Source organism: Lepus europaeus, chromosome X (assembly GCF_033115175.1).
Source record: "Lepus europaeus isolate LE1 chromosome X, mLepTim1.pri, whole genome shotgun sequence".
Lineage (NCBI taxonomy): Eukaryota > Metazoa > Chordata > Mammalia > Lagomorpha > Leporidae > Lepus > Lepus europaeus.
Window position 1 is genome coordinate 68748261 of NC_084850.1, and position 483921 is coordinate 69232181.

The 483921-nt window shown below is 36.8% G+C and overlaps 2 protein-coding genes and 2 pseudogenes across 3 annotated transcripts; 2 read left to right on the forward strand and 2 right to left on the reverse strand.

The window, feature by feature from the left end:
* The first annotated feature begins 66032 nt into the window (after positions 1 to 66032).
* LOC133752666 (uncharacterized) lies at positions 66033 to 448013 on the forward strand. The gene is made up of 25 exons (XM_062183055.1): positions 66033 to 66066; positions 72425 to 72588; positions 81389 to 81427; positions 101631 to 101830; positions 107126 to 107213; positions 168270 to 168311; positions 199473 to 199592; positions 248625 to 248708; positions 289360 to 289481; positions 289909 to 291410; positions 301142 to 301228; positions 313745 to 316230; positions 319694 to 319776; positions 322006 to 322021; positions 358961 to 359676; positions 367456 to 367504; positions 394709 to 394757; positions 397772 to 397995; positions 401193 to 401266; positions 410987 to 411058; positions 439759 to 439823; positions 441169 to 441269; positions 444587 to 445544; positions 447464 to 447682; positions 447767 to 448013. Exons 1-25 carry the CDS (start codon positions 66033 to 66035, stop codon positions 447928 to 447930), a joined length of 7758 nt encoding a protein of 2585 aa, XP_062039039.1. The 3' UTR covers positions 447931 to 448013.
* On the reverse strand, positions 216500 to 218895 carry LOC133753631 (60 kDa heat shock protein, mitochondrial-like; annotated as a pseudogene).
* LOC133752973 (zinc finger CCHC-type and RNA-binding motif-containing protein 1-like) lies at positions 226115 to 226723 on the reverse strand (annotated as a pseudogene).
* On the forward strand, positions 428246 to 431644 carry LOC133753182 (ubiquitin-conjugating enzyme E2 D2-like). 2 transcript variants are annotated; one of them, XM_062183598.1, is made up of 2 exons: positions 428246 to 428264; positions 431194 to 431644. In XM_062183598.1, exons 1-2 carry the CDS (start codon positions 428246 to 428248, stop codon positions 431622 to 431624), a joined length of 450 nt encoding a protein of 149 aa, XP_062039582.1. In that variant the 3' UTR covers positions 431625 to 431644. The 2 variants fall into 2 exon arrangements, with proteins under 2 accessions (XP_062039582.1, XP_062039581.1); XM_062183597.1 differs by lacking the exon at positions 428246 to 428264 and adding an exon at positions 430906 to 430983 and having other exon boundaries at positions 431149 to 431644.
* Positions 448014 to 483921: the final 35908 nt, after the last annotated feature.

Sequence of the window (483921 nt, forward strand, 5' to 3'; positions counted from 1 at the left end):
TCCTACCAACAGTGTATAACTGTTACTCTTTCTGCACAGCCTTTTCAGAATTTGTTACTCTCTGTGTTTTGGGTTTTAGCCATTCTGACAGGAGTGAGGTAATATCTCATTGTAATTTTGATTTGCATTTCCCTGATGGCTAGTGATATTGAGCATTTTTTCATGTACTTGTTGTTCATTTGTATTTCAACTTTTGAGAACTGTCTACTGAGGTCCTTTGCCCATTTCTCAACTGAATTGGTTGGTTTTTTGTTGTTGTTGAGTTTTGTTTTTTTTTAGTTGCTGATGTATTCTGTATATTAATCCTTTGTTGGAGGGGCAGCTTGCAAATATTTTTCCCATTCTGTTCGATGTCTCTTCACTCTATTGATCATTTGCTTTGCAAAAGCTTCTGAGTTTGATACAGCCCCATTTGTTTAGTTTTGCTTTTGTTGCCTGTATTTTGGGTAGTCTTGTCCAAGAAGTTGTCCCCTACACCAATGCCTTGGAGTGTTTTTTACATTTTATTCCAGCAACAACATAGTCTCAGGTCTTAAATTTAGGTCTTTGATTCATTTTGAATTTATTTTTGTATATAGTGAGAGGTATGTATCTAATTTCATATATATATGGATCCAATTTTACTAGCACTATTTGTTGAAGAGATTATGCTTACTCCACTGTATGGTGCAAGCACTTTTTTCAAAAATCAATTAGGTGTATGCAAGTGGATTTATTTCTTGGCTCTCTATTCTGTTCTATTGATGCATATATTGGTTTTTATGCCAGTACCAAGCTGTTTTAATTACTTTAGCTTTGTAGTATGCTTTGAAGTTAGATATTGTGGTGCTTCCAGCTTGATTTTTCTTGTACAGGATCGTTTTGGCTATTTAGGGTCTTTTGTTTGTGATTCCATATGAATCTTAGGATTGATTTCTTTCTCTGTAAAGAATGTCATTGGTATTTTGATAGGGATTGCACTGAATCTGTAGATGGTTTTAGGTTGGGTAGACATTTTAATAATATAGATTCTTCTGATCCATGAGCAAGGAATATCTTTCTGTTTTTTGTGCCCTTGATGATTTCTTTCACCAATGTTTGATCATTTTGTTGTAGAGATCTTTAAATTGTTTGGTTCAATTTATTACTAAATATTTTATTTTTCATGGATATTGTGACTGGAATTTCTTTCTTGATTTCTTTTTCAGTGAGCTCATCATTAGCATACAAAAAAGGAACCGTGTTTTGTATGTTTATTTTGTAATCTGCAAATCTATTGAATTGGTTCATCAATTTTAGCAGCTTTTTGGTGGAGTGTTTAGGTTTTTCCATATACAACATCATGTCATCTGCAAGTATGGATAATTTGACTTCTTCTTTTCCAAGTTCGATGCTGTTTATTTTTTTCTCCTCCCTAATTGCCCTTGCTAAAACTTTTAGTACTATATTGAATAAGAGTGGTAAAAGTGGACAGCATTGTCTTGTTTCAGATCTGAGAGGAAATTCTTTTAGCGTTTCCCTATTCAGTATGATATTGGGTATTGTTTTGTCATATATAATCTTTCTAATTTTGAGGAATATTCCTTCTATACCTGATTTATGCATAGTTTTATCATAAAGCGTGTTGAAATTTATAAAATGCCTTCTCTGCATCTATTGAGATTTCCATATATATAGTTTTTGTTCTACATTCTATTGATGTGATTTATGATGTTATTGATTTGCAAATGTAAACACCTTTGCATTACTGGCATAAATCCCACTGGATTGTGATGTATGATCTTTTTGATGTAGTTTTGGATTTGATTTGCTAGTATTTTATCATGAATCTTTGCATCTATGTTTATTAAGGATATAGGACTATAGTTTTCTTTTTATTTAGTGTCTTTGGTTTTGATATCAAAATGATGCTAGTCTCATAAAAAGAGTTTGGCACATTTCCATCCTGTTGAATATTTTTGGAATAGTATCAGAAGCATTGGAGTTACCTACTCTTTGGTCCTGGACATTGCCTTGATGGAACACTTTTATTACTTCAATCTCATTGCTTGTTATGGGTCTGTTTAGATTTCCCATATTTCCTTGACTTAATAATGGTCGATTATATATATATATATATATATATATATATATATCCAGGAATTTATCCATTTCCTCATGGTTTTACAGCTTATTATGGGAGTTTCTTACTAGTCTTTTTATTTCATTGCTGTCGGTTTTAATATCTCTTTTATCATCTCTAATTTTATTTACTTGAGTTTTTTTCTCTTTTTTTTCTTTGTTAGTCTGGCTAGAGGTTTATCTATTTTGTTTATCCTCTCAAAAAACCAACTTTTTGTTTTATTCATCTTGTATTTTTTTTAGTTTGAATTTCATTTATTTCTGCTATGATCCTTACTATTTCGCGTCTCCTGCTGGTTTTCAGTTTGCTTTGTTCTTGTTTTTCTAAGTTTTCAAGTTGCATCATTAAATCTTTTTTTTTTTTTGGACAGTCAGAGTGGACAGTGAGAGAGAGATACAGAGAGAAAGGTCCTCCTTTTTGCCGTTGGTTCACTCTCCAATGGCCGCCGTGGCCGGCGCATCGCGCTGATCCGAAGCCAGGAGCCAGGTGCTTCTCCTGGTTTCCCATGCGGGTGCAGGGCCCAAGCACTTGGGCCATCTTCCACTGCCTTCCCGGGCCACAGCAGAGAGCTGGACTGAAAGAGGGGAAACTGGGACAGAATCCTGTGCCCCGACTGGGACTACAACCCGGTGTGCCGGCGCCACAAGGTGGAGGATTAGCCTATTGAGCCACAGCGCCGGCCTAAATCTTTAATCTGAGACATTTCTCTTTTTTAATGTAAGCACTTAATGCTATAAACTTCCCTTTTAATACTGCTCATGCCATATCCCGCAGATTTTGATATGTTGTTTTCATTTTCATTATTTCAAGAAAGTTTTTATTTCCTTTTTAATTTCTTCATGACCCATTGATCACTCAGTAGTGTGTTGTTTAATTTCCAGGTATTTATGAGTGATCTATTGTTCTTCTTGTTGATTTGTAGTTTTATTTGTTTATGGCCTGAGAAGATACATGTTATGATTTCAGTCAAGCCACTTGGTTTGTGGCTTAACATGTGGTCTATATTAAAAAGTGTTCCAAGTGCTGGTGAGAAAAATGTATATTCTGTATCTGTTGGGTGAAATGTCCTGTAAATGTTAGGTCAATTTGCTTGATAGTATGTTTCAACTCCAATGTATCATTATTGATGTTTTGTCTTGATGATCTGTCGATGAAATTGAGGTGTTGAAGTCACCCACTGTTACTGTATCAGAGTCAATCTCTCTCTTTAGGTCTAATAGTATCTGCAGTATATATCTGGGTGCTCTTGTGTTGGGTGTAAATATATTTATTATTGTTATATCTTTATGCTGAATTTAAGCTTTTATCAAAGTGTAATGTTCTTTGTCTCTACAGTTTTTTTATTTAAAGTATCTTTTATCTGAGATCGGGACAGTTAGTCCTGCTTGATTTTGGTTTCGATTTTCCTGGTGTAACTTTTTTCAATTCCTCACTATCAGTCTGTCTGTATTTTTCTTTGTGAGATGAATTTCTTGTATCTAGTATATAGCCCACTCTAGTGGGATCTTCGTTTTTGATCCATTCTGCCAACCTATATCTTTTGGTTGAAGAATTCAGTCTAGTTACATTCAAGATTAGTTCTGATATATAAGAGCTATGACTTGTCATTTTGTTGATTGGATAATGATTATACCTCTTCTGTTAGTGAATTTTATAGTATCATGTGTTTTCCTGGTTACTTCTAATGCAGGATGCCCTTCGGAATTTCTTGTAAGCTTGGTCTGGTGGTAGTGAATTCTCGTAGTTTTTGTTTATCTGTATAATATCTTATTTTTCCTTCACTTTGAAAGGATAGCTTCACTAGATATAACATTCTTGGCTGAAGGGTTTTTTTTTAAGATCTTGAATTAATCATACCACTCTCTTTTGGGCTCACAGACAGCAGGTGGCTGTGTCAAGTGGCTGGCTGCAGCAGTGTCTCTGTTTTCTCTCTTCTTGTCTCATGGAGTCTTCTTTGTTTTTTCACTTCCTGACTTTTATGAAAACCTTAATGAAGTAGCTTTATTTCTTATACTACATAATTCACCCAAATACCCTCAAGAAAATGGCCGCAGTTTATGCTGTGCCACTAAGGCCCTCCTACACTCATGATCTCAGTTAATCCTAATTACCTCCCAAAGCCACCTCCAAATATTAGTAACATATGAATTTGGGAATTAGGTTTCTTTCTTTTTTTTTTTTTTAGTGTCTTGGCTTTCCATGCCTGAAATACTCTCATGGGCTTTTCAGCCAGATCCGCATGCCTTAAGGGCTGATTCTGAGGCCAGAGTGCTGTTTAGAACATCTGCCATTCTATGAGTCTGCTGTGTATCCCGCTTGCCATGTTGGATAGTTCTCTCCCTTTTTTATTCTATCCGTTAGTATTTGCAGCCACTGGTCTTGTTTATGTGATCCCTTTGGCTCTTAGTCCTATCATTATGATCAACTGTGAACAGAAATTGATCACTTGGACTAGTGAGATGGCATTGGTACATGCCACCTTGATGGGATTGAATTGGAATCCCCTGGTATGTTTCTAACTCTACTGTTTGGGGCAAGTCAGCTTGAGCATGTCCCAAACTGCACATCTCTTCCCTCTCTTATTCCCACTCTGATATTTAACAGGGATCACTTTTCAGTTAAGTTTCAACACTTAATAATAACTGTGTATTGATTACAGTATTCAACCAAAAGTATTAAGTAGAACAAACAAAAAAAAATACTAAGAGGGATAACGTATTAAGTTGTTCATCAACAGTCAGGGCAAGGGATGATGAAGTCACCGTTTCTCATAGTGTTCATTTCACTTTAACAGGTTTCCTTTTTGGTACTCGGCTAGTTGTAACCGATCAGGGAGAACATATGATATTTGTCCCTTTGGGACTGGCTTATTTCACTCAGCACAATGTTTTCCAAATTCATAACACAGATCACTTTTCAGTTAAAACTTAAACACCTAAGAATAATTGTGTGTTAATTACAGAGTTCAACCAATAGTACTAGGACAAAAAAATAATAAATGGATAAAGCATTACATTGTACATCAACAGTCAGGACAAGAGCTGATTAAGTCACTGTTTCTCATAGTGTCCATTCACTTCAACAGGTTTCCCCTTTGGTGCTCATTTAGTTGTCGCCGATCAGGGAAAACATATGATATTTGTCCCTTTGGGACTGGCTTAATTCACTCAGCATGATGTTTTCCAGATTCCTCCATCTTGTTGCAAATGACCGGGTTTCATTTTTTTTGACTGCTGTATAGTATTCTATGGAGTACATGTCCCGTACTTTCTTTATCCAGTCTACTGTTGATGGGCATTTGGGTAGGTTCCAGGTCTTAGCTATTGTGAATTGAGCTGCAATAAACATTAATGTGCAGACAGCTCTTTTGTTTGCCAATTTAATTTCCTTTGGGTAGATTCCAAGGAGTGTTATGGCTGGGTTGAGTGGTAGGGTTATATTCAGGTTTCTGAGGAATCTCCAGACTGACTTCCATAGTGGCTTTACCAGTTTACATTCCCACCAACAGTGGGTTAGTGTGCCTTTTTCCCCACATCCTCGCCAGCATCTGTTGTTGGTAGATTTCTGAATGTGAGCCATTCTCAGCGGGGTGAGGTGAAACTTCATTGTGGTTTTGATTTGCATTTCCCTGATGGCTAGTGATCCTGAACATTTTTTCATGTGTCTGTTGGCCATTTGGATTTCCTCTTTTGAAAAATGTCTATTGAGGTCCTTAACCCATCTCTCTTTTTTTTTATTAAACTTTTATTTAATGAATATAAATTTCCAAAGTACAGCTTATGGGTTACAATGGCTTCCCCCTCCCAAAACTTCCCTCCCACCCACAACCCTCCCCTTTCCCGCTCCCTCTCCCCTTCCAATCACATCATGATTCATTTTCAATTCTCTTTATATACAAAAGATCAGTTTAGTATATATTAGGTAACGATTTCAACAGTTTGCCCCCATATAGCAACACAAAGTGAAAAAAAAAATACTGTTGGACTACTAGTTATAGCATTAAATAAGAGTGTACAGCACATTAAAGGCAGAGATCCTACATAATATTTTTTAAAAATTAATTAATTTTCTATGCCGTTTCCAATTTAACACCAGGTTTTTTTTTTCATTTCCAATTATCTTTATATACAGAAGATCGATTCAGTATATAATTAGTATATAACCCATCTCTTAAGTGGGTTGTTTGTTTTGATGTTGTGGAGTTACTTGATTTCTTTGTAGATTCTGGTTATCAACCCTTTATCTGTTGCATAGTTTACAAATATTTTTTCCCATTCTTTCAGTTGCCTCTTCACTTTCTTGACTGTTTCTTTTGCAGTATAGAAACCTCTCAATTTGATGCAATCTCATGTGTTAATTTTTGCTTTGACTGCCTGTGCTTCTGGGGACTTTTCCGAGAAGTCTTTGCCTGTACCTATATCTTGCAGGGTTTCTCCAATGCTCTCTAATAATTTGATGGTGTTGGGTCGTAGATTTAAGTCTTTAATCCATGTTGAGTGAATTTTTGTGTAAGGTGAAAGGTAGGGGTCTTGCTTCATGCTCCTGCACGTGGAAATCCAATTTTCCCAGCACCATTTATTGAATAGACTGTCCTTATTCCAGGGATTGGTTTTGGATCTTTAATCAAATATAAGTTGGCTGTAGATGTTTGGATTGATTTCTGGTGTTTCCATTCTGTTCCATTGGTCTATCCATCTGTTTCTGTACCAGTACCATGCTGTTTTGATAACAACTGCCCTGTAGTATGTCCTGAAATCTAGTATTGTGATGCCTCTGGTTTTGTTTTTGTTGTACAAGATTGCTTTAGCTATTCAAGGTCTCCTGTGCCTCCATATGAACTTCAGCATTATTTTTTCCAGATCTGAGAAGAATGTCTTTGGTATTTTGATTGGTATCACATTGAATGTATAAATTGTTTTTGGGAGAATGGACATTTTGATGATATTGATTCTTCCAATCCATGAGCATAGAAGATTTTGCCATTTTTTGGTATCCTCTTCTATTTCTTTCTTTAAGGTTTTGTAATTCTCATCGTAGAGATCTTTAACGTCCTTGGTTAAGTTTATTCCAAGGTATTTGATTGTTTTTGTAGCTATTGTGAATGAGGAGAATTAGGTTTCTAACACATAAATGCTTGGGGAACACATTTAAAACCTTGCATAATTTATTGTACTTCACCTATACAAACTGAATTACTGCATTAAACATCCTTCTATTTGTACGCTCTGTGAGCACCAATGTGGATTATCATCTTCAGAGGATGAAATGGTCAATGTTGTTATAGGTTTTTCTGAGATGGTACTAAGTAAACATACTGCTTTATAAGGCAGTTAATCATATGGAGATTTCAAGAAAAATAGACATTTTATCCTCTTTGGAAATACTCAAATTGTAAGTGGCAAGATTATTTGTCAAACAATATATATGCACACTGATGCATTTACTGTCACTTCACAACAGTTTATGGTCAGTCAGGGATCTGAGATTGTTTTGGAAGTAGATTGATGAAAGTTGGTAATCAAAAAAACAAAACATGGTTTATTTGTTTCCATCGTTTTACATAACTAAATGAACCCCAGTGAATCAGTTGCATATAAGACAAAATTGCCAACAATCACATTGATATTTAATAAGAAACTTATCAAACTTAACTTAAATACTAGATTTTATTAATTTAAAAAGATTTATTTTATTTACTTGAAAGGCAGAATGACAGAGAGAGGAAGAAGCAGAGAATGAATCAATTCTTCCATACACTTGTTCACTCCCCAAATGGCCACAACAGCTGGGGTTTGGCCAGGCTGAAACCAGGAGCTCGGAACTGCATCCAAGTTTCACACATGAATGGCAGTGATCCAAAGTGATTGAGTCATCTTCTGCTGCTCTCCAAGGTTTATAAGCAAGGAACTGGATCTGAAACAGAGCACTTGGGACTCTAACTGGTGCTCCAGTTATGGGCTGCCAGCATTGCAAACTGTGCTTTAACAGTACACTACAATACTGGACCCAAATACTAGATCTAAAAAAGTAATTATTTTTAGAACAATAAAAGGATACAGAAAATACTATGCAAATTACAGATTCCACATACTCCTTCTCTGTTCCACTCAGTTCCCTTTATTATTTACATCTTGTTTTAGTGTGATATATTTGTTAAAATGGATGAGTGAATATTGATATGGTAACATTCAAAGTCCATAGTTTACATTACAATTTACTGTGTTTTACATTGTACCTATTTGTACAAATATATAGCATGTATCTGTGCATCATTATTGTATCATACAAAGTAGTTTCACTGCTCTAAAAGCTTTCCAGTTTCACCTATTCATTCCTCCTTGCCTCCCTCTGAATCTCTAGCCACCACTGATTTTTTTTCTGCCACGCCTAGTTTTGCCATTTCCATATGGTTGGTATCATATAAAATTTCTGATTGCCTACTTTCACTTAGAGGTATGCTTTTATGGTTCCCCATTTTTTCCTTTTTATAAGTCACTGAATAATATACCATTATATGGATGTACCACATTTTGTTTATCCATTCATGTATTGAAGGGCATGTTAGCTTTTTCTAACTTTGGGAAATTGTGAATAAAGATGTCATAAATATCCACATGCAGGCTTTTGTGTTGACATAAGTTTAACTCGTTTGGATGAATACTAACATGTGTGATTGTTGGATCATATGGTAAGAGTATGTTTTACTTTACAACAAATTGCCAGAATATCTTCCAAATTACTGTACTCTTATTTCCATCAACAGTGAATGAGAGGTCCTGTTGTTCCAGATCTCTCTAAGCATTGAAAATTGTCAATGTTTCAGATTTTACCCATTTTAATAGGTGTAAGGTACACCAATTAATTAATTGGCAATTCTCTAATGACATTATGTTGAACATCTTTTCATGTGTTTCTTTGCCATCTGAATATCTTCTACGATGAGATGTCTGTTTCGATCTTCTGTGCATTTTTAAATTAAATTGTTTGTTTTCTTCTTTTTGAGTTTCAAGATTTATTTATCATACTCAATCAGATATGTATTTTGCAAAGATTTTCCTCCAAGCCTATAGCTTCTATTTTTATTTTCATAGTAGTGTCTTTCACAGAGTAGAAGTTTTTATTTTTAATGAAGTCAAAATTGTTTTTCCTTTCTAGATTTTGATTTTGATGTTGTTGTCTAAGAAGTAATAGGCAAACCTAAGGTCACTTGGATTTTCTCTATTTTATTTTCTACTAGTTTTGATATTTGAACTTTACATTTAGGTCTACAATTCCTTTGAGTTTATTTTTATAAGCTCTGTGTCTAGATACATATTTATTTTGGCTTTTAGATACCTAGTTGTTCCAGCATCATCTTTTGAGAAGACTCTTCTTTCCTAAGATCATCTTAATTTTTTGTTTCTGGAGAAGTTTAATATTTGTTACTCTATAACATTCATTACAAATTAATCTAGATTCTACAGAGTGATGCTATTGTGAGTTTTTAAAGATATTTTTCAAAGAATTGATTAACTAGTGCAATAAATGTTTATTGAGAACTTACCATGGCCAGACATAGTGTTAAGTGCTTTGATATAATGGTGAACAAACACATGTTATTTCTACTTATTTCCAGGAAGTACACAGATTAGTGGGGGGTCATAACAAGATTCAAAGAATTTGAGTGAAGGTATACTTCTGAGATATTAAAGAGCAATAGTTTTATTTCCTCATTTGATAGAAAAGGACTGTAGTGTTATTACTTTCTGAAAATAGAGGCAGAAAAGATAAAGTAAATTTTTTGTGCTAGGTACCAGAGTTATTGGAGGAGATGAGACTAGAGTCCTGGTTGCCTGGCTCCCAGTTAAGTATTATTCGCGCTCTTCTGTCTTTTCTTTGTTTTGTTTTATATGCTTATTGGAGAATTTTTAGCACCCATTGTGGATGAAAATCTACTCTTTGAGTGGAGATATATAGTCAAATATTTATCCTGCAAAGTCTATTTACTAAAGAAAAACAGCAAGCTAATAACATGTAGTATTAACTTGTCATGAGACAAATCAGGAGACAGGCAAATGGATGACTAAAGAAGAGAGACTTTCAAATTCAGAAACTCTTTTCTCTCCCTGTAAGAGATTATGTAATCTTTTGTAATACTATTGATGCTGGAAAGGAATAGGGCCAGCATTGTGGAAGAGTGGGTTAAGCCACAGGTTATGATGCCAGCATCCCATGTCAGAGTGCCAGTTCAAGTCCTGGATGCTCTGCTTCCAATCCAGTTCTCTGCTAATGCACTTGGGAAAGCAACAGAGGATGGTTCAGGTACTTGGGCCCCATTTCCAGGCTCCTGGCTTCAGCCTGGTCCAGCTCAGACCATTGTGACCCTTTGGGGAGTGAACCAGCAGATGGATGATTTCTATTTCTCTGTTTCTCTCTCTCTCTCAAAAGTAAATAAATAAATAGATAAATAAATAAACAAATGGAAAAGGAAGAATAGAAACTGGATAGGATGAAAGCCAATTTAACCAATTTAGCCATTTCATCTTGCTTCATCATTGGTTCCTGAGGAGGAAAGGATTCAATGAAATTATAATATTTACCTGAATGATCCTTTGACTTTAAAAACTCATAGTGGAGTTTGGAGAATTAAGTATAACCATAGTCAACATTTCTACATTATCCTAAATCTGATTTGTAGCTGGTGTACTTATTTTGAAAATAATTCATTATGAGATTTTTAAAGGTATTTTATTTTGAGGTAATTATAGATTCATGTTTAATTGTAGGAAATTATATAGAGATCTTATATACCTTTTATACAACTCCAGCCAACACCCATGTCTTTCAACACTCATCTTTCAACATTACATGATATCACAACTACAATGTTGAAATTGATACCGTCAAAATGCATATTTCCATCACTACAAGGATCACTCAGGCTGACATTTTAAAGCCATTCCCATTTCTCCCACCTCATACTACTACCTTCTGAAACATTGACAACTTTTAGTGTGTTCTATATTTCTATAATTTTGTCATTTCAAGGATGTTATGACGTAGTTTCATATAATCTGTTATTTTGTTTTCTGCTTTTTGTCCATCTGGAGTTCATTCAATAGTTCATTCTTTTTAATGTTGGAAGTAGTCAATGGTGTATAGTTATATCACCCAATAAAAGAAATCTAGCATGTAAGTTTTTGATTAAGAGTAAATATGCTATGAACACTCATGTACAAGTTTTCTGAGGAAGCTCCATATTATTTTCCACAATAAATATACCAATTTACATTTTTTACCAAGAATGTGCAAAAGTTCTCTTTACTTCACATGCAGATCAGCACTTGTCACCTTTTGTCTTTTCAGTAATAACCAAGATAACTGGAGAAAGATGACATGTCATTGTGCTTTAGATTGGTATTTTCCTGATGTTTAGCCCGTTTTAAAAATGAATTAGTTTCTTTCTTTCTTTCTTTCTTTCTTTCTTTCTTTCTTTCTTTCTTTCTTTCTTTCTTTCTTTCTCTCTTTCTTTCTTTCTGTCTTTCTTTCTCTCTCTCTCTTCCTTCCTTCCCTCTCTCCCTCCCTCCCCTTTCCTTCCTTCCTTCCTTCCTTCCTTTTTTCTTTCTCTCATTTGCTGTTTTTTCTTTTTCTTTCTTCTTTTGCTATTGAGTTATTTGAGTCCTTATGTAGTCTATTCGTTGCTCAATTATCAGATGTATAAAAATGTAAACATGAGGACTAAACAATGTTGTACTAAAGTCTGGATATTTACTAAAAGAAACTTTAGGTGCTCTTAACACATACCTACACATAAACACACACGTACACACATACACAGGGGTTTGAAATGATATCTCATTGTTGTTTTGATTTGTATTTCCCTGGTGACCAGTGATATTAAGGGTATTCTTTCTTGGCATAAATAAAGAGAACAGATTTCTTTCAATCCAAGTTAATTGATGCACCATTTCCAAGAGCCTCATTAAAATTGCACTACTAAAACAAAAGAATCACAGTTCAATCCTGAGGCTGGGTTATGGAGGTTAATATTTCTATAATATCTTAGTACTTAAAAGCATGGGCTATGGACCCAGAATGATGTAGTTGAAATTCACCTTCACCACAGACTAGATATTTATTTATTTATTTTTTAAAGATTTATTTTTTTATTTGAAAGTCCCAGTTACACAGAGAGATGAGAGGCAGAGAGAGAGAGGTCTTCCATCCACTGGTTCACTCCCTAATTGGCCTCAATGGCCGGAGTTGTGTTGATACAAAGCCAGGAGCCAGGAGCTTCTCCTGGATCTCCCATGTAGGGGCAGGGGCCCAATGGCCTGGGCCATCTTCTACAACTTTCCCAGGCAATAACAGAGAGCTGGATCAGATGTGGAGCAGCCAAAACTCAAACCAGTGCCCATATGGGATGCCAGCACTGCAGGCGGTGGCTTTAGCCACTGTGCCACAGTGCCAGTCCATAAATATTTATTTCAACATTTTTGGGGGGGAATAGACCATTCAAAACTAGCCTTCTAGGAGTGCTGTCTTTATAAACAAGTTTCAAGACAGAATTTACTATTGGCTTCTTAAGTAAAAATTGCAATTTAACATTATGTTAATTATCATGTAGTGATATTATGTTTATTCAACTTTCCTATCATCTCATCAAAGGATATGTCTGTTTCATTATTTTAAGTGCAATCAGTTTTGAAAATAATGCATATATGTTACAAAGTACAATGGTAACAAGCTAAATAACTAATAGTGCTTTCTCCAAAAGAAGGAGGAAACTACATGCCTCTTATACAGAAAACAAACAGAAGTTTATGTGCTTCATTAAATTGCCTCATATCTTTATCCTGTAACATCTTTGACACTCATAAATAAGACGTCAGTGTCAGTAATCACCTGAGGTTCTTGTAATGAGCTGCCAAGGCTAAGGAATCCTCTTGAGTTCGCAAATTCTGACCTTATTTAGACAAAGCCATAGTCAAAGTGCAAGTTCTCTCCTCCCTTCAGAGAAAGGTACCACTTTCTTTAATGGCCCCTTCTTTCCACTGGGATATCACTCACTGAGATATTTCATTTAAGTCATGTTTTTTTTTTTTGACTTTCTGTGCCTGAGAAACTCTAATTGCCTTTTTAGCTGCATCCAAATGCCTTAAGGGCTGGTTCTGAGGCCAGAGTGCTGTTTAGGGTATATGCCATTCTATACTCATGGACATTTTTTAAAACTTTTATTTAATAAACATAAATTTCCAAAGTACAGCTTTTGAATTACAGTGCCTTTTCCTCCCCATAACTTCCCTCCCACATGCAACCCTCCCATCTCCCATTCCCTCTCCCATTCTATTCATATTCATTTTCAATATCTTTATATACAGAAGATCAATTTAGTATACATTAAGTAAAGATTTCAGCAGTTTGCACCCACACAGAAACACAAAGTGTAAAGTACTGTTTGAGTACTAGTTACAGCATTAATTCACATTGTACATCACATTAAGGACAGAGATCCTACATGGGGAGTAAGTGCACAGTGATTCCTGTTGTTGCTTTAACAATTGACAATCTTGTTTATGGTGTCAGTAATCACCCTAGGCTCTTGTCATGAGTTGCCAAGGCTATGGAAGCATTTTGAGTTCGCCGAATCTGATCTTATTTAGACAAGGTCACAGTCAAAGTGGAAGTTCTCTCCTCCCTTCAGAGAAAGGTATCTCCTTCTTTGATGGCCTGTTACTTGAACTGGGATCTCACTCGCAGAGATCTTTCATTTAGGTCTTTTTTTTTTCAAGAGTGTCTTGGCTTTCCATGCCTAAAATACTCTCATTGGCTCTTCAGCCAGATCCAAATGCCTTAAGGGCTGATTCTGAGGTCAGAGTGTTGTTTAGGACGTCTGCCATTCTATGAGTCTGCTGTGTATCCTACTTCCCATGTTGGATCCTTCTCTCCTTTTTAATTCTATCAGTTAGTATTAGCAGACACTAGTCTTGTTTATGTGATCGCTTTGATCTTAATCCTATCATTATGGTCAATTGTGATCTGAAACTGATCACTTTGACTAGTGAGATGACTTTGGAACATGCCACCTTGATGGGATTGAATTGGAATCCCCTGGCACATTAATAACTACCGATTGGGAGAAGTACAATTGAGTATGTGCCAACCTGTACATCTCCTCCCTTGCTTATTCCCACTCTTATATTTAACAGGGATCACTTTTCAGTTATTTAAAAAAAACAAAGAGTAATTGTGTGTTAATTAAAGAGTTCAACGAATAGTATTAAGTAGAATAAAAAAATACTAAAAGGGATAAAGTATTAAGTTGTTCATCTACAGGACAAGGGCTGATCAAGTCACTGTTTCTCATAGTGTCCATTTCATTTGAACAGGTTTCCTTTTTGGTGCTCTGTTAGTTGTCACCGATCAGGGAGAACATATGATATTTGTCCCTTTGGGACTGGCTTATTTCACTCAACATGATGTTTTCCAGATTCCTCCATTTTGTTACAAATGGCTGGATTTCATTTTTTTTTACTGCTGTATAGTATTCTATTCTAGAGTACATATCCCATAATTTCTTTTTTTATTAACTTTTTTTATTAAACTTTTATTTAATGAATATAAATTTCCAAAGTACAGCTTATGGGTTACAATGGCTTCCCCCTCCCAAAACTTCCCTCCCACCCACAACCCTCCCCTTTCCCGCTCCCTCTCCCCTTCCAATCACATCATGATTCATTTTCAATTCTCTTTATATACAGAAGATCAGTTTAGTATATATTAGGTAACGATTTCAACAGTTTGCCCCCATATAGCAACACAAAGTGAAAAAAAAAATACTGTTGGACTACTAGTTATAGCATTAAATAAGAGTGTACAGCACATTAAAGGCAGAGATCCTACATAATATTTTTTAAAAATTAATTAATTTTCTATGCCGTTTCCAATTTAACACCAGGTTTTTTTTTTTTCATTTCCAATTATCTTTATATACAGAAGATCGATTCAGTATATAATTAGTAAAGATCTCATCAGTTTGTACCCACGCAGAAACACAAAGTGTAAAAATACTGTTTCAGTACTAGTTATAGCATCACTGCACATTAGACAACACATTAAGGACAGATCCCACATGGGATGTAAGTACACAGTGACTCCTGTTGCTGACTTAACAATTTGACACTCCTGTTCATGGCGTCAGTAATCTCCCTAGGCTCTAGTCATGAGTTGCCAGGGCTATGGAAGCCTTTAGGGTTCGCTGACGTTGATCTTATTCCGATAGGGTCACAGTCAAAGTGGAAGTTCTCTCCTCCCTTCGGAGAAAGGTACCTCCTTCTTTGATGGCCCCGTTCTTTCCACTGGGATCTCACTCACAGAGATCTTTCATTTAGGTCTTCTTCTTTTTTTCTTTTCCATGGTATCTTGGCTTTCCATGCCTACCATACTCTCATGGGCTCTTCAGCCAGGTCTGAATGCCTTGAGGGCTGATTCTGAGGCCAGAGTGTTGTTTAGGACGCCTGCCATTCTATGAGTCTGCTGTGTATCCCACTTCCCATGTTGGATCTTTCTCTCCCTTTTTGATTCTATCAGTTAGTATTAGCAGACACTTGTCTTGTTTGTGTGATCCCTTTGTTTCTTAGACCTATCCAGGCCATCGAATGTGAACTGAAATTGATCACTTGGACTAGTGAGATGGCATTGGTACATGCCACCTTGATGGGATTGTATTGGAATCCCCTGGCACATTTCTAAATCCATCATTTGGGGCAAGACTGATTGTGCATGTCCCAAATTGTGCATCTCCTCCCTCTCTTTTTCCACTCTGAAATTTAACAGGGGTCACTTTTCAGTTAAAATTTAAACACCTAAGAATAATTGTGTGTTAATTACAGAGTTCAACTGCTAGTACTAGAACAACAACAACAACAACAGATACTATAAAGGATAAAGTATTACATTGTACATCTAGAGTCAGGACAAAAGCTGATCAGGTCATTATTTCTTATAGTGTCCATTTCACTTCAACAGGTTTCCCCTTTGGTGTTCAGTTGTCGCCGATCAGGGAAAACAAATGATATTTGTCTCTTTGGGACTGGCTTAATTCACTCAGCATGATGCTTTCCAGATCCTTCCATCTTGTTGCAAATGACTGGGTTTCATTGTTCCTTACTGCTGTATAGTATTCTATGGAGTACATGTCCCATAATTTTTTTTATCCAGTCTACTGTTGATGGGCATTTGGGTTGGTTCCAGGTCTTAGCTATTGTGAATTGAGCTGCAATAAACATTAATGTGCAGATGGCTTTTTTATTAGCCAAATTAATTTCCTTTGGGTAAATTCCAAGGAGTGGGATGGCTGGGTTGAGTGGTAGGGTTATATTCAGGCTTCTGAGGAATCTCCAGACAGACTTCCATAGTGGCTTAACCAGTTTGCATTCCCACCAACAGTGGGTTAGTGTCCCTTTTTCCCCACATCCTCTCCAGCATCTATTGTTGGTAGATTTCTGGATGTGAGCCATTCTCACAGGGGTGAGGTGAAACCTCACTGTGGTTTTGATTTGCATTTCTCTGATTGCTAGTGATCTTGAACATTTTTTCATGTGTCTGTTGGCCATTTGGATTTCCTCTTTTGAAAAATGTCTATTGAGTTTCTTGGCCCATCTCTTCAGTGGGTTGTTTGTTCTGTTGTTGTGGATTTTCTTGATTTCTTTTTAGAGTCTGGTTATCAACCCTTTATCTGTAGTATAGTTTGCAAATATTTTTTCCCATTCTGTCGGTTGCCTCTTCACTTTCCTGACTGTTTCTTTTGAAGTACAGAAACTTCTCAATTTGATGCAATCCCAAATGTTAATTTTGGTTTTGACTGCCTGTGCTCCTGGGGTCTTTTCCAAGAAGTCTTTGCCTGTACCTATATCTTGCAGGGTTTCCTCCAAGGCTCTCTAATAATTTGATGGTTTCGGGTCGTAGATTTAAGTCTTTAATCCACGTTGAGTGAATTTTTGTGTAAGGTGAAAGGTATGGGTCTTGCTTCAAGCTTCTGCACATGGAAATCCAATTTTCCCAGCATCATTTATTGAATAGGCTGTCCTTATTCCCGGGATTAGTTTTGGGTCTTTGATCAAATATAAGTTGGCTGTAGATGTTTGGATTGATTTCTGGTGTTTCTATTCTGTTCCATTGGTCTATCCATCTGTTTCTGTACCAGTACCATGCTGTTTTGATAACAACTGCCCTGCGGTATGCCCTGAAATCTGGTATTGTGATGCCTGGGGCTTTGTTTTTGTTGTACAAGATTGCTTCGGCTATTCGAGGTCTTCTGTGTCTCCATATGAATTTCAGCATTATATTTTCCAGATCTGGGAAGAATGTCTTCGGTATCTTGATTGTTATTGCATTGAATGTATAAATTGCTTTTGGGAGAATAGACATTTTGATGATATTGATTCTTCCAATCCATGAGCGTGGAAGATTTCTCCATTTTTTGGTATCCTCTTCTATTTCTTTCTTTAAGATTTAGTAATTCTCATTGTAGAGATCTTTAACGTCCTTGGTTAAGTTTATTCCAAGGTGTTTGATTGTTTTTGTAGCTATTGTGAATGGGATTGATCTTAGAAGTTCTTCTTCAGCCGTGGCATTGCCTGTGTATACAAAGGCTGTTGATTTTTGTGGATTGATTTTGTACCCTGCTACTTTGCCAAACTCTTTGATGAGTTCCAGTAGTCTCTTAGTAGAGTTCTTTGGATAACCTAAATAAAGAATCATATCATCTGCAAAGAGGGATAGTTTGAGTTCTTCCTTCCCAATTTGTATTCCTTTAATTTCTTTTTCTTGCCTAATAGCTCTGGCTAAAACTTCCAGAACTATATTGAATAGCAGTGGTGAGAGTGGGCATCCCTGTCTGATACCAGATCTCAGCGGAAATGCTTCCAACTTTTCCCCATTCAATAGAATGTTGGCCGTAGGTTTTTCATATATTGCTTTGATTGTATTGAGGAATGTTCCTTCCATACCCAGTTTGCTTAGAGTTTTCATCATGAAAGGGTGTTGTATTTTATCAAATGCTTTCTCTGCGTCTATTGAGAGAATCATATGGTTTTTCTTCTGCAGTCTGTTAATGTGGTGTATTACGTTGATTGTTTTGCGGACGTTGAACCATCCCTGCATACCAGGGATAAATCCCACTTGGTCTGGGTGGATGATCTTTCTGATGTGTTGTTGCATTCTATTGGCCAGAATTTTATTGAGTATTTTTGCATCTATGTTCATCAGGGATATTGGTCTGTAATTCTCTTTCAATGCTGCATCTTTTTCCGGCTTAGGAATTAAGGTGATGCTGGCTTCATAGAAAGAATTTGGGAGGATTCCCTCTTTTTCGATTGTTCTGAATAGTTTGAGAAGAATTGGAGTTAGTTCTTCTCTAAATGTCTGGTAGAACTCAGCAGTGAATCCATCTGGTCCTGGGCTTTTCTTTGTTGGGAGGGCCTTTATTACTGTTTCAATTTCTGTGTCAGTTATGGGTCTGTTTAGGTTTTCTATGTCTTCCTGGCTCAATTTAGGTAGGTTGTATGTGTCCAAGAATCTGTCCATTTCTGATAGATTTCCCTGTTTGCTGGTGTACAAGTCCTTGTAGTAATCTCTGATGATTCTTTTTATTTCTGTGGTGTCTGTTGTTATGTTTCCTTTTTCATCTCTGATTGTATGGATTTGGGTCTTTTCTCTTCTTTTTTTAGTTAGTTGGGCCAATGGGGTGTCAATTTTGTTTATTTTTTCAAAAAACAGCTCCTCGTTTGGCTGATTTTTTGTGATGTTTTATTGGATTCAATCCTGTTGATTTCTTCTTTGATTTTAATTATTTCCCTTCTTCTACTGGGTTTGGGTTTGGTTTGCTGCAGATTTTCTAGATTGTTGAGATGAGTTGAAAGCTCATCTATTTGGTGCCTTTCCAATTTCTTGATGTAGGCACCTATTGATATAAACTTTCCTCTTAACACTGCTTTTGTTGTATCCCATAGGTTTTGGTATGTTGTGCTGTTATCCTCATTTACTTCCAGAAAATTTTTGATTTCTCTTTTAATTTCTTCTATGACCCATTGTTCATTCAGGAGCATGTTGTTCAATCTCCATGTGTTTGCACGTGCTCTGGGGATTCCCGAGTTGCTAATTTCCAATTTCATTGCTTTGTGGTCTGAGAAGCTGCATGGTATGATTCTAATTCTTTTGAATTTGCTGAGACTTGCTTTATGGCCTAGTATGTGGTCAATCCTAGAGAAGGTTCCATATACTGCTGAGAAGAATGTAAAGTCCTTAGATGTAGGATGAAATGTTCTGTAGATATCTGTTAGATCCATTTGGGCTATAGTGTCATTTAAATCTGCTGTCTCCTTGTTGATCTTCTGTCCTGTTGATCTGTCTATCTCTGAGAGTGGAGTATTGAAGTCCCCCAGTACTATTGTATTGGGGTCTAAGTCTCCCTTTAAGTCCCTTAACAAGTCTTTTAAATAAGCTGGTGCCCTGTGATTAGGTGCATATACATTGATAATTGTTACATCTTCCTGTTGAATGGATCCCTTAATCATTATATAGTGCCCCTCTTTGTCTCTCCTAACAGTTTTTGTGGTAAAGTTTATGTTGTCCGATATTAAGATGGCTACGCCTGCTCTTTTTTCATTTCTGTTGGCATGGTATATCTTTTTCCAGCCTTTCACTTTCAGTCTGTATGGATCATTGTTGGAAAGATGAGTTTCTTGTAAGCAGCAAAAGGATGGGTTTTGTTCCTTAACCCAATCAGCCAATCGGTGTCTTTTAACTGGACAGTTCAAGCCATTAACATTCAATGTGACTATTGTGAAGGAGTAACTTTGCCCTGCCATTTGCCAAAGATATTTTCTAATATCTGGTTTGAGATTCTTGTGGTCTTTTGCTGTGATGTTTCCTTCCTTTACCTTCTTTCATATTGGTTACCGTGTTTCTGTGTTTCTGTATGTAAGACATCTTTAAGCATCTTTTGCAGGGCTGGACGAGTGGCGACAAATTCTTTCAATTTCTGTTTGCTGTGAAAGGTCTTTATTTCACCTTCATTCACAAATGAGAGCTTTGCAGGATATAATATTCTGGGCTGGCAGTTTTTCTCTCTTAGTACCTGGGCTATATCTCGCCATTCTCTCCTGGCTTGTAAGGTTTCTGATGAGAAGTCAGCTGTAAGTCTAATTGGAGATCCTCTGAGAGTAATCTGGCGTTTCTCTCTTGCACATTTTAGGATCTTTTCTTTGTGTTTCACTGTGGGGAGTTTGATTATGACGTGTCGTGGTGAGGATCTCTTTTGATCATGTTTCTTAGGGGTTCTATAAGCTTCCTGTACTAAGATGCCTCTGTCCTTCTCCAAACCTGGGAAATTTTCTGCTAGTATCTCACTAAAAAGGCCTTCTAATCCTCTCTCCCTTTCCATGCCTTCAGGAACTCCTAGAACCCGAATGTTGGGTTTTTTAATAGTATCCTGTAGATTCCTGACAGTATTTTTTAGATTTCTGATTTCTTCTTCTTTTCTTTGATTTGACTGTTTCCTTTCCTGTTCTCTGTCTTCTAATTCTGATATTCTCTCTTCTGCTTCACCCATTCTGTTTTTAAGGCTCTCTAATGTGTTTGCCATTTGATCTATTGAGTTCTTCATTTCATTGTGGTTTTTGGTCACTATCTCAGTTTCCTGTTCTACTAGTTGCTTCATTTCATTTTGATTCCTCCTTAATATTTCATTTTCACGGGAGAGATTTTCTATCTTGTCCATGAAGGATTTCTGTAGTTCAAGAATTTGTTTTTGAGAACTTGTTAATGTTCTTATCATTTTTTTGAAATCTGTTTCTTGCATTTCCTCTATCTCTTCATCTTCATAATCTTGCATTGGCGTGTCTTGTTCACTTGGGGGCGTCATAGTGTCTTCCTTGCTCTTGTTACCTCGGCTTCTATGTTTGTTGTTTGGCATGTTGGAGATAATTTATGGTGTTTTTTTTTTTTTTTTGCTGTGGTGTTTTTTTTCTCGTTATACTATGCCTCTAAGTGAGCTGTCTACTTTGTTGAATCCTTAGGGCCTGTGATGGGTGTGGCCAGAGAGCTATGCTTGATTTTTCAGGTTTAAGGCTGTGTAAAGAGTGACTCTCCCAGATTGCTCACTCACTTGCTCCTTGCTGGCTCGATCTCTCTCTCTCTCTCTCTTTTTTTTTTTTTGACTCAGTTGGGAGTGGAGTTGAGGGTAGTTGAAATCTGGCCTCTGTGAGTATTTGTTTGATCTACCCCTGGGACCACACAAAGAGTTTATGCAGCCCTCAATGTGTTCTGGAGTTTTGCTAAAGTTACTGAGTTTGGCTGCGCTTTATATATGTAAAATTGCGGTGCTCTTTGTTTTGCTTGGTGAGTGAAGGGAGAGGCCTCTCTTCCCCCCCCCCCCAATGTCTTCGGTTTCTGAGGTCTTTGTCTTACCCTCCTCGGGTTCCCGCGCTGGCGAGATTCTGTGGCTCTGGCTCGTCTCCCGCCGCTCGGCTCGTCTCGGTTGGTTTTCCACGCGGTGGGCTCCCTGTAAGTCCTCTGTTTCACATCTACTAGATCCGGAAGCGTTTCCTCTGCAGTTTTTTCCTTGAGTCTTTTCCTGAGGCTACAGTAATTCCACTTTTATGAAATTTTATTTTCCCAAGCTAAGGCGCACGTCCTCACTATCCGCCATCTTGGCTCCGCCCCTCCATATCCCATAATTTCTTTATCCAGTCTTCTGTTGATGGGCATTTATGTTGATTCCAGGTCTTAGCTACTGTGAATTGAGCTGCAATAAATATTAAGGTGCAGACAGCTCTTTTATTTGCCAATTTAATTTCCTTTGGGTAAATTCCAGGGAGTGGGATGGCTGGGTTGTATGGTAGGGTTATATTCAGGTTTCTGAGGAATCTCTGAACTGACTTCCATAGTGGCTTTACCAGTTTGCATTCCCACCAACAGTGGGTTCGTGTCCCTTTTTCCCCACATCCTCTCCAGCATCTGTTGTTGGTAGATTTCTGTAGGTGAGTCATTCTCACCGGGGTGAGGTGAAACCTCATTGTGGTTTTGATTTGCATTTCCCTGATTGCTAGTGATCTTGAACATTTTTTCATGTGTCTGTTGGCCATTTGGATTTCCCTTTTGAAAAATATCTGTTGAGATCCTTAGCCCCCCTCTTAAGTGGACTGTTTGTTTTGTTGTTGTGGAGTTTCTTGATCTCTTTGTAGATTCTGGTTTTTAATCCTTTATCTGTTGCATAGTTTGCAAATATTTTTCCCATTCTGTCAGTTGCCCCTTCACTTTCATGAGTGTTTCTTTTGCAGTACAGAAGCTTCTCAATTTGATGTAATCCCAATTGTTAATTTTGACTTTGACTGCCTGTGCCTCTGGGGACTTTTCCAAGAAGTTGTTGCCTGTGCCTATATCTTGCAGGGTTGCTCCAATGTTCTCTAATAATTTGATGGTGTTGCGTCATAGATTTAGATCGTTAATCCATGTTCAGTGGATTTTTGTTTAAGGTGTAAGGTAGGGGTCTTGCTTCATGCTTCTGCATGTGGAAATCCAGTTTTCCCAGCACCATTAATGAATAGACTGTTCTTGCTCCAGGAATTGGTTTTAGATCCTTGATCAAATATAAGTTGGCTGTAGATGATGTTTGGATTGATTTTTGGTGTTTCTATTCTGTTCCATTGGTCTATCCATCTGTTTCTGTACCAGTACCATGCTGTTTTGATTACAACTGCCCTGTAGTATGTCCAGAAATCTGGTATTGTGATGCCTCTGGCTTTGTTTTTGTTGTACAAGATTGCTTTATCTATTCAAGGTCTCCTGTGCCTCCATATGAACTTCAGCATCATTTTTTCCAGATCTGAGAAGAACTTCTTTGGTATTTTGATTGGTATCGCATTGAATCTATAAATTCCTTTTGGGAGAATGGACTTTCTGGTGATATTGATTCTTCCAATCCATGAGCATAGAAGATTTTGCCATTTTTTGGTATCCTCTTCTATTTCTTTCTTTAAGGTTTTGTAATTCTCATCGTAGAGATCTTTAACATCCTTGGTTAAGTTTATTCCAAAGTATTTGATTGCTTTTGTAGCTATTGTGAATGGGATTGATCTTAGAAGTTCTTCTTCAGCCGTGGCATTGCCTGTGTATACAAAGGCTGTTAATTTTTGTACATTGATTTTGTACCCTGCTACTTTTCCAAACTCTTCTATGAGTTCCAATAGTCTCTTAGTAGAGTTCTTTGGATCCCCTAAATAAAGAATCATATCATCTGCAATGAGGGATAGCTTGACTTCTTCCTTCCCAATTTGTATCCCTTTCATTTCTTTTTCTTGCCTATTGGCTCTGGCTAAAACTTCCAGAACTATATTGAACAGCAGTGGTGAGAGTGGGCATCCCTGTCTGATACCAGATCTCAGTGGAAATGCTTCCAACTTTTCCCCATTCAATAGGATGCTGGCCATGGGGTTTTTCATAGATTGCTTTGATTGTATTGAAGAATATTCCTTCTATACCCAATTTGCTTAGAGTTTTCACCATGAATGGGTGTTGTATTTTATCAAATGCTTCCTCTGCATCTATTGAGATAATCATATGGTTTTTCTTCTGCAGTCTGTTAATGTGGTGTATCACATTGATTGGTTTGTGAACATTGTACCCTCCCTGCATACCAGGGGTAAATCTCACTTGATCTGGGTGGATGATCTTTCTGATGTGTTGTTGCGTTCTATTAGCCAGAATTCTGTTTTTATTTTTGCATCTATGTTCATCAGGGATATTGGTCTGTAATTTTTTTTCAATGCTGCTTCTTTTTCAGTCTTAGGGATTAAGGTGATGCTGGCTTCATAGAAAGAATTTGGGAGGATTCCCTCTTTTTCGATTTTTCTGAATAATTTGAGAAGAATTGGAGTTAGTTCTTCTTTAAATGTCTGATAGAATTCAGTAATGAATGCATCTGGTCCTGGGCTTTTCTTTTTTGGGATGGACTTTATTACTGATTCAATTTCTTTCTCAGTTTTGGGTCTGTTTAAGTTTTCTATGTCATTATGGTTCAATTTAGGTAGGTTGTATGTGTCTAGGAATCTATCCATTTCTGATAGATTTCCCTGTTAGCTGGCATACAACTCATAGACTTTTAAAAGCTTAATCTTAAAGTTCAAAATTTTAAGAGTTGTGGGATTTCAAAGGTAGAATTCTTGCCATTCATTGAATATTGTATACAGAACATTAGGGAAATAACAAATTATATATTAAGTATCTGGTCCCATTAAATTCTGAGGACTTTAGCAATGAAAAGTAATCATCAATAAAATCTAACGTTATTAGAAAAGATGTGTTGCTTAGTGTATTTGATATTGCTTTGGAAATAAAAAATCTATCAAATTCAATTGTGGAAAAACTTCTCTTAAATTTAAAAAATTACTTAGGTTATACAATTTTCATGTATTTCATATAGACAGATTGAGGATCATAATGATACTTTCCACCATACCATCCCTCTTGCCCATACTTTAACCTTTCTTTCTCCTCCCTCTCCCATTCCCTCTTAATTTTTATTTATTTGAGAGCCAGAGTGACAGAGAGGGTGGGAGCGACAAAGAGAGATTCTCTTTCCACTGATTCAATCATCAAATTACTGCAGCAGCCAGGTCTGGACCAAACTGAAGCCAGGAGCCACAAACTTCATTGAAGACTCTCATCGGGTGCTCGCTTCGGCAGCACATATACTAAAATTGAAGACTCTCATCTAGGTGGTGGGGGGCAAAGTAATTGGACCATCTTCTGCTTCCTTCTTGGGAGTGTTAGCAGGAAGGTAGATTGATTTCAGAGAACTGGGACTTGAACCAGTACTCCAGTATGGGATACTGGCATTGAAAGTGATGGCTTACCCTGCTGTACCACAATGTCAGCCCCAATCTACTTTTATTTCAATTAGTAATGAGGAAAGTATTGAGCACCTACTCTTATCAATGTAAGCTAGTTAGTATGTTGAAAGTTAAGTGCTATGAGACATTCATAAGAAATATGAATTTATATTTAAATTTTTGTTCTGTAAAATTTAGTTACAATTATATGTGAGAATGAAAGGATGTTGTTCTAGTTGATTGCTGAAGTAAGGCATGGGGATGGGAAATATGAACATAATGTATAGAAGAGAGAGAATAGTCTGATCATATTGGAGGAATGGTTTCAGGCTGAGTAACAAAAAAATGATGTTACTGAGTTCCATTTTCTTGAACATTTATTATATTCTGAACTCTTCTCAGTACATTTCTTGTATTGTTTCATTTAATGTTTCAGTTGCTTGTGAAAACTGAAGCACATAGTGTTGAATAATTTGCCCAATGTTGCATAGGCAGTAAGTAACATTCCCACAATTCAAACATAAGCAGTTTAAGTGTAGAGTTAGAAATGTTCACCACTATTCTATGTTGTCTTGTAACATTTACTGAGCATTTACTATGAGCAAAACATTATCCTAAAGGGTTAAAAATTGATTGGTGGGATATTAAGATTGCTGTTTCTCTATCTTCCTGATCTCCTTCACTCACATATAAAAAATCATGCCATATGTCAAATCATAACCTTTTTTGTCTTCATGAGTATCTTTCACTTGAAATAGAGGTAATAAGGTTGGATGCTAGATATAATCAAAACAGGATGAAATTCAAGTGGCTAACAGACACACACAAAAGTGTTCAGGATCACTAGCCATCAGGGAAATGCAAATAAAAACCACAATGAGTTATCACCTCACTCTAGTTAGAATTGCTATTATCCAAAAGTGAAAAAAATATAGCAAGTGCTGGTGAGGTTGTGAAGGAAAAGTTCTCCTAATGCACTTTTGGTGAGAACACAAATTAGAAAAACATCATGGAAAACTGTATGCAGATTCCTCAGAAACCCAAAAATCTACCTATGTCCCAGCTCTCCCCCTTCTGGGAATATATCCAAAGGAAACTCAATCAGCATATGAAAGAGATACCTGCACTCCCAATTTGTAGAAGCACAATTCACAATAGGAAGGATATGGAATTACTTAGATGTCCATAAGCTAATGATTGCATAAAGCAAATGTGGTAGAAATAGATTTTTAAATATTACTCAGACATAAAAAAGAATGAAATCCTTACATTTGCAACAAAATGGATGGAATTTTAGATCATTATGCTAAGTGAAATAAGCCATAACCAGAAAGACAGATATCACATTTTCTCTTATTTGCTAATAACCATTTGTTAATATTTAGAGAGAATATAAAACTTGTGTGGATATCATATCATTTGTTATACAGTTATAAATACTACTGCTTCACTGAATCATATCATGTACATCATAATATATCCTTTTTTCTTCATGTTATGTTCATTGTCATTAATCCCACATTTTGCACTACTAATAACTGTTTTTTAAAAAAAGTATATATTGGCCGGCGCCGTGGCTCAATAGGCTAATCCTCTGCCTTGTGGTGCCGGCACACCAGGTTCTAGTCCCAGTCGGGGCGCCGGATTCTGTACCGGTTGCCCCTCTTCCAGGCCAGCTCTCTGCTGTGGCCAGGGAGTGCAGTGGAGGATGGCCCAAGTGCTTGGGCCCTGCACCCCATGGGAGACCAGGAGAAGCACCTGGCTCCTGCCTTCAGATCAGCATGGTGCACCGGCCACAGCGCGCCAGCCGCGGCAGCCATTAGAGGGTGAACCAATGGCAAAGGAAGACCTTTCTCTCTGTCTCTCTGTCTCTCTCTCACTGTCCACTCTGCCTGTCAAAAAAGAAAAAGTATATATATATATATATATATATATATATATATATATATATATATAATGTCTGCATTTGAGGTGTGACAAAATGTTAAAAATATTAAATTTAAAAACTAAAATAGTAAACTTATAATTTTTAAAATACCATTGGTGAAAGTACCCTCAGATCTCTGAGCTTTTTGAGTCCCAAGGGTTTTAAACCTCCTCCTAATAACTCTTTTTTGTATCTAAACAAACAAATATCTCCTTGACATAAAAAGGATATTTGATTTTAATTGAGAGATTAAAATTGAAAGTCCAGGAGTGGGGTGGAAGGACAATGATCTATCTTTAGAGCTACTTCCTGCTGACATGAGGGGATGAGTTATTCTCTGCTGGCACAGGGTGCTGTATTAAGCTGTGATATCCTGGGTAGGGATTTGATTATATCCATGTAGCACCATTTGGTTGACCACCTGGCTGGTGAAGGTTTTGGTTCATTCTATTATCACCTCCTTTAAACAATTAAACAGACAAGATATAATAAAAGCCAGGGTGATAATAGCAGCCAATAGTCCTAGAAGTGGCATTATCCAAGTAATGAGAAGATTTCATTGAAAGGAAATGAGGGTGATCTCTGGCCCCTAGTGAAGACTGATGGATGTGATTTGAACATGATTCCAAACAAGACTGGAAGAAAGGCCACTTGTCTCTTGCAGATAGAGGGGTTTGTCTGTAGAAAAATTCTGAACAATCATACAACATTAAGTGGGGGAGAGGACTAGCAATACACACAAGTTGGTAGAGTCATTAACGTAAGAGTAGAGGTTATGATTACAAAGGAATTAGGACCCAAATGGGCTAGACAGGTTCTAGATCAAGGGTCAGAGTCATTATTGGATGACCAAAGAAAGATGCTGTCTAAACCACAAATAAGTTTTAAGATTGAGAGGCAAATAGAAACTGACAGAAGGGGCTTGATAATAATCAGGTGGGGTTTAAGGCCTTCCAACTATAAGACCCATTCATATTTATCTCTTCACATGGGATACATCATAAGGGAGATGTGAACCTCCTTAGGAAGGCACCCTGTTGACTTCCATTACCTAGCTGGCCTGGGAGGAGAGCTGGCTAGATAAAGGCAGGTGGCATCTCTTAACATGAAATTTACATTTCTGCCTGCAATGTTGCAGATCCTACTTGGCCATCCCCTCAGCGGCGGTGGTTACTTTGGAAGCTGGGCCAAGTGAAGGGCTTTTTCAGCTTAGAGCCAACAAGATCTGTGGCTCTGACCTGAAGTCCTTCGACTCCAGGGCAGTTACATTTCCAGTGATCCAACTCTTGGCTGGCAGAGCTGCCAGGGTTCTTCATAAACTGCTGAAGCCCTGGCTTTCCACATCGAAAGCTACTGCAGTGGACTGGCCTGTTGGGTCTCCTTGATGGCTGATAACTGTGCAAAGCAACCATTAAGTGGCCTATCACCTATCTTTACATTGCTTCTGCCCAGCTATCTTTTCCTCCTGGTTTTTGTTAAAGCAGACCAGAGGAAACCTTTAAGAGGATGCAAGTCAAGGGGGTGCTCAAGTCTCATCTCTAATCTTTCATGGCCTAAACTAGAAGTCTATAGTCACAGGCATGTTCTGATAGTGGTTTTTTTTGTGAGATGGACAATGCCCATGAGGAAAGCCATGTCCTCACTTTAAAATTTTCTCTCCCTTTGGTCCAAAAGGGAGGTTTTGCCTGTTTACTGTGCCCATGGCAAAGTAAATCTAGCCTGTAATCATAATTTAAGCTCTCATTTTGGTTATGGTATTATTACAGAAAATGTTAGCTATTCCTTTTATAAGATCTAAAGATCAAACTGTACATCCTGGAGAGTCCTTCTGTATAGTTAGTTTCCCATCTTGAAGAGAATAAAGAAATGAGTGAAAAATCCAGGCTTCCCAGATTTCTTACTGATAATAACAATATGAAATGAAAACTTATCAAGCAATTTCAGCCATTAAATAACAACTTATGAGAACATTTACCAGAAGGTCCAATGCCTTCTATAAATTTTAAGACAAGAATACAGGTATTTGGAGAGATCTCTTAAATATTTAACATTGTATAGCTTGTTTGACCAGTAAACTCAAGCACAAACGTGTAAAAATATTTTTAGTTTCTTTCTACCAACAAATTTAAAACATCAGTTACAGAGATTCATCTAGATCACATGAATCAAAAGATATCTTTAAATTTATGAGCAATCTTTCATCTATAAGCCAATTAAAAGAGTTCTTAAATTTTCCTATGTAGACATACAATATGTGTACACGTATAACATAAAAGATAGAACAATAAAGCAGTTTCAGAATAGCTTCTTAAAATCCTTAACTCTCTTTTAAATTACCATTTTATTCGAGTTACTTTCTGCTCTTAGTAACCTTGATTAAGCATACTTTCTCTCAGTTGGAACCTGTAGTGCCTTACTGGCTTTATTTTCTTACAGAGCCATCCCAAAGTACTGAATACAATAGAAGTCACTGGAAAAAGTCCATCATAACCTATAGGAGGGAACAACTAAACACTGAATCAACAATGTTTTATTTTTATGAGCAGCAAATCTGATTTTTAGTGTTTGGAGAACACAAACTGTGAATGACAAAAGACTTTAAATAGCCATGTTTGTAGCCAATAAGATGAGACATTTCTTTATTCCATGCAATATATTTGAAAGCACCTGTAGAATTTTATAAAACATTTAACCTTTTGAAGGCTCTGGGCCTTTCTCATTAAGATAACCTTCACATCTTATGACAAAAGATCATCAGACTTTATAACTTTTGGACATTTGTATCAGTAGCATTTTACATTATCATAACTTAAAATTTAGCACAACCTCACATCTTTACAATACCTGTAACATAATCCCAATAGTCTAATTTATTTTTATTTTTTTTTTTTAATTTCGCAGGTAGAGTTATAGACAGTGAGAGAGAGACAGAGAGAAAGGTCTTCCTTCCGTTGGTTCACTCCCCAGATGGCCGGCCAGCGCTTCGCTGTTCCAAAGCCAGAAACCAGGCGCTTCCTCCTGGTCTCTCATGCGAGTGCAGGGGCCCAAGCACTTGGGCCATCCTCCACTGCAACCGGGACTAGAATCCGGCGCCCATATGGGATGCTGGCGCCGCAGGTGGAGGATTAACCAAGTGAACCACAGCGCCAGCCCAAATAGTCTGATTAGTTGGTGTCTCTACAAGATGAGAGACATATATCCTTTGATATTTCCAGGTACCAACTGGAAATATCAAAGTTTAGAGAATTTGGGACATAGATTTTTTTTTATTGAATGCTTGTCAAGGATTCCAAGGAGGTTTAAAATAGCTGGTAGAAATAGGATCCCTTAACATCATGGCATAATTTATACCAGATTTGATCATATTTAAACAAACTATAACTCTTAATAAAAAAAAAAAAACTCAACTGGTTTTAAACAATTAGGACCTAACAGAGACATTAAGAGAACATAGTAGATTACTGTAACAGAACACAAAATCTGTGTCTCTTTGATCACTCCAAAAATCAGAAATAAAATATTTTTTAAAGATTTTTAAATTTATTCAACAGAGATACAGACAGTGAGAGAAATAGAGAGAAAGGTCTTACATCTGATGGTTCACTCCCCAAATGGCCGCAACGGCCAGAGCTTCGCCAATCCGAAGCCAGGAGCCAGGTGCCTCTTCCCCATCTCCCATGCGGGCGCAGGGGCCCAAACACTTGGGCCATCCACCACTGCCTTCCCAGGCCATAGCAGAGAGCTGGACTGGAAGAGGAGCAGCCGGGACTAGAACCCAGTGCCCATATACACCATGGTGCCAGCCCCCAGAAATAAAATCTTAAGAGCTAGTGCGTGGAATCATATCCCATAATTTGAAACAGTTTTAACAGAGTCAGAACTAGGGAAGAGAGAATAGCTTACTGGAGCTTACTAAAACGCTGGCACAGTCACCAATTAAACAAAAACTATTAAAAGGAGATGCTGCAGGTTTTAAACAGATTTTTAAGACTATTTAAAATATTGACTAACATATATGCATTGCAAAAACCTCATTGCTTTGAGAGGATCCCTTTCTAATTCTATGTCAAATATACTAATAGCTTTTGCTTTCCATCTGCTGATTTCCTTGATTTACATTTGAAATAACTCTTTAGAAATCTCCAAAATAAGACAAAATTTTCTAAATAAGAGAACACATCAAATTTCAACCTTAGTTGTTTTCTTTTTTTTTTTTTAAAGATTTATTTATTTGAAAGACAGAGTTACAGTAGAGAAGCAGAGGCAAAGAAAGTCTTCCATCCTCTTGTTTACTCCCCAGATGGCCACAGTGGCTGGAGCTGTGCTGATCCAAAGCCAGTCAGCTACTTAGGACTGCCTGTAAAACAAAATGTTCAGGCAGCTGCCAGACAGGTCCCAAAATCTCGAATGGCATTGTGTGATTCCCAAACTGGAAACCAGGGAGCTTATTCCTGACTTTTCATTCCCAAATACATCTAATTTGATAACAAACTCTGTTGCTATTACTTCTCCAGTTTGTCTCATCATCACTTCTTCTACTTCCATAGGCTTTGATTTATTGTGAAAGATGTTTTATTTCTTCCCTCTACCTCCAGGGAGTATGAAGCCTTCATAAAATGCCATAATGTATTTTTGAATCTTGAGAACCTAACATATGGTCTATAATAAACACTCAGTGAAGAAATGGAATTTAAAAAAGATGTTTAGCAATAATATCTTGAAACAAGATGCATAAGTATATGGGCAGCTATTTCTTATCTATTTCTGAAATAAAATGTCTTCCTCAAGATGAATTGCTTTCAAAGTGAATTATTCGTACGGCAGTACAAACATTTAAAGTGAAGTATTTCACAATGCTTAATGTTTTGTTTTACAAACCTAGATCATTGTTCCTTCTTGGTTTCTTGGGTCACCCAGCAACAAGTGCTATTAATTGACTTTAAAATGATTTAATAACAGCATCCAATTCAAGATTTTAAAAAGGGAAGTGGAAATACTCAAAATATGTATGTTATATACCACATTTTTCCTTCCCAAGTATATGATGATGCATCACTTTTTCTCATCTTGAAGGCAATTGGTCATTTCATATCTCTTTCTTTCCTCCTTGTGATGTTTCTAATATGTTCAAATTTATTGTGGTCTCTTATGTTTTGTTTTGTTCTACTTTATGTATTATTATAAAGGGTACAATTTGGGTTACACTTTTCCTGTGCACTAAAATTTTTTTAAATCATCAGCAGTTATATTTGTGTACACATATCTATAAAAATATAACAAAAAACAGTGTTCTTTCCATTATGTTCACAAAGCAAAAATAACTTTAAGAACATTGCATTCAGAATGACACAAATTCAGCATTAAACGAAGTTTATATTTTTCTGAAGGTATAGAAACTTTATAATTTTAAAGTACCTTAAAAATTATAACTTGTTAAAATTGTCATAGAAAATTTAACACCATAAGGAGTTATTTGTGTGTTAAAGCAAAAATAACATTTAGAAAATGATTGAACACAGAGATGACATTTGTGATGTCTGGTAAGATATTTTTAAAAGTTTAAGCACAAGACAAATTGGTGAGCAAGTATACTCTAAATGGTATTTTCAGAGAGATGTCAGGCTATCTGGATGAATTATTATTAGATTCCCATGCTGGCAACGGTTTAGGTCAACCATTTTTCATTTGTTGACAACAGACTTATGTTTTGCTGATCAGTTTAAAATAATGCTGATGAATCAATTCTGCATTTTGGCAACTGAGTCTGTTGAGAAAGAAGTATAAGGTATGGTGATCTTGGAGGAAAACAGCAGCACTGAGTATTATTGTGATAGACTGCTAAATTCAATGAGATTATTTCAAGTGATAGTTCAATAACCTCCAAAAGACTTTTTCTTAAAGTTCTGTTGTACATGTTTTCATTTACTCTGTTTGAATTACCCTGTGTTCTGGAGGTGAAAACTAATATAACAAACATATGAGGATATTTTTAATAATTTTGTAGAAAAAGCGAAGGTAAGTTTATTTTGTTACCAAACATACTTGAAATCAATACATATGAGAAATATTCAAAAAATTCATGGAAATGTGTATCACAAAAAAATTCCATGGGTTACAAAATCTTTTTTTGCCAAAATGAGCTTATATTTTATATGGATTTTCTCACGAATTTTTTGAAGTACACTAGTGTAATAGAATGTGAGTACATAAGTACATCAAAGGCTCTTCTTTCCAGGAAAAATCCTAAGTACATGAAGGGGTGATAGATAGCCAACTGGCTTTTTAAAAATATAATTTTGTTATATTGCCCTCAAAGGTTTTTATAACCTAAATTATTTATGTATATTTTATTGAAGTGTAAATTAGATATGTTAAAATGCATTGATATTTTTAAAGATACTAGTTTGTTGATTATGTTTGAATTTTCCTATTTAACTTATTTGATTGGCAGTTTCAGAGAGAGACATATGCACATGGCAGGAGGGGAGAGAGAGAGAGAGAGAGAGAGAAAATGCTCCTATTTGCTGGCTTACTCCCCAGATTACTGTAGTGGCCCGAGGTTGAAGCTAGGAGCTGGGAACTCAATCCAGATCTCTCATGTGGATAGTAGGAACCCAAAACAATGAGCTCTGATTGCTGCCTCTCAGGGTTCACATTAGCAGGAAACAGGGGCTGAAGCCAGAGATTGTACCCAGTTCCTCCAGTGTGGGACAGGAAAAAACACCTTTGCTACTAGGCCAAATGAACACCCTTAAAATGCACTCATTTGAAGTGTACAGTTTGGGGTGATGTTGTGATGCATTGTGCTAAGTTGCCAATTGGGATGCCCACATTCCATACCAGAGTACTAGTTGGAGTCCTAGTTATTCTGCTTCTTATCCAACTTTCTGCTAATATGTTCTGGGGGGCAGCAGAAGATAGCCATAATGTTTGGGCCCCTTCCACCTTTGTGAGATGCCCAGATTGAGTTCTGGGCTCCTGGATTCAGCCAGCTCTCGATTTTACAGGCATTTGGGGAGGGAATTAGCATATAGAAGATTCTGTCTCTCTCTGTCTCTTTCTGTCTTTCTCTCCCTCTCCCCTTTCAAATAGATGAAAATAAATTTAATGTACAGTTTTATGAGTTTTGATGTATGTATACCTATGTATCATGCCCACAGTCAAGGTGCAAAATCATCCCAAAAAGTTTTTTGCACTTTTCAAAAAATTTTATTTAAGTTATACAAGTTTCATGTCTTTCATGAATACAGATTTAGGAACCGAATGATAATCCCCACCTCTCCCTCTCTCCAGCCTGCCCACCAACCCTTCTTCCTCCTCCCTCTCCCATTCCCATTGTATGTTTTTACAAAGACCTACTTTCAGTTTACTTAATTATTGTTAAGTTAATCCTACACTAAGTAAAAGAGTTCAACAAATATTATGAAGAATAAAAACACTGTTCCTCAACAAAATAACAAGAGCTGTAAACAATCATGGAATCTCAAAAAGTCTATTTCACTCCAATACATTACATTTTAGGTACCCTGTTACCTGAGATCAGGGAAAACATACTATCTGTTTTTGGGACTGGCTTGAGTCAGTAAGTATAATGGTTTCTAGTTGCATCTATTTTGTTGAAAAAGACAGGATTTCACCTTTTTTTATAGCTGAGTCATACTCCATAGTGTATATATACCATAATTTCTTTACCCAGTCATCAGTTGATGGACATCTCAGTTGATTCCATATCTTAACTATTGTGAATTAGCTGCAATGAACATGGGGGTACAGATAATCCTTTCATATGCTGATTTCTTTTGGTTTGAGTAAATTCCCAGGAATGAGACTGCTGGATCATATGGTAGATCTATATTCAGATTTCTGAGGTATCTCTATACTGTCTTCTAAAGTGGCTGTACCAGTTCACATTCCTACCAACAGTGGATTAGGGTACATTTTATCCCACATCGTCACCAGCATTTGTTGTTTGTTGATTTCTGTATGAGAGCCATTTAACAGGTGAGATGAAACCTCACTGTGGTTTTGATTTGCATTTCCCTGATGGCTAGTGATCCTGAGCATTTTTTCAAGTGTCTGTTGGCCATTTTAATTTCCTCTCTTGAAAAATGCCTGTTCAAGTCCTTTGCCCATTTCTTAACTGGATTGTTTGTTTTGCTGTTGTTGAATTTCTTATACTCTATAGACCCTGGATGTTAACCTTTATCAGCTGTGTAGTTTGCAAATATTTTTCTCCCATTCTGTCAGTTCCTTCTTCACTTTGCTGAGTGTTTCTTTTGATGTGCAGAATTTCTCAGCTTGAAGTAATTTCATTTGTCAATTTTGGTTTTGATTGCCTGTGTTTCTGGGTGTTTTCCCAGAATTCTTTGCCTATGTCATTGTATTGCAAAGCTCTTATACTTTCTTTGTGCCTTCATAGTCCCATGTCTGGACCCAGGCAACCACTGATCTATTTTTTCCCATATTAGATTAGTTTTTTATCTTTTCCATAAAATCATAAATATGTACTATTTTGATTCCTATTTATTTATTTATTTTTTGACAGGCAGAGTGGACAGTGAGAGAGAGAGAGATAGAGAGAAAGTTCTTCCTTTGCCGTTGGTTCACCCTCCAATGGCCGCCGCGGCTGGTGCGCTGCTGCCGGTGCACCATGCTGATCCGAAGGCAGGAGCCAGATGCTTCTCCTGGTCTCCCATGCGGGTGCAAGGCCCAAGGACTTGGGCCATCCTTCACTGCACTCCCAGGCCACAGCAGAGAGCTGGACTGGAAGAGGGGCAACCAGGACAGAATCCGGCGCCCCGACCGGGACTAGAACCTGGTGTGCCGGTTCCGTGGGTGGAGGATTAGCCTATTGAGCCGCAGCACCGGCCTGATTCCTATTTCTTTTGCTCAACCTTGTATTTGCGATTTACTCTCCATTCCTTAAGATTATTCTTTTGTATACTTACACTATTTTTTATTCTTTAATCTATTGATAGAATTTTAAGTTTTCTAACTAGTAGATATCTACAGTAGCCTGTATTCTTTGGCCAATTTATTCCCACTACTTAGACTTGAAAATTTTGTTGTCTTTAGTAACTCTGTAACACTGGCTTATGGGATCTCAAGATATTCTAAACACCGTGTGAACTCAGAGATATATTTGAATTAGAACTCCTAGTAATTGTTTTTTCTAGATAGCTGTTCTTTTCTAGGACTCATAGCATTTCACCCTATACTTGTGCTGAATGGCATTCTGCCAAAAGATTCAAGGTATCATCTATATTGATTTATGGATATATTTCTGTGTATACTGTTCTATCTTATACTCTGTTCAGAAATTCTATTCCCCTCACATTCCCTGATGTACATCTCAAAAGTATTAGGCTATTTTTTGGAGGGAGCTCTCCAGTCCCATACTGCAGTCTAGAAATTGCCTTTGGCAAAAAATTGACTTGATTGGAGGGTTTCACCTCTTTCTGTTTTTTTTTTTTGAATCATAGTTCTGTATTGCTTATTTCTTTAAGATTTTATTTATTCGTTTGAGATATAGAATTACATACATAGAGAAGAAAAGACAGAGAAAAGTCTTCCATCTGCTGGTTCACTCCCCAAATGACCACAGCTGCCAGAGAGGGACCTCTCTGAAGCCAAGAGCCAGGAGCTTCTTCTGGGTATCCCACGGGGGTCCAGGGCCCCAAGCACTTGGGCCATCCTCTGCTGCTTTCACAGGCCATTAGCAGAGAGAAGCATCAGAAGAGGAGCAACTGGGACATGAAGCAGCATCCATGTGGGATGCTGGCACCACAGGCAGAGGCTTAGCCTACTATGCCGCAGTGCTGGCCCCCTGTATTTCTTATTATCCAATGAGTCAAAACTGTTGTTCAAATAGCACAAGGGGAAATCTGATAGCTATTATTCTTTTACAGGCTGTAATAGAGTCAATCTAATTTTAAGATGGTAGAAATATTTACTGAAAATCTATAATATCCCCATAATTCTGACTATGAATTTCCTTTGTTCATTTTAACAAATTGAAAACCAACAATGTCCAATACTTAGCAGCAACTATACATATATTTCAACTATTTTAAGTCTTAAAATTTAGAATTCAAAAGTATCCCTGCCCTGGTATTCAATCCTAATTGCATTGATCAGAAAACTGTGGTGCATGCACATATAGTGACATGACTTAGAAGAAATGGAAATATAATTCAGGTATTCTGATTCCCAGTGAAGTTATAATTCCTCTGTACCATTCTCTTAGTAACTAAAATTGTAGATGACTGATTTGCTTGCTCAGGGTTAGTTACCTGGAAGCTCATACTCATACTAGTATTATTCTTTAGATAAATGATACTTTAGGAATTATTATTACAATTTGAAGTCACTTGCCACTGAAAGCAATATGTATGGCTTTAAAACATAGAGTCATTTTCACTACCTAACAAACATACAAATGTCATGATAGGCCTATCCCAGACAGTAATGTTCAGGAATGTTTATCTTCCCACCATAAAAACATACCATTTATGTGTGTATATATGAATCCAAAATTGTTCTATCGCATATTTTCTTTACTTGAATTATTTTATTTTTAAAAATGTTTGATTATTGTATGATACATGTACTTTTTTGGGGGTACATTGTGATATATTAACAGACATACATAGCATAAATTTATCATACTTTGCAACCAGCATTTCAGTTTCCTAATCCTTTTTGTTCGTTCATTTGTTTGTTTGGAGTCTACCATCTTCTTTATTCAGTTTTTATATATTACATAATACATTATTGTGAGCTACAGTCACTTCACTTATGTTAAGTGACCCAAGAACTTTTACTTCAATATGGCTGTGTTTTGGTACCCATTATCCTACCTCTGGCTATCTCACCAACCTCCACTCTTTCCAACCTCTAGGAATCTTATAAATTCAAATTGGTTATTTTTAACTTCTGTATATGAGAGGGAATATAATATTTGTTTTTTGTGTGGCTTGTTTCACAAAATAAGAATTTTCTATTCTGTCCAATGTACATGTTGAAAATGTCAGGATTACATTATTTTAATGACTGTATTATATCTTGTTGTATATACATATATGTCTATATATGTATGCATATATGATGTATATATAATATATCACATTTTCTTTTACTTAACATAGGGAAAGAAGTATATATTTTCAGGTACATGGTTTAATTCACTGAAGCATTATTTATAACTATAAAACAAATTATATCTCATAATTTTTATACTCTTTATATATTAACTACCACAAATAAGAGAAAACATGTGATATTTGTCTTTCTGGGCCCACCTCATTTTACTTAGCATAACAATCTCCAGGTCTATCATTTTGTTTCAAAATGGCTGAGTAGTATTCCATTGTGTATTTATACTAATTTCTTTATTCAATTGTCATTTGGTAGAAATCTAAGTTGATTCCATATCCTTGCTATTATGAATTGGGCTGCTATAAACATGGGAGTTCAGGTATCTCTTTCACATGCTAATTTCATTTCTCTCGGATAAATTCTCAGGAATGGGATAACTGAGTTAAATGGTAGGTCCATTTTAGTTTTCTGTGGAATCTACATACTGTTTTCCTTAATGAATGTGCAATTTTTATTTTCACCAACCGTGTATTAGTGTACCCTTTCTCTACATCCCTGTTAGCATTTGTTAAATTTTTGATTTTTAGAAAATAACCATTCTAACTGGAGTGAGGTGATATCTCAATGTTGTTTTTAATTTGCATTTCTGTGAAGGAAAGTATGCATCACATTTTTAAATTTCTCATCCATCATTGAACAATAAGGATGATTCCATATCTTAGCTATTGTAAATAGTGCTACAATGAACAGGGGAGTGCAGGTAACTCTCATATGGTGATTTCATTTCCTTCAGATAAATACATAGGAGTTGGATAGCTACAGCATATGGTACATCTATTTTTTTTTTAGTTTTTTTAAGAACCTCTGTATTATGCTCCATAATTATTGCACTTATTTGCATTCCCATAAACATTGTATATGGGTTCCATTTTGTTGACATTCTTGCTGGCATTTGTTAATTTCTCTTTTTATAAACTTTTGAGAATAGCTTTAAATTTACAAAACAAGCAGTGTGAAGTGGTAAAGAGTTCCCAAATAGGGGCCAGCACTGTGGTGTAGTAAGTAGATTAAGCCTCCAGATGTGGTGCTGGCATCCCATATGGGTGCCGGTTCAAGTCCCAGCTACTCCACTTCCTATCCAGTTTTCTGCTAATGGCCTGGAAAAGCAATGGAAGGTGGTCCAAGTGTTTGGTCCCTTGCAGCCACATGGGAGACCCAGAAGATGCTCCTGACTCCTGGCTTTGGATCAGCTTAGCTGCAGCTATTGCAGCCATTTGGAGAGTGAGCCAGAAGATGTAAAAAATGTAATACCTCTCTCTCTCTGCCTTCCTTCTCTCTGTGTAACTCTGCCTCACAAATAAATTTTTTTAATAGAAGTGTTCCCATATATACTACATCTAGCTTCTTCTATCACTATTATAGGTGATGTATTTGTCACTATCTACAAACCACATCCAGCTTCCCATTATTAACATCTCATATTAGTATATTTGTCAAATTAATGAACCACACCCAGCTTTCCATACTATTGATTCAAACTCCCCTATACCTTCTGTCCGTCTCATTTTCTAGTAATCCTCACTCTATGTCTGTATTCAGAGTGAGGGTTTTTTTTTTTTAACTTTCATATATGTGGAAGAACATGTGATATTTGTCCTTTTGTGTATGCTTTATTTCACTTAACATGGTGTTCACCAGTTGTATCCATTTGCTGCAAAAAACCAAGATTTCATCCTTTTTATGGCTGAATAGTATTCTATATATATATATATATATATATATATATATATATTTATCCATTCATGTGAGGACATAACTGATTAACTGATGTTGGGGATTATATTGCCAAAAGCCCTAGTTCTAGTACTGAAGTGAGTGAAAAGTATCTTGTTCAAATCCCATGTGGTGAATACATGTTGTGCTAGTGATTGCATACTGGAAGGTGTGAGTTGGGAGCAATGTGGATTGGTTCTTTTATAGTTCCCATTGGATGGGTTCTGGTCACTTCAAGAAATATAGTCACAGACCTGGAGCTGCAGATGCATTGGCTTACATACCAAGGTCTTGAGTGCTAGTTATGCTGGAAATTGTGGGTTGTCAGGCTGAAGAAAAGGAATGCATTTAGGGTCCTCCAAATCCCACAGGTGAGTGGGAGTTACACCAAGGTTTCTTTCACTAATAGTAACAATCCCAAAGCTGAAGGTAACAGAGGGAACTTCCCACATTTCACACCATGTGTGAAAGACGGATGCTGGGACTTGTGCCCTGGCCATCCAGCATTGTGTACTAGGAGATGCAGAGGGGAATTTCATCAGATTTGAACTTCTAGGCTTGTTAATGGGTTGCTACAGTTGCAGAGTCCCAAGAAGCCAAGGGGTACATTTTTAGATCATGAAGAATTAGCAAATGCAGCTCCTGGGCTTATGCTCAGAAATCCTACTGCTTCAGGATTCATGTGGTCTGCTCTCTGCCATAGAACACACCCTGACTGGCTCTGGGGGTTCTGCTATTGACAGGGTTGCTTTTTGTGCCCTAACACAGAATGGAATTTCACAACTGCTGTACCAGCACAACTCAGGTCTGGTGATTTGGGAGTGGAGGGAGGCAATGGGACTTCCTTTCTTGGGACAAAGTAGTTGCTTAGACCTCAATCAGCTTTCTTTTTTTTTTTTTTTTGACAGGCAGAGTGGACAGTGAGAGAGAGACAGAGAGAAAGGTCTTCCTTTTTGCCGTTGGTTCACCCTCCAATGGCCGCCGTGGTAGGCGCGCTGTGGCCGGCGCACCGCGCTGATCCGATGGCAGGAGCCAGGTGCTTCTCCTGGTCTCCCATGGGGTGCAGGGCCCAAGCACTTGGGCCATCCTCCACTGCACTCCCTGGCCACAGCAGAGAGCTAGCCTGGAAGAGGGGCAACCGGGACAGAATCGGTGCCCCGACCGGGACTAGAACCCGGTGTGCCAACGCTGCAAGGCGGAGGATTAGCCTAGTAAGCCGCGGCGCCGGCCAGCTTTCTACACTATATTTGAAGTTAGTGAGGTCTGTGGGGTTCTTTCATAATTAGAGAAGCAGATCTATGGTGGTGGCAGGAGTCTTGTCACTTTCTACTTATTTTTCCCTGCAAGATGGCATTCCCTTCAACTGGGGAGTCAGGGTAAATCTGAGGTTTGCTTTGTTCTTCTTTTTTTTACTTTTGTAGTCTCTGTTGTTTACAATTTTTTTCACTTTTAAAATTTATATAAGGGAATAAATTTCATATATACAGTTTTAAGAGCATAATGATATATCCCACCCTAGCTTCATTTGTTCCCTAGCTCTCACTGTCCCTCCTTATTTTCTTAAAATTTTTGCAATAACATACTTTCAGTTTTCTTTATAATTTCTAGGTTAACCCACAACTAAATAAAGAATTGAAGTAGTAAGTAGAAAAACCACTGCTCAAGAGTATACACAAGTGCCATGAATAATATTCAAATATTAAAATATCTATTTTGCTCATATGCGTTACTTTTTTTGGAATTTGTATGTAAGTTACCACAAATCAGGGGAAAATATAAAATTTTCCTTTTTGAGACTGGCTTATTTCTCTAATGTTCTCCAGTTTCCATTTTGTTGTGAAAGAGAGGATTTCATTCTTTTTATGGTTAAGTAGTATTGCATCATGTATATATACAATAATTTTTTATTTATTTTTTTAAACTTTTATTTAATGAATATAAATTTCCAAAGTACAGCTTATGGATTACAATGACTTCCCCCCCCCATACTTCCCTCCCACCCGCAACCCTCCCCTTTCCCGCTCCCTCTCCCCTTCCATTCACATCAAGATTCATTTTCAATTCTCTTCATATACACAAGATCAGTTTAGTATATATTAAGTAAAGATTTCAACAGTTTGCCCCCACATAGTAACACAAAGTGAAAAATACTGTTGGAGTACTAGTTGTAGCATTAAATCACAATGTACAGCACATTAAGGACAGAGATCCTACATGATATTTTTTTAAAAATTGATTAATTTACTATGCAATTTCCAATTTTAAAAAAACCAAGGTTTTTTTTTATTTTCAATTGTCTTTATATACAGAAGATCTATTCAGTATATACTAAGTAATGATTTCATCAGTTTGCACCCAAACAGAAACACAAAGTGTAAAAATACTGTTTCAGTACTAGTTATAGCATTACTTCACATTAGACAACACATTAAGGACAGATCCCACATGAGACGAAAGTACACAGTGACTCCTGTTGTTGATTTAACAATTTGACACACTTGTTTATGGTGTCAGTAATCTCCCTAGGCTCTAGTCATGAGTTGCCAATAATTTTTTATCCAGTCATCAGCTGATGGACATTTCTATTGATTCCAAATCTTTGCTGTTGTGATTTCAGCTGCTATAAACATGGGGGTACAGATAATTCTTTCATGTGCTGATTTCATTTCATTTGGGTAAATTCCCAGTAGTGGGATGACTGAGTCAAATGGTAGATCTATTTTCAGATCTTTGAGGAATCTCCATACTTTTTTCCATAATGCTTGTACTAGTTTACATTCCTACCAGGAATAAATTAGAGTACCTTTTTCCCCCACATCCTCACCAACATTTGTTATTTTTTTATTTTTCAATCATAACCATTCTAACTGGGGTTAGGTAAAACTTCATTGTGGTTTTTATTTGCATTTCCCTGATGGCTAGTGATCCTAAGCATTTTTTTCACGTGTCTGACCATTTGTATTTCATGCTTAAAAAATACCTGTTCATGTCCTTAGCCCAATTTTTACTAGAATGTTTATTTGTTGTTGAATTTCTTGAGTTCTCTATACATTCTGGGTATTAATTTTTTATAATTGAATAATTTAGAAAGATTTTCTTCCATTCTGTTTGTTGCCTCTTTATGTTGCTGAGTCTTTAATTTGCAGTGCAGAAGCTTCTTAACTTGATATAATCTTGTTTGTCTATATGTGCCATTATTGCCTGTGTTTCTAGGGTCTTATCCAAGAAATCTTTGCCTATGCCATTGTCTTGAAGTGTTTCCCCCTATATTTTCCCTTAGTAATTATATCCTTATCCATTGTGAGTTGATTTTTATATAGGTGTAAGAAAGGGGTCTTGTTTCACACTTCTGCACAAGAGATACAATTTTCCCAACACATTTATTGAAGAGACTCTCGTTTTCCAAAGATTAGTTAGTTGTAGCTGCTTGGATTAATTTCTGGGGTCTCTGCTGTGTTCCATTATTCAGCATTTCTATTCTTGTGCAAGTACCAAGCTGTTTTGATTATAACTATCATGTAATACATGTCTTGGAATCTCTTATTGTGATGCCTCCAGCATTATCTTTGTTGCATAGACTTGCTTAGCTGTTTGGTATCTTTTGTGATTCCAGAAGAATTTTAGGGTCATTTTTTTCCAGATCTGAAATTGTCTTTGGTATTTTGATTGTGATAACATTGAATCTGTAAATTGCCTTGGATGGTATGAACATTTTGATGATATTAATTCTCCTAATACATGGACATTGAAGATTTTTCCATTTTGAGGGATATTCTTCTATTTTTTCCTTATTTTTTTCTTTAATTTTCACTATAGAGATTTTTACATCCTTGGTTAAATTTCTCCCAAGTTATTTACATTTTTAGTAGCTATTGTGAGTGGTACTGATCTTATGAGTTCTTTCCCAGCTGTGGTATTGTTTGTGTATACACAGGCCATTGAATTTTGTGTCACTTCTTTACTCAAGTTTTTCTGCAGTCAATGACCTGGAAATGTGGTACTTCTTTTCTTGTTCTAATATATTTCTGTGCCTGAAGTGAATGAATGTCCTCTTATTCAGCCATCTTGATCTCCATTATTTTTCTTTTTGATAGTGGCCTTTCTAACTCTAATGAGATGATGTCTCACTGTGGTTTTGATTTGTAGTCCCCTGATAATTAATGGTACTGCACATTCTGTCATGTATTTGATGGCAATTTGTATTTCTTCTAAGTAATATCCATTCTGATCCACTAACAATTCCCTGAATTAATTTTTGTTTTCTCATTTTTGAGTTTTTCTAGTTCTTTGTATATTTTGGATATTAATCCTCTCTAATATGCATAACTTATACATACTTATACATATTTTTACCATTCTGTCAGTTGGCTCTTAATGCTTTTTATTGTTCCTTTTGCTGTAAAGAAGCTTTTTAGTATGATATAATCCCATGTGTCCATTTTTGCTTTGTTGCCTATGCTTTTGAGGACTTTAATAAAAAATTGATACCTATTTCAATGATTTCAAGTATTTTCTCTGTTTTATTCTGACATTTTCATTGTGTCAGACTGCACATTTGGGTTTTTAATCCATTTGTAGTTAAATTTTGTACAGGGATAGAGGTAGAGGGTAGTCAAATTTAATCTTTAACACATTGACATCCAGTTTTCCCAACACCACTGATTCTGCAGTGTATGTTTTTACCAAATATGTGTCAATTACTCTCAAATTTACTATCATCAGTTCTCATTCTCATTTCCAGTTTCCACACTTGAATTATTTATCATTTCAGATGTTTTTTGTATTAATTTTCCATTTTTTTGGTGTGTGTGTGTTTTACTATGGTAATGCCAAATTTCAACAATATTTAATATATAATATAATATATAATATTATATATATAATATATAATATTGTCTTTTGACTCTCTTGCAATATCTCTGTGACAATACTAGGATGGTCACTAAAAGGTGGCAATATGCTATATGTTGTAGGTCTTCAGAGAAGAGAAAATTTTGTAAAATCTTATAAAAATATTCAGATCCTAGGAATGTCCATTTTGTAAGATATCCCTTTGTTTAGAACATGGAACAAAGTGATCACTTATGTATCTTTGTGAGTCATGGAACCTATTTCTTAGTAACAATGAAAGAAGAAAAGGATTACATATAATTTATCAGTATTTTGCTTCAATGTATGAAAAAATCCTTCATGAATAAGCCAATTTCAAATTGTCAGAAAAAAAGCTTTATAAACAGGTAATTAAAATTGCACTTAGTTACACTGAATCTAATAGAATTGGTTTGGTTATATTCAGAGAAATTAGAACTGAGGACTCATAATGGACAAAAATATATCTAATGCACACTTGAATGTTGTGACTAAAGGACATACATTTTAGGAACATTTAGTATTTTAACTTAACCAGCTAGAATTCCAGTTGTTTGTTTTGTTTTTTTTTTGACAGGCAGAGTGGACAGTGAGAGAGAGACAGAGAGAAAGGTCTTCCTTCTGCCGTTGGTTCACCCTCCAGTGGCCGCCGCGGTAGCGCGCTGCGGCCGGCGCACCGCGCTGATCCGATGGCAGGAGCCAGGTGCTTCTCCTGGTCTCCCATGGGGTGCAGGGCCCAAGCACTTGGGCCAACCTCCACTGCCTTCCCGGGCCATAGCAGAGAGCTGGCCTGGAAGAGGGGCAACCGGGATAGAATCCGGCGCCCCAACCGGGACTAGAACCAGGTGTGCCGGCGCCGCAAGGCAGAGGATTAGCCTGTTAAGCCACGGTGCCGGCCTAGAATTCCAGTTTTAAAACTGCATCCTTGACTGGCACTGTGGCTCACTTGGTTAATCCTCCACCTGCGGTGCCGGCACCCTGGGTTCAAGTCCCGGTTGGGGCACTGGATTCTGTCCCAGTTGCTCCTCTTCCAGTCCAGCTCTCTACTGTGGCCTGGGAAGGCAGTGGAGGATGGCCCAAAGTGCTTGAGCCCTGCACCCGCATGGGAGACCAGGAGGAAGCACCTGGATCCTGGCTTTAGATAGGCATAGTGTACCAGAATAGCGGCCATTTGGGGGGTGAACCAATGGAAGAAGACATTTCTCTTTTCTCTCTCTCTCTCTCTCTCTTACTGTATAACTCTGCCTGTCAAAAATAAACAAATAAATAAATTTTTAAAAATGCACCCTATTCAATATTTTGAAATTGAGCATTTTATTTTTAATGGGTAATAAGCAGTTAACTGCAAAGGAGTAAATGTATTTGGCTTCATTTTCTCAGAAACAGATTATTTTCCATCAAATACTTGACATGTAAAAAAGAAGATTCATATAGTTGACTACAGGTATATACAGACCTATGAATACTGACTGTTCCTAAAATATATGAAAGAAAGAGAAAATAAAAAAATACAGTATCCATTTTCATGTTAACTTAGTCAGGGCTATGATGTTCATTTCATCTGTGTAACATCTTGACAACTTTCACAAAGTGAAAAAGGTATTTTGATCAGGTATCTGACTAGAAAATTGTCTGGTTGCTGTAATGGTGGAACAAAATTTTAAAGAAAATATCAATATAATGAGGAAGCACCAAAGGAAGAGTAGAAATATGGATTTGGTGTGGTCAATAGGGGAACAGTCTTGGAGACACGGAAGACAATAATACAATCAGTGGAAGAGTTATTTACTTTATTGCTTTGTTTTAAAGACAGTTATCTTCAGTACCCTATACTTTTCTATCCTCTGTGCCAGGTTTGCTTCAAGGGGCGATATTGACCTTGTTTAGATGTAGGTTGTTCATGAATATAAAGTTAATAGTGAATGACACTGAAAACTCTGGCAATGAATATTACCACTTAGACATGAGTTATCTGGAAGAGGAGTATTACTTTTGTGGGAATTAATTTATAATTCTGTTTTGCCTTTAATTTTATTTAAAATAATTGTTTTTAGCTAAGAATTGTCAATTTGATGAGGAGAAAATGGGTTAATGTAAGTTGGAAAATAAGAATATGAATATGAATTGAGTTGATTAAACTTTGCTCTTTGTATGAAAAATGAAGATACACTTACCACTTTTTAGATGGTATAGTGATAGGGGAAAATCTTCTGATTAATATTGAGGTATAAAGACTAGTTGCTAAATGTATTCTCAGGAAGTCCTTGGGAAAATATATTAGCATGTGGGAATATGTCAATAAAGTTTAATTCATCTGATTTCTCTACATTTTGTGAAATATACTAATATTTTACTAAATATTAACTACATTTAACTAAATCAGATATAGTTAAAGTTTTTTATTTACGTGTTTTAACTATCAACTTTTTAAAATACAGTTATCTGTGAAGTGGTATCTGTTTATGAACTTGAATTGTATTTCCCTAGGCACTATTTGGGCCTCTTGACATGTGCTTATCAAACATTAATATATCTTCTGTGGATCACTGCCTATTCAGGTTCTTTGTACATTCTTTAAATTGGATTACTTGTCTTTTCATTGTTGAGTATGTTACCTTCTCTGGAGACGAGTGTCTCATCAGATAATAACTTCCAAATATTTTTTCCCATTCTGTGGCTTATCTTTTCACTTTCTTGATGATATTCTCTGAATTGAAACATTTTTAAATTTTAGCCCATGCAATTTATTTATTTTCCCTTTTATTGTTTGTGCTTTTGGTGTCATGTATAAATAAACTATTGCCTAATTGGAAGTCACAAAGATTACTGCTCTTCTCGTCTGAGAGTTTTATAGTCTTAGACCTTATATTTAGGTACCTGATCCACTGTGAATTAATTATTATATTTGGTGTGACCTAGAGATATATCTACCTTTTAAATTTGCATATGAAGATCCAGTTGGCCCAAACCATCTGTTAAGGAGAGTATTATTTTCTCCTTGAATTTTATTGTCATCCTCCTAAAAAACAACTGACCACAAATGTAAGAGCTTCTACACTTGTTGTTTAAAGGAGTTCTTTGAAAATTTGAAATTTGTAAAGTCCAACAACTGTAGTTACTCTGATAAGATATGGTATTTGATTCCCTGACTGGAATCCTCAATTGAATGATATTTATTAAAATAAAAGTTTTCTTATTTAAAAAAAACAATGAAATCCTCTGGAAAGTCAGCAGAAGCAATGGGAAGAGAATAAAAATGAGACCCACAAAAATGAACTATCACACTAGATATATTTTCACAAGGGCCTGAAATTATAAAAATAAAATATGAAAAAGGAGATTAATATCACTGAGTATACTTATATGCCAATAACAAAGTCATTTGTGTCTGCTTTATTTTCCATGTGTAGTTTATTTTCATGGAAAAAATAAACTTAATCTCAGATGCTTCATAATCCAATATAGTGTATATAAGGCTGCTAGATCATTAATTATTTTAAACCATATGATGACCCTGGTTTATTTATTTTATTTTTCAGTATTTAATACCTGTCAACTATTTTTTTGTCATTTTGTTAATTGTTTTTCTACAGTGTAAGTCTTCTACCCAAGAAGACGTATTTCTAGAAATTAGAATTCTGGGCCAGTGCCGTGGCTCACTAGGCTAATCCTCTGCCTGTGGCGCCGGCACCCTGGGTTCTAGTCCCAGTTGGGGCACTGGATTCTGTCCCGGTTGCTCCTCTTCCGGTCCAGTTCTCTGCTGTGGCCCGGGAAGGCAGTGGAGGATGGCCCAAGTGCTTGGGTCCCTGCACCCGCATGGGAGACCAGGAAGAAGTACCCGGCTCCTGGCTTCCGATCGGTGCAGCGCGCCGGCCGTGGTGGCCATTTGAGGGGTGAACCAATGGAAGGAAGACCTTTCTCTCTGTCTCTCTCTCTCACTGTCTAAACTCTGCCTGTCAAATAATAAAAAAAAAATGAAAAAAGAAAATAAAAAAAGAAATTGGAATTCTGGACACGTTTTTTACATTAAAAAAAGAATGATGCTTTCCTTCTCTTCTGCTTTGTGTATTTTTGACTTTAAATACATCTTACTCCTATCTAAGTAAGACACATCCATAGATCTATTGCTCTAGTACCATGATTTAAAATCCCAACCCAATTTGTGCAAGGTATATGTCATGGTTTGTTTTGAAGCTTCATTTTTAGAGCAGTTTCAGATTCATAGCAAAACTGAAAGATACAGAGATTTTCCATGTGCCCATATTCCTTATATGTAAGTAATCTCTTCTATTATCAGCATCTTCCACCATAGGTGACATATTACAATTGATAAACACTGACATATCTGAATCTCTCAGCAATCATAGCCTACTTTAGTATCCACTCTTTGTGTTATAATTTCTATGTGTTTTGACAAATGTATAATGACATGTATCCATCATTATAGTATCAAATGAACATATTCACTATCCTAAAATTCCTCTATGCTTTACACATTTGTACCTTATCCCCATCCACAATTTCTGGAAGCCACTGATCTTATTACTTTCTCCAGATTTTTGCCCTTTCCAGAATGCTAGATAGTTGGAATAATACAATATGTAGCTATTTCAGATTGTCTTCCTTCACTTAGTAATATTTATTTACATTTCTTTCATGCTTTTTCATGGCTTGATAATTCATTTATTTATGGTGTTGAATAATATGCTTTTGTCTGGATGTACCGCAGTTTATTTACCCATTCACCTATGGAAGGACATCATGTTACTTCAAATTTTTTGCAGTTAGGAATAAAGCTGCTATAAATATCTATGCAGGTATTTCAAAGTTATTTATTTGCGTATTTATTTATTTATTTAAAAGGAAGAACAACAGAAAGTGAAAGAGAACAGAGGGAGATAGAGAGACTTTCTGTCTACTGGTTAACTCCCCAAATATCTTCAACCTGGGTTCTGGTCCAGGCTGAAGCCAGGAGCCAGGAATTCCACCCTGGTATCCCATATGGGCGACAGGGGCCCAGGTACTTGGGCCGTTTTGTGTTGTCTTCCCAAGTACTTTAGTAGGAAGCTGGATTGGAAGCAGAGTAGCCAGGACTCGAACTGGCACTCTGATATGAGATACTGGTGCAGAGTCTTAACCTGCTGCACCACAATGCTGGCCCCTGTGCAAGTTTTTGAATGAGAATAATGGACATAAATATTCAATTCATTTGAGTAAACAAGGAACATGTTGCTGGAATATATGGTAAGAGTATGTTTGGTTTTAAAAGAAATAACCAAATTGTCTTTCAAAGTGAATGTATCATTTTGCATCTTCACCAGCAGCGAATTAGTCTTCCTGCTTCTCTACATCCTCACCAGCATTTTGATGTCAATGCTCAAAATTCAGTCATTCTAGAAGATATATAGTGGTATCTCATTAAATGTTCATTACTCTATGACATGATATGAAACATGTCTTCTTTGCTTATTTGATATCTGTACCTCTTTTTTGGTAGGGTGCTATCAAAGTACTTGAACATTTTAATTGCATTGTTTGTTATGCTATTATTGAGTTTTCAGCAAGTTCATACATATTATTTTTAAAATTTTTATTTATTTTTAACATATATAAAATTTACATTCATATGGGGTATAACGTGATGTTTCAAAACAAATACATTGTGTATTGTACAATAAGTGTAAAAATATCTCTTCAAATATTTGATACTTCTGTATTATGAAACCATACACAATCTTACATTATAGATTTTTATAGATAAATACATAGTACATTAACAGGTAATCAAAAACAGAGAATTTATCAGCACCAGACCAGGCTTATGATAAATTCTGAAGAGTCCTATATTAGAAGTAGACATCATGAAAGCACATGACACTACCAAATTTACTAATAGAGCAGATACCTATCAACAAAATGACAGGTGTTAGTTCTTATCTTTCAATACAATCATCAAAGGTAAATGGATTAAATTCCCCAGCTAAAGTAGGCGGAATGGGTTAAAAATCCAACACTCTACTATATGCTGCTTACAATCAACTCACTCTATGAATAGAGATACACATAGACTGAAAATAACGGGATAGAAGGGGTGGAAAGATACATATCCTGTAAACGGGAATCAAAAATGAAGTATAGTTATCCTCATTCCAAATAAAACAAATTTTAAATAAAAAACTGGGGAAAAAAACTAGGACATTGTATATTGGTAAAAGGATAGATTCAGCAGAAAGATATAACATTCATAATCTATATGCACCCAACGCAATACCACCTAGATATATACAACAAACACTATTAGAACTAAAGGGAGAAATAGATTCCTAAATAATAGTGGGGACTCCAACATCTCACTGTCATCAACGTACAGATCATCCAGATAAAAAAATCAAAAAAGATACATCACAGTGAGCCACACTATTGAGCAAATGGTCTAACATACATATACAGAATATTTCACCTAACAGTTACAGAATGTACATTCTGGGCCGGCGCCACAGCTCAATAAGCTAATCCTCTGCCTGCAGCGCCGGCACACTGGGTTCTAGTCCCAGTCAGGCCGGATTCTGTCCTGGTTGCTCCTCTTCCAGTCCAGCTCCCTGCTGTGGCCTGGGAGTGCAGTGGAGGATGGCCCAAGTCCTTGGGCCCTGCACCCCATGGGGGACCAGGAGAAGCACCTGGCTCCTGCCCTCGGATCAGCGCAGTGCGCCAGCCACAACGTGCTGGCTGTAGCGGCCACTTGGGGAGTGAACCAACGGCAAAAGGAAGACCTTTCTGTCTCTCTCTCACTGTCCACTCTGCCTGTCAAAAAAAAAAAAAAAAAAGAATGCACATTCTTCTCATCAGCATCTGGAAATTTTTTTTGAAAGCTCATATATTAGGCCACAAACCAAGTCTCAGAAAATATAGAGACTGAAATCATACCATTTTTCTTTTGAAACCACAAAAGAATAAAACAGAAATCAACAATAATAGGACGTTTACAAATATATAAAAATTAAACAACATGCAACTGAATATCAGATCAATGGATCATAGAAAAAATTGAAAAGGAAATAAAACATTTTCTTGAACTATGAAAATGAAAACACAACACATCACATCAGTAAAAGCAGTGTTAAGAGGGAAATTTATTGAGTTGTAGAATTGAAAAGGCTTCCTTAGCCTTGGCAACTCATGACAAGAGCCTAGGGTGATTACTGATCCACAAATAAGAGTGTCACTTGTTAAATCTACAACAGGAGTCACTGTGCACTTACTCCCCATGTAGGATCTCTGTCCTTAATGTGTTGTACTATGCGAATTAACAGTATAACTAGTACTCAAACAGTACTTTACACTCTGTGTTTCTGTGTGGGTACAAACCATTGAAATTTTTACTTGGTATATACTAAACTGATCTTCTGTATATAAAGAGAATTGAAAATGAATCTTGATGTGAATGGGATGGGAGAGGGAGTGGGAGATGGGATGGTTGCGGGTGAGAGGAAGGTTATGGGGGGAAAAAGCGACTATAATCCAAAAGCTGTACTTTGGAAATTTATATTTATTAAATAAAAGTTTAAAAAGAGGGAAATTTATTGTATTGTGTGCTGGCATTATATTTATTTGCATTTTCCATGAATATTTTGAAGTAATCCTCTCTCTCTCTCTCTTTCTCTCTCTCTCCACACATATGTGTGTATATATATATATATATATAAATTAACTCATAAATATTGTACCTATGAATATGTGTATGTGTGAATATAAATATTTCACCTTTGAATCTTTATGGGGTACCATATATTTTGATACATATATACATTGTGTAATTTTCATATTAATTAATATTAATATCCTAAAACTGTCATTTCTTTGAGGTGAAAACATTCAAAAACTTTTCTATGACGTTTTTGAAACATAGTACATTATCATTATCTATAGAAGCCTTATTGTGCCACAGCTTATTTCTTCTAAGTGTAATTTAGTTTTTGTTGACCATTCTAACTTTAGAATTAATTTGTTGAAAACCACAAAAAACTTTATAGAATTTCAGTTAGGATAGCATTGACTATATTATGGATTTTCTGCTAAATTTCAGAGTTAGAGACCCATGCAGTGTATTTAGTTGCATTGTTTCCAAAATTGCTTTTATTTGTATCTGAGCTAAAAGTCAAAATATCTGTTGGAGAAATAGATAAAATATGTCCAAGGGCAAAACTCTTGAGTAGGCTTAACTGGTTGACTGAAATAAAAATTTGCATTACAGGTTATTTACATAAGAGAATATTTGTATTCACAAATAATTGTATTTATAAGAATATAAGTGAATATTCACACATCCATAAAATCATGGCTAAAATTATTTCCTGTTACTATATAAAATATTATGCGAATTCCATTTCTGGAAGCGAGCGTGTGGAACTTCACAGACATAGAGAACAGCTGTAGCTAGTGAAAATTGTAGAAATGTCTTTTAAAACACTTCTCTATATATTATTCCAATTTTGTAGAGCAAATAGAGAAATATTTATTCAGAAAATCTGCTGAATTTGGGTCAGAACACTGAAAGTCTGGGAGTCTTGATATATGACTCACTCTTTTCCCCCAAATCAGCTCAGGTGATTGAGGCTATATTCAAGCTGGCTTGGCCATTCTAGTCAAAGGCTAAGGTATTAAAAGGGGCAGAATTTCAACTAGCCTCCACCCTTGAGTTTCAGAGGCAAAATTCCAGGAATTTTTAAAAAAAATCCTCCTTCTGGCTGCCACTCATAGGGCAGAGGCTGGCTTTTCCTCAGGTTCTAAGGGGCAAGAATACTTGGACCCCACATGTATTCATGTATTTGTATATATAGCTATGAGAGCATGAGTTAACCTTAAATTTTGTATTTCCTAAGTGCCTGATAACTACATATAAAGTAGAAATTGAATCATAAAATAAGAAATTTTTAAGGAAATGAAAACAGAAATTGAATATTTTATGTTAACTGAAATATAGCACTTCCTGTCTCTCTCTCTCTCTCTCTAAGAAAAAAAAATATATATATATCTCATATATATGGTATATGTCATGGTTTGTTTTGAAGCTTCATTTTTAGAGTAGTTTCAGATTCATAGCAAAACTGAAATATATATATATATATATATATGACACTAAGTACAGGTTAAGTATTTTATTGTGAAATTCTGTGTGGGGGCTGGCTCCGTGGCATGGCAGGTGAAGCCACCACCTGCAGTGCCCGCATCCCATATGGGTGCCAGTTCAGTTCCTGGCTGCTCTGCTTCTGATCCAGCTCTCTGCTATGGCCTGGGAGGACAGTGGAAGATGGCCCAGGTCCTTGGGCCCCTGAATCCTGGTGGGAGACCTGGAGAAGACTCCTGGCTCCTGGCTTCAGATTGGCGATTGGCACAGCTCTGGCTGTTGCAGCCAGCTGGAGAGTGAACCAACAGATGGAAGACCTTTCTTTCTCTCTGTCTTTCCTTCTCTCTCTCTGTAGCTCTGACTTTCGAATAAATGAATAAATCTTTAAAAAAAATACTGTGCAGTGATAGACTGATAAATGTTTTTTAAACTTAGGGGAAACACTGTAAGGTGCATCTGGAAGTTTGGACAAGACAAAACTTATAAAGACTCGGATTTTCTATAGATTGACCATCAAAAGTGATTATATACAATCTGTACAAAATTTTTATTTGTAAAATAATTTTTTAAATATTTACTCTTAAATCTCGTAAGTGCTTAAATTTCTTCGGATAAGCACAACATTTTTGTGTTCCATAACAAATGATTTATTATTTTAGGAAACATAAGCTCATCATAATGTATAACTTTACAGTATCTGTTTTTATTATTTATTACCTAGAAGAACCCTAGAGAAGAAGAAATTATGGTAATGGTGGTATAAAGGACATAAATTATTTTTCTGAATAATTTTGAATTCTGTTATTCTGTTGTCAAGTGTGATGTGTATAATTTCAGTAATTTGTTTCATTCGCTCATACTTTTATCAAAGATCACAGGTTTTGAATTATAAATTATCAATTTACTAGGAATAAGTATTAGTGACTAAGAAAAATCAGTTTAGTTTGAAATTAGTTGTAAAATTAATTGTTCTGCCGGTGCTGTGGCTCAACAGGCTAATCCTCCGCCTTGCGGCGCCGGCACACCAGGTTCTAGTCCTGGTTGGTGTGCCGGATTCTATCCCGGTTGCCCTTCTTCCAGGCCAGCTCTCTGCTATGGCCCGGGAAGGCAGTGGAGGATGGCTCAAGTCCTTGGGCCCTGCACCCGCATTGGAGCCCAGGAGAAGCACCTGGCTTCTGGCCTTGGATCAGCGTGATGCGCCAGCCGCAGCGGCCATTGGAGGGTGAACCAACAGCAAAAAGGAAGATGTTTCTGTCTCTCTCTCTCTCACTATCCACTCTGCCTGTCCAAAAAAAAAAAAAATTAATTGTTCCGGTTTTTTAAAATTATTTTTAACTTGAATATTAGGTAGAAATTCCATAGGAAGGAAGGTAGCATGTGATGGAAATATTACTACAAGATCTACCAAGGATTTGCTCTGCCAATATAATAGCCCAGGAATGGGACAAGTCTTAGATTACTGGGAGGAAAAAGCCTGCTGATTTTGTTGCTGGTAGGGGTACTTCCCAGATACTAAAGGGTAGACATGATGGAACTAATTCCTTATTTAGTTAGTAAATATATTCTCCTTTGGTTCTATATCTTTTGAAAGGGATTTTTTACCAGATGTTCATTTTTAATTTATCAAATGTCTGGAAGCTTGTGAAAGCTTATTGAAGTTTTTGTGCCTATCTTAATAACACTAGTTATAGTGGGATACTATGTAATGGAAAATGCCCTGATCAGAGATGGAACACTCTGGTCTAGTCATTCATACACTGTGCATTCAGGTTTGATAAGCTTCTGTCCAACTACAAAAATTATTTCATTTCTATTCATTCTCAAAGAGCTGAACTTCAAATATAAACTGTATGCTCAAGGAAAATTGCTGCTTATTCCTTGAATTGCACCTAAACAATTAGTTTGGATGCTTTTGTGTCTTTTAACTTTATTCTTACATTTAAACACAAGTTGATAAAATAATTCACATGAATGCATTTGTGTAATACTTTCCTTTTTACTATCATATTAATACTATGTACAGAACATTATAATCACTTAAAAGGAAGCATAATAAATAGTTCAGGGATGAGTAATCTCAGGTTATTTATCATAGTTAAGTGGTATTTACTCTTATTAGTTTCAGAAATTAGTTATTTACACACTATAAAAGGGAAGTTTTGTTGCATGGCCCATTACATACTGTGCTCTTCATTCCTTCACTGGGATATGTTTACTGCTGTGATTACTATAAAGATGTGATTACTATAAAGAGGTGACTATTATAAAGATGGTTTGAAAATACTTCTATTTTAAAATTTGAATAATGTGCATTCTCACTTATATAATCAAAACATTACATTTTCTCACATTTTGGCTTTTTTTTCATTTATTAAACTTTTATTTAATGAGTATAAATTTCCAAAACAGCTTATGGGTTACAATGGCTTCCCCCCTCCCGTAACTTCCCTCCCGCCCGCAACCCTCCCCTTTCCCGCTCACTCTCCCCTTCCATTCACATCAAGATTCATTTTCAATTCTCTTTATATACAGAAGATCAGTTTAGTATATATTAGGTAAAGTTTTCAACAGTTTGCCCCATATAGCAACACAAAGTGAAAAAACTACCTTTGGAGTACTAGTTATAGCATTAAATAACAGTGTACAGCACATTAAAGACAGAGATCCTATATAATATTTTTTAAAAATTAATTAATTTTCTATGCCATTTCCAATTTAACACCAGGTTTTTATTTTTCCTTTCCAATTATCTTTATATACAGAAGATCAATTCAGTATATAACTAGTAAAGACCTCATCAGTTTGTACCCACACAGAAACACAAAGTATAAAAATACTGTTTCAGTACTAGTTATAGCATCACTTCACAAGAGAACACATTAAGGACAGATCCCACATGGGGTGTAGGTACACAGTGACTCCTGTTGCTGACTTAACAATTTAACACTCCTGTTCATGGCGTCAGTAATCTCCCTAGGCTCTAGTCATGAGTTGTCAGGGCTATGGAAGCCTTTAGAGTTCGGTGACTTTGATCTTATTCCGATAGGGTCATAGTCAAAGTGGAAGTGCTCTCCTCCCTTCGGAGAAAGGTACTTCCTTCTTTGATGGCCCCGTTCTTTCCACTGGGATCTCACTCACCGAGATCTTTCATTTAGGTCTTTTTTTTTCCCATGATATCTTGGCTTTCCATGCCTACAATACTCTCATGGGCTCTTCCGCCAGATCCGAATGCCTTAAGGGCTGATTCTGAGGCCAGAGTGTTGTTTAGGACATCTGCCATTCTATGAGTCTGCTGTGTATCCCGCTTCCCATGTTGGATTCTTCTCTCCCTTTTTGATTCTATCAGTTAGTATTAGCAGACACTTGTCTTGTTTGTGTGATCCCTTTGACTCTTAGACCTATCAGAGCCATCAATTGTGAGCTGAAACTGATCACTTGGACTAGTGAGATGGCATTTTTCGAAAGAGGAAATCCAAATGGCCAACAGACACATGAAAAAATGTGCAAGATCACTAGCCATCAGAGAAATGCAAATCAAAACCACAATGAGGTTCCATCTCACCCCGGTGAGAATGGCTCACATCCAGAAATCTACCAACAGCAGATGCTGGAGAGGATGTGGGGAAAAAGGGACACTAACCCACTGTTGGTGGGAATGCAAACTGGTTAAGCCACTATGGAAGTCTGTCTGGAGATTCCTCAGAAACCTGAACATAACCCTACCATACAACCCAGCCATCCCACTCCTTGGAATTTACCCAAAGGAAATTAATGTGGCTAATAAAAAAGCCATCTGCACATTAATGTTTATTGCAGCTGAATTCACAATAGCTAAGACCTGGAACCAACCCAAATGCCCATCAACAGTAAACTGGATAAAAAATTATGGGACATGTACTCCATAGAATACTATACAGCAGTAAGAAACAACGAAACCCAGTCATTTGCAACAAGATGGAGAAATCTGGAAAACATCATGCTGAGTGAATTAAGCCAGTCCCAAAGAGACAAATATCATTTGTTTTCCCTGATCGGTGACAACTGAGCATCAAAGGGGAAACCTGTTAAGTGAAATGGACACTATAAGAAACAATGACCTGATCAGCTCTTGTCCTGACTCTAGATTTACAATGTAATACTTTATCCTTTTTAGTATTTGTTGTTGTTGTTGTTGTTCTAGTACTAGTGGTTGAACTCCGTAATTAACACACAATTATTCTTAGGTGTTTAAATTTTAACTGAAAAGTGATCCCTGTTAAATTTAAGAGTGGAAAAAGAGAGGGAGGAGATGTACAATTTGGGACATGCTCAATCGGACTTGCCGCAAATGGTGGAGTTAGAAATGTGCCAGGGGATTCCAACACAATCCCATCAAGGTGGCATGTACCAATGCCATCTCACTAGTCCAAGTGATCAATTTCAGCTCACAATTTATGGCTCTGGTAGGTCTAAGAGTCAAAGGGATCACACAAACAAGACAAGTGTCTGCTAATCAAAAAGGGAGAGAAGGATCCAACATGAGAAGCAGGATACACAGCAGACTCATAGAATGGCAGATGTCCTAAACAACACTCTGGCCTCAGAATCAGCCCTTAAGGCATTCGGATCTGGCGGAAGAGCCCATGAGAGTATTGTAGGCATGGAAAGCCAAGATACCATGGAAAAAAGAAAGACCTGAATGAGATAATTTGATTCTCTTTCTGTGCTTGATTTACTTCATTTAACATAATTAATCTCAATTTAAGAATACCCAAGAAGACACAATGTTAAGTGTTTTCACCATAAAGAAACTTGGAGATATGGAACATTTTTACAGTATTTGGTTCCAATTAGTCATGTGCCAAATAGAGAAGACTTGAAGTTCGTTTAGTTTAGAAAGAACTCTTGCATTACCTTATACAAGATTTAAAATACTTTTTAAAAAAAAATTCAGTAAACTGAAAGTAAATCTAAATATTTTAAAATATTTATTTATTTATTTTAAAGGCTTGAAAGGCAAAGTGACAGAGAGAAAAAGGAGAGAGAAAGGAGAGAGAGAGAGAGAGAGAGAGAGAGAGAGAGAGAGAGAGAGAGATATCTTCCATCTGCTGGTTCACTTCCCAGTGGTCACATTGGCTGGGGCCTGGGCCATGCTGAAGCTCGGAACTTGGAACTCCATCCTGGTCTCCCAGGGCACCCACTGCACCACAATGTTGGCCTCTAAAAGTGAATCTTTTGATGAATTTGCAGTTACTCAACGTGTGATAATTGACTTTCCAAATCCACATTCCTATTCTGGTCTGTGGCATAAGTTTAACCATAGTGTATTCATTAAACAGATATTTATTAAATAATTATGTACATGCTGTGTTCTGTCAGGAATAATGTGAAGTGTATAAATTACAAACTAGTCATAGTGTATATGAGCTGGGTAGATAAAGCATGCACAGATGAAAATAAAATTAACAGTTAACAGGTAAAAGATACATATGATGAGTTTTAATTGCAGCATCAGCTGCTCAGTTTTGGAGAAAGGCTTCTTTTTTCAGAGTCCTGTTAGTTGAGGGGCATTTCTGTATGAATTACAATATGCTTCATCTAGGCAGAAAATTAGAAATAATGTGCATCTTCTGTGCACACATAGTCCCCTTGGGAGCACTGCTTGGACAATTGACTGCAGTTTTATGTGGAGAAAAAGGGACCACTTCCTCCAGAGAGAGTGCAGTCTCACATCAGGCTCTATCTCTTAGCAGGCAGAGTACTATTTTATTTTGGTGTTTTTCATTTTTTAAAATTAATTTATTTATTTGAAAGTCAGAGTTACACAGAGAGAGAAAGAGAGGGAGAGAGAGAGGTCTTCCATCCACCAGATCACTCCCTAGTTGGCCACAACGGCTGGAGCTGTGCCAATCCAAAGCCAGGAGCCAGGAGCTTCTTCTGCGTCTCCCACACGGGTGCAGGGGCCAAGGACTTGGGCCATCTTCTACTGCCTTCACAGGCCACAGCAGAGAGCTGGATCAGAAGTGGGGCAGCCAGGTCTCGAACTGGTGGCCATATGGGATGCCAGCACTGCAAGCAGCAGCTTTACCCACTGCGCCACAGTGCCGCTCCTTCAGTGTTATTTGTTCCTCATTTAAGTCACTTTGGTGCAGTATACAAATTCACATCTCATGTTGTAACTTTGTACTTCTTGTAGGATTTTGGAATGGCAAAATTGCATAGAATTATCTATCAAGATTGGTTAGATACTATTTATGAATATTCAAGAATGTAGTCAATGTTTCTCAGGAGCAACGTTATTGATAATCTAGGGGGACTGTGTGATCAGAGATGTGGGGCAAAATTGTTTCTGATGGATGATCCCAAACAATGCAGAATGTTCAGTATATTGACTCCTTAGCATCAGATGCAAGAAAGGCTCTATAGTTTTTGTAATAATCAAGGAAAATATCCATACGTATTTTTACATTACACAAGGAAAAGTGGAGACTGCCTCTGGTTGAGATGCAGTTAATCAATGACTCAGTTTTAGTTTGCATTTGACTTCCATTTCTGTGAGTGCTTACTGTGCTCCGGAATCAGTAATAGGAGCCAAGGGGATTGCAGAGATGAATTTATGCATACACTCCAATCTCCACTACCTTTTAAACTAGTAGAGAAACAAGATATGTCAGGAAATAAGTACAACATAAAGCAGACATGAGCAAAAAGAGAGTCACGGAAGCAACTCTGAAATTAATAGTTGAAGAAAAGGTAGTAGTTTAATGGGGAGATTATGAAGAAGATTTTGGGAGTGAGGAAAGCATTAACAAAGGCACAGACATGAGAAAATTGAGGATGTTTACAGAAATATGAATAGTTTAGTTTATTTGGAAAGAGGATTTCTATGTGGGAGTCATTGTATTTGGAGCCAGATTATGAAAGACATTAAGATCCAATTGAAGTTTTAGGTTTTATTTTGCAAAGGATGGAAAGCTATTGAATGGTTTTGAGCAAGGGATTAAGATGAATCAGGACAGTGAGGCAATTCATGAGAAAATATTAATATTATAGGCTAGCTGTAAAATAATGACAATAAATTTAGCTGGTACAACCATTAATAGGGAATGTAAAAAACTGTTTTGCTACATAGACAACTGAAAAGTCTACCAATGGCCAACAAGATTGGATTGCAAAACTAAGGAACATAATTTTACTTTAAATAAAATATAGCAAATAGTTATTAATTATTACTGTCCATTGATTGGTTAGTGGCTGCTGGTTGTTTAAAGCAGTATGTCAGAAGGATTCCGAATGAATTCTAGCTTAAAAAGAAATAATTCTGTGATCATTTAATTATACCTACATAAGAATGAGGTTGAGAAAGACAAATGTCATAAATTTGCTATTCCTACTACAAAGCAAAAGTTGTTTTAGATCATATAAACGTCTAGAAGGATTTCAGAGCTTGAAAAAACAAAGATATGAATTTGTAAGCACAAGTGACTATGTTGCTGGCTTATTTGCCTTCCTGATAACAGTAAAGCTTGGGTCAAGTTAGTTTACTCTGTTTGAAGATTCAATTCTAGGGGCCATCGCTATGGCATAACAAGTTAAAGCTGCAGCCTGCAGCTCTGGCATCCCGTGTAGGTGCCAGTTCAGGTCCTGGTTGTTCCAGTTCTGATCCAGCTCTCTGCTAATATGGCTGGGAAAGCAGTGAAGGATGGCCTCTGTACGCATGTGGGAGATAAATCTAATATTTGAAAGAGTTTCAGAGATAGAGGGAGAGGGAGAGAGAAGGAGAAAGAGGGACGGGGGGAGAGAGAGAGAGAGAGAGAGAGAGAGAGAGAGAGAGAGAGAGAGAGAGAGAATCTTTTCCATGCACTCGTTCACTCCCCAAATAACCTCAATGGCTGAAGCTGGGCTAATCCGAAGCCTGGAGCCAGGAGATTTCTCTGGGTCTCCCATGCCAGTGCTGGGGCCCAAGGACTTGGGCCATCTTCCACTGCTTCTCAGGCCAAAGCAGAAAGCTGGATCAGAAGTGGACCACCCCGGACTCGAATTGGCCCCCATGTGCCAGCCCCAATAAATCTTCTTTCTTAAAGATTTGATTCTGTCATTGATTGAGACTCATTTATTTATATTCCATTTATTTTCTGGTTTGCTGTGTGATTTTATAATGTAAATAGATTCTGAAGTGCTGTTTAATAATGTAAAATCTGTACAGTCCTCATGAAAAGATAAAAAAATTTTGAAGTTCAGTCAATCATTTGTAACACTTGAAGTTAATATCATTTTAAAGGTGCATAAAGTTGTATATGGGTGGATGATGGGATGGATATTTTTCATTTTTTTTTAAAGTTGGGCATGGTGGGACATAAAATATCTTTACTCTGACACTGTTATATTGCATATTATTTTTAAGGCATATCTTAACTATTCAATCAACACAGCTTACTTATATATTAGTTTAAACACTAAATCATCATAATGGAAGAAAATATCAAGAAAATTAAGGGTTATTTTTTCCTATAATAAACATAGCCATAAATATCATACATAATATAGGAAATACTTCAAGTAAAATAGTATACAAATAAAAGTTTTATGAAAATTAACTCTAAAACTATGTAGTATGTGAAAACTTCACGTTAGACAAATTAAAGTTATTTTTTAATTTTTTTTTTATTTTTGACAGGCAGAGTGGACAGTGAGAGAGAGACAGACAGAAAGGTCTTCCTTTTGCCCTTGGTTCACCCTCCAATGGCCGCCGTGGCCGGTGCGCTGCGGCCAGCGCACCGCGCTGATCCGAAGCCAGGAGCCAGGTGCTTCTCCTGGTCTCCCATGCGGGTGCAGAACCCAAGGACTTGGGCCATCCTCCACTGCCTTCCCGGGCCATAGCAGAGAGCTGGCCTGGAAGAGGGGCAATCAGGACAGAATCCGGCGCCCCGACCGGGACTAGAACCCGGTGTGCTGGCGCCGCAAGGTGGAGGATTAGCCCATTGAGCCACGGCACCGGCCAAATTCAAGTTATTTGTAAAGTGTATATGACTCAAGCTTCTCTTAAGCTTACAGAACTCAGTTGCAGATAACTACATGGTAATAAAATAACAGAACACAACAAGGAATTTTTTTAACTTTTATTTAATGAATATAAATTTCCAGTATACAGCTTATGGATTACAATGGCTTCCCCTTCCCATAATTTCCCTCCCACCCACAACCCTCCCCTCTCCCGCTCCCTCTCCCTTTCCATTCACATCAAGATTCATTTTCAATTCTATTTATATACAGAAGATCAATTTAGTATAAATACTTCAACAGTTTGCACCCACATAGAAACACAAAGTGAAACATACTGTTTGAGTACTAGTTATAGCATTAAATCAAAATGTACAGTACATTAAAGACAGAGATCCCACATCAGGAGCAAGCGCACAGTGGCTCCTGTTGTTGACCCAACAAATTGACACTCTAGTTTATGGCGCCAGTAACCACCCTAGGCTGTCGTCATGAGTTGCCAAGGCTATGGAAGCCTTCCAAGTTCCCCGACTCTGATCATATTTAGACAAGGTCATAAAAGACAGGTTGAGGATAGTAACCAATGATCCTAAGAGTGGCCTTAACCAGGTCTGAACAATTATACAGCATTAAGTGGGGAAGAGGACCATCAGTACACACAGGTTGGGAGTAGAGCCATTGGTGGTAGAGTAGAGGTTATGATTACAAAGGAATGAGGCCCAAGTGCACTAGACAGGGCCTAGAACAAAGGACAGAGTCATTATTAGAGGAGCTAAGAAAGGTGCTGTCTAAGCTACAATTAAGTTTTCTGATTAAGAGGCAAATAGAACCTGATAGAAGGGGCTTGATAATAATCTGGTGGGCTTTAGGCCTTGTAAATTCAGAGGCCCAGACCTATCTATCTCTTCACATGGGGTATATCCTAAGGGAGGTGTGAACCTCCTAGGGGAAGGCACTCTGTTGACTTTCATTACTTGGCTGGCCTGGGAGGAGAGCTGGCCAGGTAAAGGCAGGGGGCATCTCTAACAAGAAATTTACAGTTCTGCCTGCAATGTTGCTGACCCTACTTGGCTGTCCCCTCAACTGCAGTGGTCACTTTGGAAGTTGGGCTGAGTGAAGGGCTTTTCAGCTTAGAGCCAATAAGATCTGTGGCTCTGACCTGGGCATCCTTCGATTCCAGGGCAGGTCCATTTCCAGTGATCCAACTCTTGGCAGAGCTGCCAGGGCTCTTCACAAGCTGACTTCTGCTGAAGCCCAGGCTTACCACATTGAAAGCCACTGCAGTGGACTGGCCTGTTGTGTCTCCTACAACAAGGAATTTTGAGGATGAATTTTAAGTCCATGGATTTTATCAATCTTATTTCTCAAACCTCTAGCATCGTTGACTAATCTCTTGATCAATCTTTACTGAAAGAAGAACTAGTCTTTAAGTTGGAAACTAATAAAGAATATTTAATTCCATTCTTTCTATTTATTAAGGAGTCATTTGAGCTATTTTTGAAGTAATATAGGTCAAATATTTCTTCTTGCCACCCATGCTGTGTATATCAATAATACTGATAATATTAGTTCACATTATTTGCATATTTATTATGTGTTATAATGCTGATAGCCACTTTGCTTCCATTATATTTAATACTAACAAGTATGGGGATGATGCTTTTATTTCTTTAATTTTAAAACATCAGAAAGTTGGAGTTTAAAAAGTCGAAGTGACTTTCCTAAAATGCTGCAACTAGTGAATGTCAGGGCCTGGTTTGAACTCTGACAGTGTGATTTTAGAGTTCTTCCTCTTAACCATGTGTATATTTTTTGCGTGTATTACATTATGAACTGAGCTATAGTTTGTGCCTTTTCATAAATTCCAGTGTCATGTCGAATTTTTTTAAAATGTGCATCTTATTTGATATGCTTTAAAAATAAAACCCAGGTGTATTCAATTGAACATTTTAATGATGAAGTAAAAGATAGATCTGCTTGCCGTCCTACTATAACAATATTTCCAAATGTGTACAGGAAGCATGATTTTCTTTGACATGAATTAAATCGAAAGACTTGGTTTTTAGATGATATAACTTTTTAAAATTTATTTGTTTTTGGTGTTTTGCAAGTCAGGGGTCGGGGCGGGGGTGGGGAGAGAGAGAGAGAGAGAGAGAGAGAGAGAGAGAGAGAGCGCTTCCATTTTCTAGCCCACTTCCCAAGTGCCCAGGACAACCAGAGCTAGTTCAGGCTGGAGGCAGGAGTCAAAAACTCCATTTGGGGTCTCTCACATGGGTAATTGAATCATCATTCAAGTAATTGAATCATCATCTGCTACCCAAAGGGTGTGCATTAGCAGGAAGCTCCTTTGGAAGCAGAGGCGAGATTCAATCCCAGGCACTCCAGTATGGTATATGGAATTCCCAATCAGAGACTTAATTTGCTGACACAATTTTGTTTTTTCCTATGGGGTATCTTTATAAAATTGTTTGCTCTTTTTTATTTTGTTTTTGCAATGCTTTAAAAGTTGACACTGGTTGTAGAGCTTTTAATTTATGTACAGTTATTTAGAATAACTACAAGGAACTTTTAACTCAGTACAATTAAAATAAATTCATTTCAAATATCATAATTAAGGGCCACAAATAAACCTCACTTTGAACATCTCTAAACAAATGGAATTGGTTTTCTTCTGATATTCATCCATTTTGTATAATAGCCATTTTAGATAGTGCATCCTCATATATAATTTTTACCATTATCAATCTAAGAATATATTTTATTACTGCTGACTCTTCTTTAGAACTTTGACACTTATATTTTCAGAATATATACATATATTCTGAATATATATATATATATATATATATATACATTTCTTTGTGCATTTAAATGCTATTGGCCCATATGGAAAATTTTGTTTTATTTAGTGAAGATAATTCAATTGGCAAACTTCCATTTAAGCTTATTTTTTTACTGGGCTAGCTTATTATTCTGTCTGGGTTTGTTTTTCCTTTTATAGATAGAAAACAATTGAGGTTTATTTTTCTTTATGAAAATATTATCTTATTATAGTGCCCTGTGTTTATATGAAATTATAACAAAAATTACATTATATAATGCCTTGAAACATGTTAAACCTTGAAACAGTTTGTGTATGGACAAGTGTGGGCTGCAATATTGGATGGCAGTGCGTAATACCACAGCTGACAGCCATTAATGATAAAAGCAAAGTACAAAGGCATTAAGGACCAGCTTTGCTGAATAAATGAGTGAATGAAATTAAGGAATAGTGAGTTGTACAAATTGAGTATGCTCTTTCCAAAAGTTCAGATGTGGATAGTTGGTTGTATTTATGTTACTTGGAGATTGCGGTCAGTGTCTCTTACATATTCAAGCACACCTTTCCAGAATTTCTTTCATGCACATTATGGAAGCCATTCCCAGCCTTGGGCCTTCTCAGTTACTATAAGTAGAAGAGCATTGTGGTTAAGAATATGAGATCTGGAGGCCGACACTGTAGCTCACTTGGCTAATCCTTCGCCTGCAGCGCTGGCATCCCATATGGGCCCCAGGTTCTAGTCCTGGTTGCTCCTCTTCCAGTCCAGCTCTCTGCTGTGGCCCGGGAAGGCAGTGAAGGATGGCCCAAGTGCTTGGGCCCCTGCACCCACATGGGAGACCAGGAGAAAGCATCTGGCTCCTGGCTTCGGATCAGCATATTTCCAGCCGTGGTGGCCATTTGGGGGGTGAACCAACGGAAGGAAGACCTTTCTCTCTGTCTCTCTCACTGTCTAACTCTGTCAAAAAAAATAAAAAAGAATATGAGATCTGTAGTTAGATTGCTTGGATTTAAATCCTAGCTCAAGTAGTTACTAGCTAGTGTAGTCCTTAAATAAGTAATTTACTACTCTGTGAGTCAGTTCCTACATCACACAACTGTGAAAACAAATGAGATGATATTTGAAAAGTACTTAGAATAGTGACAAATGGTGGTGGGAGGGATGGTGCTGCAGCATATAGCTTCAGCCTCTGCGTGTGGCTGTTAGAGTCCCAGCTACTCCCCTTCGAATCCAGCTCCCTACTATGGTCTGGGAAAGCAGTAAAAGATGGCCCAAGTGCTTTGGCCCCTTCACCCACGTGGGAGACAAGGAAGAAGCCCCAAGCTCCTGGTTCCTGGCTTTGGATTAGCCCAGCTCCAGCCATTGCAGCCATTTGGGGAGTGAACTAGTAGATGGACGACCCTCTCTGTCTCTCCCTCTTTCTGTCAGTAACTCTGCCTCTCAAATAAATAAGTAAACCTTTCAAAAAAATGACAAATGTTAGTATTATGGCAGGGAGTTTTGCTGCTTCTTAATATAGAAAAACCCCAATTGTTTTGATTTATAAAGAAAGCACACAACCTAATCATGCTGGATTATTTTAAATACTCACAAATGCAAAATAGTCATGATTATATAAATTACTCATACATTTGCAAAAATAAAGCTAAAATTTACACAAATACATGCATGCACATATTCATAGATACACAAACAATTTTAAAATAATACTGTGCTCCAAAATTCTAAATCAGTATTATTAATAGCAAATACTTGGACCAAAGTAACAAGGCCTGAAATGCAAACTCTGAATAGTTAGGGTCATGTAAGCTATATAAATCAGCTTGAAAGTCACAAATATTCACATTAATAGCTTGATATCTGGTCATAGTGTTCATCCTTGAGAGTAATTTGAGCATTACGATTATGTCTATGAGATAGTATAGCTAAATGCAGATAGTTTTAAAACCTAGAATCTTGTATGCCAGGTATTAAGAATGAGCTTTCTTTCTTTAATCAGTTCTCTCACTTTGAAGTTGTACACTTGTTTAATGTGGAATTTTAATCAATTTCTAGTTTTGCTAAATTCCTAGATGGATATTAGCAATGGATTTTATTCACCACTGTGTTTAGTTTCTTCAGCTATTATACTTCCTTAAGGCAATGGCCATGTCTTTCATTAGCAAAGTTTTCATGCATACAACCAGAAATTATTAAGAAGACTGAATTGAAAATTGCAACATTAATGGTTTAAAATGTTAATATATGAACGAAGACAAAAGCAATATGTATTGACTTTAATAAAAATCCAGTAATCAAAATGTACAGGCTATGTATTGGTTGCTGAAGACATGGAGCCTGTTTCAAGTCTATGTGCTTTATCTGGTCTATATCATTTCTAAGGAATTTTTAATGAAATGAATTGTAAAAGCAACAGAAAAGCAATCCAACATGGTGAGATAATTTGTGTTCACTATATCTACGTTCAGATACTCATTAATCTATAGAGAACAAGTAGTTTCATTAAATTTATAGGTATCACAATTTTTTTATTTAATCCTAAAATCTTAACTGTATATTACATTCTAATATAAACATCTTCTGCAATTGGTAAAACAAAATGCAGAATCCGAGGAGTTTGAAATATTCAAACTCAATAAATTATTGACGATATCTCCTTTCCATTTTTATAATTTGCTCTTTATACATATATGAAGAGTAATAGAAAGTAAAGTCTCTGACTGATAAATCATTAACTTTTAAGTGTAGTTACTGAGTGAAGTTTCAGTATATGTGAACATCAGCCACAAGGATCTATATTTCATTATCTTGGATATAACTATATGTATATACAATTTTCCCTAACCAATGGTTAGAATCAAAACTGACAATTTTCTGTTCTCTTTTTTGTCATATTTAATGTCTATGAAGAAGTCGGTAGAGCATGGGACTCTTAATCCCAGGGTCGTGGGTTCGAGCCCCACGTTGGGCGCCAGATGTTGCAGTTGATATCTCAACAATGTTGCAGTGGATTCGTTTCTGAGAGGAGGAACGTGGTGGGGGCAAGAGGCGCGGAGTCGCCACACAGACCCCGGGAGTTGGGTGAAAGTGGGCTTAAGGCAAGCAGCCCGCAGACTCGTTTATTTCAGTTGGTACAACATCTTATATAGCCAAGACCAGCCAATCTGGTCAAGGGGCGGTGTATGCCCCAACCAATCACAGCCTGTTGCCAGGCAGTTTCCTTTTGCCATGTGGGTTTCAAATCCATCCAGTCACAGCCTGTTGCCAGGCAGTTTCCAGAGCCATCCAATCACAGCCTGTTGCCAGGCAGGCTCCATTTGCCATGTGGGATTCAAAGCCATCCAATCACAGCCTGTTGCCAGGCAGGCTCCGTTGCCAGGTGGGATTCAAAGCCATTCCTGAGGAACTGACGCTCGCTTGCCAGCGGCCACCTTGGCATGGCCTTCTCATTCCACCATACCAAAGAAATCAACAAATTGTTATAAAGACTACTTTAAGATATTCAGCAGTCAAGTTTCTTTTAACATAATTTTACAACTTCATCATTATTCCTATTTTAGCCATCCCTGTAACATGTAGTCTTCCAAGTCAAATGCCTAAATCTCTTCCCCTAATGAAAAGAGTTAATAAAATTGAAAAATAGGCACAGAGAACTATTATGTTTAAGCAGGTTCCTTTCAACTATCTGAATATTATTGCTGGTCATTTTTTAGCATGCAGCAGAGAAATTTTCTGTACCATGGATCTTTAGTGGGAAAAAGGGGAAATTTATATAAATACACTTGTACAAGATGTATTGCTCTAGTTAGCTTCACTCTATATTGAAATGCAGTGAAAATCTTTATTAGTTTAGGACTAACAGAGAAGGCGGCCAGTCTGAATATGCAGCAATTGAGAATTATGAAAAATTTTAAGAAAAAATAGTTTTATGCCTCTTCTAAGGTTTTATTTATTTATTTATTTATTTATTGGTTATTGATAAGGCAGAACAACAGATAGAGAGAGAGTGGGAGAGAGGTCTTCCATTAGATGATTCACTTCCCAAATGCCTGCAATAGCCAATGATGATCCAGGCAGAAGGCAGAAGCCTAGGTCTCCAACCAGGTCTCCCACATGGGTTGTAATAACTCAGGTACTGGAGCCATCATCTGCTGCCTCTAAGAATGCATTAGCAGGAAGCGGGAACTGAGGCAGAAATGGGATGCCATGCCAGGCATTTTGATATGGAATGCAGAGTCTCATGTGGGCCTTAACCCAGTGCTCTACTACAAGCAACCAGTTTTAAAAGCTTAAAGTAAACAAACAGAAAAATACTTTAAAGTTCACAATTTAATGCAAGAAAAAAAAAACTTACTAAAGAAACTGACAGAGGTCAAAAAGTGATCTTTTAAAAAACAATTAAAAATACGATGCCAGCGCTGTGGCGTAGTAGGCTAAGCCTCCACCTGTGGCACTGACATCCCATATGGGCACCAGTTCGTGTCCTGCTGCTCCTCCTCCAGCTCTCTGCTTGTGGCCTGGGAAAGCAGTGGACGATGGCCAAGTGCTTGGGTCCCTGCACTTGTGTGGAAGACCCAGAGGAAGCCCCTGGCTCCTGGCTTTAGATCCAATAGGCGCTGGCTGTTGCGGCCATTTGGGGAGTGAGCCAGCAGATAAAGTCCATTATCTCTGTCTCTCCCTCTGTCTGTTACTCTGCCTTTGGAATAAATAAATACAAAATATTTTTTAAAAAATATAAGAATAGAAACGCAATTTTTATTAGCAGTATCAGTTCAATGAAATATATTTGTAATCGACAAATTTTTGAAAAGGAGTTTAAATCTTCACCTATGAAATCTTACTTATATTATTCAATTGCTGAAAAAGTATTTTAAAGATACTGTAAAAATATACATTAGCTTGGCTTATTTTTTAAAGGCAAATGAATTTTTTAGACTTTTACATATGAAAGATATGTGGTATTTGTTTTCTGTGTCTGGTTTGTTTCATTTGACATAATAGTCTCCAGTTTTATCAATTTTTGTTGCATATGTCAGGATTTAATTCGGTTTTTCTGCTGAATAGTATACTGTTGTATATATACCACATTTTCTTTAACTAGTCTTTCCTTGATCAACACTTAGGTTGATTCCATAACTTGGCTATTGCGAATAGTGCTGCAATGAACACAGTAGTGCAGGTGTCTCTTTCATATGCTGATTTCATTTCCTTCAGATATATACCCACATGTGGGATACTTGAATCATACGGTAGATCTATTAATTTTTTGAGGAACCACCATACTTTTCTCTGTAATGACTGTACTAATTCACATCCCCACCACCACTCTTTTCTCCACATCCTTGTCAATGTTGAAATATTGCACTATACCCCATAAAAATGTAAACATATTATATGTTAATCAAAAATTCTTTTAAAATTCTTAAAGGAGAATTAAGGAGCCAGCATTGTGTAGTGTGCTATGCTGGCACCTGTAACACTGGCATCCCATATGGGCACCAGTTCTTTTCCTGGCTGCTCCACTTCTGATCCAGCTCCCTGCTAATGACCTGGGAAAAGTAGCGGAACATGGTCCCAGTCTTTGGGCCCCTGTCACCCACGTGGGAGACATGGATGAAGCTCCTGGTTCCTGGCTTTGGCCTGGACCAGCCCTTGAGGCCATCTGGGCAGTGAACCAGAGGATGAAAGGTCTCTCTGTCTCTCTCTATCTCCCCCTCCCTTCCTCCCTTTTTTTGTAACTCTTTCAAAATAAATACATGAATCTTTTTTTCAAAAATTCAAATAAATACAATCTGCATTAATCATTTTATGTTATTGGTTCCCAGAATGTTAGCCATATATTTTATCTTCATAAAGTTCATGAAAAATTTGTACCATGAAAAAATTTTACATGGCTTCTTAAAGTGTTTTTGAAGCAAAATAAACTTATCTTTTAACTATATTTTCCATGAGCTTTTTGATGTATCGTCATACTCCTTTTCACAGAGCAGTTCTACAAAAAACTTCAAATGCATTTAAGGCTGATTTTGGACTATTTCTACTGTACTCCTATTAATGTATATAACTAAGGATTTATAGTCTTCTGATATATTTAGTCTTCTGATCCTTTTTACTTACTCAAAGCTTAGCAATTGTTCAGTCCCATTGTTATTAATAGTTTTATACATCATGTAATAAAACACATTGTGTTATTCATGGATCATCTAATTACTTCTCTCTAAATAAATCTAAGATATGGCATCAGCATTTAACTAATATATATACCTGAGAAATTTGACTTTTTCACAATTGTGAAGCAGTTTGCTTAAGAGATAGTACCTTCCCCAAATAATTTGAAAATATCAACTACATAGATCTTTTTTAAGATTTGAAGTCATTAAAATTTATTTTTAATTGACATAAAATTGTATTTATTTATCATGCACAGCGTGATGTTTTGAGTTATATATACATTTTAGAACTATGTGAAGTAATGTGTATGTTAATTTACAATAGATTCCTAGTTGATAAAATTCCAAATGTTAAAGTAATAACAAATCTGAAGACATGTTTTTGCAGTTCAATTAAGTCTATCTTAGATATTGTTATAACAGCTTATAAATCTGCTTTCATTTATAATCTCTGCATCTGCATGTTTAACAGTTTCTTTTATTATTTACATTTTATATCTAAGTACTTCTGTAAGGATGTTCAAAATTTGCTCCTTCTTAGCCTTCCTAACTACAGACGCTGAATTCAAGGTGTAGTGTTGGAATAAAGTGTTCAAATGGCAATTCTATGCCGGTAGAATTGTGTAGTTATTTTTACAAGAAACTATAGTCGTTTTTTTCCTTGACACCTCTATGTCTTTTATTTCTTACACAGAACTGGGTTATAGTTTTCTGGTATACGGAGAAAAGTTTGAAAGAGCAAAAATCAACGGGGAGAGACTTCTTAACATTACACAAGAAAAACTTAATGAACTTGGCATAATCCGGCCTGACCACAAGGATATAATATTAAAAGCAGTTGCTTCTATTTGTAAAGAGGTGAGTAGAGAGGTGTGTTCTTATAGTCCCTGTCTTTCTAACTAGTAAAAATTACTTAAAGCCAAAAAGTGTGCCTTGCTTGCAACATAGTTTAAAGTAAACTGCAGTTTTTCACCTTTCCAATTCACAGGTAATTACAACTGATATGGTCTCCATTTACTATGCTTATGAGTTTAGGTGGACCCTTCCATAACAATATTTGAATCTTGGTTCTGTGTGCAATGGTTGCTGTTTCTTGTTCTGCCTTGGGGATGATTTATCCCATAATTTTTGGAAAACTTATGGATATTCTACCTGAATCATTTTTTCCAAGAAATAAATCTGAATCATTTTTTCCAAGAAATAAAAGCCAGAGGTGGAGACTCTAGGGAATTCGCTTAGAAAGTCATATATAATCAAGGGGGAGAAAAGATTGCTTTATCTGCTGAGACTAAAAAGAAACAAAAAATAACAAGAGAAATATCAAGATTAGACATGACATTCTAGACAAGTATTTTTTGCACCTAGAAATAGAGATGCCATTTTAAATAATAATCAAGTCAACCTAGAACTCAATAGTAAATGTTGTATAAAGAGACACTTAGGGGTCCACACTGTAGCATAGAAAGTTAAATCTCCGCTTGCAGTACTGGCATCCCTTATGAGCACCTGTCCCAGTCCTGCCTGCTCCACTTCTGATCCAGATTCCTACTAATGCTCCTGAGAAAGCAACGGAAGATGGCCCAATACTTCGTCCTCTGCACCCATGTGGGAGACCTAGAAGAAGCTCCTGTCTCCTGGCTTGGGTTTGGTCCAGCCCAGGGCCATTGTGGCCATTTGGGGAGTGAAACAGTGGATAGAAGTTATTTCTCTCTCTCTGCCTGTCAAATAAATAAATAAATCTTTAAAAACAGGAGAGAGAGACATCTAGAACTATAAAACGAATCATGTTTCAGGGCTGTGAATATGCTAAAATCCACCAGCCATTCAACAAATATTTAGATGAGGACCTTCAATTACCTGAGTAATTCCTATAATACCATATGTCTAACTGTGTTTAGTAAGCTTCACTCCCCACATATTCATTTGACAGGCTTAAGAATAATTTATTTGTAATAGATTTTGCAGTATTCCAATATGCCTTATCTCTTTTGAATAAATTTTGTTCTCATGTTTTTTTCTTTCTTTTTTTTTACTGTTAGGTATTTTTATTTATTTTAAAAATTTTATTAATAGAGAACAGATTTTAAGCATTCCATATATACAATTCCAAGAAGACAACAACATCTCCCTCACTCCTCTTTTCCCCCCAACCTCTCTCCCTCCTACCTCTCTCTTCATCAGTTTTAGCAAAGATATAATTTTAATCTACTCTATATTCACAGGTTTAATTAACCACTAATCTTAATATCCAACAAGTAAAAAGTAGGAAGACCACAGTTCCACTGGAGTATAGACAAGGATTAAAAATGACAATCATGGCCGGCGCCGTGGCTTAACAGGCTAATCCTCCGCCTTGCGGCGCCGGCACACCAGGTTCTAGTCCCGGTTGGGGCGCCAGATTCTATCCCGGTTGCCCCTCTTCCAGGCCAGCTCTCTGCTATGGCCTGGGAAGGCAGTGGAGGATGGCCCAGGTCCTTGGGCCCTGCACCCGCATGGGAGACCAGGAGAAGAACCTGGCTCCTGGCTTCGGATCAGCGCGATGCGCCGGCTGCAGCGGCCATTGGAGGGTGAACCAACAGCAAAAAGGAAGACCTTTCTCTCTGTCTCTCTCTCTCACTATCCACTCTGCCTGTCAAAAAAAAAATGACAATCATATCCTCAAATGACCTTTTCATTACTACACATGTTTTGGTATTCTCTATTAACTACCACATACCAGAGAAAATGTATATTTGTGTTTTTGAGACTAGCTTATTTCAGTAAGCGTAATGGTTTCCAGTTGCCCTCACTTTGTTGCAAAGGACAGTATTTCATTCTTTTTTATGGCTGAATAATATTCCATAGTATATACATACTAAATTTTTTTAGCCCCTCAACCAAGTACATCTGGGTTGATTCCCTATCTTAGCTCTTGTGAATTGAGCTTCAACAAACATGAGGATACAAATAACTCATCAATGTACTATTTCATTTTGTTTAGGTAAATTCCAGTGAGTGTGATGGCTGGGTCATATGGTAGATCTATTTTCAGATCTCTGAGGAATCTCCATACTGTCTTGCATAATGGTTGTACTAGTTTACATTTCTAGCAACAACCTTCCACTTTTTCTATAAGGATACTATACTCTTTACAAATAAAGTTTATATGTATCTTTTCATTTCCCTTTATATTCTTGTTAGACTTTAGAAGACTGTGAGAATATGTATATTTGATAACACTGAGTATCCTCTTCAGTTAGGTATTCAACTGAGACTATGGCAAGCACCATGAGAATCCTTGCACATTCCTTGAACAAAATGTGCTGGTCATGGAGGCTTCAGTCATAACAATAGTCACCTAGATTATTTAAGCACTGGTTTCTTTCTATATAGAAAAATTGCTGTTGGTTATATCAAGAGTTCAAGTAGTTGTTCCCCCAGAGTAGGATACCATTGTAAAATATATGATGGTGGAAAAACTCTAACAATATCAATTTCTCTCAACTAACTAGCCATTCTCTAAAATATTTGCTATTAAAATTCAGTAGTTCCGTAGTAATCTCATACATTAATTTTATTACTATGCTACCTTGTTATTCATTCTGCAACAATGTGTTTGAGTTTCAAGGGATTTGTTTTTGATGAAAAGAAAAAATGAGTTATAATGCATAAATTGGTTCTTCTGTCAAATTTATTCAGGCATACAGGAGCTTGAAAATTTTAATAACTTAGATCCTTTAAATGTTTCATTACTATCCTTGTATCTTATTTGGGATGTGTCTGACTAAAGATACTTCAAACTATTAGCCAATTCTATAACTTATTGTGTTGAATTTAAAATGCTATCATTGGTAAGATGTACCACTATTTAATTTACCACTAAGAAAGAAAATAATCCTACCCAGCCTACCAATAACATTTTCTCAATGCTGTTTTACCACAAGGATAAGAAATCACACTACTCTAATTTTAGAGACTTTAAAATACCCTCTCAAGTAAATAAAGTATGGTTTTATGAAAGTTTATCCAATCCTAAGGTGTAGTCTATAATGTTTTTGAAGAATCAAACTGAAAAGGCATACATATCCCTAGAGGTCATATTGAGATGAGTTTTTATATAGCAAGTTGATCAATGACCTATGGTAAGACTATTATGAATCAAATCCTAAAAATTAACCAAATATCATAAAACATCTTTGCTGGACATTTGGGGTTCCAAGAATGGAATAGTAATAGTTCCATTAGAAGAAAATTTCCAAAGATAATGTTAGCTAGAAATAATCAGATACAAAAATGGTCAGGGGACTGGCTGTGAAAAACAAATGAGAGTAGATATAAATATAGATATAAATTTAAGTGCTTCCATGAAGGGGAGAAACTTGAAAAATGAGAGGAGACCTACCAACAATTAGGGAACATAACCATATTACAGGGCAAATATTTGAAGGCAGAAATCCTTTAGAGTTTATTTATAAAATATTTATTAATTTTCATCTGCTTGAAAAGCATAGAGAAGAGAGAGAGAGAGAGAGAGAGAGAGAGAATCTTCCATCTGCTGATTCACTCCTCTAATACCCATGACATCCAGGGCTGAGCTAGGCCAAAGTCAGGAACAAGGAATTCTGTCTAGGTCTCTCACAAGGGTGACAGGGGCCCAAGCACTTGAGCCATCTTCTTCTGTCTCCAGTATGCATTAGCAGGAGCTAGATCAGAAGCAGAGCAGTGAGACTCAAATTGGTACTCTGTTGTAGAATGCCAGTATCACAAGCAGTGACTTACTCCACTGTTATATCACTATAACACAGTGACTTACTCCACTGTGCCACAATGCCTGCCCCCAGAATTTCTTTACTTCCGAATAGAAAGTTAATATACAGAACACATACATGTAGATATTAAATATATCATAAAAGAAAATGAAAAAACAAGCATAAACAGTAAGGAATTATTTTAGCGGACTCTGTATTTTATAGGATTTAAATATAACTTGTCAGAGGATGGAAGACTCAGCCTTTGAGATTAAATTTTAATATGTATCACCATACAAAGTGATAATGAAAATCTTGTAATAATAGCTAAGCTTTCTCATGAGGGGAGTTTTGATGGCAAAGATCAGAAAAGTTAATTTGGAGATTTTGAGGTAATATTAATAATAATACTTTGTACTGTGTAGCAATGAATTTTTTTTTGACAGGCAGAGTTAGACAGTGAGAGAGGGAGAGACAGAGAGAAAGGTCTTCCCTCCGTTGGTTCACCCCCTAAATGGCCGCTACAGCCAACGTGCTGCGCCGATCCGAAGCCAGGAGCCAGGCACTTGCTCCTGGTCTCCCATGTGGGTGCAAGGCCCAAGCACTTGGACCATCATCCACTGCCTTCCCGGGCCACCTCAAAGAGCTGGACTGGAAGAGGAGCAACTGGGACAGAATCCGGCACCCCAACAAGGACTAGAACTGCGGTGCCGGCACCGCAGTTGGAGGATTAGCCAAGTGAGCCGTGGCGCTGGCCATGCAATGAATCTTAATAAACTACTATCTCTTGTTTTAGTCTGATATTCACAGCAACTTGGAGAGATAAGAAAGGAAGATCAGGGACAAAAGTTATGCCCATTTTATAAATGAGGAAACTGAAAGTCATAAAGTTTAATTGCCTTGCTCTTTGTTTGCTATGGATCTAAATCTAGAATCTGGTCTTCTTATGTCCTAATAAAATCAGAAAGCAAAGAGTGAAAAGATGTGAAAGAGAGGATGAATGAGAAGGTTCTAGATGGTATCAGAAGGACCAGGAGATCAGTAGAAGTTGAGAGACATGTCTTAAAAAAAAAAAAGACTTTGTCACCAGGGTCAAATATAACAGAGGGAAAAGTTTATATCACACAGTAGGATCAATGAATTTTGAGACAAAATATTTCCTACTTTAAAAGTGAAGTATGAAATTTATGAAACTTGTACAACTTAAATAAAATAAAATAAAATAAAATAAAAAGTGAAGTATGTATGACAGGTTAAGTTATGTTAATCAACCATAACAAATTTATCTATAAAACTTCTGCTATGGCCCTTCTTGAATCTATGATTTACTTTATGGATTATCATTATTATGTTTGTGTGTTTAAAATGAGCTAAAGAAAGGGTAAGAATTGTTGAACATTCTCACCATGTTCATCTTTGTTAAAAAAGTAACATCATATATTAATAAAAATCTTAGTAGGGAGGTTGGTGTTCTGGCACAGTGAGTTTTGCCAAGCTTATGATTCTGACTTCTTATATTTGGGGCATTGGTTCGAGGCTTGGCTGCCTGCTTCTAATCCAACTTCATGCTAATGCACCTGGCAAAGCAGCCAATGAAGGCCCAAGTGCTTATGCCCCTGACACCCATTTAGGTGAACCAGATGAAGTTCATGGCTCCCACATGTGCCTGACCCTGTCCTGGGTTTTGTGGTCATCTGGGAAGTGAATCAGCAGATGGAAGATTTCTCTCTCTCTCTCTCTCTCTCAACCCACCCTCCCCAGATGATCTGCCTTTCAAACACAAAAATAAATAAGGAAGCAAGCAATCCAATCTTAAAAAGAGAAAAACCCTAGTTGGGCAATTATTTCTTTTGCAGCAAGTTTCTTCTTTCTTGAGAGATAAAGAAGCATTTACTGACAGATATGGGTGTACAATCACTCGTTAAAAATTGCATAGCTCCAAGCAGCCAAGAAATACTCAGTGGATTTGTTACCAAAGCATGAACTTGAAAATAGATTTTTGTGAATTTACTGTTTTTACTATTAGTTTTTCTGTTCTTTTTGAGCTAATCACCAGAAATAGTACTAAGAATGATATCAAAGGAAACAGCAGATTATTGATACGCATTTAACCATGTGAAAACAGTACATTAATTTGGATATGTATCAAAATGGGTATTCATTGAGATTTTGTACTAGTCAATATGTTTCATATAACTGAAGCTTAAGTTCTGTGAAAATAATTACTGACAAGTATAAGGTAGTATCATTGTAAGTAGAAATTCAGTTCTATCACAGCAAGGACTTATCTCCCACAGAGGAGTCGGGAAATTTCCTTTTCTGGAATGAAATAATAAGCATTAATTGAACTTCAACTCTTCAATATTTCCTGTTGGTATCAAAGATCACCACAATTACTGTTAGTGCCATTTGGGGATTATGGGGAGCCTTTTCAAGGATATACAATTGATCATCTAGTAAAAATAGCAATTGGAAATAATCAGTAGGATTTTTTCAAATATAGAAATTTAAAAAGCATAAGATAAATTTTATTTCAAAGAGTCCATGTTATAATGCAAACTAATCAGATTTAACTTTTATTATGAGGAATATTAAATTATTTCTATGTTCTTTTCTGAATGTGTCTTTGAACCTAGTTCGTGCTTAAATGTGAGGCAGAATCCTTCACTATAACAATAAATTTAAGTCATGACCTCTTTTATAGAACATGTCATAAAGTATGAGCTAATAGCTTATTTTATGGATTATTTTCTTGCCTCTGAGAAATTCAGAAAAAGATGAAATAAAATTATATTTTTATGTCACAATTCCATAGTTTTTTGTAATATCTTCTAAATCTTTAGGCTTGCAATAGAATATGGACATTGTAAAAATTCATTTTCTCATATTGTTGCTCTTGAAATATTGAGTAAATTGATGTAAAAAAAGTCTACCTTGACTTTCATAGTAGAATTATTTCATAAAGCACGCTTAAAAATTCCAATGAAGTGAGACAGTCAAGGAATATTTTCAGTTACACAGTCTATTGTTTCCTTCCTCAACCCAATGAAATGTAGAGATTACCATACAGCTTCTTTTAAAAATATATCCAGTTGCTTCTTAGTCCCACATTGCCATAACAAATGGTTTTAAGTTGTAACTATCCTAGAAAAATGGAATGTCATTTAAATGACAGCAAAGCAGATGTTTTACTGTACAACATTTGAAAGAAATGATCAGTAACTGACTCTGGTTTCAAGATTCTACTCACTGAAGTTAATTTACCTGCACTGAACTCTTTGGAGATTATCTAACAAAAAATTTTAAAAATCTTAATTTCCCACCTCAGGCACATAAATCATTCTGGCACATGCAGATTTTTCATTAAAATTTCTTTCATTACTTCTTTCTCGGTAAAATGGAGTTAGATTTTAATAGCTCTAAACAGATTTACTACAAAATAAGCCCTCAGTTTATTTGTTATTTACTTAGTTCCCCAGAGCAATGTATTAATGAATGGTACAGGGAACCATAATTATAATGAATGAAACAGATCTTTAAGTGTAGGTAAGAAAGTACCTAGATATTAAAATAAATGTGTTGGAGCATGATAATGGGAAAGATAGGCTTTATAATTTGATATGGCTTATGAATGCAAATTGGACATAGTTTTACTATGTCTTCTGTTATATCATGGTTATGAATAGCTAATTGCATATTCTAAAATATTACCTGTTTCACTTTGTCTATGTTCTTTTCTTCATTCTATGTCATTATGTTAAAATTGATCTAACCTCATTTCTGGTATAGTTATGCCTTCTTACACACAGAAACACATTTTCATATTGTTAACTTTTATAATTTTTGTTATTCCTTCTCATCTGAATATGTTTGCAGATTAAGTTCATCTTCCAGTATTTCTGTTCTTCAACATTTTAGTAGAAAAATCCTTAAAAATTTATAAAGCCCTGAAATCCAGCTAACCTTATCCTTTCAGTCTGTCTTCTACAATCTCATTTTCTAGTTTTATTAATAGAATTTGAAGTTAAATATAAGGTTATAAGATGTGTAATACCAAAAACAATGCCTGACCAACTGTTTGACTAGATATCTGGTTCCATAGTGGAAGATTGTATAGTAAGCGCAAAGTTAGAGAAATTATGTTACTATCTCACTAGGTGATTTATTACTCTCATAACCTACAGAGCAGGAAGTTCATCAAGTTCATTCATAATTATTTAAATTTCCCAAATTTTAGCTGGTTGATTTTTATATTGACTCTGAGGTAAGTTACAGTTGTGATGGGGGACTTGAACTATTTGGACAGCTGCTGGAAATGTCATTCTATTAATAGCAAGACATGTGTCTGCCTATGCCTACCATTCCCTTCATTACTACTTACTAACTATAAGATGACATGGTATCTCTCTGCCAAGGCTTCTATCACTTCTAAATAGTTATTTATTGTCAAAATTTGGACCAGAGAAACTGTTCTTAAAATGGTTTCCTTTTCTGAGAAATGAAATTGCCAAAGGTTCAAGTCTCCAGACTCAGGTGAATTTTATCTCTGGATATGGGGGTGGGAACTGAAAAACATAGTATTTCAGAAGCAGCATCCGTAGTCTTGAATAAGAGACATGCCAGAAATTTGGAGGTAGGACCTTTTGTATCATAAAGATCTGTTTTACATACATAGTTTTTCAGAGTGTAAATAGTGTATAAGAGACAGACATACTGATTGTATATAAATATAGTCACATGGATTATAGATGATTGAATAACTGCACTAAAATGTTGATTAATACATGAAACTTAATTGAAGTAAAACACACTGTATAAAACTTACACACATAGATCATCTTTGGTTTTTAGCTCTTCTTTTTTAAAATCCATTTATTTTCTTCCTTGGCTGTATTTTCTTCATAAGTCATATTGTTTTTTTTTCTCTTTAGAACAAAGTTGCAGAACAAGTTATGCAAGGAAAAGATCAGGTAAGAAAAAAAGGAAGTAACAAAAAATCTATTGTGGAGAATTAAAAATATAATACTAAGTACCTAAGTATGATGAGATGAGTGTGCTCAAATTTAGTATATTTTTATGGTTCAACAAATAGTTAATATGTTCATTGGAGATTACTATTAACAGCTGCCTGTTATGTGGAGAAAAGTGAGTCAAATAGAATCTTTTCAGTATACCAAATATCCAGATGGAGACATCTGGATGACTAATTGGTTCACTTTGCATGGGGACTATTTAATGCTCCTTCTGTAAACTTTCTAGCATCTGATCTCTTTTGGCCACAAGCCTTTGAATGTCATGGTGGTTGGATACATCGTCACCTCCCTTCTCTTCCATACTGCTTAAACTGTGTGTGTGCATGTATGTGTATGTGTGTGTCTGTGTATTTGATAAGGTGTATAAAGTTATTCAATTTATTCCTGGACAAGAATAAGTTATTTTATGTTTTTGCTCCAGTATCAAATTGTTTCTAAGTAATAGAAATTATTTATATTTTTCCAGCTTTTGTTTACCAGAGAATTCTTACCATTAATTTACCATTGTAGTAAAAATGCATTTTGCAAGTGGAGACACTGAGGATTTATTAAAACATGGATATATTTCATCAAAGGAATATTGATTTATCCATTTTTAGTGACAGTACAGAAGAGAATCTAAATATTTTTAAGCAAGGCAAATATGAAAAGCAGACCTATTTGTAAATTGCCTTGTAGGCAATACACTTGGTATAGACTGTATGTGTGAGTTCACAATGTAAGAAGTTTTAAAAACTATTTCAATATCATACTTGGGAGGATGAAATGAGATATATAAATGCTTAATTAGAAAACCTGAAGATCCATTATTAACAGTGAATAAGATAAATATTGTCAACTTGGCCTAGATTATGAACAATTTCTCTGTTTAGTCATTTATAATGATTAGCACTCTCCTAAGGTCTGAGATTCTTGGAGAGTTACATATTTTCTGGTTTTAATCACCTTCAACCTATTGTTACAGTATCCATTTTAGTATCTATATTAGTTCTCAATAGGAAAATACAAATATATAGCAACTGTAAGTGTTATCAAATTCAAAATTCTCAAGTGAAATTTTACTGACGTGCTGTTTTGAGCTAATTTTATTTCAAGCTGTCATGTTTATTTATCCACAGACAAGTCTGGTTGTTGTAAAATATTTCTTTGTTTTTTAATTCAAGTATGCTATAGGAAATACCTTCAATTAGTTTGCATATGACGAATTCAAATAAATCACATTTTAAAATTGTTAGGTTGAGTGGTTCAGAATGCTGGCTTTGAAGTTAAGCTGCCTGGGTTTACATTCGAGGTAACACTAGCTGCATGATCTGGTTCACAAAGGTAGATCAGAGTTATGCTGCTTTAACTGAAATATGAAGATAATAACAATGATAAAAATTGTTGTAAATATTGCTTGAGAAAATTAACATTATTTTTATTGTACACAGAGCTGAGAAAATGTTACCTACAACTTTTATTTCTCCCCCTCTTCCCTTTGTTCTTCTTCGTTTTCCTTCTTCTTCCTTCTTTCTTCCTCCTCCTCCTCCTCCTCCTTATTATTGTTGTTGTTGTTATTATTATTATTCAAGAGTTGTTTCCACTGTCTCCTGGCTCTTAGCTCTAATCTACACTAATTCTGTCAGAATGATTTTTCTTTGGAATTATCTTTATCAGAACACTCCCTTGGGCTAACTCCCTTGTGACTTGACAGAACCAAATCAGACTGTTAAATCTACCATTAAAGGCCCTTCATGAATTTAATACCTATCTGTAATGCTAGCTAGCTCTACAATTCATTTTTCAGCATTCTTGTCTTTCCTACTTTGTTTCAGGCAATCAAATCCTCTTGCTGTTGCTCGTCAAAAACAACAGGTGGTAGGAATGGAAAGGAAAGAAGACAAACTATTTTGAAAATTTATGACAGTAATAATAAAAGCAATAATATTAACAGATCACATTTACATAGAACATTATTTTTCCCAAACATTCATTATATAAAAATATACAAAAGTATATTTCAAGATAATTTATCACACACTAATACATAAAATTTCAGACTTACAAAATATTTTTTGAATCCTTCCCTGCCTGGTGTTTTTCCTCACCCAGACAAGGCTCAAGGGTTTTGCTGTCTAAGTCAACATGTATATATGATTTGTACATTTTTGAGATAATAAAACAGGCCACAGTGGATCTGTTTTCAAAGAGAATTCCATAAAATTTCCTATAGGAGACAGATTAGTGGATTCAGAACTAATGGTCAACTCCATATAAGTGTATTGTGGATAAGACTCTTGAAACAGGAATTTATGAGGATGAGTCACAAATAAGAGTCTGAGCAAAGGAACAGAGGTTGGAAAGCACAATACGTGTTTTAGAGATAGTACAAAGCAGTAAACTTTCCTATATGGCTGGAAAAGAAGATTAGTTGGAGAATCAATGTGGATGTCTCTAAATCTTTGGAACTCCATAAATAGAAGTTGTGGAGAAGTCAAATTCTGATACAGGGTCGTAACCCCTTGACTCATGAGGCCAAAGAGACTACTATTGGCTTTGTGCCCATGATTTTTGGTAAGTTTCTGTCTCCACATAGTTTGGTTTTTAACCATATCCTAAAAGAAAGGAAAACACTATCATCTTGGCTTTTGTCACGTGTCAAAACTCTTAGGTTTATTATTACTCTTGGAAGATATGACCTTTTTAAATGGCAAGAGCTTTGTATTTCCTAATTTTTTTAGGTATGATAAATGAAAATGGGTAAAAAGAAAAGATACTATTCCAGAAAATGTTTAACAATTGTTATCTGTAAAAACACACATGATATATAGATATAAATATTTATGAGCAAGTATATATATAAATTTGCACTGATATTAAAGATGTAAAGCACATATATTATAGATAATAAAATGTATAATATTCTGCATTATAAATATCATATAGGCAATTGATTCTCAGGGATCTTTCACTGATTTTTGACTAACATAGTCAACTGTGCTTGTAATAAACAAGTAAGCATAATTTCATCATGAATGGGATATGATATTTTTGTTTACATTAATAACTAAAACAAAAGTGAAACAAGGAATATGTGAGATTAAGGTACACTCATTGATCAATAATGTGGGTTACTTTCTTGCTAAATCAGATCATAGTTTTTGAAATTCAGACAAATATTTCTTCAGCTTTTTGTGTTATTCACAATATAATAGCTACAGACAGAATAGAATTACACTTCTAAGTTTAATCCATGTTATGACATATCTTCATCACTATACTAAACCTAGATCAATGAAACAATAAATCAATCACTTATTTGTGTTGCTTATCAATATCCATGGTTTAAATATTTGCTTTATGGCTGATTTCAAGCTACCAAGTTGATGAATGTGAGAAGAGATATAGAGTAGCAATTAGCCAAACAGATAAAATAGATATGAATGGATCAAGGGTTTAGATAATAGTTAAATGTGGTAAAATAATAAGAACATTGTAGGTTTTGAACACTTATTAACATTTTAAAATTGTATCTTAGACAGAGATCTTCTATCCACGAGTTCAAACACCCACTTCCACCCCACCTGCATCTACTCAACATCAAATGCCCACAACAGCCAGGGCTGAGCCAGACAGAAGCCAGGAGCCAAAAAGTTAATCTTGGTCTCCTATGTGGGTGACAGGGACTCAACTACTTGAGCCATCATCTGCTGCCTGCCATGGTGTGCATTAGCAGGAAGCTGAAATCAGTAGCAGAGCTGGGACTCAAACCCTGGCACTCTGATATGGGATGAGGCCATCCCAACTGGTGGTCTTCCTTCCGTTGGTTCACCCCAAAAATGGCCACTACAGCTGGCGCACTACACCGATCTGAGGCCAGGAGCCAGGCGCTTCCTCCTGGTCTCCCATGCGGGTGCAGGGCCCAAGCACTTGGGCCATCATCCACTGCCTTCCTGGGCCACAGCAGAGAGCTGGACTGGAAGAGGAGCAACTGGGACAGAGTCTGGCACCCCAACTAGGACTAGAACCCAGAGTGCCAGCGCCTCAGGTGGAGGATTAGCCAAGTGAGCCGTGGGGCCGGCCAATTTTATTTATTTATTAAAGATTTATTTATTTGAAAGAGTTACAGAGAGGCAAAGGCAGAGAGAGAAAGAGAGAGAGAGAGAGAGAGAGAGAGAGAGAGAGAGAGAGAGATCCCCATCCACTGGTTCACTCTCTTACATGGTCACAACAGCTGGAGCTGCACCAATCCAGTCAGGAACCAGAAGCTGCTTCCAGGTTGCCCACGCAGGTGCACGGGTCCGAGGACTTGGGTCATCTTCTACTGCTTTCCCAGGCCATAGAAGAGAGCTGGATCAAAAGAGGAGCAGCCCGGCCTTGAACCGGCACCCATATGGGATGCCAGCACTGCAGGCTGAGGCCCCACCTGCTACACCACAGCACCTGCCCAATTTTATTTATTTTTAATAACTGCTGTTTAACAAATGAATTTCAAAATTTCTGACATTTTAACATCTTCCTCTAGAAAGCCAGTAATAACCAGCTTTAGTACACTGCTGGAAAGTAACTCATTTCATTGATTCATTAAGAATTTGTAAGTGTTCATGAATGTCATTAAGAATATTGAGGTATTGAACATCATTAAGCATTCACAGGAATTCAATTTAGGAAAGCAGCAGTTAAAAAGATTACTATTTATACTTCTGCCAGAAGTAAAGGTCTGTATATTGAATGATATCTTTAGTATTGATTATTTGTGGCATTGCATCTTTGTGAAGCTTTTAATAAAATTTTAAACAATAAATACAATATAAAATATTAAAGAGGTAGGAGAGGTTAGTATGAGAAATAAATAGAGAAGAAATACAGTCTGGGGTCAAGGGGATTGAGACCTGGAGAAGGTAACAAAAGACATCTATCTCAGTAGTAACTCTGAAATAAGTATCACCAGATATATTAGTTCTCTATTTCTTCCTTTAAAATTTTCTACAAATTTAGTGACTTACAACACTAATTTACTATTTTATAATTTTATAGATGAGAAGTCTTTGTCTCAGTGAGTTAAATTCAAGGCATTTGCAGGACTTCTTCCTTTTCTTCATCTTCTAGGGGAAAATCTATTTCCTTGTTCATTAAAATTACTAGAAGTCAGTTTTCTTAAGTTTTTAGGCTGAGGTCACCGTTTACTTGTTAGCTACACTGAAGGACATTACCAGCTTTTAAAAGCTGTCCACATCCTTTACCTCAGAGCTCATTTCCTTCATCTTCAAAGCCAGCAATGGCTGCTGAAATCTCTTTCAGGCTTATGTTGTGAGGTGGCCTTGGCTGAGTCCAGGCTCTTGTCTCCAACACAAGAAGAACTTAAAGGATGAGACACAGGTAAAGGTGAACAGTGAAACAAGATTTATTCACATGCAAAGCAAAAGTTCACAGTCAGGAAGGAGTGTAGGCAAGCTCAGGAGAGAAAGAGAACTGCACTTAATGGGGTTCTGGGTCACCTTTTATATGATCTGGAGGCATTGGGAGTGATGTCTGGTGTGGAACTTAACTGAATATTAAAGGAGATGGAATCAGGGGCCGGGCTTTTGTATCAACTGTTTCCTTGCCCTTTTTGAGAAATCCCAGAAGTGTCATAGTATCAGGTGTGTGATGGGAAGCGGGAGGGTCAGCCATGGTAATTTTATTATAATGACATTATGATGAACTAAAAGTCATCGCAGAGTTTCAGCTGATAGCCATTTTGGATAGTTTTAGGTGGTGTTAGTTCTTAAGTGGTGAAACTGCAGCAACTGCAGTTCTCTGCTGCACAAAAAGTGAGGTGGTTTGGAGAGTACATGGTATTGGGCTGCAGTTGCACATATGCTGCAGCACAGCTCATGGTAATCCTCAACTCCCTTTTGCTAGAGCTACCTCCCTGCCTACATCATTTTTAATCTCCTTTGCCTCTACTTTCATTGTGACATCTCTGAACCCTCCTTGTCTGACTCCCTCTCTGCCTTTAAAAGCTTATGTTATTGTTCTGGATGCATGATGATTAGTCTAGGATCATCTTCACATTTTAAAAGTCAGATGATTAGCAGCCTAATGTCCTTTGGCATGTTAACATAACACATTCACAAGTTTAAGGGATTATTATATGGACATCTTTGAGAAGACATTTTTCTGCTTACCACAGCAGACCTTTTTACAGGCAATATGTGAGAATACTTTTATTTCTGCTTTCCCTCTTTTGCTGCTAATGGAAGGTGCCCTGTCATTCTTTTCTTTCCATTTATCCAACTGGAATGCCTGTTCTTAGACATTTTATTATTAACTTTTATGTGTACAAGTCAAAATCAAAGTGTTAGCTAAGAAGCTATATATATATAAAATTTATATATATATATATATAAAATGTATATTTAATGTTTAGATTAAACCCTCTCTACCTTTTTAATTCAAGTATCTGAGTTGGTTATTAATCCTAACTTTACTACTTTGTGACCCTGGAAAATTGTTTAATCTCTCTGATCTTCTATATAGGTGTAAAACAGATTTTTTTCAGCACTGCTGTGATGATTAGAAATATTACAGGTAAATCCTGAATTAAGTGCATATTATATAATAGGGATTCAGTAAATGATAACACTTATTATAAAGCTATATTTCATTGACTATGTTACATTTGAAGTAAAGTTATTTAATCCCAGACAATCAGTTACATGTTGCATCCAGAACACATATTTACAACCAGAGGATTACATTTCATAGTGAAAAAACTCATAAAGCACTGGGTTCTGGCATTAATGTATCTAAATTCTATCACTGACATGTCTAATCTAGTGTAATAATGTTATTACTTTAATTGTGCATATTTATGGGAGACAGTGTGAGTCTAAGGATTGTAAGGATAAATTAATACATCCTTGCAGCCTCTATAAAGTATATTGGTTAGCAGCAAATAATAAGACTTTCTTTGAACAGAGACACATTTGCATTATGGTATGTTTGGCTATTTAGCAATGCAGAATTATAAGCTACTTTTGAGTTTTCAAATGTCTGCGAGTTGGATGCTCCCTACACAAATGATTTCCAAGCCTTCCTGTTTTTTCCTTAATGGTTTTCTCAAAGCTATTTCTTCTGTTCCATTTTTATTGATGAAGTCCAAGTTGTGGCTGTACAAGCTAATGGTTAAAGAAGAACAGATGAAAGACATGAATGTCAGATAGGTTGAGAAATTGTAAGATCCTCTGAATCAGATGAAAAATCCAAAAACTGAGATGTATATCCAAGGGGGTGGTAGTGTTAAACAATAGTGATTTTTGAAAACATGGTGTTAGATAGATCATGTTTCCAGTAGCAAGAAATGTATTTAAATGTCTGAATTTTGTTTGGCAGGACCTAGAAAGAAGGAAAAGTTATACCACATCCCTTTCTTTCTGTTCTTTTAGACTCATTTCAAGCCTTAGGAAACAATAATATTTATACAGAAGGGAAATATATAGTATGAAAGACTATATTCCTCTGTATATCTTCTTAGTTCTTCTAAAAAATTATAATTCTCTTTTTTACTAAAAGCAATCTAGCATTTGACCTTTAACAGTACTAACATTTCAAGGCCTAGGGGCAGATAGCAACATTTGTGAGTAAAATATTTAGCCACAGCTACAAAGTTCCTCCTCATATTTTGGGCCATTCTGCCTCTCACGTGCTAGCCTGTGTTAATTCCTTAATGACATAACTATACTTTTGGAGTATAACTTTTCACTTCAAATAATGTATTTTTAAATAATGACTTTTTCTGATGTACAGAATAGTGGTTAAGTGCATAGCCTCCGGAATTAGACTGAGTGGGATTGAGTATTTATTTTGATTTTAAGAAATAACAATTATTTTAGTCTACCTTTTTAAGTGATTCTTATGCGTCAGGCTCGCTGAAAAATAATTTGTATCGTTTTTAATTTTGTTTGCTTTTTACCTCAGTTTCTTCATTTGTAAGTTAGTAATAGGTTATCATAAAGTTATAATGAGGATTAAATGAGTTAATGTAAAGCAGAGTACCTAACTCAAAAATAGCACAATGTGAACTTTATGATGATGGTGATTATCATTAGTCCCATCCAGTCTTTATCCCTTTTTTCAAATTTGGTAGCACTTAAAAAATCCTTTTGAATGTTCTGGGACCTTCAAAATTCAGCAGGTGCTGATCACATGTTGTTAACTGATCCTAAAGAACAGAGTAAAGCATGCTGGCTTTTTATAAATAAGATTTCACCTTCCCTCTTGTACCATGGTCTGAGTTTTAGGAACTAAGTTTTATAGTACTACACTTTCAAGTTGTTCTAAAATCCAAATAAAAAATTTTTGGTAGATAAATTATAATGAGAAGGTATGATCTATGCATGTTGGCTCATTTTAAAAATTAGATAACATTATGTTCATTTGTTATTCAGCCTTCTTGTTCCTGGACCTATGGAGTATGTGATTATCCTCATTACCTAATTAAATCTGCAAGATGTTCCCTGCTGTGTAGTTATAGCTGACATTTTATGAATTATATTTAATACTGGTCTTCTATAGCAAGCTTTTTCTATGTCTTAGATTTTTAAACTTCTCATTAAGCATTTTCAAAACTTGTATTTTTATGCAATGGTAGTTCTGTTTTCAGTATTCAAAAAATCTAATTTTACATCAAAAGCTCTTCAGGGCACTTTTTTTCTGTATCCTTGGACTTTTCCCTACTAAGTCCAAATCCATTCAACTAGCGATGATTTTTTTATGTTCTCTTTTCCTATTTCCATATCTATTCACCTACACTACCCCTGCCAATACTTCTAGCTTATATGGAGAATGGCAGCAGATATTAGAAAGAATACAGATAGCCTACTGTTGATGGGCATTTGGGTTGGTTCCAGGTCTTTGCTATTGTGAATTGAGCTGCAATAAACATTAATGTGCAGATGGCTTTTTTATTAGCCAAATTAATTTCCTTTGGGTAAATTCCAAGGAGTGGGGTGGCTGGGTTGTATGGTAGGGTTATGTTCAGGTTTCTGAGGAATCTCCAGACTGAATTCCATAGTGGCTTAACCAGTTTGCATTCCCACCAACAGTGGGTTAGTGTCCCTTTTTCCCCACATCCTCTCCAGTATCTGTTGTTGGTAGATTTCTGAATGTGAGCCATTCTCACCGGGGTGAGGTGAAACCTCATTGTGGATTTGATTTGCATTTCTCTGATGGCTAGTGATCTTGAACATTTTTTCATGTGTCTGTTGGCCATTTGGATTTCCTCTTTCGAAAAATGTCTATTGAGGTCCTTGGCCCATCTCTTAAGTGGGTTGTTTGTTCTGTTGTTGTGGATTTTCTTGATTTCTTTGTAGATTCTGGTTATCAACCCTTTATCTGTGGTATAGTTTGCAAATATTTTTTCCCATTCTGTTGGTTGCCTCTTCACTTTCCTGACTGTTTCTTTTGAAGTACAGAAACTTCTCAATTTGATGCAATCCCAAATGTTAATTTTGGTTTTTACAAAGACCTGGAACCAACCCAAATGCCCATCAACAGTAGACTGGACAAAGAAATTATGGGACATGTACTCCATAGAATACTATACAGCAGTAAGAAACAATGAAACCCAGTCATTTGCAACAAGATGGAGGAATCTGGAAAACATCATGCTGAGTGAATTAAGCCAGTCCCAAAGAGACAAGTTTCATTTGTTTTCCCTGATCGGCGACAACTGAGCACCAAAGGGGAAACCTGTGGAAGTGAAATGGACACTATAAGAAACTATGACCTGATCAGCTCTTGTCCTGGCTCTAGATGTACAATGTAATACTTTATCCTTTTTTTTTTTTGTATTTGTTGTTGTTGTTGTTGTTCTAGTACTAGTGGTTGAACTCTGTAATTAACACACAATTATTCTTAGGTGTTTAAATTTTAACTGAAAAGTGATCCCTGTTAAATATAAGAGTGGGAATAAGAGAGGGAGGAGATATACAATTTGGGACATGCACAATCTGACTTGCCGCAAATGATGGAGTTAGAAATGTACCAGGGGATTCCAATACAATCCCATCAAGGTGGCATGTACCAATGCCATCTCACTAGTCCAAGTGATTAATTTCAGTTCACAACCAATGGCTCTGATAGGTCTAAGAATCAAAGGGATCACACAAACAAGACAAGTGTCTGCTAATACTAACTGATAGAATCAAAAAGAGAGAGAAAGATCCAACATGGGAAATGGGATGCACAGCAGACTCATAGAATGGCAGGCGTCCTAAACAACACTCTGGCCTCAGAATCAGCCCTTAAGGCATTCGGATCTGGCGGAAGAGCCCATGAGAGTATTCTGGGCTTGGAAAGCCAAGATACCATGGAAAAGAAAAAAGAAGAAGAAGACCTAAATGAAAGATCTCTGTGAGTGAGATCCCAGTGGAAAGAACGGGGCCATCAAAGAAGGAAGTACCTTTCTCCGAAGGGAGGAGAGAACTTCCACTTTGACTATGACCCTATCGCAATAAGATCAAAGTCAGCGAACTCTAAAGGCTTCCATAGCCCTGGCAACTCATGACTAGAGCCTAGGGAGATTACTGACGCCATGAACAGGAGTGTCAAATTGTTAAGTCAGCAACAGGAGTCACTGTGTACTTACATCCCATGTGGGTTCTGTCCTTAATGTGTTATCTAATGTGCAGTGATGCTATAACTAGTACTGAAACAGTATATTTACACTTTGTGTTTCTGCGTGGGTACAAACTGATGTGATCTTTACTAATTATATACTGAATCGATCTTCTGTATATAAAGATAATTGGAAATGAAAAAAAAAACCTGGTGTTAAATTGGAAATGGCATAGAAAATTAATTTTTTTAAAAAAATATTATGTAGGATCTCTGTCTTTAATGTGCTGTACACTCTTATTTAATGCTATAACTAGTACTCCAACAGTATTTTTTTTTCACTATGTGTTGCTATATGGCGGCAAACTGTTGAAATCGTTACCTAATATATACTAAACTGATCTTCTGTATATAAAGAGAATTGAAAATGAATCATGATGTGATTGGAAGGGGAGAGGGAGCAGGAAAGGGGAGGGTTGCAGGTGTGAGGGAAGTTTTGGGAGGGGGAAGCCATTGTAACCCATAAGCTGTACACTGGAAATTTATATTCATTAAATAAAAGTTTAATTTAAAAAAAAAACAAATGCAAAAAAAAGAAAGAATACAGATAGCCACCAATTTATTATGATTTGACATTAATTTTTTTCAACTTTATGATGTTGTGAAATCTATCTATCTATTGATCTATCTATCTATCTATCTATATTCAGTAAAAACTGTACTTCAAACTTCCAATTTAAATTTTTCCCTAGGTAACACAATATGATCCTGGGCAGTTGCAGCATACTGCTTCTCCCATTCAGCTGAACAATCATGGTGACAAACAAGTGATATTCGACTCTACAGTATACTGCATTAAGTTACATGAGATGTTTAATACTTTATTATAAAACAGGATTTTTGAATTAAATTATTTTGCCCAACCATAGGCTAATTTAAGTGTTCTGAGCACACTTAAGCTACGCTAGGCTAAAATATGGTGTTCAATATGCATTTTTTCATTTATGTTTTTCAATTTATTCTATGTTTATTGTGACATAAACCCGTTGTTAAGTTAAATAGCATCTGCATAGCTTTGAGTTAAGGCACTTATGCCTTTTCCATTAATTTCCTGCCAGTTAACAGGCATTAAAATAGACAAATTGATTTACCAGTCTTCTAAAATCACTTTTCTATCTGTTAGACCATGAGATGGAGACAATAGGCACTTAGCAATCACATCCAATTGCACATGCCACTGACCTAGCATTTGATAACTTATTACTCAGTAATACAGGCCATTTTTAATTTGAAAAACACCTTGAAATAAAATGTTCAATGCTATAATATCATAACTGTGCCATTGAGCTTTTACTGGAAGCCAAATTGTGATCATATGCAAACGTTCATCTAAAAACAACTGCCAAAAACACTCCTTCATAAGTAGACTTGAAAAATAGCAAGGCTGTACTCTTAATTTTAACATCTGAAGTTGGTTCTCTCCTTTAGGTCAGCTTGTTTCGGTGCAATCTCTTCAGCTCAATTGTCGCCTCACTTGTTGCCCTTTTCATGCATGTTGTGACAGGGATTGTTGAAATTCGTGAAGTCTTACCATTAGAGTTCTTTGCTTGCTGTAATTTATCACCTATGTGAATGGAAAACAACTTTATTTTTCTTTCTCTATGCCCATAATGAAATGAAAGAGCTTTTAATATCTCTTATTGAAGCACTATTTTACTGTTAAATAGGTAGTTTTCTTATGCTCTATTTTATTTGGAGATAGAATTGTGTCATTGCATTTAAAATCACTTAGTAGCTAGCAGCTCAAGATTGCCATGATAAGTTTAGTCTTCTGACACTTGTGAAGGCTGTGTTGCCAATAGACAAACATTTTGAGTGTAATCTGTCTTCTTTTTTTTATGTTCATAAACTATCTTTGGAGGAAAAATTACTATAGAAGTTTTATAATCAGTTGTATCATTTTTTGTAAACAATAGAGATTCTTAATGTATTAGAGAAATATATTAATATATTATAGAAAAATATAATATAGATGATAAATTCTTGAAAAGTATACTTAAAAATATAGTGGAGTGCACTATTCAGATGCTGTATTTATTCATGTGAACCATCATCTTTTCAAACACATCAACTATTCATGCATATATTTCCACCTGTGCTATGTTTGTAGGAATAACATCCCACATCACTATTTTAGTATTAGGGAACTAAATTGATAAATGTAGTGTGGGGCCAGCACTGTGACACACTGGGTTAACGCCCTGGCCTGAAGCACCGGCATCCCATTTGGGCGCCAGTTTGAGTCCCGGCTGCTCCTCTTCCAATCCAGCTCTCTGCTATGGCCTGGGAAAGCAGTAGAAGATGGCCCAAGTTCTTGGGCCCCTGCACCCAGAGGAGAGACCTGGAAGAAGCTCCTGGCTCTTGGCTTCGGATCAGCACATCTCTGGCCGTTGCGGCCAATTGGGGAGTGAATCATCGGATGGAAGACCTGTCTCTCTCTCTCTCTCTCTCTCTCTCTCTCTCTCTCTCTGCCTCTCCTCTCTCTGTGTAACTCTGACTTTCAAATATATAAATAAATCTTTACAATAAATAAATAAATAAATGTAGTTATAAAATTAGTCATTCTGAAAGGCTGACCTATATTGAACATTATCTATTGTTAATAAAGTTATTGTTCAGAGGGATGCAGCTATTTCTCACTGTTAGTCTTTGTGCTACACCATTGTAATGGTTTTCAACAACCTTCATTAACATTAATACTTTTAGTATTCCTTTACAAAGTAAAAATACATTTATTCTTTAAAAGAGGATTTTAAAAGTGAACAAAAACATTACTAGGGTATTTGGTGTCATTGTTAGTATAAAAATATGATCTGCATGATTCACTCTATATTCTGAGAAAGGCTTCTTTCTTTATTAGGATGAATTATCTTATGAAAATATATTGTCATTTAGTAGACTTGTTTTCTTTTGCAAGTTTGCCCTTTCACACTTCGGAGTCAGGGTTCAGGTACACAATTTAATATATTCAAGACTTTGAGTTGAGTTAGAATTACTTGCTTAAATAGTGATACTTTGAAGGAGAAGGCTAAATAGGCATAAAATAAGCATATTCTCAGGACATTTTCAGAAATTCAGTTATTAGCATCTCTTCTCTTTCTCCTCTCTCTCTCTCTCTGTCTCTCTCTCTCTCTCTCTCTCCCTCAATACCCCAGACTGTTTTGTCCGCTATAACAAAATGTCATAAACTTGTTGATTCTAAACAACAGATTTTTACCTCTCACTGTTCTGGAGACAGCAGATCAGTTGCTTGTGAAGTCCTGCTTTTTCACAGTTAATCGTTTGTTCACTGTTTCTTCACCATGTGGAAAGAAAAAGGAGATCTCTTTGGGATCTGTTTTTTAAGAGCACTGATCCCATTAATGAGGATTCCACTCTCATAACCTAATCTGCCTTACAATGGCCTTATCTCCTAATACAATTACGTTGGGCATTAGGATTCCAATATATAAAATTTGAAGGGACACAAACATTCATATTTCAGCAGATGAAAACAGTTTTTATAAAAATGTAGCCACTGGCAAAATGTAATTCTTTCATCTCTAAGAGTGGTATCAATTATCTCCATAAGAAAATTTCCTTGACCTCAGTTCTTTTCTCTAATGGCAAGGTAGTGTTATTTTGAGCTGTGTGAAAAGGCTGCTTTACTGGGAATAGTGATTCAAAAAAAGAAAACATTCAAAATGGGAGTGTTTTTATTAAATTAGTATTTCTTTGAGTATATAGAATTGGACAGTGTTTTAATGTAGAATTTTGCTTTGTGGTAAACACTTTAGGAAACTTGCTGAAAGAAGAATATATGTGAATATAGTTTTTTTTTTAAATATCATGAAATCACTATTTGGTTTCTGCTATATTGTGTATTTCCTCTACTTGAATATAACCCATACAATGTCAGAAGCCATTCTGTCAAAATTATTACAGTATTACACAATAACTGGTAAATATTTGACGCTCAAAATTGGTTGAGTAACTAAAATTGCATTTATAATAAACACCTATTACTATCTTTTCTGACCAGAATTAATTTTACCCCCTTTAAAAGGACAATAACTTGGATTCAGAATAATATCCTATAGAATACCATGGACATTTTTCATCTCTAAATGAAATAAGCTAGACATTTCTTTTTTTAAGAAAACTTTTATTTAGTAAATATAAATTTCAAAAGTACAAATTTTGGATTATAGCTGTCTTCCCCCAATATCCACCCTCCAACCTGCAAACCATCCCATCTCCTACTCCCTCTCCCATCCCATTATTCGTTAAGATTCATTTTTAATTACCTTTATATACAGAACATCAACTTAGTATATATTAAGTAAAGATTTCAACAGTTTGCCCCCACACAGAAACACAAAGTATAAGGTGCTGTTTGAGTACTAGTTATACTGTTAATTCACATAATACAACACATTAAGGGCAGAGATCCTACATGGGGAGTAAGTGCACAGTGACTCCTGTTGTTGATTTAACAAGTGACACTCTTATTTATGATGTCAGTAATCACCCGAGGCTCTTGTCATGAGCTGCCAAAGCTATGCAAGCCTCTTGAGTTCACAAACTCTGGCCTTATTTAGACAAGGCCATAGTCAAAGTGGAAGTCCTCTCCTCCCTTCAGAGAAAGGTATCTCCTTCTTTGATGGTCCGTTCTTTCCACTAGGATCTATATGTGCATATAGTTGCTTTTGTGAATGCAACTAATGCAATTTAGTCTACTAATTTACAGTCTTGGAATTTATGGAAAACTTGAGTGTGCATGAGATGTTACAATGCATGTACTATAAACCTTAATTTTATTTTTATGTCTAAGATGAGATCTAACCAATAATTGTGTAGACATTATGAAGCAATGGAAAATGAACTGTTTCTCTTACTTATTTTTGAATACTAAATTAGAGCCTTGTCTTTCCCATAATATTTCTATAACCTGTTGTTCTCTATCCAGTGCAATTCAGTTCTCAGATCTTGCAGCACAGCAGGTTAAGCCACTGGTTGTGTTAGCCAGCATCACATGTCAGATTGTATGGGATCAAATCATGCTTCTGCTTCTCATCCAGCTTCCTGTTTATGTGCCTGGGAGGCATCAGATGATAGTCCAAGTGTTTGGATTTCATCAACTCGCGTAAAAGACCAATTGGAGCTCCTGGCTTCTGACTTTGTCCTGGTCCAGCCCTGCTGTTGAACCATTAGGGTCTCTTCCCACCTCTACCCCCAATTTCAGATAAAGAAATAAAGCTTTTAAAATAATTTATTAGAAATTTTAAATAATTTATTTGAAAATCAGACACACACAAACACACAGACTGAGAGAGAGAGAGAGAGAGAGAGAGAGAGAGAGAATCTTCCATCCACTAATTCACTCCCCAAATGCCCACAATAATAGAGGCTGGGCTAGAACATAGCCAGTATCCAGGAATTCAACCAGGTCTCCCAGGTGCTTAGCAGAGGACCAAGTACTTGAGCCATCACCTGCTGCCTCCCAGGGAGCTCATTAGCAGGAAGTTGAAATTGGAAGTGCAGCTGGGACTCAAACCCAGGCACTCCAATATGAGATGCCAGTGTCTGAAGCGGCATCTTACCATTATGCTATATGTCCTACCAAAACTAATTCTAATTTCCTGTACTATCTGTGCAAAATCAAAATGCAATCTTTGTAATCCACCATTGATCAATTTTCTCCTTAACTTTCAGTACAGAACAGAGAAGCCAGTTTAAAAATATCTCTTAAATTACACCTTTATAATAACTTTAGCCTCTCAAAACCAGCCAGCTTTTTAAAATAAAAAGCTATTTGCTATAGAAATTCTAGACTCCCATAATCTGATCTTTCATTATGATCGGAAAAGTTCTCTATTGTACTTAGGCCTCTACCCCTTTCTTCTCCACATTTAGTTTAAATGCGCAACTCTCAATACTAATATTTATTAAGTGATATTATTATTCTGATAGTTTACTCCTAAAATAATGCATCTCTGTCTAATTACAGAGATTTTTATATACAGCATATGAACATTTCCTGAATAACATTTTTAAGACTATGATTAGCAGATATTCTTTATCAGCCACTTGACTTCTCTTATCCTATGTCTTCTCTATAGGCTCTTTTTATATGTCTCCTCATTTACATTAATTCTCATAACTATATCAGTTTCCTTTTGTAGTGCATATTTGGCCTCATATCATTTGCTCCACAGTATCACTCCCACTTGTACTTTGAGACCTGCATAGACTCTATGATTAGCTCTACGAACACTTTCATTTGAGAAACACTTCTCTTGGACATCTTCATCAACTAAATATAACTAATAAACAGTAACTTCATATTAGTATGTTAATAGATATGACTTTTTAAAATATCAGGAAGACCTTCTCTTTTACAACTTAAATGGCATTATGTACATTTTGTTAACCACACTAAATTAATTACCATTGTTATTCATGGGCTTTCATTTCCAAATTCTAAACATTGCTCAATTGTAACTTACTTGACCTAGATGATTTGGATTTACTGAAAAAATGTTTTGCTGTCTGAAAAATTATTTAAAAATTAATATGATTTCGCACTCTTTAAAGGAGGTCTTGTAATATATCAACCAAAAACAGTATTTAATTGTTTATTTTTATTTTTTAAATTTAATTTAAGGTATACAAATTTCATGTATTTCATATATACAGCTTTAGAAAAACAGTGATACTTCCCACACTACCTTCCCTCAAACCCATGCTCCCACCCTTCCTTCTCCTTCCCCTTATTCCCTATCTTAATTTTTATAATGATCTACTTTCAGTCTATTTTATATTCACAAAATTAACCTTACACTAAATAAAGAGTTCAACAAATAGTAGGAAGAAGAAAATAAAAAACACTGTTCCTTAACAGTGGAGACCAGCGCTGTAAACAATCATTGAATCTCAAAATGTCAATTTCATTCTTATACATTACATTTTTTGTACTCAGTTATTACAGATCAGGAAAAACATATGGTATTTGTCTTTTTGGGACTGACTTATTTCACCAAGTATGTTGGGTTCCAGTTGCATCCATTTTGTTGCAAAAGATAGGATTTCATTAGAAAAGTCAATCCAAATTTACTTAGCATCTCAGAGGGACTCGATGTTTAATTTCTTTGAAGTTTCCTTAATAATATAGAGACATTGTCCACCATTTAGAATCTGATGTGTAAGAATACCTAAAATATTGTGTTTTAATAACATACATGAATTACAAATATATTAATAATAATTCATCTTATTTTTAAAACATTTGACATTTTTAAGAATCCTATGCATGATAAAACATGAATTAATATCTAAATGTTCAAGATAAAAATTTCTAAGACTCTGAAATGTTTGATTTGAGCAATCTTAGATCTCACACCAAATTTAGAATCTTTCCATTTCACCACATATTCAATAGTATGGAAAGAAAAGTCCCATTCTTCCTTATCACTCTAGGGACAAATAAATTTAATAATGTGAGAGAAAGAGCACTGAACATGAGGATGCTTTTTCCAGGAAAAGATATACTAATGCCTTATCACATTACCTAGGGAAACCATTCATGAGAGTTGCAAGTGCAAAACGTTTTAAAGATTACAAAGGTCAGAAAATATGTTTTCCTTTAGAATTACTGGAGATATATTTCAGCTGACCAAGAGATGGGTAAAAATAAGTAACTCATCAACAGGATAGTTGTATGATGAAAGAACTGGCAATAACCAATGAAACTATAGAACAAAATTTATCAAGAATAATCTGTTAATATGATTATGAAGTTAACACAAGATTTTGAAAAACACTTGAAAAGACAAAGTTTATACATAAGTAATATTAATTGATTTTAATGTTAATGATGATAATTTCTAAAATCCTAGATTATATCAATGAAAGCTGGAGAATGTTGAGAAACAAAAGGTGGCAAGAAATACGTGATAATGCTTATATCTTGAATATCAACATTAATAAATAATTTCATTCTGACATCTATAAAACAGAAAAAGTAGAATTCTTCATTCTCTGTAACTTTCTTTTTAATAATGTAAATCTCATTTAAAGATGTACAATTATCCAAATATGCATTTTACTTTACCAGTCAACAAACCATGAAAGCCTATTTGTGTGAGGTGGATACTACCAAAACATTAGAAATCTGGACGACAATGTTTATTTTAATTGATTTGTGATATTGAAAATGACTTACTAAGAGTGCCTGTTTGAACATATCACACAATTCATTTTATGTTATGAAGAAGTGATCATTGATAAGACGTGCATGTGGTTACCTGGCTTAAAAACAATCATACTGGTATGATTTTTCACACAGTTTTCTATTGGACTCAGGGAAAAACCCATTTTGAAAAATCATTGTATTTTAGACTTTCAAAGACTAATAGGGTAGGTTCTTTTTAATAGAGTTCCTCACTACTTAGTGAACTACAGATTATTCTTTGATTACTACATAGGGAAATTGGAATTAATTTTTCTAAAGAGGCCATATGGAGTTATTACAATTCTGTGGTTATTTCTGCCAGCCATTTTTTGAGGCCCTGAACAAAATATATGAGGAATTACAGTGTTTGTACACATGCTCATGCCAAGAGAAAACATCTAAATGAGAATTTCCAATCACATTTAAAATGTATTTTTAAATAGCAGTATCCAATTAAGAATCTGCCAGCTCATGCATTTTTTAATTTTCAGCTCTCAGAAAGGGCTATACCTAGCTTCCAGGACTCTGAGAAAAATGAAAAAAAAAAAAAGATCTCATTCTGTAGCCCTTAGTTCTTTTTTTTATTTGACAGATAGTATTAGACAGTGAGAGAGAGAGACAGAGAGAAAGGTCTTCCTTCCGTTGGTTCACCCCCAAAATGGCCGCCACAGCTGGAAATACGCTGATCCGAAGCCAGGAGCCAGGTGCTTCCTCCTGGTCTCCCATGCGGGTGCAGGTGCCCAAGCACTTGGGCCATCCTCCACTGCCTTCCCGGGTCACAGCAAAGAGCTGACTGGAAGAGGAGCAGCTGGTACTAGAACCCGATGCCCATATGGGATCCCAGCACCTCAGGCAGAGGATTAGCCAAGTGAGCCACAGCGCCGGCCCAGCTTTTAGTTTTATAGACATTCTTGCTCAAAATACAAAATAATATGGATTTCCCCCAAAAATAATCTATAACAGAAATGAGATAAATATACTAACAATACACAATTAGTATGTCCTAATTATAGGGGAAAAGTTATCGGCACAATCTAAAATTACAGAAACTAGTATTCCCATGGCTGAAACTTATTAGTTTCATGCCTTTTATCAATGATTACCATGAGTAATATAAGTATTACCAGAAATATTTTCTAAATAATAAGTAAGTTATCGATGGTAATTTCACATCCCTCTATCATTACTTTGGTTACCTGTTAGTGGTGTTGAACCTATTCCATATTTATAGTGTGCTAGAAAAGTGCTACCTCATTTCTTTCCCCCAAATTCCCACTTTAATTTCAGAAAGACAAAAAGATGCCTACCAGATTCAGAAAACAATGCGAAGATCTTGAGCACGCTATTGATCGTGTTATAGTCATGCTATCGGAAAGAAGAAGGGCGCGTAGTCTACATGGCATTAATGAACAACCACCTGGTAACATTCTTACAGCTACTCTTGAACTGATTAATATGGTCAAGATGATACTAAACATTCTGGAAAGGTAACTCCCAATATCTGATCTTTAAAGTCCTTAGAATTGTATCTATGGAGTACATAAAATGTATTCTCTTTATATTAATAAAATTTTTTAAATAAAAAATTAGAGACCTTATTGATACTCTGAATATTTCCCTAGGATATACAACATAGTTATACAACTCTCTTTAAATGAACCAGTATTTGATCATCTGCATTTTATGGAAAAATATAGATTTTATAAAACTAGTGTTTGTTTTACAAAGTTTTGCTTTGGCTTTACTTTAAGATCAAAATCCACTGGTACATTTGAAACAACACTTATTTTTCTATAGTCCTTCAGGAATGTACAGCAGTTTCACCAAAGTTCTAAAATACCAAATTTGGACTCTTTACAAAAATTTCCCCTTTTTTCCTTTGTATATTAATTAACTTAGGGATTAAGTTTTAAATTTTTAAAAATTATTTTATTTTTTAAACAGTAATTTTTTGAAATTTTTATTTGAAAAACAGTGTGACAGAGAGAAAGGGAGAGGCAAAGAGAAAGATTTTCATCCACTGGTTCATTCTCCAAATGTCCATAACAGCCAGGACTGAGCCAAGCTAAAGCCACGAGCCAGGAACTTCCTACAAGTGGGTGGCAGGGGCCCAAGCACCTTGGTCATCTTCAGCTGCTTTCCGAGGTCATTAGCAGGGAGCTGGATTAGAAGCAGAGCAGCCAGGACTCGGTGGTGAACCAGAATGGGATGCCAGCATCACAGATGACAGCTTAATTAACTGGCTGTGCCACAATGCCAGCCACCAAGTTATTAAATTTTTTAACACATATTTTAAAATCTTGTGTTACTGAAGAACGGCTATGGAATCAAAGGCTAATGATTTCTAATCTTACTGTCATAATAACTCTTAGATAATACTAGTATTTCAATATCCCAATCATTGTTTAATCAAAGACTATAGAACCTCTTAATTTTACATAAAAGTGCAAAATTATATGGATACATATTCCCAGATTTTTTGCTTCTGATAGGTGTTAAATTCCAAAGAGAAGAGAAGTTTGACAGTAAGGGAAGTATGCTTTCAAGGGCAATAAGAGAAGTATAAGACAAGGATATCATGTTAGTTCTCTCTACAGCTATTTCTACTTTGTATTGATCCATTTTTACCTTTTGCAATTAATACTTGATTGACAAATCCATTTGTTCACATGAAAAAGAAATTGAAGTGACTTAATCACTTGTTCAAAGACATTTCAAGTATTAGAGGAAATGTAACAAATTCAGTAGTTCCTCTAATCCTTTTCCTTCTGAACATCTTAGAAACATCAATTTGATAGCAATCAGAAAGAGAGAGAGAGGAAAGAAAGAAAGAAAGAAAGAAAGAAAGAAAGAAAGAAAGAAAGAAAGAAAGAAAGAAAGAAAGGAAGGAAGGAGAGAGGGAAGGGAGGGAGGGAGGAAGGAAGGAAGGAAAGAAGGAAGAGAGAGGAAGGAAGGAAGGAAGGAAGGAAGGAAGGAAGGAAGGAAGGAAGGAAGGAAGGAAGGGAAAGAAAAAGAAAAAGAAAGAGAAAAGAAAGAAAAGGAAAGGAAAGGAAAGAAAAGAAGGAATTCAGAGACCACAGAGAGCAAATAATTGAGATCTGTGGAATACATTGAATTTAAGGATACAAGTAAGGAAAGGGATATTGGACATATAGAAAAGACAGCCACAGGACTGAGGATTGACAACAAAGAGAACCACCCCAAAAAGAATATAGTTCATATAATACCTTAAGTGGATATACTTCAGTGACAGTTGATAATTCACACTATGAGAAGTCTTCAAGAGATTCAAGGAGGATGCATTTTATGAAAAAAGCATGAATTTCAATTTTTTCCACTAAAATAAACTTATTTTAATTCCATTTCCATGAACTTTTTGAAGCTTTGTGTTAGATTTTCTATTTTATCAAATAGCTTCATTGTAAAATTCACTTCATGAAGTCAGTGTTAAGTATTTTTGGTACAATTTCACTAAATTCCACAATTTGAGAACATCTTTGCTCTCATCAAAGGAATTAAGTTAAATTAAAGGGGAATTATATTGCTTCTGCAGTATTTTATAGTAAGTTGTCCTTAAGACAATCAATTAAATCCCTCTTTCAGAAATGAAATAAGGTATACAAAATTAATGCATATAGCATCTTCCAAATATAGCAATTTTTTCCATAATAGAATCTTTTCTCTTTGAAGGTGTTAAATTTTTATTTAAAGTATTACATGATCTCATAGTCCTTCGTGAAGAACTAGCATCTTTTAACTAAAATAGTTACTAATCTTAAATAACATTTTTTGCTAAGCTGAAGACTCATCGAGCATTCTAAATATGATCTTTGCCCACCAAAAACTTTATTAATGAAACTCATCAAAAAGCACAAGGTCACGTCTTACACTGAGTGTGCTTGTTATTAAGCACATCAATACATTTGGATCCCTCAGCTTTAATCACTTCTGATTTTAAGATAACTTTCTAGGAACATGCATGGTTTGAAAGTTGTCTCTGAATTATATGTTATTTCTGAGAAAGTAGTAATACAAATTTTAAGAATGGTTAGGACTGAATAAAACTGAATTTCTTATATAATAATTAAATTTCCCCTTACCAAATATCTGGTAAGACTGTCAATTAGAAGAATTCCCCATTCTTTTCTCTCTGAAATTGAATTATTATGCTACTGAGGCAAATGATTTTGTGGTTTATCCTAAAATTGGCCTCAATTCTGTGTTTCTAATACAAAATATTGGAAAGATGCTATTAAAATGTAAAATTTCCCATTATTAGCCTTATTATTAAATTTTTCTCAAGTTGTGATTCAAGCTATTATTTGATCCAGTTCAGCCTTGTTTGATCAAATCTTATTTCAGGCCCAAAAATTATTTCAACTTTATCAAAAAGGAGGTTATAAATCTAGACATCTTGATAATAGAGGAATAAATTTTATACACAGATAGTGTTATTAATAACCAAAAAGCAGAAACAATCCAAATATCCATCAGCTAGTAAATAAATAAAATGTAGCATAGCCACACAAATGAAAACTATTCAGCAATTTAAAATCACAGACAATTGATACATGCTGAAATGTGGGTAATTACTATTTTTGAGAATTGAACTTTATTTAGTAATTCAATTCAAGATATCATCACGAATAAAGGAAAAAATCTGGTTTCTGAACTTTTCCTATGACAAGTTTCATCCTCTTTTTTTATATTCCTAAAATGTTTAGTATTTATAATGAATTACTTGAGTTTTTAACTGAACTATAGTGTATAAAAGATTTACTTTACATGTATTATACATTCATATATGCATGATAGAACTTCATTTCAGTATTGCTTTATTAGTAACTTATCGTACATTTCAAAATTTACTGTGGAAGATATAGACTTGTAAAAGATTTTAAACATGGCTGGCGCCACGGCTCACTAGGCTAATCCTCCGCCTTGCGGCGCCGGCACACCAGGTTCTAGTCCCGGTCGGGGCACTGATTCTGTCCCAGTTGCCCCTCTTCCAGGCCAGCTCTCTGCTGTGGCCAGGGAGTGCAGTGGAGGATGGCCCAAGTCCTTGGTCCCTGCACCCCATGGGAGACCAGGAGAAGCACCTGGCTCCTGCCATCGGATCAGCGCAGTGCGCCGGCCACAGCGCGCCTACTGTGGCGGCCATTGGAGGGTGAACCAACGGCAAAGGAAGACCTTTCTCTCTGTCTCTCTCTCACTGTCCACTCTGCTTGTCAAAAAAAAAAAAAAAGATTTTAAACATGGTACCAAATGGAAATTTTAGTCTGTTGAGATGAATTTTCTCATTATTCTAAATCTCCACTAGTCATTAGAATTCTAAGAGGCTTACTAATTTGTGGTAGAGAGAATTTCTGACAAAATTTTTGGGAAGTAATACAATAATTCATGCCTTTATCTAAACATAATTAACCCAGATTCTACTGTAAGGAAGCATAAATTGAGCATGCATTATGTTGAAAATTAGGAGACTAGGAAGATGCAGGTAAGACCCCACCTTTAAAAAGGAATGTGAGGGACAAGCATTTGACACAGGCAGTTAAGATATTCACATCCCATATCAGGGTGCCTGGGTTTGAGTCCTGACTGCACTCCTGATTCCAGCTTCTTGCTAATCCACACCCTGGCAGACAGGTTATGGTTCAAGTATTTGCGTTCCTGCTACTACATGGGAGACCTAGATTGAGTTTCCACATCCCAGGCATTTAGAGAGTGAATGAGCAGATAGGAGCTTTCTCTATTTGTCTCTCTAGTACTCTTCCTCTCAAATAAATAAAAGTATATTTTTAAAAAGGCAAGTGAAACCTTTATTGCCTATGTGCTCATAATTCCCAGAGTTACAGAAGAGTATACTTTTAGCACATAAGTTTTTTAGCTTAACTATAAGAAGTAATTTGAATCATTGCCCATGCTATGTGTTTTAAAAATAAACATCCAGAAAATGGTAATTTCATGCAAATAACAGAGGTTACAATCATTTCAGGGTTTTAGAGGAGGAACTTTGAAATTAGTTTTCTTGCTAAATCTTAAAAATAAAGCTTCATTTCCCTTTTGAGAGTAAATATGGATTCATCACAGTAAGGCTTGAAAATTTACAAAAGATTCTGAATTTTTTTCCATTTTGGAATATCATTAACACAGATAAAATTATGATAGTTTTTCAGCAAAGTTGTGTAGATTTTATTACCTCGTTCAAATTTCTGCTTGTAATTATAGGTTTCACAGAAGCCTAAGATCTATACAAAAAAAGAGCCCCAAATTTTCAATTAGTTATAGTATCATAAATAAAGCACTTTTTTCCATTATGACAAATAAAATGGATTACCAGATACAGCCGATCTGTATTTTTCAAAAGATAGATAATCCTATTGTGGATTATATAGTCAGTATCTGCTCCTTTTACTTTCTTCTTCTTTTCTTAGAATCATTTGCACAGTATGGGATTTAAAAGAAAGGAAGCAATATAAAAAATATGTATTCTGCCTTTCACCTCTTATGGTAATTTGAAAATAAGAATAATTACTGTTCATTATACTCTTACTACCCTGCCAATTTTGGGGGCCTAAAGAAATATCATTATATTTATCAGTTTCAACATAAGATTTCTGCTAATTTTGATATTATGACAGTAGAATTTGGCTAACCCTTGGCATTCTTAAATCTAAAGCTCTATAAATCATGGATTATAATTTTAAGTTTCCTGAGGTATAAAGATATAGTGTTCAATTAAACTCAGATTGATGGAATATCTTGTCATCCTTCCCTGGCAGGCCTCCCTTTGATTGTATGTCAGAATTTTCAAGTATGAAAAACCATCTCATTAAACATATCACATTGTTGAAACATTTCTCTGAGCAGGTAAGACATCATTTTGTTGTGCTGTTCTCCATCCTTATATGCATTTATTCATCAAGTCCTGTAAACTGATCTTCAATAGGATCTGTATAACCTGTCTCTTCCTTACCATTTCCAGGGCCAACACTGAAATTTAGATCCATACTCTTTTATATATAGTTAGAATATTTATGTAGCCACAAAATGGATTTTTTTTTACCTCAAATCTCTTTCCTATTTTATCAGAATTGACCACCATTGCTGAATTGTTCTAAAATTGCCATTATGCTATAAGTAATCTTCAAATGGTCACTGTTTTCTAGTGAATCTTGTCTATATTTGATAAAATAATAGTCAAGGTCCTGCTTAGCCCATAATAATCTATTACGTTATCCTTCCACTTTATATGACCCCTATAGTACCAGTAAGGTGTCTTACCTGGGGAGGAGGGTATTGTGGCACAATAGGTTTAGCCTCCACTGAGGATACCACATGCCATATTGGTGTGCCAGTTCAAGTCCTAGTACCTCTGCCTCTGAACCATCTTCTTGCTAAGTATAATCTTAGGAGGCAGAAAATGATGGCTCAAGTGCGTGGGCTACTGACCCTATGTGAGAGGCCTATATGGAATCCAGGCTCCTACCTTCAGCCTGCCCTAGCCCTGGCTGTTATGGGCATTTGGTGAGTGAACCAGTAGATGTAAGATGCATCTCTCTCTGTCACTCTATATTTCAGTTCATCCATCCATCCAGCCAGCCAGCAATAAAAAAGTGACTACTTTCTTTTGTAATTTATTGATTGATTTATTTCACCTAGCAATCTTTTATTTAAGGTATGCAAACTTCATGAATTTCATATATACAGATTTAGGAATGTAGTGATTCTTCCTGCCCTACCCTCCCTCCTGCCAGCAATCCCACCCTCTTCCTTCTTCCCTCTCCTATTCCCATTCTTATTTTTCACAAAGATCTATTTTCAATTAACTTTATACATATAAGATTAACTCTACACTAAGTAAAGAGTTCAACAAATAGTACAAAGAAAAAAACTGTTCCTCAACAGTCGAGACAAGGGCTGTTCAAAATCATAGCATCTCAAAGTGTCAATTTCACTTCTATAGATTACCTTTTAGGCACTCTGTTAGCACAGATCAGGGAGAACATACGGTATTCATCTTTTAGGGACTAGCTTATTTCACTAAGTATAATGATTTCCAGTTGCATCCATTTTCTTGCAAATGATAGGATTTCATTTTTTTTACTGCTATGTAGCTCATATTTTATAGAATTTGATATATGATCCTTTGTAAATTTTAATTTTTTTTTAATTCTTTTTTCTTTTTTTTATTAAACTTTTATTTAATGAATATAAATTTCCAAAGTATAGCTTATGGGTTACAATGGCTTCCCCCCTCCCATAACTTCCCTCCCGCCCGCAACCCTCCCCTTTCCCGCTCCCTTTCCCCTTCCATTCATGTAAAGATTCATTTTCAATTCTCTTTGTATACAGAAGATCAGTTTAGTATATATTAGGTAAAGATAACCCAGTCATTTGCAACAAGATGGAGCAATCTGGAAAACATCATGCTGAGTGAATTAAGCCAGTCCCAAAGAGAAAAATATCATTTGTTTTCCCTGATCGGTGACAACTGAGCGCCAAAGGGGAAACCTGTTAAGTGAAATGGACACTTTAAGCAACAATGAACTGATCAGCTCCTGTCCTGACTTTAGATGTACAATGTAATACTTTATCCTTTTTAGTATTTGTTGTTGTTGTTGTTGTTCTAGTACTATTGGTTGAACTCAGTAATTAACACACAATTATTCTTAGGTGTTTAAATTTTAACTGAAAAGTGATCCCTGTTAAATCTAAGAGTGGAAAAAGAGAGGGAGGAGATGAACAATTTGGAACATGCTCAATCGGACTGGCCGCAAATGGTGGAGTTAGAAATGTGCCAGGGGATTCCAACACAATCCCATCAAGATGGCATGTACCAATGCCATCGCACTAGTCCAAGTGATCAATTTCAGCTCACAATTGATAGCTCTGATAGGTCTAAGAGTCAAAGGGATCACACAAACAAGACAAGTATCTGCTAATACTAACTGATAGAATCAAAAAGGGAGAGAAAGATCCAACATGGGAAGTGGGATACACAGCAGACTCATAGGATGGCAGATGTCCTAAACAACACTCTGGCCTCAGAATCAGCCCTCAAGGCATTCAGATCTGGCTGAAGAGCCCATGAGAGTATAGCAGGCATGGAAAGCCAAGATATCATGGAAAAAAAGAAAAGACCTAAATGAATGATCTCTGTGAGTGAGATCCCAGTGGAAAGAACGGGGCCATCAAAGAAGGAGGTACCCTTCTCCGAAGGGAGGAGAGAACTTCCACTTTGACTATGACCCTATCGGAATAAGATCAAAGTCAGCGAACTCTAAAGGCTTCCACAGCCCTGGCAACTCATGACTAGAGCCTAGGGAGATTACTGACGCCATGAACAGGAGTGTCAAATTGTTAAGTCAGCAACAGGAGTCACTGTGTACTTACACCCCATGTGGGATCTGTCCCTAATGTGTCGTCTAAAGCCAAGTGATGCTATGACTATACTGAAACAGTATTTTTATACTTTGCGTTTCTGTGTGGGCGCAGACTGATGAGGTCTTTGCTAATTATATACTGAAGTGATCTCCTGTATATAAAGAGAATTGGAAATGAAAAAAAAAACAACCTGGTGTAAATTTTAATTTAATAATCATTTGAGTATCTACCTTCTGAAGATACATAGAGGAGATAAAAATGAATGGAATTCTTTCCCTCAGACTTTAGAAGAATCATAAGATATTTAATTGAATAATGTTTAGATTTTAATTTCGTCTTTACGTTGAATATACCTCAATATCTACTAAGATTGTTCAACATAGTGTCTGTACATAATAAGTAGTCCAATAAATATTTAGTTGCAATTAAACATACCAGGAAGCCTTGAGCCAGTATTCATTGTCACTGACATTGTGTCCATGTGAATTATATTTGTTTATTGGAAATTAGTTCAAAGCTTGGTTGCATGTAGAAATATTCTATAATATTAAGTAAGTTAATATTTACTTAGTATTTACTAGTTGCTAAGCACTGTTCTAAAGCTTGGATATAATAATTCCCAATCTTGAGTTCTTCAGTTACTCATTCAGCCTGTTTGCTGGCTGAAATTTCTTTGTCCAGTAAGGATGAATATAATGAGAAAACCAGGAAGAATAAGCATAACTAAAGTCTATTTTCTTTATTAATATGCAGATGTGGTTCATTGTTCTAAAGGGCCACTTCTCAACTTGGTCACTACCACTCCTATTTTACTATGGCAAAAAGGCCATAGGAAATTCTACATATTATGAAAATCCTCAAAATTAGTCTGCTACTTCTAGCAGGATTACTCTACATTTTTACTACACCAATCATTCCACCACAAAAATCAAAATCTAGATGAAGCAAAATAAAATAAGCTTTTCTGTTTTAGGAAATCAAAGATATAGGCAAGATGGAGTTTAGAGTCTCACTTTCCATAGAGAAGGGAATCTAAGAGTAATGAACCTCATATTTGGCACTGCTTTTATCCTGTTAGATATTTATCTTCTTGGGTGACCAAGAAGCTGAATGGCTAAGTAAAATTGGATAATGAAAAGCTGACTAGAGGTTTTATTAGTTTTATATAGCTAAGTGAAAATAAAAAGATTCTTTGCCAACCACATATTCAGTTGACACCAATGATGGGCTACATGCTAGGTTTACAGATAAGCCAGAAGGAAAGTTCTCTCCCAAACTGAAGCTCACTGCTTTTATTTTTTTAAAAAAAGATTTATTTAATTATTTGAAAGGCAGAGTTACAGAGAGGCAGAGAGAGAGAGAGAGAGAGAGAGAGAGAGAGAGAGAGATCTTTCATCCACTGGTTTCACTCCCCAATTGCCTGCAATGGCCGGAGCTGGGCCAATTCGAAGCCAGGAGCCAGGAGTTTCTTCCAGGTCTCACAAACGGGTGCCAGGGCCCAAGCACTTGGGTCAACTTACACTGCTTTCCCAGGCGTATTTCCAGGGAGCTGGATCGGAAGTGGAGCAGCTGGGACATGAACCAGCGCCCATATGTGATGCCAGCACCGCAGGCAGTGGCTTTACCAGCTACACAGCAGCACCAGCCCTGAAGCTCAGCTTTTAATCAGTGTAATCCCCATTGCATCTTCAACAAAAATAAAACTAAGAGATTTCATCAGCAGACAAGAAAAAAAGAAATACTAATTGAGTTCTTTTTGCAGAAAGTTGTTGATTCCTGATGGAAGCACAGAGATTTAAGAAAGAATGAACAGATAGAAGAGATGAAGATGTGCATAAAATATAAATGAATAATGATTCTACTAAACAATAATATTGTGGGACCCCCAAAATAAATGAAATTATAATATATTGCAAATACCATGAAAGGGAAAAAGAGGCTAAATAGAGTTAAAATGTTTTCACATTCTTGGTTATTATTATTTTTGAATCAAGGTCCCATGTTGTAGGATGTAATATTAAAGGGGTTTATAATTTAAAATATAATGGAGAAAGAAAATAAAACAATTAAAAATGATGAACCCAAAAGAGGACAACAAAAAGAGGATGAGAAACAATATGTGTGTTATAAATAGAAAGCAAATAGTAATATAGTACATAAAATCCCCAATATATTGGTAATTCATGAAATATAAATACACTAAAAACTTTAATTAGAAGTCCAAAACAGACTACACTTCTATTTTAAAAGTAACTTTTAAAAGTTTACAAGACAGGGCCAGCGCTGTGGCTCAGCAGGTTAAAGCCCTGGCCTGAAGCACCAGCATCCCATATGGGCGCCGGTTCGAGTCCAGGCTGCTCCCCTTCCAATTCAGCTCTCTGCTGTGGCCTGGGAAGGCACTGGAAGATGGCCCGAGTCCTTGGGCCCCTGCACCACGTGGGAGACCCGGAAGAATCTCCTGGTTCCTGGCTTCGGATTGGTGCAGCTCCGGCCGTTGCAGACAACTGGGGAGTGACCCAGCAGATGGAAGACCTCTCTGTGTGTCTCTACCTCTCTCTGTAACTCTGTCTTTCAAATAAATAAAGTAAATCTTTAAAAAAAAGTTTACAAGACAGTTTAAATACAAAATGACAGTAAGACTGAAGTAAAAAGATAGAAAAATAAATGCATATAAAGAAATTTTTAAGAACCTTGGTATTGTTATACTATGCAAAATAGATTTTAAAGCAAGAAATATTTTAAGACAGAGAGAAGAAACCACAACAAGAGTCTGAAAGTATTTAAACTAAATGGTGAAAATATGTAGTAAATATGTGATAGGCAGTTTTACTTCCACTTAGAAAGGATTCATAGCTGTCAAAATGTATTCAATAGATAAGAAGGGCTGAAAATCAATGATTTAAGCATTCATCTCAATAAATTAGGGAAGGATTAGGATTTAAATACAAAATAAACATAGAAGGAAAAACAACATTAAGGTAAATGCATAAATTAATGAAATAGAAAAAAAGGAGATCAAAACCCCAAATTCTGTTATTTGAAAGTAATAATGATGATAAACACTGATCAATTTTTTTTCAAAAGAAAGAATATTCAGCACACAAACACAATATCAGAAATGAAAAGGGGAGCACTGCTAGAGAATCTGCATCAAGTTGTTCATAATAATATTTTATTCCTTAAATGCCAAAAGTTGAGAATACACATGAAATGAAACAAATACTAAGAAACCATGACTTATCAAAATTGACTCTAAATGATATGGAAAATTGGAAATGCCATTTAAATTGAAATCTTGCTACTTAAATGTAATACCTACATCAGCAATGTTGACATAACCAGAGATCTCTTTAGAGAGTTGGAGTCTCAAATCTCAAACCAACCTACTGAATTTTAGTACCTGAATTTTAACAAGATCTCTTTTTTTTTAAAGAGTATCTCATGAGGATCCTTTTATTAAAAAAAATATTTGTTTTATTTTTTGAGATGGTTTACTCCCAAAGTGGCTGCAAGGGCTAGGTCCGGGCCAGGCTGGAGTCAGGAGCCAGGAACTTTGTCTAGGATTCCCACATGAGTACAGGGGCCAAGCACTTTTCCAAGCACATTGGCAGGAATGCTAATCGGAAGTGGAGCAGTCAGGGCTCAAGGAGCGCGCATATGGGATGCTAGTGTTGCAGACAGTAGCTTAACCCACTGTGCCATATTGCCACCTTCCCCCTCCCCCTGGCATATTCTTATACACATTAATATTTTGGAAGCATTGCATTTAATTTATCCTATTAATTATAAAAATTCCTACAAAAATACTCTTTCCAAAATAATTCTACAAGATAACATAAAAAGGTAAAATACTTGCCAACTAGTGTTACTATTAATAATAATAATAACAATGTTATTATTATAGTATAAGGCCTTTAACTTTGATACAGGCTTCATAAGAATATGACAATAAAGAAAATTTACAGACATCTCTCATAAACATAGAAGCAACAATCTTTAAAAATAGCAAGTTGAATTCAGTTATAAACAAAAAGATAATATCTCACAAACTCAAGAGCTTTATTTTGAGAATGCTAAGTCAGTTTAACATTTGAAAACCAATAAATATAATTAATCACTGTATAAGAGTGAAGACTAAGCTTTACACAGCCATCGGAAAAGATGCAGATAAAGCATTCTGTGAAATTTATTACCTATACAGGATAAAAACTCTTAGGAAACTTAAAATAATGGAGATTTTTTTATTTGATAAAGATTGTCTACAAATAAAGTATGGGAAATATTCTTAATGGTAAGATACTTTAAATTTTCTTTCATGAAATCATCAATGAGATAAATTTGCCCACCATGGCTTCCATTTCACTTTGTTTTTTTTTTTTTAAGATTTATTTTATTTATTTGAAAGACAGAGTTACAGAGAGAGGTAGAGACACAGAGAGAGGTCTTCCATCCGCTGGGTCACTCCCCAGATGGCCACAATGGCCAGAGCTGCTCCTATCCGAAGCCAGGAGCCAGGAGCTTCTTCTGGGTCTCCCACACTGGTGCAGGGGCCCAAGGATTTGGGCCATCTTCCAGTGCCTTCCCAGGCCACAGCAGAGAGCTGGATTGGAAGAGGAGCAGCCTGGACTCGAACAGACGCCCATATGGGATGCTGGTGCTTCAGGCCTGGGCTTTCACCCGCTGCAGCACAGCGCCAGCCATTTCCATTTCACCTTGCACTAGAGACCTAAGCATGTGTAGTGAGATTAGAAAAATAAAGGAAATGCATGCATATGGTCAGTCATTGCGTTGCAATAGGAGGCTCACATCCCACATCCCTTATCTGGGTGCTGGTTTTTGTCCAGGGGTTTCATTTAATGCACCTGGGAAGCAGCAGATTATGGCTGGAGTACTTGAGACCCTGCCTCCAATGTGTGAGATCCAGATGGAGTTCCTGCCCCCTGGATTTGGCCTGGCTCATCTCTGGCTGTTGGGCCACTTGGGGGAATAAACCAGTACATGGGATATATCTTTCTCCTCCTCCTATTTTGGATGCTCTGACTTTTAAATAAATTACTAAATCATTTTAGAAAGAAAGGAAATGCATAAGGTGGGAAAATAATAAGGGAAACCACCATTGTCCTCATGTGACAGAATTGTGTACATTGAACATTTAAGTCATTCTACAGATTAACTATTAAACTTAATAAGTGAACCCAGCAAAATTTCTGAACATAGGAGAAGAATACTAAAATCAATACCACTCTTTTAAATTAATTTCAAATATTCAGAATAAAGACCGCAATATCGAAGAACCTTGGAAGACACTACTCCTTCCTAGCAAAAACATAAAAAGCTGAACAACCTGAAAAATTACCAACTCTTCTTATATTTGCAAGAGAAATGACGTCATAGGGAACACTGTTGCCTCCTGAATTGGAGAGACTAACAAGGAAATACAGAGAATCACAACTTATCAGACTAAAAACTCCTGAGTATCAGCCTCCATGAGAATCAGTGCTAGGGTTAAGAAACTTGAACCATAATGGAAAAAATGCTGAAGGCTCAGTGTGGACAAGTCTGAGAGAAAAACTCCATGGAGACGCTCTCACTTGGTAAGGAAGTGCCTCCACAATTTTGTCAGTTTTACCTCATGGAAGTCTACAAGATTCTCACAGTGAACACTTACAGAAGGGAGGAGAAAATTAACTGTTTTGACATATCAGAATTTTTTGTTCTTAACAAGGTCTGCCCTCAGCAAAAATTATTTTGCCAGAGCCTAAATGACTGGAATTTTATCAGTGCTTCAATGATGGGAGGTCGGGGGAAAGGAAATACTAATTCTTTCTGGCTCTAGTCTTGCACATGGAATAAAGGAAATCCCCAACTGAAGTTCACTTTAACTGCCTGGTGAGGGGATCAAAAGCAAACAAAATGAACAAGAAAACCGAAAAGTCCATTGTCAATTCACAGTCCAGAGGTACTGTCTTATTAACAGATTGAAATCTAATCATGGGATTATAGATCAGTTCCCCTCACCTGAAACGTTCGAATCACATCACTAAAGGCCTAGTTACCAGAGTTTGAAAACATAAGGTCATCATCAGAACCAGGGCTTAGATATGGTAGGGATAATGTTATTATCAGACTGGGAACTTAAAACAACTATTATTAATCTGCTAAGGGCTATAGTGGATAAAGTAGACAGCATGCAAGAAAAGATAGGCAGGGCCAGAGTTGTGACATATCAGGTAAAGTTCCCGCCTACAATGCCAGCATCCCATATGGGTGCCAGTTCAAGTCCCGGCTGCTCCACTTCCAATCCAGCTCCCTGGTAATGTGCCTGGGAAAGCAGTGTAAGATAGCCCAAGTATTTACACCCCTGCCACCCACATGAGAGACCTGGATGGAGATCCATGTTCCTAACTTTGACCTGGCCCAGTCCCAGCTATTACGGCCATGAGGAGTGAACCAGTGGATGGAAAATCTCTCTCTATGCCCATGCTTCTCTCTGTAGCTCTGCCTTTCAAATAAATAAATAATTCTTTAGCAAAAAAATTAAAAGATGAGAGATTGGATTAAAAAACAAGGCAATTATAAGTTGTTTACAAGAAAATCACTTTAAATATAAAGACTTATATAGACAAAGTAAATTCATTCATCTTGTTTATATAAGCAGCATTTAAAAGCATATTTGAAAATTAACACATTAACAGTTTTGGAAATCTAAAGAAAGTCCATTGTGAATCTTTTAATGAAACAAAGTAAACTGTGTTGCTTAGGAAGTGCACCTTATGGCACTTTTCTTGCTCTCTTTAGGGAATTTCAAGCCCCAGTAGAACTTAAGCTTTCCTTTTTCCTGTATTTAGATAGTTTATTTCTGGCTTGTGCAGTTAAGCTATTCCTCTTACTGTGGAAGCAGTGATTGGGAATTTGTTCTAAATGGTCGGATCATGTGATCGTCTCATGGGTGAAGCATAAAAATAAACTCTCTGGGGGCCGGCTGTGTTGTAGTAGGTTAAGCCTCCACTGAATGTGTCGGATCCCTGGGACATCGGCTCATGTCCTAGCTGCTCCTCTTCCAATCCAGCTCTCTGCTATGTCCTGGGAAAGCAATAGAAGATGGCCTAAGTGCTTGGGCCCCTGAACCCAAATAGGAGACCCAGAAGAAACTCCTGGCTCCTGGGTTTGGAATGTCCCAGCTCCAGCCATTGCGGCCATTTGGGGGGTGAACCAGAGGATGGAAGACCTTTCTCTCTCTCTGTCTGTCTCTCTCTCTCTGTAACTCTACCTCAAAAATAAATAAATAAATCTCTAAAAAAGAGAAAGAAATTTGTTCTCTGTTGGGCAGGGATGGCAAGAGATTTAATGCTGTAGTCTTTTTCCTGTCTAAATAGGAGCTTAAGTCTAGTGAAGTTTTTTTTTTTTTTTCTCACTGAGAAGGGGAGTAGCTCCTTTTGAACTGTAGAAGTTGTCTTTCTGTATTTTTCTTTTCACTGTTGATTTAAGTTGTTGAACTAATGTTATACACTATGTCTGTGTATCTGAAGAGTTGGCCCTCCATATCCCTGGGTTCCATATCTGCACAACCAAGCAACTACAGAGCAAAAATATCTTTAAAAGCTGGCATCTGTAGTGAACATACACAGACTTTTATATATTATTCACAAGACAATATAGTATAACAACTATTTACATAGTTTATTAGAAATTGTAAGTTATCTAGAGTTGATTTAAAATATATGGGAGGACTTGTGTAGATTATATCTAAATAATATGATATTTTATTTAAAGGACTTTAGTGTGAATTTTTATATCTATGGGGAATCTTGGAATAAATTCTCAGATACTGAGGAAAAACTTCTCTCATATGTATGTGAAGAGTTTTCCTAACTCTAGAGGATATGAATAAATTATATGGAACATCTCTTGAAAAATAACCAAAGCAATGTGACACTTTCAAAAGCATACAAATCAAATGCCTTTCCCCAAAATATATGAAATAAATGCAAGATCTTTAAATAGAAAACTCCAAAATATTTTTGTAGAAATTAGGAAAATCTTTAATGAATGGAAAATTGTGTCACACTCATAGCGTGGCAGATCCAATTTTTAAAAGATGTTAGTTTTCCTCAGATTGCTCTATTGATTGAATGCAATTCAAATAAAAATTCCAGCAGGGCTGTTTTTGTAGAAATTGACAAGCTGACTTTAAAAATTGTATGGGAATTCAAGAAACTAAGGGAAGTCAAGTTAATTTTGAAGGAGAAAATGTTAGTTAACTTATACTACTGAGTATCAAGACAACATAAATCTACATTATCTAAGACAGTGGTTTTTGACAAAGAGAGGCATATAGACAAATAAAGGTTAATAGAAAGTAGAGAAACACCTGATACATATAGGACACGAAAAAGTAGTGAGGCAACAAGCCAGACACAAATGAACATATACTGTTATTGTATCTTGATCTTTACCTTACACCACTGACAAAAATCAATAGTAGATTGATTGCAAATCTAAATGTGAAAGGTGGCATATTATGGTAGTTAAAGACCTCTTAAACAATATGTTAAAAGTCTTAACTATTAAGTACAACATTAATAAATCAGACTTCTGTAGATAAAAAAAGTTCATAAAAAAGTCATTGAAAGAGTAAAATTACTGATTGCTAAGTATGATATCATTTTGTAGTAGATACACCCAGAAAAAGTTTGAAACTATAATTTACAAAGAACTCTTATAAAGCAATAGGAAAAAGACAATTTAATGAAAAAAATGGGAGAAGACTTGAACAGGCATTGCAGAAAAGAATGTACTCAAATAGTCATAAATAACGAGCCAGCACTGTGGCACAGTGGGTTAGGCTGCCTCTTGTGATGCCAGCTTCCCATATCTGAGAGCCGGTTAGAGTCCCATTTCTGATCCAGCTTCCTGCTACTGATTCTGACAAAAACAACAGAACATGGCTCAAGTGTTTGGGCCCCTGACACCCATGTGAGAGACCAGGATTGAGTTCCTGGCTTTTGATTTCTGCCTGCCCAGACCTGACTGTTCTGACTGTTGCGGCTATTTGGAGAGTGAACCAGCAAATGGGAGTTTCTCCCTCTTCATCTCCCTGCCCCTTCTCCCTCTCCCTCTGCTTTCCAAATAAATAGCTAAATAAACAGTAACATCAACCTCAGTCAATATCAGGTAAATGAAAATCAAAACCACATAAATATCACTAGGGACTCACCAGAAAGGGTGAAATTTAAGACTGACAACATCAAGTGATACTGAGGATGTGCCAGCAGCTCGAATTCTCACACATTGTTTGAAGGAGAATAATTTGTTATAACCACTTAAGGAGATAACTTCATAGTGCCCAGTAGAAATAAATAATACTGTACTAGGAATATGCTTAATGTGAACATAAATATTTGTAAACTAAAATTTATGCATTGTATTTCCAAATTGGAAACAATACAAAGGTATCTCAATGGTAAAAATGTATACATTATTTGTGGCATATTCACAAAATACAATACTATGTAGCTATGAAAATGAACAAATTACAAATCTTACAAATTACTGAATGGAAAAAGCCAGACACAAAGGGAAATATCATGTATTGTTTCAATTATAAAAAGTTCAAAACAACAAATCCAATCTGTGCAATTAGAAGTAAGAACAGAGGCTGGCGCCGCGGCTCACTAGGCTAATCCTCCGCCTGGCAGCGCCGACATACCAGGTTCTAGTCCCGGTCGGGGCGCCGGATTCTGTCCTGGTTGCCCCTCTTCCAGGCCAGCTCTCTGCTGTGGCCCAGGAGGGCAGTGGAGGATGGCCCAGGTGCTTGGGCCCTGCACCGCATGGGAGACCAGGAGAAGCACCTGGCTCCTGCCATCGGATCAGCGCAGTGCGCTGGCCACAGCGGCCATTAGAGGGTGAACCAACGGCAAAGGAAGACCTTTCTCTCTGTCTCTCTCTCTCACTGTCCACTCTGCCTGTCGAAAAAAATTAAAAAAAAAGAAGTAAGAACAGTGGTAATTTTGTGGGAAGGGAAAGTGGTAAGGGACACAATGGGCACAAAGTGTTTTGCAGTGTTTTTTGATCTGGTGTAGTAGTAATATATGTTGTGCTTACTTTGTGTTTATTCATGTTGTACAATTTAGATTTGTGCATTTTTCTTCATGTAGACTGTATTTTGATACAGTCTTTTTGTATGTGTATGTGTGTGTTCCTTGAAATGTTCCATGAATCCTTTGAGATATAATCAATCTGTATCTCATCCCTAAGGAGAAGCCAGTAAGAGGTTCATTCCACGGTAGCTTACCAGAGAACATGAAATCCCAATATGAGTGTTTGTTATTGAAGTTAGGGCATTATCTGTTGGATATCTCTTGAATGAGTGTATGTTATTTAGAACTCTTACTCCTGATCTCACCTGAAGTTCATGGAATTCAATTTAGAAAATGTATGTAAATATTATTTTGGGGCCTTGCTTATTTATAGAAAGTTTTTCTTTTCTATTCATGAAAATATTTGCCTGTGCTGCCCATACTTTCCTCATTATTGTTGTTTTTTGAATATAAATTCCAGCCACCTTTAATTTAGGAAATACTAGAAAGCATATCTTTCTGTACATAAAAGGCTAGTTTTTTCAGATCCACAAAAGTAAACATATATACTGATTTTTTTATCCAAGACTTTTGTATTTATTTTTTTAAACTTTTATTTAATGAATATAAATTTCCAAAGTAAAGCTTATGGATTACAATGGCTTCCCCCCCCATAACTTCCCTCCCACCTGCAACCCTCCCCTTTACCACTCCCTCTTCCCTTCCATTCACATCAAGATTCATTTTCAATTCTCTTTATATACAGAAGATCAGTTTAGTATATATTGAGTAAAGATTTCAACAGTTTGCCCTCACATAGCAACACCAAGTGAAAAATACTGTTTCAGTACTAGTTATAGCATTAAATCACAATGTACAGAACTTTAAGGACAGAGATCCTACATGATTTTTTTTAAAAAATTGATTAATTTTCTATGCAATTTCCAATTTAACACCAAGTTTGTTTTTTTTTTTCATTTTCAATTATCTTTATATACAGAAGATCGATTCAGTATATACTAAGTAAAGATTTCATCAGTTTGCACCCACACAGAAACACAAGGTGTAAAAATACTGTTTCAGTACTAGCTATAGCATTACTTCACATTGGACAACACATTAAGGACAAAACCCACATGAGACGTAAGTACACAGTGACTCCTGTTGTTGATTTAACAATTTGACACTCCCTGTCTGGTACCAGATCTCAGTGGAAATGCTTCCAACTTTTCCCCATTCAATAGGATACTGGCTGTGGGTTTTTCATAAACTGCTTTGATTGTATTGAGGAATGTTCCTTCTATACCCAGTTTGCTTAGGGTTTTCATCATGAAAGGGTGTTGTATTTTATCAAATGCTTTCTCTGCGTCTATTGAGAGAATCATATGGTTTTTCTTCTGCAGTCTGTTAATGTGGTGTATTACGTTGATTGTTTTGCGGACGTTGAACCATCCCTGCATACCAGGGATAAATCCCACTTGGTCTGGGTGGATGATCTTTCTGATGTGTTGTTGCATTCTATTGGCCAGAATTTTATTGAGTATTTTTGCATCTATGTTCATCAGGGATATTGGTCTGTAATTCTCTTTCAATGCTGCATCTTTTTCTGCCTTAGGAACTAAGGTGATGCTGGCTTCCTAGAAAGAATTTGGGAGGATTCCCTCTTTTTTGATTGTTCTGAATAGTTTGAGAAGAATTGGAATTAGTTCTTCTTTAAATGTCTGGTAGAATTCAGCAGTGAATCCATCTGGTCCTGGGCTTTGCTTTGTTGGGCGGGCCTTTATTACTGTTTCAATTTCTGTCTCGGTTATGGGTCTGTTTAGGTTTTCTATGTCTTCCTGGCTCAATTTAGGTAGGTTGTATGTGTCCAGGAATCTGTCCATTTCTGATAGATTTCCCTGTTTGCTGGCATACATGTCCTTGTAGTAATTTCTAATGATTCTTTTTATTTCTGTGGTGTCTGTTGTTACGTTTCCATTTTCATCTCTGATTGTATGGATTTGGGTCTTTTCTCTTCTTTTTTTAGTTAGTTGGGCCAATGGGGTGTCAATTTTGTTTATTTTTTCAAAAAACAGCTCCTCGTTTGGCTGATTTTTTGTAATTTTTTTTGATACAATCCTGTTGATTTCTTCTCTGATTTTAATTATTTCTCTTCTCCTACTAGCTTTGGGTCTGGTTTGCTGCCGATTTTCTAGATCCTTGAGATGAACTGAAAGCTCATCTATTTGGTGCCTTTCCAATTTCTTGATGTAGGCACCTATTGATATAAACTTTCCTCTTAACACTGCTTTTGCTGTATCCCATAGGTTTTGGTATGATGTGTTGTTATCCTCATTTACTTCCAGAAAATTTTTGATTTCTCTTTTAATTTCTTCTATGACCCATTGTTCATTCAGAAGCATGTTGTTCAGTCTCCAGGTGTTTGCATATGCTCTAGGGATTCCTGAATTGCTAATTTCCAGCTTCATTCCTTTATGGTCTGACAAGCTGCATCGTATGATTCTAATTCTTTTGAATTTGCTGAGACTTGCTTTATGGCCTAGTATGTGGTCAATCCTAGAGAAGGTTCCATGTACTGCTGAGAAGAATGTAAATGCTTTCTGTGTAGGATGAAAAGTTATGTAGATATCTGTTAGATCCATTTGGGCTACAGTGTCATTTAAATCTTCTGTCTCCTTGTTGATCTTCTGTCCTGTTGATCTGTCTATCTCTGAGAGTGGAGTACTGAAGTCCCCCAGTACTATTGTATTGGGGTCTAAGTCTCCCTTTAAGTCCCTTAACAAGTCTTTCAAATAACCTGGTGCCCTGTAATTAGGTGCATATGCATTGATAATCATAATATCTTCCTGTTGAATGGATCCCTTAATCATTATATAGTGCCCCTCTTTGTCTCTCCTAATAGTTTTTGTGGTAAAATTTATGTTATCCGATATTAAGATGGCTATGCCTGCTTTTTTTCATTTCTGTTGACATGGTATATCTTTTTCCAGCCTTTCACTTTCAGTCTGTATGCATCTTTGTTAGAAAGATGTGTTTCTTGTAAGCAGCAAATAGATAGGTTTTGTTCCTTAACCCAGTCAGCCAATCGGTGTCTTTTAACTGGACAGTTCAGGCCAGTAACGTTCAATGTGACTATTGATAAGTAGTAACTTTGCCCTACCGTTTGCCAAAGATATTTTCTATTATATGGTTTGAGACTCCGGTGATCTTTTGCTGTAAGGTCTCCTTCCTTTACCTTCTTTCATGTTGATGACCATGTTTCTGTGTTTCTGTGTGTAATGCATCTTTAAGCATCTTTTGCAGGGCAGGACGAGTGTGACAAATTCTTTCAATTTCTGTTTGCTGTGAAAGGTCTTTATTTCACCTTCATTCACAAATGAGAGCTTTGCAGGATATAATATTCTGGGCTGGCAGTTTTTCTCTCTTAGTACCTGGGCTATATCTCGCCATTCCCTCCTAGCTTGTAGGGTTTCTGATGAGAAGTCTGCTGTGAATCTAATTGGAGATCCTCTGAGAGTAAGCTGACGTTTCTCTCTTGCACACTTTAGGAGCTTTTCTTTCTGTTTCACTGTGGTAAGTTTGATTACAACATGTCGTTGTGAGGATCTCTTTTGGTCATGTTTACTAGGGGTTCTATGAGCTTCCTGTACTAGGATGTCTCTGTCCTTCTCCAAACCTGGGAAATTTTCTGCTGTTATCTCGCTAAAAAGGCATTCTAATCCTTTCTCCCTCTCCATGCCTTCAGGAACTCCTAGAACCTGAATGTTGGGTTTTTTAATAGTATCCTGTAGATTCCCAGTAATATATTGTAGATTTCTAATTTCCTCTTCTTTTCTTTGGTTTGACTGTATACTTTCCTGTGCTCTGTCTTCTAACTCCGATATTCTCTCTTCTATCTCACTGATTCTGCTTTTAAGGCTCTCAAATGTGTTTGTCATTTGATCTATTGAATTCTTCATTTCATTTTGATTTCTCTTCAATATCACAATTTCATGTTCTACTAAATTTCTCATTTCATTTTGATTCTGCCTTAAGATTTCATTTTTTTGAGAGAGATTTTCTGTCCTGTACAGTATGGATTTCTGTAGTTCAAGAATTTGTTTTTGAGTACTTCTTAATGTTCTTATCAATTTTTTTGAAATCTGTATCTTGCATTTCTTCTCTCTCATCATCTTCATAATCTTGAATTGGGGTGTCTTTTTCATTTGGGGGCGTCATAGTTTCTTCTTTGTTCTTGTTACCTCGGTTTTTGCGTTTGTTGTTTGGCATATTGGAGATATTCTTTGGTCTCTTCACTGTGGTGTTTTTTCTTGTTATACTATGACTCTAGATTAAGTGGACTGTCTGCTTTCAGTGGAGCCTTAGAGGCTTAAGATGGGTGTGGCCTGAGAGCTCTGTTTGGTTCCTTAGGGTTGAGGGTGTGCCAAAGGTGACACTCCCAGGTTAGGCGTGGTAAATCTCTCTTTTTTTCTTTCTTTCTTTCTTTCTTTTTTTTTTTTTTGATTCAAAAGGGAAGTAATTCCGCACAGCTGATGGAATTGGAGGTAGTTAGCAGGCGAATGATATACCCACAGGAGCCAGAGATCGGAAGCTCTTTCCCAAGGACCACAAAGGGAATCTGTGCTGCCCTCAGTGTGGGCTCGAATTCTCCTGCAGTTTCCCACTTGGTTGTCAAGGCTACCGAACTGTAGTGTCTCTGGAGAGCACTCATGTCAATTCCGTGAGTTCTCTCCCCCACCGTCTCTTTTTTCACAGTCTCAGTTCTTTAGCAACACATATTCACTATGTCCCAATCTCCTGTTATTTCACCCCCGCCCCCCCAGAATCAAGTTTTTCTGCTAGGCTCAGGGCCGGTGCAGTCCTGAGGTCACCCTGCTTATGACGTATGTCAAAAATGGTTCCTGCTGTTTGTCTTACTCGCCTTTGAGAGGTGAGCGGAGAGAGAGAAACTCGTGTCTGAATCAGTTACTTTTTTTTTTTCTCTTTCTCTCTTCTAGTTAGCCAGGTGAACTTTTCCCCACGGGGTTTCAAGGCTCCTTCCCTCTAGTCTCCTCTTTCCGCTTCCCTGCCCTCAGTGTGGCTCCAATTCTCCTGCAGTCTCCCACTGGGTTGCCAAGGTTCCCGGATGCAGCTCCTGGCTCCTGTCTTCGGATAGGCGCAGATCCAGCCGTTGTGGCCAATTGAGGGGTGAACCAACAGATGGAAGACCTCTGTCTCTTTCTGCCTCTCCTTCTCTCTGTCTTTAACTCTGATTTTCAAATAAATAAATAAATCATTTTAAAAAAAGTATTACTGAAATACAATTTACATACCATACAATTCACTAATTTTAATGGAATATTACAGTGCCGTTAGTATATTTAGAGTTCAACATCAATCACTATAATCAACTTCAGAACATTTTTAACACCCCTCAAAATACCAAAAGCCCATTAGCACTGACTCTTCATTTCCCCAACTACCTCCACCATACCCACCCCAACCCTAGGCAATCCCTAAACTACTTTGTGTCTTTGCTGATTTTCCCGTTCTAGACATTTCATGTAAATGAAATTGTGTCATATGTGATATTTTTTCACTGGTTGCGTTTTCTTAGGATAATGTTTTCCAGGTTCATCATTGTTGTACCATGCATTACCACTTAATTCCTTTATATTGGCATTTTATATTCATTGTATGGAAAACTACATTTCATTTATCCACTTATCAGTTTATAGACATATGGGTTGTTTCTACCTTTTAGCAAATACGAATAATGCTTCCATGTATTTACATTTACAAGTTTGTGGGCATAGATTTTTATTTAATTTTGGTATGTCTAGGAGTGGAACTGTTAGGTCAAATAGTAAGTATGTGTTTAACTTTTCAAGAAAGTGTTAGATTGTTTTTCAATGTATCTCCAGTGAAATTGTGATGACTGTGGAGTGCTATATCTGATGATATTTCAAAAAGATTGTGGAAAAATGGAATTAAACGATGAGTTTATTTTGTTTCATACTATGTGTAAAATGTGGATTATGAGAAAACTAAACATAGATTTCAAATTTTTTTTAGTAAAATAAACATATGCTTTTATTTTCCATGAGCTTTTGGAAATATTCTTGTAATTATTTTGATTTATAGTTCCATGTTTACTACTAGTAATAACAAATACGGTTTTAACCTGTTGTATATTTTTTGCAGAAATGACTGATTATGTAGTTTTCTTATTTTATAATTGACATGGGTGGCCGGGACCCAAGTACTTGGACCATCTTCTACTGTCTTCCCAGACACATTAGCAGGGAGTGGGATTGGAAGTAGAGGAAGTGAAACTTGAACAGGTGTTCCCATATGGGATACTGCTGTCACATTTTGCAGGTTAAACTGCTATGCCACAATACTGGCCCAGTGTGAAATGTAATTCTTTTTAGAGGAATAGTATTTCACTTAATTGGTGTTCAAAGTTGGTGATTTTTATTATCAAGATCTATGGGAAATGTCTGTGTGTTGCTGCTGACATATAATGATATTTTACATATTTCATCTTTTTTTTAAATATTTTATATTATTTATTTGAAAGACAGAGTTACACAGAGAGCGAAGGAGAGGCAGAGATAGAGAGAGGTAGAGAGGTCTTCCATCCACTGGTTCACTCCCCAGATGGCTGCAATGGCCAGAGCTGCACCGATCCGAAGCCAGGAGCCAGGAGCTTCATTCCAAGTCTCCCATGTGGGTGCAGGGGCCCAAGAATTTGGGCCATCTTCTATTGCTTTCCCAGGCCAGAGCAGAGAGCTAGATTGGAAGTGGAACAGCTGGGACTAGAACCGGCGCCCATATGGGATGCCAGCGCTTCAGGCCAGGGTTTTAACCTGCTGCACCACAGTGCCAGCCCCTATATATTTCATCTTTTAAAATTTGTTTTCACACAGACAAGTGCTACCAAATATTGATATTAATCCAAAGGTCAGTGATTTAATGCTCATATTAATCACTGGAAAGGAATTTCTATAATTCCATTTGATTTTCCTCTTGATATGCGTTTTAGTATAAAATTACATTGCAAATTAACTACTTCCAATTAAAGTTTAAACAGAAGCTCATTAATTGTGTAGTTAAATAGATTTTGAAATACTGAAATTTCTTTTGCACTTACATAAAAGACCTGAAAAACATTGGGGACTGTAATTTGGGTAGAGGAAATATATCCGCGGCATATAAATTTATGTTGTAAAGGAGATTTCACTTCTTATTTTAAATTTTGGAAGTACTGAGAATAAATAGAGCAGCTGGACATTACCTGTAATTCAAGCAGTATTACATTGAAATGATTTTAACACAATGTGTTTCTCATAATTATGTTTTTTTTGCCTTATAATTTTGGATTTAATTCATTAAGATATACTTTGAAGTCTGCAGGAAAAGCAAATTTCCAAAGTTATTCAATCTTTGACAGCAGTAGATGGAGGCAATTATCTTCATTAAGAAAAAATTTCAATCTTGTTCCAGCTTTTCAAAAAGTTAAGCTTTGCCACTACTAACCCATAAATCTTCTATGTAGTAGAAAAAATTTGGATATCAGGAATTTTCCACTAACAAAAATTCACAAAACTAGTGAGGGTACAACTCATCAGCATGAATAAAAAGTCACTTGACACTACTGTTTCAATAACATAATGGATTCAACTGTTTTCTGTAGAACATCTTGTCTTTTATATCTTATTTAAAATAATTGTACATATATATGGCTACATTGTGACATTTTAATATATCTATATGTAGTGATCAAATCAGTGCCTTCTAATTAATAATACCATAAAGATACCAAAAGGCTTTAAAAATTTACATGCTTGCAAGCTTTTGAAATTTAAGCCATTTTCTGCCAATATTTTCACCAACACCGTTTCTAACCAATGTGATTCCATTTTCAGGGTTATTGAATTAATATTTTATGAATTTCTTGAAACCATTCTTGCTTGTAGTCGTTCCATGCAGTCTATGCATATAGAATAATTTTTCATTCACTTCATTTTCAGTTTTGACTCCTTGAATAAGCAACAATTGTGAATTATTGGTTATATCTGTTAACAGCTCATCAGGAGCCAAAGTACTTGAAATCATTACTCTTATTTTTTAATTGAATTTTGACTTTACTTCCAATGTCCTCAACTCATTGCTCAACTATTCTTTGTCAAAGGCTAACAGTCTTAAGTGTTTTTTTTTCTCCAGATGCATGTCTTTCAATGATACAATCAAACGAAACATTAAGATAATTAACTCCACATTAGTAAATAGTTTTCTTTGATTGGCTAACAAATGAGCTACTTGGAGACGTATTTTGGTCACACTTTAACAATCTTTTTTGGTGAAGAATTTGATGAAATTCTGTTTTAAAATTTTTAAGTTTTGGTGGTTGCATTTCTGTGAATTCATAATATTATGATGGGTACTAAGTCTGGTAGGGCAAGGCTTCTTAACCTTGCCCTATTGACATTTTGGATCCAACAATTCCTTGTTGCAAATTGACCATCTTTGCATTGTGTGGTGCTCAGAATGTCTTCAAACATCGCTCAGTTTCCACTGTGGAACAAAATTGCATGTGATTGAGAATCAAGTCACTGGAATCTGACCTTTTAGCCATTACTGCCTTTAGATTGATGGCAAGCTACTCTAAAAATAATATTGTTAAAGTAGTGAATATGTGCAAATATTTAATAAGATGCCATTCAGATCAGTTGTTAAATGCTTTCAATTATCTTATGTGGCCCTTCTAAAAATTTAATAACTTGATTTAGAAAAAAATCTTTGCATAGGCATTATTAAATCTGTTGAACTTCATTTCCTTAAGAGTAAAATAATCCCTTTGAATAGATAGAAGTAGTTTTAACTCAGTACCCTTTCCAGTTTTTGAGATTACTTGGCTTTAGCTTCAAATTTGTTTATCATGCATAGTAGAATTTTCTGATATGACTTGTTAATTATGCTCTCACTGCCTCCAGTTCAGACGTTGTAAAGCAATATCAAAACTTAGATTGCTTTGCATTCTGTATTCTTTTCTGTTTCAAGGTTGAAATTTTTGGGGAAAGATAGGGAGAAGTAGGGCAGACATTATCCTAGAAGTTAATCTGCCAGTTCAGATGCTCTCATTCCATATCAGAGTTTCTGGGTTCAAGTCCTGCCTTCACTTCCACTCCCAGCTAATGTGTATCCTGAGAAGCAGCGAGCGATGGCTGAAGTAGTTGGGTCACTGCCACCCTCCTGGGAGAGTTGTGTTGAGTTCCTGGCTCACAGCTTGTGCACAGCCCAGTCCTGGATGCTGTGGGCACTTGCAGAATGGAACACATGGATGGCAGTTCTGTTCTATCTGTCTCTTTCTCTGCCACTCAAATGAAAGTGAAATTGACATTTTGAGATTTGATTATTGCTTATAGCCCTTGTCTATACTCTTGGGGAACAGTGGTTTTTGCTACTTACTAATTGTTGAATTCTTTTTTCAGCAGAGGGTTAAGCTTGTAATTATAAATTAAACTAAAACTCTGTCATTGTAAAAAGTAAAAGAAAAAACAAGAAAGGAAGGAGGAGGGAGAGTGGCAACATGGGTGGGATGGAGGATAGGTTGGGAAGTATCATTATCCTCTTCAATCTGTATATTTGAAATACATATACTTTGTTCATCTTTTATAAATAAAAAATAAAATTAAAAAAGAAAAAAAGACAAAGTTACAAAGACTTTATCTCCTCTGACTCTTGATTATTTTTTAAGATTTATTTTATTTATTTGAAAGACAGAGTTACAGAGAGAGGTAGAAAGGCAGAAAGAGATCTTCCATCCAATGGCTCACTCCCCAGATGGCAACAATGGCCAGAGCTGCGCTGATCTGAAGCCAGGAGCCAGGAGCTTCTTCTGGGTCTTCCACGGAGGTGCAGGGGCCCAAGGACTTGGACCATCTTCCACTGCTTTCCCAGGCCATAGTAGAGAGATGTATCGGAAGTGGAGCAACCAGGGCTCAAACCGGCGCCCATATGGGATAAGTATTAACCGGCTACACCACAGCACTGGCCACACCACAGCACTGGCCTTGAGTCTTAATTATTTTTAAAAAGTGAAAAAGTAAAAGCTATTCTTATTGTGTCAACTTACCTCACTTCACTTTTTTTCTCTTTCTCAAATCTTGTTTCCTCTCTTTCACTTCTTATTTATAGAAACATTTTCCATTATTAGGACAATAGTTCTGAAAAAAGTATGGAAGTTAACTTTATGCTTTTATCACCATTCAGCCATCACAAATAAAATAAGAATAAGAACATCTAGTAAATTATTTTTTCACATAGCATCACTTAACAGTATTATTATGGTACTTTCAAAGAGCTCTGATTTAGGATTCCAAATATGGAAACTTTAAAATAAGAGTACAATGGGACCTGCATTGTGGCATAACTGGTTAAGCTGCTGCCTGCAATGGCAGCATCCCAAATGGGCACCAGTTGGAGTCCTGGCTGCTCCACTTTTGATTCAGCTGTCTGTTAGTGTGCCTGGGAAAGCAGCAGAAGATGGCCCAAGTCCTTGGGCCCCTGCACTCACGTAGGAGACCACGATGAAGCTCCTGGCTCCTGGCTTTGGCTGTGTGGCCATTTGGTGAGTGAACCAGCAAATCAAAGATATCGCCCTCTCTTTTTCTGTAACTCTGCCTTTCAAATAAATAAAAATAAAAGCTTCAAAAAAGTTTTAAAGAATAGGAGTACATTATAAAATCTCATTATTTCAACTTTTTTTAACTTCTACAAATAATACAAAATAACTTGCTGAGACTCGCTCCTGTTAAGGACTTTGTGCTCAGTGCTGGATAGTGTTGACACTGTATTCCCATTTCTACTTCTAATTTCCTCTTTCAGTAGTCATTCATATTTTCACTTCTACCCATTTTAAACATTTTATGCTAGCCAGGAAAATAGCCACAGACAACTTTTTTTCTGGTGTCAATCAATTATTGCAAATTGTTCCAAGCTTAAAGTGAAAACTTACTTTTACAAAGCTATCACACAGAAACAACAAGTATGTCTTAAGCAATCCTGGAATCTGCCAGATGGAAAAGAATAGTAGAAAAAATTCAATTATCAACGCAAAAGGAAGAGCTAGGTTTATGGAATTTGGTGACAGCCATTTCAAAAAAATCAATAAAACAAGATATACAAATAAGCATGATCCTCGTAGAGCCTAGAGAGGAAATTCTAAGCCTCTGGAATGAGAGTGTAAGGAGTGAATAAGGATAATCAGAAATCATAACTCTTGAACAATCATCATCTTGATTTTGAGGGAGAACTAAAAGACCTTGACTGAAAACATTGTCTTGTGGGATTTCCAGAAAGATTGATCTGCAGCTAAAAGACCTCATCCTTCCTCAGCATCCCTATTGAGAATGAAAGATTAAAATCAGGAAAATAGTTGTATCAATCAGTCTTCAGTTAAGGGGGCAAAGCTTTCCTCAAAGAAGTTAGCAGTGGGCATCATATCATCTAGGAGCTAATAAAGCTTGCTTCTTTTTTTCTAAGAGACAGAGCTGAGAACTGACTTCAGCTCTCCTGACATTTTATTTTTTTTAATTTATTTTATTTATTTGAAAGGCAGAATTACATAGAGAGAGACAGGAGAGAAATGGAAAGAGAGGTCTTCCACCTACTGATTTATTCCCCAAATGGCTGCAACGGCCAGGACTGGGCCAGGCCGAAGTCAGATGCCAGGAACTTCTTCCAGGTCCCCCACATGGGTGCCTGGGTCCAAGGACTTGAGCAATCCTCTACTGATTTACCAAGCCCGTTAGTAGGGAGCTGGATTGGAAGTGGAGCAGCCAGGACTCGAACTGATGCCAAAATATGATGCTGGTGCTGTATGAAGTGGCTTAATCCGCTGTACCACGATGCTGGCCTCTATAACTTGCTTCTGATCCCAGAGGTTCTGTTTCATTAATGTTGGTTTCCAGTCCTAACTACATTTACCTGATGAGCTTTAAAATATTAATATCCATCTTCACCCACAGATATTTAAGATTTAATAGAGATGAAATGGAACATGGCTATTGCTATATTACAAAAACTCCTAGAGGGCAGTGTTGTGGCACACTTACAGGGTTTAAGAGTTCCCCTTTCTTCACATGCTCGCCAGCATTTCATACTCTGTCTTTCATATAATAGCAGTTCTGAGAGTGAGGAAATGCTATCTCATTGTGCTTTTGATTTGAAGTTCCCTGATGGGTCAAAGCCCTGGCCTGCAGCACCAGCATCCCATATGGGCTCCGGTTTGAGTCCTGGCTGCTCCACTTCTGATCCAGCTCCTTGGTAATGTGCCTGTGAAAACAATGGAAGATGGCACAAGTGCTTGGGCTCCTGCTCCCACATGGGAGACCTGGAATAAGCTCCTGGCTCCTGACTCCTGGCTTCAGATCAGCCCAGCTCCAGTGTTGTGGTCATTTGGGGAGTGGCCCAGCAGGTGGAAAACTTCTCATTATCTCTATATCTCCACCTCTCTCTGTAACTCTGTCTTTGAAATAAATGAAATAAATCTTTTAAGAAAACTCCAAGTAGTTATAATATGCATTCAGAAACGAGAACCAGACTCTTAGGTAATACCTAAAAACCTACCATTTTTGCACCTAAATATACTTACCTTTTATTTTTAAATAATTTTACTAATATATTAGATTATCAGGGTCATAGCAAATGCATGATAATTACTACAATACAATCTCATCAATTCTTTTGTTAATATGATATTAATACAGAGATTAAACATAGTTAGCAGATAAATTCCAAGAATATAATGATACTTCCCTTCCTTTCCTCCCTCTTTCCCTTTTCCTTCCTTCCTTCCTTTTTTCTTTCCTTCTCTTTCTTCTTTATTAACATAGCATATTTTTAATTTACACTATAGTCAAAAGGCATTTTTAATTTACATTTTATTCAAAGGTTTAATGCTCTACTCAACAGAGAGTTCAACAAGTGAAAAGACTCTAGTTCAACAGGAATGTAGGCAAGGGCTATAAACAATAAGCAAATGAAAAGGTGACCATTTCACTCATATACAGCAAATTTTAAAATAATCACAGTTCATTAAAACTATAGTAGTATATAATTGTGAGCGATTGGTTTAGCAAAGCTATAAAGTTTGACAAAGCTAATTTTGCAGAAATACTGGTACACACAGCAGTTTCTTTCTTTTTTTTTTTAGATTTTTCTTTTTAAATTTAGCCCCTACATATAAGACAGGACCTGTGGCATTTGTCTTTCTGTATCTGGTTTATTTCACTAAACATCTTGTCCTCCAGTTGCATTCATTTTCATACAAATGGTAGAGTTTCGTGCTTTTTTATGGCTGAATAATATTCCAGTGTGTGTGTGTGTGTGTGTATCTCACATTTTCTTTAGCCATCCACCTGATGATAGACACCTTGGTTGATTCTGTTTTTTGGCTGTGTGTTCATGTCTTTTGGGTATATACCTAGAGTGGGATAGCTGAACCACATGGCAAGTCTATTTCCAGTCTTTTAAAGAAATCTCCATACTGTTTATCACAGTGGCTGCACTAATTTACATTTCCACTTACAGTGTTTAAGAGTTCCCCTTTCTTCACATGCTCGCCAGCATTTCATACTCTGTCTTTCATATAATAGCAGTTCTGAGAGTGAGGAAATGCTATCTCATTGTGCTTTTGATTTGAAGTTCCCTGATGGTTAGTGATGTTAAACATTCTTTCCTTTGTATCTTTTTTTAAAAAAATTATTTAAGTAATACAAACTTCATGCTTTTCATATATACAAATTTAAGAACATGGTGATTCTTCCCACCCTACCTCCCTCCTCTCCATACTCCTATCATTCTTTTTTTTTCATTTTTAATTATCTTTATATAGAGAAGATCGATTTAGTATATATTAAGTAAAGATTTCATCAGTTTGCACCCACACAGAAACAAAGTGTAAAATACTGTTTCAGTACTAGTTATAGCATTACTTCACATTGGACAACATATTAAGGACAGATCCCACATGAGGAGTAAGTACACAGTGACTCCTGTTGTTGATTTAACAATTTGACAGTCTTGTTTATGGCGTCAGTAATCTCCCTGGGCTCTAGTCATGAGCCTTTAGGGTTCGCCAACTTTGATCTTATTTAGACAAGGTCATAGTCAAAGTGGAAGTTCTCTCCTCCCTTCAGAGAAAGGTACTTCCTTCTTTGATGGCCCGTTCTTTCTACTGGGATCTCACTCGCAGAGATCTTTCATTTAGGTCTTCTTTTTTTTTCCAGAATGTCTTGGCTTTCCATGCCTAAAATACTCTCATGGGCTCTTCAGCCATATCCAAATGCCTTAAGGGCTGATTGTGAGGCCAGAGTGCTATTTAGGACATCTGCCATTCTATGAGTCTGCTGTGTCTCCCGCTTCCCATGATGGATTGTTCTCTCCCTTTTTGATTCTATTGGTTGGTATTAGCAGACACTAGTCTTGTTTGTGTCATCCCTTTGACTCTTAGAGCTATCAGAGTGATCAATTGTGAACTGAAATTGATCACTTGGAGTGAGATGGCATTAAATTTTAACTGAAAAGTGATCCCTGTTAAATATAAGAGTGGGAATAAGAGTGGGAGGAGATGTACAATTTGGGACATGCTCAATCTGACTTACCCCAAATGGTGGAGTTAGAAACGTGCCAGGGGATTCCAATACAATCCCATCAAGGTGGCATGTACCAATGCCATCTCACTAGTCCATACTCCCACCATTCTTTCTCCTCCCTGTCCTATTCCCATTCTTATTTTTACAAAGATCTGTTTTCTGTTAACCTTATACTCACAATATTAACCCTACACTGATTAGAGAGTTCAACAAATAGTATGAAGAAAAACAAAACCAACCAAACAATCAAACAACATTGTTCCTCTAGAGTCAAGACAAGGGCTATTCAAAATCATTGTATCACAAAGTGTCAATTTCACATCAATAGATTACCTTTAAGGCATTCTATTTTTACTACAGATCAGAGAGAAAGTACGATATTTCTCTTTGGGACTGGCTTATTTCACCAAGTACAATGGTATCCAGTTGCATCCATTTTGTAGCAAATGACAGGATTTCATTTTTTACTGCTGTAAATACTGTGTAGTATTCCATAGTATATATATACCATAATTTTTTATCTTTTCTTCAGTTGATGGACATCTGGGTTGAATCTATATCTTAGCTATTGCAAATTGAGCTGCAATGAACATGGGGGTACAGAAAACTCTTGCATATGCTGATTTCACTTCCTTGGGGTAAATTCCCAGGAGTGGGATGGCTAAGTCATATGGTAGGCCTGTATTCAGATGTTGAACATTTTTTTATATATTTGTTGGCCATTTGTGTTTCTTCCTTTGAAAACTGTCTATTGAGGTTCTTTTCCGATTTCTTAAATGAATTTGGTTGTTTTTATGTTGTTGAATTTTGTTGAGTTGCTGATACATTTTGGATATTAGTCCTTTGTAAGATAGGTAGCTTGCAAGTGCTTCTTTACCATTATATTGTATGTCTCTTCACTCTATTGTTTCTTCTGCTGTGCAGAAGCTTCTGGGTTTGATATAATTCCATTTATCTTTAGCTTTGTTTTTGTTGCCTGTGCTTTGGGGCCTTATCCAAGAAGTCATCACCTACACTAATATCTTGACATGCTTCCCCTACATTTTCTTCTAGCAGTTTCATAGTCTCAAGTCTTAAATTTAAGTCTTTAAACCATCTTGAGTTGCTTTTTTATATGGTGAATTGTATGAATCATCAACGACACACACACACACACACACAAAGAAAGATATTCTTTGCTCATGGATTGGAAGAATCAACATCTGAAATATGTCTATATTACCTAAGACAATTTACAAACCCAATGCAAAATCCCTATCAAAATACCAATGGCATTCTTTACAGAATTAGAAAAAGCAATCCTAATATTCATATGGTACCACAAAATATCCAGAATAGTCAAAATTATACAGAGCAAAATAAATAAATAAATAAGCAAGCTGGAGGCATCACAATACCTCAATTCAAGGCATACTACAAAACTATTGTAATGAAAACATCTTGGTACTGGCATAAAAACTGACACATAGATCAAAGGAGCACAACAGTGATCTAGAAATCAATCCACATAAATACAGCTAACTGATTTTTTAATAGAGCCCAGACCATACTTTGGAGAAAGGATAATCTTTTCAATAAATGGTGCTGACAAAACTAAATGTATAATATGTAGAAGAATGAAATTAGACTCATGCAAACCTACTTTTTAAAAAGGCATTTTTGAGGTAAGCTTGTGGGATGGTGTTTAAGTTGTGCTTGGGATGCCCACATACCATATTGGAGTGCCTGGTTTGAGTCCCAGCTCCTCTGCTTTTTATTCAGCTTCCTGCTCATTCACACCTTGAGCAGCAGCATGTGATGTCTCATGTACTTGGGTCCCTGCCACTCATGTAGAAGACCCAGGCAAGTTCTGAGTTCCTGGCTTCGACCCAGCCTAACCATCCATCACTGTCATGGACATTTGGGGAATGAACCAGCGGATGGAAAATTTCTCTCCTTCTTCTGCCTCTTTGTTTCTCTACCTTTCAAACAAAATGAAAAGTAATAAACAAAATTTTAAAATATATAAGGGACAGGTTTTATGGCTCAGAGAGTTAAACTGCCTCTTGGGATGACTGCATCCCATATTTGAGTGCCAGTGCTAGTCCTAGCTACTCCAATTCTGATCCAGCTTCCTGCTTATGTCTCTGTGAAGTCATCAGATGATGGCCGAAGTACTTGCGTCCCTGCCACCCTAATGGCAGATCCAGTAGGAGTTCCAGGCTCCTGCTCACTCTCTCTCTCTCTCTCTTTCTCTCTCTCTCTCTCTCTCTCTCTCTCTCTCTCTCTCTCTCTCTTGTTTTTCTATCTCCCCCTCCCTCCTGTGAAACAAATAAATCTTTAGAAAAAAATAAAGTAAGCATCCTCCATGTGAATATGATGCATTGTCTACATTTGGTAGTATAAAGTTAGGTAAATTATGTACTCAACATATCACAAATCTGATATTCTAATCAATTCATTCCCAAATGTTCTGTAATTTGAAGTTTCCAAACAAGCCTTTATCATTCATCATAACTCCTAGTTGTCATAACAATGAAAAGAAGCACAAATCACCCAAATTATTCATCAAGCTAGAAATATTTTATTTTGTGAAGTCATACTTGCCTTTATATATAACCTAATTATACAGATACAATTTAATGTGGCATGCTTTGAAATACAAATATCTATACAAGCTAAAGACTTATTTTAATATTAACTGTGGAATTTAATTGTACAATACCAGCAATGGAAACGTGACTAGTGCCCAACATTTGCTTTACAGATGGAGATAGTTCATTCATGGACAAAGAAACCATTCTTGAAACTTTCAAGACTTGTTTTACAATTATCTAATTTGCAGGCGGGTACCTTGGCTTACTAGGCTAATCCTCTGCCTGTGGTGCCGGCACCCCGGGTTCTAGTCCCTTTCGGGGCGCTGGATTCTGCCCCAGTTGCTCCTCTTCCAGTGCAGCTCTCTGTTGTGGCCCGGGAAGGCAGTGGAGGATGGCCCAAGTCCTTGGGCCCTGCACCCGCATGGGAGACCAGGAGGAAGCACCTGGCTTCTGGCTTCGGATCGGCGCAGCGCACCAGCTGTAGCGGCCATTAGGGGAGTGAACCAATGGAAGGAAGACCTTTCTCTCTCTTTCTCTCTCACTGTCTAACTCTGCCTGTCCCCCCCCCCCCAAAAAAAAAGAATTATCTTTCAATTGCAATAGTTACTTTTGCAAACTTCCATGGCAGTAGAAATGTTCCAGAAAAAAGATTTTGTCTTATTATTAGCTTGTATGATATGATAGTCTCCTTTTTTCCAGAGTCTTCCTTGCTTCTCTGAATATATACATTGTTGCTTCAGAGATTATTTTCTGTTCTCATAGAAGGCTAGAATTTTCTCTAAAACTACAACCTCATGAAAGAGAAGTCTAATAAAATTACAGACTTTAATTATTTAATTTTCATTGAATGCTGGAATTTATCTTGAAAAAAAATATAGAATGGTACTAATTTGGGGGTGATTCCATATGATATTGTGATATAGTTTTATTTTTGACTATATTCTTGCATTTGGATCCATAATTAATATTCTATTTTAGTGCAAGTAAAATTTAGGATTGTAAGATCTCTGGCAAGAGTGTTTTGTATTATTTACATTTTTTTTTCATAAAATGAAATGCTTATCTCTACTCTTTCACGTTAGCACTTCTAAAGTGTTGGCAATCATCCTTCAAATTGACAAAAAATTATTAGAATATCATATCAGTCTCAATAACTTCTAGGTTAGCTTCCTGATAGTCCCTTCTTTGAGATTTAGAAGATAAATAGCTAAAGACTCTTTATATGATTATTTTTATTTCCAAACTATTCTGTGCCTTGGAGAAATCACTTATATTTGTGTTTATTTAGGTCATAATTTTTTTCTTTTTAGTTAAGATGTGTGTTTCAATGCAGCAATGTTGACGTCTAGAATCCAGTTCTTGTTTTGGGGGAATCAATAATGTGAACTTAACATTGCCAACCCTACCTATTTTCTCTTGTCCAATTTTCATATCTTATGCATTTCTTTATTTGTGAAAATCTTAGCTTCTTTGTTTCAATATATAAACTGTATCATATTGCGATATCATCTAGTATCATAAAAGGGTTAATGCACAGAACAGCTGCCATGGAGATATAACTCAAATATATATGCCAGTCAGTTCTGCTGTAGGAAAAAGTTGCACTGGAAATTCTTTTAATGCATATTCTTTTTATAAGAGTAGGGATGTAAGTCTGGTGCTGTGGCATAGCAGGTAAGGCGGCTGCCTGTGACACTGGTGTCCCATATGGACGCTGGTTCGAGACTCGGCTGCTCCAATTCCAATCCAGCTCCCTGCTAATGCACCTGGGGAAAAGCAGCAGAAGATGTCCCAGTACTTGGGCCCCTGCACCCACGTGGGAGACTCAGAAGCTCTTGACTCTGGGCTTCAGCCTGGCCCAGTCCATTTGGGGAGTGAACCAGCAGATGAAAGATTCTCTCCCTCTCTCTCTCTCTCTTTCTCTCCCTCTCTCTCTCTCTTTCTTCCTCTCTCTTTGTAAGTCTTTCAAATAAATAATGTATGTAATCTTGTTTTTAGAAATGTGGAATAAGAAACAATTAAAAATAGCTTTCTCCAGAAATATAGAAATTTAACACGTTTACAACAATAGAGAATTAGTAAATATCATTTAAAGCATGGGGTGATTTCATTCCCTGAGAATGAAAATTCTTTGGTTGCAGCAGACATGCGGTATATAGAAGAAATACTGATATTCATTCCAAGAATACAGTATTTTACATTTTAAATCATTACCAAAAAGTTACCAAATGGAAAAATAATGCTCAATGTGACTGACATAACATGGTAAATTATTTAGAATAATTCTTTTGGAGAAAAACACAGTTTTGAGTAATAGCATCAGTGAATTTGATTTTTTTCAGTTTCAAAGTAGTTAAAAGAACAACTCCTACAAATATTTAAGTGAAATTAGTGAATAAAATCTTCCTGTTAACAGTGTGTGGAAACACATACAGAGCATACTTTTACCATAAATGATATGCCTGTTTTCATTATTATTATTTTTTGTGAAATTTTTAACAATTATTCCCTAAGGCAACCAGTATTTCTAATCAGCTTCACCTGAGAACTTGTTAGAACTGCAAGTTGTCTGGCCTTGCCCGAGAACAAATGAATCAAACACACTGGGGATGAGGCCCACCAGACTCCCTAAATAATTGATATAGACTAAAATTGGAGAACAACTACCCTAAGGTCTTTTTAAATAGAATTTAATGTTGGTTTATTTTTTAAAAAGTTTATTTAAGGTGAACAAACTTCATATCTTTCATATATACAGACTTAGGAACATAGTGATACTTCCCATTCTGTCCTCCTTCCCACCCATGCTGCCACCATTCCTCCTCCTTCCTCTCTTATTCCCTCTCAATTTTTATAATTATCTACTTGCAGTTTGTTTTATACTAATAGGATTAACCTTGCACTAAGTAAAGAATTCAACAAATAATAATAAGAAAAAACTACTGTTCAAGTTTACAATGGTAACAATTGGTGAAGAATCCCTTCATCCACTGTCTAAAGCTAATTTGATATAATATTTATATTTTAAATTACTAATTCATGTGTTGGTACATGAATTTTATACTGACATATGAATACACTAAAACAATTTATGAAATAGCAGATGAGTATACATATGTTGTTTTATGAATTCTATTTTGAAAAACAAATATCTTTTTCACATTTACAGAATATATAATCAGTATCAAAATTTGGAACTTATTTATGTATTGATAATTAGAAATCATTAAATTATATATTACCTTATCTGTATATATCAGAAAGTTGGCTTAGTGAAATAATGATATGCCATACATGGTGCTAGTTAGTTTCCTTGCTTAATTCCAATCTTCAAAATAACCTTGCAAGATGGAATCATTATCCCCTTTTTTATAGATTACAAATTAAATCTCAGCCCAGATCTGGGAAAAAAAATACCAATTCACCTAATTTTTTGAGCCAATGCTTTTGCTCAATAATAGGTTATCTTCCAGATTCTAGGAGGTCACATTTTGAAATTTAGCACTTTTGTATTGATCTAGACATACTACTTATCATGTAGTTTATGGAAACTAGCTTTTGAACAGATTATTTGAAGCTTCCTCATCTACAAAGTCCTTTATATACTTTTTTAAATTTAATGGCTTGTTTGTAAGTTAACTATCTTAAAGTGTGTAGTTCAGTGTAATGTAGTATATTAAAAATATGCAATCACTTATATCTAATTCCAAAACATTTTCATCACCCCAAAAGGAAACCCCCTACATATTAAACAGTCATTAGTCCCCTTTCCATTTCCCCAGCCCATGGCAACCACTAATCTGTTTTTATTTCTGTGAATTTTTCTTTTGTTGATATTTCATATAAATAGATTCATACAGTATGTGCCCTTTTTCACTTAACATGGTTTTGAAGTTCATCCATGCTGTAGCATAAATCAATACTGTATTTTATTCCTTTTTTATGGCTGAATGATATTCCACCATATGGATAGGCTTATCCATTAATGCATTAATGGACATTGGATTGCTTCCATATTTTGGCTATTGTTAACACTACCATATGGACACTTGTTTTGACTTCTTAGGAGTAGAATTGTTGGATCATATGAAAATATAATTTCCTTTGTGAGTAACCACCAGACTGCTTTCCATGGTGGCAGCATCATTTTTTTTTCTTTTTATTAATAGATTTGATTTCTTAGAGAAGTTTTAGGTTTACAGAAAAATTGAAAACAGCATAAAAATAATTCCTATAAACTGCCCCCCACACAGTTCCCATTATTAATAACTTGCATTTTGTCATACTTTTGTTATGATTCATGAGCCAAAATGGACACATTATTATTAAGTAATAATCACAATTTATATTAATGTTCACTCTTTTAGTTTTACAGTTCTATCAGTTTTGTCAAATGTATAATGCAATGTATAATCCATTAGATATTCGTGCAGAATAATTTTATTACTTTAAAAATATTCACCTATTCATCATCTCCTCCTACTCTTGGGCATTTAGCTCCTAGTAATGGCTAAATGTTTTATTGCCTGAATACTTTTGCCTTCCCCAGAATGTCATATAATTGGATATATATAGTATGTAGCCTTTAAGGACTGGATTATTTTACTTAGCAACTTGCAATTAAGGTTCCTCTATGTAAATTCATAGGTTGATAGATCATTTTTTTTTTTACCACTGAGAGATATTCCATTGTGTGGATGTACCTGGAATATCTCCATTTAATTTTTATTTTGTTTCTTTCATCACAATTATGTGTTTTTTCATATAGATTTTGCATATATTTTGTTAAATTTAAATTTAAGTATTTATTTTTAAGAGGTGCTTATATAAATGGTATTGTGCTTCTCATTTGTAATTCCACATTCCACTAGTTCATTCTTGGTACATAAGTAAGTAATCTACATTAGTATAGAGACAATGTTTCCTGCAAAATTACAACCATTTATTAGCTCAGGAGTTTTTGTTGTTGATTCTTTTGGATTTTCTACATAGCTCATCATGTCATGGGCAAAAAGGAGAACAGTTTTGTTTTCCTTCCAAACATGTATGATAAAAACAATGTATTTAGGAAGCCACCCATTGTAAATTTTAGATCAAGTTAATTAGGCCAAGCCTCTAGCACTTTGTCAATTACAGTTTATAATATTATTAAAGATATTGATTCTAGCCAGGGCTTCTGCTCCTGGGATTCTGCTTTCAGTAAAGCATGATAATACCCTGTGATTATCTATATTCACCTGTGTGTCTCTCCAATTTTTATGGAAATATTTTGTCATGGGATCTAAATTCTTTGATTTTCAGTTTGTTCAGCTTTTTTCTGTTGTGATGACTTCAAAGCTCTTTAGATGCTTGACCAAAAGCTGTAAATATTGCAGTTATTTGGGCTATTTACATTGCCACTGATTTTCAGTTTCTCTAAAATTTTACCAATACTTGTTCTTTTCCATGTTTTTGATTATAACTGTCATAGTGAGTATGAAATATAATATCTCATTACGGTTTTAATTTTTTCCCTAGTGACTAATGTTTGGCATGATTTCGCATGTTTATTGGCCCTTCATATATATATATATTTTTGGAGAGATGTCTATTCATTCTTTTACCTCTTTTTTAATTGTTTTGTCTTTTTGTTGTGGAGTATTTAACTTTTATATTGAACCATCTAAAATGGTATCAGCAGACAGTGCCAATGATACCACTATTCCCTGGATCGAGCAGAACCTCTCCTTGGGATGTGATGAGAATATTTTGTGTTTTTTCCACCTTTCAATTTCTTCGTATGGGAAATATGAATATTAGTGATACACTTATTGTGTTATACTCGGTCAGTTGTTCATCTTGGGTGCTCTGACATGAGAGTGAAACTTGAGTGACGTTTTAATTATCCTGAACTCTAAAATCACTTTTAATATAGTTATCATGGAAAACAATTTTAGCACAGTATTGGGCTTATTTTGCTTTAACTTCCATTAATCTGCTACTTAGTCTCCACTCACCCACACTTAATATCAAATATACTTCTGGATAACTGTTATAGCCCTCTATTAGCAGTCCAAAAGTGCTTATACAGTATCAGTTATAATCCATTGTAGCATTTTCTTCCCTACCAACACCCATACATACTTTTCATTTGTTACTTTTATCTTCTAACCACTTTTGTGTGCGCATTATAAATTTATTCCCAACTTCAACATTCATTTCTCAAAAATCTAGATGCCTTTTAAGCATGTAACTATTTCTTTCTGAGTTCCTTTCCACTATGTATTCTAATATTCATCAGAGATTTGTCAGTGGGTCATCTCATGCAAAGGAATAATCTCTATAGGCCTGACAATATAATACCTTCCTTTATCATTTATCTGAGCATTAACAACATAAGTTATTGAGCTATACTACAGAGGTGATGACACAATCTTTGTACATTAAATGGCCCAAAGTTGCTCTTATTTATCTATTCTTTCAGTGGTCAATTTCACTTATGACTGATTATTGTAGCTTCTATTCTGATGTCATGTTTTATAACCATTAGTATGGCTCAGTGAGTAAGTGTATGGCTCTGATTACCTTATCAAGTAAACTGAGTAGGTCTAAGATTACTTTCAAATGACAAGAACATTTTATAGGAATTACTACTATCTCTAGCTTTAATTTTGTTAGCTAACAACATCATCCATCTTATTTATTTATTTATTTATTTATTATTTTTGACAGGCAGAGTGGACAGTGAGAGAGAGAGACAGAGAGAGAGAGAGAGAGAGAGAGAGAGAGAGAGAGAGAAAGGTCTTCCTTTGCCGTTGGTTCACCTCCCAATGGCCACTGTGGCAGGCGCACTGCGCTGATCCGAAGCCAGGAGCCAGGTGCTTCTCCTGGTCTCCCATGCGGGTGCAGGGCCCAAGGACCTGGGCCATCCTCCACTGCACCCCCGGGCCAGAGCAGAGAGCTGGACAGGAAGAGGAGCAACCAGGACAGAATCCAGCGCCCCGACCGGGACTAGAACCCTGTGTCCTGGGCCGGCGCCGCGGCTCAATAGGCTAATCCTCCGCCTAGCGGCGCCGGCACACCGGGTTCTAGTCCCGGTCGGGGCACCGATCCTGTCCCGGTTGCCCCTCTTCCAGGCCAGCTCTCTGCTGTGGCCAGGGAGTGCAGTGGAGGATGGCCCAAGCCCTTGGGCCCTGCACCCCATGGGAGACCAGGATAAACACCTGGCTCCTGCCATCGGATCAGCGCGGTGCGCCGGCCGCAGCGCGCTACCGCGGCGGCCATTGGAGGGTGAACCAACGGCAAAAGGAAGACCTTTCTCTCTGTCTCTGTCTCTCACTGTCCACTCTGCCTGTCAAAAAAAAAAAAAAAAGAACCCTGTGTCCCGGCGCCACAAGTGGAGGATTAGCCTATTGAGCCGTGGCGCCGGCCAACATCATCCATCTTAAGACTTCTAATTTTCTAGCAAATTCAGATGGTTGGGAACCATCTGATAGTTACTGAGGCCAGAAAATGGAATGAATAGAATTCCTAGAAAGCTTGCTAGCTTTATTCCTAATGTATATCTAAAAGGAAATACAAACATCCTATTTTAGAAACCACAAATGAAAGTACATAATTATCACTTCCCATATGTAACACAGAATGAAGAAACTTAAAGCTCAGTTCAGTAGATTAGTGATTCCAAACTTTTGTTTTTCTATAATTTTATATGGGAGTAATTGAAAACTGCACAAAATGAAAAGTTATTATGCATTTGATAGTTCTGTTAAATTCATCTCAGTACAAGAACACTGCAAGACATTTGCAAAGGGTAATATGGAGGTAGCATAATGGTTATAAACAGACTTGAAGTCAAATTAGTATTATTATTAGATTTCCATTAACTAAATCTTCAAGCAACACTTGGTATATGGATAGCTTTGTAGACATTTTACAATAATTCCATTCTCAAATGTTCTCAAGATGGGAACTGTAGTGACAGAACATTCAGTTTGATCATATTTCTAATAGATGATGTACTGCTTCTCTTATTTATATCCTTATAAGCTGGCAATTGGTAATACAGGAGAAACATCATTATGACTCTTCATATAAACAAAAATAGATTGTTTCTATAACTCACTTTAAGTCATTATGTACACTTGTTCTTTTCTGAATACCTATAATATAATTTCATATTTCAATATAGAAAACTTTGCATTACAGGAAAATTTTTCAGTTGTGAGTAACCGAATCTTTAAGATAAAGTGTGTTGAGTTTCCAGAAGGAATAGCAAAAGATGCCTGAAATGTTAACATGTTACTAGGTTCTACTTCTGAATATACTTAAACTAAACTATAATGAAAATCTAATTGAGATCAGATATAAGCAACCAGGATTTAACCAGAAGCTCACGTTCATTAACAATTATATATAATTGTTAAAAGGCTTAGAGACCATTTAAATTGTGAAACATTATATCTTTTAATTTAAATAGTATTAATGAATTGTTATCTAGAAAATAAATTAGAAGTCATGCCTTCTCAATATTTATAGTAGGTAGATAGAAGAGAACCTACTTACAACTCACCAACAGCTCAGAATACATTTTGAGAAATCCATATTAAACAATCATAACTACTTTTTGACTACTTTAGTACACAAAGTATTCAGATATATAGGAAGCAGAAATGAGTCCTTGTCTTGATGACTCACAACAGGTCAGACTGTGACAAATATGCTCCCAGATACATATAATAGAAAAGCATAGTACAGCCATATTGAGGTATATATTCAGTGCACAAGAGGACAAATCTGAAGATTAAAAAGCTCATTTGCAAATACAACAAAGTGTGCTTTAAGTAGATATTTAATGATAGGAAGGGATGTGAAAGTTGAAAAAAAGTACACAAGGTCATTCCATTTAGGAGGAAATGGCATGCACAATGTCTCAGAGATGGATACAACTATATTTTGTATTAGAATAGGGTTTATAGTAATTGGATGATATATTCGAACTATGTTAGAGTGGGGGATAAGTGAGTAATAGAGAAATGGAACTTTAGCTCAATATTAAATTTCATACCCAAAAAAGGCTATAGAAACATTTGGATAATTAAGATGAAGAATACTTTCCTTTCGATTTGCCAAGTGCTTACTTGAAATCTGCTCAGTGAGTAGTTCATAAGTGTTCTCACTCTCCATCCCATCCCCCTCCACACATATGCACACAGTAGCAATTGTGTGAAGGGTGTTAGTTAATTTCATTGTGGTGATCATAACACAGTGTATGTATATAACAAGCCATTATGTTGTGTGCCTCCAATACATATAATGTTTATTTATTATGCCTCAATAATACTAAGGAAACAAAGAGTGATGATATTGTTTACTTATCACATGTTATGACATATATATGAAGATATACTTGCAAATTCTTTTAGGCTACTGAAGATTTAAGATTCTTACCTAGATTTAAGATTTTTGGTGTGACATAGCGACACTAGTATCTAATTTCAACCACATAGCCTGAAATTTCACAAATAGGAGCTACAAAATTTGAGGTGTATACTTATAATAACACAGTGTTATGTGAATATGCTCAATATTCATGCTACAAAAACTGAGCCTAGTGCTACAAAAATCAATATGGATATATGGTTTGGAGTTAAAATATTTAAGAGCACCATTCTGTGATGTGTATTGTCTGCTTCTTTATTTATATTTATAAAATAGGCATAATAACAATCTGTTATTATCACCTTTTAGACATTTATGATAATCACTAACTAAAGGAAGAAGACACCTGATAAATATGATGAATTAGGTTAGTGTCTGAAGATGTCATTCCCTATCAAATCATCTAGAAATGCTAAATATGATGTAACGAATGTATGCTAAATATATAGCCAAGCTTGAAGATAACAAAGGCAAATTCCCGAGTATCAAGAACTAAAAGAAATCCAAATCCAGAGACATGACTTAAAAATAAAAGTAAATGGCTTCTAGGATTAACAGAAATTGATAAAGGCCTTAGTAAGAGGTATATGGACTTTTAATGCATGTGGTAGAAGAGAAGTTGAGGGTTTGAGCCTGTGTAAGGTAGAGTGATGAAAATTTAGCTCCCTCTATAAAGCAAAATGCCAGAAAGAATAGTCCTATCCTTGCCATCAGAGCCAAAAAAACACCTTTTCTGTGAGTGGAGAAGGCTATTTTCTGCCTGAGACTATAGCTGGAAATTTAGTGAATGTTAAGAAATCAAAAACCCAAGTTCACTCCATGTTCTAGAATAAGATGAGTTTTAATTACCATGTAAATGTGACATAAGAATCTTGATTCTAAAAATTAAAAATTGATTCTGAATCAGCTAGCCAATAAAAGGACCATTAGGTGAAATGGCTAAATGAAAACATAGTAAACTCACCACCATTTCTGTGGTGTAATAAATTTTTACCTTTTTTCCAATTCATTTGTTACATATTTTTCAGAGTACCCAAATAGTTGGTCCAGTTATTCCCTCTAGGTTTAATTGTTTCATTCAATGCACCAGACAGAGAACAGTATCCTTACTCCATCTTATCTGGATCTAGAACCTGGTAGTTTTTTTTTTTTTTAATTCATTGTATTGTAGACCACTACTACATTATTCTTTTAAGATGTTCAAATTATCCAAAATTTATTCAGTATAGGTCACTAAAAGCCACTTTCTTTGTCTTTTTGGCATAATTATATTTGCCTCTGAGAACTTTCTTGGTATTTGCCACAAAAGTATTTTCCAGGCTTATTTTCTGCCCAAACATGGAATTATCTATTTGCTTGAAAATTTAAGTTTTATTTTAGTTGGGATTGACATTAGAGACAAAAATCTGAGCATTCGGTTTGTTTCTTGGTAGTGGAGTGTCATTGGTTCTAGGTATTTTCAGTGGACATATCTAAGGAGGGAGAAAATGATATGAAGGAGACTATAGACATGTTTTAAATGAAATCTTCAGACTCACCGAACTACAGCACAGCTATGTACGTTTCTTATGTTCCTTCATTCAACCCATTGTGACAAACCTGGTACCCATTAGCATTAATAATTTTTTATTCTGTTTTTATTTTAAAAGAATTATTTATTCACCTATCTGTTTATTTATTTGAAAGAATCGCAGAGAGAGGGAGAGACAGAAAGACAGAGAGATCTTCCATCATCTAGTTCACTCCCCCGATAGCTGCAAAGGCTGTGGTTTTTTGTTCTGTGTTGCAATCCACTAAAATAGCTTAAGGGGCTGGCGCTGTGGTATAGAAGGCTAAGCATCTCCCTTTAGTGCCTACATCCCATATGGGCACCAGTTCGAGTGCTGGCTGCTCCACTTCCTGTCCAGCTCCCTGCTAATGTGCCTGGGAAAGCAGCAAAAGACGACCCTGCATCCGCATGGGAAAGTCAGAAGTTCCTGGCTCCTGGCTTTGGATCAGCCCGGCTCTGGGCATTGCAGCCATTTGGGGGAATGAACCAGTGAATGGAAGATACTCTCTCTGTCTCTCTCTCTTTGTTCCCCAATCTCCATATCCCTCTCCCAATCACTATCTATATCTCTGCCTTTCAAGTAAATAAGTCTTTTATAAAACAAAATATTATAGAATTAAGAGTATCCATGTCACCATCGATAACAAATCTAAATTGAAGATTTCTTTTTAGTTCTTTGTGAACTTGGAATATAATTCTGCTAATTGTATTCATTCAGAATATTCAGAGTGTATTCTACTAGACATGAGTCAATATGTAGTCAGCTTTTTTTTGATTCCTTCCTTCCCTCCTCCCTTCTGTCCATCCATTCTTTCCTTCCTTTCCCTTTCTCTCTCTTATTTGACAGGCACAGAGACTGACTGACATAAAGATAGATTTGCCATCCTTTGGCTCATTCACCAATGCCCACAATAGACAGAGCTGGGCCAGAACAAAGTCAGAAGACAAGAAGTCAATTCAGATTTCCACATGGGTGTTAGGGAAGCCATAGCATGCTCCCTCCCAGGATAAACATTGGCAGGAAGCTGAAATGGAGAGAGGAGCTAGAACTGGAGCCAGAGGCACTCTGATATGAGATTCAGACATTCCCGTAGTATACCTGCTGTGCAAAACACCCACCCTGACAATCAACCCTTTTAAGTTCAGACCATGATTGCTTTCTTGTATCTTCTGAGCAGTGATTTAAATAAAATTCCAGCTGACTTGGGTATATCTTATACAAGCATAACTCAGGAATAAGCCTGAAATTTTGAGGGTTCATACAGAGACATAGAAGGAACCTATTTTTTGAATGCACATTTTTAAAACATTTATTTAATAAATATAAATTTCCAAAGTACAGCTTTTGGAATACAATGGCTTCCCCCCCCCATAACCTCCCTCCCACCCACAAGCAACCCATCTCCCACTCCCTCTCCCATTCCATTCACATCAAAATTCCTTTTCAATTATCTTTATATACAGAAGATCAATTTAGTATATACTAAGTAAAGATTTCAACAGTTTGCACCCACACAGAAACACAAAGTGTAAAGTACTGTTGGAAGACAAGTTTTACCATTGATTCAACACATTAAAGTCAGAGATCCTACATGGGGAGTAAGTGCACAGTGACTCCTGTTGTTGATTTAACAATTGACTCTCTTGTTTATGGCGTCAGTAATCACCCGAGGCTCTTGTCATGAGTTGCCAAGGCTATGGAAGCCTTTTGAGTTCGCCAACTCCAATCTTATTTAGACAAGGTCATAGTCAAAGTGGAAGTTCTCTCCTCCCTTCAGAGAAAAATACCTCCTTCTTTGATGGCCCTTTCTTTCTGCTGGGATCTCACTCATGAAGATCTTTCATTTAGGCTTTTTTTTTTTTTTTCCGCAGTGTCTTGGCTTTCCATGCCTGAAATACTCTCATGGGCTTTGTAGCCAGATCCGAATGACTTAAGGGCTGATTCTGAGTCCAGATTGCTGTTTAGGACATCTGCTATTCTATGAGTCTGCTGAGTATCCCACTTCCCATGTTGGATCATTCTCTCCTTTTTAATTATATCAGTTAGTATTAGCAGACACTAGTCTTGTTTATGTGATCCCTTTGACTCTTAATCCTGTCATTATGATCGATAGTGAACTGGAACTGATCACTTGGACTAGTGAGATGGCCTTGGTACATGCTACCTTGATGGGATTGAATTGGAATCCCCTGGCACGTTTCTAATTCTACTGTTTGGGGCAAGTCGGATTGAGCATGTGCCGAACTGTACATCCCTCCCTCTCTTATACCCACTCTTATATTTAACAGGGATCACTTCTCAGTTAAATTTATTTATTTATTTTTTTCTTTTTTAAACTTTTATTTAATGAATATAAATTTCCAAAGTACAGCTTATGGATTACAATGGCTCCCCCCCCCATAACTTCCCTCCCACCCACAACCCTCCCCTTTCCTACTCCCTCTCCCCTTCCATTCACATCAAGATTCATTTTCAATTCTCTTTATATACAGAAGATCAGTTTAGTATATATTGAGTAAAGATTTCAACAGTTTGCCCTCACATAGCAACACCAAGTGAAAAATACTGTTTCAGTACTAGTTATAGCATTAAATCACAATGTACAGAACTTTAAGGACAGAGATCCTACATGATTTTTTTTAAAAAATTGATTAATTTTCTATGCAATTTCCAATTTAACACCAAGTTTGTTTTTTTTTTCATTTTCAATTATCTTTATATACAGAAGATCGATTCAGTATATACTAAGTAAAGATTTCCTCAGTTTGCACCCACAGAGAAACACAAAGTGTAAAAATACTATTTCAGTACTAGTTATAGCATTACTTCACATTGGACAACACATTAAGGACAGAGATCCTACATGGGGAGCAAGTGCACAGTGACTCCTGTTGCTGATTTCACAATTTGACACTCTTGTTTATGGCGTCAGTAATCTCCCTAGGCTCTAGTCATGAGTTGCCAAGGCTATGGAATCCTTTTGGGTTCGCTGACTAGTTTGTGTGATCCCTTTGACTCTTAGACCTATCAGTGTGATCAATTGTGAACTGAAATTGATCACTTGGACTCGTGAGATGGCTTTGGTACATGCCACCTTGATGGGATTGTATTGGAATCCCCTGGCACGTTTCTAACTCCACCATTTGGGGCAAGTCCGATTGAGCATGTCCCAAATTGTACATCTCCTCCCTCTCTTTTTCCCACTCTTATATTTAACAGGGATCACTTTTCAGTTAAAATTTAAACACCTAAGAATAATTGTGTGTTAATTACAGAGTTCAAACAATAGTACTAGAACAAAAAAAAATACTATAATGGATAAAGTATAAAGTTTAGCTGGTATACAGGGTATCACTTGGCTTGTATCTTTGGCTTTGATTCTAGGTGAGCTTAGGAGTGCAGTCTCAGAGTGATCTTTTGTGTTAAACAATGTCAACTTTGTCTGCTGAAGTTTGTAGCAATAGAAGTGTGGCTTTGAGATGAATAATGTTTCCTTGGGTGTGTATATTTGGTCCATAGAGAGTAGTATCAGCCTTCCTGGCAAATGTGATAGCCAGGGTCTTTTTTCTTGGTACTGAAGGAGACAGGAGTGGTTGCCTCCTAGTCCTACTACCAAGCCTGAGTGATGCCGGGAGTTGTGGTACAATTGCTTGGCTCTAGGACTGTGTGATATGGATGGCCCCTTCTTCAGGTCCTGCTAGGAGAGTCCAACTGGTGCTGTGGCTTATAATACCAACAGCACTAGACCTAGGACTAGGAGATATAACCTGGAATCTGTTTCCAGTCCTGCAGATTGACTACAAGGTATACAAGAGACTTGAGACTTACTGTGGAGGTATGAGTCCAGAGAGATGGAATGCAGGTGGGTTCTTAACCATATCTATGGGGTAGATTCCAGTGGCACTGAGAAATTTAGAATGCATTGTTACAGTCCTGGTGTTGCAGCATATAGTGGGGTCATTAACCAGATCTTCCAGTGTGAGGGTAGATTTTTTATGGGCTGCCTTTGGTGTTAGTCCCCAGAATAAGGTGAATCCCCTTTGGATACATAGAATGCCTAAGTGTAGCTCTGGGGCTAATGCCCCCAAACTCCCACAGTTGCAGAATGCAGGAGATCTGTCCTTTCCCTTTCATGTTGCCCTGACTCTATGATGTTGATAGAACAGAGGCACACTGCAAGACTTTTTTGCTGCCAAAGTATGGTGCTCTGTGGGAGTTGGGGAGGGTAAGGAATCAAGGCAACTTCCCTGCTCTGAGCCCGACAGTTGCTCAGACCCAGTCAGTTCTCCAGGCTGACTGGTAAAAGTCAGTGGGTAACTATGGAATTCACTCTCAGCTAAAACTGCCAAGTGGTAGGATGCACAGCAATTCCTTCCTATCTTGACATGGTAAGATGGTGGCTAACAGCCAGCAGCTGACTGCACCAGTGGCTGGCTGCCATGGTATCTCTGTATTTTCTCCTCTTGTCCCTTGAATCTTCATTGTTGTTTTGTTTTGTTTCACTTCTTTGTTGAAAATTTCTATCAGTCAGAACCTTGGAAATTTAGTCCTTCCTTTGTTCTTTTCATTTCCCAAAGCAGCTTGAGTTAGTGTGGCTACACCCTGTTCAGTCATCTTGGATCTCCTCTTCCATAAACTTTTTGAAGTGTCCTTGTATTTGCTAGGTAATTTCATGAAATTAGTTTTATTTCCTGGTTTCCATGTTATTAACCTTATAATGAAAGATTCCCAATTAATGATTATTACTTTATGTTATATGATTTTGGTTATGTTTTGAATTCCTTTCAAGAATTTATGTGTTAAAATGTGATCTCCATTGTGAGGTACTAATCTGACTATGGTGTTTAGAGGTAGGTGCTTTAGAAGTTGGTTAGGATTAGATAAAATCTTTAGGGTAGGGGCCGGCGCTGTGGTATAGCAGGTAAAGGCACCAAGTGCAGTGCTGGCATCCCATATAGATGCCAGTTCAAGTCCTGGCTGCTCCACTTCTAATCCAGCTCTCTGCAATGTCCTGGGAAAGCAGTGGAAGATGACCCAAGGCCTTGGGCCCCTGCACCCCTGTGGAAGACCTGGAAGAAGCTCCTGGAGCCTGGCTTCAGATCGGCAGAGCTCTGGCCGTTGCGGCCAGTTAGGGAGTGAACCATCAGATGGAAGACCTCTCTCTTTCTCTCTCTCTGCCTCTCTGTGTAACTCTGAATTTCAACTAGATAAATAAATATTAAAAAAAAAAAACTTTAGGGTAGATCCTCCATGATTGCAATCTAGTGGCTTTATAAGAAGAAATTAAACAAACATATATATATATATGTGTGTGTGTGTGTGTGTATACATATATATAGATAGATAGATAGATAGATAGATAGATACTTCCTACCTCTTGCACATCTTTTTGGTTAAGTAAACTACTCCTACTCCAGGACTATCACAAAGCTAATCAGCTGAACTTCAGAAAAAAATAATAATTTCCATGTTTTGTATATGTCTGACAAAACTGGCAACATCATACAGACAACTGACTTGAAGACAACATCTTTTATATTTCTCTATTTCTGGGCTGAAGAATTTGTTTTCATCTATCTTTTCCCTTTTCAGAATTTTCCTTGGAAAAAAAATACTAGCCTAGCTGGCCATTTCTTTGTAAGGTAGTTAGCAATTTTATTTATTTATTTATTTATTTATTGCCCTTCTTTTTTATTTTTATTTTTTAACTTTTATTTAATGAATATAAATTTCCAGTGTACAGCTTATGGATTACAATGGCTTCCCCCTCCCATAACTTCCCTCCCACCCGCAACCCTCCCCTCTCCCGCTCCCTCTCCCCTTCCATTTGCATCAAGATTCATTTTCAATTCTCTTTATATACAGAAGATCAATTTAGTATAAAGGTTTCAACAGTTTGCACCCACATAGACACACAAAGTGAAACATACTGTTTGAGTACTAGTTATAGCATTAAATCAAAATGTACAGCACATTAAGGACAGAGATCCCACATGAGGAGCAAGTGCACAGTGGCTCCTGTTGTTGACCCAACAAATTGACACTCTAGTTTATGGCGCCAGTAACCACCCTAGGCTGTCGTCATGAGTTGCCAAGGCTATGGAAGCCTTCCAAGTTCCCCGACTCTGATCATATTTAGACAAGGTCATAAAAGACAGGGTGAGGATAGTAACCAATGATCCTAAGAGTGGCATTTACCAGGTTTGAACAATTATACAGCATTAAGTGGGGAAGAGGACCATCAGTACACACAGGTTGGGAGTAGAGCCATTGGTGGTAGAGTAGAGGTTATGATTACAAAGGAATGAGGCCCAAGTACGCTAGACAGGGTCTAGAACAAAGGACAGAGTCATTATTAGAGGAGCTAATTTTAAGTCTTTCTTTGGTCAACTTTTTTTAATGTGAAAAGTTAGGTAAGAATCTTTTTTACTACTTTTATGTTTTTCAGTAATTTATTCTTTGGATGCTATTATAAGTTGAATTGCTTGCTTGATGACCTTAAGATATTTTCCGTTGCTGATACATAAATACAACTGATTTTTGAATGTTGTCATTGTACCTTATAACTTTCCTGAACGTATTTATTAACTGACATAGCTTCTTATGGATTCTTTTGGATTTGCTCCTTATAGGATAATATCAGAATAGTGGTAAATTTTCTTCTTTCTAATGTGACCTTTTATTTTTTTATTCAGTTCTAACTTCTCTGGCTAGAACTTCCAATGAATGTTCAGCAGACAATTCAACATAGCTTAAATAGGTAGAAAAAGTAGAATAGGTGAAAATAGGTGTCATTACCTAACTTCATCTCTGGCTAAGAGCTTTCAGTCTTTCACCATAATTATGCTAGTTGTCAGTCTCTCATGAATGCCATTTGTGTTTTTTTTATAGTTTCTTTTTTTATACTTTTATTTAATAAATATAAATTTCCAAAGTACAACTTGTGATTATAGTGGCTTTTTCCCTCCATACCCTCCCTCCCACCTGCAACCATCCCATCTCCCACTCCCTCTCCCATCCCATTCACATCAAAATTCCTTTTCAATTATCTTTATATACAGAAGATCAATTTAGAGAATATTAAGTAAAGATTTCAGCAGTTTGCACCCACACAGAAACACAAAGTATAAAGTACTGTTTGAGTATTAGTTATACCGTTAATTCACATAGTACAACACATTAAGGTCAGAGATCCTACATGGGGAGTAAGTGCACAGTGACTCCTGTTGTTGATTTAACAAGTGACACTCTTATTTATGACGTCAGTAATCACCTGAGGCTCTTGTCATGAGCTACCAAGGCTATGGAAGCCTCTTGAGTTCGCCAACTCCAAGCTTATTTAGACAAGGCCATAGTCAGTGGAAGTTCTCTCCTCTCTTCAGAGAAAGGTACTTCCTTCTTTGATGGCCTGTTCTTTCCACTGAGATCTCACTCACAGAGATCTTTAATTTAGATCATTTTTTTTTGCCACAGTGTCTTGGCTTTCCATGCCTGAAATACTCTCATGAGTGCCATTTGTTATACTGGAGGTATTTCCATCTCTACTTATTTTTCTAAACTTTTTTTTTAATCACAAAATAGTGTTTGGTTATTCCAATATTTTTTTTCTGCATCAATTAATGCAATCATGTGTTTTTATATCCCTTTACAGTGTTAGTGTAGTATATTAAGTTGATGTACTGGGATAAAACCTAAATAGCTGTGATATATAATTCTTTTAGTATGCTATTACATTCTGTTTGCTACTATTTATTGAGGAGTTTTGTATCTATATTCATGAATAATATTAGTCTATAGTTTCCTTGTTTTAGATGTGTTTATCTGTTTTTGATATTGGGATAATGCTGGAAATATTACATCTTGTTTAATTTTGGGGAAGCATTTAATAAGCAATGATGCCAATTCTTTTAAGTTTGATATAATTTACAATAGAAGTTCTCTGGACCTGGACTTTTCTTTGTTGTAAAGCTTTTGATTACTAATTCAATCTCTTTCCTAATTATATGACTGTTGAGACATTTTCTTTCTTGAGTTTAGATAATTTATGTTTCTAGAAACTACTCCCTTTTATTTAACTTACCTAATTTTTGGTGTACAGTTTTTCATAGTATTCTCTTATTATTCTTTCATTTTTCTTCCTATAAGTTTGATAGTAATGTTCTCACTTTTATTTCTGACTTTAGTTATTAGTGTCTTCTTTCTGCTTTTCTTTTTGAATCTAGTTAAATGCTTGTCAGTTTTGTTGATCTTTTAAAATAATTAACTTTTAGTTTTATTGACTTCCTTTACTGCTTTTCTATTCTCTAATTTATTTACATCCACTCCAATCTTAATTATTTTCTTCGTTCTGATATCACTTGAATTAGTTTACCCTTTCTCTAATTTCTTAGTAGCTAACATTGATTTAAAATTTTCTTCTTTTTTTAATGTCATTTGATGCTATAAATATTTATCTCAGCACTGTTTTACTATATCCCACAAGTCTAGGCATCTGGTGTTTTCATTTTTGTCTTTACGCTATTTTATAAATTTCGTTATTATTCTTCCTTTGACCCATTCATTAAGTGTGTGTTAGTTTGTACATATTGGTGAATTTTCCAGTTTTATTTCCTTTTTTCATTGATAGTTTAATTCTGGTTGTGGCTATACTTTGTATGACTTTAGATTTTTTTTTAATTTGTTAAGATGTGTTTTGTGGTATAGTGTATGATCTTTCTGAAAAAAATGTTCTGTGTACACTTGAGAAGAATTTGTGTTCAACTGTGGCTGAGTGGAGTGTTCTCTGTATATTTGTTAGACATACTTGGTTTATAGTATTTTCTGTGTACTCTGTTTTTATTGATATTCTATCTGCATGTTGCATCCATTATTAAAAGAAGGATATTGAGGCCGGCACCACGGCTCACTAGGCTAATCCTCTGCCTGTGGCGCCGGCACCCCAGATTCTGTCCCAGTTGCTCCTCTTCCAGTCCAGCTTCTGCTGTGGCCCGGGAAGGCAGTGGAGGATGGCCCAGGTGCTTGGACCCTGCACCCACATGGGAGTCCAGGAGGAAGCACCTGGCTCCTGGCTTCAGATTGGCACAGCGTGCCAGCCATGGCAGCCATTTGGGGGGGTAAACCAATGGAAAAGGAAGACCTTTTTCTCTGTCTCTCCCTCTCTCACTGTCTAACTCTGCCTGTCAAAAAAAATTTAAAAAATGTAGGATATTGAACTCTCAGTTATTATAGTACTGTCTATTTCTCCCTTTAATTATATCAATTTTTGCTTTGTATATTTGGGGGTTGTACTGATTGGCACATATATGTTATAATGATTATAATTTCATCTATCTCTTTCTATCACTATCTATATCATCTTCCTTTATCTCTTGAAACAGCTTTGATTTACAGTTTATTTTGACTCATAGCCATACCATATCTCTTTTGATTGCTATGTGCAAGGAATATATTTTTATATCTTCATTTTAAACCTGTTTGTGTCTTTAAATATAAAGAAGTCTTTATTCTTTCTGTAATATTGTCATTTGCAGCTGTAAATATCTCTCTGGGCACTATCTTTACTAGATCTCATAAATTTTAACACTTTATGTTTTCATTTTTATTTGTCTCTGTATTTTATAATTTTTCAAGTGATTCTTCCTTTGACCTATTGTAGAGAGTATACAGTTGAATAATACTTCTTCTCTCCATTCTGCTAATCTCTGCAGCTTGGTTGTAGTATGTAATTCAATTACACTTAAAAGAATTAATAAACTTGAAGGACTTTTGCCAGTTTACATTTGTTTACTGTATATCTTACAATTTTTTCTCTCATTTTATCCACTTCAAATTTCTTTTATGTTTAGTTCATTTTTATGATTTATTGACTTATTTATTTGAATGGCAATTTGAATGGCAGAATTACAGAGAGAAAGAGAGAGAGGGGGACAGAGAGAGATATCTTCCATCTGCTGGTTGACTCCCCAGATGGCCGCAGAGACAGGCTGAGCCAGGCTGAAGCCAGGATCCAGGAGCTTCTTCCGGGTCTTTTGTGACAGTGCAAATGCCCATGTACCTGGGCCATCTTCCGCTGTTTTCCCAGGTGCATTAGCAGGGAGATGAATCAGAAGTGGAGCATCCAGGACTCGAATTCTCCCCCATATGGAATGCTGGCACCATTATCCACTACACCACAGTGCTAGCCCTGTTTAATTCATTTTTTTATAGTGGCATGTTTTGATTTCCTTCTCATTTCCCATAGTGTATATTATTTTTTTAAAAAAATGATCTATTTATTTACTTGAAATTCAGAGTTATGAAGAAAGATCTTTCATCCACTGGTTCACTTCCCAAGTGGCCACAGTTGCCAAGACTGAGTCAAACTCAAACCAGGAGCCAGGAACTTCATCTGGGTCTCCCACATAGGAGGCAGGGGCCCAATCACTTGGGCCATCTTCCTCTGCTTATTCCAGGCCATTAGCAGGTTCATAAATGGAGCAGCCTGGACATGAACTGGCACCTATTTGAGATGCTGGCATCACAGGTGGCAGCTTTATCTGCTACACCACAATGCCAACCTCATTTAGTGTATATTCTACAAACATTTGATTTGTGGTTATCACAAGGATTATATACTACATCATGGAATTACAACAATCTATTTTGAATTGATACCAATATAATTTCAATTACATATACTTTATTTTACATACTCAAACTCCTTTTAAGTTTTGATGTCACAAGTGACATATTTATACTTTATACATCTAGTAACTTACATTTTAAATAGATTTTAATCACTATTATACATTTGTCTTTTAAGTATTGTAGAAAATATAAAATGGAGTTATAAATTAAAATAATATCACCTCTTACTTTTGTCTGTATATTTATCTTTACTGAAGAGCATTATTTCTTTATATGGTTTTTAGTTCATCATTTAATTTCTACCTGAGGGAACACCTTCAGTATTTCTTACAGGACAGTTCTAGTGTCTAAGGAACTTCTTTAGCTTGTTTTTATCTAGGCATGCTTACCTACTCCCTCATTTTAGAAGGACAGCATTACCAGCTACAGAATATTTAGTTGACAGTTCTTTTTTTTCCCAACAATTTAAATATGCCATTCCATTGCCTTCAAGTCTCCATTAATTGTCATGATAATGTAATTATCATACTGTACTCATATATACATACAAATATTATGTTCAATTTAAAATTAAATAATAGTCCACACCCATCTCAAGCCTCTAAGGCTCCACTAAAAGCAGACAGTCCACTTAATCTAGAGTCATAGTATAACAAGAAAAAAAAAAAACACCACAGTGAAGAAACCAAATATCTCCAACATGCCATACAACAAACGCAAAAACCGAGGTAACAAGAACAAGGAAGACACTATGACGCCCCCAAATGAAAAAGACACCCCAACTCAAGATTATGAAGATGAGGTGATCGAAGAAATGCAAGAAGCGGATCTCAAAATATTGATAAGAACATTAAGAAGTTCTCAGAAACAAATTCTTGAACTACAGAAATCCTTAAAGGACAAGATAGAAAATCTCTCTCGTGAAAGTGAAATATTAAGGAGGAATCAAAATGAAATGAAACAACTAGTGGAACAAGAAATGGTGATTGTGACGAGAAATCATAATGAAATGAAGAATTCAATAGATCAAATGACAAACACATTAGAGAGCCTTAAAAACAGAATGGGCGAAGCAGAAGAGAGAATATCAGACGTAGAAGACAGAGAACAGGAAAGGAAACAGGCAAACCAAAGAAAAGAAGAAGAAATTAGAAATCTAAAAAATATTGTCGGGAATCTACAGGATACTATTAAAAAATCTAACATTCGGGTTCTAGGAGTTCCTGAAGGCATGGAGAGGGAGAAAGGATTAGAAGGCATTTTCAGTGAGATACTAGCAGAAAATTTCCCAGGTTTGGAGAAGGACAGAGGCATCTTAGTACAGGAAGCTTATAGAACCCCTAATAAACATGACCAAAAGAGATCCTCACCACGACACGTCATAATCAAACTCACCACAGTGAAACATAAAGAAAAGATTCTAAAAGGTGCAAGAGAGAAACGTCAGATTACTCTCAGAGGATCTCCAATTAGACTCACAGCAGACTTCTCATCAGACACCCTACAAGCTAGAAGGGAATGGCGAGACATAGCCCAGGTACTAAGAGAGAAAAACTGCCAGCCCAGAATATTATATCCTGCAAAGCTCTCATTTGTGAATGAAGGTGAAATTAAGACTTTTCATAGCAAACAGAAACTGAAAGAATATGTTGCCACTCATCCTGCCCTGGAAAAGATGCTTAAAGATGTGTTACACACAGAAACACAGACACATGGTCACCAATATGAAAGAAGGTAAAGGAAGGAAACCTCACAGCAAAAGATCACAGGAAGCTCAATTTCTCTTTGACATAGAATTAAACTCTGATGCACTGTTAGAGCAATGTGTTAAAGTAATCTATTATGTTCTCTTGATGTCTGTTAAATTCTAATTGTTCAAAAACAGCTGAATTTTTATTAAGAGCTATGGGTTATTTAACTATGTGCTTATTTTCAAAGACTTGAATAATCACCTTGTAACAATGATCAAATTTGGACTATGTTATGTCATGATTTTAAGGAATCTTAGTTCAACCAGATGTTTTGGATTTTGATATTGGTCTATTATGCTATGTTATATGTGCGTACATATTGTATGTCCACTGGGAAATTTTATTAAGTTTTATTTTAAATGGCTTTTAGATAAGATTGTCCATAAATTTAAGCTGCTAAAATCAATCAAAGATACATTTTAATTTGTGGGACCTGAATCTGTGTATCATGTTTTAAACTTGTTGGTAGAAAGAAACTAAAAACATTTTAATGGTTGTGCTTAAATTTACTGGTTAAACAAACTACACCATCTTAGATATTTAAGAGGTGTTTTCAAATACATGATTCTTAAAATTTATAGAAGGCATTGGACCTTCTGGTAAATGTTTTATTAAGTGCTTATCTAAGGGTTGAAACGGTTTGCTAAGTATTCATGTAATATTGCTATTTTCAGCAAGTGATCTAGGACTTGCTCCCTCATTTCTCTATTCTAAGCCCAACTTGTTCTTTCATTTCTCTATTCTCTTCAAGATAGGGAATTAATTCTATTATGAAGGAATCTGTAGGACGCACAATTTAATCTTTAGACCTTATAAGAGATGGCTAACATTTTTCTGTAATAGCATAGCCAAAATAAGAGCTTAAATAATAATCTCATAGCTAGATTCACATCGCCATCAGCGAAGTATACAGTAAGTAGAAAAAAAAAAAAACCTCCCTTTTAGACCAAAGGGAAAGAAAGTTTTAAAGTGAGAATATAATTTTCCTCATGGGCATTGTCTACCTTAGAAAAACTACTACAGAACATGCCTGTGACTATAGACTTGTAGTTCAGGCCACCGAAGATTAGAGATGGGACATGGGCACTCCCTTGACTTGCATCCTCTGGTCTGCTTTAACACAAACCAGGAGGAAAAGAAAGCTAGGCATCAGAAGCAATGGGTGGCAGGCCTATTAATGGCTGATCTGTACGGTGATCTGCCCTCAAGGAGACCCAACAGGCCAGTCCACTGCAGTGGCTTTCAATGTGGTAAGTCTGGGCTTCAGCAGAAGTCAGCTTGTGAAGAGCCCTGGCAGCTCTGCCAAGAGTTGGGTCACTGGAAATGGACCTGCCCTGGACTCGAAGGATGCCCAGGTCAGAGCCACAGATCTTATTGGCTCTAAGCTGAAAAGCCCTTCACTCAGCCCAACTTCCAAAGTGACCACTGCAGCTGAGGGGATGGTCAAGTAGGGTCAGCAACATTGCAGGCAGAACTGTAAATTTCTTGTTAGAGATGCCCCCTGCCTTTACCTGGCCAGCTCTCCTCCCAGGCCAGCCAAGTAATGAAAGTCAACAGAGTGCCTTCCCCTAGGAGGTTCACACCTCCCTTAGGATATACCCCATGTGAAGAGATAGATAGGTCTGGGCCTCTTAACTTACAAGGCCTAAAGCCCACCAGATTATTATCAAGCCCCTTCTATCAGGTTCTATTTGCCTCTCAATCAGAAAACTTAATTGTAGCTTAGACAACACCTTTCTTAGCTCCTCTAATAATGACTCTGTCCTTTGTTCTAGACCCTGTCTAGTACACTTGGGCCTCATTCCTTTGTAATCATAACCTCTACTCTACCACCAATGGCTCTACTCCCAACCTATGTGTACTGATGGTCCTCTTCCCCACTTAATGCTGTATAATTGTTCAGACCTGGTAAATGCCACTCTTAGGATCATTGGTTACTATCCTCACCCTGTCTTTTATGACCTTGTCTAAATATGATCAGAGTCGGGGAACTTGGAAGGCTTCCATAGCCTTGGCAACTCATGACGACAGCCTAGGGTGGTTACTGGTGCCATAAACTAGAGTGTCAATTTGTTGGGTCAACAACAGGAGCCACTGTGCGCTTGCTCCTGATGTGGGATCTCTGTCCTTAATGTACTGTACATTTTGATTTAATGCTATAACTAGTACTCAAACAGTATGTTTCACTTTGTGTTTCTATGTGGGTGCAAACTGTTGACATCTTTACTTAATATATACTAAATTGATCTTCTTTATATAAAGAGAATTGAAAATTAATTTTAATGTGAATGGAAGGGGAGAGGGAGCGGGAGAGGGGAGGGTTGCGGGTGGGAGGGAAATTATGGGAAGGGGAAGCCATTGTAATCCATAAGCTGTATACTGGAAATTTATATTCATTAAATAAAAGTTAAAAAAAATAAAATAAAAAAAATAAAATTAAATTAAATAATAAAAATAGACCTAGTATAAAGGAATGAAAGTTCCTAGAAAAGATAAATATAATATGTAAATTATAAATGAATACTGAATATTTAAAACAGAGCTATAAGGGCTGGCGTCGTGGCATAGCAGATTAAGCCACCACCTGTAGTGCTAGCATCCCATATGGGTGCTGGTTCAAGTCCCAGCTGCTCCACTCCTGACCCAGTTCCCTGCTAATGGCCCAAGTCCTTTGGCCCCTGCACCCACGTGGGAGACCTGGAAGAAGCTCCTAGCTCCTGGCTTCAGACCGACCAAGCCCTGGCTGTTGCAGCCATTTAGGGAATGAACCAGTGGATGGAAGACTTTCTCTGTGCCTCGGCCTCTCCCTATCTATAACACTGCCTTTCAAATAAATAAATATTTTAAAAGCTATATTAATCTCTTAGAAACTGTATAGCATTCATAAAATCAAAAATATGACAACAATGATTCAGTTTTTTTGTAAAATTCAAAGGATTGTTTAGAAGTGGTAAAGTTACCAATGTAACATGAACTGTAATAAATCAGACACATTATAATTTTTAGTATGATAGTTAACTCTTTAATCTCAAGAGCTATTTAATCTCTTTTTAAAAAAGATTTATTTATTTTTTTGAAAGGTAGAGTTACAGAGAGGCAGAAGCAGAGAAAGAGAGAGAGGTCTTCTATCTGCTGGTTCTACCCCCCAGATGGCCACAAAGGTTGGAGCTGTTCCGATCTGAAGCCAGGAGCCAGGAGCCAGAAGCCAGGAGCCTTCTCCAGGTCTCCCATGCAGGTGCAGGGACCAAGGACTTGGACCATCCTGTACTGCCCTCCCAATCCATAGCAGAGAGCTGGATCAAAAGTGGAGCAGCCAGGACACAAAGCTGCATTCATATGGAATGCCAGTACTGCAGGCTATGGTTTTACCTACCTCAGCACAGCTCTGGCCTCCTGTTTAATCTCTTAAAAATTATATTTCACCCCAAAGAGCCTTTGTTTATGTGGGTTAAATCTATTGATAGCTTCCATATTACACAATAAACCTAATAAAATTTATTTATTTTATTTATTTGAAGGACAGAGTTACAGAGGGGTGAACAGAGAGAGGACTTCCATCCACTGGTTCACTCCCCAAATGGTCACAATGGCTTGAGCTGGGCCAATCCGAAGCCAGGCGCTTGGAGCTTCTTCCAGGTTTCCTTTGCGGGTACAGAGTTCCAAGGACTTCAGCCATCCTCTACTACTTTTTCAGGCCATATTAGAGAGCTGGATCAGAAGTGAAGCAACCGAGACTCAACTGGTGCCCATACGGCATGCCAGCACTGTAGATGGCAGCTTTATGCTCTACACTGCTGTGCCAGACCCAAAAGCTTAACACTCTTAAAAGATGAATATTTTAATGCAGCATTAAAATGGATCTAAATGATTTTTATTAGTTTTATCCTTGAATTATAAGGACTCAGAATAGGGGCCAGTTTTGTGCAAATGGGTTAAGCTACAACCTACATTGCTGGCATCCCTTTTGAGCACAAGTTGAAGTCCCAGCTGCTCCACTTCCAATCCAGCTCTCTGCTAATGAGCCTGGGAATCAGCAAAAGATGTCTCAAGTACTTAGACTCCTCCCACCCACATTGGAGACCTGGTTGGAGTTCCAGGTTCCTGGATTTAGCCTGGCCCAGTCCTGGATGTTGTAGCCATTTGGGGAGTGAACCAACAGATGGTAGATTTCTCAAACTTCTCCTCACTCCCTCTGCCTCTCCCTCTCCCTCGCAATCTCTCTCTGCTTCTCTCTCTCTCCCTCCCTCTTTCCTTCTTCCCCTCCCTCATTCCCTCTCTCACTATCTATAATTCTGATTTTCAAATAAGTAAATAAAAATCTTTTTTATAAAAGAACACAGAAGTATTGAACCTAGAAGGGTAGAAGATATATTGTATAAAACTGAAATTATGTGATATTCATCAAAACTGGGTGATTCTTACAGATAATATGGTAAGTTAAAGAAGCTAGAGATGAAATAATACATACTGTATATTTTCAATGATGTGAAGTTCAAAACAGAAAAAAATAATTAGGAGATAATTTAGAATGATGGTGATCAGAGCCAGCATTGTTTTGCAGTGGGTTAACCTTGAGCCTGTGATGTCAGCATCCCATAGGAGCACTAGTGAGTCCCAGGAACTCTCCTTCACCCAGCTCCTGTAATGTTCCTGGGAAGGCAGCAAATGATTTGCCAAATACTTGGACCCCTGCCACCCATGTGGGAAAAATGTAGGATGGAGTTCCTCTCTCCTGGCTTTGGTTTGGTCCAGCTGTAAACCACACAGCCATTTAAGGGGCGAACCAATGAATGGAAGGTATCTTTTTCTCTGTCTCTACCTCTCTGTCACTGCCTTTAAAATAAATCAGATAAATATTAATTGAAAAAAGAATATTGGTTATCACTTGGAGTATAGACTGGGAAGGAGGAAGAGGGAACTTAATGTGGTGCTGGAAAGATTTTATATTTTTACATCTAATGTGATCATAGGAGGTATCTCTTTATGTAAATACATTACCAAGTTGGATACTTATGATTAGTGCATTTGTAACTTTTTTTGAGAGAGAGAGGAAGACATTGCTCCCGTCTACCGGTTCACTCCTCAAATGCATGCAGTGACGGGGACTGGGCTGGGCCAAAGCCAGGAACTGGAAACTCCATCTAAATTCCCTACCTGAACACTTGAGCAAACACCTGCCACTTTTCACTGTCTGCCTTAGCAGAGAGCTGTTGTCAGGAACCAGATTTAGAAAACAAATTCAGAAATGGCATCACACAAACCCCATACCTAGTTATCTTACACATGCCATACTAGCATTCCCTACTTTCCTTCCCTTCCTAAAACTCTGCACCTTTCTAGTAATATCCATTGCAGCGTATTCATTCAACATGATTATTTTGTGCCTTTATTTTTAAACATGCATGGGGACTAATGGAACCAGGAAAGAGGTTAGAGGGTGAGCATTATTATGCTCTGACAGTTTGAATGTCTTGTGGTTGCCCCTGTTTATCTTATACTTCCTATTTTCAATGGAAGTAAGATAGTCTTTAATTAGAAAATGAAAACTAATCTGAACAGTAAGTTCAAGCTATTGTTTCAGGTCTATTGCTTCATTATTAATAAATGCATATATAAAACTACTAGTAACCACGTAGTATTGGACATTTTCACTCATGCATTAGAATATTAATACTCTTAAAATCGGAGTTGAAAGTGCTATTATTCGCTTGCACTTTCAACCAAACCCAGTTTTAATAAACATGCAAAGAAACCCCATGAGAGGAATTATGAGAAATAACAAGGATACATGCAAAGTACCAACGGACATTTTGAATTGAAATAATTGCTTAGGAATTCAAGCAGGTGTTCCACATCTACCACAATGCTACTTCAGAACAGAGGTACAAGTCACACACCAAAAAAGGTTAAAATTAGGACCACTGTTGAGATAAAAGGCTCATATGCAAATCATGGCCATTCTGGGCAAATACTAATGTAAAAACTGGGAAATGAAAAAACTAAGAGATGTACAGTCTTAGGAAAGAGTATGTTTTCTTGGCCTTTCATTGACAGCTAAGTTACAGGTGGTCTGGTGGGGTGGTGAAGGTGCCTTGGGCAGAATGGTTTCTTGTCTGATTTGAGGAAGGGCTGATGAAGAGCAGAGCCAATACAATGTAAACGCAAATATCAGTGCCCTGAAATTTAGCATAGCCCTCTGCTTTTTAAAATGTTGGTCAGGGGATCCTTCCAAATGTGGTAGAATAGCCAAGCAATGTTCTAAATGAACTAGAAGCAATTTGCTTGCACCAGCAGCACCATGAGAATGTAAACTCCTGAAGGCCAGGGGTCTCTTCATATTTTGCATATCATAGGTACATAAAAAGTAAACATGAGACCACAACTCTCAAAAAAGTAATTACAAAGGCATATTAAAATAATTATCAGAAAACCAAATATCACAGATTTTTCCAGGGATCCATACTCCTAAACCTTTGAAGTCAGCATGGGTACTTTAAGGTTAGTAACTATTTACAGGTTTTGTCTCCCTTGGTGACGGAATGGAATGCCATTGATTAAAATATATTCTCCCACAGGTTAAAAAAAAAGCTATTCTGGCAATACGTTGTAATCAGTAGTTTGGGAACACACCTTAAAGCCACACATCTCTTGAATATTAGCATGTCCTTCATAATATAGTTTATTTACTGTCCAATTACAGGGGTTGTTCACTATGCTTGCTTCTTCTGCACATTCTTCATTGCACCACTAGTAAATGCTAAAAGAATTTCATTAAGTATGTTTGAAGTATTACAAAGGCAGCTTGCTTTATAATCTATGCATCTTTGGGATTTCTGAAGAAATTTTATTCGTTGATGTAAAAAATAATTGTCAGAGTTGGAAACTCTGCACCTGTGTGTGTGTATATACTTCTTAGCAATAAAGCAGCATGAGCTGAGAATGCACTGAAACTTCAAAAAAAAAAAAAAGAAAACAAATTCAGGTACTTTGATAAGGGATGTAGGCATCTTAATCACTAGGCTAAGTGAAAAGAAGCTATAGTGAGTAGGAAAATCATTGAAATGTTATTTATCATTATTAGCTTTAACAGTTAAAGAGAATAATTTGACAGTTTGAAGGAAAGATGGAACTAAAATTTTGGACAGTAATAATACAAAAGTTGGAAGAGAGGAGATTGGGGAGAGTAAAAAGGGTTTTAAGGTAACTATATTAATAAGAGGATATAGGTATTGATTAGCCATATTCAGTTTTTTATGCATGTAGAAAATTTTGGATTAAAGGAAATAAATCAAATGTGCAATAGTTTGACGAACAGGGGAGAAAAGAAGAAAATTAAGAGAAGGTGATTTAATAGATGTGTAAAAGGGGGCTTTGGAGATAAAGAAATAAACATGATACATATAAGAACTAAAATAAGAGGATATAATAAGTTCACATATACCAGAATCACACAAAATGCAAATAGATAAAAGCTATTTGTTAAAAGACAAGGATTTGAGATGTTGAAATCTTTACCTAATATATACTAAACTGATCTTCTGTATACAAAGAGAATTGAAAATGAATCTTTACATGAATGGAAGGGGAAAGGGAGCGGGAAAGGGGAGGGTTTCGGGCGGGAGGGAAGCTATGGGCGGGGGGAAGCCATTGTAACCCATAAGCTATACTTTGGAAATTTATATTCATTAAATAAAAGTTTAATAAAAAAAAAAAGACAAGGATTTGGTTTGGCTGTTCCCTCAGATTCTGAAAAATGCTTTTTTGTAACTTGGAAATGTACATATTATTGTAACACATTTGCATTAATATTTAAAGTTTATGTTTGTGACCTTGAATAAGAAATGCAGAAGTTATGTCAATAATTAGCCACTAATTGTCTTTTCATTTTTTTATAGTCTGATCTCAGCCATGAAATGGAATCTGATATAATAGATGTGGTGAGTGACATTCTAAGATTTTGTTTCATAAAATAAAATGTCTTATGTACTACATTCTTTTTGACACTAGAATAACATCTCCTTTATCACTCTGCATAAAAATAAAGAGAAATACATATATATGAAATGTATAAAACATATTTTGGTTTACTTGTCTGTAGCACAAAAATGAAATTGGATGAAGGAAGGAAAATTTAATATTTCTTATAGAAGAAAATATTCTAGAATATACGAAATAAACCATGAATCCAGTGAAGATAGTATAACATTAGTAGACAAATGCTATAAACATGTGTCAGTATATTTTGAAACAAAAACGATTATTTTATTCACATTTATAAGCTTTCTTTTAGTACAGATGGTAACTATCTTTCATGTTTTTTTATTAACCAAGATAATAGGCCTTAATATACTTTATAAGTCAAAATTCTTTGAAATTATTTATATCAAATGTTGGCACAGAAAAATTCATCTTCATAAAAATGCCACTATTGGGGAAATAGTTTTCCTCCACTAGTGCCACAAAAAAAAAAAAAAAAAACTCGGAGCCTACACCTATTGCCTTGCATATCTATGTTTGTTCTTTTTTTAGAAAAACAGTCCTGATCTTATTCTCTAGAACTAAAGATTACCTGAAATAGTTTAGATATAACCAAAGCAGTCAGAAAAATATTTTATTATATTCCTTCCTTTCTAGATGATGATAGTATTCATTTGAAGGAAGTTTAATAGGCTCAAACACTCATGATTGTAATTGGTCTAAATAAATTTTACTTTCTATTTTGTTATGTTCATTGCTTAGTAATTGTTTCAAGCCAAAAGAAAGCACTTAATACCAATTTCATTTTTAACATAATTGTGTACAGAAGAAAAGAATTATGTGATGTAAAAACTATGTTCTTTCCCAATTTACTGATGTTTAAAAGTGATTTATTTGACTTTAAGACTTTTTCCCCTGTCAAAATCAAAATTTCCCTATGAGATACACAAATATTAATTTCTTCATGTGCCATAAACAATGTCTGGTTCTTAACCTTCATTTAATTTCATTTTATTCCAACAATCTCTGTTATTTTGAAGTACATTTTGGAGATTAATAAAAAAACTGAGGCATATAGAGTTTCAGTCATTTGTGCAAAGTCAAACAACTAATAAGTTGCACATAGGAAATCTGAACTCAGGTTATTGTGGCATCAGGCCCATTTTTTTTTTTCATTTACATCATACTTTTGTATAGCTCATGTTTATATGCCTTCAATTCAGGGAGTCATGTCTAACTTGGAAACTGATCATATGCTTAGATAGCTGTTTATTCAGAAAAATTTCCTTAGATTGATATAAAGTCTTTTATTCTACAGTGTCCACACACTGTTCTTACTTTTGCTCCCAGGAGTTGACAGAACTGTAATTCTCCCACCTTGACTATTTGAATATTTCTCTACAGCAATATTCTCCTCAGATAAAAACTCCAAGTTCCTCTCTTAACATTATAATAGCACTAGTGAAAATACGGTATAAGGAACCCATGCTCTTTTTAATGAGGTGCTCAGAACTTAATGATGCTCAGAACTGTTTTTGCCAAATTAGAGTGAGTCAGTCTCTTCTCATATTCTAAGTGCAGTAGCCTTTTAAATGCAGTATAAAATGGAATTCCGTTTTTGTTTTGTGTTTTCTTTGACATATGCCATCACTCTGCTACTGCAAGAATGTACTTCCTGTCCAAATAATAGAAAGTATTACAAAAACCTACATACCATTTCCTATGGGAAGACACTTTTATAGATGTTTTACATATTTTAATTAATTTGATTTAACTAAAGTTCCTTAGTCATTTTCCCACAGACACTCTCATTTCCACCCTTCCTGTACTTTGGCATTCATTTTTTTTTATATGCTGACCCTATCAAGTTTCATAATTATCACTTATTCAGCTCTTTTAGAAGTCTAATTCTTTCACTCAACAAATATTAGCTGAACATTTATTATGTACCAGGAACTGTTCAACATACTGGGGAAAAATAGGCACAAGGACCTACCCTCGTTGAATTTGAATCAATTAATAAATAAATGAGGCATCCAGTATCATAGATGGTAATCAATGCTATAGAGAAAAATACAGTGAAAAAAATAGTATGGGGTGCTGATATGCATATTGAACAGCAGGGAAGGTCTCAGTGAAAAGATGATTTGAGCAAAGACCCAAAGACGGTGAGTAATCAGCGCTTGAACCATATGGTTATTTGGGAGAAGTGCTTTCTAAGTAGAGACGTAACAGGCAAATAGTATAAGAAAGGTGCGTAAATAATTTGTGTCAAGAGTAACAAGAAGGCCAATGTGGCTGAAACTAGTAGGAGGATTTGGAGGGGGCAAGGAATTGAATCTTGGAAGCCAAGGTCTCAGAGTATAGTGGGGGACATATTGTAGAAATAGTTGCTTTCCTTTAATATTTCTTGACATAAATGATTAAACATACAGAAAAGTTGAAAGAATTCTAAATACTCCTTAATTACCAACTAGATTATATAAATGACATTTTATTATATTTGTTTTATCACACATCCAACCATCACTCTATTTAACTACTTTTTTTAAATTTTTACTTCAAAGTTGCACAAATCATACTTCACCCCAAGCACTTCAGTATACATGTTATTAATGGAACTTCAATACCAGTATCAGTTCATTTTGTAGATAAAATTTACAAAAATGAAATGCACAAACATTAAGTATATCATTCTATGAGTTTTTAAGAAATATACAAACACATTTAACTCTTAGGAAGATATACCTTTATGAAGACAAAGAACATTATTCTCACCCCAGGAAGTTTTCTCATGCTCATTCTGATGCTTCACCTTCACCTTTCCTTTCCTCAACAGGAGGCAAACACAGTTCTGACTTTTCCACCTCACATTGCTTGTGCCAAATCTGGAACTGTATTTATACATTACATGCTGTTTACTGTAAAGTGTTTTTATTCAGGATAATGTTTTATATCAATTTTTGATCAGTTTTTTGTAGAACTGGATTTTTTTCTTTTATATGATTATGTAGTATCCCACTGTATGGATACACCAGTTTCTCCATGTTTCCATTGATGAACATTCCTGTTGTTTTCAATTTAAAGTCATTATAAATAGAGTTGCTATGAATATTTCTTACAGTGTCTTTTTTGTGGATATATGTCTTCATTTCTCTTTTGAAATACATAGAAATGGCATTGCTGAAGAAGATGCATATTTATTTTTCTTTTTTATTATTTTTCATTAAACTTTTATTTAATGAATATAAATTTCCAAAGTATAGCTCATGGGTTACAATGGCTTCCCCCCTCCCATAACTTCCCTCCTGCCCGCAACCCTCCCCTCTCCTACTCCCTTTCCCCTTCCATTCATGTAAAGATTCATTTTCAATTCTCTTTGTATACAGAAGATCAGTTTAGCATACATTAGGTAAAGATTTCAACATTTTGCCCATATAGCAACATAAAGTGAAAAAACTACATTGGATTACTAATTATAGCATTAAATAGCAATGTACAGCACATTAAAGACAGAGATCCTACATAATATTTTTTCAAATTAATTAATTTTCTATGCCATTTCCATTTTAACACCAGGTTGTTTTTTTTCATTTCCAATTCTCTTTATATACAGAAGATCACTTCAGTATGTAATTAGTAAAGACCTCATCAGTTTGTGCCCACACAGAAACGCAAAGTATAAAAATACTGTTTCAGTACTAGTTATAGCATCACTTCGCTTTAGACGACACATTAGGGACAGATCCCACATGGGGTGTAAGTACACAGTGACTCCTGTTGTTGATTTAACAATTTGACACTCCTGTTCATGGCATCAGCAATCTCCCTAGGCTCTAGTCATGAGTTGCCAGGGCTATGGAAGCCTTTAGAGTTCGCTGACTTTGATCTTATTCCGATAGGGTTATAGTCAAAGTGGAAGTTCTCTCCTCCCTTCGGAGAAGGGTACCTCCTTCTTTGATGGCCCCATTCTTTCCACTGGGATCTCACTCAGAGATCATTCATTTAGGTCTTTTTTTTTTCCCATGATATCTTGGCTTTCCATGCCAGCTATACTCTCATGGGCTCTTCCGCCAGATCCGAATGCCTTGAGGGCTGATTCTGAGGCCAGGGTGTTGTTTAGGACATCTGCCATCCTATGAGTCTGCTGTGTATCCCACTTCCCATGTTGGATCTTTCTCTCCCTTTTTGATTCTATCAGTTAGTATTAGCAGACACTTGTCCCGTTTGTGTGATCTCTTTGACTCTTAGACCTATCAGAGCTATCAATTGTGAGCTGAAATTGATCACTTGGACCAGTGCGATGGCATTGGTACATGCCATCTTGATGGGATTGTGTTGGAATCCCCTGGCACATTTCTAACTCCACCATTTGCGGCCAGTCCGATTGAGCATGTTCCAAATTGTTCATCTCCTCCCTCTCTTTTTCCACTCTTAGATTTAACAGGGATCACTTTTCAGTTAAAATTTAAACACCTAAGAATAATTGTGTGTTAATTACTGAGTTCAACCAATAGTACTAGAACAACAACAACAACAACAACAAATACTAAAAAGGATAAAGTATTACATTGTACATCTAAAGTCAGGACAGGAGCTGATCAGGTCATTGTTGCTTATAGTGTCCATTTCACTTCAACAGGTTTCCCCTTTGGCGCTCAGTTGTCACCGATCAGGGAAAACAAATGATATTTTTCTCTTTGGGACTGTCTTAATTCATTCAGCATGATGTTTTCCAGATTGCTCCATCTTGTTGCAAATGACTGGGTTTCGTTGTTTCTTACTGCTGTATAGTATTCTATGGAGTACATGTCCCATAATTTCTTTATCCAGTCTACTGTTGATGGGCATTTGGGTTGGTTCCAGGTCTTAGCTATTGTGAATTGAGCTGCAATAAACATTAATGTGCAGATGGCTTTTTTATTTGCCAAATTAATTTCCTTTGGGTAAATCCCAAGGAGTGGGATGGCTGGGTTGAATGGTAGGGTTATATTCAGGTTTCTGAGGAATCTCCAGACAGACTTCCATAGTGGCTTAACCAGTTTGTATTCCCACCAACAGTGGGTTATTGTCCCTTTTTCCCCACATCCTCTCCAGCATCTGTTGTTGGTAGATTTCTGAATGTGAGCCATTCTCACCGGGGTGAGATGGAACCTCATTGTGGTTTTGATTTGCATTTCTCTGATTGCTAGTGATCTTGAACATTTTTTCATGTGTCTGTTGGTCATTTGGATTTCCTCTTTCGAAAAATGTCTATTGAGGTCCTTGGCCCATCTCTTAAGTGGGTTGTTTGTTTTGTTGTTGTGGATTTTCTTGATTTCTTTGTAGATTCTGGTTATCAATCCTTTATCTGTAGTATAGTTTGCGAACATTTTTTCCCATTCTGTTGGTTGCCTCTTCACTTTCCTGACTGTTTCTTTTGAAGTACAGAAACTTCTCAATTTGATGCAATACCAAATGTTAATTTTGGTTTTGACTGCCTGTGCTGTTGGAGTATTTTCCAGGAAGTCTTTGCCTGTGCCTATATCTTGCAGGGTTTCTCCAATGCTCTCTAATAATCTGATGGTGTTGGGTCGTAGATTTAAGTCTTTAATCCATGTTGAGTGAATTTTTGTGTAAGGTGATAGGTATGGGTCTTGCTTCAAGCTTCTGCACGTGGAAATCCAATTTTCCCAGCACCATTTATTGAATAGACTGTCCTTATTCCAGGGATTAGATTTGGATCTTTGGTCAAATATAAGTTGGCTGTAGATGTTTGGATTGATTTCTGGTGTTTCTATTCCATTGGTCTATCCATCTGTTTCTGTACCAGTACCATGCTGTTTTGATAACAACTGCCCTGTAGTATGTCCTGAAATCAGGTATTGTGATGCCTCCGGCTTTGTTTTTGTTGTACAGGATTGCTTTGGCTATTCGAGGTCTTCTGTGTCTCCATATGAATTTCAGCATCATTTTTTCCAGATCTGAGAAGAAGGTCTTCGGGATCTTGATGGGTATTGCATTGAATGTATAAATTGCTTTTGGGAGAATAGACATTTTGATGATATTGATTCTTCCAATCCATGAGCATGGAAGATTTCTCCATTTTTTAGTATCCTCTTCTATTTCTTTCTTTAAGGTATTGTAATTTTCATCGTAGAGATCTTTAACGTCTTTGGTTAAGTTTATTCCAAGGTATTTGATTGTTTTTGTAGCTATTGTGAATGGGATTGATTTTAGAAGTTCTTCTTCAGCCGTGGCATTGCCTTTGTATACAAAGGCTGTTGATTTTTGTGCATTGATTTTATATCCTGCTACTTTGCCAAACTCTTCGATGAGTTCCAGCAGTCTCTCAGTAGAGTTCTTTGGGTCCCCTAAATAAAGAATCATATCATCTGCAAAGAGAGATAGTTTGAGTTCGTCCTTCCCGATTTGTATCCCTTTAATGTCTTTTTCTTGCCTAATAGCTCTGTCCAAAACTTCCAGAACTATATTGAATAGCAGTGGTGAGAGAGGGCATCCCTGTCTGGTACCAGATCTCAGCGGAAATGCTTCCAACTTTTCCCCATTCAATAGGATGTTGGCCGTGGGTTTTTCATATATTGCTTTGATTGTATTATAATGCAATATAATGCATATTTATTTTTCTAAGAATTAGTCAAAATTGTTGTTTCATACTGTATTCCAATTTTCAAAATTGTATGAAAATTTCAGTTACTAGACATTCTCACTAAAATTTAAGTTATCAGACTTCAATCTTAGTGATTCTTGTGGGTAAGTAGTGGTAGTGCATCATAACTTTCATTTGTAGTTCGCGTTCACTGATTAGGTTAGACATTTTTACATGTGCTTTTTGTCCTGTCATATACCTTTTTGGTTGTGTACACTGTTCAAAAATTTTGGCCATTTAAAAACCTGTGTTGCATGTATCTTCATTATTGATTTATATGTTCTGATACCAGAATATATAAATACTCTATCAAATATATATTTATGAATATTTTATTCCATTGTAGAGATTAACTATTCATCTTAATGGATTTTTATGAGTAGTTTTTATTTTGATGAAGTCTAATATGTCAAGTATTTTTTATGATTATTAATTCCAATCTATTTTGCCTATCCTTGGTTGTGAAGAATTTATATTTTCTTCTAGATGCCAGTACTGTAAAATTTTAGCTTTTGCATTTAGATTCATGATACATCTCAATGTATTTTTTTCTGGATGACTTGATATGGAGGTCACAGTTCATTTTATTTTCCATATGAATATTGAGTTGTTTCAGCACCACATGTGGAGAAGTGTTTCATTTCTTGAATGCATTATCTGATACTGTTGTCAAAAATCAAAGGACTTGGCCGGTGCCGTGGCTTAACAGGCTAATCCTCCGCCTTGCGGCGCTGGCACACCGGGTTTTAGTCCTGGTTGGGGCGCCAGATTCTATCCCGGTTGCCCCTCTTCCAGGCCAGCTCTCTGCTATGGCCCAGGAGTGCAGTGGAGGGTGGCCCAAGTGCTTGGGCCCTGCACCTGCATGGGAGACCAGGAGAAGCACCTGGCTCCTGGCTTCGGATCAGCACGATGCGCTGGCTGCAGCGGCCATTGGAGGGTGAACCAACGGCAAAAAGGAAGACCTTTCTCTCTGTCTCTCTCTCACTATCCACTCTGCCTGTCAAAAAAAAAATCAAAGGACTGCATAAGTGTAAATATGTTTCTTTCCAACAAATTATGATTCATTCATATTAGCCAATCTTTATGCCACTACTGTACTTTTTTTGATTACTGGAGATTTATGTTAAATCTTGAAGTCAGAGAATAAAATTTCAACTTTAGAATTCCTCATCTGAAATAATTCTTTAGAAAGATACTGTTGTGTTAACTCATTGCACAGTGGTAAGTGATGCATTAAGTCCTTATTTTCCATTAACATATTTGCATCATTTAGGCAAAGATCTTTCTAACTTTTGAATGAGTTGCAGTTGAAGGGAGTAGAGGGAAATGCGTGAGGCTGGTGTTGCCTGAAAGACACTTTTTGGATCTAGTTAAATGTATAGTTTCCAGTTTGATCCCAAGATGGAAGAAACTATTAAATGAGGTTTCTACCACAATCAGAAAGTCCTTTTCTCTCTTTGTTCTGTTTTTCTCAGGTGATTTGTTGTCAGGTAAAAATTGTGACTTTGTAGATATGGGATGAATCCATTGATCTTTACTCATCATCAAAGAATACCACCTGTGCTACTTCTGGAGTAACATGTTATTACTTCTAAAGAAGTTGCTTGCATGCATCATAATTTATAAAAGCTAATAAATGAGTATATATATGATAGTGCATTTTGCCAGTAGTACTTGGTATTTAAAATACTTATATAACACTTTATCCAATCTATCATCATATGTGACCTAATTTAATTTTGATGAACTCCAAAATGTTAAGTGTAATGTCATTTGTAATTGCTAATTTCTATGTAATGGCTGATAAGATTTTGCCTGCAATGAGATGTGACAGTTTTATGTTTTCATTGATTTTATAATTTTGGTGTTCATATTCATGATCCATCTCAAAATATTTTATGCTTTCATAATTTATTGTATTTTTCATATAAATATTGGGCTGTTTCAGTACCATTTGTGGAAAACAGTTTTTTTTTTCTTGACTGCTTTGATTGTTTTTAATTTGTATTTATTTCCTTTTCCAAATTCTTGCTCTTAGGAGATAATAAATACTCTTTCTGATTGAAAATACTATCTCCTGTACTGTGATCTAGATTAAAAAATCAATTGGATTATAATCTCCCTAAGACTTTTTGCAATTTGGGACAAGAAGTGGTCAAGAACAAAATGTAATAATACATGTGTATCCTTTATTTGAGATTAAGTAACTCCAAGTAAAGGTCTTATTCCAGTGAAGACCAGAGCAATAGAAAATGTCATGTTAGTTCTCAAAAGTGTATTGATGGTGCTTTACTTAAAGATAATAACAGCTAAAATTTATATAGCACTTGCCACCTGCCAGACATTTGTCTAATTACTGCCTTTACTTATCTCATTCGACACTTCCAAAAATTCTAGGAGATAGCTGCTTATAATTATTACCTTTTTATAGATGGTGTTCATGAGGCACAGAAAGATTACTTTAAGTTCATATTGCTTCTTATTGACAGAACAGAAACAGATATCAGAGTCTTTGCCTTTAACCATTATGGTATACTTTCTATACAGTCATGCTCTTTAGATTCAGTTATTCTTTTAAAGATTAGTCTGATTGTTACTTTGGCATTTGTCTTACCTCTTACCCAAGTTAGTATGATATTTTTCAATCTAAATTGAAGGACCCTAGGATTGAGGGAATTTATATATAAAGACAGAAGAAAATGAGAGAAAGAAAACAAATGGAAAAGAGTAAAAATGGTACAGAGGACAGAGATTTAAGAAATAATCAGAAGGTGAAAATAACATGGATGATTTCTAGAGAGTTACAGATATTTATACTTCTGTAGATACTTATGATGGTAGTTGAATTCATGACAATTTTATGAGAATAGAAGACTGGAACACAGATTTTTATATTATATGTGGTGAAGAAGGTGCAACTTCATGGAAATTTGCAACAAATATTATTTTTCCATTTTTATCTTGATTAATTATTGTTTTTTATTAACAATAACTACATATTTATGGGATACAATGTGATATTTCAACAAATATATATATATAATATATACTGATCAAAACAGGGTAATCAACATATCCACTTCTTTGACATTACTTTATGATTGGCTGTATTTGTTCATACAATATACATTATTGTGACCTATCGTCTCCCCATTATGCTGTGCATCACTAGGAATTTACTCTTTTGATCTGACTCTGATGTGATATCTATTCTTCAAATTTCCTCTATTCCCCCATCTCTCAGATTTTAATAATCGTTCTGTGTTCATATTGAATTTTTTTTTCTTTTTTCCTTTTTTTATTCTTTTTTTTAACTTTTATTTAATGAATATAAATTTCCAGTGTAGAGCTTATGGATTACAATGGCTTCCCCCTCCCATAACTTCCCTCCCACCCACAACCCTCCCCTCTCCCGCTCCCTCGCCCCTTCCATTCACATCAAGATTCTTTTCAATTCTCTTTATATACAGAAGATCAATTTAGTATAAACATTTCAACAGTTTGCACCCACATAGAAACACAAAGTGAAACATACTGTTTGAGTACTAGTTATAGCATTAAATCAAAATGTACAGCACATTAAGGACAGAGATCCCACATAAGGAGCAAGTATACAGTAGCTCCTGTTGTTGACCAAACAAATTGACACTCTAGTTTATGGCGCCAGTAACCACCCTAGGCTGTCGTCATGAGTTGCCAAGGCTATGGAAGCCTTCCAAGTTTGCCGACTCTGATCATATTTAGACAAGGTCATAAAAGATAGAGTGAGGATAGTAACCAATGATCCTAAGAGTGGCATTTACCAGGTTTGAATAATTATACAGCATTAAGTGGGGAAGAGGACCATCAGTACACACAGGTTGGGAGTAGAGCCATTGGTGGTAGAGTAGAGGTTATGATTACAAAGAAATGAGGCCGACGTGCACTAGACAGGGTCTAGAACAAAGGACAGAGTCATTATTAGAGGAGCTAAGAAAGGTGCTAAGCTACAATTAAGTTTTCTGATTGAGAGGCAAATAGAACCTGATAGAAGGGGCTTGATAATAATCTGTTGGGCTTTAGGCCTTGTAAGTTAAGAGGCCCAGACCTATCTATCTCTTCACATGGGGTATATCCTAAGGGAGGTGTGAACCTCCTAGGGGAAGGCACTCTGTTGACTTTCATTACTTGGCTGGCCTGGGAGGAGAGCTGGCCAGGTAAAGGCAGGGGGCATCTCTAACAAGAAATTTACAGTTCTGCCTGCAATGCTGCTGACCCTACTTGACCATCCCCTCAGCTGCAGTGGTCACTTTGGAAGTTGGGCTGAGTGAAGGGCTTTTCAGCTTAGAGCCAATAAGATCTGTGGCTCTGACCTGGGCATCCTTCGACTCCAGGGCAGGTCCATTTCCAGTGATCCAACTCTTGGCAGAGCTGCCAGGGCTCTTCACAAGCTGACTTCTGCTGAAGCCCAGGCTTACCACATTGAAAGCCACTGCAGTGGACTGGCCTGTTGGGTCTCCTTGAGGGCAGATCACTGTACAGATCAGCCATTAATAGGCCTGCCACCCATTGCTTCTGATGCCTAGCTTTCTTTTCCTCCTGGTTTGTGTTAAAGCAGACCAGAGGATGCAAGTCAAGGGAGTGCCCAAGTCCCATCTCTAATCTTCGGTGGCCTGAACTACAAGTCTATAGTCACAGGCTTGTTCTGTAGTAGTTTTTCTAAGGTAGACAATGCCCATGAGGAAAATTATATTCTCACTTTAAAACTTTCTTTCCCTTTTGTCTGAAAGGGAGGTTTTTTTCTACTTACTGTATACTTCGCTGATGGCGAAGTGAATCTAGCTATGAGATTATTATTTAAGTTCTTATTTTGGCTATGCTATTACAGAAAAATGTTAGCCATCTCTTTTATAAGGTCTAAAGATTAAATTGTGCATCCTACAGATTCCTTCATAATAGAATTAGTTTCCTACCTTGAAGAGAATAGAGAAATGAAAGAACAAGTTGGGCTTAGAATAGAGAAATGAGGGAGCAAGTCCTAGATCGCTTGCTGACAATAGCAATATCACATGAATACTTAGCAAACCGTTTAAACCATTAGATAACAACTTAAGAAAACATTTACCAGAAGGTCCAATGCCTTCTATAAATTTTAAGAATCATGTATTTGAAAACACCTCTTAAATATCTAACATGGTGTAGTTTGTTTAACCAGTAAACTTAAGCACAACCATATAAAATGTTTTTAGTTTCTTTCTACCCACAAGTTTAAAACATATGATACACAGATTCAGGTCCCACAAATTAAAATGTATGTTTGATTGATTTTAGCAGCTTAAATTTATGGACAATCTTATCTATAAGCCATTTAAAATAAAACTCTTAATAAAATTTCCCCATGTGGACATACAATATGTACACACATATAACATAGCATAATAGACCAATATAGCAATTTTAATAATAGCTTTTAAAATCTTTAACTCTTTTTGTAGATTGACAATTGATTTGAATTGCTTTTTGTTTTTAGATTACTTTAACACATTGCTTTAACAGAGCATCAGAGTTTAATTCTATGTCAAAGAGAAATTGAGCTTCCTGTGATCTTTTGCTGTGAGGTTTCCTTCCTTTACCTTCTTTCATATTGGTGACCATGTTTCTGTGTTTCAGTAACACTTCTTTAAGCATATTTTGCAGGGCAGGATGAGTGGCAACAAATTCTTTCAGTTTCTGTTTGCTATGAAAAGTCTTAATTTCACCTTCATTCACAAATGAGAGCTTTGCAGGATATAATATTCTGGGCTGGCAGTTTTTCTCTCTTAGTACCTGGGCTATGTCTCGCCATTCCCTTCTAGCTTGTAGGGTTTCTGATGAGAAGTCTGCTGTGAGTCTAATTGAAGATCCTCTAAGAGTAATCTGACGTTTCTCTCTTGCACCTTTTAGAATCTTTTCTTTATGTTTCACTGTGGTGAGTTTGATTACAATGTGTCGTGGTGAGGATCTCTTTTGGTCATGTTTCTTAGGGGTTCTATAAGCTTCCTGTACTAAGATGCCTCTGTCCTTCTCCAAACCTGGGAAATTTTCTGCTAGTATCTCACTGAAAATGCCTTCTAATCCTTTCTTCCTCTCCATGCCTTCAGGAACTCCTAGAACCCGAATGTTGGGTTTTTTAATAGTATCCTGTAGATTCCCGACAATATTTTTTAGATTTCTAATTTCTTCTTCTTTTCTTTGGTTTGCCTGTTTCCTTTCCTGTTCTCTGTCTTCTAAGTCTGATATTCTCTCTTCTGCTTCGCCCATTCTGTTTTTAAGGCTCTCTAATATGTTTGTCATTTGATCTATTGAGTTCTTCATTTCATTGTGTTTTTTTGTCACTATCACAGTTTCATGTTCTACTAGTTGTTTCATTTCATTTTGATTCCTCCTTAATATTTCATTTTCACGAGAGAGATTTTCTATCTTGTCCATTAAGGATTTCTGTAGTTCAAGAATTTGTTTTTGAGAACTTCTTAATGTTCTTATCAATTTTTGAGATCCGCTTCTTGCATTTCTTCTATCTCATCATCTTCATAATCTTGAATTGGGGTGTCTTTTTCATTTGGGGGCGTCATAGTGTCTTCCTTGTTCTTGTTACCTCGGTTTTTGCGTTTGTTGTATGGCATGTTGGAGATATTTGGTTTCTTCACTGTGGTGTTTTTTCTTGTTACACTATGGCTCTATATTAAGTGGACTGTCTGCTTTCGGTGGAGCCTTAGAGGCTTGAGATGAGTGTGGACTGAGAGCTGTGTTTGGTTCCTCAGGGTTGAGGGTGTGTCAAAGATGACACTCCCAGGTTAGGCGTGGTAAATCTCTCTTTCTTTTTTTTTTTTTTTGATTCAAAAGGGAAGTAATTCCGCACAGCTGAATGTAATTGGAGGTAGTTAGCAGGCGTATGATATACCCACAGGAGCCAGAGATCGGAAGCTCTTTCCCAAGGACCACACAGGGAATCTGTGCTGCCCTCGGTGTGGGCTCCAATTCTCCTGCAGTCTCCCACTGGATTGCCAAGTTAGATGCTAATCTGTTATTTCAGCCCACCCCCCAGAGTCAGGTGTTTCTGCTAGGCTCAGGGCTGGTGCAGACCTGAGGTCGCCCTGCTTATGACGTATGTCCAAAATGGCGCCTGCTCTTTGTCTTGCTCGCCTTTGAGGGCTGAGCGGAGAGAGAGAAACTCGTGTCCGTATCGGTCACTTTTTTTTTTTTCCTCTCTCCTAGTTAGCCTGGTGAACTTTTCCCCACGGAGTTTCAAGCCTCGTTCCCTCTAGTCTCCTCTTTCCGCTTGCCCGCTGGTGTCTCAGGCTATTGAGGTTCGGCTCACCTTGCGTTCCAGCGCTGGTGTGTTGAGTCTGCCGCTGGTGTCCCGAACTTGGGCTTCCACACTCTCCACGCAGGTCCATTGTGAATCACTAGTTCCGGAAGAGTTTCTGCTGCTGTTTCTTCCCCTACTCTTCCTTGACCCTGCTGTATCTCCACTTTTATTAACCTGTGTGTCTTGCTGAACTATCAATGTGCTCCCTTCCTATTCGGCCATCTTGCCGCTCCTCCCATATTGAATTTTTTAACCTATGAGATATCAGAAAGAACTTGATAGTTTAAAGTGAATTTTTTAATTTTGTTTTTAGATTGTGTATTGCTAATGTATAGAATTATTTTATGTATTGATCTGTGTCCTGCAGCATAGCTGAGTTTATTTCTTTTGTGAAGTACTTAGGATTTTCAATATACATGAACGTATCATTTTCTTTTTTAAAATTTTTAAATTATTTATTTGAAAGTCAGCATTATAGAGACAGGGACACACACACACACGGGGGGGGCGGCGAGGGAGGGAGGGAGAGAGAGAGAGAGATTGAGATTCCATCCTCTGGTTCACTTCCCAGATGGCCACAACAGGTAGGGCTGGGCCAAGCCAAAGCCAGGATCCAGGAACTTCTTCCAGGTCTCCCATGTAGGTAGCAGGGGCTAAAACACTTAGACCATATTCTGCTTTTCCTAGGCCATTAGCAGGGAGCTGGATAAAAAGTGGACCAGCCAAGATGCAAACTAGTGCCCATATGGGATGCCAGTGTCACAGGCGGCAGCTTACCCACTATGCCACAGCACTGGCCCTGAACATACCATTTTCCAGAGATAGTTTCAGTTCTTCCTTTCTTTTCTGAATGCATCTTATTTATTATTCTTACCTCCAATACACATGTTGCTCTGGCTAGAACCTCCAATACACAATATTGAATGGAAGTGACAAAAGCATCCTTACCCTTTTTTCCATCATTAGTGGGAAAGCATTCAGTCTATTTTAAAATTTTTTAAGATTATTTTATTTATTTGAAAGGCAGAGTTACAAAGAGAGGGAGAAACAGAGAGAGGTCTTTAACTGGCTGGTTCACTCCTCAATTGGCAGCAACACCTGGGGCTGGGCTGGGCCAAAACAAGGAGCCAGCAGTTCCATTGGGGTTTTACATATGGATGCAGGGGCTGAAGCTCTTAGGCTTATCCTCCACTGATTTCCAATGTGCATTTGCAGGGAGCTGGGTTGCAAGTAGAGCAACCAGGGCTCCAGCCAGCACCTATATAAGATGCTGGCATTGCAGGTAACAGTTTAAGACACTACAACACAATACTGGTCCCAGTATTTCACTATTTACTGTCATGTTAGCTGTAGATTTTCCATAGATGCTCTATAAAATGCTTAGGGAGTTACTTGTAGTTCTAGTTTGTTGAGTGTTTTTTTTTTTAAAGTGTCAGTGCACTAGATTTTTTCAAATACTTTTTCTTTATTTATTGAGGTGATAATGTGGTCTTTGCTCTTTATTCATTTGGCATTTTACATTGATTTTTCACTGTTAAGTCATACTGGTCGTGGTTTTAAGCTTTGTTATTGAATGTATTTTGTTAGCAGCTTGTGAAAGGGTTTTTTTTTCTGAAGTAAATCACATTTGATCATGTTTATAATATCTTTCTTTGTTGCTAAATTTTTGTTAGTATTTTGTGGAGGAGTTTTACATTTTATATATTAAAACAGCGATTTTTAAATTGTCATGATAATGTCTCTGAGCTTGTAATGGACTGTGAATGCATTTCGTTTAGTAGGGTGTATTTTTAGTTCCAGTGCCCTTACTTGTGAAAAGAATTTTGTATATAGTTTGTCTTTTTCTTTTATATGACCTAATATTTCTTTACTTTTCCATGTTGGCAGAAATAGAAGAAATGCTCAGTGTAGATGGAAGTTGAAGATGAGGATGGTCTAATACTTGCAGACTTCATAGCTTGTATAAGGAACCTTCATATGTTAGTTTGATAGTATCTTCACTACATTAAGAGGATAGGTGGAACTTCTACTATGCTCTTTCTTTTTACCCACCTTAGCAGAGCTTATGCCAATAAACTCAGGGATACTGTAATAAAACTGTTGCTTATTGGCTGGCGCCGTGGCTCAACAGGCTAATCCTCCGCCTTGCGGCACCAGCACACCGGGTTCTAGTCCCGGTCGGGGCACTGATCCTGTCCCAGTTGCCCCTCTTCCAGGCCAGCTCTCTGCTGTGGCCAGGGAGTGCAGTGGAGGATGGCCCAAGTTCTTGGGCCCTGCACCCCATGGGAGACCAGGAGAAGCACCTGGCTCCTGCCATTGGAATAGTGCGGTGCACTGGCCACAGCACACCTACCGCGGCGGCCATTGGAGGGTGAACCTACGGCAAAAAGGAAGACCTTTCTCTCTGTCTCCCTCTACTGTCCACTCTGCCTGTCCAAAAAAAAAAAAAAAAAAAAAAAACTGTTGCTTATTTGAAATTTAGGTAAAGAGTGGACATAGAATGCTATCTTTGTAGGCGTCATCTCTTGGACATTCTTTTAGCCATTTGTTAATTTTTTTTCAAGTACATAATAGTTTTTATTGTCAGTAATCAACCAGCACCATTTAAACAGTACAGGAAAAAAAACATGGATTTCTTGGTACTTGTCTCAATATGCTGCCTACCCAAATAGGTATCACATTTAATCAATTTATGTTGGAACTGTTTCAGAAATGTATTAATAATATGAACATATTACACACTCTCACAATTAGGTCACCTATGGTTCAACTTTTCTTCACTAATTTATGTGTTAACTTAATTAATCATCTATTAATTTATACATGGTAATGAACCTTACTTAATAACCTATGAAGAAAATCCTGAATATTCGTAACTTCTGTATTTACTATATAATAAGCATTAACTTGGTAGTCATTTGTTTTAAGTGACTGAGTAAAATTCATTGTCCATTGGTTTGGAAACTGAACCATGAGTTCAATAGGAAAAAGTTAAAGAAAACAATAATGCATAATTTAAAATGGTCAAAGATGTCAATTTCAACATCATTTTTATTTCCTAATTAATATACAACTAAACAGTCATTTGGCTTTTCAATGAAAAATCTATTTGAGAAAGCTATAAAATTCACTTTTTCTGAAGAAATAAAAGGAAAATACAACCTGGAAAGATAAAAAAGATAGTGTAGTTCAATGAGGGAAATATTCTAATAATCCTAGAAGATTTCTCCTTTTTCTTGGGTCAAGTCTGTTTGCATATTTGATGGGAGTAAAATTAGGGGAAAAATAATGGTATTATGTGTATTTTCTTCAGCTTTAATTTGAGGTTTTCGTTTATATGATCATTCATGTGATTAAACAAAGTAAATGAATGATGTGAACAATTACTGTGACATAGACCTATCTTCCTCTTTGTCTCAATTTTATTACATATTTAAAAAGTGTATTTTTGTCAAAATCCATTCTTTTCAAAAAGATTTACCCCGACTATTTAAAAAATTTATGTACTTCCATTCTTTGTAACCCCTGCCTTTCCTACTAATTATTAATTCTAGAAGGAAAAAGGCATCTTGGTGTTTGTAATGATATGTCTAAGAAAAACAACTTTCTTTAGGTTATTCTGATCTTCTAATATTGTATGCTGTAAACTACATATTCCTTTTATAAAATGCATTTCAAAATAGCTTTCCAAGAATAAAAGTAAACATTTATAGCAAACCATGTTTTTTTAGGCAAATTTTTGTAAAAACTTGGACCTTAAACAAATGCATGCAATGTATGAATAGGGATCACATTTTACCAAAAAAATTACATTTAATGATATTTAGTAATTGTGTACTGAAATATGCTAACAATCCTAAATCACAGATGCTTATTTGAAACATATGACAAATATTTGAGATAGTAAAATTGTTAAAGAGCAAGAAAAAAGATTAGGATGACTGTTTTGTAAAGGATTTACTATGTAAACTACCTTATTTTCAGTTAAAAGGGCACGACCTTTTTTTTCAACTGTGGTTTGATTTTGTTTAGAATTACATTGTGCATTTTGCAAAGCAGTTAAGCTTTCAAAGTACTTTTCTTAAGTATCTGTTTGCTGGTTGTGTTTGTAAAATAAAGAATTTTGGTTCTTCATGTTCACATATAAAATATATGTAAGGAAAAAGGGAGCAGAACAGAGAGGAGACAGGACATAGACTCACAGCCAAAATGAATTTATTCAAGAAGAAAAATATATTCACAGAGGTGCCAAACTGCCAGCATGCACACAGACAGAACACTTGGCAGAGAGCACAGCCTTCCATCAGGCTGGGTCTTATATGCCTTAGAATGCGCTAAGGGTTTGGAGGGAAGGACAATGGGGAGAGCTGAGGTAGTTCATACAGGCTTTTCGAAGGTTTTAAAACTGGAAAAGAATACAAAGGTTGGGCTGGGAAAGAATACAGGGCTTAGGACTGAACTGGTCTATTGAAAGAAGGGAGAGAGAGGGGGTAAAGAGAATTTTATGTGTTTTTAGGTAAAGAGCTAAAATGGCTGAGGCTAACGTCCTTGTTACATCAACATGTACTATAAAAACTTGATAGTTTAGTCGAGAAAATGTGTGAACTATTTTTAAGGAGCTAGAATGCATTTCCTGTATCTTCTATGAAGCAAGTGTTTTGAGTTATGCTTCTTATGTGAGGATTTTTGATAAGTTCATTGTGAGTTATAGAATATTAAATGTAAAGTCATGGCTATGCTAATATATTACATTGGATAAGAATGGATTTTTAACAGCCATGCAGAAGTTATTATGGAAATTGGCCTTTGATTTTCATTGATCATTTGGTACTCCCATAACATGAATCACTTACATGCCAAACTGCTTTAGATTGCATTTTGTATTTCTATGAATTTATGTTTGATGTGTGAGAGGGATGTGTATGTTCAGATAAGAGCATGCTTAACCTAAATAATGACTTTTAAATGAGATTTCTAAGTGATAATATAATTTAGTAGCAAGAAAGGAATTACCTACATACTTCACATTTTCATCTTTCCTTCAAAAAGTTTTTATAACTTTTACTTCAGTTTGATTAATAAAAGTAATACATGTCTTTTGTAGACAAAAATTCAAACAACATAGCTGTATGAAAAATGAAAGCCTTCCCTCTCCCTGCTCCCCTGGCAAAATCCTACACCTAGAAGTTACTATTATCAATTGACTGATATTTATTTAACTTTTGGGCATTTTCACTAGATATAATTTAAAAATAGAAAAATATAAACATAGGATGTTATTTATGTGTTTTTTAAAGTGAATATAAAATCATGTATAGCATTACTTTGAAAATTGTTTCTTAAAGGTTTTAACATATGGACTCTACCTTCATTAATTTTTACTTTATTTTTTTAAACTTTTATTTAATGAATATAAATTTCCAAAGTACAGCTTATGGATTACAATGGCTTCCCCCCACCCCAAACTTCCCTCCCACCTGCAACCCTCCCCTTTACTTTAAATTTTAAAAGCAAGTTTTTAAATAATAAATTTTTTTAAGATTTATTTATTTATTTGAAAGTCAGAGTTACACAGAGAGGAGAGGCAGAGAGAGAGAGAGAGAGAGAGAGAGAGGTCTTCCATCCAATGGTTCACTCCCCAGATGGCCGCAACTGCCTGAGCTGCGTCAATGCGAAGCAAGGAGCCAGGAGCTTCCTCCAGGTCTCCCACGCAGGTGCAGGGGCCCAAGGACTTGGGACATCTTGTACTGCTTTCCCAGGCCACAGCAGAGAGTCGGATCGGAAGAGGAGCAGCTGAGACCAGAACCGGCACGCATATGGAATGCCGGCACCTCAGGCCAGGGTGTCAACCTCTGCGCCACAGCACCGGCCCCTAAATAATAAATTTTATTGTATATATTTATGGTATACAAATTGATGGTTTAAGATACCTGTGTAGCAAAATGGTTACTATAGTGAACAAATTAACATGTGTATCATCTTGAAGTGAGGAAAGTGGGGTCTAATTTTTATTCTAGGTCTCAGCCATGCATAAACAGAGGAATTCTTAATGTTGGCATATATAAGACAAATTTTATTCAGAAGTTGAGAAACTGAAAGCACAGTAGTTAGGAAAGGGCCAGAGGAGAAAAGGGGTGAGAGAAGGAAGTAGAGAGAAGGTAGTACCTCTTTCAATCCCCATCAGCAGAGAGAATAAGAGACCCCTCCCAATTGTAAGCCTGGATCCCAGGTGAAGGAGATATATCCTGGGAAGGGATAGTTTGATTGACAAGTAGGAGTATAGTATTACATGGGTCAAGGGCTGGAGGCTTGTGCTTGTGACTTTCAGCTCCATGGTCCTAAACTAGTTGTCCCATATCAATCTCACTTTATTGCCCATTTTGCCTCCCTTGTGGCAAGAGCAACTATAGTCTACTTGTTTATCAAAAATCTTAAATATAATGCAGTATTAACTGTGATTGTCATGTTGTACATTAGCTCTATCGACTTGTTCATCCTATATATTTGCTATTTTTTTATCCTTTGACCTACATTTCCTCATTTCCCACCCTGACCCCAACCCTGGGAATTAGCCTTTTATTTTTTGTCTCTGTATACTTTACTCTTTTTTTTTATTCCACATGTAAGTGATATTATGCAATACTTTTTCTTTTTCTGGTTTCTTTTATTTAGCATTATGTCTCCTCAGTCAATTCATGTTGGAGCAGATGGCAGAATCTCCTCCTTTTATTTATTTATTTATTTTAGATTTATTTAGTTATTTGAAAGGCAGAGTTACAGAGTTACAGAGAGATGGGGAGACACACACACATAGAGAAAGGAAGAGGGAGAGAGAGAGAGAGAGAGATTGTCCATCCACTGTTTCATTCCCTAAATTGTCGCAATGGTCAGGGCTGGGCCAGGCCCAAGCCAGGAGCCAGGAGTTTCTTCTCTCAAAAGGGTGCAAACTTGGGCCATCTTCTGCTGCCTTCCCAAGTACATTAGCAGAAAGCTGAATCAAAAGTGGAGCAGCTGGGACCTGCACAGGGACCCATATGGGGATGCCTACATTGCATCCTCTATGCCTTAACCCTCCACATCACAATGCCTGCACCTCTCCTTTTTAAAGGCAGAATAATATTCCATTTTGTGAGCTGACACTTCAGAAAGTTCATGGAAAATAGAATTAAAATATTTTTGTTTTGGTGGAAATATTTTTGAAATCCATGTATAGTTTTTTTCACAATGAGCATTTTTCACTTTTTGTTAAGTTTTATAATTTTCTGTATTCATTTTTATAATTTATTTTTATAATTTTTATAATTACCTGTATTCATTTGTCCATTGGTGAACACCTGTTTTTTTAAAAGATTTATTTATTTATTTCAAAGGCTGAGTTACAGAGAGGCAGAGGCAAAGAGAGAGAGGTCTTCCACCTGCTGGTTCATTCCCCAGGTGGCCACAATGGCTGGAGCTGCGCTGCTCTGAAGCCAGGAACCAGGAGCCACCTTGGGGTCTCCCATGTGGGTGCAGGGGCCCAAGGACTTGGACTATCTTCTCATTGCTTTCTCAGGCCACAGCACAAAGCTGTATAGGAAGTGGAGCAGCTGGGACTCAAACTGGCATCCATATGGGATGCCGGCACTGCAGGTGGTGGCTTTATCTGCTAAGCCACAGCACCGGCCGCAAACACCTTTTTTTTCCTTCTCATAAATTGACTTCTATGAACACTGCTGTGATGAACGTGGAAATGCACATATTGTTATATGGTGGTGATTTCATTCCCTTTGGGTATATATCCAGAAGTGGGATTTCTTTGTCATAGGATAGTTCTATTCTTAATTTCTTTTAGAACCTCCATACTATTTTCCATATGGGCTACACCAATTTGTGTTCCAACCATGGTACACAAGGGTTCTCTTTGCTCCAAATCCTTGTCAACATTTGTTATCTCTTGTCATTTTGATAACAGATCTCTTAACAGGTATGAGGTGGTATTTCTTATTAGTTTTGATTTGTATTTTTCTGATGCTTAATGATGCTGTGCACTTTTCCATGTGCCTCTTGGCAATTTTTAAATCATTTTTGGAGTAATAGGTATTCAAGTGTTTTGCCCATTGTTTAATCAGGGTACAAGTTTTTTTTTTCTATGCAGTTGTATATATTCATTTTATATCCTGGATATTAATCCTCATTAGATATACGATTTGCAGATATTTTTGTGTCTCTGTAAGCTGTCTTTTCATTATATGGATTATTTACTTTTCAGTGCATAAATATTTTAGTTTGATGTAATCCCACTTATCTATTTTTGATTTTATAACCATAACTTTTGATGTAATGTCTAAGAAATCATTGTCACAGCTAATGTTAAGGAACTTTTCCCCTATGCTTTCTTCTAGGAGTTTATGGTTTCATGTCTTTCATTTAGGTCTTTATTCCATTTTGAATTGATGTGTGTGGTGTAAAATAAGAATCCAATATCATTTTTTGCATGTAGAAATCCAGTATCGAAGCACCATTTAGAATAAACTATCCATTCCTCATTGTGTCTTTTTGGTATTTTTGCCAAAAACCAATTGACCATGTATGTTTGGATTTACTTCTGTACTCTATTTTGTTATACCAGTCTCTGTTATACAGTATCTGTTTATATGATACTACCACAGTGTTTTGATTACTATAGAATTATAATATAACCTTAAATCAGGAAAGGTGATACCTCCAACTTTTTTTTTCTCAGAATTGCTTTGACAACTAGGGATAAAGAAAGAGAAGGAGAGACAAAGAGAGAGAAAGAGAGAGAGATCTACCAACCACTGGTTCACTCCCCAAATGACTACAATAGCCCAGGCTGGACCAGGCCAAATCCAGGAGCTTGGAGCTTTATCCAGGTCTCCCATATAGGTGCAGGGGCTCAGGCATTTGGGTCATCCTCCACTGCTTTCCCAGGTGTATCAACAGGGAGCTAGATCTGAGGTGGAGTAGCAGGGACTCAAATTGGCGTCCATATGAGATGCCAGCAGGCATCTCAGGTGGTGGCTAATTCACTATGCCACAATCCCAGCCTCTCTAGTATTTTCTTCTAAAAATTAAAAAGAATTGAATTTTCTATTTATACTATTAATCTAGCTTAAAAATTGCATGATATAGAAAAGATAACTATTTTTATTTTTCTCTAAAAAAAAAAACAGTTCCTGAAGGACCATTTATTGAATAGTTTCTATTTGCCAATCCTTTTACTAAACCAAATCTAAGTTCCATATCTATCTATCTGTCTATCTATCCATCCATCTACCTATATCTAGATTAGAGAGAGAGAGAGAGAGAGAGAGAGAGAGAGAGAGATAAAAGCAGGATTCTCTTGTATTTCCTTGGTTAACTTATCTATCCATGTGCCAATACTATACTGTCTTAAGTACTATAATTTTCTACTATTAAGTTTTCTTATCTCCACTTATGTGACCTTATGTGGAGTTTTTCACTTTTGCTTGCCCTTATCTATTTCTTGAAGCACTTATTAAACATACGTATAGATTCTTGGGCCCTATCCTAGGCCTACTGAATAATAATTATTCCAATAAACAGTTCTCTTATACTTTTTTATATAACACACTTTTAAATTTATTACATATGCAATTTACATACACATTTTTAAAGTTTATTTATTTATTTAGTTGCTTAGTTATTTGAAAAGCTGTATGAGAGAGAGAGAGAGAGGAGAGAAGGAGAGATATCTTCCATTCACTTGTTCACTCTCCAAATGCACACAATAGTAGGGACTGGACCTGGCCAAAGCCAGGAGCCAGGAGCCAGGAGTTCCATCCTAATCTCTCGCATGGGTGGCAGGAACCCAAGTATTTGGGCCATCATTTGCTGCCTCCTAGCCTCATTATCAGGAACCTAAACTGGCAGAAACAGTGGGACTTGATCAAGTCACTTTGATATGGGATACAAGTATCCCAAGTGGCAGTTTAACCTACTATACCAGAATGTCCACCCATACATATACACTTTTATGTGTAAATATATATATATGAATTTACATATATGCACCAGGCCCTTCTCTACATATACCAACTACTTTGTTTCATTCAACAATCCTGTGAGGTATATTATTCATGAAATAACTCAAGACACACAAAGGTTAATTAAATTATAGTTACTGAGTGGTTGAGCTGTTATGAGCTCAGTAGCCAGTATATATAGTAAGTTGTAAACCCAGTAGGAAAATATACTGTTACAGTGTTTCTTTGGAATCTTCAGGTGAAGTGATCTATAAGCTACATTTTTAAAAATTAACGTCCTTAGAATCGTGAAAGTTGGAGATAAATTGGTAGGAAAAATACACAAATTTCAAAAAATCTCTTATTTTATTAATATGGTAGATTACTGTAGCTTATAATTCTGTGTTTTTAAAGAAGAGGTAGTACATTATTCACTACCAAACTGAACTTTATGGTTCATCATTAGTGACCCTAATACAGTTCCCAGACAGCATTTAGTTCAAGACTTAAGAAATCAGGCACTTTACAGTGCTGGAACCTAATAGGCCAATTTAACAGTATTAAGTATTGTCAGATTAATTTCTTCAAAATTCATTAACTGTGAATAAAATTATTCTCCAACATAGGGATTTGATTCCTGACCTAATGCTGTCGACCTACTCTACATGTTTCATTAGCCATTTAGGTACCATAGGAAAGATATTTATTTCTTTAATAGTATTGAAGACACATTTAAGGTAGATTTTGCAAAATGCTTAGAAAGGAGACCCATTAGGGCAGTGGTGATGTGCAAAAAATGTTAACACAGTAAGACTGAGACTGCTATTCTTAGAAAAGTCTGCTTTTAAGACTGTCTTGGATGTATCCTGGGGACTTGGATTTACCCTGTTCATTCAATAGTAGTGGCTTATTATATAACTATAGTTTTGTGCAATGTGGTTTATGCTTAACACTAGATTTACTTCTGGGAATCTGAAATTTTGTTATGTGCTAGGCAAAAAGTATCTAGGTGACCAGAAACATTCCTCTACCACTTGGCTCCTAAATATTTGGGTGCTGAGTTTCTCATTGGCTTCCTGGGCAGAAAAACCCCATGTGTGTTGCTATTTTTTCCATGCTGAAGGAAGAGTGTGCTCTGTGTGACCCCTCAAAAAGAGGGAGAGGGCACAAAGAATCCTGCTCACAGATTTCTCCAGATTACCAAGATCATTTTCTCTTATCATCCTGTTATGTGTTTTCATTACATCACTGTAATCAGTCTTAACTGTGAGTACAACTATCTACCATACATCGTGAGTCCTAGAAAAACTCCAAATCAGAATCTTGGGGATCCCTACCCTTGACATAGGTGATGATATTACTGCTGCTTCTGCTGATGATGTTTCTGTTTCTCTGATCAACATATTTTTCTTCTTTCCTGAGGGCCATCTTACAGCATGAGTTGCCAAGTTCCCTGGTTATACCAAATAAGCTGTATAAAAAAATTGATTTTATCACATTCAAACAAAATTTTTTGAAAAATATTAATGAATTTAATTTTGGAAAATAAATTTCCACATACAATAGGAAATTAAATTCAATAATTTCTCAATTATTTGCTAAGATTCTGAAATTCTACATTTATAAATATAGTGAGCCAATTTTGATTCCTCTGGGGTTTGATCCCGGTAGCATTACAAAGGAGCAGATGGTGTGTGTCATAGGGGAGATAAGACAAGTAAAGGATATAGACCTTGCCCTTATTCTTTGATCAAAAATCAAGGGGTTAGATGGACTAAGGAAATCATTTTTTCTGCATTGAAATAACCAAGTCACCTAAATAAACAGATCATTGTGTACATCCAGCTAAATATTTCTAGAGCTTGATAAAATAATGAGAAATGCTCTAGTCCAGTGCCCATGCCCTATTCTCTTTACTGGCTACCAGACTGCATTTTTATTTATATGATGAAATTTTTAAAAGTTCATAGAAAATTGAATTGAAAGATAAGTTTATTTTGGTGCAAAAATTTTTAAAGTATATGCAAAGTTTTTTTATTGATATGCTTTGTCCATGAACTTTTCTCTCTAAAAATTTATTACTAATATAAAGAAAACAAATTTTATGTTTTCTATAGGTACAGTTCCAAGAAGACAACCACACTTCCATCACTACCCCTCCAGTTTCCCTGATTCCATCCCTCCCTTCACTTCATCAGTTTTGCAAAGCCATAATTCTAATCCACTGTATATTCACAGGCTTATTTCACCACTAATCATAATATCAATAAGTAAAAAGTAGGAAGACCACACTTCCACAGGAGTATAAACAAGGGCTAAAATGACACTCATATCCCAAAATAACCATCTCATCCCTATACATTTTTTGGTATTATAAGTTAACTACCACATTTCAGAAAATATATGATATTTCTGTTTTTGAAACTGGCTTATTTCACTAAGCATAATTGTTTCCATTTGCATCTATTTTGTTGCAAGATAGGACTTCATTATTTTTTATAGTTGAGAGGTATTCCATAGTGTTTATGCACCACATTTTCTTTATCCAGTCATCAATTCATGGACATCTGGGTTGATCCCATATCTTAGCTATTGTGAATTGAGCTGCAATAAACATGGGAGTGCAAATAACTCTTCTATGTGCTGACTTAATTTAATTTTGGCAAATTCCCATGAATGTTATTAGCTGTATCATGTGATAGATTTATTTTCAGATCTCTGAAAAATCTCCATACTGTCTTGTATAATGGTTGTACTAGTTTACATTCCCTTCAACAATGTGTTAGGGTACCTTCTCCTCCATATCCTCACCACTATCTATTTTTTTTATTTTTGGGTGATAGCCATTCTAACTGGAGTAAAGTGAAACCTCATTGTGTTTTTGATTTGCATTTCCCTTATTGCTAGTGATCCTGAGCATTTTTTCATGTGTCTGTTGGTCACTTGTATTTCATCCTTTAAAAATTTCCTGTACATATCCTTTGCCCATTTCTTAACCATATTATTTATTTTGTTGTTGCTGAGTTTCTTTAGCTCTTTATAAATCATGGATATTAATCCATTATCAGTTGCATAGTTTGCAAATATTTTCTTCAATTCTGTCAGTTGCCTCTTCTCTTCGTCTAGTATTTTCTTGGCAGGGCAGAAGCTTCTTAGCTTGATGTAATCCCATTTGTCTATATCTGTCATTATTTCCTATGTTTCTGGGGTCTTATCAAAGAATTCTTTGCCTATGCCAATGTCTTACAGAGTCTCCCCTATGCTTTCCTCTAGTATTTTGATGGTATCTTGTTATAGATTTACATCCTTGATCTGTTTTGAGTTGATTTTTGTGTAAGATAGAGGTTTATCTGTGATAGGGTAGGGGGATCAGAGTGCCTGATAGTCTTAAGTGGGTACCCAGCCTCCTGCCAGCCTTCCAAGCCAGACTCAAGGTCAGTGGGGAATGTGGATTTATCCCTCTGATAAATTCTCCTTATTGGCGTTAAGATGTCACTTTCTTCCTGCTGTTCACCAGGCATAAGTTTCTTGCTAATTGCAATTACAACATGCATGAGCACACAAAAACAAATGTATACATGCATACACACTGCCTGGAATAAAATAGATGCTCAGAGAATAATCTGTGAAGAGACAACAGCTATTGTTCTTCCTATTTAAAAAGATAAAGCTAAGTCCCAGAACCATTAAGTTTAATATTATATATGGATTGAATTTATTATGCTGCTATTGGATAGCAAAATTTCAATCTTTTCATAAAATGTTCTTATCCAATCAATAAGCTGATGTTTGAATTACTGTGTTTGGTATTTTGTTCTTTTTTTAAGATTTATTTATTTTATTTGAAAGGCAGAGTTAGAGGAAGGCAGAGAGAGAGAGAGAGAGAGAGAGAGAGAGAGAGAGGTTTTGCATCTGCTGGTTCACTCCCCAAATGGCAACAACGGCTGGAGCTGGGCCAATCCAAAACCAGGAGCCAGAAGCTTCTTCCAGGTCCCCTAGGCGGCTGCAGGGGCCCAAGGACTTGGGCCATCTTCCACTGCTTTCCCTGGCTATAGCAGAGAGCTTGAACCAACTCACATATGGGATGCTAGCACTGTAGGCGGCGGCTTTACCAACTATGCCACAGAGCTGGCTCCAGTATTTTGTTCCTATGATTCTTATTTTTTTAAGAGTCATTAGTCTCTAAATAGCAGAGATCTGGATCTGAAGTGGAGCAGCTGGGACTCAAACCTGCACCCTTATGGGATGCTGGCACTGCAGGCGGCGGCTTTATCTGCTAAGCCACATCCCTGGTCCCTTGGTTTTTAAACTGAAGCAGATCTCTCATGTCCCTTGGTGAGCACTTGGGAGATCTGATCTACTCTCCATAAAATATTCATGTTCATAGGCCCAAGGGAGTGGGTGTTCCAATTTTGAGAACTCTGACATGGAAAGGGTAATTCCAGAAAAGAATAACATGATATATGAAAAATTGGTTAAGGTGATAGTTTACTTTTTCAATATTTATATCATTAGCTTCTATCTGAAAGAGGCAAAATATCTCATTAAGTGGTGTTTCATTAACCAGGATGAGGCCCACTCAGCCTAGAGTCTATGCTTATTGTGCTCTTATTTATTGGAGCCCTTATAACATTCTGTTACAATAAATCCAATCCTCTGCTCATGCTGACTAGGGAGGGTCTGATTACTTTGTAACTTTGGCTGGTTTTCCCAAGGCCAATTTCTGGAATTCACATGCAAGCATTATTTATCTATTGATTAAACAGACACTAATTAGTTACAAGCTCAAAATTTAGCTTTTGTCCAGCAGAAAGTGAAAAGAAACAGCAAGATGTCTTCAGTACATTTGCACTACTATATGACTAACGAATGGATAACATATATAGTATGGTTACACTGGATAAAGGTATGATTCACCTCCTGGCCATATGGAACAGAATGACATGAAATTTCATCTTGCTACTCACAACAGCATGAACTTCAATCTTATGAATTACTTATTTCTAGAATTTTCCACTTAATACCGTTGGACTACAGTTTCTAATGGGTGATTGAAATCACAGAAAGCAAAACTGTGAATAAGGGAAGGAGGCTATTGTACTACTTCTTTACTACTCCAGTACCATCATGAAAGCTCTAATTTATTCCCTTCTATTCACATACCTCCAGCATTTTCCCCTTGTTTCTATAGTCCAAGTTAAGTATTTAAATTGTAGAATATATTTCAGTAGGAAGATACTCAAGTGTGCAGAGAAATTCAAATCATCTATGAGATTTTACAAATAAAGTTGGAATTCAATTGGACCTTAAAGCTAGAAGAAACTTAGCTTGACAGAGGTGAAGATAAGGACATTTAAATCCAAAAAAACAATATGGAAATAAGAATGAGCTCTGTGAACTGATTAACTGTTTATAAACTATTTAGAGCACAAGCTTCCTGTTGGTATTGAATTTCATTCACTCAGTAAACATAGAATTAGTGTTACAGGCACTGGATATAAACAATGGAGATACAAAAGACCATAAAGATGCAGTCCTTGCCTTAAATCTTACATTGTAACAGTCTCTGTTTCCCCATCTCAAAATGAAAGGATTGGACTAGATGTTATTTAAGATGATATCTAAGCTAAATATCTTTAATTCTGTTTTTAAGTAATCAATGTATGCATGTATGTACAGACTTTGCCATATTTGCACTTCAAATGTACATATCAAATTGAAATATTTTCCAGGGATAAGATATACATTTGGTACCATCATAAATATGGATTATTAGCTACAGTTTTTGTTGAAGTAACTAACAGTGCAAATTTCTTGGCTCTTCAAACATTTAAATCACTGTGTTTTTCATGACCCCTAGATTTAATCTTTCTACATATTCCTCAAAAAACCTTGAGAATCATGTTTCCATCATCATACTCAACAATTATAAATATTGATGTAGCTTTACTATATGCGGGGAATTTGGCTAAGTGATGAGGATTCTAAGAATTAGGTATAAGCTACAGTTTCTACTCTAATATTTACTGATAGATTGGCAGGTGGCTTTCTGGGCAATATTCATTAACTCACTCTTTTTACTGAAAGTTTTGAGTTCCTTTCCTATCCATTACTGATATTTTAAAGTTAAATTCTATGTAGTGTATTATATCAAAATATTCAAATTTGCACAGTTCAAATCCTTTAGGAAGTTTGCTGCATTTAAAGGATACATTATGGTCCCTGAAGGCATATATAACTGGAATGTACAAAACCCCTACCAAAAGTACATTTTATTAATAAAGCTACAATCGATAGGTATCTTTAGATGTCATGACAAGTACATTTAATATCCACCATGTTTCTCTGTATGTGGGATTCTGGGTGATGAATATTTTCTTCGTAGGTTCTTCTGGTTTTTAAAAAATTTCCACAAAAAACAAATATTACAAAATAAGGGAGCATTTGCCGGGGCCGCGGCTCACTAGGCTAATCCTCCGCCTTGCGGTGCTGGCACACCGGGTTCTAGTCCCGGTCGGGGCAGCGATCCTGTCCCGGTTGCCCCTCTTCCAGGCCAGCTCTCTGCTGTGGCCAGGGAGTGCAGTGGAGGATGGCCCAAGTCCTCGGGCCCTGCACCCCATGGGAGACCAGGAGAAGCACCTGGCTCCTGCCACTGGATCACCGCTGTGCGCCGGCCACAGCGCGCTACTGCGGCGGCCATTGGAGGGTGAACCAACGGCAAAAAGGAAGACCTTTCTCTCTGTCTCTCTCTCTCTCACTGTCCACTCTGCCTGTCAAAAATTTAAAAAAATAAAAATAAAAATAAAAATAAAATACATAAAAATAAAAAATAAAATAAAATAAAAAACAAAATAAGTGAGCATTTAAAATTATTTATTTTTACTTCTTCTTACTCATCTGAATGTTACCTATATCACAATAAAGAGGATTTATCAAATTAAGCCATTTTATTCTTTGATACTATACACTTGACTCATTCTGGAAATCTTTCTTTGTTGGTGAAATATTTGTTTATTTTCATCCTGTTTTTGCATTTTGTATCTTTCCATATATATTCATTTTGTGAAAAATGAAAATGATGACAGTTATATATTAGCACAGAATTAATGACATTAATATGAATTTCATGCATCTTTTTCTTTGCTTTCCTCTTTTCCAGTGCAAGAGTATGACCAAAATCTGTCACTACATAATTGCTTTGCCACCTGATGTTACAGGATCAGAAACAGAAGTTCAAGAATTTGTTACCACTGAAGAGAAGCTACCTAGGGTGCAAGTGGTAAGCAATTTTAACAAAAAGTTTATCAATAATGTACAGCATTTATAAAAATTTATAAATATCTCTCAAATCCTGATACAGTGACAATTTATGGTATTTTTATCTCTTATTCCAATGTTTTTCAATGTGCCTAGTGGGTAAGGTGGTATAATCACATCTTTCTCATGTAGTCATATTAATTTTTAATGAATGTATCATATACCATTGAATTTATGGACCATAATTTATTTAATCATACAATTATTATTATTATATTTTCAGAATGCTACAAATTTTCAGGTGATAAAATTAAAACTGATATAATTAGCTCTTATGTATAATGCATTTTTAAGTATTTGAATAATTTCCTTGAATATATTCATAAAAGTCAGATTATGGTGAAAAGGGTATACAATTGTTTTAAGATTATTTGTATTTTAAAATTACATAACAGAACAATTCTCTAAACTCTATATTCTTTCCCATATTAGATTTTATCTCTTTTCCCTGCTTCTGCTAGCATCATTTTATAATGAAACTTCAATTTATTTTAATTAGGAGTTTTTTGTATGCTAATATGTTTCCAGAAATTCTTTCTTTGTTATTAAAATTAATTTATATAATATGAAAATATTAACTGTGCATTATATAAAATGCAAAAAATGTGGATGAGCATTTTAATTGCTTAACTATAACAATATGTATTTTTTGCAGTCTTTCTGCTTTTCATGTTTTATTATATGTGTGACATATATAGTTTAATTGTGTTGTCACAGTGTAATTTACTTGATATTTTCTTTGTGGTTGGCATTCCAGTTATTTTAAATTTCTGTTGTGTTAATACTATCAATACTTCTTTGATGTGCATATTTGTGCATCTTCATACATAAAGCATTATTTTTCAGGATCAGTTGCTTAGGCATGGAATTATTGAACCAAGGATTATAAATATTTGAAAGTCTCCTAAAATATAATGAAAAATTATTTTCCTAAAGGATTGTATCAATAAATAGTTCTGTCAGCATCATTCATGTAAAATCAATTAATGATACTTTTGCTACTTAAAGAAATAGAATTAACTAAGTGAAAAATAATCTTAATCATATATGCTTTTCTTACACTTAATGATGTCATGTTTTTTCTTATATTTATTAGCTATTTTTATTTCCTTCTGGCTGGATTACTTGTTCATAACCCTTGTTCATTTAACCAATGTGGTCTTTGTGGCAATTTATATGTATTATTATATTACTTATATTTATAAATATCAAGTTGATTGTGAAGATTTTCATAATACATTGAATTAAGGTATTTTAAAGACAGAGATTAAGAAGTAAAAAAGATTAATTCCCAGTGAAAAGAGCTGAAATTTTTTAAGGGCAGTATTGTTAATTAGGCGGTAGCCCATTCATAATATGATTACATCTGTCTTTTTTATTTATGTTAGTTTCTACTAGTTTTTTGGAGTAATGTCATTATGACTTAGAACTGCCTAAATGGAGGGCAAATAAGCTTCATATTTTCTACAAGAGAATGTTTTGATGTGAATGTTTTTCAAACTATAGTTTGAAGTAACCTTTCAAATGTCATGCTAGTATTTTCAGAATAATATTCATCTAATACTAAATCTTACCTTATTGTTTTCTGTATTTGCATAACAAAATTATTACAGTTGCATGGAAACCTAATTTTGATGTAACGATTTAGTGAAAGAGAAGGGGTAAAATTTCTTACTATAGAATTGTTTGGGTTGAAATAATCAGTTAATGATCTGAAAATTAATAGACTTTTTAAATCATAACTGCTCTTTTATTGCTCAATCAGATCCTGCTATTATTAAATTGTAAATTGTGAGCAAAAATGACATTATTTGCTGACAGTGAAGTTCACAAAATAATAATTTAAAATATTGAATAATAATGTGTGTTTTAATCAGAGTCTGAATTTTAACCATATCAACAAAATTTACAAATCCAAAACATGTTAGGAAATGAATGTCATAAATGCAAACAAATTGAAAAAAAAGATAAGAGTTAGTGTATGAACTAGTTTTCTTGGAATCCCTGCTTTTTCACTAATTACTTAAATGTGGACTTGGACAACATTTCCTCCTTATCTTCAATTTTCTCATATATAAAATGTGCAAGTTCAGTGAATAACAACTGAGGTCACTTACAACTCTATGGATCTGAAATATTTTAACAGGTCTGCCGTCTTATTTCCATAGTGGCCTCTTAGAGAAGCCATTAATTAATGCACATATTCTGCCCTGTGGTTAATTAATTCCTAATATGAAAATGGGTTGAGTTTATTGGTTTTTATCAAAATGTTTGTTCTGTAGCTATAGGTTTTGCTGTACTGGGGGCAAGGAGGGAGGATGGTAGGAGTTCCAAGGACAGCAAATCAGTTTTTTCTGACTATAGGTGAATCATACATTATCAGAGGAAGATCCAGGTTTTCAAGAGCTTGATCTTTATGTAGTTTGGGGTCCTTCTTTTTAAAAAATGCAAAATTGCGAATACAAAATAGCATACAAATTGAACACCTAGAATTAGAAAAATTACAATGGATTATAAATTTTATAAAGTTGCTAAATACTGTAAACATCAACTACTCTCAGGGCATTGGAAGGAGCTGATACAAGAGAGGGGCCCTCTGCTGCCATTGCTGGAAGCCAGGTGACCCCCCATGGCCCAATCACCGGTGTCAGCACCACCCCCATCCTAATGAGATTCACTGCTCCTACTTCCTTGCCAACTCCCGGCAAAGTTTAAAGAGGACCTGTTCCTGAATACATGTCTCTCTCTCTCTCTCTCTCTCTCTCTCTCTCTCTCTCTCTCTCTTATACTCTCCTTCTCCCTCTTTTCCTTCCTCACCCTCCCCTCTGGTCTGTTGGGTTTCCCCACCAATAAACCCGTACCCTTAAAAAAAAAAAGAGAGGGACCCTAAAACTTCAGCTTTATTAGCTTCATGGTAAATTTAGGCATGCTTGTTCTTGTGTGTACTTCTTTCTGGCTCCACTCCTTATTTTTAACAGTTCTTCTAACACCATGGACACAAGGTACGCGAAAGAAGAAAACAACATTGGAGTTCAAACTGTAAATACTGTATAAATATGGCTTTTGTGTCAGCAAGGAATGTACCATGCCAGTATGCTTCCCTTTATATTAACTACCTGAGTTACTCTTGCTCTATCTTATTCAACACTGACCACAAAGTTGCAGCCTCTTTGGTTGGGGTGACAAGCTTAGGAAATGCTTTAATTTAGATGGCTAAAGACACTTAGCCGCAAATGTGGCCTAATCTCAACCACATTTACAACAACTAATAAGTTTCTTACCTGGGACTATTATTTCATGTCCAGGGAAATGTACTGGCACGTTGTCATCATCAACATCCTGTCACACTCATCTTTCATCTCAGATGCCGATGCCTGACTCTGTGTGCTTTTTGTGCACTTCATGTATGGATAATTCTGTTGATTTGATCAAAGCTTGTGAACACTTCATCTGTTTTCATTTTCATAATCTATTTTGTTGTACAATTGAGGTTTGTATTGTATGCTATAGTTTTCTTTAGCAGAGTTTCTTCTAGTTTTTGACAATTATTTAAAATGCAGTGTTCATAGTATTGCAATGCTCTGAGTGGGCAATGATACTATAATTATAGGATCGATCATGTTCCAGGAAAATGTGACATCTATGCCAATTCTTGGTTATCAGCATCAGTATTCCAAACAAAATTCAAAGACACAAAATTTAATTGTACTTTGGAGTTTAGTATGTAGATTGCCAATCAATAGATGTGGGTAGAAATCAATATGCCTTGTTAAGAAAATGGACTAAAAGTAGAGGGAAGTTACCCAGAAATGATTAAATGGTAGGAAAAATCAACTGTAGTACATGAAAAATGGAGAAATTAAGAAGTGATTGTATCTATCTAAGTCAATACAAATTTATCTAGTATTTTAAATTTATTTATTCATTAAGCAGAGTGCTATACAGACAGAAACAGCTCCTATCCATTGGTTTACTCCCCAAATGCTCACATTGCCCAGGGATGGGCTGGGGCTAGATCCAGGAGCTAGGAACTCAATCATGTGGATTGTAGGAACCTAAACTTCTTAAGCCACTTCCAGTAGTTTTGAAGATTTAAAAATCAGATAGCCTTAAATATGAACTTCTCTGTTTTCAAATAAATCAGTAGTAGAAATAAAAGAAATACTAGAAAAGAACTACAGAATGTGTGTTTGTTGACATTGTGCATGGCTATAAGTTATTTTCATTGTAAAGATGCATCATGTGAAAGGAGTGTTGTCTATCCCTCAAAATGCAGTACATTGTAGAAATCTATCATTTAGCTCCAAAAATTGGTTCTGTCCTTCTACCTTTAGAAGCCAGATTTCAGTTCTGTCCCCAGGAGACAATGGAAATTATGAACTATATTACAAAATTGTCAAACTTCAGTGATTCATCTCTGCACAAAAGGAGAAGCTGACATTGTGTTTCTATTCAAGTGACAAGACCCAGGAAATGAACCAGAAGCCTACAATTAGACATGCTAGGCTCCCAGCATTCTAGATGAACATTTCTAAAGTAACCCTTTAGTCAATGACTGCTACACACCTCCCTCTGGATCGGATAGCTGTGTTAAATGATCCTCATTAGGAAGATGCTTCACAATAGCTCAGATTTAAAGAAGTATTGATTTGGAACTCAGAGTACCTGACCTTTTCTTTTGCTTTCATTCTTTTTGCCACTCCATCTCTCTTCTTTCCCTCCATGCTCTCCCCCGTTGGTTCCAAGTGCAATATAATCAGTTACTTGAATACCCACAGTCTTTCTTTCATGAATATTTTATGCAATGCTATGGGAATGCGACAGTGAAATCAGATTCCATGAATGAAAATTTAAAGAATGTCCATAATCCTTTATTGTATACCCTGGAAAACACAACTCCATACATTTTGCCCTTATTATGAGAAGATCAGTTCATGTCTTAATTCAGATTTTAAAAATCTGGCATGAGTGTAAGAAGCCAGTGCATGCACCATCTCATAATTTACTTTCACATCCATCATTTCTTTTGAAATACATACCTTCATTTAATTTTGTCCTTAAAATAACTCTGTGATAGCACAAAATTTTTATCATATCTATTTTAAAAGTTAAGAAACTGAGGCCCAGATACATTTTACCCCTCCCTATCCATTTGTCAGGGCATTTTATCAAGTTGAGTTAGGTTGTCAGTATTACTTATTTTTCCATTTAATCACCTATGATCAACTGTCTTTTCTCAGAAGCTAAGGCAAAATTTCACCTCTATGAAAAATATCCCCCTATAAAGCTCCAGACCCCTCTTAATCTGAATATATGACCTTACCACATTCATCAGCAAAGCTATTGGGCCAATGATTTTTAACTTCTTGAGAGTACCTCCAATAATGTTGGATTCGGTGTTCTGTGTTAATTTCCAACTGAAAACTACCAGAAAAGATTGACTACTTCTAGAAAAATATTTAAAGGCATTGGAGAACTAACACTGAGTGAAAAATATGAGGCCAAGAGCCGGGAAAAGGAAACCCAGACTGTAAGGCAGTGCAAGCCAGAAGACAATGAAATGCTATTTTCAAAAAGTGATCTGAAAGAAGAAAAATAATGGCCAACTTGGAATTCTTTTTCCTATAAAAATGTCCTTCAAAAGTGAAAGTGAAATAAAGACTTTTTGGACAAAACAAAGGTGAAAATCTGTGACCAGCACACCCAACTAAAGGCTGTTGTTCAGCAGAAGAAAAATGATTCCAGACTGAAGCTTGAGGATGCAGAAAGAAGAGCAACAACAATGGTAAATACGTATGTAAATCTAAATGGTTATTGACTATGTAAAATAATAATAGAAGTACTAATGATATGGGATTAAAATTATATAGAACTTAAATTCATTACCATGATGGCAAATAAGGAGAGAAGAAGGTAAATGAAGTTAAAATGTTCTAAGGCCCTTGCATCATCCAAGACGTGAAGAAAGTATTTTGATAAGCCATAAATGCTTGTGATAACCACTAAAAGAATAATAAAGTACTGTAAAATGATCATTCAATAGTGGAGAAACAAGAAAAAGGAAAACACAAAGCAGGAAAAGTGGAAATCAAGTAGTAAAATGATAGATTTAAACCCAAGTATATTAACAATAGCACTAAACAGACCAAATTTTCCAATCTAAAAAAAAAGTCACATTGCATATTGCAAAAGCAACTACAAGCTACTTACAAGAGACTCACCTAAAATATAAAAATATACAGTGTTTGTGTAAAATGATACCATGCAAATAATTACTAAAAGAAAGCTGGCAAAACAAATGAATTAGATTTTAAGACAGAAAGCTTTATTAGAGATTAATATATGTTTTGTAAAATAAAATATTAATTTGACCTGAAAGGTAAAATAATTTTAAACGTGTATGTATTTAATTATAACCTCAAATAAAGGGAAAATTGGGAATCTATACAGCTACAAAATTAAAAAATAATTCTTACCTTACAGGTAATCTTAATTCCTCCTCTCCAGGTACAGAGGAGGCCATTTATCCTCCTTTAAAAGTGTGATCTTTTTACCCCCTCATGTCTTCCAGTGTGTATTTCTTTTCATGTTTGCTTTCCTCTTGACATTATCTTTCAGTGGATAATTCCACTTAACTATAGATAGGGCGAATTGTCTCCCATCCCCAAAATAAAAGTCTTTGCTTCTGCATCTTCCTTTAACTATTTTATAATCTTTCTTTTTTAGTTTTTTTTTTTATTTTTGACAGGCAGAGTGGACAGTGAGAGAGAGACAGAGAGAAAGGTCTTCCTTTTTGCCGTTGGTTCACCCTCCAATGGCCGCCGCAGTAGCGCGCTGTGGCCGGCGCACAGCGGTGATCCAGTGGCAGGAGCCAGGTGCTTCTCCTGGTCACCCATGGGGTGCAGGGCCCAAGCACTTGGGCCATCCTCCACTGCACTCCCTGGCCACAGCAGAGAGCTGGCCTGGAAGAGGGGCAACCGGGACAGGATCGCTGCCCCGACCGGGACTAGAACCCGGTGTGCCGGCGCTGCAAGACGGAGGATTAGCCTAGTGAGCCGCGGCGCCGGCCATCTTTTTTACTTCTAAGTTAAGATTTCTACAAGCACAGTCAATGTTATGAATCCCTCACCTCACATCCAATGTTCAGTCTATAGAAATCAAACTCCTGCAGTAACTGTTCTACTGAAAGCCTTCTTCTTGTTTGACATATCTGTAATGCAGTTGATTACTGCTTCTTTGAAACTTTTTCTTACAGTGGCTTTTGTGATGCTATGGACTCTGGATTCTTTTCCCAATTTTCTGGCCTCAAAATCAAATTTGTTTATGCCATAAATGTTGGGATTCTATAGTTTCTCTGAGGATTTTTTCCCTATGCTCCCTTTCATCAGTGTTTTTCAAGATGTGGACTTTTAACAATATAAATCAAAATCATATCAGGCAACTTTTTAAAAATGTAGATTCTTGAACTATGCCAGATACCTTCTGAATCAGAACGTGTTGTGAATGTGGCTTACAATTGTGCAATTTTTAATAAACTCTCAGTTATTCCAATGAACAGCATTGTTATAAAATACTGCCTTTTCATAGGTAATTTCACCTTAAGTAAACTCCCTAGGATTTTTTTATTCATGTTCTGATAACTTCTTTTTTTTCTTTAACTTTTATTTAATAAATATAAATTTTCAAAGTACAGCTTTTGGATTACCGTGGCTTCCCCCCCCCATAACTTCCCTCCCACCCACAACCTTCCCATCTCCCACTCCCTCTCCCATTCCTTCACATCAAGATACATTTTCAATTATCTTTATATAAAGAAGATCTACTTAGTATATATTAAGTAAAGATTTCAACAGTTTGCACCCACACAGAAACACAAAGTGTAAAGTACTGTTTGAGTACTAGTTATAGCATTAATTCACATTGTACAACATATTAAGGACAGAGATCCTACATGGGGAGTAAATGCACAGTGACTCCTGTTGTTGACTTAACAATTGATACTCTTGTTTACGGCATCAGTAATCACCCTAGGCTCTTGTCATGAGTTGCCAAGGCTATGGAAGCCTTCCAAGTTCGCCGACTCTGATCATATTTGGACAAGGTCATAGTCAAAGTGGAAGTTCTCTCCTCCCTTCATAGAAAGGTACCTCCTTCTTTGATGGCCCGTTCATTCCACTTGCATCTTACTCGCAGAGATCTTTCATTTAGTTGTTTTTTTTCCATGCCTAAACAATATTTTTTAGATTTCTAATTTCCTATTCTTTTCTTTGGTTTGACTGTATACTTTCCTGTGCTCTAAGTCTAATATTCTCTCTTCTGCTTCACTGATTCTGTTTTTAAGCGTCTCAAATGTGTTTGTCATTGATCTATTGAATTCTTCATTTCATTTTGATCTCTCTTCAATATCACAATTTCGTGTTCTACTAGATTCTTCATTTAATTTTGATTCCTCCTTAAGATTTCATTTTCATGAGAGAGATTTTCTATCCTGTCCAGTAAGTATTTCTGTAGTTCAAGAATTTGTTTTCGAGAACTTCTAAATATTCTTATCATATTGAGATCCATATCTTGCATTTCTTCTATCTCGTCATCTTCATAATCTTGGAGTGTCATATTCATGTGGGGGCATCATAATGTTTCCTTGTCCTTGTTTCCTCGGTTTCTGTGTTTGTTGCTTGGCATTGTGAGGAAATTCTTTTGTTGCTCCTTCTTTTTTTTTTTTTCCCTCTCTGTGGTGGCTTTTCTCGTTATATTATAACTCTAGATTAAGTGGACTGTCTGCTTTTGGTGGATCTTTAGAGGCTTGTGATGGGTGTATCCAGAGGGCTCTGTTCATTTCTTCAGGGTTAAGGGCGTGCCAAAGATGACACACTCAGGTTTGGCGTGGTAAGTCTCTCTCTCTCTCTCTCTCTCTCTCTCTCTCTCTCTCTCTCTCTCTCTCTTTTCTTCAGATGGGAAGTAATTCCGCACAGCTGAGCTATTCTCCTTGAAGGCAGTCAGTGTCTGAGTGCTGGCCCTTGTGCATATAATATTCGTCTGCTCTCTCCCAAGGACCACACAAATGATCTGTGCAATCCTCAGCATAAGCTCAAATTCCCCTGTAATCGCCCACTGGGTTGCCAAGGTTACCAAGTTTGTTGCGTCTCCCACTGATTACTCACGTCTCAGGCACTCTGTGAGTTCTCTCACACACCCTCAGGTTTTTTTCACAGTCACAGCTCATAAGTTCCACACATTCACTAGGTCTTAACCTCCTGCTATTTCTCCCCACCAAATCAGGTGGTAGGGTTATATTCAGGTTTCTGAGGAGTCTCCAGGCTGACTTCCATAGTGGCTTTATCAGTTTGCATTCCAACCAACAGTGGGTTAGTTTCCTTTTCCAGTGCTGGTGCATAGACTCGGCAGCTACAGTCCCGAGCCATGAGCACCCATGCCCTCCATGTAGGTTCACCTAACTCTTCCCTGAAAATACAGTATCTCCACTAAGATTCATGAAACTTCATTTGTAATCTTAATTCTATTAACTACTAACTGTTTGACCCTTGTCAACTCACTGCCCTTCACAGAGCTTCAAATCCTCATTTGTAAAAATGAAGGAGTTGGCGTAAACTTTAAGTCATGTAACAGTAGATAAGTTATTTAACTGCTCTTAACTTTCTTAGATAGATAATGAAGTTAATGAAACTTACCCAAATGGTACTTACTTCAGGAAGTATCCAATAAAAATGAGAGATTGCACTATTAGTTGCTATTTTAAAGAGGATCCCAGTGAACATTATAAAGCTTCATCTCATAATACATTCTTGTTTATACAGAATTCCAACAAATTGTTAATCTTCTTATCTTCATAGCAAAAAATAGAAATATAATAAATGAAATTAGATAAGTGATCATTTCCAAAATTGAATTTAAAATGTGTAAATATTCAAGGTAAATAATCATTGTGCCTGCAGAAAAATGTGAAGAATTAAATGTAACTACATTTGAAATGCACATTTTTATAAATATACAAATAATTTTTGATAAATCAGCATGATAAGCTTTTGTGGAAGTAAAGAGGATTGCCAAGAAAAATATTTAACCACAAAATAGTATATGCCAGAGAAAGAACAAGTTTTTCATTCATTCATTGATTCAATAACAATGTTTTGAGTACTTATGATGTACCAGGTACTCTGGTAATCAGAATGTGTTCCATTTCTCATGCTCACAGTCTAACAAAAAAAATCTGTAAATTAGAAGTTATTTTAAGGTGGAAAAATAGCCTTTAATTTTTTAATCAAAGAATCATTTTAAATGAATCACTCATTGTTCTCTTATGGATGATAAAAATAATAGCAGGCTATGAAAGAGTTATGTACAGGTAGATGAAACAAATCAATACCAAATAATTCATCTGCAAAAGCAGTCAATTGTTTCCTTTGTAATGTAGAAGCTTCTTATTTTGATATAGCCCCATTTATATAGTATGCTTTTGTTGCCTATATTTTGGGGGTATTATTCAAAAAAATCATTAACTATGCAAAATGTCTTGAAATATTTCTTCTACATTTTCTTCTGGTATTTGTGTAGTTTCAGTTCTTTTTTTAATATTTATTTTATTTATTTGAAATGCAGAGTTACAAAGAGAGATGGGGGAGAGATTAAGAAAGGGGTGGGGAAAGGTCTTTCAACCACTAGTTCACTCCCAAATGGCTGCAATGGCCCAGGGCTGGGACAAGTTGAAGCTGGGAGTTTCTTCCAAATCTCCCATGTGGGTGCAGGGGTCCAAGGACTTGGGCTATCCTCCGCTACTTTCCCAGGTGCATTAGCAGGGAGCTGGAAAGGAAGTAGAGGAGCCAGGACTTGAAAGGGCACCAATATGGGATGCTGGGTCTTTGGCAGCAGCTTTATCCGCTATACCAAAGGGGCTAGGCTGGCCCTTCAGTTCTTACATGTATGTCTTTGATACATTTTGAATTAATTTTTCTGTCAAGTTTGAATCTTCTGCTCATGGATATCCAGTGTTCCCAACTGCATTAATTAAAGAAATTTTCCTTTCTGCAATGTAGGTTTTTGGCGACTTTCTTGAGAGTAAGTTGGCTGTTGATGCATGGATTCATTTCTAGTATTTCTATTCTGTTCCACTGCTCTTATGTGTCTATTCTGATGTCAATATTGGGCTGGTTTAGTTGCTATAGCTTTGTAGTGTTTCTTCAAGTCAATCAGGGTGTACATTCATGGATGAATGGATAAAGAAAATGTGATACACACACAGACACACACACACACACTGGAATGTTAGTCAGTATTCAGCCACAAAAAGAATTAAATTCTATCATTAGCAGCAAAAGAGGTAAAAGTAGGTTATTATATTATGTGAAGTAAACCAGACACAGAAATACAAATACTGCAAATTCTCTTTCATATGTGGAACCTAAAATTGATTTGAACATAGAATAGTGGTTACTAGAGGATAAGTGAAGGTAGGGATGATAGACGGAGGTTAGATAATTGGTACCAGAACATATTAAGATAGATGTAATAAGTGGCTGGCATTGTGGCACAGCCGTTTAAGCTGCTGCTTGCAACACCAGCATCCTCTATTGGACCACTGATTCAAGTCTCTGATACTCCACTTCCAATCCAGCTTCCTGAACTAGGTGAATTCATCTTGTTGTCTCAGAGCTGATAATGATTACTTTTATAAATTTTAAGTGATTGAGTTTCCAACCACCTCTAAAGTTTACTGAATGAGACAGAATAGACACATAGATAAATGTAATTCTCCTTCTTTCTTTATGAGTCTAAACAGATTTTTTTATTATTTATTTTATTCTTTTTTTCTACTTAAGCATATTAATGTCCTTCAAAGTATTTAAGTCTAAATCCTTTTCACATTTTACTCTTTCTTCTGCATACATGAAAATTCAAGGTAATAATTTTAGAGATGTTGTCCATTACTAATTTCTTCCTAATAAAATAAAAACATGCTTTTCACAAAATATATAATGACCATTTAAAAGCAAATGAACTTTCAATTGTAATCATATATTATCATTTATAACCCTAATTGTAGCTTCCTAGCACCTTAATTCTTAAGCCCATCAATCTAAGAAAGACTAATTTTCTTAAAAATATTTTGTTAGTATTTATGAATTTTAAGTATCCTCTTAATTTTGAGGTAAACTGCATGCATAATTTATCATCTATCAAATATTTTAAATAAATAAAAGTATTTAATGTAATTCTATAGAGTATGCATGGACTGGGCCAGGAGTTTCATAACCAGGCTGTTGTGGCCATTTTTTGGAGTGAACTAGTAAATAAAAGATCGGTGCCTCTACATCTCTCTCTCTGTCACTCTGCTTTTTAAATAAATAAAATAAATCATTTTAAAAATCACAATACACAATTGTTGGCAGCATAGTCTATATTTAAAGTTTTTTAGGGGCTTCAGTTTTGCTACATATACTTGAAATTTTAGGAAGAATCTGTCAGTGCAAATGTTTTAAGTTCTTTTAAGTGTTTATTGAAAATGCAAGTGATTCCAAAGTTAATAGTAATATCAGAGGTTTCTTGACATACCATGCAAAATATCAAATTTTCTTTTTTATAAGATTTATTTTATTTACTTGAAAGACAGGGTTAGCGAGGTAGAGATAGAAAGGTCTTCCATCTGCTGGTTCACTCCCCAATCGGCCACAACGGCTGGAGCTGCGCCGATCTGAAGCCAGGAGCCAGGAGCTTCCTCCAGATTTCCCATTCGGGTGCAGGGGCCCAAGGACTTGGGCCATCTTCTACTGCTTTCCCAGGCCACAGCAGAGAGCTGGATCGGAAGAGGAGCAGCTGGGACTAGAACCGGCGCCCATATGGGATGCCGGCACTTCAGGCCAGGGCATTAACCCGCTGTGCCACAGTGCCAGCCCCTCAAATTTTCAAATATAGTCTGTACCTGCACTTGTTCAAGAAAATAGTTACATTGTCAAAGAAAAAGCCAGACATTTATTAAAGGTGTAAAGACAGATTTTATTCTGCAATAGCTATTGAAATAAAGGTAAGATTTCAGGATAACTAGGGTTTAACTCTATCAAAACAAAAGACAGGAAAATTTTAAATACTAGGAGTGCGCCAAAGAAAGGCACTAAAAGGCGTTAAGAAGCGATTGGTTCCATGTGAATAAGCCATTTGGGTTTGTTAATTGGCACTTATTCCAAGAAGATACAAACATATCCTATATTTATGACAGCAAGTTATAATGGATTTTGGAGCAAGGCACCCAAGAAAGTTAAACCTTTACTTACCCCCAGGGACTGGGAGTAAGAATTATCACCTCCAATTTTTGTATTTAAACGAGATAGTTTTAGAAGATGGCTTTCAGTTGTAGGTCATTTATGTCTCCACAGGCAGAGTGTGTATTTATAATCGCAAGCTTTTAAATGTAACTGTTCTACCAAGGGGTTCAGGGCCTATTGGCCTATTTTCAGGTTTTGGCTGGAACAAACAATAAATTCTCCTGGCATTTTGAACTTTTGTTTGTTTATTCTTAGGCAGATGTTTTAAGTGAATCTGAGGTCATCCTAGCAATCTATTGGAAGCTGTTATAAGCCATGCAAGAGTTTCTTCAAGTCTCTTAGTGAAAGAGTTTGTTTGGAATCATTATGTGCCGAGGTTTTTGCAGTTTTTAATGGCACATTTTCTATTTGTCATTCAGGGTGTTGCGATTTAGTGCTCTAATGACACGCTTTTTCTAGCGATTGTTATTAGATAGCACTTATTTATACTACATATGGGAAATCTATTAGTAAATAAAAACTTCTTAGAAATTTTATTTAATAACTTAGAAATATCAAATCTTCTTATAATAGAGATTTCAAATCAATAGAATTTTAAGACACATTGCCGATCATTGATTGATAATGCCTAATTGGAGAGTAGTGACAAAAAAATTGAGTTGTGTGTATGTGCCACAGAATAACCATTTTGGCAGAATATAGGCGGAATTTGATAGAGTGTTTTGGCATTATTTAGGATCAATAGCTCAGTCAGATTCTTTCAGTAGGTATATCATGACATTCAAACATTTAAATGGCCCTGACCTAAAAAAAATATTATATAATGGTACAGCAAGAGAATGGATCCAGCATCCTCAATCTGCTGTGCAGAAAATTGCACTTCAGATCTTTCCAAATAAAAACTCACCATATCTAAGTCCTATTCACAAGAAATATAAGTGCTAAAACTTTGGCTAAAGATTGTATTTTATTAAGGGTTTTAAAGACATTGTGTTGTTCTAAAGAAACTGATATGTGTTTCTTTTTTTTTAAACTTTTATTTAATGAATATAAATTTCCAAAGTACAGCTTATGGATTACAATGGCTTTCCCCCAAAAAACCTTCCCTCCCACCTTCAATCCTCCCCTGTCCCGCTCCCTCTCCCCTTCCATTCACATCAAGATTCATTTTCAATTCTCTTTATATACAGAAGATCTGTTTAGTATAAATTAAGTAAAGATTTCAACAGTTTGCCCCCATATAGCAACACAAAGTGAAAAAATGCTGTTGGAGTACTAGTTATAGCATTAAATAAGAGTGTACAGCACATTAAAGACAGAGATCCTACATGATATTTTTAAAAAATTCATTACTTTTGTATGCAATTTCCAATTTAACTCCAGGGTTTTTTTTCCATTTTCAATTATCTTTATATACAGAAGATCAATTCAGTGTATGCTAAAAAGATTTCATCAGTTTGCACCCACACAGAAACACAAAGTGTAAAAATACTGTTTTAGTACTAGTTATAACATCACTTCACATTGGACAACACATTAAGGACAGATCCCACATGAGACATAAGTACACAGTGACTCCTGTTGTTGATTTAACAATTTGACACTCTTGTTTATGGCGTCAGTAATCTCCCTGGGCTCTAGTCATGAGCCTTTAGGGTTCGCCAACTTTGATCTTATTTAGACAAGGTCATAGTCAAAGTGGAAGTTCTCTCCTCCCTTCAGAGAAAGGTACCTCCTTCTTTGATGGCCCCGTTCTTTCCACTGGGATCTCACTCGCAGAGATCTTTCATTTAGGTCTTCTTCTTTTTTTTCCCAGAGTGTCTTGGCTTTCCATGCCTACAATACTCTCATGGGCTCTTCAGCCATATCCAAATGCCTTAAGGGCTGATTCTGAGGCCAGAGTGCTATTTAGGACATCTGCCATTCTATGAGTCTGCTGTGTATCCTGCTTCCCATGTTGGATCTTTCTCTCCCTTTTTGATTCTATCAGTTAGTATTAGCAGACACTAGTCTTGTTTGTGTGATCCCTTTGACTCTTAGACCTATCAGAGTGATCAATTGTGAACTGAAATTGATCACTTGGACTAGTGAGATGGCATTGGTACATGCCACCTTGATGGGATTGTATTGGAATCCCCTGGCACATTTCTAACTCCACCACTTGGGGCAAGTCAGCTTGAGCATGTCCCAAATTGTACATCCCCTTCCTCTCTTTCTCCCACTCTTATATTTAACAGGGATCACTTTTCAGTTAAAATGTAAACACCTAAGAATAATTTTGTGTTAATTACAGAGTTCAACCACTAGTACTAGAACAACAAAAAAAAATACTAAAAAGGATAAAGTATTACATTGTACATCAACAGTCAGGACAAGAGCTGATCAGGTCATTGTTTCTTATAGTGTCCATTTCACTTCAACAGGTTTTCCCTTTGGTGCTCAGTTAGTTGTCGCCGATCAGGGAAAACAAATGATATTTGTCTCTTTGGGACTGGCTTAATTCACTCAGCATGATGTTTTCCAGATTCCTCCATCTAGTTGCAAATGACTGGGTTTCATTGTTTTTGACTACTGTATATGTGTTTCTTTAGAATTTTTCCTTTGACTAGTACAAAATTTGATTTTCTGTACTAGTCAAAGGAAAAAATTGGAAAGGATGATCTATAAAAGAACTTTACATCACAGCATTAAAGCCATAGCTTTCCCTGCTAACATTTAAAGCTAAAAATAAGGAGTAGTATAAACACATTAAAAACTTTCAGTCATGCCCATACAGCCAATGGAAGATTAGATAGAGTTTGAAAATCTGGTCATTTTTCTAAAACATTATTGTAATTTTCCAAGGTTGATCAATGTCTTCTGTGGAAACCATGTTTAAATATGAAATTCAATAATCTTCATCATGTATATTGTTCAGAAATTTGGGACTATTTCACCAGTCTTATGATAGAATTATTGAGAGTATACTGTGATTGAATTATTTTATTGCCATTCATTTTGACAATGGTTTTCCATAAAGAAACAAAATTTGTATTTTTATTTGAGATCATGCAACAGGAAAGTCATAATAAAGTAGTATTTTGTACTTAAATACAAATTCCCATTAGAGATGATCTTTATATGACTTTTTAAACTTGCAATAAAGTTTTACTATAAAAAGGTTGTCACATAATTGGATATTTCTCTATACACAATTTTTTTAAAAATTCTCCACAGAAAGGCTTATAAATTTTTCATATGGTGACAGAAAACACTAAAATGCTGATTTTAACAAAATATAAGAGAAATGCCTCAATGTTTAAATGAAAGCAATAAAGAGATATATGACTGTGGACTCAGCATTGGGAACATACATATGTATTTTTATTCAAAAATATAAAGTAAATTATCCTTCACCATAAACAATGACAACAGTAAGCCAATTCATCTTGTCAGGTAAAATCAATAGCCAATGATTATAATAATTTCTTAAACATCAACTTGACTTCATTTTAGTCATTTTCTTCAACTGACTTATCTAAAGATATTATTAGAGAACACTACCTTGGGCTTCCTGTCCAAGTTCATTAATAAAGAAAAAACACTTGTCTATGAATTAGAACTTGTCAACTACTATATCACCTCCCATCCCATCTATTGTGCTCATTCCAGGATCCTTCTTGCTCTTTAGAATTTCTGTGACTACTTCCATTATAGCTAACAAAGATACCATACCAGAATCATCCAGCAATATAGTTCTTATAACTTTTGTTGTATTAGTGATTCCTTTTTCCACTATATTCACAAAACCTCCAAGCATACTATAACTAACCACTGAGGAACTTTGCTGAATTTTCTCCAGCTATCGAAGATTCTTCAACACTTGTATTCTTACCAATTATTACTATGGAAATTTTGACTGTTCTTTTAATAATTTCTTATAACAATTTCTTGATCTTCATTAGCTGGATTTAATGAGTTGAAGGCTAGAATTCATCCAAGCAAAGCATAGCCCCCTCCCAGAACATTGCCTTCTTCAGTGGCAGTTCTTCTAGCAAATTGAGGACATCTCTAACTTTTCTTTTTATTTACTTCTGCCTCATTTGTCCCACCAAACTTCAACATAGCTACTCCCTTTGAAAGTTTGGCCAGATGTTCATTCAGTTTCTTTTCATATTCATTAGCTGTTAAACTGCTTGATGAATCCTTCAATATGTTTATCAGTTTGAGCATTGTATTCTTTTCCCTTCAAAGCATGGCATCTTCTTTGATCACAGTGACTTCTCCAATTGTTTTCTAAGTCCTTAGGCTGAGCATCTTCAAGATTTAAGGACAACCATTCTTCTCCAAACACTGTACCACTAGTAGCAAAAGCCATATCTTTTAGTTGGTTCTTTCTTTTTTAATGTTTTTATTAATTTTAAGATGACATTTTTAATTTACATTGTACTCAAAGGCATTATGTTCCACTAATAAAGACTTCAGCTGATAAAAAATAAAAAGACCATAGTTCAGCAGGAATATATGCAAGGGCTATAAACAATAATCAAATGAAAAGATGCCTATTTTACTCATGTATAGTAAATTTTAAAAGGATTTTGGTCATTAAAACTATAGTGGTATATCATTCTTTACAATTTGTGTCACAAATATTTCAAAGTTTGACAAAACACTATATTTGCAGGAAAACTTATACATACAGGCATTTCTTTTTTGTTTTTGATTTTTTAGAACTTTATCTCCCACATATATGAAGAACATGAAATATTTGTCTTTCTGAGTCCAGCTTATTTCACTCAAAATGATGTCCTTCAGTTGCAACCATTTTGATGCGAATGATTAAATATTATTTTTATAGTTGAATGATATCCCATTGTGTTTATATATATATATATATATATATATATATATATATAAAATCACATTTTCTTTATCTATTCACCTGATGATATACACTTTGGTTGATTCTGTATATTGGCTAATATGAACAGTGCTTCTAAAAATATGGTGGTGCAGATATCTATTTGATACAATGTGTTTATTTCTTTTGGGTGCATAACCAGTAGTGGGATTTCTGGATCATAAGGCTAATTTCTAGTCTTTCAGGATCTCCCCAAATCTGGAGCTTTAACTACTACAATCCAAAGATTGTAGCCTATTCAAAATGACTGTACACAGAGCTTCTCCTAAAGACTTATGATCAAGGTTGCTCAGTGAGCATTGGCAATTTCAAGGGTAGGTACAATGGGATGGACATGAGAAATGCTCTTTTCTCTCAACAGACCATAGATATCCCGGAATTCAGATTTTTGGCCTTTTGTTATATTAATAACATATAGAGAAATGCATCCTCCATCAAATTTTATTCCTTCAATAAATTCTAATTCACCATTCAGTGTTATGCCATCCTTTACTGTGAATACGCTCTTTCTTCCAATATTTTTCATTGCAACAGAAATGATGACAATTCCTGCCTCTGCTTGCAGAAATCATAGCAACCTGAGCAGTTTCTTCAGTTATTGCAACAGGTTTAAGCTGCTTCTTTTTTTAGATTTATTTATTTATTTGAAAGTCAAAGTTACACAGAGAAGGAGAGACAGAGAGGGAGAGAGGTCTTCTATCCGCTGGTTCACTCCCCAATTGGACAAAACAACCGGAACTGCACCGATCCGAAGCCAGGAGCTGGGAGCTTCCTCTGGGTCTCCAACGTGGGTGCAGGGGCCCAAGGACTTGAGACATCTTGTACTGCTTTCTCAGGCCACAGCAGAGAGCTGGATTGGAAATGGAGCAGCCTGTACTTGAACTGGTGCACATATGGGTTGCTGGCACTGGAGGTGGAGGTTCTACCCACTAAACCACAGCGCCGACTCCCAGGCTGCTTCTTAAGCTCAATAATTGCATCTTCAATAGCTGGCATAATAACTTTTCCGATTTCCCTGTATTAGCACCTTGGCTAATCTTCTTGAAGCTTTCTTTGGCAATAGAGCATGCCAATACCTTAGTATCAATCATGCCACCCACCAAGCCTCTTTAATTGTGTTATTGAAAACATATTGAGCAAATTTTGTTCCAATAGTTTTATATTTAGCCTTTATGCCAATTGACTTTGCAGCATTTACATCACCCTTTGTTGCTGGGGGACTTCCCCAATTCTTTTTTTTTAAGATGTATTTATTTGAATGAAAGAGTTACAGAAAGAGGGAAAGACAAAGACAGAGAGAGAGAGCCATCTTCCATCAACCCACATGGCTGCAATGGCCAACACTGGGACAGGGCAAAGCCAGGAGTTAGGAGCTTCTTCTCAGTCTCCCACAAGGGTAACAGGACCCAAGCACTTGGACCATCTTACACTGTTTTTCTCAGGCTATTAGCAGGGAGTTGGATGGGAAGTGGAGCAGCTGAAACATAAACTGGCAACCTTAGAGGATGCCGGCGCTGCAGGTGGCAGCTTTACCTGCTAAGCCACAATGCCAGCCCTTGGGACCTTCCTCATTTCTGTTCAATAGCCCCTTTTCTTCCTTGTAGCCTCCTTGTAATGGCTATGGCATCAGCTAAAATGTCTACAATTTGAAGCATTATGGGTCAAGCATCTGCACCAAATTTTATATTTTGGCAACCACTGTCCTGGGCACTGGTCTCATCTGGCAAAGTACTGTGAATAATTAAAGTGTTTCTTCAGGTTTACACTAAGTAGTTTATGTGGGAAGGCAGAACTTGGTAAGGGAAATACAGAGTACAGGGCACACATGGCAGTAAGCCCAAGTTCCTTTTGTTTGCTGTTCCCCTACTCTGGGATACCATCAGTGTCTTTAGATCACTTTTGGCCCTCTGGTGGTAGTAGTTGGGATTATAAAATATCCCACGAATAAAGCAAGTAAATAACATCCTATTTCTGTTTATATGGGTTAGCTGTTTTGAAACACAAAGGTTGATTCTACTTGCTAAAAGCACAGATCTGGCAGTAATTCATTTAGTTTGAAAAAAAAAAGTTGATTTCAACACAGTGAATTTGGAGGTAGTAGAAGGCTCTTAATATATTAATATAGAAAATACAATTAGATACTCAAGGGCCATATAATTGGAGAATATAATGAAGAGTCTGTAGTATTTTACTCTTTTGAATACTAATTCCCTTATCATATACAATGATAAAATTATTCCTACTACACGTAACAATCATTTGTTCAATGCTCTCCTTCTTCAATCCTTCTTCAAATCTCCTCTTCTCCTACACAATGAATTTGATTTGTTTCAATTATTTATCAGCATAACTCAGGCTTTCTAAAATAAATATTCTGATTTTGTATGTTATACATAAAGATGTGACTGTATTTTCCTTGGCTAAAGACCAATAATAAGAAAATCTTCACCCAAAATTATTACTATAATGTCTTTAATGTTTCATGGTTGATTGAAATGCCTTGGAACCTGAATAACTGCACAAAATTAGCAAGTTAATAATGTTTTATATTATTAGCCTCTCAAACTTGTAGGATATTAACCATTCATCAAATAATTATTGTATGTACTTATCTTGTGTATTATCAAAACTGGAAGATTGCTTTTCAAATGTGGATATTTATCACATTTTAACTTCCAGTTAACATTCTAATAGGTTTTACATATAAAGTAAATATTTAATATGAAAGAATATATTTATTTTAAATTTTTGTATATACAATTATACACATATAATGATGCTTATTTCCTTTCCTCACTTCTCCTTCCTTTTAATTTTTTCAGCAACAAATTACAACTTAATTTATAATCACAAACTTAATCCTGCACTAAATAAAGAATACAAATAGTAAGAATAAAGACCACTGTTCTGCAAGAATATAGAAAACATCTATAAATGATAATTGAATCTCAAGAGGTCAATTTCACTCATATACATTACTTTTTTGTACTCTATATATTTTAGTTACCACAATTCAGAAAAAAAACATGTTTGTCTTTCTGTGTCTGGCCTATTTCACTAAGCATAATAGTCTCTAGTGGCATCCATTTTGTTGAAAAAGACATAATTTCACTCTTCTTTATGGTCGAGTTGTATTTCATCGTATATTTCTTTATTCAGTCATCAGTTGATGGACATATGGATTCCATACCTTAGCTATTGTGAGTTGAACATGAAGGGGCAGATAATTCTTCATATGCTAACTGACTTATTTTCCTTTGGGTAAATTCCAAGGAGTAGGATGTCTGGGTCACATGGCAGATCTATTTTCAGATTCTGAGGAATCTCCACACTATCTTCCATAAGGATTGTACTAATTTACATTCCCACCAACAGTACCTTTTTCTTCAAATCCTTACCAGCATTTGTTATTTTTTTATATTTAGATAATAGCCATTCTAACTGGGGCTAGGTGAAACCTCATTGTGGTTTTGATTTGCATCTTCCTGATAGCTAAGTGATCCTGAGGATCTTTCTTTGTATATGTTGGCCATTTGTATTGCATTCTTTGAAAAATACTTATTTATGTCATTTGCCCATTTACTAACTGGATTATTTTATTTTGTTCTTATTGAGCTTCTTGAGGTCCTTCAGTATTTTGGATATTAATCATTTATCAGATATACAATTGCAAATATTTTGTCCTATCCTGTCAGTTACTCTTCACTTTGTTAAGTCTTTCCTTTTTTTGCAGAAGCTTCTTAACTTGATGTAATCCCATTTATTTTTGCTTTTATTGCCTGTGATTCTGGGGTCTTATCCATGAAATCTTTTCCTATTCCAATGTATTGCTGTATTTCTCCTATGTTTTCCTCTAATAATTTGATGGTTTCAGGTCTTAGGTCCATTGATCCTTGATCCATTATGAGTTGATTTTTCTGTAGGATGTAAGGTAGGAGTGTTATTTTATACTTCTGCATGCAGATATCCAATTTTCCAAGTATCATTTGTTGAAGATATTGTCTTTTCTCCAAGAAGTGATTTTAGCTTGTTTTTCAAATATTAATAGGTTGTAGATAGTTGGATTAATTTCTAAGGTTTCTAATCTGTTCTGTTGGTCCACATGTCTATTCTGATGCCAGCTTTGATTTTAGTGCTTTTTCTATTCAGGAACTTTTGTGTTTCCATATGAAGTTTAGGATCATTATTTTCTAGATCCAAGAAGTATCTATAAACTGCTTTGGGCAATATGGATATTTTGTTTATATTAATTCTTCTAATCCATGAACATGGAAGATTTGTCCATTTTTGTGTCTTCTTCTGTTTCTTTCCTTAATGTTTTATAATTTTCATTAGATAGTTTTCATGTTCTTGGTTAAATTTATCTTCAGGTATTTAAATTTTTTGTGGCTGTTCTGAATGGGACTGATCATGCAAGTTCTTTCTCAGCCATAATATTTTTTCTGTATGCAAATGCTATTCATTTTTGTGTGTTGATTTTATATTCTGCAGTTTTGCCAAACCCTCTGATGAGTTCTAATAATCACTTAATGGAGTCTTTGATTCCCCTATATTTAGTATCATGTCATCTGCAAACAGGGATAGTTTGACATTCTCTTTTTCTATTAGTTTCCCATTGATTTCTTTTTCTTGCCTAGTGGCTCTGGCTAAAACTGAAACTAACTGAATAGTAATGGTGAGAGTGGTAATTATTGTCTGGTTCTGGATCTTAGTGGAAGTCCTTCCAGCTTTCCACCTTTCTATATGGTTCTGGCTGTGGGTTTGTCATAGAGTGCCACAATCGTGATGAGGTATGTTCCTTCTATATCAAATTTACTTAAGGTTTTTTAACATGTAAGGATATTTTATTTTACCAAATGCTTTCACTGCAGTGAATTAATGTGATGTCTTGAGTTTGTTGATTTGCATATGGTGAACCATCCCTGAATCGTTGGTATGAATCCCAGTTGGTCCAGGTGGAACCAATTAATCTCCAATATTATTTTGGATCCTGAACTCTACAAAATATTACATTGAAATGAATATTGCTTTTTACCCCAAATAGCATTCTAAGTCCGTCCATTGTGTTATATTTAATTTCATACTTACCCCTAGGAGAGGTTAGCCAAAAGGGTTGTTAATTCATGTAATATATTACACTCAATTTCCCTTTTAACAATTTAGTTATTTGAAATGAAGAGCAACACAGAAAGAGGAAATAGAAAGGGAGAGAGAGAGGGAAGGTGAGGAGAGTGAGAGAGGGAGAGAGAGAGAGATCTCTTCTATCCTGTGGTTCACTCTCTAAATGCCTGCAATAGCAGGGCCAAGCCAAAGCCAGGGGCCAGGAACTCCATCCAAGTCTCCCACATAGGTAGTCCTGGGTTGTCTTCCACTGCCTTCCCTGCTGCATCAGTAGATAATTGGATCAGAAGTGGAGCAGCTGGGATTGGAAGTGGCACGCCAATATACAATGCTGGTAGAGCAAGTGACAGCTTAACCTGCTGCATTACAACATCAGCCCCTTTACATTAATTTTAGACCACCTTTAAATTGCAATTGCTATATAATGAACACCCATAATATTTTAATTTTTATCTGACTCTGGGATTTAAATATTTAAATAGCCCCTGTGTGGTAATTTAATCAAATTCCCCAGTTGGAAGAAATATTTGAAAATGGTTTTGCATATGCTTTGATTCAGTAAAAGCCAATGCTTGCTTTGCTTTTAATAATAGAATTATCCTTTTTAAGTAAAGTTTATTAACTTGGTAGAGCCTTGTTCTCATCAACTATTCATAGATTTTGATTACTCAAGCCTTTTAGCTAGATAATAGATTTACTGAAAGTAAAACTTAATGCATTATTGAATGAAATTATGCAACTCATAGTAGGTGCCCAATCAATCCAACAATATCTAATATCTGATAGAACTTATATATACCACTTTTAAAAATCTATAATATAGAAGAGAATCCTCTGATTCAGAAAGGTGAAGTTCCTTAGGACATATAACTAGTCCTGAAATAAGTACAGATGTTTGTACCTTAATAATGTTGAGAATAATTTTAAAGGTGACAAAATCACTTTCTGAATCTTTTCTGGAAACTCAAGAGTTCATCAGATATGAAGATATAATCACAGGAAAGACTATCCAATGTGTACATACCTAAGTGAGATCTTTGTCCATCACCCAGAATATTTACCTTTATTTGTAAAGGAATATTTCCTTAACTACAGCCATTTTTATCCTCAAATTTTATATATATATATATATATATATATATATATACTTATATATATATATATATGCATACACACATACACACACTACACACACAGTTTTGTGCCTGTGCATACATATATCCATATGTACAATTTGAGAATATTCCTCATTAAATTTTCTCTGTTCATTTTAAATGATGAGTAAAAGAGTAATAGAATAACTTTGAGGTTCAGTGTTTTCCAATTGAAACTATTTTTGAAATACTTTTCTGTTAACGTATTTACTAGTCAATAGCCTTGATTTCTCTATCCTTGCAGCTGCCAGAAAGAAGTCATATTCTAGATTTTCATACGGAACTATTTCCAGTAATTATATTACATTGGGTTAGTGATGTCTTCTGGTGATTTTGATGCTCCTTTTCCAACATGAAAATAGAAGGACTGTACTGTTTCTTTGTATCAAGTATGTATTCATCATTAACTGAATATACACATTATGTTAAGAACTGTTCTACATGAAGCAGTCAACAAAAACTGACGGCCTGAGGCCAGTGCTGAGGAACAGTGGGTTATGCAGCTGCCTTTGACAACATTATCCCATATGGACACTTTTTTCCAGTCCTGGCTGCTTCACTTCAGATCTAACTCCCTGATAATGCACCTGGAAATGCAGCAGAAGATGGCTCAAGTCTTTGGGCCCCTATTCCTATGATGGAGACCTGGATGAGGGCCATGGCTTCTGTCTTTGGCCTAGTCTAGCTCCAGCTGTTGCAGCCACTTAGGGAAAGAACCAGTAGATGGAAGACTCTCTCTCTCTCTCTCTCTCTCTCTCTCTTTCTCTCAACTCCACCTTTCAAATAAATGAATGCATTAAAAAAACTGACCATCTCACATTCTCCAAAAAAAATTTGCAGGGCCCACATTTTAGTAATGTGTAGTGCTTATCCATAGGAAGATCCATTGCTACCTTTGTCTCCTATCCTGCTAGTTATTGCCCACCATAAATTGTATTACTTTAAGGAAACCCCAAAAAGGACTATTGAGTGTACCCCTGCCTAAAATAAATAGTATTTTTCAATATTCCTTCTAAACACATTCTATAGGTGTTTATGAATAGCATAATTATTGGGTGTAAGATTTTTCAAAACAAGCAACATTCATAATAGTACTTAATGTTAAGTAGACTGAGTTTTCACATTTTTGTATTCAGAGAATCACAAGATACATTATTAGTACATGACTAGTTAATAGAACAGCAAATTACATAGATAATTTAAATATATATCAGGACCTTGTGGTTGCTGAGAATAATAACCCATCACTGGGAAGATGATGGGATAGAGAAAGCTTCATTTTACCTTTCTTCTTTTCTTTTTTAAGACAAAATTCCTTTTAAACAGTTTATTAACATTTTATGATGTTTGTGCTTTGAAAATTAAATTTCAAAAGTCATGTAAGCCAAGCAGACACGATAAAGTTTTACACTGAACATCACAAATAAATTACTTTAATATCTTTTTCTCATGAGTAGACAACAGTATTAGTATAATAGTATTGTTTCCTTATTTTTTATTAAAATTAGCTATTTTCAAGATTAATACCAGCAAATTCTGATTTTTAGTATAGGTTATGTATCTTATCTGAAATACTCAAGACCAGAAGTACTCTGAGTTCCAAGGTTTTTTGGATTGTGGAGTAGTAGTATATACATAATGAGAAATATTAGGGGTGGGACTTGAGTCTAAATATTAATTTAACTTGTGTTTTACATAAACTTTATATGTGTAGTCACAAAGTAGCTTTACACATTATATGTAATAATGTTTTTATGAAAGAGTTCCACTGTGTAGAACATCCTACTGAGACATCATGTTGACATTTAAAATGTTTCAGATTTTGTACTATTTTGGATTTCAGATCAGAGATGTAACTGTACAGTGCTAAGGCAAAATAGAATCATGATACTATATATGTATTTTTAAATTTTCTATGAACTATTTTCTAGTAAAATACTATTTGTTATTAAGTACATTTATGCTCAAATTCTAAAAGTAACTCAGTTGAATTTTGTTTTCCAAGACTTGGGATATTTACATAGCAAATGCAATTTTAATCACTAAGTTCTTCTCCATCACTGATATGTATGTTTTTCTTTATACTTAGCCATCTTGAGTCAGCTGATGTTGAGTGACCTCCTGAACTGAGTTTCATTTTTTTTGTTCCTCATTTTGGGCTAGTTACTGAAAGGCTATAGCCTGGCTGAGGCTGTCCAGAGCAGGGTCTTCTCCTTCATCTTCACTTCTTCTACTTCTTCAGTTCCTTTTTCTGGCTCAGGAACTTATTTTTTCTTTCCTCTTTGGAAAATATGCCTGTTCTTAACTTAAGTGTCCATTTTCCCCAGATTTCTAACACTTGGATTTATCACAGCAGTATTGTCTTTGAGTGGACTCAGCCTCTCTTCCATTGTAGGTCGAAATGCTTCCTTTTATCACTCTACCAAATAATGGTTGTTTATTGTCCTGGTGTAGTTTTTTGCAGTCTTTTTCCAAAAACAATATGAATGCAACCCCTTCACGCTTCCTGTTATCTTTATTTTTCATTATAGTAACCTTTACAACTCTGTCATATTTATATCCAGTATAAGTCATTATTTGTCAGGAAAAAAGGCAAGTTGGAGATATGCACTGTGCTCTTACTTGGTACCAGTCCCTGATTCATTTCTTCAGATGGGGCAGCAGCCAGCAAAACCTCCACCCAGCTGACTCAACCCTGACTTGTCCTGCCCCCTCACAGCAGCCTGGGCATCATGGGTCTTAGCAGAAAGAAGCACCGAGAACCAAGATAGCAGCCCATTTTAACTTTTTTCATTCAATTTTTAAAGTATGTTAATTCTTACAAGAAATTGAAATAATATTAGCTATCATAGTGGTAGCTCTAGGGCTCACATAATCCTTACTATGCTCCTGGTACCATGCTAAGTGCTATACATGCAGTAACACTTTTAAATAGCCACAGAAACCTTATGATATAGATCACTATTACCCTAATACTACTGATAAGGAAACTGGAGTATTTAGATAATACCCCAAGCAGTAGTTTGGCATCAAATTTTAAAAAAAAAAACACACATTTAGGATAAAACCATGGTACTAGGTTGTACTGTTTAGCACGAACTTTCCCATCTAAACTATGACATGATATTTGGCCTCCAAATTTTACAGCATAAAGAAAAGATAATTGCAAAAAAATTCTAATTGAGAGGCTCAGAAGCTGTATTCTGTATGAATTGACTATAGCAAGTTAATATTTAATATGGGCCTCTAGGTTTTTGGAAACAGCTCCCCTGCTTCCAAATGCAGCTTTCCATACTATATTTCAGTGATTTGCAAAACTTACAGCAAATGCAAACTTAATTGTGTGTTTCTAATGAAAAATTGCATAAAACCCTTTCATTATCTCTTTCATTCTTAGAAAACCTCTAGGATAGAATTTATGCTTTCATGTTAGTATTCACTGAGACACATTAAAAGTGAGCATGTGTTTTTATTGGCTCTAATCAGAGCCAATATTAAGTTTACTTAATTTTATTTCATTTTACTTGGCACATTATACTTAATCATGAATACTTACAATCTGCTGAAATATCAAAGGGCTTAATCCAAAATAAGTGTTCCAGTGCCATGGCAGAGATATAGTAAAAGGAACTTGTTTGTAAAAAATTGACCACCCATCTATATTAATTTTGCTTTTTCTTAAGGGGTATATATCAAACAAACATGTAATAGAATTCATACAATAGTTTAGAGCTTAGGAAATTTTATATGGTATGTTTCCATGTGCATCTTAATGTCCCATTGAATTGCATATGCAATCATTAGGAATTCAACATAGGCATTCTACTATTTCCCACTTTAACTGTAGTATACTTGTTTAAGGTATCTAAGAATAAGACAGGCAAGAGAATGAATATATCTTTTAAACATTTATCAACAATTAGATTTCAAATATTACTTCTCAAAAACCATATACTCTAATCTGAACATACAACCTATATGTATAATTAATTTAAAGTTAAAACAATCTTAAAATTAACTTCTATTTAATTGCTTTTATGATTCAGCCAAAGCATTGAATAGAATTCTGATCTTCTCTGGCACAGTTCCCAGAAGAGGGCCTTAGAAATATATTTGATGTTTATAAACCAGACCAGTACTTTCACTACCACCATCATCGTCCCTTATATGTTTTTGTCTTTCATATTCACAAAGTGTTTTGAAATTTATTAGCTAATGTTATTAATTTTATATCAACTCAGTAAAGAAGGAAAAAGAGGTATTTTTGTTCCAATTTTTCAGAAGAAGAAGCTGAGACAGCTATGTTCAATGCCAGTAAAAGAGATTTTATTTATAAATATATTCCTCCCCTATCTTCTGATAAAATAAGTTATTAAATATATTTTCTGATGTTAGTTTTTCAAACTCAGCAAAACTGGCATCTGTGGTTCAATACAGCTTGTTTTGGGGAGGGGCCTGCGAATATAGGATGTTTATCAGGATTCTTGGCCTCTACTTACTAGAGGCTAGTAGTACCTCCTTTACTGTGACAAAAGATCTTGAAAAATGCTAGATGTCACCAGGATCAAAAATCATTACTGGTTGAAAACACTGCTCCTGAAGTAGAAGGTTTAAGATAAAAAAATAAAGAAAATGTTGCAGAATTACAAAAAGACTTGTAGAGATGGTCTAAGACGTGAGTCTTAATGTATCAAAGTTCAGTTTTTCTTTTTGTTTCTTTCTACCAACACGTTTAAAACATATGATACACAGATTCAGGTCACTCAAATTAAAATGTATCTTTGATTGATTTTAGCAGCTTAAATTTATGGACAATCTTATCTATAAGCCATTTAAAATAAAACTCTTAATAAAATTTCCCCATGTGGACATACAATATGTACACACATAAAATATAGCATAATAGACCAATATAGCAATTTTAATAATAGCTTTTAAAATCTTTAACTCTTTTTGTAGATTGCCAATTGATTTGAATGGCTTTTTGTTTTTAGTAACCTCAGTTAACCATACTTTCTCTCAGTTGGTACTGTTAATACATTATTGGCTTCATCTGTTCACAGAGCCATCCCAAAGTACTGAATACAATAAAAGTGGCTGGAAAAAGTCAAACAAATTGTACATTTGGAAAATAAAGGCTTTTATTTCAGATGGAATTTTTTTTTCTTTTTTTAAATTTTATTTATTTGAGAGAGAGAGATAGTAAGAGAAATCTCTTATCTGCTGCACACTCCCCAAATGTCTGCCACAAACAGGGCTGGGACATGTTGAAGCCAGGAACAATGAACCAAGTCCAGGTCTTCCATGTGGGAAGCAGGGACCCAACTACTTGGCTGTCGCCTGCTTCTTTCCAGGGTGTGCATTTACAGAAGCTGAAATCAGAAGTGGAGATGGAACTTGGACCCAGAGCCCTTCAATATGAGATGCAGGCACCCCAAGAAGCATATTAGCAGCTGTACCAAACACCTGCCCCCAAATAGGTGATTTTAATATAACACAAATTTTCTTACCTTAAAAACTGCACATAAAAACAGAGTTTATTCATGAGATATAGTGCTCACTAAGTTACCAGGGCTCTTGGATCTTAAGGAAACTAATTCAACATTAAAGTGTCTGATGTTAATCTATCTACATCAAATTGTAGACTTGGGAAGAAACCAAAATCAGGGTTTTAAGTCACAGTATTTCTTTTGCTTACTGATCATTTTTTAAAGGAGTTGAGTTGGAATCTAGACCTGGAATAACTGGTAAAATTTGAGCTGACAAGGTGAAAGGAAAATCACTTGAACAAAAAACTCTGGGCATTTGCAATAGCATTATGTTTTGATTTGTGTATCAGCCTAGAGAAAAGAATTTATGTTTAAAAATAATTAGAAATATAACTGGAAATGTATATTATGATGAAGCTAAGGAATTTGCTAGTATAAGATATATCTATATCTTTAGACAATTAGATCATTTAATATTTTTGCACAGGAAAATGACATGATCAATCTGATAAGGTAGATGTAACCAGATAGATCACAGGATAAAAAAGATTGAGGGCAGGAAAACTAAAGAAGTCTTTTTTTAGAAACAAAGATGATTTATTTGAAAGTCACAGTGACAGAAACAGGAAGAGAGGGAGAAAGAAAGATCTTCCATTGGCTGGATAACTTTCTAAATGTCCACAGAAGCCAGGGCTGGGCCAGGCCAAAGCCCAGAGCCAGGAACTCCAAAGGGATCTTGCACATGAGTGGCAGGAACTCATATGCTTGAGCCATCATCTGCTACCTCCAATGTGCATCTGAATCAGTGGAGCAGCTGGCCTCCAACCAGGCACTTTAATATGGGATGCAGGTGTTCCAGAGTGTGGCTTTACCCATTGTGCCACAACATTTGCCTCAAGAGGCTTTTTCTTGAATTGAGGTATAAAGGAGAGAGAGAAAAGCTAGCATTTAAGATTAACTATGGAGTCGGCGCCATGGCTCAATAGGTTAATCCTCCGCCTGTGGCGCCGGCACTCTGGGTTCTAATCCCGGTCGGGGTGCCAGATTCTGTCCTGGTCGCTCCTCTTCCAGTCCAGCCCTCTGCTGTGGCCCGGGAAGGCAGTGGAGGATGGCCCAAGTTCTTGGGCCCTGCACCTGCATGGGAGACCAGGAGAAGTACCTGGCTCCTGGCTTCAGATTGGCGTGGTGCACCGGCTGCAGCGCGCCTGCCGCAGTGGCCATTGGGGGGTGAACCAACGGAAGGAAGACCTTTCTGTCTGTCTCTCTCTCACTGTCCACTCTGCCTGTCAAAAAAATAAAAATAAAAAAAGATTAACTATGGATCAGACACTGCACTGATTTATTTTTAAAGATTTATTTGAAAGACAAAGTTGCAAAGCGAGAGGTAGGGGGGCAGGGAGAGAGAGAGAGAGAGAAACCTTCTATCCACTGGTTCAGTCCCCTGTTGGCCACTATGGCCTGGGCTGGGCCAGGCAGAAGCTAGGAGCCTGGAACTCCATCCAGTCTCCTGCGTAGGTGGTAGGGGCGCTAGCACTCAGGCCATCTCCCACTGCTTTTCTGGTCTCAATAACAGGGAGCTGAATTAAAAGTGGAGCAGCCAGTACTCAAACTGGCTTTTGTATGGGATGCTGGCATAGCAAGCAGCAGCTTAATCCTCTGAGCCATAATGAAGATCCTTGTACTGATTTATTATTTCACTGAATCCCTATGAATTTCCATAACAATATCATTTCCTAAATGAGAATGCAATTTAGCAGAGTTAAGGGTTTGTTTGTTTGTTTGTTTTGCCAAAATTCATGCTCCTAGCCAGGTTGCTGATCTGTGATTAATTTCCAGGTCTGTCACACTTACAAATAGCAATGAAAGAGGGATGAATGCAAGAGGCATTATTTTCGGACTCAGAATAGGATACCCCAAGTATAGCATCTTGGCATACTGGTATTTAAAGCTGAAGGAAATTGAGGAAACCGCAGAAGCAAGAAGGTTACTGTCTTGCTTTCATCCACCTTCTTCCTTAAGCATGGTTAAAAGAATTCTCTGACCTACCTCCTCTGAAAATAAGTCATAAGATCTTTGTTTCAGAGGGACCCTGACCTATACCCACAGGCTAGGAAGAATATCAACAAACAGGCCTTGCTAAATTCCCCTAGTTTATTATAATACCATTAGAACATATCCGTTTGTCCTCTTATCATACATGTGCGTTACTATCCATAGTAACTCTCAGTTTTCATTGATTCTTAGTGTTTCAATTTCAGAAAGCTCCCTGTCACATTTATCTTGGATTAAATAGATATATTACGATTTTCCCTTGTTAATATGTGTTTTGTTGTGGGGTAGTAATGGTTGAAGAACAGGTATTACTCTGTTCTCCTACAATTACAAAGGCTAAATCAGTAAGACTTGATAAAATTTAAGACTGCATGTGGGTTTATGGAAGGTGGGAAATAAAAATTAGACCTTTCTTCTATGAACAGCTGTCAAGTGAAAATTGTACTTGACAGTCTCAAGTAAAGGTGGAGAAAATGATTTTCTTACTTGCAAAACTGCTTTGTTTCTCAGTCATACTAAAATACTAGTTGTGGAAAGGCACTGTACTTTAAAATCCACTCTACAAGCTTGCCAAGTCCCAAGTCCTCTACAACATGGAGGAGCATTAGCAAAAAATGTTACTTTGGTAATTACATTGTTTTCGAGACTGTTGGGCAAACACATAGCTGAAAGTCCTGAACCAGAGTTTCTTAGGCGATTAGAAGTAAATTTAATAGAGGAACAATGGCATTATCTCCTTATGCCCTTTGCAGTGTTTGGAAGCATTTTGATAATTTTATTCAGGCTTCTAGAAATTATGCTAAGCTGGAGACACAAAGACATATTTATATGTAGAAATAATCACTCTTGTTTGTGTTCATTATTTATAATTTTCAAGGAGAAAAAAATTGTCCCAGAGTCTATACCTATATGTAGTTTAAACATAAATATAGTCATTGTCAAAGGATAGAAGAATCATTAATTCATCCAGGAAATTACCTTTGATGATAAGATGCTTGATATGAAAGCCCAAATGTAAGTATAAATGACATATTGAAGCACTAATGGGAATAATTCTTCAGCTAGACAGAATGGACTTTTATTATTTGAGGCTAATATGCATTCACTTTGTGCTGTCCCTTTGCATGAAAGATAAATGAAAACATATTATAATACAAAGAATAAGAAAAATTCTGGCTTTGGGACCATTTCATAGAACTTCCTGGAAGCCACGTGAAAAAATGAATTTTAAGCAGCTATTAGATGAGTACTAAACTTTTTCAGCCTCTTCATCTACATTTAGAGAAAACCCTGTACTAAGTCAAATATAAAACTCTTACTACAGTCTCAAGTAAAGGTGGAAAAAATGATTAATATAATGTATTCACTAAATATCTAATTTGGTCTTTTGAAATTTAAGCATAAAACTATCATGTTACTGCACATTAGTTAAATGAGGAAAAGTTTGCAAAACTCCAAAGGGATCATTTTAAAGCGTATGCTGCATGTGCATACTTTATCCTAGCACTATTATTCATATTTTCTTAGATGTAGCACTTTCCTTTTTTAAAATTTGTTTTGCTGTGAGAAGATAAAGGATAAGAAATCAACTGAGTACAGTCTCACAAAGTGTTATAGGGCCTAATCCTGCTTTGTGAGGCCAATCTTTTGAGGAGAAAAAGCTTTTATTGTTGCTATTATTACTCATAAGTAAGGAAGCAGGAGAATTATGTCCCAAATCTACCCACTGACTGGGGGTGTGGATGGAGGAAAGGTTTTTAGATTAGATGGGAGAAAGATGATATACAGAAATGTCCAGCAAAGCAAATCCTGATTCGAGAGGCTTGTAATCAGGCCAGCATGATAACATGGACTTTTAATTCCAGATTTCCATGTTTGAGGGACCCCTCCCTTCTGAAAGAAATCCAGTGTACCCATGTTCTGGTGTTTCTGTGGCTTTTGTTCCTCTAATCAGATCCTTCCTCTTGTGTGCATGCCCATATCAATGGACACTCAGCTCCCTGCTCTGGGTTTCTTTTCATATGCAGGGTCATATCCTAAAACGCAAGAACTTAAAAAATAGGATCAGACGATGGTAGTCACCGTGGCTACCATGGTGACTACAGGTGACGGGGAATCAGGGTTCGATTCCGGAGAGGGAGCCTGAGAAATGGCTACCACATCCAAGGAAGGCAGCAGGTGCGCAAATTACCCACTCCCAAACTAGGGAGGTAGTGACAAAAAATAACAATACAGGACACTTTCAAGGCCCTGTAACTGGAATGAGTCCACTTTAAATCCTTTAACGAGGATAAAGAAAAAAAATAGTATCAGGTGGACAATTAAAGCACAAAAAGGGAAACTTTCAGGAAAAGAATGGGGAACCATAACAAGAGGTTTTTATATTTGGAGCATCTAAGGGATACCTGGTAAGGGCAGTCTGACAGATTATCAATAGAAACCTAGATAACTTACTCACTTTTTTTTTTTAAGATTTCATTCATTTATTTGAGAGGTAAAGTTACAGTGAGAGGGAGAGAGAGAGAGAAAGGTCTTCCATCTGCTGGTTCACTCCCCAGTTGGCTGCAATGGACAGAGCTGTGCCAATCCAAAGTCAGGAGCCAGGAGCTTCCTCTGGGTCTCCCACATGGGTGCAGGGGCCCAAGGACTTGGGCCATCTTCTACTGCTTTTTCAGGCCATAGCAGAGAGCTGGATCGGAAGTGAAGCAACCGGGACTCGAACCAGCACCCATATAGGATGCTGGTCCAGCAGGCCAAGGATTAACCTACTGCGCCACAGCACCAGCCCCACTTATTCACTGTTAATGTCCTGTTCAAACAGCTTTCTCAGTTTGATCACATTGCATAGAGGAGTTTTCCATAGCGAAAACTAGAAAATTTTTGTTTGATTTGGCTCCCAGTAAAACAGAAGAAATAGCTTCATAATATAATAATATTGGAAATTTAGGGCATTTTTTTCTGAATATATTTAAGGAATATTTGTCATTGAATTTATACTCAAGATTCACTCATGACAAAGCAATACAATAATCCATTTCTAGTTAGAAAAACAGAGAGCTCATATTGAATGAAAAAGTGGTGGTCTGAATAAACAGCTTTATTGAAGTCAGATATCAACTGCATTTCAAAGAGTGTTATATTTAACATCATACAGAGAATTATAAAAGCAATTTGGTAAAACAGATGCATCACAAAAATATAAGGATCTTTTCAAATTTTGTACAGTCAATAATTTTCCAAAAATAATTGCTCTATTTAAATAATTGATTAAATTTAGTTATAATGTTTTGATATAGAAATTAATGTGCTTTTTAAAAAAGCCATTTCCCTAGATGTCTTTTCTTTTTGTAATCTTAACTGACTTTCAATAGAATTACAATTTAAAGATGAAATTTACTAAGTAATTGGGGGCTGTTGTGCACTGGATTAAGCTGCTGCCTTGCATCACCAGCATTGCATATGAGAGTGCTGGTTTGAGTCTCTACTGCTGTACTTCAGATCCAGCTCCTTGTTAATGTGCCTGGAAAGGCAGAGGATGATTGCCCAAGCACTTGGGCACTTATCACCCATGTGGCAAACCAGGATGGTGTTCCTAGCTCTTGGTTTCAGCCTAGCCCAGTCCCAGCTCCAGCTGTTGTGGCTATTTGGGGAGTGAACTAGTAGATGGAACCTCCCTCTCCCTCTCTTCTCCCTCTCCCTCTCTTCTTCCTCTCCCTCTTCCTCTCCTTCTCCCTCCCCCTCCCCCTCTCTCTCTTATTTCTCTATCTATTATTGGCATGTCAATAAAATTGATTTATTTACTTGGTGATTTATATTAGAAGAGTTTGGAAGAAAACAGAACCTCAAGTCCCACTTCTTTCTTGGGCAGCTAATTTATTTTGTGAGTATTTGAAATTTAGTTTGTTTACTTCATGTTTTTTTTTTCCTGATTGTGGAGTTAGGGGAAGATAAAGCTGTTTGATATCTACATGCTCTTTGATAAATATAGAACATTTTTCTAAATATTTCATAGCAAAATAACAAAAATAATTCTATTTGGTATTGATAGAATTGACTTCCAATTTCCTTCTAGAATTGAAATCTAATTATATATCCAGTGTAGATATAGAAAATTATATAAAATTAGAACTCTCTTAGAGGGCATTACCACCCCAAGTATACTTTCCCATCTAGTCTCTTATTTGATACTCACTGCATTGGGTGAAATAATCTGAATCAGAAATGCTAATCCATTTACAAATATGCCAACCAGCAATGATTAGAACTAATATTTATGGCCACTGCATACACTTCATAAGCATTATGTCATTTAATCTTCATAATTTAAGTAACATTTAAGTAGCAAGCCTAATAGATGTTGTTAGTTTCATAGGACTACTGTCACAAATTGTGTGGCTAAAAAACAATAGAAATCATTATCTCACAGTTCTGCAGACTAAAAGTCTGAAATCAAAGTGTCTTCAAGGTCTCTTATATATCCTGGTAGTTACCAGCAATCGTTGATGTTCCTGACTGTAACTACCTACTCCAGTCTCTGTTTCTGTTATCATGTGACCTTATTTCCTTAGCATGTGTGTCACCAAATGTGATATATTCTATTACTAAATAAGGTCGTATTTATGGTACCAGACTTTTCGTAGACACAGCTCAACCTACAACAGAATTAAAGGAAACTACACAAGGTCTGTAGAGCTAGTAAGTTGCAGAGTCAAGAATTAGATTCAGTCCTGTTTTGAATACTATGTCCCACTCTTCCTAAACATCAAACTTATTGGAAATCTTGTCCTAAATCCTATATGTAGTTACATGATAAGGCTAAAACCAAAGTCAAAGTTTTATTGAATTCTAACTCAGATTATCTGATTCCTAGTATAGAATCCATTCGCTACATGATGATACCTTAAATACCCCATAAAATGTTTATCATTATGACATTTCAAAAAGTAAATTTTCATACTGAAAAATCAGACAGTAAATTTAGTATAGTTATTTTACTTATCTTAAAAGACTAAGATAAAATGGTCATGACTCAGTGCTTCTGATTGCTTGCCCCCAAATAATATTGGACAGATGGGAGTAAATGTATCTCCTCCACCTCTAGTCACAGGATAAACTGATAATTTTCCAGGAACCAAATGAAAATAACCTTTACTAGGTGTTATTTTTAATTCTAGCCAATTACATATCCAAGTATAGTTTCAAATAAAATAATATGTCACTTACTTGCATGAAATAAATAATTAATGAGTCTCTAAGAGGAAGGAACTTGTTTTCACACTACTGTCTGTAATAGTTACCATGAAGGAGTCTTGGAGTTTTCTACTTTAGAGAGAAAAATAGTAAGTTTAAATTCTAAGCCTGGAGGTCACCAAAAATACATAATAGTTGTTGGGTGTATATGGCATTTGGCTCCTTTTGTATCTGAATAAGATTTTCTTTTTTGAAACTTTTATCTAACAAATATAAATTTCAAAAGTACAACTTTTGAATTATAGCAGCTTTTCCCCGCATAACCTCCCTTCCACCCGCAAACCATCCCATCTCCCACACCCTCTCCCATTCCATTCTTCACCAAGATACATTTTCAATTATCTTTATATACAGAAGATCAACTTGGTATATACTAAGTAATGATTTCAATAGTTTGCATCCACACAGAAACTCAAAGTATAAATTACTGTTTGAGTACTAGTTTTACCGTTAATTCACATAGCACAACACATTGAGGACAGAGAGCCTACGTGAAGAGTAAGTGCAAAGTGACTGCTGTTGTTGATTTAACAAATGACACTCTTATTTATGTCTTCAGTAATCACATGAGGCTCTTTTCATGAGTTGTCAAGGCTATGTAAGCCTCTTGAGTTTGCCAACTCCGATCTCATTTAGACAAGGCCATAGTCAAAGTGGCAGTTCTCTCCTCCCTTCAGAGAAAGGTACCTGCTTCTTTGATGGCCAGTTCTTTCCACTGTGATCTTACTCACAGAGATCTTTCATCTAGGTCATTTTTTTTGCCACAGTGTCTTGGATTTCCATGCCTGAGAAACTCTAATGGGCTCTTTAGCCAGATCCGAATGCCGTAAGGGCTGATTCTAAGCCCAGAGTGCTGTTTAAGGCATATGCCATTCTATGAGTCTGCTGTGTATCCCGTGTTCCATGTTGGAATGTTCTCTCCTTTTTAATTCTATCAGTGTTAGCAGAGACTAGTCTTGTTTAAGTGGTCCCTTTGACACTTAATCCTATCATTATGATCAATTATGAACTGAAACTAATCACTTTGACTAGTAAGATGGCATCAGTACATGCCACCTTGATGGGATTGATTTGGAATCCCCTGGCATGTTTCTAGCTCTACCATTAGGGGTAAGTCCAAGTGAGCGTGTGCTGAACTGTACATCTCCTCCCTCTCTTATTCCCACTATTATCTAACAGGGGTCATTTTTCAGTTGAATTTAAACACCTAAGAATAATTGTTTTAGATCCTTGATCAAATATAAGTTGGCTGTATATGATGTTTGGATTAATTTCTGTTCCGTTGGTCTATCCATCTGTTTCTGTACCAGTACCATGCTGTTTTGATTACAACTGCCCGGTAGTAAGTCTTGAAATCTGGTATTGTGATGCCTCTGGCTTTGTTTTTGTTGTACAAGATTGCTTTAACTATTCGAGGTCTCCTGTACCTCCATATGAATTTCAGCATCATTTTTTCCAGATCTGAGAAGAATGTGTTTGGTATTTTGATTGGTATCACATTGAATCTATAAATTGCTTTTGGGAGAATGGACATTTTGGTGATATTGATCCTTCCAATCCATGAGCATGGAAGATTTTGCCATTTTTTTGGTATCCTCTTCTATTTCTTTCCTTAAGGTTTTGTAATTCTCATTGTAGAGATCTATGATATCCTTGGTTAAGTTTATTCCAAGGTATTTGATTGTTTTTGTAGTTATTGTGAATGGGATTGATCTTAGAAGTTCTTTCTCAGCGGTGGCTTTGCCTGTGTATACAAAGGCTGTTGATTTTTGTGCATTGATTTTATATCCTGCTACTTTGCCAAACTCTTCTATGAGTTCCAATAGTCTCTTAGTAGAGTTCTTTGGATCCCCTAAATAAGGAATCATATAATCTGCAAAGAGAGATAGTTTGACTTCTTCCTTCCCAATTGGTATCCCTTTCATTTCTTTTTCTTGCCTAATGGCTCTGGCTAAAACTTTCAGTACTATATTGAATAGCAGTGGTGATAGTGGGTATTCCTGTCTAGTACCAGATCTCAGTGGAAATGCTTCCAACTTTTCCCCTACTGGCAGTGTGTTTTTCATAAATTGCTTTGGTTGTATTGAGGAATGTTCCTTCTATACCCAGTTTGCTTAGATTTTCCATCATGAAAGGGTGTTGTATTTTATCAAATGCTTTCTCTGCATCTATTGAGATAATAGTATGGTTTTTCTTCTGCAGGTTGTTAATGTGGTGTATCACATTGATTGGTTTGTGAAAATTGAACCATCCCTGCATACCAGGGATAAATCCCACTTGATCTGAGTGGATGATCTTTCTGATGTGTTGTTGAATTCTATTGGCCAGAATTTTATTGAGTATTTTTGCATCTATGTTCATCAGGGATATTGGTCTGTAAATCTCTTTCAATGCTGGATCTTTTTCTGCCTTAGGAATTAAGGTGATGCTGGCTTCATAGAAACAATTTGGGAGGACTCCCTCTCTTTCAGTTGTTTTGAATAGTTTGAGAAGAATTGGAGTTAGTTCTTCTTTAAATGTCTGGTAGAATTCAGCAGTGAATCCATCCGGTCCTGGGCTTTTCTTTGTTGGGAGGGACTTTATTACTGATTCAATTTCTGTCTCAGTTATGGGTCCGTTTAGGTTTTCTATGTGTTCATGGTTCAATTTAGGTAGGTTGCATGTGTCCAGGAATCTATCCATTTCTGATAGATTTCCCTGTTTGCTGCCATACAAGTCCTTGTAGTAATTTCTGATGACTCTTTTTATTTCTGTGGTGTCTGTAGTTACAGTCCCTTTTTCATCTCTGATTTTATTGACTTAGGTCTTCTCTCTCCTTTTTTTTAGTTAGTTGGGCCAATAGTGTGTCAATTTTGTTTATTTTTTCAAAAAAACAGCTCTTCGTTTGGCTGATCTTTTGTAATTTTTTTGGATACAATCCTGTTGATTTCTTCTCTGGTTTTAATTATTTCTCTTCTCCTACTAGATTTGGGTCTGGTTTGCTGCAGTTTTTCTCGATCCTTGAGATGCATTGAAAGCTCATTTATTTGGTGCCTTCTATGACCCACTGTTCATTCAAGAGCATTTTGTTTAGTCTCCGTGTGTTTGCATATGCTCTAGGGATTCCTGAGTTGCTAATTTTCAGCTTCATTCAATTGTGGTCTGAGAAGATGCATGGTAGATTCCAATTCTTTTGAATTTGCTGAGACTTGCTTTATGGCCTAGTATGTGGTGATTCCTAGAGCAAGTTCCATGCACTGCTGAGAAGAATGTGTATTCTTTAAGTATAGGATGAAAAGTTCTATAGCTATCTGTTAGATCCATTTGGTTTATTTGTATAGTGTTGATTAAATCTGCTGTTTCCTTATTGATTTTCTGTCTGGTTGATCTGTCCATTGCTGACAGTGGAGTATTGAAGTCCCCCAATACTATTGTACTGGATTCTAAGTCTCCCTTTAAGTTCCTTAACATATCTTTTAAATAGCCCAGTGCCCTATAATTAGGTGCATATACATTTATAATAGTTACATCTTCCTGTTGAATTGATCCCTTAATCATTATATAGTGCCCCTCTTTGTCTCTCTTAACAGTTTTTGTGTTAAAGTTTGATTTGTCTGATATTAAGATGGCTATGCCAGTTCTTTTTTGGTTTCTGTTGTCATGGAATAACTTATTCCAACATTTCACTTTCAGTCTGCATGCACATTTGTTGGAAAGATGTGTTTCTTGCAAGCAGCAAATAGATGTTTTTTTTTTTTAATCTATTCAGCTAGTCTGTGTCTTTTAACTGGAGAGTTGAGGCCATTAACGTTCAGTGTTACTATTGATAAGTAGTGACTTTGCCCTGCCATTTTTCCAAAGATATTTCTGATATATACTTTGAAATTCCTATGATCTTTTACTGAGAGATTTTCTTCCTTTACCTTCTTTCATATTGATGACTGTGTTTCTGTGTGTAACACATCTTTAAGCATCTTTTGCAGGGCTGGATGAGTGGTGACATATTCTTTCAATTTCTGTTTGCTATGAAAGGTCTTTATTTCACCTTCATTCACAAATGAGAGAATTCACTTTTATTAATCTGTCTTCTCCTGTCCTCTCAGTAAGCTCCCTACCTATTCCGCCATCTTGGCTCAACAGCCTGTATAAGATTTTCTTCCAAATCTTATTTGAGGCAAAATACAGAGAAAATATCTAATCAGAGAGCTAGAAGAGATTTCCAAGAATGGATTTACTTTTCCTGAGTTGCTTGGTAAATCTGACACTGTGAAACCTTGGGCTTCCACACATAGGACCTATTTTGAAATTATGAACTCTCTGAATGCAATCTCTTAATACAAAAGTACATCAACAAGTCCGTTCAAAAATGGAATTCAAAAATAATGTACATTTTTCTGTGAATTTTTTGAAAATCCCTTCATATAATATCATCTCAATGCCTTGAATATTCTTTTCTTATTTTCTGCTACTGAATTATATTTTAATCCTTTCTGGTGTGTATTCCCTGTCAACATCCATGACAAAATTTTTATGCCTACAAATACTATATATCATATATAATAGCTATGTGTAATATTATATTCACGATTACCATGGCTATTTCCAAATGACCCTGACATGTTAAAAATTGGCTCCATGAGGGCAAGAATTTTGGCACAGCAGGTTAAGCCAATGCTTGGGATGTGTACATCCCATATCAGAGTGCTAGTTGAAGGCCTGGCTACTCTTCTTTGGATCTGACTTCCTGTTAATGCACCTGAGAAGGCAGGGGATGATAGCCCAAGTACTTGGGTCCCAACCACCCAGGTGGGTGACCCAGATGGAATTCCAGGCTTCTGACTTTGGTGTGGTCCAGTCCTGGATGCTGTGATTATTTATTGAGCAAACCAGCAAATGAAAGATCTCTCTCTCTCTCTTTCTCTCTCTGTCTCTTTCTCTGTCTTTCTCTCTCTCTCTCATCTCTCTCTCTCTCTCATCTCTATCTCTCCCTCCACCTCCCCACTTCCTATCCCTCTCCCCCCCACCACCTTGTGTGTGTGTCATTCTGTCATTCTACCTTTTAAATAAATAAATAAATTTTTAAAAATAATATCTACATAAAGTAATATGAATGAGCTGATGATCCCTTATAATATATTATAAAAAGAATATTTTTATCCTTTTACAGTTATTTTTTATTTATTTGAAGAGCAGAGTGATAAAGAAAGTTAGAGAGACAGAGAAATAAAGATTTTCCTGGTTGACACCCCAAATGGCCACAATGACCTACACTGGGCCAGGCCAAAGCCAGGAGTCAGGAACTCCAACCAAATCTCTCAAATGGGTGGCAGGGACACAAGGACTTGAGCTATCATCCACTGTTTCTCCAAGCACAATAGTAGGGAGCTGAATCAGAATTATAACAGCCGAACCCTGAATCAGTGCTCCTACATGGGGTTCTGGTGTCACGGGCGGAAGTTTAACATGTTGTGTCATGACACTGGCCCCTTTAACAAGAATTTCTTTGTTTTTTCTTTTAATTCAGTCAATTGAAGACCGCACATCAACATCATTGGAATTTTTGAAATAGTTCTGATTTAATACAATCCATATATTTCATCAATGTGAGAAAGAGAGAGAGCGAGAGAGAATCTTCCATGCACTGGTTCACTCCCCAATTGGCAACAACAGTCAGAGCTGGGCGGATCTGAAGCTAGGAGCCAGAGCTTCTTCTGGGTTTCCCACATACTTGCAGGGGCCCAAAGACTTGGGCCACTTTCTACTGCTTTCCCAGGCCATAGCAGAGAGCTGGACCAGAAATGGAACAGCTGGGACTTGAACCCATATGAGATGCCAGCACTGCAGGCAGCAGATTTACTCACTGTGCCATGGCGCCGGCCCCAGAGAAATACCTTTTTTAAAAGTTAATTCATTTAAAAAGCGGAGATGCAGAGAGAGATATGTCTTCCATCCACTGGTTCACTCCCTGAAGGTCCACAACAGCCAAGGCCGAGCCAGGCTGAAGCCAGGAGCCAGGAACTCCATCTGAGTCTCCCACATGGGTGGCAACCCAAGTACTTGAGCAATCATTTGCTGCCCACCCAGGTGTGCTTTAGCTAGATAGGTGTGCTAAGCTAGATAGGAAGCAGAGATGAAACTGAATTCCTGGAACTCCATGGATTTTAGGTGTTCCAATCAGTGACTTGACCAAGTGTGCCACAAGGCCAATTACAATACTTTGCTGCATTTAAATTCCTTCTTTTTGACTGAAATGTATCATTTTGATTGAAAGCTAATCTCAAACTTAAGGATTCATCAGAATTACCTCATGAACTTCTTTTTTTTTTTTTTTCATGCAGAGTGGACAGTAAGAGAGAAAGAGAGAAAGAAAGGTCTTCCCTTTTTGCCGTTGGTTCAGCCTCCAATGGCCGCCACGGCCAGCGTGCTGCAGCCAGCGCACCACGCTGATCCAAAGGCAGGAGCCAGGTGCTTATCCTGGTCTCCCATGGGGTGCAGGGCCCAAGCACTTGGGCCATCCTCCACTGCACTCCCAGGCCACAGCAGAGAGCTGGCCTGGAAGAGGGGCAACCGGGACAGAATCCGGTGCCCCGACCGGGACTAGAACCCTGTGTGCCGGCGCCGCAAGGTGGAGGATTAGCCTATTGAGGCGCTGGCCGAACTTCTTTAAATATAGGTTATTAGGCTCTACCCTCATGATTCCTCATTTTAGTTAGGTGTGAGGTACAATCATGAATTTAGTTTTGTCTCTTTTTTAGAAAGATTTATTTATGTATTTATTTGAAAGGCAAGGTGATAAAAAGGGGCAGGGAGATACAGAGAGAGAGGGAGAAAGAGATCTTCCATCTGCTGGTTCATTCGCAAAATACTTTTAACAGCTGAGAGTAGGCCAAGCCAAAGCTAGGAGCCATGAACTCCAACCAGGTCTCCCACATGGGTGGCAGGGATCCAAGTACATGATGGACATCATCTGCTGTCTCCCAGGCATATTAGCACAAAGCTGGATCTGAAGGGAGGAATAGCTGGGACTCAAACTAGGCACTCCAATAGGGATGCAGTGGTCCCAAGCAGTGGCTTACCCCACTCCACCACAAACTCTGCCTCAAGAATTCAGTTTTCTAACAACTCCTGAAGTGATGCTGATGCTTCCAATCTGAGGATCATAGTTTGAGAATCACTAGTATAGTCAAATGAAAGAATATAGGCTTTAGAACTACTCATACCTGAATTTTAATCTTGTTCCTGTCCAAATCATTTAATTCCTCTGAGATTATCTGAAACTTTGCTATGTTTTGAGGAATACTCTCAAATACAGTGCCTGACAGAAAATAATCCTCTAAAAGATAGTAATTATTATCAGTATTTTACTTTTGGTATAGCCTTAGGTTATTGCAATAAGATAACTTTCAATTTTATTTCTCAATTTTATTTATTCATGTCATAATTAATAATTAATAAAAAAGGTAGAAATCTCTCCCAATATCCTCTTAAACACACAGGAAAGATGAATCTTCAAATTATTTTCATTGACATAAGGATGGGTCTTATCAAATTGTGTCTGCACTCCCCCCATTTCTAGTCAAAGCAATCTGTAACAAGGGATAACATAGGCAAAAAATAAAATATTATGACAGACGTAAGGGCTTCACTTTTCCACATCTGAATCTCCTATATTATATTATTTTGATCTTAATAGTACACTACCAGGGAATCATCAAGCATCTTTATATGGAGAACTACTGTATAGAAGAACTACTAACTACCATAGACCCATTATGTAGTTTATTGTAAAAACTGTTTTGGGGGGCCACAAATGTGGCATAGTGTGTGAACTCACTGCTTGTGATGCTGTCACCCCATATGGATGCTAGTTACTGTGCTGGCTGCTTCACTTCTGATCCAGCTCCCCACTAATGGCCTGGGAAAAGCAGCAGAACATGGTCCACATGTTTGGGCCTCTACTGGCCATGTGGGAGACCAGATGAAGCTCCTGCATTGTGAACACCTGGGCAGTAAACCAGTGGATGGAAGACATCTCACTCTGTCTCTCACTCTCTCTCTCTGCAATTCTAACTTACAAAATAAATAAATATTTAAAAAATGTATTTGCTTTCAAGCTACACCAAAAAACAACAGTAACAGTGGGACATGACGGTAGGGGGTAGGTTAGAAATTTAATCTCTCTTTAAGTTGGCAAAGGATAGAATGGAACCTTCAAAGAAAAGTTTTGATTTGATTATAAAATTATTCCTATATAAATTATAGTATGATCAATGTAATGGATCATTTATTCTGACAGTCATTTTATACAGAAGAATAAAACTACTTCATTTATGTCATAGGGGAGGTATTTTTTTAAGATTTATTTATTTATTTGAAAGGAAGTTACAGAGAGAAAGATATTCCATATGCTGGTTCACTACCCAAATGGCCACAACAGCCACAGCTAGACCAGGCCAAGGTCAGGAGCCAGGGGCCCAAGTAGTTGGGTTTTCATTCGCTGCCCTCCAAGGCGCATTACCAGGAAGCTGGATTGGAAACAGAATATCCATGACTGGAACTGTCACTCTGATATGGGATGCTAGCATAACAAATGACAGCTTAAACCATTGTACCACAATGTGTGCCCCAAACAAGCTATCTTTACCATAAATCAGAAACTGTTCTAAATCCTGTGCATATATTTACTAATTTAATTCACTTAGTATGTGCTTTTATTAGCTCCATTTTATAGATGAGAAACTTGATACAGGGTTACGTAGAAAATAAGTAGCTAAATGGAATTGGGGCCTTCATAGTATAGTTCCAGGGTAAGTGTACTTAATTACGTCATATTACTTCTCTGAAAAGGACTGATCTTGATTTTGGTTTTAATTCCCATAACATGTTATTAGCATCTCTTATACTACTTATCATATCCTGTCTGTTTTGTAATATCCATTTGACCTTTGCAAAATCATGGGTTACATTTGGTTCTGAAATGTGATAATCAAAGTTTTGATCTCTAATATCTTTAACATTGTTACCTTGAGTGGTTCGCTTAGTGTTTCTCTGTCTTAATGTTCTTATTTGCAAAGAGAAGGATTGGTTTGTCATCTCCATTGTCTTTCAGCTCTTAAATTCAGGATCACATGCTCATATAAATATATATTATCCCTTGGCACTTTCTGTGGGCCATATGATTTGTGGGTCCAAATGGCATTAGTGTCGTGTTCCAACTTCCGTGGTAAGATTAGTTCTTTCATGTTTCCATTATTTAAATTTCTTATAGAATTTCTAAATTTATGATACATTCTTTTACATCAGTGCTTCTCCAATTCTTTGATTTTATTATTCAATTTAGTTTAACAAACATTAATGGAACCCCTATTAAATGCAATGAATAAGGAGTAGGGATAAACATTATGGTTTCTGACCTTGATGTGCTGACAAACTATTTAGTAGTTGATTTGAGAAAACCTAATGCTTAGTCTCAAGAAAAGCCTTGTTCTTTTCAAAATATTTACAAGTCTCTTCATTTATGATAAATATTAAATATAAATGTGTTTCCAAAATGTCTCTTTTAACTGTGTTTTGATAGCTGATTACATGTCTGTAAAGATTTAGAAACTAACCTATTAACAAACTAATAAGAAAAAAAGCTGAATTCTGTTGGCTGTTCTGATAGTATAGTATATGTCTTACTTAATATAAAGGGAAAATTCTATTTTAAAAATATTTTAGATTTTAAGAAGAAGATCCATAAATATGTTAAGCACTAACTTATAGTCTTCAAATTATATCTCAATTTCAAGTAATAAAATAAAAATAAAATTTGAAGATATAAATGAGAAAAGATCTACCTATATTTCTGGGTATAAATATATTGTACATATTATACAGTTCATAGAATAAATATATAATAGACAACATATACTATAATATTGAACTTTACTATCATTAACTTATTATGATTGAATAATATATAATATGCATAATATAGTACATAATACTGCATATTTATATATGGTACAATAAAAAGGTTTTAAAATGCTTTGTTTCTAGCCTGAATGCAAAAGTTTTTCTTCATCAAATAAAGTTGACTTCAGTGTTTATTTTTAAATGGTTTATTGACTGATTTGGTTTACTTCGACAGTTTTGAAATTGTATGAAGTAAAAATAATGATTAAAAAAACTTCCCCTCCTCCAGAGGTAGTACCTCTGTTTTACAAATAAGGCAACAGACTTACAGAGTTTTATCTACCCAAAGGTACACAGCTTGTAAATATCAGAGCCAAGATTCAAAATTCGAATGGCTCCAAATGCTGTGCTGTGAACCATTATGCTTAACTGTTGCTCAGATGGTAAAAGAGTGTATCACATGATGTAACATAGCATAGTTGTTACTGTCTAGAAGTAACATAACTTGTAAGAACAGTAAAAACTTCAACTAAAGTATCTTCCCTGCTATTAAACATATTTTTGTTACATAACCAGTACCCAATTCCTTATGGAAAATCCTTCTTTTAAAATGTTTTGGAGATCTATTGTACATCACAGCAATTACAACTTATAATGATGTATTATATATTTGAAAATTGCTAAGAGATTTTAAATGTTTCACTGCAAAAATGAGTATGCTAATAAATTTGATCTAATAATTCTACAATGTATAGGAATATCAAATTATCACACTGTGCCCCACAAATATGCACAACATTTGTGTGTAAATTAAAAAGAAAATAAACAAGTAAATGTGAAAAAATGGTCCTAGAGAAGTAACATTATTATAAATGTATCAGAACACATTTTGTCACATTAAAGCAGTCACAACTGTAATGAAAACCAACATCAAGGAAGGCTAAAGGAAATAGGAAGTTAGTATCAGAGGAAATGAATAGAAAAATCTTTTTTAAATTGGAAAGTATCTGATGCAAACATTATCTGCATCATAATGTTATCATTGACTCGTCCTAACGCAATTCTGATATGAAGTGACCTACTCAGACTGTGTAAAGGTTAATGTTTTCCATGTAATCCTAGATGCTCATATCTTAAACCTAGCTTTAAATCGGTAATAGAAATAGCTATGCATGCAAGTACATCCACACTGATACCCAGTTCCCCCATTTTTGACAAGTCTTCTTACCACTTCTTGAATGTACTAATTTTGAGGAAATTTAATATAATCCAATATCTTTTGGTGCAATGTATTTCTTCAAATGTTCATGTAAAATTAACAAATATTAATGTAACATTAAGCCATATTAAGTATGTTAATATTTGTAAAGCACTGAAAATAGAGCCTAAAAGTATTATTCCTAAATATTAATTATTAAATAAAAGCAAATCTAAGTAATACAGTTAAATTTAGATTTATTTATTATTAGATTAGGTTAGCAATTAAATGTGTGGCCTACAGCACCATATTCCTTGACTTCAGATCCTAATGCCATTACTTTTTGTGTGATCTGGGCCAATTAATTCCTTTCTATAGGTCTGGGTTTTCTCATGTGCATAGTAATAGTACCTATCTCATAAGACTGTTTTAGGGATCAAGCAGGTTAATATATTTAAAACTCTTATAATAATGGCAGACATATAGGAAGAACTCAATAAATGCTTTTTATGATAGAAATCACCATTATATGCATGTACAGTTTATGATCTGACATTTTGTTCATGAAAATGTTGATAGGATAATTGGAATGCCTAAACCTTTTATGAATAGCCATGGTTTCCTTTGTATGTTACATCAGGCTCAATATTTAATGGAGTTTTTTTCACTTTTACTTTTAGCCAGTTACAATTGAAACCGAAGTAATGAGTTTTCCAGCAGAACATGGACCTGAGCTAATGCCTACAACTCAATATTCATCAATGGTGAGTGAATTACATTACTACATTGTGATCATTGAGAAGTTTACTATTGGGAGGAAGAACACATACATTTCACCACTTAAGAAATGTTCCAGAGGGGCTAGTATCATGGCATAATGGGTTAAGTCACCACTTGCCATCCAGAATCCCATAGCAGACTGTCAGTTCAAAGCCAGCTGTTCCACTTATGATCCAGCTTCTTACCAATGCACCTGGAAAAGCAGCAGAAGATGTCCCAAGTAATTTGAGCCCCTACCACCAATGTGTAATGTCTAGATTTAGTTCCTGGATCCTTGCCTCAACATGGCCCAGACCTGGCTGTTGTAGTCTTCGGGGAGTGAAACAGTAGATAGAAGATCTTTCTTCTCTGTGTGTCTGCCTCTCTCTCTCTCTATCCCTCTGCCTTTCAAGTAAATAAATAAATCTTTTAAAAAATGCATTTTCCAAAAAAAAGATATTTTCCACATGTAGCTTAGATTTAAAGACCTAGGTAGAATTTGTTTCCTTACAATAGAATCATGCTAGCATGGAGTATAGTTAAGATGATCTCTGAGGAGTCTTAGAAGAATCATTCAAGATTAATTAATTAATTAATTCAATAATTTGTTAAATAGTTTAAATACTATCCATAGCTATTTGGTCTCTTTATTTATTTCCCAAATAAATATTTACTGATTTTCAACATTTGACCCTTGTTGGATCTTCTTTCTTTGAAACATTCTGTAACACATTTTATGTAACTTATTGTTTTCCAGTTTCTCAGTTCTTGTTCCTTGGCATAATATAAGCAGCCTACATTTCCAACCTCATTTCCAACTCTCTCTCCTAGACTCTACTAACTGTGGCTACACCTAGGTCTGTTAATATTACATATGCTCTCAATCTCTCTGCCTTTCATATTTTTTCTGTGCTTAGATTCCTCTTTTTTGCCTGAACAATTCTTACTTGTTCTTCAACATTCAGCCCAAATGCTTCTTCTCGTGTGAAGTCTTGCCTGACACCCTAAGGTAGAAAGAATCCATTTCTTCTGTATTGTAATGTGGCACTCTGTATATTGTCAAACAACTCATCACAGTGTATTCTCGTCAATCTGTGCTGTTTTTTCTAATCAATATTCACAATTGTGGCAAATGGTATTGCACCTTGAACATAGTAGGGACTTAATGCTTGTTCAATGGATGGATGGATGGGTGGATGGATGGGTGAATGGATGGATGGATGGATGGCCAATGTTGTAAAATAAGTCCAGGCCAGAAAACCATGAGCCAGTATGAATAAGCCAAGGCATTATTTGTTCTAATAGGTTTAAATGCATAGGACAACAAAATTCCAACGCAATACTGATAAAGTGGATTCAGATGCTTTTATTCAGCAACCTCTGTCCTTTCTGTACAAAGAAGGAAACCTCATAGTACAGTCCCAACGAGATAGACTTATACACTCTTCTAGGATACAAATGCACAGGATTCCTACTTCTAACATATTAGAATGTTGCAAAGTAATTAAATTTCTTCAGTCTCCCCTCCCACATTCACAAAGTGAATACCTTGTATTTGCATACTTACTCACTTGCCAAGATCCTTTTGTTGAATGATTTCAAAAAATGTTTATCAAAGAATATATAAGTACAGAAAAGTAAAATTATTTAACTACTCTAATGGGAACAACTTCATGGTTAATATCTAGAAAATCTCACTTCCATTTCCACATAAACTAACATGAACCATAATATTACATATTGAAGAATAATAAATCATTCTGTCAAAACAGTTCAATTTTTAACTAATATTCACATATATTAGCAATCTTCTTATATAATTTATAAAATTAATTGATTAGATAACAAAATGCAGTTGATTATGGTTCCTAGAAATCATACATTGTCAGTGTTGTCAGAAAATATTTGGGGGGGCCGGCGCTGTGATGTAGTGGGTAAAGCTTCCACCTGCAGTGCCGGCATCCCATATGGGCGACGGTTCGAGTCCCGGCTGCTCCACTTCTGATCCAGTTCTCTGCTATGGCCTGGGAAAGCAGTAGAAGATGGCGCAAGACCTTGGGTCCCTGTACCCATGTGGGAGATCCAGAGGAGGCTCCTGGCTCCTGGCTTCAGATCAGCGCAGTTCTGGCCTTTGCAGCCAATTGGGGAGTGAACCAGTAGATGGAAGACCTCTCTCTACCTCTACCTCTACCTCTACCTCTACCTCTACCTCTACCTCTCCTTCTCTCTCTATGTATCCCTCATTTTCAAGTAAATAAATAAATCTTTAAAGAAAATATTTGAAAGGTAGGAAATCCCAAATTCTTCCAGATAATTGGAAGCTATGCATTGGCAAATAGCCACATTGAAAGGAAAAATGTGGCTAAAAAAATTTTAATTTGATTTATTCATATTTAATAGTTGAGTGATTAGGGTCAAAAGGAATGTTAATTAAATTAATGTCTGACTCAAAAAGTGTTACCATCAAAGAGAACCAAGTTGGCCACCTCCCTGCACACACCAAGTTCAAGAGCTGTGGAAGCCAAGTGAGAGACCAGAAGAAACGTACATTGCAATAAACAAGAAAGTGTTGCATGTCACCCCTCTGCCAAGAAACATGACTTGGAAAGATGTCTCCTACTTGGAAGAGGGAGAATCCCATTGCCATGCCCACTGTGATAAATTCTGTGAGACTGAGCACTCATTCCCCAGCCCCAAGGCCTATTCCCAAGGAATAACTAGAGCCTCAAGAGCCAGGTGGACTCTCACACCTATCCTCCAAATACCAACAAAAAGTAAAACTCTAACTCCATAGAAAGAACAGTAGAGAGAACTAAGGTCTATTTCTTGGAGGTCGGAGGTGAGCCCATGGAACTAAGACTCAGCACCAGCAAAAGCCCAGAAGCCTCTAGCCCCAGGATAGTTCTCACAGACTGAGCCTCTAGACTTGCCCTGCACCAAGCAGAGAGCTTTGCTCTGGAGTTGGACTCATTTTGGCATATATCACTGCCAGTCTCTGGTGGGCTCTGCAGACACCCCTGGAGACTGTAAGAGCCTGTGACTGGGATCCAGGTGTGACTACCCTGGGACAACTCTGAGTGGTCAGCGAGATGCCTTGGACAGAAAGCAAGGGGCAATGAGATTATGTATTGGGACTCAGTGCTGAGCTTTACAGCCCAACACTAGACAGATATTAACAGTATCTGTCCCAAGGCAGTGCATCTAAACAGAGTCTCTGGACTTGCCACAATATCTGTGCCTTGGTAAGACAGACTTATTTTGATGTTTATCACTATGTGACTCTTGCAGGCCTGGTGTGCAGTTAGGATTCTCCATGGAATTCCTTACTTCCTGCATCACAGCAGATTACTTTTCTTAGAGTCCCCTGAGTTTTATATCTAGATTTTCAACTAGTTTAATATTTCATTGAGTAATTTTCTTTTTTTTAACTTTTATTTAGTAGATATAAATTTCCAAAGTACAGTTTATGGATTACAATGGCTTTCCCCCCCCCATAACGTCCCTCCCACCCACAACCCTCCCATCTCCCGCTACCTCTCCCATTCTATTCACATCAAGATTCATTTTCGATTATCTTTATATACAGAAGATCAATTTAGTATATATTAAGTAAAGATTTCATCAGTTTGCCCCCACACAGAACACAAAGTGCCAAATACTGTTGGAGCACTAGTCATATCATTAATTCACATTGAACTACACATTAAGGACAGAGATCCTACATGGGGAGTAAGTGCACAGTGACTCCTGTTGTTGACTTAACAAATTGACAGTCTTGTTTAAGGCGTCAGCAATCTCCCCAGGCTCTAGTCATGAGTTGCCAAGGCCATGGAAGCCCCCTGAGCTCACTGACTGATTTTATTTCGACAAGGCCATAATCAAAGTGGAAGTTCTCTCCTCCCTTCAGAGAAAGGTACTTCATTCTTCATTCTTTGGTGGCCTGTTCTTTTCAATGGGATCTCACTCACAGAGTTCTTTCATTTAGGGTTTTTTTGTTTGTTTGTTTGTTTGTTTGTTTTTTTTTGTTAGAGTGTCTTGGCTTTCCATGCCTAAAATACTCTCATGGGCTCTTCAGCCAGATCTGAATGTCTTAAGGGCTGATTCTGAGGCCAGAGTGCTGTTTAAGACAACTGCCATTCTATGAATCTGCTGTGTATCCCACTTCCCATGTTGGATTGTTCGCTTCCTTTTTTATTCTATCAGTTAGTATTAGCAGACACTAGTCTTGTTTGTGTGATCCCTTTGACTCTTAGACCTATCAGAGTGATCAATTGTGACCTGAAATTGATCACTTGGACTAGTGAGATGGCATTGGTACATGCCACCTTGATGGGATTGTATTGGAATCCCCTGGCACATTTCTAACTCCACCACTTGGGGCAAGTCAGCTTGAGCATGTCCCAAATTTTACATCCCCTCCCTCTCTTATTCCCGCTCTTATATTTAACAGAGATCACTTTTCAGTTAACTTTAAACACCTAAGAATAATTGTGTGTTAATTACATAGCTCAACCAATGGTATTAAGTAGAACAAACAAAAATACTAAAAGGGATATAGTATTAAATTGTACATCAACAGTGATGATAAGGGCTGATCAACTCATTGTTTCTCATAGTGTCCATTTCACTTCACCAGGTTTCCTTTTTGATGCTCAGTTAGTTGTCACCAATCAGGGAGAACATATGATATTTGTCCTTTTTGGACTGGCTTATTGCACTCAGCATGATGTTTTCCAGGTTCCTCCATTTTGTTGCAAATGACCAGATTTAACTGTTTTTTACTGCTGCATACTATTCTATAGAGTACATGTCCCATAATTTCTTTATCCAGTTGACTGTTCACGGGCATTTGGGTTGATTCCAGGTCTTAGCTATTGTGAATTGAGCTGCAATAAACATTAAGGTGCAGACAGCTTTTGTGTTTGCCAATTTAATTTCCTTTGGGTAAATTCCAAGGAGTGGGATGGCTGGGTTTTATGGTAGGGTTATATTCAGATTTCTGAGGAATCTCCAGAGTGACTTCCATAGTGGCTTCACCAGTTTGCATTCCCACCAACAGTGGGTTAGTGTCCCTTTTTCCCCACATCCCTTTTTCCGCCAGCATCTGTTGTTGGTAGATTTCTGAATGTGGGCCATTCTCACCGGGGTGAGGTGAAACCTCATTGTGGTTTTGATTTGCATTTCCCTGATTGCTAGTGATCCTGAACATTTTTTCATGTGTCTGTTGGCCATTTGGATTTCCTCTTTCGAAAAATGTCTATTGAGGTCCTTGGCCCATCTCTTAAGTGGGTTGTTTGTTTTGATGTCATGGAGTTTCTTGATCTCTTTGTAGATTCTGGTTATTAATCCTTTATCAGTTGCATAGTTTGCAAATATTTTTTCCCATTCTGTTGGTTGCCTCTTCACTTTCCTGACTGTTTCTTTTGCAGTACAGAAACTTCTCAATTTGATGCAATCCCAATTGTTAATTCTGGCTTTGACTGCCTGGGCCTCCGGGGCCTTTTAAAAGAAGTCTTTGCCTGTGCCTATATCTTGCAGGGTTTCTCCAATGCTCTCTAATAATTTGATGGTGTCAGGTTGTAGGCTTAGATCCTTAATCCATGTTGAGTGGATTTTTGTGTAAGGTGAAAGGTAGGACTCTTGTTTCATGCTTCTGCATGTGCAAATCCAATTTTCCCAGCACCATTTATTGAATAGACTGTCCTTACTCCAGGGATTGGTTTTGGATCCTTGATCAAATATAAGTTGGCTGTAGATGTTTGGATTGATTTCTGGTGTTTCTATTCTGTTCCATTGGTCTATCCATCTGTTTCTGTACCAGTACCATGCTGTTTTGATTATAACTGCCATGTAGTATGTCCTGAAATCTGGTATTGTGATGCTTCTGGCTTTGTTTTTGTTGTGCAAGATTGCTTTAACTATTCGAGGTCTCCTGTACCTCCATATGAATTTCAGCATCATTTTTTCTAGATCTGAGAAGAATGTCTTTGGTATTTTGATTGGTATCGCATTGAATCTATAAATTGCTTTTGGGAGAATGGACATTTTGATGATATTGATTCTTCGAATCCATGAGCATGGAAGATTTTGCCATTTTTTGGTATCCTCTTCTATTTCTTTCTTTAAGGTTTTGTAATTCTCATCGTAGAGATCTATGATATCCTTGGTTAAGTTTATTCCAAGGTATTTGATTGTTTTTGTAGTTATTGTGAATGGGATTGATCTTAGAAGTTCTTTCTCAGCGGTGGCTTTGCCTGTGTATACAAAGGCTGTTTGGCAAAGTAGCATGCTATAAAATCAATGCACAAAAGTCACTGAGTAATTTTCAAAGGTACAAAAGTGACATTCACCTCTATGGCAACAAATAATACAGTTTACAATCTCTCTTATTTTTAATGATATGTTCAAAAAACAAATGATAGTTTATTTTTACCTACTTTTCGTAAACTCTTTTCTAACATTATAACTGGAAGTTTAACTTTTTTTTATTTTTTTGACAGGCAGAGTTAGACAGTGAGAGAGAGACAGACAGAGAGAAAGGTCTTCCTTCCATTGGTTCACTCCCCAAATGGCTGCTATGGCTGGCGCACTGCACTGATCCGTAGCCAGGAGCCAGGTGTCTCCTCCTGGTCTCCCATGTGGGTGCAGGGCCCAAGCAATTGGGCCATCCTCTACTGCCTTCCTGGGCCAAAGTAGAGAGCTGGACTGGAAGAGGAGCAACCAGGACAGAGCTGGCGCCCAATCGGGTCTAGAACCCGGGATGCCGGTGCCTCAGGTGGAGGATTAGTCAAGTGAGCTGCGACGCCAGCCTGGAAGTTTAATTATAACCAGCAAGAAAAGATCAAAATAAATATTTAGTGTATAAGGGGCTGGCGCTGTGGCACAGCAGATTAAAGCCGCAGCCTGCAGTGCTGGCATCCCATATGGGCACTGCTTCAAGTTCCAATTGCTCCATTTCCAATCCAGCTCTCTGCTATGTATAAGCTAGGATTTTGCTGCATTCATAAGCTACATATATTGCCTGATTTCTGCCTTCCAAGTTTGTGAATTGGCATAAATCAATATGATACTTTTAATTACTGGCATTTCCATTAGCAAAGAAAAATCATTACTAGTTGCATCTCAGTGGTTGCTTATGTAATCAATGGTTACTGAGGCTGTAGGAAAAAAATCATACTGTAAACTTTGCAAACTAATATGAAAGTTGATATACATTATTTAATTGATCTGCATAAAATCTTTTTGTTTTCTCATTTAGAGATTTTACATATATGACCTGGGAAAGAAATCCCCAAATACATAAATACAAATACAAATAATGTTCTTGCTACTTATTTTATCTTTGTTTTAATTTATTTGATCACCCATCACTCAATAGCTATATATGGAATTTTTTTCTTTGTGTTGTGTATTGTTTGAAACCATTGATTTTAAAAGGTCAAGGGTAAAAAAAGTCAAGGGTAAACATTTTGGATTTTTTTTGTTACTAGTAACTTACATTTTACATAGAATTATAAAACTTATAACTATGGATTTATACTCAGATAACTTCAGAGCCATGTGGGTGCAGGGGCCCAAGGATTTGGGCCATCTTCTAGTGCTTTCCCAGGCCATCGCAGAGAGTTGGATCAGAAGTGGAGCAGCCGGGATTCGAACCGGTGCCCATATGGGATGCTGGCACTGTAGGCAGTGGCTTTACCCTCTACACCACAGCGCTGGCCCCTAGTTCTAAATTTAAAGACTCACATTCAAACACTTTATGATCAGACTCATGAAAGCATCTATTTATGGTATATTTTGTAAGTATGTAAGTATTCATATTCATTGTTTAAAGACATCATAAGGAAATATAATTCCGATTCAATCATTGAGTAATATTAGATAAATATTTATACTGCTTTTGTCCTTCATACTCATCTCTAAGTTGAATTCAACATTTTAGGAAAAACAGTTTGAATGAAATTATTTTATTTAAAATTAAGTCTCAATGATATTTTTAAAATGAAGGATAAGTATGGTTGAATAATTTTTCAGATTAACACCCTAATAATTTACCATCATGTGCCTGAATGAGATAAACCTCTGATTTAATCTATCAAACATATTATAGAGTTTGAAGATATTGAATGTGTTTTACATAAATGGCAATGGTAGAGTTTAAAAGAATAATACATTGTTTAACATCACTTCCATTTTTATTTATTTCATATTTTATCAGGAAAACAATATAAAATTCCCTTTAAAAGAAGTTTGCATTTGGAATATAGGCAAATATAAGCAAGAAAAAATGCAAATGGATGATGAATTATTGCAAGCTTAGTTTGATCACTTGATCTTTTCCCCTAAATAAACTAGGTATACACATAGTCAGTATCAACCTAAATAAATGGTTAAAAGTAAAAGAAAGGAAACTGAAATTTACTGCATGTTTAATATGAGTCAGATAGTATTCTCATTACAGTCTTCTGAGAGAGAAGTATTATTACAGTAAGAAAATAAGGCTCAAGAGAGTTAATTACTTGGATAACACCATATAGCTCATGATTGGCTGAGGTTGAATTCTAACTCAGGGCTATTTCCAGAATCCAGGCATAAAAGTTATTTGCATAATACCATTTGAAAGCCCCACCCCTACTCATTTTCCTTCACTGGATGCCTTAATGCTTATAATTCTCAAATATCATTATTGAGTCTTGTAAGGAACTGATCAATTTAAAATGTAAAAGAGACTATATTAAATGTGAGGGGAGGTAAATAAATCTACCATTCTCACAAAGTTAACTCCAGAACTTCAAGAAAACAGTACAAAAATTATTTATTATTAATGAAATAAGACATTGGACTATAAAGACATAGGGGGAAAAGGTCATCAGAACAAGACTTTGTTAGAATCAGAAAAGTGTGGGTCAGAATAGCTATGAGAGGAATACCAGGGGGAAAGTGACAATAATCTTTATATTTATTCGCATTTTTTACATTAATGCCTGACTCACCCATTGTACCACCATCTCAAGGGCAGAGGTTGAAACTATTTTTGTGTATCATTGTAAATCCAATGCTTAAAATAGTGTAAAGTATATACTCAATGATCAATAAATAGTTGCTGAATTAGTCTGTTAACAAATATTATCAATGTTACTACCACATAAGTGTATATATCTCAACCCAATGTGCAGCAATATACTTACCAGTCAAGTTTGAGCTTATCAATAACTACTCAATTAAGCACAGTGTCCTAAGCTGTCAACCCTCAACTCTTGTTGAAAATGCTACGTCAGTACAAAAATTTATTATATTTGCTTAAAGACAGTTGAATATCACAGTACGTATAGTTTACTGAAGTTTTATATATATTATTCAGCTAGAAATGTGATGACCATTTAAAAACAGCACTTGATCTATGCTAACAGATACCTAATTCTCATTGGCCATACATGAACTGTCAATGTGGTGCACTGTAACAGACCACAGGTGAAGGAAACACTAGGATGCAAGATGAGTGCTGATTGGGAATAGTTATGAGCGTTAGCCATGTACTTTTCCATAAATGAAATTGTCCTCTAGTAGATAACACTGAAATCTATGTGGATTTATTTGTGATCATTTGGTGTTTTAAAAACACTTTATTGAGACATAATTGACATGTAAAAATCTACATGTGTGTAATGCATACAACTCAGTGCATTTGGGGATAAATATACATCCAGGAAATCGTCACCCCCATAGGAACCACGTACAATCTATTACCTCCCAAAGTTTCCTGCTGCTCCCCTTATTTTTTCAGGTGGGTGATAAGAATACTTAATACCAATCCTCTTAACAAATTTTAAGTACATAATACAATATTGGTAGCTACAGATACTGTGCTGTATATTAAACTGCCAAAACTTACTTATATTGCATTTCTGAAATTTTATACCCTTTGACTATCATTTCCCCATTCCCCCTCCTCCATCCCCTTACAACTACCATTCTACTCTCTGTTGCTTTGAGTTTGACTATTTTAGTTCCCACATACAAGAGAGATCATATAGTATTTGTCTTCTTGTGCCTGGATCATTTCACTTAGCATAATGTTCTTTAAGCTCAGGCTCATCCATGTCATTGCCAAGGACAGGATTTCTTTCTTTTGAAAAATATTTATTTATTTATTTATTTATTTAATTATTTACTTGAGAAAGAGTGCACTCTCACCTACTGGTTCACTCCCCCAAATGCCCACAAGAGCTGGGCTACTCCATCTAAACACAGGATCTGGGCACTCAATTTGGGTCTCCCACATAGGTGGCAGGGACCCAACTACTTGAGCCATCACTTGCCGCCTTCCAGAGTGCACATTAACAAGAAGCTGGAATTGGGAGCAGAGGCAGGCTTTAAACAGAGGCACTCTGATATGGGATGCAGTCATCCAAAGTGTCATTGTAACAGCTGCACCAAACACCTGCCCCCCGGATTTCCTTCTTTCTAAAGACTGAATAACATTCTATTGTATGTTACCACCACATTTTTATTTAGCCATTTGTCTGTCAATAGAAATAAGGGTTGTTCTGAATCATGTTGCAGTTAACATGGGGGGTGCAGGTATCTGTTGAGAGACTTTGATTTTGTTCTGTTGGGTAAATACCCAAAAATAGAATTGCTGGGACATACAGTAGCTCACTTTTAATTTTTTGAGGATCCTCAATGCTGTTGTCTAAATGCCAGTGTACCAAAGTCCCTTTTCTTCACCTCCCCACCAACACTTCATTTGGTATTCTTCATTGAAAAAACAGCTACAAGAAAACATTGAAAATACAGCATTTCGTTTGAAAAATCCAATCCTCATTCATTCTAATGTTCTGAACCATTTCCCTGCTTTTTCCTAGTGGCCACATAGTTTCAAGTCTTACATTTAGGTCTTTAATCCATTTTGATTTCTGTAAATGGTGAGGGATGGGGGTCTAGCTTCATTTTTTCTGCATGTGGATATCCAATGTTCCAGAAACATTTATTGAAAGTACTGTCTTGTCTTGAATATATGTTCATATAACTTTTGTCAAAGACCAGTTGGCTGTAGATGCACGAATTTACTTCTAGGATTTTGTTCCACTTGTCTATTTTGTTCCACTTGTCTATAAGTTTTTAGTTATTCCAGTACAATGCTGATTTTCTTTAAAAATTTATTTCAAATATTTTAACAAACACTAAAATTCTATTTATTTATTTGCTATGATGAAAAGTTTTGAGATATATGTATATATATATGTGTGTAAGTTGTAAAATATTTGATGATAAGTGTGAATACATCTGTCTTTTCAAACCTATAACATTTAAGGTGAAAATATCCAAAGTTCTATTTTCTTATGTATTTTACAAAGAAACATACAATAGATACACTAATAGTATCTATAGTCAGTCTAGTGTGCAACAGAACTTCAGAATTCTTACTCCTATCTAGCTATAATTTACTAGTTGCCAGTCAACATTCCAATATCTCCCTCCCCCTTCCCTCCCCAGCTTCTGGCAACCACTATTATACTTTTATATTCTGAGTAGCACAAGAAATTAAGGCAAATTAGTACAGTCATTCCTGATAACAGAATAGGAGAAGTTCTCAAAGACAAATCAAAAATCAATCTACCATACAACCTAGCAACACCACTTTCTGCATGTATACACACACATACTATATATGTTCATATATATACAAAAGCAGTGTAAAAAGAGACATCTGCACTCCTATGTACAACAGTCGTCACAATAGATATAAAATTGAAACAAACTGTCTATCAACTGATGAAGAGATAAAGAAAATGTGGTTCTTAAACACAATGGAATACTATTCAACCATAAAAAGGATAAATTCTGTCATTTTCAACAACATGGAAGAAACTGAAGGTCATCATGTTAAGTGAAATATGCCAGATATAGAAACAAATTCTAAAGGATCTTATTCACATGTGGAATATAAAAAAATCATGTGGAACATTCAAAATCCTCTCTTTGAGCTTTTAAAATTTAGAGAGTACACAATAACTTCTAAATTTCCAGTGATCTTTGAATTCTGTATCCCTCATTAACTGGGATTGTATCATTGCCCTCAGGGTACAGGATTTGATCAATTTTCCCCTTTAAGTTAAATGTTTTACTCTGTAATGGAGATAGGGAAGATGTATCTAGGTGTATTTGATAAATATTTATTTGAAAGTCAGAGTCACAGAGAGAGAGGCATAGTCAAAAGAGAGAGACATCTTCCTTTCCCCGGTTCACACTCTAAATGGCCATAACAGCCAGAGCTGGACTAGGTGGAAACCAGGAGTGAGAAGTGCCATCCAGGTCTCCCATGTGGGTGTCAGGGACCAAACACTTGGGCCATCTTGTGCTACTTTTCCCGTTCATTAGCAGGGAGCTGAATGGGAAGTGGAGTAGCCAGGACATGAGCTAGCCCTCATATGTAATGCTGGTATCCCAGGTGGTGGCTTTAGCCACTCTGCCACAATGCTGGCCCCATGGTGGACTTTAAAGTAGTCAATGTTCCCTTCCTCCAGGCTATAAGAGGGAGAGAGTTTTCTCTGGTTACCTGATAATCCTCCTAGCAAAAATTTGGTAAATTTCCTTGAGGAAAAGCATACCAAGTTTGTAGGAACATCCTGTGCCTATAGCTCCCAGCAATTTCAGATTATCAGGCTTGTCCATACTGGGTTCTTAGCAATTTAATAATGTTCTCAAGTTTAATCTTCCTGCCGCTTTGTATGATATCTGGTGATATGCACCTCAAGTGAACAGATACTGAGATATGATCTCTCCCTGCAGTCTTCTGTCTCTAAGTTTTGAGTTTACTTTTTGTTCTGAACTATGTTTTCTGATAAATTTAAGAAAATTTGTTAATTTGAAATATGTCCAGAGTTTTCTTGTTGTAATGATGGGAACAATGTTCTTTCCAGCTTTCTACATCTATGTTCTAAAAGTAGAAGTGAATGAACAAATAATAGTTTTACATTTAAAAAAAAAAGAAAATACAGCATTTCACAGTACTCTGAAATACATTTAACAGAAAGGGAAAAATGTCTGCATTTAATAAAAAAAACTCTAAATGAGTCTTACAGCTGTTCAATATAATGAAACATTTCTATTTTATCAGTATCAAGGTTGAAACTGTGTGATTTTTAATAATATGAGACTGCCTATTACTTGGTTTACACTTTAATTCTCGAATTTCAATATGCCTCCAAAATGAGTTGTACTGGTTTGTGAATTCATATTTTTCCCTAAGAACTTGTACATTTTTTCTAATCTTTGATAATGTTCCACCATTTCTAGAAAGTGTATTTTGGCTTTTGTAGAATCTTGTTATAGTTTCCCTATAGCTTTCTAACTGGCCCATTTCTTTGTCTGTAAAAAGTTAATTTATTTAACAAATAATTACATTGTGTTTACTGTATTCCAGACACTGTTATAATCCCTTTACAAATATTTATTCAATAATCTTTCTGATAACTCTGAGAGTAACTGCTTTTAGTATTTATGTTTTATTGCAAGGAAACAAAGGCACAAAGATGCTGTCTAAATTTACATGGATAATTGGAAGCACATCACCTACTTGAATTTAGGCATTCAGATTCCAGATATGTGTTCTTAGTCACTCATTACATTAATTTTTTTTGACAGGCAGAGTGGATAGTGAGAGAGAGAGACAGAGAGAAAGGTCTTCCTTAGCCTTTGGTTCACCCTCCAATGGCCGCCGCGGCTGGCGCGCTGCGGCCGGCGCACCACCTTGATCCGATGGCAGGAGCCAGGTGCTTATCCTGGTCTCCCATGGGGTGCAGGGCCCAAGCACTTGGGCCATCCTCCACTGCACTCCCAGGCCACAGCAGAGAGCTGGCCTGGAAGAGGGGCAACCAGGACAGAATCCGGCGCCCCGACCAGAACTAGAATCTGGTGTGCCGGCGCCGCAAGGAGGAGGATTAGCCTAGTGAGCCGCGGCGCCGGCACTCATTACATTAATGCTGGAAAATATCAAGCTTTGCCTCATAGGGTAGGATGTATAAAATATTGGCAGCTATTGCTATGACTACACATTTTATTTTCCTATTTTTATATTTTCACTAATGTGGCTTTTAATTTAAAAGTCTTAATAACAATTCAGCCTTTTGCAATTGCTGGCTATAAAGAAAGACATTGACAATGGAATGTGAAGTTTCCCAAATAAAGGTGACAGCCAGAGCCCTATATTGAAATATAAGAAGTAATAAGCCAGACAGCATGTTCCAAAAGAGAGATAGAGGGAGGGAGGGAGGGAGGGAGGGAGGGAGAGGGAAAGGGAGAGGGAGAGGGAGAGAGAGAGAGAGAGAGAGACTCCTATGAGAAACAAAACACTTCAGTAGGATGAGGGGCACTTGTTTACAAATATTTATTGAACACCTACTACTTGTAGGCACTAGGATACATTACATAGGGGTACTTCGATCAATAAGATGAAATCTATACCATGAAGGAACTTTTATTCTCATTCAAAGTGATAGACAATAAACATTTACAGTGTAGGTGGTCTGATAGACAAGTGCAGGCTCATATGAGAGTGTAACTCAGGAGTTTTTGTTTGGGGGAATCAGAGGCAAATACCCTGAGGAAGGAATAATATTTAATATGATATCGGAATGGTTGCTATATATTATACAGGTAGAGATTGGTATGAAGTGGGGTTGGGTAGGGATATGGGTGGAAAGAGGTGAGATTAGGGGCCAGCGCCGTGGCTCACTTGGCTAATCCTCTGCCTGCGGTGCTGGCATCCCATATGGGTGCCAGGTTCTAGTCCTGGCTGCTCCTCTTCCAGTCCAGCTCTCTGTTGTGGCCCATGAGGGCAGTGGAGGATGGCCCAAGTGCTTGGGCTCCTGCACCTGCATGGGAGACCGGGAAGAAGCACCTGGCTCCTGGCTTCAGATCAGCACAGTGCCGGCTGTAGCGGCCATTTGGGGGGTGATCCAACGGAAGGAAGACCTTTCTCTCTGTGTCTTTCTTACTGTCTATAACTTTACCCGACAAAAAAAAAAAAAGGTGAGATTAAAGGAGAAGGCTGGAAACAACCAGATTACCAAAAGCCTTCTGTTTCATGTTATAAATAGTGTAGTCTTTATTTTAACAGGAATGGGTTGTCATTGAGGTATTTTAATGAGGGAAATGTCAGAATGCAGTTTAAAAATATCGATGAGTTAAATTTCAAAAACAGAAGAGACTGGGCAACAACAGGGTCAGAGAAAGCAGATGAGGTACATAGTTTATTAATTACTTTGTGATATAGCTTCTGTTGTGTCAAATTATTACCTACCTAGACTTGGCTGATATTCTCTGAAGCCATTTTTTTAGTCATTCAAGTTTTAAAATTAAGGTTAGATTGTTGAGAAAATTTTCCCTTGAGAATTTGATAAATTATTTATGGAGGCTTCCTGTGAAAATGCATGAATATTTAAAGGTTGGCTGTCAATATTTCAGTATGCTACCTTGAAACCTGAGGGAACTATTGGAAACCTTAAAGTATACATGCATAGCACGAGACCCTAGGAATACAGGAGAGAGTAAATGTATGAAATGATTCAATAATGATAACAAAAGGTGTAATATTGAGCTGTATTTGTTCATGTTTAAAGTTGAAGATAACCAAGGCTGAAGTTTCATTTTTATATAGAAGTTGTTTTAGAATACCCTATAGCATCACTTAACTTTATATTTCTGAACATCTGATCCCTGGAAAATGTGAGGGAGATAACTCATTATATTTTGTTTAATGATGTGAGAATTAATATAATGAATTTTAGATAGTTTTCAGTTGTGTTGAGAATTTGGACCAAAGGTAAAAAACTTTACTTAAAATTCCTTTGCATATAATTTACATTTTATTAGTTGTGTTTCTTTGAATAGAGAGATCCCAGCACAATTTCTCCCTTGTAGGAGTTGCGTTTTCCTTTAGGGAAGGATCAAGTAACCCGTAGTTCTGGATATAAACAATAAGGCACTTCCATCTGCCAATATCCTTTCACCCTGGCTTAAATTAAGTTTATTTCCTACCCTAGAAATACATATTCTGTTTTTCAGAATCAAAGAGGAATTTGTTCTGCCCATAGAAGAAAAAGAATATATCTTAGCTTTCTTTGTATGAAAAATTTACCTCTGTTTGCCCAATCCTTGAGCTGAAGTGTGACGTGTGACATATGACAGTTGAAAGCAAGCAAAGGGGGAGTGTTTCATGTTGCCTATGTCTCTAGTATTAACATAGTTTGTCTCGAGGAGTCTCTAGGTCTTCCTGCTTGCAACCCATAATTATGATATCCAGATTGTAGATCAAGAGGACAGATAGAAAATGTGATCCGATTTCCAGAATGCAGTCTGCCACAAAAATCAATAGAGAGGTTGAAACTATTGGAGTACAAAACATTGTTCCACCAAGAGCCGTGACCCTGAATTAAAGAACAACTCAGTTCTTCAAGATGCCTTGAGCAGGTGGTCACTACATTCATTTGATATACATCAAAACCTTCACTCTAGTTCAACTTTGGTGATAAAGTAGGAACTGGGTCTTATTCAGTATTTCAGTGTAAGATCTTAGCTGAAACTTCTTAATGATGGAAAGGAGATGTTATCTCACAATATCAGATAAGGGAAAATGTCCTTTTCTAAATCCCCTGGGAACAATATTGCCACTCCATGGCTATTATGCAGATTAGTCATTTTTGTCAGGCTGGATGTAGTTTAATCTGGTCTAATCAGTGAGACTCATTTGAGTATTGTACATAATGTTACACTGAACTTTAGGTTCCAATTTTGAAATCCATATATCTAAACTTTCAGTTTAGGATCTGAAAACTTAGGACTGCCTCAGAAAAATACCTCAAAAAGTAATCCACTCCGTCTCTCTCGGATACTTGATGATTTTATTTTAATAACATCTAACAATACATAAATTGTTTTAACTTTTATTTAATGAATATAAATTTCCAGTGTACAGCTTATGGATTACAATGGCTTCCCCCTCCCATAACAATACATAAATTTAACAATACATGACATTACGTTAGAGGTCTTCTATTTCTGGGAAGTAGAATGGAACTAGATGTATACTGGAATTATATCATATATATAAAACAAACATTAAAAGAGCTCTGAAGGATGAAGAGAAAGTGACAGACTGACTAGTGACCACAGTACACAAGGAATGACAATTTGGCAAGTTCTCTGGATTTCCTTCTTTTTAAAATTCATTTTAGAGGCAGAGAGAGACAGAGAGAGAGGTCCTGTCTGCTGGATTTGCAATGACTAGGACTGGGCCAAGGCCAAAGCTGGAAGCTGGTAGTTCAATCCACATCTCTCACATGAGTGGTACAGAGCTAACTATTTGATTTTTTTTTATTTGAGAGGTAGAGTTATAGACAGTGAGAGAGAAAGAGAGAGGGTTAACTATTCGAACGCTTATCAGCTGCCTCTCGGAGTACACATTAATAGGAAGCTGACATCAGGAGTGGAGGCAGGCACTCTGACATGGGATGTGGGCGTCCCAAATGCCATCTTTTTTTTTATTTAGTAAATATAAATTTCCAAAGTACAGTTTATGGATTACAATGGCTTCCCCCCCCCCATAATTTCCCTCCCACTCGCACCCCCCATCTCCCACTCCCTCTCCCATTCCATTCACATCAAGATTCATTTTCAATTATCTTTATATACAGAAGATAGATTCATTATATATTAAGTAAAGATTTCATAAGTTTGCACCCACACAGAAACACAAAGTGTAAAATACTGTTTCAGTATTAGTTATAGCATTACTTCACATTGGACAACACATTAAGAACAGATCCCACATGAGAGGTAAGTACACAGTGGCTCCTGATGTTGACTTAACAATTTGACACTCTTGTTTATGGCATCAGTAATCTCCCTAGGCTCAAGTCATGAGTTGCCAAGGCTATGGAAGCCTTTAGGGTTCGCTGACTTCAATCTTATTCCAACAGGGTCATAGTCAAAGTGGAAGTTCTCTCCTCCCTTCAGAGAAAGGTACCTCCTTCTTTGATGGCCCCTTCTTTCCACTGGGATCTCACTCTCAGAGATCTTTCATTTAGGTCTTCTTTTTTTTTCAGAGTGTATTGGCTTTCCATGCCTAAAGTACTCTCATGGGCTCTTCAGCAAATGCCATCTTAACTGCTGCACCAAAAACCCACCCCATGATTACTGTTTTCATTGCATTTCTATATTGCAACTAAGTGGTTTTATATTTGAACATCCTAATATCAGACACAATTTAGCCTTTGCCATTCCTGACTAAATTCATTAAAGATATAGCCTAATCATTTTATTTATGTCATCTATTTTCTTATGGATACATGAAAATGTCATACGCCTTATAAATATGCCAAGGAGCCTAATGCATATGAGAATGTATGTCCCAATCTGAGATTTTGGTTATTTCTATCAGTAATTCACTACTCTGAATTGAACACTATCATTTTCTTTAGCTATTAAGATGAACATAACACTTTTGTGTCTATACGACATAGGGAGTCTATAATACTATAAGTTGGATCGGTTTAGTAATCGCTTTCACCTTGGAAAAAATAGAGTGGGACAGAACAAGAAGCCAAAGCCAAAAGTTGAATGAGAAGATGTTATTGAATGAGAAGGTATCAGTGAAATATACTAGCAGTACTGAAAGGTGGAGAGGAGGTAAACAAGAAATGTGGGGCACCAGAGAAAAGCTTTACTTCATTAACTTGTCACATAGTGGGTAAGAGTATAGTTGTTTTTAATTTTGTAGGAATTGATTAATTCCCTTTTATTTAGTTCCTACTGGTGTAGTTTAGTGAATCTTTTACATTTGTTTTTAATAAAACAAGTGAAAAGCAGAAGTCTCATGTTCTGTAGATTCTGTTTAAGAGGAGTCAAGCAGAACTGATGAAAGTCTCTCAGCAGCAGGGAGCACATCCTGCCCATGGGCTGTATAAGGCTCTTTAAATCGTTTGGTCTGGTCCTGCCATGCCAATCTCAGGTAGGACTCAAAATTCAATAAATCTATAGCAGGCTAAATGTTAGGTTGATAGTTGTGTATGGCCCATGAATGGTGTCAGAAATATCCAAATGGCTCTTGACAGAAAAAAGGTTCCCATGCATGGTAGACAGAAGAATGTGTTAATGACCTATGCTGAGCCTTAAAACTCTCCCAACCTTACTTCTTTGAGATATGATACTATTATAACCAGAAGGCTCAGTGAAAAATTATAATTCAAATAGGCTATTATTAAGTTAATGAAGTTTGTTATTTCCAAAGAGTACATCAGAAAATGTACGGATGTTTAATCCCAGCTCTAACTTTTATCAATTGTGTGACATTCAATATTTTGACTTGAAAAATAATAGTAGCAATGTTTTTCTTTTTCCTTTTTAAAAATATTTATTTATTTATTTACTTATTTATTTATTTGAAAGGCAGAGTTAGAGAGAGGCAGAAGCAGAGTGAGAGAGGTCTTCCATCAGCTGGATCGGGGGTAGAGCAGCTGGGACTCAAACCTGGCAGTGCAGGTGATGCTTTAACTGCTACACCACAGTGTGGGCCCCAGAAATGTATTTCTTAAAGATTTATTTTTATTCATTTGAAAGACATAATGACAGAAAGATAGACGGAGAGAGAAAGGATCCTCCATCTGCTAGTTCACTCCCCAAAAGGCTACAACATCTGGGGTTGGAAAAGGCCAAAGCCAGAAGGCTGAAACTCCATCGAGGTCTCTCATGTAGGTGACAGGGACTCAAGTACTTGGGCCATTTCTGCTGCGTTCCCAGGCACATTAGCAGGGAGCTGGATTGGAAGCAGAGCAACCAGGATTCTAACTGGCACTCCGATATGGGATGCCTGTGTCACAAGCTACAGCTTAACACACTGCACCACAGCTCTGACCTCAAGAGACAGTGTTTTACAGAGTCCAAAAGATGCTCATTAGATACTGTTAACTCTCCATATTCACTTAATATTTAGAAAATTCTATGTAAAATATCATGAAATGTTTGTATTCTTTCCTCTAGAATATTGATTATTTTATGGGAACTTGACACAAGTAAACTAATTCATGAAATTGATAAAAGAATGAAGTCATTTCAAAGTTACCACAGTTAAAGGTTTTTTTCATGTTTGACTACAGTTTATGAGGCATCTCTTATTGCTTATTTGTAATGGTGTGTCCTGGCTTAATTTAACACACTGCATGTACAAAAACAAGAAATGAAAAAAGCTCAATTATAATAGTTGTATTTGAAAACTTAAAAGAATTCTTGGGGCTGGCGCTGTGGCACAGCCGTAAATCCACTGCCTGCAGTGCCGGCATCTCATATGGGTGCCAGTTCAAATCCTGGCTGCTCCACTTCCAATCCAGCTCTCTGCTATGGCCTGGGAAAGCAGTAGAAGATGGCTCAAGTCCTTGGGCACCTGCACCCGCATGGGAGACCCAGAAGCTCCTGGCTCCTGGCTTCGGATCAGCATAGCTCTGGCCATTGCAGCCATTTGGGAGTGAACCAGAGGAAGACCTCTCTCTCTGTCTCTGCCTCTCCTTCTTTCTCTGTGTAACTGTGGCTTTCAAGTAAAATAAATAAATCTTTTTAAAAAAAGAATTTTTACAGTGGTAGCACTAATGGTAAGGAAAGATTCTGATGTCAAAAGAATCCTGCAATGTGTGGGAATGAAAAGGGAGCTGCTCTTGAGAAGTCTAATGCTTGATAGACGTTACATAGACTATCTTATTCCCTTTTTGCCAAAAGTCTTCCATTCAGTATTTTAAGAGACTGTCACTGAGATAATAACTAATAATAAGTAATTGTATAGCATGTAACTCAGTGGTAAAGTGTGTGTGTGTGTGTGTGTATATATATATATATATATATATATATATATATATTCCTCTATCTAACTTGTATAGAATTTTTGATTCTTTGAACAGAGAAAAATTACATGAAGTAATGAAGTATTGCTCTGGCATAAAAAAGAATGAAAACTTGACATTTACAACAAAATGGATGAAACTGGAGATCATTTTGCTAAGTGAAATAAATCAGATGCAGAAAGACAAATTTCACATATTTTTCTTATTTGTGGAGGTTAATATACAGAGTATAGAAATTGTGTGGATGTCATATCATTTGGTATGTAGTTATAAATATCACTTCACTGAATCACATCATGAACATGACATATACCCTTCTTTCCCCATATTATTGTCATAAATTCTTTACTTTGTGATACTGTCTCTGTTTTCAAGAAAAATATATGTGTATGTATATAATGTCTACATATGAAGTAATTGTGTCAAAATGTTAAAAATATTACATATTAAAGCTAAAAAATAAACTTACTAAAATAGGAAATATATTTCTAATCACACTTGGTTCTACATCAAAAAATGATTTGCTATATAGTACTTCTCTACATTTCCTACTGGTATCATTCTTTACTCATTTCACATGAATAGATGTTCATATAATAATGTCTACAATAATTATGAACTCAAACAGTAGAAATGAAATCTGTGATGCTTGCCTTCATGAAGTAAGTAATATTTAAATATAACTCTTCAACTCTAAGATGTAACAGCAACTCTTACTTTTCTCAAATGTCACATTCACATGGTTTCCCTACACTGTATTACCAGGCTGTTCTTTCCCATCTCTCCAATCCCACCTATTTTTCCACACCATGCCTCAATGATTCTGTTACCTCTGCTTCTACTCATAGAGAACTTGTTTTCTGAGGTTGTTTCCCCATAATAATAAAATTTTAAAGTAGAAACAAAAATGTAAAGTATATTTTTATTAAATATAAAGTATAGAACGTTATAAGTTTCAATGTATTACCTTGTAACTAGGGTGTTGGTCCCTCAAGTCAGATACTATTTCTTAATTAGTAACCACTTACCTCTCCAGCATTTTCAAGAAAGTGTTCTATTTATTTAAATAGAAGTGTTCCGGGATATTTCTGCTTACATTTTTCAGGATGTAAAGGTTTTCCTTTCAATTGTGTTAATGAAAACCTATATAAATATATTGTGTATAGCTCCCTGATTCTTGAACAGTTTAATGAACAAAATTCAATCTTTTTCTGAATCATATTCACAATTTTGAACATGTGTTTATTCAAATTTGTTGTTTATTCTATGTAATACAGTAACAACTAGAGTCTACAAGTTTTAAAATCAATAACTTGGGGCCAGAGCTGTGGTGTAGTGGGTGGGGCTGTTGCCTGCAGTGCCGGCTTCCCATGTGGGCCCCAGTTCACATCCCGCCTGCTCCACTTCCAATCGAGCTCTCTGCTGTGGCCTGGAAGGGCAGTGGAGGATGGCCCAAGTCCTTGGGCCTCTGCATCCGCATAGGATTCCTGGAGGAAGCTCGTGGCTCCTGGCTTCACATTGGCCCAGCTCCGGCTGTTGCAGCCAGCTAGGGAGTGAACTGGAGGATGGAGGTCCTCTCTCTCTGTCTCTCTGTCTCTCTCTCTCTCTCTCTCTCTCTCTCTCATTCTCTCTCCCTCTTCTTTAGTATATGATAATTTCTGTATCTTCATTCACTGATGACTGTAGTAGTTAGCGAACTGACTAGTGATCATAGAGTGTAGAAGTCATGTGGCTACTTTTTTTTTGTAAAATATCAGAAATAAAATGAATGAGAAGACTAGTTGTTCACTGAATTATGGTTTATTCTTTATGGAACTTTGCATATAAGAAAGAAAAGGGTTACTTCTGATTAGGAAATGAAGTGGAAGTGATCAAGAACAGGTACACAAGTTTATTTACCTGCCTTGGCACATTTTATTGAATCATGGGTCATTAGTTTTAATTATATATTCTATACATTTTGGTTTATTTGAATTATTTTATCATATTTATAAAATAAATGAGACATTTACAAGACATGTATCTTCTCGTTGAATTGAGTTCAGATATAGTGTACATTTTTGTGTCTATCATTTTCTTTAGATATAAATTAGAATTGGGTCTTTTGCCTTTTCTACCATGTAGGATCCTGCATCTTAGCTTAACAGAGTTCTCTTTTAACTTTCTTTTCGTGCAAATCACCTAATCTGAAATGTGATAGTTGTGTTTCAGTAATTAGTCATTGTGATTTAGCAATTTACTGGTATTCCAGATATTTATCAAATCATAGTAAGTCTAACCCATTGTTAGTCTCTTAAAGTCCATGTAAGTTATGTGAAGCTGACTAGTACAACAATTTCACATCAGTTTTAAAAGTAATGTATGATTAATTTACATAAATGAATGATAACAAATGAATGATGCAAAAAATATATTTCCTTTGGAGATGGGGTGGGCAATGCCATCATGCAAAAGTCAGTGAATTTCTTCTTTTATTTTAAAGTTTCGTGTATATATTTATTTGAAAGGCAGAGTGACAGAGAAAGAGAGAGAGATTTGATCTGATGATTCACTCCCCAAATATCTGCAACAAATGGGGCCGTGCCAAACCAAGGCCAAGAGCCAAGAATTCCAAACAGGTCTCCTACGTGGATAGCAGAAACTCAAGTACACGGACATCTGCTGTCTCCCAGGTGCATTAGCAAAAAGCTGGATCAGAAGCAGAGGCTGTAGTCAACCCAGGCACTCCAATATGGGAAGCGAGTATCCCAAGCTTAACCTGCTTCACCAAAATCCCTGCCTCTCCGTGACTGTCTTCTAATTTAGGATAGTTCTTTGTGGTTTTTCTTTGAAATGTTGCAACTACTGTATGCCATTTGTTAGCTTTTAGGGCAGACACACACACACATATATGCTCGTGTTAATGTATGTGTGTATGTTTATATATGTACATGTGTTTGTGAATATATTTGTGTGTATTAATCTGGGAGCCATATATTTAAAACAAAAGTGAAAATATATAAGTGAAGTACTGAATTGACAAAGAACAATAATATCTGAAAGATATTGCAGCACTAAGTTCAAGTAATCTGGATTTTGAAAGCCAGACAAACTAAAAGAGATAAGCATTTAAATTTATTTCCTGAGTAGGAAAACCAAATATCCATATACAAAAAAAATTGGACCAATACCTCACAACATATATTAAGGTTAACTCAAAATAGGATTAGACACCTCATTGTAGGAATTAAAACTATAAAACTCTTTAAAAATGACACAAGTAAATGATTTTGAATTTGGCAGTGTTTTTTTGGTATGTCACCTAAACCCAAAGTAATCAAATAGATACAGTGGGCTTCACTGAAGTTAAGCATATTTTTATTTCAAAGGATACTATAAGGAAAGTGATAAGACAATCTACCCAACAGGAGGGAATAGTTGCAAATAAAATATATGATAAGCACCTAGTATGCAAATCTTTCAAATCAACAACAGAAATACAAAGGAACCAATTTAAAAATAAGGAATATATTTGAATACACATTTCTCCTAAGAAGGTATACATGAGAGAGCTGCTTGATAAGTACAGGAGAAATGCTAAATATCATTACTCATTCAGGAAATGCAAATCAAAATCACAATGAGATACTACTTCATACCCACTAGGGTCACTGTTATTTAAAAGCAAATAAGTGTTGGCACTGACATAGAGCAAAGTAAACCTCCTATTTTATTATGTTATAAAATGATACAACATCTGTAGAAAACAGTTTCACAACTTCTCAAAAAGTTAAATAGAATTATCAGTAATTTCACTAGTGGGTATATATACCCTATAAAATTAAAAACATATGCCTCCACAACAACTTGTACACCATTGTTTATAGCAATATTATTCATAATAACCAAGAAGTGAAAAAAGACTCACTTGTCCATTGTCTGATGAATGAATAAACAATATGTGGTATATTTGTGCAATGGGATGTTATTCAGTCAGAAAAAAAAATGAAGTAGATAATATGTTACAACATGGATTATCCTTGAAAACATTATGGTAAATGAAGCAAATGGTTCACAAAAGCCCAAATATAGTATGATTCCATTTATACAAAATGTCCCTGGGACTGGCTTTGTGACATAGCAGGTAAAGCCACTACCTGTGATGCCGGTTTCTGTCCCGGCTGCTCCACTTCTGATCCAGCTCCCTGCTAATGGTCTGGGAAAAGCTGCAGAGGAAGGCCCAAGTGTTTGGGCCCCTGCCACCTACATTGGAGACCCTGATGAAACTCCTGGCTCCTGGCTTCATTCTGGCCCAGCATTGGCTGTTGTAACCATCTGGAAGGTAAACTAGCAGATGGAAGATATCTCTCTCTCTCTCTCTCTCTCTCTCTCTGTCTGTCTCTCTCTCTCTGTGTGTGTAAGTAGAACTTTCAAAATAAATAAATAAATCTTTTTTTAAAAAAATGTTCTCTATAGGTATATCTATGGAGAGTATATTAGTAGTTGACAAGGGCTAGGGTGTGAAAGGAGAGTGACTTCTATGAGTTACTAGCATTCTTTTTGAAGTGTTGAGAATGTTCTGGAATTAAATAATGGTGACTGTTGCAACTTTGTGACTATATGAAAACCACTGGATTTTACATTTTAAATAGGTGAATTGTGTGGTAGGTGAATTCTACCTCAATAAAAATATTTCCTATGTGATAGTTATTGGCTTAGCTTGGAAAGATATTGGAACAAGGATCTAGCTTGGGGTATACTATGGCTTTCAAAACATGATCTATACACATCCTGGAAGACTCAGTATTGTGCTAGAGCTAATTCAAACTTGTTTGTGATAGCCTGTTGTTTGCATCTCTTACCGACTGTAGTAGTCAAAATGCCAAAACTAGAAACTGATAAATCAGTTTTCTTAAACCTAAGAGCTGCTATTAAATCTTTACCAGCACACCACTGATGGAAGTTCATACCAACCACCCTTCTTCTTGAGAGGTTTCAGGATGATGAGGGTCCAGGAAAGGAAGGGCTTGAAGGTACCTTGATGATTTTAATTACCTCCTTGTGGTTCCTTGAGATTAACATGAAGCTATCTAATTGACAGATCCATTCACATGAGGCAATCCACACTACACACCCTTCCAAGACTTATCTACCCACAAAAACAAATAAAAATGTGAAGTAGTTATAACTTATGGTAGTATTAATTATTTCAATGAAAATGAGACTAAGAACTGTATTAAATGATTTTTCATTCAGATTGTTTGGCAAGCACTACTTCCTTGTGTTCCTTTATTGTTTCTTTTTCTGTTGCTATTGTTTCGTCTCTGCTTGGCATCCTAATCTGCATCATGAGGCAAAGGTCTGTCTATTCAGTGGCCAGAAAGTCAGATCTTATTCCAAACTATTTTTAATTTACAACCAAATAAAGGAAAATGTCTGATACGGTGAAATTTCCCAATCCTTTTTTTAAATATGGGCCAGCTGTTTTCAATCTCTATTATGACAATAGAAGGTACATCATCCAAGTATTTTTAATTGGTTTCAGAATGTAGCAGTTAAAAATACAAATAGCTCAGATTAAATCAATCCTCACTTTTGAAAAATGTTCAAAGCTCATATTCTACTGTTGATTAATCAGAAATATTACCTCTATACACCAAGTTAAATGCTTTATTTTGTCTAAGAGTTGCATGCTGTATTCTATTTTGCTTGCAGCAAATTTACATATGCAGACATTTATATCACTCATACTAATCTTTTCTGTTTGAGGGTGAGTTTACTGTTACTTCCAATGAAGTGAGAAATACCTTAATCTATATTGTGCAACCTAATTACTGAATGTGCAATGGGGAAAAAAAATCATATGGATTGGGGCTGGCACTGTGGCAAAGTGAATAAAGCCACTGCCTGCAGTGCCAGCATCCCATATGGGTGCAGGTTCGAGTCCTGGCTTCTTCACTTATGATCCAACTCTCTGCTGTGGCCTGGGAAAGCAGTAGAAGATGACCCAAGTCCTTGGGCCCCTGCACCTGGGTGGGAAGATCTGGAGGAAGCTCCTGGCTCCTGGCTTCAGTTTGGCACCGCTCCAACCATTGCAGCCATCTGGGAAGTGAACCAGCAGATAGAATATTTCTTTCTCTCTCTGCCTCTCCTTCTCTCTCTGTGTAACTCTGACTTTCAAATAAATATATAAATAGATAGATGGATAGATAGATAAATAAATCATATGGGATACAAATCTTGAAAAGCATGATCTATAGCATCCAGAAGCTAAATACAACTGTTACATGACGAAATAGTTATTAGATAAAAATTTCTGTATTATAGTAATTATTTAAATTTCTGAAAAATTGTTTTAGTATAATAATTTATAATAAAATATCCTACTCTCTAACAGTATTTTTTTTAGTTTTCCTTTTTGATAGCATTCTGCTATGCAGTTTGTTCTCAGTATTGTGGTCTTCAGTTTTAGAGTTTCATTAAATATCTACCTTAGAGTTATTTATCAATGATTAAATTATTTATTATTTGCTTTAAAGGCTATGTAAGATCAGATGAGTCCCTGAATTCTAAATTTTCTCTGTAAGAATAAAATATTTTCCAGTTCTTCTTGGCCTGTTTAAAATAGTGTAAGCATGGATTTTGACTAATAGATATTTTCAGTGAGTGGAAATTGTCAGCCTAACAGAGTTGTTCATTTAGATTTTTTTTTTGCTAATTAGCATCAAAATGATTTTTAAAAAATATTGGTGCTAACCTGTGTGTTTTGCATTCAATTTGTAAATATTTATCTCTAACACAAAAGCTCGTTTTCTTTTTTTGGGTTTTTTTTTTTTTTGCTTTGTTTTGTTTTGTTTTGTTTTGTTGACAGGCAGAGTTAGTGAGAGAGAGACAGAGAGAAAGGTCTTCCTTCCGTAGGCTCACTCCCCAAATGGCCGCCACGACTGGTGCGCTGCGCCAATCCGAAGCCAAGAGCCAGGTGCCTCCTCCTGGTCTCCCATGTGGGTGCAGGGCCAAGCACTTGGGCCACCTTGCACTGCTTTTTCAGGCCATAGCAGAGAGCTGGATTGGAAGAGGAGCAACCGGGACTAGAACCAGTGCTGCAGGTGGAGGATTAACCTACTGCACCACAGCACAGACCCACAAGCTCCAGTTATAACTGGGAAGCTTTGTGAGATATGAGTTCATGAACAAGAGATACAAAAAGAGAAAGAATTGTTTATACCTGTTTGACCTTGAAAAAATCTACCTCAGAGAGTCTCTCATAAGAAATCTTGGGGGTGGGGGGGCGGCGCCTTGGCTCACTTGGTTTTGGTCCCGGTTGCTCCTCTTCCAGTCCAGCTCTCTGCTCTGACCCGGGAAGGCAGTGGAGGATGGCCCAGGTGTTTGGGCCCTGCACCTGCATGAGAGACCAGGAGGAAGCACCTGGCTCCTGGCTTCGGATCAGCGCAGCGCCGGCTGTAGCGGCCATTTGGGGAGTGAACCAGCGGAGGGGGGACCTTTCTCTCTGTCTCTCTCTCTCTCACTGTCTGTAACTCTGTCAAATTAAAAAAAAAAAAATCTAGGGTAGTAATTTTTACAAAGCACGTTGAGTGATTATTAGTCATATCCCTAAAGTAAATGTAAAAATTAGACTGAAGAATGTTCCTTATCTGTTAATAAATAAGCATAATTAGATATTCCCTTCAATATTTAGGTCAAGTGGAAATTATGTAAGTGATAGTGATTTAGATACTATAAAGCACTCTGTCACTATAAGGGGTTGCTTCTATCTGATTTGTTTTCCAAAATTACTTTTGCACTATTTCATAAATGGAAAAAATTGTGGAGATGTGAGGATGAGGAGACATAATTATCCACATCATCTGTAAGTGCCACCATTAGCAAAACAATGCAGCATGTAATTATATTGGCTATACTTTTATTATAGTGTGCATTCAATGAATTTACAGTTTATTTCCATATTTTTGTGAAATGTGCTGTTGAGTTACATCAGTCAACAAACTAGCTCATGCTAATCTCAGATATTTGTGCCTGAAACTTGCTTGATAAGCAAGTTGAACTATTAATCCAATACCCATTATCTATCATAGTTGGGAAAAATGTTATTACTGAGCAACTTTTGTATGACTTAAATTGAAATATCAGCATTCTTTGATTCCCCCAAGCTTTTTATTTCCTATACCAATAGATTAGTTCAAGTATATAGTATTTTTACTGTTAATGAAAGCTTGGACATTCTCTTAGTATATCTTCTTAAATACCTTTACTCAGATCTATTTCATAGGGCACTTTAGAACTGAAATATAAGAAATTCAGTAGATAATTGAATGCACAATTATTTTGTGGAAATCAGAAGCTTTTTTTTTTTAACAAAAACAGCTTAATTTCTATACACTGTCTATTAAACTAATACATTCTGTAGGATCGGTTAACAAATTTTTCCTTTCAAGTTTTATGACAGATTAATGACACCAGAGAAGTTTTTTGCTTCTATATTAACTTTTATGTAATAATGGAAGAAGGAAGTAAACAAGAATGTCTCATATAGGTCTCACAGAAAATTTCTGAAAGTTCATCACAGAAAAATAAGGAGGCAAATTTATATATGCAAGGAAAAATACACAGTACCGACCATATACTGTATGCTGGTTTACTTAAACATCTTTTGCATATTAGTGCAGGGAAAGATGCATTGGTATTCATTTTCTGTCTTTCAGACTTTATTCTGAGTTTTGGTCTCAATATCATTTTGTATGAGGACAGGAAATTTGTATGACAAGAAAAAATGAAGACTATGAACACTCAGTTGATTTCAGTGATTTTAAGTATGATGGATTATAAAAGAAAATGCAAAGAAAAAGTAGAAACACTTTAAAATAAATAAAGCTGGCATTTTCTTGGGAGAAGTTATTTCTAAGGCAGTTAAAAATTTCAAATATATGGCTAAAATTTAAATAGAACTGGTTGTTTTTTCATTCATAAATATATGTAAAGCCAATTGATTGATATTTTTTTCTTATCCATATTGTTGTCCAAGTTGCTTAATTGACAAGCAATCCCACTTCCCAAATCAGAGTGGTGTTAGGGAATGGCTGCATAATCAAATTTCATCCTATGAAGATAAATGAGATGCTGTTATGCAGTCAAGAGGCAGTCCCAGGGATACCTTTCACTAGAGTCTTTTTTTTCAGATTTATTTATTTATTTCAAAGACAGAGTTACACAAAGAGAGGAGAGGCAGAGAGAGAAAGAGAGAAGTCTTCCATCTGATGGTTCACTTCCCATTTGGCCACAATAGCCAGAGCTGCACCAATACAAAGCCAGGAGCCAGGAGCTTCTTCTGGGTCTCCCATGCTGGTGCAGGGGCCCAAGGACTTGGGTTATCTTCTACTGCTTTCCCAGGCCATAGCAGAGAGCTGGATTGGAAGAGGAGCAGCCAGGACTAGAACCGGTGCCCATATGGGATGCCGGCGCTTCAGGCTAGGGCGTTAACCCACTGCACCACAGCACCAGCCCCTCAGTAGAGTCTTACTTGGTCTGACCAAGTGTAGCCTGAGACCAATCAGAGGTCCCAAATCTCTTTCCATTGATTTCTTAGATCACTAACTACTTGTTATTCACTTGAAAATCAAAGTGAGGAATTAGGAGAGCAAGTTTTCTTTTTCTGTCAAATATGCTTCCTCACATCAAGTATCCAAGAGATTTTCCTAAGCTTTTTGTTTCACTTTTCCTACATCAGTCTTTTAGATAAATTAGAGCTTAAAAGAGGATCTCTTGGAATCCATAAGACTTCACTCAACATTTCTTTGAAAATTTTTAAGGTAAATGAGCATTGTATGTATAATAGAAGTAAAAGATGCTTCTTTAGCAAGAAATTTCCTTTTGTTTTGCCACTGTGCTTCTGATTGTGACTAACATTTCTTTTCCTTTACCCTTTATGTAAAGAAGAAAAGAATGATTTTATTCTATTTCCCTTAAAAATTTAACTACCCTTAAAAATTATCCTACCATATTCCTCCATGGTTTTCCATATGAACTTCAATAGGAATTAGCAATTGTAAATAAATCATAATTATTTATAGACAACAATTATCAAATGAGATTTTCCTTATAATATACTTATTTCATAATTATTATTTTAGATATGTTATCATTGTTTATTTCCCACTATAGTTAACGTTCCCTTTATGCTAAAAAATTGACTCAAAGACTATGTCCATTCATCGTACAGAAGAAAAATAGAGTAAGCCAGTCAAGTTAGTTTCATAAGTCTTTCTCTACTTGTAACATCTGCTTTCTAGCAAAACTATCACTATCACTTCTCAAATTAATCTCATCCCTTAAAAAGGTGATTTTAATCATAATTTCATTGAAAACCTCCATATCTGAGAGATTTCAACTTGAATTTATTTTCCTGCTAAGAATAACTATTGCATTGATGGGAATTCCATATATCATATTTACTCTGTACCATTTCTTACCTGCAGTACCCTGAATATACCTCATGAAAATTTCATGCTTGCTACTCATTGAAAAACATACAGATTGAGCATCCTTAATCTGAAAACCCCAAATCTTATATGCTCCCAAGACCCATATGTTTTGAGCATTACCATGATACTGCAAGTAGAAAACTATACACCTGGCCTCATGCGATTGGTAGCAGACAAAACACAGGTGCACTGAAAACAACATATGAAACTATCTTCAGGATATGTGCATAAGGTGTATAGGAAACACAAATGAATTTCATGTTTAGACTTGAGTCCCATCCCAACATATCTTATTTTGTATATATAAATATTCCAAAATCTGGAAAAATTTTAAATCTGAAAAATTTCTGGTCTGAAGCATTTCTTTTTTTTAAAGTTATTCTTTTTTTTTTTTTTTACTTTTTTAAAAAGAGTTATTTATTTATTTGAAAGGCAGAGTAAGAGAGAGTCAGAGACATGGGCAGAGAAAGAGAGAGAAGTCTTTATCTGCTGGTTCCTCCCTCCCCAAATGGCCTCAACTGCCAGGGCCAATCCAAAGCCAGAAGCCAGGAGCCATGTGCTTCTTCTGGGTTTGCCATGCAGGTGCAGAGGCCTAAGGACTTGGGCCATCTTCTACTGCTTTCCCAGGCCATAGCAGAGAGCTGGATAGGGACACAAACTGGCACCCATATGGGATGCCAGCACTGCAGAAAGTGGCTTTACCCACTACACCACAGTGCTAGCCCCAGTCTGAAGCATTTCACATAAGGGATACTCACCCTATACCACAGATTTCTTTTTGGAAAGAATGTTTTCTTTTCTTTAATATCGATTAATATCTGAAGAAAATAGATATGTGTGATTTTTAAAAATTCTGTGTAGATGGTTTGATTCTGTGTTTAAACTAATTTCTTGGAAAGGGAAATGTTTAAATTTTAAGTTATCTTTATTATAGAAATTTGAGGATGACATTCAAAAAGATAAGGGAGAAATCCCTTTTAGGGACTTTGCTGTCACATTTATGACTGAAGTTATAGTTTATAATAACTTCTAAAATAATTTTCCTCTTCAAGAGATAGTAGTAATCTATGCAATGATAGTTGATCTTAATTAAGACTTTGAAGAAGTTATCTTAGAGTCAAAGTATGATATTTCTAAGAAAATTATTAACAGTGGCAATTATAACACTGCTACTACATTTTTGTGATTATTCCCTGCTTCTTACATCTAATAATTGAGTAAAATGCTGTTAAATTAGAAAATTCTTAAAAATTATAATGTCATAAGAGAAATTAAAATCTTATCTTAAGATTTTGTGATTTCTTAGTTCATTATTTCTTTGTTCATGTTCACCAATTGTCATCAACATTATCACTATTCTAAGTGATATAGTTAATAAACACTTATCTTATTCGTATTGAACAGATTAATATTAATTGTTCTTTGACACACTACAGATAACAAGAGGTTTTGTCAGAGGTTAAACAAGTGAAGCAAACATTTTGACAGCAATTTTTAGCAGTTAGCTCAGCTGACATTTAATCACTGAAAATCTGTATTCTAACAGAAGAAATTTATAAAAATACCTTAGCATTTAAAGAATATTTTGAGAATAACTTCGTATCAACTGTAACTCAATACCCCATATAAAAATATCTAGTGCAGAATTATTTTACACTGTGAGGAAAGTGATTTTTTAAATGTCAAGTTGCTATGAAAATGTAATGCTTCAGACCAGAAATTTTTCAGATTTAAAATTTGTCCAGGCTGATGACTACTAAAGGGCATAGGCCAATTTCCAAACCACATCTGTATGAGTCAATGTATATAAATGGAATTTCCTATTTTGTGGAAATTGTGACTACAACTGATAGAAACATTTGTGTGCAGGTTTCTGTGTAGAAATGAGCTTTGAATTCATTTATGTAAATGCAAAGAAGTGTGATTGCTGGGATAATATGGTACTAAAAAGTTTAGATTTGTGAAAAAACTGTCAAACTGTCTGCCAAAGTGGCTGTAAGGCAGAGTGAGGTAGGGCAGGGGTGGGGTAGACAAAGAGAGGCATTTTCCACCTTCTGAAACATTCCCCAAATGGCCACAAAAGCCAGTATGGGCCAGGCTAAAACCAGGAGCCTGGAAATCTATCCTGGTCTTCCACATGGGTGGGAGAGGCCTAATTACTTGGACCATCTTCCTCTGCCTTCCCAGGTACATTAACAGGAAGCTGGATCAGAAGCAGAGCAGCCAAGACTCAAATATCACTCATGACCCCCTAAAATATGTACAAAAATGTGGCTCCTTAAAGTTCCCCAGAAGTCCCATCTGGGTCGCCATATGATATCAGAAATGACCCCCTAAAATATATATAAAAATGTGGTCCCTTAAAGTTCCCCAGAAGTGCCATCTGGGGTGCCACATATGTTACCGGAATTTGGGGTGCCATACGATATCATCATATGCTTATTAATAAATCCCCAATATTAATAAGCCCGAGAGGTTCTTGCCTAATATTTATTTTTTTAACTTTTATTTAATGAATATAAATTTCCAAAGTACAGCTTACAGATTACAATGGCTTCCCCCCTCATAACTTCCCTCCCACCCGCAACCCTCCCCTTTCCCGCTCCCTCTCCCCTTCCATTCACATCAAGATTCATTTTAAATTCTCTTTATATACAGAAGATCAATTTAGTATATATCAAGTAAAGATTTCAACAGTTTGCACCCACATAGAAACAAAGTGAAAAATACTGTTCGAGTATTAAATCACAATGTACAGCACATTAAGGACAGAGATCCTACATGAGACTCCTACAGTGACTCCTGTTGCTGACTTAACAATTTGACACTCCTGTTCATGGCGTCAGTAATCTCCCTAGGCTCTAGTCATGAGTTGCCAGGGCTATGGAAGCCTTTTGAGTTCACCAACTCATCATATTTAGACAAGGTCGTAGTCAAAGTGGAAGTTCTCTCCTCCCTTCAGAGAAAGGTACCTCCTTCTTTGATGACCTGTTCTTTCCACTGGGATCTCACTCGTGGAGATCTTTCATTTAGGTCATTTTTTTTTGCCACAGTGTCTTGGCTTTCCATGCCTGAAATACTCTCATGGGCTTTTCAGCCAGATCCAAATGCCTTAAGGGCTGATTCTGAGTCTTGCCTAATATTTAGAGAAGAATTCTAAATACTGGCATAAATAAACGAGGTAGCATGGTACATTTTAAGCTTTTATTTAGTGAGAAAGATGCAGAGGAGAGTGAGAGCTTTATCTAAGAGGGAGAGGTAAATCTGGGTTCATACCATGTACCAGGAACCAGCCACATGGAAGAGCATCCAGGCCAGGAAGCCTAGGGCAGGTGGCCCGAAGGTCACGCACCCTGGAGGCGCAGGGCTACAGCTAGCCCCCTCCTGGCAAGAGGCCAGGGCAAAGAGAGAGGACACACCATGTCCCAGGCTTTTAACCCACTTACAAAGGGGAGTGGTTAATTAACCTGATTGGCTGTTGGGCACCCAGGTGTGGCCAGGTAGGGGCATGAGGTCACACAGGGGCATGGTGAAGGTATCAGGTAGGGGCATGAGGTCACACAGGGGCGTGGTGAAGGTGTGGTCTTCTAGCTCACAAACCTAATCAATTTTAACCAATATGCCTGCCTACTTCAATATGAGATGCCCATGTGGCAAGTGGTAACTTAATCCACTATACCACAATAATGACCGCATTAATCATTTGTGTGTATGTTCATGAGGACGATTGTGTCTGTATAATTTTTGTGACTTTTTTCTGGATTGTTATCAGGGTAATGTTAGCCTTATACAAAAAAAATGGAAATTTTTCACTATTCTCAATACTTTCTGAAAGAAATGCATAGAATTGATAGTACTTCCCTTTCTCTCTCTCTCTCTCTCTCTCTCTCTCTCTCTCTCTCTCTCTCTCTCACTGTCTATGACTCTACCTGTTAAATAAAAAAAATAAAATAAATTTTAAAAAGCGGCCGGTGCCATGGCTCACTTGGTTAATCCTCCGCCTGCGGTGCTAGCATCCCATATGAGTGCCAGGTTCTAGTCCCGGTTGCTCCTCTTCCAGTCCAGCTCTCTGCTGTGGCCTAGGAGGGCAGTGGAGGATGGCCCAAGTGTTTGGGCTCCTGCACCCTCATGGGAGACCAGGAAGAAGCACCTGGCTCCTAGCTTCAGATTGGCACAGAGCCGGCTGGCCATAGCGGCCATTTGGGGAGTGAACCAACAGAAGGAAGACCTTTCTCTCTGTCTCTCTCTCTCACTGTCTATGACTCTACCTGTCAAATAATAATAATAATAATAATAAAAGAATTGATAGTACTTTTTTAAAAGTTTGATGTAGGGGCAGGCATTTGGCCTAATGATTAAGACACCTGTATCTCATATTGGAATGCCTGGGATCATGTCAGGCAGCAGGTAATGTCTTAAGTAGTTGATTCTTTGCTACCCACATGTGAGACCTGGGTTCATTCTCTGCTCCATATTAGATCTGGTCCAGGCCAGGTCATTGCAGGCATTTAGGGAGTAAAACAGAAGATGAGAGTTCATGCCCTCTCTGTCTCAAAGAGGTAAATATTTATGTAAAAATCTGATACTGCATTTATGAGTTAATTGAATCATTTTTTCTTCAGTCCAAATGAGAGAACCCACAGAGAATCCTTCTTATGCCACTTGTAAATTCCTTTTCACAAGTATAAATTGCAAATTATCTCTAAAGGAAACTACTTTCTGAATTTGACACCATTCAACCTGGTTTCTTCAGTTTTTACTGTGTATACATATTGAAATATCTCACTGTACACCATAACAATGTACAAGTGTTATATATTGATAAAAATAATTTTTAAAAATGCAAAAGAAAGCCCACAAGATATCAGCAATTTGAGCAGACTGATCATTTGTTTATGTGAAAAAGCCATGTCAGAGTACTAATAGGTCTTTTTATCTTGCAAAAAGGCATAGACTCATTGACTTTGAATTAGAAAAGCCCTTGGAGGTGACCTTGTTGAAAGGCTGGCAAATTCCTGTAAAGGACCAGTATATACTTTAGACTTTACAAACCAAAAGACAATGTCCTCATTTCTTGAAGCAACTGTTATCAATGGTGATCTGATAGACTTTTTTATACTTTTACAAAAATATGAAAAAGTACATCCTTTCTCTTGAGTTATACAAAATACACATACATAAAGTGGGTGGTGAATTGGATTTGGCCGATGGGGTGTAATTTGCCAACCCCTCAATTAGATCATTTCTTCAACTGGGCTGTATTTACGTAGGGTGCCTGTTGAAAATAACTGAATATTCGGTCTTCTTTCCTTGTTCCTGAGTCATAAATGGACACTCTTAGTAACAATACTTTTTCAAAATAAACCTCTATGGAAAGATACAATGTGCAATTATGTGGATGATTTAGAGGATTATTGAATCGTCCCATGAGTAGTGAGCTTTACTTCTTTTAGAAAGTAAATGAATTTCTTCCATGATCTTCTTTCCATACTCCCATCAGTTTCCCCATTTAAGCCATGAAATCCTTAGAACAAATGCAAATAGCATTCTCTAACTTTCCTTTCATAGAACTGCATTAAAGATTAACATTAGTTATATAATGACACAGTTTTGCAAATAAAATGATTACAAAGCAAAAAAATATATAAATAAAGTACAATATAAGGCATTAATGGAAACCTTTTTATCTTCACATTCCTCTTGAGCCTGCGAGTTCACTTGATGTCATCTATAAGAATCCAAGGCCTGTATGCCTCCATGAGTTCATTTTTTCTTTTTCTTTTTTTTTTTTTTTTCAGAACAATGGATAGTTAGATACAGGCTTGTGACCATGACACTGATGTCACCAAATCAGGAGCCAATGTTTCATGTAGTGAATTTATTCATCTTACTATCTGCAATAATTTGTTAGGATTGTGAAATAAAACACACACATAAATATACAGATACCATAATACAACTCAACAGTGCCTTATAAAATGTAGTAAAAATAGCACATATGAAAGAGAGGTTGGAATATTAATCTTTAAACAGAGCTATGCAGGCTTAACTATAAATTCGTTTAATGTGTGATGCAAAACTGTAAATCAGCTCTTTAGTGAAAACTCAAGAAATTGTCTTTAAAAAGGAACACCTTATTACAGATTTGTTAGTTGGATGATATTTATTATGAATGTATTTGGATTTGATTTTCATCACAATTTTCTCTTTCAGTAAGAATTTCACCATAATACACAGAATCAGTTTTCAGGAAAGTTGTCTTAGAGTAAAAGAGATTTTTTACATTAATCTCATTAATGAATTTGTAAATATTCCTTCTTCTCTTTAGATGTTAACTGAAGTTTAGACTTTACCAATACAAGTTATTTCAAAAGGACCACTTCTAGAAAGTTGTGTTACTAGGAATAATGAACTTTCTGCTACTTTGTATACTTGATAGTATTCCTACTAAGGAAGATATTTTTGATTTAGTTTCCTGAAAAAAGCATACATAAATCTTTTATATAATCAGGGACCCCAAAGCTCTAGGCAGTAACCTAATATAAATAACCAACATGAATTCCATATTTACTGTATTTTCTGTTATTTTTGATTAATCTAGTAAAATATGAGCTTCCTCAGACTATTTTGAAAAGAGTAGAAACATTGTCTGTATAGTTTCTCAGGAGGCCAAGTAGAAAAATAGATAAATCAAATATGTGAAAGGACATTGGTTACCAATTTATGAAGACAAATATTTGATTAAGCATAGGTTATGTCTAGCTGAATAAAATTTACTTGTGTTTTCCCTCATCCTTTACTTTTTGTCTTGACTTTTAAAATAATGAAAACTAGTGACAGAGCAATCACGTATGAATAGCCATTAATATTATGTGAGTATTTTTGGAGTCAAAGCAGTTCTGAATGTTCACATTTGTTGGATCAATATATTGAAACATATGCATCATTTTCTATCAACCTCCCCTAGCATGTGGAAATTTCAATTTTTCCCATGTTTCTTTGCCATATAAATTCCTTTTTATCCTTTAAACTTTTACATTTTATAAATATCAGTTTTCAAAATGAGTCTTTTCCTCTATATGTTGCCTTATTTGAACCAGGCAGCTACTTGCTGATAGAGGATATTCCAAACCTTTTTATTACAATAAGCTCTAAAGTATATTGGCACTCATAGAGTGGAGCAGCTGTTTGTTGCCATTGCTAAGATGGTACTTGGGATGCCTGTATCCATCATGAGAGTGCCTGTGTTTAGGTCCTGGCTCCACCTCCAATTGCAGGTTCTTGCTAATGCACAGTCTCAGAGTTCAACAGGTGATGGCTCAATTACTTGGGTACCTGCTACCATGAGGAAGAACTGAGTTGCCTAGCCCAGCTGTGAGGGAATGAGCTAGCTGATGGAAGATATCTGTCTATCTCTTTATCCCTCTTTCTGTTTCTCTGACTTTCAAAGGAAGGATGGAAAGGGAAGGAAGGGAGGAAGGAAGGATAGAAGAATGGGGAAAAAAAAGGAAGGAAGGAAGTTAAAAAAATTCAGGGTATTTTTCTTTATATCATACCTAAATGACACATTGAAGTATAAGTCTACTTCTTGTTAATTAAATTGATTGTAGATAAAACTTCTTTATATAGATATTAGTCTTGCTCATTCTTCAACTTTCTCTTCTCCTGTACTTGAACTCCTCTTGTGCCTAAAAGACATACTTTTGTGTATGTTTTATTTGGGGATTAATAATAAAATATTTTTTTCTTTCTTTCTTTTTTTTTTTTTTTGACAGGCAGAGTGGACAGTGAGAGAGAGACAGAGAGAAAGGTCTTCCTTTGCCATTGGTTCACCCTCCAATGGCCGCCGCTGCGGCCGGCGCACCGCGCTGATCCGAAGCCAGGAGCCAGGTGCTTATCCTGGTCTCCCATGAGGTGCAGGGCACAAGCACTTGGGCCATCCTCCACTGCACTCCCTGGCCACAGCAGAGAGCTGGCCTGGAAGAGGGGCAACCAGGACAGGATCGGTGCCCCGACCGGGACTAGAACCCGGTGTGCCGGCGCCGCAAGGCAGAGGATTAGCCTAGTGAGCCGCGGCACCGGCAATAATAAAATATTAACAGCAATTCTGGTGTCTTTTGAAGGTCTTTCTGGTTGAAAGGTATAGAACCCCACTTACAGCTGATTGAGGGACAAAAGGTGATAGAACTCATTTCAAGGATCTAGGATTATCTTAGTGAACTCAAGGACTGAAAGTAGAAAAATTAATACTTAGGAGAGATTGTAATCAGGAACTAAAAATACATCAGGAACCCAGATAAAAATATTCCCATCTCTGTTTCTCTATAGGCATATGATCTCTTGTTTCTGTTTCCTCTGTTTATGGCTTTGTTATTCATATTCTCTGTACATTGACTTTGTTCCACTTGGTGAACATGACAAAAATGGCTTTTCCATGGTGCTGAGAATTACCTGTCCTCATTTCAAATAATCACCTGAAACATTTTTATGAATTCTAACTCCAAATCTCCAAGAAAGAGAATCTGGCTGCCCAAAACTGGGTTATATCTTAGTTCATTTTGTGCTGCTCTAACAGAAAAATAATCTAAGACTGGATAATTGCTAAAGAAAAAAGTATATTAGACTCACATGGTGGTTGAAAGGTCCAAACATCATGGTGCCTACATCCTGGCAAGAACTCCCTGGTAGTATTACAACATGGTGTAGAAGTGGGAAAGTGAACTGGCTACATGCAGAATGGTCACTTGTGTGAGAAAGGAAGCAAGAGACCACGGAAAGACTGGGCTCACTTTTTCATAATAACCACTCTTATGGAATAACCTACTCTACCAGACCAACATTAAACCATTCATAATAGTGGAGCTTCCATGACCTAACTACTTTCCACTAGGTCTTACCTCTTAAAGGCCCCACTACCTCAACACCATTACATTGGTGAATTAAACCTCATCATGAGTTTTAGAGCAACAAACCACATTCAGGTTAAATACTGTTTACCTGCACAGCTAGGGGACTGGGTACCAGAAGAATGTGGCATTTGAGAATGGTCTATGTTTATGGAAACAGGGTCTAGGAAGAAAACCACACAATGTGTCCAACATGCCTGCTCTTGTGTTGAAATACTAATTCTGAAATTTTACTTTGAAAGAAGTTCTCGCTATGACTGTCAGTTAAGCACAGCTGAAACTAATGAAGCAATACTCTCTCCATAGTCTAATCTCCTGCATGTACTAGGTTTCATGATAAATGCAACTGAAAAATCACAACTTTATATTAATTTTTCCTTGCAGGCAATAACTACAACTAGCTCATCAAGTGAACTTACATTTACCTTTCAAGATATATCCCTTCAAAGTGAAAGAGTACCTTACAGATGTGAATATTTCTCTTTAGAAAGACTCAACACTTCAAGGTGAGTCTCACTGATAATTAAGTCTGCTTAAATATAATCTTAACTTGCAAAAGAATATAGAATTGTTTATTTTTATTTTTACACTACAATTTAAACATGATATTCAGTTCCCCAAATAAGGATTATTGACTGGATAGGGACAAGAAATGGTATAATGCAAGGAAGTTACTAGCCAAGCAATTACTTTCAAGCGTATTGAAAACAGTTAAAGTAAGGGAAGATGAAAATGACTGTAAAATCGGCATATACTAATATTCCTCTAATTTTGCACAAGTAGCTTCATGTGGTATCTTGCTTTCCCCATCCTAATAAATAAAAACATGTAATATGTCATATTTTTCTAGAGAGGACTATCAACAGGGACATAACATGTTTGCTAATATTTGATGAGTATTTAAACAAATATCATGTTTGTCTTTTCTTTAAGTAATAAAAGAACAGTTATATTACAACATGATGAGGGAAGCAAATCTGAAACCGAAGTTTCTGATACAAAAGGTTCTGAAATCTCAGCAATTTCTTTGGAATTTAGAAGTCTCCAAGACCTAACAATAATTGAAAGTGACACTCCTCCTTTGGACTCTGGCTCTGAAAGATGCTTGATTGATTCTGACTCTGACAGAGGTATTGGTTCAGACTCTGGCTTAGAACAACACTCAAAAGACTTGGACATGATAATATGGGGAGCAGACTCAGACACGGAAAAATGTCTAAGAGACTCAGACTCTGCAAAGCACCTGCTAGAAGGAGAAAAACACCAAATGGCTTCAGGCTCTGTTGAACAACTGATAGAGTTAAAACAATACGTGGTAAGAGTTGAACAGTATCAGGGGGATTCTGACTCTCTGAAATATTATGTGGGCTCAGGTTCAGAAAAATGCTTAGAGGACTCTGACTCTGACAGATACCTGATGGACTCTGACAATGAAAGACTGGAGATGGAGTCAGACTCAGACAAATTCGCCATGGCCTCTGCATCTGTGAAACACCTGACAAAAGCAGAAAAACGCCAAATGGCCTCAGAGTCTATAAAACGCCTGATAGAATCTGAAAACAGATTTATGGAGACCAATAATGTCTGGATTATCTCTTCTTCTGAGAGATATGTGGTAGACTCAGACACAGAAAGGGGTGGAATAGCTTCAGCTTCTGCGTCTTCAATACATCTTCTGGCAGAAGAAAAACATCAGGAAGAAACTAGATCTAAGAGATATATGATGGCCTCTGATTCTGTGCTGTGTAGGATGGATTCAGGTACAGAAAGATATGGTCTAACCTCAACAACTATGAAATGCCTCTTGGATGCTGAATCACTCCAATTGAGCACTGATACTGAGGGACTCTGGATAGATTCTTCGTCTGAAAGAAATACAGCAGACATAGAATCTCAAAGCCAAAAGATAGCCTCTGATTTTGTGAAAGAGGTGATAAAAGATGAAAACTTGCAGAAGATCTCTGACTTGGAAGAATTCTCTAAGGACCTCAGATATGAATCTGAAAGTTGCTGTATGGACTCTGAAAGACAACACTTGGTTTCTGACCAGAGTAGCTCTAACAGACATCAACTTAGGTCTGTAAGACAGAAGGATAGCTCTGGAAGATTTCAGCATGACATTCAAAAACATCCGGATAAAGCTGAGAGCCATGAAATCGACTCTAATTCCAAAAAACTTCGAAAAGACTCTGAAAACAAAGAATATCAAGATGAATCTGAAAGTGGAAGATACCTTTTGGAGATGCAGAAGGAACCGTGTCTGCAACAATTTGAAAGTGAGAGACTTCAAATGAAAAAAAGGAGAGAAAGACATTCCACAGACTCTGACAGCGAAAAAGAGTACAGTTTTGCAATTTGCAGTGAAAGGCAGCACCTTGACTCAGAAAATGAAGCACAACGGCTTGGTGCTCGCAGAAAGGATAATCGTCCTCAAGGTAAGCTTAAATATGTGTGGTCGTTGGAAGCAGCTTATTATACAAGTTCAATTGATAGCATTATTACTCTTCCAAAATGGAAGTACCTTTGACAGATTTGGGCCAGAGATAATTTTATGAGCAATTCAGAGAACAGATATCTTAATCCAAAATTTCTCTTCACTTTACAAAAAAAGAAAGAGGTCATTTCCTTTTAGTTGGCTTTTTAAAAAAAAGATTTATTGATTGATTTGAAAGGCAGAGTTACAGAGAAGCAGAAAGAGAGAGAGAGAGAGAGAGAGAGAGAGAGAGAGAGAGAGGTCTTCCATCCGCTGGTTCACTTTTCAGATGATTGCAATGGCTGGAGCTGTACTGATCCGAAGCCAGGAGCCAGGAGCTTCTTCTGGGTCTCCCAAGCACTTGGGCCATCTTCCACTGATCCCCCAGGCCATAACAAAGAACTGGATGGGAAGTGGAGCAGCCAGGACTCAAACTGGTGCACATATGGGATGCCGGCACTGCAGGCAGCAGCTTTATCAGCTATACCACATTTCCAACCCCTAGTTAACTGTTATCTCTTGATTTTAAAAGGACAAAAACATTTTTTAAAATTTTATTTGAGGTATACAAATTTCATGCATGTAGATTTAGGAACATAGTGATAGTTCCCACTCTACCCTCCCTCCCACCCTTACTCCCACTCTTCCTCCTCTTTCCCCTGCTATTCCCTCTCTTAATTTTTACAACCATCTACTTTAAGTTTACTTTACATTCATAAGATCAACCCTACACTGAGTAAAAAAGTTCAACAAATAGTATGAAGAAAAAGCACTGTACCTTAATAGAAGAGACAAAGGCTATAAACAATCATTGAAATGCAAAATATTGATTTCACTCTTATACATTTTTGGTACTCTATTAGTTACCACAGATTAGAGAAAACATATGGTATTTGTCTTTTTGTGGACTGTCTTATTTCTTTTTTTCTTTTTTTATTTATTTATTTGACATGCAGAATTACAGACAGTGAGAGAGAGAGAGACAGAGAGAAAGGTCTTCCTTCCATTGGTTCACTTCCCAAATGGCCGCCATGGCCGGCGATGCGCCGATCCAAAGCCAGGATCCAGGTGCTACTTCCTGGTATCCCATGAGGGTGCAGGGGCCCAAGCACTTGGGCCATCCTCCACTGCCCTCCCAGGCCACAGCAGAGAGCTGGACTGGAAGAAGAGCAACCAGGACAGAATCTAGCACCCAGATGGGATGCTGGTGGCACCGGCGGAGGATTAGCCTAGTGAGCCACCGCGCTGGCCCCATGGACTGTCTTATTTCACTAAGTATAATGATTTCCAGTTGCATCCATTTTGCTGCAAAAGACAGGATTTCATTCTCTTTTATGGATGAGTAGTATTCCATAGTGTATTTATACCATGATTTGTTTATCCAGTCATCAGTTGATGAACATCTAGGTTGATTTCATATTTTAGCTATTGTGCATTGAGCTGCAATACACAAGGGAGTGCAAATAACTCTTTCATATGCTGATTTCATTTTCTTCAGGTAAATTCCCAGGAGTGGGATTGCTGAGTCATGTGGTATATCTATTTTCAGCTTTCTGAGTATCTCCATAATGTCTTCCACAGTGGGTATACTAGATTACACTCCCACAAACGGTGGATTAGGGTACCTTTTGCCCCACATCATAGCCATCATTTAATGTTTGCTGATTTGTGTATGTGAGCCATTCTAACTGGGTTGAGGTAAAACCTCATTGTGGTTTTGATTTGCATTTCCCTGATGGCTAGTGATCCTGAGGATTTTTTTATGTGTCTGTAGGCTATTTGGATTTCCTCTTTTGAAAAAAATGCCTGTTTAAATATTTTGCCATTTTCTTAACAGGATTGTTTGTTTTGTTGTTGAGTTCCTTGAGCTCCTTGTATATTCTAGATATTAACCCTTTATTGGTTTCATAGTTCACAAATATTTTCTCCCATTCTGTCAGTTACCTCTTCACTTTGCTGAGTGTTTCCTTTGCAGTGCTGAAACTTCTCAGCTTGGTATAATCCCATTTCTCTATTTTAACTTTGATTACCTGTGCTTCTGGAATCTTTCCCAAGAAGTCTTTGCCTATGCCCATGTCTTACAGAGTTTCCCCAATGTTCTCTAGTAATTTGATGGTCATAGATTCAGATTAAATGGAAGAAAATTAAAGAATTTTTAGTTAAAATGGTTATTCTGGCTTAAGAAGTACTATGTTTAATTTAGCTCCAATCATTCTGGAATGGATAGAGTTTATGATAGATTTTTTTGCTAAAAACTTTTTTGATTGGCACATAATTATGCATATTTATGGGATACACATTATTGATGTTTTGACCCAAGAAGACATTGTATAGTGATGAAGTTAGAGTAAATAGCATATCCATCACCTGAAACATTTTTTGTCATGATAATATAAAATATCCTGTCTTCTATCTAGTTTGTAATACTCAAAACCTTGTTAACTACATCATACTAGTGTGTAAAAGAACACCTGAATGTATTCCTCTTATCTAACAGTAACATTATACCAGCAGTGAGGAACTCTGGCCCATGGGCCATGTAAGACCCATAAAATCATGTGGTCTGGTCCTGCCAAGACAACCACAGGTAACACTTTTTGGGGCCAAAGGAGTATAGGGAGGGCTGCTTATTTACTTTCTGAGGACCTCATCAGGCTGAAACACTCAAGAGGGCTGCTTGGCTCTTGGGATGAGATGATTGCTTCCCTGGGTCTCTGTGGGCCAGACTACTTAGGGATGGTTATTCAGTTGCTTCTTGGGGCCAAGGATGTGTTGTCAGGGCCAGCCAGCTGCTTCCAGGGCAACAGGAGGGCAAATGGAGCCCCAAACCCTTTTCTGGAGATCCTTTCTGGTAGAGCCAATCAGAGTATCCTATTCGGGTTCTTCCTGACAACGAGAGCATGGGCACTGTCTCTTGACAGAATCACAGTGCTGGGTATGTGGAAATTGCTGGGAGAGGTGCTTCAAAGGACCCTAGATGGGTGGTATATTAAGATGGCCCTATTAAAGAAGAACTTGGGTTGAGGAGAATGCAACATAAACTAGGCCTTCTCTCCTAGACATTGCAGTGATTTGGTAACCCTGCAGTTCACCGAATTGGGCTCAGGGCATACAAAGGCCATAGGGTTCTCCAGTGGTAAATATTTTGAATGTCTGTGGTGTAACTGGGAACTGATAGAAGCCTCCTGATTATACTTTCCTGACTGAAAGAAGTCCCTCTTAAATCAGGACTGGTCTTGAGAAAGAGAATGGCACATACTCTATGCTTAGTTCTCTTCTTTATAAAGCTATCCTTTATCTCCTTGCTCTGAACTCTTTAGTCCTGTGCCTACTTTTGTACCCCACTTCCCAGCGAGTAGAGTATTGGTCCATATTTTGCAACCTGAGTCTGGGGTGGGGTGGTAGAAACAATCCCTTGGATTCCTGGCTAACATTGTTCCAGTGGCCCAGTCATTGTCTACTGGCCTGGAGAGAGGGTGATAAAGCTGTGGCTCGTTCTGGCTTTTCACTATGTAAGGTCTGGTATCGGGTATAGTACTATCTCCTGAACTTAATTCCCTCTCTCTCTCGCAAGTGCTAGGCATTTTTCTCCATGCTGAGCTGCTTAGAGTTGGGAGAGGGATGACATTGGAAATTCTTTCTTTCCTGCCTTCTTCAATGTCTCCTTTCTTATTATTACACTAAAAACAGACACTGGTCTCTTACCTGGCTTCCCCAGCTCTTATAATGGTAGATTGTTGTGTGAATATGAATTGGTGTCTCTGTAGGGAGATGATCAGTAAAGGATCTCATTAAGCCACCATCTTGTTCCATTCCTGCTCACTGATAAAGTTCCGTATTATTAGTTACTGTGGAAAGAGGTAAATATCCAAGCCTAACTATTTGAAGGTTCAAATTATCTTGTTTCCCTCAAGAAGTATCAAAGCTTCATAATTTTCTTTTTTAAAATTTATTTATTTATTTGAAAGAGTAATGGTTGGGGGGAGTTTGAGAAGGAGATCAGTCTTCCATCAGCTGGTTCATTCCCCAAATGCCTACAACAGCCTAGGCAGGACAAGACTGAAGCCAGGAACCAGGAATTCCACCTGGGTCTCCCATGTGGGTGGCAGGAACTCAAGTTCTTTAGCCATTCGCAACTGTTTCCCTGGTGCATTAACAGAGAACTTGATCAAAAGCAGAGTAGCTAAGACTATAATAATGGGATACAGGTGTCCCAAGACATGACTTGAACCTGCTGTGTCACAACACTTGCTCTCTCCATAATTTTCAGTGAATAATTGGCATTTACCTTGCTAGTCATGTTTATTTTATCAAATAAATAAATCATTGCCATTCTCCATTTCCTAAGTCATTTTACTTAGTATGTTTATTGTGATAATATACCATTCCATAGACAGGATAATTTTCCATATTAGTCATTTTCCACAAAGGCTTTTACCTACAACTGAAAGTACCAAACAAACAAACAAAAACTAAAAACCAAAAATTTGTCCCCAAACATTCCTAAGAAACCTTTCCTCTGAAATTACAATAAATTCTATGCCTCAAGAAATTTCTGTGACTACTCTCAAAATTGGAGTATTTAAAATAACACACATTTAATGCATAATCAGTTTTTTCTTACTTTTGTGCTATTTCCATATAATGAGCCTTGGCTAAATACAAGGGTATTTAACTTTTAAAAAGTTTGTGGAGGAGCACCATTTGGCCTAGCCGTTAGGACACCACCTGGGATGCCCACATCCCATATCAGATTGTGTAGGCTTGAGTCCTGGCTCCACTTCCTATTCCAGTTTTCCCTAATTCACATCCTGGGGGGATAGCAAGTGATGGCTCCAGTTGGGTCCTTGCCACCCACATGAGAGACCTGATTCCAAGCTCTTGGCTTCAGCTTGGTCCAGTTCAGCCAATGCAGCATCTGGGGAATAAACTAGCAAATATTCGCTCTCTCGCTCTCACGCTCTCTCTCTCTCTCTCACTGTCTCTGTTTCCCTCCCTTTCTTCCTCCCTCCCTCCTTCCCTCCCTCTCTCCTCTCTTGGTCTCTCTCAAATGCATAAAAATCAATGAATAGATTTTTTCAAAAGTTCCTTGAAAATGCATGTTAGGAAAAATCTATTCATGGATTTCAATTTTTTGCACCAAAATAAACTTTTATTTCAATTTTCTATGAACTATTTGAAATATGATATTATTTACTTTTCCATTAGTTTGATATGTTTTAAGAATATTATAACATTGAATCTAATAAAAAATAAAGTATACCATGTAAATTTGAGCAATTAACTGACACAAAGTATTATCCAGAAGTTGCACTGGTTGTCAGGTAGCAATTATCCTCAAACTATTAAATTATCTGGGATAATCATGAGATATTTTACTTGAACCATCATAGGAAAATATTCCCCTGATTTTTTTAAAATTGCCTGAGAAAAATTCCCTGACCTCTAGTTAGAAATGTGATTTATTGCAAAAGTTTAAGTAATGTGGGAAATTAATTTATGAAATCCTCTTATAACGCAGCTTAAGGTGTCATAGGGCTAAAAGTTGGTTACCTTTTATGAGAAAGAGAGTAAGTCTTAAAACAATGTTTTCATCCAATGTGAACTTAATAACACTGTTAATTCTCACCTAATCTAATACAATTCTATTCTTATGGGGAAATATATCAGTTCTTTATGAGTTGTTATAATCAACAGAGATGGTATAAAATTTAAATTTCTCATCCACCTTCATTTTTGAAATATTTTCAAACATCATCTGATAAATATTCAATGAAATGGAATACTATTGCTGAGGGCTAGAAAGACTCATGGAATTCAACTGCATTGTTACCACTGTGCTTTTTAATATTTTATTGATTGAATACCTAATATGTGATAAGTATGTATTATAATAAATATACACAAGTATAATACCTTAAATTTATATAGCACCTTTCAACCTTTCAAAATCTATTATATAGAAATAATAATACCAGCTTATATGGATTGCTTTTGTGCTATGCACCATGCCACAAAAATTGTGTATATTATTATTAATATCTGCACTCACTGTTGTTATCCCCTTTATTGATAATAACTAAACTTTATATAGCACTGCAAGGAACCACTCTAGGCATTTTACATATACTAATGAATCATTATTGATGTTAATTAATGACTGGCCGGCGCCACAGCTCACTTGGCTAATCCTCCGCCAGCGGTGCTGGCACACCGGGTTCTAGTCCTGGTTGGGGAGCTGGATTCTGTCCTGGTTGCTCCTCTTCCAGTCCAGCTCCCTGCTGTGGCCCGGGAGGGCACTGGAGGATGGCCCAAAGTGCTTGGGTCCCTGCACCCGCATGGGAGACCGGGTGGGGGGAGGGAGGGAGGTACCCGGCTCCTGGCTTCGGATAGCACCGGCCTTGGAGGCCATTGGGGGAGTGAACCAACGGAAGGAAGACCTTTCTCTCTGTCTCTCTCTCTCAATGTCTAACTCTGCCTAGCAAAATAATAATAATAATAATAATAATAATGGTTAATACTAATTCACTAGTTTTACATGTATAAATGCTTTAAAATCTCACAACCCCAGGATGTTGTGTTATCATCTTTATTTCACCAATGAAGAAACTAAAGCAGAAAGAAGTTAAATAACTTTAATTAATCAAAGTAACACAATCAATGATAGAATCAGCATGTAGAAATCATGCTTCACAGTTTGTGCTGTTCACTGTGAAATTAAACGATCTTTCAACACAAAGGAGTATATACTATACTCATTTTACAGTGAGGTGAACAAATTAAAAGCTTCAAGTGACTTGGACTTTGAAACTGAGTTTATCTGATTCCAGAACCTGATTTTTAAATCAAGCATGATTGTGCTGTGTATATCTCAACATAATTTTCTGAGTTAGAAAGAGAAATGATAATACAATATTATTGTGCCTGATGCAAAAATAAGGAAGCAGACTCAAGCAGACTACTTCACTAAATGCCACATGAGTAACTGGTGACCAAGCTAGAATGTAGAAACTTCTAGTTTAACTTCATCTATATTTGTAGTTCATAATTTATTTGATAAAATTATATATTCTACATGAAGCTAGTCAATCAATGACACTTTTTTCATTCTATTTGCATTTTAAATACTTGCAATTGTATGGGAATTACCTCATTTGTGGATAATTATTAATATACAGCATACATTGGCAAATGACCAATCCCCAGGTAGAAGCACTTCCAAAAATAAAACCAAAATTTTGCTACTTATCCTGACCAATCTCTGATTGTTATATATTGAAAATGTAAACTAATCAGCTAAATATATTTTTTAAATCCTAGAAATAAATATGAAGGCTATTAGTTTAAGAAAAGGGTTCTTTGTTTGCCACCTATATGTCATTGTCAACAAAATGTCAACAAAATGTTGATTCCATTTGCTTATTTTTTATGCTTCATGGATATTTCTCTTTCCTTTAATAAATAAAGACATTTGTATAACAAAGATTTCAAAAAAGAAAGAAAACTGTTCTTTATATTATTCATCCCACATTCACTCCCAAATGAGCAATATATGCTTTTTTTTGGGGGGGGGGCAGGCAGAGTTAGTGAGAGAGAGAGAGAGAGATGGAGAGAAAGGTCTTCCTTCCATTGGTCCACCCCCCTAATGGCTGATACGGCCAGCGCGCTGCGCTGATCCGAAGCCAGGAGCCAGATGCTTCTTCCTGGTCTCCCATGCAGGTGCAGGGCCCAAGCACTTGGGCCACCTTCCACTGCTTTTTCAGGCCACAGCAGAGAGCTGGACTGGAAGAGGAGCGACCGGGACAGAATCTAGTCTCCAATCCGGGACTAGAAGCCAGGATGCTGGTGCCACAGGCGGAGGATTAGCCTAGTGAGCTGTGGCGCCAGCCAATATATGCTTCTTAAAGTCTGCTTTCACCATGTTTGTGTATTCTCTCTTCTGTAAAAAGAAGTGAAGAAAACAGCCTTGCTCATCTCCAAGGCTCAGAATTAAGTCTATTCGATCATGTGACTATGGACTCTAGATGGCAATTTTTTAAAAAATAAATGAACAGTTGTTGCAAGACACCTTAATTTTTATTATCTTTTTTTAAAAAAGATAACTTTCTTGAAAATAGTCCGAAGGGGGGGTCACTGATAACATTAACTCGTTTGTTCAACTTCTATGCTTATCCTTTTATATAAGTCATAATGATGTTTAGAATTTGTATTGTACTTTACAATTTTACACCAAGTACTACCATTTGGGGAATTTTGAATTAGAATCTCCATTCTGTCTGACATCAGCACATATTCATCTCCTTATTCTGCCATAAACAATTGCTAGCCAATGTTTTAAATTGTGATAAATATACATAACATAAAATTTGTTATATTAACTATTTTAATTGTACAGCTGAATATTATTAGGTACATTCACATTATTATACAATCAACTTCCAGGACTGTTTTCATATTGCAAAACTGAAACTGCATATCTATTAAACAACTCCTCAATGTTCATCTCCTCTTGGCTACTAGCAATTATAATTCTACTTTAAATGTCTATTTGACTACTCTAGGCGCCTCCTATAAGTAGAATCACCCAGTATATTTGCCTTTTAGTAACTGGCTTATTTTACTTGAATAACATCCTCAAGTTTCATCCAAACTGTAGTAAATGTCAGAATTTTCTTCCATTTTAAAGCTAAATAATATTCCATTGTAAGTATATATAATCACATTTTTTTTTCCATCAGTAGACACTTAGGTTGTTTCCACCTTGTTGTTAAAGTGAATAATGATGCTATATATATGGTGCAAATATCTCTAAGAGACACTGCTTTCAACTCTTTGGATTTATATACAGCAGTAGAAATTGCTGGATCATATAATGTTTTAAAATTTTGAGGAACCACCATACTGTTTTCCATAGTGGCTACACCATTTCAATTTTATATCCCCACCATTAATGCACAAGAGTTCTGATTTCTACACATCCTGTCTGTTGCTTGTTTTACTTTTATTTTGTTGTCATTATCCACCCTAATGGTTACTTACCAATTTTATACCCTAATATTAAAATTATTAGTACAAGAACATGCTACAATTTTTTAGAGAGAATTAACTGAGCACCAGCTTAATCTCATGTGGGGCAATATATTACCAGTATATGATGGGATATCTTTTGAAATTTTTATTTATTTGGGAGCAAGAGAAAGACAGAGTGAGAGCTTCCACTCTCTGGCTCACTCTTCAAATGTCCTTGATGGCTAGGACTGGACAGACCAGGCCAAAAGAGAGAGTCGGAAACTTGATCCAGGTCTCCCACGTGGGTGGCAGGAATCCCACTATTTGAGTCCTCACCATTACCTCACAGGGTCTATATTAGCAGGAAGCTACAATAATGAGTCACAGCTGGGACTTGAACTGGGGCATTGTGACGTGGGAGTGGGTGTTCCAACCAGGGTATTATCTGCAAGGTTTAAATGCCCACCCATGCTGGTATATTTTTAACTTAGTTTTCAATATTGTTTTAATAAACATCATGAAAATTTAGAACAGGATCACCATTAAAAAAGTATATTTGAAAGAAAATAGTATAATAAGAAAAATTATTTTCACTGCAGAATCATATAGTATAAATTCTTCCTTTCAGAAACCTTATTTTATTAGTAATTGGAAAATAATTAAATCTAATTGATATGTTTCTAGGTTTTTGGAGACCTATTTTCCTTCCTTCCTCACTTGGCCGTGGAAAGAAAACTGAAGAACACTCTGTGCAGCAAACAGATAATAGAGGTGAGTATATTGAATAGAAATTGCGTAAGGATTACATACTAGTCTGTTAATATTGAGAAAACCTTTATTCATAACCCAATGTTTCAGGGGTCCCAAGACAATATCCAGAGGACTCACTAGACTCACCATACGGTAGTACTCAAGGCTTTGGTATACTAAAAAGTAAAATCAGCAGAGGTAAATACACCTGGAGGAAGATCTAACAAACTGAATATAAGGTTCAAAGAGTCTTAACTCCAGTGGAGTCACACAGATTCACCAGGAATCAGGTGTGACAACACGTATGGAAAGTTGTCTGCCAGAGTCTGGGCGCTAGAGCATTTTTAAAACAAATAGTTTTATTGAGATGTAATTTTTATCACTACAAAAGTTGACTCTGTACCCTATATGGACTAAGCTTCCAGCACATGGAACTCTGAGGATCACAATGAAAACCACATCCAAACCACAACCCCTAGCATACAGTCTATACTGGAGAATTTTCCACATGCAGTTGAGAATAATGAATTTTCTTTTGTTGTCCAGTTGAGTGTTTTATTGATGTCTATAGGTCTAGTTTGATTTTGCAAGTTTTTAGTTCATTCATTGATCATTTGCCTAATTATTCTGTTTTTGAATATGGAGTATTAAAGTGTCTGTTATTCCTGTCTTGTCCACTACTCCATTTCTGTCAGGTTTATCTTCATGTATTTTGTTGCTCTGTTACAATATGTAAATTGTATAATATCCTTGATAAAGATTGCCAATTTTATCTTTATAAAATGTGCCTCCTTATCTCTGGTACTAGGGTTTGTTTTGAATGTCTGTTATCTGATATTAGTATAGCCATTCTTTTTTTCCATGGCTGCTATTTATATGATTCATATTTTACACAATTTACATTTTTCAGTATTTAAATATTTTTAAGGGTTTATTGATTTATTTACTTGAAAGGCAGAGTGACGGGGCAGGGGGAGAGGGAGGGAGGGTGAGAGAGAGAGCGAGAGAGAGAGAGAGATCTTCTATCCACTGATTTGCTCTCCAAGTGGCTGCAATGACCAGGGCTGGACCAAGTCAATGCCAGGACCCAGAACTTCATCTCCCACATCTGGGGCAAAGGCCCAAGTACTTGAGCCATAATCTGCTGCCTTCCTAGGCCCATTTTGGAGGGATCTGGAAGAGAAGTGGAGTAGCCAGGACTCAAACTGGCACTCTGATAGGAAACAGATGCACACATCATACTAAACAAATGAAAGCCCAAGAGATGGCTTAATCTGCACCAAGAAAAAAAAAATCTGTAACACAATGCTAGCCTCAGCTTTCAATCTTTTTGTGTCTTGAAATCTAAAGTGTTGAAATATAGAGTTGATTCTCATTTTGTTATTTTGTCTGACAATGTCTAGTTTTATTTATTTGAAAATGAGAAGGGGAGAGAGAGAGAGAGAGAGAGAGAGAGAGAGAGAGAGAGAGAGAGAGAGGTTCATTTCCCATCCACTGGTTCATACCCCTAAATATCAGTAACAGAGCTTGCTATGCTGAAGTTAGAAGCCAGGAACTAAATCCAGGTCTTCCACATGGGTTGCAGGGACCTAGCTATTTGAGTTATCTCCTGTTGCTACCCACGTTGCACATTAGCAAGAAGCTGGAATTGGGAGTAGAGCCAGGATCTGAATCCCAGCACTCCAATACGTGATATGAGTGTCCCTAGAGGTGTCTTAACTTCTTTATCAAATGCCCACCCCTGATATTTCCCATGTTTTATTGTGTAATCTATCCACAGTTAGTGTGATTACGGTTAGTGTTAAGTTAATGTGTGCCATTTTACTTTTCATTTTCTACGTGCCTCAAGTCTTTGTCCTCTAATCCTCCTTTACTGCTTAACTTTGCATTAAATGAATATTTTGTAATGAAGCATTTAATTTTTATCATGACTTGTTTCTATAGATTTTTTATTATTCCCTTCATGGTTGACCTAGGGCTTACCATATGCATCTTAACTTACTAAGATCTCCTTTAGATTTATGCTAACTTAAGTCTAGTGAGATATGGAAATATTGCTCTGTTCTTTTCTCCATTTATGATAGTATTGTGATATTTATGTGTTAATGTTAAAAACCCATCCATACATTGCTATAGACATTACTCTATATAATTTTAAGTTGTTTGAAGAATTTAAAAGAGAAGAAGAGCTCAAATATATATATATATATATATATATATATATATATATATAGCTATTGTTATATTAACTTGTCATTTCAAGTACCCTTAACTTGTTTTTGTGGATTTAACAAGTGAAGTAATTTCCTTATCCCAGTTAAACTTTTTTTCTCACCTGTCTCTTTTGTGTTGCTATTAACAAACACATTGCATTTCTATCCGATTTAGGTCCTATAATATATTTAAAACATATTATTCTGGGGCCGGCGCCATGGCTCACTTGGTTTATCCTCCACCTGCCATGCCGGCATCTGATATGGGTGCTGGGTTCTAGTCCCGGTTGCTCCTCTTCCAGTCCAGCTTCCTGCTGTGGCCCAGGAGGGCAGTGGAGGATGGCCCAAGTGCTTGGGCCCTGCACCCGCATGGGAGATCAGGAGGAAGCACCTGGCTCCTGGCTTCGGATCGGCGCAGTGCACTGGCCATAGCAGCCACTTGGGGAGTGAACCAACGGAAGGAAGACCTTTCTCTCTGTCTCTCTCTCACTGTCTAACTCTATCTGTCAAATAAAAAAATTTTTTTAAAGTTTTAAAAAAGATATTATTCTACAAAATTACTTTTTAAATAAGAGTAAAATAAAAATTTTATACTACTTTTCATAATTACATGTTCAATTTTACTAGTACATTTGTTTTATCTTCTGGGGTTACTAGCTTTCTACCTGCAAAAACACCTTTATTATTTCTTATTAGGTGGGTCTATTAGCAACAAATTCTCTGTGTTTATCCTGGAATATCTCTTATTCATATTCTTTTTTGGAAGGTACCTTTGCCTGGTATCAGATTCTGAGTTTCCTTTCATTCCCCTTTTGAGAACTTTGATTATGTTATTCTACTACTTTCCAGCCTTTACTTTCCTATATTTTTTTCTGCTGAGATGTTAGCTGTTAATCTTATTGAGTTTCCTTGAAAGGGTTGAAGTGTTTTTCTCTTGCTACTTTCAAGATATTCATCTTGATTTTGGCTTTCATTTGTTTAGTATGATGTGTACATTTATAGATTTTATTGTATTTATCCTATTTGGAATTCATTGAGCTTCCTGCTTGATCAAATTAGTGTTTATCAGTAAATTTGTAGAGTTTCAATCATTATTTATTCAAATATTTTGGCTATTTGAATTTCTATTTCTTTTCTCTTCTGTTTCTCTTCTCTTCCAGTCTTAGTACTTCCAAAATGCAAATATTGGTGTGCTTAATGATGTCCCACAGTTGTCAGAGGTTCTGCTTACTTTTTTTCATTCTTTTTTTCTCTGGTTTTTCTATTGCACAATATCTACTAATCTATCTCAAGCTTGCTAATTTTTTTCTTCTACCAATTTGAACCTAATGTTGAATTCTTCCAGTGAATTTTTCATTTCAACATTATGCTTTTTAAATTCCAGAATTTCCATTTGGTCCTTTTAAATAATTTCTTTCTCTTATTTTTATCGCATTGGTTATTTGAGAGTGACATTATCATATTTGTCTCTACTTCTTTTACTATGGCTTCTTTTTGTATTTATTTTTAACATATTTATAAATGCTGCTTTGAAGTCTTTCTCTATTAAAACCAACATCTGGTTACTCTCACAGGGAATAAGAATTCTCAGTGCCTCTTTTCTCCCTATATAAAAATTACACTTTCTGGTTTTTTTGCATGTGTTACAAGTCTGTGTTGGAAATTGAATATTTTTGCTAAATATTGTGGCAAATATAGATATTGATCCCCCACTTTGAGGCTTGTTATTTGCCTGCTTATTTGTTTAGTGACTAGCTGGGTTATTTCAGTGATATCTATTTTTCCCCAAAGGTTTCAAGCTTCTGTTCTTGCTCCTCAGAAAAGTACGGCTTTGGGTTACCCATAGTCACCTTGGGATAACAGTAATTATGGCAGGTTTCTCAACATCTCTTTCCCAGGCAACTTTCAGCTGCCTTGATCCACTAGTTGATCACTGATTGCTCTATTGTTTTCTACAATGCTCTGGAGTATAAAATGCTAATCAGACTAATTTAATAAAATTTAGTCCCCCTTCAAAGAACAGGTCCTGTGACCAGTGTTTGATATTTTTCTGACTCCAAGAGTGCTCTTCCAAGAAGTCCACTGATTCTCTCAACTATATTTTAGCCTTTGTTTTCACTGAATCCACCAGTCCACTCTCAATTGCTATTCACCACAATCTCTACTGTTTCTGATAGCACCTGTGTCCATTCCTGCTGCTATAACAAAATATCTTAAACCTGGTCATTTATAAGCAACATACATTTATTACTCATGGTTCTAAAGGTTGAGAATTCTAAGATCAAAGCCTTGGCAGGTTCAAAGTCTAGTGAAGGCTGGCATCTGTTTTCCAAGATGACGTCTTGAATATTGCTTCCTCTAGAAGGCATGAATGCTGTATCCTCATACAATAGAAGGTGGAAGGACAAAAAGGAGCCTAGTTACTTCCCTCCAACCCTTTTATGATGTTGTTAATCCCATCCATGTCATTGACAAAACCCTCGTGGTCTAACCATCTTTTAAAAGACACATGTCTTAATTCAGTTGCATTATTGATTAAATATCAACATGAATTTTAAAATGGACACAATCAAACCATAGAAGCACCTTTAATCTTTAACTTTGTGCTCTGTTGCAAATAAAATCAATTATTTTGGGAAGCAATTAGAAGCAAAGTCCCTAAGAAAGGTCTCTAGAGCCAGTGGTGGGGACAATGGCAAGTTAGTTTCTCTCTAAATGATGACATTCCTGCTTTTTGAACTGAGTGCTCAAAGGAGGTGAAAGTGACTTCAGGTCTCTGGTTTGCTTCTCCTGACATGGAACTACTGTCTTTTGAACTGTGGAAAAGGCTATTGGGACGTCTTTGTTCCCATACTCAAGTTAAAGTCCCCATTCCGTGAATGGGAGACTAGCAGAAAGAGAACACTCACCTTTTGGCTACACATTCCTGGAAGATAGCCTTAGCAACAGTTACATGAAGGCAAGATAAGAAATAGATGTCCTGCTTCTCCAGAGAAGAAAATCTTCCAACTGGAAGTTTTGAAGAAAGGAAGCCTTGTGTTCTTGTCTGTGAATTTCTGAGACATTCTCATCTTAATGAATTGGGTGGTGGAATGGAGGAAGAACTCTCATTTCAAATACTATGGGCTCTCTTTTATTACTGAATTTTAGTAGATTTTCTGAATAGATTTTTTCTTCTTTTGTTACATGCCTTTTGATCCACTTCCAGGCACAAGAAATTATTGATTTTTCAAGTAATTTTCACAAATTCAATTGATGAGTGGGTTCATGGATCTCCTGACACTCAATAAAACTAGTGCCCATTACTTTTTTTTAAAAGATTTATTTATTTATTTGAAAGTCAGAATTACACAGAGAAAGAAGGAGAGGCAGAGACAAAGAGAGAGGTCTTCCATCCAGTGGTTTATTCCCCAACTGGCCGCAACAGCCAGAGCTACACTAATCCGAAGCCAGGAGCCAGGAACTTCTTCTGGGTCTCCCACGCAGGTGCAGCGGCCCAAAAACTTGAGCCATCTTCTACTGCTTTCCCAGGCCATAGCAGAGAGCTGGATCGGAAGTGGGGCAGCGGGAACTCAAACTGATGCCCATATGGGATGCTGGCACTGCAGGTGGCGGCTTTACCTGCTATGCTGCAGCACTGGCCCCTCCCATTACTTTTTTATTAAACTTGAGGCTGCTCATGTAGGCACCCTCTGTCTAGCATATACCAAAATCCTAGACCTAAAGAAGGAATTACTATGCTTAACATGAATAACTTTTTCTTGTATAAACACTTTAGGTATAATGAGATTCTCTTATGAGTTCTGGGAATGTTGAGAATCCTTCCTGAATCCAAGTACCCAGATACCGGCTAAAGATCAACTTTGCAAGCTGGCCTTTCTATGTTAACTCTTTTGTCCACAGTCTGCCCCAATAACCTTTAAGTTAAGGTATCTTAATCGATTTATGCCCTATAGGCTTCCTTTAGTCAGTGTCTAAAAAATAAATAAATAAATAAATCTCTTACCAGAAAGGCCTTTCTTAGAAAGTCAGACTGTACAGATGGTATCTGCCTTCAATTTCTGCATTATTTTTTTAAACTGGCCCAAGGCATCAATTCAGGCATAGCACAACTCTGGTTAGCAATTCGGAGCTAACCTCCAAGCCTTGCAGGCAGACACAGTTTCAGAATACACACACAAATACAATCCTAGAGGGCACACGGATTCCTTTGGGAACACGGCCCAATAGGTCTTGAACCAGCGCCCATATGAGATGCTGATGCCTCAGGCCAGTGCGTTAACCCGCTGCTCCACAGCACCAGCCCCAGACTTCCATCTTAAGAGCTACTGTCCTGCTGAATAAGGGTGCTTTGGAGGTTTTAAGGAGGCTGCAAGGGAGAAGTTGGGAATAAGAGGCATAAAGGATAGGAACATCTGCATATTGGCTTCCAGCTAGAAAATGAGGAGCTGATTGGAATCACAGTCTTGGTCTGGTTACCTGTTCAGCTCATGTCCAAGCTTTTGGAGGGTCTGCAGTTCCATGCTCTTCAGGGAATTTCTATGATAGCCATGCGGGCTTCAGTTAGCCTGGGGGCTACATGCAGATAGCAGTTTGTTTCTGCTCTGTACCAGGAAACTTCCCAGGGGTGGACAACCTTTTTTTCTGCCAAGGGACATTTCTATATTTATAACATTATTCACAGGCCATATAAAATTAACTTAAAAATTAACCTTCTATAGATTTATTGCATTTTGAGTCCTGCCTGCAGTTGCCTTGGCAGGGTCAGAGCAAATAATTTCATGTTCCTTACATGGTCTTTGATCCAGATGTTCCCCACCCTGATTAGAACCCTGTAGTCTGGCTGTACCATTCCATCAATTTAGTAAGTTAAGCTAAGGGAGGGAGGCTAGGAGACTGGGGCCTGATGATACCTAGTATTTGCACTAAAGGCACTGTTTAGGGACTCAGCTCAGTTTCATACCCATCATCCCACCTGACTTACAGTTTGAACAGGAATCACAAATTAGAAATCTCTATATTAAAAATGCATAGGGTTTGGCCAACGCTGTGGCGTAGTGGGTTAAGCCGCCACCTGCAGTGCCGGCATCCCATATGGGCGCCGGTTCGAGCCCTGGCTGCTCCACTTCCGATCCAGCTCTCTGCTATGGCCTGGGAAAGCAGTAGAAGATGGCCCAAGTCCTTGGGCCCCTGCACCAGTGTGGGAGACCTAGAAGAAGCTCCTGGATCTTGGCTTCGGATCAGCACAGCTCCGGCCATTATGGCCATCTGGGGAGTGTAGCAACGGATGGAAGACCTCTCTCTCTCTCTGTCTCTACCTCTCTCTGTAACTCTGCCTGTCAAATAAATGAAATAAATCTTTAAAAAAAACTGTTTCAAGTACAAGTGAAAAGTAAAGTTTTCCTAAGACTTTTTTGTATTCTCTTTCTTAAAGTTCAAATTGATATGCTCAAAAATATATGCATTAGATAGAAAATTAGTAGGCACTGTCAGACTTCTAATGCCACAAATATTCATTAACAACTAAAAACTACTTTTAATTATTTATCTCAAAGATTTTTGGGTTCACAGGTAATAATTGTACATTTTATGGGGGTACAATGTGATAATTGAAGACATTTATACAGTATGTGCTGATGAAATCACATTAATTAACACTTATATATCCTTCACTTTTCTAAAATTTTGAATTTCTGTCTTCTAGTTCTTTATAAACTATTTAACAGATTATTGTGAAATATCATTACCCCACTGTGCTGAGGAGCACTAGAACATATTCTTTCTACTATGCTTTAGTACCTCCTATTCATCCTTACTTTACCCCTGCCCCACCTATCCCAACCTCTGGTAGTCTTATCCTACTGTCAGATCAACTTCTTTTTTTCTTCCACATAGAAAAGAGAATATGTGGTATATGTCTTTCTGTTCTTCACTCTTTTCATATAACAATGCCCTATATTTCCTTCCATTTTTCAGCAAATGACAACATTGCTTCTTTATGGCCACATAATATTCCATTGTGTTCATATACCACATTTTATTTATCCATTCAACTTTTCAAGAGCAACCAGATTGATTTAATATATTGGCCATTGTGAATAATGCTATAAAGTGTAGGAGTGCAAACATCTCTTTGATGTGTTGCTCTTATTTTTTTATACCTACCCAGAAGTGAGAAAGCTGGACCATATGGTAGATATATATTTAAGTTTTGAGGATTTTGCATACTGTTCTCCATAATGAATATCTTAATTTACATTCTCACCAATAGTATTTGAGTTCTCCTTTCTCCACATTCTTGTTAGCATTTGCTGATTTTTATCTTTTGGACAATAGCAAGCCATTCCAACTAGATTTAGATGATATTCAATTGTGTTATACCAATTTGATTGGCATTTTCATGATGGCTAATGATATTGAGAATTTTTTAATATTTGTTGGCCTTTTAAATTTCTTATTTAGAGATAAGTCTATTCAGATAATTTGCACATTTTTAATTGGATTATTTATTTTGTTATTAAGGCTTTTAGTTCCTTATATATTCTGCATGTAAAGTCTTCTAACATGAATAGTTTGAAAATGTTTTCCCCCATTCTGTATGTCTCTCTTCACTGCTAAGTGTTTCCTTTGCTATGCAAAAGCTGCTTAGTTTGATATAATCACTCTGTATTTGCTTTTGTTGCCTTTGCTGTTGGCATCCAAAGTCATTGCCTATACCAATGTCTTTCTTTTCCCTATTTTATTCTAGTAGTTTCACAGTTTCAGGCCATTTTACTTTAAGTTTTTTTTAAAAAGTTTTTGACAAATTTAATATAGCTCATAGACACAATCCTAAGAATACAATATTATTTTCTTCCTGCCCACCCTCCTCCTATCTCCCTCCCACTCTTCTTCTTTGTATCATTCTTTCTTCCTTCCTTCCTTCCATCTTCCCTCCCTTCCTCTCTCTCTCTCTCTCTCTCTCTCTCTCTCTCTCTCTTTCTCTTTCTCTTTCTCTCTTTCTTTCTCTCTTTCTCTTTCTGGTAATATATTCTTTCTTAACTTTTTAATAATTTATATAAAGGGAAGAAATTTCATGTATTTCATATATTCAGTTTTATGAGCATAATGGGACTTCCCATCCAAGCTCCCCTCCCTCTCTCCCTCCCTCCCATTCTCCTCCTTCTTCTATTATTTTGTTTTAATTTTCATAATGACGTACCTTCAATTTACTTCACAATAACAAGTCAAACAAAAAATTCAACAAGCATCAAGTAGAAAGAAGTGTTCCTCAAGGACTATAAATATCAAAATTTCACTTTTGCTCTTATATATTTCACTTTTGCTCATATACATTACATTTTTGTACTGTGTATATTAGTTACCACAAATCAGGGAGAACATATAATAGTTGTGTTTTCAAGACTGGTTTATTTCACTAAGCATAATGGTCTCCAGTTACAACCATTTTTTAAAGACAGAATTTCATTTTTTTTATGGCTGAGTATTATTCCATCATGTATGTATACCATAATTTCTTTATCCAGTCATCAGCTGATAGACATTTCAGTAGATTTCATATCTTAGCTATTGTGAATTGAGCTGCTATAAACTTGGGAGTACAGATAACTCTTTCACATGCTGATTTCATTTCCTTTGGGTAAATTCCCAGAAATGGGATATCTGAGTCATATAGTAAACCTATTTTCAGATTCTACAAAATAAAAAGTTTAATAAGTAAAGCGCAAATAGATCCTACTTTGGTAGGAATATAGGCAAGGGCTATCATGGAAAGATTACCATTTCATCCATATACATTAATTTTAAAGTAATCATAGATGATTAAAAGTATAGACGGTGCCGTGGCTCAACAGGCTAATCCTCCGCCTAGCAGCGCCGGCACCCTGGGTTCTAGTCCGGTCGAGGTGCCGGATTCTGTCCCGGTTGCCCCTCTTCCAGGCCAGCTCTCTGCTGTGGCCCGGGAGTGCAGTGGAGGATGGCCCAGGTGCCTGGGCCCTGCACCCCATGGGAGACCAGGATAGGCACCTGGCTCCTGCCTTCGGATCAGTGCGGTGCGCTGGCTGCAGCGCGCCGGCCGCCTTGGCCACTGGAGGGTGAACCAACGGCAAAGGAAGACCTTTCTCTCTGTCTCTCTCTCTCTCTGTCCACTCTGCCTGTCAAAAAAAAGTATAATAATATAACATTTAAGCATTGGTTTGACAACAGTATAAAAAAAGATTGACAAAACTATATTTGCAGCAACACTGATACAGGCATTTCTTTCTTTTTTTCTGTTTCTGATTTTTTTTTAATTTTTTCTGCCACATAAGAGCAAACATGTGATATTTGTCTTTCTGTGTCTGACTTATTTCACTCAACATGATTTTCTCCAGTTTCATCAATCTTGTTGCAAACAGTACTAGAATTTAATTCATTTTTGTGACTGATAATATTCCATTGTGTATGTATACCACTTTTTCTTCATTAATCTGATGATAGACACCTTGGTTGATTCCAGATTTTGGCTATTGTGAACAGTACTGCTATAAACATGGTGGTATTGATATCTCTGATACAACTTGTTCATGTCTTTTGGATATAGACCCAGAACTGGAATTGCTAGATTCTATGTTAAGTCTATCTCTAGCTTTTTAAGAAATCTCCATACTGCTTTCCACAGTGGCTGCATTAATTTACATTTCCACCAACAATGTATAAGTGTTCCCTTTCCCCACATCCTCACCAACATTTTTTACTCTCTGTCTTAGCTGTTCTTATGGGGTGAGGTGATATCTTATTGTGGTTTTATTCACATTTCCCTGATGGTTTGTGACTTCGAGCATTTTTCATATATTTGTTGTCCATTTGTCTTTCTTCTTTTGAACTGTCTAGTGAGGTCTTTTGCCCATTTTCTAACTGGACTTTTTTGTTGTTGCATTTTTAATTTGCTAATATATTCTATTATCTTAAATGTGAAAGAATGTAACAAATAGTCAAATTATACCTCCTTTGTGTTTGTATCAAGTTATAAATGTTTGTCATTAACTTATAATAATAGGATTGTATGAGAGAATTACATAATGCATGCTATCAAGGACCAGAGCTATTCAAGATCATATTTACCACCTTTAATATTTTTGGCATTTGACTTGGGCTAGAAAATTCTATAATTTTGCTTTGAATATGTATTATAGAGCCAAGCAATATAGATTAACAAGATGATCTGTCTTCTCCATTAAGTGGCAACATTTCATACTATCATGTTAGCAGTCAACATAATGAATTCCCATTATTGTAAGAATATACATTCATTTTCTTAAAATAAATCTATGGGAACTATATAGTTTTCTGAAAGTTTAATTGTTAAATACGTATAAGCGTGTACTTAACCTTATTTACTATCTTTCAGAGATGACATTTGTATCTTTAGTAAATATCTAAAATTCTATGAGTATGCAGTTAAAAATTTCTTGTAAGAAATCATGTTGACCTTAACGAAAATTTTCTGAGAAGGCATATCTCTTTTTCTATGAAGTCACTTGCCATTAAGCATTCTTAGATTCCTTCCCAATTAGAATTTTGTGTTTGATGCTAAACCCTTAAAAAGTGTTTTTAGCAGTTAAGAGGAGTGGTAGAAATAATCTTATGTTTTAAAAATTAAGTAATGTTCATTTATATTTCATTTCTGCCTGTTTCCCTGGAAATAAGTTATCTCAGGTTATCTCATAATAACATTTACTTAATATTTAGTTCAATTTTAAAGCTAAGATATTGGTAAATAACTCAATTTCCAAAATCATGTGCCAGTGAGTTCTTGATAGCTATAGAATTGATCTCTGTTTTAAATTTAGTATCAGAAAATTTAGTATTTCGACATATCTAGTCCAAGAAACCTTTGTTTTCAAACAGGGAGATTTTATAAATCATAGGCATTATATTTCAGGAAAAAATAAATTTCTCAAAGTAAAATTCTAAAGTAATATAGATCTGCAGTAACCAAGCTTTGTGGAACAAAATTTTATTTCAGCCAAATAATTCCAATGAATTCTATTATAGAAAGTTATTTTCTAAAAGTAAACTCTCTGAATCTGAAAAGTATAAACATCTGATATAAATGACTGTGATTCATTTTTTACATCTTAATAAGCTCAGCATGATACCTACTTGAGTAGAAAATTTAGAATTCTGGCCTCCTCTTGAAATATCAATAACATTCACAATAATATATTGAAGGAAATTATACATTTTTTCCTTTGTACTGATTTATGTTGTAATGTGAGCCTCAAAGTTATGCTTTATTATATATCTGGTTACTCTTGTTCATCATTTTATTTTTTTTTTTCAGTTTCCAGAAGTCAACCTGTGAGATACCTGAGTGATGACAAGTTTGTGAGGTTCAAAGAGATGTCTCCAACTGTCAGTGACAACCAAAAATCCCAGCAAATGTTAAAGGAAATGCACAGTCACAACCTTTCTTCAGAGCCATTCACACTGAAGGATAACAAGCATCACAGAAATGCCAGCCGCAAGATTTCTGTCTATAGAAGCCATAACAAGGATTACAGATACACACAAAGTTTTCAGAGTTCTGCATCTTCAGTGAATACTATTCATCTCCTAAGTACTGAGGCTTATACATCGGATATTTCAGTACCTGACAATCAACCAATTTCTATAAGCCCTAGGTCTGTTTTACGCTCTACAACTCAAAGAAATAACACACACATATGTTCCAAATGTTTCATGGAAATCAGTGACTATCCTTATCATAAATGTGCTACAAATTCTGATGATGATTCATTCTCTGACTGTCCTTTGCATCTCCAAGTTCCCTTGGAATCTAAATATTCTCTGAATCTGAATCCCAAATCAGATAGATACCACAAAACTTCTTGCAGCAGCCCATTATCTCCATCCCTAGAACCTAGGCACCATGTAGACATCTACTGTCCTCTACACAGGGAAGATTCTATATATTCTGTGGATTCAGTTTCTTATTTACATTATGAAAGTCACTCAGCTGTACAAAATATCATGGACTCTACTCAGATCTCTCCCATGAATCCCCCAGATACCATGGACTGCCATAATCTTCCTGGTCCAGACAGAATCATTAATGCCAGCAGTGCCACTGGACTTGAAAGTGAGGGCAAGTTCAACCTTACTGGAGAACCCCAAAATGAGGCCATTCCTGATGATGAAACTAAATTGGTCAGTACTGGAAATCTCAAAGATAAGGCCAGCACAGAAAAGAAACCTCTTCCCAAAAGTCAGATAGATCATGATGATGAAACAGGTACTGAGAACGAGACAGATGATGATGAAGATGATGATGATGAAACAGACCCTGAAAATGAAGACAACACTGAAGATAAGAAAGATCCTAAAGATAAGTCTGACCCTGATGATTCTGATCCCAAAGATAGTAATGGTGAAAATGATGCTGATACTAACAGTAAATCTGATCCTAGTGGTGATGCTGGCCGTACAAATGAATCTAATTCCAGCAATGATGGTGACCCTAATAATGGAACTGATCCCAATAGTGAACCTGATCCTAACATTGATAATGCTACTAATAATGATGCGGACTCCAAATATAGCACTGATGCTGAAGAAGACACATACACAAGCAGTTCAGATTATTCCTTTGGCCTAGATAATATTGATTGTGATAATACTTCCAGCTCTAATGATGGCACTAATCCAAACTACAACTCTGGACCACAAAGTGGGACTGGCAAAGACTGCACTTCTGATTCCAACAGTGATGCTGGCCCTAGCAATGACAGTTGGCCAGGCAATGAAATTTTCTGCAACATTGGCCCTTTGCCTCAGAATGTCAGATTGACTCACAACAGCCTTGACTTCAACAATACTGGCTTTGACCCCAACAATAGCCTTAGCCCTCCCAAAGACCTTGATTCTAACTATAATGAGAGGTTTAGTAATGCTACTAGTCATAATAGTGCCATTTATCTTAACATTGATGCTGACCCCAATTATAGTACAAGACCCACCAGTGCTGCTGGCCACAACTGTGCAGCTACCCCAGATTATAACTCATATGAAGACTATGTCCCAGGATTTACCCATGCAGTAGGTTCTAGCTTTGTAGTCAACCCAAACTATATTTCTAGAACTAGTTATGTAGCCAGATTGAGCTCTACAGCTAGCACCTCCAATGCCACTGACACCAGCAACACTACTAATTACAGTAGTGCTATTAGCCCTGGCTATACAGCTGGCACCAATATTGCCTCATATATTAACCATATCCCCAAATTTTCTCATTTCATTGGCTCCAACTTTGTCATCAACCCTAATTATATTGCTATAAATACTCATAATGCTCATAGTTCTACTAATACCAGCAATTTTAATAATCTCCTTGAACCCAAATTAGAAATCAACTCTAGTTCCTCTATTTCCAATACTGTGGATGGAAACTCCCATACTTTTTCCACTAATGCTAACTATTCTTCCATTCCTAAAAATTTGACTTCCTCTAAACTTTATGGTACATCAAATTACACAATTTTTTCTGACCACAAATTTTGTAGTCACTTGAAAGACTCAGCTGATTCCATGGATTCTGCTAGCTTTAAGCACACCACTAGATCCAAGGATGCCCTTGATGCCAGGGAATCTGGTTTTTGTACAGAGATCTCTAAGGTCCAGAATCCCATTGGTATCAAGGATCTTGCCAATTTAAAGATTCACCCCAATCCAAACATTCCACTCCCTAATTTTGACATTATAGTGGAAGCTGAACCACCAGATGTTGTGAAGTTTGCCATATCATCAGGTGCTGTGAAACAGTTTTTTAAGGTAAGTTTGCATAATGTAGATTTTCAATTTCTTCTTCATTTCCTGTAATTCAATGTTTAGGTCATTGGATAGGGTCCACAATTCTTTTTTATTTACTGAGATATGCAGGCCATGGAATACAGAATACAAAGTGTCCAGTATTGCTATTTATGCTTCGATTCCTAAAGCAAGCAATATGGTTTTCCATTTGAAAGATCAAACTTCTATACAGTTGGAAAATATCAAAAAGACCTTGATTACGCTTTGGCTGTCTGGTCTAGTACTCGCTCAAGGGTTACATAGCTCATAAAGATAAATCTGGTAACAGACAGCCCAGAAAATTTTTGCCTAACTCATCTTGAACATACATGGCCTAGTGTTGATTTTTTTTGCTCTACCTGCAGAGAAAGGATAAACACAAATGAGCCTTAAATGCTATAGATCAAGCCATTTAAAAGAAATCAATCTTAAAAATCTAATTTTATTAAGAAGTCTGTCTGAAATAACTATGATATTCTAATCTCTCATTTAAGTACATAGAATTAGATGATTATTTTGCTGACATGATATGACAGAACAAAGAACCCCTTTGGAATTAAAGTGTGCTCTTCATATAATTTCTCCCAAACATCACTTGAAAATTTTTTGAGTAATGCATACTTATCAAATGTTTGCTTCTGGCACTCTGAATTGCATGCACAAATTAAGATTGTTAAGTTTTTGATAAACTGTTTTTGACAGCAGTAAGTAATGTACTTTCTGATGAAATTTTACTGATGTGTTGTCATTGAGGCATAATTTATTTGGTAGGCATTGATTTTATTCTCGTTATACTTCATTAGTCATGGTAAACAAATACACTTAATTTGGATTATAGTGTCTGTGTGCATAAAAGTGAAACTTGGAATAATTATTTCATTTTCCACTAGAATATATGATTGAATGTAACTGTTCATTAAAAATGAAGCACAAATTCTTCTAACCAAAATGAAAGTACAAAATTGATATCTCCTTAATGTTTTTCTTTTTACCTAGTATGGCTTTACAGCATTTTCTTATGTAAATTTAAGGCTAATATTGGCTAATTAAAATTAATAAAAACCATATTGCTCAGGTAAAAACCTTAATATTAGAAAAAAGATATGTTTTCCCAGTTGCTTTTTGCAAATGAAACTTTGCAGCAGTATGAAACATTTAAAACGTTTTATTTTATAGCTTTTGTGTTTCAGACTGAATTAAATAAAATATGGCTATGGTAAGTTTTAGCTTACTAGTTTTAAGAAATGTAGCTATCATTTTGGAGTTCAAACCATAGTTTCTAAGAACTTTGTTTCCTAACCAGGGGTGTAAGACATTGTGTTGATTGTAGATGAAAACTATCCACAAAGTAGACTATTTTCTCATACAAAATAATCAATTTTTTCACATGGAAGGTATTGATTCCCTCAAAATGTAATAATAAAACTTACCTCAGCTGAATATCCAGTCAAATAAAAACCATGCCTAGGTACATGTGCTCCAGCTTTTACAGTGAGACTAAATAATGAACATATCTGCAACTACTTAACTTATTTCATTGGAGATGGACAGAACTTGACAATAAATCAATGAATATCTTAAGAAACCATACATTTTGCATGCCCTCACTAACAAAGCATTTAATGGAAGAATGGATGATTGACTTTCCTTAGAGCTTTAGTATTTCATTATCTTCCTCATTTATTACATCCATGTATATATAAGTCCATCACAAATAACTATAATGGAGAGAATAGGGGTGCTATCCATTCACAAAATTTAACAAGTGAGAGAAGCTCACTTTAAAAAGAATAAAAATTTCTACTAACCATTAAGTGAACAAAAACAGTCAACTGAACATCATAATATACAGTCATGCCATTTGTTCTATCTTCATTCATTCTTTCCATGGGTACTTAATAATTAAACAGAGTGGAAAAGTTTCAGAATACATACAAACCAAGTGAAAAACATAGTTTCTGCCCTCTAAATATCTCATAGTCTACTTAACAGAAAACAAGTGTCCATTTGGGGGTACAAGCTATATGAAAACAAAGGAAATGTCATCTCACTGAGTTTCTAGAATGGTTAGAAATTTTTTATTTATGTATTTATTTTTAAACATTACTGAGGTTTTAAAAAATATATATGAGAAGTGAAGGGAGAGAGAGAGAGAGCGAGAGAGAGAGCGAGAGCTCCCAAAATGCTTATATCCTTCCTAAATGCTCACAACAGGCCCTTGGCTGGGACTGAAGCTGTTAGTTGGGCACTTAATTCAGGTTTCCATGTGGATGACAGGAGCCCAATCACCTGAGCTATCACCACTGCTTCCCAGATTCAGCAGTGTCAGGCAACTGGATTCAGGAGCCAGAGCCAGAAATTGAACGGGCACTATGATGTGGGATGTGGCATTTTAACTGGTGTTTTAACCACTAGGCCAAATGCCTGCTGTTAAAATTATTTTAGATGTTCAGATCACAACATATCACTAGTGTATTTAAAATAGTTAGAAATGTGTATATGTGGTTTATCATTCTTTGTTATACTTGTGAGAAATACCCAAATACGTTCCTCACTCCTGAAATTATCTTTCTTTTTGTAAAGGTTAATACTGACTTTCATGGATAGTGGTATTACCACTACATTATTAACAGCCTAGTGACATTTAGTAGGTTATCCAAAAATTATATAATTTATGAACAAATAATATAATTCCACATTCAAGAGAAAAATTAGTCTTTCTTATGGATATACTGTGCAAATGGCTTTTATTTATAACTAAGAAGACTCAGTGATTTTATTAGTTTAATTTCTTGAAAGATTCCAAAGAACTGCATCCTTTAAAGAGGTGACTGTTTCTTTTTAATGGTAGATCTTTTAAAGAACAAGAATAATTATGATGCTGAAGAAGATAGTATAATATTAAATAGTTTATTATAACCAGAGTCTTATAGATACGGAGTTATATGGGCATTTCTGGTGATAAATATCTTAACATATACCAATCAAATATGCCCTTCTTTTTGCTCCAAAATTATCTTAAATTAGCACCTCTAATAATTGCTTCAAAAATTAAACAGAAGACGTGCTTTGATTTCTAATTATCTTGAATATTTGAGAAAGCTTACAAGTAAATGTTAGTTCAAGAGAGGCTAACATTACAATAAAATACCTTCAGAAAGAGGATTGGCTAAAGTAGCTAAACATTGTTGAAATTTCATTTTAAACTGCCCTCCCAGTGCATCACTTCTTTAGGAATACATTAAGAAATTCAATTTTTTGCCTATATGTTCATTGAACTTAATCTTAGTTATGATTTACCTTTAGGTAGGTAAATATACTTTCCACATGTTCCAAATAATCAAGGCAATGTCCTACCAGGTAGCTTATTAATTAAATATTTTATACATAAAGAAATAGTTTTTCCATTCTTAGCTTTTTAGAAATATGCTGTGTTTTCTTACAGTGGAAGATTTGTTCTCTAGGGGTTTTTCATCTAAGATCTGACAAAACCACCTGCTTTCCAAAGAGTCAGGCTACATGCTCAAGGTCTGTTAATTGTTTTAACTACTTTGGTACTATCTGCATACCAAACCTACCCACAAAGTCTTTTATATATCAGTTTGATTATATTTCTTCGTAATACTAGAATGCTTCCATGATCTTCTATTGCTGGATTCCTTGGTAGATATAATAGATTCTTCAAAGTGCTCAGTTGAGATACAATGAAATAAATTGGATTTCCCTTTTGGAATGAGTTAATTAAAGACCTCAAATTGAATATAACTAAGTAAATGTGTATTGAACAAGTCAAAAAGCTTCTGCCCACAATGTGACCTATTGCTCTCTGAAAAATTTGAGAGAAAACAATTGTTGATATGATAAAAGATCAGTGTCTCAAATTGAATGTGGGCATCTCCCTTTATCTGTACCATGTGTGGTTTCCAAATTGAGCCAAACACTAATCTACAAAGATCCCAGTTAGCAATCCAAAAGAGAAACAGTTACCTTAAGTTTAATGACCATCATTTTTACTGCCCCTGCTGTAGAAAATTTTCTCCGCTGGTTTTCTTTCTTTAGGAATTTCAGGATCATGTATTTTCCATGACAACTCAAGATTCTTCAGCCCAGCCACCACAATTTTAGTAACAGGATGAATGATATATCATATATAGCAGGTAGAGAAAATCAGACCACATCAGCTTAAGTTCAGAAATTCATAGAGACTAACTCAGGGAAATTTTAGTTTTGTCATTCAGTAAACTATACGTAATTGAATGAATAGGGATTTTCTTTCCCCAAGGAGCATTTCACTAGAATTTTAAGGTCCAAAAACTTTTGCTGCATTGACACAAATATGGAAATTGCACATTCCATAGCTGTACAATCTATGTATTTTTGCAATGGCTGTCGGGTTTGAAATAAACTTAGGCATCTGTATCCAAATATATACCATTTTATATGCTTACAGGGACAAGTAGTAGACTATGCTTTTCAAAATTATTGTTTGATTTTGAATGTAGGGGTGTCAAACAAAATAAGTGTGAAATTATTAAAAACCATATGTTAAAATTAAAGTTGATGACTCTTATGAATCATGTCAACCAAACCCTTCTAAAGATACCTGGATTAACTGAGATGTTTATTGGATAGGGAATGTTGATACAATGCAGTAGAATTCCTCAGTTAATGTAGCAGTAATGTAGCGGGTGGGAGGGAAGTTATGGGAGGGGGAAGCCATTGTAATCCATAAGCTGTACACTGGAAATTTATATTCATTAAATAAAAGTTAAAAAAAATTTTAAAAAAAAGAATGTAGCAGTAATAAAAGAGTAAGTTTCAGGTGAAGGCAATTTGAATAGTGTTATATAGGGAAAGAAGGAAATTATGGAATAAGTATGACTACTGTAATATTTATTTTTTACACATCATTGAATCTCAATATGTTCTGACCCACATAAGTCCATTTGTAATATAAGTATTTTTCCTATACATTGTTTTTAATTTCGTGATCTGCCCCATCTCATCACTTCACACACACGCACACACACACACAGTTGCAGATTCAGAGTTTTTGAAGTTGCAAATACCAAAAATATAGGCAGTCTATGTAAGTAAGAATTGTTGTTCATTGCTTTCTCCTTTCTTTCCTACCCTGAGGTCACTCTTTGTACCCAGTCTTCATATTCCATTCAGAAAGTAATCAAGCCGTTCTGAGCCAACATAATACTTCATGGTGACTTTGAAAGTGTAGCCTCTTAGTATATTCCTATGACCTCCTTTTTACCCTCTTACAGAGAGACTGCACAGAGTAGGCTTTTTATGATCATGCAGCCATAAAGTGATAAAGAATCAGAGTCTATAACTAAATATTTAAAATAATTATGTATATATTAAAATAACATGAACTATAGGGGTCAATTATATTAAATATTCTATAAGAGTATTTCAAAAAATTCATAGAAATGGGATCAAAAAGATAGTGTGGATTTTCTATAAATCTTCTGAAGACCCCTGGTATTAATCTAATATTAGTATCACCTATTTTGCAAAATGGGCATTACTGTGATTTCATCTTAGTATTTTAGAAAGTAATGTTATCCCTGTGATTTTAAGATATTCATGGTAGTTTTGGGGGCAAGAGTTAGAAGATTTCAAGGGTCATTAAATCCACTATTTTCTACAAAATAATTCTTTTAAAGTACTCTAAGGTCAAAAACGAATTTTTGCTTTCATTGCCACTTTTAACTCCCTAGTTTCTTTTTTATCCTATTGCAGCTCAACCTCCAGACAGGTAGCAGAGAAAACTTTGGCCCTTGATTAATGAAAAGAATACCTTGAGATGGAAAAGACAAAGGCACAATCAAGAAGTCTTGAGGATATGAGCAAATAACTTCGAAAATTGCAGAGATTCTTGAGCAATGTTTATTATATGTTCGTTCACATGTTCCCTCCCCATTATATAGCAATGCCTTCATTATCTGTTTGGGCCACCAATGTTACTTCAAACTATAATGTGAAAATTACTCCCCATGCATTTGATTTGTTAATGGAAGACTCTGAAATTAAGAAAAGACATACTGTAGTCCTATCAATCATATAAAAGCAATTTTGTGTCGTTAGTGACTCAAAATGCAGTCAGATTTTTCAACGAGAAATTCTTTTCATCTTTTATTTCTCTGGCTCAACAAGAAGATGCTTTTGATTTAATGATGACCACTACAGAATTAATATCACTCATAAGTCCCTGTTTTACTGTTAATGTTCTTGGTTATTCTCTTATGAGCATGGTACTCAAAATTAAAATAGTTGAGATTCATCAGTCTTGTGCAGTGTGTGCTTAACTTGCTTTTTTTCCCATTCAACCTTGTTAACTTTGAGAACTGCTAACATATGCCCTTGACTTACAAGATTTATGGATGAATGGGTTTGTTTTAAGGAAGCTGCCTTTGAAGCTGCAAGGATTAAATTCAACAAATGGTATAGTTTTTTTGTTTTTTTAAAAGATTCATTTATTTGAGTTACACAGAAAGAGAAGGAGAAGTGGGGGGGGGGGTCTTCCATCCGCTGGTTCACTCCCCAGTTGGCCACAACGGCCAGAGCTGCACCAGTCTGAAGCCAGGAGACAAGAGCTTCTTCCAGGTCTCCCATGAAGGTGCAGGGGTTCAAGGACTTGGGCCATCTTCTACTGCTTTCCCAGGCTATAGCAGATAGCTGGAATGGAAGTGGAGCAGCCAGGATTCAAAGCAGAGCCCATATGGGATGCTGGCACTACAGGCAGCAGCTTTACCCGCAACACCACAGTGCCAGCCCCAATGGCAAGAGAGCCAAAGTGAAATAACTAAAAGAAAACAACATTTCTTTTCTTTGCAGTTAGAAACAATAGCCAGACTTCCAGGTATACTTCAAAAACACTATTTTGTGACTAATGATTATCAAATACACTTTGAGGACTACAGTATACATAAGCAATGCTTACCTGCCAAACCATTTTAGAAGACCCCCACAATTAGCCTCTCTTCTTATGCCTTATTTTTCATTACTTAAATTTAATTCAAGGCTCCAGCTGGGTAAATCATCCCATTTTTCCCATGTTTTGACTTGATTGTGTATACAAGTACCATGTTGTTTCTGGTACCTTCCCACACTTAAGAGTTATTCCACCATTAAAGCCTCAGTCATCTAATAACAATATTAATTTCTCCATTCTCAAGTTTCTACATGTAACGTAATTTGAAAAATATCTCAGTACACTTCGGGAACTAATAATAGTTTGGCACACAAAGAGAATGTAGGGGCAGTGATAGAAAGTAGAATAGGAAAAGTAAGCAGCCGTCTTGCCTGCCACAGGAGGAAATTTAGACATCATCACAGAAGTGATTGGCAATCTATAAAACATTTCAAACAATGTTTAAAATGGTCCAATTGTGCCTTTAAATTTTTTTTTATTTATATGAAAGGCGGAAGAGAGGGAGATAGAGAAGAGAGGTCTTCAATCCATTGTTTCACTCCTTAAAAGCCTGCTAAATTCCAGGCTGGGCCAGGCCAAAGCCAGGAGCCAGAAACTCAATCCAGTTGCACAATCATCTGTTGCCCCCTAGGGTACAAACTAGAATCAGAAGTGGGCCAGAGCATGAACCCACATACTCTGATATAGGAGGCACACATCCTAACCACCATTTTAATAGCTGCACAAATGCCTGCCCCCCAATTGTGCTGTGTGAAAATCACTCTCTTGGGTTGTGGAGGATGGATCTGAAACATCATAGGGGAGGGAGCCCTATGACGGGAGTGAACCAGCAAATGAAAGATCTCTCTCTCTATCACTTATTCTCTGTGTATGTAAACCCTGCTTTTCAAATAAATAATCTTTTATCTGTTTTACAAAGCTGTAGTAGTCTAGATTCTAATTTAAAAGAACTTGAAATAAGTAAGCATGGAGAATAAAGCACACATTTTAGAGACTTTAAGGCAAAAAATGACTTGGAATTGATGAATACTTGGATCTGGAGGAAAGAAAAAAGTTTAGGATCACGCCAAGCTTTCTTTCTTTTTTTTTTTTTTTTTTTTTTTTTTTTTTTTTTTTACGGCAAGCTTTCTGACATAGGTAATGGAGGTTGTGCCTTTAGCCAAATTGAGGAATAGAAAATATGAAAAACTGAGCATGTAAGTAGGAATGGTAATAAAAATCTGTGATAAATTAAGGAGGAGATGGATTCCTGAGCAACAACAAACCAGGCGATGATGTCCTAAAATCAAATATAAACATATACTCCAAATAAAGAAAAAGAAAAAAAAAACAGCACAATGTTAAAGATTCCTTGTATTACATGGAGTTAGTAATTTCATGAATCATCATCTCATCATCACGTTATTTGACCTTTCTAATGATCCTTTAGAGTCATCATCACAGATAAAAGTATCTTGATTGTACATATAAAAAAAGAAAATCAAGACTCAAAAGAGCAAAATTGGTTTTTCTGTTTTTTAAAAATTATTTATTTGAAAAGCAGAGCTTACATACACAGAGAGGAAGTGATAGAGAGAGAGAGATCTTTCCTTTGCTGGTTCACTCCCAATATGACCACAATGACTGGAGCTGTGCCAGTCCAAAGGCAGGAACCAGAAGCTTATTCTGGGTCTCCCAGAGGGGTGCAGGAGTCCAAGCACTTGGGCCATCTTCTGTTGCTTTCTCAGGCACATCGGCAGGGAACTGGATCAGAAGTGTAGCAGCCGGGATTCAAACTGGTGCCCTTATGGGATGCCAGTGTCGCAGGCTGCAGCTTTACCTGCTAGGCCACAATGCCAGCCCCACAAAGTATATTTTTCAAAGCTACAGATAATAATGGAAAAACCTAGAACCAGAACGCTTATATAGGGATGATGGGTTCTAGCAAGTATGGCTCAGACAAAATGCTCATTATATAAATTCCCCATCTCTTTGGTTTCCAGAACCCTGCCATTTTATTACTTTGCATTAAGTCAAAACCTCAAGAAATACCAAATTTTTACATAGAACAACTACTATATATATATATATATATATATATATTTATATATAATTTATATATATATAATTAACCACTGATTTCTGAGTCTTTTCTGTATATTTATAAATTACTTAAAAAATAAATTCCCTTTTACTGAATGTGTTTCAACAGCAAGTTTCTACAAAAGGATGTTTTCTCAAGTTTTTTTTAGCAAAAAAGCATATGCTTACTATATAGATTTCAAACAAGAAAACAGTCCATTGTGCAAAATAAATTCAAAGAGTTTTTTTTACTTGATCTCATGGAAAGTGGTTTTTATTTGAAATAAAGCAACAAGGTTCTCAATACCAAAGAAAAAACTATGCCCATGGTCCTAATAGTCTTTTTGGTATCTGTCATTTAATGTGTGATGACATTTTACTCAAACACTTCCACATAGTAGCCTGGCTTGAAGAACTCTGAACAAAGCTTGATATAATTTCTTTAATCAGTAAAAGTGATATATAAAGACACTTCAAAAAGTTCATGAAAAATGAAATTAAAAGGTGAGTTTATTTTGATGCAAAAAGTTTTAAATCCATGCATGATTTTTCCATGGACATTTTGGAGACCTTCATACATATGTTTTCAAATTTTTGGCATGAGAAGTTAACTTTTTCATTCCGTTTTTGGCATGTCTTTGTGTTATGAACTATGTGACTGCTTTGCCTCAGGTATATCCTTTCCAGGAGTCATGCCCATTAACCTTAACCAAACTTAAAAGAACATTATTCCATGGTCTTATGTATACATGGAGGAACCTAATACTTACAGTTTATTTGACAAAAGGCAAGATGAATGTCTTAAAACCAAAGAATATTTCGTCATATGCATTGGACCAGGAGGGCTTGTATTTGATTCTCAATTCTTTCACTTATTTGGGAAAATGTGCCCCAGCCTTAAATAATTTTCAACAAAATATGGACAAAAGTCTACAATCAGGCTAATGTAACTAATGAGAAAATGTGCATGAGGTTGCTAGCCAAGTGCTTTGCACATAATAGGATTTAAAAATGCTAGTTCCACTCAAATGCTAAACTCTATGCTGTTAATTATAAATAGAATCATGATTTACAAATTATATCGGTATAGGCTATGTATTGAAGTGAGATTTAATGTGAGTTATAAGAAAATACAATGAAGCACAGTGAAATAGCACAGGACTGAACATCAGGCAACCTAGCTTCTGAACCACACTCCAGATTCTAAAATATAATAAATTCAGGACTTTGGGCAGGTCAGTTCACTTTTCTTTATCTCTTCTTCATTTCTTCATCTGGAATAAGTGAACTCAGAGGAGCCTTACAGTGCCCAGATTCTACAGTCTATACACTTACAGTTAAAGATGTGACCACATCTTGGCAGAGGTTCAGGGAAAGGATAATGAGAACTGTAGGCAGAGAACAATGAAGTGGCAGCTCTGACTATAACAGAGGTTGTACTCACAAGAGAATATGTCTGATGAAATAATTGTTGTAGTACAGCCAAATTGTCATTGACCATTCAGATTGTGGAGATTGGACTTGATCTAATTGACAGCAGAAGGTGATATTGATTCTTGAGGAATGTCTAGTGAAAGCATGTTGTAAGAAAATTATTCCTGGAGGGTAATTTTTTTAAAAAATGCTCACATAAGAGCATTTAACAGATAGAGTTAGACAGTGAGAGAGAGAGAGACAGAGAGAAAGGTCTTCCTTCCGTTGGTTCACTCCCCAAGTGGCTGCTATGGCCGGTGCACTGTGCCGATCCGAAGCCAGGAGCCAGGTGCTTCCTCCTGGTCTCCCATGCAGGTGCAGGGGCGGGCCCAAACACGTGGGTCATCCTCCACTGCCTTCCCGGGCTACGGCGGGGGAAGGGACCGGCACCAGCAGGTCGTTCAGTCGTGACCAGGCCTCCTATGATCGTGCCCAAGGCTCCAGGTGGGCTGGCCGGGCGTGGAGTCGGGGGCGGGGGTTTGGGGTTGGGGCGTGGTGGCGCCAGAGCACACCAAACAACACCCAAAAACTATCAGTTGAAATTTCTTCAACATCTTCAAAATAATTTATCCACTAAAAGTTGTATTCTGTTTATTCTTCCCAAAATCTTTCAATATCACTTGGATTTTGGTGCTTTGACAAATTTTATCATGAAAGAACTAAATCTGATAGGGCAACCTTTTTCCTCATAAAGAACTATAGAGCAACTTCAAGTATTCATGATGGAACACATACAAATTGTGTGTGTTTTTTGTCTGAGTCTATAAACTCGTAAACAACAAAAATAACAGAATTATTTGTTAGACATTTTAAGTCATATTCAAGCCTCGGAATCAATCAATAGCATTTAACTGAGTTGCCTTGAGTGATTTCTTGGTATTCAGCTTCGTGTGAAGGAGGCAGCATTATGATTAAGAACATGGGCTCTGAAAATAGAATGAGTTCAAACCCTGTTCTCTCTCATACTCTCTCTAGTAAGCAAATCTCTGCTGATTTGTGACTTAGTCTTTCCAATCTTCACAAAATAAATATGATAGTACATATAGGAAATTTAGAACAGTGTCTGACACAGAAAAAAACTCCCAATAATAGTTAGCTATCCTACTTAAGGTGAGAAGGGTGTTACTGCCATGGTCTTTGCTAACCAAAGGAACTGTATACCTACCTAAGTAGATGTGATATGCCTGAGTTGTACAAGTCCAGAGAATATATATTAACTACTAACATTTTTGGTATGAACATTATTAGAAGCATTGAGAGTCGAGAACAGATATAAACGTGGACTGGACTTTTCTCTAGATCTCATGACGGAAAGTATAACAGCCCTCGTGTATCTAGAGAGGAATGGAGTGGGAGTAGAGGGTACTGATGACCTAGATGGGGAAATAGCAAGGAAGGCACTGTGGCACTGTGGCTGGAATTAACATAACTTGTATTAAGGAGGCCTGATTGCATAAAAAAGGAAGATAATTCATGAAATTTCCAAAACAAAGGCAAAGATAAAGGTTGGATCAAATTATGGACAGTTCTAAATGCCAATCTAAGGAATTTATATTATTGTCCTTTAGTCATATTATGTAATATTTATTATTAATTAATATCATATTATATTACATTATTATGTGATATTCTATAATATTTTTCATATATCATTATCTCCATACTTTTTCTTGAGCTATTGTTATACTCTTTGTTGTAGCTATTTATGTGTTTTATGTTCCTTACATGATGAGTATAAGCTCTTTGGTAGCAAAAACTGTATTAATTTCATTTCTTATCTTTCTTTTTCTCTTACCCTGTTCTTACAAACACACACACACACACACACACAACATACATACATTTCATAATACTATGTCATGTAGTATGTATTGAATATGTATTGAGTGTCTAAAAGAATGCATCAATGTGCAAATGATCCAGCAGGTAGTCACTGAGTCTCCTACTCAGGCTATGGTTTAATGTAAATATTACTTTAAAAACATTTATCCGGTGTTATTTTATGGTCTTGATAGGAGAGGTGAGTCTAAAGGCAGGCTAACAAGGAGATGACAGCTAGTAACTCCATGGTTGCTGTTTCAAACCATACGTTTTATTTTTTGCACACATTGAAAATGTGCAATTATGAAAAACAGATCTTAAAAATTTATTTATTTGAACTTTCATTGAGATAGAAAGAGGGATAGTTTGGACATTACATGACGGTGTTTCATGAGATGCTGGAAATATTATGATAAAGATAAAAGCACAAAGAAGTGCTTTTCATGAAAAATATTGTCTTTGGGGTAGGTGTTGTGGTACAGCAGGTAAGCCACCAATTTGGACACATGCATTCCATATTGGAGTGCGGGTTTGAGCCCTGGCTTCTCTGTTTCAAACCCAACTTCATGCTAATGAATCCTGGGAGACAGCAGAGAATAGCTCAAATTCTTGGGCTCTTCCCAGCCACATGGTAGACCCAGAGGAAGTTCTGGTCTTAGGCCTGTCCCAGCCATGGTTGTTTCAGGCACTTTGGGTGTGAACCAGAAGGTGGAAGACATCTTCCTTTATCAGTCTCTGTCTCTGTCTTCTTGCCTTTCAAGTAGATGAGAACTAAAATAAAAACTATCATATAAAGGGATGAAATAAAATACTATCCTTGACTTAGATAGTGGCCAGAAAAGTATTTTGTATGACAGCAAAGTAAAGCTAATTTCTCTTTTTCCACTAGGCTTAAAAAGACTAAAGGGTTTTTGTTTCCTCACCCAAGAAACCACCAGTTTCAATCGCTTCTCAAATTGCTTAATATATTCTTAAATCCTTTATCTCAATTCATGAATAAAAATACAAAAATAATTATATGTTGCCCTCTCCCCCACCGAAACTTTTAAAGAGTTCCCTGTGTTCTCTTCACTATCAACAGGGTTGTCAGGAAAAGGGAAACACAGAACCTTCTGGCACTGGGTACAAAACTTGGTTTCTCATATATCACCATCTGGTTCATTTCTTTCTTGACACATCTCTGTCATGACCCTACAAAAGGGTAGTGTACCTAGAAGCTGCACTTCAGGAGTCACCCTGAAATCACACTCCTTGATTCCAAAGAGGATTTTCCATGTACATGTGAGCAGAAATTTATAGGACACTAAGAAGTGACCACACAGATCCATGGACTCCCTCAAGAATGTAGTCTCTAACAGTAAACCTAATCACTTGCAATGAGTTTTACATGGGCATGGTCTCTCACATTTAGGGAAAACAACCAAAAGTCTAAGGTAAAATACTAATCATTTTGAGGACAAAAAATAACAAGAGATTGATATATAGATCATGTAAGTCTAAAGAGTGTGCTAAGCTCTCATCTGATGATTTCCTAAAAATCGTCATAAAAACTACAGCCATGAGATTATTAAGGATGCTCAAGCGTCTACATAACTGCTATTCTTTTCAGGAATACAGTTCAATAACATCTATTTCATTAAATGATGGGAGCAGATATGCATTGCTTTATAGCAGTTACCATCAGTATGGGGAGCATATTACATGGGGGACTTATTTCATCTAAGTACACTCTCCCTTAGATTCTGATCTATCCTGCCAACCCTCCAGAAATGCATAACATTGCCGGCACCCCCCCCCAAACTCTCATAATTGACTTAATGAGCCAGTACTACTGTTAGAAGCTAATTATATTCATCTGATATGCGAGAACAAGAGGCAAAAAGTTGGGTACCACTGCTTCCTAGGCAAAGTTAATTAATTAAATACTTATTCCAAATGTGTCCTGATTGAATTTAAAGGTAACCTGTCTCTACCAAAATATTTCTATTTCTATTCAATTTCTTGATCAAAATCTGGAACTGTGGACAATGAGGAATTTTTTCATGCCTGTTTTTCTTTTACAAGTTCTTTTATGTTTCTTTTTTCTTTTACTTTAAGCAAACATCTCAAGAGTCTTAAGAATATATTGAACAAATTTGTTGTTTGTAGGAAAAAATGTTTGTTCCTATCTCCAGTTCCATCCAATATTTCCATTGTAGAAATAAAAGTGAGTTTCAATTTTTAACTACTCATTATAACTATGTGTTAAGCATAAGCAAACTAAATTTGAGATAAGACAAGACAATGATTTCAGGAAATCTCTTTAAAACAAGTGGAAAATTCTGGAGATATAACATGTGAATTTCAAAGTAAAAGCATACGTTGGCCCCGTGCAACAGACTAATTAGGTCATAATAAAGAACATATTTGAAAACTAATCAAATAAGGAATAAAGCAGATTGAAATATAGTCCATACTAGACTACTAAATTAACAGAAAACACTTTAGAGTTCATTTCCATGGAATGCTTTCTTCATCTTAGTGAATAAGAGATGTGACACATGAGTATAATCCCTTATATTCAAAGATGAGCCCTTCCCTAGGTTAAACAATTAGATTACCGTGTGAATTTCAACATACCCTCACCTTAAAATTTAAAATACCAAGAAGATGTTTTAGTATTCTTCCTCCTTAAAAATCTTTTCTATTCGACACATATGGGAAGCACTCAAAATTTAGTGCTGCTAACAATATCGAAATTCACATAGATGGCATTAAACAAAACCAACTACAGTGTCCAAAAGCACTTTTTGTTTCACAGGTAGTAGAAGAATGGGTAAAATGTACTTTGTATCTGTCTCTACACACCTACAAATACTCATTTTTAAGCAGGAAAGTGCATGGTTGTGTGTGTTCATATGGGTGTTTATCATTCTGGTATGAGAAATGATGTCTATGTGATGCACATTCATATTAAAAATAAAGAAACATTCTGAAATGTCTTGAATGTGAAAAAGCAAAAATGTTCTTCAAATTTTGTGCCATTATGAAAATATTTTAAATTCTCACATTATGCAACCCAAATCTTTATGTTTAGTAATAAAGGCAGAAAGCTTCAAAATACTGTAAGATTGGTCACCATAATTTCAAATCTTTCTGATATCTAATTTCTCTAAATAGAACTAGCTTCGGAATTCTACAAACAGTCATTTTCTAGGGTTAACCTGTATCCAGGGAAAGCCCTGGGAAAGACTGTGAGGATTTTTTTTTAAGCAGGGACACCAAACTCCTTTAAATACCTTTCTCTTAATTTCTGGATGTTATAATTCTCTGTTATCTTCTGGGGAATCAATAAGCTACTCCAGTGGTTATTAAACTTTAGCATGCATCACAAACACCCAGAGAGCTTGATATTACAACAGATATTGCTGGGCTCTACTTCCGACTCAGTAGACCTGGAGTGAGCCTCAGGAATTTGTATTCGTAAAAAATTCCCAAGCAATGTTGATGCTATTAGTCCAGGAACAACACTTTTAAGAATCACTGTTGCTCCTTACTATTAGGTTCTTCATTTTAAAAGCACTTTTAGTATACTAAAGAGTACTTTTTAATAAAGATGCATTTATTTATTTGAAAGGCAGAGTTACAGAGAGGCAGAGGCAGAGAGAGAGAGAGGTCTTCCATCCACTGGTTCACTCCCCAATTGGACACAAAGGCCAGAGCTACACCGATCCGAAACCAGGAGCTAGGAGCTTCCTCCAGGTCTCCCACACAGGTGCAGGGGCCCAAGGACTTAGGCCATCTTCTTTCCCAGGCCATAGCAGAGAGCTGGATGGGAAGAGGAGCAACTGGGACTCGAACTGGCGCCCATATGGGATCCTGGCACTGCAGACCAGGGCTTTAACCCGCTGCACCACAGCGCCAACCCCGAAGATTACTTTTAAAATAAAACTTAAAATACCATAGCAAGTGCCAGCGCAGCGGCTCACTAGGCTAATCCTCCGCCTTGTGGCGCCGGCACACCAGGTTCTAGTCCCGGTCGGGGCACCGATCCTGTCCCGGTTGCCCCTCTTCCAGGCCAGCTCTCTGCTGTGGCCAGGGAGTGCAGTGGAGGATGGCCCAAGTCCTTGGGCCCTGCACCCCATGGGAGACCAGGATAAGCACTTGGCTCCTGCCATCGGATCAGCACAGTGCGCCGGCCGCAGCGCGCCTACCACAGCGGCCGTTGGAGAGTGAACCAACGGCAAAAGAAAGACCTTTCTCTCTGTCTCTCTCTCACTGTCCACTCTGCCTGTCAAAAAAAAATATACCATAGCAAGTTAGTAAAAACAATCACGTTGACTATACCTCTCAAATCATACCCTGTGAGGTGTTGCTCTATTCTGCCTTCATATGAAGCTAACCAAAACTGAAATATGTATCTTGAAAGAAAATAATGCCTGAAAACTATGGCCCCTTCTGAGTGCCTTTCACTGGGAGAATTAGAATTCCAGAGAGAGTTTAATATTTAAGTCATGTATCTTAAATAAAAACCGAAGGAGACACTGAAGATTCTGTAACACTTACTTTACCAAAAGCTCTAAAATTAATTATTTAAAATTATAGAGAGAGGGGTGAGGGAGGGAGAAGAGTGAGGCAAACAGGGTTTATAGAAAAGACACTGAAAGTGGTACACAGGATGGATGGGGCAGATTGGGAGTTACCAAAATCAAGATGGAGGCTGCTGGACTGTAGTATACTGGATGAGTTGATGAGAGTCATGATTAGGATGACCATAGATTAAATTGTTTATGTGATGAGAAAATACTTCAATAGGACAAATTAATCTAAATCTGAGTATGAAGGGAATGGGTTTATATGATCAGTGAAACTCTAAATACCACTTGATTTGGTTTATTATTTTATGATTGAATAAGTATTATTGAGTCACTTAGCCAGCAGTAATACAACGAGTAAATATTACCTTACCAGCTAACCAGAGTTGTTGAACAGCCATTATCTTACACCCTGGCAAAGAAAAAAAAAAAAACTAGATATAGACTTGTCTTCAAGGAATTCAGCATCCAGTGAATAGATCTACATCTCAAATAAATGAAATATAAAACTTTCTCTTCCCTCAGCCTATCTCCAAGGTGGTCACCATCTCTTTTAATAAACCAAGGAGTGACTGATGAAAATCCATTTGACATTTCATCAGAGCCACCTTTTTCTATGTCCCAGGTATACTATTAAAAATTAATTTGCTTCAGTAGTTTTAGCAGTAGAAATATATATATATATAATGTTGCTTATTAAACTTTTAATCAATTTCTTTTTTTAAAAAAAGTATTTATTTATTTATTTGAAAGGCAGAGTTACAGAGAGGCAGAGGCTGGGGTGGGGGGAGAGAGGTCTTCCACCCTCTGGTTCACGCCCCAATTGGCCACAATGGCAGGAACTGAATCAATCCAAAGCCAGAAGCTAGGAGCTTCTTCCAGGTTCCCCACATGGGTGCAGGGGCCCAAGGACATGGACCATATTCTTCTGCCTACCCAGGCCATAGCAGAGAGCTGGCTCAGAAGTGGAGCAGCTGGGTCATGAACCAGCGCCCATATCGGGTGCTAGCACTGCAGGCAGCAACTTTACCTGCTAAGCCACTGTGCTGGCCCCTAAACTTTTAACCAGTTTCTTACTCAGTATAATTTAAGTATGAAGAAAAAAAATAGAAAATGCTATGTATATGATATATAAGGTGATTTGATTCTAATTGCACTCTGAAATTATCTAGTACTATGTGAAATTCTCATTTTTCATGAGTTTTACCCCAAATAGGACAACATCAAGCAAAAGTCTAGTATTGTCAACTGTCAAATTATTTTCTACATTTTATTGATATAACTGTTCTAACTTTGTCATTTAAAAAGTCTTTAAAATACTGGAAGTGGGTTAGTCTGTAAGAGAAGTCTATATTAGATGTACCGTTGATTTGGTCATGTTAATGAAGCCAATTCTGACTGAATTACTATTCTCATTTGGCCTCCCTGTATCTTCCAGGTCATATAGCCTAAAACCACTACCAAAATGTTTGCATAAGGGTGAAATGTTATGAGAAACCAGATTGTGAGACTAAAAATAGAAAACATGATCATTATTACTTTTTGCATCAGATTTACAATATTAAAACTATTTGCTAACAATGAGAAATTTTACAAGATTCCAGTATATTAAATAATATTAATTGAATATAAACTTGTGAAAAACAGTACTAAAAGCAAAACAGCAGGAGGCTGTTCACATGTTAAAATTTAATTTCATAGATTATTACTTAAATTCCTTGTAAAGCATAGAAATTCCTAAATTTCCTAGGTTCCCTGATTTATATTCTGAGTGTCTACAAATGAGTTATTTTCTCATAATAATTATTACAGTGTAGCAGAGAGTTCCAAAAGATACCATCTTCCAAGTCAGAAATTATGATTATTTTTGTATTAGTGTTTTCTGGCCTGATGTTAGAAATCTCTGCTTTTCCCCCTATTCAAAGGCATGTATAAAACATGTTATCCATGACAGTAGGCATGAGGAGGAAATCTCAGATTGGGAAAGTCTAGGTATATTAATAATAAAAATACATTGATTATTGTCAGTTTACATGACTCTTAGCTACGCGGTATTGATTAAATACCATAACAACCAGTGACACTTTTTTTTTCCTAAAGAAGCCAAAAAGAATGTGTCTGCTAAAGAGGTAGGGAGGTAAATTATTTCAATTCTATCATGTTGGTCCACGCATTAGGAGAAATTGGAAGTAAACATTCATAGCTAAAATGTAGCCTGCATAGTGGATAATAATATTTATTATTAATTCAAAATGACCCTAAATTAACTTCTGAGTACATGGCAGGTATTATTTTTATCACTTTATAATTTATCACATTATAATTACAAAATTCTGCACTCATAAATGATGTTCTGAGATTCATTTGTCAAAAATCCCCATAATCCAAACATATGCTAAGAAAATGAGAATATCCCATTTCAATTTTTGGAAAACATCTAAGGGATTTTAACTCTTCTTTCAGTTTCATTGAAATCTTTTCTTCTTCCTAGTTTTTTTTTTAAGATTTATTAATTTATTTGAAAGCCAAAGTTACACAGAAAGAGGAGAGGCGGAGAGAGAGAGAGAGAGAGAGAGGTCTTCCACCTGCTGGTTCACTCCCCAATTGGCCACAACGGCCGGAGCTGCGCCCATCCGAAGCCAGGAGCTTCTTCCGGGTCTCCCACATGGATGCAGGGGCCCAAGGACTTGGGCCATCACAGGTTATAGCAGAGAGCTGGATTGAAAGTGGAGCAGCCGGGACTAGAACTGGCACCTTTATGGGATGCTGGCGCTTCAGGCCAGGGTGTTAACCCCCTGTGCCACAGCGCCGGCCCCTCTTCCTAGTTTCTGACACGAGCTAAATGCTGACAATGTCATCCTTTTCTTCAAAGCATCTTTATAAAAATTTAAATTAACAATAACTATACACATTTATGGGGTATGGTGCAACATTTCAATACATGCATACAATGTGCACTGATCAAGTCAAAGTAATCAACATGTCACACTCCTTGACATAACTTTATGACTGGAGCCTGGAGCTCCTCTCCTATTTACTCATAAATGATATACTAGATTATGATTCTGTGTAATACTGGGAACTTATTCCTTTTATCTAACTCCTTTTTTTGATACTCATTATTCAACCTGTCTCTTTCCCTTCTATTTCTACCAGCCTCTACTAATTGCTATTCTATATTCACATTGAGTTTTTCATAGCTGCTATGTATGAGGGAGAACACATGGTATTTGTTGTTCTGTGTCTAATTTCACTGAACATTTTTTCCCTTCCTGAGCCAGAGCCTGCATGCTGATGAGCAAATACGATGTAAAGGATCAGTAATGAAGAATAAGATGTGTCAAAACAGAATTAAATTAACCTGCAAACACCCCAGCAGATCAAATTACATGACAAATTGACCATATTTTAAAAGTAATTCTCTGTTTTATAGCACTTTAAAATTTATAAATTACGTCTTTAAATATAAAAAATTAAATCCTCATAATAAAGAGAATTTCACAGCTGATACCAAGACATGCTAAGTGCCTCTTGCCAGTTAATATGGCATGGAACTAGTTTTCAACTCAAGTCTTCCCTCTCTTAATCTACTTCTGTCTCTTAAATGTTATTACTACACAGATCAGTAAATAAAGCAGGTCTAATTTGTATAGTCCATAACAGCTTCAGCTCCAAGTCTGAGATTGTAAAGATGTCCGCTGCCTGGTTTGTGAATATCCGCCAATGTGCCAGCAGATACACTTGCAGTTTCTTCACAAGAAGTAGCAGAGAGCAGCAAGTGGGAATGACCTACCTTGTCTTTTGCACTTTACCCCATGTGCTTTGCCATTTGTTCACTTTTCTTTCTTTTTTTGGCTCATCGTCCGTAGCTAATTCTAATTATTACTGAATTGGGCTATGAAATGAGAATGCTCCACCAATTATCTTGGACTAAAATCAGTGAACTTGACTGAATGCGCTTTTCGGCTTCTGAAATAACTTCAAAATAAATAGGCAGATATGAATAAAAATCAGCTACCATTTATTGTGAAAAAATTACAGGACAATGAGGAAATATTGTAATTTAATTAAACAAATCAAATTCATGATACTGGACTCCTACACAAAACATTTTGACTCAACCTTAAGAAATTTTAATTCCTAGCTTGTCTAAAGCTGTTTTGTCTAAGGTGACTCTTTTCTTTTTTTAACTATTTTTTATTTTCATTAATAAAAAGACAACAAATTTCATGTATTTCATAGGTATAATTCTAAGATAAAAATCCTTCCCTCCCTCTCTTTCCCTCCCTCAATTCCCCCCTTCCTCCCTTTCTTTTTCTTTAACTTTTGCAAAAACATAATTTCAGTCCATTCTTTAATCACAGGCTTAAAGCATCATTAACCATAATATTCAATAAGTAAAATGTAGAAAGGCCACAATTGTATAGCAGTATAAACAAGGACTAACATCAACAATCAAATCTCAAGATGTCTGTTTCATGCTTATACATTTTTGTACTTGTATTTAGATTATATAGTACATTTATTTTTAGTTTTTTTTTCTCAACAGGTCTCATGTTAATGTGATATTAATACAAAGAGAACATATTCAATGTAGTTTCTGGATACAATTCGAAGAATATAATGCTGCTTCCCTTTCTCCCTTCCTCACTCCATCCTTGCTCTCTCTCTCTCTCTCTCTCTCTCTCTCTTTCTCTCTCTGTCTTTCTCTTTTTTTCTCTCTTTTTTTTTGGGATAACATATTTTCAATTTACATTATAATCAAAGACATAATACACCACTAAATAAAGAGTTCAGCGTTCAACAAATAGAAGACTATAATCCAATGGGAATATATGCAAGGACTACAGAAAGTAATCAAGTAAAAAGATGTCCATTTCACTCATAAACTGTAAATTTAAAAATAATCATAGATCGCTAAAACTGTAGTAGCACATCATTCTTTTTTTTAAACTTTTATTTAATGAATATAAATTTCCAATATACACCTTATGGATTACAATGGCTTCCCCCTCCCATAACTTCCCTCCCACCCACAACCCTCCCCTCTCCCGCTCCCTCTCCCCTTCCATTCACATCAAGATTAATTTTCAATTCTCTTTATATACAGAAGATCAATTTAGTATATATTAAGTAAATATTTCAAAAGTTTGCACCCACATAGCAACACAAAGTGAAACATACTGTTTGAGTACTAGTTATAGCATTAAATCAAAATGTACAGCACATTAAGGACAGAGATCCCACATGAGGTACAAGTGCACAGTGACTCCTGATGTTGACCCAACAAATTGACACTCTAGTTTATGGCGCCAGTAACCACCCTAGGCTGTTGTCATGAGTTACCAAGGCTATGGAAGCCTTCCAAGTTCGCTGACTCTGATCATATTTAGACAAGGTCATAAAACACAGGGTGAGGATAGTAACCAATGGTCCTAAGAGTGGCATTAACCAGGTCTGAACAATTATACAGCATTAAGTGGGGAAGAGGACCATCAGTATACACAGGTTGGGAGTAGAGCCATTGGTGGTAGAGTAGAGGTTATGATTACGAAGGAATGAGGCCCAAGTACGCTAGACAGGGTCTAGAACAAAGGACAGAGTCATTATTAGAGGAGCTAAGATAGGTGCTGTCTAAGCTACAATTAAGTTTTTTGATCGAGAGGCAAATAAAACCTGATAGAAGGGGCTTGATAATAATCTGGTGGGCTTTAGGCCTTGTAAGTTAAGAGGCCCAGGCCTATCTATCTCTTCACATGGGGTACATCCTAAGGGAGGTGTGAACCTCCTAGGGGAAGGCACTCTGTTGACTTTCATTACTTGGCTGGCCTGGGAGGAGAGCTGGCCAGGTAAAGGCCGGGGGCATCTCTAACAAGAAATTTACAGTTCTGCCTGCAATGTTGCTGACCCTGCTTGGCCGTCCCCTCAGCTGCAGTGGTCACTTTGGAAGTTGGGCTGAGTGAAGGGCTTTTCAGCTTAGAGCCGATAAGATCTGTGGCTCTGACCTGGGCATCCTTCGACTCCAGGGCAGGTCCATTTCCAGTGATCCAACTCTTGGCAGAGCTGCCAGGGCTCTTCATAAGCTGACTTCTACTGAAGCCCAGGCTTACCACATTGAAAGCCACTGCAGCGGACTGGCCTGTTGGGTCTCCTTGAGGGCAGATCACTGTACAGATCAGCCATTAATAGGCCTGCCACCCATTGCTTCTGATGCCTAGCTTTCTTTTCCTCCTGCTTTGTGTTAAAGCAGACCAGAGGATGCAAGTCAAGGGAGTGCCCAAGTCCCATCTCTAATCTTCGGTGGCCTGAACTACAAGTCTATAGTCACAGGCATGTTCTGTAGTATTTTTTCTAAGGTAGACAATGCCCATGAGGAAAATTATATTCTCACTTTAAAACTTTTTTTCCCTTTGGTCTGAAAGGGAAGTTTTTCTACTTACTGTATACTTCGCTGATGGCGAAGTAAATCTAGCTATGAGATTATTATTTAAGTTCTTATTTTGGCTATGCTGTTACAGAAAAAATGTTAGCCATCTCTTTTATAAGGTCTAAAGATTAAATTGTGCGTCCTACAGAGTCCTTTATAATAGAATTAATTTCCTACCTTGAGGAGAATAGAGAAATGAAAGAACAAGTTGGGCTTAGAATAGAGAAATGAGGGGGCAAGTCCTAGATCGCTTGCTGACAATAGCGATATTATATGAATACTTAGCAAACCGTTTCAACCATTAGATAACAACTTAAGAAAACATTTACCAGAAGGTCCAATGCTTTCTATAAATTTTAAGAATCATGTATTTGAAAACACCTCTTAAATATCTAACATGGTAGCACATCATTCTTAATCATTGATTTGACAGTTATAAAACAAACTTTCACAAAACTATATTTAAAGCAATATTGACACACACACAGTCCTTTCTTCGTTTTCTTTTTTGTTTCTTTTTTTTAATTTTAGCTCCCACATATAAGGGAGAACATGTGGTATTTTTCTTTCTGTGTCCAGCTTATTTCAGTTAACATTATGTTCTCCAGTGGTATTCATTTTGATACAAATGGTTGAATTTAATTTTTATAGATGCTTAATATTCCACTGTATGTATATATGCCATATTTTTATACATTTTCTTTATACATTCATCTGATGATGAACACCTCCCTCGCTCACTCCCATCCTCCCTCTTTCTTTTCTTATTTTTCTTTAAATATTCACAATGACATACTTTCAATTTTCTTTACAATCACAAGCTTAATCCTCCACTAAATAAAGAATCCCACAAGTAGTAAGTAGAAAAACCACTGTTCCTCAAGATCATAGACAAAGGCTATAAAAAATAATCAAATCTTAAAATGTCAATTTTGCTCATACACATTAAAATTTTTGTACTCTGTATATTAGTCACCACAAGTCAGGGAAAACATATGATACTAATCTTTTTTGGGGAATAGCTTATTTCATTAAAATAATGGTCTCCAGCTGCATCCATTTGTTGCAAAAGACATGAATTCATTATTTTTTATGGCTGAGTAGTATTCCATCTTGTATATATACCATTTTTTTATCCAGTCATCATTTTATGTACATCTTGGTTGACTCCATAGCTTTGCTATTATGAGTTGAGCTACTCTTAACATGGGGTTACAGATAACTCATATGCTGATTTCATTTCCTTTAGGTATATTCCCTGTTTGGGCCATATAATAGATCTATTTTCAGATTTCTGAACAATCTCTGTACTATCCTCTATAATAATTGTACAAGCTTGCATTCCCACCAACAATGAATTAGGCTACCATTTTACCCACATGCTCACCAGCATTTGCTAGTTTTTGACTTTTGGATGATAGCCATTCTTACCAAAGTGAGGCGAAGCCTTGTTGTGGTTTTTATTTTCATTTCCCTGATGGTTAGTGATGCTGAGCATCTTTTGATATGTCTGTTAGTCATTTGTATTTTATCATTTGTTTTCTTTTTTTTTTTTTATTTTAGAGGCAGAATTACAGACAGAGAGAGGGAGAGACAGAGAGAGGTCTTCCATCCACTGGTTCATTCCCCAAATGGCTACAATGATGGAGCTGGGCTGATTGGAAGCCAGGACCCAGGAGCTTCTTCTGGGTCTCCCACATGGTGCAGGGGCCCAAGGACTTTGGCCATCCTTTACTGCTTTCCCAGGCACATTAGCAGGGAGCTGGGTTGGAAGTGGAGCAGTCAGGACTCAAATCATCTCCCCTATGGGATGCTGGTGCTGGCAGACACAGGCTTAACCAGCCCCTATATTTCATCACTTGAAAAATGCCTGTTTGTATCCTTAGCCCATTTCTTAACTGCATTGTTTGTTTTGTAGCTGTTGAGTTTCTTGAGCTCCTTATATATGCTGGATATTAATTCTTTATCAGATGTATAATTTGCAAATATTTTCTCCCATTCTGTTGGTTTCCTCTTTATTTTGTTGAGAGTTGCCTTTGCTGTGTAGAAGCTTCTTGGCTTTATGTAATCCTATTTGTCTATTTTTGCCTATATTGCCTGTTCTTCTGGGATCTTATTCAAGAAGTCTTTGCCTATACCAATGTCTTGCAGTGTTTCCCCTATGTTTTCCTCTAGTTAATGATGGTTTCAGGTCTTAGATTTAGCTCCCTGATTCATTGTGAGTTGATTTTTGTTAAGTGTGTAAAGCAGGCATTTTATTTCATACTTCTCCATGCAGTGATCCAATTTTCCCAACACCATTTGTTGAAGAGACTATCATTTATCCAGGGAATGATTTTCGCTTGTTTGTCAAACATTAGTTCATTACAGCTGTATGAATTAATTTCTTGGATCTTTAGTCTGTTGCATTAGTCAACGTATATATTTTTAGTGCTGTTGGTTATAATGTCTACTTTTTCATCTCTAATTTTATTTGAGTTTTTTTTTAACTTTTATTTAATGAATATAAATTTCCAAAGTACAGCTTATGGATTACAATGGCTTCCCCCCCCCATAAGTTCCCTCCCTATTTGAGTTTTTTTTATATTTTTTCTTTGCTGTTCTGGCAAAGCATTTGTCTAGTTTGTTTATCTCCTCAAAAAAACTAGCTTTTTGTTTTGTTTTATCTTTTTCATTTTTTAAATTTCAATTTCATTTATTTCTGTTCTGATCCTTATTACTTCTTGCCTCTTGCTAATTTGGGACTTGGTTTGTTCTTGTTTTTCTAAGTCTTTTAGATGCATCATTAGCTCATTTATTTGTGATATTTCTCTTTTTAAATGTAAGCACTTAATGCTACAAATTTCCCTTTTGCTGTATCCCACAAGTTTTGATATGATGTGCTTACATTTTCATTTATTTCAAGGAAGATTTGAATTTCCTTTTTAATTTCTTCAATGACCCACTGATCATTCATTGCATGTTGTTTAATTTCCATGCATTTGTGAATGTTTTATTGTTGTTGTTGTTGATTTCTAGTTTTATTTCTATGTAATCTGAGAGGGCACATGGTATTAATTCAATCTTTTGAAATTTACCAAGACTTGATTTGAAGCCTAATATGTGGTCTATCCTAGAAAATGTTCTCTGTGTTGATGAGAAGAATGTGTATTTTGTAGCTGTTGGGTGAAACATCCTGTAAATGTCTCTTAGATCTATTGGCTCAATAATAGGGTTCAACTAAAATGTATCTTTGTTGAGTTTCTGTCTGGATGATTTGTCCATTGATGAGAGTGGGATGTTTGAAGTCCCCTACTATGATTGTATGGGAGTCCATCTCTCTCTTTAGGTTTAATAGTATTTGCTGTATATATCTGGGTGATGTTGCATTGGGTGCATATATATCTATGATTGTTATATCTTCTTGCTGAATCCATACTTTTATCAAAATATAATGGCCTTCTTTGTCTCTTTTTACAATTTGTGATTTGAAGTCTGTTTTATCTGATATTAGAATAGCTACTACTGCTTGTTTTTGCTTTCCATTTGCCTGGAATATCTTTCTTCTGTCCTTCACTTTCAGTCTGTGTAGATCTTTTTTGGTTGAATCTGCTTGTATTACTTCAAGCTTCCTGTTTGAGGATGTCCATGTCTCATTCAAGACCCGGGAAATTTTCAATTACTATTTCATTTAGCAGGTTAGCAATGCCTTTTTCCTTCTCTTCTCATTCAGGGATACCTATATTACAATTATTTGGTTATTTAATAGTATCCAATATTTCATGTTGACTTTATTCATTTTTCAAATTATTTTCTCTTTATGTATGTTTGGGTTATCTTGAAAGTCTTGTTCTCCGAGTCAGAAGTACTTTCCTCCACTTGGTCTATTGCACTATTAAAGCTCTCAATTGTATTTTTTATTTCACTGATTGAAGATTTCACCTCTAAAATTTCTATTTGTTTCTCTTTAGTGAATTTTTCATTTATGTCACTCATTGGTTTCCTCAGTTCTTTTTTTTTTTTTTTTTGACAGGCAGAGTGGACAGTGAGAGAGAGACAGAGAGAAAGGTCTTCCTTTTGCCGTTGGTTCACCCTCCAATGGCCGCCGCGGTAGGCGCGCTACGGCCGGCGCACCGCGCTGATCCGATGGCAGGAGCCAGGTGCTAATCCTGGTCTCCCATGGGGTGCAGGGCCCAAAGACTTGGGCCATCCTCCACTGCACTCCCTTGCCACAGCAGAGAGCTGGCCTGGAAGAGGGGCAACCGGGACAGGATCGGTGCCCCGACCGGGACTAGAACCCGGTGTGCCAGTGCCGCAAGGCGGAGGATTAGCCTAGTGAGCCGCGGCGCCGGCCGGTTTCCTCAGTTCTTTATCTATCTGTGTTCTCTTGCATTGCATTGAGTTTCCTTACAGTCATTACTCTGAATTTAATTTCTGACATTTCATAGATTGCCTTCAGATCGGGATCTAATTCTAAAGAACTATTGTGTTCTTTTCGAAGTGTTGTACTACTTTGCTTTTTCATGTTTTCTGCGTCCACATATTCACGTCTGCACATCTGGTAGAATAGTCCCTTCTTTTTGGAGTAGGTTTTATGGGGAAAGAGTTTATGGTTTAGATGTAATGCAGAGTGTCATTTTGACTTGTTGCTTTGTCTTTGGTTCTAGGTGAGCCCAGAGTGTAACCACTGCTTGATTTAGTTTGCTTTGATCAATGTCAACTGTGTTTATAAGTGACACAATAGTCTGCTGCAGTTAGTAGAGGTTAGAAGTGTGATTTTGCGATGATTGTATACTTTCTAGGCTGTGTATCTTCAGTCCCTGGAGTGTTTGATGTCAATTATATGGGGGATTATGATAGAAAGTACCTTGCTCTTAGTACTCAAGAGAGACACAGGAGGCTGTCCTCTCGACCCACTGGCAAGCCTGAGTGAAGCTGGGGTTTGTGTCACCAATAGCTGCAGCTCTAGGACTGTATGATGCGGCTGGGCCCTTCCTCAGGTTCCACTAGACAAATGCAACTGATGTTGGGGCTTATAACTCCAACAGCCCTAATCCCAAGACTGGGGTACATGACCTGAACCCTGCTCCAGTCCTACATGGTAATCACAAGGTATACAGGAGATTTTGCACAGGAAGTATGGCTTTGGAGTGGTGGAAACAGGCAAGTTCTTCTCTAGGTCCACTTTGTAGATTCCAATTGATTTGAAGAAATTAGTGCTGATTTTTAAAAGTCCTTGTGTTGCAGGGTACAGTGGGGTCATTATCCAGATCTCTTAGGGTGCAAGCCAAGTGTTGTGGATGTTAGGTTTGGAATAGTTTGTGGTTCTGGCCTTTCATACCCCAGAAAAGAGAGAGACAGAAAGAGACAGAGACCGACCTCCACAGAGACAGTTTGCTTTATTGAAGCAGAGGGGCAGCAGTCCGTTCTTGTGAAGAGACTGCACACAGGGCACGTGCACGTGCAGGACTGCGTTTTTATCGGACTGAAGAGGGAGTCTGCTGCCACAGGTGGGAAGTAGGGAGTACAGGGCTTTTAGAAGCCTCTGGGAGCTTTCTTCTTAACTGTTTCACAAGATGCCATGTGTGGCTTGTCTGTTTCGCCACCTGTTTACAAGGAGTCTGGGAGAGGTTGAGTTTGGTTCCTGCTCTAGAGGTCTCAACAAAAGGCAGGAAGTGAGACTTTATTGCCTTTTAGTGGATACTGGTAGCCACCTGTCTGAAGCAGAGAGATACAGATACCACACTCCAGATACTATGGTTGAGTGCAAATAACTCCAATGATTATAATCCGAATATCAAGACCTCCAATTCTGTAAGGCATCCATGAAGCTACTCCCAGTTCTCACATGCATGCAAGGGTTTGTGCCTGGGGTTCCCAGCACCGTGATATAGGAGGTGCAGAAGGAACTTTCCCCAGGTTGGGTCCACATTTTTTATGGACTGTTGCTGGTGCTAGCTCCAAGAAGCCAAGGGGAACCCCCCTGGGTCATGGAAAGTAAGTGAACGCAGCTCTGGGGATTACGCCCAAAACTCCCACAGTTGCAGGATGCACAGTGTCTGTTCTCCATCCACAAGTTGCCCTGACAATGACTCTGGTCGCTTCTGGCAGCAGCAGAACAGAGATCAGCTGTGCAACTCTGCACAACCAAGCCCAGTGCTCTGGAGGGACATGGGAGAGGAGGGAGGCAACATGGCTTCCCTTCTCAGAGACAAGCAGCCACTCAGACTCCAGTCAGCTCCCCAGGCTGGCGTTGAAGTCAGCGAAGTTCTATGGAATTCTCCCACAAATGCAGCAGTGGCAGGGTACGTGGCAACTTCTTCCTACTTTGACTTGGGAAGATGGCAACTCCCAGCAGACAGCCACTGAAGTGTGTCTGCCCTTGTTCCTCACTGCCCCCAGAATTTCTGTTCTGTCACATCTCCCCTGAAAATGTCCATCAACCAGTTCCCTGGAAACATGGTCCTTCCTTGTAACCTTCTTGTAACCTTCTGAAGCTGAAGTTAATGTGGCTTCTGCCTATTCAGCCATCTTGGATGCTTTAAAATATTAAAATATAAAACATCAACATGTTTTAAAATATTTTACAGTTTGTAAAGTGTTTCTATGCCAAATTGTTCAATGAATTCTCAGTTATTCCAGAAATTATCAAATGTTTTTCCACATTAACAACTAAAGGGACTGAGACTCAGAGGAACTCAATTACTTGCATAAGTGCAGAGAGCAGATGAGAAGCAGATCTGAGTGCGCAGAAAGAGCACTTTACCCAAGATGAAGACCATTTTTCATGTAACCATATTGTCTGTGCCCCTCATCCAGCTTCCGGATCTTACATAAACTTGAAGGTCTATTTCTAATAATTTTTCTAAACCAGTGGTTCTTAAACTCTAAAGTGCACAACAATTCCTGATGAGCCTTATAAAAATTGCATATTCTTGATGTCCATCTCCACTTTTCAAATATTCGGCATGTCTTGGTTTTTTGGCCAAAGGATTTATGTGTTAACAAGCACTAGTGAATTCTAATGCAGTAAGGGAAATGCAAATCAAAACCACAATGAGGTTTCACTTCACCCCAGTTAAAATGACTCTCATACAAAAATTAACAAACAATAAATGCTGGTGAGGATGTGAACAAAATGGTACCCTAATCTACTGATGGTGGGAGTGTAAACTGATACACCCATTGTGGAAGATAACATGGAGATACCTTCAGAAAGCTGAAAATAGATCTATCATATGATCCAACCATCCCACTTCTGGGAATTTACCCAAGGAAAATGGGATCAGCATATGAAAGAGTTATCTGTGCCCCCATGTTTACTGCACCTCAATTCACAATAACTAAGATATGGAATCAACCCAGATGCCCATCAACCGATGACCGGGTAAAGAAATTACGGTATACATGCACTTCGGAATACTACTCAGTCTTAAAAAAGAATGAAATCCTGTCTTTTGCAACAAAATGGATGCAACTCTAAACCATTATACTTAGTGAAATAAGCCAGTCCCAAAAAAGACAAATACCATGTTTTCCCTGATCTGTGGTAACTAATAGAGTACCAAAAATATAATGTATAGGAGTAAAACTGTCATTTTGAGATTGTTTCCAGCCCTTGTCTACTGTTATGGAACAATGTTTTGTTTTTTTTTTCTTCTTCTTACTATTTGTTGAACTCTTTACTTTGTGTAGAGTTAATCATATTAGAATAAAGTAAACTGAAAGTACATCATCATAAAAATTAAGAGCTGGAATAAGAGCAGAAGGAGGAGTAAGGATGGGTGCATGGGTAGGAGGGAGGGTAGAGTGAGAAGTATCACTATGTTTCTAAATCTATACATATATGAAATACATGAAATTTGTATACCTTGAATAAAATAACCACAATAGTGATAATTCAGCTAATCAAAAAAAAAAAAATCTGATGCTAATGGCCCGTGGTTTGAAAATGCTAGCATGGACAGTATTATCAGTGAACCCCTTGGTCTGCTGTCAGTATTATTATTCCTCCCTATTCAACCCCTTCACTGAAGAAAACATACCATTCCATCAGAACAACCAGGACAGAGCACATATTCAATGTTGTTTTTTATTTGGTGCTTTTTTTCCATGGGGAGGGAGGAGGGGGGAGAGAGAGAGATCCTCCATTCACTGTTTCATTCCCCAAATGCCTGCAGCAGCCAGTGCTGGGCTAGGCAGAACTCAGAAGATATGGGGTGTCAGCATTGCAGGCAGGGGGAGAGGCTTAATCCACTGCACTACAACACCAGCCCTTCAGTTCTGCTTTTGATATGTTGACACTTCAGCTGTGTAGATAGCACTTTTTTCAAAAGCAAGATAAACAAGATAACTTCTAGTGTTCATTCTAGGTTCCACAAATAATCATTTAAATGCAAAATAATGGAGGAGAGGTTGATGTTTTATATGAGAGTAGTCAGGGAACATCTCTCTGATAGAGTAACATTTAAGCAGAGGACTGAAGCATGGGATGGAGCAAATCATGGACAACATACCTAGGAAGAGAACATTCCTGACAGGACTCAAACTGTGTGAACTCAGGGTAAGCCTCTAAAAGTTTAGTCTTCCTACTTAATAACAAATATATATTCTCATCATGTACCTTCTGATAAGATAGGCTATACTTGCCTATACATTTGGATTTAAACTGACTCTCTACTTGGGTTGACAAAGATGTGGAGGAACTGGAACTCTCAGGCACTGCTGATTAAAATGCAAAATAGTACAATTATCTTGGAATATGTTTTGGCTTACTTTTAAAAATGTTAAACATATATCTATTCCATGATCAAGTCATTCTGCTCTTTAGTATTTATCTAAGTGAAAGCATATATCCATAGAAAATGGTGCAATATCCAAAAACTGGAGACAATTCAGGTGTTCAACAAGAAATGGATGAAGAAACTGTGGTAGATCTACACAACAACATACCATTCATCAATAAAAAGAAATGGGGTTTTGATACACACAATACTTGAAAAATCTCAAAATAATCATATAAAGTGAAGGAAGCACATACTGCTAAATTTCATTTAAACAAAATTGTAGAAAATATAAACAACCTATAGACACAGGAAATAAATCAGTATCTCTGGAGGTGGGAGGTGATAAGAAGAGGCAAAAGGAAGAAATTAGCAAAAGAGATTTTGAGGGTGATGAAATATGTTCCCTATCTTGTTTTGATACTTTTATGCATATATAAAGGTCAAAATTTGTCAAACTGTACATTTAAACATGGAAAATGTGCTGCATATTATTACACCTAAATAAAGCTGCTAAACATTTTTAAATCTATAAATTAAAGCAAATATTATTTCAAGATGATTGTAAAACATTATTTCCAAGTTCAAAAGTACATAGCTTAAATCCAAAGACGGAGGAGATGAAGTAGGTGCACCAATATTAGGACATGAATGCCATAACCCTAAACTTACTGTTTTTAGCAATGCTATCTCAGGGAAAGGGATAAATAACCTTGCACTCATAGATTCTGCAGTTTTCACTTTCTTCATCTTTGCCTCTTTCATTGTGTACACTAAACCAAGAAAACAGTTTTCAGATAATTCATTAGTGCTACTGACTTTACTTTTAGTTATATGAATATTCTGTTTGAAGTATCTGAACATTCCTTTGGCAGAGGATAAATTTATCTCTAGTCCTCATAAAATAAAGACAAATGGCATTTACATACTATAGAATCAGTATTTTGACACAAAATTACTTTTAAAAATATGCAATTCTCTTTGATAATTACATTTTTAGGCTAAGACATAATTTTTCCCAATGCAAATTTCCCAAGAATTTCCTTTGAAACAGGAATAGCAAATAGGAACAGGTCACTGTGACCATCATTGGTGATTATTGTGCAATTGGCAATGCAGAAATAATATTAGGAAACAATTCTCAGGCAATGTATTCACATTTTTTATAGTCTGAAGAGTTAGATGTTCTCTTATCACTGAAAACTACTGTTGACATGACAGAAGAAATAATTAAGAAGAATGGTTCTTTGGTCATCCAATGGAAAAACAAATCATTTTATGAAAACAAAATATATGGAAAATGTTCATATCACACCATGAGAGACTGGCAGTGTGGAAATTAACTGATCAAGATGGTGCCAAACTTTAGGGGATATATTTATACATACATCATATAGGAAAACCATGAGTAAAATTGGAAAATTCTTAAACTCTTGAAAAATACACATAGCTATATGAATGTTCTGTTTGAAATATTTAGGCAATAACACAATCAGAAAGTAGAGTGCTTTAATTATGTTTTGTGTTGTTTTACATATATATTGTGTTGTTTTAATTATTGTGCGATGGCTTGTATCACATACAGCTCTAGAAATTGCATGGATTGCAATTCTAAATAAGCTGATCACAAATATAGGACCACTACAAATATATTTGTCATCACTTAAAATGACTTAAATTAACATAGATTTATGGCATTTGAGAATGATATCAGATTTTAAAAGAGAAAATCTAAAAAATAAAATAAAATATAATAACTCTGCCTCAAAAAAAAGAGAGAAAATCTAAACTAAGAACCTTTGAAAAATAGCATAGTTCGATTGCCCTTTGCAAATAAACTGAATTTTACAAACATCTTTATAACCCAACAACATGCAAACTCTACAGCATACCTACTTATTTTTGGTGATGTTTGATGTAAACTCATATATGAATATTCCTCACTAATTCAGACTAAAAAAATTTAGTAATTCGTGATAATTCAGTCATAGATTGAGATGAATGTCATATGTTATCTTAGTTTTGTTCAAAGAGCATTTTTTTTCTAAATAGACTCAGGGAAAAATCGCAAGAGAAAAACCTATTTGAAAGCAGCTTTCCACGTTTGAAACTATCAATTACAATGTGATTTTAAAAACAACGACTAGACTTAAAATCGAATTTAAATTCCTTCTTATAAGTCAGTGAAATTGTTTCCAAATATGCTCTACATGACATTGTTTTAGATGCATGAAAGCAAAATATAGAGCGTTACAATGGAGGGAGCACTGGACTGAGAATTAGCAACTTTAATTTTAGTCTTGGCATTGCCAGGAAAACTTCAAGATCTTGAACAAGGTAACTTACTTCAGTGTTTCCTCTTTTCCTTCATCTAAAATGAGGGCTATGTAAATTTTTATTTTTAAGGCTAGCACTAACTTCCTATGAAATAAGATATTTATTGATCAAAATACATCCAATTTTCACTTTGCAGTAATTAAAAAAAATTCCTGTAATCATTCTGAAGTGACTGGATTACTGCCATAATGTCCACAAAGTTTTGGAGTTCTATATAACGGCATTTAATTTTCACCACAAGAAACTATGAGCATAGACTCCCCTTCTCCACTGCCAGATGTGGCTCATGCTTCCTAGTAGTCATGTTCCATGTTTTCAAAGTCACCCTATTCCTAAATATTGTAGCTCCTGCTTTTCAACATAACTGTTAGTAATGTGATCGCTCCAAGGATAATACATAACAGCTAAGGTTTTATATAACTCTTCACTACTCCGATAGAAAACTGCTATTATATTGCTCTTGCTTAACAAGATTAGCTGTTCAATTTATGACTGAACTGACAAAATGGAGTGCATTAAAACGTGAAGCGTGAGGAATGTCAGTAAGTGGATAATGGTAATAGGACAGGTTTCAGATCATTGTAACCTAACTCCAGTATAGCAGTTAATAGGAAGCAGTCAGCTAACAGAAAATTTGAATACGATAATAGTTTTCCCTCTATTATTTTTATTTTAATAAGGCTCACTCCCCAGTTTCAATAACCTAATTCAAATCCAGCAGGGATTAATAGATTCCATTATGAAAAGTGACTTCAGGGCTGCGGATTTCCATTAAAACAAGGTGTATGGCCATTAGGAGGAGTTATGCAAACTTCCTGAATAATTTCCCTTATTCACGTTTTAATAAGAGTAATTGATTACATTTTCAAATTTGCTGTACTTTTGACCTTAAACTCTGAAACTGGGCAATTTTGTGCTTTCAGTTTAGTCATTTGTGCCACACTTTGCATCACTCCATTTTAAAATGTGATAGATTACATTGTCTGATTAAAATTCTAGCAATATATCATAAGAGTAATACTACTAATTGAGATCCATTGGTGAGTGCGTTTGATAAAGCATGCTAAAATAGTAGTCATTTACAACTGACACCCACTTGGGTGTTCTGACTGTGACTTTGATATCCAAACTGAGTGATTATATTCCAGGAGCATTTTAATCTTAATATTTTCCTATCTGGTACCTGTACAAAAGGATGTTAAATATTTAATTAGTCTTGACAGCAATAGGTAAAGTAGTTAAATATGCAGAGAGCTGTGGAAATACTTATGTGGCATTTATTTGGCAGTGATTTGTAGGAATAGAGAATGTCTAGAAATTCACAGCAATGTTGAATGCAAAATATGTGGGTAAAAATCACCTTTTAAGAAAGCAGTTTTAGAGTAATCTTATCCATACTGCATTCTTCTTTAATGAAATCAGATGGGATGGGCAACCTAACTCGGAGTGATGATTTTCCCTTTTTGTTTTACTAAGCCAGTCTATAGCACTGGCTAAGAATACAAACTGTGGAATCAGCCTGGTGGGGTTTGAATCCTGGTTCAAACACTTAATAACTTGTGTCCTTGGGCAAGTTAATTCACCACTCTGCCCTTATTTTCCTTGTCTGCAACATGAGGATAGTAGTAGTATCTAGTTTACAGCGATACTGTGAGGATCGCCTGTCAGTGTGTAGAGCACTTAGTAACAAGCCCATAGCAACTACCCATTAGAGGTTATATATCATCTAGTCTCTCTTTCCCACCTTCCTCTCTCTTTACACCAAGAAAACTAAGAAGAAAATACATCTACCCATTTTGCATTTAGGCTATTATACAAGGTTGATCCTAGACTAACTGTTCAAGTTTTATCTGCTTCCAACCATAATGGAGTAAATGATACCAGACTAGCCCTCCCACTGTAAAGAATTATAAAACTACACAACACAAATGAAGAACTGTGTTTCATCAGTGGACAACAGGTAATGCATGACTGTAATTCCTCAGAGGAGGAAACCTGCTGAGTGAACCCATGATCCCTAGCTCTCTGCTTGGGGAAAATTTTCTGCCAGGAGCACAGTGAGCCATAGGTCATGTGGTGCACAATGTTCATAAGGAGCTGAGATAGCAGAGATCAGAGTTTAGGGCAGATGAAAGTGACTGGAATCGTGGGGAAGAGCATGGAACAAGATGAGAACTGTGCATAAAGGGAATCACAAATTCTGTTGGTGGCTGGGGGTGGGGATGGGGCTCTCCTAAATTTGTGTTTGTGAGATGAAGCATGCATGAGCAGGATGAGGCTTGCTATGTTCAACAGACAAAGACTCTAAAGTAGGTGAGATAAGTAAAAGAGTTAAATGAAAATACAAGAACACATGATATGAGCAGAAAAATGGAAACTATGAACTTTATACAATGTATACTTGTATCAAAAGATACCTTGTACTACAGAAATATGTGCAGTTTTTATGTATCAGTTAAAAACAAAAATACAGATGAAATAACTTTTAAAAAATAAGCAAATCCAGCAAAATTTGAAAAATAAAATAACTAACATGAAAGACTTACTGAGAAGAGAACCAGAAGCAGAATGGAGATGGCAGAAGTCAGTGAACAGACTTTAAAGATTATCCAAGCTTGGAGCAGATGTTGTGGTGCCGCGAGTTAGGCTGCCACCTGTGATGCCAACACCCCATATTGTAGTGCCAGTTTATGTCCTGGCTGCTCTGCTTCTCACTCAGCACCCTACGAATGCACCTGGGAAGGCAGTGAAAGATGGCCAACCACTCGAACCCCTGCCACCCACGAGAGAGACCCAAAATGGAGTTCCTGGTTCCTGGCTTCAGGCTGGCCCAGTCTGAAGCACTGTGGCAATTTCGGGGAGTGAACAGCACATGGAAGATATTAATATTCTCTCTCTCACTCTCTCTCTTTCTGTCTCTTCCCCACCCCCATGCCATTCAACCTTTCAACTCTTTCAAATAAATTAATCATTTAAAAATACCCAACTTGAGGAATGAAGGTAAAAGAAACTGAAAAAATGAAGAGTTTTAGGAGCCAGTAGTTACAATATAAAATGATCTGAAATGTGTGTACTTGGAGTTCAGTACCAAAACAGAATGATACTGTGACAGAAAAAAAAAACATATTTTTTAAAATAAGCAAAATAATCTCAAATTTGAGGGAAAAAAATAAACCCATGAAACTCAGGAAGCCTGGCAAACCTCAAGCAAGATACATGTAAAGGAACAACATCTAGGTACATCATAGTAAACTGATGAAAATCACAGATTAAAAAAATTCATAATCCATCAGAGACAAAAGATACACTCAGCAAGAGTTGGTAAATATTTTAGACCTGTGGTCCACAGATCATCTCCTCTTTCGCATACTGTTTGCTTATTAAGTAGCTTTAAAAACATAAAAAATCATTCTTAGCTCATGGAACTCATTTTTAAACAGCCATGGGCCATGGTTTGTTAACCCCTGACACAGAGGGGCTGCTAGAATAAGAATTGTCACTGAACCACACTTCACAGAGCCCGGGCTGTAGTGGGAAGGGGGTGAGGCAGGAACGGCAAGCTGGGGATATGGGACCCACCTCAGTCCCCAGCTTAGTTTTCTTCTGATGTTTCCACCCTGGTAGAATTCTCTGCCATCTTGGAGGCCCATATTCAAAAGGAGAGGGAGATTTGTCAGTTCCTGCTTGGTGGTGGTTTCCTAGGGACAAAAAATGACCCCTTTAAAACATTGGAAAAAAAGACACTATCAATCTAAAACTCAATATCCAGTAGAATGTCATTCAGAAATAAAGGTGAAAGAAAACTCTCTTTGCTACTATCCCTATTCCTGTCTTCTGTTCAGATATTCCATGAAAACCCCACATTTGGATACTCAATATCTTAGGGCTGCACAGGGCCCTCACTTGACACACATCATTAGGGTTCCCTCATGTATTCTCTTCATCATTCTGCCAGGAACTTGCTTTTTGTTCTTCCATTCAACCTATGCTAAATCTTTAATGAGATTTCCTGGCCACAATTAATTGAATGCAGCCTAATATCCAGGAAAGTAGTAATTTTATTGCTTGCATATTGAATTTTTCCCAATGACCATTTGTTGATGTTATGATAAAAATAATAAATCCATGATTAGGCTGATCTCAAGTATATAAAAACATGTTAGGGAATCCCTTATCTCCACAGTGAAGCAAGTAGTCTTTTGACTTACTGTGTGACTAAGAAACAGTAGTCAAATTTTCAAATCAGGCAGTTCAAGCTATAGTTCAAGCTCTAGTGAAGCATACTCTTTATGTGACTAATGTGACCTTTGCGGATAAATATTCCACGTAAACGCCTCATGCTCAAGTAGTATTTTTCGAAGTTGATATTCCCACAGTGGATATTTAAATTTATGTCTGATAAATAGGTCTATTTAAAGTATCCTTAACGGGTAGCCGACTTTGTCTCTTTAGCTGTGAACACTTTCTTCAACTGTTAAGAAGGAAAAAAAGAGATGCATAAAGACAAAAAAAGTCTCAAAAATTTGTTCTCCTTAGGCTAATTTTGGTACTCAATATGCCTTTCTTTTCCTGTTTATAAATGTCAGCAGAATTTCCAATCACTAGATTTTATGAATTTAATATATGTAAACATACAAAAGTATTAGATTCTAGAAATCAGTAAAATGACATTTAATTAAGTTTTAGCCTCAATGCTTTATCTAGGTCATAAATTATTTAATAATTTATATCAGATAATTGGATATATGTTGTGCAGAAGTCCTATTTTATAAGATGTGCTATGAAAGGAAGTTGTTACTGTTTATATTTGTTCATTTACATTTTGAACCATTCTCTCTCCATATCCCCTCCTCTCTCCTTCCCTTGCCTCTCAGTTTGTTCCTCACTCTTTCCACTTTCCTTTTCCACCTCCAACTCTTTGGAAAGTAATTTTCAGACATGTCCTTTAAAGATTTCAGTACATACATATCTTCTAAGGTATGGGGCACTCTTCTGCATAACCACAAAACTGTTATCATTTCCAAAGGAATCTAACAGTGATATGATTTTCAAATATATGATCTACTGTCCACTTCTCACTTTCTCCCCACAATGCCATTTATTGCTGTTTCACTTAAATACATGATCAAATAATGGAACATTGTCTTGTCCCCCTTAGTCTTTAATATGGAACAATTCCCCTTTGTCTTTCATGACATTGACCTCTTTGAAAAATGCAGGCCATTTGCCTTGTAAAATGTCCAACAGTCTGGAATTATCTACTGTTTCCTCATGAGTGGCTTCAGGCTAAGTATTTTTAGCAAGAAAACCATGTAGGTGATGTTGCGTATTCCCCATTGTATCACATCAGGAAGTACATCATTTTGATTTGTTCTGTTATTGGTTTGGTCACTTTGGTTAAGAGATATATTAAGAGGCACACTTTATTCTCTGTCATGAATAAATAATTTGTGAAGTGATATTTACTGCTGATGTAAATATCCTATTTCACAACATTTCACTCATTTGAATTGACATCCAGTGATGATCCTTATCTCAATCAATATTATATTGGTAATTGTAAAATGGTGATTTTCTAACATTTTTTCTTTTAAAGTTTCATTTGCTGGCTAGCACTGTTTCTGCTAGAAAGAGATCTCCCTTTTCCCCCCTTTTGTTTTTGAAATATGACTGATACATCTGAGCAGCTTTTCAGTATTTTCTTGTATAAGTTATCCTAGGATCACCATGTTCTTTTTCTGTACCAGATTTGGAATCAGCTATTGTCCCAAAGAGTCATGGCTCCTGTTAATGTGGAATGGTAATTAGAAATAGAAATTTATTCAATAACTGCATTCATTGTTATTGCAGTGTTATTGTTTATAAGCTTTTTTCAGTAGACAAATCTAGAAAATGTGTTCATGTTGCTATGTTTAAATCATAGGTTCATACTTATCTATTTTGAATTTATCACATTTCTTATTTTATATATCCTCATTTCTTCCCATTATGTATTTATTTCTCCATTTACCAACTATGGCACACCTGGCTCAAAAAATTATCAACATTTACCTATATAACACACACAAAGTTGTGTAGCTTGATGTACACACATAATAGCTTCAGAATTACTATACCAATACCACCAATAATAATAAACCAAGTAAGGAAAATTTAATGTTTGTTGTAGTCCTACTTGTTTATTTATTTGACATGTGGAGATAGAGAGAGAGAGAGAAAGAGAGAGAGAGAGAGAGAAAATCTTCCATACGTTGGTTCACCCTCAAATGCCTGCAACAGCCAGGGCTGGGCCAAGCTGAATCCAGGAGCCAGAATCTCAATCTGGGTTTCCCATTTGGGTGGCAATGTCCCAAATACTTGAACTGCTCCCTGGGTGCACATTAGCAAGAAGCTGGATCTGAAGCTGGGCTTGATCCCAACCATTCTAATATGGATGTGGATTACCCAAGTGGTGGTTTCACCTGTTGTGCTTCAACACTTGCACCTGTAGAATCTCTTTTTTGACTTTAAAATATATATCCAACTGAGGATACATAATTAGAGTACAGTAATCAAAACTTCCTCTAATTATTATTTTTGAATGGTTATGTTATTAATTCAATACACAACTAGATTCATTTATGCTAATGTGTATTCTTAGGACTTTATTTTTTGACTATTTTTATTTTATTATACTTTCAAAAGTAGAAACTGTGTGTGTATTACAAAAATCAAAATTATAGAGCCAGCACTGTGGCTTAGCGGATAAAGCTGCTGCCTGCAGTGCCAGCATCCCATATGGGCGTGGGTTTGAGTCCTGGCTGCACCACTTCCAATCCAGCTCTCTGCTATGGCCTGGGAAAGCAGCAGAAGATGGCCCAAGTGCTTGGGCCCCTGCACCCACGTGGGAGACCTGGAGGAAGCTCCTGGCTCCTGGCTTTGGATCAGCACAGCTCCAGCCATTGTGCATTGTGGCCAGTTGGGGAGTGAACCAGGGGCTGAAAGACCTCTCTCTCTCTCCTCCCTCTCTCTCTCTCCGCCCCCGTCTCTGCCTCTTTGTAGCTCTTCCTTTCAAATAAAATAATAAATAAATCTCAAAACCATCAAAATTATATAAAAGAGACTTATCCAGAGAGTGTCAATTTGACCCCTATAACCTGCATTTTATTTTTGACAGGCAGAGTTAGACAGTGAGAGAGAGAGAGAGAGACAGAGAGAAAGGTCTTCCTTTACCGTTGGTTCATCCCCCAAATGGCCGCTATGGCTGGAGCACTGCACCGATCCGAAGCCAGGAGCCAGGTGCTTCCTCCTGGTCTCCCATGTCAGTGCAGGGCCCAAGCACTTGGTCCATCCTCCACTGCACTCCCATGCCACAGCAGAGAGCTGGACTGGAAGAGGAGCAACCAGGACAGAATCCGGCGCCCCAACCGGGACTGGAATCCGAGGTGCTGGCGCCGCAGGTGGAGGATTAGCCTAGTGAGCCACGGAGCCGGCCCAACCTGCATTTCATTGCCACACATCATACACTGGAGGTATCCATTATCATTCAATTTCTGTTTTTGGTTTCCTCAGTTGCCCTTTTATAAATATAAGGAGAGACATAATACAAATCCTTATTTTGTTTTATTTTATTATTTTTTTTTAAAGATCTATTTGTTTATTTAAAAGGCAGAATTACAGAGAGGCAGAGGCAGAGGCAAAGGCAGGGAGAGAGAGAGAGAGAGAGATCTTTCATCCACTGGTTCACTCTCCAAATGGTGGCAAAGGCCAGAGTTGAGCTGAGCTGAAGCCAGGAGCCAGGAGCCTCTTCTGGGTCTCCCACATGGGTACAGAGGACCAAGCACTTGGGGCATCTTCCACTGCGTTCCCAGGCCATAGCAGAGAGCTGGATTGGAAGTGGAGCAGCTGGGACTCGAACCCGCAATCATATGGGATGCCAGCACTTCAGTCGGCGGCTTTACCTACTATACTACAGTACCGGCCCCACAAATTCTTATTTTACAGAAGTCTTCATTTTGAAGAAATATTGTTTCAAAATAGATTGTGATAACATAGATTTCAAATTTCAAGAATTTTAAACTTGTATCAAATGCCTAATAACTGTTTTCTGTTAAAACATGAGGTTTCTTCACAGGAAGATCCAGGTCATGTGTGAATACATCTTCTTTGTATACCATTTAGTTAAAATATGAACAATTTATGCAAATAATCTCTAAAATAATTTGAACAATTTAAAGTGTCATCATTATTTTAACTCAGATTCTCTTCCCGATCTTAATATGTATCTACTACCTTTCAGAATTTGTTATCTTCTTTTTGCTTTGTACAGTTGCTTAATGACTACCGTGGTGGTGTGAGAGCTGAGGGGGAACCTCTGAGAAGACCCATGGAAGGAGCAACTAGAAGACCTCCTGAGGCACCCGTCTGGAAATCAGCAGACCCGCCTGCTTGGGGTCCTGTGAGGCCAATAAGGGGCCGTGCTGTGAGTCCTGAAAGAAGACATGCTGACAGACCCACCAGAGGCCGAACCTTGAGCCCCACAAGGGGATTTTCTCCAAATCCTACCGGATTACACTCTGAGAGACACGCGAGGGGACGTGGCATGGGTCCCACCAGAGCGATTGCTGTGAGCCCTCCAAGAGGCTATATTGTGAGCCGTGCGGCGAGTCCTGCAAGAGGACAGGCTGAGAAACATTCAAGGGGACGTAAAAGAGCACGCACCACGACAAAGAGTCGCCCAAGAGGCCATACCCATACCGTGAGTCCTGCAAGCAGATCTGCTCCAAATCCTGCAAGAGGCCATGCTAGGGGCCGTACAGCGAGTCCCATCAGGGCGCGTGCTGTGAGTTCCGAGAGAGGACATGCCGAAAGACATGCAAGGCGCCAGACTGTCAGTCCTTTAAGGAGACCCGCAGGATATGCTGTGGGACTAGCAAGGAGACCTCCCATGCAAGAAGTCGTTCTGGGAGCCGCAGTGGGACTCACTGTGAAATCAGCAGAAGGATATGATGAGGAAGCGTCTAGATCTGCAAAGCAATCGAAGAAGTAAGGTTTTTTTATTTAATGTACCCTTTCATTTAACAATATTTTATATGCATACATTTGTCACCAAGAGTGAGTCTACAAACACCCTGCAGCCATTCAAGAATTTAAAGAAAGGATCTTATATATTGTCATTTTTATAGAATCTCCTCTGAGTAAAAAAGAACAGTTTAAAGAAAAAGCACAATTTTGTGCATTCGGCTTAGTCGTTTGTGCCACACTTTGCATCACTCCATTTTAAATTGTGATAGATGGCCTTGTCTGATGCTATAAATTTTATTGCCATTTTCAATATTCAAGAAGCGACAATGTCCATAGATAAAATGGTAAAATTATAGGAGACTGTACCTACAATCTATATGACAATATTGAATTACCCTCTAGGTTATTTTTCACTTGAACAATATAATAAAGTTTTAGATTCACCAAAAAGTCAGATATCTTCAAAGTTTTCACTCATATAATGATATTCCATATATAGTGTTTTACTAAATCATACATTATAAAGCAGTATTCGCTTTACTACTTAGGAATTGATGCACCATTCATAGCTTTATTATAACAAAAAGAAAACACTTGATCTGAAGTGCTTACGTAAAAATATCACTACTTCCTTACCATATGCTAAGGCAGGTTTCTAAAATATAATCCAGCACTGAGAACTTTTTGGAAACATTTACTTTTCAGGAGTTTTAGGTATTGACATTTTAAGCCTCTTAGAATATAGACAACAATCATTGAGTTAGAATAGAATTTAAGATGACTCCCACTCTAAAAAGCTTTTTCTTTCTCCTGAGTGCTGAAAAATATACCAGAATCCAAATCACTTATTCCCTTCATTTATACAAAAATGAAGTCATCTCTCCTGTTTATGCAAGCTCAAATATCAGGACAATGTTCTTTGGTCCTTTCGAGGAATGTTTGCAGACTCTAATCACAGAGTTGATTTCTTTTTGTGTCCCTAGCTACAATTAGAACATGCTGTGTGACCAGTGAGTGACGACTTGCTAATCACTACTTAGCTGAAACAACTGTGATTTCTGCAGTCATATTTAATGGAGAGGCAGACTTGCTTTTTAAAAAAAAAAGATTTTATATATTTATTTGAAGGTCAGAGTTACACAAAGAAGAGAAAAAGAGGCAGAGAGAGAGAGGTCTTCCATCTGCTGGTTCACTCCCCAGTTGGCCACAACAGCCAGAGCTGCGCCAATCCGAAGCCAGGAGCCAGGAGCTTCTTCCAGGTCTTCCATGCGGGTGCAGGGGCCCAAGGACTTGGGTCATCTTCTACTGCTTTCCCAGGCCATAGCAGAGAGCTGGATAGGAAGTGGAGCAGTCGGGACTCGAACCAGCGCCCATATGGGATGCTGGCATTGCAGGCTGCAGTTTTACCCACTACACTACAGTGCCAGCCCCAGCAAACTTGCTTTTTAATATTCTCTCTTCTCTCTCTCTCTCTCTCTCATAAAACATTATTTAAAGAGGTAACAAATATTTCATATACTGTCAACTGAAAGAAGGATTTCTAAAATATCCAATAGGTTAAGTTTCAGAATGCATCCTCTACTGAGTAAACTATTACCAGTTCCTATTTTGTCCCTACTACACTTTTGAATAGTGTAGATGTAACTCTTCTACATTGGAGAGCAAGTTTGCCCTATTCAAAACAGCTCTTGAACCTTAAGCTTTATTACTATACATAATTTTTTCACTTACTATTTATGTTTCTTGTTGTCTATGGATTTATTTACAAGAAAACCAATCCCTTAACATGTATTTCTCAATAAAATACAATTTTATTGCTCTTTTGGACTTCTCTTTTCCTAGTTTTCATCAATTTCATCAACAAATAGAAGCAAAATGACAGCAATTCATCACTCGGCATGATGCTGTGGGTCAGCTGAAATCAATAACTGTTCCACAGGCCTGAGAACATGACTTAATTTTATTAATTTTTTCTGAGTTTTTGCCTCCTAATAGACATTTCCAGCTGTTGCTATGCTTTATTTGAAATTCTTTGGTAATTAAACATAATGGCTAAGTTTATTCTACTTTCCTTCAAATGTCAGCACACAAACTTTGTTCAGAAAAAGTCTTTTTTGAAATAATCTACATTCTAAAAAATATTCAAGCTATTAGAATTTTGGGCATGTAGGACTGGCATTGTGGCTTAGTGCGTTATGTCACAACTTGAGATCTGGCATCCCATCTGGGCACTGGTTCGAGTCCCAGATATTCCATTTTGGATCCAGCTCCCTGCTAATGTGCCTTGGTAGGCAGCAGAAGATGGCCCAAGTACTTGGGCCCCAGCCACCCACATAGAAGACCTGGAAGGAGCTCCAGGCTCCTTGCTGTTGGTCTTGCACAGACCCAGGCATTGCAACCACTTGGGGAGTGAACCAGCAGATGGAGGATCTCTCTCTCTGTCTCTCTGTATCTCCCTCTCTTTCTGTAACCCTTCCTTTCAAATAAATTAAGAAATAAAAAAATATTTTAAAATCGGAGGTATAGATTGGAAAATATTCATTAAGTCACATTTTAAACTATTTTCAATATTTCATTTTAAATTATGCTTTATCTTTTTAATTAACATATAATAATTGTACACATATATGGGATACAGTGTGATGTTTGGAAACATGTAAACATTGCGTACTGATCAATCCAGAGTAATTAGCTTCCATCTCTCTATCATTTTTATATACTTGGAGGCTTCCAGCTCTTCTCTTGTATTTTTAATTCATAAAATATATAATAGGTTATTGTGAACTGTAGTGACCCTTTAGTATGTCTTGAGTTCAGGCATAGTGATGACTCTAGCTTCTCAAGATTGCTTTGGCTATTCAGGTTCTTCTGTGTTTTAATATGAATCTTAGGATTGCTTTTTCAGTTCTGTGTAGAATGCCATCGGTATTTTTATGAGGATTGCACTGAATCTGTTAATCATTTGGAGTATATGGTATTTTAAATTATTAATTCTAGAGGCAGTGGTACAGTGATTAAGTTTATATTTGAGATGCCTGCATCCCATGTTGAACGCCCAGCTTTACTTCTAATTCCAGCTTCCTGCTGATGTGAACTGTGGAAGGCAGCAGTTGATGGCTTAGGTACTCAGGAGACCCAGATTGTCTCTTGTGGCAGATTTTAACTAATAGTCTATGTATTATTCAGTTTGCCGTTAATGACGTCTCTCAGGCAGGCTACTTTATAAAGAAAAGAGGTGTATTTAGCTTACAGTTTTAAAAGTCCAAGTAATATTGCACAGGCTCTGAAGATAGCCTCCCTCTTGGCTACATTGTATCACGGCAGGAATGCATGTGTGTATCCACGCCTGTATGGGTCTGTCTCCCTCTTAATATAATGCTGCCAGGGTTCAGTCATGGGGGCATTGTCCCAATGACTAAACCTAATTTAGTCACTTCCCAAAGGCCCAACATCTAAACATCATAGTCAGATTACATTTCCACCCTTTTAATATCATTAAGTTGAGACTTTGGGGATCAAACTCCTGAATGAGCTCACGGGGATACATGGGGACTATATGTAAAATATATAAATATATATAAAATATACATAAATTGTATTATATATAAAATATATAAAAATTATATATATAAATATATATAAAATGGGTGACTATTTATATATATAGCCACCCATGCTCTGTGTTAATTATAATTCACATGGAATATTTTTCCATCTCTTCATTTTTAAGATAATGGTGTTCTTAAGGGTAAATTTAGTCTTTTTTAGGTAGCAAATTCTTGGGTCTTGTTTTTTTTTTCTCCTTAATTAATTCAGTCACTCTGGGGCCAGCGCTGTGGCACAGCGGGTTTATGCCCTGGCCTGAAGCACCGACATCCCATATGGGAGCCGGTTCTAGCCCCGGCTGCTCCACTTCCAATCCAGCTCTCTGGTATGCCCTGGGAAAGCAGTAGAGGATGGCCCAGGTCCTTGGGCCCATGCACCCACATGGGAGACCAGGAAGAAGCTCCTGGCTCCTGGCTTCGGATCAGTACAACTCCGGCCATTGCAGCCAATTGGGGGAGTGAACCATCGATGGAAGACCTCTCTCTCTCTCTCTCTCTCTCTGCCTCTCCTCTGGGTAACTCTGACTTTCGAATAAATAAATAAATCTTTAAAAAACTAAATTCCATCACTCTGTGCCTTTTAATGGGAAACATTTAATATAATCATCTATAGTTAAGGGCTTACTATTGCCATTTCGTTCATTTTTTCATGATTGTTTTGCAATTCTTTTGTTCTTTATTCCTCTCTTGATGTCTTTATTTGTGGTTTGCTGTTTTGTTGGTAGTAGTATGCTTTGATTGATTTCTTTATCTTTTGTGTATATAGTACAAGAATTTTCTTTTTCAGAGCTAGAGAATGCCTAAAGATATTTCTCTGAGTCCAGGAACACTCCCTGAATTTCCTTGGGACACAGGGTTGTTCTGAGTCCACTTCTCTCTCCCTGCACCAAAGAGATTTCACATAATCTCTGATGAAGGTCTTGGAAAGCCTGCAATCAATCATACTTAGCCAATAATTTCCCCCTGATAGTTGCAGTGTATCTCTAGTTTACCCAAGAATTATTTGAATAAATAACTAGTCTAGAGATTAGTGTAAACACTCAGGAGCAGTAGCTTTCAATTACTGAATGTTATGCCCAGAAGTAACTAAATTATAATTTAATATCTTGCTTCTACTTGGAGCTATATGTGTGTATCAATTTACTCTTAAATATTTCCAGGAAATTTTTTTATTCATTCAGTATCTATTATACAACTTGCATTGTGTCAGGTACTGTATAATATAAGTAGAATGTCATCATTACTTACTTTGGTGACTAGTACTAGTTGTCAAGGAATTCTTATCTGGTCTTAATTTTATATGCTATATGAGGAATCTTCAAGAATTCATGCAAAATGCATATTATAAAACTATGCATGGATTTCAAAATATTTTGGCACCAAAGTAAATTTATTTTTTAACTTATTTTTCACAACCTTTTTGAAGTACTCAAATTTTCTGTTTCTGGTATTGAAAATACTTGGTCATTCTCATTCATATGTTACAATAACTGTGAAATTAAATATTTTCTGCAGTGTGAACTTTCTAACCCCCTTAATTATTTTTCTAATGTGAAACAGATGATTAGCTTTTAAATTTACCACTACTTTGCTCAGTTACCTCAGAAATATTGGTTTCCTTTTCCCTCTAATTTTCATGACATTAACTAGGGACTTGATAGCGTGACATTCTTAGTTCTATATTGGGTATTACTAGTGGAATTTCTTTTTTTATATGTTTTATCTCTTTATTTGAAATATCATCTTGTTGAACTGAGATTAATTTAGTGTACTTTTCTTACAAGTTTCTATTAATTTGCTTCCCTTAAGTATAAATTAGAATTGAAGTTTTGCCTTTCCATGTAAGCTCCTGCTTCTCTGTTTGACATGTGGTTCTTCTTTAACCTCCTTTTAATGTAATTCACTTCATCTAAAATGTGTGAGTTGTACTTCAGTAATTCATCATGTGAGTCAGCACTTACTGGTATTCCAGACATTTATCAGATCATAGCAAGTCTAATTAACCTCATTGTTTGTGAGTCTCTTAAAGTCCATGTAAGTCATATGATGCTGACTAGTACAAAAATTCCATACTAATTTTTAAAATAGAATATCATTAATTAATACTGATGATAAAGCAAACAGTGCAGAAAATAGCTTTTCTTCAGGAGTAAGGTGTGCAATAACTTCAGGCAATGTATCCAATTACTCACTTTCTTTTATTTTAAAGTTTTATTTATTCATTTGAAAGGTAGAATGACAGAGAGAGGGGGAGACAAGAGAGGGAGGGAGAGAGACTGGGGGAGAAAGAGAGAGAGAGAGAGAGAATTCTGCTGCTAAGCCACACTGTCGAAGATGAGTAGGGCAGTGGTGCCTTTTCCCTCCACAAAGACACCCGGGACAGGCTTTGATGAACATGTCTGCGTTTATTCACAAGCACGTACATTATAAAGGGCAGGTAAAAGGGGCATAATCAATTCTGGGGAACACTGACCATAGAGCAGAACGGACACTGGCGCCAATATGCCTATCCAATCAGCTTGAATGTCATGTAGACAAGATGGCTCCTCAGGTGCACCTAATGGGCCTGGGTGACATCTGGGAGTAGTTTACCTGATTGGCAGAAGGTGGAGGTGGGGAGAAATGTGCCTGGGCTCAGGTAACTGCTGAGATCGCCCACAAAATTCCATCCACTGGTTCTCTCCCCAAATGCCTTCATGTTTACAACGTGGGGTGGGACAGACCAAATCCAGGAGCTAGGAGCTCCATCCAGATCTCTCATATGGATAGCAGGAATCCAAGTGCTTGGGCCATCATTTGCTGATTCCCAGGCAAATTAGCAGGAAGCTAGATCAGAAGCAGAGGTGGGATTCAACCCCAGGCACTCCGAAATAGGATGTGGAGATCCCAAATGGTGGCTTAACAAAATGTGCCACAAAACCCATCCCACTAGTTTACTTTGGATCTGGATAATGCTACATAACAAATAATCCCCAAATCTCTGTGATTTATAACCAAAAATTATTTCTCATTCACAAGATTGTGAATCAGCTAAGATGACTTTTCAGACTGTAAGACACTGTCCGGTCTACTCCATAATTATTCCTATTTCAGGACCAGGCTTAAAAAGCTAACTCCTATCTGGGATAGATCTATTCACATGGAAAATGGTAGTGGCACAGAAGAACAAGACACTTCATATATTTTAAGCTTCTGTTTAGACATCCACTCTTACTATTGACATGGGCAACCCTAACATCATTAGAGACAAAAAGTGTATACTTATCCCCCAAAATGGAGGAGAAGGAATATTTTATGAATCATAAAATCTACCATACTGAACAACTCTACTTCAATGATGGTTACATTTTTGCTGCAAAGATGATTTGTATTTCATTTTGATTACTAGAGTTTTCTATATATCACTGTGACAAATACTCATAATCATAGCACATAGTAGTAAATATTTTGTGATGATATTCATACTGTTTTTAAACATCAGAAAATTATTTGTAAAAACTATTGGCTAACTATAGGCTGTTGTCTAAAATTCCATGAATCATCATCAAACATTTACAGCAACTGATGTATAACTCAGTGGACATTACTAGGATTTTTTTACATTACTCCATAGACTGTATTGAATTTACTACTTGATTTGATTTGTATTGAATATACAGAATTTGATTCATCATGATTTATGTTATTCACAATTTAAAATGTATATGCTCATAGTATCCTCACCATAGAAGCCCGTGAATAACTATTGTATACTCATTTTCTGTAACATCGATCTTAGTACTCTCAACTTGAGGATAAGAAACTCTTTCCAATATCATATGACCAACAAAATATAATTTCTTTGTTGGTTCCTGGATATGCAGGCACATGCATGAACACACACACATATTTTTAAAAGTAATTTGACAAAAGACTGGACTTTTCTCTCTCCATCTCTTCTAATGTTACTTTAAGAAACTGACCATCTGGAAGAGGTCTCAGGCTTGTTTCTAAGGTTTGTTTTACAAAGAATACATAAGATTTTTTCTTTTGCCAACAGTAGACATTTTATGGAAGATGAAGGGCAGGTCCTTTACAATCATAAATGAATGAGAATATTAACTGTTCAATGTATGATTTTAAAAATGTCATTGATATAGTCATTTCTAGATTAATATTTCCTAAGTTTTACAGTCTGTCTTTATTTTTCCCCTAGGTCTACTGTGGATAAAGATAAAAATGAAAATGAATCCTCAATTTTAAAGGTAAGTTTTACATAAATGTTTTCTGTACTGTTCTGCAAGCCAATTTTTTTCCACTACCTCTATAATGTTGAGGTTATCCTTCCATATAAATTCATATAGATTCATTTTATTCTTTCTAGCTGATTAGTAATATTTATATTAAAAATATAAAAGAATATAGCTATTTATATACATTGAAACAACTTTGGAAGGATGCACACCAAATTACTGATATTAGGGGAGTAGACATGAAAATATTTGCCATTTCCAACTTATACTTCTACATTGCTTGAATATTTTGATAAATATTCTGTACTATATTGCTTGATTATTTTAATATAAATATACTGATATTTCATTTATTATTTGAAAGTAAAACTTAAAAAGCCTGCAAATGCAAATACATTGAAACATTGCCTACCCTAGCATCTGTTTCGTAAAGTCTAATATTGGGATAAATCAATTGTATTTTCTCTTCTTTTTCTAAGAAGGAAATTAATGCTAGAAACAAGTGCTAGATTCGCAAAGCATGGCTGTATAAAGAATAATAGCTGGACTTACCTTGTTTACCTGAACCATTTCTTGAAGTCATGACTAGGATAGAAGAATCTGGGTGATACCTTTTACCTGCATGAAATCAAGAATAATCGCACAAATAAAAGAAAATGTGGAACTAGAATCATTACGTGGCATGTAATTAGCGACTAATACATGTTTGCTAAATGAAAGAATGAGAGAAAAAATACTATCAGCAAGTTATTCAGAAATGTTAGACTCTTCACCAGAATTTAGAGAAAATACTTGGTTTCCCTGCATTTCTTGGTATCATCTCACAAGAATTTCTGTTTTCTCTTTTCTGTGGAGGACTTCAACTTTTTCATTTCAGCTCTGCCTAGTGAGACATTTCTAATTCATTTACTTAAACTAAAAATATCAATCTTCTCATTACTTGTTCTGAGCTAAAAGCAATATTAATGGTAAGGGAAAGCAGGAATTTGATTAGGTGAGTTATACAAGTACAGCTCCCTTCAGAAACATCCAATACAATTCCTTCCTTCCTAAAGCATTCATTTTACATAGAGATAGACTCAGTGTTAAATATTGTATGGAAGATTACAGGGAATTCTTTAAAGGATGGAGATACAGTCTGATATAAAGTTAAGTACTAGAGTGACCCTAAATGTATAATTAATTGCAATTCAGATTATACTAATCTGAAAGCTCAGCATTAATGTAACCAAAAATTCCAACTACAAATAGAATTAGTAGTTCTGGAGAAAATAAGAATTTGTCCCCATATCTTTCAATTGATCTTTACCCCAAATTCAAATAAAAATGACTTTTTTCTAACGGAGTCTGAAGACTAGACGGGGCAGGTTTTTATGAGGAAAGAAATGGGATAATGCCAGGTGAAAAGAAAACGTAGGCAGCTAAGCACCCTGGCAACTTAGATCCAGAAAACGATACTACCTATGTCATAAGAGCATTTTCACTATTAAAAGCAATGAATCAGGGAAGTCACTAAAGACAAAGGAGATATTCTTTACCACAGTCTGACTTTTCTGCACCAAGACTCTGCTTTAAGAGGCTGTCCTCCTCATTCTCTGTATTCCAACTATCTTCCTTTTAGATGATTCACCAGAGATTAGTTACCATTTGTATGCCATTAGTGAGAAATATTTTTCCAGAAGTAGAGATACAGAGGTTGAAGAAGAGACATAGCCCTTGTTTTGATGGCATGTACATTTTAGGCAGTGAAACACAGGCTTTTTAAATTACACATGTAAATGTGTGGAATTATAAGGTGAGGTGAGAACTGTAAAGTTACATATATATGTATGTATAATACATAATATATATGATTAAGTTTATATATATGATTTAGTATATATTATTAAGTGTATATATATGAAGAAACCTGACCTAAGATTATAAGTGTGTCTCAGAGGTGATAAGGGTGGAAGGCTGACAGGAGGAAGTAATAGATAAGAAAGTGAATGTATTACAGAAGTAAACAGAGTAAAGGAGAAAAATGGGGGAATAGGTGAATGAAGATGGAACATCTGAAGTGGAGGGAAGAGCAGGTGCACATATTCTATAGCAGGCCGAAACACGGCATGTCAGAGATACTGCACAACAGCCAGAAGCACTCGGATAGAGGAAAACAGTTAAAAAATTGGCCTGTGTCAATAGACAAGGCCAAACAATGCAGGTATTTGTCTCTGTTGAATTTTTTGATATTCATTATAAAAGTTATGTGAAATAATTTAAGAATTTAACCAGGATATATGACATACCATATATTCAATTTAAAAGTTCTTCATAAACTTCTCTTTTCGAGAAAATTAAGTTGAAATATTTTCCCTCTTTTGGCCACTAAGTACAAATTAAAACCTTGGATATTGTACATTAAGAGAGTAAGATGCTGTGAAGTGGAGAGAATAAGGCAGACTAAATGAGTACCTGAGGACCTGAGGAACAACACAATGGTGAGATGCTTGAATTCTCTTTTGCCTTGTGTGTCCTGGACCAGATGCTGCAGGAGACAGGAAACTTTAAATGCCAACATGTGCAGGCAAATAAGCCCCCAAGAGGTTGGTGTTTTGGCGTTGTGGGTAAACCCTCTGCCTGGAACACCAGCATCCCATATGGGCACCAGTTCAAGTCCCTGCTGCTCCACTTAATGCACCAGGGAAAGCAGCAGAAAATGGCCCAAGTGCCTGGGATCCTGCACACATATGGGAAACCTGGACGAAGCTCTTGGCTGCTGCTTTCAGCCTGGCCAAGTCCTGGATGTTACAGTCGTTTGGGGAGTGAACCAGCAGATGGAAAATTTCTCTCTCTCTCCCTCCTCTTGCCCGCCCCCCACGTAACTCTGCCTTTCAAATAAATAAATCTTTTAAAAAAAGGCCCAAGAAAACTCTGCTGTCTCTAACAAAGACAAGGAAAAGAATACTCTAGGATAACAAAAATTTTTTTATAATAATTGCACTGACAGCCAAGCACAATTTTTTTTGTTTGATTGTTTTCAGTAGTTCTATTTTTTCCTCTTGATATAGTATACTGAGTCTTTTTAAAATTTTATTTATTTGTTTGAAAGGTAGAGTTACAGACAGGGAGAGAGAGAGAGACAAAGAGAGAGATCTTCCATCTGCTGGTTCACTCCCCAAATAGCCCAAACACCTGGAGCTGGGCTGATCTGAAGCCAGGAGTCAGGAGCTTCTTCCGGGTCTCCCACACGGGTGCAGGAGCTCACGCACTTGGACCGTCTTCCACTGTTATCCCAGGCCATAGCAGAGAGCTGGATCAGAAGAAGAGCAGCTAGGACATGAACTGGCGCCCATATGGGATGCTGGTACTGCAGGCAGAGGCTTAGCCTACTACACCACAGCTCCGGCCCCTCCAAGCACAAATTTGAGACCCCAAATTTTCCTCGACTAGTAAAAGGCCGTTTAAGTGGAGAGTTTGGGTTTCCACCCTTGCTAGGCTGTAATGAAGCATCGCAAAACTTGGTCCCTCTGGTGTTAGAGAAGACAAACAGGGAAATCTTGACTTTCAGCTCTGCCGAGGGATAATAATCCCCTGCTCAGAGTCAGTGGAGATCATTTACAGAGCCTGGATATGCAACTTACCCAACAGTAAGGAGCCCTCTCCCCTTCTCACCGCTAAGCAGAGGGGTCAGAGGCCGCTGAATACACTGTTAGAACTTTGACCGCTACTCAACAGCAGCAAGGCCGCCCCCTGCTGGTGTCAGGGGAGTGGTAAGGAATCACTCGCACCCCTCAGTCATCGTGCTATCAGCAGAGGTCTAGTGGGAAGCCTCATTCCCAACTCCAGTCCAACAGTAATAAAGAGCCCCTTGCCCCCAAGTGTCAAACCAGGTTGATGAGGAACCTGGACTTCTAAGTCAAAGTGGCAGTAACTAGATGTGCTACCCCTTCCTTTGTCTGCTGTCATCTTTATGGTTTAGAGGAATGTTGTTCACGTGTGTGGAGATTTCTCTGTAATAGTTTTATATTGATTTCCTGGATTGCTTTCTCTTTGTTAGAGAACACACTCTGGATCATTTCCATTTTTATGAAGTATTTGAAGTTTGTTTTATGGCACAGGATATGGTCTGTCTCATTTCATGGAACACACTATCCCAAATCAAAATATACATTCTTTCCAAGTGATTTGTGAAAACGGAAAGCATGTAGAGTCTAAATAATCTATGAGTCATAAAAGGAATCTCAAAAGATAGGGAAAATACACTGAGCTGAATGTAAATGAAAATATGACACATCAGACTGAGAGTTACAACGTGAAAGAAAGATGTGCTGAGAGGAAAATGTGCACCACTAAGTTCCTACATTAGACAAGAGAAAAGTTCCAAGTGACTAACCTAAGCTCAGTTCAAGAACCCAGAAAAAGAAGAGCAATATAAATCCCAAATAGGCAGAAGAAATAACAAAGATGAAAGCAGACATCAATGAAATTGATATTGAAAACAACAAAACAGATAAAATCAAGGAAACATTTTTTTAAAAAATTAAAATTGAAAAAATCTGTAACAAGACTGAAAAAATGAAGCAAGAAGTCACCATTTTCAGGAGTAAAACAGATTTTATCGCTATGTATCTTGCAGATATAAAAAGGATATAAAGAAAATAGTATGAACAATGCTACACACAGGCCGGCGCCGCGGCTCACTAGGCTAATCCTCTGCCTGCGGCACCAGTACTCTGGGTTCTAGTCCCGGTTGGGGCGCTGGTTCTGTCCTGGTTGCTCCTCTTCCAATCCAGCTCTCTGCTATGGCCTGAAAAAGCAGTGCAAGGTGGCCCAAGAGCTTGGGCCCTGCACCCGCATGGGAGACCAGGAGGAAGCACCTGGCTCCTGGCTTCGGATCGGCACAGCACGCCGGCCGTAGCGGCCATTTGAGGGGTGAACCAACGGAAAGAAAGACCTTTCTCTCTGTCTCTCACTGTCTAGCTCTGCCTGTCAAAAAAAAATACTACACATATAAATTTAACAATCTACATGAAGTGGATCAATCTCATAAAGCCCAAAATACCACAGACCACCCACAATAAAACAAATCATTTTGATACTCCTATAACTAATGAGAAAGTTTAACTCACACTTTAAAACTTGACCAAAAGGTAGTCTTAAATCCTAAATTGCTTAATTGGAAAATTCTACCAAAAATTTAAAAGAAAATTAATTTTTCACAATCTCTTCTGGAAAATAGAATACAAAGTAACACTTCACGATTGATTCTGTGAAGCTAGCATTGCTCTGATACAAAATCCAGACAAAAAAATGGGCAGAGGAAAACTATAGATCAGTATTCTGAATGACTATAGATGAATCTACAAAATATATTTTGTATATATACAAAAATATTTGTAATTCACCAATACATTTTATAAATGAAAACCATGACTAGTGGTGTTATTTCAGGGATTCAAAGCTATTTTAATACTTGAAAATCATTCAAGTAGTCCACTAAATTAACATCCTAAAAACCCATATAATCATATAGAAGCTACACAAAATGTTACGTGATAAAGTAAATAAGATCTATACAACAAACATTATTATTAATGGTAAAGGATCACATACTTACCCATTAATACTAGAAATAATACATGAATGTCCTCTCTCATGACTCCTAAAGCAGCTCTGGACATTCTAGCAAACACAATAAGGCAAGGAAGAAGAATAAAAACATAAGCATTTTAAGTGCATAAAGAAAGTGATAGTTTTAGATGCCATAATTATCTACCTTAAAAATCAAAATTAATCTACAAAAACCTCCTAAAGCTATTAAATGACTTCAACAAGTTTACAGGAAAGAAGATACACTTTAAAAATAAGTTTTGCTTCTATAAAGTAGTATTGAATACATGGACACCAAAATTTATAAATATAACAGTTTTTACAATTGCCCAAAAATGAAATACTTGGTGTGAATCTAACATAACATATGCAATACCCAAATGATGAAAATTGCAAAACACCAGCAAAATAAATCAAAGATCTAAATGAATGCAGAGACATATTGTGCTCATGGACATGCTCCCCAAATATATGTTTTTTTTTCTTTTTTTGACAGGCAGAGTGGATAGTGAGAGAGAGACAGAGAGAGAAAGGTCTTCCTTTGCCGTTGGTTCACCCTCCAATGGCCGCCGCGGCCGGCGCGCTGATCCGAAGGCAGGAGCCAGGTGCTTCTCCTGGTCTCCCATGGGGTGCAGGGCCCAGGGACTTGGACCATCCTCCACTGCCTTCCCGGGCCATAGCAGAGAGCTGGCCTGGAAGAGGGGCAACCGGGACAGAATCCGGCACCCCGACTGGGACTAGAATCCGGTGTGCCGGCGCCGCAGGCGGAGGATTAGCCTATTGAGCTGCGGCGCCTGCCGGGTTTAATATAATACTTGTGAAAATCCCATCAAGAATTTTTGTGGAATTTATTCTAGAATTTATATGGAAATACAGAGGAACCAGAATAGCTAAAAAAAATTCGAAAAAGAAGAATAAAGTAGGAGAAATCATCCTACCCTATTTCAAGAGTAATTATATAGCTATCTTAACCAAGACATATATAGTAATCAATACACATAGATCAGGGAACAAAACAAAAACCTCAAAATAAATCTGTAAAAACATATCCAAAATCAATTCACGGTGTGAGGAAAACCACTCAACAAATGTAAGTAACTGAACATTTATAAGCAAAAAAAAAAAAATCTAAACTTCATCCCTTATGTAAAAATTAATACAAAATTCATGAGTGATTTAAATGTAAAATATAACACATTTAGAAAAAAATGGAAGAGAAAATAACTGGTTTCTGTGGCCAGTAAAAGAATTCTTAAACTTGAGACCAAAAGGCACAGTCCATACAAGGATCATTTGATAAATTAAACTTCTTTAAAATGAAAAAATTGTTTTGTGAAAGAGCCTGTAAAGAGAACGAAAAGCTAAGCTACAGTATGGGGGAATCTAGACTTATATAACGAACATTTAAAACAACAGAAAAGAAAACCTGAATTATCCAATATAAAATGACAGGAAAATATTAACATATTTTGTCAGAGGATATACAAATGGAAAATTAATACATGAAAAGATATTTATGCATCAGGAAAGTGAAAATGAAAATAATAATGGAATTTCACTAAAGTCTTAAATGATTGAAACCGAAAGTAGTGACAACATGAAATTCTGATGAGAATATGGATAAACTAGATCACTCATGCTTTGCTGGTGGGAACATAAATGCTGCAGCTGCTCCAGAAAACCATTTTTCAGTCTCTTAAAAGCTAAGCATCTAACTACCACATGACCCAGCAATTGCACTTTTGGGCTTTCTTCCAGAAAAATTAAAATTCATATTCACACAAAAACCTGCATGCTAATCCTATATATACAATAGATCAAATGTAGAAAAAATATACATCTCCTTGAAACACACAACATTTTGAATGGATATCTAGAGAATTATGTTAAGGGAATTATGATAACCCAAAATTTGAATGAATATGATTCCATTTATATAATATTCTTGAACAGACAAAATTATAGGAATGGAAAGCAGATTTGATGGAGGTGGAGAAAGAAGGCAGCAGAGAAAAGAGGGTGTGATTATAAAAGAGCAACAAGAGGAATCCTTGTAGTGATAGATATCTGATTGTATCAATACCAATATCCTGGCTTTGATGCTTTAGTTGTGCAAGATGCTATCATTGGAGGCAATTGGATAAAGTGTACATTAGATTTTTCAGTATTATTTCTTAAACCTGCATGTGAATCAATAATCATCTCAAAATAAAATAAAAATATAAAATTATGTCTGGCTCAAGTGACAACTTGGAGTTGAGGGAGGCCAAATTTGATGTGATAGGATGAAGAATCTATGTCAAATGGTGATAGGAGAATGAACAATGGTGGTAGCAGTGGAAATGGAGAGAACTGGATGGTTGTTGCAGAGATACAAAAATAAGAATGGCTAGGTTGAGTGATGGATTGGAATGGAGAGTGAAAGAAGAGGGGATGTGATTGATGAGTGCCTCAGGTTTTTAACTTCTGTGGAGAGTGCTGGAAGAGAGTGGCTGTGAAGGAGGAGGCTGCAAACAAGTGAGAAGCCATGAAGAGGGGATGGACGGCCAAGGAACTAGGGATTCCTGTATTTAAAATCACTTAGGCTGGCGCCTTGATTCACTTGGTTAATCTTCCACCTGCAGCGCCGGCATCCCACGTGGGCACCAGGTTCTAGTTCCAGTTGCTCCTCTCCAGTCCAGCTCTCTGCTGTGGCCCGGGAGTGCAGTGGAGGATGGCCCAAGTGCTTGGGCCTCTGCACCCGCATGGGAGACCAGGAGGAAGCACCTGGCTCCTGGCTTCGGATCTGCACAGCACGCCGGCCGTAGCGGCCATTTGGGGGGTGAACCAACGGAAGGAAGACCTTTCTCTCTGTCTCTATCTCACTGTCTGTAATTCTACCTGCCAAATAAATAAAAAATAAATAAATTTTAAAAATCACTTAGGAAGGTAGATCCAGCAGAGGGGAAGAAAGGAGAGAAGAAGAAAGGAGGCAGGCAAGGATAGGGACATATACGATAGAAATAGGCAGATATATAGAACGTAAGTGAATGTGAAAATTGACTAATACTGGAAAGTTAACATAATCCTCACTTACTTGAGTTAGGGACAGACTAACCATCAGGCACCAAAGAGCAAATGAAAGATCTTAGATTCAAACTCATATCTGTTTCACTTTCGAGCTAATTTCCTATGAATTAACTTCTAATAGAAATGGAAAGTTTTGATTTCCTCTTAGATTTTAGGAGCAGCTCCTTCATTAACATAGTAAAGAAATTAGGAAATATTCTTATTTGTTGAATTTAGGCAGTGCCTCTTTCCTTATCTCCAGATGTGCATACTAAGAAAAGTCTCTTCTACATTTTGAGAGAATAGATTCACCAAAACAGGCAGATTATCACATTTCATTATCCTCAATATTATTTTTAACTCAGTATGAACAAATCTGAGTTGAATTTGACTAAGGACTTGATCATTTAACATCAGAATAAAATGTGGAAACATTGTACTGTACTGAGCTTCCTATTATAGAAGAATAAAACCCATTTCATGTATTTTTGGTAAGAGTTTACTCGTGATATTTTATTTTTCATTTGATGATTTCTTTTTCCTTGAATTGATCAGATTTTATTTTTGTTTTTTCTCCCCTTGGTGATTTGGAAAATGTACTCATGATTTCTGTACTTGTAGTTAACCTGTTTGTTTTCTAATCAGCATGTACTAATATCAATATTCTTATCTAATAAACATGCTTTTACTTTCCTGTTAACTCTAGATACTTGTCATATTTCACTGGAAACACTGGAATTTTATTTTTAATTTGTTACTAGAGTTTTTACATTATTTCATTACCTCCAAAATATTAATTAACAATTATCATAAACTTCAAGTCCGTATTATCAAAAATTATTTAGATTGGGTTCTATGATTTAGTGTTTTTGCTTTGTTTTGCTTTTATTTGCCTAGCATACTTTCTCATATCACACATCTTTCTTTCTCTTTGCTCCACTTTTCTTTTAATGGGGTATACATAAGTAATTTGTTTAAGAAAGGTCTAATGCCACAGTGCCAGCCCCCTCAGAGTTTCCTTTTATACTTGATTAATTAGTTGTGTGGATCTATGTCAACATTTTTCTCTACTACTTTATTATTTGGTAATACGATTTGGAAAAGTCGTTGAGCTTGAATTTCTAGCTCACTAGTTTGTTGGTCTACATATTTTACTACTCATTCCCTCTACTAAACTTTTGATTTGGATTATTAAACTTTTAATCTCCAAGAAATATTTCACAGAAGCCTCATGTTAAATTCTTAGGCTATTGTAAATGATAGACAAAAATCCAATGTCTAATGTTTAATGCTTCAATTCAATTTGTTCTTCAATGACACAGTGCCATGTAACTCCCTAAAACACATTTTTTTTCAATGTTTTATCTTCTGCTATTTAACTAAAATAGGCGATAATATCTTTGCCTCAGTATTTTTACTTGAAATGCTGAACCATGCTTAAATATGCACATGGCACTGTGCCTATCTCTGCAACCAATTAAAGTCTAGATTTAACCTGTGTAATGATATAAGAGCAACAATCACATGCTTGTTAAGCAGCGACCATTTTACCCCTCTGACTCTTGGGACTATGTCATATAATACCTCACATTTCAAATATGCTGCCTGCTACAATTGAGTAATTAACTTTCTTTCATAGCCTTGATTTTTTAGAGTTGTAAATACACAGTAATTTTAAAAACCAGATAAAAAGGGGTGTGATTTATATTAGTTCCTTCCTGGAAATTAAACTTGACATGTGAAAGGTGATACAAAGTCTAATTTGAGTCTAGACAACTTAGTCATCCTTGCCAGTCCAGTAATAAAAAGTTCAAATAGGTTATTGTGAACATGCTTCCAGATTGTTTACTATTGCTTACCTCAGTTAAAATCCCTGGAGTATAAATAAAAATGAATATCAAGCAAAGTAGCATAGATTCATAAATGTTTTCCAGTTGTTGAATATAAGTCCTTCTACTTTTGAAAGCAATCTCAGACCCTTTATACCTACAAATAAAGCCTACAGGTGATTTGAAAGAGGTAAACCTAAAAAGAAACATTCTGGCATGCTTCTAAAGATTAATTAACATATTTACTTCGCAACTAACCATTAATATTTCTCCTTCCTAAATGCATCATGAGGAGTGAACACATCTCCTTTTATTCAGTGAATTGGATCTTTGAACATGAACATTAGCTCAGTATATTCAATGTATTTCTTGTTCAGTGAGTAGCCAGAAAAGATAATGTATGTGGCAAAACATTTAGAGTATTTTACTCTCAGCGGCCAGATAGCTTGTAATATCGGAGTACAATCCTTGTAAAATCTGCTCCACCAAATTCTCAACAATAAAGAGCTTATTCTGTATTCTGGTGATAATGTAACTTTGGGAGTATTAAATATAAGATAATCAAAATGTAACGATGGGCATTGTGGTACTGTGGGTTAAGCCACCACTGGGATGTCCACATCCCTTATCAGAGTACCTGGTTTGAGTATGGGCTGCACGTGTACATTCTTCCAATCCAGCTTCCTGCTAATGCACCATGGAGACAGCAGATTATAGCCAGAGTTGGGTTCTTGTCACCTACGTGGTATATCCACATGAAATTCCTGGCTCCTGGTTTCAATCTGGCAAAGCTCTCGATGTTGCGTACATTTTGGGAATGAATAAACAGATGGAAGATCTCTTTCTTCTGTCTCTTTGTTTCACCCTGTTATTCTGCCTTCCAAATGAAATTAATAAAACCATTTTAAAAATGGTTACAGAAGAAATTCAATAGCTGCAATAGGAACTGAAACTGAATAGACGATTTTAAAAAACAGGACACTTGCTGTTCAAGTCTGGACCATAATATATTTGTTCAAATATTACAAAATGAAATTAACATTTTATCTAATTGTTATAACATGCAAAGCTATTGTTCAATCACTTTAAAATCAATTTCCAGGCCGGCGCTGTGGCTTAACAGGCTAATCCTCCGCCTTGCGGCGCCGGCACACCAGGTTCTAGTCCCGGTTGGGGCGCCGGATTCTATCCCGGTTGCCCCTCTTCCAGGCCAGCTCTCTGTTATGGCCCGGGAAGGCAGTGGAGGATGGCCCAAGTCTTTGGGCCCTGCACCCGCGTGGGAGACCAGGAGAAGCGGTCTGGCTCCTGGCTTCGGATCAGCACAATGCGCCGGCCGCAGCGGCCATTGGAGGGTGAACCAATGGCAAAAAGGAAGACCTTTCCCTCTGTCTCTCTCTCTCACTATCCACTCTGCCTGTCAAAAAATAAAAATTAAAAAAATAAAAAAATAAAAAAATAAAAAATAAAAAAATAAAATCAATTTCCAGCCTATAAGATGAATATGAACTGAGGAAAATCTTGAGTGAATTATGTTTTTTAAAGAAGTAGGCATATAAATGTTGAACTACTGGATATGGGGGAAAAAGAGCCTACATTTGCAAGGTCACACATATTTAAATCAGGGCTTGAAATCTCCCCAGACTCTCTAGAATCCCTAGAATATGCTGTGGCTTGTTTAAAATCTCCCTCTGCCCCTAAATTGTGTACCACATTAGTGTTCAAAATACCTTTTCACAAATAATACTCTGCCCACTGCCCATTTGTTTTCAGGATTAGAAATTAGGTGATCTTTTGAGATTTTATCTACTATTCCTGTTGTGGGTTAAGTGAGTTTAAATTCCTATTCCAGTCTCTCTCCTCTTACTTAGAGGAGCATTCTAAGTACAGACACAAATACAATTTACAAAGTGATAAAGTTTATTTAAAAGGTAAGAAAAACACATACATTGGCATTGTTCAGGAAGAATGGGCACTGAAAAGAAAAGTTAAGAAACAGATTTCAGTATGCTGCTTCCTCTGTGTCTTCATGAAGAGCAGGAGAGAACCTCCCCTCCCTGTTCCAGGCTTTTTATAGCTTGGAAAGGGCCGTGGTGGTTATAGGGTACTGCCCCCAGTTAAGGGGAGGTGCATCCTGGGGAAAAGGTCATTTGATTGACGGGTTGGCAGATAGGACTACATGAGGCAGGGAGGTGTATCTTCCAGTCTGTGGCCTTAATCTAACTAACTGTCTTATCCTGTATCATTCCTACTCTTAACCTTTTATTCAAGAGATGAAAGATTGATTCATGTGTGCCTCAGAGAGCAAAAAAAAAAAAAACATACAAAATTATGTTGAATTAAATTGAAATCATTAACACAAAATACTAAATGGAAGATACTAAATATCAAATAAGATAGGGTGAGTTTTCTTGTGAAAATTAAGAATATTTGGGTGTTTGTACAGATGACTTGTTATTTAAAAAGGCACTTTAGGCCACCAAATACAAAATAGTGTAGCAGAATCTAATGTAAACATCATTTATTGGTATTTTCTACATTCTGGGCCATCTGGAATGCAATTTTAGGGAACTTAGGTAACAAAGTTATCAATAGGAACTAGTTATAAAATTATATCCTCTCCTATATTGACCCAAAGTGTGGATTCTAAAGACAGTACTTGAAAATGTGCAGCAGTACCTTTAGTCCATGGTCTTGAATATTTTAATTTCATATAATAAAAATATAATATTTTGATTTTATAATTTAATAACAGAAAAATAGCAAAATAAAAATTAAATAGATGGTGCTGGTGCTGGTGCTGTGGCACAGTGGGTTAAAGCCCTGGCCTGCAGTGCCGACATCCCATATAAGTGTGGGTTCGAGACCCAGCTGCTCCACTTCTGATCCAGCTCTCTGTTATGGCCTGGGAAAGCAGTAGAAGATGGCCCAAGTCCTTGGGCCCTGTACCTGCGTGGAAGACCCATAAAAAGCTCCTGGCTTCAGATCAGCTCAGCTCTGGCAGTTGTGGTCATTTGGAGAGTGAACCAACGGATGGAAGACCTTTCTCTCTCTCTCTCTCTCTCTCTCTCTCTCTCTCTCTCTCTCTCTCTGTAACTCCTTCAAACAAATAAAATAAATCTTTCAAAAAATTAAATAGATATGTTAAAATATCTATTTTTCAGTAATTTTGAGATGTACCTGGATATCTGCATACATAAATCTCTCCCAGTTATTTATCAGTCAATCTAGAAACTCCATAGGAGTAAGGATATTTTAAAAGTATTCTAAATCTGGGGCCAGTGCTGTGGCTTACTTGGTTAATCCTCCGCCTTGTGGAGCCAGTATTCCATATGGGCGCCGGGTTCTCGTCCCGGTTGCTCCTCTTCCAGTCCAGCACTCTGCTGTGGCCAGGGAAGGCAGTGGAGGATGGCCCAAGTGCTTGGGCCCTGCACTTGCATGGGAGACCAGGAAGAAGCACCTGGCTCCTGGCTTCGGATTGCTGCAGCACCAGCCGTAGCGGCCATTTGAGGAGTCAACCAACGGAAGGAAGACCTTTCTCTCTGTCTCTCTCTCTTTCTCACTGTCTATAACTCTACCTGTCAAATAAATAAGTAAAAAAAAAAAAGTATTCTAAATCTAAGACAAGGTGGCATAATCCTTTCCTTCAAAGAGATTATCAAGTGTAGTTTTAATACATTATACAGACTGATGTCTTAGAACTGGAAAGCAATGTACTTTTTCTTCATTCTATGCCTTACACCCTTTTGGTGTTTACCTTTCATCACAGTTGATATGCTCCTTCTCTCCAAGACATCTGCATTCAGGAAGCAATTAGAACTTCCTCTTCTGCCACACAATTACCACCATTCCTCAACTTTCATTTCTTCAGTTGTGCCATTAGTACAACAAATGCTAGTCTTCACTCTTCCATTACAGCATTCACATCCTAAACCCAGACATTGTCAAAACCATCTTTTTTGCATTTGTAGTGGAAGTGCATGCCATTTTTGAGGTGGAAAAATATTACTTCACTTGCCTGAAATTACCTCCAAAACTTTCCTCAGTTATGAACATTTTATTTTTAAAGAAGACTTATATATTCATTTGAAAAGCAGGGCTACAGAGAGAGCTGAGAAAGAGATCTTCCAACTGCTGGTTCATTCCCCAGATGGCCACAACAGCCAGGGTTGGATGAGGCTGAAGCCAGGAGTTCCATTACCAATCTCATAGGCTCATTAACAGGAAACTGGATTGGAAGCAGAGCAGCCAAGACTTGAATCTATACTCCGACATGGGATGCCAGAATCACAAGCAGTAGCTTAACCCATGGCACTGAAATGCCTATCCATATTTTTTAATTTTTTGAAAGATTTATTTATTTATCTGAAAGTCAGAGTTACACAGAAAGAAAGAGAAGCAGAGAGAGAGAGAGAGAGAGAGAGAGAGAGAAATATCTTCCATCCGATGGTTCACTCCCCAGCTGGCCGCAACAGACAGAGTTAGGCCTATCTGAAGCCAGGAGCCAGGAACTTCTGGGTCTCCCACATGGGTGCAGGGACCTAAGGACTTGGGCCATCTTCTACTGCTTTTCCAAGCCACAGCAGAGAGCTGGATTGGAAGTAGAGCAGCCGGGTCTCGAACTGGTGCCCATATGGGCTGCAAGTGGTGGCTTTACTTGCTTCGCCACAGTGCCGGTCCCACCTATCCATTTTTAAAGATTTTTATTTATTTATTTGAAAGGCAGAGTGACAGAGAAGGAAAGATGAGAGAGAGAGAGAGAGAGAGATCTTCCATCCACTGATTCAGTCCCCAAATGGCTACAATGGCTGGAACTGGGCCAGGCCAAAGCCAGGAGCCTGGAACTCCATCCTGATCTCTCACGTGGGTGGCAGGGGCCAAATCACTTGGGTAGTTTGCTGTTGCTGCTTTCCAGACACTTTAGCATGGAGTCAGATTGGAAGCAGAGCAGCCAAACCTTGAATGGGTACTCCTATGGGATGACAGTGTTGAAGGTGTTGGTTTAACCCACTGAGCCATGATACCAGTCCATTATTAATATTTCTAGACTTAGTTTCAGTGCATAAAGTGATTTGCAGGAGACCAAAAACACTCCTATTAAATCATGTATTAAAATTATTTTTATTAGTTGCCATCCATAAATTCTCATAGTTCTACTAAATACTGATGATAACAAATCTGGTCAAGAACAAGAGAGGAAAAAGAGTTATTTGTGTATAAGTATATGTAGCTGATAAACTAGCAACCTGGCTGTGCCTGCAAAATAAGATCATTTTTGTTTTATCCAGATTGACTTTTGACTCTTAATGTACCTCATTAACTTGAATAACCCAGCTAATCTTCTAAGGAGGGATTATTAGGGTCTAAGAGATGCTATTAATGATTAAAGTAATATATCTTTATTATATTATGTTCAAGAAGTCACTGCTTTTACTCTTTTGGGAGACTGATAACTAAGAATAACTGATAACTTTCTTTCTGAAAGTGCCTTTTTGTCTAACAGTATTTGGTTTTAGAATACAACACAATACTCAATGTGTTCTCTTCACTAGTTAATCAAAAGCCAGCAAATGAGTGATCACTTTTCTACTTTTGGGAGAGGGTCAGAAGGACTCTTCCAAACTAGTGTTTTATTGATCTTATATTTGAGGGCAAACAAGCAATTTCTTCTTGTGAAATGAGTCTGTGAGGTATACTGGGCTAACACTGTTTCTTCAGTAACTGCTGATATCAATTAAGAATTTATAAATAACTTTGGATAGGTAAACCATTTCTGAGAATACTAGAAATATTTTTTCAAATGATGTTGGGTTGAAGGATATTTGATTTTACCTGTTAGAACAAATTCCAAATGGCTCCTGATGTTTTCTAAGTAAGAGTTTGGAATAGGAAAGTATTAAAACTATTATAGGCATTTTCATTTGTTTATTTTCGCTATCATCTAGCTTGCAATGGATATTCATAAGCATTGAATAAAAGATAAGCGTCAGGTGTTTGGTGCACTGATTAGGATGGCACTTAGGAAGCCTGCATCCCATATTAGTGTCTGGATTTGAATCCTGCCTCCACTCCCAATTCGAGCTTCCTGCTAGTGCTCGCCCTGGGAAGCAGCAGTTTATGGCTCAAGAACTTGGGTCCCTGCCTCCCATGTGAGAAACCAGGATTGAGTTCCTGACTCCCAGCTTCAGTGTAGCTCAGCTCTGGATTTTGTGATCATTTAGGGAGTGAATCAACGAATTAAAGTGTTTCTCTCTCTCTGTCTCTCTGTCTCTTTCTACTTTTTAAATAAATAATTGTTTTTAAAAATTAAAAATAAGATCTAGAAACCAGAAATACCAGTCAACTATGTCTTCATCCTTCATGCCTGTCAAACTGGCTTTGTATAACTAATTTTTAAGATTGCATTTAATATTTGTTCAAATAAAGCAAGAAAGAAGAGATAGGAATGGAGGAGAGATGAGAAAAAGTACCTCAAATCTGTATGCGTAAGGTTAAGATACTAAATACATGAAAATCTCCATAATTCTGGAAGGGATCAATACAAAGCCATTATCTGCAATCAATATCTGAAGATTGGTTTTTTAAAGATTTATTTTATTTACTTGAAAGACAGAGTTACAGAGAGAGGTAGAAATAGAGAGAGGTCTTCCATCCGATGGTTCACTCCCCCAATGGCTGCAACAGCCAGAGCTGTGCGGATCCGAAGCCAGGAGCCAGGAGCTTCCTCTGGGTCTCCCACATGGGTGCAGGGGCCCAAGGACTTGGGCCATCCTCCACTGTTATTCCAGGCCATAGCAGAGAGCTGGATCAGAAGAGGAGCAGCTGAGACTAGAACCGGCACCCAAATGGGATGCCGGTACTTCAGGCCAGGGCTCTAACCCACTGCGCCACAGCGCCAGCCTCGATTGATTTTTTAGTGAGGAATTCTGAGAGCAGCTTCAGGCATTTCCTGGACATGGTGCTTCTGATGCAATACTTTCCATTATTAGTCACAAAAGACTAACGGGATCTCAAATAGTTTGATAAAATGATTATTTTTCATTGGAAGAGTGCAATTGAAGATTATTGGCACCAGAATGACTTAGGAAGGAGAGCAATAGGTAAAAAATTTAAAAAAAAATTAAAAAACACTTAATCATTACCTGAAATCAAGTCATATATTTATTTACTAACTTATTGTCTCTTTTCCTTTTTTTATATAGTTCTACGAACATGATACTTTCTTCCTCCCTCCATCCCTCCCTTTCCCTCTCTCTTTCCCACCCTCCTTTCTTCTTTTTGTCTTTTTTATTAGTTTTTGAGATAACATATTTTAAACTTACATTACAGTTAACTATTTATTTATTTATTTATTTTATTTGACAGATAGAGTTAGACAGTGAGAGAGAGAGACAGAGGTTCTTTTGGTTCACCCCCACAAATGGCCGCTACGGCCGGAGCTACGCTGATCCGAAGCCAGGAGCCAGGTGCTTCCTCCTGGTCTCCCATGCGGGTACAGGGCCCAAGCACTTGGGCCATCCTCCACTGCCTTCCCAGGCCACAGCAGAGAGCTGGACTGGAAGAGGAGCGACCCGGACTAGGACCCGGCGCCCATATGGGATCCCAACGCTGCAGGCAGAGGATTAACCAAGTGAGCCAGCACCCTCTTTTCCTTTTTAAAATATAAACTTCAGGGTATAACAGTAGAGACTTCATCTTTTTGTTGCTGTGTCTCCAGCACCTAGAAAATTGTCTGGCATCACTTCTTGGCCTTTGGCTAAGATCAAGTGAAAATTGTCTGGCATATATAGTCATCTGGGAAGTACTTATCAACTGAATGGGTAAACTATTCAAAGGATGAAGCTAGCATTCTTTGAATGCAGTGTAAATTTTAACATGATTTGAAAATCTTTCATATATCTATTTCCTGGATATTCTTTATTTTTAACGATTTATTTTTATTTATTTGGAAGGCAGTTACAGCGAGAGGAAGAGACACACAGAGAGGTTTTCCATCTGCCGGTTCACTCCCCAAATGATCACAACAACCAGGGCTAGGCCAGGCTGAAGCCAAGAGCCAGGGGCTTCTTCAAGTCTCCCACGTAGTTGCAGGGGCCCAACACTTGGGCTATTTTCCACTGTTTTCCCAGGTGCATTATTAGTACAGAGCTGGATTGGAAATAGAGCAGCTAGGACTTGAACCAGAGCCCATATGAGATGCCAGCACTGCAGGCCAGGGCTTTAACCCATTGCGCCACAGTGCTGGCCCCCTGGGTTTCTATATGCTTACATCTATGGCTCATATTTCATTTTAGTGAAATTATGGCCTTTCTCTTTAAATTTCTCTGCCTGTGGTTGTAATACTTATTATGGATTAATTGGGGAAACGATAGGATCATATCTCTAAGATAACAATGCTTCAACTACTAATAAATAATTATTAACATAAATTTTATGAATATTTAGGAACTACGTTTATAAAACAGAAGCTCAGAAATGATTTTCCTAAATATAAACAGCAAATGGGGTTTAATAAGGACAAATTTAGTGATATGTAGTCTATAATACAGAAATGGAAGACAGGGACTTATATAGATCAATTTTTACATGTATAAAATAAAATATTAAAGTTGAAGAACAATGTAAACTAAATAACGAGTGATTCCAGATTTTTCTCCAAACTTCTCAACAGCATAGATGGAATGAGATACATCTAAACAAATCCAAATAACCATTTTAGAACCTCATTCTGCCCATTTTTGGGGGCAGAATTCAAAAGCCGCATTGTTTTGTTTTTGTAATATATAAAAGATGTAACTTAAAACCTTAAAAGGAGCTTTGTTTTATTTCATTCAAATGTACCGGTAAAAATGTTTAGTATACAATGAATTCAGTAATTATTTTTTACTTTTCATGCTACTTTTTTAAGTAAGTAGTCAAAATATGCCAGTTCTAATGCAGCCTTTCAAACAACTCATATGTATTTCTGAAAACTTAGGTGATCATATCATCTCATAAATGACAAGCACAGACTTGTTTAATTGTTCTCTCTTTCACATTCAAAGATACTTGCATCCCCAAGATAATGCCATATTTTTTGAACAGACATATAATCAGAATGAATTTGAATAGTTATCAGAAAGTTTCTCTGAAAGCAATACTCAAGTGTTTATCCAGAAGCTAATATTCTGTCAACTGGTCAGACTCAAAGTTCATTAAGATATCTCTCTAGAAACTGTTATTAAAAACTAAGAGATGTGCTGAAACTCAGGTGGTACAGTGATAAACACTGCAAATAAAAGTGATGATACCCTTAATGAACTCTTCACCCTGCTCTATCTAAAATCATTGACCATACTGCTTCCCATTAGATTCTAAAACATATCTTTAAGTAAGATGTACATAACAGAAGGCAAAGAAAGACACACAAGCAGAGAATAACTTTGTGTATTCTATTCTCAACATGGTGGTAGTATATGCAATTCATATTTAAGTTTTAAAAACACTCGTTTTAAAATTATTGAGTTAAGAAGCTATCTTCATCTTGTTAAGATATTTTCCCACAGATTGAGAAGAGGTAGAGCATTGTTGATGGATCATGTACATGCAAACGTTTTACAGACAATTTGCCCTCTATCTTCCTGAAACTCTTCTATAAGCATTGTAGACCAAGAAAGAGACCAGCTGCTTGATACTTAGTCCCAAGATAGGTTCCTAGATAAGGGAAACTCAGGGAACATGTGTCAAAGATACAATGTCTACTTTGTTGTATCTAGGCCTAATATCAGTTAGTAACATGGAAAAGAACACTGGTCAGGAATCCAAGAACACACATTCTAGATTTTTTTTTCCTATTAAAGTATATGACCTTGGACAAGGCATTTTAGCTCTCCAATCCTCAGTGATGAAGTGATGGAACTAATTTGTCTCAGATTTCCAAACATCTCAGATTTCATGTCAGTACAGATGCTGGCCAGGTATTTCATAAGTATTCTGGGAGTAGGGATTCTGTCTTATTGGCTTTTACAAATATTACACAGCCTGGCTATAGACTTTCAATAAATATGGGTTAACATTAATTGGAGTCTTTTCATACTGCGATATTAACACTATTTACTTTTTAAAACCCAAAAGGATAGGGTTTTTAAAAAATTTTATTTATTTATTTATTTTAAAGCCAGAGTGACATAAAGAGAAGGAGAAAGAGAGAGGGCTGTTGCTTCATTCCCCAAATGGCCATTATAGCCAGATCAGAGTTGGGCTGATACCAGGAGCCAAGAACTCCATCCGGGTCCTCCACATAGGTGGCAGGGGCCCAAGCACTTTGGCCATCTTCCGCTGCTTTCCCAAGTGCATTAGGAGGGAGCTGGCTTGGAAGTGGAGCAGCTGAAAATCGAACCAGCACTTGAATATGGGATGCACCACAACACCAGCCCCAGGATGGAAATTTTTAAAGGACCTTCTTTTTGTTACTATATTAATATTCTCTCAAGGAATAAATTTAATGCAAGAAACAATGGGTGTTAAGCACTGAGGGAAAAATGTGTTCTCTACACTCTCAATGTAAGAACCATTAATGGAATACAGGAGTTAAAACTGTAAATAAACCACTTTAAAAGCATATTACTGTATGTATCTGTAAGCCATGTATATTCAAACTCTGTTTAGGCTCCTCATTTAATAGCTGTGGCCTAGATGCTATCATTCACTTGCTGGCATAACTCCCCCCCCCCCAAGAAAAACCCTCCTTCAGGAGTGCTAATCTTAGAAATCCAGCCTCTATTGAAAGTGGATACCTCAGAGGATAACTGAGGCAATTGGCTATAAATCTGAGACTAAGAAACAACAACAACAACAACAAAACACCACTTTAGATGACAGAATGGGAGAAGTGGCTGGAAGGCACTATATTATAATTAGGGATCTCAGAAGGCAGAGTTGTACAAACAAGAATTTTATAATAGAGTTGATGAATGCAGTGACAACAAGAAAACTGACCTGATAAGACTACCACTTTTTCACTGGGATGTGAGGAAGCCAGGATTGGCTTGAGAAGGGCTAGGTTACAGAAATCTAAGATGAAATCTAAGGAACATGATCATGATAACAGTTTTTGTGGACATAGCATTTAAATGCTTTCAAAGTACTTTCAAATCAACATAATCTCATTCTTATCATCACATCAGATCTATAAAGTGAAAACCAAAAATCGTTCTTAAAACAGGCATCTGTTTATGTAGTAGAATTACAGGGGTGCCAAAATTCATCATGCCCTTGGGGCCAGCGCTGTGGTGTAGTGGGTAAAAGCCACCGCCTGCAGTGCCAGCGTCCCATATGGGCACCAGTTCGAGTCCTGGCTGCTCCACTTCCAATCCAGCTCTCTGCTATGGCCTGGGAAAGCAGTAGAGGATGGCCCAAGTCCTTGGGCCCCTGCACCCACGTGGGAGATCCAGAGGAAGCTCCTCGCTCCTGGCTTCAGATAAGGCCAGCTTCTGTGGTTCCGGCCATATGGGGAGTGAACCAGCAATTGGAAGACCTCTCTCTCTTCCTCTCTCTGTCTATAACTCTGCCTTTCAAATAAGTAAATAAATCTTTAAAAAAAAGAAAAAGAAGAAAGGAAACAAATTATTTAAAAAGAAAAATTCATCATGCTCCGTTCTTAAAATTTTGCTATCGCACTGTGAGGGTGACTGAAATTTGACAATTGAAGTTTTCAAAATATCTCCAGATCTACCTCCAAGTCGAGATTAAAGTTTCAGAAAGAGATGGCTTGCCGGTCAGGCTTAATTCGGTCATGTTAGCTTTGAAAAACTGTTAGGGGAAACTATTGTTCTGTGAGAAAAAAAAAAAAGCATTGAGCAAAAACAAGGGTGGCAGAATAGCAAGGGTGCGCTTTGAACAAGAAAGGGAAATAAAGTAGGACCATCAGCACTACAGATAGACAAGTGCCTGGAACTGGAAGGGAGGCAAAGAAAGGGAAAACTACCTCCCACTTTTACGTAGAACTAACTCCGGAAGTAAAGAAAGCTACTGTTTTCTGTCCTGTTTTAGGAACTGTTGTTAAACATTGCTTCAACAAATAACTACTTCCCCAAATATTATTCTAGGCTGTATATACTGTGATAAATAGAAGTCACTCCTAACAGAGAAGCAACATGAGGATGGCAGACCAAAGTTATTAGCTCACAGAACAAGTTAGAAACAGTACTGGTACCAAGACCAGGATTTTAATTCCTGATGGAACATTTTTCCTAAACAGTTGCTCTTATTATGATCACATTAGGTACATTCAGAGTATTTCTGACATCTTTAGAACTTGTGCTTTTATTGTATAAATGATATTTAGTTACAGAATCTACAATTTTCCTTGTAATTTCCTTTTTTATCCTAATTGAAATTGTGTTAGAAATGTTTATATCTAATGAAGGATAAACATCTGAAGTGAAAATTTTAGCACAATTTTTTACTATCTCAGTTTTTTTAAAGATTTATTTACTTATTTATTTGAAAGGCAGATTTACAGAAAGGCAGAGGCAGAGAGAGAGAGAGAGAGAGAGAGAGAGAGAGAGAGAGAGAGAGAGAGAAAGAGGTCTTCCATTTGCTGGTTCACTCCTCAAATGGCAGCAATGGCTGCAGCTGGGCCGATCCAAAGCCAGGAGCCAGGAGCTTCTTCTGGGTCTCCCACGCATGTGCAGGGGCCCATGGACTTGAGTCATCTTCTACTGCTTTCCCAGGCCATAGCAGAGTAGGAAGTGGAGCATCTGGGATTGGAACCAGAGCCCATATGGGATACTGGCACCACAGGCAGTGGCTTTAACTACTATGCCACAGCGCCAGCCCCCACTATCTAAGTTTTTAAAATATAATTCTTTAGCTTGTCACTGTGTTGATATATCTAGCTAATTACATTATAATTTTGAAAAATAAAGAGAAATGGTAAATCTAACTCCTAATGTAATTAAAACATGTTTTGATTAAAACTTTTAAAAGGCATATTTCATAGAATGGCAGAGGTTCCCATTTTAATTTTTAATTGAAAATTAAACCTCTCTGGCTGTCTTCCAGGGAAATTGTTCTAAAATAAATTAAATGTTTTGATAAAATAAATGGCTTAATTTCCCAAATGAAATGTTTCTATATTTTCTCCAATATTTCAGAAGGAATTCCTCCATCATAAAAGTGGAGCAAAGATCAGTATTTCAGTTCCCCTCCGAGATGTTTTGTCATATTCTCAGTTTATTTCTGTCTCTATACAATGTCAAAACAGACAACTCAAGTAATGAAAAATTCAATCAAGCAATTGCTTTCTTATCTCTTAGATATAATCTATACAATGTGGAGAAAGAAATTTCCATGATGTTTGTTCATCAAGTACTATCTACAACATTAAAATAGTTTGTGTATATTAAAAATAGATTATTGAACTTCTCAAAGAATAGGAAGCAGAAATAGATGTCTCTATTTTAATCTAATTGTAAAATGAAAAATGACTGTTATTATGAATTTGAGTATGGTATGGCAATTTTTCCACTCTGTTGTTCCCTTTATCGCCCTTGAACAAAGCAGGAATCCCTACCTGGGCACTACTGACATTGCCAGATAATTGTTTGCTCTGGGAGGCTGTCCTATGCATTTGTAGGATGTCTGAGCAGCATCCTTGGATTCTACCTAGATGTCAGCAGTATATCCCCAAGTTATGACAGTCAAATGTATCTGCAGGCATTGCTAACTGTCCTTTTAGGGACCAAAACTGCCCAACGCTGAGAATCACTGATCAAAGAAGCTCTATATACAGGGAAATAAAACCTCAAGTGGGAAAAAATACTACTTGATTAATAATGGGCAAGCTCTTAATATATGTCCAGCTACATATCTCAATTCTCACTGGATAACTGTGCTGGAGTACTTGACTTAGGGTAGGAAACTTAAAAGATGCTTTCTACTTCCTACCTGTCAAATACTTACTGCAGTGGAACCAGAGGACATAATAAGGAAGTTGTAAACCTGTCCAAAAGGTCTAGGACTTCTTTAAGCATCTGATGGAAAAAGTGAACCGCAAAGAAAGGAAGCATAGAGTGTCTGCCATTTTAGATTCGGACCACTAGTAAAATATAGCCCAATATTTTCTTGAACTCTGAGAGATTTCCTTCAATTATTCAGAAATTGCAATTCTTATTTTCAAGAATTATTTCTTGGTCTTTGATTGTTCCTTCTTCACAACAGACTATCAATGTTTTACAAATACAATTGGTCAACTCTTCTATCTATCTTGGTCTTTTTCTTCCATTCTGTTTGGACAGGTATGCCTCCTTCCAAAAATAAAAAGTAAAAGCAGCATAACAACAATATAATTGACATTTTATATTTAGTACTGATGAAACAGAAATAGTTTCTTTGTTTCTTGTGTTAATGGGTGATTATTGATGAGTAACAGGCTTTTCTCTTTTAGATAAGAGCTCTCAAACTCAGGTCCAAAGACATTCTATCATGGATAGAATTCAAGGGATTTTATGAACTTGAAGAGCTAAACAAAAAAATGCATCATATATTGATTAAATTCTATCTGAAATTTAGCATTCCTTTTAGTTGTGAATGAAGTAAGCCATAAACCAGTTATCAAAATTTTATATCACATTACAGTTGTTTTAAATATCTCAAAATATAATTTATATTCACAACTATTTCAAACTTACAATAATTATTAGACTTGTGGCTAGATTTTGTCATTCAATTATCAGTTATTTTCAGTAATTTGAGAACCATATTTCAAGATAACTGATTTCCTTTTAAATTATATGTATTTTATTTCATGCATTTAAAACTAATATCCTAAAAATGGGTACATAAATTTAAACAGAATGTGATGAGTACCATGACACAAAAATTTTCCTTTAAGGTACTTTAAGGCACTCACAGAGAGATGAGGAGCTGCACCTTAGTCTGAGAGCTCTACAAATATCAAAATAATGGTATAATGAAATAATATGTATGTATGTTGTTTAAAAACTCAGTAATAATTTGAAATATCTTTGAGCTTTCTATCTTGATATATTTATGTTTTGATTTATCTATCTTGTATTACTGATTGCTATAACTTTGGATAATAATAACATTAATTGCCATCATTTATTGAGTACCTGCTCTGTGCTACTCACCATACAAAGTGCATTATGAATGTGATGTCCTATAACATGCTAACATGTAAAGTCACTGGGCAAAAAGAAGTCACTCAGATAGAGGTCAAGAAATATTGATCTATGAGGCAAATAGGTCTTCCTATTCTGCACTTAATTGTGATCTTGGATAAATCACTGCATCGTTCTGAAAGTATTCTCTCATCTATAAAATGGGAATAATCTGTTACTTACCTTAGTTTTTTCGATGATCAAATGAGACAATGAACATGAAAATGGCTATATTTATTTTAGAAACTTTATACAAAAATTATGTGATACATGGCTAATTAAAATTTTTTATATAATTAAATTGTGTCTCCTTCCAAAAAGAAAAAAAAGACATTACTTACATAAACATGCAGAAATATCTGGAAAAATGGGAAGCAGATATCTTAAGGCATGAAACTGCTTCTATTTCTTTAAGAAAATGGCATTTTCCTAAAGTTCTTTAAAAATGGTAAAACCTTACTCGCAGTTCTGAATTTTTACATTTAACCAACAAATGCTTTTGTAATATTATGAGCAGTATAGCGAATTACCCTACTTTTTTTTTAACTGCAGGCAAATCTAACTTCACAAATACAGATGAAATTTGCTCATGTACTGAATATATAAAAATTTTGGAAAACTTCATAGTGGAAAGCATTTAGAAGAAGAGCAACATTTAGAGGAAATTAAAAATAGTAGCATAGCTAACAAAAGCTGCAGGGGGAGAAATGAAGGGAGGAATGGTAATGAAAATGTGCTGTATTCTTTCTCTTTTGTAGCAAGATTAAAAATCAACAGATCTTGTATGGAGTTGATGAGTCAAGGCCAGAGGCAAAATATGCTAGAGTATAAAGAAAGCCAAAAGAACTAAAAGTAGAAACTATTAACACCATTAACTTGCATAGAGCAAGGGTTTCAGTTATGGGTATGTGAGAGTATAATTCTAGGTTTTATTGATGGTATTGTTATCCTTGTTATCATTAAACTATAAATATGATGAAATGGAAAGATTTTATGAAAAATATAAAGACCAAAAATGACTCAAGAAAAAGCAGAAAATAGTAATAGACCAGTTACTATAGAAGAAATTTAAAAATTTTCAGAATTACCTCCTGCAAAGGAGACTAGCACAAAAGTTTTTGATTAGCTATATATTCTTATACTTTGGTAGATTATTCTAATACTGTGTAAGCTTTTTTGAAATAGCACAACGTTGCTACCAAAAACAAAAGAAAGAAGCATCCACCAAGATGGTTACAAATTAATAGCATAACATGCCAAAATAGAGTTTACTTCATAAACTCAGGGAGCATTTAGTAGAAGTCAATTCATCGCATTAGAAGTTAGTTCATCACGTTAAAGTTAAAGAAGAAAATCCACATATTAGTAACTCTATAGATGTAGAAAAGTTATTCAATACCTTTCATAGAAATTCCTGATTTAAATGAAAACAACTCATGTGTTTTATTGCTTTATGTCTATATATTACTTCCATAATTTTGAGTGAAGTTAAAGCATTACTGCAAAGTCTGAGATAGCACCATAATTATTACAAACACTCAGTCTGATGGATTAATTAGTTAATTTGCATGTCCTTTTCTTTATAGGCTTTTTTAAGTTTTTTCATGAAGTCAAAAGCCCAAAACTGGCTCGATTGTAAGTTTCTATTCATTGGCTTTGTTCCCTTCTGTTTCCTGTAAATGTATTTCTCTCAACTGTTGCTTATATTGGGGAGCTAAAGCACAAAATTGACACTTGACTCTATCTCAGGAATGTTACAGATTTTTGTAAAAGAAAGATCATGTGAGCAGATAGTTATGTATATGTGTGCATGCCACATGAAAATTTCCTGATAGCAATTGTTAATCCAAAGAAGTGCATACACCTAAAGTCTAAGAATTGGACATGACTCAAACTTTAATTGAGTGTGTATATTTTCCTTTTGTCAGTCATTCTTCAAACTACCCCCAGTAGTTTCACTGGAATTAACGGTGAATACTTTCAAATTGTATTAGCAATTACTACTAGCTGCAACTATTCATTTCTCTAGATCTGTCATGTTTTCTGATGGGGCTTAAACATCTATAGTGATAGCAACAGATAGATGATTTGGCCTTATCGGACTACTAGCTCATTTGTACCAGCTAATTACATTAGAAATTTTATATAATTAAAGTGTGTCTTTATCTTAATATAATTAAATTAAGATGTGGGGAAATAAATTAGATCAATTAAAGTGAGTGAAATGATGTGATGGCAAATTAAATTTTAACAATCATCAAGTAGTGGAAGAATGAAATATATACTAAAACTTCATGTTAGTTACCACCATACTTTTTCATAATCTTTGATGTTTTCATCTGGAAAACGCAGATTATTCACAAGTGGATAACTCTTTTTCTCCTTTCCATTTAAGATGGATCTCTTTATCAGACATTGGGGTTTTTTTCACATGTGTGATGGAATCATTCTTAAAAGAAGCTCATGATTATTCCCTATATTTGGGTGGATTTTTGCTGTCATGATAATTTTACCCAACCAAACTTCAGTGAAAAAGACCTGCATTTCAAAAGTGAAATTTTAGTAAATTATTAGAACATCTATCTTTAACATGAAGCTAGTACAAACTCTTAAAGTAAAGGGATCCTAAGCAATCTCACTGAAGACTACTGGGCAAACACAGGCAGTTGGTATAATTGGAGATCTGGATTTGTGGTCAAATTCTGTCATCTATTAACAATGACATTGCAAATCACTTGACTACTGCTGGTTTTATTTTTCTATCAACAAAGGAAAGGATTAAACTAGATTATCTTTAAATTCCATTCCAGGTAAAAAAAAAATCTATAGTTCTAATGTGTTGGAGGAAGATTTCTCTAGGAAAAAATTTCCCTTCTCCTGTATAAGAAAAAGGCCATGGCTATAATTTGTGGCAGCAATTTTGCAATCTTATTTCAATCTTAGAGGCTCTGTTCTTCCCACATATTTGCATTGATGTCAACTCACACAATGAAAGAGTGGCCCACTGCACTCAGAATTGCAGAATTCTGTGGTAAAATGTTCTCTTTAGTAATGCATTGTCACAAGGTATTTGACCACAGGAAAAATGTATAGCTTGTTTCGCTTTGTGGGCATAAACTTTTCAAATGAAAGTAACAATTGAAACTTGCTGGAGAATTTATTCCTATTAGAACACTGTGATAGTCTAGAATAAAACAATAGTAATTTGATAATTGGTATAATTTTTAGAAGCTGAACTCTGCAGTGACGAGTTTTTAAAAGTGCAACCATAAACTTACATTAGTATATAGATGTAATCAATTTTATAATCAATGTAATAACAGCAATTTGGTTTTTAAAAGAAAATGCCTAAATAAATTTGCCTTTGGCTTTTAAAAAAAGTAACACACGCATTGAAGGGGAATGTAGTACATATAAATACTATGAGACAAAATTCTCATATTTATTATATTGAGATGCTTTGAAGGGATAAAAGGAGATTTAAGTTCTGTTCTAAATCATATTCTTAATCTTGTTCACTTTAGCATAAATAAGAGTTGCTTTGTGTCCAGTAATGGCTGTTTTTTTTAAAACTATGATGTATCTAAGTTCTAGATAGATCTCCATGGTTTTAGGCTACTTGCCTAACAATAGAACAAGAGTCCCTAAGTTGTTGAAATTAAAACCACTTAGGACACCCATTATGCAGCAACAATCAAATGATAACCAAGAGACAGAATTGTTTATAAAATAACAACAGATGTGAAACCTGAAGACATACATGGGGAAAAATACAAAAGTTTATAAAGGGGAGTCATAGATAAATGCTGAGTCGCATGGCCATGTTCCTGGCTTAGCTCACTGAATACTATTAATACAATGAATCTCAAGTTAACTTTAAGTGTAATAATATTTCAATTAAAATTTTAAAGGGATTTGTTTGAAAATTAATCCTAACCCTTTCTAGGAAAAAAATGTGGTAGAGATCCAAGAATAAAGATTTTATGGTTAATTAAGTGAATATACTCCCATAAATCCCAAAATGTATTCTAAATGTGTAATTATATATTGTTATATTGCAAAAATAAAAATATGTGAAAATTTTAATGAAACTAATTAGAAAATTGAAAACAGGCTAAATATATAAAATAACTCAGTATATAAGGAAGATTTCAAATCAATAAGGTAAATATGGGTTATTCAAAAGATAGTTTGAAGCTACTGTCAAAGAAGAAATATAACTATATCACCACATTATATATTTTTAAATCCTACATATACTAGCCAAATATGTGTATGTAAATAGCCAAAATATGTATATGTAAAATACTACAAATAAAAGTCAAAAGCAAGACATATTGGGGAAAATATTTGAAATATATATGACAGACAAAAGGTTAATATCCTTAATATACTCATCGGTACAACAAAGCATAAAAGAACTATAGGAAACAAAATAAATGACTAGAAGACAGTTAACAAAATAGGAAATACGAATGGCTACAAATAAACAAGAAATGATGATATTGCCATTTGTAGTGAGAAGAAAAGTTATGTTCAGTATTAATGGATTGTTGGATTAATGTAAGCTTGTGAAAATGTTATGATCATTTAAACTATACACTGTTGTATCTGAATTAACATTTTATTCCTATGTTTGTTTTTTGCAGTGTCTGTGTTTAGAAAGGTCTTGATCTCATTTTTCTCTGAGGAAGACCAATATGTTTGGTCTAGAACTCGGTTTTGTGCAGTGGCCTGTACTGAATTGGGCCATGGGATATGCGAGGGATGGCTTTGGAAAAAAAGAGAGTCTAGAGGAATCTCCTTTTTTAATTGGAAAAGATACTGGTTTATTTTGAAACATTCAACTCTCTACTGGTTCTCACACCTGAATGTAAGTGCACCAGGAAGGAAAGAAAGTTTGTCATCACTGAGACAGAATAGTCTTTAATATTTGTGTTAAGGAAGTACATTACTGACATAGAGGGATTTTCGTAATATATAATGTTAGGAACTAAGCCATTGTTGTTACTTCTTACTAAAAAGTGATTTATAGGGAAGGCATTGTAATTAATGGTTTTGAAACCAAAAATACTTGATTTGTAACCCAGGCTCTTTTACTTACTATCCTCAAGAAGTTGGGCAAGTTACTTAAATTCTCCGAGACTCATTTCCTTCATTTTCTTCAGCCAAGTAATAATACTTGTCAAGCATTTTCCTCCCTCTCTTTCTTATATGTTGTTCCTCTCCTTCTCAGCCACCTCCATCTCATATACTTTTACATGTGCTGATGTATTTCCATTTAAATAAAGGTTTGACTAGAGAAAAAGTTCAGTGTTTTGTGGGGCAGAAGGAACAAGGCTAGGAATTTTATTTTGTACATGCTCAGTGCAAGACGCTGTTAAATTTATCCCAGTGGAAAGAGCAAATCTGGAACTTAGAAGAAATCTCCAGCTTTTCCTTTAGCTCTTTTTGTCCTTTACAGCCAGAATTATTGATGATGTTCTTTATATTTGCTTTCAATTAGTGTTCTCCAACCTCTCTTCTATCCCCATTACTCCATTAGAATAACTTTAGAAGGTTACTATGATCCTCTGTGTGACTAAGTCCAATCTCTCCTTGTTTTCTTCCTATATCTCCTACCACTCCTGCTGTCACTTTTTGAGGATTATCTACTCTCCCAGATCTTTAAAAGTTGGATTTTTTTAGGGATCAGTTCTAGAATTTCTTGTTAACTTTTTTCTAGATTATTTTACTCATGTCTATGTTATCAATTACTATCTATAGACAGAGGTCACACATGTTATACCTATACACCCAAAATCTCATCTAAGATTGAGTACTATTAAGTTCACTTGATCATTCCACTGGGATATTTCAACAGGACTACCCTATTAAATATATACAAAACAAAACTCATGATCTTGGTATCCTCAAAATGGTGTCTCCTTACTGTGACTTTTCTCTAAGCAGTCATTCTCAAGTCCTCCACTCTTTTACCGCCTATAGTTTCCATATTAAGTCTGGCCAGTATTAGGTCTAAAAAATCTCTCAGATTCCTCAATTTTTCTCCATTGTCACTGCCTCCACACTAATCCTATCTATCATCATCTGTTGCTTGAACAATTTCAGTAGTGTCTCACCTGTCTCCACACATTCACTTTGGCCTCCTCAAATTTGTTCTACCATTCTCATCACAGGATTCTTTTTAAAAAATATAGATTTGATCATTTCACAACTATCACATTTCATTAAACTTTCCTATCTATCTTCATTAGAAGATGTAAGTAACTTCCCATTACTCTTACACACACACACACACACACACACCCTTAACATGAACTACCAGGCCTTGCCTGGATCCTCTCCAGTGACATCTTGTATGATGCACCTCTGTGTATTTTACATTTCAGCTACACTGGCCTTCTTTTAGTTCTTCTTATGTACTGTGCTGCATCTTTCCACAGAATTTTTTGCCTCTGCCATTCAATATTCCTATAATATGCATGACTTCCTCACCAGGTTAATGCCTAGTTTCCTTCAGATCTCATTTGAATGCATCACTGCTTTAGGGAAGCATATCCTGACCCCTTTGAGCAACTTATTAGTTCTTACCAGCTCTCATAGTATCATGTACTTCTCCTTCATAACATTTAGTACACTTACAATTTTACATTTTATTTTGTGACTCTAGCATTGATGTCTATCTCCCCACCACCACCCATGGCTCTTCTTTTCTCTCTCTGTCTCTCTCATCAATACATACCCATCTTTAACACTTCAACAATTTATCCCTAGCACCTGGCATAATGTATAGATATTGGTTGAATTAATGAACAATTATGATGATTAAATAAGAGAATATGTAAAGTTTCTTTGCATAGTGCCTGCCACATAAGTTCTTAATAAATATTACTTTCTATTTATCTCCTCTTCCCTCTTTGGGTACCAATGTGAGAAATGTTTTATTTCAAATGCAAGTTTTTGAAGAAATTATAAAATATCAAATATTTTCATATTATTTTTGTAACCCCACATGATTAATATCATACAGCTTATCCCTGTCCAAATTAAACAGAGAAATAGTAAATTCTATCCACTATGTTTTCATTTCATTGACAAAATATTCTTAAAATTAATTAGCTTGATACAAGCTGAATCAAAATTCGGGTGGCTTTTTAGATATATCTATTTTTGTTAGTATCTTTCCAAGTGACCTTTTGTCTTATCATTATTAAATGTTTGAGATTTTGATTTGATTTTTCAATTCAGTCATCACTAGGTTTATATTTTTATATAACTTGAATACTTCTATAGAATTTTTCTATTGGGAATTGTAATTCATGCTATAAACATCTGTAATCTGTTCCACTTTTTTATTCTTAAAGAAATTGTGACTCAGAAAGAATAAGTGACTTGGTAAGCACTGGTAGAATGACAATGAGCCGACCTTACTGAGCTCTATAAGTAAGTTAAGAGATGTCCAATCTTGTGTCATTTCATGACACTTTCTTAGAAATTTGATGTATTGCATGTAATACCATAGAGAGGGAGAGAAAGGTAAGACCAGAAAGACATGGGGTGATAAAGATCATATTCCAAATAGTATTCTCTGATGCCCATATGCTAATTGCTTAGCAATTTCATTATTAGATATTTATGAAAAGCTCTGGAATTGAAAATAATTAGTATACATAACTGCCATTCTATATTAGACAACTTAAAACTTAGAAACGCGGTAAATGTTGCTGTAACCATTGTCTTGCTGGCCTTTGTTGATAAATCGTTTGTCTGCTTTGAATGCCCTAATGATGTTGAAAGCTATTTGCATATTTGAAGTAACTCTAAAATCATTAACATAAGAGTTTGATGTCATCATTGCTGACTTAATAAATGCACGGTCCATTCGCTTTGCAGAAAGCTTATTGAAGTGCATGTTAGCAAATCTGCATTCTCTAGCAAGCAAACTAGAAAAATGTTGTTCATTACCATCCTGTTGACCTGGCTCTTGGCTCTTCATTTCAAGGTCTAATTATCTCTAAGCCTTTTCCTTACAGTCTTTCATTTTTTCCTTTTCTCATTTTTTCGTAGGATACCAAGGCTGATGGCTTTATATACCTACCTGAATTCCGAATTGACCTGGCTCCTCATTGCAGAAGAAACCAGTAAGTGGTAGCAGATCCTTAAGTTTAGGGTCCAAATCAGCACTATACAATAGAAAAATAGTTCAAGACAAATAATTTTATATTTCCTAATGGTCACATTCCTGATCCTTTGAAATATATTATACTGTGCCTGAAATGTATAACTAATAGATTTCACAATACTGACAAAATAGTTCTAGTACTTTCAAATTAACATATTTCAAATTATCACATTTCCTTCACTTTAGCTATTTAGATATTGATCATACCTGTTATCTTCCTTTGGGTAGAGAATTATAATGTTTTTCACAAAGTCTTTTTCTGTATTACAATGACTACCATTCTACAATGCTCTTTAAATGATGCATTATCCTTCCTGTTGTCTGATTCCTACAATGAAAGACTGCACACATAAAATAATCAGCAAGTTTAAGAGAAGGAGAATCAGTCAGCATCAAATTGCTCCCTCTCCTTTTGTTGACCTAATAAAGCCACATACATAAGCTTAGTTCTATAAACTGAGGGCTTACAGGAAACCATGAAATTAATTGAAATAAAATATAATGATTCCTGCTTCTGCTCTGGCTAATATTCTAGAATATATTTGATCAATTAGGTTAGTGATTCTATCAATGTTTAAAGAAATTAACCCAGTCCAATAACTTAAAGAAAAAAAAATCTACCACCATTAAATAGCAGAAAACAAACCAATGCTATGCATTCAGGGTATGTATCAGTGATGTAAAATTAAGGTCTTAGAGCAATGTCATTATATATATAGGAGACATTGAAAGCAAATTATAAATTACTAGATGTTGGAATTCCTGTATATTAGTCAGATTCTTATTGCTGTGTATCTTTTTTACCACACTTAATAAGAAAAGAAGATATTTGGAAAGGTCTGGGGGAGAGAAATAAATCCAAGCTAAGGGATATAAAAATATATTCCATGAAGAAAGAAAGAAAATGATGGGCCGGCGATGTGGCATAACAGGTAAAAGTAAAACTGCTGCCTATATGGGCACCAGTTCTAGTCCCAGCTGCTCCACTTTTGATCTAGCTCTCTGCTATGGCCTGGGAAAGCAGTAGAATATGACCCAAGTCCTTCGGCCCCTGCACCTATGTGGAAGACCTGGAGGAATCTCCTGGCTCCTGGCTTTGGATCAGCTAACCTCCTACTGTTGAGGCTATCTGGAGAGTGAACCAGCAGATGGAAAACATCTCTCTCTCTCTCTCTCTCTCTCTCTCTCTCTCTCTCTCTCTCTGCCTCTGCCTCTCTGTAACTCATTCAAATAAATAAATAAGTAAATGTTTAAGAAATAGAAAGTGATTTGGTTTAGTGGTAGAGTGATGTAATTATCAAGTGTAACTTTTTTTAAATAATGTGCAAAGACAGTTGGAAATTTGAAAATTACAAAAATATGTGTTTAAGTTGAAGCAGGAGAACTTAAACTATCTAATAAGATGAAATGTTTTCTCTTGAGGAACATGCCATAATTGCCACCTGGAGGCTTAAATATTCAAGTCTTAAGTAAATAGAAGTAAACTGCCCTCTTACATAACTTTACAAATGTAAGATAGCATAACTTTCTGTTAGTGTGGACTTAAGAGTGTGTCAGGTATTGCCCTGAAACAAAGCATAATTTTTCCACATCTGGCCTGTGCGGTAGTAGTAATTTATCTATCAATGACACAGATGAAGGCAGAAAACCAACCCTACATTCAAATGGGAGATAAGCAACTCAATAGACCAGGTCACTTTCTACCTTTAGTGATTCACGAGGTGATAAAAAGAATAAACTGTCTTAGGGATCCCATCTCTTAATGATTTACCCTCAAATCCATGTATATTGTTAACATATGGCTCCCTGCTCTGAAAATGTTTCAGTCTATTCTTGGGAATAAAAGTTGGAATCTGCCATCTAGTGGATACCATCAGATTATTTCTTTAGAACATTTCTTACCTATTCTTTTGGGTTTGGAAAACAAATCAAATCATTACAGGACTTGTTAAATCAGTTGTAGTACTATATTCCTTTATATTTTGGTTAGAAATAAATCTTTCCTTTGAAAGCAGTGTTTCTTATTATGCTCACCTCACAGGGATGGAATGAATCACTATCCATCCACTCATGAAATTGGTTTAAATGTATGTCAACACATCACTCACACACACCAGGATAATAAGAAAGTGTTTATTATTTGCATAATGTGGCTTTCTGGAGAAAGCAAGGCAGGTCTCCCAAGCTGATCCAAAAACAGCTGGAGAGAGCAGGGAAGGGAGAGTGGCTTAGCTTTTCTGGCGGTTAGGCGCTGAGGCTGGTGCTAAGCAGCCAGCAGAACAGGGACAGGCAAGAAAGTAGAGCTTGCAAACTATTAGTAGATAAATATCAAAAATGGTGCCAGACTCTTTATTACCTTTCTTGAGGGATATTTTGTCCTCCATGGTATATATTTAAGTCTATGTAAGGAAAATGAACTACATAATTTACATTGGGAACACTAAGAGATCTCATACTGTCTCACAGTTCTCAAATATTCCCTATGTGTATTGCTCAAATGACCCACATGAGAACTCGTGGAGATTACTTGCTCCATTTGTATCCTCTAATTTGGATTCGCTTCCTTTTTTATGTCAACAATAGGATTAAGTGAGGATATGTAGCTAAAAATAGAATAAGCACATTGCTTTTATGTTAGACACACACACCCCCCCACACACACACATATATTCTTATACCAGAGATGACAAACCATTTACTATTGAAAAGATCTCAATTTCTTGACACAAATGTTTAAGGAAAGTCAAAAGTCAAAATTAGTTACAACTAAAGTACCATACAATCAAAGACTTTATAAATGGATAAATATATTGATTCTATGATATTAATATTGTGCAACTGTAGGGAAGAAAGTATTTCTATTCAGGTTTTTAAAGTCTCTGAATGTAGGCCGGCGCCGCGGCTCACTAGGCTAATCCTCTGCCTTGCGGCGCCGGCACACCGGGTTCTAGTCCCGGTCGGGGCACCGATCCTATCCCGGTTGCCCCTCTTCCAGGCCAGCTCTCTGCTGTGGCCAGGGAGTGCAGTGGAGGATGGCCCAAGCCCTTGGGCCCTGCACCCCATGGGAGACCAGGAGAAGCACCTGGCTCCTGCCATCGGATCAGCGCGGTGCGCCGGCCGCAGCACGCTACCGCGGCGGCCATTGGAGGGTGAACCAACGGCAAAAGGAAGACCTTTCTCTCTGTCTCTCACTGTCCACTCTGCCTGTCAAAAATAAAAAAAATAAATAAATAAAAAATATTTTTAAAAAAAGTCTCTGAATGTATACATATTTAATACATAGAAATTTTTATTTTTTAAATATTTTTATATGAAAGGTAAAAATACAGAGAGAGGGAGAGACACACAGAGAGGGAGAAAGAGAGAGAGAGAGAGAGATCTTCTAGCCGCTTGTTCACTCCACAAATGGCTGCAGCAGCCAGGGCTGGGCCAGGCAGAAGCCAGGAGCCAGGGCTTCCTCTAGTCTGCCACATGAGTGCAGGGGTCCAGACACTTGGATCATCTTCCGCTGCCTTCTCAGGCACATTAGCAGAGAGCTGGATTGAAAGTGGAGCAGCCAGTACTCTAACCAGTGCCTATATGGTGTGCCAGCATTGCAGGCACCAGCTCAATCCGCCACAACATAATCTTGGCCAGAATTTTTATTTTAAAACAGGTAATTTACAAATTGACAATTCACATGATAAAATAGTTACAACATAATCCTTACTTCAGACTTTTTTTTATAAAGTGAGCTTTTTTAAACAAAATATTTCCAAAGTAATTTCTCAGTTAAAATTATGTTACAGATATACATAGGAATGACACACATCTTTTGAAAATACATTTAGTGCAAGGATTATAGCATATTTTAATTGATAATTTGCATAAACTGAGATACCCCTATTTATCTTACTGTTGTTTTATTCAACTCCAATTTTTTTATAAGACAAACCTTCGAGCTAGAATGTTATGTTGAATTATCTATCTAATCTTTAAAATTTTTATTTATTTATTTGAGAGGCAGAGAGACAGAGGGAGAAAGTGACAGAGGCCTCCCATCTGCTCCACTGGATCACTCCCCAAATGCCTGCAGTAACTAGGGCTGGACCAAGCTAAAACCAGGAGCCAGAAACTCAGTCTAGGTCTCCTATGTGGGTGGCAAGAACTCAATTACTTGAGCCATCCCCTGATGCCTTTGAGGGTGTGCAGTAGCGGGAATCTGGAATCTGGCATGGAGTCAGGACTCAAACCCAAGTCCTATAATATGGGATGTGGGCATCTTGACTGCAAGGGCAAATACCTGCCTGTATCTAATTTTTAACATACTAATTCCATTTGCCTTTTGAAAACACCCCGAGTACCTTAAACTATAAGAGTAACTGTGGGTTTACATTGCTGGGCTATCACCTAATTGCTGAATTCCTCTATTTTAATAGACATTCAGTATTTGGATAAGTCCTTACAGCAAATTTATATGTATTATGGAAAACAAAAGCTTGAGAACTTAGTGTTGTAAAATACCTAAAATTATGAAATAGGGACACTGAGACATTAAAAAATTTGACTATGTAGATGTTGAAACACTGAAAAAAAGAACATTCACTGAATTTGTTCTAAATACAAAGTGGTTGAACAGAGTGTATCCTTACATGAGTCACTGGATTTTTTTTCTTTGTTTTAGTAGCAACAAAGTCAAACAGGTTCACACCAAGATTAATGAATACTGTGCATCAAATGTTTGACCTAATGGCACAGAATGCATAAGAAGAAAATTGCTGAGTAATAAAGGTCCATTGTTGTTGATGTAGCAAAACCTTTTTTTCTTTTGGATTCCAGAACTAGGTAAATTATAGGAGGATGTATTTATGTGATAAGCCAATGCTTGTGCAGGAAGCAGAATTTTTGAGGAAAGTACTGTTTAATTGTGTATTTGCCCAGAAGATGGTCTTTTATATTAGCGTAAGCTATAGAAGTACTTACATAATAATATTGTTTTGCTCTATGCAATTGTTTTGTGCTTTAAGTTGCTTTTTCTTTTAAGATTTTATTTATGTATTTGAGAGGTAGAGTTACAGACAGAGAAAGGGAGAGACAGAGAGAAAGGTCTTCCATCCGCTGGTTCACTCCTCAGATGGCTGCAATGGCAAGAGCTGAGCCAATCCAAAGCCAGGAGCCAGGAGTTTCTTCTGGGTCTCCCACGCGGGTGCAGGGGCCCAAGCACCTGGGCCGTCTTCTACTGCTTTCCCAGGCCATAGCAGGGAACTGGATCAAAAGAGGAGCAGCCAGGACTTGAATCTGTGCCCATATGGGATTCTGGTGCCATAGGCGGAGGCTTAACCCACTATGCCACAGTGTCAGCCCCTTAAGTTGCTTTCTTTTTTTAAAGATTTATTTATTTATTTGAAAGTCAGAGTTACACACAGAGAGAAGGAGAGGCAGAAAGAGAAAGAGTGGTTTTCCATCTGCTGGTTCACTCCCCAATTGGCCGCAATGGCCAGAGCTGCACTGATCCGAAGCCAGAAGCCAGGAGCTTCTTCTGGCTCTCCCACATGGGTGCAGGGGCCCAAGGACTTGGGCCATCTTCTACTGTTTTCCCAGGCCATAGCAGAGAGCTGGATTGGAAGTGGAGCAGCCGGGACTAAAACCGGCGCCCATGTGGGATGCTGGCACTGCAGGCGTCAGTTTTACCCCCTACACCACAGCGCTGGCTCTTTAAGTTGCTTTTAATGCTTACTGGAATTGTTCTACAAAAAAGCTAGGCTTCAAAAGGTTAGGTCAGTGAGTGATGCACATGAACTAGGAACCCTATTATTTGCCAAATTGTGATAAGCCTTCTTGATGGATATTGTTAAACAACTTCCTCTGATTTGGAATGTGCAAACTAAGAACAAAATAAAATCATTTTCTATCTCTATATTTCATTCTTTTAAAAAATATTTATTTATTTGAAAGGCAGAGATATAGAGATAGAGATAGAACGAGAGAGAGAGAGAGAGAGAGAGAGGTCTTCCATCTACTGGTTCACTCCCCAAATGTCCACAACGCGATGGAGTTGGGCCAATCCGAAGCCAGGAGCCAGGAGCTTCCTCCGGGTCTTCCATGCGGGTGCAGAGGATCTGGGCCATCTTTCACTGCTTTCCCAGGCGCACTTGCAGGGAGTTGGATTGGAAGTGGAACAGCAGGGATTCGAACCAATGCCCATATGGGATACCAGCCCTGCAGGCTGCGGCTTTACCTGCTACACCACAGCGTTAGCCTTATCCCCCATATCCCATCCTTTATCATGAGATACATTAATAAAGGAAGTAAATTTGAAGAAATTTCAGGCATAAACTTTATTCAAGTAATATTAAAGGATCATTTTTTATTTCCTGAAAACTTACAAGCAGAATTATATTAACAGAAGCTCTGTAGTAATTTCGTTTAAGCAAATAGAGAGAATCTGCTTAAAGTTCTTTCCATCACTGCACACAAGAAGAAAACTAAGATATTCCAACAAATATACTATATGAACTTGTTCTAAAATTGAATAAATGAGCACTCATCTAGATAAAAGCCTCAACCCAAAAAATTCATCACAGAGTATACAGGTAACTGTATAGCATCCCTATCACAGGCTGGTGAGAGAGCTTCAGAAATTAAAAAGGCAGCAGTAAAAGGAAATTTAAGTTACTAACCACAAAAGACATGGCCGTTGCAGTCATTTGGGGTGTTAACCAGTGAAAAGAAAATTTCTCTCTCTCTCCCTCTCTCTCTCTCACTCTCGCTCTCTCTCAGTCTTGCCCCCTTCCTGTTGCTCTGCTTTTCAAATCATCAATCAATCAATCAATCTTTAAAAGACAGAAAGGGAAAATCCTACAGAATTAGGTAAATGACAGAGGCAGAGGGAAAAGTGATTAGTGTTTCCTCTATGCCTTTTCTTTCTTTAATGGAAAGCTCATAGCCTAATTTAAATGTATGGCAGTTATTCTTGAGCATTTCAAAGAATTATAAACAGAAGCTTATACGAAGACTTAAAACCAATTTGAATTAATGAATGACATTCCTGAACTGATAAATTAATAGTCTTTTATGTAACATTGCTGTCCTTAAAAAGTAGTGGAAAAATTCTGATTGCTAAAATTCCATGATTATTGTTACCTACTTTAGCACATACTCTGTGCCAGGTACTGTGTACTAAGCACTATCCATACACTGTGTCCTTTAATACTCACTACAACTTCATGGGGGCATTTTTGTACTTTTACAGATGAGAAGATTGAGCAGTTAAATTAACTTGCCCATGGTCAGTCAGCTAGTAACTGCCAAAGTCTGGAGTTGAGTCCAAGCCTCATTGATTCCAAAGGTTGAGTTCCTAACTCCAACTCATGTTACTGGGATGTGTGTATATATAATCCTTAATTAAAGAAAAATTAAGGCCTCCCTTCAAGGAAGTAATTTTAATTTACCTTATTTTTTATTTATTTATTTAAAAAAAGAGTTTTAGAGAAAGAGGGGAAGAGAGAGAGAGAGAGAGAGAGAGAGAGAGAGAGAGAGAGAGAGAGAGAGAGAGAATATCTTCCATCTGCTGGTTAGTTCACCAAATGGCCACAACAGCCAGAGCTGGGCCGATCCAAAGTCAGGATCCAGGAGTTCTTCTGGGTCTCCCACATGGGTGCAGGGGCCCAAGCACTTGAGCCATCTTCTGCTGCTTTCCCAGGTGCATTAGCAGGGAGCTGGATCAGAAGTGGAGCAACTGGCACTGAAACTGGTGCTCATATGGGATGGCAGCGCCGCAGTGGTTTTACCCACTATACCACAGCTGGTCCCATTATTTAACCTATTATATATACTTACAGATTCATAAAAATTTTAGTGCTATACTTTCCTGATCAATTCTACATTACAGATAAATGTTAGAGTTGTTAGGTGTCTAGTATATAGCATCCATTTAACATATATATATGTGTGTGTGTGTGTGTGTATACACATTAAAATAAATTGTATTGAATTAACTGGGAATTCACACAATGCTGAGAGTAATGTCCTAATAACAAATATTAGTGTCAACATTCTCCTTCCTTTCTACAGTGAAGTGCAACTATAGGAACAGGGCAGTTACAGAAAAAAAAAAAACCCACAAAACTGTTCTTATATGGAAATGGATAATAACAAATTTTCACACTTTAAAGTGGCTTGTAATACTCACTAGAGAGCCCCTCAGAGCTTAAGTTATTAGGGAGATGATCAAAAGCAGCGTTGTATTTACTTTAAAAAATTATCTTAAGTATTATACATAAGTTCAGCTTTTGATCAAAACAGAAATGTAACCTTTAAAAAAAATCTTCTAGGGACCGGCGCCATGGCTCACTTGGTTAATCCTCCGCCTGCCACGCTGGCATCCCATATGGGCTTCGGGTTCTAGTCCCGGTTGCTCCTCTTCCAGTCCAGCTCTCTGCTGTGGCCCGGGAGGGTAGTGGAAGATGGCCCAAGTGCTTGGACCCCTGCACCTGCATGGGAGACCAGGAAGAAATGCCTGACTCCTGGCTTTCGATGGGCATAGTTCTGGCTGTAGCGGCCATTTGGGGGGTGAACCAAAGGAAGGAAGACCTTTCTCTCTGTCTCTCTCTCTCACTGTCTAACTCTATCTGTCAAAATAAATTTTAAAAAATTCTTAAAAAATAAAATTTAAAAATACAAATAAATCTTCTAATATTGCAGGTGACAATCTAGTATATTAATTACATTGAAATAGATGTCCTTGGAGGTATCTGTCTTGCCAAACCTTTTTAAAAAATATTGGTACATTGTCTGAATTTCTGTCATTCTTCCTCTAGAGAGTATTTATTTATTTATGAAAATTTGAACCCAAGGAAAGCATTCACATATGAATTGAAGGTTCATGTAGAACTTACTGTTAATTTTAATGACATTTAAGTGCATGAATCCCTAGTGTGCAAGTAGGAGACAAGACATTGGGATTGTGCTCACATGCAATTACAATTGATCTCAAAGGAACAATCACTTGAGTGAAGTAAGGGAGATATGATCTTCAGAAATAGATGATAATAAACAAAAACAATGTTTTTTTCTATTAGAATACATCTTATATTGCTACTGAAAAATATCAGTACAAATTCTCCCTCTCCCCCACAATGATATAGATAGATGATATATATATATATGATAGATGAGAGATGGATGGATGGATGGATGGATGGATTGATAGATAGATTCCATAAGCATAGATAATTTGCTTTTGATAATACAAAATCCCATGGAATGAGGACAGCCATATTTACCTATGTGTGCAGGTGCCAATTGAAACTGAAAAATACTGTCATTTGAAAGAAAGTTAACCTCATCATTCTATAGAAATATAATATGATTAAAAATACAGCTATTGTTAAATATCATATTCATCCCTTTCATACTATGACATTTCATTTTAAAACAAGAGATTTCTTAATCTTCTAATAAACAAACATAACATTCTCAGAATAATGGACTAAAATCAATGTCTAATTAAATCTCTGTCCTGTCATTAACATATTACCTTTGGCAAGTCACTTAATCTCTCTGAACTTTAGTTCACTTATATGCAAAACGAAGTTTGTTCTAGATGGTTGCTATGACCCTTTTGGGGTTATAGTACTAAATGCTTCAATGGTTGTTAAAAAGAAAACTAAATTCTCTGCTTTCTGTCTTTTTCCTCTAGTGCTTTTCAAGCCACTCATGCAAGAATCAAGAATTTCTATTTTGCTGCTGAGTGCTCAGATGAGATGAATTAGTAAGTCATTCCTGTTCATACATTCATTGAATATATATTTATTAAGCATTCATTGTATGTCAGGGACCATACTAGGTCCAGATAAAACAATGGCTTTTTAAAAAAAATTATTTCAGTACAACTTAGTGTAGTTGGGGAAATGAAGATGAACTGAAAGGTAACCTGTGTGCTGAAATGTGGAAAGGAAGGAGTAGCATGACTTAAAATGAGGCTACATCAGCAAGTATCAACCAGAACTTGAAGTCCTTATATAAGCCAATAGCTAACAAATTTAGTCTATTTCAAGAACAAAGGTAAGCAACTAAAAGCTTTTCAGAAGTGACTGGATCAGATAGAGAAGAGATTGAGGAGATTTGTGAAGAGATAGATAAGAAAAAGCTCATGTAGGTTAGAGTGGTGGCAGTGAAAAAGAAAACAAGCAGTCATATTCAAGATATCTGTGCATAAAACCAACACACTGGGGTATAGGAATTAAGGGAGAGGAAAGTGTCAAGAATTAGGTTTCTAGATTGCATAATAAGACGGATTTCGTTATTATTTTCAGAGGGATAGGGAATAATGAAAGATAAAGGGACAAGATTGTCAGTTTAGTCTGGCCATGTAAAGTTTGGTGTACCTTTGAGACAAATTGTGGGCTTCAAATAGGCAGTACCTCTGAGTCTAGAGCTCAGAGAAAAGTACGGAGTTGGAGGTATAATTTGAGTCATCTGCATTGGTGTCATATTTGAAGCTATAGTCATCCATGAGAAGCAGCTAAGACAGTGGTTCCTGAACCTGAGTGCACATCAGAATCAAGTGGAGGGCACATTAAAAACATAAATTGCTGGTGTCCATCCCAGGAACTTATGATTCAATAGGTCTCATTTGGGAGCTGAGAATTTACCTATATAACAAGCCTCTGGGTGATTAAGATGATTCTGATGTTCCCAGGATTCTGAAAACATCTGATAAGGGAAAGAGCATAAGAGTGAGAACACCGAAGAATGATAATATTTAATGTCTGAGGAGGGCCTGCAAATTAGAAATAATGAAAATCCAGAAAAGTAGGTAGAATTGCAGTGCTATTATAGCATAATTATTTGATACACTCTTAGAATTCTGCAGCAAAGCCGGCGCCGCGGCTCAATAGGCTAATCCTCCGCCTTGCGGCACCAGCACACTGGGTTCTTGTCCCAGTCGGGGTGCCGGATTCTGTCCCGGTTGCCCCTCTTCCAGGCCAGCTCTCTGCTATGGCCCGGGAGTGCAGTGGAGGATGGCCCAAGTCCTTGGGCCCTGCACCCACATGGGAGACCAGGAGGAAGCACCTGGCTCCTGGCTTCGGATCAGCACGATGTGCCGGCCGCAGCATGCCGGCCACAGCGGCCATTGGAGGGTGAATCAACAACAAAAAGGAAGACCTTTCTCTCTGTCTCTCTCTCTCTCACTGTCCACTCTGCCTGTCAAAAAAAAAAAAAAAGAAGAAGAAGAATTCTGCAGCAGACAGTGCATGAGAATACCTAAAAAAATCTGTGGTAAAGAAAATGGAAAGACTAATTGCTTGGTATGATTTGTTTATGCTGTATATATGATTTGTTATGCTGTGTATTAGAATATGGTACTGAACTCCATAAAAAACATACAAATATTTCACTAATGCAGATTTGTTAAAAGTTAATGGAAAATGGAATCAAAAGATAAATTTATTTTGATACAAAAAAATTAAGTCCATTCATCTTCAAAAAACTCATATAAAGTGGCCAGTGTTATAGCATAGCAGGTTAAACTGCTTCCTGTGAACACCAGCATCCCATATCGGAGAACTGGTTTGAGTCCTGATTGCTTCACATCCAATCCAGCTGCTTGCTAATGTGCCTGGGAAAGCAGCAGATGGTCCAAGTAGCTGGACCCCTACCACCTATGTGGGTGACTTGGTGGGGTTCCTGGCGCCTGGTTTCAGTGTGGCCCAGCCCCAAATGTTACTGCTATTTGGGGAGTCAGCCAGAATATAAAGGACCTCTCCCTGTGTCTCCCTGTCTCTCTGTCACTCTGCCTTTCAAATAAGTAAAAGAAATCTATTGATGAAAAGGGTATGTGTAGGCCGGCGCCGTGGCTTAACAGGCTAATCCTCCGCCTTGCAGCACCGGCACCCGGGTTCTAGTCCCGGTTGGGGTGCTGGATTCTATCCCGGTTGCCCCTCTTCCAGGCCAGCTCTCTGCTATGGCCCGGGGAGGCAGTGGAGGATGGATGGCCCAAGTGCTTGGGCCCTGCACCCTCATGGGAGACCAGGAGAAGCACCTGGCTCCTGGCTTCGGATCAGCACGATGCGCCGGCCGCAGCGGCCATTGGAAGGTGAACCAATGGCAAAAAGGAAGACCTTTCTCTCTGTCTCTCTCTCTCACTATCCACTCTGCCTGTCAAAAAAAAAAAAAAAAAGAAAGTAAAGAAAAGAAAAAAGAAAAAAAAAGAAAAGGGTATGTGTGGATTTCAGAATTTTTTGTACCAAAATAAACATATTTTAATTACATATTTTCATGAACTTTTTGAAGTTGAGCCAATATGCACTACTTTATCCTTAAGGAAGGCAATATGTTTCATTTAATGAAGCAGGGGTTGTTTTTGTACCTCTAACTTATTTACATATAAGATACTGGCTCTAGTATGATAATATATGTAAATACTTGTGTATGTAAGTCTAAAACCCCATATCCTTTAACACAAAATTTTCTGGTCTAAAATGTGCCTTATTTTAGACAAAAAATATTTTAAATTAGTGCTGATATCCATTTTGTTGTGTTTCTCAATTTAAAACTAAAAACCATGATAGCTTTGGACCTCTTACACAATATATTAACTTAGCATTCATCAATAATCACTACACTTTCATGGAAATTTAAGGCGATAGAATGAGCAAGAAAGTACTCTATATACCAGTGTCCTATGTTGTTGGAAAGCCTTGAAGAATGATTAGAACTAATTGCCTTGATTGAAGTGGATACTGGGCTGCGTTTTGCAGGCCAACATTGCTTTCTATGAAGATTAAATATGTATTATCCGAATAGTTTTATATACATTGACTTGAATTTTAAAAGAATGGGTGAGAAAATTGACAAATCGTTTCTTGCTTATCTTGATTATTCTGCTATCTATAAGCTGACTATAGTTGTGAGCCACAAGTTAGTTTAAAGCTTGTCATCCTTTTGAGTAGATAATATTTTATCCATTTGTGTATTAAGCATGGTCTCTATGAAAGTTGATGGATGCATTTTTCCTTTTGTAACAAAACTATTCCACATGAATAATAATAATACATAATAAATTCCAAAATAAAATGAAGTATACTCTATAAAACATTAATTCCAATTAGGGAAGGCAAAAGGTTATTGATATTTTGAAATACACCACACAGATTTTAAAGTGTGTTGACTAGCATCATAAATGAGCCTTTGACTATAATGGGACTTTATGTTCATGTTTAATTTAAATTAAAATTAAATTAAAATACCTACAATTTCAAAAGGAAAATTGCTTTCATTTGTATTCAACATGCCAGAAGGAAGAGTTGTTCTTCCCTTAGTGAGTTTATATAGCCTATTCTCAATTTTAATTATGTTGAATTTAATCCTGTCACAATGCTACTGTCTATAATTTATGCCTCTGAGACCAAAGCACAAAAACATTCTTACTGTCTTGAGGAAAAAATAATTTCTTTCTTGACAGCACTGAAGTAATAACTTGTTACAAGAAGAAAATAAAATTCTGACAGTATCAGAGAGGCCGTGTGAATATTCCCAGGAAAGGGCATAATGCTAAGTGTAGCTATAAACCCCCTGGAAAGATATTGAAGGGTACGCTGACATGGAAACAATAAATGTGTTCTATTCCATTAAGAAGAAAAGTAAGAAGACTGTTTAGCATCTGGGAGAAAATCAGTATTAAAGGTAGAGTGTTGTTGTTTTATATATGGGACAATATATGAATATGTTTACAAGCTCATAGGAAGGAATCAGTAGAGAGGAAGGGATTAAAGATGCATTGATAAAAGATGCAGCTGATAAAGCAAAGTGGGGCGAAAGGGAATGAGAACGAGGACAGGACATATATGGGTAAATAACTTTAAAAAGGAGTAAAAGAAGTGTGGATGGGTTTATGGATGCAGGCAAGTTTGCAGAAGGGGTGGGATTTAAGAGTGATCATGTTTGTTGGCCTCTTGATTTTCTTTATGTGGAAGGAAGCAAGGTGTTCTGAAAGAGTTAAATATGTTAAAGACTTTTGAGATGATATACGTGTGTGTGTGTGTGTGTGTGTTAAAATGTGTCATTGCACTCAATCTCAATAAGGGAACTAAACCTGAGACATTTGCTATTGGCACTAATAGCAATATAACAGCGGATATAATATGAATGGTTCAAAGCAAAAGCAGAAGCCAAGATGATTCATTCATTCTCCTTAACCTTCAGTGAGCAAGCACAAGCTAAGTGAGTGCATTCCTTCGTCAGAAAGCCAGTACTAAAATTATGATAGAGTCAAAGAATCTTAATGATGTTTTGGTCTTGCAATCAAAATTATTTTCTCTTCTAGTTGAAGAAATGTGAGAATTAATCTATGATAAATCTTTGTTGGTTGAATTTGAAATATGCAAGTTAGTATATTGAAATATAAAACAAGAACCTAAAGTTGTTCTTAACCCTTTTCCAGGAATTTTATGTAACTTAAAATTTGATCCTGTCTCATTTAGTTAAAAATAAGTAACTATAGTCTATCATATTTTCTTTGAAAAAGGTCTGAAATTAGTGACTTTCAATGGGCAAGTGAAAGAGGAATATAGAATTGTTTAAACTAAAATAAACCTTTATCTACAAAGAAATATTATAATTAATTTTAAATACACAACTGAAAAAATGAAGATTAAATAGTTGAGAATAAATTTGTTTTATTTTGAAAGTGGAGACTGCATAATTTGAAAATAGTACTAATTGGTGAATAAAACTACACTGAGTTTATTTATTTTTTTAACTTTTATTTAATAAATATAAATTTCCAACTACACTGAGTTTAAAAAATCATGACTAAATTGTCATTTAAGTTAATGTAGTTTCTGTGATCTAAGCTGTTATACATTAATATCTAAAAAGAAAAGGCTTATAAAATAAATGATTTTACTTTAATATAAAACATAACCAGCATGATTTTCACCTCCCAAAAATATAAAATGTAATTATATAAGAGTATTCATCTCTTCATTTTAATAGATATGAAATCTGAGACACTGGATTAACTATGTATTCTAAATCTGGCAACCTCTATTAGAATACTTAAGATTTTGTATAATCAACTCAGATTGTCTGCTTCATGAATATCATTTTTAATAAGACGGTGCATAATATTTTCAGTAAAATATAGTATTTACCATTGAACATTATGTAATACAAAATTATTAATATTGTTCATTAATTACACAGAACAATTTAAACTTAAAGCTAGAGAAGTAATACTCTGCATAGAGTTGACAGAGTTACGGGTTTGTTTTTAATCCTGTCATTCACATAGAAAAGAAGAAAGATTCACACATATAAAAAAAACATGGATAGTCATGTTTAGTCGCCAATGGTTAGGACATCTGAGACAAGTTCATCTGTTACTTATCTCACAAATCTAATTAGATATTGGATGAAAAGTGAACAGAATCATATTAAATTAACAAATCAGAGCAAGTACTTGATCTCTGAGTGGCATTACTTATAAAGACTTAGCAACTGTAGCAGTTACAATTGATTTTAAGAGTTGACTTGTTTGGATATATGAAATCATTATAGAATGTCTGCATCTTTTTTTCAATTTTAAAGGTCAATGATAATTTTCCTCTCAGTAAAACAGAAAATAAGTTGGAAGTTACAGGTACAAGCTACTGTCCCCTGTGAGTAAAGCTTGTTTAGTCACTGGGACCCTCTATGCTAAAAATTCTTATTACATTCTTGTAGCAGTAAGGCGGTAGAAGATACCTTAATAAATTTTTATTTTTGTATTTAATACATGATGAAAAATATTCTGGCAATTAAGGAAAGAATCAGACATGATGATGAAGCAACATATAAAAAGGGGCCGGCGTTGTGGCGCAGCGGGTTAAAGCCCTGGCCTGAAGCGCCCACCGGCATTCCATATGGGCTCTGGTTTGAGTCCTGGCTGCTCCACTTCCGATCCAGCTCTCTGCTATGGCCTGGGAAAGCACTAGAAGATGGCCCAAGTCCTTGGACCCCTGTACCCGTGTGGGAGACCCGGAGGAGGCTCCTGGCTCCTGGCTTCAGATCAGCGCAGCTCTGGCCATTGCTGACACTGGGGAGTGAACCAGAGGATGGAAGACCTCTCTCTCTGTCTCTACTTCTCTCTGTAACTCTATCTTTCAAATAAAAATAAAAAATAAATATAAAAAAAAAATCGGAGCTCTTGTATCACCAAACACCTAGAATATAAGTAAACTGCCAGCTGGCGCTGCGGCTCAATAGGCTAATCCTTCGCCTTGTGGCACCGGCACACCGGGTTCTAGTCCCGGTCGGGGCGCCGGATTCTGTCCTGGTTGCCCCTCTTCCAGGCCAGCTCTCTGCTATGGCCCGGGAGTGCAGTGGAGGATGGCCCAAGTGCTTGGGCCCTGCACCCACATGGGAGACCAGGAGAAGCACCTGGCTCTTGGCTTCGGATCAGCGCAATGCGCCAGCTGCAGTGTGCCGCCCATGGCGGGCATTGGAGGGTGAACCATCGGCAAAAGGAAGACCTTTCTCTCTGTCTCTCTCTCTCACTATCCACTCTGCCTGTCAAAAAAAAAAAAAAATACAAGACCACAGAATAAATACTGTGGATGTTACTCTAAATAAAAACATGAAGGTATAGTTTCTCAAATTCATGTTTTAGAATTAAATGACACTCAGGGTGTTCTAACTCTCTCAGTCTTAGAACCAGAAATATTCATATTGTTCTCTACCAATAAGTTGTCCAATTTTTTTAAACACCACAATTGATGATGGCTTAATAAATAGACGTAATTACAAATAGACGAATTATATGAAAAACCACTTACATGCATTAATTATTGACCAATCTGATGTTAAGTTCAATCAAAATAGAAGAATTATTGGTACATGTAGACAAAGACTTGATTATTTGCATTTATTTAGCAGCTTTTTATATTGTTGTATTTAATTTATTAAATTACTTCTATATCTCTCAGGAAATTTATAACTACTCCATGGTAAACTCCACAGTAAACTCAGAAAGTCTATAACTACTCCATGATAAACAACATTGCCTTCTTACCAAAACCAGACCAAGATATTAGTTGCACCATGAGCAGATTAAAGACCTAGACATAAGACTCAAATATAAAACTTATAGAAGAAAACAAAGGGAAGATTTCAAAACTTAAGGCAAAAATTCTTGGATATGACATCTAAAACACAGGCAATGAAAGCAAAAATAAGCAAATAGGATGATACAAATTTAAAAGCCTTTGTTCACGAAGGGCATAATTAACAAGATTAAAGGCAACTTTATGTAATCACAGGAAATATTTGTAAATAATTTGTCTAATAAGGAGTTATTACCTAGTATATATAAAGAAAAATGGAAGTAAAAGATAAATTTATTTTGGTGCAAAAACTTTCAAATCCATGCATAGTTTTTCTTGGAAAATACATTTTTTATGAATTTTGTGAAGATTTCCTATATTTATAAAGAGAGTTTCTTGCAGGCAATATTTATTTGGGTCTACTAATTACAACATGTATGAATTCTCAGTTGGATTTGATTGTTTTTTCTTAAGAATCATATTTTACCATTTATTTGCATATGCTGTCATTTTTAATTGATGGCTAGATATTGTGAATTTGACTTCTGGAGAAATGTCTATTCAACTCATTTGCCCAGTTACAGACTAGGTTACTGACTAGGTATCTTGTTATTGATGAGTTGTAGGCATTCTTTATACACAATTAGGTTAAAAGTAAATGAATGGAATAAGGTAAATCATGCCAAAGCAAATTAAAAGGTTTAAATCATCAATTTATGAAAAGTGACAAACTCATAAAAAAGATATATTGGTCCTAACCCTTTAGGTACTTAAAAATGAAATTTCAAAATGCATGATATACACATGGAATTATTATCAATATCTCCTTACTGTTTGCAATAAAACAAGTTTCACAGAATTTTTAAAAATTGAGTCATAGAATTGTTTTCTGTGGACACAATGTAAATAAAAATAAATAAATAAATAACAGAAACATAGTTGGAAAAATCTTCAAATATTTCAAAACTAAATAACTTATAAATAATCCTTGAGCCAAAGATAATAAAACTGAAAATTAGAAAGTATTTTGAATTGGATGAAATAAAAAGATATCAATATTTACATGATACCACTAAAAAAATACTTAGGTAGATGAATTCCTATTAGAAATGAAGAAAAGTCTCAACTCAGGAACCTCAGCTTCCACCATTAAAAAAAAAAAACTAAAAAGAAAGGAAGTAAAAACCTAAATTAATCACAAAGGAGGAAATAATAAAGATAAGATGGAAAATAAATGAAATAGAAAGAAAGAAAATTAATGAAACCAAAACCTGGTTCTCTGTGAAGATCAATAAAATTGGTTAGTGAAAGAAAAACAATGAAGACACAAATCAACAATATCAGGAATTAATACCAATATATATGAATATTTAAACCATAATGATGGATTATGCTTAACAACTTAATAAATTTGAAAACTTCCTTGAAATAGGAAAACTATAAAAGTTCATTCAAAAAGAAATGGAAAATATGAATATCCTACATCTATTAGAGAACTTGAATTTGTAGAGGAAAAAAAGAATTACTACAACAAAATTTCCAGATTTAGCTGGCTTCACTGGTATCTTCTAAACATTTCAAGAAGAAATATCTTCCATTTGAAAGAAACTCTTCCAGAAAAATTTTATGAGGCCAACATCGCCTTCATACCAAAACCAGACCAAGATATGAACGTTAAACAATAAACCACTAAGCCTCATGAACAGAAATGCCAAAAATCTTTAATTTTTATTACTAATTTTAAATTTATGAAACAAAATTTGTGACATAGTATACAATGAGTGCTCATAAATCTCTCATCGCATTTTCCCTATTAACTTTATATTAGTATATTTATCACAATTAATAAATTATACCCAGTTTTACCCTTTTTTAATCCAAACTTTTATCCTTCTATCTATAGAATGAGTTGTGGTTTGTTTTTTTTTTATCATTTTAGCTCCCAAATTTAAAGGAGAACATGTGATATTTATGTAAGTCTGGCTTATTTCACCAAACATGATACCCTCCTGTTCTATCCATCTTTAATAAGCAAATGACAAGATTTCATTTTTTATAGCTGAATAATATTCCATTGGGTTTATCTAACACATTTTCTGTATCCATTCATCTGATGTTGGATAGGTTGGTTGATTCCATATCTTAGCTATTCAAACAAGTGCTGCTATAAACATGTTGGAGTAGGTATCTCTTTGAAACAATGACTTCATGTCTTTATCTCTTTGAAACAATGACTTCATGTCTTTTGGATATAAACCCAGTGGTGGGATTGCTGGGTCATATGGCAGTTCTATTCCTAGTTTTTTTTTTTTTTAATCTGCAAACTGCTTTCCACAGTGAATGTACTAATTTACATTGCTACCAACTGTATATTACAATTCTCCTTTCTCTACATCCTCACCAGCATTTGTTATTTTCTGTCATTTTGATAATAATCATTCTGACAGGGGTGAGGTGATATCTAATTGTGGTTTTGATTTGCATTTCCCTGATGATTAGTGATATTGAGCATTTTTCATATAATTTTTGCCCATTTATAATTTTTATTTTGAGAAATTTTTGTTCAGGTCCTTTGTCCATTTATTAGCTGGATTGGTAGTGATTTTTGTTGTTGAGTTTTTTGAGTGGCTAATATATTCTAGATATTAATCCTTTGTCAGATAAGTAGCTTGAAAATATTTTCTCCCATTCTGTCAGATGACTCTTCACTCATTAATTTTTTCCGTTGCTGTGCAGAAACTTCTGAGTTTGACATAATCCCATTTGTCTAGTTTTGCTTTTGTTGCTTATACTTTTGCGATCTTATCCAAGAAGCCATTACCTACACCAATGTCTTGAAGTGTTTCCCCTATGTTTTATTCTAGCAGTTTCACAGTTTTGGGTCTTACATATAAGTCTTTGATCCATCTTGAGTTGATTTTTGTAGGTAGTGAGAGGTATGGTTATCTAATTAGGTTTATCTAATTTCATTCTTCTACAGATATATTATTATTTTGCCAGCACCATTTATTGAAAAGACTATCCTTTCTCCAGTATATGTTCTTAGCAACTTTATCTAAAATCAGTTGGCTGTATGTGAGTGGATTAATTTCTGGGTTCTCAATTCTCTATCATTTATGAACAGGGATGTGAAAACTCTTAATGAAATTTTATCAAATTGAATTCAGGAATATATAAGTACAAAAATAATACATCATGACTAAGTCGAATTTTGGATGAACATTAAAAAACAATGAGAATGATATCAGCAAGATGATGAACTACAAAGCTTCAAGCTCTTGCTCTGCAACAAACACACTGATTTAGTAACAATATATGCACTGGATTACCTTTGCTCAGAACTTGAGAGATTAGTTGAGAAGTTACATTACCTAGATCAATGTAAAACTGAGAAGCAAGTTAAGTGAAAAGGGTGAAAAGAAACCATGGACTTTTGCATGTATGCTAGTGCCCCTCCCCTATCCAACCTTCTGTGGCACAACTAGGAGAAAACTAGCAGAGAACTTTTCACACATAGAATCCTCTCTCAGTTGGAAACAAAAGAGTAAACCATATATTCAATATTCTTGTTATTCTGGGGACTTCCTGAGGAATTGAAAACTGCCTTGCCTGACTTAAGGCACAGAGGGGATGGGCCGCCTTGTTTGGAAGCTACAAAAACATCACAGATAACCACTAGGCATTAGAGATACAGTTACACAGGCAGAGGCACAGGAGAAAGACACTATAGGCTTCTGAGAAAAATCAGTAACAAGTTTTTTAGGGAATATGAGGGCACTAAAGATACACACACAAGCTCAGAAAAGAGATATCCACAGGAAAAGTATCAGAGGCCCTAGAATCTCTAGTAATCTGTGAAGACTGGGAAAGGTAATTGGTTTTTCAAATGCCCAGGTCTAAACACATAAATACAAGGCCTACAAATAAATAGGGGAACATGGCACATTCGACTAAAGAAATAAAATGCCAGAAACTGACCCTAAAAAATACATATCTAGGTGCTGTCTGACAGAAAATTTAAAATTGTCTTAATAAATATGCCAAAGAAGGGTCCAGTGCTGTGGCATAGCGGGTAAAGCCGCCACCTGCAGTGCTCGCATCCCATATGGGTGTCGGTTAGAGACCCGGCTGCTCCACTTCCGATCCAGCTCTCTGCTATGGCCTGGGAAAGCAGTAGAAGATGGCTCAAGTTCTTGGGCCCCTGCACCCCTATGGGAGACCAGTAAGAAGCTCCTGGCTCCAGATTGGTGCAATTCCAACCACTGTGGCCAATTGGGGAGTGAACCAGAGGATGGAAGACCTCTTTCTCTCTCTCTGCCTCTCCTTCTCTCTGCATAACTGTGACTTTTAAATAAATAAATAAATATTTTAAAAATATGCCAAAGAAGATAAAAGAAAACACATTTATCTCTGGTAAAGCTAAATGAAATTAGGAAAATTATGCATTTACAAAATGGCAGTGTGAAAAATAGGTGGAAGCTATATAAAAAGAATAAAATAGAACTTCTAAAGCTGAAGAATGCAAAAAGTGAACTGAAAAATTCAATATAGAGGTTCAACAGAAGACATTCAGGCAGAAGAAAATATTAGTGAACTTCAGGACAGATGAATTGAAATAACTGTCAGAGGAGCAAAAACAAAAAAGAAAAAAGATTGAGTAAGGGGTCTAAGAGATATAATTATCAACCAGATCAATATATTCATTATTGCAATCTCAAAAGGAAACTAGAGAGAGAAAAGGGAAGGAGCATAAATAAAGGCTGAAAACTTCACAAAGATGAGGGATAGGAAAGAAAGAGACATAGAGTCAAGAAGTTCTAATAACTACATCAAGAATAAATCAAAGAAGACACACAAATGCAGAAACATAATCAAGCTATCAAAGTGTCAGAAGTCAAAACAAAGAAAGAATCATGAAAGCAGAAAAAGAAAAGTGATTTTTCACAAACAAAAAAAGTTTCTATAAGATTAGCAGTGGATTTCTCAGCAGAATCCTTGGAGGCCAAAAGGGTGAGGACAAGTGCTGGTAAAGCAAGAGTATTGTATATGGAAATTTACCCTGCAAAATTAAAGGAGAAATTAAGAGCTTCTCTTATAGACAAACCTGATAATGTTTACTATCATTAGTAATACTAATACTAAAGGAAGACTTTTTTTTGTATTTTAATTAAACTTTTATTTAATGAATATAAATTTCCAAAGTACAGCTTATGGGTTACAATGGCTTCCCCCTCCCAAAACTTCCCTCCCACCCACAACCCTCCCCTTTCCCGCTCCCTCTCCCCTTCCAATCACATCATGATTCATTTTCAATTCTCTTTATATACAGAAGATCAGTTTAGTATATATTAGGTAACGATTTCAACAGTTTGCCCCCATATAGCATCACAAAGTGAAAAAAAAATACTGTTGGAGTACTAGTTATAGCATTAAATAACAGTGTACAGAACATTAAAGACAGAGATCCTACATAATTTTTTTTAATTAATTAATTTTCTATGCCATTTAAAGGAAGACTTTTAAAGTGAAAGAAAGTGATGCTTGGCAATATAACAAGCCCACATGAAAATATAAAGTTCTCTGGTAAAGGTAAATACATGGACGACTAGAAAAATTTATATTAATGTAATTTGGGGGGGCATAAATTGACTTTCAATTTTTCTACAGTTTTAAATGACAAAATATTTTAAAATGATAAATCTATGTTAATAGATATTTAATATGAAGGCACAATTTTGGTATCAATAACAAAAAGATCAATATGAAGCTGTATAGTACTAGAACTTTTGTTTGTGATGGAAATTAAATTGTTATTGATTTAAAATAGAATATCATAACTTTAAGGTGTTTTATCCAATTGCAATGAAAGCCATTAAGAAAATATTTACAGAACACTTACAAAATGAAATGAGAAGCGAAATGTTGCAGTGGATTCGTTTCTGGGAGGAAGAGTGTGGTGGGGGCAAGAGGTACGGAGTCACCACACAGACCCTGGGAGTTGGGTGAAAGCAGGCCTGAGGCAAGCAGCCTGCAGACTCGTTTATTTCAGTTGCTACAACAGCTTATATAGCCAAGGCAGCCAATCCGGTCAAGGGGCGGTCTATGCCCTAACCAGTCACACCCTGTTGCCAGGCAGTTTCTGAGGCCATCCAATCACAGCCTGTTGCCAGGCAGACTGTTGCCAGTTGCCATCTTGGCATGGCCTTCTCATTCCACCACATTTCCCCCTTTTCGTTTATTTTTGAGCAACGGGAGGCATGATTCTTGGCTATACCATTTTTGATCCCATTTCCATGTGGTCTCCATACGCAGCTGTGCCTGTCTTAGGTTGTCCCCCAGGGGATCTTACCTGTCGTTGACTAACCAGCACTCAAAACAGGAGACCATAAGAGTGCTTGCTCAGATGGGGGTAGGAATGAGGAATAGTGGTAATCAAGAATGGCATGACTGCACACAGGCTATGGGCCATTCGAGTGGCTGACCAGAGCTAGTGGGGTATAAAACAGTAACAGATGTGGCTATGGGCAGTTTCTCTGGGTAGGTTGATAGGGCAGGTGCATCTGCTAACAAGGCGGACTCTCAGTCTTGTTCAGCTGGTTCTGGTTGGCTGTCAGTTGCAGGCTTGATGTTTCTGGCTGGTACCCAAATGGGCTGTCCCGCATTCTCTGGAAAGACACAAGCATATCCTCAACCCTTGGTTAGCAGAAGCCTTTTTATGGGCATTGGAATCCAGGGCCTGAATTCTGCATCCACTCCTACATTAACGGCAAACATGCAGGTGGGATGGGGTCTAGCAGCTTCCCTGAGAGCCTGGGGTGCCTGGGGACTGCCACAAATGTGGGGATCCTCACTGGGTGCAGATGGGATGACCTCACATGGGTTATTGCCTCGAGGTCGTCTAAGTTCATCCCATGGGTATTTGGGTGGTGGCTGACTAGGCATTTTCACTGTCAGAGCTCTCTAAGTCAGCAACTGTTGTCTGTGATACAGGGACCTGGAGTGACAGGCTCTTATCACTCACAGATTCACCATGTTTGGTAATCTGTGCAGGATTCTGAGAGGGGGGTATCTTTCCCATGTTTGAGCACTTAAGAGCGGCACGTGACGCCAACTCTAGCCAAAGGAAAGACACGCACAGCACTGCTGCCATAACAATGCAAATTCCTAGCACCTCACTGGTTGATGGCATTATGCAGGGGGTTCCCTACCTTAGACGAACAGACAGTGGTGTATCAGATTGTACGTATGTCCTGTGCTTAGTGGGGGACTTCCTTGATTCGTTAGGTCAAGGCCATATGCCCACACGGTGTCTCCGGAGTGTCACCTCTCTCGAGTGAGGGAAGATGACTTGGTTCCGAATTCTGGGATGATCAGTCCCTTATGTGAATTCACCGGTTGAACCGAAAATAAAAGGAGGAGCCGAGAAGCGGCATTGCGCTTCTGGGTGGCGTGTGCCTAACCTGGGGTCACTTAGACCGAGGACAAGGACAAGGAAAGGGGCGTAGGAGGGGGTTCTGTGCTCACCCTCACAGAACCGAACAGCACACAAAACACCAAGGGGCCTACTTGCCGAAATCCAGGGGGGACCTTGCCGAGTCCAACATGCTGTCTCTCAGTCAAGTTGGTGCACCAGATGTTGTGGTGGATTCATTTCTGAGAGGAAGAGTGTGGTGGGGGCAAGAGGTGCGGAGTCACCACACAGACCCCGAGAGTCGGGTGAAAGCAGGCCTGAGGCAAGCAGCCTGCAGACTCGTTTATTTCAGTTGCTACAACAGCTTATATAGCCAAGGCAGCCAATCCGGTCAAGGGGCGGTCTATGCCCTAACCAATCACACCCTGTTGCCAGGCAGTTTCTGAGGCCATCCAATCACAGCCTGTTGCCAGGCAGACTTCAGTGTCATGTGGTTTCCGAAACCATCCAATCACAGCCTGTTGCCAGGCTGACTGTTGCCAGCGGCCATCTTGGCATGGCCTTCTCATTCCACCACATTTTTGTTACAACAAAAAAATATCTACAAAGTACAAAGGGATGCAGTATGAGAAGAAAGGAGGGAGGAAAGCTACAAGACATAGAGAAAACAATTAACAAAATGTCAATACTAAATCTTTCCATATAAGTAATTACTTTAAATGCAAATGAATTAAATTCCACAATTAAAGGACAGGTTGGTTGAATGGATTTTTAAAAACATCTAATTATATTCTGTCTATAAGAAACTCACCATAGCTATAAGGACATACATAAACAGAAACAAAACAAGTATCCTGTGTAAATGATAACTAAAAAAGAACAGAGATGGTCACACTTATATTAAAAAAAAACTTTGGCCAAGACAGGAAGGACATTACACAAGGATGAATGGGCCAATTCACCAAGATGATATGATGCTTATAAATATTTGTGCACCATATTAGAAAATTTAAAATGAACAAATATGGACATCACAATAGAAGCAAGAAAATATGACAAAATATATTTATGATAATGACTCACAGCAAACTAGGAATAAAAAGAGCTGCCTTAATTTGATAAATGGCACCAGTGGACATCTAATATCATATCATACTCAATCTTAAAATACTGAATTATTTCACCATAAGATCAAGAAAGCAGTGTGGATGTTCATTCTCATCACTTACATTCAATACTCAACTTGGGGTTTTATCCTGTGTAATCAGGCAAGGGAATTAAAAGTGATCCAGATTGGAAAGGGAGAAGCAAAATGGTCTTTATCTGAAGATGATTTGAGTGTCTATGTAGAAACCCTGTTCAAATCTACATGAAATTTACCTGTAATAAGTGATTTTTGCAAAGTTTCAAGATTTAAAGTCAGTATAAAATAAATTATCCTTAAATCCCAGATTCTCTCTTGAAAAGCAAGAATTCTGATCTTTGCTGCCAGTTGTATTAATTTAGTTTAAACCAATGATTCTCACAGCATGGTCGTTAGAACAGCAACATCAGCATCACCTGGAACTTACTACAAACACAAATTTGGGGGCCCCAGCCTAGACTTACTAAGTCATATAATCTGGGGCAGGGGTGCAGCAATCTGTACTTTAACAAGCCCTCCAGATGATACTGATGCAAGCTCAAGTTTTAGAAACACTGCTTTAGATACAATCACATCATTAAACTTATAGTGATTTTTTATGACTTTTGTGACACAAGCAGAAGAAAACTTCATAATTGTGTCAACTTCCATCAAGGAGAGAGAGACAACATCAGCAATGAAAAATTAAAGAATCAGTGCTAAGCTGTGATTTTTTTTCCTTGGCTAAGTGAATGGAACACTTCAGCTAGACAGAGTGATGGAAAATGAAGAACAGTTGATAGATACTAATCTACTTCATCCCACATATTTATAACCTGAATTCTAAAGTTATGAATGACCTTTAATTGATATGAACAGTGAAAGAGATAGAAGAGAGCCAGGTTTGCATTGACAGGATTTGCCCTGCTCAACAAAGTAAGGCTTTTTGTGAAATTAAATATGTGTTGCAATGGTATATCACATTGAAAGGATGCTTGTATCATTTTTATTCCTAAAATTTGACAGTTCATTATCTATAATGAAAGTGTAATAGTGACTGTATCTGAAGAAAGTAATATGTCCTTATTACTAAACTGTATGAGAATTGTTACATTATGTCAGATAAAAGTTAAAGTGGCATTGAACTGTCATCTAGGCCTTGTCAAATGAAGAATAACAGTGTATTCCCACAATACTGTTTTCTGGTTTTATTTTGATATAATATCTTGTATCCTGTATTGTTTCTGACCTAAATTTTAGGATAGATGGAGAAAGTGAGAACTATAACCTTTTTATATATCTGTGTATAAATTATGTCATGTATTCTTTATTGAATGCATGCAGTCATCCAAAAAATATTGAATACCCAGTATGCACTAGACAGTAAGAGAACAACAATGATGAAGGCCAATCGTCTCATAAAAGAGCTATCAGACTGGCTACGAGGATGAAGTTTTAAATAGATAATAACAATGCAGTATATAATACATGCTATATCGGAGGCACACAGAAGATTCTGTATAGCAGAATAGAGTGAATTTTAAATCTCTGTGCGGACAACTTAATAGGACAGCCTTGAAACTTAGAACTCACCCTGCAGGTAATGGAGAGTTACTGAAAACTTTCTTTTTTTTTTTTTTTTTTTTGACAGGCAGAGTGGATAGTGAGAGAGAGAGACAGAGAGAAAGGTCTTCCTTTTTGCCGTTGGTTCACCCTCCAATGGCCGCTGCGGCCGGCGCACCGCACTGATCCGAAGCCAGGAGCCAGGTGCTTCTCCTGGTCTCCCATGCGGGAGCAGGGCCCAAGCACTTGGGCCATCCTCACTGCCTTCCCGGGCCATAGCAGAGAGCTGGCCTGGAAGAGGGGCAACCGGGATAGAATCCGGCGCCCCAACCGAGACTAGAACCCGGTGTGCCGGCGCCGCAAGGTGGAGGATTAGCCTGTTAAGCCACGGCGCCGGCCTAACTTTCAAGTACAGCTTATGATAGGAATTGATTTATGCTTTGGAGAGGTCATTCTACATGGCAATGCTGAATATGGATTTGAAAACAGCAAGACTGGCAGCACAGACACTCATTAAAAATATATTATTGAAGTCTATTGACAAACATTTACATCCTAAATGATAATAGTCACAACTGGGGATGAAGTGCATATAGATGAAAAAGGCATAGTCTCACGATTTGATCACAGATAGGATGTGGGGATCATGACCATACTTTTTTCCTATAGAGAACTTATGCAAGATTACATGGTCTTGATGTCCAAACCATAAAAAGGTTGAAGTTAATGGTATCTGATCTTGAAAAATAATTTTCAAATGTCATCTTCATGGGAAAAAATAAATTTGGAAGTTTATCTTAAATTTTTGCAATGTTATGTATACTTCCTCCATAAATAATTGGCCCTTGTTTTCTTTTTAAACCTTCTTACAAAATGTTATCTCAAGGCCGGTGCTGCGGCTCACTTGGCTAATCCTCTGCCTGTGGCGCCAGCACCCCGGGGTTCTAGTCCCGGTCAGGGCGCTGGATTCTATCCTGGTTGCTCCTCTTCCAGGCCAGCTCTCTGCTGTGGCCCAGGAAGCCAGAGGAGGATGGCCCAAGTGCTTGGCTGCCTGCATCCACATGGCAGACCAGGAGGAAGCACCTGGCTCCTGGCTTCGGATCGGCGCAGTGCACCGGCCGTAGTGGCCATTTGGAGAGTGAACCAACGGAAGGAAGACCTTTCTCTCTGTCTCTCTCTCTCTCTCACTGTCTAAATTCTGCCTGTCAAAAGATAAAAATAAATAAATAAATAAAAAGTTATCTCAAATAAAGATTTTTAAATTTGATATTCACCACAGTCACATGAATAGCTTATTTGTTCAGAAGCACACATGCCATATGCTTCTTTGATATCACCTAATTGGAAAAGTTCCTTCCAATGAGTTTTATGACATTTTTATCTTACTAGAAGACCCATTCAGACAACTAACTACATTCCCCCCTCTTGTAAAGTACTGTCAAATAATCATCTTGCCTTTTTAAGTTGGTCAAATAAGTATATTAGCTAACTAGTTTTGCAGCAAGGAAACTTTCATAATTGAAGAATACCTAGTATCATAAACAGACTCACCATGAATGATATAGTTTCTTATTAAAATGTAAAAACCTAATTTATTAATTAATGTAAAATAATTGATATAGCAAACATCATTTTGTTTGGATAGTACTTATTTGGCTTTTCCAGGCAAATAGAGTTTAATGTGAATCATAGCTATTTTGGAAAGTCTCAAGAATGACATTCTGTTCTGCAGTTACATGTATTATTGGAAGAATCGATTCCAAACACATTTTTTTTAATAAAGAAACATAACTAACATGCATAGATGTACCAGAAGGGCTACTGGTTTACTTCTCTTCCTCTCTCCCATTCACTTTGTTCTGTCGTGTCAAAAGTTCTTAAAAACTTAAAGCGGTTTTATCCTAAACCAAACTTTTTGAAGTTTTTAATCTTTGTAAAGTATAAATTGACCGAAACGTTAGCAAAAGTTACTTTTAAAAGTCTTGCGCTGATATTAAGTTTACTAATGTTCACCAAAGGCGAAGTGAGGGACTGAGGAGAGATTACGTGAAAGCCAGTAGGGTAAAACGTTGGGGAAGGTGACTGTGTGAGGGGTGCTGAGATGGAGGGGTTGGTCATTGACGCGATCTCCTACGTTCAGATAACTATGGGTGAGGGCGGTGCCCTCACAACGGGGAGCCCGCAGCCCCACCCCCTCCCCTGCTCCCCCTCGTCGCCCCCTGCGACGCGCCCTTAGGTGACGCTGCGCTGCGCCTGCGGCGCGGCTTCTGTGACTTCACAACACATCTCCGTTGGCCCCTGGCCCCAGTGATGGACTGAAGGGCTAGCGGCAGGAACCTCCTCGCTAGGACAGAAGCCGCGGCGCCACGAGGCTACGGTATCCTCCACTACCTGGTTCCGGTATAGCCCGGCCCAGCCTCCGGGCTCCCGACAGCGCAGCGGCTTCGGAGACAGCGGCGGCGGGGGCAGTCGCCGCCACCGACGGGAGCCACAGGTGTCCCGAAGCTCTAAAGGTGCGGTGGAAACCCCGACACCCCGGGTCCTTTACCCTCCCTACCCTCAGTCAGCCTCCCCCGACGTCCCCAGACACCCTCGGCGGGGGGCCCTCAGTCCACATCGCATACCCAGCGGCTCGTGATTCCTCCCACCTCAGATCGCGGCTTTCTGCCTTTTTCCAGACCTGGGATCCCGAGCCTAGGTGCTGCGAAGGATGGCGCTCAAACGCATCCAGAAGGAGCTCCTCGATCTGACGCGGGACCCCCCGGCCCAGTGCTCCGCGGGTCCTGTGGCAGACGACATCTTCCACTGGCAGGCTACCATCATGGGGCCCAATGACAGTCCCTACCAGGGAGGCGTCTTCTTCCTAACCATCCAGTTCCCGTCCGATTACCCTTTCAAACCACCCAAGGTCGCATTCACCACCCGAATTTACCATCCGAATATCAACCGAAATGGAAGTATCTGTCTAGACATCCTTAGGTCCGAGTGGTCGCCAGCATTGACCATTTCCAAAGTGTTGCTGTCCATCTGCTCCATGCTGTGCGACCCCAACCCGGATGATCCTTTGGTCCCAGAAATTGCGAAGATCTACCGAAAGGACCGGACCAAGTATGAGCGAATAGCTCGAGAATGGACTCAGAAATATGCCATGTGATTTCAAAATAAAAGTCCATCACCTTAATAATAAACATAGATGAACTGGCCATTCAATTTACTGGTTTTCTTTTGATTACTTTATGAGGCAACGTCTCCCCCATCCTTCTGAGCACACTTACAACTTTAAGTGTAGAGGTGGAAGTTGGGGGTGAGGGGGATGTGGGATTGGGGGCAGAGTGGAGTCTAAGACAAAGAGACCCATTTTAATCTAGTTTTGACTAAAAGATTTCTTCATTGATTGGGGATTGGGAAACAGCAAGAACCATGGGGTGGTGGCTTTATGATGAGAAAGAGCAGTCGCACAAAGCAGTGGGAAAAATTTTAATGTGGAGTCATCTAGAAGCGAAAACAGGAAAAGCTGGCTGTAGATTATAAAGCTAGTTAAGGATTAATTTTATACTGAAGAACCTGTAGCCTCAGCTGTTTTGTTTTTGATCAAAATTAATATTAACTGATACACTCTATGTTGATGTCTAGGTTTAACTGACCAAAAATGAAATGGGTTAGCAATTGCTGCAAAATAAAATGGATTTTGTTTCCAGCTTTCAACACTACCTACTCCTTCAACTCCCACCATTTTGCCCATTCTTCTCTCCCATCATTTGGCTTGGATGTGTCTTCTCAGGACACATCTACTAGCTTTAACTTCACTTGTTTTCTCAATATCCATGGTGCAGTGGGGAGCATCAGATTCATGGTCATCAGTTTCCCTTGCCCTCCAAGTTCCAAGTGGGAGATGGAAAGCAGACCAGGTAGGTGTGGCACACACTGACTTTCATGGCCACTCAACTCCAAACCTAGGAATCCCCCAATCTTGAAGGAAGGCTTCTAGCAAGCCTGCCCAAACCCTTCTTTAAAAAAAAAAAGATTGTATTTGTTTACTTGAAAGTCAGTTCCAGAGAGGCAGAGCCAAAGAGAGAGGTCTTCCATATGCTGGTTTCACTCCCCAGATGGTCACAACCGCCGGAGCTGCGCCAATCCGAAGCCAGGTGCCAGGAGCTTCTTCCCCATCTCCCATGTGGGTGCAGGGGCCCAAGGACTTGGGCGATCTTCTACTGCTTTCCCAGGCCACAGCAGAGATCTGGATCGGAAGAGGAGTAGCCAGGACTAGAACCAGTGCCCATATGGGATGCTGGCACCGCAGGTGGCAGCTTTACCCGATACACCACAGCACCGGTCCCCCAAACCCTTCTTATTAACCTGGTCAGGAAACACAAATCTACCCTCTGTCCTGGAGGGACCTCTATCTTCCAAGACTGTGTGCTATAGGAACATACCACAATAAAGCTCTTTTAAAAATTAAAAATTAGGAGCTAGCCAATCTGACTTGCCCCAAATGGAGGAGTTAGAAACGTGCCAGGGCATTCCAATTCAATCCCATCAAGGTGGCATGTACCAATGACATCTCACTAGTCCAAGTGATCAATTTCAGTTCACAATTGATCATAATGATAGGATTAAGAGTCAAAGGGATCACATAAACAAGACCAGTGTCTGCTAATAGTGATTGAGAGAATTAAAAAGGAGAGAACGATCCAACACGGGAAGTGGGATACACAGCAGACTCATAGAGTGGCAGATGTCCTAAACAGCACTCTGGCCTCAGAATCAGCCCTTAAGGCAGTCGGATCTGGCTGAAGAGCCCATGAGAGTATTCTGGGCATGGAAAGCCAAGACACTCTGGAAAAAAAAAAGAAGACCTAAATGAAAGATCTCTGCGAGTGAGATCCCAGTGGAAAGAACGGGGCCATCAAAGAAGGAAGTACCTTTCTCTGAAGGGAGGAGAGAACTTCCACTTTGACTATGACCCTGTCGGAATAAGATCGAAGTCGGCGAACCCTAAAAAGGCTTCCATAGCCTCGGCAACTCAGGACTAGAGCCTAGGGAGATTACTGACGCCATGAACAGGAGTGTCAAATTGTTAAGTCAGCAACAGGAGTCACTGTGTACTTACATCCTATGTGGGAACTGTCCTTAATGTGTTGTCCAATGTGAAGTAATGCTATAACTAGTACTGAGCTTTTAGTTTTTGCTTTTTAAAAGATTTATTTATTTATTTGAAAGTCAGAGTTACACACACAGAGGAGAGGGAAAGGGAGAGAGAGAGAGAGAGAGAGGTCTTCCATCCGCTGGTTCACTCCCCAGATGGCCCTAACAGCTGGAGCTGTGCTGATCCGAAGCCAGGATCCAGGAGCTTCTTCTGGGTCTCCCACACAGGTGCAGGGGCCCAAGGACTTGGGCCACCTTCTGCTGCTTTCCCAGGTCATAGCAGACAGCTGGATTGGAAATGGAGCAGCCGTATGGGTCTCGACCCAGCGCCCATATGGGATGCCTGCACTGCAGGCAGCGGCTTTACCTGCTGCGCCACGACGACAGCTCCAAAGCATAATGTTTAATAAATCCTTTTTTGGCCCGCACTACGGCTCACTTGGCTAATCCTCTGCCTGAGGCAGTGGCACCCCGGGTTCTAGTCCCAGTTGGGGAGCCAGATTCTGTCCCGGTTGCTCCTCTTCCAGTCCAGCTCTCTGCTGTGGCCAGGGAGTGCAGTGGAGGATGGACCAAGTGCTTGGGCCCTGCACCCGCATGGGACACCAGGAAGAAGCATCTGGCTCCTGGCTTCGGATCAGCGCAGAGTGCCAGCTGCAGCGCACTGGCCATACCGGCCATTTGAGGGGTGAACCAACGGAAAGACCATTCTCTCTGTCTCTCTCCCTCTCACTGTCTAACTCTGCCTGTCAAAAATAAATAATCTCCCTAGGCTCTAGTCATGAGTTGCCAGGGCTATGGAAGCCTTTAGAGTTCGCTGACTTTGATCTTATTCCGATAGGGTCATAGTCAAAGTGGAGGTTCTCTCCTCCCTTCGGAGAAGGGTACCTCCTTCTTTGATGGCCCCGTTCTTTCCACTGGGATCTCACTCACAGAGATCATTCATTTAGGTCTTTTTTTTTTTCCCATGATTTCTTGGCTTTCCATGCCTGCTATACTCTCATGGGCTCTTCAGCCAGATCTGAATGCCTTGAGGGCTGATTCTGAGGCCAGAGTGTTGTTTAGGACATCTGCCATCCTATGAGTCTGCTGTGTATCCCACTTCCCATGTTGGATCTTTCTCTCCCTTTTTGATTCTATCAGTTAGTATTAGAGCCTAGGGAGATTACTGACGCCATGAACAGGAGTGTCAAATTGTTAAGTCAGCAACAGGAGTCACTGTGTACTTACGCCCCATGTGGGATCTGTCCCTAATGTGTCGTCTAAAGCCAAGTGATGCTATGACTGGTACTGAAACAGTATTTTTATACTTTGCGTTTCTGTGTGGGCACAGACTGATGAGGTCTTTGCTAATTATATACTGAAGTGATCTTCTGTATATAAAGAGAATTGGAAATGAAAAAAAAAAAAAACAACCTGGTGTTAAAATGGAAATGGCATAGAAAATTAATTAATTTGAAAAAAAATTATGTAGGATCTCTGTCTTTAATGTGCTGTACATTGCTATTTAATGCTATAATTAGTAATCCAATGGTAGTTTTTTCACTTGATGTTGCTATATGGGCAAAATGTTGAAATCTTTACCTAATATATACTAAACTGATCTTCTGTATACAAAGAGAATTGAAAATGAATCTTTACATGAATGGAAGGGGAAAGGGAGCGGGAAAGGGGAGGGTTGCGGGCAGGAGGGAAGTTATGGGAGGGGGGAAGCCATTGTAACCCATAAGCTATACTTTGGAAATTTATATTCATTAAATAAAAGTTTAATAAAAAATAAATAAATAAATAAATAAATAAAAGAGGCATATAAAAGTTCAAATAGATTTATAAGTAGCTATTTTATTAAACACACAGTTTTTACAAATAAACATTTTATTTAAATGGCTGTGATGATACAGAATAAAAGAAAAAAAAAACAAAAAATAAATAAATAAATAAATAAATCCCCTTTTAGCCATTTAAGCAAACTGATTCATTTTTAGTTTTTGTGTTAACAGTCGTAGAAGGAAATTCAGATTATTATTATTTTTTTTTTGACAGGCAGAGTGGATAGTGAGAGAGAGAGACAGAGAGAAAGGTCTTCCTTTTTGCCATTGGTTCACCCTCCAATGGCCGCTGCGGCCGGCGCACCGCACTGATCCGAAGCCAGGAGCCAGGTGCTTCTCCTGGTCTCCCATCCGGGTGCAGGGCCCAAGGACTTGGGCCATCCTCTACTACCTTCCCGGGCCATAGCAGAGAGCTGGCCTGGAAGAGGGGCAACCGGGATAGAATCTGGCACCCCGACCGGGACTAGAACCTGGTGTGCCGGCGCCGCAAGGCGGAGGATTAGCCTGTTAAGCCACGGCGCTGGCCAGAAATTCAGATTATTAAGTTCAGTAAACACAATCTGTAGAAAAACTTACCTTATGTTAAATCTTAAAAAATCCTGGAAATGATAGTTCAGGATAAATGCTGTCACGAGATGTATAGAAGTATCAAGGAGAAAGAGACTCTTAACAATTTTAATTGCATAGGGCTATTTGGTTGTAAAGGTAAAAATTAATTTTGTGAAAATACTTGTGAAAAGGTCTGTTTCCTCCATTGAAATTTGTACATTCATAGGTGATTAATTATTGTAATAAACAGATTACTACCATCTTCACATTTTAAATATTTCATAATTTAATTAATTATATAATTGTAGTAAGCTAATGATCATTTTTAAAGCTTTAATTTTTAAAAAGTTTAATTCATTTTTTAATATTTCAAGAAAAAGAGAACACCAATAACTGCAGCAGGGAAAATAGGTGCTTAATTTCTTACTGCTTTCTTACAGATTTAAAGCTATTTGAATGCTAACAATGTTAGCATTTTCTCTACTTAGAGCACAAGAGGAAAAAAATGTTTAATTTCTAATTAAGTGCACTAATTTGTGAATTACTTTAATTTTTCACTTAAATTTAAAAAATCTTTTGCTAAAATTTTTTTCATTAATTTTCTTTTGGAAATGTAGAAGTTAATTTTAGTATCTAATCTATAAAATATTCTTTTAGGGGAGATTGAAGGATTATAATTTTGTAAAGATATGGAAAATTCAATCACTTAGTATTTTTAAAATTATGTATTAAAACAACCAATAAATATATGAAAAGCTTTGACTTCTTTCTCAAAGATACTATGCTGTAAATTTCTTTTTTATCCTATATTAAGGCAAGGCTGTCTAATATAATGTTTTGCAATGATGTCACTCCTCCTGTCTAACTCTGCCTTTTAAAATAAATAAAAATAAAATCTATTAGAAAGGAAATATTCTTTATCTACACAATCCAGTACATTAACCAACAGTGTGAACACCTGAAATTGAAAGAGGGAGAGAATTCTGTTAAGAACAGAGAAGCTAATAGGAACATGTATTGTAAAATATAGTTTTGACTGACAGGGTTTTTAAAATATATATAGCATAGTTTCAGCCAAATACTTTTTAAACTTTTTTCAGTTTTTAGGCTATCAAGAGATTTTTATAAAATATTTACATTATGAAGTGACTACAAAAATGAATAAAATTTTTGTTCATGTCACTAAAGGACATGTTAAGGATATGTTTCATATTTGTAGAGGTTAAAACATTACCACATAAGGAATTTTTTTTTTAAGATTTATTTATTTACTCTGAAAGTCAGAGTTACAGAGAGAGAGAGAGGGAGAGACACACAGAGAGACACACACAGAGAGAGAGAGAGATCTTCCATCTGCTGGTTCACTCCCCAAATAGCCCAAATGGCTAGCACTGGACCAGGATGAAGCCAGGAGCCAGGAGCTTCCTCTGGATTTCCCATGTGGGTGGTAGAGGCCCAAGCACTTCGGCCATCTTCCCCTGCTTTTCCCAGGCCATAGCAGAAAGCTGGATCAGAAGTAGAGCAGCCGGATATAAACTGGCCCATATGGGATGCTGGCAATGCAGGCAGTGCTTCACCTCCTATGCCACAATGAGGGCTCCCTTATAAGGAACTCTAAACGAGAAATAAGAAGCTAATAGAAACATGTATTATAAAGATTGATGAAGAATGGGATGGGAGAGGGAGTAGGAGATGGGATGGTGCGGGTGGGAGGGAGGTTATGGGGGGGAGGGAGGGGAAGCTGCTATAATCCAAAAGTTGTACTTTGGAAATTTATATTTATTAAATTAAAGTTTAAAAAAAGATTATATATGTAGGTCATCAGTAAGGATAGCAAGAATTTTTAGAATAAATTGTTCTCACACTACTACAACCTTTTCTATTATAGTCTAATACATGGTTACTAATTATATTGTCTCTATTATTTGCTTCAAAGATCACAGTTTCAAAATGAAAATTAAACCCACAAAATAATAACTATTTTTGGGCTGACATTGAAATCTCAACAGGATATTTTGTGATAGTCAAAATGGCCATATCAAGATGGTGATAGCATTTCTGCTTAGAGCACTTAATGATGTTTTAAAAAGATATATTTATTGGCCGGCGCCTCGCCTCAATAGGCTAATCCTCCACCTGTGGCGCCGGCACACCGGGTTCTAGTCCCGGTCGGGGCACCGGATTCTGTCCCAGCTGCCCCTCTTCCAGGCCAGCTTTCTCCTATGGCCCGGGAGGGCAGTGGAGGATGGCCCAAGTGCTTGGGTCCTGCACCCCATGGGAGACCAGGAGAAGCACCTGACTCCTGCCTTGGGATCGGAGCGGTGCGCTGGCTGCAGTGTGCCGGCCGCGGCGGCCATTGGAGGGTGAACCAACGGAAAAGGAAGACCTTTCTCTCTGTCTCTCTCTCTTTCACTGTTCACTCTGCCTGTCAAAAAAAAAAAAAAAAAGATGTATTTATTGATCTGAGAGGCAGAGTTACAGACAGAGAAAGGAGGGACAGAGAGGTATTCCATACGCTGGTTCACTCCCCAGATGGATGCAACAGGTGGAGCTGGACCTATCTGAAGCTGGGAGCCAGGAGGTTCCTCCGAGTCTTCCACATGGGTGCAGGAGCCCAAGCACTTGGGCCACCCTCCACTGTTTTCCCAGGCCATTAGCAAAGAGTTGGATAGGAAGAGGAGCAGCCCGGACACGAACTGACGCCCATAGTGGATGCTGGCACCACAGGAGGAGGCTTAACTTACTATGACAGTGCCAGCCCCTTAATGATCTTTTTTATTCAAACTTGTCACTTCCATTTTGCTCCGTTAGTCTTCATCTACCACTTACTAAATGTCAGTGACATAAATGCGAAATGTTAAAATTTGTATTTGGATCAGGGGAAGGAGATACAGTCTTGTTCTGTTGTCAGTATTTTCCAAAGCATTTTAACCAAGATGATCTGGGGAAAAGATTCTATCTCAAGCATCAAAGACAGCTTTTGCCTTGTAAAAATTGCTAGCAGGTGCTCTCTGAATGAAAGCATGCAATGTAAAATTGAGTACTTTCAGCTTACTGCTTGGCACAGTTTTCAATATCATGATTTCTGTGTAATAAGAGTAAATAAGCATGACTGAGTTTTGTCTTGATAGATACTCTCAGGGCAGTTCTTATTCACATTGAAAGTCGAACCATAAACAAGGATGATTGATGGATACTAGTATTGAGCTCTATAATGTTGGTGATATGGAAAGCATAGAAGACATCCAACCATCAATGACGGAGCCTTCTTTAATCTCATAATTAGAGAACTTTCTCCTATAATTTATACCAGCTTCAAATACAGTCTTCATCTGTTTCAATTCTGGTCTGTATATTACTGTATTAGTAATTAAAATCTTCTCTCTAAAGAAAATTATTGTCTTATGAAACTCTTGGGCATTTGCTGTCCAGCCTTTATCATTCTGTATTTTAAGATATCTCTAATGATATATTATGTTGCTGTGGTAAAGATATCTGTAATGATATTCATATGCTATAGTGGTAAAGATTATGGCTCTGGGGCTAGACTGCCTAGGTTAATAAGAATACCACTTGCTAAATGCATGAACTCAGGCATATTATTTAATTTCTTTGAACCTCTGTATTAACAGGTGATGTTAAAAGGGAACTATGATAATAGTTCTTACCTCTTCCGATTGATTTATTAAATGACAAAGTGCCTTGCACATTACTAATTATTATCTGATATTAATGGTTGCCCCTTTTCTCCTTGATGTTTTTTTTCAGTTGGGTTGGACAAATGTTACAGTTAGCATATGGTTCCTCCTTTGGAGATGCAGCTGCTAATGCAGGTAAACACTTGAAAGTTCCAAAGAGCTGTGCAGTTTTTAAAAAAATAAACAAACATAACTTAAATATAAGCTCATTAATAACAAATCGTTCCATATGTGACATCATGTAAAGGTTGCCCAAAGATTTATTGTAATGCATTTAATTAAAAGAAGAGAATTACTTTTTCAAACATATCTTCAATAAATACTGAATTGCACCAAAATAGTGTAGCTCTAAAATTGGGCTGAAACAGATATCGAAACTCACCATGTTTTATATAATCTTTTGGAGAGCTAGTTAGTTTGTTAAATTAGGAAACATGTGTTTTACAGGTGCTATACCTAGTGCTTCTTGACTTCCTCACCATATAAGTGAAGGCACAATTTTCTGGCCTATTCACCAAACACTGCAAATCCTAAATATAGTGGACATAGATTTTTATGCCCTTTTGTAATTCTACATATAATAATTTTATTCTGTCTACTTGATAAATGCCTGAAAGGCCAAAATCAGGATTAAGTTAATCTAATTTTTATTATCCCTAGAATTCCTCAGTACCCTTAAAAAAAAACAATAAATATCACTGGATCACTTCCACTGGTAGAAGAATCATTTATAAAGTGATTTTGAGCCAAGGAAACAAAAGTTCTTATTATGGAAAACATTCTCATGTATTCATTACTGCTGCCAATAATTTTTAAATTTTACATGTAATTTTACCTGGAAAGTAGAGGAAAAAAAGACAAAAGAAAAAAGGCTCAGGCAGAAATACTACATACACATTTTTACTAATTTGCATGTTCATAAAAAAGTAAGTGAATTAACAAATTCCAATATTTACTGATTAAAAGTCACACCACAACTTAGTTGTAGAGTTGGAGCACATTATTAAATATGAATAAATAAATGAAACAAAATTACTTAAAAATCACTGTTTCTCATAGATAATTATTTACTGAACTATTCCTTCAACACACAGAAGCACATACATACATGGCAAAGAAGAGTGGAAAAACACAGTCTTGGCATGGGTGAGCTCAGTTTTAGTGCTCTTAAAATTGATAGTTATTGGATAACAAAAACTATCTCTGTTTATAGAGTTTTTTAATGAAATCCTGGATGTAGCAGTAGGACTATCCATATACTCCAAAATTCCAAAGTAGTTGAAAAATAGCAGCACTGTCATTATTAGCTAGGCTGTTATGTACTCAAAGGTAGAAAAAAAGGGCTAAAAAGTTTCCTTTAAAAATTACCTTCCCTCTGTTTAAACCCTAGCATATATCTAAGGCTATCACAGAGTTTTCCAACCTACAAGTTAACCTCAGATAAATTATTCAAAACCAAAGCTCTCTTTTTCTCTTACAGAATACCGGCGTATTGGTGCCATGATTTATGCAAAATGTGTTCTGGCCCTGAAAAGAGAGTTTCCTGTGATTTGGTGTAACAACTGCTATGAAGCAACTACTGTAAGTATTGTCATCATTTCAATATTGGTCAGTGGCAGCCAAATAAAAAAACTCAAATTTTCCATTGTTTACAAGCATATTCAGCAGTTTTTAAAAAGTGTATTCATGCTACAATGCAGCTTCTGAATAAAAATGCTTAGTGTGAAATCTAAATACCACTTCCAGGAAATAGAATAGGGAAAATAACAAAAGATTAAGGAGTACAGTTTGTCTCCCATTCATTTTGCTGCACTAACTGATGTGATCAAGACTGGTATAATTGGGATGAGTGTTTGGCACAGCACTTAACACTGCTTGTGATGCCCCCATCTCATATCACAGTGACTAGTTTGAAACCCAGCTACACTTCTGATCCACATTTCTGCTAATGTGCACCCTGGGAAGCATCAGGTGATGGCTCAAGTACTTGGATCCCTGCTATAGACATTTGTAGAGTGAATCAGTGAATGAAAGGCACTCTCTGTTTCTCTGTCTTCTCTCTGTATCTATCAGCTTTTCAAATAAAATGCAAAGAAATAAAAAAAATTAAAAAGACATATATTAGGTGGACATTGACACATGTATATTTTTCTTCCTTTGAACATTGGAACAATGGCATCAATCTAAATTGGACTGAAGGAATGTAATCTTGAGATAAAAATTAATTCACATAATACTTTGATAGTAATTTGTAAAATCATCTCATAACCTTATTTACATAACCTTATTTCAGGTAGTTTTTTTTTTTATTCCATCCACATTTCAAAGGCATAAAATAAAATTGAGAAAAACCCAGAACACTCACTAAAAATATTTTTCTTCTAACTTTCATGATATGATCCTTGTATAATCAGAACAAAAGAAAAAAGTGAATAAAGCAATAGCATCACATTGAGTACTTCAGGTTAATATTTAGTTATTCTCAGGGCCCGCACTGTGGCATAGTGGGTTAACGCCCTGGCCTGAAGTGCCGGCATCCCATATGGGTGTCGGTTCGAGTCCCAGCTGCTCCACTTCTGATCCAGCTCTCTGCTATGGTCTGGGAAAGCAGTGGAAGATGGCCCAAGTCCTTGGGCCCCTGCACCCACGTGGGAGACCTGGAAGAAGCTCCTGGCTCCTGGCTCCTGGCTCCTGGCTTCAGTGGGTGTAGCTCAGGCTGTTGTGGCCAATTGGGGAGTGAACCTTCAGATGGAAGACCTCTCTCCCTCTCTCTCCCTTCTCTCTGTGTAACTGATTTTCAAATAAATAAAAATAAATAAATAAATCTTTTAAAAAAATAGTTATTCTAGGCTGTGTTATCAAATGAAAAATGAGTTTAGGACCTACAAAACCTCTTCCAACTTTTTTGCCTTTTACTGAAAGATATTTTTAGGAGGAATAAATATGCATTTGGCAGTACCCTACTTTTATTTCTTTTGGGGTGACAATGGGAAGAGGGTTATGTTTTTTTTAATTGAAACATACTTTCCCAAAGAATGTTCCCATAAAATGCTTATAAGTTCTTCTATAAAAATGTTATATTTTATAATACATTTGGGAAAAAAACACAAGTTTAAGAGACTTCTAGGAAATGTAAAACAGTGCTGCCACTTTGAGACATAATCTGAAAATTCCAAATAGATAAACAGTTAAACCATGATCCAGTAATTCCACTCTGAAGCAAAAGAGATGAAAACTTATCCATACAAAGACTTAAATATGAATGTACATAGTGACATTATTCCTAACAGTGAAAAAGTAAAAACATCCACATATCTATAAATTATTGAGTGGATAAACAAAATGTGACATTGGAATATTATTTGACCATAATTTGAAGTGCTGATATATGCTATAACATGGATGAACCTTGAAAACATTGTGTTAAGTGAAAGAAGCCAGAAAGAAAAGGACACAAATTTATATGATTTTATATATACAGGATGCCCAGAATAAGCAAAGCCATTGAGACAGAAAGCAGATTAGTGGTTGCCAGACAGGTCAATTAATGACAATTCTTCAGACATGATTCTTTGAAGGAGCCCAAGTCCCTTGTGCCTCCTCCTATGGCTGCCAGGTTCCTGGTTTTCGCCATAATTGCAGGCTGCTGATTTTCAAGTCTACCATGGAATTGGGTTGGGGGGGGGGGTGGTAGGGGGAAGAGTGTGGTGATGGGAGTAGAGCCAATTAAAATGCAGCAAAGCTCATTGTTCTTTCCAATATTCAACTATTTTTCTCAAGGAAATGATCCCAGATTGCTGTAAGCCTTTAGTTGAGTTTTGGAATTCTGAAAAAGTTACTTCTTATATTCTCTACCTGTTTTCTCATTGCTTCTATGGAGAAGAAAATTTTCATGGTTGCTTTCTCTGCCATTTTTGCTGGTGTCCTGGGATTTCTTTTCTTGAGTGATAACAATTTTCTGGAATTAGACAGTAGTGATAGCTGTCAAACTGAGAATATATTAAGAAACACTGAAGCGCACTGTTTAAATGGGTTATGGTATGTGAGTTAAATGTGATTGTGGTATGTATTTTAATACATTTTATTATTTATTATTAGTAGTATACAAGTATAAGGTAAGGCCAGCAGATCAGGAGATACCTGTGATTGAGAAGATCATTTGTTATACTACTCACAAATCCCAATAGGAGGGAGTGCATCATGCACTGGTTGGTGGAGGAAAGGCACACCTGGAAGCTCCAAGGTCCATTGTATGAAACAATGGTTTAGGATTAACTAGTTTGAATAACTTCAATGGGCCCTAGGGTTTAAGGGCTGTCTCTAGTTGTCTGGTACCTCACCCCAGGCTAACTCAGGCAGGCTGATAGTGGCCTGGAGCATGAGAGCTCATAAAGGAGGTGATTGGGGTTAAAAGCTCTGGATCAGGCCGGCTCCGTGGCTCACTAGACTAATTCTCCGCCTGCAGTGCTGGCACCCCGGGTTCTAATCCCAGTTGGAGCGCCGGATTATGTCCTGGTTGCTCCTCTTCCAATCCAGCTCTCTGCTATGGCCAGGGAAGGCAGTGGAGGATGGCCTAGGTCTTTGGGCCCTGCACCCACATGGGAGACCAGGAGGAAGCACCTGGCTCCTGGCTTCAGATCCGCGCAGCACACTGGCCGTAGCAGCCCCTTGGGGGTATACCAACAGAAAAAGGAAGAGCTTTCTCTCTGTCTCTCTGTCTCTCTCTCTCTCTCACTGTCTAACTCTGCCTGTCAAAAATAAAATAAAATAAAGTAAATTAAAAAAAAAAAGCTCTGGACCAGTGTGTTTACACTTGGAAGGTGTACTCAAGGATAGATGATTATAGTATTATACTTGTTGAGGTAACGTGTTATCTTTGAACGGGAACTTTCTTTCAGATTGTTTCTGTGAATCCAAACTTCCAATACAGACGTGCTCAAAATATTTCTGATGAGTTCATCTATTTTCGTCCTATTGATGCGGACATTCGGGAAGAGGCCAGAAGACAAAAACAACAGAAATCAACTTTGGCCTCCCGTCAACACAATAGAGAAGGTATCCATCAGAGGGACCTGGGGATTATCAGTCAGGTGGTGATGGTTACCACCACCCCACTAACAAAAGAGTTAGAAAGCATTGCCCTTATAAGACCAAAAACTTCAGGGCTTCTTCGCCTAGAGAAAATGCCAATTAAATCTCCAGGGGTCCTAGAATCTCAACGCTTAGACGTTACAGGAATTGCCAGTCCAGAGGAAAGGGGGAAAGGCACCGCAATACTTGTTGCTGGTGTGCCTGCAAAGGAGGAGCTAGATGATACAGAAATTCCAACTTTGAAATTCACTGGGTTTATACACCTGGAGGCTTTAATAAATAAATGTTCACCATCCTCAGAATACAGTCGCCCAGGAACCCCAAGAAATCTGTGGCTGGAATCTCCAGAAAATGCAGAGTCCCCAGGAAGTGATGACCTAGAAGTAGCAAGAAACATGTATCCTTTTAGAGAAAGATCCATCTTCCGGCGTTCCTGGGCAGAGCTTTTAGAGGCACCACTGAACAGTGAAGGGCTCCACATTCTCCAAACTATTCCCACAGAAAAGGACAGAGAAATTGGCTATCATCACCTACAACCAGAGGGGGAGAATCAAGCAATCACCCCTCCCAAGGGACATCATCCCCATGGTTTGGAAGGTCCTTTCCCATTGTTACCCCAGCAATCTAAGCCACAGCGGCAGCGAAGTCACAGTTTACCACGATACAGTGATGTCAAGAGCCGAAACCTAAATGCACCTGAGTTAACATTAAATCCAGAGGAGACACGCTTCTGTTTTCCAACTGATCATAATCTGCTCATAGGAGGTAAGATTTTTGAACTTTCTATACAACTTTTGTAAATTACATATAATGTTCCAGAGAAGACAACTTTCCTCAGTAAATTTAATCTCCAAATCACCACCTGGAAATCTAATTCTTTCTATCCTATAAGACATTAGCTTTTTCTAATAGAATTGATGACTGCCCTGCAATTTTAAGCCTTGTATTTGGAGATGATAGCCTAACCTTAAATTTGGATAATTCAATCAAACACCAGTTGATAATCATTGGGAAATTAAACCTTAAAATATAAAGATTGTCATGACTTCAGAAGTTTGAATTATATTTTCTCTTTTTAAAATGACTTCCAGGTACATGGATAATCTTGAGAGGATGACTAATTTTGACTCTGCACAGAATATAATCCATATAATAGAAAAATGTATCCTCTAACATATCCATCACCTAATAACTAAATAACAGTTACTTAGATTAGAAAATGAATGGAATAGGCCGGCGCCGTGGCTTAACAGGCTAATCCTCCGCCTTGTGGCGCCGGCACACCGGGTTCTAGTCCCGGTTGGGGCACCGGATTCTATCCCGGTTGCCCCTCTTCCAGGCCAGCTCTCTGCTATGGCCCGGGAAGGCAGTGGAGGATGGCCCAAGTGCTTGGGCCCTGCACCCCATGGGAGACCAGGAGAAGCACCTGGCTCCTGGCTTTGGATCAGCGCGGTGCACCGGCCGCAGCGGCCATTGGAGGGTGAACCAATGGCAAAAAGGAAGATCTTTCTCTCTGTCTCTCTCTCTCTCTCTCACTATCCACTCTGCCTGTCAAAAAAAAAAAATGAATGGAATAATGTGCAGGATCCCCTGTTGGTTAAAAAACAAATAAGTGACAGCTCCATTTTCTCCTATATGTGAGCATCCTAGTGACTACAAAGTATTACTTGACAAATGAACTATCATATAAGTCTATATTAATACAATATATTTCATAAAGTATTTATAATATATATTAAAATCCTAAATGGAAATTTCCTGTTAACTATAAAGTAAAATGTTTGCTTTTAATCATTAAAGCTGTTTAAACATTTGCAAAAATACCCCTATGGATACTCAAATAGTATTAGGAATTTTTGGTTCTAATTTATGTTAGAAGCCTGCCCCCATACCTTCATGAAGACAGTGTCATCAACTGAAACTCTTTCTGAGAAGTAGCCCCACCAAACCACTGAAATAATTTCAGAGAAGAATCTGAAATCTAATCTGAACTTTGTCTGGAAGTCATAATTTGACCATTGTGTAATTTGTTTCTTTTCCTACACATATTTTGGGCTCTGAGAAGTTATTTATCAGTTGTTGACATTAAAGTACAACCCAAAGTCAGCTCAGATCACATCATCCTTTGAAATATTCAATTAGCTCAATCCCAATCTCACATCCAATATCCTTAAGATTTCTTCAAATTCCTGGGTGCTTCCATTCTCATGGTTTCATGTTTCCACTGGAATCTTGATTCCATAAGTTTTTTCATATTTCAAAAGAAAAAAAGAATTGAATACTAAATATGTTTGTTCCTAAAAAACCCTCTGGCCAAACACTTCTGTAATTTCTCATTGGCTAACATTCCCCATACAGCACTCCTCTCACGACAAAGTTCCTCAGTCTCTAAACCCCATCTTTCCCTTACTTCTCTATTTTCCTCTACCTGCAAATTCCTGGTCACTGTGTGGAACCATCTAGTCAGAACTTTGTTTTCTCTCTGTCCATCTTTTACAACCAAAACAGTTTTTCAAGATATTTTGCTAAACACAAGGTTGCATACTGTGGTGATATTGCCATGTGATTCTAAATTGTTAAGGTAATTGGATCAAATTTGGACATCCTTATTCATATTCAGTTTCTTTTCAATACATAAATCAATCTTCTATCAGTTAAAAACAACTTTTGCTTTTTTGTTTTAGAAAATGCAAAGGAAAGAGACAGCATTAAAGAAGCTTGGCAAAAGGCCATTTTGTCAGGTTCTGGCAAGCATCCTCCTATCAATCCAAGCTTTGAGAATTCTTCTGCAATGTGGGGCAAAACTGGAATTAGTGGAAATAATGCTGGACTTCACAGTGGCAACGTTAGAGTTTCCAGGAATAATATCAGTGTCCCCAGGGTTAATGTTGGAGTCCCCATGAGAAATGTTGGAGTTCCTGTGGATAATGTTGGGGTTCCCTTGGATTATCCTGCAGTTCCTAGGGGCAGTGGTGGAGTTCCTATGGGTAATCCTGAAGTCCTTAGAGGCAATGGTAGAGTTCCTAGGGGGAGTGGTACTGGAGTTCCCATGGGTAATATGGAAACTTTCCGAAACAATGTTGGAACATCCAGACGTATGGCTTTCTCTCCACTCACTGAACTCTTAAAGATAGGTGAACACCAATTATAAAAAAATGACACCTTATAAAGTAGACCTTATAGTTATGGAACATACTATGACACTTAACATCAAAATAGAAATGCATTGAATTTGACACAATTACGAATAGGACACCTAATTTCAGAATGCACAAATGAATTTATACATACACTTATTACGATTATCTTCAAACAGAATTTTTGGAACAAGATAGGAATTTACTTATTAGCTTGTCCTTAACGATAATTATCAATTATTTGTGTGATTTCATTTGGGAGGATGAGTTGTAGAGGAGTCACATGCTTACTTGTTCAAGCTCAGATTTCTACTTGGTAATAAGATACAGTATCTCCATCTATCATGAAACAAAATAGCAACTAAGCTCCACATGATATTGCCATTTCACACTTCTGATAACCTAAGGTCTTCTTGGATATTTTGATGAGCAAATAAAAGTAATCTCATGGTTATTAACAGTCGTATGGATAAGTCCAGCTTAATGCTCAAGAAATGTATTGACTGAAATTTAAAGACTCAGGAGATTTGGAGAGGATTATTGATTACAGTGCTTCTCTGAAATATCCAGACAAGACCTTTGCAGAAAGTTCACTAACAAGAATATTTAACTATTTACATTATTTTTGTGACACATGTCTGACAAAATTGTAAATAATTACTGGAAGCCTTAAAAATACAAGGAGACAAACAACTGTAGAACTGTAAATAGTATACGTGGTTGTGATGTAAATAGTATGGATAAGACAACACTAACAGCACCACAGGATGCCTAAAATATTGCATGCTAAAATAATACATTTATTTTAAAAATTAATTTTGTTCATTTTCCCAACTACCAAATTATTTTGTCATAAAAATATAGGACAGAAGGGAAAAATCATTGACATATTTTACTAACTTACTTAATAAAATGCCATCTCAGAGAGACAATGACCACTTTTCATTGGCCCAGATAGTCAGTATGTTATTTAAATTACAAAAATACAGTTATCTATAGCTTTGTTTTCAAATATTTCTTTCAACAGATTCCTTAAGATAGATAAGGTATTACTGGAAGGTAATGAGATTAACTCATTAAACTACATTAGGAAAAGTAATCTCATTACTTTATATTCATACATAACATAAATTTTTTCCACAATTTTAGGGCATATGGGCCACTATTCAATTTGTACATTTGAATTTTCAAATTTCCTGAATAATGGTAGCTGTTGTTTTTACAAAATTAAGGGCAATTTAAATTACAGGATACCACCTAACCCCTTATTATGTGCCTTACCACATAGTGCAAGGGGTGGTAATCTGTGGTCTGAGGGCAAAGTCTTGCTCACTCACAGGATCCATTTGGTCTTTGAGGAAAGAGGTCATGAGGCTGGCTAGCCTCCCTCTCTTCACTCTCTCCCTTGGTTCAGTGTGTGCTTACTGAACCAGGGCCTTGGCCTCAAAAGAAAAGGTAGTGAGATTTCTTTCTCCTACTTCTTACCATCCCAGAAGATGGGATACCATTTCAGACTTGAGTTACCTGAATTTTTCATAGAGTGGCAAAACCACAGAAGTTGTTGAAGGATACAGGCTGCCATATTTCAGTTACTGCCTGACAGAGAAAACCAAACTGACAGTTCACCTTGCTGAACAGATAGTCTACACTACATGCTTTCTTGTCATACCGACTTTGTGAAACAGAACTATTGTATTCTAACCGTCAAAGGGAACCACCTTGTATGTGCAAAAAAGTAATACAAGGTGGAAACTGAGAGATGACTTATGAAGAACTAACATTTATCAAAAAGCTAGTGAAAAGAAAGACAGCAAAATTGGGCTCAATTATATATGACACTGATATATAATTGAAGATTGTCACTAAAACACCACCCCCACCAATAACAAAACCATGCTATGTGAGTTTAATTCCTCATGCTTTATGATCCATAAATATTTGGATATTGTGTTTAGTGGCTTTAAATTTAAATATAAAAACTATATGTAAAATGGCCAGCTGCTTGTTTCTTTATAAAATTTTAAGAAATTGAATGAAACTGTTAACTAAAGAATCAAATATGAATATGGTCTAAGAAGATAATTGTCAATCTTGTAAAGAACTTTACCTATAGCATTGGTTTTATTCTGCTAAATATTGTTAGTTCAGAACTGAGCAATGCAAAGGTTTCAGTGACACAACATTATTTATCTTCTTATGATCTTCTTAAAGTTTTCTGTTTCAGGGAACTTACCTAGCATGCCTCAATAATCATCATAATTTTGCAGAAGAGAGAGTAAATAGCATAGACTATATTGAATAAGAACACTTCATCACAAATTTCACATAAATCGGATCTGATACTTTCATGAAAGATGTTAAGGAGCAGTGTTGAAGAAAAAAAATTATGGGCTATTTTTAATGCTGTTGCTCTTACCAAATAAAAATAGATTTAAATTACACATAGTATTTAAATATTCTAATATATACCCTATAAAGTAAGAAGAAAATTACTTGCTGAAATCTATGATGCCATAGGTGGGAGAAAGAACTTTGAAATTTCCCAAATAATGTACTATTCAAGAAAGAGTAGTGGATCAGAAAATAATAATGAGTAATTACTACTTAACCATTGTAATTAGCCTGATTTTTTTTATCGTAAGGCTCTATAAAACTGTGCCCTGCCCATTGTGAGTACAAGATAAATTTTAACTTTACAGACCATTTTACAGTCAATCCTCTGGTTATACAAAAATGATTGTTATGTTTAAATTAAATTGTACAATGTGAATTCAGATAAGCCCACTGATTTTTAATTCACAAGTTAATGAGCAGAAGAATTTAAGAAGTTTTACTTACTAATAATATATTATTATCTCTGTTTTTCTCAAGGCTAAGGGGAAAATGATTTATCTCAAAAACACCTCTCTAAGAACTTATGAGATCAAATCATATAACTGCCCCCTTCATTTCAGTAAGCATAATGTTGCAAAAATATTTCTCAAAGCATTTAACTGAATTCAAGATATTTCTGAAGCATTCTGAGTAGGAAAATAATCCATACATAACCATAACCTATATGTTAGAATAAAGGGAATTTAATGGTTTGTGAAAGATTTTTTAAAATAATTGAAATAATCTGTTTGCATACAGTTGGAAAGTAAAAAAGAAGAATTTGGTCCTTATACATGTAGTGGAAAACTATAGTTATCAAGAACCAGTATAAAATTAAAATATGCAACTACAGAAAAAATTATCTAAAACTGTGGCAAGGGAATTCCTCTTGATGATTAATATAACAGTAACTGAATGTACAGTGCTATTTCTTTTTTTTAAGAATGAGACAAACAGTGTGGTTATTTACTTTAAAATCCATTAATTAACAAGAAAGCTTCAATAATTGCATGGGAGATTTCCATCTAACGATTATATTTTAAGTATGTTTTAGAAGTAAAAATTCAAAATATAGCAAAGTGCTTTTAATAGATCATGTGCCTTGTTCAGTGAACATTTTAAAAGCAGAGAGCCTCACTGATGAGTGACAATCTTGTGGAAAATGAGAGGTAAAAGGAAAAGCAAAACAAAGATTAGAATAAAACTGTAGCTTTTAAAGTAAATGATGTTTTATTATTTCAAAGGATTTTTTTTGGCTCTTTTGATACTTACCATCTTGTTTATCAATGTGAACAAATAAGCCTTAAATAATTTAATTTTGCATTTATATTCTTAAAACTTATATTATCTCTGATCCTCTAACTCCCATCCCTTATCCCAACCCTTACTTGGCTCTATCCTTTACCTAATGCAATCCCCCACCCCATCCTTGACCTCTTTTCCATACCTACAAACCTCATCCCCCCAAACCTCATCCCCCCCATTTATCCCTAACACTTTCCCCACCCCATACCCCATTCTGGATATCTTCTCCATCCCTTATCCTCACTTCACTGCTGACCTTCGTCCTCTTATCACCCCATCCTATACTCACTTTCTCTTTCCATTGTTCACTCCATCCCATTACCTGTTATGACTCTTTCCTTCAGCCTATTCCTGAGACTTATTCCAACTCTCTTCTTGACTACAACTCTCACCGTACCTTTAATCCTTCAACTCTTCCCACAATCTTGACATCAAGAAATCAGGGTGGAATAAAGACTAAAGTGAGGACAATGAATAGAATAAGGTTGTCTATTTTATACCTTTATTGATTTATAAAAATAAAAACTCAAAGTTGTATTTTTCCAGACTATATAAAAGTATCCCAAATTGTAGCATGCATGATATTAAAGTAGCCAAGTAAAAATTATTCTGTCAAAATATAGGGACCTGAATACCATGTACCTCCAAATTAAATTTTTTGGTGGGGAAAGTAGGCTGATTAATGCCAGTTTTTCAATTATAAAAACATATAATGAAATTTGTAACTTCAAGACTTTTTTAAATTTAAATTTTTAACTGATTCAAAAGATCCAGATTTTTCCTTCTTTCATATATTATAAAATGCCTCTCTCCTTAAGAAATACTCATTTTAGGCTCTTTGAGTAAATGAACAGATATACATCCAATTTCTTCATCTAAATTGTAAAATATTGTTAATTAAAAAATTAAAGTATGCACTTTGTGACTTTACCTAGAGCATATTTTTGCTATTAAAAAGGAATATTTTAAGAGTTTATTTTTAAAGCTGACTCACCTCTAGTAGATTTCATTATCTTATACAACTAGTACTCAAGTACAAGCCAAATTCTCTATTCTTGTACATATATTAGAATAAAAGAAAAGATCATCTTCAAAATAAAACTCACTTTAAAAACGCAGTGACATTCAAAATAATAGTTAATATAATACTAAGCTGTGTTAGAAATACCAACATTTAATATTGTTGATTTTTTCCAAAATCTCAACAATCTTGAAGATCACCATGAAGATATTCACTAGTTTTCATACTTCTTCTATACATGTATCCAGTCATTTAAAAATAAACACACAACAATTTTAGAATTTGAAAATTGTAAAATAATAATGGCGAAGTTTATTCCTTAAATCTAACATTCCAGTATTAGGTAATCAGATTTAATGCCAATACGTGTGCAGTACTTACAGGGATCATAAGTCTGTGAAGAAAAAGCTCATAAAGGTATTAATTTGGAAATACCCATTGTCAAAATTCGGTAATAACACCTCTACACATTACAACTCCTCAAACACTCAAACCAAATGTTTCAGTTTCATGTGACTATGTCCAGTATGTTTCAAGTAAGGGACACCGTATTTCTCTTTTCCCACATTTATCACCAGTGATTAGAGAATAAAACTGTCTTGAAAACAAAAAGCTCTTCTCTGATCCAAGAAAATGAGCAAGAGTTGATGAAATGCTTAAGATTGCAGTATTCATTATGATAAAAAAATTTTCCACCTTTAGAAAATGAAAGATAAAACTCGGTTTTGTTTGCAAAGAAAAGGAGGATAGTAAATAAAGTACACTGGTATTGTGAAACATTTTTCATTTTACACTGATGCTGTGTTTGATTTTTAAAAATATGTATTGACATTAATTGCTGGCCATTGTTGACTTCTATCTCATTTAATAAGTATCTATTGTGATATGTTTAAACAGTGTGCCATTCAAGGTGATATTTTAATATGTTTGTGACATGTGTACTTGATCCTGTATTGTACCCTTAAATAAAGTGTGGTGTGGATTGTTGTGACATTTTCCTTTATTCAGAGGTTGAATTATCACAGCACTAGAATATAGAACTGGTGCTCAGTATTCATGATTATCTTAATCTTGTAAAGCTCACAAAAGGTATTTTATTATCTTGCTATCTTAAAATTCTAATAAAGAATCTTACAGAGGGGTTATGACCATTTAAAAGCTAAATTACTAAATTAATTTTATTTCTGTAGCAACATTCACCAAAGATTTATTAGGATTGTTTTCAAAAGTAAAATTAAAATTACTTCTACATGTGCTGATGCAGCTGCTACATCTATTCCCAAAGTCTTCTGTTCGAGTGCAGTGGCATGATTTAGGCACTTTGGTTTTTGGATCTTCCTCACTGAGTGTGTATGAATATGCTCATGCAAACATGCACTGTATATGAGACAGAGATAATAGGAGACTTCAAAAGAAATACATATACTATCATCATCACTTAAGTTTAATCACTGAGAGTTTTGACACCACAATGTATTTTGTTCTTAAGTTCCCTGAAAGGACTATCGTATATTTTACTAGAGACTGAATCTTCCTAAAATTGATTATTCAACCTCCAGTCTCAGTTTCTCTGCATTCATAATATAAATCCGTGATTCTTAACCTTTTTCTGCTAAGGTGGCAAGTAGTAGAATAGATATTTCAAACATTGACCTTTGTCTCCTAATCAGAAATAAAAATCAAACGGACAACTAACTGCCAGGATTCCAGATCGAAAATCTTGATTTGTTCTGTATGTTTCATGTAGCTCATTTCTATACAAATCTCACTAAAATTCAATTTTTCAGAAAGTCAACTCTTCTCTGTAACACGAATTTGATTAGAAACCTTATAAACTAAAACATGAGAAATGTTTGATGCTACAGAAGTAAAAAAGTAACTCACTCCCCTCTTGCATCTTGAAAACTAAATTTCAACTCCTGGATAATGTTGTTTCTCCTAAATATTTTAAATTTTGTATTTGTACAATGTTGAAACTTGTACTCTAGGTTATGTAACATACAAGTGTTGGCTGTTACTTTACCTTCTTCTCTTCAAGTAAATTGTGATATTTACTGTAATTGATGCCATTTTGATTTATGCCAGATTATCTTGTTAATATTTTGTGTCTGATAAAATTATTGATGGTAAATGTCACTGTGTGGTCCTCATTAGGCATATATTTCCAATACATTACAATGATGTGTAAGGTGCACTGCAAAATTGTTTTAAAATGGTCTTTTTTCTAACACATCAATCTGCTGAAAAAATATGTATTTGGCACAATAGTGAAAGCAATGTAGTTCTTACTAAATTTGAATTTTTCATTTGCTTTAAAAACAACATTTGTAAATTTATATTTAAATAAATGGTGTCATCTGCATTTAAATACTGTGTTTTCTCTTTTTTTTTTCTTTTAGAAACATTCTTCTCAGTGTTATAAACATCCCTAATTCCACTATTTGTAACATCAGGCAAATAATAATAGAGTTAAGCATTTGAATAATTGAAAATACAGCCATACCCCACAAAGCAGTTATTTAAGAGGCAAGTGTTGTGGCACAGTGGGTTAAGTCACTGCCTGGGATGCCCACATGCCCACATGCCATATCAGAATGTGTTTCAAGTCCCAGCTACTCCACTTGAGATCCAGCTTCCTGTTCATGCACACCCTGGGAGGCAGCAGATGATGGCTTAAGAATTTGGGCCCCTGCTGCTGCCATTAAAATTGGGCCTGAGATAATTGTTGCTAAACAGCCAATTCACTAGAGACAACAATTGATGAAGGAAATAGCTTTATTCAAGAGCCTAGCAATCTTAGAGGTAAAACATACATCTTCAATCTGAAAAGTGCTATTCCCAGTTTTCAAATCAGCAAGGAGACCTTAGAAGCAGCAGAAAGGAGAGTTAAAGGGGGAATTCAGGAACTAGGGGAACTAAGGATAGAGCCAGCAGTATATTGACCTTAAGCCAGTTTACCTTGAAACTTCAGCCAGCTTTCTCAAGGCTAGTTTCTGGAATTCTCAAAAAGCATTATTTATCTGATGAACTGAACAGACAATCTAATTAGTCACAATATCAGCCCCTAGCTTTTGTTAACCAGGATGTGAAAGGAGAAGAAAGATACATTCATTAGAGTAGGAGGTGTGGATGGAGTTCCAGGCTCCTTGGCTTCATCCTGGCCTGCCTCTGGCTGTTATGGGTGTTTGAGTGAACTAATGGACACATGTCTCTTTTCTCTGTCTCTCTGCCTTCCAAGTTGGAAAAAAATGAATAACATTTTATTTTTAAGATATTTTAAAAATAATCCTATATAAATTGTCAAACAAGTTTGGTGCTACTATTTTAAATCCCATGTAACTTATTGTTAACACACTGACATAAAAACCAAGTCTGTTAAACAATCTTAGGATTTCAGAAAAATAGAAGGTTTCATTACATCCTAGGATTCTGCAATGCTTGTCTCAATAGCTATAACCTCGCTAAAAATCTCTGTTGCCAGTTCACCAACCTCTAAATAATACTGCTGGTGTGCTTTGTAGGGGTAGTTAGGATAAATTTTCCTTTTGGCGGATTTCAAGCACTTTAGAGATCCACCAGATCTAACTCTAGAAGATCCATATTTACTCCCTTCCTTTGGATGGATGCTGAGATAATATTAATATGCTTAATATGTATATACAAGCATATATTCATATTAATTTATATGTATTATATATAATACATATTAGAGTTTATGCCCACTGTAATATGTTGAGACAGTGATGAATAAGGTCAAACCAAACTAGGCATTTTTCTTTATTGCTTTGTCCCAGTTTTAAGCTAATGGTTTTGGTTCTGATTTAAATAGCTGAACATTTTATATGGGATAAATTGAATCCAAACACTGAATGCATGAACATCTATATCCTAATAGCAATATTTCATTGAAAAATTACTGCAGAAAGATTGAAAGAGTTATGACATTCATTCATTTTATTTAACCTACAGGTGAGCACGAACTATGTAACCTGTATTGTGCTAGGCACTAGGAGATACAATGGTGAGAAAAACAAATCTATACATAGACTCCTAGGGCTTATAATATAGTTGAGGAAATAGAGTAAATAATTAGGGTGGTCATGAAAAGCCAAACTGGCAATCACTTTTATTGCATTTTTCTTGTAAGAAAAAACTCTTTAACTGTGAATAAAGTATTCACACAAAGGGTTCTTCTTAGAGCCTTCTTTATTGTGTTATTATGTAAAATATCCTTGAGCAAATATTAAACAGTATCTATTAGTATAAGAATTAGAAGAATGTTTTCTCTCTAAAAAGCAACATAATCCTAGACATCAAATCCTACCACAATCTAACATAACCATAGCAAAAAATTCAATTCATATTTATTGCTCCTGTTTAACTTGTTAATAACACAGTTTTCTCTAATGTAATGACTCTCAGACTTGAAATACATCAAAAATCTCTTGGAGAAGTAGTTGAAAAACAAATTCTGAGAATAGCACCTAATACTAAATAAAAGTCTATGGGAATGTAACAGGAATCTGTGTTTTTATTCCTATTTGAAACATTCACATATTTTAAAAAAATTATATCATAGAGAGTATTGTTATTTCTGGACCATTTAACACTAAATTTTTTACCTGAGGCTGCTGCTGTGGAGCAGTGGTTTAAGATGCCACTTGCAAAGCCAGCATCCCGTATTGGAGCAGCAGTGGAGTCCCAGCTGCTCCACTTCTGATCTATCTCCCTTCTGTATTCCTGAGAAAGCAGTGGAGCATGATCAAAGTATTGGGACCCCTACCACACTTGTGGGAGATGGCAGATATAGTTTCAGGTTCTTGGCTTTGGCCTGGACCAGCCCCAGTCTTTGTAACCATTTGGGGAGTGAACTGACAGATGGAAGATCTCTCTATTTATCACTCTTTCAAATAAAATAAATAAACCTTTAAATAAATAAATAGTTTACCTGATGCACCACTGCCCTGGAACAATTTAGCATGTATTTCCTACAAACAAGAACAAGTACCTATGTAACCACAATACAATCATCAAAATCAGGCAGTTAAAGGACTCTATCAAACTTATGCCAAATGTCCCAATAGTGTCCTTTATGGCATAAGGAGCCAGTTCAGAATCAGAAGTTGCAAGTCATTATCCTTTAGACTCTTTCAACCTGGAGCAGTCCCTCAGACTTCTCATTGGTTTTAGAACCTTAACCCTTTTATCAAACATTTAATTTTTCATCAATTATTAATATCTAAAAAGACATAGACTTTCTGATCTTACTCAATGATTTATACTCCATTGTTATCATTGTTTTTTTATGCCCACAATAGTGTGATCATCTAAAGGGCTGATATTTTATCATTTCAACATGTTTTTATCAGCATTTTTTTCCAGGTTTATCCAGTATTTTTCCTACTGCACTCCTAGAATCAATGATTTCTCCAAGGAACTTTAATTTCTTTTAGTGGACATTGGTATTTAAAGGCCATCTCATAATCTTCTTCCTAATCCATAGACCACCACAGGACTTGGAATCTCAGAGATTAGTATAACATCAGGGCCTGTGAAATACGTGGATATTTCTTTCACTTACTCCAGTATTCATTCACTTGGATGGCTATACTAGCTCAACTCACTTTGTGAAGAATTAGAAGTAAAATACAATAATATTTGAAGAATTATAGAAATATTCTAGAACATTTCTGTTTTTAAGATTTTTAAAAATTTATTTGAAAGATAGAGTTAAACAGACAGCAGGAGAGACAGAGCGAGAGATCTTCACTCCCCAAATAATCACAATGACTGGGGCCGTGTCAGACCAAAGTCAGGAGCGAACAGCTTCATCTGGGACTCCACATAGGTGTGGGGGCCAAAGCACTTGGGCTATCTTCTGCTGCTTCCCCAGGCACATTAGCAGAGAGCTGGATTGGAAATGGAGCAATGGGACACAAACTGGTGCCCATATGGGATGCTGGTGTGGTAGGTGGCAGCTTAATCTGTTACACCACAAGGGTGGCCCCTTTTTAAATATTTCTTAGCCTGCCTTTCATTTACAGGGCTTCAGTTTGTAAAATGAAGTTGGTCAGAACATAACACATGAGCAAAGATATCCTGTTTTTCATGTTAAAGTCCAGACAAGACACTTTTGTTAGGCCTGGAGCTTCTCTAGGTTCTTATGGTCAATTTACTACATTACACCTTAAGCCAAAGGGAAGGTTTTAATAGATTACTTTTCACCTGAGGTTTCTGCCCATCCTAATTTAAACAGCTGTCCTAAACCATCACCATATCCCTCAGGTCCCTTAATTCATGGATATCATGACAAACAAAATACCAAACCCTGAACTTTATAGAAAAGGTTAAAGGCTATCAGTTTTTAACTATCTCAATCTTTCAGGTCTTCTTCTTTTTTTCTTTTCCATGGTATCTTGGCTTTCCATGCCTACAATACTCTCATGGGCTCTTCAGCCAGATCCGAATGCCTTAAGGGCTGATTCTGAGGCCAGAGTGTTGTTTAGGACATCTGCCATTCTATGAGTCTGCTGTGTATCCCACTTCCCATGCTGGATCTTTCTCTCCCTTTTTGATTCTATCAGTTAGTATTAGCAGACACTTGTCTTGTTTGTGTGATCCCTTTGTTTCTTAGACCTATCCAAGCCATCAAATATGAACTGAAATTGATCACTTGGACTAGTAAGATGGCATTGGTACATGCCACCTTGATGGGATTGTATTTGAATCCCCTGGCACATTTCTAACTCCACCATTTGGGGCAAGACTGATTGTGCATGTCCCAAATTGTGCATCTCCTCCCTCTCTTTTTCCACTCTGAAATTTAACAGGGATCACTTTTCAGTTAAAATTTAAACACCTAAGAATAATTGTGTGTTAATTACAGAGTTCAACCAATAGTACTAGAACAACAACAACAACAACAAATACTAAAAAGGATAAAGTATTACATTGTACATCTAGAGTCAGGACAAAAGCTGATCAGGTCATTGTTTCTTATAGTGTCCATTTCACTTCCACAGGTTTCCCCTTTGGTGCTCAGTTGTCGCCGATCAGGGAAAACAAATGATATTTGTCTCTTTGGGACTGGCTTAATTCACTCAGCATGATGCTTTCCAGATCCCTCCATCTTGTTGCAAATGACTGGGTTTCATTGTTCCTTACTGCTGTATAGTATTCTATGGAGTACATGTCCCATAATTTCTTTATCCAGTCTACTGTTGATGGGCATTTGGGTTGGTTCCAGGTCTTAGCTATTGTGAATTGGGCTGCAATAAACATTAATGTGCAGATGGCTTTTTTATTAGCCAAATTAATTTCCTTTGGGTAAATTCCAAGGAGTGGGATGGCTGGGTTGTATGGTAGGGTTATGTTCAGGTTTCTGAGGAATCTCCAGACTGACTTCCATAGTGGCCTAACCAGTTTGCATTCCCACCAACAGTGGGTTAGTGTCCCTTTTTCCCCACATCCTCTCCAGCATCTATTGTTGGTAGATTTCTGGATGTGAGCCATTCTCACCGGGGTGAGGTGAAACCTCATTGTGGTTTTGATTTGCATTTCTCTGATTGCTAGTGATCTTGAACATTTTTTCATGTGTCTGCTGGCCATTTGGATTTCCTCTTTTGAAAAATGTCTATTGAGGTCCTTGGCCCATCTCTTCAGTGGGTTGTTTGTTCTGTTGTTGTGGATTTTCTTGATTTCTTTGTAGATTCTGGTTATCAACCCTTTATCTGTAGTATAGTTTGCAAATATTTTTTCCCATTCTGTCGGTTGCCTCTTCACTTTCCTGACTGTTTCTTTTGAAGTACAGAAACTTCTCAATTTGATGCAATCCCAAATGTTAATTTTGGTTTTGACTGCCTGTGCTCCTGGGGTCTTTTCCAAGAAGTCTTTGCCTGTACCTATATCTTGCAGAGTTTCTCCAATGCTCTCTAATAATTTGATGGTTTCGGGTTGTAGATTTAAGTCTTTAATCCACGTTGAGTGAATTTTTGTGTAAGGTGAAAGATATGGGTCTTGCTTCAAGCTTCTGCACATGGAAATCCAATTTTCCCAGCACCATTTATTGAATAGGCTGTCCTTATTCCAGGGATTGGTTTTGGATCTTTGATCAAATATAAGTTGGCTGTAGATGTTTGGATTGATTTCTGGTGTTTCTATTCTGTTCCATTGGTCTATCCATCTGTTTCTGTACCAGTACCATGCTGTTTTGATAACAACTGCCCTGTAGTATGTCCTGAAATCAGGTATTGTGATGCCTCCGGCTTTGTTTTTGTTGTACAAGATTGCTTTGGCTATTCGAGGTCTTCTGTGTCTCCATATGAATTTCAGCATTATTTTTTCCAGATCTGAGAAGAATGTCTTCGGTATCTTGATTGGTATTGCATTGAATGTATAAATTGCTTTTAGGAGAATAGACATTTTGATGATATTGATTCTTCCAATCCATGAGCATGGAAGATTTCTCCATTTTTTGGTATCTTCTTCTATTTCTTTCTTTAAGGTTTTGTAGTTTTCACACTCCCACTGACAAACTTAGTACATTGGCACCTTTCTTCATCTCCTTTTGAGTTTCTTTTTTTAAAAAAGATTTTATTTATTTTATTTGAGAGGCAGAGTTATAGACAATGAAAGGGAGTAAGAGAAAGAGAGGCCTTCCCTCTGTTGGTTCACTCCCAAATGGTTGCTACGGCCTGTGCTGCACCGATCATCCCCAGGTGCTTCCTCCCAGTCTCCCATGTGAGTGCAGGGGCCGAAGGACCCGGGCCATCTTCTACTGCCTTCTCAGGCCATAGCAGAGAGCTGGATTGGAAGTGGAGCAGCTAGGACTAGAACCGGCACCCATATAGGATGCTGGTGCTGCAGGCGGAGGATAAACCTACTGCGCCACAGCACCGGCCCCATCTTCTTGAGTTTGAAAGGAAGAAATAGGCTGCCTCCTACCCAGAGCACAATACTCCACATGTATTCTACATACTGATACTCTCTCATCTGCTTCCAGCCTCAGAGAATCATTTTCTCTTCCTTCAGTCTCCCTTTTGGCTAGCTCATCCTATTCAGTGGATGCATGTCATTAAAATTATCTGATCTCAGGGGAAAATTAAAACTTTATTTTGACTTTGTTTGCACCTGTGTCTAGTTATCATCCTTTCTGTTCTTCATATTCAAACATCTTGATGGAACAATCCAAAGTCACTGTCGTTTATTTTCTTGCATCCTACTCACTCCTTAACCCATTGCAATCCATTCTGTGCATCCATCCCTCCACTGAAATCACTTTCAATAAAGTCACCAATAGCTTCTTATAATATTTGATCCAACATTTACTTCTTTTTTTGAAGACTTATCTAATTATTTTGAAAGGCAGAGTTACAAAGAGGCAGAGGCAGAAGCAGAAGCAGACAAAAAGAGGTCTTCCATCCACAGGTTCACACCCCAAATGACCACAATGGCCAGAGCTGGGCCCATCTGAAGACATGAGCCCGGAGCTCTTCGGGGTCTCCCACATGGGAGCAGGAACCCAAAGACTTGGGCCATCTTCCGCTGCTTTCCCAGGCACATTAGCAGGAAGCTGGATTGGATGTGGAGCAACCAGGACTCAAACCAGTGTCCATATGGGATGCCAGCACTTCAGGCAGTGGCTTTACCTCCTGTGCCACAGTGCCATCCCCAACGTTTTCTTCTGTGATCTTGCCACACTCTTTATTTTTCCTACATGTCAAATTATATTTTCTCAATTTTTTATTTCCCTACTTGCCTGAGAAATGTTAATGGCATTGTGAAGATATCATTCTACATATAGAGTATTCTACCTCTCACTATGTCATGTTTCTCATGCTTTCAGCCTCTCAAGATCCCCTCTTTTTTTTGACAGGTAGAGTGGACAGTGAGAGAGAGAGACAGAGAGAAAGGTCTTCCTTTTGCCATTGGTTCACCCTCCAATGGCCGCCGCGGCTGGTGCGCTGCGGCCGGCGCACTGCGCTGATCTGAAGGCAGGAGCCAGGTGCTTCTTCTGGTCTCCCATGGGGTGCAGGGCCCAAGCACTTGGGCCATCCTCCACTGCCTTCCCGGGCCACAGCAGAGAGCTGGCCTGGAAGAGGGGCAACTGGGACAGAATCCGGTGCCCCGACCAGGACTAGAACCCGGTGTGCCGGCGCCGCAAGGCAGAGTATTAGCCTATTGAGCCACAGCGCCGGCTTCAAGATCCCTTGATAGGAATTCCTCCCACAAAAATAATCAATGTTCAGTAAAAAATATTAAAAATATTAATAACATAACATTTGTAAGTCTATAGTAATAGTTTAATATCAGTGATTGGAATTATGTAGTTTGTAATATTTGATGACATTATCTAAAAGCAGCTCAATTATAGGTTGAGTTGTGCATCAGTCATCTTATCCCAGTCAAGTTCCTTTTCTTTCTATTCTCATGGATTTTTATATTTTTATTTTTTAAATTTTCTTTAAGATTTATTTTATTTATTTGAAAGACAGCGTTACAGAGAGAGAGAGAGAGAGAGAGAGAGAGAGAGGTCTTCCATCCAATGGTTCACTCCCCAGATGGCCGCAACGGCCGGAGCTGAACCGACCCAAAGCCAGGAGCCAGGAGCTTCTTCTGGGTCTCCTACATGAGTACAGGGGCCTAAGCACTTGAGCCATCTTCTACTGCTTTTCTAGGCCATAGCAGAGCGCTGGATAGGAAGTGGAACAGCCGGGACTCAAGCTGGTGCCTACATGGGATACCAGCACTGCAGGCCAGAGCTTTAACCTGCTGTTCCACAGTGCCGCCCCTTCATGGATTTTTAATATTTGTCTTTACATTTTGGATTCCTATGAAATACATGTACATTTTTATGGAGCATGGTACAATATTTCACAGATACACAGCTGCATACGCCAATCATAGCAGGCAATTAACCCTTCCATTTCCTTTACTGTATACTATAGTTTTTAATTACAGAGGTAGCATATGAAAACACTCTAATGTAAATAAAAGTCAAAATATTGTAAACAGGAATTAAGTCCTTTTTGATGACCACCACTTCTTCTGGTCTGACTCCCACCACACTGTTATCAGTCTAATGTGTATTATATGTATGCATTTATATACTTATGTAAGTGTCCACAGAAAATATGAAGTATTTGTGTTTTGTTTTATGTATGTTTATATATGTAAGATAATATGGAAAATGAATTTTTCTAAACCATGCTATTTTCACTAAATCATATGTCTTTGAGATCTTTTTATGTTGCCCATATAGAGGAACGTCATTCTCTAAAATGCTTTTAATATTCTTTGACATGACTACACTGAAATAGTTTACCATTTCATCTACATTAATGTTGCTTTTCATTTTTTTGGTATCACAAAACGATGCTAACATAAGCATTTTCATGTGTATTCCTTGTACTCTTGTGGGAGAACATCTGTAGAATATCCACATAAAAGTGGAACTGCTACAACATGTAGTATGAATATTACAGACTTTACTAGATGTTGTTGAAGTGCTCCCTCAAAAGAGCTGTGCAAATTTACACTGCCTCCAGCAGGGTAATCCTTTCTTTCTTTCTTTCTTTCTTTTTTTTTTTTTTTGGACAGGCAGGCAGAGTGGACAGTGAGAGAGAGAGAAAGGTCTTCCTTTGCCCTTGGATCACCCTCCAATGGCCGCCGTGGCCGGCGCACTGCAGCCTGCACACCGGGCTGATCTGAAGGCAGGAGTCAGGTGCATATCCTGGTCTTCCATGGGGTGCAGGGCCCAAGCACTTGGGCCATCCTCCACTGCACTCCCGGGCCACAGCAGAGAGCTGGCCAGGAAGAGGGGCAACCGGGACAGAACCCAGCGCCCCAACCGGGACTAGAACCTGGTGTGCCGGCGCCGCAAGGCGGAGGATTAGCCTGTTGAGCCGCAGCGCCGGCCCTCTGTACCCTTTCAAGTACCAGGTATTTTCAGTGTCAGTATGTCATTGCTGTTTTAATTTGCATTTTTCTCTTTAACAAAGAACTTATTCAACTTTCATCATTTATATTCCCTTTTATGAAATTGCCTTTTCATAGGCTTTGCCATCAAGTCTACAGCTCAAGCCCGAGATTAGGTTCCCAATCATTTCCTATCATATTCTTTATTTCTACTAAATCAGGAAAATCCCAATTCACAATTATTGGTCAATAGTAATAGCAAAGTGATTTTGCTGTCCCTGTCAAATAGCTATGGATGTTCAGGTCAAACACAGACCGAGAATTTATGAAGAGACTTCCTATTAAAGAGTACCTTTAGGGGTGGCGCTGTGGCTTAGCAGGTAAAGCCACCGCCTGCATGCCGGCATCCCATATGGGCTCTGGTTCAAGTCCCAGCTGCTACGCTGCCAATCGAACTCCCTGCTATGGCCTGGGAAAGCAGAAGATGGCTCAAGTCCTTGGGCCCCTGCACCCACGTTGGAAACCCGGAAGAAGCTCCTGGCTCCTGGTTTCGGATTGGCAGAACTCCTGTCATTGCGGTATTTGGGGAGTGAACCAGCAAATGGAAGACCTCTGCTTCTGTCTATGCCTCTGTCTCTCTCTACAATTCTGCTTTTCAAATAAATAAATCCTTAAAAAAATAGTACCTTTAATATTCACCTGTTACTAAGCAATACACACATCAGACTCAAATGTTAAAATGCTGTATATTCGAGTTTAGGAGTTGGAAGCAAAAGGATTCTTTTTTTAAATTTTTTTTAAAATTATTTGACAGAGTTAGACAGTGAGGGAGAGAGACAGAGAGAGAAATCTTCCCTCTGTTGGTTCACCACCCAAATGGCCACTTTGGCCGGAGCTATGCTGATCTGAAGCCAGGAGCCAGGTGATCCTTCCTGGTCTCCCACGTGGGTGCAGGCGCCCAAGCACTTGGGTCATGCTCCACTGCCTTCCCGGGCCACAGCAGAGAGCTGGACTGGAAGAGGAGCAACCGAGACTAGAGCCCAGTGCCCATGTGGGATGCTGGCACAGCAGGTGGAGGATTAACCAAGTGAGCCACAGCTCCGGCCCCGCAAAAGGATTCTTAATTCACTCTTTGGTTGCATTAAGATGGGCAAAATATTTTGCATTTAACCATATGTAAATGTGCAAACTGAAGTGATTTTTGAAGTATGTATAAATGCCACAAGTGAACAGGAAGTATTTAAAGGATACTGCAAAAATGTTAGTGGAAAATGTAATTAAAACATGATTGTTTTGATACAAAATGTTTTTAAATTCATGCATAGTTGTTTTTCACCATGTGCATTTTCTATGAAGATTTTGAAGACCTCATGTATTTCCAGAGCTGAATTCAGCCAATTATTATAATGTGAGAATTTTCCCTCAAACTTCCTCTCATCTCTAGTCCAGCTTCTCAGAACCAACTACTTTTTAAAGTATTTTAGTTAGGGGCCATCATCCCATATGAGTGCTAGTTTGAGACTCAGCTGCTCTACTTCTGATCCAGTTTCCTGCTGATGGCCTGGGAAAAGCAGCTGAAAATGGCCAAAATACTTGGTCCCCTGCCACCCAGTGGGAAACCTGGATCAAGCTCCTAGCTCCTGGCTTCAGCCTGGCTCAGCCTTGGCTGTTGTGGCCATTTCAGGAGTGAACCAGTGAATGGAAGATATCTCTTTCTCTCTTTCAACTTTGCATTTAAATAAATAAATAAATCTTTAAAAATATTTTAGCTATTTATTCTGTCATTACTGAACATTCATTTTTATTTTTTAAATGTTTATTTATTTTTCATTTGCTTGAAAGGCAGAGAGAGAGAGAGAGAGAGAGAGAAAGGGAGAGGAGATAGAGGGAGAGGGTGCAGGAGAGAGAGAGAGAGAGAGGTATTGATCTTCCACCTGCTGGTTAATTTCCCCCAATGCCCAAAAACATCCAGGTCTGAACCAGGTTGCAGCAAGGAGTCCAAAACTCTATTTGGGTCTCTGATGTGGGTGACAGGAACCTAAGTACATGAGCCATCATCTGTTGTTCCCCAGCATGCATTAGCAGAAAGCTGCATCACAGCCTAGTAGCTGTGACTCAAACAGGCACTCCGATGTGGGATGATTTCATTTCAAATGGTGGCTTAAATCACTGTGCTAGAATGTCCAACATTGAACATTGTAAAAATAAAATTCAAAAATCAACTTTAAATCATATGCCTATACTGCTAATTTTTTTACCATTTTATGACAATACCTATTGACTTCAACAAATTTAATGTATTACCTATTGACTTAGGATATATATTTACTTCACTCCACCTCTGCTAACATCCCAGGACAATAAAAGCTGTAATTAACTTTATTCTCTACTTTATGAAATTTCTGAAAGACCCACCAATTCTGTGTAAGAAAGTATGAAATGACAGTTAACATCCAGAGATTATTTGATCTCCTTGCCTCAAAATCCTCACTTTGCTTTGTTCACTAATCTTAAACAATTATAATTCTTTCTCAACCCTAACTAAGCTCTCTATGTTGGAAGACCTGCCTTAAATTAAACTTAAAACTCTAAATAATCTTAACAACAAGAAAATAAACTATCAGATTACATCTCAACACTATACAAATGGAAAATAACATCTCACATTATGCAAATGGAAAAAAGCATATGAAAAGATGCTTAGCAGTATATGTCAAAAGGAAACTGCAAATGAAAACGAAGAGATACCACTACGCATCTATCAGAATGGCCAAAATCTAAAACGCTGACAATATCAAATGCTGACAAGGATGTGGGGCAACAGGAAATCTCATTTATTGTTGGTGGGAATATAATAGTGTGTAGCCAGGAAGGCAATCTGCCACTTTCTTACAGGAAAAAAAAAAACTTATTTTACTATATGATCAACTGAGCTCGTGATATTTACCCAAAAGAGTTAAAATTTTATTTATATACAAAACCTGTTCATAGATGTTTATAGCCTAGAAACAGTGAAGGTGTCTCCCTTTAGGTGAACAGATAGATAAACTATGGTTTATCCACACAATGGATGATTATTTAGTAATATAAATAAATGAACTATCAAGCTTTGAAGAAATATGGAGGAAATTTAAATGCATATTACTAAGTGAAACAAAGACTACATACAGTATGATTCCTACTGTATGACATTCTGGAAAAGGCAAAACTATGGAAACAGTAAAGACATCTTGGTTTCCTGGGGTTGGAGTAGTGTAGAGGTTATGAATAGATGCAGCTCAGAGGATTTTTAGAGCAGTGAAACTCTTCTGTATGATACTATAGTGGTAGATCTATTTTTTTTAAAGATTATTTATTTGAAAGGCGGAGTTAGAGAGAGGCAGAGGCAGAGGCAGAGAGAGAGAGACAAATCTACCATCTGCTGGTTCACTCCCAAATGACTGCAACAGGTGGAGCAGGATAATCTGAAGCCAGCAGCTTCTTCTGGGTTACCCACATAGGTGCAGGGGCTCAAGCACTTGGGCCATCTTCTACCGCTTTCCCAGGCCATAGTATAGACCTGGATCAGAAATGGAGCAGCCAGGACTCGAACCGGCACACATATGGGATGCCAGCACTGCAGGCAACTTTACCCTCTATGAGACAGTGCTGGCCCCCTAAATAAATCTTTTTTTATAAAAAGGAATGGGAGCTAGCGCTGTGGCATAATGGGTTACGTCTCTGCCTCTAATGCCAGAATCCCATATGGGTGCCTGTTGTAGCCTCAGCAGCTCTGCTTCTGATCCAGCTCCCTGCTAATGCTCCTGGGAAAGCAGCACAAGATGGCCCAAGTCCTTGGGCCCCTGCATTTACATGGGAGATCTGGCCCCGAAACTTGTTATTATGCTATTGTCAAAATCCATAGAATGTACAACACTAATAGTCAATCCTAATTTAAACTATGAAGTTTGGTTGATAATGATATGAAAATGTAAGTTCATCACTTATTAAAAATATATTGCTCTGGTACTGGATGTTGATAGTTGGGGAGGCCATGAGTGTGTCAGGGCAAAGGGTAGTTGCAAAATTTTTGTAATTTCTGCTTAATTTTTCTTTAAGCCTAAAATTGCTTTAAAAATAAAGCCTATTCACAATCTACACCCTGACACCATCTTAGGCTCTTGTCCCTGCCGCCACTGCTGGAAGTCAGGTGGCCACATAACCCAACCACCGGTGTCAAGCTCCACCCCCATCCTAATGGGATTCACTGCTCCTACTTCCCTGCCTGCCTCCTGGCAGTTTTAAAAGGACCTGTTCCTGAACACATGGCTCCCCCCCCCCCCCATCTCCTGATCTCTCTCTGTCTCTGTCTCTCTCTCCCTCTCCATCTCCTGACCTCTGTCTCTGTCTCTTACACTCTCCTTCTCCCTCTTTTCTTCTTCACCTGCTCCCTTCAGTCTGTCAGGTTTCCCCCAATAAACTCTTTCCCTTAAAAAAATAAATAAGTAAAGCCTATTTATAAAAATCCCAATAAGTATCTCAATTCTGCCTTTGCCCCTCTGATACAGTGATGATTTTCTATTGAAGGAGTATTCTTCCTTCCTCAGCAAGCAATACACAGAGCAATACCTTGTCAACAGGGAAACATTTTTTGAGGAATTGGCATTGCTATGGACACGGGAGCTTCCTGAGACCCAGTCAAGATGAAGATCTCATAAACGTGGCCCAAAACCTTTGACTCTAAGGCAATGTGCTCATCCATCTGCTATTGAGTCTCCTGCTTCCAGGTTCTCTAACCTTGAAGGAGTGAGGCCTCACAGTAAGTGGAACTTCAGTTTCTTTTACTTAAACTCTCCAAATGCTGAGTTTACTGTGTTTCCTTGGAGTCAGGAACCATCTTCATAAATGCTTTTAGTAATCAGACCACATTTGAAGAAACCTTTCATCTTCAGTGGAAATATTACTTGTTACTCATAGCAATATTTATTTCTAACTGTCCTTGTCATTTTTATTGTTCAGATATGAGTAGTCTTCAAAAAGGTCATGAAAAGTGTATTTTGAGAAGATTTTGCATGCATTTCAAAACATTTTCAGCAAAATAAGTATAATTTTAATTCAATTTTTTATGAACTTTTTGAAGTACTCTCATATAAGAGAAAGTGCACAACAAAGAGCACAATTGCAACCTCAAATTTTATTCCTCAATTCAGTCCCAAGGGCATAAAATGCTCAGCATTTTTTTCTTAGAGCAGCACTCATAGTCGGATTTTGCCATGGGTCACTTTGTGAGAAGTTTCTTCAATATTGTTCATAGGAGTCTAGTTCTGGAAATGATACCATCTCCATACATTTCAGTCTTGCCTGGAACTACATATTTGATCCGGCTGTGTACTTGGAAAGCACAGGCATTAGGCTGGGACACCTGAGATGTGAGTTGCATAGACAGCACTTCATTTGTTCCCAGACTCACGTAGTTTTATCTCAGTCTAATCCTAAATTGCACTCATTCTGGAACAAGTCTGTGCTAGACTCCTACTTCTCCGTGGTCTTTTTAAAAAATATTGTAACCCCAATTTCTGCACTTCTAAATGACATAATTTTATCAAATATTTTACAGTTCAGGGAACTTTTAAAAAGTTTTCTCTTAATCTCTCTCTCTCTCTCTCTCTCTCTCACACACACACACACACACACATATACACAGAGGAGGGCAGGGTGAGAGGGAGAGGGCGAGGGCGAGGGAGTAGGAGAGGGAGAGGGAGAGGGAGAAGGAGAGAGAGAGAGAGAGAGAGAGAGAGCGAGCCATCTGCTGGATCACTCCCTAGTGGCCCAGGCATAGGTGCTGGGTCTGGGGGTTTGGGGGTAGGGTTGGGAACTCAAACCAGATGTCCCATGTAAGTGGGTGACAAGAACCCAGTTCACTGAGTCATCACCTCTACCCTGCAGGGTCCACCTTAGCAGAAAGCTGGAGATAGGATCTGGAGCTGGTGATGGATTGTATGTGCAATATAGGTATCTTAACCATTAGATCAAATGCCTACCACCAGGGAACTGTTTTCTTTTTTGTTTAATTTTAAAGGAGGAAAGATAGAGAGAAATGTCCCAACAATCTACTGATTCACTCCCCAAATGCCTCCAACATCTTGAATTTGGCCGGGCTGAATCTAGGAGCCAGGAAATCAATTTGGGTCTTCCATGTGGGTGGCAGAGACCCAACTACTTGAGCCATCATGAGCTGTGCAATATCAGGGAGCTGGAATTGGGAGTGGAGCCAGGACTTGAACTCAGGCATTCCAATATGGGAGCAGGCATCCCAAGTGGTGTCCTAACTGCTGTGCTGTTTGCTGCCAGAGAACTTTTTTTTTTTTGACAGACAGAGTGGACAGTGAGAGAGAGAGAGACAGAGACAGAGAGAAAGGTCTTCCTTTGCCGTTGGTTCACCCTCCAATGGCCGCTGCGGCCTGTGCGCACCATGCTGATCCGAAGACAGGAGCCAGGTGCTTCTCCTGGTCTCCCATGCAGGTGCAAGGGCCCAAGGACTTGGGCCATCCTCCACTGCACTCCCGGGCCATAGCAGAGAGCTGGCCTGGAATAGGGGCAACCGGGACAGAATCCGGTGTCCCGACCGGGACTAAAACCTGGTGTGCCAGCGCCGCAGGCGGAGGATTAGCCTATTTAGCCGCGGTGCCGGCCCAGAGAAGTTTTGAGATGAATAAAATTATATATTTGAGAGGTGCCTTAGAATTAAAAAAGAGAACAGAATTTTGAGCATTAAATGATTTACATTTTAATGGCTTCAGAAAATATCAAGAAATTCACATTCAAAAATTGATTCTTTAAAAGATTCCTTGGCTCAAGCAAAAGAAAAATGAAAAACTTAAAAAAACGATCTCTTCTTTATATTCCTCCCAAACCACAACTTGGAGCTAATGGCCTTTATGCTACTATTGTTCTTTTCCAATCCTTTGTTCCTCTTTTCTCTCTGTCCTGATTTCTCCCTCTAATCCATTTCCCTTCCCATTTTTCCAGCCAGACACCACCAAACCTCAATTACCTCCTAAATTTCAATATGCTTCAAAACAGAGAAATTCCCTTTCTTGTGACTTCAAGTTCTGATCTCACTCTGAACTAACAGCCATTGTCAAAACCTTTCCAAAGCCTAAGAGAAAATAGAAAAATGTACAGAGGAATTTAAAATAATTTTGGGAAAATGCATTCTAGTGCTCTTAGATTAATACCAATTAATTCACATGTAAGCGGGAATATCTGGATCAAAAAAATAAATGGAAAATACAGAATAAGAAGGTATTGAGTTTAACTTAAAAGATACTTAAGGCTGGTGCCGCAGCTCAATAGGCTAATCCTCTGCCTTGTGGCGCCGGCACCCTGGGTTCTAGTCCCGGTCGGGGCGCCGGATTCTGTCCCGGTTGCCCCTCTTCCAGGCCAGCCCTCTGCTGTGGCCCAGGAGGGCAGTGGAGGATGGCCCAAGTCCTTGGGCCCTGCACCCACATGGGAGACCAGGGGAAGCACCTGGCTCCTGGCTTCGGATCAGCACGGTGTGCTGGCCACAGCGCGCCGGCCGCAGCGGCCATTGGAGGGTAATCCAACGGCAAAGGAAGACCTTTCTCTCTGTCTCTCTCACTGTCCACTCTGCCTGTTCAAAAAAAAAAAAGATACTTAATTGCATAGGAAACCAGAGCAGTTTATAAAAGCTGTTTTTTGGCTATCCCCAAAGTCTTTTTCTGTAAAAAGATTGCCAGAAATTGGTGATATATATGCAAACAAAACATAGAATGGGTAATAGCCTCATTATCAGGTCCCTAACAATTTGCCAAACAAATTCAAAAAGCTTCCAGACAAAAACAAAATAGGATTTAGAATAAATCGATGTCCTATGTGATGTGAACAATTGTATGTTCCCACCCTAGTCATTAAATTCTAAAAACGGGAGACTCTTAAAAATGATGCCTAAAAATACTATGAATAGAAAGGACTATTGGAAAAGGAATTGTTTTGTATTAGCTAAGAAACAAGGGGGAAGGAGATGAAGTCAAATGATCGATTAAAGTGCTCCAAGGTTAGGATCAAGTGCCCAATTTCCAATTTACTCTTTGTTAGGGAGCAATTTTTCATAGCATTTCTATCCATCTTGTGACAACTTTTTATCATATTACATTTTCAACAATATTTGTATAGCAAATGGCCTAAGAAACTATAGGGCCTTCTGGAGTAAAAAGTAGATTGCTTTTTTTCTTGACCAGGATAGTGCAGATAATGACAACGCTGATGACAAAGGTTGGGTATATATTCTCACATCACCTTAATAAGAAAATAGGTCTCATCAGCTATCACATAAGCCCACCAATATGTGTAGTGCACTTCCACATCCACATCACCCTCAAGGGACCAGTGGGCTGGAGAAACTGATGTGAACATGAAGCTCATGCTGCCTACTATGAATAAAAGCTCCCCTTGGACCAGCACTGTGGCGTAGTGGGTTAACGCCCTGGCCTGAAGTGCCGGCATCCCATATGGGTGCTGGTTTGAGACCCGACTGTTCCACTTCTGATTCAGCTCTCTGCTATGGCCTGGGAAATCAGTAGAGGATGGCCCAGGTCCTTGGGCCCCTGTACCCACGTGGGAGACCCAGAAGAAGCTCCTGGCTCTTGGCTTCAGATTGGCACAGCTCCGGCTGTTGTGGCCAACTGGGGAGTGAACCAGTGGATGGAAGACTCTCTCTCTCTCTCTCTCTCTCTCTCTCTCTCTCTCTCTCTCTCTGCCTCTCCTCTCTCCGTGTAACTCTGACTTCCAAATAAATAAATAATTCTTTTTTTAAAAAAAGCTCCCTTTTCTCTGACATAGGAATCTCATGTCTTTTGTCAACATCTACAAAAACTCTGACAAGCTCCCTTGTTACCTGACTATATGTAGTAAAATTTCAGACTCTTCACAATTTTTTTTTTCTTTGACAGGCAGAGTGGACAGTGAGAGAGAGAGACAGAGAGAAAGGTCTTCCTTTAACATTGGTTCACCCTCCAATGGCCACCGCGGTCGGCGCACTGTGGCCGGTGCACCACACTGATCCGAGGCCAGGAGCCAGGTGCCTCTCCTGGTCTCCCATGCGGGTGCATGTCCAAGGACTTGGGCCATCCTCCACTGCACTCCCTGGCCACAGCAGAGAGCTGGCCTGGAAGAGGAGCAACTGGGACAGAATCCAGCGCCCTGACTGGGACTAGAACCCGGGGTGCTGGCGCCGCAGGCGGAGGATTAGCCTATTGAGCCTTGGCGCCGGCCTTTTCACAGTTCTTTAAAGTTTTTGTGATAAGAAGGTGTTTCCAACAGGGATATGTCTTTCTGGAATAGGAAAGGACAAAAGTTTTCTTTGTCCTTTTTGAATGGAGGTAGAGGGTATGTGAAGATTTCCCAGCATCTGGTAATGAATGCTGTGGCCTAAATTGTGATAATGATGATGAGAAGGGATAAGTGTCAGAAAATAGGATAGGCCGGCGCCATGGCTCAATAGGCTAATCCTCCGCCTTGCGGCGCCGGCACCCGGGTTCTAGTCCCGGTCGGGGCACCGGATTCCGTCCCGGTTGCCCCTCTTCCTGGCCAGCTCTCTGCTGTGGCCCGGGAGTGCAGTGGAGGATGGCCCAAGTGCTTGGGCCCTGCAACCCTTGGGAAACCAGGATAAGCACCTGGCTCCTGCCTTCGGATCGGAGCGGTGTGCTGGCCACAGCGCGCAGGCCGCGGCGGCCACTGGAGGGTGAACCAACGGCAAAAGGAAGACCTTTCTCTCTGTCTCTCTCTCTCACTGTCCACTCTGCCTGTCAAAAAATTTTTTAAAAAATTAAAAAATTAGAAAATAGGATTGAGACAAGTAGGCTGAATAATGCCTTTCGATGTTGTTCAGTCTCCTCCAGTGGTAGAAGGAATGTTCAAGGAATACCCAGAATTGATGTTGAGCTTTGAGTGAATGGAAAACACTGTACTTTGACTTGTGTGAACTGTGAGCAGCTATTCAACTGGGTTAACCATAGTTTATGGGAGGCTTTTATTTATTTATTTATTTATTTGAGAGGCAGAATTTCAGAGAGAGGGAGAGACAGAGAGAAAGGTCTTCTATCTGCTGGTTCATTCCCCAAATGGTTGCAATGGTAGGAGCTGAGCCAATCCAAAGCCAGGAAACAGGAGCTTCTTCTGGGTCTCCCACGCAGGTACTAGGGCCCAAGCTCTTGGGCCATCTTCAACTGCTTTCCCAGCCATAGCAGAGCTGGATTGGAATAGGAGCTTCCGGATTACAAACTGGCACCCATATGGGATGCCAGCACCACAGATGAAGGCTTAGCCTACTATGTCACAGCGCCAGCCCCAGGAGGCTATTTTTTGTACTGTGCTCCTGCACTAGGTCGCTACAAGGCAGACCAAAGGGGAAGTAAGTAGATCCACAAACAGATCAGGTTTTCAGAAAACAGGAGATTCCAGTCTACCTGAGTCAGCATAATAAGAAAGTCCTCCCTGTTATAACTCTTACTAAGACAGTAACTTGATGTTAACTAATCAGCTTTTTTCTATTGTTCTGTTTTCTTGTTCCCAATCTTACAAAATCCACTCTTTTGTCATTGCTCATTGAGAGTGCTCATTTTGTTTTAAAGAATGGAGGGTGCCTTCATGGACAAATCACAAATGAAAGCCAACTCAATCTTTAACTTTGTTGCAATTTTGTCTGTTGGCAATTGCTTGACATTAAAAGCATGCATGCCTTGATTTACTGATACAGAGCCACTTTCTTTCCATGTACTTCCTGACTCAACTTCATAGGAATCATCAGAGACTAAAAAAGGATAGGGAAAAGATAACAGCATATAAGAAACTCTGGATCCAGGATCTTCGGTAGAAACATTGGCCACAGCAGCTAAACTAGTACATATTTTTTTTTTCATTTTCAATTCTCTTTATATACAGAAGATAAGTTTAGTATATATTAAGTAAAGATTTCAACAATTTGCCCCCATATAGCAACACAAAGTGAAAAAATACTATTGGAGTACTAGTTATAGCATTAAATAACAGTGTACAGCACATTAAAGACAGGGATCCTACATAATATTTTTTTAAAAATTAATTAATTTTCTATGCCATTTCCAATTTAACACCAGGGTTTTTTTTTCATTTCCAATTATCTTTATATACAGAAGATCGATTCTGTATATAATTAGTAAAGATCTCATCAGTTTGTACCCACGCAGAAACACAAAGTGTAAAAATACTGTTTCAGTACTAGTTATAGCATTACTTCACATTAGACAACACATTAAGGACAGATCCCACATGAGATGTAAGTACACAGTGACTCCTGTTGCTGACTTAACAATTTGACACTCTTGTTTATGGCGTCAGTAATCTCCCTAGGCTCTAGTCATGAGTTGCCAAGGCTATGGAAGCCTTTAGAGTTCGCCGACTTTGATCTTATTCCGATAAGGTCATAGTCAAAGTGGAAGTTCTCTCCTCCCTTCAGAGAAAGGTACCTCCTTCTTTGATGGCCCCGTTCTTTCCACTGGGATCTCACTCACAGAGATCTTTCATTTAGGTCTTCTTTTTTTTTTTCCAGAGTGTCTTGGCTTTCCATGCCTAAAATACTCTCATGGGCTCTTCAGCCAGATCCGAATGCCTTAAGGGCTGATTCCGAGGCCAGAGTGTTGTTTAGGACGTCTGCCATTCTATGAGTCTGCTGTGTATCCCACTTCCCATGCTGGATCTTTCTTTCCCTTTTTGATTCTATCAGTTAGTATTAGCAGACACTTGTCTTGTTTGTGTGATCCCTTTGTTTCTTAGACCTATCAAAGCCATCAATTGTGAACTGAAACTGATCACTTGGACTAGTGAGATGTCATTGGTACATGCCACCTTGATGGGATTGTATTGGAATCCCCTGGCACATTTCTAACTCCACCATTTGGGGCAAGACTGATTGTGCATGTCCCAAATTGTACATCTCCTCCCTCTTTTTCCACTCTTATATTTAACAGGGATCACTTTTCAGTTAAAATTTAAATACCTAAGAATAATTGTGTGTTAATTACAGAGTTCAACCACTAGTATTAGAACAACAACAATAACAAAAATGCTAAAAAGGATAAAGTATTACATTGTACATCTAAAGTCAGGACAAGAGTTGATCAGGTCATTGTTTCTTATAGTGTCCATTTCACTTCTACAGGTTTCCCCTTTGGTGCTCAGTTGTCACTGAACAGGGAAAACAAATGATATTTGTCTCTTTGGGACTGGCTTAATTCACTCAGCATGATGTTTTCCAGATTGCTCCATCTTGTTGCAAATGACTGGGTTTCATTGTTCCTTACTGCTGTATAGTATTCTATGGAGTACATGTCTCATAATTTCTTTATCCACTCTATACATATTTTTTTTTTGACAGGCAGAGTGGACAGTGAGAGAGAGAGACAGAGAGAAAGGTCTTCCTTTTCCATTGGTTCACCCTCCAACGGCCACTGCAGCCGGCACCCTGCGACCGGTGCACCACGCTGATCCGAAGCCAGGAGCCAGGTGCTTCTCTTGGTCTCCTATGCTGGTGCAGGGTCCAAGGACTTGGGCCATCCTCCACTGCCCTCCTGGGCCATAGCAGAGAGCTGGACTGGAAGAGGAGCAACCAGGACAGAATCTGGCGCCCCAACCAGGACTAGAACCCAGGGTTCCAGCACTGCAGGCGGAGGATTAGCCTATTGAGCCGTGGTGCCGGCCAAATTAGTCCATATTAATCAAAGTTTCTGATAAAATGTTTTAAAGGCATTCTTTTAAAAATATTTATTTTCATTTATTTGAAAGGCAGAGAGACAGACAGTCGCAGAGAAATTGTCCATCTGCTGCGTCGCTCCCCCAAAAGCCTGCAATATCCACAAATGTGCCAGGCCATAGTCAGGAGATTTACACTCAATGCAGGTCTCCCATATTGGTGGTAGAGACCCACTCATTACCTGCTGGCTTCCAGGGTGCACATTAACATAAAGCAGAATTGAAAGTAGAGTAGCTAGGACATAAACTCATGCATTCCAATGTGGCATAGGTTCATCCTAAGTGACTGTTTAACTTCTGCTGATGTTTAGGCTAATTAGAAAAGAAAATGGCACCAGAAAAGCCAACAGATAGTGTAAATGGAGAGATGTTGTGGTGGCTTTAAATTATATAATATATATAAATTATATAATATATATATGTGTGTGTATATATATATATATATATAAATCTTTTGATAGTCCTTCATTTAAAGCTAGAGCCTACTTCCCATCCCCTGTAGGCTTAGTTACTCACTTCTAATGCATACAATGTGGCTAAAGTGACTGTGACATCGAAGACTGGGACAAAAAGGCATTGTAGTTTTCTAATTTCTCTTGGATCACTCATTATGGAGGAAACTAACTGTTACATCAAGAGGATATTCAAACAACCCTATGGAAATATTGGATGGCTAAGTACTGAGGCCTTGTCCCAACAACCCAATAAGTGAATGAGCCATTATGGAAGTGGATGCTATAGACCCAATCAAGTCTTCGGATAATTGCGACTCTAGCCAATATTTTGACTACAACCTCACTAGAGATCAGGAGGCAGAATTGTCTAACTAAACTATTTCTGAATTGCTGATCCTCAGAAACCAGGAGATAATAAAAGTTTAGTTTTTATATTGCTAAGTTTGGGGTAAACTGCTGTATAGTCATAGATAGCTAATACAAACAATAAGACCTAGGGATCTTGAAGAAATCAAAGAAAGGGTGTGGGTCAAAGAACTCAAAGGATAATAGTGATCAGAGAAGAGAATGTTTGAATTTAAAATTTCAGAGGTAAAGTACTTCTCCTAGTGATAACAAAGTCGAGTATGACCCTTATGGTGGAGACTGAAATGGAGAGGGAATAAAAGTCACTGGACATGAGGTATCATACATCCACAAGAATAATGAAGTTGTTCAGGATCACCAAATACCATTAGATAAGAGTTCTTGTTGAACCCTAAAATAGCACAACTAGAAATGACATACATTCTTAAGTCATCCAGTCCATCCAGTTGGGCTTGACTAGTTTCTCAAGGTGTGTCCTAAGGAGTACCTACATAATTGGCCAGCGCCATGGCTCACTTGGCTAACCCTCGGCCTGTGGCGCCAGCACCCCGGGTTCTAGTCCCGGTTGGGGCGCCAGATTCTGTCCTGGTTGCTCCTCTTCCAGTCCAGCTCTCTGCTGTGGCCTGGGAAGGCAGTGGAGGATGGCCCAGGTCCTTGGGCCCTGCACTCGCATGGGAGACCAGGAGGAAGCACCTGACTCCTGGCTTCAGATCAGTGCAGTGCACTGGCTGTAGCCGCCACTTGGGGAGTGAACCAACGGAAGGAAGACCTTTCTCTCTGTCTCTCTCTCTCTCACTGTCTAACTTTGCCTGTCAAAAAAAAAAAGAAAGAAAGAAAAAAGAAAAAAAGAAAAGGAATACCTACATAATAAACATCTGAAGAACTCTTCAGAAATGTCTGTACATTAGGCCAAATGAAGGCTAACATTTAGTGGTAGCATCAGGGAATCTATCCAGAATTCTCACATATACTTTGAACATCTTCAGACTAGTTTAACTCATTTATTTTGTGATGTCTCCTTTAGAGGCCAAGATCTCATTTTGATTCAATATTTCTCATTTTGATTCAATATTCTCCATAACACAAGGTTGTCATTGGTGCCCAATGCAATCAGTAGCAATTGGTAAATCCACACTAACAAGTCAAGCAATATTTAAGAATAAATGACTTTTATAAAGAGAAAGTTCAGGGACTAGCATTGTGACATAGAAGGTAAAGCTGCTGCCTGCGACACCAGCATCCCATATGGGCACTGTTTCGAGTCCCACCTACCTCACTTCCCATCCAGCTCCCTCTTGATGAGCCTGGGAAAGCAGTGGAAGATGGCCCCTATACCCACATAGGAGACCCAGAAGAAGCTCCAGACTCCTGACTTCAGCCTTTTGTGGCCATTTAGGGAGTGAACCAGTGGATGGGAGAATTCTCTCTATGCCTCTCCTCCTTTCTCTCTAACTCTTTCAAATAAATAAATAAATCTTTTTAAAAAAAACGAAAGTTAATATTTTTATATATGATTTGGCTCCTGACACTTCTATCATTTTCTACTTTACTCATGTAGTAGCACATTTGTTCCAACCTCAAAGTCTTTGCATTTTTTGTTCCCTGTACTGGAATACTCAGGTATTCATGTAAGTAGACCCTCTTGTTATTCAGGTCCGCTTTATGAAGAGGTGTTCTCTGTCTTCCAAATATGAAGTAACTCCCATCTCAATCCAGTCACCTTCTATAGTATTTATTAGTATTCAAAATAATCTTGTTTACTTATTTTTTTAAATATGTATTTACTTGAGAGGCAGAGTTACAGAGAGAAGGAGAGATAGAGAAAGAGGTCTTCCATCCACTGGTTCACTCCCTAGATAGCTACAAAGGCTGGAGGTAGGCCTCTCCAAAGCCAGGAGCTAGGAGTTTCTTTCAGGTTTCCCATGCAGGTGCCCTAGCACTTGGGCCATCTTCTACTGCTTTCCCAGGCCATCAGCAGGGAGCTGGGTCGGAAGTGGAGCAGCCAGACTCGAACCAGTGCCCATATGGGATTCCAGTGTTGCAGGCGAAGGCTTAGCTTATTACACCACAGTGCCAGCCCCTTGTTTACTTATTTGCTTTATCATAAAAAAATTCACAGCAATACAATGGAATAATTCTAGATCACAATAATATATACCACATAAAAAACTGGAGGACAGGAGCTGGTCACCTCCAAATATGGAGGATGTACATGGAGGCTGATTTTGTGATGTATCAGTTTAAATTGTATGAATCTGTTAAAATATTATACTGTCTCACCTAAAGGTGTACACATTTTACATGTTAATCACAAGTTTAAAAAAATTATTATAGTCCTAGAAAAAGTCACAGTTAAGCTCCATGAGATTGTGTCTGTTTTGGTCATTGCATCATGTTCAACATACAGAACAATGCCAGGCAGTGGTACACCTGGGTGTACCCGTGAGAGAAGTCAGACCTGACCTGATTATCCATAGATAATTCTAAAACAACAACAAATTGAAATAAAATCATTCAGTTTTTCCTTAGTAGTACATGGTGACAATTTATAGAAAATGTTAGGGATAAAATGTTTCTCCTTTCCTTTAAAGTTTTTTTTTTCCTTGGGGGGGGGGAGGGTCCTAAGTTCTAAATGATTTTTGTGGTTACTCTTGAGATTTAGTTATTTATGTATATGTAACCTTCAAATGAGTGCAGTTTTAAAACATCCTTTAACAGACACTGTGTTCTTCATCAAAGTTAATTTGGAGAATTTTCAGTCATACAGTTAGTCTCCAACTTCTGTTGACTGAATTACACACACTCTTGTAGAGAAAACTTTCACAAAGTTTCCCAATTGTTAGAGCTCAACTTTGGTGCAGTTTGTAACTCCATATCTTGTGGTATAACATATACCTGCATGTTAATAGGTTTTAGATGAGCAATGATAGTATTGTGATTATAAAAGACAAAAAAGGTTATGTATAGAAGTGAAATTGGGCCGGCGCCATGGCTCAATAGGCTAATCCTCCACCTTGCGGCGCCAGCACACCGGGTTCTAGTCCCGGTCGGGGCACCAATCCTGTCCCGGTTGCCCCTCTTCCAGGCCAGCTCTCTGCTGTGGCCAGGGAGTGCAGTGGAGGATGGCCCAAGTGCTTGGGCTCTGCACCCCATGGGTGACCAGGAGAAGCACCTGGCTCCTGGCTTCGGATCAGCGCAGTGCGCCGGCGCAGCACGCCAGCCGCGGCGGCCACTGGAGTGTGAACCAACGGCAAAGGAAGACCTTTCTCTCTGTCTCTCTCATTGTCCACTCTGCCTGTCAAAAAAAAAAATAAAAAAATTAAAAAAAAAAGAAGTGAAATTGACACTTTGAGATGCAATGGTTTTGAAGAAACCTTGTCTCACTTGTTGAGGAACAGCTGTTTTTTTTTTTTTCCCCATACTATTTGTTGAACTCTTAGTGTAGGGTTAATCTTATGTGTATAAAGTTAATTGAAAATAGATCTTTGTAAAAAATAAGAATGGGGATAGGACAGGAAGGAGGAAGAAGGATGGGAGTATGGGCAGGAGGGAGGCAGGGTGGGAAGAATAACTACGTTCCTAAATTTGTATATATGAAATGCATTAAGTTTGTATACCTTAAATAAAAGGTTTCTATGTTAAAAAAAACGAGGGAAATGGAACCTGAGTTACTTTGATTCTTTTTTTTTTAAGATTTATTTATTTATTTGCAAGTCACAGTTACACAGAGAGAGGAGAGGGAGAAGGAGGAGAAGGAGAAGGGGGGGGGATGGGGGAAGAGAGAGAGAGAGGCCTTCCATCCACTGGTTCGCTCCCCAGTTGGCCACAAAGGCCGGCCAGAGCTGCACTGATCTGAAGCCAGGAGCCAGGAACTTTTTCCGGGTCTCCCACGCGGTGCAGGGGCCCAAGGACTTGGGCCATCTTCTATTGCTTTCTCAGGCCATAGCAGAGAGCTGGATTGGAAGTGGAGCAGTGCGGACTGGAACAGGCGCCCATATGGGATGCCGGCAATGCAGGCAGTGGCTTTACCCACTAAGCCACAGTGCCAGTCCCTACTTTGATTCTGTCATCTTATGTGACCACTTGGAGTTATCTGTGTTTATGTGGGAGATCTAAAAGAAACTCCTGACTCCTGATTTCAGATCTGCCTAGCAGCCATTTGGGGAGTGAACCAGTGGATGGAAGACTTCTCTCTGCCTCTCCCTCTCTCTCTCTGCCTGTTACTCTGCCTCTCAAATAAAAAAATAAAATCTTTTAAAAAAAATATATATATATATATGAGATTTAAAATAGTGAAACTGAGCACAAATTTCAAAGTATATTTTTGTTTTAAAATGTAAATTTAATTCATTCATGAAAATATTTAATTTTATTGAACTATAATACTAATTTATGGTTAATTTTCTGGTGAATATATTTTACTTGAAATTTTCAACTGTGGAAAATTTAAAGGTCTCTACATTTAATCCTGAAAAAATAAAAACATCATAATTCCTGTAATTTGGGGGAAGCAATATTTTTATGAATATATTCCAAGCTTATCACAATTTTAAAGACTTTTCCAATTTGCATATCTGTTGCTTAATGTAAAAGAAATTTTGCTGATACTGAAATTCTTAAGAAGCTTAAATAAAAATTTTTAAATTAATGAAAAGTATTCATCCTTCAATGGACATAGATTGATAAATCTACCTATACATCTATTGAATAGGCAGACATTAAATTCTGAAGAAGTTGTTGGAGGTGTTAAGGCTCAAAACCAGAAAATGTAATATTATTATTATTTATTACAGTGGTAAATCAATGTAGGTATAAGGTTTTTCTCCTCTAAAAATGTGTTAATACAATTAAAATACATTGGTCCACTATTTTTCCCTTTTTGTGCTATACTATTTAGCTTGTGCTTTGCTTTTATAATGACATTATATATATACATATATAACATATATGAAGTCCAACAAAAGAAAAATTTCATTTTTGGTGTCTATTAGTTTCGTTTTTTTTTTTTTTATAACAATTATGTCATTTAGAGGTTTCTGTTAAAAAACTGCTTCAGATATTAAAAACGGTGTGCCACTAATGTCTGTATTAGGTTTGCATTTGATAAATATTTGTTGAATAAATATTTGTTGAATGAATTAAGTAAATGAGGTCTATTGCTGTGGTGCAGTGGGTTAAAGCCTCATCTGCGGTGCTGGCATCCCATATGGGCGCCGGTTCTAGTCCTGGTTGCTCCTCTTCCAGTCCAGCTCTCTGCTATGGCCTGAGAAAGCAGTAGAAGATGGCCCAAGTCCTTGGACCCCTGCACCCATGTGGGAGATCCAGAAGAAGCTCCTGGTTCCTGGCTTCAGATCAGCTGTTGTGGTCATTTGGGGAGTGAACCAGTGGAATGGAAGACCTCTCTCTCTCTCTCTTTGGCTTTACCTCTCTCTGTAACTCTTTCAAAATAAATAAAATAAATCTTTTTTTTTTTTTTGGCAGGCAGAGTGGATAGCGAGAGAGACAGAGAGAAAGGTCTTCCTTTTTGTCGTTGGTTCACGCTCCAATGGCCACCGTGGCCGGCGCATCTCGCTGATCCAAAGCCAGGAGCCAGGTGCTTCTCCTGGTTTCCCATGCGGGTGCAGGGCCCAAGCACTTGGGCCATCCTCCACTGCATTCCCGGGTCATAGCAGAGAGCTGGCCTGGAAGAGGGGCAACTAGGATAGAATCAGGCGCCCCAACCGGGACTAGAACCCGTGTGCCGGCGCCGCAAGGCGGAGGATTAGCCTGTTAAGCCATGGCAC

Excerpts from the sequence above, each read along its gene's own strand:
- LOC133752666 (XM_062183055.1), top strand. The coding sequence starts at position 66,033 with ATGCTCTTTCCAAAAGTTCAGATGTGGATAGTTG. Across the intron at positions 107,214-168,269 it reads TGAAACATTTCTCTGAGCAG|TCTGATCTCAGCCATGAAAT; the intron begins GTAAGACATCAT and ends ATTTTTTTATAG. Across the intron at positions 316,231-319,693 it reads CTGTGAAACAGTTTTTTAAG|TGGAAGATTTGTTCTCTAGG; the intron begins GTAAGTTTGCAT and ends GTTTTCTTACAG.